The following is a 501,368-nucleotide window of genomic DNA, read 5'->3' as shown; positions in this document are numbered from 1 at the left end:
ACCTGTCAGAGAGAAGGGGGATTGGAGAGCCCCGTGAAGGGATTAAGGGGAAAAAACTCATAGACAATAGCATGATGATTACCAGAGAGAAAGGGGGGTTAATGGTGATGGAAGGATATTTGACTTTGGGTGATGAACACATAATACAATAATACAGATGATGTACTATAGAATTGTACATTTGGAACCTATATCATTTTATTAGCCCATGTCACCCCAATAAATTCAATAAAATTTTTTTAATTATAAAAATAAAGTACATATCCACACACACTCCCACCCACAAAGAATGCCTCCAGATATTGCCAAATGTCCCCCAAAGGGCAAAATTATTCCCATTTAAGACCAACTGCTGATAGCCATAAAATTATATTTGTCCAGTAAGGGTATAAATAATATAATAAATAAATATAATAAATAATATAATAAATAATATAATAAATAAATATAATAAATAAAGGGTATAAACCCAGTAAAGGGTTTATCTGATAAAAAAGAAAACCACAGCCCTGGCTGGTGTGGCTCAGTGGACTGAGTGCTGGTCTGCAAACTAAAAGGTCACTGGTTCAATTCCCAGTCAGGGCACATGCTTGGGTTTTGGGCCAGGTCCCAGGTGAGGGGCATGCAAGAGGCAACAATCGATGTTTCTCTCCCTCTCTTTCTTCCTTTCCCCTCTCTCTAAAAATAAATAAGTAGGGCCAAGACGGAGGCATAGGTAGATACACTGTGCCTCTCCACACAACCAAAAGAAGGACAACAACACATTTAAAAACAAAAAACAACCAGAACTGACAGAAAATCAAACTGTATGGAAGTCCAACAACCAAGGAGTTAAAGAAGAAACATTCATCAAGACCAGTAGGAGGGGAGGAGACAGGCAGCGGGGGCAGAGAGGACTTGCAGCAAGGTGGCGGCTGGTGGACTGGGCAGTCCCACATTCACATGCAGATAAACCAGGAGGAACAGCTGGGGCATGAGACAGACTGCTGCAACCCAGGGGCCCAGCATGGGAAAATAAAGCCTCAAAGCCTCTAACTGAAAGCACCTGTGGGGGTAGAGGCAGCAGTGGAAGGAACTCCCAGTCTCACAGGAGAGTTCGTTACAAAGACCCACAGGGTTCTAGAATGCACACAAGCCCACCCACCCAGGAATCAACACCAGAAGGACCCAATTTGATTGTGGGTAGCCGGGGAAGTGACTGAAAACTGGAAGAGAGAGGAGGAAGCAGCTTTGTTCCCTTTTGGGCCCCTCCTCCTCATACAGCATCACAATGCTGGGTTGCCCCTCCCTGGTGAACACCTAAGGCCCCACCCCGTACCATGTAACAGGCACACCTAGACCAAAAAACAAAAATGGGCCCAAATGAAAGAACAGATCAAAGCTCCAGAAAAAATACAACTAAGTGACAAAGAGATAGCCAACCTATCACATGCACAGTTCAAAACACTGGTTATCGGGATGCTCCAGGAACTCACTGGGTACTTCAACAGCATAAAAAAGACCCAGGCAGAAATGAAAGTTGCATTATGTGAAATAAAGAAAAATCTACAGGGAACCAACAGTGAAGGGAAGGGAACCAGGACTCAAATCAATGTTTTGGAGCAGAATGAAGAAAGGAACATTCAACCAGAACAGAATGAAGAAACAAGAATTTTAAGAAATGAGGAGAGGTTTAGGCACCTCCAGGACAACTTTAAAAGTTCCAACATCCAAATCGTAGGGGAGCCAGAGAGAAAAAAGGAAGAGCAAGAAATGGAAAACTTATTTGAAAACATAATGAAGGAAAACTTCCCCAATCTGGCAAAGAAAATAGACTTTCAGGAAGTCCAGGAAGCTCAGAGAGTCCCAAACAAGTTGGACCCAAGAAACCACACACCAAGGCGCATCATAATTACATTACCCAAGGTTAAAGATAAGGAGAGAATCTTAAAAGCAGCATGAGAAAAGGAGACCGTTACCTACAAAGGAGTTCCCGTAAGGCTATCAGCTGATTTCTCAAAAGAAACCTTGCAGGCAAAAAGGAGATGAAAAGAAGCATTCAAAGTCATGAAAGGCAAGGACCTACATCCTAGATTACTCTATCCTGCAAAACTATCATTTAGAATGGAAGGGCAGATAAAATGTTTCCCAGATAAGGTCAAGTTCAAGGAGTTCATCATCACCCAGCTTTTATTACATGAAATGTTAAAGGGACTTAGCCAAGAAAAAGAAGATAAAAAATATGAACAGTGAAGTGACAACTCACAACTATTAACAATGGAAACAAAACAAAAACACACTAAGCAAACAAGTAGAACGGGAACAGAGTCACAGAAATGGAGATTACATGGAGGGTTATCAGCAGGGGAGTGGGAGGAGGAAAGGGGGGAAAAGGTACAGAGAATAGGTAGCATAAATGGTAGGTAGAAAATAGACAGGGGGAGGTTAAGAACAGTACAGGAAATGGAGAAGCCAAAGAATTTGTTTATACGACCCATGGACATGAACTAAGTGAAGGGATTCAGTTGGGAGGTCTGCAGAGTGGAGAGGAATAAAGGGGGGAAAATGGGATAACTGTGATAATATAATCAATAAAATATATTTTTTAAAAATCCTAGATTCAATGCAATTCCTATCAAGATACCAGTGGTGTATTTCGCAGAACCAGAACAACAATAAAAGTTGCTTTGGAAAAAAATAAATTTTTTTTAGAAAAAGAAAACCATAAAAATTACAGTTTTATTGCCCTGTACGTTAACCAGTTTTGTATCAAAATTAATCATCTTATTCAAGCCTTTTTTCTTCAGCTACCATAAATTCTCTCTCCAATTTTCTTTGAACCAGCCACACCTTCTTGCAAATGCCTTCATTATCATTTTAAGTGAATCTTTAACATGTGTTTTTCACTTTTTGGAAAGAATAATTTGGCAATACTTTACATAACTGCATGTATTACTTACATTACTTTAAATAAAGTAATGCATTACTTTATTTAATCCTTATAACAACTGTATAAATATGAACTACCTGAAGTCACACTGGTGACACTTGGAACAGAGTTTGCAACCAAAGTCTTCATGACCCGAACAGTGAGGTCTTAACCACCATGCTATTCTGTATTATGAAGCTAGTCCTGTGACCTGGCTTGCTGTTGTCACTGCATTTAGCTTGCATTTATACCCCCATGGCTCTTGGCCACCCAATTTATATACTACAGAGGGGCTTCCATAGTTTGATTTCCAAGAACCAATCAGAGTAGCCTTATGATTTTGGAACATTCTCTGCTCACTTTATTATAGTATCACTGAACTCAACACATCGGAGGCTGACAGAGGAGTATGTGGAACCTGTAGCTACTTGATTCAAAGTGCCATGTCCCTTCAGCACATTCCCTGAACTTATCTCTGTGAGCAAGTTTCTGCTCTCTCTCTCCAGGTAAAAGATAGACTAAGCAGAATCTTTTGGGGCTTGTCTATCCCAGTATTCACTTTTTGTCTCCACTCCTGTTTTTCAAATGGAGGATGTGGTAAAATAAGGTACAAAGGCATCTGGGAATGGTCTACGCTGATCTTCACCTCTTCTCAGTCTAGTCTAATACTACTAATCACAGTAGGCAGTGTATTGGATTCTGTGATTAAACAATCATTTTCCCAAGTTTTGAATTACCTCTCTTAGGAGATAATTTAGTTTTATGAAAAACACATGCAAGAACCTGGTGGGTTCACAGTTTCTGGGCTCATCCTGCTCCATGATGTCCCCTCTGCTCCCTCCTCCCCTGCATTCTGCTCTGCCATACTCTGCTCTGAAGGAACAGCTGCCATCTCCTAGCAAGTGGGCGGCCTAGTGGAGCAAGATGGCATGAGACCCTTCTTTGCCCTGCTCTCAGAGAATACCATGGCCCAAGAAGTCTGCATATGCCCTGACTGGTATGGATCAGTTGGCTAGGAGTCATCCTGTAAAGCAAAATGTTGCTGGTTCAATTCCCAGTCCTGGCACATGCCTGGGTTGTGGGCCAGGTACCCAGTAGGGAGCACATGAAAGACAACCACACATTGATGTTTTTCTTCCTCCCTTCCCCTTTCTCTAAAAATAAATAAATAAAGTCTTTAAAAAAAAGAAAATATAGTGCTGTCTTCTTGAGTGGTATGAAAGAATACCTCCAGTTCTGATGTGGCTGCAAAATACTACCTAGATACAGGAGCTGATGTCATAGATGAAGATTATAGAGGAAACCTTAATGTTGTGCTGTTTAATTTTAGCAAAGAAAGTTTAAAGTAAAAAAGGTAATGAGATTGCATAGCTCATTTGTGCAAGGATTGTTTGATTATTTTTTTAATCCAGAAATAGAGGAAGTCCAAGTATTGGATGACACTAAGAGAAATTCAGGAGGCTTTGGTTCCACTCAAACACATATAAGATACCAGACTTCCGGCAAGATGGAGGAATAGGTGGACGTACCGTGCCTCGTCGCACAACCAAGATTAGAACAACAATTTACAGACAGAATATCACTCAGATCTGACAGGATTTATCTGAATGGAAGTCAGACAGCCAAGAAGTTGAAGTAAACCCGTACATCCAGACTGGTAGGAGATGACGAGCTGGGCAGGCGCGGGGCTGGCTCGGGTCGGCGGCGCACGGAGGTCGGGGAAAATTTGGCGCGAAATTGGCGCGACAGCCATCCGGGGTGCAAGAATGCAGCGGTGATCCCTGAGTACGCAAGCTGCGGCTGGCGGACCCTGTGGGGCAGCAATTGTGGACCAGGGCAGAGCTCACAGCCCAGGATCCCAAGGAAGGGCCTGAGCCCAGGAGAACGAAACTATCGCCATTGTCCCCTCCCGCTCCTGCCCCCGCCCACACATATAACGTCACAATCTAGCGACCAGGGTGCCCAGCCCCTGTGAACACCTAAGGCTCCGCCCCCCACTGTAACAAGAGCGACCAGAGACAGGGAAAGACATAAGACATGTATCCAACAGAACAGATCAGTCCCCCAGGACTCATCCTTTTGAGCGATCAAGAAATAGCCAATCTATCAGATGCACAGTTCAAAACACTGGTGATCAGAAAGCTCACGGAATTGGTTGATTTGGGGTGCAATTTAGATGAAAGGATGCAGGTTACCATAAAAGAGATGCAGGAAGATACGTGGAGGAGAGCCAATAGTGAAAGGAAGGAATCTGAGTCTCAAAACACTACAGTGGACCAGAAGGAAGATAGAATCAACCAAGCAGGAAAGCATGATGAAATAAGAATTCAAAAAATCGAGGAAAAGCTTAAGAGCATCCAGGACACCTTTAAACGTTCCAACATCCGAATTATAGGGGGTACCAGAGCGGGAAGGAGAAAAGCAACAGATGGAGCACGTATTTGAACAAATAATAAAGGAGAACTTCCCCAATCTGGCAAAGGGAACAGTCTTCCAAGAAATCCAAGAAGCTCAGAGAGCCCCAAAGAAGTTGGACCCAAGAAGAAACACACCAAGGCACATCATAATTACATTAGCCAAGGTAAAAACGAAGGAGAGAATCCTAGCAGCAGCAAGAGATAAGGGGACAGTCACCTACAAAGGAGTTCCCATCAGACTGTCAGCTGATTTCTCCAAAGAGACCTTGCAGGCAAGAAGGGGCTGGAAAGAAATATTCCAAATCATGAAAGACAAGGACCTACATCCCAGATTGCTCTATCCAGCAAAGCTCTCATTTAGAATGGAAGGGCAGATAAAGTGCTTCTCAGATAAGGTCAAGTGAAAGGAGTTCATCATCACCAAGCCCTTATTTTATGAAATGCTAAAGGGACTTATCTAAGAAAAGAAGATAAAGAAAAGACATGTATAGTAAAAGGACAGCAAACTCACAATTATTAACAACCACACCTAAAGCAAAGCCAAAAGAAACTAAGTAAACAACTAGAACAGGAAGAGAACCACAGAAATGGAGGGCACATGGAGGGCTAGCAGCAGGGGGGGGGGTGGGAGGAGGAGAGAGGGGGAAAAGGTACAAAGAATAAGTAGCATAGAATGTAGGTTGATAATAGATAGGGGGAGGGCAAGAATAGTACGGGAAATGTAGAAGCTAAAGAACTCATAAGAATGACACATGGACATGAACTAAAGGGGGGAACGTGGGTGGGAGAGGGGGTACAGGGTGGAGGGGAGAGAAGGGGGGGGAAATGGAACAACTGTAATAGCATAATCAATAAAAAACATTAAAAAAGAATAAAATAATTAAATGAAACTAAAAAAAAAAAGAAAAGAAAACAAAGTGCTTCCCATCTGTCACACCCCCTGTCCTTCCACATCCATGAAAGGTAGGACAACCTTAAGTATTACCCACTTGACAGCAAAGGAAAATGAGGTGCCAAGATGTTATGTGGGGCCACTCAAGTAGTCTGCATTGGAGCCAGACTTTTAATAAAGTCAAACAAAGGTAGACATTCCTAGAAACTTGGATGTATTTCAGTGTAGGTTATAAATGAGGTCTCTTTTCCAATCCAATATACTTTTCTTTGTCCTTTTGTTTCTCTTTCCGCTAGGCTTGTAGTGAGGCTTATAATGAAGTGCTCACCAAAACAAATGAACAAAAACAAACAACAAAAAAAGCACATTCTTAGGTTACAGTAAGTCTTGGCCTGCAATTAGAGCGCCCCCTGCCTTTCAGGGAGTCTCATGCTACCACAAGATAAACATTAAATCAAGGATAGGACAAGTGGAGCCCTGGTTGATAGGGCTCAGTGGATTGAGTGCTGGCCTGTGATCCAAAGGGTGGCTGGTTCTGTCCCTGGTCCAGAGCGCATGCCTGGGTTGCAGCCGAGTCTCCACAGGGGTTGTGTCAGAGGCAACCTCACATTAATGTTTCTCTCCCTCTCTGTCTCCCTTCCTTTCCCAAGAAAGAAAAGAAGGAAGGAAGGAAAGGAAGGAAGGAAGGAAGTTAAAAAATAAAATATTTTTTTAAATGTAAAAAAGTAAAAGGTTACAGCAAGTGGAGAAGGCAGCAGCAATGGTTGGTAATGCTGAAAAGTGAAATGACCAAGTGGAAAGCAGGTGGCGCTGTGTGCAGGAAAGCCTGAGTTCTCATTCCAGCTCTGATGCTTGATCATGAGCAGGCCGTTTAACTCCTCTGAGCCCAAGGAAGCCAAGCCTCTCTCAAACTTGTAATTATTAACACCAACCTCATGTGTCTGGTTTAAGGGTTAATAAATATGAAACATTCAGTGAAATGTCCCACACTTGGTGAGTGTTCACTATTATTAGCTATGTCTTTCAGTCCCAACCCTCTTGACTCCATCCTACAAACCTAAGATTGTTCTTAAGATCAAATAAAATGTTATGAAACCATCTATAAACTAAAGAGCTCCTCAAATGCTACAGTTTTATTAAGACAGATCTAAGCCTATTCTTATGAGTAGAGGTGAGTCACACATAACCCTGGGGATTTTTTTAATTAGTATTGTTTTCCCTTCAAGCCTTCCCTTGATATTCACTTTAATCATTTTTACCCCATTAAAAAATGACTGGGTACAGTGGAATATGTTATATTGGCTCTAGGACCTACAACTCTCTTTAAGGATGGGCTTTTAGCCTTTGCAACAATAAATAACCAACCCGTGAATACCATCCTCCTCCTTCTGCTCAAAGATACCTTAATTCTAGCCATAAGTTGTATCAAGCTGTTTCTGCCTTGCTGTCTTGGATTGCTCGATCCGGGGAAAACCACCCAACATATCGTGAGAATACTCCAGCAGTCCTGTGCAAAAATCCATGCAGCAAAATAGTCAGGTCACCTGCCAACGGCCAGCACTGTCTTGCCAGCAATGTAAGTGAGCCACCTCAGAAGTAAGTCCTCCAACCCCAGACAAGCCTTTCAATGATTAAAGTCAGCTGACACCTTGATTTCAACTTCATGAGAGACCCTGAAGCAGAAGTACCAGATAAGTCACTACCCAAATCCTGATTCACAGAAACTGTATGAGATAACTGTTTCAAGCTGCCAAGTTTGGGGTAATTGGGTACTTTGTTATGTAGTAGTAGATAGCTAATAACAACCCACCCTGAATTGTTAGCAGAGGCTGATTTGAGTTGCATTTCTGCCACTTTCAACCAAAGAATTTCTGAATAATAACAACTACTTATCAGAACCACTTGGGATGGGTCCTGGCCATCTATATTTTTTAAAAGATCTACAAATGATAATAATGTGCAGCCCAGTGAAAAAATCTGTTTATTGGGAGTCTTCAGACAGCTGGTTGTGCAGGCCCCAGGATCATCCTCCTGTCCTCAGTCATGGCTCATGTGGATCCGGTGTCCAACAACATGAATCTCAAACCTGGGGAGTGCCTTCGAGTGCAGGATGAGGTGGCCCTTGATGCCAAGGGATACACAGGACGTCAACGTCATTGTGCGTAACAGCAAGAACGCAGGGGTGTGGGGGAAGGAGCACTGGGAGTCTGTCTTCCCCTTCCAGCCTGGAAGAGATGTGGAGGTGTGCATCACTTTTGACCAGGCAGAGCTGACCGTCAAGCTGCCAGATGGATAAGCATTCAAGTTCCCCAACCGCCTGAACCTGGAGACCATCAAGTTACATGGGAGCAGAAGGTGACTTCAGGGTCAAGTGTGTGACCTTTGAATGAAACCAGCCAACAACCCATAACCCACGCTAAAGGCAGCTGCCTCTGAACCAGCAAAAATGTTCGTTGTGGAATATTTATATTAACACATAATTATAACCCTAAAACTACAAATGAACTAAACTTCCTTTTCCCTCCATGATGCATTGTGATAGGACCAGCTGCTAGGTAATGGAAGATCAGAAAGTCTTCTCCAACATTAGGACAATCTGAAGGGTTTTTTCTTCCTTCTATTTCTAGCATAGAAACGAGCACAAAAGGTTAATTTTCACATCTTTCCTCTTGATTTCCACCTTGGCTTCACTGTACCGAGTCACAAACACAGCCAGTTTATATGACATATTCCTGGCCGTGGGACAGTTTGCAATGGATCCCATCCCATTCTGTTGCCCATTCTCCCATACCCCTCACTCAGGCACACTAACTCATTCATGCAGATCCCACAACTGTTTTTCCAAGGACATATGAAAATTCCCTTTTACCCAGAGAAAATGATGCCACGATGAGATGTTGACACTTCTGCCTCTCCTCACTCATAGACCCAAGATGCTAGAACTTGAAAACAAGAGTAAATGAAGCTAAGTATCTCTTTTTCTCTCTCATTCAGCATTGTTTTTAACAAACACTCAAACAGCTTTCTATGTTGGGAACCACCCTGCCTGGTATCAGAAGCTGTAACCCCCACCAAAGCTAAGGCTGAGGGAATGACCTTGGACCGTAGACCAGCAAGGAGACGAAAGCTTATCTCCCTGGCAGGAGCGCTGCTTCTGCTTCTTCATCCATAACTGGTCCCCAATGCTTGGTCGCTTAGCCAATGACGGGTAAGATTCCCCAAGGGGGAATGATCTAAGACAGGCACGATCATGTGGGAGGCCCCCAAGGAAGGACTTTGGGGGCTACAGCAAAAGGGGGTGATGGACCCTCGCCCCTTGGTTTTGACATAGCCTGAGTCTTCATTGTCTGTGAGAAAATCTCCTTATCTCTTGGTTGCCTTAGTTCCCTTGCTCCACCTAAGCCTGAAACAATGACAGAGGGTGGTACAGCCCTGTGCAGGAAAGGGCAGGTTCCCCAGGTGATCAGGCCTAAGAAAGAATATGTAAAATCCTGTGAAACCTGCTTTGTTTAGAATGCTCTCAACTAAATGATAAGGGTCCAATGAAGAACTAAGTTTGTTCCTTATAGTTTTTTACAGTTCTTTGACCCTGACTCAAAATAGGCCCTCAGAGTTCCTTGTTACCTATTGTTTGATCCTTACTTCCCAGCAATGAGTAATGAGCTTTACCTGAATTCTTATGCAAATGAACCCAATAAAAAGCTTACTCAGGCAGGAGAATGAGGCGCTCTCCTTTAGGGGTGCTCTCCCCTAGAGAGGGTGGCTGAGATGCTCCCCATGAGAGATAGTGGCTGTTCAGTCCCTATTTCCCCACAGGACCTGGTTGTCTCTGTGTATGATTTTCCTTGTATTTCAACGAGCCATCAGCAGCGTTCCACGGTCACTGCCGGTTGGTGGCTGCATCATTTTTATAGCAGCCACACACCAGTAAACCATTTTTAATCTTATTAAGGATTCTGAATTACAAAGGTTTTAGCTACCAATTGATAATGGAATCAACTGTCTACCTGATAGCCTAACATCTCAGTTCCTCTCTCTCCTCATGTCACTCATGAAAACAGTCCCCAAATTCTACTAATTTTACTTCAGAAATCTCATATTGAGACTTTCACCCCCATTTTTGCAGCCACAGCCTTTGTTCAGACTACCATCATCTCCTGCCTAGTCTATTATAACAGCCTCTTAATTGGTGGCTTTGACAAATTTTCTTCACTTCAGTTCATTCTGTCCCTAGATGCCAGACCTATCTTTCCAAAGGGTAAATTGTATCATGCCACTCCCTTGATTAAAAACCTGTCATTAACCTCACATGCCCCCTAATATAATACACTGGGAAGGGCATGTCCTTTCTGTGGTATTCTAATCATGAGGAAACACCAGATAAGCCCACTTGAGAAACATCATATGAAAAAAATGATCCCAATAAAGAAGAGAAGACTCCCAATAAACAAATTTTTTCACTGGGCTGCACATTGTCAAGATCATGAAAGAAAGGGAAAGACTGAGGAGATGTCACAGGCAGACACAGAAAACAAAGAAGACATAATGACTAAATAGAATGCCAGATCTTAAAACAAATTCTGCAACAACAGGAGAACATTAGCAGAAAAACAGTAAAATGCATAGAAACTCTGTAGCTTACTTAATACTACTCTACCAACTTCTTAATTTTGACATTGTACTATGATTATGCAAGATGTTCATATTAGCCCTGGCTGGGTAGCTCCGCTTGTTAGAGTATCATCCATATACCCCAAGGTTGTGGGTTTGATCCCTGGTCAGGGCACATACAAGAATCAGACAACGAATGCATAAATGGAACAACAAATTGATCTCTCTCTCTCTCTCTCTCTCTCTCTCTCTCTCTCTCTCTCTCTCTCACCTTTTCTCTCTCTAAAAAAAATCAATTAAAAATTTTGTTTTAAAAGATGTTAACATTAGAGGAAGCTGGGTGGAGAGAATGTAAAAATTCTCTGGCCCTGACTGGTATGGCTCAGTGAGTTGGGCATCATCCCGCAAACCTTGGTAACATAAAGGTCTGCCAGTTGGATTCCCAGTCAGAACACATACCTGGGATGCGGGCCAGATCCCCAGTTAAGGGCATTAGAGAAGCAACAACACATCGATGTTTCTCTGCTTCTCTTTCTCCCTCCCTTCTCCACTCTCCAAAAATAAATAAATAAAATCTTTAAAAAAAATTATCTGTATTACTCTTGCAATTTTTCTGAAGTCCAAAATTATTTCAAAAGGTGAATAGAAAAGAAACCAGAAAATAAAAATGCCATTGCATCTAATTCCAATAAAGTATATGGGCTTAATGGAGAGAAAATGGGGGGATGGGGAGGATGACAGAGAAGGACAGAGAAAGAGGAAGAGGGACGGGGAAGAGGGAACGGGAAAGAGAGAAAATGATAATATGCATGGCAGGTAACAGGGGAGAAGATGTACATTTACAAGATTGCCCATCAGCCTCCCAAATACACAGTAGTATGAGCATTCCACTGCTGAATGTGGTTTGACACTTTAGAAAAAACAACCCCTAAATGCAAGCCAGTTACTTCATCTGGCACTCAGCTGAAGAAACAGTAATCTGTTCCAACACCAGAGGAAAACTGATTGTGCTGACTTATTGAATGTGGCAGAGAATGCCTCCAAATTTCCATTGGCCCACTCTTTAGCAATGACAATCCCAGTTTGGGGTTGAAATTTGGTCACCCAGCAAAAAGAAATTTAAGAGTTTCTCCATTTATTCACTAAGAAGTATAATGTGGTAATGTGGTCATGAAAACCAAAGCTTTGGTATCTGCCATATAGAACAGAATCTATCTTGAGGCTTAGTCACCTTGTCTGTAAAATAGATACAATAATAAACTTAATTTATAAAGTTGCTATGAGGATTAAATTTTTAACTCATGCCAGTGTTTTACATTTAGCATAGTAATCTGGCACAGGATATTTGCTCATTAAATATTAACTCTTACTTAAAGGGAGAGAAAAACTCAAATTTGTAAAACTGGAGAGTTAGTGACAAGACATTCAAGTGTAACTCTAATTGCACACTCCATTAATCCAGTAGTCAGTAGTTTTGGAATTGTGAACTGGCTCAACTTTCTTTTTCCATTCTAGGCTTAACTCCTTTGGGGATTCTCACATTCTCTGTATTCTATCCACCAAATCATTGAATCTTGCCAGTTTCCTAAAATGAAGAAGAATCCATCCTGTGATCTAGTGACTAAAGAAAAGAAGTGAAAAGGTAAGATAAATCTCTTTGCCTGGGTGCTAATGTCAGCCCTCTTCCCAATGAAGATAGCTTTACCTGATATGCTTTTCATCTTTCCTCTTCCTTCTCTTCTTTTTGCTTATATATAATTGGTACCCCATCGAATAGTCCTAATTACTAAGATTAGGTACATATGCCCTTTTTTCACTTTTTAAAATATATTTTATTAATTATGCTATTACAGTTGTCCCATTTTTTTCTCTCCCCTTTATTCCCTTCTGCCCTGCATCCCTCCTCCCACCAGCATTCCCCACCCTTAACATATAAGTTCTTTGGCTTCTCCTTTTCCTATACTATTCTTAACCTCCCCTATCTATTTTGTGCCTACCATTTATTCTTCTTATTCCTTGTACATTTTCCCCCTCCTCCTCCCTACTGATAACCCTTCATGTGATCTCCATTTCTGTGATTCTGTTCCTGTTCTACTTGTTTGCTTCGTGTGTTTTTGTTTTGTTTTGTTTTGTATTTTAGGTTCAGTTGTTGATAGTTGTGAGTTTGTTGTCATTTTACTGTTTATATCTTTTATCTTCTCTTTCTTAGATAAGTCCCTTTAGCATTTCATAAAATAAGGGCTTGGTGATGATGAACTCCTTTAACTTGACCTTATGTGGGAAGCACTTTATCTGCCCTTCTATTCTAAATGATAGCTTTGCTGGATAGAGTAATCTTGGATGTAGGTCCTTGCCTTTCATGACTTTGAATGCTTCTTTCCAGTCCCTTCTTGCCTGTAAGGTTTCTTTTGAGAAATCAGCTCATAGTCTTATGGGAACCTTTATAGGTAACGGTCTCCTTTTCTCTTGCTGCTTTTAAGATTCTCTCCTTATCTTCAACCTTGGGTAATATAATTATGATGTTTCTTGGTGTGTTCTTCCTTGGGTACAACTTCTTTATCTGTCCTTCCATTCTAAATGAAAGCTTTGCTGGATAGAGTAATCTGGGATATAGGTCCTTGTCTTTCATGACTTGGAATACTTTTTTCCAGCCCCTTCTTGCCTGTAAGGTCTCTTTTGAGAAATCAGCTGGCAGTCTGATGGGAACTCCTTTGTGGGTTACTGTCCCCTTATCTCTTGCTGCTTCTAGGATTCTCTCCTTCAATTTTACCTTGGCTAATGTAATTATGATGTGCCTTGGTGTGTTTCTTCTTGGGTCCAACTCATTTGGGACTCTCTGAGCTTCCTGGACTTACTGGAAGTCTATTTCCTTTGCCAGAATGAGGAAGTTCTCCTTTATTATTTGTTCAAATATGTTTTCAATCTGTTGCTCTACTTCTTCCCCTTCTGGTACCCCTATAATTCGGATGTTGGAACATTTAAAGATGTCCTGGAGGTTCCTAAGCTTTTCCTTGTTTTTTTTTTTTTAATTCTTATTTCTCCGTTCTTTCCTGTTTGGTTGTTTCTTTCTTCCTTCTGGTCCACTCTATTGTTTTGAGTCCCAGTTTCCTTCCCATCACTATTGGTTCCCTGTGCATTTCCCTTCATTTCTTTTATGGTAACCTGCATTCGTTTATCTAATTTGCGACCAAAATCAATCAATTCTGTGAGCTTCCTGATCACCAGTGTTTTGAACTGTGCATCTGATAGGTTAGCTATCTCTTAGTCACTCAAAAGGATGAGTTCTGGGGCACTGATTTGTCCTTCTGTTTGAGCCATCTCTCTCTCTCTCTCTCTCTCTCTTTTTGGGGGTCTGGTCGCTCCTGTTACAGTGAGGGGTGGAGCCTTAGGCGTTCACCAGGGCCGGGCACCCCAGTCGCTAGATTGTGACGTTGTATGTGGGGGCGGGGTCGAGAGGGAACAATGGCCGTAGCTCTGTTCTCCATGGGACCTCAGTCCTTTCCCTGGGATCCTTGGTTGCGTGCTCTGCCCTGCTCCACAATTGCCGCCTCAGTTGGGTCTGCCAGCTGCCGCTTGCGTACTCAGGGTCCACCCGCTGTGATCTTGCGTGCCCCAGATGCCTTACGCGCTCCCAGTTGCCTTATGTGCCCAATTCTCCGTGTTCTCTGTGCCCGGCTGCTTGTCTCCGCCCCTCCTACCAGTCTGGATAAACGGGTCTATTTCAACTTCTTGTCTGTCTGACTCCCATTCAGATAAATTTTCTACCAGTTCTGGGTGTTATTCTGCCTCTAAATTGTTGTTGTTCCAATCTTGGTTGTCCGTGGAGGTACAGTGCGCCCACCTATGCCTCCATCTTACTGGAAGTCCCCTCCTCTCCTCATTTTTTTGATTTGTTATTTCTTCATTCTGTTCTGGCTGAATGTTTATTTCTTCCTTCTGCTCCTGACCATTGATTTGAGTCATGGTTTCCTTCCCTTCACTATTGGTTTCTTGTATATTTTTCTTTATTTCCACAGCCTTCATTTTTTCCTCTATTTTGTAACCATACTCAACCATTTCTGTGAGCATCCTGATTACCAGTGTTTTGAACTCTGCATCTGATAGGTTGGATATCCCTTCATCACTTAGTTCTATTTTTGGAGCTTTGATCTGTTCTTTGATTTGGGCCTTGTGTGTGTGTGTGTGTGTGTGTGTGTGTGTGTGTTTGAGTGCCTGCTACATTATAAGAGGAGGAGTCTTAGGTAATCGTCAGGGCCAGGCAACCCATGTCTGTGCATTGTGGTGCTGTATGTAGGGGAGGGATCAGAGAGGGAACAATGCTGCTTGCTCATCGCTAGGTTGGCTAGGTTGGCTTTCAGTCACTTCCCCAGCTTCCCACAAGCAAATTGGGCCCTTCTGGTGCTGATTTCTGGGTGGGTGGGTTTGTACATTCTAGAACACTGTGAGTCCCTCCCATAAACTCTCCTGTGAGGCTGGGAGTTTCTCCCATCACCACAAGTCCCACAGGATTTTACATCCAGAGTTTTTGAGGCTTTATTTTCCTGGCACTGGGGCTCTGGGTTGCATGGTCTGTCTCGCTCCCCAGTTGTCTCTCCCAGTTTACTCCCATGCAAATGTGAGATCACCAGCAGCTGCCTTGTCCACATGCCCTCTTGGCCCTGGCTGCCTGTCTCTGCCCCTCCTACCAGTATGGATGAATATTTCTTCTTCAACTCCTTGGTGGTGGGACTTCCATACAGTTCAATTTTCTGGCAGTTGTCATTGTATTTTTTTTTTAAATTTGTTATTCTCCTTCTCTTGGTTGTGAGAGGAGGCAAAGTATAACTACCTAACCCTCATCTTGGCTGGAAGTCTGATATGCTTTTTTAAAAAAGTTGGAAGTTATAAATGAACATTTGAGGATTTTAATTTATCTGTACCACATCTTCTTTATCCACCATCCATTGATGGACACTTAGATCATCTATGTCTTGGCTAGTGTGACTAACACTGCAATAAACACGGGATTGCAGATATCCCTTTGATACCCTGTTTTCATTTCCTGTGAGAAAAAGAAAAAAAAATAGCTGTATTAGGGCACCATTTTAAAGTTGTCTTAAAAAAAAGAATACCTATAGTTTAAAAACATGTGTTTTCAACCTGAGGGGTAAAAATAAGGGAATTATTTCTAATGAGTAGTCCTGGATTACATAAACTAAACATGAATTATCATTTCAGCAAATACATTTCTAATGAGAAAAAATTGTAAAAAACTCAATATCTGTGACTGTAAACAAAGCATTATAGTAGGACCATGTGGCAAATCATGATTGCCAGACATTTTATGCTTATTTCACCATTAATAGCCTCATTCAGAATCATATATGATGTGGTACAGAATCTGATATGATTGAGTACCACAATCTTTTGGTGCTTAGAAACTCTAGTGGTAGTTTATGCAGCCCAGCGATGAAAATCATAGGATAAAAAATCAGGCTTGTGGGGTGAGGACATTGGGGAAGGAGAAACCCACATTCCTTAAAAATTCTACTAGTAATATTTTTGCAACTCTGGCTATAAACTTTGTCATCCCTTTTGATTCTTCTCTTTATTCATTCCCCTATATTCATTCAACTCTGCCTTTTCTTCCTTTGAAAATATCATCTGGAGTTACCTTAATCTTTTCCCTTCACTATTATTATGTAGCATAAATCTTTATCACACCATTTCAGTATTATTCGAACAATCTCCTCATCTGGTTTTCCATGCAACAGTTTATCCCCTGCTCTTGTCCCATTAAGCATTCTATAGTACTTCTATCCTACCACACTGCTGTTTCAGAATCTAAAATGAGTCTTCTTGGCTTAGGGACTCACCCTAACGCTTCTGCCTGATTTTTAAAGGTTCTAATAATTTTATATCATTTGAGTTGTTGAACTATGTTTTCTCCTATTTCTTCATATGGATTATAATTAGAATGGTCTTTGCCTTCCTCTCCACATTGCTTATTATTATTTCCACAGTACACCAAAAATTGTGATTTTTCTGTCCAAAATTGACTTTTCCTTTGGGTAACATCACTCAAAAATTTCCTTTGGAAACTATTAAACCCTTACCTTCAGTCCATAGATTTGGATGTGGCTGACTCCACAGCCAGCTGTAGGGTGGACATGTGACACAAGCCTGGCCAGTCGGAAACCACAGCCCCTTGGTCAGGGCAGTCAGTTCAATGAAGAGCACACAACACAAGCTGGTCCAGTGAGAGCCCTGCTCAGACCTTGGAACTTTTAGAAAAGAATAGTGCTGTTCTATTTAGCTCTGCTAGAAATAGCAACTGACAGATTCCTGATGCTGTAATTTGAACTTCTGCACCTACCTGTACCTGATCTTTTCAGAATAAGAAGCAATAAATCCTGTTTTCCCTTTTTGGCTTAAACCAATTTAAATTGGTTTGTGAAGAATACTCCCATATCTTTGCCCATTCAAGGTACAATCATCCTTTGAGATTTAGCTCTATGCTACTTTCAGACTGTTCTTCCTTTCCTTAATTCTTATTACACCTTACTTAATCCATACTATTTTAACACTACATCATTTTGCCCTGGCTGGTGTGGCTCAGTGGTTGAGTGCCAGCCTGTGAATCAGAGGGTTGCTTATTCAATTCCCTGTGTAGGGCACATGCCCAGGTAGCAGGCCGGGTCCCTGGTGGGGGACACTTGAGAAACAACCACACATTGATGTTTCTCTCCCTCTCTCTCTCCCTCCCTTCCCCTCTCTCTAAAGATAAATAAATAAAATAAAATAAAATAAACCCACTACATCATTTCAATTGTTTAGTATATTCTAGTTTTGCTTCCCCACTGTACCATAAGCTTCTTGAAAGCTTGGACCATGAATTTCATTTCTCTTGTGTTCAGAACATAAGAATTTTTCACATTTAAGATGCAGATCGACTGATAAATTCTTGGATACTTTTCTTTAGGAAGTCAATAGTTAGAATCTTAAGAATAAATGAAGACCTAGCAAATTGTTGCTGATGGGAGCTCAGCTCTTTCAGTAGTTCTGTTCCCATCTTACTGAATTAAAAACAAAAACATCAAGAAAGAAGGGGAAATACTATCATTGACTGTTATAAAGTCACATTTTGAATCATCTCCTGAAGATATGTTCGGGGCATTTGGAGGGGCCTGATAATAACTCACAGTTTGAAAATATAGATTTTATTATTATTCAGGCATGGTGAGACCAAGAGATCAGGAGACAGCTACCATTGACAAGATAGTTGCTTACTGTCCCCAAGAGGACAGGGCCACACCATGTAGGACCACACCATGTAGGACCACACCATGCAGGGCCATGCAGGAAGCACCAGGAGGCAGGGAGAGTGACAGTAAACCATGGGTACAAGCCTTTATAGTGGTTTCCCAGGAAAGGAAAGACAAGAGTTAGCAGATTTAGGATTGGCTAGTTGGAAGAATTTCAGCAGACTTTGGAGGGCAGAGGCTGTCCCAAACTGGTGCCTTGCCCTGCATTGGTTAGGGTAGGGGTACATTGGCTTGATGTGTGAAAGTCTGTTTAAGGAGGTGGTTGTGGGTCGTGGGTTCTGGATTGGCCTGTTTGCATATGAAAGGTTCAGGGGACTTGGTTGCTCTCTCTAGAGATTAACTAGCCCTGGAAGGGTTAGTCTCTCCCTAGTCAGAGAAGCCCCAGATGGTAGAGCATCAAGAATACAGGAAATAAGAAAATATAGTTAATACACTTCTCTATTTCCCAACTAGATTCTGAACAAATTGAGCAATTAGACAAAGGAGAGACAGATAGTGGTCAAAATATCCCTTTTTACTGATAAAACCTCCCTTAAAGAGTGGATCCTAATGTAAGAGTCAAATGGGCCTTCTAACTTCATCTGGAATTAGTCAGACCTAATCATATAGTCACAGGCAGCACTGGAGCAGGACAACTTTTACAGTTGGGAAGGATTTTATGGCATAATAAACAGAGAAGAAATTGTGCTTACTGCAACCAGTTTACTCCTAAGAGGAAAAAAAGGTCAGGAGTAGAGTCAAGTCCCTGTAGTTTGCTCTTACCAATCAAATGAGACACCCCATCTTCTCCAGGCAGAGTGAGTAGAGAAAGTCAAAGGTGTTGTTTGACTGAACTCCCTTTTTATGGATGGAAACATCCAGAGTGGGCAAGAAACATTACCAACTGCTAAACTCCCCCCAACCCCCAAATAAAACTGATTTTTCTAGAGGTGTTGGGAAGAGAGTAGAATTCTGGCACTTCCTTAGACCTGATTCCATCTTCAAGTTTTACATTTTAAATCTAGATTTTCAGCAAATTGATACCCACAAATTAATTGATTTGAGGAATAGTGTGAATAAATAAAATGGAATGCCTGCTTTGGCAGCACATACAGGGTGGGGCAAAAGTAGCTTTACAGTTGTTAGTGTGGGGAATAATACAATAATTAATAAATAATAAGATAAGATAAACTCTGTGTTTAATGTACTCACAACTGTAAACCTACTTGTGCCCCACTCTGTATACTAAAATTGGAACAATACAGAGAGGATTAGCAACGTGTTCCAAGTTTTCATTATCCTTTAGATATGAAGGAGAAATAAAAACTTTCCCAGACAAACAAAACCTGAGGGAATTTATCACCACAAGACCTGCATTACAAGAAATGAAAGGAGTTCTTCTACATGGAACAAAAAGATAAAAGTATACAAAATTTTGAGTAAGATAAACAGAAGCAGAAAATTGCAACTCTGTTTCAGGATAGGGTATTAAACATTTAATTATAACATAAAGGTTGAAGCGGGAGGGAAGCATTTTTTTTTTTAAAAAAGTCCTTTGTGCTGTGGAATCTCCCTGATTGCTGGCTCTGGGATTTCAGTGGTGAGTTCTCCCTGTTCCAAACCTCCCTCCTTCAGTTGTATATAAAAACAGTGTTGCTAACAGTTAGTATTATGAGAATTTCACACAACTTCCAAACACCAGTCTCAAAGAAAAATGGGTACTGGATAAAAAATCTGCAAAAGTAGGCCAGGAACTGGTATCTTGTGCCTGGGGAGGGGACATGGATGGTTAGAGACAGGAGTAAAGAAACTTCACATTTGTAACCCTTTCCACTCTCTTTTTCAATTTTGAACCATGTATTATTGCATTAGTATTAAAAACATATCAATAATTAGACTTTAAAATACAGGGGTGGGCAAAGTAGGTAAGAACTCTATGCCAAAATGTGTCTGAATACAGCAAGTTGACTACCAGAATGTGTAAAGAATGAAGGCCAGCAATTTGAACGTTTATGAGATTGTACTTAACTGCACTGTGCCACTGTGACAATTTTTTGAGTTAATAAAGTTATTGTAATAATTATAGCCTGTATGTCTTTTCCATATGAACTGTAAACTTACTTTTGCCTACCTCGATATTATAAAAATTGTATAAAAATGTAGTATTAACAAAGAAAACCACAGTACTTGTTTTACCATTGCCTTTTATTTCAATTAATTTAAATGATGAAAATAAGAATTCACTTCATTTTCAATATAATTACATCTTTTAAACAAAATGTGTGGTCCTGGGGTATGTTTAACTCTTCTGCATAAAACGATCTTTTCCTTTCACTATTATTTTGAAAGACTGATTTGCTGGGTGGTAGACTACATTAAATGGAGTAAGTTATTTCCTAAGAATAACATTAAATGCAGGTAGGGCAGCTGGTTTAGCTGTTAGCCCAGAGAGGAATAGGTGGGGAGTGGGGAGAGTGAACGCAGGTAAAGAGAGGTCTGGCATTGTTAAGGGCCACCATTAGACGCTAGTGCTGCGCCAATGGTGAGGCATTAGGGCCCCTGTGCGCTTCAGTGATCTTCCAAAGGCAAGTACCCGCAAGTGTAGGTGCCTGTGAAAATCCTAATGAGGCCCTGACTGGTGATGGCAGCAAATGAGGAAACTGCAGTAACCTAACTCTATCCAGTACTTACTTACGCCCCGCCCCATTTCTCTTTGGGCTGATCGCTGAAACAGCTGCCCTACTTGCATTTAATGTTATTCTTGGGAAATAACTTACTCCATTTAATTTAATCTTAGGAAATGAATCAAAACTTAAATTAGGGTGAATGGAAGACCTTCCTTCTATACTGTGAAATAAAAACTCCGAATAAATTAATCTAAGCTTAACTTTTTTTCGGCTTTCTTCCTCTACTAGCACTTCAGTTGCCTGTTCTACAACCCAGCACTTACAAGCTCTTGAACCCCACCCACGAGGCCATTCGCAGGTGTTGGGACGGCACCCCCCAGGCATTCCTCCATGGCCACCCCCCACCCGGCCCCTTTCCCCGCCCACTGTACGTGTCGTCGTCGTGATGTCAGCGCGCTATCGCTCAAGGTCCGCAGCAAATGAGCTCGGGCGGCCGCGGCGTTCCGTCGTACCCTCGCGAGGACATGCGCGCTAGGTCTGGGTGCTGAGAAGACCCTGCGGAGCCCCGCGCGGATGGTGGCCTGAGGGCGGCGGAGGCGGAGCGCGCCGCGAGCTGGGGGCGTGTCTAGAGGAAGGCCGAACAGCCGCCACCACGCTTTCATTCGCGGCGAGACGCAAGCGAGCCAGGCTGAGGGCCGTGGCAGCTATGCAGCGACGGCGGCGCCCTTCGCCGCCTGCTTCTCAGCTGCCAGAGGACTGCGGGGGAGGTGGTGGCGGCCGCGGGGGCCGCAGGGGCCGCGGCGGCCGCGGCGGGAGCGAGGAGGTGGAAGTGCAGTTCTCCGCCGGGCGTTTGGGCTCGGTCGCTGTGGATTCGGTGGCGGCGGTGGCGGTACCCTCGCGCAGCACGGAGGAGGAGGAGGAGGAGAGGCTCGAGCGCGAGCACTTCTGGAAGATCATTAATGCCTTCCGCTACTACGGGTAAGGAGCCCATGGCAGACCCCAGCCTAGCCTGTCAGGGCGTCTGCGGCTTGCGGCGGCGGAACTGGGGCGCCCCCTGCTCTCGCTCCCTAGCCGCCACGCCTCCGGGACTCCCGTACCGGGCCGCCCGAGCTGACCTCGGGATCCCCGAGTCACCTCGCACCACTATAGCCCTGTTGGCCCTGCACATCCGCGTGTCTGCTTCGCCGTCTGCTGCTCAACCCCTTGTCTTCTGACCTCACGATTCACATTAGGTCTCTTGCTTTGCACCCCTCGTTAAAGGCTTGGCTCTGAGGTCGGTGGGGAGTGACCGGAAAAATTCTGTGACAGTTTTTCAGATGGAAGGTGATGGTGGTAAATTGTTCAGTCCTGAGCTTGATTTGTGTTGTCGATGGTCTCCAAACTGAACGCACGGAGAGCCCAAGTTCACCTCCACGTGGGATGCGGCGGAACGTATTTTCCCAAACTGATGCCAATTTTTGTGAGAATAGCCTAAGATTTTCAACCCACCCCCTGTGGTGCTGTGAGAGTACAGGCACATTTGTGGTGAGCCGGTGAATGCTGCGGCTCATTGTTTTTATTTGGTGGGTGAAATTGAGGTAGGAGATGGTCCGGATGTTTTAAGATTTGCTAATTAAGGAGGGACCTGAGCGTAGGCGTAGTGAGAGCCACATTTGTGATCTTTTATTTTGCAAATGTTAATCCAAATTCTCACGGTGAGCCGGGCACAATGGTAGGACTTTTAAACTTTCTAAATTCTACTTCTACATAGATGTTAAAATAGGTTAGCCATAAAGTTTTAATTCCGAGATCTGAAGCGGACTTAAGTCAACTAGATTTTCAGGTAAAGGTAGCATTTTATTCGTGTTAAGAGATGAGTCCACCGAGGGACGTGTTCTGAGTCTGCACTTGTAATCAGATGTGACATTCCACGCAAGAAAAATTGTTCCCCTAGATGGGCTTTTGCTGTGCTTTATGCAGACTTTTTTTTTTATATTGCTTGACTGTGACCTCCTGAAGGGCAGGGACTGAGCCTCATTTATTTTTATGTCATCAGTGTTTGCCCTAAGTTATTGAAGCTCTATTTTTAACAAATAAGACAGGTAGTAGCAAAGAAATACATTTGTCATTCCCAAGTAATCTGTCAATTTGTGACCAGTTGGTAAGCTAGTATGTTACTATTTTGAATTTAGAAACTTGCTTAATAAAAGTTTAAAGTTTAGAATCTGATTACATTTATGACATGAATTTTTGAATTTCATAGACCTTGATGAAATAATTTCCTAATTAGGCACAGGGATAGGAACCGTGGACTGCATTAATTATGAAGCCCAAAAGAAAATTAATAGTATGGGGACTTTATTTAGTATGAACAGAGAAAGGAAGGCAGACAACCAGAGAATTGAATTTGATCTGAGTATTGTACCTGAAAGAACCATACAGGCAGGGGAAGCAGCTGACATTAGGTAGGTAAGAGTGGTGGATGCAAAAAAGTCTGGTGTATTTTACTATTGAAAAGTCTAGAAAATATTGGAAGATGCCTTGGGAATATCATGGACATAATTAATTAAAATGTGTAGAACCAGTTGTAAAATATTAGGACTAATTTGATGATTAGGACTAATATGATTAGGTATCAGATCAACCTCTTTGGTGTGGAGGCAGAGGGACTTGGACCTCAATCAAGGACTCAACTGTGGCGTGTAAAAAAGGGCGATTGTGTGCATGTTCTAGTGGTTGCAGTACAGTTTCCTATACTCTCATCCCTTTACCAGTTTAATGTGGCAGTGAGGAAAATTTCATTTTTTAAAAAGCAATCCTTTTTATTTGAATGTACTCTCTGATGAAGCACTTTAAATCTCTAGACTGAAAATAGTGTATGATGAAAAACACACTTTTTAAAATATCTCTTAAAGGATTAGGTTTACAGAGAGCATTATGTAGCAGAAAACACTGGATTGTTACATTCCAACATTTTATGATCTTCTAGACCTGCACCGTCCAATACTTTGGCTGCTAATCACGTCTGGCTAAATTAAAACTTAACAAAATTGAAAATTCATTTCCTCAGTATTAGTAGCCACAGAATTTGGTTTTATTGCTAAATGCCTCTTAGTCAATCTATAGGAGATTTAGATTAAAGGCATAGGGCAAGAAATGCCTTTTGATTAATGTATTTTTTTCCAGAGCTTCTAATTTTGTGCTTTCTACAGATTTGGCTTAGATGATATATTCTAAGGTAAAAGTGATGACAGCATTGTAATGAATGTCAAGCAAAACTTGTCATTAGCCTTAAAATACTACTCTTCTTATGAATGAAGATACCTAGCCACGTAGAAAATACTACAGTTGAAAAATCAAAGATCTTGTCAGAATTGTTTTACTTTTAGAAATAGAGGTTAGGTGAGATTTTAAAAATTGAGACATAGAACTCATTTTTACTGGTGAGGGGGTAGGTATGTAAAGAGTTGAGTAACTTGCCCAGGACTATACAACCACATTGTGCTAGTGTCTGGCCTGAAATCCAAAATCGTTTACTAAAATTATATCTTGCATTAGTAAACAGTAATACTGGCATGACAATTTTTAATCTTGGGTGTTTAATAACCATTTCACATGAACTAAGGCAGACTTTCCTTCTGAAAAAGTATGCTTTCTTGTTTGGAATTCTAGAGCAGTTTAACAGGTGCAGAGGGATGGGTCAGTGACCTTGGCCCTTGGCTCAGATCCAGCCATGGAACAACCCTGATGAAAGGCGACTTAGTCACTGTCCAGACCAGCCTTCTAGAGAGAGAGCTGGAGGTAGAGAGATATATATACCCTTAAGGAAAGACAGCTGCCTGACTGCTTTCTCTCCTTCGCTTCCAGAAGATGTGGTCTCATTATCAGAACCAAGATAGTTTGAACCACTGAGTTCAGAACCAAGGAGAGTTTGAAGGTTGTAAAACATTCCTTTAAAGCTGGGTAGGCAAACTTTTTTAAAAAGAGCCAGGCAATGAATATTTTAAGCTCAGGGCTAGGTGGTCTCTGCCCTTGTTGTGGGTTAATGGCCATGGGCAGTATGTGGACAAGTGGGCATGGATATGTTCCAGTAAAACCCTTTTACAAAAACAGACTAAGTAGCCAGGCCTGGGAGTAAGGGGTCATAATTTACCACCCCTGTCTTAGAGCACATAGTTGCCAAACCGGCAGAAAGAGCTTAGAAGCTTTGGCTAGAAATAAATGATACTTATTCAAAGGTCTTAGGTTTGCAAACTGGAAAAATAACTAGGCAAAAACTCAGGTGTGTTTCGAAGAAGGAAGAAGTTAGGAGTTCTTAGAGTAAAATGTGCCTTCTTGAGAATAATCAGTCCTGTATTCTTAGCACTAGAATTGGTCCAGTGTGGTTATCAGTCAGATGTTAGGCCGTCTGGATGACAGATGCTACGTGGTCTGGATATGTGAGTCCTTTAGAGGGGATTAGAGGGTTATTTGGAGGTCTCATCTATATCCAGGCATTACCACAAAACTGGAAAGTTCAAAATTTTGAGTTCCCAGGCTAGTTAAAACAAGAATAAAGTCATTTCCTCATACCTTGGCCTAATTTACTTTAGTAATTTAGCAGCTTGACTCTAGTGACTTCATTTTATTTCTTCACTCTGTTCCTCATAATGTAAGCATTTCCAGAATAGTGAAGGCATCACCAATTACAAAAGTGAGTAAGGATGGGACTCTTTTCTCAACTTTGGTAAGATCTCACTTACATCAAGCGAGTAGCTGTGTCTGTATGTTATGGATAGCTTGGCATACCATTAAGTAACCAAGGGCTAAGGGATATGCTACATGTCATGCTGCTCTGTGTAGATGTATTACTTCTGTAGCAGGAATTGACAGCAGTCCAGAATTTAACTCCCCTGCTATCATGGAAATAAGTAATCTTCATGGAGAACATTTATTGGTTGCTTTTTACATATGCTGAAATATGGAGGTTAAATAGTGACAAAAATGAGACTTGTATTTTAGAAGAATTTATCTGATGGAGAGGTTAGGTTGGGGATAACATTCCTAGGTAGCAGACCTGTCAGTAATCTCTGGGAGACAGGAGTGAGGTAGAATCAAAGGATCTTGCTCCAGCTTTCTGATCATGTGAGCTATGAGATTTGTTAATTTCTGAATAGAGTGGATGTATGGTGTACCATTTATCGATACCAGCCACGTAGAAAGAAGTGTAAGATTTTTTGATGGGACATCATGTGATAAATTCACTTTGGATGTGTTGAGTTCTGAGGTGTTGTGAGAGGGTCTTTTTGAGGCATCCAGTGTGCAGGAATACCAGGAATGAAGTATTAAAAGACTGTTTAACCTGTGACAGTAAATTGTAAATGCTGCAACTCTGCTGTTCCCCTAACAAACATACTGTGGCCACTTTAAATAGTTCCTTTAGTGTCAGGAATGTAAGTTGCTACAATCTTTCTGAAAATCAATTTGTACAAGAGACTTAAAAATACTGTCCTTTCTGAGATGGTAATTCTCTGGGGAGTTTGTGTTATTTTTCCTCCCAAAATATAAGCACATATGAACACAAAAGAAATTCATCATATAGACAAGTGAAAGTATCTAGATGCCCAGTGTTTGGAAAATAGCTAAGATGAGCTGATGGACAGTCATTGTAGTCATTTCCCGTCTAGTCACTTGAGAACTTTTTTTTTCTGACCTGGGAGATTCCTCTAATAAGGATGAAAAATTACAAATGCTTCTAAAACGTTAGTATACATATGGATCATTTGGAGATCTCATTAAAAGATGGATTACATTTCAGTAGGTCTTGGGTAGGGCCTGAGATTCTCTATTGCTAACCACTTCCAAGTGATCTGCTGTTCTTAGTACTACCGCATTTTTAAAAACACCAAGGAGGGCTAGGGAAAAATTAAAACAACTGTAATAGAATAATAATAAAAATTATTTAAAAAAAGATTTTATTTATTTATTGTTAGAGGGAAAGGCAGGGGGAGAGAGAAGGAGAAAAATATTGATGTGTGAGAGAAACAAATCGGTTGCTCCTCCCACGTGCCCTGACCAGAGACCACCCCACATCCAGGCATGTACCCTGACTGGGAATCCAGCCAATGACCTTCCAGCAACCTTTGTGGGACAATGCCCAAACAACTGAGCCACACTGGTCAGGGCTTTACCACATTTTTACTAGAAAGGTGCCAAATGAGATTTCATGTCTCAATACATGATAGCTTCTTTAACCATCATCATCATTGTTTTTATGTTTTTGTATACAAAACAGTTGAGGCACAGACTATGGAAGTAACTTGCTAAGGGTCACAGGGCAAATAGGTGACATAACCTGGATTTCAGTTCAGATCTGTTTGATTCCAGAGCCCACTGTTACACTCTCTCAAGAGGTTGGGGGTGGGGGGCAAAAAGCAAACATCAGTGTAGATGGTCAGTGCCAACTTAATCTTTTTACATTGCCTCTGACCCCACCCCCCACCACCAAATACCACCACACCCGGGCTTCTAAAAACATTCCCAGGTTTTCGCTTAAGTTTTGTCCGAAGTTTATATCAGAACTTCTTTAAATATTGCTATTCAGAAATTAGTTATTTGGCAAAAAGTAAAAATGAGAGAGTTATTTAGATGGTTGGGGAGATTGAGACAACCAAATGAAAAAAGAAAATTTTTATTTTCATTTAATACTAAGTAAATGCCAAAAAAACTTTTATTTTTTTTTAAAGATTTTATTTATTTTTAGAGAGGGGAGGGAGGGAGGGAGAGAGAGAGAGAGAGAGAGAGAGAGAGAGAGAGAGAGAGAGAGAGAGAGAGACAGAGACACAGAGACACAGAGACACATCAATGTCCGGTTGCTGGGGGTTATGGCCTGCAACCCAGGCAAGTACCCTGGCTGGGAATTCAACCTGCGACACTTTGGTTCACAGCCCACGCTCAATCCACTGAGCTACGCCACCCAGGGTTCCAAAAAACTTTTAAAAGAAACATTTGTTTGTTTGTGTATGTAACATGTAAAGAATGATGCAATGAACACCCTTGAACCTACCACCCAATATTTAAAAAGAACATTATCCTATCCCCTTTCCCTCAAAAAACATCACTTTCCTGAATTTTTGTTTCCTTGCTTTCCTTGTAGTTTTTCTACATGTGTTCAGTTCCTACAATATATTGTTTATTTTTATATAAAATAGAATTATACATTATATATTTTTATTTTTTATTGTTCAAGTACAGTTTTCTACCTTTCCCCCACCCTATTTTTCTACCACTTGAGATTTCAGCAAATATTTATGTTCCCAAGTTTTATCCATATTATTGTGTGTAGCTATAATTTATTAATTCAACTGCATTTCATTGTGTAACTATACTGTACTTTCTTTGTTCATTCTACTAGTGATAGACCTTTGGGTTGTTTCCAGACTTTTTGTTTGTTATTTCTAACAGTGCTGTGATGACAATTGTTCATGTCTCATGGTGACCATTTGCAGGAGTTTCTTGAGTATGTGTCTAGGAATTATCATTGCTAGGTCATGGGGAATATGCATATGAAGCTTTACTAGACAACGCTAAGTTATTTTCCAAAGTATTTGTACTAATTTATACACCTACCTTCAATCAGTATAAAAATATTCTACTTATTCCACCTTTTTTACCAACATTTCAGATAAACAGGCTTTTAAATTTTGCCCATATAAGTGAAGTAAATTGGCATTTTATTGTGAGTGTAATATTTAACTTTTGAAAATATTTTCCTTTCCAAATTTTATAAATAGGTAGTCCCCAAAGTGACCTTTAGAGTTATTTGGAAACTTTTGGAATGCCAGGTGTGAATATTGTCATGTAAAAGGCTATAGAACTTCAATTTTTAATTTGTTTACTACTTTTATAGTATATAAAATCTTTTATGATATTTTGAAAAATTCAACTTGGTTGGCTCTTAGTTATTTCAAAACACATTTTGTATCAATTCTTAAGGTAATTTCAGAGCAACATTCTGTTACTTGATGGAGAAATCTAAAGCATTCAGCTAGTTTTGCTGAAAATTTTAAGTTTGGAAATTAAAGTCATGAAAATAAACTTATACAGTAGTCCTCTTTAATATTTCCCCTCTCTTCTAGTTGGTGTTTACTTTTACTAGTTACAAACAATTTGTCTTTTGTTTGGCTGCTTAGGGAATTTCTGCTAAGGTGAAAACATAAAACTTTCCAAGTGGATATCCTTTAAGAAAGCAAAAGATTGTAAGTGACAGGATAGCATCCATCATTATAAAAGGGAATAATTGTACAGAAAGACAATCTTAAAATAAGATTGGTCTCTGCAGAGAATTCTTTTGCCATTTTAAAAAACACCTTTTATGTTTTAGCACCAGTATGCATGAGCGAGTGAACCGAACAGAAAGACAGTTTCGATCACTTCCAGCTAATCAACAGAAACTACTTCCTCAATTTCTTCTTCACTTGGACAAGATCCGGAAATGCATTGATCATAATCAAGAAATACTACTGACCATTGTGAATGATTGCATACATATGTTTGAAAATAAAGAATATGGAGAAAATGTATGTGAAATTTGTTCCATTTGTTATTAAGTTTACTGTCAATATATTGTAGTCTTATCTTTCTGGATTTCATTTTTATAACTTTGCATTTGATCTCAGAATGTTCTCGCCTCTATATTCAGTCATTTGATTAGGCTTAATAGAACAGTATGACAGAAACTGGATTTGTTCACTGATTTTTTTCTTTAAATACTAAGTTAATTGTTGGCATTTTGATACACTTTCACGTAGTGTTCTGGCATATAGAGTTAGTGATGTAAATTTTTATGAATGTCCCTTACTAAACTCATTATTTCCAGTTTGTCATATCTGTTGATAAGTCATTTTTTAAGAAATTATTTTCACTTACAAATCTCAAGGGACTGGCAGTAATAGAAACTGAAGTCCTCTTTTTGTATCCACAGGATAGATACATTTGGGCCACTCCACTGTAAGCCTCTCCATGCTGCCCCATCAGTGACCTGGAGGGACTTTTCTTCTCTCTCTCTTAGAGAATGTTCGGTTTCCATAGCAGCTCAGTGCTGGTCCTCTTCTGAGTAAAGACTGCTTAATTATATGGTGGTTTCATGATTAATGGACCATAATCTATTGAGGGTAAAAGTGAGACCACCAAACTTTTCATTTAGGATCTGAAGCTGCACTTGAAACCTGTTGAGGTGAGAGGCCAGTGATTTATCCACTAATCCCTCTATATAGTCCCTTCGTAGCATGTCTGTTTAACCATATTCAGGATTGATTACTTTTCTCAGAAACTAATTGATTTCTTGTTTTTAAACAGGGGAATGGAAAGATTATGCCAGCATCTACATTTGACATGGATAAGTTAAAATCCACATTGAAACAGTTTGTACGAGACTGGTGTGAAACTGGGAAAGCAGAAAGGGATGCCTGTTACCAGCCAATCATTAAAGAAATTTTAAAAAATTTTCCAAAAGAGAGATGGTAAATAGTATCTTGTTTTTAACCAATTTCTTTAATACATGTAAGCACTGAGTTTCTCTATGAGACATTTCAGTCTTGACTAATTTTTATAGTTACTGTGTGCCTGTATTTTTTTTTTATGTGTGGGTGTATGATGGTTTATTTGTTCTTAGATGCTTTGTGTGAGGTTGCAGTTAATTTGGATAGTTATTGCTCTAGCACATATGGGAAATTAGAAATTAAATAATGAAAGGGTTAGATCGAATGTTCATTATCAATGATGTCTTTATAATTTGCTTTATGTCAGAACAAAAAGCTGTAAACTGTTTGATTTTTCCTCATTATGACATACTTGTAAGCAAATGAGGGGTCAGTAGCTTAGGGCAGAGTTTCTTCACTTTTTTGGTCATGACACTCTTGAACAGCCTGAAGCCCATAAGAATAACATTTGTAAATGTTTAAGATGACCCTGGCCTGTGTGGCTCACTTGGTTGGAAGTCACTGGTTTGATTTGGTCAGGGCACACACCAGGGTTGCATGTTCGGTCCCTGGTTGGGGAGTGTGTGAGAGATAGCTGATCTATGTTGCTGTCTCACATTGATCTTCCCCCACCTTCTCCTCTCTCTAAAATCAATAAGCATGTCCTCAGATGAGGATAAAAATATTTATAGCCCTGGCTGGTGTGGCTCAAAGGATTGAGTGCTGGCCTGTGAACCAAAAGGTTGCTGGTTTGATTCCTAGTCCGGGCTTATGCCTGGGTTTCAGGCTAAGTCCCCAGTTGAGGGTGCATGAGAGGCAACCAACCACACATTGATATTTTTCTTCCTCTCTTTCTCCCTCCCTTCCCTCTCTCTAAAAATAAATAAATAAAATCTAAAAGAAAATGTCATTTAAAAAACTATACATGTATAAGATAAAATACATAGGAGTATCAAGAAACCAGTTATTTTGAAATACAGTTATTAAAAACTTAAAAAGCTGATTTGTGATATAACCTGCTGTTTTAAAAAATCATTTATCTCATTAAAATCTAGCAGCAAGTGTTAACTGCATTTTAAAATACTGAACAGTACATATGTTATTTTGAGGATTTTAATCACTAATATGAAGTGAGAATGTATGTGATTTCTATTGTTGATAAAGTCACAGGTACTGTTCGTTGCCTGCATTTATAATTGGGGGGGAGGGTATCAGGTAAAGGTAAGTGAAACTGAAATGTAGTTTTCTTCCTATCCCCTACATAGATCTAGTGAATTCTCTCCATATCGCTAGGGGTTCATGAATGTCCGGTTAGGAACCCCTGACTTAGACACTGTATGTTTAAGGGGAACCACTGGATGGAATTCAGTCTGTCATTTAAATGTCTTTGTAGACAGTTTCCTTTTCCTCATCTTCTTCCCCTCCTCAGTAATTGACCTCTTTAGGTTTGATATATCCTTCCAGAAATTTCAGTACCTGTGTGTCTTTCTTTTAAAAAAATTTTTTTTATTTTGAAATAACTTTAAAATTATAGATAAGATAGCTTAATTGTACAGAGCGCTCCCATATACTCGATTATCTAAATTCATCAATTCCTAACCTTTCACATTTGCTTTATTATTTCTTTTTGCTACTTCTCTCCTTCCCCAACTTTATGTGCATGTTTTTAAGAACAGTGATATTTATTCTCTTATGTACACACAGTGGAGTTACCACGGTAAAAGAAATTTAACTTTGAATACTATTTTCTAATTCATAGTCTATATTCAAATTTCATAAGTTATCCTGATAATGTCCTTTGTAACACTTATTTTTCTGTCCAATCTAGAACTTAATCCAGGATATTGTAGTACATTTGATTATAATGTCTTAGTCTTTTTCTTTGTTATTTTTGGGGGTTTAAAACAACATATTTTATTCTCTTAGCATTCTAGAGATCAGAAGTCTGAATTTAGTTTTCCTGGGCTAAAATCAGAGTATCATTAGGACTGAGCTCCTTCCAGAAACCCTGGGTTAGAATATGTTTCCTTGCTTCTCCCAGCTTCTGGAGTTGCATTCCTGTATTCCCTTGACTAAGGGCCCCTTCCCCGAACTTCAGAACCAGCTGCAGCATAGAGAGCATCTTGCTTCAGTGTCACCTTGCCTTCTTACCTAATGTCTTGGTCTTTAATCTGGAATAGTTCCTTGGTGCACCACCCCCCCTTTTTTTTTTTTTGACTTTATGACATTGGCATTTTTGAAGAATACAAGGAAGTTACTTTATAGAATATTCCTCAGTTTGACATTGACTGACATTTCTTCATGATTACATCTAGAATATATGTCCTTTTTCAAAATAATACATAATTAATGTTGTATTCTTTTCAGGATTCCGCATTCAGAGACATACAGTGTTTATCAGCTTATCGATGATGATTTTCATTTTAATCACTCACTCAAGATGTTATTTGGTTTCACCACTGTTTAGTTACCGCTTTTCTTCTTGCAACTTACAAGCAGTTTCTGGGAATACACTTTGAGACAATGCAATTAATATCTTGCTACTTCTCAAACTTTCTCCCCCTTAGAATTATCATCCATTGATGATTCTTTCATGAACTAACCTGTGCTATGATGATTGTGGAATGGTGACTGTCTAACACTACAATTATCAGTCAGCATTCTACTATGTCTTTGTGTCTTAACTCTTATCAGGAAGGACTCCTGGTTCTTATTTTATTCAATTATATTAGATGGTTATAATCTATTACTGTTGTTTTTTAAATTTCAAATTGCCTCAGGTTTGGCCAAGAGGAGTCCCTTCAGTTGACTGCTGTGTCCTTTTGGCATGGCATACTCTAATCTTTTTCTTTTTTATTTTCTTGCTGCCTTCCTTTTTCTTCTTTCTTTTTTCTTTTCTTTCTTTTTTTGAGTGCTTTCTGGCACAGGAAGATACTTCAGTCATGTCTTGTGTCTTCTCTAGTTCGGTACTGGAATTGGGTACTTTTTTTTAAAGACCTGGTTCCTTTTAATGTGGAAAGGTCTATAGAAACCAAGATCTGGCAGTTGGAATGTTCATTGTTAATAAGGTGTCATTGCTTCTGAGGCTTTCAGTGGACAGAACACACACACACACACACACACACACACACACACACAGGAAATCGTGAGTTCATACTGGTAACTCCAAGATGGAACGTATACACATACACACACATTTTAAATCATGCAGTCATAGCAATACCTCCAATTCCAGTCCAACCCCGTTGAGTTTCTTGGCTACTCCTATTCTCTGTCTGCTTTTTTACCTAGTGAGGACTCTGGCTTCTGACAACATCAATACATTTTACTCAGTCCTGTAATACAAACAGTCGTTGCAGAATTGCTACCTCCATACAACTATGAAAAACAGAACTACTGAAAAGGAGTTCAGGATTTGTAAGCCATTTTTTTTCCTAAACCAAGAGTACTTAATAAAAACATTTTCCACTATTTATATTAGCTTCCCTTCAGCCCCCTCATCCCCAAAGTGTGGTTATATTTTTCTTTTTTTTTTTAATTTGAAATTCAGTACATTTAGTTGATTTGTTTCTGTTTACTTTCAGTTCTAGGGTTGTTTGTCCTCATCTCCTACTTCATTCTTGTTGATTTATTTCATTTTTTATTTGTGGACTATCAACTAGATAAACCTAGAAAAAAGAGAGATACTCAGAAAAACTCATTTCCTCCTCTAGTCTTTTCCTATACTTCATTTCACCCCCTACCCCCAGTCCCACATTCTATGTAGGTAATCAGTACCATTGATTTCTTGTTTATCCTTGTTTCTTATGAAAGTAAGCAGATCTGTTTAAGCACGCCTTTTCATACACAAAATGTAGCATACTATATATTTTATTTTATACTTTGCTTTTTTTCATTTAATGATGTATCCTAGAAATAGCTACATGTCATAGAGATCTTCTTCAATTCCTCTGCCATTTTTTTTTAAAACAGCTTTAGACTACTTCAACCAGTCTGCCATATTTGGTTATTTAAGTAGCTGGCCGTATCTTGCAATTATAAGTAATGTTACAATTAACAACCTATTTATGTGTATTTTTGCGTTGCTGGAGGTTGTCTTCTGTGTAAGTTCTTAGATGTGGGATTGCTGCATCTGAGAGGTGAAGGTGTGTGTGTAGTTTGATTCATGTGTTAGTTATCCTCTGCCATGTAAGAGGTTACCACAGTCTTAAACTAACACACATTTATTATTTTAGTTTCTGTGGGTCAGAAGTCTGGGCAAGGCCTGACTGCGTTCTCTGTGTAAGTCTTCCATGGCTTCAGTCAAGGTGTCTTCTGGGCTGTGTTCTCATCTGAAGGCTTGCCTGTGGAAATACTTACTTCCAAGCTCACACACAGTGGCAGAATTCATTCCATTGTGGTTGTAGGTCCTGGCTTCTTGTTGACTGGGCTGAAAACTTGCTTCCTCTCCTAGAGGCCTCACAGTTCCGTATCTTACGGATTTTTCACAAATGGCCATTTTATTAAGCCAGTGTGGAAAGTCTAGAGCTAGCAGTCTCCAAATGGAGTATTTCATAATGTAACATAGTCGCAGGAGTGACATATGTTGGTTAGAAGCAGCTCATAGGTCCTGCACACATTCAAAGGGAGGGAATTATAAAAAGGCGTGGACACCAGGAAGTGGGTGCTACTTTAGTGACTTTCTGCCACAGTTATAGCCACATACTTTATATGGGTTTTGTCTTTCTAACAGTGTATGAAAATGCCTGTTTTTTCACAGCCTTCCCAAACATAATATATTATTAAGCATTTGAACTTTTTTCCAGTCTAATTAATGGGTGGGAAATTGTATATTGGCATAATTTTATTTTGTATTTCTCTTATGAGTGAAGTTGAACATTCTCATATGTTTAAGGGGCATTTTGTGTCTTCATTTTGAGAATTATATATTTATGTCTTTTTTTCTTATTTTAAAATATTGAGGTGAGATGCATATAACAGAAGTAACCATTTTAAAATTAACAGTTAGTTCAGTGGCTGGCAGGAAGTACATGCACATGTTGTGTATGCATCTATCACCTCTCTTGTCATTCTAAAACATTCCCATCAACCCCAAATAAACCCTCTACCCATTAAGCAGTTACTCCCCTCTCCCTTTTACCCCACCTTTCCTTTGTTTGTCAGCAGCTCGAATATGTGTTTTTTGTGTGTGTTTATCCTGCTTGAGGTTTGCTTTGCTTTTGGGAGTTTGGATATATATCACTGAATTATTCTTTGCTTTTATTTCTTCACGTATTTTCCCACTCTTTTCTCTAGTTCTTTCTCTTCTGGGAATCCGGTTACATATATGTATATTAAACTGACATTGTTGCTCAGGTTTTGTATGGCTTTTCCATACTGTCCCTGCCCCCTAACTCTTTTTCTGTTTTAGTTTGGATAGTTTCTACTAACCTTGCATAAACTTCACTGGTTCTTTATTATGTCGGTCTGTCAACAAGCCCATTGAAAGAGTTCCTTATTTCTAATACCACATTAAAAAAAAGTCTAGCACTTTAGTATATATGTATATTTTCTCATGTGTGTATCCTCTCTGCAATGAAATTTTGTATTTGTACATGTGATTTACCTTTTCCACTTGATTCTTTCACATTTTTAAATGGTTATTTTAAAATCCCTGCTAGTACTTCTGACATGTGCTATTTGTGGGTCAGCTGTGTTGAAGGCTTTCTCTTACAACAGTGGGTTAAATTTTTTTTTTGCTTCTTTGAACATCTCATAATTTTTAAAAAAGATTTTATTATTTATTTTTAGGGGGCGGGGAGGGAGGGAGAAAGAAGGAGAAAAACATCAATGAGAGAAACATTGATCATCTGCCTCTCACACATGCCCTGGCTGGGAATCAAACCGGTGATCTTTTGCCTTGCGGGATGATGCTCAACAACCAAGCTAAGAAACAGTAGAAACAGAAGTAAATAGTATAGACAATCAGGAAAAAAACCTGTATTTATTAGCTGCTTAAATTAGGACAATTTTGTCCATAAACCTTGTTGCATCTAGACATATGACGATGTAAGCAATATTGTTCCCTTATAGAAAAGGAGATAGGTTCTAAGTTTTCATCTGCATCCGTACTTTTTACTTGATGCACATTGATTTTAGCATCTTTCCTGCATTAGGTTAATAGGAAATCTTTGCCATACTAAGGAATACTGAGCCCTAGCTGGTGTGGCTCAGTGGCTTGAGCACCGGCCTGTGAAGCAAACAGTCATTGGCTTGATTGGGCTTGATTCTTGGTCAGGGCACATGCCCAGTTGGGGGCTTGCAGGAGGCAACTGGTGGATGTGTCTCACACACATCAATGTTTCTCTCCCTCTCTTTCTCCTTCCCTTCTCATCTCCCTAAAAATAAATAAAATCTTTTTTAAAAACAAGTACTTCAACTCTCAAGGAACAAATACATAGTTACTTCAACAGTAAATGAACTACATACTGTGTTTACAGGAAACCATTGGTATATTAGTATTGTTATTTGCAAAGGATGGAATTGAGGTTTTCTTGTTTTTTAGCCAGCCTTTAACATGTAATGGCTGCTAATCCACCTTGTTTGAATACCTGAGTGTCTGTATGCCTGGTAGATTCTCTTTAGCTAAATAAGTACCATAAAAATTACCCATTGTATTTCTGCATATTGCTAGTAATGTTTTGATATTCTATGCTATAATTACCTTTTAAGCACACAGTTGAAAGGATAATAGATTTATTTTGTACTTGTGATTCCTGTATCACTTAAACCTTTCATTGCTTTTACTCCCTTGTTGATGACAGATATGGCACTTTACTGATTTTTAATTCATAAATATTTCTTTATCAGATGTTGAGTGTTCTAGGTGTGAGACCCAGAAATAACTCAAGAAAATGAGTAATGTTAGAAGCACAGTTGAATTTTTTATTATAGTCATGTTCAGTTGTAAGAACAACAAAAAGAACACTGCTTATTTCTGTGTATCCAAATATCTAATGTACAAAATTCATAAATACTATAAGGAATAATTTATTGCCCTTTTTTGCTGTGCTCTGCAGATATAATTTAGGAAGATGTTTGGTGACATGTTTTCTAGAAAGAAGTTTTTTCATAGGTTTTGAAGCTAGATAGATTTCAAATACTTCAGCTCCTGGAACTGCTTGACATACATAGTACTCATTTGACAAGCTTTTAATTTATATTTTTAGTGACCGAGGACTTGTTAATGCATTTACATTCAAGTTTTATTAGTGAGGACACAATATGTTGGAGTTTCTAATTTTTGTATAATACTGTCTCTTCTTCAAGCTTTTTGTATTATGTCTGGATTGAAGATGATCTACCATAGATAAGATTGTGTGATCTTTGCATGTATTAATTCCTTGCAAATATATGGTATGTAAATATTTTCTCCCATGCTATAGTTTTTGTTTTTGTTTTTTTTCGTTTTTTTGATCGTGTACTTTAATGTACAAAGTTGTATAATTTTGGTGAAATCGAGTTTATTTTTTTGTTATTGCCTTTCATGTCACATCTATGAATTCATTGCTAAATTCAGTGTCTTGAAGATTTTTCCCAAAATTGTCTCAAGAGTTTTGTAGTTTTAGTTCTTAAGTTTAGGTCTTTGATTCATTTTGAGTTAATTTTTGTGTATGGTATAAAGGTAAGTGTCTTAACTTCATTTTTTTCTTTTTTAAAGATTTTATTTAATTATTTATATTTAGAGAGTGGGAGGGAGAAAGAAAGGGAGAGAAACATGAATATGTGATTGCCTTTTGAGTGCCCCCTACTGGGGACCTGGCCTGCAACCCAGGCATGTGTCCTAGACTGAGAACCAGAGACCCTTCGGTTTTCAGGCCAGCACAATTCATTGAGCCACACCAGCTAGGGCCTAACTTCATCCTTTTAAAAGTGGCTCTCCAGTTTTCCCAGCACCATGGGTTGAAAAAGTCTGTCTTTATCCCATTTAATTGTCTTGACACTGTTGTTGAAAATCAATTGAGTATATAGGCAAAGGTTTATTTGTTAGCTCTCTGTTCTGTTCCATTGGTCTATCTGCCCTTAGGCCAATACCACACTATTTTCATTTCTGTTGTTTTGTAAGTTTTGAAGTCAGGAAATGTGAGTCCTGCAACTTACTCAATTGCATATAAATTTCAGAATCAGCCTTTTCCATTTCTGTGAAAAAGGCTGCTGGAATTTTGTTTGGTGTTATGTTGACTGTGTAGATTATTTGGGGTAGTAGTGACATTAACAATGTTAAATCTTTTTATCCACCAGTGTAGGATGTCGTTCCATTTATTTAGATCTTCAGTATCTTTCAGCAGTGTTTTAGTTTTCAGTAAACAAGTCTTTCACCTCCTTGGTTAGATTTATCCCTAAGTATTTAGCTCTTTTAGTTGCTATTATAAATGGAATTACTTTCTTAATTTCTATTTTGGATTGATCATTGATAATATATAGAACCACAACTAATTTTTATATTGATCTTGGACCCTGCAATTTTGGTTAATTTGTTTATTGGCTGTACAAGCTTTCTTGTGGATTCTTTGGGATTTTCTACATTTAGACTCTGTCATCTGTGAATAGAGGTAGTTTTTAACCTCTTCCTTTTCTCGTAGAGGAATGGCTCTGGCTAGAACTTCCAGGACAGTGTTGAATAGCAGTGGTAAATGGGGCTCCTTATGTTGTTCTTGGTCTTAGAGGGAAAGCTTTCCATCTTTCACTATGGAGTGTGAGCTTAACTCTGGGTTTTTCATAATGTCCTTTATCATACTGAGGAGTTTTTTCCTTATTTCCTACATCTTGGGAGTTTTTATCCTGAAAGGTGTTGCATTTTGTCCAGTGCTTCTGTATCAAATGAAATGATTCTAGATTTTTCTTTGTTCTATTAATGGGCTATATTACATAAATTTTCTTATGTGGAAACACCCTTGCAGTACTGAGATAAATCTCACTTGGTCCTGGTGAATAATTCTTTTTTTTTTTTTTTAAGATTTTATTTATTTATTTTTAGAGAGAGAAGGGAGGGAGAAAGAAAGAGAAACATCAATGTGAGGTTGCTGGGGGCCATGGCTTGCAACCCAGGCATGTGCCCTGGCTGGGAATCGAACCTGCTATGCTTTGGTTCGCAGCCTGTGCTCAATCCACTGAGCTATGCCAGCCAGGGACTGGTGAATAATTCTTTTAATATATTCTTGAGTTCAATTTGCTAATATTTTATATCTAGATGTGTAGGTGATACTGATCTTTTTTTCTTTTCCAAGTTTTTCTTGTGATGCCTTTATCTTACTTGGGTATCAGAATAATTCTGGCCTCATGGAATGAATTAGGAAGTGTTCCCTCTTCAATTTGTTTGGAAGAATTTGAGAATTGGTGTTTATTATTCTTTAATGTTTAGTAGAATTTACTAGTGAAACCATCTGGTCCAGAACTTTTCTTTGTTGGGAGGGGACTTTCCCTCTTCACCCATGGAACGTTGAGGTGGCAGTAGTGAGGTCTGCTTTTAATCTTTAAAAAATTATTTTATTTTAAAGTTTTTATTGTTGACACTATTATAGATCTTGTCTTCCTAATTCTTTATAAAATGTGAAATCTTCCCTAATTCTTCTTTATAATATATGAAATCTTCCTCAATATGTCTTGATTCAAAGACTCTTGGCTTAAGTTGTAATAAATAGCTCAGTATTACACAGCTTCTAAGGGCTACCTTTGTTTACTTTAATAAAAGTACAGGTTATTTTGTTAATGTTTAATTCAATGGTCCTACATTACATATTTTACAGCTATTAGAATTATGATCTAATCTCCTAAATTTCCTTTTTTTGTTTTGTTTTTTTATGTTTTAAGTTGTGCAAACCTTTATAAACATTGCCATTTCAAAAGGGTATTATGTTCCTAAAGTTACCAGTTGGTGCTCTCAATGTGTATATTCAGTGCTCTGTTCTATAAAATAATAGACAAGAGTTTAATAGATTCTGTAAACATAAAGTCCAGGAATTTCTCAAAATTCAGAATATCTTTGTTTTTGAAAAGTAGGTTGTGAGGTTTAAGAAAATTAATTAAACATTTGAATAGTTAAAACATTTCACAGGGTTCAAAATTTTAACAGTTTGAAAAGATATGTCTCTTTCCCATAACTGTTCCCTAGCCACCCTTCCCTGGAAGTAATCAATGTTATACAAGTGGAGGGGAATTTCTAAACTTAAATGAAGTGTGCCAAAATATCTATCAAACTTTTTTCCATTCTTGAAACTAATGGAAAAATTACATTTCTTCCTATGTATTTGTTTTGCATGTTTAATTTAGATTGGTTGCTTATAGTAGATAAGATGAGCTATCAAAAAAAACCTTAAAAACGCCTTGACCAGTGTGTGGCTCAGCTGCTTGGTGTGTTATCCTGCATAGTGAAAGGTCACTGGCTCGATTCCTGGTCAGGGCACGTGCCCAGGTTGCAGGTTCAGACCCTGGTTGAGTTATGTGCAAAAGGCAGCCCATGAATGTTTCTCTCTCACATCCATGTTTCTTCTTTCTTTCTCCCTTCTCATTCTATAAAAGGAGGGGGGTACCTTAAAAAAAAAAAGCTAGTACAATACAGTAAAGCCTATATCTGTATTAAGTCATATCTTTTCCATGAAAAGTGAATCCCAAATCCTGGAAAAGGGACATAATTATAGCCCTTCAGAACCCAGGTTGATTCTAGGTAAATTCTGGTCAAGTTTGGGTCTTAGATAAATTTCTAGGATCCTGTTTGTGCTACAGCAAGCATTTAATGTCTTTATACTCAGGCTGGATTGACTCACATTTCTGTCAGTTAGCCCTTTTGATTGTGTTCTCCTCCTTTTGAAATTTCAATAAAGGCTTTTCTAACTGAGCTATCTGTAAAAAATAATTTACTTAAATATGTATAGAATTAATTATACTTGTATCATTAAAATATTTTTCCTACAAAAACACATTTGTCTAATCAGTTTGTCCAATTTGTTCCTGTTTAGATTTTTTAATTGCCCAGGTCTGCAAGCCCAAGCAGCTTTGAAGTCTCAGATTGATGTTTGTATTGGGGTCTGTTTATTACAGGAGTAAATGCTATTTTAACTGTGCTGAGTGCCAAACACTTCACTAGTTATTCAGTTACGAATTTATTGCTGTAAAGCTTATGGTTGCTGAGAAAAGATTCTTAAGTTTGAGTCCTATCTGAACTGACAAATCACAGCCATGTTGACTCATGTTCTCTTACGAATCCTAAAAAGCTGCAGATGAACATCCTGAAAGCTGGAAGTCTTAATTTCATTAACCCATTCTATTGTAGAAGAATCAGAAGTGATACTTTGTTTGTGGAGGAATATCTGTTATGTCTTTGCCTTTCAGTACATGTCTAACACTCAAGATACTGGTATACTATTGTCTATATTGAACTTATTGTTATTTTTATATAGTTGGGCATTAGGAAAAATATACTGAGCTTTAAAAAGCATTTCCATTTAGATTAAAATAAGAAATATAAGTTACTTATGAAAGTATTATTTTAGCTTAAAAGAAAGCATTTTAAAAGAGAAAATGGAGAAAGTATCGAATGCCAGTATAATGTGAGTAACATAGAGACTGAAAATAGATTTCTCCCTTATCCTGACAATCCTTGTAAGACCAAGGACAGATATATATTTCAGATTTTTCTCAAATCTAGATCTCAAGCTCTTACAGTTGAAGAATTCAAATGCTTACAAATCTACAGTAAAGAATTCAAGGCTAGTATCTTAGTAGGAAAATAGTATAAGTAGACAATTAACAGGAGAAGTATAAGATGCTCAATTGCATAAGAAAATGCAAATGAAAAAATTACACAAAGATGCCAAATTTCATGTATTACATGAAATTTCAGAGATTTAGACATTACGTAACTATTACTGAAAGTATGAAGAAACACGTTGCTGATGGAATTAGTAAAATTTTATGGAAGCAACTTTGTAATATTTAAGGAAAATCAGATGCATATCTTTTGACTCCTGCAATTCAATTTTGGAGAAGCTTTCTACAGATATACTTATGCATGTGGAAATTATTTATGTCAAGGATATTAGTTTTAACATTATAATAACAAGCTGTAAACAAAGTGCCGGCTAGTAAATATTGTAGGCTTTGCAGGTAGTGTGATGTTGGGGACTACTCAGCTCTGTTGTAGCCATTTACAATACATAAATGAGTGGGTGTGGCTGTGTTCCAATGGAACCTTATTTACAAAAACAGATGAGTAGCCTGTGGGTCACAGTTGCTAACCTTTATGTTAAATAAAAGAAGCAAAGTGAAGAACTTGAAATATAAACTATAATAGAGGTACAAACGAAGCACTGAAAGCATCAAGAAATGTGTCCAAGCTTTGCCTGGGATATTTGGAAAAGACCTCATAGATAAGGTGATAATTTAAACTGAGTTTCTGTGGGTGTGTAGGAGCTCTAAAGATTAAGGTGAAAAAGTGTTTTATGGCATTGGTGAGAAGTTGTTTGGCTGATAGATGGAGTTTTGTTGGGAGTCAGAGGTAAGTTGGGACCATGTTTTTGAAGGGGCTAGATACTAATCCTGATTTCTAACTCATTTTCTACTTTGAATAAAAAACATTTCTATACCTAGCTTTGTTAAACTTGACATTTTGTTATATTTACTTCAAAACTTTTTATATTTTTTAAAACATTGCAGATACAGTTCAAACTGTCAAACCATGTATAGAATACATTCTCTCCAGAGACAATATGAAACTGTTACTCTAATCTTACCTTCTTACATTAACTATATCACCCCTACACCATCAATTTTCAACCTTTTTCATCTCGTGGCACACATAAATTACTCAAATTCTGTAGCATACCAAAATGTATGTTTTTTGCCTAGCTGACAAAAAAAAGGGGGCATAATTTTGATTCATTCATACTGGGCAGCAATTATTATGTTGGCTGTTGTCATTTTCTAATTTGACAATCCAAGGGAAAAGAGGTTGGTGCCCCTGACTAAATAGTAAGGTATTGCATGTTTTAAAAATTTTTGTGGTCCTGGCTGGTATAGCTCAGTGGATTAAGCGTGGGCTTGCGAACCAAAGGGTCACTAGTTTGATTCCTAGTCAGGGCACATGCCTGCCTGCATTGGGGGCCGGGTCCCCAGTAGAGGGGTGTGAGAGACAACCACACACTGATGTTTTGTTTTGTTTTTTAAGATTTTTATTTATTTTTAGAGAGGGAAGGGAGGGAGAAAGAGAGAGAAACATTAATGTGTGGTTGCTGGGGGTCATGGCCTGCAACCCAGGCATGTACCCTGACTGGGAATCAAACCTGCAACACTTTGGTTCGCAGCCTGTGCTCAATCCACTGAGCTACGGCAGCCAGGGCTCATACACTGATGTTTTATTCCCTGTCTTTTTCCTTCCCTTCCCCTTGCTCTAAAATAAAATAAATAAAATATTAAAAAAAATATTTGTGGCACACTAGTTTAGAATTGCTTCCCTAAACAGTACAGACATTGTATTTCTCTGTTTATGATACCTTTCACAATTGTTTTTTGATCAAAATTGTGTTTTTGTGATTTCTTAGTATGGATCAATTCTGGTCAGTGGAATTATAATGTAAGCCATGGATGTCATTTTAAATTTTCTAGTAGCTACATAAAAAGTTAAATAGAAGTAGGTGAAATTAGTAATATAATTTAATAACCCAGGATATCAAAAGTATTTCAGCTTTACAATGAGTATATAAGATTATTAATGAGATAGTTTGTATTCCTTTTTTTAAACTAAGTCTTTGAAATCTGGCATTATTTTACACTTTGAGCACATCTCAGTTGGAACTAGCCACATTTTAAGTATTGAGTAGCCAGCCACAAGTGGTTAGTGGCTTTTACTATAGTGGGCCATGATTGAATTGGTCTGATTCAAACAAGTGAACCCTTTTGATTCTTGAAGGTAGTACATACTCCTACCACTAGGTGTCAGTTAAGTGTCACATTCACAAAACAAAAGGAAATATTTTGTGTGTTGGAATTTGCTTATCTGCAACTCCAATGCAAAAAATTATTATGTGGCCAATAAAGGAAATCTTTTGAAAGAACACACACTGCTGGTAAAATACTTGGAGCACAAAGGGTGTTGCAAAGGTGATCCGTGGGCTGTTGAGACACCAGCTATCTCTATTCTGTCCTTAGAGATGGACCCCTCTCGGTTCTTCTGTTGAATAAACTGTTAAACTTTCCCCACTATTATGCAGGGGTTTTACGTTTGTACTAAATACACTACTTCTCCATATTTGGATCTTAACCAGGTAAATTTGTTTGCTTACCTGTTTTTGCTAAGACTCTCCAGCAGGCAACATTTGATTATTGAGCCACAGTTATAGCCTCTTCCTGTTTTTTTTTAAGTCAGCTCGTCATAAAGGTCTGTACTTAAATTTATATTTCTCTTACTCTCCACAGAAATGCCTTCATAGAAATGTCCTAGATTTTATAAGGATCCATTGCAGAAACTGCTTTTCTAGAGTGCCCTAGTTTCATATACATTGTAATTAGAGGGACGTTTAATACGCTGTTATAAAGATTCAATGAAAAACTATCTAGCTAATAACAAGGAATTAGGGAAAATGTTTTTTCATTTCCCATTCATTGCTTGATTGTTGATCATTTTTCAGTTCTAGAGAATTTGTTTTAATGTGTATCCTTTTATATGCCCACTGAAATCTCTTTTTTTCCTCCATTATACAAGTAATTGGTGAATCTGTAATCTCTGCTAGGGTTTAAAATGGGGCCTTGGTATATTCTGCATTCCATGGCTTGATGCCAGTCTGTTAATACCAGTTTTATACAGAAACCTTCTGCCACAAGGTGGGGGTAGAGAGTTCTGTGGCCCTGATTAGTTAGGGTGAATTTCATAATAGCCGTAAGTTAACTTTTCCTTCATCCAACAAAATAATTCTTGATACTGTTATTAACAAAAATTTCCCTTACAGTTAACATGGCTTATAATTTCTGTGTTTTCTGTTTTAATATACAGTAAAATTTACTTTTCTTGGTGTATAGGTCTATGAAATTGAGCCTGTGTAGGTTTGCTTAATCACCACTACCAACAGGATACAGAACAGTTTCATTACCCCACAAAAAAACCTTGTGTTTCCCTTTGTAGAGACACATCTCCCCACCCATAACCTGTGGTAAATGCTTATCAGCCACTACAGTTTTATCTTCTTGAGAATGTCCTATACATGAAATCATACAGTATATTTTGTCACCGTTAAAACTGTCGTTTTTAGCCATAATAATATTGTTGAGACTCCCCTGTGTTCTGCATGGTAACTTTTTATACAGATCATTAGCTGTTCAGAAATTGATTACTAGTGATTATTTTTGTAAAGATTTTAGTACTCAATTTCCTTTCACATCTTTTTACTTTCTATCGCATTACTTTGATTTTTTAAAAGTTCTAGGCTGAAAACAGCCACTTGGTAGAGGTGCATGTTTTGATTGGGTAACTAGGAACTGAAAAGAGGTGGTTCCAGAGAGTAAGTGTTTGGGGGGGGGGTGCCATAGTGGCAGGTCCTTTATATAGGGGGGTAGCGCCGAGTTCTACAGCTGGGAGTTTTTCACATTCTAATACTAAAACTTTGTACATTTTTGTTAGATAACTGATACAGGTAGGACTGAAGATATGCCCTTCAAGTGTTCACGCACACATACATTGTGTATGATCTAGAATGAGAAGAAAACATTCTATTTTATTATAGTGAGAACTTATACAGCACCTTGGAATTAGTTTGTCCATATCAAGGATTAAAGGATGTTTTACTAATCATAATCATATTTGTCAAAAATCATTTTTAACAGTTTGGTTTATGCCATCTTGTATATGTAAAATTCAACAGGGGAACAAACTAAATTTTCTTAAGGTTTTTATACAATACATGTTTCATATGTAGAGATTTAAGACTGAATAACCCTGGGCAAATTTCCATGTAACTATTTGTAGACTGAATTTTTAAAAAACCCACAGTTCTCTTTTTTATTTCAAAGCGAGAGATGCAAATGATACCCTATGGGGGCTACTAGAAACAGCCTTATTGCTGTTTGGACCACACCAAACTTAAACACCGTGTAGTTTAAAGATAAAAAGAAACCCTATGTGGGATTAGATTTGGAAATTGGATTTGATTTATGAACTAAATTTGGGAAATACAGACAATAGAGAAATTCCTTTTTAATTGACATGACAGATGATTATACACATTTTTCTTTGGATTTCTGTAAACATACCATTGAGCCCTAGGTTTAAAGCTATTTGCCAGAAGTCCTGAGAAAGGCCTTTGCCTTGTTAAGGCTAATTTTTAGTGGCTTAGAGTGGAAGGGTGAATTTTATAGCAAAGGAAATTGGTGGTAGAGTGATGCAAGTAAGTGGAGAATAGTTTGGTTGTGTTTTTGTGGTATATTTGCCATTGTATATGCAGATTTACTCAGAGGCTTTTCCTTGTGAGAATATCCCCCCTCCAAAATCTTTTGCCAATTGAAATATAAGATTATAAAGATATACATGACACATTAAAATTTATATGTATTTAATCTGTTTAGTTACATAAACCATTGTATCAGATATAGAATATAGATATAAAATTGTTTACCGTCTTATATGATAAAGTAATTTTGTTCAGTCTCTTTGTATGTATTGTGATCCCTTTGGGATAATTTGTCTTCCTAAGACAGTTGTTCAGGTGACAGCTGCTAGGAATATGAGTGTCTTTGTAAGTCTCCAGATATAAGGTGACTACATTTTCTTTGAAAAGTAATATTTGAGGGATTAAACCCTCATCTGATATTCAAACATATGATAGATAATTCCTTAAGCCTTTATTTTTCATTGGTATTTAGAAGTATTTCTCAATTTTAAGTAGTCAGAGTCCTGAGTGACCTTATTATTAAATATCAAAGGTTTTAGTTATTAATGTGGATTTTGTCCTTTTTCTTTTTTTTCTTTAAGGGGTTGGACATAATTGCCTTATTTCATTTCAGGGATCCTTCTAAAGTAAATATTCTGGTACCTGGTGCTGGACTAGGAAGACTGGCCTGGGAAATAGCTATGCTAGGTTATGCTTGTCAAGGAAATGAATGGAGTTTTTTTATGCTCTTTTCTTCCAACTTTGTACTCAACAGGTATTTAATTTACTTTTTGCTAGAAATAGTAATTTCTCAGAACCAGATTGACTTACCTATTTTTGAACAATTCTGAATTTGAAGATGAGCACATAGTATTTAATGATACATACTGTAAATATCTCTTACATTAAATTGCTTATACAATTACCACTTTAATCAGTTGCCTAGTTAACAGAAATTTGATCAGGATGGGTTAGTGACTTTAGAAAGTGACCTGGTATCGCATGAAATGGAAATGTTTTCTGTGTGAATTTCAGGACTAAGTATGATCCAGGAAATAGTATTTTCTCATTGTTCCTTAAACTACTTCACCCCTTTGTTTCTTTGTGGAGTAAGAGTACAGTGTAACAATCACATCTTTTTTCCCTGATCAAATTCTTATTAAATGGCCAAATAAGCTCACATCACTCAGTTGGAAAGATCTCTCAGAACTTCTGTGGCCTCTCTTAGTAGTGGAGAAGAGTTGTTATTTTTAAAGTCAGAATAGGTGTGTTAGAGAAAGAATGGATAGCTGCCTGTTTAAATAATACATTGTCTTGGTGGCCGTGTGAGTTAGGGGATGATAAGAAGGTAAAAAAGGAGAGAGTTGTACAAAATAACTAAAATAGGTATCGGATAAAACCCATACCATTTTTTGGAAAAATACTTGAACTGGTTTTTACTTAATTTCGAAGTTTGGAAATACCTTTTTAATATTTGAACAACACATTTATATATCAGAATCCAATTTTTTCTTTTAGTTCATGAGTGGTTACTCATCTGCATACATGTGTACATTTTCAGTTAATTAGGTAGGGTGTAGTAGTAACACTTTTTAAGTATTGATTATATATAAGTAAATCTTCAATTGAAAAGAATACATTTTAGTGTTTAAAGTAGATTTTTCTTGGTAAAATATTTAGTTAACACTGAATTTTATGCTCATATTTTGCAGATGTTCTGAAATTAATAAATATAAGCTTTATCCCTGGATCCATCAGTTTAGCAATAACCGGAGGTCAGCTGATCAGATTCGACCCATCTTTTTCCCTGATGTTGACCCCCACAGTCTTCCTCCTGGTTCTAATTTTTCTATGACAGCAGGTGATTTTCAGGAGATATACTCAGAATGCAGTAAGTCTAAAGCAAGCATTTTAAACATCTTACTTTTTATTCTAAGTTTAATGAGCTAATTTTATACTAAGCCAAAGATTGGTCATTTATTTTGATGGCAGAATATAAGGTATACTTCAGTGACAATTTAGAAGCTTTTGAAGGTCATGTATAAGGCAGTGATGGAAAATATAAAGAAGTATAAATCCTACAATTAAGAAATTTAGAATCTGTTGGGTCTATTAATATAAGACAATATGTGAACAAAGTTCAAATGAGTAATGAATGCAATAAAAATGGAAGTAGGTTAGTGGGAGAAGAGAGTTGGCTCTCTGTGGGGAGTCAGTGACTTGAAGAATGAGGAGGAATGGCATTCCAGGTAGGTGGAGGTAGATAGGAATGAATGAGGTAACTGGGCATGATACAACAGCCTGAGTGGAAGGGGGAGGGAGATGTGTTTGAAAATTTAATGGGAAATATGGCCAGAGAATCAGGTTAGCTCCCCATCATGGAGGACCTTTATATCAGGCTATGAAGTTAGGATTTCAGTCTGGCAAACTAGTGAAGAAATATGTGCTAGGCATTAAAGAAAGGGATGTGGTGAGGAAGGAGGGGTGTCAGCATGAAAGGAAGAATAAAAAGTTGAGGGCTCAGCAAATCATTCATTTAACAAATATTTGTTGAATACTTGCTAAGTGGCAGGTAGGTTCTAGTCATTGGAAAGAAAGCAGTGAGCAAAACAAACCCCCCCCAGGAAACTTACATATTCTTGTAGGAGGAGAGAGGAGGCAATGACAAATTAGTATTCTGAGGAAGAAAACTAAGGCAGGGTAAAAGGGATGATGAGGGACTGGGAGAGGCTGCTGTTTTATACCAGGGGGGACCCAAAGAAAGAAACAAGTTCATTTATAAAAAGTTGTGTATTCCTACAGTCTAAACTTTAGTCCCCTCAAAGTACTCTCCATTCAATGCAATACACCCATTCAGATGTTTTTTCCACTGCTCGAAACATTTTCGACCTTGTTGATTTTGATGTCTTTTAATCCTGCTTCTGCAGTTTTTTGTTTTACCTCTTCCATGTCTGCAAAACGTTTCCCTTTGAGGACTTATTTCATCCTGGGAAACAAAAGTCGCTCGGGGCCAGATTGGCGAAGCAGTGCGGTGTGGGCAGGTGCGCTCCTAAATCACCCATCATGAAATTGTCAAACATGTTGCTTCAAAAAAAATTGACTGAAGCTGAATGTAGCCTGTCACAATAACACCAGCTGGCGTGATACAGATTGGTTCCTAGGACACTCACCTAGCAGGGGAATCCTGTTACTATAAGGGTCCTGTCCTCCAGAAGATAATTCTGGTTTTTTGGGGGTCCCCCCTTGTATAGTTCCCAGGGAATGTCTTTCTAAGAATAGAACTCACTAAGAAAGTATAGGCATGCAGTCTTTCTGAAACCTTTTCGATTGGTAGTTAACATTGGTTGAAATCACAATTTTAAAATTCAGATAACTTATTTCATCTTCACTGATTTTAAATGAAGGCAGTTGAATAAATTATAAACAAGACAATATCATGTAGTAAAGATAGTATATTGTGATACAAATAATCAAAAATTATTTCCAAATTTGTCAAATTATTAATAAAAACTTCTATGAATTGCCAAGGATCTCATAAAAGATTATTTTGTTACCTTGATTATAGTAGTTGAGTGGAAGGGTTTAGTTTCTATATCCCTGGAGTTAAATGAAATATTGATATTCTGTAAAAGGTAGCTGGTGTGTTTATGGAATTAATTAAAAGTCAGGATAACATGACAAATTTAGTAATTTGGTTTTCCTTGAATAGATACCTGGGACTGTATTGCTACCTGTTTCTTCATAGACACAGCTCACAATGTAATTGATTATATTGACACAATATGGAAAATACTCAAGCCAGGTGGAATTTGGATAAATCTAGGTAAGTTCCTCAGAGTTTCTTAAGATTTTATACATTAACTAGTAGTTATAACTATCCTACATTTGGTAACTTCATAGTTACCAAATCTTCACAAGTTATAATTATGTTATACATGTTTTAAAGCCTCTGCATTTTCCTTTGAACTGCATCCTACTTACTGGTGCAGTTCCTCTAGTTCTGGCTAGTTCCTCCATAAGTAGTGGAAGCCCCCAAGTTGTATATTTACACGAGGTCAGTCTCACAGAATTCATAATTTCAAAAAGTGCTAATTATTAATCTTGATCATAATCAAGATCTCATCTGCCCCACCCCACACTTTATGGAGACAACAGTCCTGTTAACAAGAGAGTGTTCTGCTCTTCCTTCCATCATGAAACATTTGAGGGAAAGCACTTAACCTCTCGCATGGTAGAAACCTCCTCCCAGTACAGGTATTGTACATAGTGGGACAAGAGTAGGTATGATAACTTTTGTGACTACCTTTATATAGAAAAATTACTGTGTTCTGCTGCTAACTGCTGGAAATCAAATGATGAGTGTGATGTGGTCCCTCTCATGCAGATTTTAAGGGAAACTGTCAGTTTTATCCTTGTTAAAGAAAATAAAATAAAGGGCCAGGTGGCTTAGTTGGAGCATCATCCCATGAACCAAAAGATCACAGGTTCGATTCCCTGTCAGGGCACATTTCTAGTTTGCAAGTTCAGTGTCCGGTCAAGGCACGTGTGGGAAGTAACCCATTAATGTTTGTCTTTCACATCGATGTTCTCCTCCCTCTCCCTCCCCCTGCCTCCTCCTTTCTCACTAAAAAAGCAATTTAAAAAATCCTGAGGATGAAAAAAAATCTTTTAAATAAAATAAAGGGAGAAAATGATATTATCAAAGTGAATATAGTTTTTTTTTTAGTGAGGTAAATAACTCACTTTAAAAAAGACATGAGGACTAATATACTATGTAAAAGTCAGATCACATTGTTTGAGTCTTCGGCCTTCAGGATTGGTTTGGTTTTGTTGGTGACAAATTCTGTCTGCTGCTCTTTTTAAATGATTTGACTTTACCAGAGATTTTGCCAGTAGGACAGCCTACAGGTAGTAGTGGGCCTTTTCCAAACTTCTTTGTAGAAGTCCGTAGGACAGATGAGAGCAGCTAGCTGGACAGTGTAATCATAACATGAAACGGGTATCTCAAACCTGCTGTCTTCAAAAGCAAAGTATTTCTTTTCACAACAAAGGATTGAAAGAACATTATGTACTGGATATCTGTTCACTGTGGGTTAGGCGTTGTTAGCCACTTGCCTAAACAAGGTATTTACCTTGTTTAATCTCAAAATAATCCTACACTAAAATGGCACTGGTGCTATTTTGTAGTTGAAGAAACAGTCTTGGGTTAAGTAGCTAGAAAAAAGATCCTGGAGAGTCAGGCTTCCAGCCTAGGTCCGACTTCTTGAGTGCCTAACTAGCTGTCTCTGCAGGCTTATGCTGGGTCAGTTTATATTTAGCATTAATCTGTGTATTTGTTTGATTAAAATTTTTGATCCCAGTTACTGACATATGGTAAGGTTTTGTGTATTTCCAAAGCATTTGACTTAACTTTCATAGAAACAGCTTTCTTCTTGAACACTTTTTTTATTGGTTCATTAATATTTTGTTTATAATAACAGTAATTATAACTGCCTGGAACAAGTGCAGTTGGCCCTTAGTAAGCATACTGCTTGATAAGAGTAGGGGCAAGACCTGTGATCTCCTGTGAGCATCAGAGATAATGGGGCATGTTGGGTAATGGGGGATTGATTAGCAGAGCTTCCACTGTTCCTACTAGAGTTTCTAAAACAGTTTTGAGAATTGGAGTAACAGAATAATAGTCCTTAAATACAGTTTTATGGAAGGTTAATACTTTCCAAATAAAATTCTTTCCATGTGTAAGTTAAAGAATTTAAAAGAATAATATTGGAGTAAGTTTTTCCTTAAGTCTCAAGGTGCTCTGTGTTTCTATTCAGTGTTTTTCATTTTTTGTGCCACACACTCATACCTTACTTTGTGTTACTCCTGCCTAATCCAATGGCTTCTCTTACTGTTTGAATTCCCAGTCTGAATCTCTGGTCCAAATAGCTCTCTTGTGCTCCAAGCCACCATGTCTGAATTGGATGTACCACAAATACTTACAAATCTGTGTGTGTCAAGAAAATGACGCCCATGCTTTCTTTCTCCATGCTTTTTCTCCCATCATCTCAGATTCCCATAATCAGGAAATGATGGAAGTAAAAGACAGAAAACTGTACTTGAACAATTAAATTTAAAAAAATGTTAAAAAAAAATGAGAACTCCTTTACCCCTTTTCATACTTATTATCTGTACCCATTTAGTCTACAAATGGTATCTTGTAGACCTCCTTTAATAGCTCTTGAATTTGTTGTGCCCCAGATTTCTCATTTGTGGCACTAGTGGCATTTGGGGGCGGATCATTCTTCATTTGGGGGCAGGGAGCATTGTTCTGAACATTGTAGGATGTTTGGCAGCATCTCTGGCTTCTAACTACTAGATTCCGGCAGTACTTTCCCAGATTTGAAATCTGGAGATACCATTTGAGAACCATTGCTCTAACCTCATGCTAGTACCTTACTCCAGGCCCTCATCATTGCTTGCTTGGATTATTGCAGTAGCTTCCTTCAGGGTTTTCCTGCCTTCAAGTTATTGCCAACCCTCTACGCCTCTTTCACTTCTCCATATTACCACAGAGTGATCTTTATAACATGGAAATCTGTCCTGTCAGACTTCCTCCAAAAATAGATTGTAATAGATTTTTACAATAGAAAGCTTGGCTTTCTCAGTAACCCAAACTCTTCAGGGTATGGACAGTGCTCTTTGTGATCTTTATTCTGTCTTCTGTCTTGGCTTCATTTTTTTTAAAAATTGAGGTATAATTGGCACACAACGTTATATTAGTTTCAGGTATACAATTCAGTGTTAGTGTATATTTTGAAATGACCGCCGCAGTAAATCTAGTTAACATCCATCACCATATATAGGTATAATTTTTTTCTTGTGATGAGGACTTTTAAGATTTATTCTCTTAGCAACTTCAAATATGCATATTAACTATGGTCACCCTGCTGTACATTGTATTCCCATGACTTAACTTTGCAACTGGAATTTTTTACCTTTTGACTCCCTATATCCATTTTGCTTACCCCACCTCTGGCAACCACCAGTCTATTCTGTATGTGAGCTTGTTGTTGATGTTGGTTGTTTTTGTTTCTAAGATTCCACAGATAAACAAGATCATATATTTGTCTTTCTGTGATTTACTTCAGTTAGCACATGGGGCTAACTCGTTTAGCACAGGGGTGTCAAACTCATTTTCACTGGGGGCCACATCAGCCTTTTGGTTGCCATCAAAAGGCCAAATGTAATTTTAGGACTGTATAAATGTAACTAGTCCTTAACTAGGGACAAGAAGCTCGACGCTACCACTGCGTAGAAACAAGGTGCTGGGCTGGATAAAACAAGGTGGAGGGCCGTATTCGGCCCACGGGCCTTGGGTTTGCCACCTGTGAACAATACTCACAACATCTATCCATATTGTCACAAGTGGCAAGATTTTATTCTTTTTTAAGGCTGAATAACATTCTGTTGTATAGACAGCATATACCATAACTTTTATCCATTCATTGGTCAGTGAACACTTTGATTGTTTTCATATCTTAGCTATTGTGAATAATGCCGTAATGGATCATGGGGATGTATATATCTTTTTGAGTTAGTATTTTTATTTTTTTAAGATAAATACCCAGAAGTGGAATTGCTGGATCATATGGTAGTTGTATTTTTAATTTTTTGAGGAAACTTCTTACTGTTTTCCATAGTGTCTGCACCAATTTACATTCCCACCAACAGTGCACAAGGGTTTTCTTTTCTCCACATCCTTGGCAACACTTATTTCTTGTCTTTTGGTAACAGCCATTCTTAACAGGTGTATCTCATTGTGGTTTCAATTTGTATTTCCCTGATTAATGATATGCAGCACTTTTTCGTGTATAGGCTTCCTTTTTTTTTCCTTACACCCGTGTCCTGATCTCAAGTGCCACTCCTCTGACCTAGAAAGCCCTCTTTCCCCTTTACTTTCATTTAGTAAATGTGTTCTTTAACTCTTGGCTCAAGTGATCCTTCAAGTTGAGTTAAATATTCTGCATTCCTCTTTTACATTTTCACAGAATCTGGCAGTAGCATTTAACACATTATGGTGGTGTCACCCATGTATTTTGATTTCCCCTACTATTTTCTTAGCTTGGTAAGGGCAGGAATCTAATGCTTCCTCCTCACCTGGTACAGAGCCCAACTAACAGATATTTAGTCACTTAGTGTGTATAAATGAATGTATTGTTTGGAAATTTGAAAGAGGGAACAAAATAATGTTAAGCTGTCACAGAAGATTGGCTTTCAAGAAACATGATAAAGCAGCATTTATATTGGTAAATTCATAAGATACCTATGGTTTTGGCTTCGTCCTGTAGACCTGGAACACTAACTGTATCTGTAGACCCAGAAAGCACCAGCCCCTTGGCGATGATTTTGCCCTGGCCAGGCTTGCATGGGCCAGAAAGTCACTGGATTCATTCCTAATGAGAAATGTAACTGCTATTAAGTTATAATGAAAGTATTGCTCAAATTGTATGACATTGTAGTTGGGAACATTAACATAAAGTGCTTTGGGGGAAATTTGAGGTACTCTTTAATTCCCTCAGGTTGGAGAAAACCAGTGAGCTTTTTAAGGGGATTGTTATGTATATGTTCTTTGGGAAAGGTTATAATTTGGCAAAATGCAAAAGAATGCCTGTGCATCTTGGTTTTCAGTTTTTCATGATGACCAATACCTCTTAAAAGAATTTATATGTAATTTATTTTTAAAAGGGAGATTTGAGGAGGGGGGATTGTGTGTGTGTGTGTGTGTGTGTGTGTGCTGATGTATTTATAGTTGGGCACTGGAGAGCAGGCAGTAAGAAAAGTGAATCTAACTTCATCTGAAAGAATAAACAGGTTAAAGTACTAAAGGAGGTTTTTGTAAAATATAAAGAGAAATGGATCTTATCTGATTTTAAAGAATTATAAAGCTACAGAATTTTTTAAAATGTGAGAAATTTCCTATAAAAGGTAGATCATTGAACACATATTATTTCTTAAGATTTTGTTCCAGTGGTAGTAAAAATATTAAAAAGAATAAAACACGTGGACAAAGAATGGCAGGGATGTCATCAGATGACAAAAGAATGAGGTAAGAAAATAAGCTTTGCAAAGAAACTGTCATGAGCAGAGCCAGTAGACCTGGAATAACCCTGGAAAATTAGGCAGTGTATGGAAAAACATATGTTGAAAATCCCTATGTGGGGAAGAGCTGACCCCCATGTAACCAAGTAATCAAGACACCTACCTTATGCCCACTGTCAGTCCATGATCAGGCAGAGGACCATAAGTTTAATTCGCTGGGGAAAAGTTTAATTCACAGGAAAAGAGCAGAATTTATAAAAGTGTGGCCTCATAGAGAGTGAGGGGAAATGCAGGACAGAAAGGGGGATTAATTGAAAGTCTGCTTTGGAAAATGACCAGACAGTGACCACCAGCCCCATCACCTCCCTACCCTGCCTGTAAAACTTTTTGCTGGGTCTTGAGTGCAGCTCTGTTTTGCACAGATCCAAGTCGTGTTTGTTTAAGTGGACATGTCAGTGCAGCTACATGAGTTTTCTTCTAGTTAATTGTATGATGTACTTTTTCTCTCTGTTACATCCTTATTGCATCTGTGTGTTATAGGTGTATCTCCTATATATAGCATATGGTTAATAGGTGTTTTATGAATATTATCCAGTCTAACAATCTCTTTCTTAACTGGAACTTTTAGAACTTTAAATCCACTTGTCCTATATTTGGTAGAAGGGATCCCCTTTGCGCTGGCCCCCGTGTCCTTTTTGCTTATCCCTGTGTGAGCACCTCCGTTCTGGACAACCACCTGTTCCAAACTCATTTTGTCCTTTCTCTGCCTAGCCCTGAGATCAACCTTCTTTCCCAATGATTCTCATTCCTTTTTGTGGAGAATGGTATATGGAAAAGAAAATCTAGATTCTACCACTGTGATAGTATTGCTTCTAGGCCTTTTCAGCATATAGGGGTTGGAAATATATGTATAAGTTCATGTATGTCTATAAAGATCATGAGTTCATACTTAGTTCCAAAGCAACACCAGGTGTACAGTACAAGATTGACAGGTAGCTTCAACACATGAAAGCGATCATCACAGTGTCTTTTAGCTTCTGTTTTGCTGTTGAAAATTCAGCTATCTTAACTGTAGCTTCTTTAAAGGTAAGCCTTTTTTAAAAAACCTTTTCTTACAACCAGAGATTTTTATTTTGATAGAAATATCTTATTTCTATTCGTGTGAGTTTTTTTAAAGATTTTATTTATCAGTGTCGCAGGTTCGATTCCTAGCCAGGGTATATGCCTGGGTTGCAGGCCATGACCTCCAGCAACTGCACATTGATGTTTCTCTCTCTCTGTCTCCCTCTCTTCCCTCTCTAAAAATGAATAAATAAAATCTTTAAAAAAAGTGAAAAAAAAAGATTTTATTTATCTATTTCTGGAGAGAGAGGAAGGGAGGGAGAGGAAACATCATTGTATGGTTGCCTCTCACACGCCCCCTACTGGGGACATGGCTCACAATCCAGGCCCACATGTGCCCTGGCTGGGAATCAAACTAGTGACCCTTTGGTTTGCAGGCTGACATTCAACCCACTGAGCCACACCAGCCAGAGCTACTTGTGTTGGTTTTTTTTTTAATCAGCTATGTCGTTTAAAACATTTCTGTTTAATGTTTGAATTTTTAAAATAAGCTTTTTATTTATTTGAAAATGCTGAATATATTGTTTCTGATAATTCTGATATCTCAGCTCCTTGTAGGTCAGTTTCTGCTTTCCCCTTTTTTTGTTTCCCTGGGCTATTGACCTTAACTGTTTGTTACTCATTGCATTGCCCTTGAGAAATCACTTTTGAGAATTTCCTGAGGCTTAGGTTGAAGATGTTTTTCTCCAGGGGAATTGCATTCACTTCTGCTAGAAGATTGGAACATTGTCAGAACAAAGGGATATTAAATTCTAAATTACATTTAAATTAAATTAAATATTAAATTAAAATCAGAACTTGAGGCTTTTTTGCCTACCCATGTTATGTCACGTTAGGCTGTAAAATTTACCCTAGGGTTAAAGCATGATTTACAGCCTTTCTGAAATGGTTCTCTTTATCTTTTTTTCCCCTTATTAAATAAGCACTAGGTCAGGTTTTCCTGTAGTCCCCTTGGGTTAGAAGTAAATATACCTATTTTTTATTCTGATCTTAAAGATAGCCCTTAAAATTCCATCCATTATGTTGGGAGGTCTGTCAGACTCCCTGCCCCGGGCAGGCTCAGGGCTGTGTCTTTTGTCTCCTTCATCCAGAGAATTTGTCAGGTTCCAGATCAGTCTCATCTGGATAGTCAAAAACCATCAGGGTAAAAATGGCATCTAGCTTTACCTCTAGTTAATTCTCTGAGTTCCTGGTAATTTCTAACTTTTCAGGTATTCTATATTTTTAAGATTTTAAAATAAATTTCATACAACAATTTTAATTGTTTTCAACAGGAGCATAGGTGTCAGTAAAACCTAACCTACCTTTAGAGGAAGTAAAATTTCCTTTATATGTTTTTTTATTTTTATTTTTTTACAGTGAGCTCTGTTTTTTTATTTTTTTAAATATTGGAAAGGGGCCCTGGCTGATGTGGCTCAGTTGGTCGGAGCATTGTCCGGTGGGCCTAAAGGTTGCAGGTTCTATTCTGTTCAGCACACATACCCAGGTTGCAGGTTTGATCCCCTGTTGGGGCATGTACATGAAGACAACCAGTCGATGTTTCTCTCTCACATCAATATCTGTCTCTCTGCCTGCCTGCCTTCCTGTCAATCTGTCTCTCCCTGTGTCTCTAAAAAGCAACGAAAAATGGCCTGGGTGAGGATTAAAAAAGAAATTAGGGAAGAAAAGCGAAAGTCTTTAAGAGAACACTACTCCGAGGTGGCTCAGGTGGTTGGAGCATTGCCCTACAACCAAAAGGTTGCAGGTTTGATTTCATGTTAGGGCAGGTGCCTAAGTTGCAGGTTGGATCCCCGATCTGATGAATACAAGTCCTGGTCCAGCGTGTACAGGAGACAGCCAGTTGATGCTTCTCTCTCGTGTTGATGTTTCTCTCTCTCCTGCTCTTCCTTCCTCTCTCTACTAAAAGCAATTTAAAAATGTCCTTGGGTGAGGATGAAATTTTTTTAAAATATAAATGAGATGTCATTTTTCACCTATTGGGTAGGTTTTTAAATATTTTACTTAAAGTTTAGATAAGGTACAGTGAGATGGTAAATATACAGTGAATATATACATTGCTGGTAGGAATATAGTAATAAAGCTTTCTTCAGGAAAAACAATTTGATAATACATGGGAAAATCTTAACAATCCATACATACATTTGGACAGGGTTAGGATTTGGCAAACTAGAGTCCACAGGCCAAATCTGGCCTTCGGCTTTTTTTGGGTATAGCCCCAGCAACTAAGACTATTTTTCACATTTTAAAGGGTTGGAGATGTATAAGATAAAAATAAGAATATGTAGTTGAGACTGTATATGGTCCACAAACCTAAAATATTTGCCATCCAGCCTACTATATAATTGCATTCATTACTACAAAACTTTGTTAGATTAATTATACTTGTAGAAGTCTGTTAGAGAAAATTAAGATATGGGCAAAGACTAAAAACTGATGAGTGGACAAACATATTTGGCAAAAACTTAGACTGAGCCTACGTTTCTAGCAGTAATGGATGGATAAATAGTCATAGGGTAGCCATATAGTAAAATTGTTCTCCAAAAATGATTATGAAATAGGGACATGTTCCTAATGAAGTGTAAGATGAAAAACAAAATATATTAATATCTCATATTAATGTATCAAGGAAAGACTACAGGGATATACAGCAAGTTTTCAAGTGGTTGTCAGTGTTAGGATTAGAGATGGGGTTTTTATGCTTTTTTTTCATGTTAGTTTTTTATTATGAGCTTGCTTTATACTTACGGTCAAGGAAAAAACTGTGTCTTTCCTCTGTTAAGTCCACTAGAAGAATGTGAAGAAACACAGCAGTTGAGAAAATTTTTTAAAACTCCTCAGGGGTATGTCCATGATTTATTCATCTTTATATAGCCACTGCCAGGCATTTACTAGGTGCTTGGTAAACACTCATTTAAAGAATGAGTGACTAGCCCTGACCACTGCTGCTCAGTTGGTGGGGCGTTGTTCTGTGAAGTGGAGGTTGCCGGTTGATTCCTGGTCAGGGCACATGCCTGGGTTGCGGTTTCAGGTATCTGTTGGGGCACTAAGGAGAGGCAACCATCAATGTTTTTCACCCTCTCTTTCGTTCTCCCTTCCACTTTCTCTAAAAACAAATAAATAAAATATTTTTTAAAAAAAAGAAGAAAAAAGAAGAAAAAAGAATGAGTGACTCACCCTGGATGGGTGCTTAGTTATTTGAAGCATCATCCTGTACACCAAAGGTGGTGGGTTAGATCCTGTAGGGGACATATGTAGGTTGTGGGTTCACCCAGTCTGGGTCTGGGAGGCAGGCGATCAGTGTCTCTCTCTCTCTCCCCCCGCCCCACTCTGGTCTCTCGTGCATGCATGCTCTCTCCCTCTCCCTCCCACCCCTTCCCTTCCTCTCCCTCTAGAATCAATGGAAATATTCATCTACAAGTATTAAATAAATAAGTAAATAGAAATAAAGAATGAGTGACTAGGTAGTAAATATGAAAAACTGCTCGGTCTTGAGGAAACAGATAAAACTACATATGGCCGATATTTTTCCCTTGCCAAATTAGCAAATACTGTGTTTAATAAAAATGCTTATTGTCTCTTTTAAAGTCAGATATTTTGGAAGGGATAATGGACATAAAATTCACCCCCTTTTTAAGTGTCCAGTTTGCTGTAATTTAAAAGCTGGATTATGTGACCATTATTACCTCTATCAAGACAGTGAACATTTCAACTACTCCAAAAAGTCCCCCTGTGCCCCTTTGTAATCAGTTCTCTCTCCTCACCCCAATACATGGCAGTCACTAGTCAGTTTTTTGTTAGTGTAGTTTTTCTTTCTCCAGAATATCTTGTAAGTCTGACTTCCTTCACTTGGCATAATTTTTGAAGTTCATCCATTTTTGTTGCATGTAACAGCATTTTGTTTCTTTCTATTGCTGGGAAATATTCCACTATGTACTTCATTTTGTTTATTCATTCACTAGTTTATGAACATTTGGGTTGTTCCCAAATTATTATAATTAAGTACCTAGTGGTGGAATTGCTGGGTCATGTGTGATGCGTGTATGTAAAGTTCTACAGCTGCCAGCCTGTTATCCAAAGTGACTGTACCGTCCCTTCCCAGTACTTGCTAAGTGTTGAAACCAGTGCACATTGCAATCGTGAGTGAAAACTCCTACATCTCTTTTGGAAAGCATGGTGGCAGTTTGAATCAAGTTAGTAAAAATGTTTATTCTCTTTGACTTGGACATTCCACTTCAAGGAATGTCTTTGTAAAGAAACCCTGAAGTATGCACAGAGATATTAAAGGACCATTTGTAGTAGAAGAGTGTACGCCTAACTGTACATTCAGTGTTATGCCAGGCATTATCATGGACTCAGAAGAAGCTTGACATGATCTTTTTACTCACGTAGCTTGTAATTTTAAAAAGTGCCTCATATGTGAAAAGTAATCAGTGAGCAGTGTAACACTGCATTGAATAAGTTTTAAAGCAGTTTATATTAAGGGCATAAGCAGTAGGGCTGGAAACTGGGATGGATTATATTAAAACTTGATTTCAGCAAAGTTTTGGATCATGGCTAAAAATTGAGTTGGAGAGTTGGAGCTTTCTAGGTGGAACACAACATGAATAGAGAAGTTAAATGTGGTCTGAGTTTGTAAGAACTAGTGGAATGTTTTCATGTTGATATTATAAAACAGTATTGTTGGAGGCTTTTCAAATAATAGAGCAGGAACAGCATGTGCTTGAGAGCTGGAAAGACTGCCATGAGGGTCTGCGTCCCTCATGAAGCCATAAAAAGGCTTCAAAGCCTTCCTGATGGCCTAGGGTTCAGCAGGTGCTCTGTGGCCACTACCGTTATTTTGACTAGTACTAATGAAACTAACAGGAATTTAAGCTTGATGGAAGTAGTTTGATAGGGAACACTGTTATATTTTGAAAAGAGCACTAATGTAGTAATTATATTTAGTTACAATTGTCAAGTGGCTTATTTAGGATAAAAAAATGAGAAGAATAAAAACTTTTAAACCCTAAGTATGTTCCATAGAGCCGTAAGCCTTTGGGGAGCAGAAACTTGGTCCTCTTTGTTATTTATCTTCTGTGATTAGTACACTGTATGAGGAGTGAGAATGGGGTGGGGCTTTTGAGTTGGTCACGGATTTATAATCACCCCTATTTTGCCACATACAATGTGCTTCTGTGTATGGTGCACACCCTAGTTTTTGGCTTAAACTTTCAGGGAAAAAACCTTTCATTTTAATTTTTAATTCAATTATATATTTATTTATATTTAGAAACAAAACCGATTATCATATGCTAGGGTATTAAATTGCATATAGATATCATTATCGCTTTCTAAAGTTACATTTTTACTGTATAAGCATAAGTAAAAGAATTAAAAACATTTATATAGATATAGAATTAGTACTACCCATGTATAATGTGCATCTTTATTTTTCCCCAAAAAATTTGGGCAAAAAAATATGCATTATACATGGCAAAATTTAGTGACTCATTGAAAGGTAAGGAGAAGAGTGTCTCCATTAGTGCTAAAGTGTAACTGTGGGATGATAATGTTTCCTGGATAAGTCAGATGGATTGGGGGAAGCGTGACATTAAAAGATTGGAAAGTCTCTTTTCAGTCAAATGATAGTTTCTTTTTTCATTTATAGTTTCTTTTATAGAAACTATATAGTTTCTATACAATGAGAGAATAGAAAAGGGGGCTGTTATTTTAAAAAAATCGTAAAAGCTATCATTTACTTAGTGCCTTCTGTATCTTGATGCATTACAACTATCTCACATTATATATCTCACATTAATGTCATGTTACAGATGGGGCGGAGTTGGTGACTTGCCAATGGGAACATAATTAGTTGGCGATAGAGCTAGGATATGAGCTGTGCATTTGAGAAACCAGCTTAGTGTCATCTCTTCATTCCAGGCAGCCTTGTCTCTAACTCTCCCTACTACCTCTCACCTCCAATCACCTGCTAGCTTGAGGACTCCTCTGTTTTCACGTGATAACCAGTTTGCAGCTACAGTTTTGCATTTACTTATGGAACTATAATTATGGTATACCTTTGGGGTTTGGGAACTTAGCATTCTCTGATTCAGCTAATCTTTCAGTATCTTAAGAATTACATGTATAAATTCCATGATATGGAGAATGACAATACAAGTTGATATACTAGAGGTGTTCCCTCCTGTGACTGTAGGTCCAGCGCTCGAATGTCAGTTACTGGGCCAAAATTTCAGAGATCTGGGTAAATGTCTTTGGCAAATGTAAATGTTCTTTACTTCTCCTTTTTTAACTACTACCCAACTTATTATTCACCTTGGAGTTCTGCTTAACACAGCTATTAATGCATGCTTATATTCAGGTAATTCATTCATAGTATTTTTAAACCATAGGTCCTCTGCTGTACCACTTTGAAAATTTGGCCAATGAACTTTCCATAGAATTGAGCTATGAGGATCTAAAAAATGTTGTTCTGCAGTACGGATTCCAGCTAGAGGTAAGGAGAGAATGAAGTGTTGCCAAAATTTAACTTCCAAAGCACTTAACTAGGAATGGTGATATGGCATTTACTGGCTTTACCTCTTGACCTTTCTGTTTTCTCATCCATAAATGAATAGTTTTTAGAATATAAGGATTTGGGATAATGTGTATGCAAATGGAAAACTATATCCTTGGTATAATCACCTTTCAATAAATAGTAGCTTACCATTATCATAATGTTGGCCTTTGTAGACTGATAGTTACCAACCACATAGACTGAGCTCTAGGTAAGCAAGCTGGGGTGGGATGGCAGGTGTAAGAAGGATATTGTTTACTGTATGCCCTTGTGTGCTGTTCAGCCTTTTTTATTGTGTATGTTATTATAAGGTTGTATGATACTTTGACTTGTATTTTAGCTGTATGTTAATTAGAAGCATTCCATTCATTTTAAAATTAAACAACAAATTAGTTCTTAAAGGTAAAGAGAAGCAATATATTATAGTAGCTTAGAGTTCAAGCTCTGGAGTTAGACTGCCTGAGTATGAACCCCAGATCTACCACTTATGAGCAGTGTGACCTCGAATAACCTGTTCTTTGTAAAGTAGTACCAATCTGATGGTAGTACTTGTAGGTAAGAAATGAATTAGTATCTAGAATATGTGTAAAATAGTATCTGCCACTCAGAAGTGCTCAGTATTTGTTAACATTGTCATCATGGTGGTCATCGTCATCGTTATGATTGTTTGCATTACAGGTGGAAAAAGAATCTGTCTTGTCAACGTATACTGTGAACGATCTCTCCATGATGAAATACTACTATGAATGTGTCTTGTTTGTGGTTCGTAAGCCACAATAATAGTCTCAAATGATACCACCAGGGAAAAAAGTTTAATAAGAGCAAATCCTGAAATAAACAACTCAGAAACAACTATCAAATGACAGGATGCAACCTCAAATCAGTGGTGCCTTCTTATTCCTAACAAAGTTTAGAAATAGTGTCTATTTTCTTATGTCTATCGCTTTTTCAGAAATATACTATGCCATGCATATTTGTATTACACAAGTAAAAACTGAGGAAATACTTTCAAGTTTACCTTTTGCTTGAAACCCAGAATTGTCTTTCAGTAGAAAAAACTTTAGTGTCTTCATGAAGCTGTCCGTTCCAAGTCTGCCATACTAACAAGTAATAGTATTGAAGTCCATAGTAATCTCCTTCTTTTTTTGTTTTGTATGCATTGCACATGTTATTTTTAGAAGAGTCTAAGGATCCTCTCATTCAACATCTGGAATTGAGACTTTCATTCACTTAGACCTAAGCATACATTAGACCTACATAAAATGTGTCTATTCTTTTATTATTCAAATCATTGTTTTTTTCTAGCTCAGCTGAATTTACAGAAGCATCAAACCTTTCATTTTTATGAAATATTAAATTTAATAGTATTACAGGCCAGTAAAAATTCATTCAAGTAACCAAGAAATTAGTAAGTCTTTTGGTCACTAAACTGAACACTTTTTAAAAGTATACTCATCATGGATCACTCTGAAATGTATGAAAATTTCAACAATCTTAAGTGAGGCTCAAAAGCCTTTATTAAAGGTACTGTTAGGAAACTGGGGAAATAAGACTAAAATCTGCCCATTTGAAAAGTATGATTTCAAACTAAAAATGAATACAGTCGGTCAGTGAGATGTTTACAGTAATGTTTTTTTTTTTTTTTTTAGATTACCTGGATGCAAGAGCAAGCACTTTTTTTTTCATTAAAACAACTATATACTAGTAAAAACTGTCATGAAAGTATTAATGCGGGGAAATTTTGAGTATGAAATTCAGGGATAAATTACTGCCCGTGGCCTGTGTCTTCTATATTGTAAGCAGCAGCCATTAATATGATTTAGATTAACACCAGTTTTGTTCCCTGATAGCTGGGGCTAAAACAGTATGTGCTGTTTTAAATTTCTACCTCTAGCAGGTCTTTATTGGAGGGAGTTTATCTTTGTGTTTTTATGTTAATTATTCTATTTCCTGTAGCTTGGAAAGTAGGGATGACAAATATAATGTTTTAACCTTTTCTTGGAGAAAAGGAAATACTCTTGAATATTTTCACACGTTATTGTGATGGGATTAAGTGACCTCTCTATGGCCATTTGGATTAGATAAACTTAATCTCAATAATGTGCTGGTAGCATAAATGCCATGTTTCAACAGGAAATTCTACTTGTAAGTCTTTAAACTTTTATGGCCAGTTGGGTTGTGGGAGTCACGACACAATTTGGCATCTCACTAATAATAGGGACCTTTCTGCCTGTAGTAAGGGAGCTCTTTGCCCTTTGTGCCCATTATGCAGCAAAGGAGTCTATGAAGCTGATTCTACTTGTCAGTTTGTGCAAGCCTATAACCTGCTGAGGGTTGTTTTTTTTTAATGATTTCTTTTTTTCTGTGTGTACCTTAGTACTTGGCAGATGTTCTTTTAGTAGAAATTCTCATTTTTACCATGTAAATAAACTTGAAAAAATTGCTCCCCAAAATTATGTATTATTATTTTTAAGAAAGAGACTTAAAAGGAACCTAGGTATTTTTTAAAAATCTACTGAAAGAATGCATACTGTTTTGAGTAATTTAGAAGAGGTTTTTTTTATTCACTGACTAGTATTCACTTTTTTAGTCAAAACAGATAATCTTGTTCTTCTTAGGCAAAAACTGGTTGAAACTGGTGGGTTGGCTTTATTACGTAAAGTTTCTGCTATCAGGTTTTATTCTTTAATAATGTTACTTACATTTATAAATTGTAGCTTATATTTTAGTTAATTCTGAAATCAGTTATTTTGTTTTTAATTTCTCCCTTATATAATGAACACTTAAATGTTTTACACAAATTTGCATTGCTTTTTTTCCTCTTAAAGCTTTCAGTTAATATATTCTAAACTTGAAAACAGTGGTATTAATCAACAGAAGTGTCATTGGAAGACTTAATTTTCTATTTCTTATATGTAATACTGCTAAAATGTGTAAGCCTTAACAGTTTTTTACTTTTTTCTTAAGTTAGCTTTATACACAAATGTTTTCATTCATTCTCATAAACAGAAGGAGATAGGTCATTGTGCTTGCTGTTTATTTCCCTCCCCCCAATGAAGTGGTGCAGGTTAGGGTATGGTAATCAAGTGAGCAAGGTGGGATATGTAAAATGTAAAGAGAAGCTGTATAAATCACAGTATAAAATTATGAAGTTTTGGAATTGTAAAATGTACTGTATTTATATGTAATTCTCCTTCTAAAAGTTGCCACAAAGGCTGAATTGGAAGCTTCATGTCTGCATGAAATTTCCTGTATTTTTAATGTGTATGATGGGCTTGATTCTTCTTGAATATTAAAGTCTGCCAATTGCTATGAACAATATTTGCTTGGTTGTTTCCATCTAATTCTGTGATAACCTAATGGGAATTTAAATTAATTGAGTGCATATAATTTTGAACCCTTGGATTAGCTTCTGTATGATTCTAGAAAGTCAGTAATATGAGTACTTGGTCTTTGTGTATGCTAGGCCTTATTCTAATTATCCTGACCTTTCCTTTTGTTAAATAATAGAAAAAGAACTCTAAGGAAGCCAGTAGAGGGTTCCAGGACTGGTCATTACTAAGAGGAGCACTGGACTTGACCCTTAGATATTCTGGGCTCGTCTTCCTAAACGACAGTTTGTGATCTTGGGCAAGGTGCTCTGAGTTTGTTTCCTCATCTGTAAGGAGGATTGATACCATCTATTTCATAGGGGTTTTAATGAGGTCGTATGAATTATATGTAAAACATTATATGTGAAAGCACAAGGTAGAAATTAAATGTAAATTCAGTCCGTGTTGACTGCTCTATACAAAAAGATGATTGGTAACAGGACATTGTTTTAATAATGTTATTGTGACCCTTTGAAAAAAGTTGCAGTAGGATCCTGGGCAGGTGGGGGGCATCGAGGTTGACATGTACAGTTTGTAGATTCTAAAAGTTTGGTGGCAATTATAAAGATATAATAATAGGTAATGGGAGAGTAAAATTTAATAGAGGGTTACTCTCACTTTATAAACATGTGAGTACATGCCTCTTAGATGTTTTTCTTCAGCAGTTATTTAGAAGTAGTATCATTCAGTCAATGTGTATATGCATTTTCAGTCAAGTTGTCTTTCAAAAAGAGTACCAATTTACAGGCCCTCAGCAGTGCTTGAGAATAATTTTGCATCCATTCCCTGGCTAATACTGGACATTGCTAATCTTTTTGATTTTTGTCATTGTGATAGGAAAAAGTGGTATCTATTTCTTTAACAATCAGGGAAGTTGATCACTTATGTAAGATTCATGCCCAAACAGAGGTACCCTTAATCTGCCAGTCTTTCGTTTTTCACATGGCTGACCACACAAGCCATTGGTGACAATGTAAAAGTTAGAAAACATGTAGTGAGGTTCACCAAGGGGAGGGTTAACCATGACTACTTGGAGTTCTCTGCACTGAGAGGAGTGCCCATATCTGCTTTTGGTTTTACATAGCTGGTACCAAGGCTGAACCACTGGTGCTAGCAGCCCATTGGTCCCCGTTAGGTTTCAACTTGGCCAATCAGTGATCTAGGCCCTGGAGTTGAGAGGAGTATCTGTGAGTCAAAAGCCCTATCGAGCCAGCAGTTTTGCTTTAGGTGGCAGAGAGAGGCATCAAGTTTACCCTCAAAGGAATAGTTGCCACTTTTTCATAGCACCAAAAAGCTGCTAGGGTTAGGCCAGCAACACTCTTAAATATACTATTTCTGTTTGTCTTGCAAGACTTGTTCACTTTTTCACCTTGTTAGGCACTAAGTCCACGTTGACCCACTCCCATGTGGGATGTCAAACTAGAGTCACAAGGCCTCCATGAGTCATGCATTTAGTTTCAACAAAAGCAGGTTAATAGCTGCCTTCTTCTGTACAAAGGTGTATTTGGTGACAGTATCAGGCAGTTGGTGTTATTGTAGTATCGGGCCATGGCCTCTGCATATTTCTGCAGCCATTAAGTCTTTGAAGCTGTGGTTTCCCTTTTTCATTTCGGGTTTTTATATTATTTCTGCTGGACCACCCAGGAGGGAACAGTCTGTGCAGTCGTCCTTGAATGCGACACTCACGGGAAGAAGTGTAGGCCTATATCAATTCCATTATTCATATATAATTTATAATTGCTGTGTGTGGTGCTTTAAAAGTGTCCACAAATTCTTTGATATGCATCCCTTTGGGACAGTCTAATTCCATTTCCTCTTGAAGTGCAGGTGGTAGTGACTCCCTTCTAATGAACAGACAGAGGTAGAAATGTGTGATTTCTAATGCTGGGTCATGAAGACAATAAAGCTTCTGTTTTTCTCTCAGATCACTGCACTAGAAGCCAGATGAGAACATTCAAATAGCCCTATGGAGAATCCCACATGTTGAGGAACTAAGGCCTCCTCCAAGTAGTCATAGAAACGGAATGAGTTTGGAAGTGGGTCCTCCAGCCCCGGTCGAGCCTTCAGGTGACTGCAGCCACGTGGGCAACTCTGAACCACTCAGCCACACTGATGAGTTCCTGATCCACAGACTCTGAGAAATGCTGTTTTAAGTCACTGAGTTTTGGGGGTTATTTGTTACACAACAGTTTTTTTCTTATGTGCATCCAAGTTTCCATCTGGTTTCGTACTTGCACCTGAAGAACTTTCTTTAATAGTTCTTGTATTATGAGTCTTCCAGCAATGGATTCTCCCAACTTTGGTTTATCTGGAAAACACACACACACATATAAACCCTTTATTTTGAAAGACTCACTGAGCACAGAATGCTGGGTTAACTTTTATTTCTTTCAAGATGTCACTCTATTGTTTTGATGAGTACTCTCCCATCTTATTTTTGTCCTTTTTAATGTGTTTCTTTTTTCTCTTGCTGCTCTCAAAATTTTAAATGTGATTTTCATTAGTTTGATCATGATGTATCTAGGTGTGTGTGGTTTGTTTGGGGAATTTATCCTGTTGGATCTATGGCTTGAAATTTTGTTATTATTTCTAAAAAGTTCTTTGCTGTTACCTCTTCGAATATTTCTTCTGCCCTCTTCTCTCCTGCTTCTCCTTCTGGGATTTTTATTACAAGTACATTAGATTACTTATTATAGTCCCACTACTCCAATGCTCTGTTTTGGTGGTTTCTGGCTGTTTGGTTTTGATTTTCATTCATTTCTGCACCTCAACCCCGTCCCCTTTGTGGTTCCTTTTTACCTATCTTCAAATTTCTTGAAACTTTCCTCATCTGTGTCTGTTCTAATGAACCTGTTGAAAACATTGTCATTTCTGATATGCTTTTTATTCCTAGTATTCCCATTTATCTTTTATAGTTTTAGTCTCTCTGCCGAAATTCTTTGTCAATGCATACTGCTCACTTTTTCTGTTATGTCCTTTAATATAGGAATTTTAGTCTCTGACAAAATCCCAATATCTGGGTCATCTCTGAGTCTAGTTCTGTTCATCACTTTATCTCTTGACAGGTTCCTCTTCCCCCTGCCTTGTTCTTTTTCCCTGAGTCATTGAATTGCACTGACTGTGTAGAAAAAAAAAGCAATCTGAGGAAAATAACATATATGCCTGGGTATGAATGTATGCCTCTTAGGCCAGTATTGGAGGTTGGATCAGTCTTGCAAGAACTTGAGTCAGGTTTGTGTTGTTATCTGCAGAGCACCAGTCTTCAAATTTCACCAGTGGTGAGCTGTGGATGCCTTGTGCTTATAGTGGAGAACAGGATGGCAATGAGGTTTTCCCTCCATGGTGTTCGTGCTTCATCTCCAGCATTCATATGTCTCTGCATGCCTTAGCCATCGAGGAATTCCCACTCTATGCCCCTGCCTCCCCCCAAGGAAAAACTGTCTCTCATTAGTCTGTGCTAGGTTCATGATAGGGCAGTGGGAACAGTCTTAGTCCAGCCGTGTGCTCCTGGGCCTCCTATGGGAGCCTGCTGTCAGCATTCCTATCCTCCCCATGTGCTTGTGGTTGGCCTTAAGCAGGAATTTCCTGCTCTTCCAGCAGCAGTGTCAGTGGAGGATACTAGGTGACAAATTATCTTCTCCTCTCCCCACAGTGTAGACTTTTGCTTCAAGTTTTCCTTCAAGGATCTTGTCCTGGGCGTGACAGGGTTTCCTATTCCAACCCTGAGACAGGGTGAGTTTGCTTTACTCCTCCCCCACAAGCAGTGCCTGTGCCCTGGGAGAATGCTGACCGTCCAGCAGCCTGTGGCTTTGCTCACAGAGGGCTTGTATGTCTGTCCCCAGGAAGAGCAGCTGTACTGTGTGTCTGTCTTCCTGGGGTGGGGGGCTTGTTCCATGCTCTTCTCCTGCCCCAAATCTTTCTCCTGAGCACCCAGTGGAAGAGAATCAAAAAAGCTTATGAGTGAGTGCAGTAATCCCTTGTGTCTGGGACTCCAGCTATCAGTACATTCCAAACTGAGATGCTAACTCACAATTACCAAGAATGCAGAATTTTTTCAGATTTCGTTGCAGCTTATAAAGCAGCCATTTCTCTGTGCTCTGTGAAGAAGTCATGTGCCCCATCTCTCCTTGGAGAGGCAGGTCCATCTTTAGAATTCAGTTAACTGAATTGCTTTGCAATATCAGTTCTGATAGGCTTAAGAAAAAAAATACGATTTTTAGATGATCAAGAATCACAGAACAAGGGAAAAAATAGTTGTTACCGAGCCAGCTACTGCATTCACAAAAAGAACTCACTTCGATACCAGGGGACATCTCTGGATAGTCTAGAAAGAAACAATCTGTTTAAAAATAGCTCATTGGGCCTTGACTGTTGTGGCTCAGTAGACTGAGCACTGGCCTGCAGACCAACAGGTTGCTGGTTCAATTCCCAGTCAGGGTGCATGTCTGGGTTGCTGGCCAGGTCGCCAGTTAGGAGTGTAGGAGAGGCAAACACATTGATGTTTCTCTCACACATCATGTTTCCCTTCCTCTCTTTCTCCATCCTTTCCCCCTTTCTAAAAATAAATAAAATTTTTATACAAATAAAAGCCCATCAGAAGGAGAGAGAGTGTGAATGTTTATCTACTTGTCGCAGTTTGCTCCAGGATAGATAACTCCCTTTGCTTCATGATCGTGCCATCAGGCTGAAGCTGCTGGGGAGGCCAGCTCCTATGTCTGTGTGGCACTTGAGGTGTTAGCCTGCCAGTTTCAGGAATAGTAGCAGAAGACACAAACTCCTATAGGAAAGTTAAAAGACAGTTTATTACTCACAGCAATAGCAAAGGCTAGAGTATTAATTTTGAATCAGTTCCCTGAGGCCCAGCTCTCACAGAGTGACACAGAGTGCTAGTGATGCTTACACATGTATCGGATTGTGTGGAGAAGGTCCTTGAGTTTAGGAAACTAATCTATGACAGACAAACAGCACGTGTGCCTGACTTGCTGCCCCAGGAGAAGGTATACTGGACAGTAAACCAAACTGCCTTTAGCTCCAAGAAAGAAACAATCTGTTGTTTCTTTCTTGAGACAAGGGAGACAATGTCTGTCTTCCAAGCCTGTTCGCCGTACACATAGTCCTTGAAAAGAGAATCTGGAATAAAGGCAGCCAGTGCCTCTGTTTGCAAGATACACTGGAATGCAAAGGACCCATGGAAAACTGTCTCCCAAAAGAAGCCAGAAATTCTAAGTGTTGGCCTGTAATAATAAAGTATCATAATTCACACAGGACCCCAATGACACCAAAATAATGTAAAGTAGCCCAAAGTTGTGCCTCATATGCTCTCCACCCATATTCCTCAGTATCCCACCCGACTGACTATTGATAACAGTATCCTCCCAGAAACATCTGTGCAATACCTGCCTCCAGAAAACACACATAGACGTGTATAGAGTGTACATGTACATCCTCTCCTTTAAAAAAAAAAAGATTTATTTTTTAGAGAGGGAAGGGAGAGAGAAAGAGAGAGAGAGAAACATCGATGTGTGATTGCTGGGGATTGTGGCCTGCAACCCAGGCATGTACCCTGCCTGGGAATCGAACCTACAACACTTTGGTTCGCAGCCCGCGCTCAATCCACTGAGCTACGCCAGCCAGGGAGAATTTTAAGAGCAGCAAGAAACAGTTAGTTACCTTACAAGGGAGCTCCCATAAGACAGTCAGATGATTTCTGAACAGAGACACTTTAGGCCAAAAGGGATAGGCATGAAATATTCAAAGTGATGAAAAACAGGGACCTACAACCAAGACTATTTACCCAGCAAAGCTGGAATTTAAAATTCAAAGCAAAATAAACAGTTTCCCAGACAGGAAAAAAAAAAAAAAAGCTAAAGGAGTTCATTACCACCAGACCAGTATTACAAGAAATGTAAAGGACCTACTTTAAGAAGAAATACAGAAATATAGGTATAAAGAATAAAATGGCAATAAATAAGTACCTATTAATAATAACCATAAGTGTAAATGGAGTAAATGCTCCAATGAAAAGACAAAGAATAGCTGAACTGGTAAAAAAAAAAACATGACCCATATATGTATGTTATCTACAAGAGACCCATCTCAGAACAAAAGATACACACAGACTGAATGTGAAAGGATGGAAAAAGATATTTCATGCAAATGGAAAAGAAAAAAGCTGGTGTAGCAATGCTTATATCAGATAAATTAGACTTGAAAACAAAGGCCAAAATGAGACAAAGAAAGACATGATATAATGCTAAAAGTATTGATCTAATAAGAGGATATAACCCTTGTGAACATTTGCACCCAACATAGGAGCACCCAAATACATAAAGAAAATCTTGGTGGACATAAAGTGAAAGGTTGACAATTACACAGTTACAGTAGGGGATTTTAACACCCCTTTGACATCAATGAATAGAGCTCCCAGATAAAAAATCAACAAGACAACAGTGACCTTAAATGACACACTGGAACTAATAGATTTAATTGATATTTGTAGAACATTTCGTCCAAAAGTAGTAGAATATACAACCTTTTCAAATGTGCATGGAACATTCTCTAGGACAAACCATATGTTAGGACACAAAACAAGTCTTAACAAATTCAAGAAGACTGAAATCATATCAAGCATTTTCTCTGACCACAACGGTATAAAACTAGAAATCAATTATAAGAAAAAAATTAAAAACACTCAAACACATGGAGACTAAATAACATGTTACTAAGTAGTGAACAGGTTAACAATGAGATTAAGGAAGAAATCAACAGTTACCTTCACACAAATGAAAATGAACACACAACAATCCAAAAGCTATGGCACACAGCAAAAGAAGTCCTAAGAGGGAAATGTGTAGCATTACAGGCCTGCCTCAAGGAAAAGAAAAATCTCAAATAAACAATCTAACTTTACACCTAAAAGAATTAAAAAAAACAACAAAGCCCAAAGTGAGTAGAAGGAAGGAAGTAATAAAGGTTACAGTGGGAATAAGTGACATAGAGACTAAAAATAATGATATAAACAATCCATAAGTAAGGAACTAATTCTATGAAAAGATAAATAAAATTGACAAAACTTTAACCAGATTCATCAAGAATAAAAAGAGAGGACTTAAATAAATAGAGTCAGAAATGAAAGAGGAGAATTAACAACTGACACCACAGAAAAACAAAGGATTTTAAGAAAATATTACAAACAACTACATGCCAACAAATTGGCCAAACTGGGCAAAATGAATAATTCCTAGAAATATACAATCTTCCAAATCTGAATCAGAAAGAATCATAATATCTGAATAGACTGATTACAACTAATGAAAATGAAGCAGAATAATAAAAAAAAAGCTCCCAACCAACAAAAGTCCTGGACTGGATTGCTTTAAAGATGAACTTAACCAAACATTTAAAGAAGAACTAACAACTATCCTTCTCAAACTACAACACAAAATTCAAGAGGAGACAAGACTCCCAAGCTCATTTTACAAGGCCAGGATTATCCTAATTATAAAACCAGATAAAGACACTATGATGAAAGACAATTATAGGCCAGTATACCAGATGAACATAGATGCTAAAATTCTCAAAATATTAACAAACTGGATCCAGCAACACATTAAAAGATTATAAACCATGGTAAAGTGAGTTTATTCCAGGGGTGCAAGGTTGGTACAATATACATAAATCAATAAATGTGATTCACCACATAAACAAAATGAAGAATAAAAACCACATGATCATATCAATAGAGGCAGAAAAAAGCATTCAATAAAATTCAGCACCAATTTATGGTAAAAACTCAGCAAAGAGGGAACAGAAGGAACATACCTCAATGCCTCAGCATAATAAATACCATGTGATAAACCTGCCGCCAACTTTCTCCTCAATAGTCAAAAACTTAAAAGTGCTTTCCTGAAAATGGGGAATAAGAGAGGGATGCCTGCTTTCACCACTCTTATTTATTCAACATAGTATTGGAAATCCTAGCCACAGCAATCAGAGAAGAAGAGATAAAAGGCATCAAAATTAGAAAGGAGTAAAACTGTCATTATTTATAGATGACATAATAATGTATATATAAAACCCTAAAGACTCCACCAAAAAAACTACTACAACTAATAAATGAATTCAGTAAAGTAACAGGATAAAAAAATTGATATTCAGAAATTGGTAGCATTTGTATACACCAATAATGAACTATCAGGAAGAAAAACTATGAAAAAAAATCCAATTTACAATAGCAACAAAATAAAAAATAAGGGACCTAGGAATAAATTTAACCAAGAAGGTAAAAGACCTGTTCTTGGGAAATTACATGACACCTTAGAAAGAAAGTGAAGAACATACAAATAAGTAGAAGCATATACTGTGTTCATAAATAGGAAGAATTATCATTATTAAAATGTCCATACTACCCAAAGCAATCTATAGATTAAATTCAATTTCTATTAAAATACCAATGACATATCTCATAGAACTAGAACAAATATTCCAAAAGTTTACATGGAGTCACAGATAACCTCAACAATCTTGAGAAAGAAGAACAAAGATGCAGGTATCATCATACCTGGTATCAAACCATACTACAAGGCCACAGTAATCAAAACACCATGGCACTGGCATAAAAATAGGCAGATAGATCAATGGAATAGAATTGAGAGCCCAGAAATAAATCCACATCTTTATGGTCAATTAATTTTGACAAAGGAGGTAAGAACATGCAATGGAGTAAAGACAGTCTCTTTAATAAATGGAATTAGGAAAATTGGACAAATAAAAGCAAAACAAAATGAAGATAGATCACCTTACAACATATACAAGAATAAACTCAAAATGGATTAAAGACTTAAATGTAAATTACAAAACAATAAAAACTCTAAAAGAAAACATAGGCAGAAAAATCTTAGACATTCCTCCTAGCAATACTTTTTCTGATATATGTCCTTGGGCAAGGGAAACAAAAAAAATAAATAAACGGATTACATGAAACCAGAATCTTTTGCACAGCAAAGGAAACCACCAACAAAATGAGATGACAACCCAAAGAATGGAATATATTTGCCAATAATACATCTTATAAGGGGTTAATTTCCAAAATTTATAAAAAAACATACAACTCAAATCAAGGAAACAAGCAATCTAATTAAAAAATGGGTAAAGGACCTGAATAAACATTTCTCCAAAGAGGACATACAGATGGCCAATAGACATGAAAAGATGCTCAAAGTTACTAATCATAAGAGAAAAACAAATTAAAGCCACAATGAGATATCACCTCACACCTGTCAGAAGGGCTGCCATCAATAAGTCAACAAACAACAAGTCCTGGTGAGGATGTGGAGAAAAGGGAACCCTTGTGCACTATTAGTGAGAATGCAGATTGGTGCAGCCATTGTGGAAAACAATATGGAGTTTCCTTAAAAAATTAAAAATGGAACTGCCTTATGACCTAGTGATTCCACTTCTGGGAATATATCCCAAGAAACCCGAAACACTGATTCTAGAGAATATATGATTGCCGATGTTCATTGATGTATTATTTACAATAGCCAAGATTTGGAAGCAGCCCAGGTACCCATTAGTAGATGAGCAGATAAAAAAGTTGTTATACATTTACACAATGGAATACTACTCAGGCATAAAATAAGAAGGAAATCTTACCTTTTGCAGCATCATAGATGGACTGGAGGGTATTATGTTAAGAGAAATAAGCTAGTCAGAGAATGTCAAGTACCATATAATTTCACTTATATATCGAATCTAATGAACAAAATAAACTAACAAAATAGAAACAGACTCATAGATACAGGGAACAGACTGACAGCTGTCAGTGGGAATAGCAGTTGGAGGACTGGGTGCAAAAGGTGAAAGGTTAAGAAAAAACACAGACACAGACAACAGTATAGTGACTGACAGAGAGAAAGGGGGTGGAAAAGGGCAAAGGGGGATAAATGGTGGCAGAGACTTGAGTTTGGGTGGTGAGCACATGATGCAATATGCAGGGCTGTATGCCTGAAACCCACATGGTTTTTCTGACCACTGCCATCCAATAAATCCAATTAAAAATGTTTAAAAAGGAGGAAAAGACATTCTTGAAGAACAAGAATAATGTGGGAACTTTCTCTAGATATCAAGACTTAATACAAACCTGTAGTAATTAAAACACTGTTATATCGGCCAGAGACAGCAAATAGACCAATCAAGCTGAATAAAAAGCTGCCAAAGATTTGCATGTATTTATGAAAACTTGACTTATGCTAAAGGAGGTATTGCACAGCAGTGAGAAATGAACAACTCTTCAATATATAGTGTTGAGAAAACTAGTTATTACTGATGGGGAAGAAACCGAACTTGAGTCTACCCACACCATATATACACACAAATCAAGTCCACATGGATGAAAGACTTCAATATGGAAGCAAAAATATAAAACTATAACTTAAAATATCGCAGAACACTTTGTAAAGCATATGATTGTCTAACCACTATGCTGTGCACCCTGAAACTAATACAAAATATTCATGAATGTAAACATAACTAAGTAAACTTTTTAAGAAAATATTAAGGAAAAGATTATAAAAAAGAAAATTTAAAAGTATAAAACATCTAGAACTTGGGAGAGGAAAGGATTTCTTAAACAAGATGTCATATGTGCAAACCAGAAAACAAAAGTTTATAAAGTTGATTATAATTAAGATATGACAGAGTGAAAATACAAACTGAGGGAAGATATTTTAATATTTACAACACCTATTACCTACAAGAAAATTGTTTCCCAGAATACAAAATGAACTCTTAAAAACCAGTAATAATAATAATAAAAACAATTCAATTTTTGAAAGGGCAAAAAATTTAACAGCTCTATCACAAAAGGCCAGAGATCCAAGTTAGGCCATGCAGATTGGGATCAGACTGGGTGGTCCAGAGGCAGAGGTAGTGGGGAAAGGGTCTATATCTTAAACAAGGGGGGGGAATCATTAACTGTAAACAACTGAAGAAAAAAATGATATTTCAGACCATATTTAAGTGTTGAATGTGTTCAGCAAAAGACACCATGAAGAGGAAAGAGCCAGGATAACTGCCCAAGGACTGTCCATAAACATACAAAAAGATGTCTAACTTCATTGGGGAAATACAAATTGATGCCTCAGTGAGCCATTTCACACTGGTCAGGTCAGACCTCCTCAACTTCACTGGGGAGAATGTGGCAGAAACGCATCTCTCATCCACTACTCGAAGGACTGCAAACCACTAAAAAGCACTGTAGTACTTCAGAAAATGTTTGCATTATCTATCCAGGTGAAGATAAACATACTGTACAATGCAGTAATTCCACTCTGTGTATGATAGACTTTCTTGTACATGTGATTCAGAAATCATGAATAACTATGTTCATAGCACATTATTTGTACTGGGAAAACCAGGAAAAGCTCAAATGTTTATCAACAGTGTTACAACCACTGTGGAAAACAGTTTGGCAGTTAAAAAAATTATTTTAAAAATATATCTTATTGATTATACTATTACAGTTGTACCATTTCTTTTCTCCCCTTTATTCCCCTCCACCCTTCATCCCCCCTCTCACCAGCACCCCTCCCCACACACACACACCGCCCTTAGTTCATGTCCATGTGTCATACATACAAGTTCTCTGGCTTCTCTATTTCCTATACTATTCTTAACCTCCCCTTGTCTCTTTTGTATCTACCATTTATGCTTCTTATTCCCTGTACCTTTTCCCCATTCTCTTTCCCTCCCTCTCTCTACTGTTAACCTTCCATGTGATCTCCATTTCTGTGATTCTGTTCCTGTTCTACTTGTCTCCTTAGTTTGTTTAGTTTTTTTTTATATATTCAGTTGTTAATTGTGGTGAATTTTTTGTCATTTTACTGTTCATATTGTTGATCATCTTTTTCCTAGACAAGTCCCTTTAACATTTCATATAATAAGGGCTTCATGATGTTGAACTCCTTCAACTTGACCTTATCTGGGGAGCACCTTCTCTGCCCTTCCATTCTAAATGAAAGCTTTGCTGGATAGAGCAGTCTTGAATGTAGGTCCTTGCCTTTCATGGCTTTGAATATTTCTTTCCAGTCCCTTCTTGCCTGCAAGATTTCTTTTGAGAAATTAGCTGCCCCTTATGGGAACTCCTTTGTAGGTAATGGTCTCCTTTTTTCATGCGGCTTTTAAGATTCTCTCCTTATCTTTAATCTTGGGTAATGTAATTATGATGTGCCTTGGTGTGTGCTTTCTTAGGTTCAGCTTCTTTGGGACCCTCTGAGCTTCCTGAACTTTATAGAAATCTATTTCCTTCACCAGATTTGGGGAGTTCTCCTTAATTTTTTTAAAAATAAGTTTTCAATTTCTTGCTCTTCCTCTTCTCCTTCTGGCACCCCTGTGATTTGGATGTTGGAGTGTTTAGAGTTGTCCTGGCGCTTCCTCAGCCTCCCCTCGTTTTTTTGTTGCTTTTTTTAAAATTCTTGTTTCTTCATTCTGTTCTGGTTGAATATTTATTTCTTCTTTCTGCTCCAAACCGTTGATTTGTGTCCCAGTTTCTTTCCCTTCACTGTTGATTCCCTGTATATTTTTCTTGATTTCACTTTGCATAGCCTTCACTCTTTCCTCTGTTGTGCAACCATACTTAATCATTTCTGTGAGCATCCTGATTACCACTGTTTTGAACTCTGCATCTGATAGCTTGGCTATCACTTCATTGCTTAGTTTTATTTTTGGAGCTTTGATATGTTCTTTCATTTGGGCCCTATTTCTTTGTCTCAGCACCCTGGTACATTGTAAGATGCAGGGCCTTAGGTATTCACCAGGGTGGAGTAACTCACCTTGCTGTGTTGTAGGGCTGCATATGGGGGAGGGGTCTGAGAGGAAACAGTGCTGCTTGCTAGGCTCTAAGCCAGCTTTCAGTCACTTCTCCGGATGCCCAGAATAAAATTGGACCCTTCTGGTGCTGACTCTTGGGTGGTGGGCTTGGATACATCCTAGGACCCTGTGGGTCTCTCCAGTTAACTCTCCTGTGAAGCTGGGAGTTTCTCCTGCTGCTACAACCCCCACAGATTTTTAGAGGTTTTGAAGCTTTATTTCCCAGTGCTGGAAACTTGGGTTGCTCAGTCTGTCTTGATCCCCAGTTGTTCCTCATGGTTTATCTGCACACAAATGTGGGACCAACTGGTCCTGCACTCGCTGCCTTGCTGTGTATCCTCTTTGCCCTAGCCCCCCATCTCAGCCCCTCTCACCAGCCTGAATGAATATTTCTTCTTTAACTCCTTGGTTGTAAGACTTCCATATAGTTCAACTTTTTGGCAGTTCTGGTTATTTTTTGTTTTTAAATTGGTTGTTGTCTTTTTGGTTGTGCAAGGGGGCACAGTGTACCTACCTATGTCTCCATCTTGGCCAGAAGTGGTAGTTAAAATTAAGCATATACCTATCATATGATCCAGCCATTCCACTCCCAGATACTTACCTAAGAGAAAAGAAAGCCTAGATCCATACAAAACCTTACACAAAAATGTTTCCAGGAGCTTTATCTGTAATAGCCCCAAAATGCAAGTAACCTATATGTCCATCAACAGGTGAATGGATAAACAAATTGTGATATATCTATAATATCAAGTACTATTAGGTTTTAAAAAAAACGAATGAACACCTAATAACAAGGATAAATTTCAAAATAATTGTGCTGAAAGAAGCCACATAAGAAGAGTATATATACAGTAGGATTTGATTTATATAAAATTCTAGAAAATTCAAATTTATCTATAACAACAGAAAGTAAAACTGGTTACATTGCCTGGAAGGAGGAGGGCTGCATTACAAAAGGGCAAGAGAAACATTTTGGGGTGATGGATACTTACATTATCTTAATTGTGGTTTTGGTTTCTCACACACACACACACACACACACACACACAATCAGTAAGTTAGATACTTTTATATCTAAAGTATATTTTAGATATAAATGTAAGGGCCACAGTAAAACTGTTTTTAAAAGCCCCAGCAAAACTACAATTGTTATTAAGAAATACATACACAGACGGGTAAATTAAAAAGAAGAGCAATAAATGATTAAGTCAAAATTCAATATAGTAATTACCTAAAACTGGGGAAATGGAGGGAGGCACCAGTGGGAGGCACTAGGGACCCTGCCAGGTTTTGGTACTTGTAATTTTCTGTGTTTGAAACTGAGTTGTGACTATGTTACTATCATTCTGTAACTACATATGTTTTATACCTTTTGTATAGATATAAATCTCACAACTTAGAAAAAAAGAGACTCTGTGGAGAGGACCACAAAGGAATGAACCTCTATTTGGTAAACTGCACCTGTAGCATTGCAGGGCAGGACACCCTAAAGACCTTCCAAATAAAGTTTAGCCCTTTCAAGTCTGCTCTGTGTCACTGGATGGAAATGGCAAATTCTTCTATTTGAGACAGATGGGTTATGAATTTCAAACAAGAACGAATGAAAAGATCAAACAGAAAAGCTATTGTTCACCACCCTAACTTGTTGTATTTCTGTGTTTATTAGTATGTAAGTAGTTGCCCCGTCTGCTCACAGCAGCCTTGAGGTATAGGGACATGTAGTAATTAATATAGACAGAATGCCTACCAGTTAAGAGTAGCTTATCTTCCTTGCATTTTTTTTCTCTAGAAGGTCATAGTTGTTTCTCCCTTTAAAGCATTTAAAATTTTATTCCTCATATTTTTTTCACTTGGTTATGGTCTTTATCAACTAAATACAAGTTATAGTGTAGTGAAGGTGGCCAGTGTTGGGGGGGGGGTGCTGCTGAGGCTGGGTGGAGGTGGGCAAAGCAGGGACGGGGGGAATGAGGGACATCTGTATTAGTGTCAACGATAATTTTTTTAAAGCTATAGTAAATAAACTGCTGTTATCCTCTCCTCACTTTGCTTGAATTTTGCTGGGAGTAGGTCTTGGAAACTCACTTCTCATAACTGTAGAGTAAGCAGGAAACTCTGGGGCTTTCTGGGTAATTTAAGAGACCATTTCGTGTCATTTGGAAAAGAAAGAGCTATGCTCCAAGCTTGGTTCTTAGATGAGCTATTTTAGATGAACCACAATGTCTGCAACACCATTAAGGATTTAAAAAAAAATCCTCACCCAAGAGCATATTTATTGATTTTAGAGAAAGGAGAGAAAAACATCAATGTGAGAGAGAAGTGGGAAAGAAACATCCACTGATTGCCTCTTCTATGTACCCCACTTGGGAGGAACTCTCAACCTAGGCATGTGCCCTGACCAGGAATTGAACCGGCAACCCGCTGGTGAAAGGGGACCTCACTCCAGCACACTGAACCACCTGGCCAAGGGCCATCACTGAATTTTTAATCAAAAGATCTTCAAGGACTATGGTGCCTACTTCGCTTTCCACAGCAACTACATCAAAGCATGCAATTCTTGGGGATGTCTTACTTTGTGTTGTGTTTGCCTGCTGGCTTTAGCTATTCCACTCAGCCCTTCCACTGTGCAGCAGCCTGTCTCCAATAATCAATGTAGTGCTAAAAGCCTCTTAACACTAGTTCATTAAAAGTTTGTATTACATAGTTTTGTTTTAACCTCCTGAAGACGTCCACCTGGCTACTAATTGAAGCAAGGGTTACATTAACAGATTCCAGAGGTCTTAAGCCTAAATCGCTTTACAGAGCACTGAATAAGCAAAACCCTTATCAACACCGCAGAAAACAAGGTCACGCCCAGCTCAGATAACTAGACGAGGTCTTTAAGAAACCCGCCTCTGCTTTCCCCGCCTTCCCTTACGGCATGCACTTCCGGCCGCAGGGGCGCTCGGGAGCGTGCTTCTCGAGCCTCCACCAACCAGCGGCTCCGTCGGACCAGCGCAAGTGCGCGAGCTCACGTTTGTGCGCAGGTTCGAATCTCCGCCGCTTAGCGGTTATTCTCCAACGTCCGGTTGCACCCCTACGGCAGCAAAGGCTGTGCCCGCCTGCTGCGGAGAGCCAGATTGCCGCCCCACTCCGGGCTTCCTGCCCACCTTCCTGCCTCGGCCTCGCCCCAACTAAGTCCTCTCCTTGTCTCGCGCGCTCGGCCCCCGCCCTCCACCGCTATCTGCGCTCGGCCTCCCGCCCTGGGCGGCTTCCACCTGAGCCTCCCAGGCCCATGGCCAAGCGGCGTGCGGCCGAGCCGCTAACGTTCCACGTGCCTTGGAAGCGGCCCCTGCTCTGCAACTTTCCGGAGGAGCCGCCGCCGCCGCCGCCGCTCTGGATCCCACTGGCGGCGGAATCACCTCCCGGGCAGCACCTTGGCGTCCCGGACCTGCCCCGAAAGCGCAAAATCGACGCGGGGGCTATGACTGAGCCTTCGGGTTCGCCCAGCAAGCGCCACGATTGTGGGGAGACCAACGCTCGGGGCAGCGCGGAGGGTGAGGGCCGTGGCTTGGAGACCGGCGAGCCCTCGCTGCTGCAGCAGCCGCCCCTGCGGCCCAACGGGCCGGGGGAGGAGCCCGGGGGCGCCCGGCCCCCGAGGGGCGGTGGCGACAACGGGGCGGGGCGCGCAGAGACCCCGCGGGGAGACTGGGGGGCCTCATCGCGCCAGGTAGGGGCTGGGGGCCGGCTGGGCAGCTCCAGGGCTGGGTGGGTGGGGTCACCATTTTCCCAGGTACTTCGCGCAGTGGGAAGGACCTGATCGTTCCCCGTTAGACTCATATTCATCAAGACGCCCCAAAAGGCGAAAAGCTGGGGTCACTACTTCAGGAACGGACGCCCACCTCCAGGCAACACAGCGGGGGCCTCAGGGCCAACCCTTGGCAGCGTTTTGAGAGTCCGACGGGCTGAAAGCACTTCGATAAACCAGGGGATACAGGCCGTCTGGTGAGGTAGACCTGTCTTTGCAGCTTCCTTGCCTATGTTAGTGAGATGGAAGTAGGAGCACGGCACCTCCCACTAGACTTGTAAGTTTGGTGGAGATGGTGACTGAGCTGCTACAGGTTCAAGCCAACCACAAACGTCAGGGAAAGATGTAGTGTGCCTTCCTTGGTTTAACAAGGATTTGTTTCCAGAATTCGTGATTTCTTTCTAAAGACGTGAGCAGTGTGGTAGCCATCAACTGGATGGACGTTATGCATGGGACTTTTTAGAGAGAGAACGGGCTTATGCATCTTGGGAAAAGTCATTTTATCAATGATAGTGTTAAATCTAATCCTTCAAAAAAAATTGTTGAAAATTAACTTGGGCCCTAAGGTGTACGAGGATCTTTGGAGAGTTCCCCTTCTTTGGTAAAGAGCCTGCCCTATCTGTGCTGTTCAGTATGGCAACCACTAGCCATGGAACACTTGAAATGGGATGTGCTGAAAGTGTAAATACAACTAGATTTCAAAGATGTCAAAACATTTTATATTGATTACATGTTGAAATAACTGGAGATAATGGATTGAATATAATAGGTTAAAATTCATTTTACCTACTTTTAGTGTTTTGCTTTTGTTTTAAATATGGCCACTGAGAATTTAAAGTTATGTTTGTGGCTGGGATTATGTATTTATTGGACATCTTTGGCCTAGACTTAGGAATTCAAATTCCTTTTTGGCAGTTGTCTGGTTGACATGGAGCTCTGGGGTCAAAGAACCAAATGGTAGGGCTCAGAATTTACCAGACTCTTCAACCATTACATCATAGCCTCTAGGCCATACCTCTCCATTGCTTGAGTATTTTATGCAGAATTTATTAAATACTTTGCTCTCCTCTCCCCCAAAAGAATTGAGGTTCTTTTGGCATGACTTGCTCTTGGTGAAAAATCCAGTAAAATAATGAGAATTTTATAGTTAGGAAAGATCTTTTCTTGTGATTGTGAAATTATCCCTTAGAGCAGGGGTGTCAGACTCTTTTTCACCAGGGGCCACATTAGCTTAGGGGTTGCCTTCAAAGGGCTGAATGTAATTTCAACTCCTTAACAGTTAAGGAGTAGTTACATTTATACAGTCCTAAAATTATTTCGGCCCTTTGAAGGCAATCTCGAGGCTGATGTGGCCCCCCATGAAAATGAGTTTGACACTCCTGCTTTAGACATAATCATGGTAAGTGTTTCTGAATGAAATTGTAAAGGTTTTTATGCCCAATTTTCTCGGAATTTAGGAAACATGAGCCATATTTAGACTTTCTTCTTCATACTACTTTTAGGTTCAAAATTAGCTTGTTTAAAGCCTAGTGATAGCACTTGCATTTTGAAAATAGAATAAAGAATTAGAATTTCCAATTAAATTATGCCTCTGCCAATATGAAAAACCTAAAAAAGGTAGTAATCCAGACCTACTGGAAAACTTGCCTCTTCAGACCCCACCCATACATAAGCCTTGTCTTTCCTTCCAGAATATACTGAGTACGGTGTGCCACAGATTGGTAAGATGGAAATGTGGAAATGGCAGGTAGTCAAAGGAGAGTTTTTTTAGTAAACTGGCACAGATGTCTGGTTAGAATCTCAGAGACACATTTGTGTCTTCCTCCACAGCAGTGACTACATCTGGCAGTTCCCTGCATCCTATTGTCACTAGGCTCCTGGCAGGAAACAAGAAGGGTTCCTTCCCCAAGACCAAGTTCCCTGTTCATCAACTCTCCCCTGCACCTCCCCCCCCCCCAACCCACCCCGGCAAAAGTCCCAGAACCCTCATGTTCCTTCCTTTTCTGTTCCTTGAGCTGCTTCTCTTCTGGATACTTAAAAGAAGAAGGAATTTCCTGTACCTTCCCTCTTTCCTGCCTCCAAAGATGCAGGGGTTGTGTTTTAAGGGTTTCACAGATATTTACCAAAGGAAAACAGGATAAACAAAAACACAAAGTTAAAAAGCTGTTTCAGTTTGTGCAGTAAATGTCTCCCTGGCTCTTGTGCTTCGAATAAGGCTTAGGTCTGCCCTCACTTTTGGGATCTCATTTAGGAAAAGTTTTCTCAAATATGTTCTTTCTGTATTGGGGATGTAGTCTAGGCAGAAACTCAGAATATTTTGAGTTGTTTCAGATTTTTTTTTACTAGAAAACTAAAAACCAGGTATTCATTAAATATTCATCTTTTCTCATGTTAATGTCACTTGATGCAAACTAGTTGCTTTGTCAGTGCTGACCCTTACTGTTTAAAACATTTTTAACAGAAAATGAGCAAAAATGTTGTTTCCTAGAAGTGCGTGATTAATGATTCAAAAGCTTCTTGGGATGTAATAACCTAGCAATATTGAGCAATTACAGTGCCAAACCTTAATTCTTAAGAGTGTCATTTGTTTTGCTGATTAGCAAACACTTAGATCTAGATCAGAGTTAGTGGGTAGTGCAAATCCTGGTCTGTCTGGTGGCTGAGTTTGTGCTCTTAGCTACTAGGTTACACTGACATCATTAAAGGATCCTTTTTTGGCCATGTTTATAGGTAGGTAGTACAAACAATAGATTTTGTGCAATAGGCAAAGAAATAGATCCTTGCTTTTAACCCTATTTGCTTAAAATGAACATTTTCTTGGCATCCTTTAAATTACTACATTTTCATCCCAGTGTTAAGAAATTCCATAGAGACTCAATTCTCTAAGACCCAGGGGTGTCCAACCTTTTGGTGTCTCTGGGCTACACATTAAATAAACAAAAACTGAGTAAAGAAAAGGTTTTAAGTACCATAAATTTATGATTTTGTGTTGGGCCACATTCATAGCCATCCTGTGCTACATGCTGCCCGTGGGCTGCAGGTCAGACACCCCTGCAAGCCTTAGTGTCTAAGGCACTGAATGACATTCTTAATGAGATTTTCCTGTATCCCCGTGCTTTTTTGTAGCCAGCCACAATCAGCTATTCATTGGAAGGTGGCTGGTGCTAGAAATGTAAAGTACTTGCCAGATTTTGAAAACTTAGCATGACAAAAAGAATGTGAACTATCTCATTAATTTAAAAAATGTTGATTGCATGTTGAATTTACAATAGTTTGGATATATTAGATCAAATAAAATATTAATTCACCTGACCTCTGGGCAGCCTGGGCCTCCCTGCCAGGAGCCTTGAAAGAAGAAAGGACTTGGCGTACCTTTTGTGATGAAGAGGCTAAGAATGAGCTCATACCTCAGAAGCCCATACCTGGTGTCACCTGGCTGACCCCCAGGTGGTCCCAAAAGTCTAGTCTCATGTATACCTCCCGCCCCTACTTTCCAGGACTCGAAAACACCATGGGCAATTTATGACAAAGAATCTTATTGGTATCCTGTCCTTAGAAACTCATTCTATTCTTGAAGCCTGGTCAGCTGCCTGCATGGTGCAGAGGTGCCACCAGCTCAATTTAGCCACTCATAGTTTTGCCAATCACCTTGGCACTAGTTGAACTGTCTTAACTGGAACATTGCCTCTCCATTCCCCTTACTTTCACTTGTCACTTATACTAGATACGTTCAAATATATGTTAAGACACACCGAAATGGGACATGCCCAGTGGGTGCCTTTCAGAAGCTAAAAAGGAGGAGAATTTTGAGTCTTCCAACTTTAGGACTTGCCTGTGGGCCCCTGGCCCATAGCTGGGGCTTCCACTGGCTGTCAAAAGCCGTTTTTCTTGATGTCCTAAGAGAAGTCAGTGTAGCAACTGAAGGAGGATCAGGAATTTAGGGCAAGACCACAGCAATGCTTCCAGGGTGCCAGGAGGAAAACAGGGCAGTGATTGTATGCAGTGAAGTGTTTCTCTTGATTAAATTAAATGCAGTGTATGGTTTGGTGCATATGTGCCTATTTTTTCACTAAATTATTTCTAAAGTAATTTGGTTTATCAAGAGCAATAAAGCATTAAATCTTTTTTTTTTTTACAAAGGTTACCATAATTAATATGAGAAAGGTATGTACTGTATTTTGCCATGTATAATGCGTACTTTTTTGCCCTCATTTTTCAGGAGAAAATAAGGATGCACATTATACATGGGCAGTACTAATTATGTATCATTACAAATGTTTTTAATTCTTTTATTTATGTTTATGTGTTAAAAGTGTAACTCTGGAAAGCAATAACAGTATCCATTGCAAAACAATACCTTGGAATATGATGATCAGTTTTGTTTCTAAGTAATAAATAAAAAATTGAGTGAAAAAAATGAAAAATTTTTTCGTGAAAGTTTGGGCCAAAAACATGGGTATACGTTAGACACGGAGGCATATTATGCACAGCAAAATATGGTAATAGTGAATGCATTTATATAATAGGCTGGACGGCAAATATTTTAGGCTTTGTGGACCACATACAGTCTCAACTACATATTTTTATTTTTATCTTCGATACCCCCCAACCCTTTAAAATGTGAAAAATATTCTTAGCTGCTGGGCCATACACACAAAAAAGCTGAAGGCCGGATTTAACCTCTGGGCTCCAGTTTGCCAAACTCATATGTGACCTGTTTCTTTTTACTTTACTATAGATACTAGAAAATTTTTAAATTACATATGTGGCTTCCATTATCTTTCTGTTGAATAATGCTGCCTTAGCAAGTATGAGCCTAACAGAAGAATAGACCATAGTAGAATAGATACAGGTATATGGACACCCGTCTGGGATGGATAATGGTCACCTTGTGGGTCTGTACATAATTCCATTGCTGCTTCCTTTGCACAAAGTATTTGTAATGTTTTTGAACTTCTGTGCCAATTTTATACTTTATTGGAAGGAACATCAATGTCACTTCATAGTTACTTAAGACAAATTTATAGCCATTCATAGTAAGCTGTTAAATTTTTAAGGGGCCAGTGCTCACTTGAATTTTACCAATTTTGCTATATTGATTTAAAAGTCATGCCTTGTACCAAATGGTATCTTCATAAAAAAGATCAGTTTGTTTTGCTATTTATCATGTGTATATCCTAATACATTTTAAAAAGTTGTCAAAATATTTTAACCTATGTAAATCAATCTCTCAAAATACCAAACCCCAGAAAAAAAGACAAAAAAATAAGTTTTAAGGTTTGCATGTATTTTTTCAATAAAAATGTTATCCTCATTGAAAGACAAAAATTTCAAGACATTTTCTTTGGTTAAAAATAGAAGAAAATTGTCAGAAGTAATATTGTTGAAAGAAATTCTTTTGCCCTGGCCAGGTGTCTGAATGGTTGGAACATCATCCCATACACTAACAGGTTGTGGGTTCAGTTCTCAGTCAGGCACATAACCTAGGTGGTGGGTTCAATCCCTGGTCGGGGAATGTAGGGGAGGCAGCCAATCTATATTTCTCATATCAATGTTTTTTTCTCCCTTCCTCAAATCAATAAACATATCCTAGGGTAAGGATTTTAAAAGAATTCCTTTTAAGAATTAAAAAAAACTTAATTGATTTTTAGAGAAACATCAATTTATTTTTCCACTTATTTATGTTTTTATTGGTTGATTCTTGTATGTGCCCTGACTGAGGGTCAAACCTGCAACTTTGGCTTATCAGGATAATGCTACCTGCCCAAGGCCTTGAAAGAAAATCTTAAATTTAAACTAACAAGAAATACTTTCACAAATCTGTGAATATGAAAATGCACAGATTTCATCGAGCCCATGAAGTACTTTGATTAGACAGAATTAAAAATGTATATTTGTTGAAGATAAAAGTAAAAGTAAAAAGATGTGTTTTCTTTTAAAACAAACTTTACTAAAAAAAAATCTTTCTAAACATTGATGTACTTTTATTTCTCTTTATTTCCTAAAGCTCAATGAAGAATTTTGGCAGTATAACACCTTCCAGTACTGGAGGAATCCTTTACCACCTATTGATCTGGCAGACATTGAAGATATAAATGAAGGTACCCTTACAGAAGCAAGGCTTCAGGACAAGGATGAAGTGGTTGAAAGTGACATGGAGTCCTGACAGAGGAGCTGAAGAAATAGGCTTTTCTGAATTTGAGAAGACATCTCTAAATTAATTTATGTATTCCCAAGGAAAAAAATTATTTTCCATACTTTATGTGATTTCTTCCCAAACTTGAAAAACAAGGAAATATTGTTTTAAAGATAAATGCCTGCAGTCACTATGGAAACTCCCAATAGGTTGTCAGTGGTAATAGTACGTTTAAAGTGGAATTATTTTATGTATGCGTTCTTAAAGAAAAATTTGTGTTTAGATTCTAAATTTGAAGATACCAACCTTATAAAAAGGAATTCTGACAGCTTTAGAAATAGGTAAGAAACATTCAAATAGTCCTCTCTGCAAGAAATTGTTAATTTGTGGTACATGAAATGAATGTTGTTTTCTAGTAACTTAGTAAAATGTTATTTAATATACTTTATTGACTCTTCTGAGTTGAACAAATAGCCAACAAACATCTATGCAAACTTAAACTGTGGGGAATTCTTTCTGAAAGCTGGTATTGTAAAAGAGCTTTCTAAAAAAACAAAAATGGAAAGCTTTCTAAATGTAAAGTAGTGAGAATTTTAACATGGGTAGAATGTTAAACTCTACTTTGGGGTATCAAAAATGGGTAAACAATGATGAGAAATGAGTAGGTGCTTTTCCTCTTCTAAGATGAAAGAAATTTATTGTATTTCTTTTTAAAAAAACATGTTTTTGGTTTTGAATTGCCTTGAGGATGTGGTTTTTATTGCTTATTACTGTAGACTTGTAGTTCTCAACACTGGCAACACTTCACAGATCTTTGCCTGGACCCCTTCTTATTTAATTGTTCTGATGTGGGCCTTAGATATAGCTGTTTCTCTAAGCACCAACCATCCTCCCTGCCCACCCCCTTCCCATTTCTCTAATGTGCAGACAGGTTTGAGGACCACTAGACTAATGGTAGTTTTTCCTGTTTGAAGGAGATAACTAATTTGGACTGAAGCAATGCCTGTTAATTAGCTTTGTTTTTATTTTATCCTGTTGATGGTTTTGTTACAACTAAATTATTGCATAGTTACTATTTCATTGTTAAATAAAGTAAGCTGTTTGTGTTTGAGTTATGAGTATCAATGATTAAGTTAATTGTATTCTAGAATGTTGGCTTTGTAATTGATTAACTTGTATATTTTTGTTGTTAATGATATTAGATTCAAAATTCAGGAAGGATGATGAATGCCAATGAGAGGGGAAAAGAATGCTTTGTATGGACTATAGGATTTAAATGTGGGTTGATAATAAGAGTATTATAGAACAGAAGGCAAACTGTATAGTATTGTGGTTAAGAGTTAAGGCTTTGGAGTCTGATGTGATTCAAAGTCTTATACTGCCACTTTCTACCTGTGTGACATTATCTCCAAGCCCCAGATTCCTCTGTTGTAAAATAAGAAACAATAAATAGTATCTACCTCAGAGAGACTTTGTTTATTGTCAAATAATATACTAAGTACTTTACCTGCATCATCTTGTTTGTCTCATAATACCCTTATTGTAGGTACAAAAAATAATTAGAATACATATATTTCCTGTAGGTGCTCTTCCTTCTACTTTAAATTGCGACTAGATATTTCAGGATAAAGATTGGGATTGAAGAAATAGCAGGGGTAGCACACAAGTGGTGGAAGCTATTAAAGTACTGTGGAAAAAATAAAATGTAAACTTTCTCCCTGCCCCACACCGTTCTGTTTGACCTGAGGGTAGAAAAGTGTCCATTTTTGCTCACTGCTATTCCTGGTTCCCACAACAGTGCCTGTCACAGAGTAGACAGTCAATAAATATTAATGAATGAATGGGCATTCTTATGTAGGCCATTTTTTTCAAAAATATGTATGCTCAAGTTCTGTTGCAGAACTCAAATAGAAAAAAAATTGGAAGTTTATTATATATTATTAATTTATTACAAAAACATTGCTAAATTGATATAAAGATAAGCCAACCAAATGAACAATTGGAGGTGGTTATTTGTATGCTCTCACAGGAAGTCTTTTGGACATTGCACAGTCTGAATGGGAGATTCAAAGAGTAGCTCAAATTTTTCAAGCATTGTATGTCAACATTAAACCAAAAGGTAAATTCAGGGAAAAATACTTGCTGTTAACATGTTAGAGGTTTTATATTCTTTACATATATTTTACAAGAACGGTGTATTTGTACCTACACCTGTGTGTGTGTATAGAGAGAGATTAAGATTTGAAATAATTACATTCTTTAAAAAAGTAAGTAAACCTCAGGTAATTTGGCAAAATTGTATTGTGCTTAATTGAGATGGAAACCTAAAAGTAGGGTTTTGGGGCCCTGCCTGCTATAGCTCAGTGGATTGAGCACAGGCCTGTGAACCAAAGCATCACCGGTTTGATTCCCAGTCAGGGCACATGCTTGGGTTGCAAGTCATATCCCCAGTATGGGGTGTGTTAGAGGCAACCACACATTGATGTTTCACTACCTCTCCTTCTCTTCCCCATCTCTCTAAAATAAATAAATAAAATCTGAAAAAAAAAAAAGTAGGGTTTTCTTTGTTGTATACTCTACCCAGAGCCCTTAACAACATCTTACCACAATATGATTATAAAAATGAAATTAACAGTAATATAATGCTATCATGTGGACATGGAAAGAATGACTTAAGACAACTCTTAAAGGGTTTATGTCAAAAACCTTCAAAATCGATAAACTACATTCAGATTTCACCGTTGTCTTACTAACTTCCTTTTTCTGGCCCAGGATTCAATCCATAGTCACCTGTCATATTTAGTTTTAGTATCTTCTTAATCTCCTTAATCAAGCAATTCCTTGGAATTTCTTTGCCTTTCATGACCTTGGTATTTTTTGAAAAGTTATTTTGTAGGATGGCCCTCAATTTCTATTTGCTTGATGCTTCTCATAATTAGGTATTTTTTGGTAAGAACTCCATAGAAGTGATGATGTAGCCTTATCAGTATATTATACCAAGAGGCAGAAGCATTAATGTCAACTTGTCTCATTATTGAGGATTGTAACATTATTTGGTTAAGGTGGTGTCTGCCAAGTTTTTCTATTGTATAGTTACTGTTTTCTCCTTTGGAAATAGTTTTCTTCTGGAAAGATACTTTGAGACTACGTAAATACTCGCCTCATCATATTCTGCCCACAGATTTTAGGATCTGTTGATTCTTGCCTAAAATATTTATTACTCTGGTATATGTCAAACAGTAATTTTCTATTTCCAGCATCCTTTTTACATTTCTTCGTTGGAATTCCAAAAGCTTTCCTTTCATGTCCCCCATCTCTTTATTCAATTATGTTTATCTGTATAGATTAATGTATATATATTCTAAGAGTTATAATCCATTATTATTATTTGGCTGCAGAAATTATCCCAGATTTAGCCATTGGGAGGCCCTTCATGTTGCCTCTTGTGCTACCCCCTTTTTAAATGTATAACTTATTGTGTGCATATTGGTTAACAATGGCAGTGCACTCCCGTGTTTACAAGGTTCATTGATGGAAATCAGTAGTAGCTGTGCAACACTGTTATTTACTAGACAATTTGAGCCTTGGTATCCTCTTCAGAAAATGGGGACATTAATACCCACCTGAGAGGAACAGAGTAAGGTAAAATAACATGAAGGCTGTGAGGAACCCATAGTGGGCATGAAATAGCTTTCCCTCTTCCATTACACTACTCTATATGCATGTTTTCACTGTCTTTCTGATAGCTAATACATACATACATACCTAAACTATTCATGATCTCTGAAAATACCTGAAGTTGATTGAGAAGACTACGTTGAAAGAATTTTAGGTCTTAAATTATTTGGAGTCCACAGACCTAAATAATATTCCAGCAATTTATATGTATTAATTTCTGTATCTTGGCATCCTTTTGATAAGACCCTGTGCTGGTGAGAATTCTTAGATGGGCACCAAGATTCCCCAGGCCTGGTTGACACGGACTCTGGCCCGCGGGACCTGTGTGTTGTGGCTGCGATGAACAAATTCACATGGAAGTCCTGTGGAGAAAAAGGGACAGCATGGCCACTCTCTGAGTAAATCAGGGGCAGGGCTGCATTCCCCAGTGCCACGCAGAATGGTCCCCTATGCCTGGTGTAACGTCCAGTTCTACCAAACACATATAGTCACTGCTGTGAATAATTTTGCAAATGTAATCAAAGTCCCAAGCCAGTTAACCTGAAGATAAGGAGATGATCCAGGTGGGCCTGACCTAATGATATGAGCCCTTAAATATGGTTGGAGAGGCCAGAGGTAGGAAGTCAGAGAGGTGAAGCATGTTGGGGGGAACCAATATGAGAGCAATTCTTTAGGCTTTGAACATGGAAGAAGCCATGTGACAAGAACCTCAGAACAACCTTCAGAGGTTCCCTGTCTAGTTTCAGAAGCTGTAACCCCCCACAGCTAAGGCTGAATAAAACGGCCTTGGGACCATAAGCCACTAAGGAGACAAAGCTTATCCTCCTGGTGGGGGTGCAGCCTCTGCCCCCTTTACTTCACCCTGCTTGGCCCCGGGTGGATGACTGGTTAGCCAATGATGGGTAAGATTCTTCAAGGGAGGGGTAACCTAAGGCAGGCATGGTTGTGATGGGGCCATCAAGGAAGGACTTGGGGGACTATAGAGAAAGTGGGTAATGGACCCTCACCCCTCAGCTTGGACATAGCTTGAGTCCTCATTCTGTCCTTAAGAAGTCTCCTAATCTCTTTGCTACCTTACTTCCCCTGGCTGACTTAAACCTGAAACGATGCTGGAGGGCAGTGCAGCCCTGGGCAGGAACAGGTGGTTCCCTGGGGTGATCAGGCCTAAGTAAGAATGCATAAAATCCTGTGAAACCTGCTTTGCTAAGAATACCCTCAATTTAAATAATAAGGGTCCAAGCATAAAATGAGTTTATTTCCCAAAGTTTTATGGTCCTTTGGCATCACTCTATCTATCTGACCCTGACTCAGAATAAGCCCTCAGAGTTCTTTGAATGTTATCTATTGTTTGATCACTACTGCCCGACAATGATTGATGAGCTTCACGCACATGCCCTGTATTCCTATGCAAATTAAACCCAATAAACCCCATTGAGGAACAGGCTCAAGGCCTTTCTCCCCTAAGAGATTGGCCATTTTTCCTCCCCAACAAAAACACATCTTGGTAGACTTATTCTCATCTGCAGCGGCCAGCGGGGCTCCGCTGGGCGGAAGGGGAGCCCCACCCCCCATAGAGGTTTAGTGCCCATGGCCAGTCAGCAAGAAAGAGACCTCAGTCGTACAACCTCAAGGGTCTGAACTCAGCAACCTGAATGAACACAGAAGTGAATTCTTCCCCAGAATCTTCAGAAGGAACACGGCTTTGTGATTGATACTCCGAACAGAGAACCTTCTATGTCAAGTTGGACTTCTGACTTATGAAAATGAGTTAATTAGATGATATCTTATTTTTAAGATGCTAAGTTTGTGGTAATTTATTACATAGCAATAGAAACAAATATACCAACTTATTTTATCTCATTTTATTTTATTTTAGTACTTCCTTACCTTCTCACACAAGATGTTCTGGCATAGATGTTTCTCTTGTAATTTCTCCACCCTAGTCCTGGAATTATTTCTCCAAAAGCCTTGATTTCTTTATTAGAGAATGGGATTTAGAAATGAAGATTGGGTGCCAGATTACTCATTGGTATTGGGTATCATTGCTTCTAGCTCCTCTCAGCTGACAATGATAAAATACATGTTTGTGTATACAACTCTATGTATTTCTATATCTGACTGCTTGTGTCTGTATCTATAATATTTTTAAAAGACACATGAGTTTAAACTGATACTAACAATTCCAGTCCAATACCACAGGGGTCATTCTACCACCCCTCTTTTTTTTATCTATAACTCTATCCAACAGTGAGGAAACTGGACTTTATATACACAATATGTTTATTTATTTGCTCAATCTTCAAATATAACATTGTTTGGAAACTGCTAACCCATATTTCTGTAAAAAAAAAAAACCCAGTCTTGCTAGTTATAGTGAAATATTTGTATACACTTCTCTTTGTCTTTAGTCTTTGGATAGTTGATTAGAATATTGTTTTCCAAGGTCACTTAGGTTGAATTTTTTCCATCCTTCCCTTCAGAGTGCCTATTTAATTATAATGTAATTGGATTTATTTTTTGGTTTCTTTTCTTTTTATTTTAGAGAGGGGTGAGGGACAGGGGAGAAAGAAGGGGGAGAGGGGGAGAAAGAGAGAGAGAAATTTCTTATTCTACTTATTTATGTATTAATTGGTTGATTCTTGTATGTGCCCTAACTGGGCATTGAACCTGCAACCTTGGTGTTATGAGGATAATCCACATCAGGGCCTGGATCTATTTGTTTCTGTTTCTACTTCAGTTTTGACTTCCCATCTATTTTTTAATTTTATAAGTTTGTAAAACATTCACATAGTTCTATAAGTCAGAACTATACAAAAATGTATAATCAGAGAGGTGTCACTCCCCCTAAGTCTTCTACCCCATTCTCATCCCCTTGTTTTTCCACTTTGTTCTCCTCATCCCCATGAGTAACCAGTGCCATCAGTCTCTGGTTTGTTCTGGCATATTTCTTTTGCACTAATGGGCAGATACACATATAATTTTCCTTCATATATTTGTAATTCATAAAAATTCATCAAATATGATTCTAATGAATAAGTGACTAATGGACATGGAAAAATAGTTTACAAAAGACAAATGTGCATGAGCATGAAAATAAATATTGCAGCTCATTGTGATCTCAAACTTTAAATAAGGTTCAATTTTCCTATATGAACTAGCAAAAGCTGCAGATAATGCTTTATTTTTAGTAAAGCCTTTTTCAAAAGCAATTTGGCAATGAATTTTGCATGCCTTATCACAATCTTTGAACTAGTAATTCTGTGTCTAAAAGGGTATCCTAAAGAAATAACCAGAAAACTAGATAGAAATTTATATATCATAGTGTTACTTTGTAATAGTAAAATATTAGAAATAAATAAAAACTGCTTTTATGAGAATGGGTGGGTAATTAAAATATGTATAATAGAACATAGTGAAATCAAAATGATGTTATTAAGAGATTTATTGATATAGAAAAATTGTTTAAAATAAGTGAGAAAAACAGGACTTTCAGAGCTGATACAAGATGGAGAAAGCTCACTGTATTCTCTCTCCCACAAACTACAAGTAAAAGCTCTGGCTAAAATACACCTATGGTCTCTGAAAACTAAATAAAAGCACTACTGGATTGGGAATGGAAGTCACATTTGGCAAAGAAACCTATACAAAGATAGGTTTTCTGGTTTTATTTCTTATCCCCTTTCTGAGCTTTGAACCAAAAGTGAACACCAAGCAGAATTGCAGTGGCAGAATGGGCAGCCCCAACTCTGGGAGAAACCTATCTTTGACACCAGAAGACACTGAAAAGGAGCTGCTTTGAGCAAAAGAGAACAAAGGGAATTCTGAAGATGAAAAAGTGCGGTTAGTGATCCCATAATTCTGTATGGAAACTGGGCTCATCCTCGAGGCACATATACATGGGGCAGATCAAAAGATGTAGAGTAACAGCTTTGAGAACTAAACCACAAGTAAACTTCCACCCATGTCTTGCATTAATGTCTGAGAGATGCATGCATGGGACAGGCCCAAAGCACCAGAGCCAAGTCTTTGAAAACTAAGCTGACTTTAAAACTATGTCCAAAGAAGAAGAGAGAGAACATAAGTCTGAAACAAACTGGATTGAGTACCTGCTTAAAGAAAAATCAACATCCACTGAAAATGGTAACAAGACCCAGAGTCTTACAACATAATTTTCAGGACACAGGACAATAGTTACCATGTGAAGAACTAGAAAAAAAAAGCGACCAGTTTTTAAGGGAAAGACAATGAACAGGTGCCAATTCCAAGATAACAAAACTGTTCGAATTATCAAAAATTTTATAGCAGCTGTTAAAACTATGCTCTGTAAAGAAAGTGAACTGAATGAAAACAGTTCTTCCCAGAAGAGGAATATAAACTATAAGAAATGTAACAAATGGAAATTTTAGAAGAGAAAGATATAATATCTGAAATAAATGATTTAGTAAACGTGTTAAGTCACTGAACAGAGATGACAGAGGAAGGAATCCATGAACTTGAAGATAGATAGATAGATAGAGATTCTCCAACGTGAAAAACAAGGACAAAAACATTTTTTAGAACAGAGCCTTTACAAGGGAGCAGTGTCAGAATGCATAATATATTTGTGTTATTAGAGTTCCAGATATTTTGAACAACTTTATTTCTATAAGTTTGACAACTTATATAAAGTGGACAAATTTCTTCAAAGGCATAAGCTACCAAAGAAATTCAAGAAAGAATAGAAAAAAAAGAATAAGAAGTAATAGATAACCTGAATATTCCTATATATGTTACAGAAACTGAATTCCTAGTTAAAAGCCTTCTACAATAAAACTTCAGATATATAGTTTCACTAGAGAATTCTACCAGACATTTAAGGAAGAAATAATATCTTCTTTTCCAGAGTAATAAGAGAGGAGAGAACACTTCCCTATTTACTTTATAAGGCCAGCATTACCCTGATACCAAAGACAAATATATTACAAAAAAAGAAATCTGTGGATCAGTACCTCTCATGAACACACACACAAAAATCCTTTAGAAAATGTTGACAGAAAAATCTAAAAATTGTTAAAAGGATATACAAAAAGATAAAAGTACATTCCTCTCTGATCTACCAGAATAAATTGAATAGATATAAATGCTACTTTTTGTCCTTATAAAAAATTCATTCTGATTTTTGTTTCTCTGTTTCACTTTGGTTTTGATTTTTAGCCTAAAGTAGGGTGATATTATGATCATTATTAGTCCTGAATATTGTATTTGATTTTTAAGGCTTAATGAATCTTTTTATATTTGGAATTTTAGAAATAGCATTACTCTCCATATAAATAACTCAATATTTTAAATAAACTCATTAAAATATGAGGGGGGACCCAAATAAACCAGAATTATCTTCTGAAGGATGGAACTTTTGTAATACAGGCTTCCCCTACCAGGTGACAGCTCTAGAAATCCAGCTGCATCAGTGTACCAGCTGGCATTGTTGTGAGAGGCTGAGTTCACTTTCAGTGGATTTATTTGGAAAACTCTTTCAACGCATTTTTCCCATTTTATATGAGTGCACCTGCCCACACCGTGTTGTGTTCAGCAGTTTTAGACAAAAGAATGGCATGACTCTAGTGCCTCAACCTCCCTATTCACCTGATCTTGCCCTGAGTGACTTTTTTTGGTTTCTCAAGATGAAAAAAGTCCTCAAAGAACATTTTGCTGATGTGGAAGAGGTGAAACAAACAAACAAACAAACAAACAAACATAAACAGCAGAAGCACTAAACAGCATGAAAATCAACAGTTCAAAAACTGTTTTGGGCAGTGGAAAAAAAGTCTCAATAAATGTATTGCATCAAATGGAAAGTACTTTGAAGGTGACTGAAGTTTAAAGGTGTAAGAATAAATACACAATTTGTATAAATAAATTCTGTTTTTAGGGGGGTTCCCCTTTGTATGTTGACTCACCCTTTAGATAAAGATGATAATTATCAGCATCACACAAGGCATGATTCCATAATTTTGTAATGCTTATTAAAACTTGAAGACAATGTTTATATTTTTTATTGATATGATAGGTTTGATCATATCTGCAATGTCTAACTGCATTCCAACCCTAAGCTTCATATGTATCTTTTGATTACTGTGTTTCATTGTTAAACAAGCAGTAAAGTCTTGCAGGCAAATGTGTTAAACTAGTACATGGGTATCTGTGTATAGCTAAATCTATCAACTAATTTTTTAAAAATAGTGTATCTTTTTCTGATTATATAAATAATATGTGCCATTTGGGAAATTCATGAAAGTATAGAAAGATATTGAAAAAATCTAACTCCTGTTTTCAGACACAGCCACAATAAGTATGCATTTTAGCTTGTTTTCTTTTATCTATTATACATCTTTTTAAGAACATTTTTTATTTTAACATGCTCTTCTTTTGTGACCTTTCTGGGAGCTTGAAATTTCCAAATATTTTAAAATATAATGACTTTGACTTTATTAAGAAGCATACTCATAAAAATGTAAGTGATACAGGTGCATCCAAAGAAGAATGTAACAAATGCCATCACTATCACTTAGAAGTAATGTTTGATAACACTCAGTAAGTGTTATATCTAACACCTCTTGATGGATAGGGGGTGGATGTGTGCAAATATGTAGGTGTGGACAGAAGTAGTTTCTTAAGGGATTACATGCAATTTTACTTGAATTTAATAGTAGAAATTTAAGTAAAATAGAATAGCTAAACCTCAGATAAAGATTTCCTCACTGGTAAATATATTAGCTAAGAAAATATTATAAAAAATTAAAAAGAAAAGGTCATGAACACTACATGACATAGATATTTCTATTTTTATTTTTAAAAGATATTATTTATTTTTAGAGAGGGGAAGGGAGGAAAAAGGAGAGAAACATCAATGTATGGTTGCCTCTCGTGTGCCCCTTACTGGGGGCCTGGCCTGAAACCCAGGCATGTGCTCTAGACTGGCAATTGACCCGGCGACCCTTTGGTTCACAGGCGAGCACTCCATCCACTGAGCCACACCAGCCAGGGCAGAATATTTTTCAAGAAAACAGCCAAGTTCCTATAGTCCTTCAGCTCTTGTATTGCCTGCCTGTTGCCTTTATGTTTGAACAAAGCTTGACTGGGTGTAATATTTTTACTTCTCACTTTTTTCTTCTCAGAACATTTTAGGCATTATTGTAAGTAAGACGCAAATAAAAGAAAACTTAAGCCCTGGCTGGTGTGTCTCGGTTGGTTGGAGCATCATCCTGTAAATCAGAAAGGTCGCAGGTTTTATTCTCAGGCAACCTGCTAATGTTTCTCTCTCACAACAATGTTTTTCTCCCTCTGTCTCCCTCCCTTCCCCTCTCTCTAGAATCAATAAGCATGTGCTTGGGCGAGGGAGAGAGCAAGAAAGAAAGAAAGAAAGAAAGAAAGAAAGAAAGAAAGGAAGGAAGGAAGGAAGGAAGAAAAGAAAGAAAGAAAGAAAGAAAGAAAGAAAGAAACTTAAAAATGATAAATCTCATGATGAATAATAAAATACTAATGCATTTTTTAGTAAAATCAAGAAGAGTATTAAAAAGTACATTATCAATATTATTCAACATTGCTTTGGCATTCCCAGAAATTTAGTAAGAAAATGAAATAAAAGTAGTGAATTACTGAAATGATTCCTAAAAACTTAAGAATAATAAAGAATTTTCATTATCACTATTTTATTTCAGATATTTTCTGGAGGTTCTAGCTAATGCTTATGAACCTAAAACAATCAGTTAAAGATTGAGAATGAAAGAGAAAATTATCTCCCTTTGCAGATTTAAAAAATTTTACACCTAGAAAACTCAAATAGGTATTTTATTTAAGTTTGCCCTTAAATTTTATCCTTTGCTAGTTGAATAATTTAGCCATGTCTTTCTTGTATGGTTATGCAGCAGCCATCTTGTAGCCATAAGGTCACAATTGCATAATAAAGGTGGCAGAGCAGAGAGGTTGAGGAGCTGGTTCATGAAGATCCTTGAACAGTTGCTCCAGCCTTGGTCTCTCACTTCCCCACTTCTTATATGCATCAAATAAATTCCTTCTTTATTTAGGCCATTGTTAAATTTTCTGTTAAGTTTAAAGCCAAATTTAATCCACCAGACATAGACCTTTTCTATTCTGTTTACCTATATTTCTAGAGCCTAGAAGAATGCTGATGCTAGTGGTAGTTGATAACTATATGATGAATAAGTAAATGAATGTTTTTCCATTTATCTTGCCTGACTTCAGTGAAATTTTCAAGGTCAGACTCAAGTTTTTCATCAACTCAGGGAAGTGTGTATATTTTTTCAAATTTATGTATTTAATTTTTACATCTTCATGTCATTTCTTTTCCTCATGGAATAACTTACAGGTAAGGGCTCATATCTGTCTTCCAGATCACTTAGATTTTCTTTCATGATTTCCATATCTTTTCACTGCATTGTGAGATATTTCTTTCAATTAATGTTCAAAGTCTACAAATTTGATTCTCAATAGCTACCAGACATGTTTTTTTAAATCACCCTATTGAACTTGTTTTTAAAAAATCAGTTTTGATTTTTGTTCAAATATGCATGTTTTTAAGCATAATGTGGTTTTGGTCAAGATGGTAGAGTAGGCAAATATGGTTTGCCTCTTCACACAACCACATCAAAATTACAACTAAAATATTTAGAACAACCATCACTCAGAACCATGAGAAATCAAAGTGAATGGAAGTCTGACAACTATGGAATTAATGAAACCACATCCATCTAGGCTGGTAGGAGGGTTAATGATGTGGAACAGGCTGGTCTCTTACCCATGTGTGCTGGATAAAAATTCTGAAGGGATATCTCAGGAGTGAGCAGGCCCAGCCCCACATGAGTATCCACAGCTGAGGGTTTCAGGTGCCAGGAAAATAAGTCCCCACAACTTTTGGCTGAAAAAAACCAGTGGGTATTGAGTCAGTGGAAGAAACTGTTGGAGTCCCAAGCAGTTCCTCTTAAAGAACCCACACACAGGCTCAACTACTTGGACTCACTCCCTCTGAGCTCCGGTCCTGGGGTTGAAGCTTGAAGGGCACCTGTGGTATCCTGGGAGAGGCTGAAGTGTCTGGCATCAGGGTGAGCAGAGGTCATTGTCCCTTTGCTCAGCCCTTCCCCCACAGAGCCATGGAACTGGCAGGCAGGTACCATATTTGAAACTCCATCAACCTGGCTAACACTGTTTGACCAGCCTTGGAGATCCCCTGAGACTCTGTCCCACCCAATTTATGGGGCCCACCCATGCTGCTTTTTCATATGAATGGCTGGTCTTGGCTCCTGCAGCACAGCTTCCTAAATCCTATTAAACAAACAACAGCTGGCCTCAGTGAGCTCTAGGCCTAGCACTAGCAGTGGCAGATTACCTTCACAGCTTGGCTTTGCCTGGAAATCTCTAAGTCCAGCACAAGCACCAGCCATCTCAGATTGCTTTACAGCTTAGGAAGGGTGGCCCCAGGCAAAACACAAGTGGGGGTACCACTTGAGAAACCCCAGGTCCAGCACACCCAGTGGACAGCCACAGACCATTTTGGAGCACCACCACCCTGCCCCTGCACAGCAGATTCTCCACAGAGGGCGGAGGGAGTGGTAACTGGTCACAGCCAATCCTTGCAACTGATTGGCCTGGGTAAATCCCTCCCATTGATCTGCCAACAGCAACCAAGGTGCAACTACAAGAGGAGGATGTATTCATCGCACACAAAGGGCATACCTTGAATACCCAGCTTGAGAGATAGGGAAGGCTACAGCACTGGACCCTACAAGATACCTACTACATTAGGCCACACTACCAAGACACAGAGTCAAAGCAGCTCTACCTAATACATAGAAACAAGCATAGGGAGGCTGCCAAAATGAGGAGACAAAGAAAGATGGCCCAAATGAAAGAACATATCAAAACTCTAGAGAAAGAGCTAAATGAAATGGAGGAAAGCAATCTACCAGGAGCATAGTTCAAAACACTGGTTATAAGGATGTTCAAGGAACTTAGTGAGGACCTCAGCAGCACACACAAAAAATAATCCAGTCAGCAATGAAGGATTAACTAATTGAAATAAAGAACAATTTACAGGGAAACAACAGTAGAGTGGATGAAGGTGAGAATCAAATCAATGATTTAGAACATAAGGAGGCAAAAAACAATTACACTGAATAACAAGAAGAAAAAAGAATAAAAAAAATTTGAGTAGTATAAGCAGCCTCTGGGATGACTTCAAGATGTCCAACATTCACATCAAAGGGGTTTCCAAAGGAGAAGAAAAAGAGTAAGAAATTAGAAATCTATTTGAAACAATAATGAAAGAAAACTTCCCTATTGTGGTAAAGGAAATGTACATGCAAATCTAGGAAGCACAGAGTTCCAATCAAGTTGGACCCAAAGAGGACCATACCAAGACACATCACAAGTAAAATGCTAAGGGTTAAAGATAAAGAGAGAATCATACAAACCACAAGAGAAAAGCAGAAGGTTACCTACAAAGGAGTTCCAATAAGACTGTCAGTTGATTTAAAAAAAAATCTTTGCAGACAAGAAGTGGCTGGTAAGGAATATTCAAAGTGATGAAAAGCAAGGACTTACAGCCAAGATTACTCTATGCCACAAAGCTATCATTTAGAATGGAAGGGCAGATAAAGTGTGTGTTGCAGCCAATCAAGGCAGGCAGATCCACTCTCACTTCCAGGAGACGGAAGAAAATGTGTGGAGCTGTGGGGATGCTTGACATACCTTTATTCATGGGTGGGCGAGCCACACACGATGCAAGCTGCATGTCTAACTAGTGAGAAGCCCCCACTTATTTAAGTACTAGAGGGGAACAAAGCAAGAAAAATGCCAGAACATTACATAACATAATATAATTCTGCACATGTGAGCCCACTTCATGTTATGGGAATGGTTTTTGGACCCAATCTCAAGGCTGTGGCAACACTAGTTATCAGGCCCCTCCCAGGCTATGGAAACACTGCTTCCCTTAGTTACCCAGATAACTGGGTGGGGAAGTTAGACTGCCTTCACTAACCCTACAAAGTGCTTCCCAGACAAGGTAAAGCTAAAGGAATTCATCATTACCAAGCCATTATTACATGAAATGTTAAAGACACTTATTTAAGAAGAAGAATACCAAAACCATGAACATTAAAATGACAACAAACTCACAACTATCAGCAACTGAATCTAAAAAATAAAAACAAGAACAAACTAAGTAAACAACAGAACATGAACAGAATCATAGGTACAGGGATCATTTGGAGTGTTATCAGGTGGGAGGGAGAAGGGAAAGAGGAAAATAGTATAGGGATCAAGAAACATAACTGATAAGAAAAAATATAGGAAAGGGAGAAGCCGAAGAACTCACACGTATGACCCATGGACATGGACCAGGGGATTGCTGGACGGAAGGGTTGTACCAGGTGGAGGGGGGTAAAGGGAAAAAAACTGGGATAACTGTAACAGTATAATCAATATTGTACACTTAAAATAAAATAAAAAACAAAAAATGTACTTTTACAAGACTTATGACAACATATGACAACACTCTCCACCGATTTTGCTCTCCTCAGAGGCAATCACTTTCAACTGATTATTTTGCTTTATAGCTCCATATCCTGAAATAACATGCTTTTATTGTTATTTCTTCGTTAGTGATGCACACACCGGCCTGCAGTGTCCACGTCATTATGGATGAAATGAGACATTCACATGAACTACCGATGAAAAGGAGGAAAAGGGACAGCATGACTTTTCTCTCAAAGGGAGAAAAAGCCTTGGCCCTTGCTGTGACCAGCCTTTATTGGGTTTCTCTGCCCATTACATGAGGGTTCTCATTTACTATGCACAGGTTCGCTTTAGGTGGTTACCTTTTACAGAAAACAAAGGAGCCAATACTGCTAATCACATCACAGAAGAGGGATATTTGCAAATGAAAAGGCAAAAGTGGTTGAACCGGTACACTCATCCTTGGAAGGTTTAGCATGGATTTTAGGAAGTTACTTTGCAATACATGTCCTCAATTCAGGGCGAGGGAGTTTTTTAGCAAAAGCAAGACTCAAAGTGGCCTAGGTACATTGCAGGCCTGATTCCCCACTGCAGAACCTATCTGTGGGTGTGGGTCCTGTACATCTCTGAGTGGGAGCTGGGCCCATGCCACGCAGAATGGTCTCCTACAGGTTAGCTTTAGATATTATGTTTGTCACTTCACACAGAACCTGAGGATTTAACTCTCTTTTACAACCCCTACCATGTATATATACCTCTTTCCTCATGTAGAAATATTATATCCTTGGTTAGCTCAATATTCAGGATTTATAGTATTGTGACTATATAAATGCTATTCACAAGTAAGTTATGTAATATACTATGATTACTCTTCCTTATCTGCACAGAAAGAAAAATATAATATACTATGATTATTTTTTCCTGGAATTAATCATTTATTTTTTATCACCTGTTTCATTTTTTATATATTTACTGGTATTTTAAACCCAAACTCTCCCCAGGTTTATAAATGACTTTCAGCATTTCCTAGGAATTTTATTATTTACACCTTACTTTAGAAATTTCCCCACCTTCTCCAGGCCTGCTCACTTCTCTCTGGTTACTTCCTGGGCCTGCTGCACAGCTTTCCTCTTGGGCTCTCCTTTTTTCCTGCTGTCCTGTGGGTTCTCTTCATTCTTCCTTGTATGGGACCTCCTGTTCAATGAATACCAAACTTGGCTAGTCTTGATTTACCCCTTTGTTTTTATGGAGCCAATCCTCCAGTGGCTTTTTAAGAAGAGGAACATGGGGAAAAGTTTTTGCATCTTGAACAGCTGAAAATATCTTTAACTTCACATTTTATAGTTTAGCTGGATTTGTTATTCTAGATTGGAAATAATTTTTCCTCAAAATTCTGCAACATTGGACTATGGTCTTCTAGCTTCCAATATTGCCATTAGGATAGCCAGTGCTCTTCTGGTTCTTCGGTTTCTGTGTGATATTTTTCTCTTGAATGTTTGTAGGAGTTTTACTTGTTGCCACTGTTCCAGAATTTCACAATAATTTGACTCTTTTCATCCTTTGTGTTGGGTACTCATTAGGGCTCTTTTAATCTGAAAATTTAGGGTCTTGTATTCTAGGAAATCACGACTATTTGGAGCCTATCATTTATTAATGTTTTTTGACTCTGGTTTTTCTCTTTTCCATCTTAAACTTCTTGGGCTGCTTTACTAATTTGTTTAGTTTTTCCATCCTATTTTTTACATTGTTGTGTTTTCCACTTCCTGGAAGATTTTTTTTCAACTTTACCTTTCAATCATCTTACTGAGTATTTTTATTTCTACTACCACTTTTCATTTTTAAGAGCCTTTGTTGGTTCTCAGAATACTCCCTTTAAAATAACAGTCCTATTCTTGTTCATAGATTCAATGTGTTCCTAATTCTTGAAGGATAGAAATAATTGTTTTGAAAATATTTTCTCCTTACTTTGTCTTATTTACTCCTACTAAACCTAAAAAATACATATTCATAGTTCTTGGCTATTCGCTCATATTGAAGATTTATGTGCAAAAAGCTAGGGTGTGTCCTGGCTGGTGTGGCTCAGTGGATTGAGCCCAGCCTGCAAACCAAAAGGTCACCAGTTCAGTTCCCGTAGGGGCACATGCTTGGGTTGCTGTCCAGGTCCCCAGTAGGGGGCGTGTGAGAAGGAACCAATCCATGTATCTCTCACCTGTTTCTCTCCCTCTCTTTCTCACTCCCTTCCCCTCTTTCTAAAAGTAAATAAATAAAATCCTAAAAAAAAAAACAACCAAACAAATCTAGGGTACGGATATCATTAACTAACTCTGATTCAGTTGAATACACACTGTGATTGTCTGTTCATGTATATAAACAATATAATGATAGTAACCTCATATTTATAATAAAAAAACAGAGATAGTGACATTGTATGTTACTCAAAATATTTAATATTGGCCTTTGCCAGATTATGGAGATAATAAAATCCTTCCTTGAAAGTTTCAATCTGTTTCTAGAGTCAATTTCACAAGCCTGCCCCAGAGACTAGGTATTCTTAATACTTCTTTAGGGTGGTAGTTCTTGCCTTTTTCTGTGTGTCTTTGACCCATTCAGTTAAGAATTTGATTAATCATAACAGCATTCTTCCCAAAAGCACACAGTTGTAAATTTTACATACAGTTTAGGGTTTTCAGAGAATCCCTACTTTATTCAAAATTTAGGTTAAGAACCTCAGTTCTGGAATATTTTGGGGGGGTTGCTTTTTTCATATGTTGGTGGACACCATCCTTTTGGATAACTGAATAATTATGGCAGATGATTATTCAGTAATTACTACGTGCCAGACCAGAAATGAAGGTGACTTAAAATATCTGTGTGTGACATTCTTCAACTTTCTAGTTATTTGTTACAGCCTAACAAAAGGGAGCGAGGGTGTGATCTGATCGTTGGGACTCTAAATTGCTAACTGTTGTTAGACTAGCAAAGAATACATGTAACTCAGAGCACTTGTTAAATTTCAGAGGCAAAAGCTATATATAGGTGCAGAGGGAGAAACTAGTTGAATTTATTTAGAATTGTTTTACAGCGCTGAAACAGTTCAAACTTACTTTCTTTGGTGGTAGTAATGGGAGGGGCGTTATTGTGACTGAATTCCTAAAACGAATTCGACAATTACAGTAAATACCTCGGAAAGATGATAAGAACTCTGAGTCATCAATCTACTTCTTAATTAGCAATATAAGGACTATGAGGAAAGCGAAGTTTATAGCATAATAAACACAACTGACAACTAGCTCTTAAGCTATTCAGTACTGAGTACTTGAGACCCAGTTTTCATTTCCCTCCACCATTGGATGGGAAATGCAGAGTCTACTAAGCCCGCTTGGCGGAGTGGCACTCCACCAGGTAGAAGCCATGTGTTTGCAACATCTTCACAGGCCCCTGTTTACACGACACTGCACAGAAGTTTATTTAAATAAATCTCTGCCATTTCTTTCTCATACCTGGGTCAGATTTTTTTTTTTTTACTTCTAGAAACATTTGTGAAGAAATGATTATGTAATTTTTGCTATTCTTAGCAATCATTTAAATAAAAAAATAACGATCCTTTGATGGCGTCCTAGTGTCCCCAAGTTATATGCACTTATTAATTAGTTCTTCCCTGTTTTTCCATGTCTCTGGTTTCCAAGAGAGTGAGAACTGGCAGTTCAAAAAGGCCCTGGAGCTTTTAGATTCAAGCACGGCTGGGAAGCGAACAAGGCTGAGGGGATGAATACAAAGATACTGCGATAATGTTACTCAGAAAACTCTGGAATTTTAAGAAAAAGCATCTAAGTGATAATCCATCTTTTAAGGTGGGCGCAGAAATGTAAAGTAAAAACCTTTCATAACAGTGGTTCAGTGAAAATAACCACTAACACAGTTGGCAGAGGTTCTGAATACCTTTTTATATAAAATAACTTCACCCTGAAGTTGAGTTCAGCGTGCTAAGCCCCAGCTCAGGAGGACAGTGTATTCACAACCGGCATGCCAGGATTGGTAAAGTTCGCTCTGCCAATTCCCTGCCGCTGGGCAGCTCCGGCGGATGATGACAACAGGAGTGTTAATCATTTCCTGACCAGGCAAACTTAGTCACAAGGTCCTGCTAAGAGTCAAATCACCCCCTCTGCTTTATTAAAAACAGCTAGAAACTTTTTCCTCGGCTCATGTTGCAATTTCTCCCTTTTAGATTAAGCACATGGAAATTTGTTTGGCAATTGTTTTTACGGCACTCTTTCCATTAGTTACTCACACAAGCTGGGGTTTATCTGATTGTGTGGTGGATGGAAACTTCAGGATAAAACTCAGTGGCCTAAGGCGGCGTGAGGTTTACCTGGCTGTGGTTATGAAGAGGGTAAGTGAATGAAACTTTTTTGTCATTCTTGTGTTTATTTTCTCTTATGCTAGATTTTATACACCATAAAGTGCAAAAGGCATATTCTTACAATTACAGGTAATCATTTAGATTTGTTTGATGGTTATTTTTATGTGATCATAGAACAAAACCAAGCTATTGAAGCACACAATTAAACATGCATGCCAAACAAAATTGCTACAGTTTCCTCTTTAAAAATTTATTTTTATTAGTTAAACATCTTATTCGGTTAATTGAACTGTTATTGAAATGTCTTTTTGCATTGATGGAAGGTTGAACTGTTTACTAAATAAACTGGAGACAATTTTATGTGGAAACATAAAAGAAACAAATAATTTTGATTATTGGAATTAACCAAGGTAGGAGCTGATGGAATACCTGGAGGCAGACTTCAAATGTTAAATAATTCTGGTCCACAAGTGTTGTTTGATGGTTGTGTGTTTCTATTCAACAAGATAATCCTTTCATTGTTTCTTGAAATTTATTTGAAGTAGTCATAATAGTTTTAGAAATAAAACTGCTGTTAATATTTCAAATAATATCTTTCCCAGAAAAAATGATGTTTGGGTATAATAGGAGAATACTGACACTTTCCTTCCCCATTTCAATTGTGGTGACCTGTTATTTCAAGAACAATACAGCTCTTTTCTTCTTTGAGCCTAGAACAGACCTGGGCATGTAGAAGACTTTATGGAAATAGCTACTGATTATTTATCTGTTTTTCAGTCTGCACTTATATTAATGGATTTTATTTCTTTTATTTTTTTGGTGTGCTTCTTTTTGTGAGAAAAACACCCAATAAAAATATTTGTTTTATTACATCATTTTACTGACTAGACCGCCAGACTTACAGTGGGTAAGATGATAAAAATAACCACGTTCTTCCAAACACTTTGCTGCTACAGTATTGAATAACTAGTGGAGGTTATAATTATAATAGGACTTTAAAGAACATTCCTATAATGCATTTAACACAATCAAGTAGGGGCTCAGTTATGAAGGTTTGCACAGAGAGATCAGGACATGAAAATGCAAAAAGTTCACATTTTAGCCGCATGCCTCATTTAACCATAAATCCAGCAACACATATTAAGAAAACTGACAACAACCCATGTTGAAAGACCTTTTTTTCCCTTTTTTAAAGAAACAGACCAAGGTAATACAGGAGGATAAGTGAGTCAGGGTAGTTTCCCAGGTAGACTGTTCCATTCCATCCCTGTGTGGTCACATCCTTCCTACCCAATAACTTTGCATCTGAAGTGTATTCGACATGTCCAGAAAACAATGATAAGACCAAAATCTTTTTAAAAAAGATTTTATTTATTTATTTTTAGAGAGAGGGGAAGTGAAGGAGAAAGAGAGGGAGAGAAACATCGATGTGTGGTTGCCTCTCACAGGTCCCAACCTGGCACCTGGCCCGCAACTCAGGTATATGTCCTGACTGGGAATTGAACCAGGAACCATTTGGTTCACAGGCTGTCACTCAATCCACTGAGCCACACAAACCAGGGCAGATAAAACCAAAATCTATTGTGTCCTGTTCAAAAATGTCAATGGGTTGCCCTGGCTGGTGTGGCTCAGTGGGTTGAGCGCTGGCTTGTGAACCAAAAGGTCACTAGTTCGATTCCCAGGTCAGGGCACCTGCCTGGGTCGAGGGCTGGGTCCCAGGTTGGGGGCATGTGAGAGGCAACCAATCGATGTTTCTCTTGCACATCAGTGTTTCTCTCCCTTCTCTCTCCTTTCCCCTCTCTCTAGAAATGAATAAATAGGATTTTTAAAAAAGATTTTATTTATTTTATTTTTAGAGAGGGAAGGGAGGGAGAAAGAGAGCGAGAGAGAGAAACATCAATGTGTGGTTGCTGGGGGCCGTGGCCTGCAACCCAGGCATGTGCTCTGACTGGGAATAGAACCTGCGATGCTTTGATTTGCAGCCCGCTCTCAATCCACTGAGCTACGCCAGCCAGGCCAATAAATAAGATCTTAAAGACAAAACAAAACAAAATGCCAAGGGGACAGAGCCAGTCTGAGATCTGTCTCTTTTTGGACTTAAACTGCCCTCTTTGGCTTCACAGGTTTTTCTGTGAGCAGTTTACACCAGAAAGGGTGGATTATAACTACATTGAAAGGATATTTCAACAGATATTTTAGAAGATGTTTTTGTAGTCACTTGTGTAAAATCTTATTAAGTACCCAATAAGCCAATGATGAATCAAAAAGGAAGTAGATGATAGGGTTTTTACTGGAAAGGAATTTAATTCACATCTTTTCCACTATGGATCAAACCATTCCATTTTGGAGAGGTTTAATTCACACTTTCTTTTGAGTGTTTGAAAAATTATAGGAACGACACCCATTACCCACCCCCCTCTTTTTTTACAACAACATTGCTTATCATTGTGAAAACCTGGAAACAACCACATATTAATGAATGGGATAGTGGTTAGATACAGTGGAATATGACATGAAACCAGTCCAAATTATATTGCTAAGTTTAAAAAAAAGCAATTTGTAAAAAAATAGTAAATACGTATAACATATACTTACTATTTTCACAATAGTAATTATAAGATATACTTATTCTTTTGTAAAAACAAACAGATACTAGTATCTACATTTACAATGTATGTCAGGATATTTACCAAACCATTTAGAATGGCGACTTTGGGGGGATGAGTGAGAAAATTTATTTTTCACTTTATAGATGCTGGAATGTAACTGGTAGGGACATTGTTTTATTTACTGCTAAAACCTTGACTATGTAACAGTGTCTGGCACATAGCAGGCATGCAATGAGCAGTGTTGAATGAATGAATGAAGAGATTTCTATAATTTTTAATTTTTTTTAAATTAGCATGATTAATTTGTAAGTAGATAAAATTGACAAAATACTTTATTTCCTTTTAACTAAAAAAAATGATTTAGAACAACTTTCAAAGTCACTAATCTCTCTTCCCCTATGTTACCTCTTCTTTCCCATTTATTGGAACACTTGCCCTCCCTTTCCTAGCTAAGTTTGGTTCAAAGGAAAATGAAAATGCTGTGCTGCTTGGGCTCATTTAAAGATTTTCTCTCAAGGCATCTTGTTTGGGGTTTGATGTGAATCCTCAGGAATCCATGCATCTAACATCCCAGATTGGTGCTCATCTCTTTGTGTGCGTGCCATCATTCCAATTTGATGGCAAACCTCGGTGAATAGAGTCCCTGGCTTATGATCCTTTCTATCCTCAACATCTAGCACAGGTCTTACACACATTAGGGGGATGGGGTTTTTTTGCTGCGTATTTTTCCACAAAAATTTGTGCAGTTCTTAATGATGGTGTACCAGTATAATTTCTCTTCCTAGGGGAGACATTGTATACAGGAGATGCTTAGCACATGTTTGTTGAATGAATTGACTGGAACATATTTTTAAAAAAAACATTTTATTTGTTTTTAGACAGAGGGGAAGGTAGGGAGAAAGAGATGGAGAGAAACATCAATGTGTGGTTGCCTCTCATTTGCCCCCAGCTGGGAACTTGGCCTGCAGCCCAAGCATGTACCCTGACTGGGAATCGAACCAGCAATCCTTTGGTTTACAGGCTGGCACTCAATCCACTGAGCCACAACAGGCAGGGCTGACTGGAACATGTTTTGCGAGTATATCAGTGATTGGATTTGTTTCCAAGGGAGTTGAGAGGAGGCTGTATCAGTTGGGATTCCTTTGGCTGCCAGTGACAGAACACCGGACTCAAATTGGCAGAGGCAGAAGCAAAGGGAATTTCTCGGTTCACATTGCAGTTTAGTGGTACGTGTGGCTTGAGAAATCACCAGGCACTGTGGCTCAAAATGATCTCCCTCTGTCTGTGTGTTTTTCTCTTACTATGTTTCCAAATAGACTTTCTCTTTGAGGTTGTAAAATAGCTGCCAGAACCTCCAGGAACATTATTCTTTTAGATTCCAATCCAACATGGAAAAAATATATCTTTCAGCAATCTTTGAAAACTAAATCATGACCCTCACTGAGAGTGGACCAATGCTAACTGAGGCCAGGAGAGTTCATGTCCTAGTTTTACAATCTTCTATCACCAGGGGAAAGTCTCAAGCAGGCCATGTGGACTGAGATTAGGGGGAAGTGGATTCCCAAATAAAAATCAAGGCTGATGCCATAAGAAAAAAAAAAATGGCCCTGGCTGGTGTGGCTCAGTGGATTAAGTGCCACCCTGAGATCCACGGGTCGCCAGTTCAATTCCCAGTCAGGGCACATGTGTGGGTTGCAGGCCAGGTCCCCAGTGAGGGGCGCACAAGAAGCAACCACACATTGATGTTTCTCTCCCTCTTTCTCCTTTCCTTCCCTTCTGTCTAAAAATAAAATAAATAAAATCTTAAAAAAAAAGAAAAAAAAGGGAAATGGGTGCCAGATAGTTAAACAATGAATGTCAAATACAAAGGATGATAATTATTTCATTCTTTTTTTCAACTCTCCTTAACATAAATATATCGAAATATGAGTACGTAACAGAACTCAGTGAACTCTAGTTCTGTATGCATGTGCATATAGGTGCTAACAGTGAAAGAGGAGCCACACAGAAAGATGGAAGAAAGGGCTTCTGAATTGATTAGAGCTAGAGTCCTGGTCTAGAGCAAGGACTCTCAAATTTATTCCATACTTGAATTATCTGGGGATAATTCCTATGCACAGGACACTCTTTATAATACTTACATCAGCCTTGGTCGATGTGGCTCAGTTGTTTGGAGCATCACTTGTAAAATCCGAAAGGCTGTGGGTTCAGTCCTCTGTCAGGGCACAGGCCTAGGCTGTGGGTTTGGTCTTGGTTGGAGTGGGTACAACAGGCAACTGATCGTCGTTTCTCTCTCACATCAATATTTCTCTCTCTCTCTCAATCCCTTCCCTTCTCTCCAAAAAAGAAAAAATCAGTAAGTGTGCCTTTGGGTGAGGATTAAAACAAATACTTATATCAGAACATCATGTTGGGATACAACCATCGCTACTTTTAGGCTTCCAGGTGTATGGTATTACAGACAACTTTGAGAACCAGTGTTCCAGAGAGATATCAGGGAGGATTTAGGACAGTTTTTTTAAAATTGATTTTTAGAAAGAAAGAAGAAGGGTGGGTGGGCGGGGGAGAGAGAGAGAGAGAGAGAGAGAGAGAGAGAGAGAGAGAGAGAGAGAGAGAGAGAGAGAGAACATTGATTTGTTGCTCTGCTCATCTACGCGTTCACTGGTTGCTTCTTATATGTGCCCCGACCAAGGATCGAACTGGCAACCTTGGTATACAAGGATGACCCTCTAACCAACTGAGCTGCCTGCTACCCAGCCAAGGCTAGGATAATTTTAAAGTACTTGAAACTGTGCCTTGGACATAGTAAATCCTCAATGAATATCTGATAATATAATTTAAAGGAGGAAAAGCTAGGCAAAGAGATGGGTGTATATTTGTGGACTGTCTACTGTATGCTCAGTATCATGTTTAGTTCTCAATATACATATCTCACTTGATATCTTTGTAGTCAAAATTAAAAATACAACCCCCCTCTATTTACAGTGAAGAAATGGAGATTCAAAAAAGCTAACGAAACTTGCCAAATGGTCAACCAGAGTAAAACAGGTTTTATGGGTTTCGAATGACATACTCTTTCACAATACTGCACTTGCAGATGTCAGGCATGGGTTTAAATGTAAACTCAGATGTTGGGTGTTACAACCAGATTTGCCTGACAAAAGAATACGACTCATAGAGTATGGGCCTGCCATGCAGGCCATTTTGAAAAGTTGACGAAAGTGGCGTCATCTACCGCATTGTGTTTTTATAAATAAAATTTTATTGGAACATGGCCACATTAATTTGTTTACATTTTGTCTACAGCTGCTTTGCACTACAATGGCAGAGTTGAGTAGTTGTGACAGACACCATCTGGCTTATAAATCCTAAAATATTTACCAGCTAGCACTTCACAGAAAATGTTTGCCAACTTTGAGTTTATGGTTCTACTCAATCAGCAGTTCTGAGGAGGGATGAGATTGCCATTATTATTCCAGGACTGACAATAATTCTGGTGGCTGTAGGAATAGGATTCTTCAAGCATCTACACATTCACTCAACCAATCAATAAACATTTATTGAGCATCTACAAACTGCCAGACACTCTGAGCTCAGTTGAAATACAGTGCAATAAATGCTATGGTGAAAAATAGGATACAAGCCCTGCCCGGGTGGCTCAGTTGATTGGAGCATCATCCCATATACCAAAAGGTGGCAGGTTCCATCCCCAGTCAAAGCACATGCAGGAGGCAACTGATCGATGTTTATTTCTTACATTGTCTCTCTCTCCCTTTCTCTGTCTAAACTCAATGCACATATCTTTGAGTGAGGATTAAAAAAATAAAATACCAAAATATGATAGCTTCTCTCCCTGCCTCTAGGCTACATGAAGGCAGGGTTTGACTCTGTTTTTGCTCGTGGTTGTGGGCTCAATTTAGCAGAATGCTCAGTAGGCAGCAGGGGGTCACCAAACATTTGATGAATGAACTAATGATGAATTCATGTCATAGAGGTAATCATAGGATACCTGGGGAACATATCCAGCCCAAACTCTGATGGGATGAGGTCAGATTATGAAGCTGAAGAAGTGGAAGAAGTATAAGTAGAAAAGGGTGCAAGTAGGGATGGCAGCAAAGAGGAAGGGGCTGTAGTAGGAACTCAGTGGACCTGCCGTGAACAAGGCCTGCCGCTGTAGGACCGGAAAAAGAGAACTGTGATCCTGAGCCGTGTTTGGTGGGAGATTTGATGTGCTACATAACAGAAAAATCTATTTAGTACCTGACTCAAAATCCTTCCATGCTGCCTAAATGATAAAATTAAGATTCTTTGGTAAGACCTTTAAGTCTTCTATAATGAATTCTCTGCTGATTCCATCTCATTGCTCCTACTTCCTTACCTCAATTCCCACAGTATGATTACGTATAGAACTAACACTAAACAAGCATCAAAATGCAAAACTGTATAGTACATGATGGCTACATGGTCTGAAAATGTAGATGTGGTGCAACTACTTAAGAAGGGAGAGAATTGTGGTAGCGCATTCAAAAGATTTTCCAGCAGTTTTCAGAAACATAATGATTGGTAGTATTGGAATTGTTTTCTGAGTCTGTTGTGTGTTTCTGTGGGTTAAAGCAAATGACTAATTAATGGATAGTTAATTTTAGTGTCTCTGTCCTTGACAGCCAGGATTTTTCAGGTAGTTGAATCAAATTTAATATAAAAGTGAAATAAAAATATTTAATCCCGAATTTGAATTGGAAATTCATGTATGAACTCACAAGATATTTTATCTCTCTACTGAAAATCTCTAGAAATAAGGACCAACCAAGTACCCATGGCACCCAGACTGTGGTCTTTCTCAGGACCCTGTCCAATAAAATAAACCAGGACTTCTTGAAGAAATGCTAATTCTAGTTTTGGAGCAGGAAACTAGTTAAGAAAACCCTGGGACATCTTTCCATATTAGATATCACATACGCTATTAAAGACTACTAGGATTATTTCAAGTAACTCGGGAGACAATTTGAAGAGCCCCCCTGCCCCACCACTGACCAAATATGAGAAAAATTGAGTTTTGATAACAATAAGAATTGCAATGAATTGTAAATTAGTTATTTATTGCTGGGTAAAAATTTCTCCTAAAGCATTGTTTAAAGCCAGACACAATTTATTCTATCACAACAGTTTCTGAGAGTCAGGAATTCAAGAGGAGAGGTCGCAGTCAGACTATTTACGGGGATATGTTCGTTTGCATCTGGGCTTGGAAGATCCTCTTGGAAACTCATGGCCCTGGGCAGGAAGCTTCAGTTCCTCACCACGTGGGCCTCTCCACAGGGTTGCTCACAACGGGGCCTCTCTCACAGTGAGTGCAGAGAGACAGCGAGAGCATCCAGTGAGTGAGCAGCAAAGATGGGAGCTGCAGACTTTTGTAATCTAATCTCATAAGTGACCCACCATCACTTCTGCTGTAGTTTACTCGTTACACAGACCTAATGCTTGAACGATGTGGAAGGGGACTATGCAAAGCTGTGAATACCAGAAGCACATGTAATGTGCTTAAACACATTACATATGCTTAAAATCCATTGAGTTCACGATAACACATTTTTTAAAAATCATCAAACATACTGGTTGCTCTTCTTTTGCAGATGACAGAGAACTATATATTATCTTGAGGACTAGGGAAATAAAAGGAAAGAATTAAGCTTTTTTTATATGACCTTTAACATTGGGCAACCAAAGAGTACATGAGTGAAAGATTTGTCATATAAAATTATTTCAGCTAATGAAATGAAATGATAAGATTGGACTATTACTGTATTGCAACCCCCAGTAAATGAATGAATCTAGGCATCAAACATGAAATACTGCTGACAATGAAGAACAAAAATCAGAACACAAATCATCTGATGAAAGAACGAATCACCAGTAAGATCTTGCCAAAGGGGCTGAACCTAAGTTTGATCAAGCCTCGATTCAGCTGTCAATTTGCAGGAAAGTGATAGGAGGAATATGTTGAACTATACTGTGAGTGTGCAATCAGCCAAATTCAGACTGGGGGAACCACTGTAGGCCACATGACCTGGGTTATTCAGTGGAAAAAGTGTAAGGAAAGAAAGGAGGGAGCCTGTATATCACAAGAGACATAAAAGATCAACTTTTTTAATGGGTAAGATGCAGTAGCTAGGAAGGCATAGTATGTTGATAAAATTGTAAAGAAGCACAAGAAAGTTACATAAGCCAGTGTAATAGAAGGAAATGACTAGTATAAATGTCAAATTAGGGGTTACTTTGGAAGAGGGAACAGGACTGTGAGAGAGTTCTGGGTGGCTGGCCCAGTTTTATTTTTTGACCTGGTAGGTAGTTACAAGAGCCTTTATCTTATAATAATTCACTATGACACTAATTGATTTTATGTAGTTTTTCTTTATTTGCATTTTACTTTATAATAAAATAAAAAACAACATTACTAAAGGTAATACATGAATGTGGTAAAATTTCAAACAGTGGAAAAATGTACACAGTGAAAGGCTGTCCTTTTCCTAACTCATTTTCCAGAGGTTGTCACTGTTCCCTGCTTCTCACCTATCTATCCAGGGACATCTCATGCATATGCACTCACACACCTGCCTGTGTGCACATTATATGTGCATATATACATCTGTGTGCATATATAAATAAACACATAAAAATATATAACAGTATGTAAATAAACAAATATATAGTCCCCTCTCATTTTAAAAGCATAAGTGGTAAAATTAGAACACTATGCACATATTCTGACCTTTATTTCACAAAGTATTTTATATAGATTGTTCTGCATCACATAGGACCAAATTGGATAAAAAATATAGTCAGTCCTTCCTTCTAGGCTACAACCAATATATTTTAATCTGTAAATAGTAGTGTAAGTAATGGGTACTTTTTCTAAGAGTATACTCTATTAAATCATTGGATATGTCTCTGACTTCTCAATTTGGAGATACTATTCATATCGGTTTGAAGGTATACATTTGCATAGTTTAAAAGTTACTTGTTCTTTTTTTCACTGAAGTTTTCTGCTTAAACAAACCTGCTCACCCTTTGATTCAGATAAGATTACCTGTGGGAAGGGTGGATTCCAGGGTTAGCAAAGTGCTTCTTCAGCATTTCCCTCAATAAACTTGAAGAGGTATTTTATGGCAAGTGTTAAAACAACACATGTGTGACTAACCTTTGTGCTTCTGGGTCAATAACCCACTGTTTATGGTAATAACTAGGATTAAGGGAGACAGAGGTACTGTCTTTTACAGACTTTAAACTCTAATTGTGGGGTAGTAAATGTTTTCTGGATATGAAATTAGCGTCTTGGTCAAGTGTTTTAACTATCTCTTTATTTCCTTTAATGTTCTCACTTTTTCAATCATTTAAGTAGTAGTTACAGAATACTTACTGTGCAGTTAGCGGGGCAGGGCCACCAGGTACCCAGACAGGAGGTGCAGGACAGAGAGAGCCTTGCTGGGGGTTCATGGTGTATACTCCTAGACACTCATAGTGAACAAGACAGTATTACATAGTCTGTATGTTTGTCACAAAGCATGTAAACATATACAAATATATGTAATACATGTGTAAATGCACATGTGTGTTAAGTGGTATGGCACAGCTAATTAGAAAACAGGGAGGATACAACATGGAAATTACATGCAGGGACAATAAGCCAAATATGACAGGAATCTGGTTGTCAGGCATGATCCTTTGCTGCAAAAAGTTCTAGAGCTGAGTTTTTCTTTTTCTTTTGATAGAATTATAGATTCACAAGAAGTAGCAAAAATAGTAAAAAGAGGTCTGTGTACCATCTACCCTGCTTCCCCTAATAGTAACATCTTACACAACCATGCTACAGTATCAAAACCAGCATGTTGACTTTGGTACAATCTGCAGATCTTTTTCAGATTTCACCAAGTTTTTTTTTAAAAGATTATTTATTTACTTATTTTTAGAGAGAGGGGAAGGGAGGGAGAAAGAGAGGGAGAGAAACATCAATGTGAGAGAGCAACATTGGTAGCTTACCTCTCATATGCGCCCAGACTGGGGACTGAACTTGCAACCCAGGCATGTGCCCTGACCAGGAATCACACTGGCAACCTTTCATTTGGGGGAAGGATGCTCAGTTCACTAAGCTACACTGGTCAGAGCCAGATTTCTCCAGTCTTATAGGCTTACATGAAGCTGAGTTTTGATAAATGAGTTCAATAGACAAAGAGCAATGAGAAAAAACTAGAGATAAGCAAAGCCTCTGAGGGCAGTTACTTGGAGAAATTGTCCTTTCAACCCTTAGCCATTCCACATGATCCTATGTAAATCAGTGACACTGCTTTCCTCACTGAGGCTTGGCTTGTTACCACCGCCTCTTCACAAATGTTACTCAATCATTTACTCCTGTTCTTATACCAGTGTAGGCAGTCTCCCTCTGAGAAATCATTTGTTTTCTGTAAGCTAGTTTATAATTAAATAGTTTTGAACCCAGAACAGATTTCCCCATGGAAACAGAGGGACATAGGTTATGGGTTCCCTGGTGTATCTCCAGTTCCATATAACTCATAAAGTAACTAATCTCTCTACAGAGCAATATTTATCATTGATGATAGTGGTGGGAGGTAGGGAGGACTCTCTGCTATCTCAGATGGACTCCTGCCCTAATAGGTACCATTCTATTGCTGCAAACCACCACTGCATACAGTGGGTCATAGTAAAGGAAAAGCCTCTTTTTTGACACTTTTAATTATATGAAGTAAAATTTCTAATTCAAGTGTTCACCCACTTAGCTATCAGTCCAATAAGAAATGATAGAGGAGCCCTGACCAGTGTGACTCAGTGGGTTGAGCATTGTCCTGCAAAGCAAAAGGTCATGGGTTTGGTTCCCAGTCAGGGCACATGTCTGGGTTGTAGCTGGATCCCTGGTTGGGGGCATGTGAGAAGCAACTGATTGATGTTTCTCTCTCATGTGGATGTTTCTCTTTTTTTCCTTCTCTTTTTCCCTCCCTTCCCCTCTCTCTAAAACAAACAAACAAACAAACAAAATCTTTAAAAAATGACATAGGGAATAGAAAACAGGGAGCTGATGGGAACTAGACAGAAAGATACTGAAAAGAGAGTTTCTGGAAAGAAACACACCAGAATATAGAGGTTTTCTCTGAGAGGTGGAATTACCAGTGATTCATTCTTTATATTCTCTCTCTCCCTCCCTCCCTCCCTTCCTCCCTCCCTCCCTCTCTCTCTCCCCCCTCCCTTGTCATTTCTAAATTCTTTAAATTTTCTACAACTAGAATATATTGCTTTTATAATCAGAAAAATTAGAATGCTTCTGGAATAAAAGAGGTGCACGCATGTTTTTGAAGCAGTTCCTCTATGGTTGGAAGGACAGAAGGTGGACCACGGAGCAGTGTGTTCATGGTGGAGGGGAGGTGATTTGTAGGTCCAGCAGCACGGGTAATTGCCCTCCCACCATGCACAGGCACATACACAGTTCAGAACTTTAGAGAGAAGGGGTATCTAGCTAGAGAAGGAACAAATGCTGCCCTTTCCTAGGTTTCCCCAGTGAAATAAGAAGCCATTACTGATGCCTTCAGACAGGGTCCAGCCACAGTCAAGAGTCTAATTTCTGCTGGGACACAAGTCCTTTAAACCTGGCTTCTTCCATTCCGGAAGAAGCTATACGAGAAATCCTGTGCTTCTGTGAAGGCAGTGTGACAGACATTTGGGTCTCTTAGTTCTTGAGCTAAACCTATCAGTAAGTGATCATCTGTAACAGAGGGAGAAGGAGGGCAAGTTTCCCGGTATCTCTGAGTAATATCTTCCTGAAGCACTTCTGCTTTCAGAAGTGGGTGGTCCTGATACTGCCTTCAGTTCCATGATTATGATCACGGATTCTTTTCCATATTTGCACAGAGCCCGAAACAGCAGTGATTGCGCTTTCAGGGTCTCCCATGCTGTCCTGCATGGGACTTTAAGCCTGTCAGTTTTATACAGAGGCCTGCCTTGCCCGTTAGATACACTTTACAGTCCCCGTGAAAGTGTTTGTCTTCTAATCCCCACTTATCACAAGGATGAGCAGCATTATTTGCAGTAATCATCCTCTCCTTTTGCGTTTTTTTCATTTCCATTACACAATTACAACTTTGTAAAGCACTGTATGGAAATATGATACTAATACATGTGCAATATGCCTGGTTTCTCCCTGCAGATACAATCATGCTGGCCTAAGCATACAAATGCCATAAAAAACTACAATGCTTCAACTTGCTTACCCTTCATTTTTTAAAAAATGAGGATTCCTGAGCCCCACGAAACATGGCTACTTAGCAATTTGCATCTAGTTCTTCATAGTTTTTAAAATAAGAGAGGGTAATTTGGAGCAAGTATGATATTTTATTAAAGATTAAAGATAACAAAGCTCCTACTTCAATTTAACTGCATTGAATAAATAGTTCTCACATGCTGGACCATGTAAATGCTAGGCGATGCAAAAACAAGAAAGAAGCAGTTCCTACCTTTACAGGATGTACAATGTAATTAAAACAAACAAAAATCTATGGAAGCTTTAACCCTGGCTGTGGTAGCTCAGTGGATTGAGCACCGACCTGCAAACCGAGAGGTTGCTGGTTCGATTCCTTGTAGGGGCACATGCCTGGGTTGTGGGCCAGGTTCCCGGGACAGGGCATGCAAGAGGCAACCACACACTGATATTTCTCTCTCTCCCTTTCTTTCTCCCTTCCCCTCTCTCTAGAAATAAATAAATAAAATAAAATAAATCTGTGGAAGTTTTTAAATGAATACTCTTTTTTCATTCATTGCACCAAGGAAGGCTTGTTAATATTCAGATGTTCCCAAGTGATTGCAAAGAAACTCTTTGCTGAATAGAAATGGGTCGTAGACAGGATTGTGGGTGGAGTGAGAGGTAGCATGGCTGTATAAACATGAACCCTTCTGAGAATAAAAGAGGGTGCTATGAATATCTATGCTTGTGTAAGAGGCATAATCTGGGTCCCTTTTAGGCCAACAGGCAGCTATGATGCCCTCTTCAAAAGTTGGGATTGAGGAGAATTTCCATGAATCTAAATGTAGGGAAGTATGTTATTTTGCTAGGGCTGCCACAAAGGAATGGCTTAAACAGTGGAAATTTTATTATCTTTCAGTTCTGGAAGTTAAAAGTCCAAAATTAAGTGTTAGCAGGGTTGGTTCCTTTTGAAGGCTGTGAGGGAAGGATGAGTTCCAGGCCTACGTCCTTTGGCCTATAGGAGGTTGTTTTCCAGTTGTGACTTCACGTTATCAATCTTCTATGTATGTCTCTCTGTCCAAATTTGTCCTTTTTATAAGGACACCAAAGTTTTCCTGGAGGCAATCTCTGTTCTGGCCTGGATCTAGCCTGTGGGTCCAGCATTGGTCATATCATGGAATAGTCCCTCTTCCACCCTCCGCCCCTTGTGGCTGGCTCTTACAATCTCACGCTCCTCCTGCCTCTTCTTCCAGGTACCCTGAGTGGTTGAGGTGCCCTAGGTGGCCAGCAAGGGGCTTCATTAGCAGGGAGGTAGCTTGTTTAGTTGCTACTTTGACCACATTGGAGACCCAGTCCACAGCAGCAATATAGACACATGCATGAGAGAGACAGGGAAATTTAAAGAAGTAATCCAAGTATTAGAAATAATATTTTCCACTGTGCCCCCTAGCACTCGAACCCGTGTACTCATAGGTCACCCGGGCTTGGGCTTGGGTCACTTAGGACATTTACCTGAGTTTTTATATGTGCTAAGAAGGAAGAAATATTAGCAGATCCATCTGGTATAAACACACAACATTCAGTGTGCATGATGGCACAGGTGGCCTCCCCTGTAACTGGATACAACAAGAATAGCAAAAGTCTAAGTTTGGAAAGACACATATTTAGCAGGGACTTGAATTGGGAGGTCTTCTTCTTCCATGAGTATGACACTTGTAATCTGCTCTTTGGATGTTAATCTAGCCGTGGCCTTGGGAATCTGGCCATGTTGTGTGAACCATGCATGTTGTCCAGGGCAGGTGGTGCGTCTTGGCCTGAGGAAATAACAGAGGGAGGAATATGCTGGACCAGGACCCTTACCTTTTCCTCTCTTTCAATGACGTGCCCTGGTCTACATATAGCTTGTCTCTACGGGTCCTGACTGCATTAGGATGACAAGGTCCCACTGGAGATTGAGCAGTTTGTCCCCATCCAGGGGCATTAGGTAACTGACCCATCCTGGTGGATTCCAGTAAATAGTTCCCTTTCCAGGGACAATAGGTCTTGGTGCCCTCACTAACATAGTTCATTGGTCCATGGCAAGTGTCAGGACTATTGCTATGCACTCTGTTTTCCACACCTTATTTACCATATTGGGGGATTCAGCCTCAGTTCCTAATCTGGTATGTGGGCCCATAGGCCCCACAGGTTGGTCATTTAATGTATTAACACTTGGGAAGGCACTGTTGTCTACCTGGCCAACGCAGGGTTTCCAGTCAGTAATTTTACCTGTTGAGAACACCATTTTTGTGTTCCACCAGCCCAGCTGCTTGTGGTTCATCGGGCAGCTGGAACCTCCATTTGATATCATGTTCCTTTGCCCACTCTCGTACTTCATGTCCTTTGAAATGTGACCTCTGGTCACTATCTATTTGACAGGGGTACCCATACACAGTACTTAGTACTTAGCTTTTCTCGTCTTTTTATGGTAGTGGCCTGATGAGCTTGCTGACATGAGAAGGTTTGAGTTAAAGCCGAGGCAGTGTTGACATGCACCAAAGCATATTTGGAGACCTCACTCAAGGGAAGGGTGCCTATGTAAGGCATTTGCCAGTGCCTTATTGGTTGGGGGGGTGTCAGTGACCAGGACTATTGTTGACTCCAGAGCTTCTGCCCTTAGCTTAAGCTTTAGCACCTCCTCCTTAGCAGTGCACCATCCTAACCAGGTACTTTGGTATCCACTTTTCTCATTTATCCAAATTTCAGTGTTCTCTATTGAGTTACTTGCTAAAGCTTAAGTTTTTTATTGTTAAGACATCTGCTTCCTGATTACCTGGAGGTTTAGATGTTTCATGGGCAGGGACATGGAAGACAAGATCTTCATTAACCTCTCAAGAGTGAGCCTGAAAACATTTCCACATTTCTTTTCCCTTAAAGGTTTGTTCACGACCATTTACACTCTCTCCCCACGTTCACTCTCCCCACCCCTGGCCTTCCATTGTCCAAGCCACAGAGTCAATCATTTTAGAGTGGCCCAACTGTCAGTACACAGCATCAGCAGCCAAGGTTCATGCATGATTACCAACCAGACCACTCTTAACTTGGCCCATTGTTTTTATCTAGATAGTATCATTGGGTGGTTGAATGGCACTTGCTGTCCAAGTAGGCAAATTGATCCAGCCAGGGCCGTCAGCGGACCACGTTTCAGCCAGAATTTCACTTATTTATTCTTTGCAGGTTGCAGGGGCCAAATTATCTTATTCTAGGAGAATTTGGAGATGCTATATATTAAATAGGGCCTAATAGTTGCTGCATGGCTAGAGACAAAGGACTATCTGACAGACAGCACTCCTCTGTTGTAACTACACATACCACTTACTCAGTGTAAGAGTCTGAGTCATGGTGGAGGCTAGTCAGTAAACATGTTGTCGATGCACCCTTAAAAGGTTCCACTTGCAGAAGCACTGTATATGAGGTATGTCCAGAAAGTACGCAGCCATGCACTATGAAAGATAGAGGCGTTTACTGAAGAAGATATAAGAAACACTGTACATAGGACAATGATGCCTCAGTCCCCTTCAAAGTCAGCACCTTGGGACCTCACATAGTTCTCCCCATTGCCATCAGCTGCCCTGTCATATTTCCTGAATCTCATCAACAGTCTGAAATCTCTTCCCTTTCAAGGGTGATTTTAGTTTTGGGAAAAGCCAGAAGTTGTAGGGCACCAAATCTGAGCTATAGAGGGGCTGAGTCACCTGGGTGATTTGATGCTTTGCCAAAAGACTCTGCATAAGATGTGATATTTGAGCAGGCACATTGTCATGATAAAGCTGCCAATCACCAGGTGCCCATAGCCATAGCCTTCTGAATCATCTGAATAGTTTCCACAGAGGAATGTTCAAGCTTAATGTAAAATTTGATGCAGATTTGTTGCTTTATTCATTCAGTCATTTTGAATGCAATGGCCACATAGTACACATGCTCATTCAACAGCATCTACTGTCCCCACTGACTAGTACAGTGAAGTTGTCACTGTTCGTGCATGTGCACTCCAGTCCACTCTCCTTGGCTGCCAGATTACATAGATGTTGTGCAAACCATTCTCATTATATTAAAAATGGTTGGACTTTTTCCAGATAGAACTTGTACTCTGCCAATAACTGATGTTCTACTGGGGCATATCTCTGCCCCCTTCCATAGTTGGGACCAAAATCCAAGGGACAGTCACTCTTTGACTGTTTGTCCCATAATGCCCAGCCTGTACCTTCTGGGGTTACTGAAACATCTAATTCAAATGGCAACACCCACCTGGCAGATTCCAAGAGCTTTAATCTGTTCGACAAGTACTTTTTTAAAAAATTGTATTTCTTTGATGATGCTATTACAGTTGTCCTAATTTTTTCCCCTTTGCCCCTTACCACCCAGCACCCCCTACTACCTCAGACAATCCCCCAACCATTGTTCATGTCCACAGGTTGTGCATATAAGTTCTTTGGCTGCTCCATTTCCTATACTGTACTTTACATCCCCATGGCTATTCTGTAACTACTTATTTGTACTTCTTAATCCCCTCACCTCTTCACCCATTCTTCCCCTCCCCTCTCTCATGTGACAACCATCTGGTAACTAACTTCTTTTCTCTTGCTTTTAAGAGTCTCTATTTATCTTTAACCTTGGGCCTTTTAATAATGATGTGTCTTTGAGTGGGCCTCTTTCAACCATCATAATTGGGACTCTCTGTGCTTCCTAGACTTGCATGTCTATTTCCTTCACCAAATTAGGGAAGTTTTCTTTCACTACTTTTTCAGATAGATTTTCAATTTCTTCTTTTTCTCTTCTTCTGGCACCCCTATGATGTGAACATTGGACCTCTGAAAGTTGTCCCAGAGACTGTTTATACTATCCTCATTTTTTTGGATTATTTTTTGCTCTTGTTGTTGTTCTGTGTGGTTGGTTTTTGCTTCCTTATATTCCAAATCATTGATTTGACTCTCAGCTTCATCCATTCTACTGTTGTTTCTCTGTAAATTGTTCTTCATTTCAATTAGTGTATCTTTTGTTTCTGACTGGGTCATTTTTATGCTACTGAGGTCCTCATTAAGTTCCTCGAGTATCCTTATAACCAGTATTTTGAACTATGCTCCTGATAGATTGCTTTCCTCCATTTCATTTAGCTCTTTTTCTGGAGTTTTGATCTGTTTTTTCATTTGGGCCATGTTTCTTTGTCTCCTCATTTCAGCACCCTCCCTGTGTTTGTTTCTATGTATTAAGTAGAGCTGCTTAACTTTGTGTGTTGGTAGTGTGGCCTAATGTTGTAGGTGTCCTATAGGGTCCAGTGGCACAGCCTCCCTTATTACTCAAGCTGGATATTCAAGTTGAGCCCTTTGTGTGGGCTGAGCACTTCCTTCTCTTGTAGTTGAGGCTCGGTTGCTGTTGGCAGATCAATGGGAGGGATTTACCCAGGCCAGTCAGCTGCAAGGATTGGTTGTGACCACTTACCACAAATGTCCACTCTCCATGGAGGATCAACTGTGCAGGAGTGGGGTGGTGGTGCTCCGATGAGGTCTATAGCTGTCCACTGGGTGCATTGGCCCTGGGATTTCTCGGGTGGTGCAGTCCAAGGTCAGCACCCACCTGTGTTTTGTCTGGGGCACCCTTCTTGAACTATAAAGCAATCTGAGATGGCTGCTACTTGTGCTGGCTTGGAAATTCCCATGTGAAGCCAAGCTATGACTCTAATCTGGCTGCAGCTAGGGCTTGCTGAAGCCAGCTCTTGCTTGATAGGATTTAGGATCCAAGGCCAGCCATTCATATGGAAAAGCAGGTTGGGTGGCCCCATAACCTGGGTAAGGTAGAACCTCTATGGATCTCCAAGTTGGGTCACACCATGTTAGCCAGGTTGATGGAGTCTCAGATATGGCACCAGCCTACTGGTTCTGTGGAGGAGGGCTTTGCAAAGAGACAATGGCCTCTGCTTGCTCCGATGCCACACACTTCAGTTTCTCCTTGTACACCATTGGTGCCCTTCGAGCTGCTACCCTGGTGCTAGAGCTCAGAGGGAGTGAGTCTGAGTAGGTAAGTCTGTGTGTGAGTTCCCCAAGAGGATCTGCTTAACAGCCTCCTCTACCAACTCAATCCTCACTGGTTTTCACAGCCAGAAGTTGTGGGGACTTACCTTCCTGGTACTGGAATTCTGGGCTGGGAAGCCTGGTTTGGGTCTGAGACTCCTCATTCCCAAAATATCACTCTTGAATTTTTATCCCCACATGGGTGTGGGGCCAGCCCATTTCACATCCACACTCCTCCTACCAGTCTGGATGGATGTAATTTCTTTAATGCCGTAGTTGTCAGACTTCCATTGAACTCAATTTCTGACATTCCTGAGTGATGGCTGTTCTGTATTTTAATTGTAATATTAATGTGGTATGTGAAGAGGTGAGCCATGTCTGCCTATGTTGCCATCTTGACCGGAAGCCCTAGACCAGCATTTTTGCTTTCACAAAGGCAGCCAGTTGTTCGGCACCCCAATCCCATACATATCCCTTCTTCACTGGGTGATGTAATGGGAAAAGGCATTGTGCTAAATGGGGTATGATTTCCCCAATACCCCAGAATTCCTGCAAAAACCTGTACCTCTTTTAATTTTTTTTTTTGTATGGGGTAGGCTTGAACTTGGTCTATGACAGCCTCAGGGACAAACAGGTCTTACGCAACCATACAATTTCCAAAAACTTTATTGCAATGCCTATACCTTGACTTTTCTGCAGATTTACTGTCCATCCTCTTTGTTGCAGGTGGTCCAGCAAAGGCCACAAGGTTTTCTGCAATAGAGGCAAACATTCAGGAGTTAACATTATGTCATTAATATAACAAGCGCATTTCACAGAGGTCAGGAAGGAAAACAGTGAGAGGTTGGGCTATGTAAATAGCTTTGAGGGAGCTCCTGGAAAGTATACCTCAAGTGGTAAACACATTTTCTAACACCTTCTTTGTGGCAGAGGAAGTCTTTAATCCATGCAGGTAATAGACATATAACTGCAGAACCTATTGGTGACCCATACTAAGTGGCAATCGAATGAAGTTCACTGGGGTGCATGAAGAAATGCACAAATTGATAAATGGGGTTTGCCAAGGTGCATGGAGGAACCAAGCAGCCATCTTGGATTCCCTATAGGTCCAATTGTTCATTTATTTTAAGGCCATGGTTTACCCATGTTAATTACTCTGATTCAGGAGCAGAGTGCTGTCATGTTAGAAGGACATCAGGATGGCAAAACTCTGGCGATGAAGGGTCATCTTTGCAGAAGCAGAATGGACTTCATGCATATGTGCCACAATCTTTACATATTTTGTTGCTGCTGCCTTTTTATGAAAGGCAGCTAAGGCATTTCATGTACAGAAGAACCTCATTATTGCTGCGGTTCTTTTAACACATAATTATTGCTTAAGGTTTGCCTAAAAACCTTTTATTCTACTTACATCTATTTAATTAGTTCTTTTTTCATTCCTCTTTTTTTAAAGAGAAGCGTGCCCTGATGGTGTGGCTCAGTTGGTTCAGCATTGTCCCGTAAAGCAAAGGTTTGTGGATTAGGTTCCCAGTCCTGGCACATGCCTGGGGGGTTGCTTCCTAGTCAGGGTGTGGTCCAGAAGTAACCAACCAATCAATCTTTCTCACTTCGGTGTTTCTCTCCCTCTTTTTCTTCATCCCTTCCTCTCCCCCTAAAACAAATAAATAAATGAAATCTCTTTTTAAAAAAGAGCAGCTCAATGATTTTGGAGGTTGGTTAGTACAATACAGAGAACATAGGGGGAAAGTACAAATTGGCACCTAAACCAATGCTAGTACTCTTTTCATTATGATTATAATTAAGGATATTATTGATTTTTGTTATTCACTTTTCTCTAGAAGTCAAAACTTGAACTTGAGATATATGCACGATCTTATACAAAATACTTTTCCTAAGCAACATAACTTTTTAAAATATTGGAAACTCAATATCTGCGCTGATTTGTATTTTGACTTAATGGAACAAGAAGAGAAAACATTAAAGTAAGGAAGGTTATACTGATAATAAAGCTCTTAAAGTTAAAAAAAAGTCTTCCCCTCCCTTTGTAAATATTTACCACAGGCTACATAATGTCCTGAGAGTATTCATTATGTGAAAAATGTTAATCACAGCTTTAAGACCTTGCTTTGGCAGAAACTAATGGGAAAGCAATTCAGAGATAAAACTTCATCTTTGTTTTCAAATATGTGGTCTTAATTTTTCTCTCTTTTTCTACTCTATATTTTTATTGTTTATTCTATTACATTTGTCTCCATTTTTCCCTTTTGCCTCCCTCCACCCAGTCCACACTTCTAATTTTTCTTCTAAAAGAAAAAGTTTAAATCGGTTTACTATAACTACATCTGAACCATTAATTTTTGTGGCTTCCAGGTAAAGTCTAGCACTTTGTTTATACAAAGTCTATGAGAAGAGGTCAGTGGAGGCCACATAATCTTAAATCCTGATGTCATCCATTCAAGTCCTTGGCACAACCCCTCTGCAGTAAGAGCTCAGCATGCCTGGGTATGCCACTGGTGATCTTCAATAGAAGTTAGTTTCAGAAACTGGAAGATTTCTGCTACAGTCATGAACTCTTTAACGTCTTGTTTGTCAGGCAAAATTAGCAATCTAGATTTCCTCAGGTCCTCATGGGCTAACATTTTATACAGTTCTTTTCTAGTTACAGAAATCCTTTCTCTGTACTGTCCACAACTATCATAAACTCTGTGTTACCACAGTAAGTGTTCAGGAAGAATGAAGAGATTCTTGGCTACCAATATGCCACATTAGGAAATGTGAATTTTTTTATCATTATCTCTTCTACATTACTTCCCATTTTAAGGGATGTATGTACTTCATTCATAGAAAATTGGTAAAGGATGGTAGTTTTTCCTGCGTTATCCAGCCCAACATTGATAACTTTGAGCTCCTGGTGATTGAACAGTCTCCCTGTCCTGGTGAAGTGAATTCCCCTTCTCAGGCAGCCCACTGCCTCCAGCCATCGGCTCAGGCCAATGGGGAGGGGAGAGAGCTCCAGTCAAAGCAGCCTCTGCTGCTGCTGCTTTGGCGCTGGCCACCTGGCACTTCCTAGGAACCCGTAGGAGGACAAAGAGCAGGGCATCTTGCTATGGGGTGAGGTCCCACCGATGCTGCCAGAGCACTTGCCTGGCTCCAGGACACGGCCACTGCGGCCACTGCGTTGTCTGCCACCTGCGATGAGCCTTGTGGGCCACCAACCTGCCCCAGTTGCTAGAGGCAGGGGTATTTTATTAGTTCTTAACAGTTATGTTTAGGTTATCCACAAAAACTTCATGAGAAAACCAGCTATCATGATGTTATTGGTTTTGCTGATAAATTTATAAACGTAGGTCTTTGTTTTCTAGTCAGAAAACTTGTTACAATATCTTATCAGGAGCAGACCCACAGTCCAAGAAAACTTTGCCTTTTTAACAGAGAAAAAGATTTTGCATCAGCTTACTTTTTATATTTAAATCTAGCACTTAATTAAATCCATTGTAATCTTAGTGTAACCACACATTAAAATTCTTCTCAAAGATTTCTTTTCCATAAACCTTCTACAACTTTCTCCTTCCTTTCTCCCTTTCTCTCTCTCTCTCCCTCCCTTCCTCCTTCCCTCCCTCTTTTCCTCATTCCTTCCCTCCCCTCCTCTCTCTTTTTGCATTCAGATGTTGTCCTGTTTTTCCTTTTTCCATTTCTGAAATAACCAGCCTCACTTTAGGACAAAATTACTTTCTTTTCTCTCAAAAATATATTTCTATGACTATACTTTCTATTACTGAAAACATATATTATTTTCCCTTCACCTTAATTAGAATTCTTAACCCTTAGATAACTGTTTAATTCGTTATCTGTTTTAATTAAACCAACAAACTTAAACTTTTATTTACTAAAAGTTAATTTTAGATCACATGAACTTGAAAAGCATTTGATTTAGTTTCTGTTATATTTTTGAGAATTTATATAAGCATTTCTTTGTTTAGGCCAATTAGAGTTTCTTTCCAAATTAGGAAGCCATCCAGAAGTTAAACACACACACACACACACACACACACACACACACAAATGCAATACATATCTAGACACAGTGAACATGCCAAAAGATGCAAACAGAGACCTCGTGGCTTCCAAAAAATAAGTGGAAATAGTTCAAATGACCTTTACTCCTTTTCTTTTCCAGTCTGAGTTTTGAAACTTCCCCATAACTCAGGCACAGTCCTGAGACAGGTTGGTTTCCTCCAGATCTGCAATAAATTCCCTGGCATCATAGATGTCTTGTCCCACTGTCTGCAGAATCTTTGCTTTCATTCCTGCTGTAAAAGTGGCCCCAGAGCATAGATGGCCTGGCACATACCCAGCTCTCTAAGAATTCGCTGTATTTCTTCCATAGATTCCGAAGGATCCACTTGCCCAGGAAGAGCTCCATCATTTGTGCAGGCCTTCCTGCGGGACAGAATGACCCAATTTATACGGGAATAGATTCTATATGGCTGCCTTGAATTCCTTGGGCACCATGTAGCCACTGCCAAAGGGCAGAGTGTGTAGTGATGTTACTAATTTTTTTCTGATTTCTGCCCCATGAGAGAAATACCACCTCCCCATGTGTCCCACCGCTACATTAGCCAGGCAGAAATACAAAGTTGGCCCAATCTGGCTTAGTCACAAGTGCTTGGGCCCTATGTCTGTGGCTGCTTATGTTCTGCATTTGGCAAAGCTACACGCTAAAGCTGGTTTCCAGTTTATAGCTTTGCTCTCCAATTCCATTAGCCAGTCCTGATGCTAACAGAGTTGTAGACATTCCAATATCTTTTTCTATTTTCAGTTTTTCCTCTAACTTTTATTTTCCTTTAACTTCTAACCTGGGCTTCTGCCTTTAGCCCACAGCGGTGGACATGTTTTGCTGACCCATAATGTGTAATGCATAGTTCCTCAACATCAAGACCAGCCAGCATTTTCAGGGCTTCCCTCTATTCATTCGGCAGTCCACATGCACCTAGCATATGGGCCACCCCTGCCCACAAAAAGTAGATGGCTAACCATGGATTCTCTCCATAGCTGTCTCTTTCCCAAGGTCCATTTCTTCAGTCTCCTGGTTCGCTCTTCTCCACAGCCAATCATACTAATAAACATAGTTTATCCTAATGACCTCATTTTAACTCGATTGCCTCTATAAAAGAGCCTATTTTTATTTTTAAAGATTTTTATTTATTTTAGAGAGGGGAAGGAAGGGAGAAAAAGAGGGAGAGAAACAACAATGTGTGGTTGCCTCTCATGTGCCTCTTGTTGGGGACCTGGCCTGTAACCCAGGCATGTGGCCTGACTGGGAATCAAACCAGCGGCCCTTTGGTTCGCAGGCCGGTGCTCAATCCACTGAGCCACACCAGCCAGGGCAAGAGCCTATTTTTATATAAAGTCACATTCTAAAGTACTGGGATTGTTACACCAAAGCACACCCACATATCTTTTTTTGGGGGGGGCGACACAACTAACAACAAGGATAGTAGAAACTTGACAAAGCACAAGAGAGGATGGATGGTTAGTGGGCACTGTCTCCCTAGACACGCACCGTGATCAGCAGGCAATTCCACTACAGGCTTTCATAAGTTAAGGCAGGTGATAGGACAAAAAAATGAAACAGGATCATTAGAAAAGTAGAGACTTTTAATTTGGGGGTTTGTTAGTGTTCCAAGATTCCTCTTTCCAAGTGGGCAATAAAAAATTGGACATTGGTAGCAGAGGGATCTTCAGGTGATAGTTAACTAGAGCATATTGAACTGTGGGATGTCATGTCTGGGAGGTGCCGCAAACAGAGTGGCCATGTTTTAGCATGTAAATTGATAGTTCCCTGCTATGAGACCTGACTTCAGATTACCACTGCCTTTGTTTCCTTTATGCTTCTGAAAAGAAAGTGGTGGCCCCTCAAAGTGAGGGTTGTGAACTAGAGATGATAATATACCATGATGGGTTGGACAAGGAGTTTCTCACGGTGCCTTTTCTTCTTCACGTGGTGAAAAAAAAAAAAGGAAATGTTTATTTCTCATTTTCTTTCTGGGCTGTCCAGAGAAGCTTGGAAATATTACTCTACAAAAGCCTGACAATCCTCATCTCTGTCCAGATAAATGGAACTGAACCAATAACAAATCCAAGCTTGAAATAATTTTCTTCAGAAGAATACATGTAAGAAACTACCCCTTAGTAGCCTCCAAGTACTGGGACTCATTAAGATCTGTATACATTAAAAAAAAAAAACCTTGTTATACCCATTTTTCTCTGCTGAAAAACCAGCCGTTCCTTTCCATTTTGAAATCATTAGGCTGACCTTGAGAGTTGGCACAGTATTTAAAACCATGTTAGATCAGGAATACGACATTTACAACATCCAGGGTAAAAGGGAGTTCTGACACAGAAGACCTGAGAAAATAATGGGAAAGGAAGAAAGGGACAGGGAGGGCAACCAATGAAAAATTAAAGCACTATTTATGTTGCCCAGTGTTACCAATGGTGTCCAGGTACTGTTTCATTTTTGATTGTTTCTCCTCCTACAAACTCAAACTCCTTACAGACTGGACAATGCTTTATTCATCTTTGTTTTCCCAGCACCCAGCAGGATACTGGACAAACAGTATGTGTTCAGGAAATATTTGTTGGCCTGAATCAAACCACAATGAACATTCTAAAATTTAAATTTCATAGGTAACCTCTGGGCAAAGGTATATTTATGGACAGAAGACTTTCATAGACAAGTTTTTAAATTAAATTGTGAAAAATATAGACTTATGGGCCCTGCCCTAGAAATTGTAATCCAGATGGTCTGTTGGGGGGCGGGGGTGGGGCCTGGGAATCTGCAGTTCCAATAAATGCCTTGAGTGTTTTTGATACAGTTTGGGAACCAAAGGCATCTTGTAAACTAACACATCAGGTCCCTTAGGCCCTGGTATCACACTATTACTTTAAACTCTGTTTCTTGAAGCTTGATCCGAAAATAGTATATGACCATTCTAACATGGGAATTTACCACAGAGATTAAAGCTGCAGTTGGCAGTTACAGACGCTTCTTCCAATGTCCGGTCTTCTCAGTGGGTCTGCAGGTTTCCGACCGCCCCCAGTCTGCAGTGCTGTGAGAGACCTGCCATACCGGGGAAGGTGCATGGAGGGGAACACCAGTCAGGAGGTGTTTACTTGCCTTGGAGGGGCTTCAAACCTGTTAACTGCTTATGGATCATTAGCATTATGAAGGAGATAAGTCAAGAGGGGAAAGGAGATTAAATGTGTTAATAGAAAAAAAACTAATGAAATGTTAATACACACATTCGATGTTCAAGTTTTGTAATGCAGAAATGTTCATTAGCCGTGGCCAGGTGGCTCGGTTGGTTGGAGCGCCGTTCTGTACACCAAAAGGTTTCATGTTTGATCTCTGGTCAGGTCACATACCTAGGTTTGGGGTTCCATCCACCCAGCTAGGGGATGCATCTGGGAATCAGCCAACTGATGTTTCTCTCTTGCTCTAAAATAAACAACAACAATAACAACAAATAATAAGTATATACCCAGGTGAGGATTTAAAAGAAGAGATGTTCATTAAAACTACAGGGAGGCCCTGACTGGGTAGCTCAGCTGGTTAGACCGTGCTCCGGACAGGCCGAGGTTGCGGGTTCCGTCTCCAGTCAGGGCACACACAAGAAGCAACTGGAGAAGGCCCCAGTTAGAGGAACAACAAATCGATATCGATGCCTCTGTTTCTCTCTGTCTCCCCCTTCTTCTTTCTCTCTAAAAATCAATTCTCTAAAAAACCAAACCAAACCAAACCAAAACAAGCCGCATTGAGAAACGGGGGTGGGGGAACATCTGCTAACTGTGTCTCAAATGTGAACTCATTGGGAAGACATTAAACTAGACTCAATAGGTAAGTAACCCTAATTTGAGGTCAATTATCAGAGATGAAGTGTTGCATTGTTAATTAAAAACACTTGTAATAAGTGAGCATCACTCCTGCCAACATACTGGGACTCACCCATAGTCACTGACCACAGCCTTTATCAAGACAACCTAGCCAGAGAACCCACAGAAAATAACAAAACGGGAAAACATTTGCGTGGTATTTTACAGATTCCTCTGTTTTCAGTATAACCTCTGAGGAAAGTGGGTTATTTGCTGTCATTTCTAGTGCATAGATAAGTGAACTCGGACCCAGAGGGCTCACCTGACACACCCAGTAAGGCTACATCTCCGGAGTCCTCCCTCACTACACTGACGCACTCACAGAGCGCAATACACCACCATAAAATATTATCTGGGATGAGAGTCTACATCCCATTTGACCCACACTGTATTCCTTTGATTTAGGTAAGCTCGGAATCACTTCCTCTCTACACAGAAGGTAACTGACGCCGAAAAGTATTGTGACAGATGTACGGAGCTGTAAAAGGCAGCGTGTGTAGGTGGAGCCCAGCTCTGACTCCACAAGTCGGAAGCGCAGATAAGGCTTTGGTAGCGGTGCCTGCAAGTCAAAGATGAGAGCCCGACCTTCGGGGGAGCGCTCGCAGGTAAGCGGGACTGTAGCGAGGGTAACGCAAAGGGTCTTAGGCGATTTACCAGCTCTGAGCCCAGGGCCCTGAGTGCCTGTGTGTGGGGCCAGTCGCACTAGTATCTAACTAGGATCTGGAAGAGCTAAGATTTATCTGGAATTTCCAATAACATGGGGCGTGTACTAAGGGGCTGGTCCCCGGTTCTGGGAGCTGGAATGGTGCCACCGCTTTAGGGGTTAGAGCGGAAACCTAACGGGGTCCGAGGTTCAGCTTAGGCGGCGGGGACAAGTCCCCGGAGAGGAGGCAGTTCTCGGGTTCCGCTCCGGCCAGCAGCAGAGGAGGCGGAACGCGGTGTGAGCCCGAAGCCGGGAGGAAGAGAAGGTGGAGTTCGGAGCGGCCGGGGCACTGGCCCAGCGTGCCCAGCGCCGAACTGCGGGAGCGATGAGAGTGCCAGGCAAGGTAAACGCCGGCCCCACCCCCACCCGCCGCTCGGTCCCCTACCTGGAGCCGTGGGGAGCTCGCAGCCTCAAGTTCCACGCCGGGCTCTCTCCACTGCTGGCGCCGAGCGCAACAGGAAGTTCTGGGGGCTTGGAGAGGGACGGCAACCATGGCTGCTGGGGACGCTTGGGGAAAAAAGTGAGCTTGTGGAGTTAGGGAGAGGAATGGAGATCCGGCTTATGCCTGGGTCTCTGGTAAGGTGGCCGAACCTCAATCTGGCTATCACTTAACCTATTTTGTCTGGACTAGCACACAATATGTGTAAGCACTACTTATTGAGCACATTGTATTTTAGGCATAGTACAAGGTGCTGGATCACTTGAATTTCCTTTCCGAGGTCCCCCACTACTATGATCTTAGTCTAGCTACTTAACCTCTGTGTTTTGGCTTCTTCATCTGGAAAATGGGACAATAGTTATAATTTGAGGATTTAATGAGATACTATATATGCAGTGCACTTAGAATAATAATGCCTAACACATTTAGCAGGTTGCAAGAGTTTATGATTGTTATTATTTCATCCTGTCAATAATCTTGTCAATAATACTAGGAGGTCTACATACCATTGTCCACTCCCCCTCCCCTGTCCTCCATTGGTTTACCGGAGGGGAGAAAAATGAAACTGAGGGAGAAAAACAGAGTTCACATTTGAACCCAGGACAGCGGTTTAAAACACTAAGAGCATGGATATTCTATCTATACACATGATTTTAATCATTCTAGGGAGAAGGTAGGTCATCCTTAATTGTCATAGTGGAAACGGAGTGCTTCAATTTCTTTCCCCCTGTATGCAAATTTTGTTGTTTCATTTTTCATCTGCTTCATATTTTTCCACTACTGATAAAGCGTTAGATGTTCTGCCCTTCCTGGAATCTGAGTTTAGCTTTATGAATCCGTTCGACTGTGTTTTAGGTCTTTCCTTTGCCCCCGCCCCACTCACTTGTAAAACACTTATCCTCAGAATATAGTTATCTCATAATTTTTAGTTAGGTCAGTGTTTAGTTAGGTCAACATTATTATGCCTTCCTGTACATTGTGAAGAGTTGAGTAACTTTGATTTTCCTCCAGAGTGTTCCTTTTGTGTGTGCTTGCAGAGTTTTCTATGGAGTTTTCACTAATTTAACTGCAAGTTCTTCGATAGTTACCTAAATCTCTCACAAGGAGCCAGTTAGATAACTAGCAAATTTAGATAACAGCTTTAATTTCATCTTCTGGAATACAGCTTTCTGACTTGCTTTGGCCATCTGCACTGGGTGCTCTTCATGTTCGATGAACAGCTGTTATTTTGGGCTCTCTTCGCAGTTATGTGGGGGATTTCCTTTACTTCTCCGTTATTCAAACAGAAAGTTTTCTTTCTACCCCTCATCCTCATCCCCCTCCAATCCAGAGGTAATCAAGCTGTTGGAATTGGAGGTATATTACTACATACATATGTATTTGTTGTTTGATTTTTGCATTTGTTTTTACATAAAGAGAATCACACTGAATATGTTGATACGCAATGTGATTCCTTTAAAAATAGCTCCTGGAGATCTTTCCATGTCAACGTATATTGATGCTTTCTTGAATGACATGCTCAGATGAACTGGATCAATGAAGATCATGCATATAGCATTTTCTTAATACTATTATGCTTTTCCCTTCATGACCAATCATTCTTCCAGATCCATTCAGCCAACACATAATTACTGAATGCCAGCCATGTGCTAGGTTCTGTTCCAGAACCTGAGGATATACAGTGAACTAAACTTTTATTTTTGAGGTGGAGAGGATGGTGAGATGCTTCTTTTTTTTATATAGTTTTCTTGCTTTTTATTTTTTATTATTTATTTATTTTTAGAGAGGCAAGGGAGGGAGATAGAGAGAGAGAGAGTGAGAAACATCAATGTGCGGTTGCTGGGGGTCATGGCCTGCAACCCAGGCATGTACCCTGGCTGGGAATCGAGAGATGCTTCTTGATGATAGAACTGAGCTCAGCTGCAGCTTTAGTTAGCTTGTTTTCCCTCTCATGCAGTACAGACATTATGAAATCAAGTCTCTCTCTCTCTTTCTGTCTGTGTCTCTCTGTTGGTGGGAAATCACGGCCATTGCCAATTGAGCTATATAAGTTGTGTGTTACCAGAGCAACAGAATTATACCCCTGAGATATAGAAATAGATTTCCTGAGTGGATAAACAAAATGTGGTATATATCTATATATGCATGTATATATGCATATAATAGAGCATTATTCAGCCTCCAAAAGTAAGGAAATTCTGACACATGCTATAACCTAGATGAATTGGGAGAGGGCATTATGCTAAGTGAAATAGCCCATCACCAAAAGATACAGTATGACTCCACTTATGTGATTTATTTACAGTAGCCAATTCATAGAGAGAAAAGGTAGAATAGAGGTTGCCAGAGGCTGGGTGGAGGGAGAATGGGAAGTTTAATGGGCATGAGGTTTCAGTTTTGTAAGATGATAAAACACATTTATATATGTTAACAACACCAAACTGTATTCTTAAAAATGGTTAAGATGGTGAATTCTGCATTATGTGTATTTTACCACAATTAAGGGAAAAAAGATTTTTACACAAAATCCGTAATGTGATTTGTACTGTACTTTGAATACAGTGATTGAACCTACTACATTCAGCTGGGTTCAGCCTTTGCCTGGAATCCATGACTTTTTTGGGTTGTGTGGTGGGATAGCAGTGGGCTGCTCTGGAAATTTCCTTCTCATGGTCTTGGCACCAGAACTTTTAGTGGGTCCCCTGTTGGGGGCAGCCCAATGCTGTTTCCCCTTTCTCTTCACAAGTGTTGGTATTTCTATATCTCTGGGGAATAAGGTCCTCAGTTATTTATAGATAAACTCCGAGACTATTTTGGAGTGACTATTTCTGAGTGACATGTAGTTGGGAGCAGCGAGAAGGGGTCATTGTGTTTGTCTCAGAGTTTGCATTCTTTCTCAGGGTTTGGAAGCACGAGTCTCTTCAAGAGCATCCCTGTCCATTTTGCTTGGAAATGAAGATGTTTACTTGGTAGTAGGGACAGGTGCTTTCCCAGGCCGTGGTTCTTCCTAATTTTTCCACATTTGCCCTGTATGCTGGCTGTGGATGTTGAAATGGTCCAGGACCAGATAAGGGTCATGTATTTGGGATTGTGACTGTGCTGGGTACCTTTTCTGGAGAGATAAGCCTGGTGAATTTGAACGTTCTTTTTTTTCCACCTCTTCCTAAGCTATGTGTGGCCATCATACAGAATTTTCTTTCAGGCAGACTCAAAGCACACTGGGGCGAATGACTGTGGGCAACCCAAGTTCTCTTCTCACTTTACTGATTGTGAACTTGGAGAATTTTTCTTTAAAAAATTTGTTTTTAATTTAAAGATTTTAAAAATTTATTTATTTGTAGAGAGAGGGGAAGGGAGGGAGAAAGAGAGGGAGAGAATCATTGCTTGGTTGCTTCTCATTCGTCCCCAACTGGGGACCTGGTCTGCAACCCAGGAATGGGCTCTGACTGGGAATTGAACCAGTGACCTTTTGGTTTGTAGGCTGGTGCTCAATCCACTGAGGCACACCAGTTAGGGCAATTTTTTTTAATTTATTGATTTTTAGAGGAAGAGGAAAGAGTGTGGAGGGGAGAGATTTGTTGTTCCACTTAATGTATGTATGCAGTAGTTGATTTTTGTATATGCCCTGACCAGGGATCGAACCTACAACCTTGGTGTATTGGCATTGTTCCCTTCCAAATGAGCTATTTGGCCAGGGACTGGAGCTTCTTATAAAAGGTCATTTTTGATGCAAGCAAACCACCTATCCCAGGGGAGAAAACATCCCTGACTGTTAGAAACTTGTGTTTTCTGTAACAAGTCTGCCAGGTGACCTTGGAGGAAACATACTGTTGGGATTTTTCTCCCCCGCTCTGTGTACAAGTTTAACATCATTCTCTTTATTTTCCCAGCATTGAGGTGTATTCAGATATGAGCCAGGAGGTCCCACTCAAGTTGCTCACACAAACCAAAGGGACTTAGGTTTAGGCAAAGCTTTGCTTACGCTTAGAAAATCAGAGGATGTGAAAACCATCTGCCATTTTTGGAAAACCTAGCATGTTTTTAACTTTCCCTTGGTTGCAACTGAAAAAAGAGCAGGTTATAGTAATGATAAACCCTCTAGAGATGTTAGCAGGGAGGTAGAAGAGTAATGAAAGGAACCAGAAGTCAGAAAAGGTAGTTTTACTGATGGCTACAGGCTCTCCTGGCCTCAGGTAAGTTACCTCCCTTTCCTTATCTATAAAGCAAATGGCCACCTCTTTCTGAGAAGTGTGGAGTGTTGAGTCAGAGATTCCTTTGAAGATCTGCTGACAACAATAGCTCAGGGGCCGAAAAACTCAAACTAGAGCGGAGACCCTGCCTGGGGGCGTCTAAGGTGAGCTGGTTGGTGTGAGCTGTATCAGTGAATGGCTGTCCACCTGGCCCCGTAGACTGTTCCCAGTTGGAATGCAAGTTTGTCATATTGTTTTTTCCCCCTTGTTAAAGAAAATGAAGATGTACAGATTCTTTCCCAAATGGGAAACCTCTTGGTCTTGGCATTTTACTAGTTGTTTCAGAGGATGAAACATATTTTATGAGTGGAACAAAGCATAGTTGTGGCCTGTTCTCTGCCTGTGGACAGAAATATATGTATATTTGGTTTCCACTGAGTTGGCTTTTCCCTGTTTCTTTATTTCTGCCTGTGCCAATCTCGTTTTTAAAATTTTTATTGAGACTTAATGAGATCTAATTCATACATCATATACTTCACCCATTTAATGTGTACAATTTAGTGGCTTTTGGTGCATTCAGAGTTGTACATTCACTACCACAGTCAGTTTTAGAACATGTTCATCATCCCAAAAGGAAACCCCCTACGCCTTAGCTGCCTGCCCCCAGTTTCTCCATCCCCACCAGCCCTAGGTCAGCACTGATCTACTTTCTGCCAGAATAGAGTTGCCTATTCCGGGCATTTTATATAAATAGACTTACAATATGCCTTTCATTGTAATTAGCTTCTTTTACTTAACCTAATGTTTTCAAGGTTCTTCTATGTTGTAGCATGTGTGACTACTTTATTTCCTTGTATTGCTGAATGATATCCCATTGTATGAATACAACACATTTGTCCACTTAACAGATGATGGGTATTTAGGTTGTTTCTGCTTTTTGGTTATTCTGAATAATGATGCCATGAACATTAGTGTGCAAGTTTTCGTGTGGACATTTGGTTTCATTTCTCGTGGGTAGATACCCAGAAGTAGACTGCATCTAATTCTATGTGGTGATTCTGTGTTTAACCTTTTGAGGAACTGTTTTTCAAAGCAGCTGCACCATTCAGCACTAACAATCTGTGTGAGTTCTAATTTCTGCCCATCTTTGCCAACACTTTTATCATCTGATATTTTGATAATAGCCATCCTAGTAGGTATGAAGAGGTATCTCATTGTGTTTTGGAATTGAATTTCTATAATAACTAATGATGTTGGGAGCCTTCCATGTGTTCACTGGCCATTTGCGCATCTTCTTTGCATACATGTGTATTCAGATCCTTTGTGCAGCAATGATTTTGGATTCAGCCCTTGAGATTTTTCTCCTGAGAAATACACTTATTCACCTCCACATGAAAGTTGTTATACAGTATCTAGAGGTTCATGGCCCTCTTGTTATCTCTGTATGGGTCTAAGGATACCCCTAGAAGGCATGCTATATAGTGGGGATTTTTCTGGGCATTTTATATACTTGATCTTATTTCTATCTACTAGGGACTTCACAGGATTTGTGTGGAGGATCAGAGACTCAGGAAAGTGATTTTATAAACTCTAAAACACTACACAACTTTAGTGATTGGTATAGGTGCAAGTTCTGCAAATAAATGATGGTGAAATGAAATTGTTAAGGGCATGAACTTGAATCAGACTGTCCCTGTTTGAATCCTAGTGTCATTTTTATGAGCTATTATGTTCTTGGGAAAATTACTCAACTTCTCTGACTCAGTGTCCTTATTAGTGAAATGGAGGTAATAACTGCCCCTACTTCCCACATGGGCGGAGTTAATTTAAACAAAGTGCTTTGCCTTGTGCAGGTGGGTGCATAGAATGTGCTGAATAAATTGTTAACCTGCTGCTGTAAACTGAATGTGTCTCCCAATTTCATATGTTGAAGCATAATCTACAATGTGATGGTATTTGGAAGTGGAGCCTCTGGCATGTAATTAGGTCTTGAGGGTGAAGCCCTCAAGAATGGGATTAGTGTCCTTTAAGAAGAGACACAGGAGAGATGGTATCTGTCTACCATGTGAAGATTCAGGGAGAAGGTGGCCGTCATAAACCGAGAAGAGGGCTCTCACCAGAACTTGAGCATGTGGGCATTCTGGTTTTGGATCTCCAGTTTCCAGAACTGTGAGAAGTAATTTTTTTTTTTTTTATAAACCACCCAGTCAATGTATTCTGTTAGAGTAGCCCAAACTGATTAAGATACCTATTGTTACCGTTATCTTACAGAATGGGGCAGCTTAATATCTTCTAGTGGAGCATCTTGGTCTTTGAATGTGAAAACATTTTTTTATGGAGAAAATAGATACCCTGTATTGATCTTTTAAAGGGTCAAGAGGTTTTTGTAAATTAAATCTTATAATATCAGAAAAGAGCATGTTCCTCCCAGCAGTGTTTAAGTCCCTCGGGGCCTATACAGACCCTTAGTTTAGATCAGTTAATGCTTTCTGACCATTGCCAGCACTCTTAGTGTCTGCTTTAAAGTGAGTTAGAAAACAGAACAAAATCCCAATCTTTGTTCTTATCTGGACTAGAGACACTCAGTTTTCTAAGCAGATAGTTTTGCTTTCTGACCATAGGGTCAAGCAAGTAGTTATTGTTTAATTAAGACTTGCCTTGGCTGGTGTGGCTCACTGGATTGAGCGCGGGCTGTGAACCAAATGGTCACAGTTTCAATTCCCAGTCAGGGCACATGCCTAGGTTGCAGGCCAGATCCCCAGTAGGGGGCACGCAAGAGGCAACCACACATTGATGTTTCTCTCACTCTCTTCCTCTCTCCCTTCCCCTCTCTAAATACAAATAAATAAAACATTAAAAAAAAATAAAACAGAGAAGAGGGTCTGTGGGGAGAGGGTTGGGCAGTGGGCAGGGGAGAGTAATGGGGGGAAAATGGGGACCACTGTAATTGAACAATAATAAAAAAATTTTTTTAAAGAGAAGAGGGTCCAGAGTATTAAAATTTCAACTCTTCTAGAATTAGCTAGAGTTTTGGCATAAAGCTTTACAGATTGGATCTTTGTTTTTGAAGAGAATAAAGAGGCAAGCCATTCAAGGTCCTGTTTTGGTTTCTTTCTTTTTTTTGAAGTGGTTATTTGTAAATATTTGCCAATTCTTTGTGTTGTGATTTATGGCATATGGACTTTTGACCTACATGATGTTAATCCAGATGGACTGTGATCGAAAACGTGCTTCTCTGAGGCTCAAACTCAGGACCTTCAGATTATGAGACTGACACACTGGGGCTGCACTAAGAAGGCAGGTTGGTTCTTGAGTTCCACACAGCCACAGCCCTTAGAGGGAAGCTGCATTCTTGAGAAGCAATTCTTACAGTGGAGACATTTCAGATAGAAACTGCATTTTGCTAACTGGTATTTGGGCTCAGCAAATATTGAGTGTGATGAGCAAGGCGGATAGATGAAGAACCAGGAGCCTTCTACCCCGAGGAAGCCCTTTGAAATCCTTTTCTGTGGGGACTTCTTTTTTCAAACTTTTTTTTAAATTGATGATTTAGACTAGAGGAAGGGGGAGAGAGAGGGAGAGGGAGATAGAGAGATGGATAGATGATAGATAAACACTGATGCGAAGGGGACACATGACTGGTTGCCTCCCATATGTACCCTGAACAGGGATCCAACCCACAACCTTTTGGTGTACGGGATGATGCTCCAACCATCAGAGCCACCCAGCCAAAGCTGTGCGGTCTTCTTGATGTCAGAGTTTGTTCTTTAAATTTAATTGAATGGAAAACTCTGTAAAGTCTAGGCCACCAGTAAGTTTCTGAGCATTACTGGGATTCCAATGTTGTCAGTTTCGTTCTCTGACCTACAAGCGATTTGTGTGTGTTGTGCATTGCATGTGTGTGCAGCCTGGGCTTTGTTTGAGAAGAATTTGTCATGACACTTGATACTTGACATATGACATGGGGGACCTTATTCAAGAGGGACTACTGCAGTAGGGGAAGAAAAAATTGGGCTCAACTCCCGTGAGGGACAAGTGGAGGTCTATGGCCAAGGAACAGGATTGGACGGTGGGGTTGGTGCATGGAAAGTGACTCAGAGGGTACATTAAGGCTGGGGAATTCTTGCTAGACCAACACAACAGGAGTCTTGCTGAAGGCAGGCCAGTGAGGTCATTACCAAGGGTGGGGAATTTTTACTGAAGGAACTCAGCAGCATTCTTGTTACAACTGGAGCGGGGGGGGGGCGGGGGGGGGGCGGGGGGCGGGGGGGGCAGGGCAAAGACAGAGGCCAAAACTGAGGCCTAGTCAGGAAGAGGGGTCCAGTCAGAAAGAGCTTGACTCCAGTTTGGTCAAGGAGGGTCTTTGTCAGCTTGCTTCTGGCGATGGCTAAGGTACGCTGTTCCCCCTTGGAATACAATCATTCAATATTGTAAGCCTTTGAGTGACACATTCTTAAAAAAGAAAAGCTGCTTTTATTTTGTTTAAATCCTCTTTTGTAATTGCCTTTTGGGTCATTTCAAGGTCTCTTCCTTATGGATAGAATATATTTCTTCTCATCTTACAATAGCAGGGGAAATCAAATACAGAAAAAACATCATCATAACCAAAACCCAGTGAAAATGGAAAGCTGTTCTGTAGCCTGACTCCCAGTGACTTAGAGAAAGGTGTTGTGTGGTAGTTGTGTTCCCCTTTCCTTCCTAAATTGGATTAAAATTATAGTTAGTTTATAAACAACAACATTGGAACTTGACAACAGTTAGAAGCAGAAGTTGGAAATTTTTTCCCTAGGAAATGATATTTTGCATCTCTGTCACTCACAGCATTCTCGGTCTCCCAGTGACAGACTTCTGATTCTCAATTTCCCGAACTACCCTCATGTTATTAAAAGATCTTTTTTTCCTCCTAGCATCTTAGCGGAATTAGTTATCCTGGATGTGATCTTATTTTTCTGGAAAAACAAAAACAAAAACTGATTCGTGCCCTATCCTAAATTTTTACCTTAAATTCAGATAAAAATCTTACAGAGACAGACTCATAGATGGAGAGCAGATGACAGCTAGTGGTGGGCTGGAGGGAGGTTAGAGGGTGGAGGGACTGAGCAAAAAAGGAAAAAGGACTCATGGACATGGACAACAGGGTGGCGATTGGTGAGGGGAGGGGTATGTAAGGGGACTAAATAGTAATGGAAAAACTATAATGAAGATGATATATTTTTAAAAAATTAAAAAACCCACAACATTTGTAGATAGAGAATTAGTAAAAATAAATAAATAAAGTTAACTGATTTGGGGCCTTAATTATATCTGCCAACTCTCTTCACAGCAAGACCTCAGTTAGTGTTAGATTGAATAACTGAGATGAGGTGTGTGTATGCTAGGGAGTGAGAAACTTGAGGACTCTCTTAGAATTCTGCCCGCCACACCATGAACCCCCCTTCAGCTGAAGAAAGATGCCCTTATGTGCACCTCCTTCCTCTACCATACTGAATATAGTGTTTTTCAGTTCTTCATGCTTTTCTTATATATGTATGTACCCTTAACCAATGTAGATTGTATTTGTTTTTTAGATTTTATTTATTTATTTTTAGAGAGAGGGAAAGGGAGGGAGAAAGAAAGGGAGAGAAACATCAATGCGGGAGAGATATATTGATGGGTTGCCTCTTGCATGCTCCCAACTGGTAGCGCGGCCTGAAACCCAGACATGTGCCCTGACTGGGAATTGAACCAGTGACCTTTCAGTCCACAGGCTGGCACTCAATCCACTGAGCCCCACCAGCTAGGGTGACTATATTTTTTTAACCATAAAAAAACATGTTTTAACATCCCACCCAATCTTAGATTTCTATTATTTTAATTCAAGTAAACATCTCAAATAGATTTTTAACAATTTAAGTCACAAATCTTAAAGAGGGAGATAAAAATCTCACATCAAGATACAAGATTTAAGGAAGAAAATAATACCCTGAGGAGATAACTGGTAGAAATCTCTTGAAAAAGAATCTGCCAAAACTGCATCCTGTGTATACAAATGTTTGGCACCCTGAGAGCTGATCCTTGGTCAGGTATACTTAGGGGAACAATGGGAAGTTTGTCCTCTCTACAGAGTCACGAGGGTGGTATGTGCTTATATTGTCAGAAAACATACTCTTTTCCTCCAATGTACTACTGTTGTTCTGTTGGATATGTTCTAGAAAACTATGATAAAATGCTCATGTATGTGCCCAGAACTCAGTAGGCACTGTGGATACTACAATGAACAAGACAATTCCCTGTCTTGTGGGGCTTAGAGTACCTGGGTCTAAACAGGACAAGACAAAAATCAATCAATCGATCAAATAAAAAAAAGCTGAAAAAAAACCCAAAAGAAAAAAAATAGCACATGACGGTACAGTATATGGGGGATAGCTGAAGACTCAGGGACAGACAGAAAGATATCCTGACTCAGAGATCCAGAAAGACTTTCCAGAAAGGTTTCTAGAAGATATGTTGTCTAAACTGGTGGAGAAAATGGAATAGAGAGTACTGTAAGAAAAGAAAAGCATATAGGGAACACCATGGGGTGTTCCCATAGTGTAAATTCTCTTCCCATGGTGAAGAGAGTTTAATGTTCTTCAGTAGATATAGAAGATGAGATTGAGACAGGAAGGGGCAAGAGACAAGGGGAAAGAGAGGGAGAATGAGAATGAGAATGAGAGAGAGAACAGCAGACTTTAGACGTGGTAGCAGTGGGCAATAAATCTTGTGAAGGACTTCTGAACTTTATTCTAAAGACAATGAGGGAACCACGGAATGTAAAGTTTTAAGTGAGAATGTTCTTTTTACTTTTTTTACTTTAAGAAGATTATAAGCTTCATTTCAGAGACTGGGTCAAAGAAGAGAAATTTGAAGGCAGAAAGATCATGGCAAAAATTCACTCTGACTTTAGGGTAGTGGCAATATAGATGCAGATTGGGCAGACGCAAGAATTGTTTACGAGGTAGAATCAATAGGTCTTGGCTGACTGAGTGGGAAGTAAGGCTAGGGAAAAATTAAGAGTGGTGCCCCGGTTTCTAACTTGGACACCTGGATACACTGGGGAACCCTTAGAGAATAAAAGAGAGGGGGCACAGGCTTGGGGGGATATGAAGAATACAGATTTACACAGTTTAATCTGAAGTAAGACTCTTTGTTTCTTTTTAAACCTGGTGAGGTGCATAGGGTGGGTGTTACTTACCTAGTCAGCTGAGCTGCGTAAAGATGGACGGACCGTCCACAGTCCGTGGGCAACAAAAATGCAAACCCCTGTCCTCTCACTTCTCCTTCTGTTTTCCCTACTATAACCTACCACTTTCCCAAGAATTTGTGACTTTTGTAGAAAATGATCATAAAGCCAGCATTCTTTTTAATAAAGTCGTCTGGTGTTCAGTTGTCTTTTTTTGCTCTTTGGTATTCGCATATGTATTTTCAAAGTTTTAACTTCTGAATATTAAAGCCATTTTAGGTGCTTAAGGAGATAATTGTTCTTCAGACAAAAAAGCTTTTTATATTTTATTATTATTTATTATTTTTAAATAGAAGAGGCTCTGACAAGTGTGGCTCAGTTGGTCGGGCACCGTCCCACAGATGGTTTTGGGTTCTATTTCTGGTCAGGGCACGTGCCTGGGTTGCTGGTTCGGTCCCGGTCAGGGTGTGTATGAGAAGCAGAGGATCGATGTTTCTCACATTGACATTTCTCTCCCTCTCTTTATCCCTCCTTTCTCATCTCTGAAAGAGAGAGAGAGAGAGAGAGAGAGAGAGAGAGAGAGAGAGAGAGAGAGAGAGAGAGAGAGAGAAAAATCTTTAAATAGAAGGAGTTGGGTCACCTCAAAATCTCTTCGGAAGGAAGTATTCATAAAAAATACTGTAGTTCCTTAAAATAATTAATATGCATTATATTCAGTCTATTTTCTAATGCTTAGATGTTGTTAGTGACTTTCCCTGGCTGGTGTTGCTCAGTGGGTTGAACATTGCTCCATGGACTGAAAGGTCACTGGTTTGATTCCAGTTCAGGGCACCTGCCTGGGTTGTGGGCTGGTGCCTGGTTGTGGGTATGCAAGAGGTAACCAGTCAATGTTTTTCTCACACATAAATGTTTCTCTCATTCTCCTTCTCCCTTCCTTCCCCTCTCTCTAAAAATAAATGAAAATAAAATAAAAGTTGTTAATAACTCATACCTTTTGCTTATAAATTTGTATGACCTCTATGGAGGGCAATGTGACAGTATCTGAATTAACTTAGAAATTTTATTTGTAGGTTTTACATGCGCTTGAAAGCTCTGCTGAATGTATTTTGGCTAAATAAATTATGGGACTTCCAGCCCCGGCTGGGTAGTTCAGTTGGTTGGAGTGTCATCCGTACGTGCAAAGGTTGTGGGTTAGATCTCCAGTCAGAGCACATACAGGAGCCAACCAATGAATGCATGAATGGGTGGAGCAGCAAATTGATGTCTCCCTCTCTGTCTGTCTCTCCTCTCTCCCTCTCTCTTTTCCTGTATCTCTCTAAATACCAATCAATAAAAAGAGATTATGAGGCTTCCATAAAAAAGAATACTGTCAGTCCCCAAAAGAATGAAGCAATTCTATTGTACAAAGATATAAGGACATCCAAGTTATTAATAAGTGAAGAAAAAGACAAGGTGCAGACCTGTGTGTATAATATACCCCTATGTAACTAACTGTATTTGGAGGAATACCCAACACACTGTAACAGAGTTTCCTTTGGGTGAAGGACACTGGATGGCTGGAGTACAAGACTGCAAGGGAGATTTACGTTTTCCCTGTATTACCTACTGTACCATATGGATTTTAAATCACTTGCAAAATTACCTATAAAAACATTGTGGCAGGGGACGCTGACTTACATGTAGCAGGAGTAGAAGAGGGAAGTCTTTGAATACAAGTTCTAAGTGCAGTGTTTGTAACATTAAAGCAGTTATAACATGGCAAATCTGTTTTGTTTGTTTTTTGGTCTGTGGCAATTACTCACACAGTTGTAAAAGGTTTACCTGAAGTGATTATGATTCTTTTATTTTTTAAATGGAAGTGGAGTGCCTATTTCTCAGTGCAGCTAAAGGAATGATCACGAAAATGTAAGCGGGAAATTATTCCAACAACCCCTGGGGTCAGTCACCCAGGGAGAACAAGATTTCTCCAGTTTGCTGATAGAGATTTTAAAAAAAAATCAGGTTAGAGAAGAAAGCAAATTTACTTTGTTCTTCTTCTTTCCTTCCTTTCTTTTCATTGCACCTTGCCCTGACTCACCCAATTGCCCAGTGATTCCCAATTACATTTATTTTTATTCTTATCCTTCACTCCAAATTCCTATTTGCTTAGTGTAATTGCCTGCAGACCCTCCTGTTCTGAGGCACACATTTTTAGATTAGCATATAAAGGACATTCCTGAAATATTGTGTGGCAGTTTTCTCTATAGCACGTCTGGTGGGGTACTATTGGTGTTCTCTGACTGTCTTACGCTTGGTAGACCCTTTATTGAGAGAACATCTCGTGTGCTTTTGCGATCTTTAGGACATACACTGTACCACACTGTTGTACTCCACGGTGCTGATAATAAAAAGGGACACCGTGACTGCACCTGTGTATCTCCTACCTTTCTGTATCTGGGTACTAGGAGCAAAGGAGAATGCTGAGCTTTGTAGCCTTCAGAGCTAACTGGGCTGGGACTTTCTGTAGAACATAGATAATAGGGTGTTGGACAGAATTACCAGGAAAGAAAGTTTGTCATCCACTCCTTGCCGCTGTAAGAAGAGGAAGACTTTTCTTCGAGGCTGAACCTTCTTCCTTGGCTGTCCATACTGTTTCTTTCCTTCCCCCGACCCCTACAGTCTCTAAAGTCATGTTTGTTCTATCATACATCTTCACCGTGTCTTTTTATTGACTCCTGTCATCTGCAAAACTCAATATAAAATAATATAAATATATATTATATATATTCTCAATATAAAATAAACTTTCTTTCAACTTTCCTATTAAACATCGTGTAAAAGACCTCTTGTGCTGGTATTAGGTAGAACCTGTTCTTCCTTTGTAAACAGGTAATAATAATTGTATATGTTACAGTTATGAATCTTACCTTAGTTCAAGCACATAAAGCAGTTAGCAGAGCCTTGGGCATATATGAAAGGCAACATTGATTTGGCTTTAGCTTTATATTGTTGATTTGTGGCTCTTGTTTTTAATATTGTTTCTCCCGAGGGTATCTTACACTAGCTGCTTGCTCTGTTTGCAACCTACTTCCTGCACCTCTTTCCATCTGTTTGTGCACCATGGACACAAATTGCTGTCTTCCTCTCTTTCTTGGAAGCATTAAACACATCTCAGTTTTTCTTTGAAATGTCCTACTTTTGTAATGCAAACTTAAAAAAAACCCTCACCTGAGGATATGCTTGTTAATGTTAGAGAGACTAGGGGAGAGAGAAATGTTGTGAGAAACATCGGTTGGCTGCCTCCTGCATACACTCTGACGGAGGATGGAATCCGCGACCTTGATACATGCCCTGACTAGAAATAGAACCTGCAACCTTCTCGTGTATGGGAAGATGTTCCAAGCCACTGAGCCCCACCTGGCCAGGGCGCAAACTTTTTTGTTTAAGAGAGAAACTTTCTCCCTCCTCGACTTCAGGTATCATGCCACCATCCTGATGAGTAACTGTTCCTTATTCTCTGAAGTTTTTCTTCTGCACTCTATGCTAGATGTTTCCAAAGGTTCTTTTATCTTCCCTATTCTCTGCTTCCCAGTGACTTCCTGGCTTCCCCACATGTTAACATGGGGGTCCTCAGAATTCTCCTGCAGTCTGAAATCTCTGCATTTCTACCCACCATGGGATTGCATCGTCACCTCTCAAATCCTTTGTCAGCTTTCAAGGACTTTCCTAAATTCCATATTCTTCATTCAGACTTCCTGAATACCTGCAGGCAGAAGGGACTTCTCCTTTTACAGAGTACCAAGCTTGTTCTTGTGCCGTATTTGACAGCTATTGAATATTACTTTAGCTCAAGCACATAAAGCTTTAAAAAAAATTTTTTTTGTAAACAAGTTCTTACCCTTTGGTGTTGGTATTTCGGAAACTATTTATCTATCTATCTATCTATTTATTTATTTATTTATTTTAGGATAATATGATATGCCAGTCAAGGTATTTTTAAATGTATGAATGGATGAATGGATAAAGGTATTCTTGGAGGTATCAGTATTTTAAAGGAAGAGTGGATAAATTGATAGAGTATTTCCTGCTTATGAGTTCTGAAGCCTTGATCCCACACTCGTCCTACCTTGGTGACATCAGTGGGAGGAAGAATGTGATATAGATAGACACTAAGATCAGCTTAAAGTTAAAAATGGAGTGCAGTCAAAATTGTCCTTTAAAAGTCCCTTACATTGCTCAGAAAGTATAGTACATGAAGATTTGATCTCTGCTTTTTGTCTGTGTTGGAACTTTCTTTAGTGAGTCCCAGATTAAACTGGATGTTGTAGTGCTATAGTGCCCTCCTTGAGATGTGGTGCCCAGACTAAGACATGCTATGTGCCTGCAGGGCCCGAGCGCAGCCAGGCAACAGGAAGTCCTGTCTCTTACTCACCCTCATGCCTGCACTCAGCCAGCCACCTGCCTGCAGGGACCACACTGTGGTACTCCATGCAGGGACCACACTGTGGTACTCCATGCATGGACCAGGGGCTCTTGAGGGGGTTTTGAGACTCTTACAGAGAGTCCTTAAGATCAAAATTATTTTCATACCAATACTAAGACATTATTTGCCCTTTTTATTCATTGTCTTGTACATGCACAGTGGAGCTGTGCTGGGGTTACATGATGAGTCCACAATTCCAACTGCATATCTGTGTGAGGATGATATTTTTAACATACTTCAACCGAAGCCACTTATTGCAGTGATTATCAACCATCTTCGTCACATGGCACACATAAATGAATTACTTAAATTCTGGCCTCAGGCACACCAAAAACATATTATACTTTTTGCCAATCTGACAAAAAATAGGTATAATTTTGATTCATTCACATCAGACAGCTATTGTTCTGTTGGTTGTTGTCATTTGTTAAATTTGACAATCTATTGCTTCTTGGCCTTTTGGCTAAGATCATATGTATTTGACAGTCCAAGGAAAAAGCGGTCAGTGCCCCTGACTAAACAGGTACTGCACATTTTAAAGATTCCTGCAGCACACCAGTTGAAAATCTCTGACTTATTGCCACAGATTGAATGCAGAAGCGTTTAATCTTAAACCATTTTTAATCTTAAAACGTAATATCTAATGCCAGATATTAGAGATTTATAAAATACATGACAATACTCATCTCAAAGATCTTAATTTTTTTCACAAAAGTATATAATTTATGTTAACATATTATTATTTTTAAAGAAACTAATGAGTCAATATTTTTAAGAAACTCCCAGTTTTAATTTTTAATATATTGGTAGATATATAAAAAAAAGATTTTTGGTGTTCCTTGGTAGTTTTTTATGAATATGAAGGGTCCTAAGCTAGAAAATTGCTGTTCTTGAGCATAATATACTTCTGAATGTGGAGTGGCGATGACATTGCCCAAACTTAGTTTTTTTTTCCTTTTCACTTTTCCTCTTTCAGCTCTCCTTTTAGCAAAGATTTTGAATTTGTTCAAGTTAAACATTGATTTATGTCACCACCAAATTTTAAGAAGTAAAATCTGGTTGCAGTGTTCTTTTTGCTGTGTTTCACTGAAAAAATGAAAGAAGTAATCTCCTTTGTATATGTAAATGTTATTAGGAAGGACATAAATAAAATTGCCTCAGAGTTATCTGAAATCCCAAAAAACTCCAGTGCAGGCATGCCTTCAGTGAGGGAAGGATATACTTCTTGTGTAAGTACTGCTAGAGGATTAGTCTTTGGGCATTTCTTTGTACTTCCCACCCAGGCCTCAGGAGTAGGATTGTATGTACAATTAAAAAAAAAAAGATTTTATTTATTTATTTTTAGAGCTAGGGGAATGGAAGGAGAAAGAGAGGGAGAGAAACATCGGTGTGTGAGAGAAACATTGATCAACTGAGGACTGGGCTGGCAAACCAGACATGCGCCCTGATCTTTCGCTTTGAAGGGCAATGCTCAACCAAGTGAGCTACAGCAGTCAGGGCTGGACGTAAAATCTGATTATGTTTTAGAGTAAGGCAAATTGTGATCGACACTGAGCCTGAGGCCAACACTATTTCCCATCTTTGACCTCTGCCTTTTCCTCCCCCCAAATAACAACAATAATTAAACACCAAAACCTCCCATATAAAAAAAATACCCAGTCAACAAAGACTGCCACCATAGTTGCAGAAATGGCATAATCCCCACTGTCAAGTACCACCACCTTGACAATCTGCTGCTCCAGTTGGTAGAAGATAGCCCTTTGGTGATAGTCCTTTACAAGGATTGATTGGGTTATTGAGATAAGATAAGGGGGATATTGGAGGAAAGTTTCCAAATTTTAGTTAATCACACAGCTTTCTTTTTATACCCTTGGAGGGAAAATTGTATACACGGATTCCTGGAGTTCTATTTTAAGATTGTTCATTTTGTTGCTCATTCAAGAATCATTGAGTTGGGCCCTGGGGCAACAGAAATGACTGGGCCTGTGGAAGCTGGAGTCTAGTGGGGGAACGTAGACCCGCAAAAGTCATTTGAAGTATGAGAGGCCCTAGGTGGAAAGTATTTTTCTATGGAAAAAACAAAACATTAAAGTTAAGTTCCCAGGCCGTGAACCAAAAGCTAATTTCACCTTTGATATTACGCATAGTAAGCTAAACTTTATTGGATCTTAATATGTCCCAGGTAGAATTCTTTTTTAGAAAATAGTTTTGTTTTTATTGTATTTTTAAATTCTTTATACCCTCTTCCACCTCTATTCATAACCCACCCCACCCCCCTGCAATCACCACACTGTTGTCTGTGTCCAAGAGTTCTTTATTTCTTTTTTCCTTCCTTCCTTTCTTCCTTTTCCCTTTCCTTTTTCCTTTCCTTTTTTGCTCCATCTTCCCCCTACCCAACACCCCACCCTGAATGCCCTCTCCCCAGAGCTGTCAGCCCCAGGGAAAATTCCAAGCCTTTAATTTATCTATTCCTTTCAACAACCCAATGAGGTGTTATTATTATCTCCATTTTTAATAGATGAGCAGACAGGCAATGAAGAAATTTGCCAGGATAGTCCTAATAGAGTCATGTATGTAGCTTTATAAAAGAAGGGAGTGGCTGAGCACAGCTTGCTTAATTCGTATATCTGGCCTCTTTAAGAACTTCCAAACCTGTAAAGAAATTTTGTTAAGTGTTTATTTGTGTCAAAACTGATGACAATTGCCAAGAAGCAAGAACTCCAATGCTCCCAAGAATGACAGTTTTGTAGTTTGCTTTGTGCTTTTGGAGTTCAGGAGGGAACTAAGGAAGGTGACTCAAAGGTGGGAGAAAGCAAGGCAGGACCTGATTACAGGATAGTTAACAGGATTATGTGCTCTCTTGAGGTCTGCTTCTTTCTAGAGGGCCTGTAAACAGAAGATTACTTGGACGTTTCAAAGGTGTGTGTTAGTTTACCTAGATGCCCCCGAACAATGGACAGGGTTTGCATGAAGCAAAGATAAATCTTTTACTAAAAAGTTCTATGCCTGGGGTGTGACTATCTACCATGGTCAGATCACCCTGTGAGGTTACTTTTCTTAGAACTCCTTTTTGTCCACAGTCTCTAAATTAGAGGCCTTTTTTGGACCTGTTTTTAACAGTTTATTGGTACGCATGAAGTTTAATGATACTAATTTTATTATCTGCTTCTTCCTTTTTATTCTGTATTTCTTCAAAGCTTGCCTTATTCCCAGTATACAGCATGGAGTGCTATCCCAAAATATTTGTTGACAGAATTCATTATATGAGGGATCTATGGACGTGGACAACAGGGTGAGGACTGACTATGGGACTGGGGGATGCGCTGGGCACAGAAGGGCGAAAGGGGAGATAATTGGAACAACTGTAAAACATAAAAATTTTAAAAAAAGAAATACAAAATGAAGAGCTATTTGAGGACATACTAACTCCCTGGGACACATTTCTTGGTGCTTTGCAAAAATTAGGCATTGAATAAATTGTTAGAGAAGAAATATGTAAAATTGTTGATGTTTTTGAATAATGGACAGGGCTTGCTGTTCTAAAAGATTGTGTCATTTCTTGTTATAGTAAACAGATTTTGAGTTTAGTCTGTTTAGTTTATTCCAAATTCTGTGACTCTGGATTTTTCAAGTGTGTATGTTTTTAATGTTTTACCAATTCAGTGAGTGTCTTCATACATAAAAAGTTGCTGGCTGTACACAAGGGATAAGAGGGCAAAGTGATTTCAGATGAATGTGGACTTTTTTGGGGAGGTTTTCCTTGTGTTTAAAATGCACAGGAACCAACCAGTCAGTATCTGTGTCCCTTCCTCCCTTGATTTTGCTTAACAAGATCTGGACTCTGATTGATTATACTGCTAACCTAAACATAAAGGCCCTTTAAAGTTACTGAGAAGACTTTAAAGCATGGTGTTAGACTTCTAAATTTGCTAAATTTTTTAACATAGAGTCGAAACCAGAAAAGCCAGTATTCGTGCTGCTTGTCACCTACCAGACCCAATAAGCAGAGACAGGAATTGAATCTTTATGGGCACTTTACTCTGATGGCCGGCAATCCGAGAAGATGTGGGTTTGTCTAACAGACTGTCTTAAATTCCGTTTTCAAATGGCGCTTTTTATAAGGAGAACAAAGTGTAGGTAAGGAGTTTGGAATTCAGGGAAAAGTTAATTGGATTAAAAAACTGCAGCATTCTCACCCTGGGCGGTGGTCTTTAGCTGTGGGTTGGGCGGTGGGCATCTCACCCTGGAGCACAATGGCTCAGATTCCATCTTCAATTGCTTGCAGTCCTGAGGCACAGAGGTGGAACAGCTTACCGTCTTAGGGAGGGTTTCAGGGTGGGTCATACCTTCAATTCCTGGAACAATTGCTTGTACAGACATTGATTACTAAACTCATTAGTTATTACTTAAATTAAAAATTTTCCAGCATTTGAGCCCCTTATCAGAGTTGTTAAATTCTTTGAAATATCTCGCCAGGTTTCAGGTGGGACAAACAGTAAGAAGTTTTAGAGTACTTGCTCAGAAAGCCACAATTTCTTGTAGGATTAATTTAGAAGTTATGTCATCTTTTAGAAACTTCCACTTATCAATTAAACAATAGAATCCTCTCTTTATAAAATCTCTTTCTAATGATAAACAACCTAACAAACAGACAAGAAAAGGAAACACAGGAATGCAATGAGATTTGCATTCCGCAGGAGAAACAGCATCTGTTGCTCCCGTGAAATCCCATTGCATGCTGGCACCTGAGGCAACTGACCCCTTGAGGGGGAAGAAAACCCCAAAAGACCTCCCTGGAGGGAAAAACCCGCTCTGGATCTCAGATAAAGGCATTTGACCTCAACCAAAAAGAGAGAGAGGTCTGACCTAAGAGAGCTTTACAGTTAAGGAGACAGCAGCGAGCACAAAAGAGGCTTGTAGGCACCATACCTACTTCCACGTGATGCTGGACCATGAAGGTGAGTTCACTTTAAATCCATAAAACCAGATATGTTAACTTAATAAAAATAAAAGGCCTTTCAAAGTGGGAGGCAACCAGCATTTATTTGAGAGCAATAAGAATAGCTATTGAGGGAAACTACTTAGAAAGATCTTTTATTTTTAGGTAAATAATACACAGTTGTATTCAGTAGTGAACCGTTATGTTTAGTTTTGGTGCATATTGAACAATGAGTAACACTGAAGTATGTAAAGGATTCCACAGTGACCTCATCTGTAATTGTAGGGGAGGAAAAACTATTCACCTAGGTTTGGTAGCTGGGTCTTAGAAATAAACTGACACAACCGGCAGACTAACAGGAGAAAAGATATACAAATGTACTAATTTTAAATATTATGTGCACAGGGGCGTAAGAGGAAAACAAAACTAAATACTTCCTCCCTAAAGAATGAGATTTGAGAGCTGATATACTATTTTAATAAGGGTAAGGGGGTGGGATGAAGGCAATTTAGGAGAGAGTAATGATTTATTAAAAAGGCGAGTGGAGCCTTGTCTGGTTGTCACTTATAGTGTCCTCCCTTGTGATAAGAGTCAAACCTCTGGTTGCTGAAACTTCAGGGGAGAAAATTTATGACCACTGAGTTCCTTTGGGAAGATCTGTCTTTAGACAGGTAAGGGGAGTTCAGAGAAAGCCTCTCTGCACTTGCTGTTTTTCAAGTACCTACAGATAAGAATAATCAATATACCCAATGTTAGGGTGTATTGTATTTTAGGGTGGCATGTTCTGAGCTCCTTCCTAATTGTCTGGAAGCCTGTAGACAGTGTGAGTATGAGGTTATCCAGCTGGATTTGTAACATGTGTTCTGGCCCAGTGCGTTGTCTTCAGTTGTAGGGTGAAAGTGGGTATAAGAGTGAGGTGGGGATGGCACTAATGCAGGGTGTGAAAAAGCCCCCTTGCAGGTGCTGGCTCGCTGCCCTTCCACCACTGCTGTGATATGAGTGTTTGTACTGTGAGCGAGAAAGGGGCTCTGTAGTAAAACCGACAAGTCCAGTGATAGGAGGACACTTCACAGGGTGATCTGATCCTAAATTCCTAACTGGGTAGGTCATGGTAGGTAGTCACAACCCAAACAATTATCTTTTTTTTTTAAGAATTTTATTTATTTATTTTTTAGAGAGAGGGGAAGGGAAGGAGAAAGAGAGGGAAAGAAATACCAATGTGTGGTTGCCTTTCTCGTGCCTCGTTCTGGGTACCTGGCCCACAACCCAGGTATGTACCCTGACTGGGAATCAAACTTGTGAGCCTTTGGTTCACAGCCCCATGCTCAGTCCTCTGAGCTATACCAGCCAGGGCGTAAGAGGTTTATCTTTACCTTAAGCAAGCCCTGTCCATTTTTCTTGTGTATCTAGATTAAAATACCTGTGACTGTTATAGTAATCCTTTTTTTTTTTAGATTCCTCAAGAAAGCACACAAATCCTATAATCCAATCCTTTCTTTGCTTTCTCCCACCTTCCTTACCCACCTTATCCAACTTCCTTTTTGATTTCCAGTGCATAAAAGAAGCTACAAAACTCTCAATCTTGGGAGCATTTGAGATCTTGCTCCGTGGCAATTGTCAGTTTTGGCTCAAATACACTTAAAGAAGCTGAAAATTTATCTTTTTAGAAAATTGATTTTGAGAGAGAGCAAGGGAGTGAGTGAGTGAGAGAAAGAGAGAGAGAAACATCAATTTGTTGTTCCACTTATTTATGCATTCATTGGTTGCTTGTTGTATGTGTCCTGGTGTATCAAGACGATGCCCTGCCAATTGAGATACCCAGCCAAGGTTCAAATATACTCTTATAAAATTGTTTGCAGGTTTGGATGTTATTTTTCATTGACTGGATAAAGTTATATCCACATCTATATATTTTTATGCCATATAGAGCTAAAATATTTTCATATTAAGAGGCCAAGCTTATCAGTCGGTTGGTTAGGTTCTATTGAGGATACAACATTTTTTGCTTCTAGACTTATAATACAGCTTACGGAAGAGTTGGGCTATGACATGAGTTTTGTAGAATGGGTGAGAGAAAAGAGTGCTAAAGTCCCACTTGGAGTTAAGGATAGTTATAGGCTGTGCAATATGAAGCAACACAGCCAGTGGTAAGCCATGCTTACAGACTGTGTGTCGAATTATCAATCTATTAAAGGCAAGCTCAAATGACCAGAGATTGAGATTATTTGGGAATAGCAGAGAATTTGCAATTCTGGAAACACATGCCATCGCAGGCTGTAGGCGGGTCCACTGAGGATTTGGGGCAGGCCGTACTTGTGGGCAGGGAGCGCAAAGTGGGGGAAGTCCAGCCAGAGTCCGAGCCGTTAAGTTCCTTGGCTTGAGGGTGGGAAATGGTTCTTGGCAGATGTTTACTGTTCAGGAAGTAAGTCCCAGTCGTCTGTAAATCAGACATTTACAGGAAATCAGTCTCTCGGTTCTTAAGTTCTGTTCTTCTGAGGGTGCATTCTACATTCTGTATCCTCTGGTTTCATTGTAGATCAGAATTAATTAATTAATTAATTAATTTATTTTCATCACCTGAGGACATTTTTTCATTGCTTTTAGAGAGAGAGGAAGGGAAATGGGGGTGGGGGGAGAAGGGCAGAGAGGGGGAGAAAGGAAGAGAGGGAGAGAGAGAGAGAGCGAGAGAGAGAGAGAGAGAGAGAGAGAGAGAGAGAGAGAGAGAGAGATTTGTTGCCTTCTTGCAGGTGCCCCAACCAGAGGACCCACAACCTGGCTATGTGCCCTGACGGGAAATAGAACCCATGACCTTTCTGTCTGTAGGACAATGTTCCAATGTACTGAGCCACACTGGCCAGGGCTGGATTGGAATTTTTTTTTAATAGAATCTTGCTGAAGTTGCATTTCTCCTCTGATCCTCTCTCCAGCTTCCTGTGAAGTCTTAGTCAAAGTGAGACTTTATGAGTGAGAATCTTGACATTTGGGAGCTTGATATTCCCTGTATAGGGTTATGGTATAAGATTTAAAAATGATTTATAGCAAAATTAAGGGAACACATTAATTATATCTTTACTTCCTTGCTAGAGTTTTGTGCATTTAGGGACCTTTCACTTAAGAGGAGTTTATGGACGAGTTAACTTTGTGAATATTTTTATGTTCCCACTTGCCTTATTTGTGTCTATGTTGTTTATAATAGTAGCGAGTAAATACTTAGCCTGTTTGGGGTTGGTCTTGCTGTTTTAATTAGTGACCACACTATTTAAATATATCTTGTCTGCTGAACTACTGTGGTTGCACTGCTTTCTCACTTAATTAGAATATAAAAATAACAACTTTTCTATTTAGTCCCAGAAATCCTGGATTGAAGGTGTGTTCGACAAGAGAGAATGTAACAGAATCATACCCAGCTCCAAGGACCCTCACAGGTACAATGTGGAATTGCCTTGTTCTTTTTAAAGCAACACTGGGAGGACTGTTGGTGGAAACTCAGAGATACGACTTGTTGAAAGGATTTGATAATATCTATAAAGTTAATATTTATTTTTAATTGATCTTTGTGTCTTCATTGAAATAGTACATGATTACTGCAGAAATTCTGACCAGATTTTCTAGTAAGAATGGAGAACTTGTCGATTTTGTACCTAACTCCAACCCCAGGGCTTATGACAATGCCTGCCAGACAGTAGGCTCCTGAGAAACATCTGCTTACTGACTTAATGACATGTAAAGAAAACCAAGTTCATCATAATGACATCGCCCTGATGGAGCTGCTGTTAATATGGTGGTGGATATTGCTCTGTTTATTTTGATGCTCCTGTTCCTTTTATTGGGAGGATAGATGTTAGGAAATCTCTAGTGCTATATCTATTCCACTGGGTTTGCATAAAAACTTTACGAGTTCTAAATGTTGAATACTCAAATTATTGCAAATGTTCCTTATCCTCAACTAAAGTGTCTTTGGGAAATAGTGACGGATATTTCAGAACTCTGTGCTCAGGTTATTCAAACAGTTAATTTTGGTTTCATTTTCCTCCCATAGGCTTTTTTGCTTGAGTAAAAAAATGGGCAGCAGAATGAAATGATTCAAGTTTGACTACTTTGAATTCTTGACAACTCTTTTGGAAGCTCTACTCATAGAACAAAGTTCAAAACAGCAGTTAATGAAAGATAGGGACAGGGTGGGTTATGAAAAATCCCCCAGTGTGATTGGGGCCATGAAATAAGATTGAGTGACATTGCTCTTGGGAAAGAGAAATTGAAAGGAAAATAGAGGACCAGTACAATTAACCCTCGAATGTAGAGTTACTTGCACCAACCACCTGTGCTGTCAAAATTTGTGTATAACTTTTGACTCCTCTAGAACTTAACTGCCCTCACTGTCCAAGACAGATTGGTCCCAGAACCCCTTTGGATACCGAAATCCGTGGGTGCTCAAGTCCCTTATATAAAATGACATAGATGACACAGAGCGATGCATGCAGTTGGCCCTCCTCCTTCACTTGGGTCAAAAATAGCGTTGAGTCCGCTAGGCATTCGGCCTTATGTTCATTTGAAGTTTAGCAGTCAGTGCTATACATGCTTATGAAAGGTAGCATGGTGAGGTCAGTGAAATTCTGGTTCTTCAAGGATGACGAAAATAGTGTTCCTTGGTTTTGTTAAATATTTACTAGTCCCACCCTCATTGAATTACCTGTGCCTTGTAAGCCCTGTGATTAGAAATTCTCACCTTGCTTATTAAATCTTTACGACATCTTATAATGTGATGGAGGCTGCCATGGAAGGCAGACTGAGCTCAGGCAGCTCCTACTGCTCTGTAAATGTACACCTTCATGATCACCTTGAACATCAAGAATAGTGATAAACTATAGGCCATTCACCCATAGACTCAGGAAAAATATTAATGATCATAATTCCATGAATGATCTAAGATATGTGACATTTTATGGGAAACAAAAGCAGTCTCTGTTTTTCTGTGATTGTAAAAAAGTTAATGGGCGATTATGGCTATTCCTTTTATGCCAACCCTTTTCTTAGAGCCCAGTTAGATTTTCAATGTGGTAGCTTTCATGCGGTTTTCTTCCTTATGGTACACAGGAAAAGGGTGATAGTTTACTATTTTAAATTTAGATCAAAGCTTAGCTTTTATTGATTCTTTTTGTAGCTCCTAATAAGAAGCAAATCTGATAGATTCGATTACGTCTTTTTCCTTCTCATTTGAACTTGTTGAAATGAAGCTGTAACAGAAAGCAGGTCCAGCTGCCTGCCCCTACGAAAGCCAATACTCATGGGGCAGGTGCTGATAAAGGAAAGTGGTTTATTCAGATACTGACCATCTGGAAGATGAGGGACTCAGGTCTCAAAACCCATCTTCTGGGAAGATGGGGAACTCACATCTCAAAGCCCATCTCCACATCTCAGTGGAGGCAGAGGTTCTGATAAGGAGGGAGAGGGGAACAGAACAAAGAGATCAAGGAAGGGGGTTGACAAGTTCTCTGTGTGCAGACCAGCACAGTCTGTCCCGATAAAGCAAGTGGTGGTCAGTGCGAATCATCCTGGCTTCACGTCATGCTGGCTTCACGTCATCCCAGCTTCCCGTCATCCCAGCTTCCCATAATCTTGGATCCATGGCTGAAGGTCAGCAAATCTCCCAGAGCTGGGATGACTGAAGGTTGGATCTTTTGAAGTTAGTTCCTAAGATTCTTGTACAAACATGCCGTTCATTTACTAGCTACATTATTAGGCAGAGTGGTGGGGTGGGTTGCAATCTCCCCCATTACAATTTTATAGTTTGACAGCTTCTGAGAAAAAGGCATTACCAAAAGGCTGGGACAGGAAGAAGTGAGAGTTGTGAAGATTCATTGTGGATAATTTAGAATGACTCCAATTCTGTGAACACTACTTTTTCTTCCAGTATTTTAAACTAGAGCTCTCTTCCAGTTAAAGCTTATTCACACCTAAAATAGTTATTGAAGACCACAATGCTAACCTCCAAATCCAGAATGTCCTTTTGAATCATAAAAAAGAAAGATTAAAAATAACACCAACTAAGCCCTGGCTGGCATAGCTCAGTGGATTGAGCGAGGACTGGGAACCAAAGTGTCGCAGGTTTGATTCCCAGTCAGGGTACATACCTGGGTTGCAGGCCATGACCCCTAGCAACTGCACATTCATGTTTCTCTCTCTCTTTCTCCCTCCCTTCCCTCTCTAAAAAACAAATAAATAAAATCTTAAAAAAATACTGTGTAAATGTTTGACCAGTCTTTAAAAAAAAATAACACCAACTGTCCCTTAATTTGATAGTGTTTTATGGTTTTAAAAGTGTGTGTGTATGTATATTTTCAGACTTGATTCTCAATAATTCTGTATTATCTTCATGGTTACAATAGTAGTAGCTACTATTATTGTACACACTGCAATGTACCAGGACTATAAGGCACTTTTCATATATTATCTCAGATAATCCTTCTAATAATCTTGTAGGACAGATACGTTCAGGTGTGAAAACTGGGGATTAGAAGAATCGTTAGAGAGATTTAAATCCAGGCGTTTAAGTTCCGACGTTAGTGTTCTATTAATTAGATCATAGTTTCTGCAGTGTAATTATATTTGGTAAATGACTTGGGGATATTTGGGGAAAGATGTATGAGTATCCAGCAAACCCTGATTTCCAGATCATGGAAGACAACATACTTACTGTAAAAGTATTACATACGTTTTCAAATATGTCAGTAATCTAACAGATTTTCTTCTTTAATTTAGATGTACCACAGGATGCCAGGTCTGCCAGAATCTAATTAGGTAAGACATAAATAAGATTTCTTTTAATTTTTAGGCATTCTGTTTCAAATTCATTGGAATAGTTTTCTCACATCTTGAATGAACTTAATGAAAGGACTTTATTGGTGTATTTTATTTCCCTTCCAAGGGAAGGTTTAAAAAAAGACACATGGGACATTTTTGAAGGAGAAGTTAATTATTTGAATGTAATAGATTACGTGAATTACTCAGACATGTAAATGGCTGAAGGCCTTTGACAAGAACTTCTATCAACTGAAATACTTGTAAAGCACTAAATTTTCATTTTTCAGTTTATTTGGATGATGAAGATGCTTTGTGCAGACACAACACTGCATTTGATCCATGACTTGTGAGTGACATGTGCATACCGGCACCAAGTCTGACACTAATTCTGATGTGTTTTTTTCCAACACCAACAAGTAATTAACTTAATTCTGGAGATGGTGTCAGATCCCACACGTGTAGAGAGCTCAACGACTACTCCTCACCCTCCACTTCAGATGCCGGTTGAAAGTCTAAATTGTCAGTGCTTCTGTCTGATGGACTATAGATTGGAGGTTCCTGAGACCCCCTCCACAGTTGAGTTAATTTGCTATAGTAGGCCACATAAGTCAGAGAAACACATACTTAAGTTTACCAGTTTATTGTAAAAGATCCTATAAAGAATACAGCTGAATAGCCAGATGGGAGAGATGCACAGGGCAAGGTGTGTGGGAAGGAGCACAGAGCTTCCACGCCCTTCCCTCCAAGTGCACCGCTCTCAGCACCTCCACGGGTTCACCCACCGGAAGCTCAACAGACCCCATCCTTTTGGTTTTTTTTATGGAGGCTTCATTGTATGGGCACCATTGATTGAATCATTGGCCATTGATGACTGAGTCAATTTCTAGCACCTTTGTCACTTTTTTTTTGCATGGTGTTGAATATTTATTTATTCATTTTTAATTACTTTATTGTTTATCAATTACAGTTGTCTGTATTTTCTCCCCACCCCTCCTCCCACCCCAGCCAAACCCACCTCCCTCCCTTGTTTCCACCCTCCCCCTTCATTTTGTCCATGTGTCCTTTATAGTAGTTCCTGAAAACCCTTCTCCCCACTGTCCCCTTCCCCTCCACTCTGGCTATTGTTAGATTGATCTTGTCTCTGGTTATATTTTGTTTGCTTTTTTTCTTTTGTTGATTATGTTCCAGTTAAAGGTGAGATCATATGGTATTTGTCCCTCACCGCCTGTCTTATTTCACTTAGCATAATGCTCTCCATTATGCTAAGTGAAATAGTAGTTCCATCCAGCTGTCACAAAGGGTATAAACTCTTTCTCTCTCTCTGCTGTGTAGAACTCCATTGTGTAAATGTACTGTAGCTTTTTGATCCACTCATTTGCTGATGGGCACTTAGGTTGCTTCCAGCACTTAGCTATTGTAAATTGTGCTGCTATGAACATTGGGGTGCATAGGTTTTTTTGGATTGGTGTTTCAGGGCTCTTAGGGTATAATCCCAGTAGTGGGATTGCTGGGTCAAAAGGCAGTTCCATTTTTAGTTTTCTGAGGGTTTTTTTTTGAGGACTTGTTTTAATACTTTGAGGCACCTATAAACTGGTTTACCAGCAAAACAGATTCCTTTTATCCTGCATCATCATCTCGATTCTTTGCTGGAATGTGCTATTTCTCTTCCTTGTCACTCTCATCTCTTAGGAAATTCCAAGGGTTTTAGGAACTCTGTGACAAAAAGGGGGACAAAAACCAAATACATATTTATGAAAACTCGCAATATCACCTGGCTGGCGTAGCTCAGTGGATTGAGCATGGGCTGCAAACCAAAGTGTCGTAGGTTCGATTCCCAGTCAGGGCACATGCCTGGGTTGCAGGCCACGGCCCCCAGCAACTGCACATGGATGTTTCTCTCTCTCTTTCTCCCTCCCTTCCCTCTCTAAAAATAAATAAATAAAATCTTTAAAAAAAGTTAGTCTTAAAAAAATCGCAATATCACACAAGATTATGGGCAATACAAATTTTAACAGTAATTTGCATTTTAAACTATGTGCTTGTAAAGTGGTTTTACCTCTCATTTGTAAGGAGGATAAAATAAAATTTTCTTAATTGTGATCACATTCTGAAATTCACATTATGGATTGAACCAATGTTAAATTTACTTGGAATACAAAAAAATTTAGAATCCAAAATGTAGCAAATTGTGGGGAAAGAAAGACACCATCCACAGACATGACAGGAAAGACGGGCAGCCGGGTGTACTGGCCTACTCAGGCTGCTGTAACAGAATAGCACCAGCTGAGTCACTTAAACAACAGACATTTGTTTTCTCACCGTTCTGGAGGCTGGATGTCCAAGACTGAGGTGCCACCAAGGTTGGTTTCTGATGCGACCTCTCTTCCTGCTGTGCAAACGGTCACCTTCTTGCTATGTCCTTACCTGGCCTTTCCATTGTGCATTTGCTGATAGAGACTCCTGGTGTCTCTTTCTCTCCTTGTAAAGTCACCAGTGCTGTACGATTGGGGCCTTCCTCTTATGGCCTTATTTAAACTTTCTTACTGCTTTGTAGGGCCTACCTCCAAATATAGTCACATTGGGGATTAGTCGGGGCTTCAGCATATGGATTTGGGGGACCAATTCAGTTTACAATACTGGGGGAAGAGTTTCCATTTGGCTAACCTTCTACCTTTTCCTAAAAATGTTTTTCTTTTCAGTAATTATTTAAAATTTTGTTAAAATTTAAAGCAAACATAAGCATGTAGTGAACTGAAAAGGCTTCATTTACTCCTCCTACTTCCTACTTTATTCTCCAGAACCTCTCCCTGTCAATAGTCTCCCAGCCTTACAATCTTCAGGAAAACTAATGTGAATGATACTGTAAAAACATCTGTTTTCATACAATTCAGAAATTAAAATCAGTTAAAACTTATAATTTTCCCGCCTCACTAGGAACTAGTTTGATATTTGTTTTCCATTTGGAGGGCTAAATGTCCCAATATTAGTTGCTGAGCAGTCTGTCCTAGCCTCATTCATTTCTGATGTCATCTCTCTTATGTATCAAGTTCCCACATGTCTATGGCTCTATTTCTGAGCTTTCTTTTCCATATCATAGATCCATTTCTATTCCTTGTAAATGCCACTCTGTTTCAGTATTATAGCTTTGTGATATATCTTGATGTCTGATAGGGTTAGTATTCTATGCTTTTTTCTTTTCTTTTTAAAATGACATTTAAAAAAATCCTCACCTGAGAATATGTTATTGATTTTAGAGAGAGAGGAAGGAAGAGAGAGAGAAGGAGAGGGAAACATCTATGTGAGAGAGAAACCTGTATTAGTTGCCTTCATACATGTTCTAACCTGGGTTCGGACCTGTAACCTAGGTACATGCTCTGACCAGCAATTGAACCCACAACATTTTGGCTTATGGGACGATGCTCCAACCAACTGAGCCACCTGGCCAAGGATATGCTTTATTCTTTTAAAAATTGTTTTACTCTCTTGGACATTTTTATACATCTGTATGAATTTTAGAATTACTTTGTTAAGGTCTCTGAAAAATCATTTTAGGATTTTTTAAGGATATTTTATAGAATTCATAAATACAATTTAGGAAGGAATTGGTAAAATTGGCATCATTCTAAAGTTGATTCTTAGGGTGAGTTTTTAGTATGTCTTAGTGATGTATAATTTGGAACTTCTGAAAGGTATGACTAAAGGGATGAACATGAAAAATATTTTTTCTTTAATTTGGGGGATGATTGGTTCCTTTTGGGGGCCACCTTGCTGTAATTTTAAAAAATCTCTAAAGGTTTTATTTCTTTACTTTTAGAGAGGGAAGGGAAGGGAGGTAGAAAGGTAGAGAGAAACAGCAATGTGAGAGAGGTACACTAATTGGTTGCCTCTCATGTGCCCTTAACTGGGGACCTGACCTGCAACCCAGGAATGTGCCCTGACTGGGAATCAAACCAGCGACCCTTCAGCTCACAGGGTAGCACTCGGGTCACTGAGCCACACCAGCCAGGGCTAAAAAAATTTTTTATAAGAGTTTACTTGAGCCAAACTGATGACATATGCCAGGCACTAAGATCTCAAATGCTCCAAAGAATAACAGTTTTGCAGTATCCACCTTGCCACAATTTAATGACATGGTTAAAAACTAGACTAAAGCTAGATAGGCTCAAATCAAATGGATTAAACTAGGAAAATACTTAGAAGAAAGTGGGTTCACACCGAAGAACAATCCTATGAAAGAGTAGTGATTTATCTTTCCAGGTGTGGTTGCCTCCATTGCTGTTCTGTTTAGAAGAAGCCACAGTGAGATGCATCATCAGTTTATGAGATGTTTTTCATTTCCAAGAGTGACCCTTGCTCCACGAGATTACGAGATGGCAGATTTCTCTCCAGTAGATCCCGATCACGTGTATTCTGTACATTCGGGGTTATTCTTCTTCCCTTAGTGTCATAGCCCCTCTATCGGAACCCCAATACTATCCTCCACGTTCTGACTTCTTGTCTCTTCATCCTGCTTCCTTATTTGTTTGGACCCCATAATTTGTACATGTTTTTATGTTGCTTTTTATACAGATCAAACACCTCGATTATTTCTAAAGCTGAATAATAACCACTTTGTATGTAATAGGAACATGGTCTGACATATTTAATACAACTTTCTTGCTCTGCAGATACATAATCTGTTATTGAAGAAAGTATAGTTCTACATATACAAATTTTAATTTGTTCTTCTGATTGTTCCTAATTCATGCAAGATGAGAAGTCTGTCATTCTCTCACCAGTGTGATGAATATTATATTTTGTTATTTTTCATGTAGCCTAGTGTCAAAAATCTAATATAAATCTTAATGTGACATTTTGAAAATTATTAATGTAGGCCCTCTACATCACGCTGGAGAAATGTAGAAATATTACATCTATTTTCTATTTTGAAATTTGTTTTCATCTCAAATCCAAGGTGTTACTGTGGGCGACTGATCGGTGACCACCACGGGACAGATTTTGCCCGGACCGGCTCTGCCAGTGGTGATGAAGATGAACAGTGGTCTGTTGAAAAGCACACGACGAGAAGCCCGACAGATGCCTTTGGCACTATTAATTTCCAAGATGGAGAGCACATTCACCACGCCAAGGTTTGTTAACCCACATTATTTTGCTGGTTTGTAACAGTGGATATAACCTTCAAATTGTATCTCCTGACCATATCACCAAGTGTGGATGACCAGATGACCAGGTTTTATTGCAAAATTGGATTCTCTGTGACTGGCGTGGCTCAGTAGGTTGAGTGTCATCCTATCAGCAGGGGTGTCCAGCCTGTGGCCCATGGGCTGCATGTGGCCCAGGATGGCTATGAATGCAGCCCAACACAAGATTGTAAATTTATTGAAAACATTATGAGATTTTTTGGTGTTTACTTGTTGCAATGTATTTAATGTGTGGCCCATGACAACTCTTCTTGTTCCAGTGTGGCCCAAAGATGCCAAAAGTTTGGACAACCCTGCAAAGTGAAAGGTCACCGGTTTGATTCCCGGTCAGGGCACATGCCTATGTTGCAGGCCAGGTCCCTGGCTGAGGCGTGTGTGAGAGGCAACCGGTTGATGTTTTTCTCACACATCTGTTTCTTTCCCTCATTTTCTCCCTCCCATCCCTTTCTCTGAAAATAAATAAAATCTTAAAAAAATATTAGATCCGTGTTATTAAACTTTTGCCAAAAATGACCTGACACTTCTCTTTCCTTTATGTCTCAGGGGCATTCTTCCTTTCCCAGGTGTGGCCACCTCTTTATTTGGTCGGACTCTTTCAGCAAACTTACGCCTTCTGTGGAAGATGGTGGGTCGTTGCTCTTGCCAAAGGGCTGCTTTTGTGGAATGCAGAGAGTTGCTACCAGTCAGTGGGCTTTACTGAATCATGGTTGCAACAATTGCTACTAACTTGTGGCTATTCCTGCCTGCTACGTAGTCATGAGAGCCTCTTCACCTGAAGAAAATGGGGGATTCTCTCTGCACCCCATGAATTATAGTACTGGGCTCTGTAGGCCAATTTTGCTCCTGTCCCTAATGTGGTAATTTTGCATGTGATTTGCATAGTATTGACAGGTCAGACATCTCCCAGATGTTTTCTCTGGAGCTTGTAAACCACCTGCTGCTTTATCAGAGGCAGCTGTCTGAGGGCAAAGTACAAGGGGGCCCAGCTCAAGAAAGGTAGGAATCAGATGTATTCTGGGGTGTGGCCATCAGTTTGATGGATTTAAAACAGTAGTTCTTAATAGTGCAATCATAATAAAGTTTTATAATATAGTTGTACAGTAGCCAGCATTTTCAGTTATTAGTCTTTTTGCATTTAACTTCGTGCATTGATGTTTTCTTTTTTTGTAAATTTTATTGTTCAAGTACAGTTTTCTGCCTTTTTTCCCTGCCTCTCCTCGCCCACCCCAGCCATCCCCACCTCCCTCCCCCAACTCCACCTCCACTTGGTTTTGTCCATGTGCCCTTTATAGCTGTTCCCGAAAACCCTTTCGTTGGCTGGATAACTGCCTCCATTCTCCTTTCCGATCCTTTTGGAAGCTCACTCTTAGTACATATGTAATTACACTGCCTGTAATTTTCCCCTTAAGTTCTAGTCTTCTTTTTGCTTCTTTACTTATTCATAATCACCTTTATTTACTCATTTTTAAATCTATTCAACAATTATTTATTGGGTGCTCATACTTTGCTATGCCCCATAGAGCATACGTTCCAGGTACTAACATCGGTACATGGGTTTTGTCGGGAGGGAGGAACCAACTTTCCTCTGCCTTCAAGGTTCTCCTGGCTGGTCTAATAGTCAAATAGACATGAGACAGATTAGCAAGAGAAAATAACCAAATTTAATACACACATATGTATATATGCATGGGAACCCAGCATACTTGAGAGAGTTGGAAACCCCATATGCAGGAGGGACTCAGAGATAGAAAGGGACATTGAGGCATATAAGACATCCTGAGCTAGGGATGAGGTAATGCACCTTGGGGGCTTCAAAGGGTCTTTGCAAAGTGATAAGATGTTTAGTAAATAGAAGGTTGCCCTGCCCTATAGGTAGTAATTAAATGGAGGGGCTGAAGTTTCTCTTGCACAGGAAGCTGAAATTGCATTTAGCTCAAGGTAATCTGTATACCACTGAGATACACCTTGGGGTGGCTCATTCTGAACCCCAACAGTTACAATCTAGTAAAGGAAACACGAAGTAAATGTACAATTACCACAGATGCTGGGGATACTCTGAAATGGGAATAAAGCATTCTTTGAGAGGCTAAAAAGAGTAACTCCTTTTTTTCTGGGGCTCTGTGTGAGTGTCTTGAAAGCCATCTGAAAGTAGGGACAGCTAAGCTGAGATCAGAAAGGTGAGTGAGATAGTGTTTGGTGAGGCTGAGGGGTAAGACCAGTCTAGGGAAGAAGAATATCTTGACAAAGGCCAAGGCAGAATATGGTCCATTTAGGAAGTCTGAAAGTATGGTTAAACCTCCTAGTCACCAATACATTTTACACTTACCATTTGGTTCCCGTTACATTCTATGGTGAATGAGTTTTTTGATCTTCAGAAGAGAAGTGTCTCTGTCTTTTTTAAGCCCAGAGTTGTTCAGGGTTATGTGAGCATCAGGGAAGCTTGTGAGAGCTCCTTTTTCAGCTCCCTCCCCGCCATTCCCCATCCTAGTTGTTTTTCCCTATCACCACATTCCACAAGGGATTTGAGGTGAATCTCTGCCAGTGTGAGTCTACATAACCTGCAGGAGGGAGTTAGGTATAAGGAGGAGGGGAAAGAGTTAACCTTTAGCACATTAACCTTTAGCACATTCTTTGGTTGGCCTTGGGGAGAAAGACTCTAGTGCTGATATTTTAGTTAAGCAAAATTGTTTATCCTGAACTTTCAAGGAGATATATCTTCTAGGACTAAAAAGACTTAGAGTTGAAAGAGAGGGGCACCTGGGAGAAAGTAGGGGTAGAGAGATGAGCTGAACCAGAGCTGCTCCCCTGACCCCCCGCCTTATTCATTATTCAGAGAAACAAGCCATTTCACAAAGGTCAACTTGTACTTTCTTCCTACTATTTGATTATGTAATAAAGCCATGGCCACTGAGTCTCCTCTCTTGCGAATTGCATCCTAGTTATCCTTAGATTCTTTCTATGACTCACATTCTGTGATGTTTTAAGCCTTTTTTAAAAAGATTTTATTTATTTTTAGAGAGAGGGGAAGGGAGGAAGGGAAACATATGTGTGTGTTTGCCACTCACGTACCCCCTAGTAGGGACCTGGCCTGCAACCCAGGCATGTGCCCTACGAATGGAACTGGCAACCTTTTGCTTCACAGTCAGGTCCTCAGTCCACTGAGCCACACCAGCCAGGGATGATGTTTTAAGAATTTTAAAGATAAATGGAAAATTATTTTAAGTGCTATCACAGGCTTGAGGATACTGTGATACTTCCTGTTTATATACCATTTGTGGTTATTTTTGGCATAATTTTATAATTCATGGTTTCTTTTTGCCTTCATTTCATCCTGTTCTTGCGGTTGGTTGGCTTATGCTTGAAGAAGGCAGACTCATCTGCACATGATTTTAATGGTCTGGATGTGGCTACCTCTGCTGGAAAGAGTTAGTCATATTCTATAACCTTAGGCAAAAGCAAAATGACTCTCGGGCTACCTGTTGGATGGATTTTCCTCATCTTTTCTTTCAGTTACATTGGCTGGTCAAAGATACGACACTTTTGTGACAAGTATTTCTTTTGGAAAAGAACATTTTCAGAGGGATAATTATATATACATCATTTCAGAGGGAAATGATTAGAATGTAAAATTTATAAGATATTAAATGTACGTACTCTTAGATCTTAATTTAAATGGTGCAAATATCTGAAATGGTCAAGTAAACTAAAAGCCATGGCATTTATGAAAAACCTGTTTCACTTGTTTCTAAAATCTTTTTTTTTTTTTAGTGGTCAAGGGGAATATGTATTCTATTTTTATTTTATTGTTTATTCTATTACAGTTGTCTCATATTTTTCTTCTTTCTGTCCCTCTGCCCAGCCCCCCTCTCTCACCCACCGTCAACCCCTTCTCTGTCATCCATGTCCTTGAGTCATTCATACACATTCTTTAACTAGGCTTTTTTAAAAATGGGTTTACTGGAGTAGTGATTTTTGCCACTTCGAAATATTTTTCCTCACCTGAGACCTGAGAACATTGTTGCACCAGCCTTGAAAACCAGAGGAAGCCTTCCTACTGTGACTTGTAATTCTCAGAAGCAACTTGAAGAGGGTATGGGATCCTTTTAAAGTAAATACTTCCATTATATAAAGATGAGCTTTTGAAGAGATGGAAGACTCTTCCTTTCAAGTTGTGGCTATTTGAATTCCTTTCTGCATGTTTATTATTACTTGGTATTTGTTTTTCACTATTTTATGTATGTGTGTATATGCTTATCTTCCAGTATATCAGAACTTCTTATGATACAAAGTTGGATCATCTGTTACATTTGATGCTGAAAGAGTGGAAGATGGAATTGCCAAAGCTGGTGATTTCTGTCCATGGGGGCATCCAGAACTTCAAGATGCCCTCCAAACTTAAGGAGATCTTCAGCCAGGGTTTGGTCAAAGCTGCGGAGACAACGGGAGCGTGGATAATAACTGAAGGCATTGATACTGGTAAAGCGCACTCCATTGTTAAACACTTTAAAAAAAAATTCCCTCTGTGTAACTGTGAAGGAAGCGGTGTGGCAGTGTCTCTCCACTGCCAGTGCTTCCAGGAGACTTGGTGGCATGGGGGAGAAAGACGAAAAGCTTAGTGACTGGCAAAGAAACCCAGAAGAACCATAGACCTTTCCTGGAATGTGTTTTCTACCATTGTTAAAATGTGCTATTTGAATTATATAACTTTGGGTACACGTTTTGGATAAAAAGAAAGTAGTCTTTCATGAGCTTTGACTATGATGAGGTTAAAAAAGACATGGAAGCTGTGCAAGTGTGCAGTGTGTGGGCATGGATGGACATGAGATAATCTCACCATGGCTAAGTTCCCAGGCATTGGAAATCAGTGAGGCATGCAACGATTGCATTGAGTATATTGGGCATGCAGAGATAATTAACTACATAGTTGTCATTTCGCTCATTGTCCCTACCACCGACTCTTTCGTACTCCTTGAAATATGACATTCAAGAATTTTATACAGTAGTCTCTGAACCTCTAACCCTGTTCCTTTCTATCAGTATTTATGTACTGTCTGCAAGTTGAAGACTCACTCAGGGGCTTTAAAAATACAGATGTACGGACTTTACCCCAGATTACCTATAGAGTTTTTCAGGGTGCAGCTTCATAAGTATGTGCAGCTACAATGTTGAGAACTAGTAACTTCACAAACCCTCCTCTGTTACCAATCACCTGTTACAATTCTGTCACCAGTTCTGATGTGTGGGTTCTTTCTCAACACGTTCTTTGGTACCAGTCAGGTGTCCTGTAATTCAACTCAATTCTGACACTCATTCTGGAAATAGTTTCAGATTCCATGGGTTAAGGGCTCAGCACAAGACTGTCCCCAGTGCAGATGCCAATCGTAAGTCCAAGTTGTTACCTCTAATTCTGACCACCTGGCCATAAATCAGAAGTTCCCATGACACTCTCCTTTGGTTTGATTAATTTACCAGTTTACTCACTCGATTACTGGTTTTTTATAAATATATATATATATATAACTCAGGAATAGCCAGGTGGAAGAGACACACAGGGCAAGGTATGGGGAAAGGGGCACAGAGCTTCCATGCCTTCCCCTCTTCTCCACGTGTTCACTCACCTGGAAGCTCTCTAAACCCTGTCCATTTGGTTTTTATGGAGACTTTATCATATAGGCACAATTGATCAGATCATTGGCCATTGCTGATTGAACTGAATCTCCATCTGTCTTCCATCCCTGGAACTGAAAGTCTCACCCCTCTAACGGCTTGGTTGGTTCCCCTGGCAACCAGCCCCATCCTTTGATGCAGTCTAAAAGTCACCTCATTAATGTACCTTTGTTGAATCTCATCACTCAGGAAATTCCAAGGGCTTAAGGAGCTCAATGTCAGGAATAGGATGAAAACCAAATATAAATTTCATATAAATCACAATATCACCGCGTGGTTTTTCATCTTTTATTTCTCTCTCTTTTGTTTTTTTAATCTTGATTGGCCCTAAGCAATGTCTCCTATTACATTCAGCCAGTCCTTTAAGTCTTCATTAGATGCCAATACATCATGAAGTATTCTCTATCTCAACTCACTTTTGTCTCTTAATTTCTATAGCATTTACTGCCTGTAGCACTTTAGCATTCTATGCATTTCCTTATAGGTTAGGATGAGTCTGTGTATCAGTTCCTCCTCTTGGTGGTGAGCTGGAGGGCAGGGCCTCACATCTGCTAGGCATGGAGCAACACATGATGATTTAACAAATCATTCCTTCTGACGGAAAGGAATGAAGGAAGCACGTGATTGGAAAAAAAAGCAAAATAAAACCAAGGGATTTGGCTTGTCATTAATGGGTAACCTGGTTGTTTCTTGTGTACATTTTATTGACATAGTTATTGTTTCGTATACTTGGTAGAAAGTGAAGGTAGTAGAGTTGGTAGCCCATTGATATTACTTATTTAATTTCCAATAAAAAAGGGTGGGGCCTGACTGGGTAGTTCAGTTGGTTAGAGCGCCATCCATTGTGTCAACAACTTTTCCTAACAGTGGCCTTTTGCATGTACTTGTCTACTTGTCTTTTTCTGGGAATCATGGTGTTTTGCACGATTTGTGAGTTAAACCTTGACTTCTCAACTGGTTTTTCATAGGAGTGTCCAAACATGTTGGGGATGCCCTCAAAGCACATTTCTCCCAGTGCTTGAGGAAAATCTGGACAGTTGGAATTCCTCCTTGGGGTGTCATTGAGAACCAGAGAGATCTTATTGGAAAAGATGTAAGTAAACAATCCTTTCACAACCAAAAGAAATGAACATGTATCCAATTCCAACATAGCACTATACTTGCATACCTAATGGACATCTGGAATGTAATATATCCAGAACCAACTCCTTGCTTCCTACTGCCCCCCTTACCCTGTTGCAGAAAACCACAAGCCCATCCTTGCAGTTGTTCAAGGAAAAAAACCTTGGTCTCATCCTGGAATGATCTCTGTCTCATGCCTCAAATCTAGTCCATTAGTTTAGTTTAAAAAGCTTTAGTTTAAACATATATCCAGAATCTGACCCCTTCTCATTCCCTCTCCTGTTACTGAGCAGGTCCAGGACACCATCTTCTGTCACCTGGATGATTACAATGGCCTTTACTCCTCTCATTCTTGTCTTTTACTGCAGTCTATTCTAAATACAGTAGCCAGAATGATTCTTCTAAAATATAAACCAGATCATGCTACTCCTTTGTGAAAAAAACCTTCAGTGGGTCCTGTCTCACAGTAATAGCCAAGCTTCTTGCAAAGGCATGCGTGTAGCAAAATCAGGGACATTCGTGATTTGGCCCTTCTCATACTGTCCTCTGCTTCATTCATTCCTGTGTATTGAGTCTTTGATTCTGTTTGTTTTTTTAAAGGGAATAGATTTGCCTAATTACTTTTTTGTAAAAATCTCAGCTATTTACAAAGAGTATGCAGAGAAAAGATAACTACTGTTAATATTTTGGCATGTGTTATTCCAGAATTTTTTCTATGTATGTGCACATATGTATATTAAAAAAAAGTTTATATGTAAAATAAATAAAAACAGAAACCAACTACTGTGAATCTGTTTTTTAACTTAACTATTTAACATAGTTATTTTTCTATGACAATTAAAATAGACTTGCTTATGGTTTATTTTAATTTCCATTACAAAATTTAAACATATTAAATAGTAGATATATTAGAATAATGAACTCATATATCCATCTTACAACTTCAGCTTATGAACTTATAGCCAGTTTTGTTTCATTGATTCCCTTATTCACTCCACACCATCTGCCTTAATTATTTTGAAGCAAATTCTGGACATGACCTTTGATTTTTCATGCCTCATAATATTCTACTGTACTAGAATTTATTTAACTGTTCCCCTATTTTTGTTCATTGAGGTGATTTCTTGTTTTTCACTATTATAAAAATGATATTAATGTTTTAATAAGATAGATAAATCTTTGAAGCCAGCTTGCTTTATTTCCTTCAAAATAATTCTTAAAGTAAAATGCTTGGGCTTGTTGGTATCTACCTTTAAAAATGCGACTCACTGACTTCCAGGAAGGTAGTAACAATTTACATTTCTTCCAATAGGTATGAGGGTGCCCATTTTTCTGTCCCATTGATAGCTCTGGGTATTCTGGCTTTTTTAAAAAAAAATCTCATCTTGATAGGTATAAAATAATACCTAATTGTTCTTATTTTGTTTTAAGATTTTATTTATTTTCATTTTTAGAGAGAGGAGACGGGAGGGAGAGGGACCTCGGCAGCAACCCAGGCACGTGCCCTGATGTGGAATTGAACCAGTGACCTTTTGGTTCGCTCGCCAGTGCTCAATCCACTGAGCCACACCAGCCATGGCCTTAATTATCCTTATTTATATATCTTTCATTAGTAGTGAGGTTCATCATTGTTTCATGTGGTTTTTGTGCATTTTCAAGCACAGTTATTATATTTTGAAAGGCCTTTTACATTGTAATTCTGTATATTTACATTTTTGTTTGTCATGTATGCTTCAGTTCCCCCAGTTTATATTTTATATAATTTACGATCTTTAGTCCATAAATAAAAAATATGTATTAAATCTATCAATCACTTTCTTTTTGGCTTTTGTCTTCAGCATCATCATTAGGAATTATAAAGGTAACTTTTCAGGAATAATATTTGTAAAACTTACAGTGCTTTTTACATTCATTATTTCTTTCAAGCCTCACAGCAACCCTCTGATGTGGAAATTATTATCATCTTCATTTTTCACATGAAAATAATCAGTCTGAGAAAGGAGGCAGGAATCACTCAGATTTAGTAAGCAGAAGAGCCTAGACTTAAACTTGGGTTCTCTGACTCCAAATCATGTCCTCTCATCTCGGAAAACAAATGAGAATTAGAACAGATTAAAGAAGAGTCAATAAGTGTTAATAAAGGTCTGGAGGTTTTATATACAGTAGAATGTATTGCCATTTGGTTGGCTGTTGTTTTCCATGTCATTTGGAATTCTAGAAGGAATTCAGTGTCAAAATATTACTCTGGAATAGATCTACTAAAGGCATGTTTGGTGGACAGTGATGTGATCTTTGTGTACCGATGCCAATTCTTGAACTGTTTTCTAATCTTCTGAAGCAACGTAACTACTGAAACTGGAAATAAATACTTAGAACCATTTTTAACAATGTGGCAGCACCATGACATCCAGGTGTGTGGTCAGTGGACTTACCTTGCTGAGCAGGGGTGTGCGAGTGTTGTTGAACTTGTGTTGTTGAGTTTCTTGAGCAGACCTGCATACTAGTCATGCATTCTAGGACACATTGGCCAATAAAAAATGGGAACTTATAAAACACCAAATTGATCTTTCACCATAGATAGCTTGAGAAGCACTGATCTTGGTAGTAAGTTATGCTCTTTAACTTCAACAAGAACTCTGCTGTGAATGGAGATGGGCCTTTGAGCACTTGAACTGAGGGAAGGATCTTGAGCTCTGACCCTCCCTTTTCCTTGCAGGTGGTGTGCCTGTACCAGGCGCTGGGAAACCCGCTCTGCAAGCTCACCACCCTCAACAGCATGCATTCCCACTTCATCCTGTCTGATGACGGCACTGTGGGCAAGTATGGAAATGAGATGATGCTCAGGAGGAACCTGGAAAAGTACCTCTCTCTGCAGAGAATACACAGCCGTGAGTTCAGCCAACAGGTCCTGGCTGGGGTCCTGCTGTGGAGCTAGCTGCTCTGATGTCATTTATATAGAGTAGAGAGGTCCAAGGCAGCCCCTGCCTTAATGTGTGTGAACCCACAACCAGAAAAAAAAACACAGTTTGAGGTGGTATAAAGCCGTGGATGAAAGTTGGGAGAGAGGAAAAAATACATGGAAGACAGTATAGACAGGGGAGGTTGGGTTTTGTGGAAGAGTGGAGACGATAGCAGAGCCTCCAGGAGCTCTTAGGGTTGATGGATGGATGGACAGAGAGGGGAGAGAATGGGAGTGGCTGAAGAGCAGTAAGGAGGCCCACCAGAGAAGACTGGGGCTATGATCTTGGCTAGTCAGGGGGAATGATGGCCTTTCATACATGAGTGGGGTGGCCCCAGACAGCAAAGGTTGAAATCAGACAGGCTTTTAGAAATAGGACCGTGGAAGATATCCATGTTGTGTGCTGCTCAGAGTGGTGCTTTGAGAAGGTCGTTTTGGTAGTGTCTGTAGGAGGGACAGGCAAGAGGAGGGCCTGCTTCAGTGAGCATCCCTGAGTGGAGAGCGGAGACTCCTTGCAGGGAGGAGGAGGGCTGGGTGCTGCCTGGAGAAATGGAGACTTTTTGTCCCAGGAAGCTGAGGTGGCCGCTGCCTCTGTCAGTGAGTTAAATCTTCCACAAAATACTCCACTCACTGGGGCAGAGGGGCAGGGAGTAAGAAGGCCCTCGAGAGGTACAAGTGCTCTTCAGTCTTTGACTTTTGGCTGGGAAAGGCTGAATCTCTTGAGTTTTGGGCCTTGATTCCCCAAGACAACAGAATGTGGTAAAGGCAGACCGACCAAAGCTCTGTCATTTATTGCCTGTTACCTTGGACAATGGAGTTATTGGTCAGTTTGTTTTCTTAATATAATGCAAGGAACTGTCTACTTCTACCTGTTGCTGTCAGTATTAATTTAGATAAAGGATGTTAGATGTACCTGCAGTGGTGTTGGGTACATAGTATTCCTCAATAAATGTCTGTTTCTTTCCTCTTGTGGGGTCATCTCTTAGTTGGGGTGGGGGGCATGGGAGGGACTGTGGGAATTATTGCCACTTAGAGCTTAGTATAAATGAAGCTCTAAGTTGGAGGCTCCTTTACCTGTAGGTCAGGAAAGGGGAGAGAGGACCAGGTGTGCGGCCCTCTGTGGGGTGGGGTGGGTAGGGAAGGGGAGAGGAGGACAGGCCAGGGGTCACTGTGAAGGTGTCTGAAATACCAGTTACCTGGAATGTCCTGTTGCCTCTACTGCCCTGTGTTTAGCACAGAAATTGCTCAGGGGTTCTGTATAGGACTAGCATGTGTGCTCCAGGGGAGCAAAGCCTTTGTCTTTCTTATTTCCTATTGATTTCCCATTGGAGGACGAATGAAAACAACCCCAGTTTACAAACACTGGCAAGTGACATTCCTGCTTTCAAAGATTTTGATACTTAGGATTTACGGGGCGGTGGGGGGGGGTTCACTGTTTGTGGAAAAAGAACTCAGAGTCAGTTTCAGTGGACTGGTGACATTTATAAATTCTACCGAGAAACAATATGAAAACAGCAAAAACAGTAAGCCACCTGCATATACCACACTCACACACACACAAAGGAAGGAAGGAAGGAAGGAGGGGAGGGAGGGAGGGAAGGAGGGAAGAAGGAAGGAAAGAAGGATCAAGCCCTCAAGAAACCCTAAATACTTATATATCAAAGCTGACCTTTTTACCTACCATGCTAATTAAGGAGGCTTCCTACTATATTTGTATTTATCATTGATGTGATTGAAAAGGGATTTACTTGGATAGAATGAAAATACTTAAATATTATGTTGATTTTTAAACCAGAGAAATTTTGAAGATGCTGTCACCATATAGATGGTATTTTTATTTAAAGTCCAAGCTTCTGGCTTGCCTTGAACTACACAAGCCTGAGTACAAAAGACAGAGGGGCTAGAGCAAGCACCGAATGTATGTGGTGATGGAAACACTTATGTCTGGAAATCAAATGGCTGATTGGCTGAGACAGGGTTGCTTCCTAACAGTGTGGTGTCGTTTGTCGTCTGAAATAGGCTCAAGACAAGGTGTGCCCATGGTGGGGCTGGTGGTGGAAGGCGGTCCTAACGTCATCCTCTGGGTGTGGGAGACTGTGAAAGACAAGCACCCAGTGGTGGTGTGTGAGGGCACTGGCCGGGCTGCCGACCTCCTGGCCTTCACCCACAAACACTTCTCAGATGAGGGGTAAGTGGTTGATTCTCACTTTGGAAACTATGGTGACTATTCTTTCATTTTGTTCTTTAAGCTCTGCTTTTATGTGGGCCGGATACCCTTGGAGGGCAGAGGTAGAGATTGGAATTCACTTTTCAGTGATTTTTGTATTTATTTATCAAAATGCCTCCCAGTGATGCCAGATGCTGTTTCCTTAGCTAAAGAATGATCTGCCTCTAAGGGATGCTTGAGCCTTGCCTGAGCTTCCAGAAAAAGCATTTTCAGGGAGAGTGAGCGTGGAGATGCTCCTGCAAATGGCCATTAATGCTGAAAAAATTCTACAGTGAATGAGGAAACCAGTGTTGGCCCAGATCACCTTCAGGTTCATTCGCCATTAGTAAAAATAGCAGGAATTGGGGAAATTGACATCTTGGCATTTATGTAATGTATTCTGTGCTTAGTTGAGGTTTTAATTTTTTTCCCCTTTTTAAGTAAGAAGAAAAATTTTCTCTAGCCATTCCTATGTCCAGGGTGATTTTTCCCATATCAAAAGCTTGATAGATATTTCTACTCTCTAAGTGAAAAAAAGTGTGAATGAACTAAGTATTAACCCCATTAATTTACTTTGTAAACATTCATGCTTATGTTATAACTGCTTTTTGAAGATTCTTTCCTTACAGTGTCTCTCCCTTTCAGCCCTCAGCTCTCTGATTGCACCCTCTGATCCCTTCCTTACCCTTCATACCTCTCTCTCTCCTAAAGTCACCCTTGATGAGGGGTTTTAACCCTGTGGGGCTTTCAGGTCCTTTCGAGAATATGATGTCCATAATTTCTGGAACTTGTCAGCCCCCTGGAAATCTATCAGCTTGAGAACCTTGCTCCAGAGTGTATTCTTTCCAGGGTCATGGCAGATCAGTTTATTCTCAAATATCAAATTCAGACTCCTGGTGATGCTGCTTCTCTTTGCTTCCTGCTCATTTTCTTCCTGGGCAGAACTGTCCATAGAAACCTCAATCAGGTAGGGCAGATGGTTGGTTTTCTTGTACCGATGTTGCTGTCTTGTTCTCTTCTCTGCATTGTGTCAAGTTCTGGCCACTTCTCTCTCTCCAGGACCCTTAGTCCTCAGATGAAGGAGGAGATTATCTGCATGATTCACAACACTTTCAACTTCAGTCTTAAACAGTCCAAGCACCTTTTTCAAATTCTAATGGAATGCATGGTACACAGGGATTCTGTGAGTATGATGAGGTGATGACTCAACTGGCTTAAAATGCTAATTTTTAACAATTATACTGTTAATTTCACAATTTCTTAAAGTACAGAATTTTTTTTTTTTTTTTTTAAAGATTTTATTTATTGCCAGAGAAAGTGGGGAGGGAGAAAGAGAGGAAGAGAAACATTGATGTGCAAGAGAAACATCAGTTGGTTGCCTCTTACACACCTCCAACTGGGGACCTGGCCTGCAACCAAGATATGTGCCCTAACCCAGAATCATACCTTTCAGTTTGCAGGCTGGCACTCAGTCCATGGAGCCCCTCCAGCCACGGCTGGATTTTTTATTTTTCACTTTGTGTATATGACCCTTAGTTGAGTAACTTGGCTTCTTAACTTTCATATTCTTGGCTGTACCTGACAAAAAGCACTTAGCAGAGCAGTAGTACATAAAAGTGATTAAGTTTAGTGAACTACAGTTTATATTTCCCACAATGATCAGTAATATCAAGAGAGAACTAGAGAAGGCAACTAAAGATTTGTACATTATAGGAATTAAGTTCTCAATTCCTGTGCAAATGAGGGTTGATTTTATTCATGCACTTGGAGGGGCTCTTAGGTGGGGGGAACCAATGTGTGAATTGTAGAAGCATAGTTTTTCTGTCTTTATGGGACTTTAGAAATTAGGGTTCCTCTTCTGTGGGTGAGGAACCTCAGATTCAGTGGTGGTAAGATATTTACCCAAGGCTGACTCTCTGGGGCTAGAACTTGCCAACCCATTCTCCTTTTTTGTTAAACACTCCCTCTAATGTATAAAATATATTTTCATTTGGAAACACTGAGACCCATTCATTAACAGCAGGAGACTTTTATAGTTATAAGTAATATCCTTATTTGTCTTAAACAATCAGTCGCATGCTGGGATGCACAGGACATTTTGACAGTGTGCTAACAGTCTGTGCTGTCCATTGTACTTGCGCAGTGGGTGCATTGTAATTGCCTCACTTATTTTATGACAAATCCTTGAGGATTCACTTCTCATTGAAAAGCAGAAGTCAGTTTCTAAGCCTTGGTGAACAGAAGGAACTCATATGGGATTCCTGTGAAATGAGGAAGGATTTCCTTTACATGAGGAACTGAAATTAGTTTTCTTATAGCACATGCACAGTAAATTAGTGTATCGATGCTCTTTCATATGTTTCCTCTAGATTAGGTGGAACTTTTTAGGTATCCCCCGCTCCGCCCCGCAAGCCTACAGTTCTCTATTACCCTATGTAAATTTTTTCTCTTTTATAAGTAAAAAAAAATGTTAAACTCTGAGTGGTTTTTGACATTAATGAAGATTGTTTTTCCCAAGAATAAATTTGGTAGATACTCTTGGAAGCATTTCTTTGCTAATTCCCAAATGTATGCCTTTCTGTTTTTCAACTCTGATAGATTATCATATTTGAGGCTGATTCTGAGGAGTTGCACGACCTTGATTTAGCAATCCTAACAGCTCTACTGAAAGGTGAGCGTCTGAATAGGGTTACAACTGTTCCTCACCTCCTGTTGTCACACTCAATGACTCTCTGTGCTTCATATGTTGACATTTCAGTGAACTTTTAAAACAGATTTTATTTATTTATTTTTAGAGAGAGAGGGGAAGCATGGGAGAAAGAGAGGGAGAGAAACATCAATGTGTGAGAGATACATTGATTGGTTGCCTCTTGCATGCCCCAACGGGGGACCTGGCCTGCAACCCAGGCATGTGTCCTCACTGGCAATTGATCCGGCGACCTTTCTGTTCGCAGGTTGGCACTCAATCCACTGAGCCACACTGCCCAGGGCATATGTTGACATTTTAAATAGAACATATGATTTTTCCTTTCTTTTACTCTAGGTACAAGTTTATCAGCATCTGAGCAATTAAATCTGGCAATGGCCTGGGACAGGACGGACATTGCCAAGAAACATATCCTAATACATGGACAGCATTGGAAGGTATAATGAAAACAGAAAAAAAAAATTTTGTGTTGGTTTGTTAGGGTGGGGCAAAAGAGGAAATTGAAGGAGAAATTAATTGGTTCAGGAAGGGTATGGGAGTAGCATCTCTGTAGCTAAGTGCCCAGAGACTATGAACACATTTCTCTCATTTATTTTGCTTCCCTGAAAACATTTTTTCCCCTCTGGCTGGGCAGATTAATTGAAGCTGATAAAGGAAGTTGAGGGAAAGACAAAATAGAATTTTTATTTTTTTGTTTTTTTTGTTTAGATTTAACTTTTTTTTTTTTTCCAGTGTGTGGTTGCCTCTCACATGTCCCTACTGGGGACCTGGCCTGCAACCCAGGCATGTGCCCTGACTGGGAATCGAACCAGTGACCCTTTGGTTCACAGGCCTGTGCTCAATCCACTCAGCCTCACCAGCCAGGGCTAGATTTAACTTTTAAAAAAAGATTTATTTATTAGTTTTTAGAGAGAGGAGAGGGGAGGAAATTAGGGAGAAAGAGAGGGAGAGAAATATTGATCGTTGCCCTAACTGGGGTCCTGGCCTGCAATCTGGGCATGTGCCCTGACCGGGAATTGAACTGGTGACGATATGGTTTACAGTCTCATGCTCAGTCCACTGAGCCACACCAGCCAGGGCTTTGATTTCATTTTTATTGTATTTTGTTTTATATTACCTTTTAGTCCCCATATCCCCTGTGCTCTCTAGCAATCACCACACTGTTGTCCATGTCCATGAATTCTTTTTCCCTTTTGCTCAATCCCTCCACCCTCTAACATCACCCCCAAATAGCTGTCATCCTGTCCTCCATCTATGAGTCTGTCCCCATTTTCCTTGTTAGTTCAGTTTGTTCATTAGATTCCACATATGACTGAAATTATATGGCATTTGTCTTTCTCTGACTGGCTTATTTCACTTAGGATAATGTTCTCCAGGTCCATCCATACTGTCACAAAGGGTAACATTTTCTTCTTTTTCATAGCTGAGTAGCATTCCATTGTGTAAATGTCCCATAGTGGTTTTATCCACTCATATACTGATGGACACTTGGGCTGCTTCCATACCTTGGTGACTACAAATAGTGCTACAATGAATATAGGGGTGCTTAGTTTCTTTCAAATAAGTGTTTTGGGTTACTTTGGATATATTCCCAGAAGTGGGATCGCTGGGTCAAAAGGGAGAGCCGTTTTTAATTTTTTGATGTATCTCTATACTGCTTTCCACAGTGACTGCACCAATCTGTATTCCCACCAACAGTGCAAAAGAGTTCCCCTTTCTCCACATCCAGCACCTGTTTATTGATATTTTGATGATGGCCATTCTGACAGGTGTGAGATCGTATCTCATTGTGGTTTTAATTTGCATTGCTTTGATTAGTGATGTTGATTATTTTTTCATATGTCTATTGGCCATCAGTATGTCCTCTTTGGAGAAGTGTCTATTCAGGTCCTTTGCCCATTTTTTAATTGGGTTGTTCATGTTTTTGGTGTTGAGTTTTGTAAGTACTTTGTAAATTTTGGATATTAACCTCTTATCAGATGTATCAGTGAATATATTCTCCCATTCTGCAGGTTGTCTTGGGTTGTCTTGTTATTTTGTTGATGATTTGCTTTGCTTTGCCAAACCTTTTTAGTTTGATGAAGTTTGATTTGTTTATTTTTTCTTTTATTATTCTTGCCTGGGGAGATATATCTGACGAAAACTATGAGATTTTTTCAATGTCTGAGATTTTGCTGCCTATGTTTTCTTCTAGGATTTTTATGGTTTCAGGTTTAAAATTTAAGTATTTGATCCATTTTGAATTTATTATTGTGTGTGGTTGTAAGAAGGTGGTCTGGTTTCATTTTCTGCACATATGGTCCACTTGTCCCAACACCGTTTATTGAATAAACTACGTTTAGCCCATTGTATATGCTTACTTCCTCTGTTGAATATTAATAGACTATAAAGGTGTGGGCTTATTTCTGGGCTCTCTATTCTGTTTCATTGACCTATGTGTGTATTTTTTTTGCAGTACCATGCTGTTTTGATTACTATGGCCTTACCATTGGAGGACTCACTCTACCTAATAGTTTGATATTTGATATTAGGCAGTGTGATTTCTCCAACTTTGTTCTTCTTTCTCAGGTTCATTGTTGCTATGCGGGGCCTTTGTCGTTCCATATAAATTTTTGAAATATTTGTTCTAGTTCTGTGAAACATGTCATTAGAATCTTGATAAGAATTGCATTGAATTTATAGATTGCTTTGGGTAGTAGGGATGGTTTAATGATGTTAATTCTTTCTATCCATGAACATGGTATGTGCTTCCACTTATTTGTATCTTTTTCAGTTTCTTTCTTTAGTGTCTTATAACTTCCCAAGTATAGGTCTTTTATATCCTTGGTTAGATTTATTCCTTGGTATTTCATTTTTTTTGAAGCAATTGTGAATGGGATTGTTTGCTCAATTTCCTTTTCTGTTTGTCTCTTTATTATTGGGATATAAAAATACAACTGATTTCTGGATATTAATTTTGAGAATTTTTTATTTTTTGAATGGGCAGATTTTTATATTGTTATTTAAAACTTTAATTTTTTTTGCATTAAATTATAATAAGTGCTCCTAGTAGAAATTAATGAAAACAGAGAAAAATATACACAAGAAAAACTATCTATATTGGTAATCATAATTACTATTAACGTTAACATGTGTTGTTTTGAGTCTTTATATCCATTACACTGAGCATATACTTTCAATTTGTCAATCATGTGTTTCTATTTTGGGGAATTCCCTACCCTGTTTTCTCTGTTCTCTTTAAGGAATTCCTGTCAATTAAATGTTGGATTATGGATTGCTCCTTTAATCTTATTTCTTTTACCTAATATGCATTTTCTTTTTGTTTCTGGTAGCATCCTATTAATTTCTAAACTTGATCTTAGTCAAAAGGCTGAGAACCAATAGCATGCTATTAATTTCTAAGAGCAAATGTGTTCTTTGTCTTTTTTTAAAATGACATCCTGAACACAAGTATCATCTTTTATTTGTAAAGATATTTAATGATGGTTTTTTTGAAGTTTTCTTCTTTCTATATTGCCTGATTCCTCATAGTTGATGTTTTGTGGTCTGGTTGTTCTCTGGACTTTTTGAGAGTGTAGGATAGAAAACTCATTAGAAAGCTAAGCCTGTAGGTTTGAACTTCACAGTGGAGTGATCTGGCCGCTATTAGTTGGTGGACCTGGGAAGTCTACATATTCATGTCTTTTCTCTTGTATGAATCACAATACCAGAAGAGACTACTTCGTTCTCCTGCCTCAAACATAAAAGCCTTGTTGCTGGTATTATGGAAGTCAAATGGGGGAAGATGACTGGAACGGTCCCAACATCAGGAATTCAGCATATGTACATTTATTACATCCTGGTGCTGCCAGAATTCTGTGGCATAGATTTGTTTTATTGTTAACTTTTTCTGCTTTCAATTTCTGGTGACTTTCACTTTCTGGCTTTCTGGGGACTGCTAATTCCATGACCACTTTTAAAATGTTGCTCACTTGACCTTGATCTTGTGGATTCATTTCTGTCTTTCTTTTCTTCTTAATCCTTACTCAAGGATATGTTTATTGATTTGAGAGAGAGAGAGAACATTGATTGGTTGCTTCCCTTATGCTCTCTGACCAGGGATCGAACCTATATCTGCCCTGACCAGGAGATGAACCTGCAATGTTTTGGTGTACAGGATGGTACTCCAATGAACAGCCACTCCTTCCTCCCTCCCTCCCTCCCTCCCTTCCTCCCTTCTTCCTCCCTTCCTCCCTCTTTCTTTCTTTCTTTCTTTCTTTCTTTCTTTCTTTCTTTCTTTCTTTCTTTCTTTCTTTTTTCTCTTTACTATAGTTTTTAATGCAGTTTTAGGTGTCTAATTTGCTATTTATATTCACAAGCTAGGTGTAGTTTAAATAGAAAGATGTCAGTTATGAAAAAAAGAAAAAAACCTCACATAGAGTTTTATTAGAATTGCATTAAACCTGTACATTTGTTTGGAAAGCATTGAGATCTTTACAATAGTCAATCTTCCCACCAAGAACAAATTTAGTCAAGATGTCCTTTATGTGTTTAAGTTCACTTTTTTTGTTATTTACTCAAGTGCTGAAGTAAGGTTGTATTTTATATTTACTATGTCTGTATAGTCTTGAGTTCAAATACACTTAGTCATTTAGTTATTTCTACTTTCTTAATTGTCATATATTTTATTTATTCCTACCCTCTGAAGCCTGGCTCACTGGAACAAGCAATGTTAGATGCTTTAGTGATGGATCGGGTGGATTTTGTGAAGCTCTTAATAGAATATGGAGTGAACCTCCATCGCTTTCTTACTATTCCTCGACTGGAAGAGCTCTATAATACAGTGAGTACAGGAACATTTCATCAGTTACCTCCTTTAAACTTTACCTTAAGATTTAGCTTGAACGTTCAAATCTTCTTGACTGTTCACGTAAAAAGATAGGTGGCTTAGAGAGAGACAAATTTTTCATCTGAAGGAGAAATGTCTTTATAGGTTCCATTTGATCTGAGGGTCATTTCGGTATTTCCCATCATTAACTACACAGAATGGAGGCATAAACTAACTTGAGAAAATATTGTAATGAGACTATAATTAATGCCACAGACGTGAATAAGAACAAATTGGTTTTATTGTGTTATTGAAAGCATCTCAATCTAAAGCTGCTGTTAAAATTCTGTACCTGCAACTTTCCTGTGCAAACACTTACTGAAACTAGACTGACTGGCTTTCTTGTTGTAAAAACACCAATTGTGGGAGTCATGCACCCTTCTCGGAGTGTCCTCCTTTGAGCCTTAGACTCAAGCCTTAGACTGTCTTCAAAGCCCTGTTCAAGTCCTGCCTTTTTGACCTGTCCCTAGAGTACAAATTACTTTCCACTTTTGAGGACACACATATTCATAGTGTTAGTCATTTTTTGTGCATGTAAGTACTAATTCTTTTCTATTAAACTGTAAAAACTCTGCAAAGAAAGTACTTATATTCTTCATTGACTCCCTCAGAAGCTTGATTGAAAATACTAAGTGTTCAATAAATATTTGTTGATGCAATTTGTTATATATGTTAAAGAGTGGTTATAAATTAGTTAAAATTTGTTTCTGTCTCATAAAATGAAGCCCTTACTACTACCTATATAAATTTTGCTTTGAAAAGTACTTTAATATAATTATATCTTCTCTTGGAAAATACCTTCCTTAGAAGTAATGTGACTTAAGCTTCATTACTAAAGATATTGAAGAACATTACTGGTATCCTAGATTATTTATACATTCTGAAATAAAGTTCCCCTACCCCCTAGCACATGGTAATAAAAAGGTAATTAAAATTCTTCCTTTTGATCTTTATTACAGAAACAAGGACCTACTAATATGCTCTTGCATCATCTTGTCCGAGATGTGAAACAGGTAACCTAATTATGAAGGTGTGAGAATTTCTTTGTGCAATGCCTTAACTTTGTGATGGAGCTTCCACTAGATTTTGCTTTGTAAAATGTAGATTTGGATCTTTTAGTGAATTGCCTACCCTCTTGTGCAATTAACTGAATAATTTCATCACCAAACCACACCCTTACATTTTTCCTATAACTTACTTTGTTTTTAAAGATTAGATCTACCAAGTAAGTATCACTAGTTAGTAATTATTTTCTCTTACAAATACAAATTGGAGACATATAAAACTTCCAATCAAAACTTCAGGTAAATGTGGTACAGCTGTATTATCAGTGATGATGATAATACCTGTTGAAAATAAAGACACTGGTTCTCTTGTCTTTATCAAAGGACTAATATGTGATTTCCATTGTTTTTGTTATTTTTTTCACTATTAGTGACAATAGTCAAACTATTGTTTTTTAAAATATATTTTATTGATTATGCTATTACAGTTGCCCCATTTCCCTCCTTCACTCCCCTCCACCCTGCACACCCTCTCCCACCCACATCCCCCCCTTTAGTTCATGTCCACGTGTCATAAGTTCTTTAGCTTCTACATTCCTCATACTATTCTTACCCTCCCCCTATCTATTTTCTACCTACAATCTATGCTACTTATTCTCTGCACTGCACCTTTTCCCCCTCTCTCCTCCTTCCACTCCCCTGTTGCTAACCCTCTATGTGATCTCCATTTCTGTGGTTCTGTTCCTGTTCTAGTTGTTTGCTTAGTTTCTTTTGGTTTTGCTTTAGGTGTGGTTGTTCATAACTGTGAGTTTGCTGTCCTTTTACTATACTTGTTTTTTTTAATCTTCTTTTCTTAGATGATTACATTTAACATTTCATAAAATAAGGGCTTGGTGATGATGAGTTCCTTTAACTTGACCTTATCTGAGAAGCACTTTATCTGCCCTTCCATTCTAAATGAAAGCTTTGCTGGATAGAGTAGTCTGGGATGTAGGTCCTTGCCTTTCATGACTTGGAATACTTCTTTCCAGCCCCTTCTTGCCTGCAAGGTCTCTTTTGAGAAATCAGCTGACAGTCTGATGGGAACTCCTTTGTAGGTTACTGTCCCCTTATCTCTTGCTGCTTCTAGGATTCTCTCCTTCATTTTTACCTTGGCTAATGTAATTATGATGTGCCTTGGTGTGTTTCTTCTTGGATCCAACTTCTTTGGGGCTCTCTGAGCTTCCTGGACTTCCTGGAAGTCTATTTCCTTTGCCAGACTGGGGAAGTTCTCCTCTATTATTTGTTCAAATACATTTTCAATCTGTTGCTCTACCTCTTCCCCTCTGGTACCCCTATAATTTGGATGTTGGAATGTTTCAAGATGTCCTGGAGGTTCCTAAGCTTCTCCTCATTTTTTTGAATTCTTATTTCTCCATTCTTTCCTGTTTGGTTGTTTCTTTCTTCCTTCTGGTCCACTCTATTGTTTTGAGTCCCAGTTTCCTTCTCATCACTATTGGTTCCCTGTGCATTTTCCTTCATTTCTTTTATGGTAACCTGCATTTTTTCATCTAATTTATGACCAAAATCAACCAATTCTGTGAGCTTCCTGATCACCAGTGTTTTGAACTGTGCATCTGATAGGTTAGCTATCTCTTAGTCACTCAAAAGGATGAGTTCTGGGGCACTGACTTGTTCTTCTGTTTGAGCCATCTCTCTCTCTTTTTTCTTTTTTTTGGTCTGGTCACTCCTGTTATAATGAGGGGCAGAGCCTTAGGTGTTCACCAGGGCTGGGCACCCCAGTCACTAGATTGTGATGTTGTATTTGGGGGCGGGGTTGAGAGGGAACAATGGCGGTAGCTCCGTTCTCCGTGGGACCTCAGTCCCTTCCCTGGGATCCTGGGTTGTGCACTCTGTCCTGGTCCATAATCGCCACCTCACTGGGTCCACCAGCTGCCGCTTGCGTACTCAGGGTCCACCTGCTGTGATCTTGTGCATCCCAGATGCCTTATGTGCTCCTGGCTGCCTTATGCACCCAACTCTCCCTATTCTCCTCACCACAACCTGTGCCTGGCTGCTCGTCTCCGCCCCTCCTACCGGTCTGGATGAACGGGTCTATTTCAACTTCTTGGCTGTCTGACTTCCATTCAGATAAATTTTCTGTCAGTTCTGGGTGTTATTCTGCCTCTAAATTGTTGTTGTTCCAATCTTGGTTTGCATGGAGGTACGGTGTGTCACCTATGCCTCCATCTTGGCCAGAAGTCCAAACTATTGTTTGATTACTGTTTTGGGGACTCTCACTTCTTTTTTAAGCATTGTTCTAGGGAACTAGGGTGAATCCCACTCCTCTATATCCTTCCTCATATTTTGCTCATTGTATTTTCATTGAACTTTGAATTAAGTCAGATTTAAAATAATCTGTCCCATTACTTATCAGAACATCTGAACTTTAACATATTTTTATGCCTTAATTTCTTTTCTTTTAATTACCAAGAACTTTTATTCACATGTGCAGAAAACTGGGGGTGATTTTATTTGTCACCATAATTAATTTCCAACCATGACACATTTGAAAAGTTCTTTCCTGCCTTGGCTGGTGTGGCTCAGTGGACTGAGCACCAGCTTGAGAACCGAAATGGCTGCCTGTTCAATTCCCAGTCAGGGCACATGCCTGGGTTGCGGGTCAGGTCCTGTGAGAGGCAACCACACATTGCTGCTTCTTGCCCTTCCTTTCTCTCTCTCTTCCCCTCTCTCTAAAAATAAATAAATTAAAATCTAAACAAAAAAGAACAGTTCTTTCCTCATTTATCATATCTAATATCTTGATGGAGAGAGTATAGGCTTTCTGGTTATGCGGACGTGGTGGCACAGCCAGAGTGAAGGGACTGCGGAAGAAGACATTTAGTTGGCAAATTAGTAGTAAGCAAAAGAGTCCGTGCCAATGTAAATTTAATTTGCATTCATTTATGATAGATCAAAATGATTTTCCTTATATTACTTCCTTAAACTCTGATTCTATCACAGTAAACTGAAGAAAAAGGAGTGAAAAAGGCTAAACAGGCTATTAACTAGCAGCAAATAAGAGCATCATTTTTGTTGTTTCTTGAAAAAAGTACGGAAAAAATTAAAGCATTTACACACTTATATATTTTCATATATATCACCTTACTTCTTGTTCAAAGCTTCATGAATGTTATTCACGGAGACCTTGTTCAGCAGACTTGTGCCTTTAAAAATGTTCAGGGCCAAAATAATTTTCATGTAGACTAAGATCCATGTACTTGGAAATCTGCTGCTCTGCTCTCCTTCCAGCCATAGCAATTAGTCTTGACACAACCTTATGTTTTGACATCTCATTTGATTCTGCCATTCCATGTTCTTTATTTCTGTTTGTTCTACTTTTCATATTATTGTTTTATGTGTGATGTTGTTAACACAGTGCAAAGTGTTATAGCCATTTCCACAAAGAGAGGTGGATTATTTAACGTGATGTTGATTTTCAATCGCATACATTCAGTACACCTTCTAGTAATATTACTTCTGATTAAATATGATTTAGCTATTTCCAGTTAAAGACAACTTTTATACTATACTTAAATGTATTTTATTCTAAAGAATGTGTATGCATGAGAGAAAAGAGAGTGAATGAGCAGATATAAGCAGACATCAGATATTCAATGTCTATAAAACTAAAACCATATTAAAGTTAACTATCCTTTTACATCTGAACAAGCAATTTGAATCAATAGCTGGCCATATCAGTTGATTGGTTTGTAAAGATAATTGAAAAGTATGAGCCTGCCTCTTTGCAGTTGACTTGGTTATGTTCTAATGGCATGGGAAAAGGGGTAAAGAAACCCCTAAAAGTTGTAATTGATTACATGTTTTTGTTTTCAGCATACCCTTCTTTCAGGCTACAGAATAACACTCATTGACATTGGGTTGGTAATAGAGTACCTCATTGGTGGAGCATATCGCAGCAGCTACACTAGAAAAAATTTCAGAGCCTTCTACAATCTCTACAGAAAACATAAGGTAGCACAATTTAAAAGTACTCTAGTACAATCAAGGATAACTAATAATAATACTTTTTAAAAAGTGGTTTGGGAAGTTCAGATGGGAATACTTTTAAAATGGACATTCTATTTATTGACATTTTTTGAGTATTTGCTCTGTGTAAGGTACTGTGCTGGCACTCTGGCCTAGGTTGGACATAAAAGTTAGGAATTTAGAAACTCATAGAGGAAACAGATTTATGAATAACTAGCCGTAATACGGAACAGAATATAACATGTACTATATTGACATAGAAGTAATGTGATGAGAAAGGTTAGGGGGAGAGATGACCAGTTCTTTCCTTCTTTCCTTTTTCTTTTGAAACTACAGAAGTCTAAAGCTTCATAGGATTAGCTCTATAAACTCGTAGTAGTCCATAGTCTAGAGACGACAAATGTGGGACAAGTATGGGGATTATATTGAAAGATGCATGCAGAATGTACTTAAAAATACATGTTTTACATATTTTATTTTTCATCATAGTTTTAAAAGACTGGGAATGTAGAGTCAGATTGGTTAATTGGCTAATGGAGAAAACATTGTTTTTTACAAGTGACTTCATGGGTTAGCAAACTGAAGAGACTGATTGCTGTTAAAGGATGAAGTGTTAGAGAGGCAGGTGGGGCCCTTTGGGTTGAGGGTAGAACAGAAGCAATGAAGAGAAGCACAGTGCTGCGGACATCAGGGAGTGTTTTTGCGGGGACAAGGCAAGGAGATCTTTGTTGTGGGACAAGTGCCAGGAGGTCATGAGGGATGAGACTGGAAAGGTAGTTTGGGGTAAGATCACATGAAGAGTCCAGACTATCAAGCTACTTTGGATGTTTATTTAGAAAGAATTAGGTGTAGTGAAAGTTCAACTTGGCTTTAGGAAATGAAAGAACAAAACAAAAGGAAACCCAAATCACATTGAGAAAATATTCTCTATTGAAATTTCAAAGGCATAGGGACACACTTAAGGGGTCAACTTCTTCATTTGAACAGAATACACCCGGCCATGTGGGTATGGGTGGCAGGTACTGGGACTGACTGTGGTCTCTGTGCTGTCCGGTGGCAGCAGGCTGGGTGTGTGCGGTGCTGCCCTTTCTAAAAGCGAGCAGGAAACTACCCCTTTTGGATTATTTTCTTGTGAAGAAGTACAGAGTTTCTTACTTCTTAAATTATAGAATTAAATTAAATTGTAGAATTACAAATACATGGTTTGGAGTCGGAGATCTGGAACTGCAGCTTTGTTTTGCTCATTAGCAGCTGTGTGATTGTGAGCAAGAGATTTAACCTCTGTGTGTCAGTTTCCTCATCTATAAGATGGGAGTAATAATGCTCCTTTTAAAAAATATCAAAAGGACTAAATAAATAATATCTGAAAAGCCCATATTTCTGGTTTTTTTCAGAGGGTATAGAGTAACTGTTAATAATAATAGTCATTATGACTATTACTAATGATACTATTAATTCTATATCACCATAATTATTTGAGTATTATCTTTAAAAAGTCTTGACCACGTCACATTTATGTCTAATTTATATCCATAAAACATAAACTAAAAATAAATAAAGAAGTTCAAAGCCTATGATTTGTATCATAAATTTTTATTCTAGTCCCTTTATGAAGCCTTTTGTTTTTCTTCCTCATTGATGAAAGCTTCATGCTCAGTAGCAATGAGTTATGTTATTGTGCCTAGCCACTGGAATCCAGGGGCAACATTATATAATGTGTGGAAAAATTTGATAACTTTCTAACTTAACCTTAACCTTGGAGTTGTTTAACCTTGGAGCTGTTTGTGAATGGGACCTTTTTCTTATCAGAACTATGTATCTTTATTGCCTATTCTGAGCTTGTTCCAGTTGTAGAACATCCATTGATTTCTAATGGGATTTCCACATAGAGAAGGAATGCAGATGTGTAATTGGGGACAAAAGAACATGTTTTCTAAGGTGTTAGGAAATAACATTGCTGTTAAGAAGAAGAATATCATGAGGGGCTTTTTGTGGGCCAGTGAGTAATTAATCTGATTAATGATTAATTACTAATCATGAATGAGAGACAACCATGGGATATTTGGTAGGACACTATTATATTTGGTTTTCACTCCTGTCTAGAAGTAAAATGTTCAATGTTACAACTATAATATTCCTTTTCCCTTTTTGTTTTATTTTTAAAATAAAATAATATTCAGTATATTCCAGAGACTGACCAGCTTTGTTCAAACCCTTTCCCAGCCCCCTCTTCCCCGGAGATGCGGCTCAGACAACAGAAAAGTATCTGCAGAAAGCACCCTGCATTCCCAGTTCATCAGAACTGCCCAGCCTTACAAACTCAAGGTACCACTACTTATTTTTAGATTTGGAAAAAAAAATTGTTCTTGCATTCTGAGACCACTTTTTCATTTAAAACTGGAGAAAGGGTTAGGGTTGGCCAAGGGGGTGGGATTGAGGGTGGGAGGTTGGTGTGGGTAGGGCGGGGGAAAGTGGTGGTGGGAAAATGGAGACAAGTGTATTCAAGCATCAATTTAAAAAAAAATTAAAGACAGGGAGGTACAAATAGAGCCACCACTTCCAAGTGCCATAGACAGATGGTGCAGATCAAAAGCACAACACAGCTGTCCTGTAACAGTGAGCAAAGGCCCCGGGCAGAGCCCTGGGGACTGAATAATACTGGGGCTGACACTCCATCCGGCCTTCCTTGTGCCAGCTACCACCTGGTGCACATGGCGACTCCAGGAGTCAGTTTATGGGACGGTATGAAAAATGTGACCATTAACCCAAATCCCAAACTCCCTCCCCTCTCCCTGAGCCTGATTAGATGTGACTACTTTCTTATTCTCCTTTATTTCTCTCTCAGAAGTCCTTTTGCATCTCGAATTTTTTCCCTTTGATAACTTCTTGAAATTAAGTGTAGCATAATATTACAGTGTGACAATGATAATGTGTGTGCATGTGTGTGCACATCATTGCTATCCCCCCTCTTCCCATGTGACCTCAGCCCCACTTGCCCGTGGGGACGAATGCATTGCTCAAGAGCTTTGTATAACTGGTTCCTATGTTGCCTGAGAGAGGTTTGCTTTCCATAGCTCCTAGAAGGAAAAGATGTTTTATAAAATTACCCTTAATCACCATGAATGATACACACTTTCTTTATTCATAGAAACAGAGGAAGCTTACTACAAATTACAGTTTTTGCAATGACCCCCCCTTTAATGAAAAAGAAGAGTTATTGAACCTTACTATTTTCCAGGCTTATGCTGGGTGTTTGGTTGAATTTGGGGTGCAGGCGGGTTGAAGAACATATAATGATGACTGAGAAATGGTCCCCCCTGCCATCCCCAGAGTAATAACCATAGTACAGTATGATGGGTATTGAAGGTGAGACTCATACACACTGTTAGGGAAGAACATGGGGTTAGAGAGTCGCATCTGAGATGAGCAGTAGAGGGTGGGTTTTCAGGTGGAGAATAGTATTTCATCATTACTCACTACCACTGCTGGAGGAATGTAATCAGGATAAAGAAAGGGCATTTAAAACCAACTTATTTGGATGCATGTTGGCAACACTAGTGACATTTTTCTAAGCGGTTAATGAATCTATTTGTAAGGTGAGGTTAGAATTTTTTTTTAATAGTTGTCATACACTATGTTGTTTCAATCCATTTCCTTGGGAAATTAAAAGTTGTTGTATAGTTAGTGGCTCTACTTCAAATGTGTAAGTTGAACTAAATGAACTCAGTGTATCTCAGGTTAGGGACTCTGGAACTATTAGATACAATGAGAAGTAGATTACCTTAAAATGCCAAAGGTTTGGTTTCTGGTTTCTAAAGTTCTATTATTATTTTTACCTGGTCTTGATATTTATTTATTTAAATTCCAGTTTACATTCAATATCACTTTGTATTAGTTTCTAGCATACAGCATAGTGGTTAGACAAACACTTTGCAAAATGTTCCCCCTGATTTTTCCAGTACCCACCTGGCACTGTACGTAGTTATCAGAATATTATTGACCAGATTCCCTACGCCATACTGCACATCGCTGTGACTGTTCTGTAACTGCGACTGTTCTGTAACTGCCCGTCCGCACTTAATCCCTTCACCTCTCTCGCCCAGTCCCCCACACCCCCTCCCCGCTGGCAGCCACCAGTCCTCTGTATCTGTGGGTCTGTTTCGTTTGTTTATATTGTTCTTTAGAATGCCACGTGACTTTACTTATATGTGGAATCTAAAGTTTTATTATTATTTCCATCCCTAGGATATCCGATGTCTTTCATTAGCTAGAACATCATGTGTCTGAGTATTTGGAAACCACTTCTGTTTTATTTCCCAGCAGGAAAAGTCTGCTGTCACTCATAAATCAAGGAAGAAGTCAAAAGAACAACTTATATCCGATGATTCTGGCTTTATCTACCCTTACAACGACCTGCTGGTTTGGGCTGTGCTGATGAAAAGGCAGAATATGGCCATGTTCTTTTGGCAGCACGGAGAGGAGGCCACGGTCAAGGCCGTGATTGCTTCCATTCTCTACCGAGCCATGGCCCGTGAAGCTAAGCAGAGCAACATGGTGGACGATGCCTCGCAAGAGATGAAAAACTACTCAAAGTAGGAGTTCTCCCTTCACTATGTGTTAAACGTCGACAGTTCTTAGAAGGGTTAGACGCTTTGCTCTCCCTCACCTTAGAACTTGTGGATGAGCGGGCCCCTTGCCGGGCATTTCATGAACTCTCCTATAAATAGTCCTTCAGGCATTTCTGAGGAGCTTTGGGAATAAAGGAAAGGGGGATGGCCTTCCAGTCAGGAGACTTGGGCTCTGGTCCTAGGCCAGCACCCAGTTGGGCAAGTGAGTTGACTAGATTTGGGGACTTTAGTTTCCTTGCTGCCAAATGTTCAGTTAATGATTTTGAAAGTCCCTGCCAATTCTTGAACTCTTTGATACTAAGTTAAATTAAAACTTGTGGTTTACTTTAAGTATCTCTCAAGTAGAAAAACAAATACATCTATTATGTATTAAAGAACCAGAGCGAGATAGACAAGTTAGAAATGTCTTTGATTTTTTATTATGAAAGCATTATAATAGTGAGAAAAAAAGGGAAGCTGGAGTTAATAGAAACAAATTTATGATTTTGATTTAAAACATTCTAGAGAATAATAGCATCTACTTTTCAGAAGAAACAACCCCCCAGAAAACTCCAGAAAATGTCTCCAGGAGTGACTTCTTCCTTAAGTCATCTATGTATTTTGTAAAAATCTTTTTAAAAAAGGAGTTACGCAATATCCCTTAATTGTCAGTCAGTTTGAACAGTATTTTCTATAAAAATTCTGTAGGAGGTCTCATTAGGGAGCCCAAACCAAGCTGTACAGTGCCTGTTTTGTGGGGTGAAGTACCTTCTCTGCACCCATAGCTCAGGCGCTGCTGGTGTAAACCAGCTTCCACCTGTCACAGTGTGAGTGAGCCCTCCCGCCCCATCCTTCAGGAAGGGGGCAGCAGTTCATTTCCTGAGCAGCAATCCCTCTAACGTAGCTTCTGCAGACTGAGATGATTAAGTTGCTGTTTGCTCTTTTGCGTCGGTCTTTTTCTGAGTCTCGTGTGTAATCTTTGTGAACATGTCTGGGGCTCTCACCTGCGTTTGTGTTTGCTGCTCACCCTGGGTCACTGCAGACAGTTTGGCCAGCTTGCCCTGGACGTGCTGGAGAAGGCATTCAAGCAGAATGAGAGAATGGCCATGAAGCTGCTGACCTACGAACTCAAGAACTGGAGCAATTCCACCTGTTTGAAACTGGCCGTGTCCGGAGGGTTGCGGCCCTTTGTTTCGCACACGTGCACCCAAATGCTGCTGACGGACATGTGGATGGGGCGCCTGAAAATGAGGAAAAACTCTTGGTTAAAGGTACTTTACTTGCTTTGTAGAGTTTACTCTTAGTGTAGTTTGAAGGTCTGTACTCTTGAGTTCATTTTTCCCTTGTTCCAGAGAGTATCTTCAGAAAAACAGTTTCTGTCTCTGATTCTCACAGATGAGCTGGGAGCTTGCCCGTGGGACCTGACATTTACTTTGCCTCCTATTGCCACAGCTTCTTTTCAAAGGGGGGCTGTTGCACCAGCTCTGTCCATCACAAAGGCATACTCATGAAGTTTGTTGGAAGGTGTTAAACACATGCAAAATTTTGTTAGTAGTAAACTTGTCTCTGAGCATTATAACAGAAGTAAATGAGATTTTTTAAGTGGAATTTTCCTCATTTTAAGAATAGTAACTGATAATAAATGAAATAAAATCAGCCATTTCTGTTATTCTGTTCATTCAGTGTCACGTTTCAGGGAGTAAATCGCTGTTTTGTAAAGTTGCCCTCAAATACAATTGTTTACGCCACTATCTCCAAATTCTTCTGTTCTATTACAGTTTAGCCTCACCTCTCATCTTGAACTGCCAAGAGTAATTTAGTAGCTCAGGACATTAAACTTAAGTCTACAGTGTTTGGTTGTGTTTAAGCTTAAGGAGAACATGTGCTTACAAAACGGAAAAAGGGATAACACCTGATCTTTAAGAAATCAGTAAAACTTTTATATTTTAATTTTATTCTCTTTAGAGTTATTAAAAATATAATGCTTCCCAAGTAAAATGATTGTTAATTTTTGTTCTTTTATCCATGATACACTATAGAAAACACAAAGAAATAAAAAGTATAAGACATAAAATATGTAAAAGGGCTTGCACATTTTAATTCCACTAATGCAATTTCAGAAATAAGAGAAAAATCAATCATAAATTCTTCCACATAGTTCCTCTATGTGAACAAAGGGATGATTCATGTCCCTGGCAGGACAGAGTGGGATATTGTACAATTTCATCCCGCTACTTGAAATGTGCAATTTAAAGCTTATAAATAATTTATTTCTGGAATTTTCCACTTAATATTTTCGGACAGTGGTTTTCTGTGGGTAACTGAAACCATAGAAAGTAAAACCATGCATGTGGGGGGACTATTATCTATGTATTTTAAAATGTTAAAATGTATATATGTACATGCATATACATTTTCCTCTTTTTTAGTTTTTATCAAAATGGGGTCATGCTATATTTTCCTATAACTTGCTTTTTTTCACTTAATATAACTTGAATATCTCTTCATCATAGTTAAAATTGTTTTGTCTTTTTAAAAAATTTATTTATTTATTTGTTTGAAAGAGAGAGAGAGAAACATTGATTTGTTGTTTCACACATTTATGCAGCATTGGTTGTTTCTAGTATGTGCCCTGACTGAGGGTTGAACCCACAACCTCGGTGTATCAGGATGATGTTCTAACCAACTAAGCTATGCAGCCATGATGCTTTTGTTTTTTTTTAATGCTTGTATGGTATTTCACTGTTAGGTTGTTCCACACCAGTTATTCCTCTATATGTGCACATTTATGTTGACACCATTTTCTTCTTATTACAAATAACCCTGCAACAAACATCCCTATCCACGTACGCTTGTGTTCATGAGTGTTTCTGAGGCAGGTGCTTCTAGAATTGGAGTCATTGAGTTAAAAAGCATTTATAGAATTAGGACAGCAATTGAATTGGTGATGGGTCTGACATTTTATATGCACTGGAACTTTAATTTTACTATTCAAATAACACTGTAGCTTGTATAACCCCTACTACATATTTTGCTTTGTTTTCTTTTAAAGATCATCACAAGTATTCTTTTACCTCCCACCATTTTGACACTGGAATTTAAAAGCAAAGCAGAGATGTCACACGTCCCCCAGTCCCAGGACTTCCAGTTCACGTGGTACAGTGATGAGCAGAGCCCCAGCAGCGCCAAAGAAAATGCTTGTACGGTTAGTGCAACATCACAGTAAACTGAGTATTGACTGCGACGCAAATGCACACACACAGAGTTTATTTATTCTGCAATCATAATCACATTCTAGAATGGTCGAGTATAGCATATGTGATAAATCTAATTAACCCCCATGTATGATTAAGCAAAATATCCCTTTTCTGCCTCAAAGCACAGATCACAGACTTTATTATGTCTTGACAGCTGCTTAACTTTTCATATTGCTTTGTGACTAGCAGAATAAATATTTCTCTAAAACAACAATGAGGAATGCCTTATATCCTTAAAAATCTTTAATTATAATGATGCTGGTTTAGAATTTGCAATGATCTTTACTGTTCTTCTCCAAAATTTTTTTCATTTTCTTAATACTCTGTGACCGAATAGTTTTACTTCAGTTCCCAGGTGTATATTCTTTCCTGGGTAACTTCAGCTACTTCTCTTTCAATTTTCACTGGAGAGTCTCCAATATGCTGTCTGTGGGTATATATTTTATTTTTATTTCTCAACTTGTATCATTGTTTATAAAATCATTATTTACTATGAGGTGGTATAAACATCTTCTCTGGTACTAAATACTTTAATGATACTTCATCTTTAGCATCTTAGTCTCACATGCTTTTTTACTTATGGTGTGTTTATTGTAACATTAAAAGATATTAGATAAATATTAAATGGAAAACAGTTAATTATAAATTTGTGATTGGTTAATGCCTTGGCCAGATCAGTTAAATATTTTGACTGTCATGCCTGTTTGGGTATGTATGTGTTTCTTTCCTCTCCTCTCCCTCCCTCCCCCCCTTCCTCCCTTCCTTCCCTTTCCCTCTTTTTCCCATCTTCCCTCCCTTCCTTCCTTGCCTAAACTTGGTAGTTCCAAAGGCAAAACAACTTTTCCATGAGAAAATAAAATCTTTCTAGTTGCTAACTCCTTGAAAGCATGACTTTTGATGATGTGAGCTTTCTTACAAAAAAATTACAGCAACAAGGCAGAATGGATTACCTAGGGGAAGAAGAGAAGCCTTCTCATTGGGGATCAATGAGCAGGGAAGATTAGGGATTGGAGACTGCTTCCTGATTGAGGTAGCAGTTGAGTTATGACTTGAGGCTATGGAAAGGGAAAATAGCATTTCAGTGGGAAAGAAGATGGTAAGTAGGGGCCCAGAGGCAAGAAATGCAAGGCTTATACAAAGCTTCCTGAGTTGTATGGCATGGCTAGAGCCAGGCTATAGTGGACATGGAAGAAAGAGGGAATATTTGCAGGAATGGCTGGGAAAATAGAGTGGGGCTAGATTGTGGAGACTCTTGTATATCCTATGAGGGGATATGGTTTTTATTCTGTAGGTAATGGTGAGTCAGTGAACATATATGATCAGAGAAGCAAGGTGACCTGACCGTTAGGAAAATTATTCAGCCTCTAGTGTATGGGATGATGTAGCAAGAAGACCGCTGGAAGCAGGGAGAGAATAAGCTAGTGTGTCCATCCAGGTGAGAAGTAATAGGGGTTTTATCCAGTTGGCATGGAGAAGAAAAGACAGATTTTACATGAAGAGTCGAATAGGGCTTGAATATGGGACATGGGTGAGAGGGAGATAGCAAATATGATTGAGATGTTGATGGTTAAAACAAGACTGTCTTTAAAGAGACATAGGGATGACTGGAAAAAGAACAGTTTTCACGGGGGAAAGATGAGCTTAGTCTTAGACATATTGCTAAATCACAATAACAGTATTTGAAAAAGTTGAATAATATATTTTTATCAGAGTATCATTAAGTGGAAATGGTGACTGTAATACAATGGAGAATAGACATGAATTGTAGTAGAGCTGATTGTTGTAGTTAAAATTTTCTTGCTGTGCACTTGCTGTGAGGCTTTCTCCTGTTTGAGAGAGAAAAAGAGGAGGAGAGAGGAAGGGAGGGAACAGAGAGAGGGAGAGAGAGATTGAGATTGGAGTAGACTAAAAGATAAGAAAAATGTATTTGTGGTTACCTTATTCTAAGAGGAAAAAAAATCCTGAATTAAATTTATATTCCCATGTTTTCTTCATCATGGGAGCTGATGTCTTTGAATTCAACTCAGAGTTAAGATCAATTAATATTTTACAATCCATACCAAAACGCTAAGAATAATGAAAGACCTAATGAAACACTTCTAGAAAAAACAGTAAGGGAGCCCTGGCCGGCAAGGCTCCCGTTGGTTGGGGTGCCATCCTGTAACCTAAAGGACACCGGTTTGATTCACGGTCAGGGCACAGGCCCGCTTTGCCAGCTCCATCCCCAGTTGAGGTGGTGCTGAGGCAGCTGATTCGTGTTTTTCACATGGCTGTTTCTCCTTCTCTCTCACTTCCCTTCTCTCTTGAATGAGAATAAAATAGACCTTTAAAAATAGTAAGATAAATTATTTAATAACAGGTCATTGCTTAAATTGCTTTCTGGGGTCTTTCTGCAGTGGTACTGAAGTCATTAAAATCATAGTAAATGATGACTTTGTAATGCGTTCTAAGCCATTTTAACTGTGGCTGGTTCCAACCTGTCAGGAACCAGGTCTGTTCCTACAACTTGTAAGTCACAACTTCACTTCTGCTTCCCAAACTGATGTGAATGTCATTCACACCAGGCACTGATGTAACCCATCTAGATGCTCGAGGCCTCAGAAATTGCATTTTCCTACAATTATATGGACAACAAGTAAAACTTGATTTATTTCTTGGCTTGAAAATGCTTGCGGGTCTGACACCTCAGTGAACACTTTCATGGATGAGTTGAAGAAATGTACTAGTCTAAGAACACTTCTTTTTAATTTAATTTTAAAAAATCACAAAAGTAATATATTTCCTGCTTAAAAATTAAAACTACAAAAAACTATAAAATAGGGTGAAATCTTGTTGCCTTCTTTTTCACCATTTCTAAGTTTCCTCTTCTCAAAAGCAGCCAGGCTACGGGTGCTTTTTTCTTTTCTTTTTTTCTTAGCAGATATTATTCTATTTGTACTTTGAATGATTTTGTCCACATGTTGTGAAATATTGGTAGAGATTTGATAATATACTTATATGCAGATAAACTTATTTTGATTCTGTGTTGTTAAGGAATATGGCCTGTTTTGTTGTTTGTCTGACTTTTTTCAAAATTAAATTTATTGGGTTGACACTGGGGTCCTATAGATGTCAGGTGTACATTTCTATGATACATGATCTGTATGTAGCATTGTGTGTCCATTACCCAAAGTCAAATCATCTTCCATCACTATGTAACTGGCCGCCTCTATGCTTTGCTGACTCCCACTCCCTTCCCTCTGGTCACCACCATGCTGTTTTCATTTCTTTCCCTCCCCCTTTCTAAAGTCTCTTCTATGTGGACACCTGCATAGCCACATACATGCCACCACTTCTCTGCCACACAGATACTCATTGCTTATCGCCTGCAAGGGTTAATCCCTTTGGACTGACACACAACTTTTGAGAAACTGATGAAATATTTGATGCTTTCTCTGGAAAAATACACACACAACACAGATACTTACATATCCTTATGGGATGTTTAAGGAACTCCAGAAGCCCAGAGTCCATGAACTTCAGGTGAACAACGTCTGGTATAAACGAGGGGAGAAGCTCTCAAAGCCAGAATCCTAAAACTAATGCTGTGCCCAACTTTCCTATGAATTGGAGGAGATGCATTATCATTGTGTCCATTTTGTCCTTCTATATTATGGAAATATTGATATTATTGTTTATTGATTTCATGGGGATTTTATGAAATCCTTAGATTCCAAATACTGATAAAGGAGATGAAATAGAACAGGAACAGGGACCATTTAAAAATCTTTGGTACTACCCTTAGTGTGAGTAGGTTTAATTACTAGAGACTCAGCTTGCTTTTTAGGAATACCCTGTGTTCCTTACCTCGTCAAAGATTTATTTAATACATGTGGTATTTTTCCTTTAAAGAATAAGATTATAATTTGATGGGTGGGTACCCAATTACTTTCTAATATATTTATTCTATATGCTTATGATATTTTGGGGGTATTTGCATATGTCAACACTTTAGTTAAGCCCCTGACAATAAATTGTTTATTTTACAGAAAGTCTGTGATACGGAAAGGGGCCCTGATGAGAAACTAGATGAAAATCAGCATTTTGCTTTAAGGAGTGGTGCTCAAATCCTTCCACTGACCAGGAAAGTCTATGAGTTCTACAGTGCTCCAATTGTCAAGTTCTGGTTTTATACGGTTAGTTTCACTGTAACAATTTATGATGGTTAATAGCTAAGGATAACATTGGTAATGATAATATGCGTGATTTGCCAACTTCTGATAAAATGTAGACTTGCAGTCAGAAAGTGGGGGGAATGACTGAGGAGGCAGAAAAGAACACGGGGAGGGAGATGAGTAAAGGTTAGAACAGATCTCTCTGACTTTGGGAGCAAAAGAACAAGCATTTTATTCTTCTTTGAGTGCTTTCTCTTAGCAAGCTGGGACAGAGCACTTGAAGCTTTGCAACACAATAAAATGAACAACAGTGGTTGTAGAATTAAGTGATGGGGTGGATTCTTTTTTCTTCTTGGACAAAAAAGTTAGCAGTTTAGTTGATTTTTTTCTTTATAGGAATAATGTGTAATACAGCCCCAAAATGCAAGTGTTATTTTTGTCTTCAAGGTATATGTTTATAAATATGTAGAGATCAATAAAGATTGTAGACGTTTAATTATATGAACAAACACTAAATCTGTTATGGGTAGTGGAGATACAGAGAAAGCATGAACTGTACTTTAAGTGTGTGGAGTGCTTTTCACTTTTATTTAATAACATTTTTCTAATGTTTACTTATACTTAAATTGCTCATGGCTAAGATTTTGTATTTTTTCTTTTCTTTTGTTATTTTTTTATTGATCCTTACTCAAGGATATGTTTACTGATTTTAGAGAGAGGGAGGGAGGGAGGAAGAGAGACACTGATGTGAGAGAGACACATTGATGGGTTGGCTCCCCAGTCAGACCTGCAACCTATGTATGTGCTGGGATGCAACATCGAACCCGCAACCATTGGGTGTGTGGGATGACACTCCAACCAGCTAAGCCACCTGGCCAGGGCAGGATTTTATGTTTTTAAAAACATTTGAATTGTGACTGTAAGAGGATATTTATCTGAATATATTATATTTCCAAATATTTACTGGCTCAACTACACAGTAATTTTATATACTTATTCAATAAGTACATAGCTCTAATAACTTTCACTTATTTTCGAAAGTCAAATCTTCTTTCAAATGATATTTTACCATTTATGAATATGTAATAAAATATTCTAGAAATATATATTATTAGCTCAAGAATTTTAACTATAATCATATCATTGGGAAAAGAGTATTCAAGTATTTCTTTCCTTAGAAATTTACAACTTATGAACTCTTAGAAATGGGAGCAAAGCTAAACAAACAAACGGCAACAAAAATTGCTAACAAATAGAACCAATCAGCCAGCCAGACCTGCCCCCACACAGATGGTGAGCATAGACATTTCACTCTCGGCTGTTATGTTGCTAGGTTATGGTGTGTGTGCTTTATGGAAACAGTGTCTTATTATAAATGTTGTGATGAAAAAGCAAAAATGTAAACAGTTTCAGATCTTTTATTAAGAATTGGAAAAAATAAAAAGAGAAGCAATACCACCAGTCTCAACAGTGCCTGAGTGTCTGGCCACCGTGAAACAGAGACAAAAATGTAAAAAATCACCGCTTGATAGAACAAACTTATTTGCTTATGTCACTAAGGGGTCATCGAGTGTCCTCAGACCTTGAGACATGGACCTAGGGAAGTATAGAGTTAATAGACTTTACCTGAACTTTGTTGTATGCTTTTCTTCTACAGCTCCTTCACTCATAGGCAGTGTGTTCAGAAGTGGTTTCAGCCACTCCCCATGTAGAACTAAACTTAGAAGACTGATAAAACTTAGGTAGAGCTAAAAAAAATATGGATCCAAGTTAAAAATAATATTCTTGTGAGATGAACAGACATCTTCACACTCACACCCCTTTTTCTCTCTACTGCTCTGGGACTTGAATACAAGTGTATTGTCTCTGAAGCTGCTTAAAGGGCTGCACCAGCTCATGCATTGTTGGCGACCATGGAAACTGGTAAAGCCTTTCTGGCGGGCAGTTTAGTGATGCCTGTCATAGTTTGGAATGCGTGTGCGCAGCTATTTTACTTCTGGGAATATATCTTTTAAAAAATTATCATCATCATCATCATCATCATCATCATTGTTATTATTATTATTATTTTTAAAGGGCTGGTGAGCATCCACGGGTCTCGAATCACCCTCACAAGCAAGAGTGGTTATTAAGCGAAGCCTGAATCGAAGTACCCACTGAGCGAAAGCTAGCCCCTAACTTCTGGGAATATATTTTAAAAAGATAAAAGTGTTAGAAGAGATTACAGGCTTATTATCATTATGCACTTATATATGTATGTGTTTACTATGTTTTAATTCTTCAGGGAGTTTGGAAATTTATGTTTAATATACCCAGTTAGTAATTAAACATATTCTCGAATGTCTACCATGTGTCAGGCCAAGTGCTGAGGTAAGAACATCAACTGCCTTTAATGCAACTGAAGCTGGCCAGTACCAGAATGTTTTAACCAACCCACTAACCAGACTGTTTTAACCAACATTCACTAAAACTCCCAGCAGTAGTAAAGGCCATGATTTAGTATATTTTAGTATAGGCACCTGCTGATGCTACTCATTTGGCGTGCTTGGCACACACACACATTTTTCAAGTTTGAATGGAAGGGAAGGTGTGTGATTCCCTCTTGGATTGCCATTAGCTTGAAAATGCCCTTTTCTGGAACGCGCAGTGTTCCGGAAATTCTAGTGGGGATGAGATAGTGGCGCCTTCCCATGCATGAGAAAACAGTGGTTTTCACTCTTGCCACTAAATCCTAGAACAGAAAACCGGAGTCTTGTGTTTTCCTTGATATTAGGTCACCAATAATCAGAGTGTGGTCCCTGTTGTGTTTTTGTGTTATCTTGTTGAAGTTCACACATGTGTGTCTGCTCAGCTCGGTCCTTGTCTGCTTGGCCTCCGCCGTTATGACTGTCACTCACGTCCAGGGAATGTGTGTCGCCCTCACAGATGGTGTATTTGGCATTCCTCATGCTGTTCACTTACACTGTGTTGGTGGAGATGCAGCCTCAGCCCAGTGTGCAAGAGTGGCTCGTTATCATTTACATCTTCACCAATGCCATTGAGAAGGTCAGGGAGGTGAGCTATCCCTTCCCCCCTTGTCATCTACACACCTCTGCTAGGTGTTCTGGGCTCTGGTGGTGAAAATGGACAGTCCAGGGTGAGGGTGAGACAGGCAATGCTGATCCTGAGTTGTGTGCTGCAGGAAGGGCATTGAGGAGAAAACCTCTGATCTTTATCCTTGCCAAATACTTTCTTTTGGTTGCTGCTCTGTGCAAGCAGTTGTTTTCAAGGACATTGTAGTGTGTTTATGAGTTGTGGGGTGATGCTATCTAATTTTTATTAGACCTTCCAACTTGTGAATTTCCAGGAAGTGGGTTTTTTAAAATTATTTTTTATTTTTCATTTACAGTGAACATACAATATAATATTTGTTTCAGGTGTATAGCTTACTAAGTGATCACCCTGATAAATGCTATACATAGTTATTATAATATTATTGACAATATTCCCTACGCTGTACTTTGTATCTCTCGTCATTATTCTGGAACAACCCATTCTTAATCCCTTCACCTTTTCCATGCAGTTTCCTAATTCCCCTCCCTCTGAAAACCACCAGTTCTGTTAGTTGTTTATTTCATTCTTTAGATTCTACATATCCATGAAATCGTATGTTATTTGTCCTTCTCTGAGTGACTGATTTCACGGAGCATAATACCCTCTAGGTCTATCCATGCTGAAATGGGTTTTTAAAATAAGATTGATTTTTCATAGTCTAGTATTACTTACATATTACCAGTTCATTTCAGAATGGCAAATAAGTGGTCAAAGTTATATAATAGGTAAAGAGTTTATTTATAGCTTTTGAGAAATTCTGCTAAATACCCTTGAAAACTCAAGCTGAAAATCCCTCTGGGGCGAGTAGTCTAAGGAATGAAACAAGACAAAATTTTTGTTTTTACTTTGTAATGAGTCGCTTAAAAAATATTCCCATGCAGTTATAATGTAGTCACATACCGTTATGACTTACACTGTTTTAGACACCAATATATATGTATTTCTGTGCATATGCATTTGCACACATTGATTTTCTCCTAGAGCTAATGTGACTGGATTATAGAATTCTTTAGTTTCAAACCAGTCTTTTTTGTACTTGGCTATACCTCATGAAATGAAATTATAGCTATATATGAGGTCTGTCCATAAAAATCCAGCCATTTTTAGTATAATGAGAATGGTTTGCATGACATCTATGTAATTGGCATCCAAGAAGAGTGGACTAGAATGTGTATGGATGAACAATGACAACTTCACTGTATTAGTCAGTGGGGGTGGTAGATGCCATTGAGCGAGCATGTGTACTGTGTAGATATTGCATTCAAAATGACTGAGTGAGTAGAGCAATGAAATCTGCATCAAATTTTACATTAAGCTTGGATATGCCTCCATGGAAACTCTTCAGATGATTCAGAAGGCTGCAGCATTGGGCAACTGGCGATTGGCAGCTTTATCATGACAATGCGCCCACCCATGCATCATGTCTCGTGCAGGGTCTTTTGGCAAAACCCCAAATCACCCAGGTGACTCAGCCCCCCTATAGCCCAGATTTGGTGCCCTGTGACTTCTGGCTTTTCCCAAAACTAAAATCACCTTTGAAAGGGAAGAGATTTCAGACTGTTGATAAGATTCAGGAAAATATGATGGGGCAGCTGATGGGGATTGGGAGAACTGTGTGAGGTCCCTACTTTGAAGGGGACTAAGGTGTCATTGTCTTATGTTCAATGTTTCTTGTATCTTCTTCAATAAGTGTCTCTATTTTTCATATTACATGACTGGATATCTTCTGGACAGACCTTGTAGATCCATTGCAATATGGATCTTTAAGTTTTAAAATGTCTGGGTGTTTCCCTGTGTTAGTTTAGGATACATGAAAGCTAGAGAAACTACTTTAATAAAAAACCTTTTGTTTGGGGTTTCAAATATCTAGCTAGCACTACCAGTGACATTAAAATGTTTTTATAGAATTGTTTAAATAATTATCCAAAGATAACTTAGGTCTCCCAAGTCCCCTATTATTTGGCAGGATTCAGATTAGTCTTTAAATTAAGCAGTTGATATATTAAAGAAGATGATATTAATGAGACTCTGAAATTATACCTCATTCTTTAAAGTTCCCCCTTGCTTTCTTTTTTTAGGTTTGTAGTTCAGAACCTGAAAAGTTTACTCAAAAGGTAAAGGTATGGATTAGTGAGTACTGGAATCTCATGGACACGGCGGCTACTAGCCTGTTTTTGGTTGGTTTTGGCCTCCGGTGGGGCGACGCCCCCTTGCACACAGCGGGGAGACTCATCTACTGCATCGACATCATCTTCTGGTTCTCTCGGCTCCTGGACTTCCTCGCTGTGAATCAGCACGCAGGTCCCTATGTGACCATGATTTCAAAGATGGTGAGTGCAGGCCGCTTGTGTACTCTCATGTTCTTTTTAAAGCATCTGCCTTCTTTTATGGCTCGCATTCAATAGTTTAAATTTGTTTTCCCCTAATGCGAAGTTTGATGAGGGCTCATGGGGGGCTGTCCTCCACCCAGCGACTCAGGAATACGGAATCCTTTCATCTTGTGACATGGTGATGTCAGCCTGTGGCTTCTAAGGTCTCCTGTGACAAGGAATGAGTGGGTTGGAGAAAGTCTAATGGCTTTTAACTGCTCTGGGCAGCAAGTGACTCAAGTCACTGTCACTCCATAGCCCACTGGCCAGAGTAGATCTCATGGCCCCAGCCCCATGGAAGGAAGGCCAAGAAATGAGAAATGCAGAGAAGCTCAGAATGCTCATGGAATAATTGTGTCTGCCTCGGTGAACACATGCATTGAGCTTATGTACATTTAGCAAGTGAAATGAATCATATAAATGCTAAATGAATCATGTAAAAGACCTTTAAATTGTAACACAGCAGTTTGTATTCTATAAGCTATCCTCTATGGTACACTATAAAAACAAGACTTACTCTGAATATAAAGACTAAGTGTTTGGGAGTTAGGAACCACTGGGTTTAACAAACATCATTTCATAGCTGCTTTTTGCATTTTTCTTTTTTGGTTTGTTTGGAGATGTCTACTTTGTCAGGGTGCTCAGTAGCATGGAGGTCTTCAGCAGATTCTTTGCCTGCTCCATTTCTCAGACTCCAATCAGTTCTTGAAGATAATTGTGTGGATAAAGAACCATTTTACTGATTTAAGTATCCCTATTTTTTTTTCTTTTCCTAACCTCTGGTCCAGTTGATGAAAAGTTAGATATTAGCTATCCACAGGCTATTCATGTTTCATTACTTCTTAGAAAAATAAGCACAGATCCTCTGTTGTTAGAATATTTGTGCTATTCCATAGACCACATTGACATGGATAAATGTGTGTAGGGAGAACAAAATGGTTTAGTCCAAGGAAGTGCAGCTGTGCGGGGACTGGGGCATTGGGGTCAATGACCAGACAGTCTTGTTATTGGCAGTATAGTCATTATGGTTGCTAATGTTTCATTGTTTCAAATTTCAGGTCTGTGGTAAAATTCTTGTTATGTTGCACTATTTTGCAGACAGCAAATATGTTCTACATTGTGATCATAATGGCCATAGTGCTGCTGAGCTTTGGGGTGGCACGCAAGGCCATCCTTTCGCCGAAGGAGCCTCCGTCTTGGAGTCTTGCTCGAGATATCGTGTTTGAGCCATACTGGATGATGTATGGAGAAGTCTACGCAGCAGATATAGATGGTGCGTAGGAGATTTCATCTGCAGCAGAAATGGAACTTATGCAGATAGTAGAATAAGAATCTGGAAAATAATTATCTGAATCTTAAAAATATAAAAAATTTATGGTATTCTAGCCCTGGCTGGTGTGGCTCAGTGGATTGAGCGCTGGCCTGCTAAGCAAAGGGTGCTGGTTTGATTCCCAGTCAGGGCACATGCCTGGGTTGTGGACCAGGTCCCCAGTAGGGGGTGTGCAAGAAGCAACCACACATTGATGTTTCTCTCCTTCTCTTTCTTCCTCCCTTCCACTCTAAAAATAAATAAATAAAATCTTTAAAAAACCCATTGTTCAAAAAAAATTTACGGTATTCTGCTAAGTTAATGTGCTAACTATTTGCTTATTATCACCGTGATAATAAACAAATTATTATTTGGACCATGATTCATCTTATCTCATGATTTTAAGTTCTGTTTTTTTTCCCCCGTAGTTTGTTCAAAGCAATCACCTTGCCCTCCTGGTTCTTTTCTTACGCCATTTCTCCAAGCCGTCTACCTCTTCGTGCAGTATATCATCATGGTGAACCTGCTAATCGCTTTCTTCAAGTAAGTTATTTTAATTAAATGTGGTTATTGTGTTGCAATCAAAATGGGGGCAGGTATTTTGAGTAAATTCACATGTATTTTGAGCATGTAACCTTTGGTTTTCGTGTGCTCCATATTTTATCACTATGGTTTAAAGTTACTATGGGCATGAAGCTACTGTTAGAAGAGAAAAACAACAAATAGAATAATAAAAGCAGGATGAAAGGAAATCATGCGCTGTGATTAAGTAATGATTGGAACCATGGCAACATAACAGTCGATGAGGTTGGCCGTTGGCTGACTGTCTTACCTGGTGCCTTCGTCTCACCTGGTAACAAAGGTTACTTGGAGTCTGTTGTTTGGTTGGTGCCCTGAGTGGCTTGTTTTGTCTTCTCTTGTGCATCACTCTTCACTTATCCTCAGTCTCCTGTTCCGGCTCATCTTCCCCTCAACCTTTTAGCTTTGGAATGTCCCTGGGCCCAGACCTTGCTTGTCTTTTGTTTGTGCTTTGTTTGCTGCTCTTGGTCAGTTTGCTTTATATGCTGATGAATCCTAATTTATACCTCCAGCCCCATTTTTTTCCCCTTGAACTTCAATCCTGTAGATCCAACTGCCCCCTTCCATTGCCAGTCAGATATATGGTAGATTTCTAAAATTTTAAAGGCTCAAATTCTGATCTCCCCTCTTTTCCAACATGTATTTATTTTCCTTGTATTCTCCCAAATCTGTGACACAGACCACAAGTGTCTGTCAAAGTTCCATCTTCTCACTGGATCAAACCAAACACCTTGGATTCATTCTTAACGCTTCTAGTATTTCTACCTCCGAAGTGTTGGGAATGCCTGTTTCGAATAGATCACCAATCCAGCCACCTCTCACCACCACACTGCTCCCGCAAAGCGTCCTCATTTATTTCTCTGCTCCTGTCTTTGGCCCTGTATTCTGTCATGAACACAACGACCCTTTACACACATACATCAGATGATGTCGCTCCTCGGCTCTAAATTCTTTAACGGTTCCCCACCTCCCTCCTGGTAGAAGTCGAAGTTCCTGCCATGACCAAGGGGGCCCCACAGACCTGGGCTTACCCTCTGCCTCTCAGATCACACATCGCACTGCTCCTCCCCCAGTTAGTTTCCCTCCAAGCACACAGACCCCTCACAGTTTTCAAGCAACACAGGTGTGTCTGCATTTGCTGTTCCCTCTGTTTGGAATGCTCCTCCCAGGTGTCAGTGTGGTTCACTCTCTTACCCTTTTCAAGTCTTCGCTCGAATGGTGTTTACAAGTGAAGCCCCTTCTCCATCTGTCATCTCCTTGGCATGCCTGGTCCTCCTTACTCTTCTTTCTTCATAACCACCTATATATACAAATGTATTTTATAATTCACATATTGTATTTTTCTCTTTATCTGGCTTCTCTACTGGAATATAAGCTCCTCAAGGACACTTTTTTTTTTCTTATGAATTCATCCCAAGCACTGACAAAATAAGAAAAGGGAGATCAATGCACGGAATCTAAGTAAAGAAGGTAGAGAAGATAAAGGCCGGAGGGAGGCAAAATAAATCAGCACACCTAAAAAGTAGTTTGCAGGTAATGGGAGTGACCCACCTTCCTGCTTTTTACAAGATTATATGGTAGCTATTATCACTTCTAGCTCCCACATTTTATGAACTTTAAAATTTATTGGTGTTTAGTTATTATAGTTATTTTTTGATGTATCAAGTAATACTAACAGAAATGCATGCAATTTTTGTATCTCAAAAAACCTCAGGTATGAAGAGAGGTTGAGAAATCCTCACTTAGACCAGTTTTCTCAGTTTAGAGGTGAACACGTTCTAGACCAAACAAGCTGAGAAAACCAAAATCTGACTACTGGCCCAGGGGCCCTGTCCAGATTCTTTATCCTTGTAATTACCAGGAGCCTGAAATTAACTCTGAGTGTCTTCACCTGTGGCGGACAGACTGCAGTCACACTTGGCATGGCAGTAGCCTGTAATTTGTACCTGGGTACAAATTGGTATCACGTCCACCTCTAGAGTCTCTAATTCGATAGTTCTGGGATCGGGCCCAAGAATGTGCACTTCTGGCAAGTTTTTGGGTGATGCTGTTGCTTCTGGTTCGGTGACCACACTTTGAGAACCACTGTTAAAACCAGTAGTCTATTTCCTTCATCTACTTTATGGACCAAGTGAAATGTGCCCCCTCCTTTTATCCTAAACCAGCCTTTTCTGGGACAGTCCTGGTGCCTTTTCTTTATTATTACTCCAGTTTAGAGTTGCCTGTATTTTTATTTGATAAATTTGGCTGCCCTACTCAAGTACTTCTCTGTCATCTTTCTGTGAAGAAAGGCAATTTTATATCAGCCTAAGTGAAATGTTAAGATGGACATTCTATTGTGCCATAGCTTCACTGTGCTATAGACTTAAAGCGAAGTAGTTAAGGATAATATGTTTTAGAAAAAGTGAATAACTGTACCACCCACCACAACTTCCATCAAAAGCTTTGTAATATCAGGCCCTGGCTGGTGTGGCTCAGTGGGTTGAGCAGTGGCCTGCAAACTGAAGGGTCCCTGGTTCGATTCCTGGTCAGGGCACCTGCCTGGATTGCTGCCCAGATTCCCAGTTGGGGGTATGGGGAGATAACCTATTGATTGATGTATCTCTTATGCACTGATGTTTCTCTCTCTCTCTTTCTCCCTCCCTTACCCTCTCTCTAAAAGTAAATAAATACAATCTTTAAAAAAAGTTTTGTAATATCAGGATATTTATTGCACTAGCTGAATATTATAATTGATTCAATTAAAGGAAAAGTCCAAAGTGGCTTATCAATTAGCAGCTATTTTCATGGCAAAGTTCATCTAAATAATATATGTAGCTTTTAAATAGAAGATGTAGTTAGTAATTTATTTTAGGATGAATTGATTCTTTCCCCCTTTCTCTTCTTCTTCATTAATATTGTTCTGTTTGGGTGTTTTAACTAGGGTTATCCTAGCAGTTCTCATATTTGACATTAGGAGAATCTCTTCATAAAGTTAATGGTATAGAGGAACATGAAAGCTGCATACCTTGACAGATGGGTTACGGACTGAAAAGGGCTTAAGTGAGATGAGGTGGTAAACCAAGAACAGCGTTAAGTTCCAATGGGCAGTTTCTGTTCATGGCATTTAAAATGTTAGTGTTTTCTTCTCTTTGATTGTAATTTCTACCTTTTGCTTATTATTCTGATGAACATATTTTATTGTAGAAGGTGATTAATGTGTTTTGTTTGGTGGGAGAAGGATCAGAAATGCCTTGGATATTTGTATTGGCTAACTGCAGATAATGTCAGGTGGATCAATCATAAAATATGGAAAATAAAAAAACTCTTATATTTCAGGGCTCCATATTAAAACATTGTCCCTCTCTTGTTACAAATCACAGTAATGTTTACATAGATATGAAATCCATTTCAAATGAACTGTGGAAGTACGACCGCTATCGCTACATCATGACCTACCACGAGAAGCCATGGCTGCCCCCTCCTTTCATCCTGCTGAGCCACGCTGGTCTCCTCCTTCGCTGTCTCTGCCACCATCGAGCGCCGCGTGACCAAGAAGAGGGTGACGTTGGGTTAAGTAAGTTTTGGTGTCGGAGGGAGAGAGTAAAGAGTGGAGATTCAAGGTGAAGGCACACCCAAGTGTTGTCAATTAAGTTCAGGGCACAGGATGGAAGGCTCTGGGAGTCTCAGCTGAGGAGCTGGGTCTAAGTACATATTAATACATTGTCATTGTGTGGTCACAGTACGTTTCGCTAAGATTAATGGATACTTTGGAAGAAAGGAATAGGTAGGAACAGAATACCGGTTTGAATGTGTAAAGGCTTTATGTCTCCTGGCATACCTGTGTTTTCTCTGTTGTTGTGGAAATTCATGGTCTAAGGAAAATAGATAAGTGACACTTTTTGCTTAACTTAATAGCCAGTCATGTTTCTCTTGTTCCGTGATCGGTGCAGCACGGAGGTGATTCTGAACGGATGTTTCACATCTTCAAGAACTGCAGCTCAGGGTGCAGCAGAGTGGGCTCTCTCTCTCTCTCTCTGTCTCTCTCTCTCTCTCTGCAAAGCTTAAGTCTACATATTTTGAAATTTTCCTAGTTTATTTCGCTTAGCCATATCATGACTGCATGATATGACTGTGATACTAATTTTCAGAAGAGAACTTTCCTTATTGAGATTTTACAGGTCTTCCGTGGTTCCTCTCAAGCAATTTCACAGTGGATACCAGGACCATCTCTAGACAATTTCTAGAGCTAGATGAACTAGGTAGCATAAATCCACAATCCTTTTCCCCAAATTCTAAGTCCAAAGTATCTCTGAAAATAGAGAATCTTTTTTTCTTCATAAGCCGTGGGAAGGCTCATTTGGGTAGAAGCGGCTTATGAGACTAATTAACATGAACCCCTTATTCCTTCGCCCTAGGTAGTGTGAACATTCATCAATTTTGCTGCCAAAATAGTCTTGTGTTTTATTACAGGGGCTGCCCCAGCCCCATCTACGGGTTTTACTTCATTTATGGTATTTACTTTTCTAAGACTAGAAACAAATCTGAATTCTACAACACAGTCTGGTTCCAGGAGTTTCGGATACGGGGTGTGGAGTATTTATACATCTCAGGGAGCCCTTAGGGGGACAGAGGCTACTGCAAGGTTGACAGGGTAATAATGCTTTTGTTCCTGGTAGTTAGTTTTGTGAAGTATTTTTCTCCTTCTGAGTCACTTAGGAGATTTCTTTTCCTTTTTCATTTCTTCCCTCACAAGAGAGTCAGTCTTTATAAGGAAGCCAAAGCACAAATGAAGTTAATGTAAAGGCTTATAACTGACCCTGGCTGGTGTGGCTCAGTGGATTGAGTGCTGTCCTGTGAACCAAAGGGTCGCTGGTTTGGTTCCCAGTCAGGGCACATGCCTGGGTTGTGGGCCGGGTTCCTAGTAGGGGGCGTGTGAGAGGCGACAACACATTGATGTTTCTCTCTCTCCTTCCCTTCCCCTTTCTCTAAAAATAAATACATAAAATCTTTAAATATTTTTTTTAAAAAGGCTAATACTTGTACTGTAATTCTTAGGCTTTTATTAGAGCTCCAGGCAGTCATTGGTTGCAGAACCATTGAACCTAATAGATTGTGAACCATTTGAGAGATCCTAGAATTAACTGGGATTTGGTCAGACTTTTTAACACCATACCAAAGAATGTTTCCTGGTCTCCTCTGGGTCTGGGCTTATAGGATGATTCTGGTAAATCTTCTGTTCACTCCAAGCTTTGGAAAGTTCTTGAATTTTTGTGAGATTGCTTTTACTCCTCTGTAAACATCTTGAGGATCAAGATGTTTGCATGTGGGGCAGCAGTGCCACCTGGCGGACAGTCCTGAGAATGCTGCACATGCCACAAGCGGCACCTGTCAATGGAATTGCTCTGTGGGCTGTTTGCTCTCAGGAATCCACAGGAGGTTCAAATCATGACACTTGTAAAATTCCTCATTCATAGGAGATTCTTCAATGCAGACAGATATTTAGAGTTGGGGAGATACTGGATTTTTGTTGGTATTTGAAAAAGTCAGAAAACATTATGCACTTGAACATTTTCTTTTAGCCATGTTTTTCAATTTAAAATTGATATTTTTATCTCTTATTTATGGAAAAATAATGGAACACTTTCACTTTTAATAAATTCTGGAGAACTCTAGTGGTTCTTTCCACCCTACTTTAAGTGAAATTATTGAAGGAAGAGAAACTTCCTCCTTTTTTTATGATTTTTTGTGACGCCATTTTCATATTTTCCAAGTATTGCAAACTTGCTCAAAAGATGTATTTTCTGGTTAGGTCAGAGTGAGAGCCAAGCTAGTTGACCGAATGACTGCTGAAGTTTGGCATAGAACTGCATCACCAAATGCTGTGTCTTGTAATGAGTTTCATTATAATTTTGTTAGGGAAGGTGGATAGCCTCAAATGGCAATTGAATGGTAATAGTGTATCTTTTCTCCATAGAGTGTAGTATATACAAACTCAGTGTAACAAGGTAAAACTTTCTTACACTTAGCAGGTTAATTTAAAAAGACTGACTTCTAGCCTTGAAATTAACCTAGTTTATTTATTGTCATTTTGATTGATAAACAGTTGGCTGGGAAGAAGACAATCTGTTTCTGGGGAATCAAAAGTTATACATGGATTCTCGACTGAGCGGGAGTTGGTTCCTTTAACCCCCGTGTTATTCAAAGGTCAACTGTATAGTGAACTGTCGTTGATGGGTAAACACATTCTAACCTAGTAAAATGTTGAAGAGGAAGAGTCTTGTCCAGGTTGAGTCATCTTACCACAGGAGTCATCTTCGAGTTCCCGTGTCTGTTAGTAGCACAAACAGGAAAGACCCAGACTGGCATTTCCATGTCTTCCTACACACTGCTTCTCCGTGGAATTCGGTCTGACAAGCCAGCACAGTTTTACTGTACAAGCCACAGCTCATCAAATTTCAGCACAAGTGGGAGAAAAGCCACTCGCACTGTATCAGTTTCCTATTAAAAGTGAATCATGGTTCTTTTCATGTAATATACTTATTTCCACAGAACTCTACTTGAGTAAGGAGGATCTGAAAAAACTTCACGATTTTGAAGAACAGTGTGTAGAAAAATACTTCCATGAGAAGATGGAAGATCTGAATTGTAGTTTGGAGGAACGAATCCGAGTGACATCGGAAAGGTAGAAGATACACATATTTCCCTCCCCCGAATTACTGCCCACACCCAGATTCTATTAGGATGTCTAAAAAAGTGCAGAGGTCTACTTTCCAAACCAAGAGGTTTGGGTTCTCTAAGATGTTCTTTAGTAGCATATAATAATTGTGTAATTAATGCATGTTTATTGAACATCTACTATGTCCCCAGCCATCTTCTAGTTAGTGGAGGTAAATGGTGAATGAGAGACAAGAGTCCCTGTCCTCATAAGACTTATAATCTAGCATGTACATGTGGAGGAGTGAGGGGGGCGTGAAGGAGAAAAAGTAAACAAGGAAACACATAAAAGAAATATGTAATTTATTGTCTGGCAATAAAAGAGCAATGAAGAAAAATAAAGTAGTGTAAAGGAATGGAAAAGGATGGTGGTGAGGCATCTGCCAGAGTTAAGGGTTGGAAAGGACAGTTTTGGGTAGCCTGGTGCAGACAGGTCACTCCAAGGTGCTTGGAGGGGAGACACCCGAAGGGGGTGGGCCAGGCAGAGATATCAGGTGGCACGGTGCACCTGGCCAAAGGAGCAGCAAATGCAGGCATAGCAAACGCAGGCGTCTGAGGCAGCAGTGGTGCCGGGAGCTGCAGGCAGGCCCGGCCCTGGTCCAGTGACTGTGCTGGTTGCATCAGGAGTCATGAAGGTCTCAGGACGCCTGACCAGCAGTTAGTTGTACAGCAGAGTTGATGGCTGAAATAGGTGAAGGGTGAAGAGAAGTGGAGACAGCAATGGCAGACAGCTTTTGTGAGAAGTTTTGCTGTGAGGGGAAGCGAGGAGGGATATAGGATATGGTAAGGTGTTTTGTTTTGTTTTGTTTTGTTTTGTTTTGTTTTGTTTCTTGTGGCCATAACAACAGAAATGTGGATCATCTTGGAAATGACCTACCTGCAAGAGAGAAGCTGCAGGAACAGGAGGAGGGCAAGGTGTCTGGCTAAAGTGCAGTCCTCAGGAGGGGGCTTGTGGAGCAGGTGGCCAGGAGAGGCTGTAGCCGGTGCACTAGGCGATGCAGCGAGGGTTAGGGACACAGATCTCAGGGCAGAGGCGTCAGCTGAGAGTGCCTGTGGGCATGTGTGACCTGGGGCAACAGTGCAGGGAGGCTGTGGGGGGTCTGAGGAGAAGATGTGTTGGGGAGAGGGACCATATTCAGCAGCTGGAATCGGGTCAATGCTTTGGGGATGGACTGCTGATGGGGGGACAAGGCGTTGTATTAGAACAAGGAGGCCGGCATGCGCTGATGTGCATTTTCCTTAAAACCCAGTACTGCTCTTGTACCTGGAAGCAAATCGACAGAAGTGACATGTGTTCCTTCTGACTATAAAATAAAATGTGTGCTAACCAATGATGTATGTATTTCTCTGCTGTCAGATAGATGGGTAGTGAATCCTCACATACAGCTTTATTTAAAGCTGAATCACATTTAGAACTTTCTGAATGATTCACTGTGGGCATGTTATGTTTCTGGGCTTTTTCTATTGATACTGTATTCATGTAAATAGGTGTCCAGGAAGCTGATTGAATTTTAAATCAGAATTGAATATTGAGAAAAGTGTGATCATCACGTAAGATGTGAATCCACAAAATTCTGTTTTACTGAAAGAATATCTTTAGGCCAGAGCCCCGTGAGCTTCCTTTCCCTCTCCGTCTTCCACACGTTCTGCCTCCGTTGCCGCGATGGCTCTGTGGGTGGCCTTGGTTGTTGGTTTTGTATCCAACGTACCCAGGCAGGGCCTGTTTATGGAGCTGGGATGAAGTCCTGCTTCTTGCCCAAGCTGCATGGACTTGGGCAAATTCAGCCTGGGCCTTTGTGTTCTTATCTGTAGAATGGATGTGAAAACAGACCTACCTCTTACAGTTGTGAGGACCACATGGCAGGGTGTAGGTGAGCTGTGTGGCAGAGTCGGGTTAGACAGTGAGGATGCAGTGGAAGTTATCTATTAGTATGTAAAAAGAGGCACCCAGAATTTTGAGTGTGAATTTTAAAACATGTAAAGGGGGATAAAAATAATAGATTAAGATGGGATTAGGATAATCCCCACTCCCTAAGATTATGAACAAGGTCAGGGAGAGCCCTTACCTTACACTATAAACTAGGGAGGGATTTTAGGTCAGTGAACAGACAGATTTACCTTCCAGGCAGATTCCTTCAGTCGCAAGGTGGATGTGAGGGGTCAGAACTGGAGCTAGGGAGGCCACGTGAGAGACTGATGCAGCAGATGGGTGAGTCCCGAGGACTAGCTGAATTAGTGGTGTCAGGATGGAAAAGAGGGTGTTTTAATCCCTTTGGGGGGCCATAAGGAAATACCACAGAATGGGTGGCTTATAAGCAGCAGAAAGTTATTGCTCACAGTTCTGGAGGGCGGCAGTCTGAGATCAGGGGGCCGGCTTGGTTGGGCAGGGCCCTCTGCTGGGCTGCAGACTTCTCATTGCGTCCTCACCCGGTGGAAGGGCTTCTCTGTGGGTCTCTTTATAAAAGCAGTAATCCCTCCTATTCATGAGCATTCCACCCTTATGCCCTAATCACCCAAAGGCCTTCCCTCCCAATGCCATTGCCTTTGAGGTGAGGATTCCAACGTGTGAAATTCAGGGGGACACAGTCGGACATTCAGACTATAGCAGAGGGGGTGAGTAAAGACCTATTTAGGAAGGGCAGTTCATGAGGTGAGTCAGGGATTGGATGTGGACCTGAGGAAGAGCTCGGTGTCCAGGATGACTGTTAGGTCTCTGGCTGAAGTAATCAGATGAAAGGTGATGCCACCAAGATAAAGGATGTACACCAGGCTTGGGAATGGAAGCAAGGAGGCTTAGATTTGTGGAGCCTGAGTTTCCTGTGGCGCATTTCAACAGAGATGCCGGGGAGTCTTTTGATGGATGAATCCTAAGCCCTGGGACAAAGTGCGAGTTGGATGAGGGGATCTGGAAGTGGTGACTTACTGTAAGAAATCTGCTTAGTGTAAGAAAGTGAAACTGTGACAGAGGAAGTGATTATGCCCAGAAAGCTAGCTGAGTAGGGAAACTCGGTGGGCTGGGGGACTCGAACCCTGAGAGGTGCCACCGGACCCTGAGAGGAATGCGTGGACAAGACTGAACTGAACTGGTCAGAGGGGTGTAAGGAAAACTAGGAGAAGGTCATATTGTGAGTCAAGTGAAGACAGTGAAAACTTGAGAATAAGACATGTATTAACAAACAAATCAATAATAATAATAATAATAATAATAATAATAATAAATAGCCTAACACTATTAATCATCAAATACTATTATATTTCTGTCAGATTTCTTTTCTTAGGATTGAATAGAGAGGGATTAGGAGGTAGATGGATATGTCACTTCTGAAAAATATTCTAGATACTTTCAAAGGCTCTAGAGTTTAATTATGAAGCTCTAATTTAACTTCAAAGCATAATCAATCATTGTTCCCTCTTGATGGAGCTATTTTCCCAGCCTCATTTTGCATGGTTATTTTTGTTGAAGTCATTTCTGGAAGCTCAGAAATGAGGTGTGGGAGGGAGGGAAGAATATTTTTCTCAGGTAACTGGATAGTCATTTGAAGAGGTGGGGAAAGGAGATTAGGAGGGTATTTGCATGCTGTCTGTATCATTATGTAGAGTTAAGTGGGCTGTGAAAGTGGAAAAGGCAAACATAGTAAGGCTGATTTATGTCTGACTTTCTCTGTTTCGGAACCCTGGCTGCTCTTCGACCCCACAGTGTAAGTCAGTGCCTCCCTCTCTGTTCTGTGAAGTAAGATGTTTGTTAGGTGTTTCTCCATATTAAGCATGTTTAAGTACATTGTATTTGGGACATGCTACATTTTTTTAGAAAGCTCAAGCACTTTAACATACCATGCAGTGTGACTTAATAGAGAGTTATGGTTTGAGCAGATCTGTCGTTATTGGGCTGTGAAACCTTATAAAGGAACATTTGTGGTTAAATAACTCCCTGCATGGGAAATGTTGATGTCATTCATTTAGCACTTCATGGCACTCTAGGACTCCTCTCCTCCCTCACTTCCCCCCACAGAACAAAACAAAACAAAACAAAACAAAATAAAGCAAAAGACCTGTGCCCAGGCCCCAGATGAGCTGCTGGGAGCTGCTGGAGCACACTGGTTAAAGCCACTGAGTGTGGAGGCGGACTGCTGGGTCTGAGCCTCAGTCTGTCAACCATCGTGCAACTGGCCATGGGACCTCTCCTCTTTTCATAAAAGGGATAATGGTAATGCCCCCCTTGTAGAGTTGGCATGAGGGTAAGTAAAATAATAATGTAGAACCTTTGTAAAATGCCTGGCATGTAGTGACCGCTCAGTGAATACTATAATTGTCACGATGATGATAATTATACTTATTATAATCTCCTTTGAAAATACCTTGTCCGAAGGCCCACTATAAAACAATAACTATCCTGGTCTTGCCTCCACCCTCAAACCTTGCACAAGGGGGAACTAAAATGATAAGAATGTGTTTTACGTGTCAGAATGGCTGAAAGGATGGATTAATGTAGTTTGCGATTGAGGAACATAATTAAAGTATGTTTCACAGAGCATAATGCTTTAGAAAATAAGTGCCTATAAAAGCAAGAGGACCTGATTTGCAGATGACCAGGTTACTTGTCTAGCGGGTCTCCATTGTAGCACTCTACCTGTTGCTGTGAATAGTTGCTGGCTTCTATTGTGTCCGTGCGATGTGACTGCTGCTAATGGAACTTAATGAGTCTCCATTACTGCTGTTCAGACTGTACTGTTTTTGAATTAGATGAAACAGTGCACTGGATGGAGAGGCTCTAATTAAGCATATTTGGAAGGGAATATACATATATTTTGTGCTCTTTTTCTCATTAGCCTTGCTAATTCTAGTTTTGCAGGTTCCAGAAGGTCAGGAAGCATTTATTAAGCCTCTATTGAGTTATAGAAGTTGAATTCTATAGCAGGCATAAGAAAGAGAAGGTTCCACCCATCTAGACAGCAATAAAATGGAAAATACCACCCTCTATATTATTTTATATGTGAAAAGCTCCCAGAAAGAAGAAGTGGCAGATTTCTCAACCAGGTGACTTGAGGGGCTCTCAAGAGAGGGGATGTCTAACACTCTTTGGAGACGTGCTTGCTGCAGCTCTTCATGGTGTGATCCCCGCTTCTCCCAGTTCCCGAATGAGACGGGACATCATTTTTAATTTCTGCATCTGTCGTATCAGCCATGACACTGTTGGTTAGATTCCCTCTCTTGCTGTTCTTTACTTTATTCCTATTTGTCAAAGAATTTTCTTATTGAGAAATTGCAAAGTTTAGTCCCTCTTCCAAATAAAAGAATAAAACAAGGGGAAAAAAAAGAAAGAACAATGTCATAAGCCAGAGTCCACTGTGAAAATTTTGGTCTTTTTTCCATTAAGTCTTTTATATATTTTTAGTCAAAATTATACGGGCTTGTATTTTGTCCCTCCTTCCACATTATACATCAAAACACTTCTTCAACTAATTAAACACTTTGTAAACATACTTTTAACTTTTGTTTTTCTACTTACAAAGTTTTTTATGCCATATTTAAAAATATATCATTCAGAACATAACATATCTACATCCTCACCATTACCCTCAGAAATAACCAGAGGAAATTATTATCAACAATATAAATATGATTTTAATGGCTTCATAATATTTTATCTCATAATGTAAAGAGTATATGTGTACTTTAAAGTAGTGAAATTCTTTGTGTGTGTGTTGCCTAATTGAATGCTCCGATGTTGCATCCTTGTCTGCTTACCCCATGCGGTTGAATATTTTACTGTTTCCTTATCTTTTGTATTTTATCTTTTGTGAGTTGTCTGTTCATGTCCTTTGCAGTCTCTGTAGTTTTTTTCCCACAACAATTTGTAAAAGCTTTTGCTTTATTAAGGGATACAATTACCTTATCATATTTGTTAAAATAAGTTCCAGCTAATTTTTCTATTCTAAAATTTTGTATTATATTTTTATGCATATGAGTTTGTTTTTATGTAACCAAATCTGATATATTTTGTAATTTATTCTATTCATTATTAGGCTTAGACAACTGTATTAGTTTCCTAAGGTTGCCATCCAGAGCACCAAAAACTGGGGGTCTTATAAGAACAGAAATTTACCCTCTCACAGTCCTGGAGGTTAGAAGTCCAAAACCAAGGTGCTGGCAGGGCTGCACTTTTTCTGATGGTGTTAGCGGAGCTTCCCTCTTCCAGCTCCTCGGTGTTCATTACAAATCCTTGCTGTCTTGGCTTTGTGGATGCATCATTCCAGGTGTGGGGCAGTCTTCTCCCTGTGTGTCTTTAGGTCATCCTTCTTCTGTACCCAAATTTCCCTTTTTATAAGGACACCAGTCATATTGACTTAGGACCCACCCTAACGACCTCATTTTAACTTCAGTACCTCTGTACAGACCCCATTTTTCCAAATAAGGTCACATTCTGGGAGCACTGGGGGGTGAGGACTTGAGCATATCTCTTTCGGCAAACACTAAACAAAACCCATCCCCGCACTGAGATATTTACAGAGATATATACAGATAAATATTAACCAATATTCTCTTTCTTTATCTCTTTCTAAATGAAATCAATTGTTACATTTAATTTGACTCTACTTGCAATTTAGTTCCTTACTTGTATAGCAAAGATTTTGTTTTGACATAAATCAGTGGTTGGGCATCATAATGTTAGATGAAATTATTCCAAGTAATTTTTAAAAATTTGCCTAAGGACTTTTCTGAATGTAGATCTCTTAAACTATGTTTTGTTTGAAACTTGGAAAGCCTATTTGACCTGTAGATTTATAATTTTTTTAAAGATCTAAAAATATTTTTAAAAATTGATTATTTGTTTATTGATGCTGTTCCTATCATTCTGGTTTCTTCCTTAGGATCTCCTTTCCTTACCAAAATAATAGTTGGATATCTCCAGTTGCCAATAGGAGATGTCCAACTGTTTGTTATACAAAGTAATGAATATCTAGGTTAATACAAATGGGCTGATTGGTGACATGATTTGAGGGATAACTAACAGGAAGCTGGAACTATGGCTCTGAAATATTAGAAATAATGGCTAATGTAGATTTGTGGTTTTTCTGCATTGGGGTGATAGTGGAAATTGTAGCAATGGGTGAGATCACCTGAAATAAAGGTATATATTGGAGACAGAAGATGGCAGAAGACACACCTAACTCAGGGAACCAACTTAGGTTGAGGAGCCACGTAAGGATGGAAAAAGGACAGGAGAATAATAAGGCAAATTCCCATTGGCTTAATGTGTTTATTGGTTTTCTTCCTCCCTTCACTATTAGGGTTTCGGAGATGTACTTCCAACTGAAAGAAGTGAATGAAAAGGTGTCTTTTATAAAGGACTCCTTACTGTCTTTGGACAGCCAGGTGGGACACCTGCAAGACCTCTCTGCCCTGACAGTGGATGCCCTAAATGTGCTTTCTGCTGTTGACACCATACAAGAGGATGAGGCTCTGCGGGCCAACAGAAAGCTTTCTACTTGCAGAAAACTTTCCCACAGCTGGAGCAATGTCATCTGTGCAGAGGTTCTCAGCAGCCTGGCGGTGTCTGGGGAGAAGAAATTCCAGTATTATAGCGTGCCTCCTTCTTTGCTGCGGAGCCTGGCCAGAGGCTGGCATCCCCCGAAAGTGCAGAGGGGGCCCCTTGTTGAGATGGCAGACAGTCAGAGAGAGACTGCAAATGTAAGAAATGACCAGGAAGAGCAAGAAACAGAAAATAGTATAGTTGCTACTTGTCTTGGCAGGCAAGCACACCCAAAGTATGGCCAGTTTCTTCTGGTCCCTTCTTATCTAAAGCAAGTTCCTTTTCCTGCAGAAATGGACTTACCTCTGCCTAGACTGTCTGTGGAAGCAGGGACAGGTGTGCGGACAACCGAACTGGTCACGCAGAATGGAGTCCCTGCTCCTCTGACTTGGCAGACCCCAGGCATCTCAGCCCGGGACTCAGTGGCTGAACACAAGGAGCAGCATGAGCCTATTGTTCAAATACCAGCCAGACAAGAGAGGGGAGAGCAAGTTCTAAACACTTTGCTTTGCACACCTGTACCCATAAAAGTGTCCTCCCTACCTTGCCAAGCTGAGAGCATGAACACTGGAGGTGGATATGTGAACTGGGCATTTTCAGAAGGTGATGAAACTGGTGTGTTTAGCGTCAAGAAAAAATGGCAAACCTGCTTGGCCTCCACTTGTAATAGTAAGTCCAAGGAGAGTGGACAGTGCCAGAGGCAGATCTGGGGTAGATCTCTCTCTGATAACTCAACAGCTCTGGCCCAGAGTAGTGATGCCTCAGAGGTGGGACCAGGGCTCCAGCCAAGCACACCATTTTGGATCAGTCCTCTCCACAGAGACAGGCCCTTCATTAGGAGTCAGAGTTTGAAATTCCAGAAGGAGGAGAAATCGAAGATCTGTAAGATTAAAAGTGAGAAGTAAATACTTTTAAAAAACGTCATTAAATTCTTCGCATTGCTACTATTTTTTTTAAAAGTCTGTGACTTTTAACTGTATTCTCATTCTCCCCATTCTCTCATCCTTTCAATAAAACAAAATAGTTCCCCCTGCCATCTTCAACTTTCTCATGTAACCCGTTTCCCTTACAGACTTTTCAAGATCTTCAGAGGTAGGGCAGTCAGCCTGGACCAAAGCAAAAATGCTAACCAAGGACAGGAGATTGTCAAAGAGAAAGAAGAAAACACCAGGACTGCAGGTGCCAGTACGTATCTTTCATGTTTTTGGCAGTTGAGGGAGTAGCCAATCTTAGCTTGTTTTCTCTTCATTCTAAGGTGTCATGTCCACAATTAACGTTGTGAAGATAGAAATTTAAGTCATTGGACTGGATATGCCACAGTTCATTTCTCAGTTCACATGTTGAAGGACATTTGTCTTCTTTTCAGTTTTTGGCTATTCCAGACAAAGCTGTTGTGAATGTTTGTGCACAAACCTTCTGGGGGATGTAAGTTTCAGTTACCCTCTGATACATATTTAGCAGTGGAATGTCAGAGTCGTGTTGTAAGCAGTTGTTTCATTTTGGAAGAAACTTCCAAACTGCTTTCTGAAGTGGTTGTATCGTTTCCCATTCCCACCAGTCTGTCTAGCAGTTCATGGGCAGCCCAACGATCCGCATCCTATCCAGTCCTCAGAGAACTCAGGCCTTTCAGCTTTAGCTGGGTCTGTGGGTGTGCAGTGGTATCTAGTAGTGGCCTGATCTGCATCCATAGTAACTAGTGCTGCTTCATGTGCTTATTTACCACGCATGTATTTTTTTGGTGACATGCTTGTTCAAATCTTTTGTCCATTAAAAAATTGGGCTGTTATTAAGTTGAAAGATTTTTTTTACTATATTTTACATTTAAGCCCATTGTTGGATATACATTTTGAAAATATTTTCTCTCAGTTGGCAGCTTGCCTTTTCTTTCATAAATGTCTTTTGAAGCATATACATTATTATTTTGATGAAGTCCAATATTCGATTTTTCTTTTATCGATATGCTTTTTATATGATATTTAAGAAATTTTTCCAAACTCAAGATCCTTAAGTTTCTCTTTTATTTTCTTCTTGGAGTTTTATAGATTTGCTCTTAGATTTAGATCTAGCACCCATTTTGAATTAATTTTTGTGCATGGTGATAGGTAACATTTGAGGTTCTTTCCTTAAATATAGATAACAAATTTTTCTACTTTTTTTTTTTTGGAAAAAGTTGATTGATCTTTTTCCTATTGAGTTAATGGCACTAACTTGAGGCCAACAGGAATTCCCAATTTGGGGTGCGGTAAAGAAGAAAACATCATTCAGTGCGAACAGCTCAGTTATGAAGCAGCATGGCTATGGAAACAGCATGACTGTGGGGGTGCTCTGGGGTGAGGCCCCTTTCTGGTGAGACAGCTTTGCTCTGCTGCCCCTGCCCTGGTCTGGTTCGGTCCACTCTGCTCCTGTGCTGTCTGCTCTGCTTTGCTCTGGCAGGACATCCTGGGTATTTCAGCTTCAGCAGAAGAAGTGTAGTCTTCAGTCTTCAGTGAAATGGGGAAGTGTGTTCTCTGAGCCAGAGGGGAGCTGACTTAGACAAAAGTCCCTGCCTCTGGTTCCTGATTGGTCTGTCCTCACACAAATGAGGACTCTAAATTCTCCTGGTTTGGAGGTCCAAAAAGCACTATTTTGACTGGTCAGAATAAAGCTGGTCTGATTAGTTGACAAAGATGCTGATGGGGGCTATAGCTGTGCAGATCTAATAGGATGGGGAAAACTTCAGTCCTATTGGTTGAAATACAATCCCAGGAACTCTTATAAAGGCTGGTGCAGATGCTAGGAACACAGTGCAGGAAGATAGTACAGTGCAGGAAGATAGTTCAGTGCAGGAGGTAGGTTGCATAATGCAGGCTTCTTCCTGAAGTATGGTTTCCACGAGAAGCCCCTGTGGAAAAGTGGTGGAGAGGCTGTTTTTAAAATTTGAGCCCAGTTAGCCACCAGAAATGATTTATAGTAGACATCTTCTTTCTCAGAGTCCACAGTTATAATAGGAAATTACTGCATATTTTTAGAAATTAATTGAACAAAAATTAATTGACCATGTAAATCCACAATATATGTGAATCTATTTCTGGGCTCTATTCTATTCTATTTTTTTTGTCTATTTATTCCAATGTCACACTCACTCAAATATCATAACATTATTTTATAATAAGTGTTGAAATCATGTATTGAAATCAGTATTGTTTTCTACAAATGAAGATAGCTTTACTTTTTCCTTTCAAATCTGGATGTGTTTTATTTTTTTTTCTTGCCTGGTTACACTGACCAGAACCTCTAATGCAATACTGAGTAGAAGTGGTGAAGGCAGATATTCTTTCCTTGTTTCTGCTCTTAGGAGAAAAGCTTTTACTAGTCTTTTACCAGGAGGTATGAATTCAGCTATGGGTTTTTATGTAGATGTCCTGGATCAGGTTGAAGAATTTCCTTTCTATTTCTTGTTTTTAAGAATTTTTATCACGAATGGAAGTTGGCTTTTGTCAAATGCATTTTCTGCACCTACTTCTATGATCAAATGATTTTCCCTTTTATTATATTAATATAATGAATTATTTTAATCAATTTCATAATGGTAGAATTAAAGTGTAGAATATTAAATCAGTCTTTCTGGTATGAACCCCACCTGGCCATGAGGTATTAACTTTTTTATACACTATTCATTTTGCTGAAATCTTTATTATTATTATTATTATTATTATTTTTTAATCATTGTTCAAATACAGTTTTCTCCTTTTTACTCCCAATCCAGTCCCCCCTCCCACCCTCCCCACTTCCCTCCCATTACCACCCTCCCCTTAGTCTATGACCATGTGTCCTTTAAGTTTGTTCCTGTGAACCCTTCCCACTGTCCCCCTTAAATTCCCTCTTCTCTCCCCTCCGGTCACCATCAGCCTGTCCTCTATTTCAGTGTTTTTGGTTATATTTTGCTTGTTTCTTTGTTTTGTTATTTAGGTTCCTGTTAAAGGTGAGATCATATGGTATTTGTCTTTCACTGCCTGGCTTGTTTCGCTTAGCATAATGTTTTCCAGCTCCATCCACACTGTTGCAAAAGGTAGGAGCTCCTTCTTTCTTTCTGCTGCATAGAATTCCATTGTGTAAATGTACCATAGTTTTTTGATCCATTCATTTACTGATGGGCATCTTGGTTTGCTTTCAGCATCTAGCTATTGTAAATTGTGCTGCTATGAACATTGGGATGTATAGGTTCTTTTGAATTGATGTTTTAGTATTCTTAGGATAGAGTCCCAGGAGTGGAATTGCAGGGTCAAAAGGCAGATCCATTTTTAGTTTTCTGAGGAAGTTCCATACTGCTTTCCATAGTGGTTGTACCAGTCTGCAGTCCCACCAGCAGTGCACTAGTGTCCGCTTTTCTCCACAACCTCTCCAACACTTGTTGTTTGTTGCTTTGTTTATGATGGCCATTCTGTCTGGTGTGAAGTGGTATCTCATTGTGGTTTTAATTTGCATCTCTCTGATAGCTAGTGATATTGAACATTGTTTCATGTGTCTTTGGATTTTCTGTATGTCCTCCTTGGAGAAGTGTCTGTTCAAGTCCTTTGCCCACTTTTTTAATTGGATTCCTTGTCTTCTTAGAGTGCAGTCGTGTAAGTTCTCCATATATTTTGGAGATTAAACCCTTGTCTGAGGTGTCATTGGCAAATATGTTTTCCCATACAGTTGGTTCTCTTTTAATTTTGATACTGTTTTCTTTAGCTGTGCAGAAGCTTTTAACATTTTGCTGAAATCTTGATAAGACTTTTTGCATCTGTATTCTGGAGGAGTATTGGTCTTTAGATCTCTTTTCTTGTAATGTGTTTGTCCAGTTTTGGTATCAGGAGGGTCCTAGGTTTATTGACTGAGTTGGGAAGTGTTCCCCCTTCTTCAGTTTTCTGAGTGAGTTTGTATAGAATTGATATGATTTCAACCTTAATTATGTAGTAGAATTAATCAATGAAATTATCTTTGCAGGAAAGTTTTAACCTACAAATTCAATTTCTGTAAGGAGGTTCAGGTTATCTGATTCTTTTTGAGTGGGCTTAGTTTGTATCCTTCAAGGAATCTGTCCACTTTACCTAAGTTGTTGAATTTATTGGTGTAAAGTGTTTATAGTACTCATCTTATCCTTTTATTGTCTGTGGGATCTGTAGTGACATCGCTTTGCTCATTCCTAATATTTTCAGTTTGTGGGTTTTTTGGTCTCATGATCAATTTGGCTACAGTTTCTCTGTTTTATTGATCTTTTCAAAGAATCATCTCTTGGTTTCTTTGATTTTTCTCCGGATTCTATGTCACTGATTTCTGCTCTTATCTTTATTGTTTCCTGTGTTTGTTTACTTTGGGTTTAATTTTTCTCCTTTTTTTTGTAGTTTGTTCAGGTAGAAACTTTGGTTATTGATTTGAGACTTTCTTCTTTTCCAGTACAGGCATTTAGTGCTATAAAATTCCCTGTAGTCATTGATTTAGTGATATTCTACAAATCCTGATGTATTATGTTTTTTTTTCATTTGATAAATCTTTTTATTTATTGTTAAGAAGCCGTAGATCTGAGTTAGCCATTCTAGGACTTCACCTTTCATGATCTTAATGCCCTGCTTCATTTTTCTATTCTACATAATTTTTTCTTAAAGATTATTTATTTATTTATTTATTTATTTATTTATTTATTTATAGAGAAGGGAAAGGGAGGGAGAAAGAGAGGGAGAAAAACATCAATGTGTGGTTGACTGTCACATGGCCCCCACTGGGGACCTGGTCTGCAGCCAAGGCATGTGCCTTGACTGGGAATCGAACTGGTGACCCTTTGGTTCGCAGCCAATGCTCAACCCACTGAGCTACACCAGCCAAGGCTACATATATTTTTTCATATAATAATCTTGATGCATTTTTTAATATTATTACTTCTATTTTTTTATTTACAATTTTTCAATTACAGTTTACATTCAGTATTGTTTTTATTAGTTTTAGGTATAGCATAGTGGTTAGACAAACATCTAGTTTACAAAGTGTTCCTCCCAATATTTTCAGTACCCCCCTGGCACCACGCATAGTTATCATAATATTATTGACACTATTCTTTATGTTCATGATCACTCCCCCCCCCCCCGTGATCTCATTGCATATTTATTTATTAAGAAAGTCAGGGAGGGAAAAACAGAGAGAGGAAAACATCAATGTGAAAGAGAAACATCGATTGGTTGCCTCCCATATGCATGCGCCCCAGCTGAGACCAAACCTGTAAGCTCTGGTTAGAATGAGTGCTTGAAGCAAAGAGATAAATATTGAAAAAATGATGTGAAATCACCTTTTGGGGAAGAGATTTAGCTTGATAAAAAAGGCTCTTTCAGAGAAAATGCCATGAGTTGCTGGAATTCCATAAAATATAAATTAAAGTAGATTTATTCTTTTTTTGAAATAGTCAAAAATGGCCAGATTTCAACTAGGAAATGTAACTGAGTTCTAGTACTAATAACTTGCATTTACCGTACTTTTCAGACTATAAGACACACCCCCGCCCACCCCACCCCCAAATTTGGGAGGAATAATGGTTGTTAATGCTGCTGTTGAGCTCTGTTTACATTTACATTGGTGAAATACTATGTTATTTATGTTATTAGATGTTTTACAGCATTTTTTTGCTTCAATTTTTTCCTATTTTCCTCCTCTAAAACCTAGATGTGTCTTTTGGTGTGAAAAATATGGTACTTACTGCTTTGTGGTTCATCAATTTACCCCATTTCTTCTCTGTCCCTGGGAAGTACATAGGGCACCATTATTGTTGGCTGTCTATTATTTTAATGATAAAGGGAATGGGGCTCGTAGACACTAAGTCATTTGCCCAAGTTCATGTAGCTTCTAAGTGTTAGAGTGAGAATTTCAACACAAGTTCTTTTGGACCAAGCCTTGTGTTTTTTTCCCTGTATATTACTCGTTCTCAAGTTGTGGTCTCCTATCATAGTGGTAACTTACTTGAGATTCACATTTTCCCTCCCCCCAGACCTGTGGCCTCACGGACTGTGGGGGGCAGGACCAGGGATGAGATCTGTGGTGTAACACCGCCCTGCGTGGTTCTGACGCACACCTGTACTTGAGAAACCCTGCTTCCCACCCTGGTTCTCAATCATGACAGTGATTACAGAAGTCACACTCGTGCTTGTGAGCCGTCAGCATGAGTCCTGGGAATACAGGGCTCCCTTTTTATTCTAATGTGCAGCCAGTGTTAACCACCAGTGCTCTTCGCCACGGTCCCTCTGTTAATGTGACAGAGTTTTCTGATTACTGTCACTGTTTTCATCTGAGTGTCTTTCTCTCCAGGTCATAACAATTGATGCCTGTTTTCAAAGTGACCAGTCAAATTCAGAGCCGGGAGAAAATACCATCTCTAAAGAAGAGAGGAGCGACAAGAACTGGCTGACAGTGTCCAAATTTAGTCACTTAAGTATGTGCACAGTTGGATCCCAAGGCCTCTGGTAGAGTCTCCTCAAGCTCTGGTCTTTAGACCACAGGGGTCCCTGAAGTTGTCTCAGGGGAAGAAGAGGGAATGAGAGGGTGGCAACACCCTTTAGGAAAATAGCCTTTTTCTTTTTTAAAGTTTTTTTGAAAGGAACAAAATTTGTCCCTTTCATGTGTTTAATGAAATAGTTGTCAGAATCCAGAAAAGAAAAATTAAGATTTAGATAGCCTTTTAAATTCAGAGCTGTTGAACCTGGCTCAGTGTTCATTAAGTCTGATTTATGGGGGTGTCTAATTGTACAGTCTTAGGTTCATGTGACGTTAATATGGACACTTACAAAGAGCTCAGTGGATTGAGTTGTAGCTGGTTATGTACACTACTGCTCACAAATAATGTTTATTCCGTGGGCAAGTAAGTATCCCTTAAGCTTGATAACAATGGCATGCGTCAAGCATAGAAGATGGGCCAACTAGCTAGGAATGAGGACTACGATCTAGGCATAGGACGTGAAATAAGCCTGGACTGGTGAAATGAGGGCAGGCTATGAAAAGAATTGAGAGCGGTAATCACAACTTTGAACCTCTTGCCTTGGATAACAAGAGAATTTACTAATTTGTAAATAGAAGAGACTATGTGATTTAGCACGCAGGAAGATTTAGTTATTTGAAACAACAAACTTAAGGTACAAATGGACAGTGTCTGAAAACTGTGCTGTTATGGTTCTTTAAAGCTTCTGTAGGCTTGCTCTTATGGTCGGTGGTCTTCGTCCAAGGGGCAGTGGCCAGGCATGCTGCTGGGCATCCTGCAGTGCTTGGGCAGCCCCACTCCCAATGAGGGGTCATCCAGCCAGAAATGTCAATGTCAAGCTGGAGAAACCCTGATTTATGTTTTAAAAAGTACTTGACTGTCTGTTAAACAACTGACAGTCAAGTGGGCTGTTCAGTGGAAAGAGAGATTCAAAATTAAATTATTCAGAACAACCTCAATTTACAGATATAGTTTGAGAGCTTAATTGTCTTGCCTTAAATCACATAGTTTACCAGAGCCCATCATTTTGAATAAATCAAATCCCATACCTAAAGATACAATTCTAGGACCAATTATAAATGTATTCATTTTATTAATGTATATTTATATTATATAGATATTATATATATTTTAATAAATTCTGTGATGGTTAAGTAATTATATATCATTCTCCCTTAAATTAAGTTCTTTTAAAATTGAGATATAATTGACATGCAACATTGTATTACTTTTAGGTGTACAACACAATGATTTAATATATATATATATTGTAAAATAACTACCATGACAAATTCATCACGCCACAGAAACAACTTTTTTTTTCTTGTGAGGAGAACTTTTAAGATTCACTCTCTTAGCAGCTTTCCAGTGTACAGTACAGCACTGCTAACTGTAGTCACTGCTGTCCGTTTCGCCTCCAGGACTTTCTTACCTGGACATTTGTGCTACTTGACCACCTTCACCCATCTCACCACTCTCCTCCCCCTCCAATTGTTTAAGTTCCATCCCATGAATTTCAAAAGGAGGAGGAGGGGGTGGCAGGAGGGGCCTGGGAAGGAGTCTCATGGAGTCCAGTGGTCAGCGGAGAGAGAGGGCCTCGGGAGACAGGCCGGGTGCCTGGCTGATCGGAGGAGGCGAGGAGGCCCAGTGTCTTCCTCCAAGCATATCATCAGTTGAGAATCCTATTTTTTTTTAATTCTGTCCAAGTTGAGTTAATTGAAAAATAGTTTAAAAATAAAAAAAAGTTTGAGGGTGGAGAGATGCCGTCAGGTAGCCCTCTTTAAATCAAAGTTCTGAGGAAGTTAACAATGAAGAGGAAAAGTGTATTTTTAGCTTTTTTATAGGTATTTAATTTTAATTATAATCTTCTGCTATTATTGCAACCATACTATCATAATTTTATAATATTAGAGAACATAACATATGAAATTTTGTGATTTTCTAATAGGTTTTTCATATTTCTTGTATACTTTTTTCCCCAGCACAAAATCACTAGGGAAGCAACTGTTATCTCCTGTGTTCAGTCAGGGACTCTTAATAAGTCTTATTCTCAGAAATAATCCAACCATTACATGCCAGTGACTCTGTAGGTACCAAGTCTAAAAAAAAATAACAATAATATTCTCATCATCCTTTTAAAGAAAAGTCTAAAACTTAAATCCATTTGCTGGCATTTCTTTCTGTCATTTGTTTCTGTTCTTTTGTCTTTTAAAATTTATTTATTTATTTTTATGTAGTCCACTAGGATGCTTGATAGAGTTGTTAAGGGAGAATTCCCAACAATTTGGAACTAAAGTTTCACATATTTTAAATAAAGCATGGGCAGAAGGGTGCAGGGGAAGGTGAATGTAAAAGACATACAGAGAGTAGAGTTTATAGGAGGACAGATACGGATAATTTAATTCTTGACTTTGATAGAGAAGTATAAATGTCACAAATGTCAAGGTAACTATTGAAGAATAGAAATAGGATATATAGCTTTCAACTACTTGAGAAAAATCAGGAAAAAGGAATCCAGGTGAAGCTTGCTCAAAAGAGAAAAAAAACTATTTTCAAATTTAGACAAATACATTGCGTTCAGATCTTTCTATTTGGGAACTGGGTTTGAATGCAACACATTTTCATGCAATCTCTAATTTTTTTTTCTTAAGGCCTGGAACCTAGTATGTATCAGAAAATGAAGACTAAGGAAATTGAACGGCATGCTGTACAAGTTGGTGATTATCTAAAGCAGTCTCATGAGGTAAAAACCTTTTATTTGATACTTTGTAAAATAAGCATTCATGTACACTGCATAACTCTGTGACTGTTTTAGCTTTATTTCTCTTAATTGGCTTCTATGTGTTCCATCTGAATCTTTGCTTTAATATTTGCTCAGTATTTTTCTCCCATCTCCACACTGGATGCTTTCCTGGTTCTTCTTTATGTAGTTTGTCTAATTACCCAATAATTTATCCTGCACATTTTTAGCATGAAAGAGAAAGAACTCAGGAATTTTTGAAACTGTTTTCAAATATATGAAAGCTGCCGCTTGGAAGTAAAATAAGGTATTTTCAATACGCCTTTAAGCGGTACAGCTAGAATCAACATGTAGAAGCAACTGGGAGACAGATTTCAGCCCAATCTGAGAAGGAATTTTTAGCAAGTGGAGCTCTCCAGGGATGGAATGGTTTATCTGTGAAAGCACTAAGTTCCTCATGTAGTGTGGTGAGTCACACAGGCTGAGCAGACCTCTGCAGATGTGTTGGAGGGGATGCGGGCCTTGCAGGGCAAAGGACCCTCAGTGTTTCTCCAACACGGAGGCTCTCCTATTCTGCAGTCTCTTTCTTACCATATACAAAAATATGCCAACTTTACTTCCCAGGTTGAAGTGTGATCTAGCTAGACTAACTCAAGAAATCTAATTTTGGTTTGTTTGAACATTATCTCTATGCACATGGGAACCATATTCACATTACCTGAATGAATGTATCCTAATGACCTCAGATGTTCTCACAGGAATGTAACCTGTGAAAGGTTTTGATAGTAAAATGTAAGATTACCTGAAGGTAATTGGAGGCAAGGACCTGTCTGCCCTGTCAGATCCAGGCTCTGCCACTTCGTAGGTTGCAAAGCTGTGTACGGCAATTAACCCGTGGGCTTCAGTAGCTGTCTCTACAGTGGGGCTAATGCATTCTTATGAAATTATGGCTAGTGGGTAATAAAAATAACAGCAGTGAAAATGCCTAGAGTAATGCCCGGAGTGTACTAAGTTTTAAGAAATAATAGTTGAATCTGAACAAGAACTAGAATCAGATAATCTAGGGTAAGGTTATTCTGAATAATCAGCTGAAATAGGAACCTACTGCTGATAGGACGTAGGATGGAATGACTGATGTTTCTTGTCAACGCTGACCTTCATCTCTCCTCTCATGTCGTTAACTGACTTTGTATGCTCACTCTCAGTTCTGTAAAAACCTTCATCTATTACATTTTCTCTTTGCTGACACCATAGAAGTAATTTTATTCTGCTAAAGTCTGTCAACAACAGATTGAGTTACCCAGATTTTGTGCTAACATTATGCATCTTTCTAGCCGAGGTTTCGTATGTGTAGTACAAGAGTGATAGTGAGCCACAGGAAGGGGAGCAAAGGGCTGTCCTTTCCAAGGAGTGTGTTTTGCAAGCATGTGACAGGGAGCTTGGGGTGGGGGAGTGTTGGGTGAACATGTCATGACCTTTCTCTTCTGCTCAGAATCGGAGTAGAAACTCTTGGTGGAATTCCTGGAGCACCGACCCTAATAGGAGCGCCCAGTGAGTATTTGTAAATGTCTGTCTTCAGCATCTTTGGCTTCTCTTTGTTTGTTTAACCTGACTGGGAACATTGGTTTAATTTGATCAGAAAAGGAGAAAAAATAGTGTTTGTCCAGTGATAATATTTTTTTTTGTTAGCAAAAAATGAAAATCATTTATTCTCCAAGTTTTCCTGTTACTGGCTGTAAGATCTCATCTCAGGGCCTTTCAAGAATATAGTGATGCAAGCACTACTATGGCAAATAAACCATTTGTCATTTTATGTCAAAGCACACACAGAATAATGAATATCCCCCTTTTTGATAAGATTGTGAAATATGCATTAAAGAGTAGAAATGAAGCTGTCTTGCTTAAAGAAAAAGACTGAGACTAAACACCTGATTTTTTTCTTTAGTTTTAAGAATAATTACCATTTAATTTTTTCCTTTTGGTTTTTGAGGTTGATCTTTTTTTATTTTTTGTTTCTCAGTAATATCCTAAGTGTTTGTCAATGCAGTAATGCAGTAACTCCTTGGGAAGTGTGGAGACAGAGAGAGAAAGAAAGATGGGGGTGTGGGGAGGGAGAGAGGAGATAGAGAACTCATATGGCTGTGGACTTGAGCAGCCTGCAAGTTTATTTATTTAGAGAAATAACATTTTAAAACAAAACAAGCAAAGATCATTTTATTTTGTTTGTAGTGGTTTCTGGACTTTTCCAGTTATGTCATCAGATCACTATCCCTAGGAGCAGAATTGAAAGCCATCTACTCCACAAAGGGCCAGCGACAGGGGCAGGTGGAAGGTGACTTTCTGCTTGCAGTCTCCTCCATTAGAGATGACCTTTCTTTGGGAGCTCCTGTGACCGTCTCTCTGTGCAAGCTGCCTCTGGACTTAAAGCACACATGACTTTCTTCTCCCCAAGTTTCTGTAGTTTGTGCTCACGCAGAGCAGTGGGTTATTGCAGCATGAAATTAAACAATAATTGTAATTGTACTTTCTTCCCCAAGGACCTTAAATACTGGAGATATTCTTTGAATGCATTTACTCAGACTTGCCAGTGGCCACTTGTGCACTTGAGCAGGGCAAGTAACAATTTAAAGAGAGCTAATTTCAGCCTGTGAACATTTAGGGGCCATGTGCGCTAATGAAACTGATTTGTAAGCTTGTCTGGAGACATTCACAGACTCATTTGTAGGCATCTGCTTTGCACAGTTCAGGAACCCTTTGGTTCAATTGATCCAGAACAATACAAGCACAGTTAAATCTTATATATGTTGTGTGGTCACATAGCTAATTAAAACCAAAAACCAACAACTGCTTTTCAGTTAGCTTAGGGCATACCTAGTAAATGAATTACGTGCACAATGGCTGCTCATTTTTTTCTATGAAAATAATTATAAACTCCTTCTCCATTGATAAAGATAGGGGTCAAAGGTAACTGGTATTTTATTTCAACAAAATGTATACATGCATACATACATCTATGTATAGACTCTGTATTGTCACTGTTTCACATACTTCTCCTTCTTTGATCACTGAGAAATGTAAAACATTATCTAAATGACTTTAATTTTTCAACAGGTTGAGAAGTTCAAGTGGAGTTGGCAGTAAGTCTTTATATTTAAACATTTTATTTTTTGTCTTATTAATAGGTTTACTGTTCTGTTGAGATTTTTGTAGTTCTTGAAATTCTCTATGACTTTTGTCTGTTATGCAAAGTAGAAAGTTCGGTAGAAAAGCAGAAAGTTGAATGTCTTTCGGCAGATAAGTCAGGGCTGATGTCTGGTTTAAAATCTTTTGAATTATACCTGTTTCTGACTGCAGTTTTGTAGTTTTCTCTGTGAGTGAGTGTATAACCACTGAGCTCATCTTAGACGGTCTGACCTCTCTCCTACTGTAACGTTTTTACATACTGCTCATTAAGAGCCACTCATAAGATCACATGTGGGTACCTCTTCCTGTGCGTTTTCAGTAGGATTCCGACCCAAATGGCTCCCTAGGGCTCAGTCACGCGAGACAACTTCCCGGTACAGCCGCTCTCAGTAGTGAATGTTCAACTTCACCACACCCTAGGAGCTCGTTTCCACACTCTTCACACTTTGATGCAGATCGATCCGGTACCTCTCTTTTCTGTGGTCTTGTTTCACTCTGCTTATTGGGTTTTCAGTACCCTCTTTGCAGTCAATTCCTCCTCCTCTACTTACAAATTTAAGACATTTTTAATACAAAAGAAGAAAATCATCTTTTTTCTTGTTTTACCTAGCTTTTAAACTGCCACTCTTGCACCTGACCTCCAAACTAATTGAAACAGTATTAACATCTGCTCGTCAGGCCACGGTGTCTGTCCCCACCATCCTACTAAAACTCCAACTCGAATGCCCAAAGTCACATGACCTCTTTTTAGTCTTCATCCAACTGGTGGTTTTTGATGTTGACCATTTGATCCATTTGGTAAGCTTCCGTGAGACTCTTCTTCCCTGGTTGTCCTTCTGTTTCTCTGTTGACTGACCCTTGGTCTCTCTAATAGCCTCCTCTTCCTTTACCCACGCTGGGCACCGTAGTCATTCCCAGCGCCTCCCACTCCAGCGCTCCAGCCGTCCACTTTGCCCGATGACGCTGTTTCCTCCACCCTGACCTTTAGCAGCTGTTTTGCCACACACCCCACTGCTCCTGCCTGAAAGCCTCCTAAATAAAAAGTGCATACTTTCTTTGCCCTTGATGTTGTGTTAGCATTGAGGTTATCTTCTCTCCCTTTACATTTTCTCACATTCCTGAATTATCTTCCTGAAGGATAAATCGTCACTTATAAGGGGACCTTCTATGGTTTCCCTTAACCTACAGGGTAGGCTGCAAATGGCTCAGCCTTTCTCACTGATCTCGAAAGCCTAGCCCCAGTCCACATTTCCAGGCTCATGTTCATGGACCCTTTCATCCAATATTTCTGCCATGCAGAATATGACTACCCACTAAAAATACCTCTGCATGGTGTCTAGAAGGCACCTCAGACAAAATGCTGCACCTTGCTTCTCCTTCATCTGAGGAACTGGCAACTCCATTCATCCAGTTGCTGAGGCCAAAGTCTTGTAATCACACTCATCTCCCGTTTTCTCAAGTGTCCCCGTCTAGCCCATCAGTAAGTCCTTCAAAATATATCAAGAATCCAATCTCTTTGCTGCCCCCAACACACCACTCTTCATCCCTTGCCTGGATTACAAGATGGCCTCTAAACTGTTGCCATCTGTCTATTTCCAGAGACAGCCAGAATAGTGCTTCTAACTGCAAGTCAAGTCAAGTCAGTCTTTTGTTCAAACGATGTTTCATCTCACTCTGTAGAAGCAAAGTCCAAAGAGTATACAAGGGCCTATTGATCTGCCGCCCCCCTCCTCCCTGTACCTCTCCAACCTCTTTTCCTCTCAGCACCATCCACTCTGGCCACACTCTGCTCCTTAACACAGCAATAGGTTCTGCCTCGGGGCATTTGCACTTGCTGTTATCTCTGCCGGGAATGCTCTCCATTTATCCCTGCGAGTCTCCCCCTCTCTTCCTTTAGGTTTATGCTCAAATTTTACCTTTTCAAGGAAGGCTTGCCTAACTGCCCTATACAAACTAGCAACCTCCCTGTCCCACACACTTCCTAACCCTCTTAACTTGATATACATATGTAATATACTATATACCTTATATATTTATTTTTTGTTTATTTTCTATTTCCCTTTACTAGAATGTAACCAGAGACTTTATCTGTATTCATTACTGTTATTTCTCTTGAGCAGAGACCAGTATCTGGTACATAGTAGGTATTCAATAAATATGTACTGAATCAGTGCAAACGAGACCTCCAGCTCCTTAAGTGGTAAAGTCAGGATTGAGGCTCAGCTCTGTCTGACTTAGATGCCCATACTCTTTAAAGTATTTCACACTATTTGTCTATGAAGATTCCATAAGCTTCTGTACTCACCTCTGTATTACAACTTAGCAAACTGTATTGTGGTTGTAGTTTGCATGCCTTTGTCTCCCACTATTTCATATTTGCTTTTCTCTAGGGTGGGAGACACATCTTATTCACATCTGTCATGCCAAGCATTACCTTGAGTGGGAGTGGGATACTTTTATTATTATTATTAAATGAACTCTGAAGGGAAGAGTCTTTTCTGCTGATCCTACTTTTTACCAAGCACCCCCAAAGGAAGGGATTTTTGTTCCTTTTCTTATCCAGCAGCAAGAAGCCAGAGAGATCTATGAAATTGGGCTCATTATACTGCTTATTCTACTAGGTATAAAGCAGTTATCACCACGAGACTGAAGTTCTCCACTTTAATTTTGACTTTATGAAATGGCAAAACTGTTGCAAAGGGTTTCTCTGGAGCCTTGTAATTGAGGACTTGAGCACATGGCGGAGAGCCGGCTACACTCGTGGGAGGCAATCCCAGCGCACAGCCTCTGTAACCCAACAAACCCCTCGGAGGCACGCTCTCCACTGGCTCCTTTGTTTCTGGTATATACCTCTGAATGTGTTTCCATCACTTTGTTGTCATTTCAGGTCAGTGAAGTGGTCTGCTAATAACTCGATATTAATAATGTCTTTATATGGGTAGAGCATCTTGGTAGGGAGCTCAGAGAATTGTGCTTCTGGGATGTCATGAAGTGTGATGGGCAGCCGAGTGCCTTCTGCAACCCAGAGGCATAATTGGTTCAGAGGAAATAGATCTTTGAGGCCAATATTACCTGTCTTTCTTCAATTCCCTATATAAATATGTTTGGAGATATTGCATTGATGATTGGAAGCTGTCAGGATACCATGCACAATAATGTGGTTAAAGAATATTAGGCAATCTTTTTCGAATACTGAGAAGCCATTCTGATTAACCTGTTCAATAATAACTGTGAAGGCAATATATTCAAAAGCATGTATTTATCTCCAGCCAAGTAATTAAAATGCCAATCTTCTCTATAATTTCAGAAATCTCAGCATCCTTAAAAAGCCCTCCAGAGCCTCACCATCATTATTCAGGTAGGATGCATGTACACATAGACGTGTCAACGGAGCTAAATGTCTGTGATTCTGCATTTGTAAGCAGAAATGGTGATGAATTTATCGTATCAAGATGGCTTCCAACTTAAAAAGTTGTTGTTAGCTTTAATGAGAAGAACATTTAGCTTTCTTACCTTGCTATTGACTTCAGAGAACAAGATTTAAAAGAGCTTAGATTTTAAAAAATGTTTTAGTGAGCTCATATAGTGAAGGGGAGAGATGGCCTTGAGACTGGCAAATTCCTTATGAGCTCAAAGACAGCCGAAAGACAGAGATCTCCAAATTTTGGATTAGGGAAGAGACCGGCCTGAGAGAACTTCTTTAAGGGAGGGTTTTGTACCCTCCCTGGACCCTCAGTGAATGGAATATTGGACAAATGCTGATCCCCCAGAGAAAGTTCAGCAGACACCTTACAAGGGTGTCACCAATCAAGGTGTCAAGAGTCTGGACTCTCTTAAGCACCATAGCTTCACTGTGCTTCAGTTGTCTTTCTTTCAAAGTGGGAATCAGCGTTCTTGTCCTTCCCGAGGAACAGCCTGCCAGGGGGTTAGTTGACAATTAAGAGGGAAACACTGAAACGCAAAGCAATGTTGACAGCCAATGGGACTCGTGCCATTGAATGGTCTTTTGGGCATCATTGCTTGCAGCCTCAGTTGAGATAATACACTGGCAAGCTTTTTTTCCCAAAATCTACAGCTCGGCACACGAGTAAGGGTTAAATGGTGGGATAATTGCCATTATTATTATATCAAGGACTTACATTTGGGGTCCAGTACTAGACTCCCATATCCTGAATTGTCCTCTGCAGTAAATAGTGTTTTAGTGGACCCCAGACTCCAGGTTCCAGGCTCTCAGCTGGGTCTTTTAGCTCAGCTGTAATCCATTACTCTGACTCTAGCTGTCAACTTAAGAAAGTCTCTGGTGAGGAGTACCATAACTCGTATTGATTCTGATCTCTGAGGATACGGCTCTTAACAGGAAAATGCAGATCACTTGCTTATAATTAGAACTGGTCCTCAGCTCTCTCTGGGAAAAGAAGGTGAACTGTGCAAAGTCAACAGTAGATGTCCCCACAGTCCACTGTGCCTTAGCTTTCTTCTGGAAAAGAAAAACCAGGGCAGGAAGACCACAGATGAAAACACCATTTAAAAGAAAGTTCCATATATGTGTGAACGAGTGTGTGATTTGTTCTTTAGGAAAGTGGAAGTGATGGCCCTACCTCAGACCATAACATATAATCTCGTATAATCTGTTCCTAAAATGGGGATATCCTGCTTAAGGCATAGTTTAAGTACTGCATCATAGATAATATTTTTGATAAAGGTAAAAAGTAGGTGTCTTTGAAATGAAATATTTTAGTATTATATGTATATATTGATGTGGGGAGGCTTGCTGTGGATCCAGCCCACTGATGCCTACTTAAAACAGTGACTCTTTTTTTGTTTGCAGCCATTGAAAGGAACAACTTAATGAGGCTTTCTCAGACCATACCATTTACGCCAATACAGCTGTTTGGTGAGTGCCATGTCTACCTTCAGGAGGCTGTGCCCAGGGCAGAGGCACAATGTGTCAGTAAATCAAAGGGGAAACCACTTTGCATCACTGTAGTTGAAAATTTTGTTTCATGATGGGTGCAGTTTAGTGAGATTAGTTTCCTAAAACAGAAACTCCTGTCAACTGCCCAGCTAGCTTCCAGGGTCAAAATCTAATCTTATGGGGATGGGACCAATAATGGCAGCAGTTGGGAAAAAAGCAACAACATTGCACCTGGCATTCACTGATTTACTCACTGATTCACTGGGAGTGAGTAGGAAAGAAAAGGACCAACCAACCAACCATGTGCAAACACAGAAGAAAGTGATAAATGTCAATACAGCAAAAGCTAATGGGCATCTGAAGAGAAGCGCTTTGTATATTGTTTTTTATTTGTTTTATTTCGTGTAGACTAATTGCTCTTAGCTTAGAGAGCAAATGTTATTTTTAAAGGCTGGGGCAGTAAAGACAAACAAGCTCACATTAGCCAGGGCTACCAGAGTTTCTCTGTCCAGCTAATCGACAATACAGCAAGGGTCCCCACACTGTCCTAGGCCTTGATTATGCTCGCACTCAGCACATGGGACAGATTAGGGGGCTTCTGATTGGTGACCCAGATGCCTTCTCCTTGCACTTGGCTCTGTGGTTGGTTTTGCAACTCAGTAACTCTGTTGTAAATCCTGTAGGTATTTAGAACTCCAAAGAGATATTCACTGGCATTTATCTTGGCACCAAGAATAAATACTTGAAAATATGTTACTAAGCGTTTACTAGACATGTTTTTTAGTAAGTAGTTCAGTGTAAGAGTGAGCAAATAGATTCCTTTCTTGGTAAACTAGTACAGCCATTTGAAGCAGAGGTGAAAGGAGAAAATGAAACATAGTCGAGGCAGAAATTATGTATAGAATGTTACTTCTGTCATGAAGGATTAAACACGTAACGAGGTGGGATCTAGACTGCATAAGAACTGTTAGCTGTTCCACAGCCTCAAAGTGGAAACTGTATAGCAGGCAAAGAGCATTTTGTGTCTAAAATATTTTAAGTGGGATTGAGCTTGTATCTGAAGTTTTAGTTTACATCAGGTAGGTTAACATAGTTAATCTTGACAATCCCAAAAGGTTTGTGTTAGTTTCACTTTCATTTTACTGGTAAAGATTTAAATAACTTGTTTTAAAGCACAAAGAAAGGAGGGGGAGTCTCTGGGATATGACCTTGATTCTGTCTAACTCAGCTGGATTAAATGTATATCCACAATGGGGGTGATATCACCCCCAAGGGAGCAAAATACCCTTTTCTTTTTATGCATAAAGCACATATATACACACATATATACACAGAGCACATAAATGGATATACTGTGTTTCTTTGGTATAAAAATGTCATGACAGGGGCAATTAGAAAAAAATGTCCATTAATGCTCATAAGTAGGATAAGAATGAAAAACATGGGGTTAAACTCTCTCTTCAGAAGTATTAATCTTGAACTACTTTGATTTTGTTTCCATATCCTTACTACTTTGATTTCATTTTTGTCCAGCTGTAGCCTACAGTAAAAAAAAACTTAATTCTTGATGCTTTGTCCCTTCTCCCCCTCTCCCTCTTTACTGGACAATGTAAACAACATAAAAACATGGCTGGATCCATGTCTTTATTTTCTACTAGTTCCTGTGTAGGTGTGATTTGAATCCTCCTCTGACCACTTGGGAAACTGGACTGATTTTGACTTGCTGTTTAGGAAGTCCTTCCTGTCTCAGACATGGGATCTCACTGAGCCCCTTGCCCATGCTTCTCCTTGCAGTGGGAGAAGAAGTATCTGTCTACAGGCTGGAGGAGAGTTCCCCTTTGAATCTCGACAAGAGCATGTCTTCTTGGTCCCAGCGCGGGAGAGCAGCAATAATCCAGGTGCTGTCCCGAGAAGAGATGGACGGTGGCCTCCGCAAGGCCATGCGAGTCATCAGCACCTGGTCTGAGGACAGCGTTCTCCAGCCGGGGCAGGTTTTCATTGTGAAGTCTTTTCTTCCCGAGGTTGTTCAGACATGGTACAACATCTTCCAGGAGAGTACTGTGCTTCATCTTTGCCTCAGGGTAAGTCAGAGACCCAGAGCCCAGATGGACTGGTCAAACAAGGAGATCTGGCTACGCCTTGACCGAAGGCTATTCTCTTCAACACAAAGGGTAGCCTATTCTTTTTTTTTGAAGTGGTGGTATTTTGTTATTTTTGTTTTGTAGAGCTTTTGGAGTGTGGGGAGTGGTGGGAGTTGAATAGGACCACTCTTGGGAGGCCTCAAGTAATTCTGTGATCATTAATTGGTAGGAATGTGACAGTAAAGCAATATTTTTATCAGTGCTCCTTATTTTCTAGGAAATTCAACAACAAAGAGCTGCTCAAAAACTAATCTATACCTTCAACCAAGTGAAGCCACAAACCATACCCTATGCACCAAGGTGAGGAAATATTGACACCCTGGCCCTTTGTGTTAAGTAGAAATTTCTATCAATTCTCAGCCCTCTTAGCCATGAGAAATACGAGGTCCATGGGGTAGTTCCCCAAAACTTTATTTTTGGGTTCTTCTTTCCACAGTTTTGGAGACCAGTAAAAAGAGAATTAGGTATCCTGGGGATACATGAATCACTGAACTAATGAGAGTGGGAGAGAGAAGTTCCTGCAGGGACCATGACTGACCTCTCTCTGTGGAAAGGGCAGATCCTGGGTGTAGCCACCAATGTCTAGGAACATTATGGCAGAAAAACATTTCTATTTTAAGCATAGTTTCTTCCTCTAATATCTTATAGAAGTCAGGAACTTTTAAAGAATGAACTCTTTTTTTTTTCATCCTCACTCAAGGGTACACATTGATTTTAGAGAAATAGGAAGGGGGAAAGAGAAACACTTATGTAAGAGAGAACCATCAGTTGCCTCCCATACATGCCCTGACTGGGGATTGAACCTGCGACCTTTTGGTACACAGGATGATGCACTAAGTAACTGAGCCACCTGGCCAGGGCAAGAATGAACTCTTATTACGTTCACTTGAGTGTCTGAATACACTTGCATCCATTTAGCAAGACAGATTGAGTGCTGAGGACTTACATTAAAGTTTTATTGTTTCACTTGTAAGGAATGTTATAGCCCATAGCAAGAAAAGTTGAGTTTGGTACTCATAAAGGAGTTGGAAAGTTCCCTCAAAGAGAAGGGAGGTGGCTAAGCATGGGAACACAGCTCCTAACCCCTCCCCCACTCCCCCCACCAATCTTTGCATTCCATAGAAAGGCAAGGGCATGTGCACTGAGGCTGCATCAGACCAGAGTTGGATACTCTCCCCTGCTGCTGTTTGGTAAAGTAAGCCCCACCTCTGCTGCCTTGTGAGGAATCATGGCCTTTTTCCTCCCCATAGGTTCCTGGAAGTTTTCTTAATCTACTGCCACTCTGCCAACCAGTGGTTCACCATTGAGAATTATATGACGGGGGAATTCCGGAAGTACAACAACAACAATGGTGACGAAATTGCCCCCAGCAACACCTTGGAGGAGATGATGTTGGCTTTCTCTCATTGGACCTATGAGTATACCCGGGGAGAGCTGCTGGTTTTAGATTTGCAAGGTAATTGCTAGCCTAGGACTTGATACAATAAGCAGGAGGCAAAGTGCAGGAAAACACTGACCAGAGATTGCTTTCTCCACGTTGTGGTCACCTGCGTTTGACCTCAGCTCTTTCTTTACTCAAAGCCATGGTTAAGGTCTTCCAGCGGAGACATTCAGTGGCATTTCTTTTTTTTTATTTGAAAACTAAAAAATGATATTTGGTTTCTGAATTTATTTATTGTTTGTGAAACTGTCCTAAGTGGAAATAGCCAGACAGGTATCCCAGGAGATCTTGTGAGAAGCAGGATGGGGAATGTATGCAGTTGTTCTATAGTGTTGAAGGGAGGTGGGGCCATTTACTTCAGACATTGTACAGAATAATGATCGTGAGCACCTACTGTGTTGTTTCCCAGGGAGATCAAGGGAAAAATATAGGCAGATGATTAGTTGCCTAAAATGTAAAGACATCTAAAACTGATCTAAACAGAGATTGACTTTTACACCAGATTTTCCAGTTTTTGGCTTCACCTTGGGCTTATGTTCACAATAACACTTAGGTGTGCATTTATACACACAGGAAAGCTTAATTTCTCAGCCTGTTTCATGATTTTGAGCTCATTGCTCCAGCAGTTAATAGTTTAGCTGGCTCCTTCGCTGTGTGCCTTTATATGACAGTTCATGAAAGTACAAACTCAGTCTGAGAAGACGCAGTGCGCTCTTATTTAATGGAAGCCTTTGATCAGTGCATCTCCCCACTATCAACACCTCACATGTGATTTATAATCCTGCGGCATGAAACAGAGTATCTCTCGCAGGCTTTCCTTGCAGGGACAGAACGAAATATGTATTGAGGTCAAAGTTTAGTCCCTGGGCTCAGTGACTGGGGCTTTGGTTTTAAATAAGGGATTTAGCCCAGGAACTTTCATAGAAGTTATCTCATTTAATCCCAGAAACAGCACCTCAAGGTAGGTATTATGGGGAATTTAGGCCCAGAAAGTTTAAATAACTTGCCCAAGGTTGCACAGCTACTTAATGGGGGAGCCAGGATGCAGGCTTAAGCTGGTTTGACCATCTAGTCTTTCCTTTTCACTGTACTATTTCTGATTGCTTCATGAGTTTCATTCCCATAGGACATAACCATGCTATGGTTCATTTAAACAGATTGAGCTTTTTTCTTGTTTTCTCTGACTTTTCTACCTGTCCAGACCTGGGATTACGTGCTGAAAGCCAGGCTCAGAAGACCAGGGACAGTTGAGATACGCAATCTGGGGCATTGTGAGCAATGTCTAGTAAGACTGCAAAGCCGTTTTGATTAAAATTTGTGCCACGTGCTCAAGGATGTGTACATACATTTTAAACTACACCTAATTCCTTCTGTCCTTTCAGATCTGTGCTGCTCACAGGTTATATATTTAACCCTCAAATGCAATATTGTAGGGAGCAATATAAATAGAGTTAAAACAGTCAAGATGATTTATGTTTTAAACCAGCAAGTACATGATCCATGTGAACCCGGCACGCTGATGCCCAAGGCATCTGCTTTTGTAGCTCATGTTGGGGAGAGGCTGATTGTTTTCATCTGTACTTGAGTGTCTGTGCTTTGAGTTTTGGGTGGGGTTGTTTAAAAAGCAAAAAGCAGAATCAAAAAAAAGAAAACAACCAAAGAAAAACTTTAAGGAATTAATGATGACTCTTCAGTGTGTTTTGTATTCCACTTGAATAGGTTTTTGTTTAATGATGTTTATGTTTGGGGGATTCTTATGCCTCTTAGTAATCCAACGTGACATTAAACAGAACAAATGCTGCATTGGTAGTCTGAGGGGAAAAAGGGAATTAACTTTATTCTTTTACTGAGCAATTATGTGAATTGCAGAAATAAGCCACTCCAAATAAACTATGTCAAAACACTGACCTTCAAAGAAGGGAAGAGCGGACCTCATAGATTGAGTGTGAAGAAACTGAGATACTATTGGAGAGATTTGGCCAGTTGGTTAGGCCTGAATTTATGGAAGAACACAAATCCTATAATAGAAACTATAAGCAGTTATATTACTAGTACTGCTAGCTTTTATTTTGTTCTAGACACTTGGCTAAAGGCTTACACATTATCATATTTAATCCAAACCAGGTTGAGAAGGAAAAATGGGAAGCACATAATGTTTTCTTAAAATATCTTAATGATTTTGGGTTCAGTTTTGTTGATTAGTTTGTCCAGCCTTTGGAGAGATGATGTGCCTCATCTGGGCAGTGGGGGATGGAGGCTGGGAGGCCTGAGAGCAGCCCTTTGGAAGAAGAACTCTGGAGCTGTTGCAGTGCTAACATCTGACTCCTGGCTTTCCCACGAATCAGCTGCGTGACTTGAGGGTGACTCATCTGGTCCCTCTTCCTTCATGTATGATTGAGGAAAATAATATGCCCTTGATTCATAGGGTTGTTAAGGGGTTGAAATGAGACGAGTTTCTGACACATAGTAGCCCTTAGTAAATGTCATTGTTGTTAGCATTAAGCTCTGTGTGGCTCTTTAAAAGGGAAGTTGATCTTCAGTTGTGAGCAGCCTGTTCTCAGCTGTGTGGTCCTGGTGGAGCTGCAGAGACCTGGGCTCCAGTTTCTGTAGAGAGAAGCCCTGATCAGCTCAGCTCTCGTGGTTTCCCATTGCTTCGAGGGAAAGCGGGAATGGGGATGCGCTGGCAGTTTAATGCTTTCTTCTCCTCTCTACTTCCTCCCAAGGGGCTGCCAGTCATTAACCCAGGGCTGCCACCCCATACCGGGACACTGCATTGTAAGGAAAGGCTTGATCAATTTCCAGTCCTACAACTATACTATAGTTTTCTATTCTCTTCCCATTAAACGTCCTACACGTGAGGGCCTGAATTATTGTCATTATGCTTGAAATCCAACTTTTATTTCCCCTGCAGTGGGAATTAAAAACAATTGCATTTCAAATTACAGTGGTTCAGAGTTTTTGTTTTTAAAGTTCATTATATTTTCCAAAGAACTTTTGGAAATATTAGATTTTTAAAAATTCAACAGAGCAGTTTCCAGAATAAGTCAACATTAGCATCAACATCACCATTCTGAAATTCTGCTGCTGCAAAGAAGGCAGTGACTTCTTTCCACAGATGCAGAGACTCACTGATGTGTCCCAAGGTGGTTGGGATCAGAATGTGAGCTTCTGCGTTTCTCATAAGGGCTTGCTGCATAGTACCTGAAGAGATATTGTGATTTTTAAATGTGAAAATGTCTTGTTTTCTCTCACGTTTTCAAATAGCGAGGAGATGACGTGGGTAGGATGAGCACCGATGTTAAAAGTTGCCTTTCCTGGGTAGTGGGGAGAGGCGGGGCAGTCGGTGGAGCAGCGGGTGTGGCTGACCGGCTCTCTGGGCTGCTCTCCATTGCTCACACACTGCAGAGCCCTTTCTGCCCTTTCAGGGCCCCCCAAAATGTGTTTAATAGTTAAGCCTTGAACTGTCTGACTTGGTTTAGGGGTACAGTTTTGTGGACATCAAACCCTCATTCTTATAGCAAAACATAGTCATTAAAAACATAGCACCTTAGGGAAATGAGATAATCAGAACATGACAGGGGTAAAAAATAATTGAGTTTTACTTTATGAGAGGTCTTTATAGAATAAAGATAATAAAAATAGCAGTTGACATTTTTTAGCACCCTCTGGGTCAGGCACTTTTCTAAGCAGTTTGTATACAATAGTTTATTTAATCCCCTCGGTAACCCTGTAAAATGAGGCTTATTATTATTCACACTTTCAGATGACAAACTGAGATTCAGAGAGATTAAGGATGGTGGCCAGGTCACACAAGTAGAAAGTGAGGGGGATGTGAGTGGAACCCAGGTCCTTTGCCTTTCTGCCTGTGTAACAAGCAACAAGGTTTAAAGTAAACAGGGGCTGATGTGATTTTTGATAGACTATTTTTCCCTTATGAAGCTTCCTTTCTCCCAATCAATATGACCTCTTTAGGCATTGTGAGTATTCCCAGCTTAAATTTATAGTTTTCTCAGCCCAAGGCTTTCATCAGCTCTGAAATTTTCAGACTTAAAGTTAGGTCTGAGCTTTAATGGGTAAAGGATTTTGTAGCCTTTAATCTCTCTGCTGATGATACATGGGATATCAATCTGTTTTCTTCCTGTTTATTTACTACATAGTTCAAAAAACAGGGTCTCTCTAGGCTGTTCCTTCTTATATCTGTAGTAAGAAAAATATAAAGAGCCTCATCCTATGACTTTTTCTTTAAAAAGGATAAATGACAAGCAAAGCACATTTTACACATTTGCACTTAAGCCTGTGCTTCAGCCTAACTTTCCCTTTCCCTGATCGCAATCAGTGTACAAAGAAATTCTGTGCAGGGTCTCTGAAGCGTCCCTGTATAGCATGCAGGGACTCTGTGGACTCTGATGAAAACAAATCACACCTTCATTTTCACTAACCTATAGCTGAAATTCATTGTCTCTCGCTTATAATGGAGACCACAAACCACAGTGGTATTAGCAGAACCCATGACTGTGGGCAATTACAGATATTAACACAGCACACGTGTTGGCAGATATCTCAAAATACTGTGCATATTCATTATTGGGTGGTGTGACAGTTACTAGACTTGGGCTAGATTCTGTTACTTTAACGTATTGATAAAGGAGCCAAATATTGTAATACAACAATTAAAAAATGCTTTAGCAATGGTACTTCAGTATCATTGGTTTCCTTTGTAATCTGTGTATTTAAATTATGCATTTAAAACAGTATTCTGAGAAGGGGGTCCCCTAGCTTCATGAGACCAACAAAGAGGGTCATTGCACAACCAAGGTCGAAAACCCCTGTGTACGCGGGTGATTTTCTTCAGGAAGTCAGTTTTTTAGGGGAAAAGTCTACAAACTTTAAGGATTATGTTTTCTTGTGAAAGGTTTAGCATATAGTAAAATATATAGACCATAGTAAAAGCCTTTTTTAAAAAAAGTGATTAGAAAACAAATTCTTTTTTTTAACCAAATACAACTACATAATATTAAGTGTTTATATTGTTTTAAAATAATTTTTCTACAAAGTTGGTTTCTTCCAAGCAAAGCGAACCAGTGCCGATTAAGGGATGATTCCAGGAACTGGTGGGCTGTGCCTTCCCTGGTGCAGTCAGCCGGCCTGTGAACTGTTGCCCTGTTGGAGGTTGGTCTCCTCGCCACTTGCATTTTATAACAGAGATTCACTTTGGGTGTTGATCCCGGCTTTGATAAATGTTAGCTTTAATTTATCCTTTTATGCACTGGTATCATTTTTTACAAGGTAAATTTTATTGAAGACTAACATACCGTGTTCAGGAATGTGCACACAGCATTGTGCCTACATCCCGAAGGAATTTAGCAACTGAACACAAGTGTAACCAGCACCCCAATCAAGAATTAGGGGGAATTTGTGCCCCACTGCTTTTAAATTATATATATATATGTACACACACAGAGCACTTGATGTGTGTCTTTGGTGCAACAGAGGAGGCTGTGCTCACAGAACCACCCTGCCCCTTGCCCCTGCTGAGCGTGGATGGACTCCGTGGGAGGAGACCATGCACCGGCGGGAGGGACGCAAGCTTCAGCTCAGCTTGAATTCTGTCGTCCCACTCTGGTCTGTGTAACCTCTGACAAACTGCTTAACCTCCTTGAATATCAGCCTACTCATTGGTAAAATGCAGATATGAGAAGGCTAATACTTTTTTATGATTGCTAAGAATTGGGGAAAATAAAATTAGAATGTCTAGTACATATGGGCAGTAAATGAGTGACGGATGCCACTATCAGCAACTGTTGTGAGCACACAACTAAACCATTCACTTGGGGCCTAAAAGCCTGTCACAGCAGGAGAGGAGGTTGTGGGAGATGCACCAGCTAACGCTGCTGAACGCGCCCAGAGAACTTTTATAGTGCTGTTAATTCTTGTGATGTGTGATTTCTTGCAGGGTAGATAATAGGTTTAAAGAAAGACAGTAGAATTTGATTATTATTTTCTTGAAATCTGAGAAAGTAAAATTCCCGTTTGCAAAATGAATTTTCTTTCTTCTTTGGAGGTGTTGGAGAAAATTTGACAGATCCATCTGTTATAAAACCTGAAGACAAACAGTAAGTTAATTTATGATGTTATCTTCTAGAAAATTGCATTTAACACGTTGTATGTGGTTTCTTAAAAATAATTCTTAAACATTTATATTTCTTGCCTAGATCCTAGAAGGGTTTTGAGGCAACTTTTATCTCTATATCTATATCTGTATCTTTTATCTCTATATCTATATTTATATATATATATATCCAACTACAGTACAATAAAATAAGATTTACAATACAATAAGATTTTAAAGAAAGCATAGATTAGGAAATGAGGGCAAAATCAAAATATGGAAATAGCATATGATTCAATCTGGAGTTAAGTTAGTGAACATGAGTGGGAATTGTAAAGACCATGCAATAGCCAGAACTTTGTTGAAAATTTGACTCTGAGTTTTCTCTGACCCAGACAAAAATGGGTTAGTGTAGCCTCTATAGGCTTTAACATGCAAACAATTAATGTCCCAGGAGAAGCACAGTTTCTTGTCTGCCCAGAGGAGTCGTTGTATGTTATCGTGGACAGTGTGTTCCATCACATGCCTATAAAATGAAGCTGAGGGCGAAACGTGCACTACTCAGTAACTGCAATTCCGTGAGAGGTCGAAACAATGGGGCTTAAGCATGGAGCATCGGACTTTTAATTAAAGACTGAAGTTTAAATTATATGGAGGGTTGAGTCATCTGCCTGTCCTTTGAATTCCCATGGCATTTTGTCCCATAAACAGACTTTTGGGAAGCCTTGGCAATAAGGGCCTGAGGCTGTATTCTTCCGTGAAAGGTGGAGTAGAAAGCAAGAAATGATGGTGTTGATTAAGGACCGATCAGCATGGCAGGCGACAGTGGTTCTCAAATATGAACTTTCATCATCAGCACCAGAAGAGCTTGCTAAAACACAGATTGCTGCCTCCGGCCTCCCCGCCCAATTTTCTGATTCAGTGGGTTTGAGGCGGGGCCAAAAACTGTAACAAATTCCCAGAGGATGCTGATGCTGCTGCTGACCTGGAGACCACACTTGAGAACTGCTAGCCTACAACGTTTTTATTTCTTAGTTGTTCTGAGTGTCTGTACTCAGCTCTGGGTTGTAAAATATATTTATAAAATCACATAAGTGGGAAATCCTTATGCAATAAAATCTGAAAATTTTTGTTCCTCTCACAGGACTCGTACTGTAAATATTTACTGCTTAAATGCTCTGTTCTTTTATGGAATGATGTGATCTAAATATGGTCTCATCTATAGGCTTCTATGCAAAGAGACCAGTCTGAAAGTCTCAGTGAGAGCCAGGAGGGTGAAGGTGAACCATACTGCTCCTGCGCCTCCAGTTCCCATGGAATTTGACCATGCATTTCACATTGTGACTATTAGGGTACAGATAAAGGCTTTGCTATTTTTCACTTTAGCAGAACTAAAAGTGTTTTTACCTAAGAATATTATTTCTTCAGTAGCTCTGAGTGCCCAAGATTTTGTAGTAGGAACCTGGTACTATAAGTCCTTTCTTTATAATTTTGCAGTGAAAAAATTTGCATATATAATGAAACAAGTTTATGTATACTCTGTCATTTATTAAATTTTGACTTTTGCATATGCCATTTAATATGACCTGAATATATCCATCTTTTAGAATCTAAGATTATATTATCCCACTTGACAGTTGAGTATTTAATTGCATTCTATAGGCCAGTGGGTCTCAATTTCTATTAAGGTCACCTAGGAAAATTTAAAAGAAAAAGCTGCTTAGCATTGGCATCGAATCAGAATTTCTGAGACTAGGGCCCTGATGTCTATATTGTTTAAAATTGCTCATGTCAAAAAGAAAGAAGGACTCATGGACATGGACAACAGTGTGGTGATTGCGGGGTGGGGACAGTTGGGGGGGGAGGTGTAAGGAGGATATATGGGAATAGAAAAAACATACAATAAAAAAATAAAGTTGCTCATGTGATTCTAATGGACAGCCAGGGCTGGGAACCTCTGTCCTGTGGCAGACTTTATGTTTTATGACTGGAGGATAGAAACTCTGGAAACTGATAGGATGGCATCATTGTAGCGTGCCCCATTTTGTGAGGTCACCTAATTTTGGGTGCAGTTGGTTTTCATGGTGAGGATAACTAGAAGTACTGTATTCTTGCAATGGCCGCGGATTACACTGAATTAGTTTGATGAGGCTCACATTTTGGATGCCTCCTCTGTGTTAATAAACTTTTGCTGCACAAAGCATGGGCCATGGACCAATGACAGCATCATCTGGGAGATTGTGAGACATGCAGAATCGCAAGGCCCTCCTTATATCTCCTGAATCTGAATCTGAATTTTCACAAGCTCCTAAGCTGATTTGCTGTATCTTAGAGTTTGAGAAGCACCAGTTTATGCAAGCGCTTTTACATGTGGTGTATTTTACCCTTAACAACAACTTCAGAGGTTAGCATCTTCAATCCCAGTTCACGAATGAGAAAACTGAAGCTGATAAATTGTCTGCCAGGAGGAGGGGTCCATGAAAAGGGCTGATCTTCTACCAAAAGGGAAGATGTTTTTGTGGAGCAAATTCTGACATTGTTTCTGGTGTCTGCTGTTTTTCAAACTGTCCCCAACCTTTTGCACATGAAGACAAAGTCATCAGGCCTTGCTCTCACCAGGTACTCTCTGGCCACTTCACTTGGTTCCTCAGATCAGGAGCCTTCGTAGAGGCTACCACAGTTATTGGTAGTTCTGGGTTGCATCTTTTCACTTACTGCCTCGATGGTGTGGGGCATCTGACAAGTCCGAAATGATGATAATGATGAGATATTCTTCAGTAAATCTGTGTATACATGGCACTGATTAGTGTTTCCTCACATGTGGAACCAAGCTGCCACCTGCTTTTCCTGGGCTGTGAACAATCTGGGAAAAAGTTGTGTTTATTTTTTTGTTTTAATCCTCACTCAAAGATATGTTTATTGATCCCAGAGAGAGGAAGTGAGAGAGACAGAAGGGGGGGGGGAGGGGGAGAGAGAGGGAGAGAGAGAAAGAGAGAGAGAGAGCTCAATTGGTTGCCTCCTGTACGCCTGCTTGAACTGGGGATGGAACCTGCAACCCTGGGGAGTTTGCACAGGACCACACTCCAACCAATTGAGAAACACGCCAGGGCATATTTATTTATTTTTAAAAGCTCATTGTCTGAGATTGCAAGGCTGTAACTGTGCTGTAGGGAATGAAAGTCCCTACAACCTTCCTTCCCTCCCCCACTGCACAGGGAGCAAACCCGTGATAGGTACATTTCATGCTAATTTTGATGCTTTTGTTTTAAGTTTCACAAAGCTCATAGAAGGAAATGATTTAGCTTATAGTTTTTGTGTGCCAGTGTTATCTCTCTAAGTGGGGGCTGCATGTTTTACCGGGAGGAAAGAAAGAGCAAGTATAGCATGAACAAGAGTGAAATATTCCAACAGGGTCCTGCTGGAGAGACGATAAAGGAGTTCTCCATTTTAATGACTGAGAAAACACCATCATTTTTCACCTTACCAGAATCATCGAGTTCTGATACTAAATAGAGAGTGATTCTACTTTTTGTGTCACATTTGGTTTCACCTTATTTGAAGTTTTTTTTTTTTTTAAACCAGAAAGAGAAGAATCGTTAACAAGAGGCAGTTTATGCAGCCGGGTAAATACCACCAGAGCTGTGCTTTGTAAGGGCGATTGAGTGACCAGGAAAATTAATCCTGGGTGTCTGTTCACTTGGTCTTCCCAGGAGATTTCCTCCACCTACTCGCCTCAGAGCGAAGAGGCAGTCTGAGATCAAACTGACATCAGCCCTCGTTCTGAGCTTGGCACACCTTCAGAGCAGCTACTGTTATTCTGCCAAAAGGAAGGGGAAATTGAGATAAATGTTTCAATACTCAGATGGAAAAAAGTCCATTTTTACACCACGTCCCTTTTGAAAAACCACATTCCTTAGAAGCAAAGTTTATTGTTTCCTTTTGTGATAGTTTGCTTTTATTTTTTTTTCTTGAGATGTGGTATTTAAGAGCGGTAATTGAGTTCAGATTTTAAAATGTGCTTTTTCCACTCTGCATGTCATTAAAATAAAATATTAGCTTTCATGAAATTTCTTTGGAAGTGTTTCTGGTGTGCTGTGTTCCGTGGTGTGTGGAGTGTCAACCTGAAGAATGATGTTTCAGCGCGATCTGATAATGGATGAACTTGGATTCTGGACTCTGCCGAGGATCTGTTATAATTATGGAGTGTTCAAAATGTGCCAAATGTATACTGAATCTGCTTGTGACTCTGTCACCTACATTTAGCATATGCAGTTCGCTTCTGCAGAGCCACAGCTGTCTCGTCTTTCCACAAAGAGCCGCACGCAGCAGTTTTAGGGTGCAGAGCAGAGAGTGCAGACAGGAGTGCTCATGTAAGGTTTTGTCCGGCATTTGTTTTCAGGAGCACGGTTATATTTAGAAAGGGATTTGGGTTTGAAACAATGCATGTGAGTCCTTTTCGAAGGTCTGTTTCAATAGCAAATTTATTTTACTTTATCCCTTATTTTTCCTGTATTCTAGTAGAACACTTGGAAACAAGTGGCATTCTCTCAGCCCATGTGCATTAAAAAGGGTCTCAGTGTATTTTGGTTTAGCGTGGTACATAGAAACTTCACTCTTCTATCAGATTAGCAATGAAATGAGTTTCACAGTGAGTCTTGGAGTTGGGTACAAAGATGGAAGTGCATTTGAATTTTAAATTTGCAAACCTAACATTGTTGCTCTCCCAAAGTGCTCTGTTCTTTGTTGGCTACTTCAAGTTTGCTGGGTTACTATGGGATACTGTTCGGTATCTGAGAGAATCCTAGTCGAGCTCCTTTTTCTTAGCTGTGATCTCATTGATATTCTGATATTTCCTCTAGATCAAGAGGAATGGTGTTTGGACCAGCCAATTTAGGGGAAGATGCAATTAGAAACTTCATTGCAAAACACCGCTGCAACGCCTGCTGCCGGAAGCTCAAACTCCCGGGTATGCCCCGAATAGTTCTGTTTTTTTTTTTTCTAAGTAAATCTCTCAAAGAACAACATCTATTGTAACCTGGGATAGAGTAGAAAATCTCAATCACATTTTTATCTCATTCGCAGTTGAGGCCTGACTTTCTGCCTGCAAATTTTTCAAATCTCTAAAGGGATTAAAAGGACAGGGATTTACTTCAGTTTCTGACAAAATGTGATAAAACGACACTGGGCCCAATACGTGTCACAGTCTGTCCCAGGGACAAGCTCTACAGACTTAATTGGGGCCCAGTGGACTGAGGCAGATCTTTGCGCCACTCCCCACCCTGAGGTCCTGTGTGGTGCCCACAGTATGTCTAGTCTATTGATGATTACTCGTTGGACACTTGGGAGGGTGGGTGCGGAAGGAAGCACAGCTGTCAATTAAAGTAGTGCTTTTTACTGCAAAAACCTGCCTCTTTACATGTATATGTTTTAAGTCCGATTTGATAATGTGACACACTTTTTCTGAAGCCAATATAGTCATCACAGAAAATATTTCTAACATGAAAGCACGCAGCTGGAGGTCTGCGCCCCCCGAGTTGGCAGTCTCAGCTCGGTCTCATTCCTTCCTTTTATCTCAGAAGGGACACTTTATGTCTGTCTCAGCTTGCTCACTGTTTTTCTGAGATCATCCCAAACTCATCCTTAGAATGGAATTTCACATGTTTTCAGTAGACTGTCCCTTCCTGCCTTCTAAGTGTTCATACCCTGAATTGGAAATCATCATCGTCCTTTCTAATTTGGGATGGGGTGGGTGTAAATTTACAATAAAAAGGGCAATTTCTGATCTTGTTAGTGTTGGAAGTAGAAGGTTGAAAAGCACTTGTGGGCAAGACATAGCAAAGGACTGGGGTTTGTATCAGGTTCCTGGTTCCAGGGAGAAGTAATAGCCTGGCTGACAGAGGTGGTGGTCAGGGTGTGTCCGTGGAGTGGGCAGGTCAGGGAGCAGCAAAGAGGGGAAGGTTGTCACTGCCTTCCTCTAACTGCCCAGGACTTGCTCTCACAAGCCACACAGCAGACCTGGGCACGGAGATCAGCCCAGAGCATACTGGCTGAGCCACCCTCTGGCGTCTTCTCTGGTCACAAGGACTTCAGGGAGGCTCTGGGGCTGGACTGAGGGGCCTCAGGACCTCTAGGAAAGGGCTCTGTTGGAGGCAGGTGCCGATGTAGATCTGAGTCATCGCGTGATTGTATGCTGGAATCTGGTCCCTTCACGTGTTGTCCGCAGGCACTGGCCCCTTCCCAGGTCTGCCTCACCGTACCCTGGACAGGGCAGCCTCTGGTTCTCAAAGACACAGAGACCACATCTGATTGGCTGGGAGAAGGGAGGACTTCAGACCTAACTCACTGTGTCCATCCTTGAGCCCCATTAGCTCTCTGTATGATTTAGTTGGAGATCTTTTTTTTTTTTTTTCTTTTAATCCTGTGCTGGTGAGTTTTACATGAGTAATTCAATAATTCCTCCATCTCTAGACCTAATCAGTGGTTCCTTTCAAAACATGAACACATTTAAGTGGAAATAGGAAACATCCTCAGTTAGTCATTGGTTATTTGAATAAAATAAAGTTTAGTCTGGAAAACAGGAATGGGGTGGTTTTTCTTTTTTGCTTGTTAGTGTTTTATCTATCTGTTCTATTTATCTATCATCTATCTATTGTCTACCTTTAAAGAGGGGCAGTTTAGGACAGTGTGTAAGAACATGGGATCCAGAGTCAGATAGTCTGAACCCACATCTCAGTTTTTCTTACTGGGCTGTGACTTGAGTCTCGGGTTCCTTCCTCATCCAGAGCCTGGCATAATGGCACTGGTCTCAAAGCTGGTGTGAAGATTGAAGTAATTTATGGCATGTTCAGGACCTGTCTGTTATTACTAAAGTATAATTTGAATTTTTTTTATGTGCAGGTAATTTTAACATTGAAAATACACAGAATATATGTTTAAGGTTAATAGATTTAATTAATATAGCACAAGATGGTATCCAAGCATTTAAGCCCATTTTTCTCCATACACTTCTCCCTGAAGATTCCCCTTATTGATGTTTTCTTTTGATACTTTCCTTTTCAAACAGAAGAAGGATGCTTTAGGAAGCATAGGATCCAATAACTGGATGAAGCCTTCGTAGGCAGTGCCAAACCCACGTACAGCTTTGTTGCAGAAGGCTGACTACTCAGATCTTGAGATCACCATCTGGGATGAACTCCTTGTCCCTGCCCATCATTCACCCGTGAGATGCCCCATTCACAGGTTGGCCTCACTTAACTCTGGCCAGGTTGTCCCTTATAGGGCATTGTGTATTGGCTCAAGCAAGCACACCTTCCCTCCCTGGCCCAGGAGAGCACAAGCCTAAATCAGCATTGGGGCGTTAGAGTCCCACATGGGCATGGGGCAGGTGGTTTGGACAGGGTTGAGGGTTTGAGTTTCATATAGGGATGACCTGAGGAAGCAGTGTGCTCTCTGAGGACTTGGAAAAACTTAAATTTCAGTTTATCTGTGTGAGCACTATGTTTTTGAGGGTCCACATAAACCATCTTAATTATCTTCCTTGCAGATTTAAAAAGGAATGATTATTCCCCTGGAAGGATAAATTCCACCCCTGGACTCGAAATCAAAGCAGAACCGGGTGATGGCCCTCCAGCAAGGGAAAGGGGTGGTAATCCTCCAGAAGACTTCACTCGATTGTGAAAAGGGGAGAAGTAAGACGATGACTGTCCCTGCCCTCCCTTCCAGGAACTAACTACACTGATGTAGCATGGATTACGTCAGAGCTCTGTCAGGATGGCCTTACCTGTGAGCCTCCTTGGGACATGCCTCCTGAGCATCATGCCTGCCCTCACCTGAAGACCTCTTTTGTATATGAAGAATGGGTTCTCCTGGATGCTGGTCTGGGTCCAGGGCGCTTTGTATGTGCATGTCATCTGTTCCACAGGAAGACACTTGGAGGAGTCAGCTGGGAATACTGCTTCTTTATACCTCATTGCTTCAGCTGGTCTCTTAGATCCCTTGGAGCAAAATGTTGGCACTGGAGAATCAGGGAGAGGAATTTAATTTATTTTCTCACTATGTATGCTGACTCTAACCCCCACTGCTGTTCACCACCTTACCCACATGGTGTATTTGTTTATATATATATATGTACATAAAGAGGTCACTTGACATCCTCCTCTCTCCTTTCTAGTAGCACGAGGCTTTGAATAACAGCAATAAGGGAGTATTTTCACAGATGGAAGCACACTCCTGCACAAACTAGCCAGTAAAAATTTAGTATTCTGGTGAAATCTGAATGGGTTGGAGGTATTGTCAGTGAATTGTCTGATACTTGGGCATTTCACTTTTCTGTGAAAGAAAGGAAAAGAGAAAGCTAAAACAAATGCCCTTGCATCTTTTTTTTAAAAAAAGGGAAACAAGAATATGCAAAACTAGAAATTATTAAGAACTGTTTTCCCTCCCCTTAAGCTCAGGGATATTCTCTTTTCTAAAGCTGCGTATATAATTTTGTAGGTTAACTTACTCTCTGTCAGATCCACTGGGGAAAGATGGGTTTCTGATTGAGACCTGCTTTGCAGGTGATTGCTTCATTCCAGTACAGAGTTCCAGTGGCTTAATGAATGCACTGTCTATTTTAAGTACAACCTGAGAACCTGTAATCATTCTGGAGGCCAGAGGGAAGGGTCCCTGGGAGCTGTACCTTACACTACATTTTGGGGATCAGTCATTTCCCTTTCACACTGTCAGGGTTGCCTGACCTTTGCGCTTTTCATGCAAGCAGGAGCACCTCCTTTTCCTTTTCATAGAGTGTTCCAGTCTATCAGCAACAAACATCCTTGGTTTGAAAAAATCCACCTTTATCTTACACCTCACCTTACATTAGCTGGTTTGCTTTTTAAATCAACACTTCTGCACTCTTAGCTTATACTTCAGGGGAAACGTTGCCCAGGCACAGGGGGTGTAAAGCCAAGGATTTAGTTTGCCAAGGATCATATCTGATTCTTGTGTGATTTGCACAAGGGCTAATTTGTACCCCTTTTATTTGGTTTTAGGGATGGCGGAAGGTAGGAGATTGGGTGATCTCTTTGATTGGCAGTGAGGATAAAATGTGAATGCTCTTTTCAGGGCTTGACTGCTGTATCCTACTCTGCAGATCAATAGGGATCTATCCGTCCTGAGTCTGGTTCTGTGTTCAGCTGTGGAAAGAGGCAGCTTGCCTGTCCAAGGGTCCAAGTAAAGGGTGTTAATTCAATGGTCAACTATTTGTTACCTGGAATGGAACTTGAAAATAAAGACATTTTGATTTCAAATTTCTGTGCTGTGATTTTTTCTTTCTTTCCTTTTTAGAGAAAAATCACCAGAATAACATTGAAAAAGATGAACTCCTGGTCAAAGCTCACTGTGGGAATGCTTGCATGCAAATACCGAAGTGATAATCTTGATTTGAAGTGACTCATGACCATAAAAGGGTGGTGTATTCATTCATTTATTTGGTCAGTTTTTTTCAACAGATAGTTGCCTTATCTGTATCATGTGAGTGATGAGGATGCAATAAACATAACACTTCTTTGCCGCCAAAGGTTTATATCTTCCTTCCTTCCCTTCTTATCTTCTTCTTCCTCTTACCCTGCCCTTTCTCCTCCTCTACTTCCTTCTCCCCTCCCCCTCTTTCTCCTCTACCACCTCTTCCTCCTCCTCCTTCTCTCTTCCAAGTTTGAATTTCTGGTTAGTGCTAAAAAATTTGACCTCTGGGCAAATTTTGAATCTGAATGTGTATCATACCCTGTCTGCCAGTGGACTGTAATTTCAGACTGGGATAAGAGAATTAGGGCAAATAAGAAGATAAAGGAAGTGGTTTTCGGAACCACTGAAGAAAGATGGACTGTATGCTCCTTGCATGTGCACAAAGCCCATTATTTCAGATGGGACCTGAACCTGGGGACCAGAGAAGCAGCCAGGTCTCAGAGCGTTTTCTGAAGGCATCCTGTGCACAGGCTGTGCATTCCTGAGTGACTTCGGCCCCACGGCATGTTAAAGCTCTGACAGCTCTAGGGAATGAGATCAGATACAATTTTGGGTGTGTCTTGCCCTGCTATTATTTTCTCGGGTTTTGTAAAAAAAAGTACTTGATGACTAATACTTTCCCCCAAACCATTTATTCAAGTTTTCCTTTTTTTTTCCTATTTTGGTGGCTCTTGCTTTAGATGAGATCGATCACCCAGGTTCTTCAAGTCATGACATAGCTGCCCCCACCGTGGCTTGTCTTTCCCCATCAGTCACCAGCAACCAGCACAAAGCACGGCACCTAAGCTTTCAGTCATTTGCTGAAATAATAAAATCTTCATCTGACAAATTTTATTCACTAGGTGATAAATCAGATTTGCATTTTTAATCTAGAAGGGAATGATCACCAGTTCCTTAAGACCCAACACAGTTCTTTTGATCTCTCTTTCTTTTAATTTTCCAGGAAATAGCTTTTAACAACCTATACCTTGTCTATTGAATTCTGTACCAGTTCCTGCCCTTATCGTCAGGGCGATAATACCACAGTACAGTCCCTCTTACTGGTGACTGTTGAAATGAGATGATAACTTCCCAGAAACTGCCTAGAAATAATCATCACTTTATTACCCTTTGAAAAGAAGATTGATAGAAAAGTCATTTGAAAGATGGTTAATTGCCATTCTCTCGTACAATTTCTTTACTCACATCTCTCCAAAGCATGAGAAGGGGCGGATTACTCTCTGAGGTCGGAATTTGAAGGCTGTGTGTTTGCCTCTTTGAAGTCTTCATATTTAATTTTCTGTAGTCATTTCTTGGGCAATTTTCTAAGAAACTAGTTGCAGCTAATTTATCATAAGTTAAAGTCAAATGACAGAAAAGATTTTTTTCCTTAACAGCATTTTATTCCATAGAGGCTAGCTTCTGAAGGAAAATAAGACTTAAATAGCATTTCAAATCTCCAGCCACACGGGTGGATACACAGAATAGAAGGGGTTCTGAAAACCACACTGGTTTGTTATTTAGCACAGTTATTAATTTTGACTTTTCTTTTTAGAACATGATATACAGATAAAATATATTTTTTGTGAAATTCCCTCCTAAAAATAATTAGTTAAGTTGCCTTGTTTTCAAAGAGAGATTCTTAGTTCTCAAGGGATAACAAATGTCATCTCTATTGTCAGCAGATGTTGGTATAATGTTATATAATTCATTTAACCTTTCTTTTAATCCCTAATTCTGAAATGGAGATGAGATACTTACCTTTTCAAATAAAGGTGAACAATAATAAGAGAGCATTTATAAACTCCTTTGAGAATCTCATGTAAGAGGCTTCTTGTGAGTATGGGATCCAGTTCAATAAATAATAAGGGTTTTCATTTTTGATACTATGTGATCTTTATTTAATGTTTACAGAGGATGCTCAGTGGACCTGTCTCAGTATAAACACAGAAGTAGTTTCTGCTATTTCTCCCTTTCCCAGGGGAATAAGCTCATATCTCCCTTTCTGTTTTGAAACTTAATTAAATAGTTCAAAATCAGGACATTCACCATTTCACGGTGTTTCCTATTTATTTTGTTTTTTGATGGACTTAGGTTTTCTCAGCTAATTTCTTTTGCCAATCTTCTGCCCAAAGAAAGTTTTCCACAAGCAGTAAAGCCCAAAGCCTGTGCCATCATTGGTGACACTTTGGGGTATGAAGAGAGAGCAGGTTTAGAGCCCTGATGCACGTAAAGCTTGATGTTTTACAACAATGATAATGGCGAGTTAAATTTTGTCAGTATATGGCTGACAAAATAATTAGTAATGAGAAAATTTTGGCTTATGGCTTGTCAGCATTTTTCAGCAACTAACTTCCTTTACTTATTTATTATTATTACTTTCATTAATCCTCACATGAGCATATGTTTACTAATTTTAGAGAGAGAGGAAGGAAGAGAGAGAGAGAGAGAGAGAAATATCAATGTGAGATGAACATCTATAGGTTGCTTCCCGTAGCCACCCTGATTGGGGACTGAACCTGCAACCAAGGTATGTGCTCTGACCAGTGATCAAACCTGCAAACTTCTGCTGTACCGAACAATGCTCTAACCAACTGAGCCACCTGGCCAAGTCAGCAACTAACTGCCTTTAGAATTATTTTTCCCTAGTGATTATTTTTTCACTGTGAACCTTTAGAAATTTTATTCCCTAAAATACTCATAAGGTCATTGTATTATGTATTATGGTAGACTAGTGACTGTCCAAATGTGGACCTAAGGATTTCCTCATTGAGGGGCTTGGGGAATCATCATGGCATCATGTGGTTACACTTTGGCTTCTAGTGAATCATTTTTTTCTGTATCCTGTTGTTCACCAAGTAAGAGGTCACAGAAACTAGGCATGGCTTAGTTACCAAAAGAAACTCTTAGTGTGTGTTATGGATTGAATTGTGTTTTCCTGTAATTAATGTGTTGAAATACGAACTCCCAGTACCTCAGAATATTGCCATATTTGAAGATCAGGTCTTTAAAGATGATTAAGGTTAAATGAGGTCAGTAAGGTGGGCCCTGATCAAGTAGGACCGATCTCCTTAAGAGAGGAGGTGAGTAGGACACACTCACATAGAGATAGAAAATGATGTGAAAGACATAGAAAGAAGGGGGCTGCAAGGCAAAGAAAGATGCCTCAGAAGAAACCAGACATGCCAACACCTTGATCTTGGACTCCCAGACTCCAGAACTGTGAGGAAATAAATCTGTCTTATTTAAGTTACCTAGTCTGTGCCACTTCATGAAGGCCCTAGAAAACTGTTGCAGTGTGTTGCCAGGTTTTAGAATTCCCTACTCACCCCTGAAATTTTGTAGGTGGGGAGTTGGGGAGCAGAGACGCCGGTAACAGCAGTGGAGAGGAGAAGGAGTAAGGTGCCATCACCTGCTGTGGGTGAGGACAGAGCATCACAGGTGGTGGCAGGAGTGGTGGATTATTTTCCCCAGGGAGTAGAGAGTGGTGTGTTCTGGAAGATCACATGATTGTTGCTGATAAAAACAAACATGGGTAGTGTGGATACTTTAATTATGTTAATTTTTCCTATCCATGAACACATATGTTCTTCCATTTATTTGTATATTCTTCAATTTATTTCACCAGTGTCTTATAATTTTCCAAGTATAGGTCTTCTACATTCTTGGCTAAATTTATTCCTGGGTACTTTATTCTTTTTGAAGCAATTGTAAATGTGATTGTTTTCTTAATTTTCTTTTCTGTCAGTTTGTTATTGGCATATAAAAATGCAACTGATTTCCAAAAATCTTGTATCCTGTTACTTTGATGAATTCATTTATCAGTTGTAGTAGTTTCTTGGTAAAATCTTTGGGGTTCACTATATAGTATCATGTCATCTATAAATAAGGACAGTTTTATTTCTTCCATTCTATTTGGATGCCTTTTATTTCTTCTTCTTGTATTGCTGTGGCCAGGACTTCCAGTACTATGCTGAATAAGAGAGGTGAAAGTGGATATCCCTGTCTTGTTCATGATCTTAGGGGAACACTTGTAGTTTTTGCCTGTTGAGTATGATGTTGGCAGTGGATCTGTCATATATAGCCTTTATTATGTTTAATTAGGTTCCCTCTATTTCCACTTTGCTGAGAGTTTTTATAAACAGGTGCTGGATTTTATCAAGAGCTTTTTCTGCATTCATTGATATGATCATGTGGTTTTTATCCTTCATTTTGTTTATGTGGTGAATCACATTTATTGATTTGCAAAACTTGTGCCTTCCTTGCATTCCCAGAATAAATCCCACTTGATCATGGTGTGTGATCTTCTTGATGTATTGCTATATTCAGTTTGCTAATATTTTTTTGAGGATTTTAGCATCTATGTTCATGAGTGATAGTGACCTATAATTTCTTTCTTTGTGGTGTCTTTATCTGGTTTTAGAATTAGGATAATGCTGGCCTCAAACAATGAGTTTGGGAGCCTTCCTTTCTCTTGAATTTTATGAAATAGTTTGAGAAGAAGAGGTGTTAGTTCTTCTCAGAGTGTTTGGTAAAATTCACCTGTGAAGGCATCTGGTTCAAGGCTTTGTTTGTTGGGAGTTTTTTGATTATGCTTCAATTTCATTAGGTATAATCTATCTGTTCAGCTTCTTTGATTCTTCCTGATTTATTTTTGGAAGATTGTATGTTTCTAGGAATTTATCCCAACACAGTTCCTATCAAGATTGCAATGACATATTTCACAGAACTAGAACAAATATTTCAAAAATTTTTATGGAATGACAAAAGGTCCTGCATAGCAACAGTGATCCTGAGAGAGAACAAAGTTGGAGGAATCATTATTACCTAATATTAAACTATACTACAAGGCCACAGTAATCAAAACAGCCTGGGACTGGCTTAGAAACAGACACATAGATCAATGGAACAGAATAGAGAGTCCAGAAATAAACCCACACATTTATAGTCAATTAATATTTGACAGCGGAAGCAAGCATATACAATGGGCTAAAGATAGTTTATTCAATAAATGGTGCTGGAAAAATTGGAAAGATACATGCAGAAAAGTGAAACCAGACCACCTTATACCACACACAATAATAAATTCAAAATGGATCAAAGACTTCAATGTTAAACCTGAAATAATAAAAATCCTAGAATAAAACAAGCAGCAAAATTTTGGACATTGCTTGTAACAACTTTTTTTTAAATCAAGTATATCTCTCCAGGCAAGGGAAACAAAAGAAAAAATAAACAAATGGGACTTCATCAAACTAAAAAGTTTGCACAGCAAAGGAACTCATCAACAAAATAAAAAGACAACCACAAAATGTGAGAACATATTCACCAGTAGACCTGATAAGGGGTTGATATCCAGAATTTACAAAGTACTTACAAAACTGAATGCCAAAAACCCAAAATAACCCAATTAAAAAATAGGCAAAGGACCTGAATAGACACTTGTCCAAAGAGGACATACTGATGGCCAATAGACATCTGAAAAGATGCTCAATATCACTACTCATCAGAGAAATGCAAATAAAACCCATAATGAGGTACCATCTTATACCTGTCAGAATGGCTATCATTAATAAACCAACAAACAACAAGTGTTGGTGAGGATGTGGAAAAAGGGGAATCCTTTTGCACTATTGGTGGGAGTGTAGATTGGTGCAGCCACTGAGGAAAGCAGTATGGAGATACCTCAAAAAATTAAAAATGGATCTACCTTCAGACCCAGTGATTCCACTTTTGGGAATATATCTGAAGGAACCTAAGACACTAATTTGAAAGAACCAAAACACTCCTATGTTTATTGCAGAGTTATGTACAATTGCCAAAATATGGAAGTAGCCCAAGTGTACATCAATGGATGAGTGGATAAAACAACTATGGGTCATTTACAGGGTGGAATTCTACTTGCTCATAAAAAAAGGAGAAAATTTTACCCTTTGCAACAGTATGGATGGATCTGGAGAACATTATGCTAGGAGAAATAAGCCAGTCAGAGAAAGACAAATGCCATATGATTCACTCATATGTGGAATCTAATGAACAAACTGAACTAACAAGCAAAACAGAGACAGACTCATAGATGGAGAGCAGATGACAGCTAGTGGGGGAGCTTAGAGGGTGGAAGGATTGAGCAAAAAGGAAAAAGAAATCATGGACATGGACAATAGTGTGGTGATTGCTGTGGGGGGTGGTGTAAGAGGACTAAATGGTAATGGAAAAATATAACAAAGATTAAACAAAACAAAACAAAACAAAACAAACATAGCCTGGGCTTCATGAGATTGGATGTTTGCCTACTGTTAAAGGACTTCAGGAGACCTTTTGGGGGACCGGGTAGGAAGAGTGGTGTAGTCCTTAGTTTTGTACAACTATTCATTGTATATCTTATTCAAGAAATACTTATTGAGCCTTACTATGTGTTATGTCCTTAAACTAAGGTTAGACTTATTAGACAAAATTTAGTTCTGTCTTCAAAGGTCTCTAAGACAAATAGGAATTTACAATATGCTGACCCATCATTGCCCAACAGCAATAATGATTATAATGATAACTTTTATACTATTATTAAAGGTAACACATATTGAGCACTCATTTATTCTAGGGATAAATATGTGCTACATATAATTTCATTCATCTGAACATTAACCTGATGGGCTACATGTATTAGGACCATTACAAAGATTTAAAAATGCTGCTTATAAGTTAAGTGGCTTGATTGAGTCAGCTACCTAAGGAGGAACTGGGATTTAAAGCTTGATCAAATCAGTAATGTAGAGCCTAGCCAGTAGCAAATTTAAAATTTTTTTAGACTTCTGGTCAAGATGGAGGCATAGGTAGATACACTTTGCCTCCTCACACAACCAAAAGAAGGACAACAAAAAATTTAAAAACAGAAAATAACTAGAACTGCTAGAAAGTCGAACTGTATGGAAGTCCAACAACTAAGGAGGTAAAGAAGAAATAGTCATCCAGACTGGTAGGAGGGGTGGAGACAGGCAGCTGGGGTGGAGAGGACTCACAGGAAGGCAGTGGCTGGTGGGCCAGGTGAGGTGGTGGCTGGCAGAGTAGGCAGTCTGACATTTATGTGCTGACAAACCGGGAAGAACAACTAGGGAGCAAGATAGACCCCACAGACCAGGGTTCCAACACTGGGGAATAAAGCCTCAAAACCTCTGACTCAAAAAATCTATGGGGGTTGTGGTGGTAGGAGAAACTCCCAGCCTCACAGGAGAGTTCTTTGGAGAGACACACTGGGTCCTAGAATGTACACAAGCCCACCCACCAGAGTCAGCATGAGAAGGGTCCAATTTTCTTGTGGGTAGTGGGGGAAGTGACTGAAAGTCAGCCAAGAGCTGAGCAAGTAACATTTCTCCCTCGTGGACCCAGCCCCCACATAGAAGCACCACCACATAGCCACGTGGGTTGCCCTGCTCTCGTGAATGCCTAAGGCTCCGCTCCTTACTACATACAGGCTCTCAGAAACAAAAAAAATATGACCCAAATGAAAGAACAGTTCAAAGCTCCAGAAAAGCTACAACTAAGTGACAAAGAGATTAGCTAACTTATCAGATGCAGAGTTCAAAACACTGGTTATCAAGATGCTCCGGGAACTCACTGGGTACTTCATTAGCAATAATGATTATAATGATAACTTATACTATTATTATAGGTAACACGTATTGAGCACTCATTTATCTGGGGATAAATATGTACTACATATAATTTCATTCTAAAAAAGACCCAGGTAGCAATGAAGGTTGCATTATGGGAAATAAAGAAAAATCTACAGGGAACCAACAGTGATGGGAAGGAAACCAGGACTTAAATTAATGGTTTGAAACAGAAGGAAGAAGGAAACATTCAACCAGAACAGAATGAAGAAACAAGAATTGAAAAAAACGAGGAGAGGCTTAGGAACCTCCAGGACACTTTTAAATGTTCCAACATCCGAATCATAGGGGTGCCAGGAGAAAAGGAAGAACAAGAAACTGAAAACTTACTTGAAAAAATAATGAAGAACTTCCCCAGTCTGGCAAAGGAATAGGCTTCCAGGAAGTCCAGGAAGCTCAGAGAGTCCCAAACAAGTTGGACCCAAGGAAGCACACACCAAGGAACATCTTAATTACACTAGCCAAAATTAAAGATAAGGAGAGAATCTTAAAAGCAGCAAGAGAAAAGGAGACAGTCACCTATAAAGGAGTGCCCATAAGACTATCAGCTGATTTCTCAAAAGAAAACTTGCAGAAAAGAAGGGGCTAGAAAGAAGCATTTGAAGTCATGAAAAGCAAGTACCTATATCCAAGATGACTCTATCCAGCTAAGCTATCATTTATAATAGAAGGGCAGATAAAGTGCTTCCCAGATAAGGTCAAGTTAAAGCAGTTCATCATCACCAAGTCCTTATCATATAAAATGTTAAAAGGACTTATCTAAGAAAAAGAAGATTAAAGCTATGAACAGTAAAATGACAAAAGTTGTAAAACAACTATCAATGACTGAACCTAAAACAAAAGCAATGACTGAACCTAAAACAAAAGCAAAAACAAAAAATGAAAACAAACTAAGCAAACAACTAGAACAAGAACAGAATCACAGAAATGGAGATCACATGGAGAGTTATCAGCAGGGAGGGGGAGGGGAAGAGGAGGGGGAAGAATGGGGGAAAATGTACAGGGAATAAGAAGCATAAATGGTAGGTACAAAATAGGGGGGCATTAAGAATACTGTGGGAAATGGAGAAGCCAAAGAACTTATATGCATGACCCATGTACATGAACTAAAGTGGGAGAATGCTAGTGGGAGGGGTGTTGCAGGGTGGAGGGGAAAAAAAGGGAGAAAAATAAGACAACTGTAATAGCATAATTAATAAAATATATTTTAAAATTTAAAAAATTAATAAAATTTTTATTTAGTTTTAAAAGTTGTATTTAGTTTTAGACAGAGGGGATGGGAGGGAGAAAGAGAGAAACATCAATGTGTGGTTGCCTCTCTTATGTCCCTTCTGGGGACATGGCCTGTAACCCAGGCATGTGCCCTGACTTAGAATCGAAGCCACAACCCTTTGGTTCACAGGCCAGTGCTCAGTCCACTGAGCTACACCAACCAGGGCAGCAAACTTAAAATCATTAGAGCATGAATCCCTATCATGGTTTGAAATGCAAATTTGAAAATTAGGTTCTAACAGGCCATGAGATGAGAAAATCCAAACTGGCATATGTACCATGTTACCTTGTATCCTCTCTGCATCTGTCAGTGTCAAGGAAATCTCTCCTGCACAGTTAATGGCCATTTATAGACCGTGAGCCCATGGTGGAGCCACTCCCTCTTGACACTGTCACAAAGTGAGTGTAAGATGATGAGTGAGTTCTTAGGCTTCTGGCATGGTATCTGCCAGTGATTTTTTCTGCCTCCACTTGCATATCCACCCTCTTTCTGTTGCCTTCCTAGATGATTAGATATTTGTTGTTCAACACAACTAGCTATTTAATAGCATCTAGTGACCTTCCAGTTTACCAATTTATATTGAAAAGTAGAATCTATGCAAACTACAAAAATTTATCAGCCTGACCATTACACTGTGTCCTTGGAGGACATGGAAGCTGGATTGTAATCAGAGGGTTGCTTGAAGTGCATGGAATCAGAACAAAGGGAGTGAGATAAATCAAATATTTAATGGTGTCAGGCTAAGACGTCCTGTTTCATCCCATCTTCTCCAGTGGGATGGGCCTGCCTGTGTGAGTGGAATACCCAAAGTACAGTACTCCAGACTGACTCCAAAGGAAGCAACAGAATTTCAAGTGATGCTTAGGTCACCCTTGAGAAATATGGACCATATGAGAAGATATTTTTCTCTTCTGTCCTTCCTCCCTCTGTCCCTCTGTCCCATTCTCCTTTTCTCCTTTCTTTTCTTTTCTTTTCTTTTCTTTTCTTTTCTTTTCTTTTCTTTTCTTTTCTTTTCTTTTTTCTTTTCTTTTCTTCTCTTCTCTTCTCTTTTCTTTTCTTTTCTCTTTTCTTCTTTTCTTTTCTTTCTTTTTTCTTTTCTCTTCTCTTCTCTTTTTTCTTTTCTCTTCTTTTCCTTCCTTCCTTCCTAAATTTTTCTTTCTCTGATTTCCTATTGCTGTTACATCTCTTTATACTACACTGACTGAAAATGTGGACTAAGAAAAAATTAATTTTACACGTAAGGTACTATTTTCCCCCAAAAACATAGAACTAGAAAATCTGTGAGCTGAAAGGATAGCTGAAAGCAATGACATCCAAATAGATGTGCTTCATCCAAAGTTAATATAACTATTGTCAGAGGAGGGACTAGAACTCAGCTGCTAAGTGACCAGCATTTATCTTAATAATGACTGAATTTGTGTATTAAGGTAAATAATATCCTCTTGTATTAAAATTCTCTGTTTCCCTAAAAACTATGTAGATGTTTCTGTGACTAAAATTGTAACTTGGAAGTTTTTATAAGCTGTCATTGAGATAGTCAAATGAGATTTAATTGTCTATGCTTTTCAGTGAGGCTAATTCACAAGATATGTGATTTCAGAATTCTAGTTGTAAAATATGAATGCCAATTAATGATTTTAATAATTTTCTTTGCTTATTTGTATGTATACATGTGTAATGTGTGTTTATATAAATGGAAAGTAGTTATTTGAATATCAACTTTGGGTGAACATTGAAGATTCAAATGAAAAGACTGTAAGACTTGGATTTCAGTGACTGTGTTACATATTTCATGTCATTTAAGAAGATTTATGATTCTATCCTATTGTCACCAAAACCCTTCTTAGGCCTGTGACTTGCCTTGAAGTTTCCCAGAGAGGCCTATCTGGAACAGTAGAAAATTCATTATTCCTTGGAGCTACAGGGATTTTGGTTTGAATTGAAGTTCTGCTACTAGATAGTTTGTGACCTTGGACAACCTGTTTAACCTCTCTGAACCCAGTTTATCATCTGAATATGGCAGGATAGTTTGTTTACATATTGACATGTGTTTGTTCTTGTTGTTCTCCATCCCAAGAATGTAGGTGGGTGCCTTTGTCTCAGGATGCTAATGACTTACTGCAGAAATTGCAAGGCCCATGAAGAATTGTGGGAAATTGATGGGTGCTGGACCTTGGCATTGATGGGGGAAAGGAAGCCTACCCTGGAAAAGAGAAGTGAGATTCATTCCTGGAGACAGAGAAGAAGATGATGTTTTGTGTAAGAGGTACAGAGCTTGTTAAGGGCTAGTTGATGGATATCATGAGAACTGACTAAGAGCTATGGCCTGAGAAGTCACAGGGAGAAATACACATCTGTGCTGGTCATGGATCAAATGGAAGTTCCTGCCTTTGAGGGGATCACATAGGCTTGGGACCACGGCCCAGTGGCCTAAAGTTTAGGAGCCCTTCCCTGTTTCTAAGTGCTCAGTGAACAACCTTTGTTCTTAAATGTTTTATGATTGAAAATATTACTGAGATGGACTCTGTTGTCATTTTAAAGAGAGCAGACCTCTATCTAGATTTAGAAAAATAAGGTAATGTGCCATTTCTTGCACCTGAGTGTGGTAGAGTGAATTCATTTCTGTAACCTAATGTTCACGAAGCAGGGTTATTCTTCAAGTTAGAGATAATGCACAGAGAGCACTTAGAACAGGGTAAGACACACAATAGGCACACTGAGAATTATTAATAATTATTATTTAAGATAATTGTATTTAATAACCAAAACAATTTCCAGTCCACAATTGCTGGAGCTGGATCTGCTTTTTTCCTTTTTAAAGAAATTACTTTTAGAGCAATTTGAGGTTTACAGTAAAATTGAACAGAATATATAGGGATTTTCTCTATACTACCTGCCCCCACACATGCACAGCCTCCCCCATTTGGTTCTCTTTTTTTAAAAAAAATTTTAATTGTATTTTTCCCATTACCATTTAGCCCCCTTATACCTTCTTCACTTCCCACAATGCTTCTCTTTTCAAATAAAGGACTAATAGTTCATGACATTGAGCCTAGAATGCCAGAATTGAAAGGGTCCTTTATTAGGGGAGGCTGGACAACAACAATGAATAGACACCAAAATGTGATGACTTGAAATACTAGACATTTACTTCTTGCTTACTCTGCAGTCTAGGACAGTCTGGGGTGACTGGTTGGGTTCTTTGCTCTACACAACAGTCTTTCTGTGGCCCTGGCTGATGGTGGTTCTGCCCAATGTGACAGACAGGTACTAAGGTTGCCCTTTGGGATCTGCAGCCCCATCGCCAGGAGGGGAAAGAAATATGAGGGGAGGAGAACACATGGGAAGGTTATGGGCCGGCCTTAGAAGTGGCATTCCTGTTTATGGACCGTTGCTGGAACACCATTAATAACAAGCGCATGCCTATGTGCCAAAGAAGCTGGGACATGGAATCTAGCAATGTGTCCAAGAAAGAGAGAAAGGAGTTTTATGAACAACTAGCAATCTCTGTTAAATTAAGGATTATCTACTCTGGTCCAGTTCCTCATTTGATTGTAGGTCTGAAAGATGGAAGAGTATTCTTTGGTATGGCTTTGGAGAGTGGGTTTTTTTCTTTCTATAGAAATCTTTAATAAAAAGTTCTCCTTATTTGGGATATGGTATACTTTTGACTGACTCTCTATATCTCTCACTGGACAGACATCAGGTATATTCTCTTATTTTCTTGTAATTTATTTATGATGTTAAAATCTGCTGGAATGAGAGTTGTCTTTATTGATCACTGTTAATTTGATGACAGCTACAAAAAATGTCCATTGTAACTTTCCTTTCACTGCTTGACCCCCATGCATTTCCCCCCCCTCACTATCTGTCCAAGCATCACGTGAAATCAAACATTTCCTGCCCTCGTTTCTGAATTGCGTACAACCAGCTAGCAGGCATATAAGCAAGGAGGTAAGAATAGAAATTTACACAAGGAGCCTATTAATACACTATACAACTGAGGGTCCTGTGGAGAATGTTAGTTCATTTCCTACACTGAATGGCCATGCTCACTGTAAATTTCCATCATGGCAAGAGCTAAGATGGAGGACGGCAACATGGATATACACAAGAGATGGGAATTGACTAAATTTTATGAAGGGAGTTATGCACCTTTTCCACAAAGTAGAAGACATTAAAGGGTACTCCAACTTTAAAGCTTGGTTACATAAACTTGGAAATGATTTTTAAGAGTCATCTTGGATTATTTCTTGAAAGGAAGTGGTTGGAGGAGTTGAAAGATTTTAATGAAATATTTCAATTTATCCAAATTTACAATTGAAGACATTTCTGGAGGACTATTATGAAAATTTATGATCTGCTCCCTTTAAGTCCCCTAAGAACTGTGGCAGAGCATAGGCAGACTAGACAGAACATGTGACCTTTCGTAACCGCACCCCGTCCAGTGGCTGCCCAATTTCTTTATTGGTTCAGTCACTGATGTATTGATTTATCTAAGATTCATTAAGTGCCTAGCATTTGCTAGGCACAGTGCTGAGATTAGCAAGGTGGGTACTCACAGGTCCTGGGATGACAGACATGTAAAACAACCTCATTGGCCCAAAAGCCACAATTGAGGCATTTGCAAAAATGCTTTTGAAGTTTACAGAAGAAAGAATTCCCTTTCTCAAGAGAGAAGGGAAGGTTTCATAGAGAATGGTGAGAAGGAATTCACCTGGTGGAGGAAACAGCAGCTGGGAGAGATGTTTGGGACAGGAGGTTAGTTGTGTGGCTAGTTCCTACACACATATTGAAGGGATAAGGTAGGAGGTGGCAAGTGATGAGGATAGGTAGACTGGGTAAATTTGTTAAAAGAGTTTCATGTGCAATAATTTTAAGAACTTAAGTTTTATCATCAAGCTAGGGAGGTGAGGAACTGTTCTAAACATAATAAATTCTGGGCTAATTAATTCATTAATTCAGAGAACACTTATTAATCATCCATTGAGTATAAGCTGCTTGGTTTTAGAAGTCTATCAGAACATGATGTAGGACCAGCCCGTAAGGAACTTACAGTTTGTTGAGTGATTACAACTAGTGCAGGTGGCTCCAGGGGCTTGGGGAAGGACTTTAATTGCTCCTACCATCAACCCATTCCAAATTCACTTTATATCACCATTAGCATTATCATTGCCTATGATGTGGCTGATGAAATTTTTCTCAATATTATGTTAAGTATGTTTTGGCAAGTGCTGTTATTTTATTGATCTATAATATAAAACTTATATAAAAACAATGTCCTTAGTATATAAGCAAGAAATGATCCCTCATCCACCTGTTTGATCAGATAGCCCCCTCACCTCCCCTGCCCCGTACAGGAAGTCTGGAACAGCCAACAGTGACAGGTTTTACTGTATACTGAGGTGAGGTGCCCTACTAGGTCTGTACTAAGGGGCACATGGACCCAAATCAATTGCTAGAGTATAAGGAGGTGTGTGCAGAAGGTACATGCAGAGGTTCTTCTTTTTCACTTTTTTAAAAGATTTTATTTATTTTTAGAGAGGGGGAAGGGAGGGAGAAAGAGGGAGAGAGACATTGATGTGAGAGAGAAACATTACTTGGTTGCCTCTCACACACCCCCAACTGGAGACTGAACCCACAACCTGGGCATGTGGCCTGGCTTGGAATTGTACCAGTGACTTTTCACTTTGCAGGACGATGCCCAACCGAGCCACACAGGTCAGGAGGTGCAGAAGCTCTGTTGTGGGTACTTAATGTGCATAGCGAAGGGAGGTTTCCCAGAGGGACTCAAGGCAGCACTGAGCCATAGGGAATGAGCAGACTTTGGAACAAAGGATGGGGAAGGGCATTTCTAGCAGAGGGCTTGCTGGGGAACAGGAGTAAGGTTTGATTTGACAGGAGTGTTTCAAGTGTTTCAGACCGACTGCTGTGTTTGCTCTGCAAAGTGGAAGTTGGAGACTGAAGGTTGGAGAATGAAATGATCACTGTGATGAATAAAAAGTGTTGAAGACAGTGTTTAGGCTCATTTGACCTATGTCTATTCCTTGATAACCATCTAATGGATTTAGGTGAGCTGTGGGGAGAGAAAGGAAGCCCACTTTTATTATTATGACTCATCATAGCTCTCTCATAAATTATGTTCTTGCTCCAAGAATTCTCGTAAAACAGTGAAAATCATTACCCCAGTATAAACTTCCAAATAGTTCTTTGGCCATAGTCTACTTTTCAATGCTGTTGGCATCTTTTATTTTTTTCTGACCAGCATGTCCTGGTCTGAGAAGTAGGCAGTTGCATTTTTGGACCTGGTGGATTTCCCTCAGGCCAAGGGGACCACGTGGGTTAGAAAGACACTAATTTTCACTGAACCTAAAGGTCTGAACTTGTAATTTAGGAGAAGCGTGTGGAGGAAAACCACTAGAAAAATGTAGGTATGCTTGATTTTAAAAGACAGAAAGTGGTCTTGCCCCCATTTAATTTTTAGAGGAAGCAATGAAAGCTGAAGATTAAAGGTTCTAGCAGGGAAACAATATTTCAGCCCACAAGACGGTTTCTCCAAGTGCCGTGGACCGTTGGCCCTCCCTGCGTTGGGGTCATCAGGCACACACTTGATCTAGGAGTGGACTCCTCATACTTGCTCTGGTCATGGTACAATTTACACTTACACTTCTTTCTTTTAATCAAGGCAAGACTAAATCAAGAATTTACCTGAAACAGTGAAAAGAGATGCAGTGAGAACTGTTCTTAATTTTGGCATCAACTTTCCTGACCATGGAAAATGTCCTAACCTGACACTGCCTTGCAGTAGATTTTCTTTGCCTACTGATATTCACTGATGGACCTTATCAAACATTTGTGGGCCACGTGCCCGATCCGTGTGTCCCTGACTTCTGCCTCTGCTGAAAGCAACTTCTAAAGCACGAGCAAAATTTTAAATTATGTATCTCTCAGTAAGTACTTTTGTTTTGACCCCCTGCGGAGAAGTGTTTCATTGGGTTTTGGAGAATTAGCTAGTAACTCTGTTGGTTTCTGGGGGAGGGAGGCTTCTACTGCCTGGGGCTCCCCTCAAGGCCACTTGCCTACCTGGGAAAGCTGCTTTGTTCCCTTTTTTCTGGGAAAAAGGCTGGGTAAGATCAGGCAGCACCAACAGCACCTGTCCCTCTCTTCTGACACAGAAAGCTTCCATGCCTTCTCATCTTATTTTGGACCCCTCAGGTAAAGTAACCTCCCCCTGGTTCAGCCGGTTCAAGACCCTCACCCAGCCTCCATCCTGAGCCTCCCAGCCCCAGCTAGGATTTGAACTTGTGGTCCCGAGAGCAGGATGGATTAGTGCTCAGGGCTCCCACGCTGACTCTATCAAAGCTCTCCTCTGCACATCACCATTATGTGAATGGCTCTGTTAACCAAACCTATTATCTTTCCCCCTTGGTTTTCAAGTTGAGAAAGGGAAAGCAACTTCTTTAATGGGCCACAGATTGATGATTAACATTTTACATGTCCCTGCTGCTAAGTGAAAGAACTGCTTTGTGGACAGTGAAAATGCCTAGGAGAAGGAAGCGGGAGTCAACTTGGTTTATTAAGTTGTGCTGCTTCATTAATCACAATCTTTTTTTTTATGGCAGTGCTTAAAGGCCCATCCATTGTACTTCTCGGGAATGGGGCAGATCAAACACAAGTGCTTTTAGTGCACCTTTGACATCTGGCATAGCAGCCGGCTATCTGCGATATTGCTCTCAAGCAGTGTGGGGAGCTGCATTTACTGTGACCATGCTGGCCCTTCTGATTTAAGCTTCTGCAGAGGGCAATGAATTACCTTAAAGGAGCTCCACTGCACAACTCTAAGTTTTATGCCGGACCCCTGCCAGCTTCCCCACTTTATGAGTATGAACAATCAGACAATTGAACTGATTTGACTTTGCCACTCCTGGAGTTTCATTGCCTTGAACCTGGGGATGTAATGATGGCAGTGCCATGCTAAGTGCCGCTCTGACTAGCAGCAGTGCCTGCTGCCCATTCAAGTAGGGCACCCATCCTTGTTAGCTGAAAACTGCTCTGATTTGCAGCAAGGGGGAAAATAGATCCTGTGCAATCAGATTAACTCCACTCTGAATGTTATTTTCATTTAACACTGTGGAATCAGGCAGTGTCCCAATTTCTTTTTCCCCCCAGTGGAGTTTCATAGCACTGGTGCAGAAGGCACCCGCTAGGTCCTAATACAGACGGCACACACACACACACCCATGTAAACTCACCTGCATAACACACGTGTGCACCTAGTTGCAGACAGGCTCAGGCTCAACAAGTATCGTCAGAAAAAGAGCATCTGGTCCGGGCATAACCTGAGAGCGAGTAATTTATAATGTTTAAACTTCATGTCAGTACGTACATATTTCAGCTCTTCCTGTGAAACTGAAGACAAGCATTAAGGTTTCATTGTTACACTTTCTATGTCAGAGAACATACTCACTTTCAGATTTTATAAGTAAAATGAATTTCTTCTAACATCCTTTGAAAATACTATTATAATATTTGGAAGAACAATCCAGTGCTCACCATAAAAAAGCCAAAAAATTCAGTGAAGAACCCAAAAGCAAGTACAAGTCACCCATTATCTTACCACTTAGAGATTCTTATTTTAACTTTATCCACATGTCCTGGCTGGTGTGGCTCAGTGGATTGAGTGCTGGCCTGTGAACCAAAAGCGTCGAGGGTTTGATTCCCAGTCAGGGCACATGCCTGGGTTTTGGGCCAGGTCCCCATTTGGGGGCATGCGAGAGGCAACTGATTGATGTTAATGCCACGTATCCTTTTGGTTGCTAAGGCCAAAATTTTTGGAATCATCCTTGATTCTTCCTGTTTATTTTACTTCATATCCAGTTTATTCACAAGTCCTCTCAGCCCTCCCTACAAACTATATTCAGAACGTGATCATTCTTACCATCTCCAGTGTCATTGCTGCTCACCTGGATTATTACAGTAACGTTCATATTGGTCCCCCTAACTCCTGCATGCAATTTGGATGAAACCATATGTTTTAGAATTGTCACATGCTTTTATGTTCTTAAAAAAAGTGACAGTGAGGTATTTTGGAAGGAGCAGATAGTTAAAACCAAATTGGTCTGGATTTGAATCCTAATTGTGATGGCTACTGGTTGTGTGGCCTTAGGAAGTTTACTTAGTCTTTCGGTTTCCTCATCTGTACAGCAGGACTAATAAACAATACCTACCTCCTGGTGACTCTCAGGTAGATTAAGATGATTCATGCTAAGTAACTAGCAACAGTCTGACACAGGAAGTGCTTTGCTATTGCCCGTTCTCAGGCTCCTTCTCATTCATTCAGTTGGAATAATGTCAAACTTCTTCCCACGGCATATAAGACCTTCACAATTGTGACCCAGCATTTTAGACTAGGCACCTCTACCCCCTCACTATATATCCTGTGCTTCAGCTACAGGAAACCGCTCATCTTTCCCCAAACCCACCCTGCCTACCCTCTTCACAAACACATATTCAAGACACCCAGTGGGCCTCCCTCATGCCTTATCACCATCTCACACATTGATACCAACCTCGTTTATCAGATGTGTAAATTTGATGATAATAATGTCATTTTTCCAGCCAACCAAAGGGTTTCCACTGCACCTATCAATGTCCAGACTTCCAAATGGGGCATACAAGTGCCCTCTGTCTCTGCAGATGGAACTCAAGACATTCTTTCCTCACACATCCTCCTTTTGCCTTTACTGTGCTGCCCCTCCTGCCTGGAATCTCTTTCTCAACCTTCTCTTTGCTGGCCAAATCTTACTTACCTTCTTAAAAACACTAATATTCCTTTAGTGATATATAATTTACATAGAGTCAAATGCAAAAATCTTAAACATACACACTAATGAATTTTGACAAATGCATATACTCATAGAACTCTCATCTAGATCGAGATGGAGAACGTTTCCATCACCCCAGGAAGTTTTCTCACGCCTCTTTCTGGGCAAACCTGTCGTGATACTGATTGCTGTTACTGTGGATTATTTTTTACCTGTTCTTGAACTTGTTGTAAATAGAATCACAGCATATACACCTTTTTGTGTCTGACTTCTTCTGCCCAACATGTTTTTGAGATTTACCTATGTCATTGTGTGCATAAAGAGTTTTTTTTATCGCTAAACATGAATATTGTATGCAGTGGTATCTCATGGTTTTAATTTGCATTTCCCTGTGCAGACAATGATAAATACCTTTTCTTACATACAATGGCTTATTTCTCCTTTAAACCGATGTTTTTCAACTGCAGGTTAGTCCAATAGTGAGTCATAAAATCAGATTAGTTGCTTGTGATTTACACGTTAAAGAAAGAAAATAGAAACAGGGTTAAGTATAATAGAAAGTCACACATGGTAGGGATAATTATTGTTTTGTGAAACTTGTTTCTCAGTTATGGTTTGAGCGTTATGTGCAAGTGTGTGCGCACTGACGGCAATGCCATTTGTGAAGAGTTTGAAAAGGGTTTGAAAGCGATTGATTTAAATTTGAATTAACGGTGGCACTTGCTGGGCATTATGAAGGTTGGAGAATGGACTGGGGTAGCGGGTAAGCAAACAGAGAATAAACATCACAACTTTCTTCAGGTAAGTTGGTTTCTACGCATTAGATAAAGCAGCTGCCTCTCCTCATCTTGTTAGATGATCTCATGGAGGAGAGGAACCTTGTCAATCAGCCTGGCCTGAGCTCTTGGCTCGCAAAGCTTTGTGACAGTCCAAACTATCTTCTTTGTTCCTGGTGCCCCCCTTAGTTGAGGGTGTTCCAGAACAAAAAAGGGGAAGGTCACGGTCAGCACCTACATGCATGTTGATTGGAACTTGGGCCCTCAGACAGCAGCAGGAAAAGTACATAGTGAAGCCCCTTCCCGGGAGAAACTGCGAGATGAGTGTTTTCAACGTTCCCTCTGTGCTTGATCTGGATATATAACTGTAGGATCCTGCACACTAACAACCGCTTCTTCGTTTGCCACAGTCCTGTGGAACTTGTGAATGCAAGTCCTCTTGGCTCTCCAAGCCAGAAGACTGAGGGTCCATCCCAAAGGCAAAAACTGGGGCACAGATGTGTGTTTGAGTGCCTTCTGGGGTGACACTGGCAATTTGGCTACAGGCAGTGTGTTACAGGGAGAAGGTGGAGGAGGCACTGCTGGCTTCCTAGTCTCTGGAGAGGATGGCAGTCACCCCGTGTTTGTGAGTATTTCCTCATTCACCTGCTGTGTAGGTGTCGCTCAGCTATTGTCTGAATTTCTCTGAGGAAATTGTTCTGTGTGTAGCTATACAATTAGTATGTCCACGGGAGGCAGTTCACTTATGTCACCATTTGGACTGGAACTCCAAGGGATTTGTTTTTATGAGTCTTTTCTGCTCCTTTGGGGGTCAAGGCAGGAGACAGGCAGGACAGGGTGGTCCCCATGTTTCAGGTGTCCTGGGCCGAGGGGCTGATTCTTCTGCCTGAAACTCCTGCCCTGCCAGCAACCTAGCATTTTTAGATGGTTTTCATGGAAGTTTGATTCAGATCAAAGCTAGATGTTCTTTTAGGTTTTTTTTTTTAAATTTATTTATTCATTTAGAGAGAGAGGGAAACAGAGGGAGAGAGAGGCTGATTTGTCGTCCCGCCCATCCATGTATGCGCTGACTGCTCCCTGTGTGTGTCCTGACCGGGGATGAAGCCCATGACCTTGGCATATGGGGATGACTCCCTGACCAACTGCACTCCCCAGCCCGGGCCTAGGTATTCTTTTAAATATTTTAGGAGTGGTTGGTTACATCACACATCTTTAAAAACAACATTTTAAACCTATATTTATGTAATTTATAATGTCAAACTTAAGACAGTTTTCATTTTTCTTTACAGATGATGAATTTAGTACCTCTGCTTTAAAGATGCATTCTCTACTTTTTAAAAAATCTTTATTAATTTTTTCTGGGATTCTGGGCTGTATCATTTGAAATAAAAACTCTTTTTTTTAGTGTTCAATTTTGTAATAATAAGTGAAGTAAGTACGTAGATTAATCACTTAACTTTTATGATTATGTTTTGAGGTTTATTAAAGGCCGTGTTGTGTTAAGGCTCAGAGTTTGATATTTGGAGCGAGAATGCTGGGGTTCAAATCCTGGCCCCACCAGGATTTGTTGGCTTCTCTCTGTCTTGCCTTCCTCACTGGCAATGGGAAACAATAATAGTAGCTACACCATTGGTTTGCACAAAAAGATTTAAATGAATTTTAATGAGCACCTAGCAGAGTGTCCAGCATATAGCAAGCACTATTAATTGTTATTATTATCATTATTTTAATCTTCTCTTTGTGTTTGGCTTATTCTTCAGTGTTCAGTGGTAGATGTCTTAGAAAAGTGTCTTCTTTACAGATCTGAGAAAGGTATATAATTGCTATCCTTTTGCAATCTTGTATCTTTGAATATGATTTTTTTTTGTTTTTGCATTTTCACCTAGGAACAAACATTGGTGGAATATAAAATTCTTGAGTAAACATTTTTTATTTTTTTCTTGAAACGTCATAAATAGCATTTTATTGTCTTCTAGCATTTATTGCTGCAAAATTTAATGCAAATTTTGTCCCTTGAAAGTGAATTGTTTTATCTTCTTGGATTAATTAGTCAATTCAATAAATATTTATTGTGCTGATTCTATATATAAGAAGATACAGTTCTGTGCTTGAGGTATATAGCAGTGAACCACCTTGTGAGGCTGACAGACTAATTGGAAAGGAGGTGGGAGAAAGACAATAATCCAATTACCCAGAGTTAGCTCATCAGCAAGTTCTAAGGGAACAGTTCTCAGAAGACTGCCTTCACTTCTGACACCAATTGTAAGTTTGGGGTATGTTCAAAATCCTTCCCAGATTTGATAGTTTGCTAGAAGCACTCACAGAACCTGCTAAAGGCTATTACACTCATGGATATGGTTTATTACAGGGAAATGATACAAATTAGAACCAGAAAAAGGAAGAGATGCACAGGGTACAGTTTTAGATGGGTCGAAAGAGGAAGCTTCCGGTTGCCTCTCCCTTCGGTGTCACAGCAGCATTACCTTCCCCTGAACATGGTGTACGACAGTGCGCATGTACTAGGCCAATCAGGAGAGCTCACCTGAGCCTTTGGCATCTGGCGTTTTCTGGGCTCGATCACATTCTTAGCTGTCTTTTAGCCTCCAGCCCCTTGAGAGGTTGGTCAATACCTTGAGTCTCCTGTTCCTCTGGAAGTCAGAACCTATGCGGCGTGGCCCAAAGCCCCCACCATAGATCACATTGTTAGACTTTCTAGTGCCCAAGCCTCCAGACAAAGACCCTTCTATCATGCAGGTCATCCCAGGGGCCTGGAGATCATCTCCTAGCAGCTTAAGGAAAAATCCAGACCTCTGTTTGGGTGAGGTTATTTATTTACTATGAACCAATTAATATATAACAAATGCAATGAAGAATAATGAAGTAGCATGAGGGGGACAGAGGGGAAGGTGGAGGTGGTTCCTGTTGTAGAGAGGGGGGCAGAAAAGGCCTCTCCTGAAGCCTGGAGGAAGACTGGGAGTCAGCCACATAGACATTTGTGGAAGAGCTTTGCAGGCAGAGGGAACTGCAAGATCAAAGGCACTGAGGAGGCACATAGTTGGAAAGGAGCAGAAAGGAGGTCACGTTAGTTAAAGAGTGGAGAGCACAGTACAGTCTCTGGCAGTGGGAGGTGGTGAGTGGCAGGAGAGAAGGTCAGAAGGGCGGGGAGGAAGGCAGATCTTGTGCCTTGTATGTTTGGGATGTTAACTCTCAAGGAGATGGAAGCCACTAGAAGGAGTTGAGCAGAGGAAAGACATGCTGTGACTTGAGTTGTTAAAGGTTTGCTTATGGTCTTGGGCGGAGAATAGCCCGTAGGGAGCTTGGTTAGGAGACCAAGGGGATAGTGAAGGGCAGAGGTGAGAGTCCCTGGAAAAAACTGATAAAATGACGGCACAGACGTACATGTGGTTAAATTCTCCTGCTAACGCTGACACTTGTAGCAGCTCCCACCTCACTGCCTCCCAGAGTCTAACCTGCCACAAGTCTGTTCATTTTACAGGTTTTTCAAAAGGCAACTTTTTGTTTATTGCAGAACTCTGCTTAATTTTGAGTAATTTCTGCTTTTGTCTACATTATTCTTTCAATTTTATTTGTTTTCTTATTTTAATTTCTCCAGCTGAAAATTTAGTTTTATTTTCTAAAATGTATATATGTGTATTCCACAGAGTTCCACGTGGGTGTACCCCATCAGCATGGGTATTTAGTGCTCACATTATCTTTATTTCTGTCATTTGTAATTTAAGTTTTGATTTCCTCTTTCATCCAGGAATTACTTAGAAGTTTACTTTTAAATTTCTAGGTGCTTTTATTTTTATTTCTATTTTTTGGTGGTGCTGGAGATCTTTATTTTGTTGCTTTATTTCTAATTTTTCCATAGCAGTGAGTAACTTCGTTTGGGTTTTTATTGAGAGGTTCTCTGTAACTCAGTACAGTCAATTTTTATGAATGTTCTGCATGTTTGGAAATAGTGTTCATTCTTTGTTTATTGGGTACAGCATTAAATATTTATCTCTTAGATCAAACTTGATAGCTGTGTTATTAAAGTCTTCCCTAAATTTTCTTGATAAAACATCTGTTTGATCTTCTAGGACCTGAGCTCTGTGTGATTTTTGTCCACTGAGGCCTTTTCGGTTTCTCCTTGGAATTCTGAGTTTGCTTTATACACTTCAAAACCACCTTGTTCGGCACGTGGAAAATAGGTGGATATTAAGTCTTCTAGGTGGATTAGTAACTTTTAAAAAAATACTAAGTAGTCTATACTACAATTTTCTTGAATTTTATTTTTGTTTGATTACTATTTCTACATCCTTAAAACAATCTTTTTTGTTAGCATTTATATGGGGAAGCTTTTTTTACTTCTTTATTTTTAATTGTCATTTTGTTTTAGGGCTTTCTTTGAAGACATTTTATATTTAAATCTGATTCGTGCTTCTACCTCTAAAAGGGGAGGTTAACACATCTGTTATAAAGTATCAGTATGCATACACTTATTTTGAGTCACTTTGTTTTCTATCTATTGTCCTTTTTATTCTTTTCTTTTTCTTTCAGAAATGGAGTGTATCGAGTCTTTTTTCTATCTCTTGTTTATAATTTTGTTCATATAGGTTCTGTACTTTTATTGTTAAATTTGTCATTGGAATGTTATAGTATTTATTATTGAAGTGAATGACATTTTTTCCATTTTATTTCTTACTGAGAGAGTATTTTCAAATGTAGATTTTTGCATATTTACCACCCATGCAGCCATGTAATAAAATGATCTTTTTAATTTGAATGAAATTTTGAAAAGTAGCCATTTGGATTTTCTAGTTATGCATTATGTTATTTAAAATATAAAGATGATTTGTTTCTTTTTTCCTAATATTTGTACTGATTATCTAAATCTCTTTATCAGGTATACATGGTTTCCTTCTATTAATACTAATTAGAGTTTTAATTTTAAATACCTTTTTGGCAGCTGTTAGTAAAACTGTAAATGCTTCTCCTTTAACTTATTCTAATATAACATTTATTTGAATCCAGACATGTTAGATGTGACATTTAGTTTAGAGTTTTTAAGAAGCATTTTTTGACACTGCTGGTGTGTGTAAAAGAGGGGTAATATTAATACAGTAGTAACATAATGTGACATATAATTTATTTTAGTGGTGGAATTTATTTTAATAATATTATGAATCACCCAAATCTTAATCTCTTAAGATCTGAAGAAATTCCTTCTATTTCTCAGTTATACTCTACTTCATTTTATGGCAGAAAATTGTACTCTATAGTTGAATTTTGGAAGTACTGCTTACAAACATTGGTCATGTCTCTAACACCTGTTTTTCCTATAATGTGCTGTTGTGTGGCCCAAGTAAAGAAAGAATATACGTGGAAGACGTTGTAAGATGTAAAGAGGTCTGCAGTGATGAGTCGCTATTATTCGAGTGGGTGCTCAGTCAGCATGTGTGAACTTGACCTGACATCTAACTTGGCTACCTCTGCCTCATATTTACTTTTTCAATTATCTATGCCCTTTTCAAAAGGGACATGAGATCCTGTGCCCAAGGACATAGTGGATGTGTGGGAATTATTTATTTAGTAATGAATTACAACATACAGCTTCCTTTTAAGGGCAGACATTGGGGTCTTTTTTTTGCTGCTGATTCTGACAACACATCTGTGGAATACATGCATCCCAATGGTCATTTTGGTCAGACACGAAGCTGAGCAGATGCTTGCTGAGCCTCAACCACCTGGCGGGCCTTTGTTATCTTGGCAAGAGTGTCCAGACTGGGAAATCTGAGGGACACATTTCATTCCAGCTACAGGCAGAATTATGAGTCAATGATTTACTGTGAGACCCAAGCTTCACTACAGACACCATTCAGAATGGGAAGCTTGGGGATTTGCATCTATCAGGCACAAGGACCAGGAGCCAGGAGGTAAATTATAGACCAAGGCTGTTTCGCCAGCTGGTGAGACTTTGCAATTCAAATCCAATGCAGGTAGAGTTGCGCTCACTCATTAACAAAGGGCAATCCAGTAAGCTGGCATAGACCTTGACAGGGTCCTTGCCTGTAAGGGCACTATCTTCCTAGAAGGCAAGTGCGGCCTTGGAGAAAGTACCCTCCAGTTTCTCTCAGGTTGAGTTCCATGAGCCCCTTTCCAAGCGGAGAAATAGAGAACCTCAGGAAGTCTTTTCCAGCTTTGTGCTCATCAACTGTGTTCACATGTCAGAGCTCCTGGGAGTCATGTTGCTCCTTACTGAAAAATAATACATTATCAAATGTTAACATTAGCGATGAAATAATTTAAAAATATTTTTCTTTTTGGTATTGTTTTCTCAGTGACTAAGGTCTAGTATAAACTTAATGTTAGCTGGGGTTTTCCTGTTCTGTGAGATCTAGTTTAAGCGCACAATTCCATGCCCCATGAAAGTCTAAACCTGTTCTAAAGATTTCTGTAAGTTTCTGGGTATTTAACCCATCAAGGTCACACACAAAAAATCATTTTGAGGATGACTGAACTGAACATCAGGAATCGCTGTGGGGATTGGGAGGGACACCATATTGCCCATTGAGCAGCAGACAACCTAGCTGTACTTTGCTATTCCTGTTCTTAAAATTCTTTGGGACATCATGTGACTGGGAGTTGCTCATCGATCCTTTGGCCCATCAGTACCCACGTTTCATGATCTCATCGGGTCCTTTCTTGGTGTCATCTCCCTTCTTACCCGAGGTACTTTCTCTTAGCCTTGGAAACTTGGAAATCTTTTCCAAAACTTGTGAGTCTAAAACTATTACGTCTCAACAGAACTGAGGGCTTTCTAATGAAAAGAAACTGTCTTTCTAAGCAGGTAGTTGTGATTATACATAACAGGTATTCCACACCCCCCCACCCCCCCGGCACATCAATTTAGATTGGTGGCAATTAGAACCAATGTTTAAAAAAATATTTATAAGAAAAAACAGATCAATATTTCAGTTCAGTCTGTGGGTGACCAGCTCTGTGAGGGCATGCTTAGAGAAACACTGAGCTAAAACTAAACTTTTCAGGTGGGCATCCCAGAGCCTTCAAAACTGACCTACTGTTGGCTTTTCTCCACTAACCGTCCATCATTACTCACCATGTATTCGATGTCTGAGGAGTCAGGCCCGAAGGAAATGAATAAAGAGTAAAATTAGAGAAAACAAACTGTTTAAAAGAGGAAGCCTTGACTGGGCACTAGTCAGTTTTTCCAGTTGGGAATATGGGAACAATGTTGCCGGAACTTCTATTTTTTATAAGAGAATCTGGAGATTCTGATTTTATATGGAATTTCCTGAGTAAGTGTAAGCCAAACAAAACATGTCTGGGATGGATTATATTTGGAACATAAGCTGCCAGTTGCTCCATATTCTAGTCTCTCCTCCTCTCTCTATTCCCCCTTCTCTCTCCCTCCACACGATGCTTCTTCCACTACTAGGACTACTCTTTCTTCTGATAACACCTGCCATTCTTCAGGGCTCAGTACAAAGAGCACTGTTTCTCTAGTTTTCCCCATTCTCTCCTAGAACTGTTCTCAAATAGACATAATAACTACTTCTTTATAGTTCCCAGAGACCTCTCTCTGAATACCTCTTCCAAAATGTGTCATTGCATTTGTTTGCTGGTCTGCCTGCCTTGCTACACTATGAAGACTTCAAGAAAAGGAACCACGTTAATATCTGTTTATCCTCAGAACCTGATATAATACTTACCACGTAGTAAACACTCAGTGTGTGTTGAATGGATGAGGGAAACAGACATGACTCCGTGATGCCAGGCCTGACCTCAGTTCTCCTTTCTACTTTACCTCTCAGATTTTTCTTTTATATTTACCACCATGCCTTGCCTTTTGGAAATTATTATCCTTGACTTTTGGGGACAAGTAGGAAAAATGGCTGATAAAATCTATGTGAAAAATTAGTGCAAAAAATTTTATTGGTTGTTTTGAACAAAAGTCTGGGCTCTTTCTCTGAAGAGTCTATTTTTAAAGTGGAGTTCACTGCACAGTCCATTGAGGGCAATTGGGCAGGAATTTGTTCCCCCTGGGATGAAGGGAGATGTGAGAAGTAAAAGATAGAAGTTGGTGGAACTATCTAAGTAGCATCTGGGACCCCTCTCTGGAATGTGCATTAGAAAGAGCAATCTGACTGCGACCTTGAACCTGTCTGGATAAGGGATTGAAATTATGCTAAGAAATAGTTTAATATTTCTTTTAGAATGGTGCCATTTAACCATCAGAGAGTTGAGTCTCTGATAGTTCAGATAAAATTACTTTTAGGAATTTAATTCCTAATTTCAGGGAGGAATGGTGTTTTGGAAACGAGAATTTAGAGAGAGAAGCCTTAAGGGAGAGACGACCCCTGAAATTAGCCTGAAATCATTAGTTTTAACAAAAATAATAAAGATAAAGATTTTCTTTTAGTTGGGTGGTAAAGCTGGGGGCCAAGGGATTATTTTAATAGCTAATATTTTTATTACTTTTTCTTTTGAGCCTAGAAACATCTTAGGACTCAACTGCTTTAAGCACAAGACAAAAAAAATCAACAGTTTCTACATGTGTCATTTTTTTGTCTTGTCTAGTATGTGCAGAGGGAATTTCACCTCCTTGTAATGGACAAGAATTCCTGGGCCCATAATGTGAATGTGTAGTGTGTGGAGGGGGACTTTCTATAGACTGTGGGTCATGAGAGTTACTGTCTATTTTGGGAAAGTCTTGACTTTGCTTTTCTTACTTGCCTACCCTTAATTGTCAGTCAGCTCCAGCCCATCTTAAAAATAATAAGGGAAAAATCCAAATGGCATTTTACTTGAACATGTTAGATATCTGTCTGCACAACTTTCGGTTTGTAAGGTGCAGTGAGGATGGAAATTACAGAGGAGAATGTTGTTAATGTGGTCGAGTGGTAGCTCCGTATGGATCACAGTTCTGATACAACTTCCCTGCTATTTGGTAGATCTGTTTCGCTGCCACTTGGAGCTATAGTTCATGTTTGAATATAGAAGTGACACATTTGATCCCTGGGAAAAGTGTCTGAGAGGGTGAGGGGGTGTTTGGAATTGGCTAGGCACATTTGAATCTCAGAATGCCCACTTAACCCACTTACCTTGCAAATACTTCTTATAGCTATTTTCAAAGAGATAAAGAGACTTCATCTCTTCCCTCTGTTTTGTATTTTCTGTTGTTGCTTCAACCCTTTTTCATTGCATTAGGAACAAGTTTTGCTTTTTGTGGGTTGGCGGTCTGTTTATCAATACAGATGTTCAACAAATACCTTTATTTTCTTGAAATCAGATCGGAGTGTCATCATCTCATTGAGTGGGTGGGAAATCACAAAATATTACTGGATTGTATGCTATACAAGAGGAGGGAATTTGTCTGCTTGTTCATTACCTTCTCCCTAATTTTATGAGTTGAATTATGTCCCCCGCACCACCAAATGTGTTAGCATCTTAATTCCTGGTGCATCAGAATGTGACCTTATTTAGAGACAGGGGCTTTGCGGAGGTAGCCAAGTTAAGATGAAGTCATTAAGGTGGGCCCTAATCCAATGTGACATGTCCTTATAAAAAGGGGAAATTTTTACATTCCCCTTTTTATATTCCCAGACACACACACAGGGAGAACGCCATGTGAAGATGAAGGCAGAGATTGGGGTGATATTGCTTCAAGCCAAGGAATGCAAAAGATTACCATCAAACCCCCAAAGCTGCGGGAGAGGCATGGAGCAGCTGCTTCTTCACAGCCCTCAAAAGGAACCAACTCTTCCAATACCGTGACCTTGGATTCTAGGCTCCGGAAATGTGAGGCAATAAGTTTTTGCTGTTCAGCCACCCAGTTTGTGGCTCTTTGTTACAGCAGCCCTAGCAAACTAATATACTGATGATTGGCACAATGTCTGGCCCTAGTAGGTGCTTAATAAATATAAGCTGGTTTAATTGATGAACTGATGCCCCCTCTCATGGGAAGCTTCTGTGTTCTATCTAGTCCTCATAATCACCGCATATTTCTTCATGACCCAAACCTTGAAGTTAGAAAATTCTCTCCTTTGGTGTTCTGTGTGAGACAGAGTAATCTTTGCTAGAGCAGGGACCTCAGAAACCTAGGACTCAGCTTTTACCTTGTAAAAATTTTTGAAGTCGGGAATTATTAGGAGCCTAAGGTGTGAGTTTGAACCCAGGAGAGGGAAAATGGAGGGGGAAAAACAGATAAATAGCTCAAAAAAGGGCCTTACATAATAGATAGAAATTGCTCTATTCTTGACACAGAAAGTTTAAGACCACATATTTGCCCTCATGGGTCAAATATGCACAAATCAGTTTGTTTTAAGCATGCCTTTCATTGTGGTGTTTTGACATTTGGGGACTTGATGATCCTAGACTAAGGACTGCCCCTCCCAGGGTTAGTTAATTTCTAGAGATAGTAAAGGCTAGACTGGGAGCGCCCCCTTTCAGGTGAAAACAGATCAATCCAGAGCCTATGCCCCAACCACCCCTTCCTATATTGGGCCCTTGCACTATGTATCACTGTCTCCCCAGCTTAATCAATCACCCCAGGGCCAGGTCCCTGACAACTGGGGACAGTCCCTACAAACTAATCATCTCTGGTCTGCTTACCTGTCCTCACCTCTTCTTTCCCATGGAAACCACAATAAAAGCTCTGGCCCAGGTTTTCCCTTCACTCCTGCCTCCTCATTGGCCCTGGGGCTTCCACACATGGCCTTGAGTGGCATGACATGGTGGGCACCCTCCTCTTAGGAACTGTCAGTAACAAATGATCTTTTCCATGGTAATTGTCTCTTGATTTATTGGCCTTACCATGCTTGAATAATACTAAAACCTACATTTTAAAACACAAGTGTCTGTAAAAGCCGTGTTCTAAATGTATCTATGACTGACATCATTAATATGAATAGGGTCTCTGATTTATCACCTTGTCACTGATCTCTGTTACTTGTCGTTATGATGAGATTCTTCAAATGAACAATGCTTGACTTTACGAGCAGATTACATTGTGAGAAATGTTTGGAATAACTGAGAATTTTTAGTGTGAAGAAAAAAGTAAGGCTGGGAGTGAGGAGTAAAAGTAGTATTTATTTTATTTAAGATGTTGATAACAAAGATAGGTTTGGATATACACTTGTTATGCTTAACCTCAAGGAGCCAGAACTAGCAGTGACTGGGGGTAAAAGATAGAAGAAAGAAGATTTTGTTTCACTATTAAGAAATTAATTGAACAGTTGACATTGCTTAAGAAATGGGCTATGATGGGTGATAATGAATTTAAGGGTTGAGTTAAACAGAATAAATGATCATCAGTAGGAGCATCCTGTAATATTTTTGTAGATAGTGTAGCAGTTGTAATCAACTTTGTCTTTTATAGTTATTTGTATTATGTCTTTGTCCTCTTATATATCTACCTTTCTTGAACCTAGACTGCGGATCTCTAGGACACACTATCTGTCATATTTCACTATTGTATTCCCAGTGAACAGTGCCTGGCATATAGCAGTGTAAATAAATATCTGTTGAATAAATATGTGTTTGTTGCAATATCTGATGGAAAGTCAAATTAGAGACTTTCCTGGAGTTCTTTCACACCTGTGTTAGGACTGCTAAGTGATTTGCACACCCAGTTTTCTTTTCCTTGTGTGCACGGATGTAGACTACATCTCCCATCACCTCTGCTCTTACGTGGTGCCATTGGATTGCTTCTGATTGGTGGAAGGTGGGGAGGCCTTGTAGGCCCCGCCCATGCAAACCTGCTGTGTGATTCTTCAATCTCTCTCTTGCTTCCCTCATCTTTGGCCACAGGCAAAGTACCCGGTGATGAAGATGACATCTCAGATGCCATTTGGCCTACAGTTTGCTGCATTTGGAACACATGGTCACAGCTATCATGGTTTCCACGTCTTAGAAAGCAGGGCTTTTCCTAAAATTTCTTACGTGTGCTATGATATAGCTCAGAAATAGTAAGTTCTCTAGATTATTTTTTTATTCATTAAATTTATTGGGTGACATTGGTTAACAAAATTATATAGGTTTTAGGGGTATGACTCTATAACATATCATTCTGTATATTACACTGTGTGTGTTTACAACTCCAGGTCGGGCCTCTTTCCATCACCAGTTATGACCCGTTCACCCTCTTCTACCTCCCCCACCCCCTTTCCCTCGGGGAATCACTGTACTGTTCTCTGAGTCTATGAGGGTTTTCTTTTTTTTTTTTTTTTAACTTAATCCCTTCACCTTTTATACTCAGCCCACAACCCCTTCCCCTCTGACAGTTGTCAGTCTGTTCTTTGTATCTATGAGTCTGTTTCTATGTTGTTTGTTAGTTTATTTTGTTCATCAGATCAGATTATCTTCTTCTAGACTGAGACTTTGAGATTCCATCAATTCAGATAGGAGGATTTGAGAAGGACATGCCAGGACCAGGCTTTTATATCCAATTTGTTTTATAAAATAGGCTCCTTGGTCTGTTTTTTATTTCTCCTTCAGCTGAGTCTTCTGTGAAATCTGGGAAGATATGTCTAACCTTTAATAGACACTCTGGCTCCCTCTCTTATTGCTTTTGGTTAGGTCTTTGGAGAAAGGAAGGGAAAGAGCATTCTTTCAATGTCTTTCCCAATGGAGTTCTATTTCCACCTCTCATTGCTTGTGGTAAAAAGTAAGTCTGTATCTGACATCTCTGCTAGAGGCTGACTTGCTCAAGGGCAAAATCAGTGAAATGACAGCAAGCAGAGAGTTGGGCAGCTACAGTACAAAAGGAGAATGGATTCCAATACACATAGTTGACACATTTATTGAACGCTTACACTGTGCCATGCCCTGCTCTGTGAACTTGGGAGAGTTAAAGATGAGACATAGCTGTCAGGAATCTTATAATTTCTTAGAATAATGCTTATTCAACCAGTTAAGCTTAGCAAGTTCAAGTTTCGAAAACAGCAAGAGAAAACTCTCACAACATAGGCCTTGGTACCCCCGTACCAAGATGGCACTAGGAGGTTTGCTTCACTTTTTCCTCTTCTCTAATTGGGTCCAGGAGCTGTCGCCACTTGGAGTATGAGGCCAAACTCCGGCGACTTCTTTGATAACTGGAAATGCCTTGTCACACTAGCCTGGTGTGACTATCAGAACACGTTGCCAGTTCTTCCTCTGAAAGAAGAGGATCTATGAATGGAACAAAGCTTTGTGCACAACAAGGGTTTAATTCTTAATTTTTGGTAATGCTATCCAAGGCTAATAATTGTCATGTTATATTGTCCAACCTGAATTTTAAAATGTTACTTTTCATCTTGTGTTTCAATGTTGCTTAGATCTACATTTCTTTTTCTTTTTTTTAAAAGATTTTATTTATCTACTTTTAGGGAGAGGGGAAAGGAGGGAGAGAGGGAGAGAATCATAAATATGTGGTTGCCTCTCATGCATCCTCAACCAGGGTCCCAGCCCACAACCCAGGTATGTGCCCCGACTGGGAATGGAACGGGGGACCCTGTGGTTTGCAGGCCAGTGCTCACTCCACTGAGCCACATCTACGTTTCTGACAGAAAACTTTAGGTGCTTTTACAGTAAAGAGTTCTGTGGTCAATTGTTGGTGACAATTGACATGAGCCCTGGATAGGTTGTGATAGTATGTTTGCTGTCCCTGACTAGTTATTTGAAGAGCCGGTTAGAAACCAAGGGACACAAGCGGTGCTCTGACAGACAGATCAGCTCGGTTTTGTTTCTGAGTCTTCTGACCAGGGTCACGTGGGATTTGGACGCCTTGAGTACAGATGTTACTGGAAACATACGGAAGGTTTTCACGGTTCCCAAAGACTGAAGCTGGGGGAAATTTTACAGAAGGATTTCTAAGGCTCATTTTGTCTGATGGCTTAGTGCTTCTAGTTTTAAAATGTGCTAATTTTTGCTTTAAACTTCTATTCTTGAAGCATTTCATCTCTACAGACCCCAAACTGCAACAACTTCCAAGCACCTGAAAAACTGTTAGCCTCTCCTAGAACTGCTTTGTCAACATCGCTCTGAGTCTCTGATTGTCCTCAATTGTTTCATACTGTGGCTCCAAATAAGATTCAGAGCACTCAGATGTTGGTGAGCCTTGATTGCGGTGGTGGAGCAGCTTGGTGATGCTTTGTGAAAAAAAAAAAAAATCAGACCCGGAGACTTAATCGTTAATTATTACTTGAAAGCTTTCATCACATGAAGGGGTTTTCACACCTATTTCAAACCTGCTGCAACCCTTTTAAACAAAGTTTTTTTCAGAGGTGTTGCTTCTGGCTCTGCTGGCAGGGGCTGCCTTTTAGAAAGCTCTGGAAAAGGAGAGCTGTTATCTTTGAGAGATGCTGCTCTCATTTTAATTACAACCTAGTAGGCTCTTTGGCTAGAATGAAGTCTGGTTCTTTTCTCAATGAGCATTTCTAACTCAACCCAGGTCCGTGAGATAGAAGAATGTCCAGAAAAATATTTCCCATTATTTACTGAGAAAAAAAAAGGCAACTGTATAGGTAAGGATCCATGGGATAATGTACTTCAAAGCCCACTCTATCTATCTTCTTCATCCCCTCCTTGTTCTATGTGGAAGAAAAGAAAACAATTAGGCAAGACTTTTTTTTTCTTCTTTTAATGTTCTTCAGCATTAAAGGAGGGGGCTTCATAAACATTGATTGTCATTTACAGAAAACATTCAGAAATCATGTGTGCATTATCAGGGAATGCTAACAGTATTCAACTAATAATTTACAGGACATAAAATAAGGACAAAACCTATTACATTCTAAAGTAATATAAAACTCTTTTCCTTAATTGTTAGGGAGTGCTGTTTTATTCTAGTATACTTATAATTAAAAAAACTCAATGCTTACTTCCTACAGGACTCAGGCTGCAGTTTTACTCACGTACACAGAAATTAGGGCTTATATATTAAACAAGGAGAGAGAGATCAGAAAATTGTAGATTTTAAAACTATAGATGTCACTGGGTTTATTTGTAGTTTGCCTTTTGCCTCTATGGGGCAATCATAATACACGGTAATAACGTAATTAAGCTCCAGAAAAATCAGTGGTGACTCTAGAAGGCATTATTCTTTTAAAAAAGTATAATTATTATGCTTTTTTAGAGTGAATACTTTTATGTTACATACGTGTGGCAATGCAACTTCTGTGCATTGCCAACAATGGTGTGCATGCTAATGAGAGAGGCTACTGCCCGCTCGCATGTGGCCCCTCAGGGTGCAGCTGTGGTTGGCAGGCGCAGCCAGCCCCCAGGCAGCCCGTGGTTTCCGCCGCTGGAGGACTTGGAGCCGCTCGTCACTGTTCGCATATAGGCTGGAGCTAAGGTAAAAACATTAAATCTCTGAAAGTTGGAAGTATATGAAAATCATTTCTCTCCATCCTAAAAGCAAGGAAGCATTGTCAGGGATTTCAAAAATACTGGAAAGTCTCATTTAAATCTAAATATCTTTTTTTATTATAAATTGATCATCATAAAATACTAGCCTTTTAAAGTCATATTTGGGATGCAGGAAAAGCATCAGGTTCATCAGACTTGCTCCTGCCTGTGTTGTTACAGCTCATGACACCTTCAATTTTCCTTCCTCTCCATCTCTCCCCGCCCCTCCCCCAGGTTCTTTACAGCATTTATTTGGTGAAGGTCAGTTATGGCTTCAGCGAATGAGTAGTCTGACCTCAGGTTATAAGAAATAAACATGTACAAAAATATTTTGTTCATCAGAAAGCAGAGTTTGTTTTCCTTAAGCTATTTCATGCAGAAAGGATTTAGACAAAGCCATTGCTGCAAGGAAAGATGACTTATTCAGGCAACATTTCTTTCCTTTTTTTTAACTTTCCTTTTTCATATTGTCTAGTTCAGGTAGGGTTTGCAGTTCTTAGGCCAATCTTCAATGCAAATTCTTTGGAGCAGATTTAATTGACAGCCCTGTCCCTTTCTCAGCTGTATCACACAAAGAAGCGTACAGTTAACACCAATGACCTGTCAAGATGCTTCAACTGTTACACCAGTTTCTGAGAAGTACATAACACGCAGAAAGGAAGCAAGTACATATTTGCTCTTTGTTGGTTTTTCCCCCTCTAAAAAAATTGTTACAAAGTCTTATGCTTAAACAGAGACATAGAAAAATCAGTGTATTCACTGTCTCTAGTTATTTACAGCAAAAATTACAGAGACAGCGTACATCATATTAGACCTTCCACAAGCATATATTAAAAGTAATTACATTTGAAAAAATATTTTTATTTTTCCTCTACATTTCTACAATACATACTCAGTTTTCTGTGGGTGTAGTTTTCATTCTTGTGTGTGTGTGAATCAGATGAAGCAGACGGTACTGTGCTTGGATGTGGGACATACCTAGTGCGTGTCTGCCTGTGGCTGTGACAGAGGCGTGCAAACGCTCCCCGGCAGCCGCCGCCAGGATGATAGACACAGCTTCATATAAGGATCGTGCTTTCCAGCTGGAGCACAGACACCCTGCACTTCCCTCAGCTGGGTTATTCACTTCCCGTAACCTTGTGCTTTATTTCTGGCCATGACAACAATCACGGAGCTGCTTTTTCTGATCACTGGAGGTTGTGTTCACAGTCACGCAGGAGGTATTGTTGCTGTGGCCAATTCACTTCGGAGGAATTTCAGCAGCTTAGGAAAAAAGTGCACAACAGACAGCCCGCCTCCGCTGCATAGGAATCCACGGTCCCGCACTTCAGAACAGCGAAGGACTAATTCTCATGACCCTAGAATAAGTTCTTTAAACACGACTGAGGGAACATAAAAACTGGTTGCCGATAGGGAAGCCACGCGTTTAAAGAAACACATCGAGACCCAAAAGCATAAAAATTGTGCATTTGAATTTGGAAAAATAGTGGCAAGAAATCTGGCCAAGGGGCTCTATGAGGCTGGGAGTCTGCGCAAGACAAACAGAAGTGTCTTTTATTAAATTGTTTTCATTTTTAGATTGCTACTTTTCCAGCTGACCTCTTACTATATGCTCTAGTAGTGATAGTCAAATATGGAAACCAAATTGACTGTCAGAAGGGAAAGATCTCCACCTCTCCCCCACCCCCAACATTATTCAGAATTGTATCTGGCCAGGCTTCTCCGGCCAAATAGGCCCCCAAATTTGACTATGCTTCAAACCAGACATTTCAAACTGTGAGCCTTCTTCTGCTCAGAGATGTGTTTGTCTGGGCTGCACCAAGCTCTGAATCAACTGACATTTACAGCTCAAGACATTTTAAGAGGGTCAGAAGCTTCAGCCTTCCTTCAGCTTCAGCAGATACTGGTTGGCTCTTTTGTGTGGGACATTTCCTTGCCAGTGCATCAGTGGACTCCTGTACTCATTTTGCATCAACTCCCTGGCCCTTTTAGGCTTTTGAATTTTAATCCTTGCTTTAAGTGAACATGTATCCCTGGTCCTGAGGTTTCCTTCCCACCCCAAATGGTTGTCAACTCTTCACTAAAGACCCACGTGGTTTTCTTATATTGAGTTGTTCCTTGTACTAACAGAAACAGAAAGTCAAATACCACAGCATCTAAAGCAGATGGTGGGCTTTTTTCTTTTCTTTATACGGGGGACTTTGTGCAAAACTTCACTACAGATGCACACCGTAAAGTTATGGCTGTTTCTGTTGAATGGTGGTTCTGTCGGGCACAGCCATCCCCGCCTGAGCTGACTGCCAATCGCACTAACTTCCTGGGAAACAAAAGCTTATAGGGAAAAAAAGAGTCAGGAAAAATTATTTCTTCTAAATTCTAATAGAAGTAGAACTTTTCTTGCATCTAGAATAAATGAAAAAAGAGAACATGGAACAAAACATACCTCATTTGTTTCTGACATTTTTGAAAAAAAAGCTGTTTAAATTTTAGGTTGTCCTCAGGACACAAGAATTGTTTTTGCATTCCAACCTGGCACACGTGGGACTATAGAGGTGAGTGTGAGCTGACTATCCACGTGTACGATTTTCTACAAACAGTTCAGCTTGACTGCTGTGATTGGACAGATGAGAGAGAATATACTGATGCCTCCCCAACACCTCTTGTTAATATTCAGAGTTCATTATAATTTAGGGTTTCTTAATTCTGTCAAAAAAAAGTCTGATTACCCATGTAATTCAGAGAATACCACTGTATCCTCTGTTTTTACCAAACCGGTGGTCTTTTAGTCCAGAGCCCTGAAAACAGTAGTAAAACAAGGGAAATCTGGGAAGGCTGTGTTTGAAGAGTACATCTCCACCTTCAGCTTTCAGTCTTTGGGGATAAAAGAGCCGCAGAAAAAGGGACACAAAGGTGGCCCGAGTCATGGACAGTGGGGGTGTATGAGAGAGGTTAGGTGGATTTGGGATGCCCCTTTCTCCTACATTCTCTCCAAAATTTGCCTTTCCTTTCACAGACCTCAAGTAGAGCTTCACCTCCCCTGTTAAGTTCCTCTAATGCCATCGAGATCTCTGTCTTTCCCTTGTGCAGGATGTGCAGAGGCAGCTTGGGCCCGCTGAGGGATACGCTGTCCATAAATGGAGCAGCTGCATCATCTGGCTCTTAGCAGATGTTAGAAAATGAGACTAAGTTGTCCTTACTCACGAGCAACCAAGTCCACATGGTAAAAGTATTTTGAATTTTCAATTTACAACATGAAGTTACCGCTCGTTAGTCTGAAAGCCTTGTCAGAGAGGTTTTCTTATTGGCATGTTGAGTTTATGCCCTTTACATTTTGTTGTCATTTTCCTGTTTTTTTCCTTCTCCCCTCCTCCTTGATGTACCTTTTTTTTTAAAAATAAAACATCCCTGAGTGGATACAGTGCAACATCTGCATCAAGCAGTGATTGTCGTTTACGAAGTGTGGAGTGGAAAGGACAGATCCTGGGCTATTTCCTCCAGTGCACACTTCCTCATCAATGTGTTGTGAACATGGGTGAGTGTTCCTGGGGGAGGGACAAAGATTGCACGTGGTAAGGGGAGTTGTTCTCACCAAAATTTCAAAATACCTCGAGACGGAGTCACAGCAGATGTTTAAAGAGCAGCTGTTAAAAGTGCTTTGTTACCATTGGAAATGTCACTTGGTTCTCTTCTAAGGGACAGATTTGGCAACCGTGGCGAAAACCCAGAAATCTCTCTTCTCAGCTGAAGTGGGCCGAGGTACTGGTTTCCACCGTTCTGTGCTGGTTCGGTCTCTAGCCGATTCCTGTCCACTCGCTTCAAAAGGTTTGTGCCGTCCCAATTAAATGCTTGCACTAGTGGAAATGACACAAATTCAAATCCAGTACCTCCTGAGGCAAATGTGGGGAACAATCTTTTTCCTACACCACCCGTGGGACAAGGGAGGAAAAAAATTCTCAGCCACTTCATCAATTGAGCCGATTTAAATCCTCTAAGGTAAATTGGGAGAAACAAATGATCCTCTTTGCAACTGAGCAGGAATTACAGGCTGACAATGGAAAACACTAGGCCCACAGAACGATGAAAACAAAGTCTGACATAAGTTCAAAGCTCAAAGGGAAACACCAAGTAGACACATTGCACGTTGCCTATCACAAGCCAATCATAAAACATACATTACATTTGGAAACGGCTTGGTTTAATTGAGCGCCTTCCATTACCCTGTTTTCCTAGCAATCAGTAAAGTAATCTTTCCATTAGAAGGAAATATGACTCTTGGAATTAATTCTTTATACAAAGAGCTAGCAGGAGTGACATTTACACCAAAAAGAATGGCGTCCCTGTAGCGGCATAATAAGCAGTCTACAGCTGTCTTCTTAGACACTGAAGTTAATGTGGTTCAATGTAGTTAAATTAATTGAATATAACAGTAGTTGAGAAAGAGATTCATTATTTTAAAGTCTTTTTATTTTTCCCCATTGGTTTGGAATTCATCAATCATGAGGTGGGAAAAGACTCTGTTTTCTAAAAGCAAAGATGAACACGACTGTGTGATCATCAGTGAGGAGCTCTGTGGCCACGTGGAGATGGCTCTCAGCCTTGGAACTTCAGGACGGCACAGGAGATGGCCAAGAACTCGAAGTGTCCCCTGATGGGAACCTCACAGAGCAGGTGTGCATGTGTGTGCACACGTGTGGGTGTCTTTGACCAGGAAAAAGGGGCAGGTGTTCATGCATGGATGGCTGGGCTACACTTACAGGAGATCATAATTTTCATTGTTTTATACATAAAGCTCTCCTCTACCTCCCTTTAAAAATATCATACTTTGGACCAAATAAGACCAAAGGCACAAGGCCTCAGACCACAGGCAGAACTCACTCCTCAGAATTTGTGCTTTTTCTGGTGGTCAGGTTGATGGAGGAACAGGTGGAGAAGTGAGAATTTGTACTTTGAAGCCTCAATTCCTGAATCCTCATTTCACCTCTTGCATTTTGTACTTTTAAAAGTTGCTGAGCAAATAATCCTAGGCTAGGTGGAGGAAGTCATTTCAAACTGCACAAAAAATAGTGTTGGCTTTGGGGTGTATTTGTTTTATAAAATAACTCGGGTCTTTTTTCCCAATCTGTTAAGTTTTTGCTATATTTTTATAAAACAATACATTGGAGTTGGAAAAAATTAGATGCTTCTGATTAAAGGACATAAAAAGTCCTGCCTCCCTCTTTATTGCTGCTTTTTCTAAAAAAAAGGACTTATTAAAGATTAAAGAGAATACATATAAAGAATGACTTCTTTGTGTATTTCTTTTGTATTTCTTCTTTGCCAAGAAAAATGGTTAGAGATAGTGTTTACAGGAAATGGCATTGGGACCCTGGCTTCTGATTTACTTCTTTTACTCTAATTTCATTAGAAAAGATTGCTGGTGGTCATAATCTACAGACTGCATTTCTCTGTTGAAGACACAGTAAGCACCAAAATCAAGTTTCTTTCACAATCTGAAAGCCAAAGAAAAAAGTGTTTTGTGTGTTCTGGTAAAAAATCTATTGTTTGGTCAAAAAAGTCCTGGACTCCATGATATTATGTGTAGCCTAATTCTTAAAACAGGAAAATGGCTCCAAATACTTGTACTTTTTCCCCAGTGGGTACCATCTTGACAAGGCTTTGATGTCATTGATAGAAACAGAGTTTTATACCAAGGCTGTGCATTATAATTACTCTTTTGCAGACATTTCTGAATTGGTACCATCCTGCCATTGACTATAGATGAAAACTCTGGTTGGGAAAACAAAATCCCGATTGTCTAACATAAAGGTAACATATAACACAGAAGGTAAATAATATAAGAGCCTGACTGAGTCTCCTTTGCTAGTAGGTATGATATTTTAAGCCACAGTGCATGTGCATGTATTTCTCATATATAATATGCTCAGATATTATATACTTATTACATAATGCACAGTGCTTTCCAAGACAGCTACAAATTTACACATGCATCAACTACCTAAAAACATAGAAATAGGTGAGCCTATTAAGTGGAATTTTCTTAAATTATATTTGAACAATCAACAGGAAAAGTAATCATGTAAAGTACCGCTCTGTTCTCATATATATCTACAATAAAATTCTATAAACAGTTGTCTCCCAAAACATACCCAAATAAAATTAAAAAAAGATAACACCCAGTGTCCTATATTTGTATATTTATGGTCATTTCAAAACAAACAAACAAATAAAAGAGCCCCACTCAGGTGCATATTTACATTCTTCAAACTGTAGCGGTGAAAAATAATTCTATTAAGTGCAGGACATTCCTAATGTTGCAGTAGTGACATTTTTCTTAAGTCTTCATGAACACATTGCTTTTGTCTTAATGGTGATGCATTCCATAGCTATGAGACAGTCCTGTCTTTGCCTTCATTTGCAGACGGTGGTACAGTCAGGATTAAAGAGCTCCTTGTATAACGGAGGAAAGAGTGTATTCACTATGTCTGGATGCGACTGCTTAAATACCTGCAGCTTCTCCCCGTGCAAGTTGCAAACTGCCGTGATGGTTGGTATCTTGGCTATTAACTGCAGAATGGAGGGACAGGGAAGGAGACAAAGGGGGAAGCTCATTAGTGCTCTGTCTTCTGAATCAGTGTCTTTCTTGGCCCCAGATGAAGGGAAATGGCTTTGGAAAAAGATGTTCAGAGAGAAAGAAGGCTCACTTTCAGCTTTTCCTTTGGAACAAAACAAAACAAAACAAAATGCTCTCACCATGGCCCCTCCCCCCACCTTCCTCTAAAGGGAAAATAAAGAGAAAAGAAGCCAGACCAAGCTTTCTGATTCACTGATCTTAAATAAAGTGTGTATAGGAGGCAGTCTAGGTGCTGTGTTGGAGTGGGTGCTCTGCAAGCAGGCTGCCTGAGCTGGAATCCTGGTTCCAAAATAGCTAAATGGCTGTGTGGCTGTGATAGACACAATGTTGCAGCTTTCTCATTTGTAAAATGGGCTTAATCACAGTAACAACCTCGCTGGGCTGTTGTGTGGACTGAAGGAGGTAATTCTTAGAGAAGTGTTAAGAACGCTGTCAGCATGAAACACAATTGTTAGCCAGTATTGTCAGTACCTCTTATTTTCCACAGGGTTTTATGATGTGAATATTAGATTTTTAGTTTTGGGAAGTGACCACACTAGGAAGGTGCAGCCTAAGCTGTAGGCGGTGTCATTCAGAATTGCCTGCACTGCTTTGCTATGGAGCTCACTGGCCTGACTGTATCCTGCAAATCCTTTGCTGCTGTAATGCATAAAATGAAGCCAGCATTTAATCAAGAGAAAATATGAGACATCGCTGGCACTTAGCTCTCTTAGGGAGATGCTTTAAAAGTCTTTGTGAGAATATCCACTTCCAATTGTTAGGTGTTTTAGTGTTTTACGTACATAAGTTCTGTACATATATAGTTCAAATACCCAAAAGACAGTGTTCTGTAATAATTTAAAATATCCGAGGTTTGACAAATACTATATAAGTCTTAGGAGATGAACAATTATAGCTTTTAACATACTTATAATTTAGGGACACTTAGAATCCATCATTTAGTGTCAAAATTAGCCTAAAACCACACGTCATTGTGATCCTGTTACTGTGGGAATGAGATACGCTGTCATATAGAGAACAGTGTTACAAAGTGTAAGCTTGATAGATCATATAGCTCACCAAAGGTACCCTTGAAAGTGATGATAAAATAGAATTCAATAAAACTCATCTAATCACCAATTAGTCTCACTGTGCTCCCTACCCTAAAGGCTTCATAATAAGAAACCATTTTAGTCTTCAAGGTAAAAAAAAGGAAATAGATAATGTTACTATGTGGTTACCCTAAATCAGAAGTATGTTCTCTTTCATTAACTTTTTTTAAGAATTGATGACAATATAACCATGCTATGAGCAATTTAAAAATAGCTTTATGTTAGGAGCTGTTGACATGTTCATTAAAGGGTTCTAGCACACATAAAGAAATCTGGTGTTCAGACTTCCCATTCTCACTGCTATTTACTGCTATAGGGATGGAAATAAAAAAGGAGAATGAAGACTTTCTCTCCAACATTATGAGTTGCTTAAACTTATAATAGGCACTCTGCTAAACAGCAGAAGACAGAAAACAGTATGGCTCTTGCTAATAATCCACTTGGAAAGACAGATGTGAATAAAGTGACCACATAGTCCAAAGCAGACGGAAAACCTGTGGTGCGTGCTATAGAAGAATGGTATTGGAAGTGGTGGATAATAGGATGTCCTGACCTCTTCTGGCAGGCCAGGGAAGGCTTCCCTTAGAAAGTGCCACTACAGTGGGCTTTGAAGGAAGAGTGAGAGCTAACTACATGCTGGGGCAGGGGTTATGTAATATGCCCCAGGAGCAAATGCAAAGATGCTCTGCTTGCTTGGGGCACTGGAAGGAACTGAAGGAAGTTCAGTGTCACTGGCATAGTGGACAAGCATGTTCAAGGATACAGCTGGAGAGGTGGCTATGGCCAGATGTCACAAGGTCTCAGTTTCATTGAGGTCTTTGTAAGGGTTTTAAGGAAAAAGGAAAAAAAAAAGACAGAAAGATGATCAGAATCTCTCATTCTGAAAGATTTGCTTTGGGCCCAGCATGGAAAACTGGGTATTTACTATGTTTTCATAGGTAAGGAATGTACAAGTGTCTACTTAACTAGAGTTCCTTGGGAAATTATTCAAGCTCTCTTAACCATCTGGTTCACACAGAAGGAGACTATAACAGTTTCAGAACACTTCTTGCACATTACAATTCTCCCTGAAATAGCTATTGAATGCAGAGAGGCTTTGAAAGCTTTCTATAATCATCTGCAGTTGAATTGATGATGTGCAGAGCTCCTGAAACTCTCAGAAGTAACTCCAGAAAGCTTGTGCATCTTTAGCATGCATAAAAATTGCTGGGGTGCTTCCTACACATGCAGATCGCTGGGATCTACGCCTAGGGATTATGTTTTTGTTGGTCTAGGAGGGGCTCAGACTCTATGTCTGAAATGAACATCCCGTGGGGATGCAGATGTACTGGGTCCCCGTTTGAGAAACACTGCTTCAGAAGTTCAAATCTTATATGTTTACAGCTGTGTTCCAAAACTGAAAAATAAATTCTTTATCATGTTCGAAACAGCCTGGTAGCTGAGTGTAAAGTTGGCAGCTTTTCAGGAAACAGGCAGGGAAGTTATACCTAGAGAGTGGAGAGTCCCTGGGCTTAGTTCTGTTACTTTGGTGAGGGACAGGTAATGACTTTCCTGAGCCCCCTGATGCACCAGAGAGGATTAGCCTAGTGATAAAGCAATACGGGTTGTGAAGCATGTCTGCATCCTGGATCTGCTATTTACAGCTAGGTGATCTTGGGCAGGTCACTTACCTCTCAGCTTTCTTATCTGTCAGATGGCAATCAGGGCAGCCCCCACCTCAGAGGGCTGTTGTGAGGGTTAAAGGGGCCAACACACGAACTGCCTAGAGCAGTGCCTGGCACAGAGCAGCGACACACATGTTAGGTGTCACACTTCCGTGCCGACAAAATGCTTCCTTCAAGGAGAGAAATGCATAGTCAAGGCCAGGCTTGTTTAGCCAGATGGGACGTAGGGCAAGACACCTGCTTAGTCCTGAACCAGAACCAAAGATTGAGCCTCTCTGTACATTATGTGTGAATACAAAATCAGTCATTTACTTTTACTGAAATAAAAGCAACACATTGATTTTCATGTTCTTGTAGCGATTAAAGTACATCGCTCATTTAATAAACTGTGATCCATAAAGTAGAACCCTAGGAACTAAAATTCTTAAAGCACCTTTCTGTTTCCTTAGGGAAGAAGCGGCGTGGGAAATTAAGTGTATGTATGAGAGGGGGCCTGAAACCCTTCTGCACTTGCTCATCTGCACTGGAATTATTTAACCCTGCATTTGGCTTCAGAAAGAGAATCTGGACAGACTCTTGCTTTTTTCCTGCCTAAAATTGGGTTTAAGAGGCACCTGATTTAGAAATTCATTTTCCCCTCTTCTATGGGATTGGGATTCCGTCCCTGATGCTCATCTGTAGAATGGGCTGAACGGTGAGAATAGCTTTTTGTGAACTAGGGACCACTTGGGACCACTTGGACAAGGAACACCGAGAAAGGCAAAGGGCTTCCTCAATCTCTGTGCTCTCAGAAGAGGCCGATTTAAAGGCACCCAATCAGCTGTGGAGATGGAGGTGCTGACAGGGGCATCCATCACTGTGGAGGCAGGGAGGGCCATGAGGCCGGGCGTGCGGAGGCAGCAGCAGCACTTGTCAGAGCCCAGAAGAGCCTGGTGGAGGGAGCAGCAGGCAGTCACTTATTGCTCATTAATATTATGTACTACCACTGGGGGACCCCCATTTCAAAGGGAGCTCCGAGCAGCCGCAGCAGCAGTTAATGGCTCAACAACTTTTTAAACAGCTGGGGAGGTGATCCAGAAGCACTTGGAGATGGAGGGGGTAGTCGATTTCAAATCATCATGAAATTTCTTCATGTTTAAATAATCCCTGTAGCAGGAGTAGACAGAGGGTCTGTAAAAAAGGCATTTTACCTCTCTCTCTTTCTTTTTCTTTTTTTTTTATAAGAAGGAAGCTTTAGCTTATACTTACAGGGGTCTAGAAGGAGGAAAATCAACTGTTCAAGGAGCGATAATAATTCTATGCCTCCTTCCAGAGGGTAGTTTTATGAGAAAAAATCCATAATTTTATGACTGGAGTATTTGAAGTTGAAAAAAATGAAACATGAAGAATGTAAAACTAGTGATCTTGTTCCTATGGGCTCCCCGGCCACCTAGATGCCCTCCAGCCTGATGCAGGAAGCCGACAAGGGCTCGATCAAAGTGTAAGAAACTTCTGGGGCACTGATACAAACAGGGCACACGTGAGGCTAAACACATCCATTTCACTTTTGAGCTTTTATTTAGTAACCTGGTAGTGTGATACTAGAAAGACAAACTTCTGTCTCTATATTGATGATGCAGTTTTGTTATTCTAATGCTAGAAACAGACTTAGGAATTAAGAAGTTAGTGAACCTTTTGGCTTGTGCCTCTCCCAGCTTGATGATCAGAGCTCGTCCTGGGAAGGCTGAAGCCTTCCAGATCTGAGAGGAGATGAACCTCAAAGGAACAGGCATCTCACCACATGGTGCAGCCATTCTTCTCGGCAGGGCATTCTGTTCTCATAGCTAATCTGAGATCTCCATTGCTTTTTCGTTAACATGGCATAACTTCAGGCTCATACCTGTGGAGGAAGAGATCTTCGAGGGCTGCAAGAGCTTAGAAAGACTATTTAATAATGATAGAAAAAGAAAATAGTAATAGCACTGCCGTCATCTTTCCTTGAAGGAATAATATTTTCTATAAAAGTATAGAAGAAAAGAGAAACCCCAGTTGGGGGCAGGTAACTTCCTGGCCAGCCAGGAATAGGAAAGAAGAGAGGGGTGACAGAGACTCTGAGCTCAGCCAAATACCTTCCCCACATAGACACCTCCACACCCTGGAAGAATCAGAAGGGGCTTATCAGCATAGAACTATGGGTCTGAAAACACCCAAAAGGGTGGTGTGGCCCCTGATTCCTGGAAAGGCAGCATCTATAGCACATGCCAAAGCACAAGCATTTGCACACAGTTTTGAGAAGTGAGTCAAAGGCATGGTACTCACTGAAGTGTTCTAGTTGTGTACACATAAAAATAACTCTCCCTCTAGGCTCTGCATATGGTGAGGTGAGCAGACTTTGTGGTCTGAGTTCTCCATGCCTGCCCGTTGGATATACACATATGTTGTCATGGAGTTTGCCACTTTCAAACTTCACAATCCAGCTTTGGGTAAGAACATACCTCCAGGAGTGTTGCATACATTTGTAGGCATGCTGGGAAACATATATATGCTATCTAACAATATTCTACAACTCTAATTACCCAAGAGACACAGCAGAAGGGGTTGAACTGGAGAAGACTACATTGAGAAGGCTCTAGCTATGACCTTGACAAAGAGGCTACTCTTAGGAAAGGGCTGGGAATTTGTACCTGGGGGCAGGATACAAGCAGACATGCAGACCCATGTTTGCCCTTGGCCGTGAGTACACTGCCTCAACCTGGCACTAGCTGGACTGGCTCCTTTTCTCCTTCTCCCTCTGTTGCTCTGTGCAGGGCCACAAGAATGGCAGACTTAGTGACTTGTAATAAGGAAGCCCACAGGCCAGAGAACAGAATCATCACTGGTCTTTGCAGTTCTAACATGCACAGCTTTCTCTCCCATCCTACCCCTCCCACAGAAGTCAGTGGTCACGCTATTATTAGCTGAGTGGAGAAAGAGCACCACCAGTTCCTAAGCCCAACAGCAGCCCTCACCCCAGGAAGTGAGGATCTCAAAGAGGGTCATCGCAGCACCTACAGGGCAAGGTGACAGGGACCCACTTTGAAGCCTGACAGGAATGCTGACTTCTGGACACAGGCTTTGTAAACACTGTATGCTTTGCAGCTTTGGGCCAGAGTATCAGCCTAGACTAAAACACCATATGCACAGAGTACTGATTTGAAGTACTTGGTGATATGAGTCTCTTTCCTCACTTATTGTAATGGAAGAACATCCACAGAATCTTAAAACTATCACACTGGACTGAGCATTGAAGGGCAAAAGAAGATCTTAAAGAGAAACCTCTATTTTTCTCTTTTTAAATCAAAGAATATGATGCTGAAGGGACTTCAATGACCATCCAGTGCAACTGACTCATTTCCCAGACAAGAAAAGTAAAGCCCAGAGAACAGATGGGCTGCCTCCCGTAGTCAGATGGGGCTTAGAAAATGTACATGTGTATAATAAATATATGTGTGTGGATTTTTTTTCATGAGCTTTAGTGAAAGTGACCAGTGTCATCTTATTTACTGGCTTTTCAAGTCCAGGTTCCAGCCAAACCCAACTCCTATTCATAGCTCAAATACACCTTGTACTCTCTTACCTCCATACCAGGTCCCCAATCACCTGGAATGCTTTGTCCCACCTCTCCACTCTCTCACCCCTCCAACTTTCATTTTTTGAAATAGTTTTCATCCATTGGTAATTAGCTCAAATATACCATCTCTTAGATAAAAATTCTCTGCCAAAATATAATTTCTTCTCTCCACAAACTATGTATTATGAACCACACAGCTTGCTTATGTTTAATCTCATTTTGTCTTCAAAATAACCATATGAGAGCAATACTGTCTACAGCCACATTCTACAGATGAGGAAACTGAGGCACAGAGAGGTTAAGTCACTTGTCCAGGGTTGCTCAGCGAGAAAATGGTTTTGATGGGTTATTACAAATATACTACATACTATCTGATGAGGAAAGAAAACTAGATTCTTTATTAGAGTATTTTTCCAGACAGACAAATAAATAAACAAGCTAATTAATATAGAGAGATTAAGACCTTTTAGTGAATGGACATACATTTCTGGAATTTCAAAACTTCCTTTGGTCCAAATTTGCTCAAAAGTAAAAGGTACTGCTACTTGAACTTTAATTTCAGGAGGTGGACATGTAGAAAGTGTGTTGGAGACTCTTCCTTCAGAACAAAGTACACTGACTGTGTGTGAGCCCTGTACCTCTCACCTGATGTCTGTTACTCCTGTTCAGGGTCAAACTGGGTGGGAGTACTCTTTGCACATTACACAGAAGGCAGATGTACCCCCACTGGGGATTTAACCTGAGCCCCTGTAGTTCGATACAACATTTGGGTATGTGCGCATTTTTTCTGGAGATAAGTTTCATAACGTTTATAGCCTAAAGGGTCTATAAATAACGTATAGTAAGAATGGTCCTCACTGTTTCAGAGGTATTGTGGAGACCTGAGAGCTCCATGACTATGAAGGCAGAAGGAGCATTTTTGAAAAAGTGAGGAGACTCTGTGGTAGGGTAGAATAAATTTCTTGGATTTAAATGAAACATTTATTCCATCTGGATACTGTGGTTTTGATGAGAGGGTATCCCTATTATGTCTGTGAAGACATCATCCTTAAATCATTCAAGCCATCAGGAACTCAAGAGACTTACCCATCCCCACCCCAGCACCTGACGAGTGATGAATCTGAGTCTTAGACAGATGGAGTGACTTATCCAAAGCTACACAGTTGAGAGCTGGGATAAATAAGAGTCCAGTTCTTATTTTGTTTCTTGATGCTTCCACATTAGTTTACATAACATCCAAGTAAAATGATGACTGATACAAGGAAGGGTCCATGCAAAAACCCAATACCCACACATGACCTGTGCAAGCAATGCTTTGTCATCTGGCTCCAGTGAATTTCACACAAGAAACTACCCTCTTCTAATGCTTTCTCTGGTTTCCAGCTTTGTGACATTATTTCTATAAGAAAAGAACTGAATTGATGTTAACTAGACTTATTGCAGTGGTCATTTTGCAATATATAATATAAATATCAAATCAGTATGTAATACACCCAAAACTATATAATGTTGTAAGTCAATTATATCTAAAAAAACTTAAAAAATAAAAGAATTGACTTATGTACTTTTCCCACTAAAGATGGTGAAGGGAGAATTAACCTGACTTACAGTCGGTGTTTCAATTTTTTTTCTTGCCATTAAATAACTTTCATTCTTCAATTTCTCTGTCTCCTTTCCATCTCAAATACCTTAGATGACCAGTACCAGGATAACAGAAGGTAAAAAATGGTTTAAGCATGAAAAACTTTTGTTTTTCAGATGAAATACTTCACTTTCTTTGATTTGTTTTCCTATAGCTGGGGTTCAGGTCCATCAATACCTTCTTTCCCTAAGGATGTTACTCTCCTCTCAATCTATTACAATCCACTAGTCTCCTTTTTAAAATGTACACTCCTTTAGGATAGTAATAAACACAAGGTCACAGTGTATTAGAATTCATGCAGTAAATGTATTTCATTTGAACATCAAAACCTACCTATACAGAAGTAAGGAATTATAATTTTTATTTTACACATGATGAAACCAGAGTTTTCTGAAAAGCAGAAAACACCCTTAAACAGAATAGCAACAACTTTCATCTAACTCTGGATTTTACCAAGACTTTAATTTTGGTGTGGTAAATATGGGGACAAAAGTTTATGGGAGATCCCAAATGCAAGAAACACTCCCCTTTAATTAACTAGATGTATTTATGCATATATATGCTAATTATGCAATTATAGAGACAAACACATATCTTCACAGTGCCATCTTTTCTGTCCAGAGTATCTGAAAGCATGTTGCTTTGCTCTTAACTGGGAGAAAACTGAAGTGCAGAGAGAAGGCGATTTGTTCTTTCCCACGTAGTGCAAAGTTACACCAAAGACAAATATCACTCTACAGTGTGGAAATGTTCTTCCTAGGATGTCTTAATTTAAATAAAATAGTATCATAATAGAGCAGGATATTCAACTCATTAAGGTTTTTTATAACAATACTCTCTATGTGCAAAGTAAAATCTGATAGTGTCTCCAATAGAGTCTTCCCTTCGTTTTTAAATAGAGAACTTCAAGAGCAGCGTGAGAGGGTTTTCCCATGAATAAGCTCCATTTCCTAACTGCTTACCCTCTCAAAAATTTCAGTTTTTAAGAGAGCAAGATTCTTGAAAGTCTGAAATAATTCTGGCTCTCAGAAATATTCCACTTCTTAAAAAAATCAGAGATACTTTAAAATCTAAAATAATGCTAAGTATCAATTATTAGAAAATTCTTTCTTCCTTTTTATTTATTTATTTATTTATTTATTTATTTATTTTTTAGAGAGGGAAGGGAAGGAGACAGAGAGAGAAACATCAATGTGCAGTTGCTGGGGGTCATGACTTGCAACCCAGGCATGTACCCTGAACTGGGAATCGAACCTGCAACACTTTGGTTCACAGCCCACGCTCAATCCACTGAGCTATGCCAGCCAGGGTTTCTTTCTTCCTTTTTATGATCACTTTACTTTGGTAAACAACTTTTCTCAGTACTCTTTTTAAACATCACTATTCTTAAGCTGAGTCAAGAAACTGATGGCATGTTGCTTGCTTTTACTCATGAGACACTTGTCATTTTGAAAGAACCCCAGGGCAAATCTTGAGTGAAGAGATTAGAAGTGAAGGGAACTTTACATGGAATCAGTCTAATCTACCATTCTGAGTAGCACCATCATTTACAATATACCTGAGAGGAAGGCAAGCAGCACCTATTAGAATATGGCTAATGACGGGGAGCGCTCTGCTTCACACAGTCTGTTCAGTAACCGTCAGCGTTTCATAGTTATTCCTTATTTTGAGTAAAAATCTACCTCCTCTTACCTTTCTTAGACCTGACTCCTACGTGGCACAAAATCTCCACTTGTGTCTGTCACAAATGAATTCTGAGGAGTTGATTCCTTGCTTCGAACTTTTCGTTTTTCAGATGAAATACCTCATTTTCTTTGATTTGTTTTCCTATAGCTGGGGTTCAGGTCCATCAATATCTTCTTTCCCTAAGGACGTCATTCTCCTTTCAATCTATTGCAATTTACTAGTCTCTCTTTTAAAACGTGTACCTCAAAATTATGCACCTTTGGTAACTTCTAGAAATTGGTTTGCTGAGAAACATCTCTTGCTTTATACAACTAGGCCTCCTTTGCTCATTGTACTCTTAGTGAGAGTGGGTCTGAGGTCTGAGGACCTACCTTTGCCAAGGTCTCATCATCCAGGTGATTCTTCTGAATCACATGTTGAAGTGCAAAATAAATCTTTTCCTGAAGCTTCTGGACCTTCCTTGGTTCTATCAGCCAGGCTCGATCTGACAAAGGAAAAGAATGGGTCAGAAGGGGAGGGAATGTAAGCTTTGTTTTTTTTTCACCTACATATACAAAGACTGAGTTTCAGATCCACTTCAAATTAGTTCTAAATTGCTTCTGGAGTCATGTAATTTTCTATAGAAGACATCAATATTTTATAAGCAATTATATGATGACATGAATCCCCAATACATTGACATAGAAAACCAGAATGGAGGCAAGGACCCAATGATTAAATAAACTCCTTCATGTTTATTACAGTGTGACAATTTTTATCTCATATACTTTCTGGACATGTGCTGAGATTTTCTTTCAAAGTGGAAGTTAATAATTTGTGAAGAGATGAATTAAAAAAGTGAGGAAAATGTATTGTATAGGAATATTTTTGGTGTTCAGTTTGTCCCTTCCCTTTCATAGGTTATGTTGCCATTTCTACAGCATAAACATAAACCAGTTTAAAGAATTTAATCCCGAGTCCTCTTTTTCTATATTGAATTTTTAAATGGTGAATAGGATAAGCCCTCTATTATTTTCTCCCTTCCTCCTTTCCCCCATTTTTCTTTCCCCCTCCCTCTTTTCATTCCCTTCTTCCCTCCCTTTCTCCTTCTTTCCTTCCTTTCTTCCTAGAAGCTTTAGACACCATGGTGACAAAATTCAGCCCAGCATCAATGTCTTAGGTTGGAACTTCAATGGAGAAACACATGGAGTCTCCAAATGCTGAACAAATACTCATGGAAAAGAACCTGGACATGATTCTTCTGAACACAGTTCAGGTCAGGTGAGAAACTCGATTCTGTAATCCTAGACAGGGCGAGAACAAGTCTAGCCAACAGTTAAGCAAACCCTTACGTAAGAGAGCACAAAAGCCTTCAGTTGACAATTGTCAGTCAGAATAAATTAAGTTTCCCTCCCTCTCCCTTCTCTAAACTATCTGGAACTGAATAGACAGTGGTCATTATGGCAAGAACCTGGGGGAAGGGTGGGGGTCTGGCGTGAGGGGGAGCCTGTACATGCTGGAAATCTGTCTTCCCTCTTTTTTTAAATATGGCCCTGGGCCAGAGAGGGAAACAAGGCATTTGGAACAGCGAAGGACTTTGAGTGTGGGTCTGTTATCAGGGTTGGAAGATTCACCATTAGGTAGAGTAAGTCAAGTACAGTGCTTCCAAACTCAGCAGAATTTGATGGCCACGGCACATCCTTTCTAGAGAAAGGCACATAGTTCAATTGACTCCCGATTCATAGGTACAAGCTTGCCTTCCTTCTGGAGTAGTTATCTTTAAGGAATATTTAGGTTTGATATATCATGTCTTAAATATTTGTTGTTAGGAATTTACTGACTTGCCACAAACATACCTACAGAGGACAATGAATTTTGCAACACCTCCTCTGAGCAAGCAGGAACTAGCTTGAAAACACCTTCCTCATCCGAGACCCACAGGCTTAGAATTAGCGTTCTATTAGCCTATACTGTATGGCAACAATCAAATACAGTGAGGAAATGGTAGGAGCAAAATTATTTGGCATTTGGTTGCTACCAGAAGTAAATATTTCTCATACTTCTTCCATTTAGCTTTGTGTTTCTAGGCCTGGGAAATAATTTTTTTTTAAAGGAACAGCTTGATATTTAGAGCCACAAAAGAAACTGTGGCTCCGAATGATAACAAATTTCCATTTTTGATAAAGTAGCTGAGAAAAAAATCAGAAGCAAATGGAAAAGATCTTCAAATTATTAAAAAATAAATATATAAAGCCTAACTGATAAAAAGTGTAGAGGCTGGTATCATTGGTAGGCACAGCTAGAACTATATGTCAAAGCGTACCATCGTAGGTAAGGCTGATTTCTTCCAGTCTCCCTGAAAAATATGTTATGGTATAAGAAAAGAGTTCTGGTCTCTAGAGACAAGTGGGTTACAGAAGGATGATTCTATCAATGGTGAAAATTAGCAGGAATGTGTCTATCTTTCAGGGGAGAACTGTCAAGGACACTGCTGTCCCTTGACCCCAAATCTAACTACAGAGACAGCTGAGTGAGTGACTCTGAATTCTCATTCTGGTTGAAGAAGGAGCCATGTATATATTAGGATTCTATACATTTTTAAGCTGGCATATATTTTTAAAGAGTATCTCGCCCCAGCTGGTGTGGCTCAGTGGATTGAGTACAGGCCTGAGAAACAAAGAATCACTGGTTCGATTCCCAGTCAGGGCACATGCCTGGGTTGCAGGTCAGGTCCCCAATAGCGGGTGCATGGGAGGCAACCACACATTGAAGTTTCTCTCCTTCTTTCTCTCTTCCCCTCTCTAAAAAATAAATAAATATTTCTTAAAAAAATTAAAAGTATCTCAGTTGCTGCAGTTCTATTTGATCTATAAATGTTGCCCTTTACCTTCTTTGAAAACTTTTTGCTATTTCATTGCATTTTAGAGCTAGACTAGGTCTTTATTATGAGGAAACTGAGGCTCTCAGGGGGTCAAGTGTTTAAGGTCATACAGATTAAAGGTGACAGAGCTTGAGCTAGAATGTTCTGGTCTTAATAGAAGCCATTTTTTTCTTTCTTGTCCTCACCTCCTTTTAAAGCTGCTAATCTGGCTAAAGATAGGTAAACAAAAATAGAAGCACCACCATTTGTCTGAAATGAGTACATCAACATAATTGGAGAGGAGAGGAGAAAGTATATGTTTTATTTATTTTAGTCCCTACAATGGATCTTTCATTCAGGTGTATTTCTACTAAGCTTCACCTTACTGGACATTTTTTCCCTATATCCTTTATTTTTAAAATCAAAATGAACTTAGTTATAACAAGTCACTATCAATTTTTATTTATCTTTTTTAAAAAAGATTTTATTTATTTTTAGAGACAGAGGAAGGGTGGGAAAAAGAGAGGGGGAGAAACATCAATGTGTGGTTGCCTCTTGCATGCCTTTTACTAGAGACCTGGCCTGCAACTCAGACATATGTCCTGCCTGGGAATCGAACCAGTGACCCCTGGGTTCACAGGCTGGCACTCAATCCACTAAGCCACACCAGCCAGGGCAGTTTTTATTTATGTTTTAAGGAATCATTTTACTTCTCTGAATCTGGAGTGACCCTTACCATATACTCTATTCTTGTTTTTTTGAGACATAATTGGTCATTTAATTTGAGACTGCTTTCCTTTAAATTGCCCCCAGATATCACAAGCTTGCTAAAGAAAACATGGTTCTTTTAAAGTTTCACTTGAGCACTTTGGCTGAGGTAGGTGTAATCCATGTGAAAGAGAGTAAAACAGGTTGAAAAGAAAAGGTAAAGACCTCAGTCTTCCCTACCTGGAGATATCAGAACAGCAGATGAGAACAAAGCAATCTCCTCTTCAGTCAGCTGCAAGGAACATAAATTCTTTGCAAAGTCAAATGCTTCATTCACTAGGTCATCAGAACCTATAAAAGAAGGCAAATTAAATGAAAATACTTGATCAGAATGGGCACTAGAAAGAAAAGTTTCATAATCAAAAAGTTATTCAAGGATTCACCTGCTGTGCACACAGAAAAAATATTTTCAAGTTTCTATCCATTAAAAGTGATTTAGTAATCATTATAGAATGAGGAAACTGGGCAACATTTGACCAGGTAATGAAAGATAATTTTATTAATGAGGGGCACATGGAAATGGTGTGTGCCTATTGTAATATCCAAGTGGGAATACATAGCCCAAATCTAATTGTATAGGTTTGAAATTAGTTTCAACTAAAGAATTTAAATAAATGATTTGGGGATTCTTTAGTTTAAAGATAGCATTCACAGAAAACATTATGTATAAAGAAGTCAGGGCTATCGATCAGTCTTGGTGGCTCGTGAGCCTGGCAATGTAGGGTGTCCAGGGTCCTCAAACTGAGATGTTAAAAACCAGTAGAACAGAAATAAGGTATTTTTCAATTTGGTAACTTCCTGGAAATTTTATTGAAGAACAAACAGCTCAGTTGTTTAGCCATTGTGAATTTTGGCAAAATAATGCTTCATCCCTACAACAATCCTTGGTAAATGTTTATTTTATGAAGCTGGAAATATACTCAAGTTGCTTGCCAAGGCTTTTCCTCCTTTCTTGAAAATCTAGCCTTGGAGATGATATGGATGTGTATCAACTGCAGAAGGTGACACTGCCAGCCCTGATGGTGCTGTTGGCTACCATATCACCTAACAGCACAAGAGGTCAAAGGCCATTGGCCTTCTTAGATGTCTGAGTGTAGGATATGGAACAAAAGCTACTGTCCGTCATTAAAATTTTCCTGGCATTAGCCCATCTTTGCTAACATTCTTCTTACCCATGTCGTGCACTGATGACTGGATGTAAATGATACCCAACACTTCCAGAGACTGACTCTGATCGTGCCCTCCCATGAGCGTGGCCTGGGGGTCGTTTTGGGCAGGCTGACACCCATTCTGTCTGTGATCCCAGACTTCAGTTATTAACAGGTGAGAGTCACTAGTCACTTCTCTGAGTGAGAAACAAATGAAGGAGTTCTTCCTTTAAATACCTTAACTAATGATTATGAATCCACATAAAAAATGTAAGAGGTCACCCTGTGGATCAATAGTGGTCTACATAATATACTTTGTGAAGCAGTAAGCTAGAAGGCAAAAGAAAAACTGGCCCTGCAAAGAATGACCTCCTGCATCCTCAATCTTTTAGAAAGAGTCTTTATTGATTTCCAAGTGAGTCATGGTCAGTCTCAGTAGGAACCATGGTTCTCTCCTTCCTTTGATATTTGGATGCATAATTATAAGATCTGAAGAGTTAAATAAAAACATTGGAGGCTCAACCCTTATTCAAAGTTAAATACTAGTACATGTTCAAGAATCAATGTATTTCATTTCCCAATTTCAAGCTAAGTGGAGAAGTTGATGGTAGTTAATAAAATTGTGTCATCATCAAAGGTAAACTTACCTAAGGCTTTGAACATTTGCATTCCTCCATATTTTCCTTCAAACAGAACAGTGTTGTTTAATGGGTTGAAGGCACGGCACATTCTCACTAAAACTACTTCCAAACAACCTATGAGTGAGAAAAAACTATGTATAATATATGCAGTCATAAAGTGGTTGTTATTGTATATAGGTCAAGAGACTTTCATAAACTTTAAAACATGCATACAGACACATATAGACACACACATACAGAAATCCTTCAAGATTCTTTACCAAGGAAAAAACACCTATTTTAGAAATAAAGCTCTCCTGATGCTTATGTGAAGAATTAAAGATAAAAATATACTTTCAAGATGGCTAAAATGGAGGGAAGAAACATTTTTAAAAGCTATATTGCTTTCTATTTTCTGACTAATATTAAAGTTAGTTTCAACTCTTGAATTCACCAGTGATGGTAAATGACCCAGAAAGGAGCTTTGTGGCAGGCAAGCCCAGTCTGTTAACTTTTGTGGATGTTTTGATATGGGGAAAAGTAGCTGTCTGTTTCCATTTTTCACATACTCTTGTATGTTCCAGCACATGGTGACTTGAAATAGGAATTCCCACAGTGTGTTTCTTAGGACACCATTTCTATCTGGTATTATTTGAAATGAGGGTTTCTTGGCCAAATAAGTTTTGGCAAAATGCTAAATATTAACTCTTTCCAGAGATAGATGGGTTATAGAAAGAATGAGTCTCAACAGTCACAGATCAAAGGCTTGGAGATGTCCCAGTGTGAGGAGCTTGTTCGACCTGAAGGGACCCAGCATTTCTCTGACTGCTCTGTTAGCCTGATGGCGACAGGACCCTTGTCTGCAGCCATCGGCAGCTGTGGTTGTTTTATTCACTCATATATTTCCATGACCTAAAAAAAGTCTCTGGTACATAGCAAGTTCTTAATAAATATTTATTGAATGAATTAGTTTACTATTTTTGTTTTTTGTCAATTTATTGACATCTAAGGAACTATTGCTGCACAGCTTCTCCACGTTTTGGAGAAATGGAGTTTGCCCTATGGAGGGTTAGAAGGTGACAGCCACAAATTTGTATGAGGACCCCATGTGGGTAATTTGGCTACATTTGTTGTTACCCAAGGTATCCATGGTGCCTTCCATATGCTGCTATTTTATATTTATGTCTGTATTTTATTTTTTCTGTTTTGCTGATTTCTTTTTGCTGTCCCTCATATGTCACCTAGAATAGGGGTTACACATAGGAGATAATCTGTAAATATAAATGGAAGCAATGCTTTTCTAACAAAAATAATAGATACCATTTATTGAGTATGTACAACATGGAAGGCATGTTCCTTGGCCCCTTACATTCATTATTTTATTTGTCAGGTAAGTGTTATTGTCAGGTAAGTATTATTAGCCCCTTTTGATGGATGAGTGACAAGAGGCTTAAAGAGGTTAAGTATCTTGCCTTTTATATTAGAGTCAACATTTTTACAGCAGGCAGAGCTGATAAAGATTATATGGTCCAATGGTTCCCAAATGTCAGTCCATGGACTGTTTATATCTGAGACTTAGTTAAATGTACAATGAACTGAGTTCATGTAGGAGACTCAGATTCCATGGGCCTCAGATGATGCCCATGACTCAGAAGTCAGTGAGCACCTCTGATGCTGCTGATGCAGTTCCAAGTTTACAGTTCATTATTTCTAGATGCCCCACTCTTTAATTCATAAATGAGAAAGCTTTCATCTAGAGAGGTTAGCTCAAGGTCACATATCAAGTGTGGTGGATTTTCTTTTTCTTTTTAAAAATACTTTATTGATTATCCTACTACAGTTATCTCCATTTTTCCTCCTTTGTCCCCCTTCAGTCAGCGTCCCCCAGTCCCTCAGGCAATTCCAACACCACTGTTCATGTCCATGGGTCATTCGTATAAGTTCTTTGGTAACTCTACACTGTACTTTACAACCCCATGGCTATTCTGTAACTACCTACTGTGCTTCTTAATCTCCTCACCTTTTCACCTATTCCCCCAAACCACCCTTCCATTTGGCAACCACCAAAATGCTCTCTGTATCCATGATTCTGTCTCTGTTCTTGTTTGATTAGTTGGTTTTTTAGATTCATTTGTTGATAAATATGTAATTATTGCCATTTTACTGCTCATAGTTTAGATTTTCTTCTTTTTCTTAGATAAGTCCCTTTAACATTTTGTATAATAATGGGTAGTGATGATGAACTCCTTTAGCTTTACCTTATCTGGGAAGCACTGTATCTGCCCTTCCACTCTAAATGATAGCTTTGCTGGATAAAGTAATCTAGTTCGTAGGTCCTTGCTTTTCATTACTTTGAATACTTCTTGCCAGTCCCTTCTAGCCTGCAAAGTTTCTCTGGAGAAATCAGCTGGAAATCTTACGGGAACTCCTTTGTATGTAGCTACTGCTTTTCTCTCACTGCTTTGAAGAGGCTCTCTTTATCTTTAACCTTTGGAATTTTAATTATGATGTGTCTTGGTGTGGTCCTCTTTGTGCCCATCTTGTTTGGGACGCTCTGTGCTTCCTGGACTTGCATATGTATTTCCTTTACCAAATCAGGGAAGTTTTCTTTCATTATTTTTTCAAATAGATCTCTAATTTCTTGCTCTTTCTCTTTCCCTTCTGGCACCCTTATGATATGAATGCTGGAACACTTGAAATTGTCCCAGAGGCTCCTTACACTATCCATGTTTTTGGATTCTTTTTTCTTCTTGTTGTTCTGATTGGTTGTTTTTGGTTCTGTATGTTCTAAATCATTGATTTGATTCTCTGCTTCATCCACTCTGCTGTTGTTTCCCTGTAACTTGTTTTTTATTTCAACTAGTGTATCCTTTGTTTCTCACTGGATGTTTTTTATGGTGTTGAAGTATGCAATGAGTTCCTTGAGCAACCTAATAACAAGAGTTTTGAACTCTGCATCTCAGAGATTGCTTATCTCTATTTTGTTTAGTTATTTTTCCACAGTTTTGAACTCTTCTTTCATTTGGGCCATATTTCTTTGTCTCCTTGTTTTGGCAGCCTCCCTGTGCTTGTTTCTATGTTTTAGGTAGAGCTGCTATGACTCCCTACCTTGGCATCATGAACTAATATAGTAGGTGTCCTATAGAGTCCAGTGGCACAGACTCCCCTTTCACCCACACTGGGTACTTGAGGTGCTCCGTTCATGTGGATCGAGTACTCTGTCTTCTTGTAGTTGAACTTTGATTGCTGTTGGCAGGCCAATTGGAGGTATTACTTAGGTCAGTCAGCTTCAAGGACCAGCTGTGACCACTGACCACCTATCTCTACCCCTTGTCGGGGATCAGCTGTGCAGAGACAGGGTAGTGGTGCTCCAATGTGGTCTATTGCTGTCTATTAGGTGTTCAGGTCCTGGAATTTCCCAGGTGGTGCAGGCCAAGAATAGCCCCCACCTGTGTTTTGTCTGGGGCCATCCTACATGAGTTATAAAGCAATCTGAGATGGCTGCTAGTTGAGCTGGGCTGGAGCTTCCAAGCAAGGCCAAGCTGTGAATCGTGGCTGGCTGCTTGTATTAGTGCCAGGCTTGGGGCCACTTAACAGGAAGTCCAGGGGGATGCGGACCCAGCTGATACCAGCTCTCGCTTATTTGTAGGATTTAGGAAGTTGTGAAGCATGAGACAAGACTAGCTATTCATCTGGAAAAGTCATGTTAACCATTTGGGTGGGCCCATAATTTGGGTGGGATGGAGTCTCAGGGGATATCCATGTTGGGGCAAACAGTGCTAGTCAGGTTGATGGAGTCTCAGATAATGGTAGCCTGCCAGCTCTGTGGGGGAAGCACTTAGAAAAGGGATGATGGCCTCTGCCTGTCTTTCCATTTGGGAGAAAACTGTCCCCCAGTTCTGGCCTTGATGCTAGACACTTCCATTCCTCCTGTATGCCACTGGTGCCTTTCAAGCTACGACCCTGGTGCTGGAGCTCAGAGGGAGTAAGTCTGAGTAGGTCCGTGTGTAGGTTCTTTAAAGAGGAATTGCTTGGGACTCCAGCAGTTCCTCTTTGGGACTTCTTCCACCAACTCAATTCCTGCTGGGTTTTGCAGCCAGAAGTTGTGGGACTTATCTTCCTGACACTGGAACACTGGGCTGGGGGGCCTGGTGTGGAGCTGGGCTTCCTTGCTCCCAAGATGTCCTTCTCAAATTTTCATCTACCACACCTGGATGTAGGACCAGCTTGTTCTCTGTCTTTGCCCCTCTGACAGTCTGGAGGGATGTGGTTTGTTTAATTCCTTAGTTGTCAGACTTCCATTCAACTTGATTTCTGATGGTTCTGAATGATGGTTGTTCTATAGTTTAGTTGTAATTTTGATGTGCTTGTGCCAGGAGGTGAGCTGTGTTTACATTTGCTGCCATCTTGACTGGAAGTTGGATTTTATTTTTCAATGAGAGTCACAAAAATATCTTCCATTCCACATGCTTTTCTAGAATATTACCCCTCTCCCATCAAGAAGTAGAGTCCATGTCTTCCACCCTTGAACCTAGGGTAGGCCTTCATGACTACCTCCAGTGATAATAACACTGTGTGTCTTCGGAAGCTAAGACAGAAAAATGCCTTGTACTCTTGGAATGCTAGCTTTTGAAACCTAGTAACTATGCTGTGGAAAGTCCAAAGAGTCTGTGGAGAGGTCAGGAGGATAAAAACTGAGGCACCCAGCCCAGGACTGTGGCTTTATTCTGGGCTGTGAACCATCACAAATTGCCAGCCATGAGAGTGAGCCGATTTAAAGGTGAAGTCTTCTCCCTTGCCTCTCACCACCCTTGTCCCAGTCAAGTTGCCTCAGTGAGCAGGATTAGCCATGCCTGCTGAGTTTTGCTGAAATTGTAACTTTGGGAACAAAAGAAATAATTATTGTTGTTTGAATTAAGTTTCGGGATTGTTTTTACCTAGCAAGAAGTAACACATACATTAATGTTTAAGTCAAGATACAGTTGCATCCACCTGTATGATTTGGCAAAGCAGCAGCAGTAAATTAGAAAAACTTAGAATTCTATGTGGCCCAAGTTTAAATGCCAGTTTTGCTATATATTGGCTTTGTGATACTGAACAAAGACCTTCACTTCTCTGAATCTTCACTTCCTCTTCTATAAAATAGAAATAATACACACAAGATTAAATGAGCTGTCGTAGGTAAACATAAACATGTCTATGTGTGATATTATAGATATGAGTTTATTGTTATTATTATTATTATTATTGCCCAGAGCCACAAAGTTTAACATACACGTCATGATGGTTCTTATCTCCTATTTTCAAATGGGGCCAAGAAAGACAAATAATTTTTCTTTTCTGTTTGGGTAAAAGCATCTGCAAAGTCAATCATGTGCAGTTTCTTGAGCCACTTCCTAATTGTGTGTGTGTGTCAGAGTATGCGTGAGAGAAGGGGAGGGAAAGGTGAGAGCATGGTGATTTCTTCTGGTATATTCTGGCTGCAGGCTATCCTCATTAAAATGATTGGAAATGACCACAGAGGCAAAGCGCAGCTAGCGTGGATTTTTTTACCCTCCGCCAACAGAAGGCAAGTAGTGCATTTTAGAGCCAGCTCAGCAATTCAGCCACCTCGACACGCTAATTACTTGCACTGCCTGTCAAGCTGGGTATCTCAACCTTCGCAATTAATAGCTCCACTTTCAATAAGCAAAATTGTGTTTGACTTCAAAGGGGAACTGAATGAGTATCAGGGCATTTTTATTGCTGAGCGTTTCCTTTGGGAGTTGGCTGACAGTGTGGGTGGTAAAAATGAGCTGCATATTGGAAGGAGGATTTTCTAGAACCAACACTGAGATCAGGGTTGACCATATCCTGATCTAAAATAGACCCACTCCATGAATCTTCTCCTTGCTTACCTGACTTCAGAAGTAGAATCTGATCATTTTGACAGAGTTCCATGAAGCCTGTTATCCGCTTTGCAAACTCGACCACGTATTGGATGGCGTGAGTGATCTGGATGGCACACTGCTGCCATAGTGCTTCCCTGGACTTCAAGAGAGAAAAGACAGAGTGTACATGGAGCAAAGAACAACTTGGAGAGTTTTTGAAATACTCGGGGTTGCCCTACTGGTGCTAACCTGTCACTTAAGGACGAAGGTGGGAATTCACCTGGTTCATTTAAAAGGGGTGGGGAGTACTTTCTAAGATACTGTTTTGAACTGTTCGAACCTTGATACACAAACTTATCAGAGTAACTGTGGCTGGAGTAATGGAAAGCATGTAAAAATAGTTATTTATAATTTCTTTACTCTTCTTCCCTCCTTTTTCTCCATCATCTTGTATAAATAAGCTCAAGCCCTTAGTCCATCTCATGTAAACAAACTCCTGTGCTGAGGAATACCAATTTCATTTGCAGGCTTTTACAAGGTTATTTTCATGTGTACCTGATGGCCACTAAACTTGTAATATTTTTATTTTGTGTTCTTTTCCCAGAACTTAAAGAGGTTGTTTTTTGGTATAAAATGAATTTCAAGGGAGAAGATATCAAATCCAATTGCTCTCTTAAGTAACATAGAATCCCAGAAATGTATTTTGATCTTTGGGTTCTTTACATTGGAATGGGAAACATAAATCCAAGTGAGTTAATTCTAGTTTCCATTGAGCATAACTATGCTTTTGTCTGTTTATATAAAAGAGTAAGATTTAATTGTTCCTATATGTGCTGTAATCATATATTTAAACACAGACACATTGATACATATTTTAAAAATTTCATTTATTGGTAGATCTTATAACTTAGGGTCTTAATCCTAAGGACATGTTGATTGCCATAATTATGTGTGTGGGGGAGGGGGTGTTACTGGTGTCTAGTGGGTAGAGACCAGGGATGCTGCTAAAGTTCCTAAAAATCCTAGGACAGTCCCTATAGCAAAGAATTGTCCAGCTTAAAATGTCAATACTTCTGAGATTGAGAAAGCCAGAAATAGAGAAGCCACAGGAAAACTTTCCTGTAGTTTTTCAGAGTACCTTGCTTTGATACGCTTTAATTTCTTCATAGGTGTGGGTCTGCCATGCCAGCTGGTGGAGCTCCTCCATGGTGTATTGACAAGTCTCCAAGTGGGACTTAATGATGTTCTGTGCAATTCGATCTAGGAGAAAGAATATCCATCAGTTTGAGGGTTTGTGAATGAAATCCCACTCTGCTCAAAGAAACCTGCTTTTAATGTGTGTACTGTGGGAATGCCGTTTGGAGGTACTCCAATTGTATTAGACAAACTCTTTATTGCCTTTTTTCAGTTTTTGGTCTTCTAAAATTTACTGCCTTTTCTTTCTCTGACTGATCACACACCTGGGGCTTACAAGTTGTAAAGTGTCCAAATAATTATTTATTTAAAAAATAAATACAAATTACCATGTCTTTTGCTTTTGGCCTAAAATTTCACTAACAATCTTAATATTTAAAGTCCAAATATTTTAAACTATTTGAAAATTATTTATCTTCAAAAGGTAGAATTAAAATATAAATGTACTTGCTAATATTTTTACAAATGGAGCATTAAGTAATAATCTAAAAAATAGTTTTCTGTAGAGCAAGGGGAATAGAGTGGAGGGGCAGGGAAAGAAGTGAGACTTCTTTGACGGCATTGTTTTTGTAGATTTGGCCTTAGAGCCATGCAGGCATCTTACGTAATTAATAACAGGAGAGGGGTTGGAGATGAAATAATAGGATTCATGAGTTAATAATTATTGAAGTTGGGTTGAGGGGGCATTTTATTCTCCTTTCCAATTTTTTTGTATGACGACATTTTTCTTTAAAAGAGTTAAACAAGAGAAAATGATTATATTCATAAAAAAGTAGTAACAAGCATAATCAGACTTTTGGGGCCATTAATCCTAAATGAGTTTTATTTGGTATTATATCTTAAATACTGATGGTTTTGGGATCAGAGCTATGAAATTTGACCAGTAGAACCAGACAAAAGAGCTCTTCTTAGAAACCTATTATGCACCCCCTGAAGTTGGACAGAGCCAGTAGGAGGTGCCCCATAATCCCACCTGCTACTGGAATGCAGGAAAGGCAGTGCTTTAGGAACCAAAGTACATACAGGTTCTGCATGTGGGGTGCGAGTACAATGACGATGGCTGGTTTTTGGCCTGATAACTGGTCTTGGCTTATACAGAAATGAAATTTTTCTTGTGTTTCAGGTTGTATCATTTCAAATGTAATCTCTTTTATGACAATTTTTTTTCTAAATAACCATTTTTCATTTGTCTAAGATAAATGACTCAAAGCAGTACTTAGGTAACTTCTTTTTACCTTGCTAAACTTCTGGTATATATGGTGTAAAATGAGTTTTAGTGATGGAGAGAATAAAAAATGTAAGCTTATTAAACTTCTAATGAACTTCCCCAATAAAAAAATCTCATATAACCCATTGCCTGACATATTATAAACACTGAATAAATAAATTACCATTATTAGGACATTCTATATAGGTTGTCATTAGGGAAACAAAGCCTAGAAATTTAATTTTGAAATTACTGTTACACTGAAGGATGATATTTCCATATTTACTGGTTTCTCAGTCAGAACTATAAAGTGGTAGACATATTAGAAAGTGCTACAAATGCTAACTTATGATTATAGTTATGTTCTATTGGATGCAGCATTGAGCACTTCTAGAGTTTCATTGAAATACTTTCTTTAAAAATTCTATATTCAAAATTTTATCGAATATCCTCCTACCTTGTAACAAAGGAAGTAACGGCACTATACATCATATTAAAATAGATTGGTGTGCCATGGTTCATCATTTTTCAATTTCACTTGGGCAGTCTAATTACTTGGAATCTGAAAAACGCACATCTCTTCCTCAGTAGGTATATAATGACAACATAGATTTTTATAGCTGTAGTTTTCAAACCTTTATCTTCTTGGCATAGTTTGTTTTCATTTTCAAAGATATGCTGATTTGTCAGTAATTTACAGGCTTCAGGGCTTATAGGCAAAACTACAATTGCTGCTCAAAATTGTATTATGAAAAACTATCTGTTCCTTTATGACACATTCTGGCAACTGTTAGACAGTGTTTTAGAATTCTCTAGCCTTCTGCCACCAAAGCTTAGGGTTTTGGGGGGTGAGGAGGAGTGGGCATAATAAACAGGTGGGCAGGCTAAGCAAAATCGGACGTAAACTCTACATGCGTGCTTTAGGACTCAGCCCATATGTCCATTGCTGGTGAAGGCTTCCTTGCTTCTGTGTCCTTAGGTAGAAGGGCCAGCTCCCATTACACCTTGATTCTACCTCCAATTAAACCCTTATTCTAGTCAGACTCACACTGTGGTTGTTTGTGTGGATTCTGTTTGTTCCATGCCCTTTGAGACTGTGGGCCCTTCAAGAAGTAGATTGCAGAGTCCAGCCTAGTACCTTCCTATTCATTCAACAAATGATTTTTGGGAAACTATTACAAACCTGGTGAAGGTACAGATTTTTAAAACATCTTTTCAGGACCTTACTACAATAATATCATATCATATCATGATGTAATAAACACTCTGAGTTTTTGTGGGATCCCAAAGAAGAGAGTATCAAAGCCAATCTAGAAAATAACATGGAGAAGATGCCAGTTGACCTGGGTCTGAGCAGGAGTTTGTTGCATGGAAAGAGGAAGATGAACCTGAGGTAGTGGGAATGATTTCAAAGGCACAGATAGAAAAACTAGCTATAAGCTTGATAATTTCTAACATTATATTTTACATCTTTACAACACTTACCTTTTAGAACCAATTTTCCTTTGCTGAGGAAAAAAATGAGGTTTGGAGTACATAACTCTAGACCCATTTTTACAGAGCTAGCAAATGGTGTTTTGAAATTGAGTCTGTCTTTTCTAGCAAGAAGTCTATAGTGTTTGCAACACAGCATGCATGGAAGAGATATGGAGATAGAACACTAGAGATGGAAATTGTGACGAGAGACTGGAGAGCTGAGAAAGGAATCTGGGTTTTATCTTGTAGGCGACTGGGAGTTTGTGGAAGCTGTGAAGCAGCAGGGTGACACAGTTGGGTTTTTTTTTAAGTTTGCCAATTTTTAGGATAGATTTTCATTTTATTTTTTAGAGAGGGGAAGGGAGAGAGAGAGGGCGAGAAATATCAATGTGTGGTTGCCTCTTGCACACTCCTGCTGGGGATCTGGCCCGCAACCCAGGCATGTGCCCTAGGCTTGGAATCAAACCAGTGACTCTTTGATTCACAGGCCAGTGCTCAGCCACTGAGCCACACCAGCCCGGGCATGGGTTTTTGTTTTAGAAAGGTGGTCCTGGTCATGGTGAAGATCAGATGGCATTAAAGAGTATGTGAGATTCATTGAACTGTTGTGAAAATTCAGGCAAGATCTGAGGAGGTTCTGGATTAGGTAAGAACAACAGATATAAAGTGGAAGGATTGTATTCAGGACAGTTCTGAAGGAGGATACACAGGAACTGCAAATGAGAGGAAGAGAGGGAGAGGGAGGGGGAGAGAGAGAAAACATTCAATATAGTAGTAGGTGCTCAGACAATGGTGAGTTATTAAATATAGTGTTGGAAATGTCCTTCCTTCCCTTCCCTTTTCTGCTTTATTTCCCAAAGGATTTTAGAAAGTTAGACTGGGCCTTCATTTAATGATTTTAAAGCCTAAGCACTCACAATGGTTTTGAAATCAAACATTAAACCTGCATAATTATTTCCCCTACTCTTGTGGTGATAAATAAAAGGCAAATCTCTTTTTGACATAGCCCATGAAAGCTCAAACACAGTTGTGGAAGCAGTCAGTCCCCTCCACTCACTACCTTCAGTGAGTCGGCAGTGCAGAGCCACGTGCAAAAACCTGAGTTCTGCAAAAACCCGACTTGACCCTCTCAAAGCTCAGGTCAATAAACCACGAGGTAAAGCTAGACTTGGTCCCATAGGAGCAGGGCCTGAGGGCTCATTCTGTTGATTAGAAAGATGCACAACTGAGAAGATGGTTTGCTTGAACTGAGAGTCTGCAGTTGTGAAAAGGGGAGAAAGATTTAAAAAGGGACAAAGGGGGAGACAATGAATACAGTATGCAAAGTTCCTGCTGGGAGCCAAAGGAACTTTCAAGAGTCCTTGCTTGGAAAAATAGAAAAGGTAATAGTAAACGCTATCATCTCCAGGGACCAAACCACATGAGAAAATCCAGACAAAGAGACTGAGGTAAAAGAGCAGAGGATATGGAATCTTTCTGGGCAATCACATTCCCTTCATCCGTTTCCCGACTTGGATTGCAGTTGCTCTCTGAGCTCAGTTTTTGCCGGATTCTTTAACTCGGGCTGCAGTAGGCACACGTTGAATGAGTCAGCATGTACTGTGATGGGATAATGGGCCCACATGACTGACTAATGGAAAATTCTACCACCTGCAGAGGTGATGCTCACAGGCCCTACAGTCTGCTCTTTCTAAAACCAGGGATGAGAGGCTAGAGATTTAACTGGAAAGTAAATGCAATTAACACGTTCTCAGCAGTTAAGATTCTGTACATGTTCAGTGGGACAGAGCTTTGTCCAACTCACGAAGAGTATGTGGATGCTCAAGTTAAAAAAATGATGTCAAAGAATGAGGAAAACACTTTCATATGCTCAGTCCAGTCACTTCTTTGAATCATGATGAGAAAAAACACATAAATATTGATACTGGCAAGGGAAAATTGGGTATGTAAGTATAAGTTGATAGTAAACTTGGACCCTGATACTTTTCTTGAAGGAAGGCTTCCTGGAACCCAAGGTTTATAACCACTAAATAGAATTTGTAACTTCATGTAATATTAAGTAACTTTCTTTACAAGATAGAAATGAAATGTGGGATTCAAGTGAAAGAATCATCCCAGAAATCTTTCATACAGATGTATGCTTATGGCATAGATAGTGCTGATGGTTTCACAGGTATATATTTATCACCAATCTTATTAAATTGCATGCATTAAATATGTATAGCTTTTTATACATAGTAAATATGTATAGCTTTTTATGTCAATTAATACCTCAATAAAAAGAAAAAGATTTAAAAATAATTAATATAGGCAAATATGTTTTATAATTTTTTTCAGTATTACTTTGTATTAGTTTCAGGTATACAGTATAGTGGTTAGATAATCATATACTTTACAAAGTGTTCTCCCTGATATGTCCAGTACCCACCTGACACCATACATATTTATTATAATATTATTGATTATATTCCCTATGGTATAGTTTACATACCCATGATGCTTTATCATTTTTGATTTAAAACAATTTACATATTGTTAAAATCATCACACTTCTCTAGAAGTATGATCTTAAATCCAGTTAAAATGTGGGCAATAAGAAAAGAGAAATTAAATTTTTGAAGGGAAAACTGAAATAAAATTGATGGTAATTGTTAATAGTGTGTGCAAAAATTATAGGGCCCTGAGGCTGAAACTGACTTCCTACCTCCATTTCCAAATGGACTGTGTCTAAATAATTCTGGAAGTTAGTTGGGTCTCTATTCTCTGAAACTGTAAAGGACTTCCACACTCCTCCCCCATCCTCATTAATCTTCATTGTGATCTATTGAATAAATCAGATAAGTAGGAATGAAATCCCCCTTAAGGCATTTACAGATGGTTGAGATGTATATGATCAAGTTCACACTGGTAAATGGAGTTTTAAAGATCAATCATATCAGACAACATAAAAATAATATTATAAAGTAGTGCTTAAAGAAATACATGAATAATAACTTTTCTTATGCATTGATCCACATACTAAAGCAAAGTTTGGAAACAAGTGATCCAAATTACCTAATTCCATGCAGAAAAAGAAGCGACATCTGCTTATTTCAGAGAGATAGAAGTAAACTGACAAGCAAGGTGACAACTTCTTGTTTATAACTGTAATGTTATAAAATGAGGACCAGCTTGCAGCTACTAAAATAGCAAGTGACCTTCTGCAGCTCTGATTTCAACCACTCAGCGAGTTTTTTCCACCAAAGGGGCTTATTTTAGCTCTCACTAGACATTTCAGCAAATGGCGCTCTCCAAAGGCTACAGCGTCTCAGGCAGCCATGGATTGCCCAGGTGATTTCATTAGAATCCCACATTCTGAGAGCGAGGAAAGTTGAGTGTATCTTTTAAAATTGCTGCTTTCAGTGTTATTACCAAGAGCACCGATGGTACCAAGGTGAGAAAGCTGAGACTTAAAGCTATATATAGCATTAGAGGGGGGTGCATCAAACTTCCTATTCCTTTCTCTTCTCTCTCCTTTTTTTCCTCTTTCTCATGGGAAATGATGGTTTCTTCTTGGTGAACTATATACCCCCTATTCAGTTTTATCCACATGGGATTTTTTTTAACTTGGAAGTATTCTTAAAATACTGTATCTTAGCCTCAATCAAAATGATTAATGAATTTTTAATTTATCACTTGCCTTAAGGATCTAGAGAACCACTCAATTCTCTGTTTAGTTTATACTACTAGTGTGAAAGTGGAATTCTTAGGGGATTCATTTTGAATTAATGCCGGGATATCTCTATGGACTTGCTCAAGGCAAGTTTTAAGTGCCTGCATTAGGTTTTCAGAATATCAAGATTCCTTAGAATCCACGCTCTGAGGCAGTAACTGTAATATATTAGAACAACTGGTTGAAAGGTGAAACATTTAAGCAAGTGTGCATTTTGTCTTTTTGACAATAGACTACTAGTTTTATAAGTTTTCTATCATTAAATAGAACAAGTCTACTGGTTAGGGTGGAATAGATGACAATGTCAGAGAGGACAATGTCAATTTCAAGACCTTTCTGATTTTTCTAATCTCTATTAGAGATCATTATTATTTTCTTTTCTTTTTTTCTTAGCAAAAAATAGAATTGTGCTGTCAGCATAAAAACATCAGTAACACTTAAGCTTAAAACACTCATCGCTTAGCAACCCTCAGCCTCAATAGGAAAGTAGTCTTTTAGCATTCAAGTTCCTCACATTCTTTTAAGAAACAGTTGGGGTCAAAATAACCTATAACTCATTTGTTGGCTTAGTTTCCTGGTCCAATGATTCATTACTTGCACTCTGATGACTTGGGGTAGCTTCGGGTCTCCTTTTCACACAAATTCTCTTTTATTTCTCATGGCTATTTTATTTTAGGTTTTATTTTTGATACTATTACAGATATCCCCTGCTTCCCCCGCTCCATTCTCCCCTCTACCAAGACCCCCCCCAACCCCATGTGCCCCTACCCTTCACCACATTGTTGTCTGTGTCCATGGGCTTTGCATATATGCACACATGTACTTTAGCTAATCTCTTCCAGTCCCTCTCACCCACTCCTAATAATTGTATCAGAGAATAGAATAACTATTTTTTACTTCATATAGACCTGATCCAAAATGTTCTTAGAGTTCTTCAATAAATTATATTAATAAAATATAAGATTATGTTATTGACTATATAAAATAATGGACATGTGACAAACACAGTTCAATGAAATATGAACATAGAGAAAAGCAATGAAAAATTCAGATTAATAAAGTAATAAAATATGTGGCCAAAGACTGATGAACGAGTTAATAAAAAGGTTAATATTTTCTCAAATTTCAGAAAGCTTAGGTAAGAGCCTTTTAGTAGAAGGTGAGAAAGCAGAAAGTAAAGCAAAAAGAAAAACTGAAAGACTCTACCTAGCATTTGTGTTTGGGCAGAGTATGTGCAAAGGAACAAACATTGCAGGATGCAAAACAAATGAACTAAGATGGTGTCTTTTTTCATAATTTAATAATGGAAAGCTGTTTTAGATCACAAGTGTTTTGTTTTATTGCAATACTGCATGTCTAATTTTTGGGAAATTACAGTTCTCTTTCTTCAAACTTACTAAGAAAATTGAGAAAGAATCTATTAGGAAAACATTACATTTCAAAATTAACTTTCATAGTAAAAGACCTCCTTCACAGAACAATCAGCAAAGATCAAATCATTTAATGTCCTAGAAATGGTGAGTTGTAAGATGGAGGGAGTCAACATGCCCTTTTTCAGACTTTTATTTTGTGACTTATGGGAAGTCACTTAACATCTTAAAGTCTTAGTTTCTTTGGGTTTAATTTTCCATCTACAGAGGGATTTGGCAGCAGCGACATTTTCTAAGGGGCTGTGTGAAGCATGGCAACTTGAATCTGAGGGTCTACCCAGGAGTTTCTCTCTATTGTGACTCATTGGGGATAAGTCTTCCAGTTACAGAGGTTGAGAGTACAGCTCACAGTCCTAAAAGCACTCAAAGAGTCTTGATAGAACAAACAAAAACAATATAACCCAGAGCCCTTTAAAATCTTTCCCTATTCTCTTTTAAAAACTGCACCTCCACACACTACCCGAAGCACAGTTAGTGGGTCACAGATGATGAAAACCTAATTATGAAAAATGCTCAGGGCCATCATTGGGATTGACTGTTACTATTTGGATTTTGTTGACATATGGATTGAGTGTTAATTTAAACACAAGCAATTCCTCCCCTACCCTACCCACTCTTTGGAAATTTTGTCAATGTGTCCCTGCCCTTTAGGAAGAACTGATTCAGAGAAAATATTTGGAGACAATTTCATGTTTTCTAACAATTAATCTAAAATATTAAAAATAACTTGATTACTTAAATAATACATTTAATTGACTACTAATTTAAAATAAGTGTTTTCTAAATAGTTTAGCACAAAATTATCCTAGAATAAACCTATTGGAAAACCAAATAGCAGTTCTATAATAGACCTCATAAATATGGTTTAAATTTAAATAGTAAATTCTTCCTTCTCAATATTGAGGGCATATTACCAAAGGAAACTTTATAACCTAAAATAAAATAAAAGTCTTGTATTAAAACACCAAAAGTCTTTTTAGTTAGGAACATTTCCCATAGGTTTCCCCAATTTTGTGAACAACACATAAATCTGGTGCTGGTTGGTAGAGTGAGCCTGATAAATTGGTTGTATACTGTGCTAATAACACCAAAGTGTTGGCTTCCAGCAACCTGGCCATCAGTTGACATTTCTGTGTCCCAGGACCCATGTGATATTTTAAACCCAGACAGCACTTTTCCAAATAGGTGCTTGACATTGAGGCTAAGGCAGAACACGTCCACCCAATCAGTGGAAAAGCGATTCAGAGCTTTTCCCAAAGAGCCAGTGTCAAAGCTTGCACTGACTGAAGTGCTGTTCAGCAGTAGGGGCTGTTTCAGAAGCTACTTTCTGGGTATAAACATTCCCTCCCTTGACAAGTCGCAGGCAGAACCTCATGAAGTCTTCTTTCTTCCTCCTTACTGCAGAATATTTCATATATACTATGGCTTTTAAAATCAAGTGTATAAAATGGAATTGCTTTTCCAATAGCTTCTCAATAGCTTTTTTTTTTTTTCCAGGATAGTTGGATTTTAGAACCTTCTTATGAAGTTCTAAATTCTGAGTAAAAAAATTAATCTCAAGGTAGTATCTCTATAGGAAGTCCACTGAAGGAGATCAATTTTGCACAATTTCAACTCAAAATACAAAGGCAATTTAGAAGATTTACCTAATCTAGACAATGCTAGCACATTAGGAAAGCTGTGTGAACAGAGGTACAAACATGTAGTGACCAATAGGTACACAAGTACTGTAAACATTTGTGTTGTACTTGTGTACATATTGAACATTTGTGTACTTGAATTGAACATATATGTGTGTGCATTGCATCTTTATATTTGTTTAGGGCCTTGCTGGCCACAAGGTGCTTTTGTTTACATTATGCCATTTATTCTAACTGCGGGCAGTCATTGCCTGAGCATGACAGTAGGATTATTACAACATATTACTAGGTGATTTTTAGACTGTCTTCATGAGGTTATTGAAGGATGTCTAGAAAGACATGGCTTTGAATGACCCCAGCAAAGAACAGTAGTAGTCTTTGTGCCAGGATGCTCTAGAATAATTCATGGTCACGGACCTGTACTCAAGCTGATTAGCCTAGTCCCTGTACACTGGGAATTCTTTTTTTAAGATAGAAGGCAGGATTCTGGACATAGCAGCCTCTAGAGAGATGTTCTATGGGTGGCAAAGAACCAGGTAGTGTTAAAATTTTGGAGGAGTCAAGTAAGTCCCTTTTCAGGGACCAAGGTGACCTGTGTAGGTCTGGGTCTAAGGCTGGTTCCTGAAGCTATATCTGAAGAGTAGCTCATTCTTTACATTGATTGTACATGAACTTGAGGGATATTGCGATCGGCCATCACCCTCTCCTTGAGCTAGCTCTGATTGTACTTGATTCTCATTTTAATCAGATGTCTTGTCTTTATTTATTTATTTGTTTGTTTTAAAGTTGTTGTTTGGAAAGAGGAGGCCAGTGCACAATTCTGATCCGATTGTGGTTATTAACTGTATAATTGACTGGGTCATTCTACCCCATGAGAAGTCTCGAATGTGGTCCTACTCCTTGGGAGGGAGACATGACTGGCTACTGCCATAGGCAAGTGCTTCAGCCTCCTTCAGGACTGGCTGGTTGCCTGCAAATCCACTCCTCTCCACTACTCTATACTCCTTAGAAAGCGGCTATAACAAAGGGAATATTTGTTCATATGGTCAAAGTTCCCATCGGGAGGTGACAGAACAATAATCCTTCAAAGTCCTTTAGTTCAACCACCTTATTTTTTAGATGAAGAGACTGAGCCTCAGAAAGCTGAACTAACTTGGAATAAGTTCATTTGGCTGTATGTGTGGTCAGGGCTCTCCATTTCAACGTAGTTTTCCTAACTGCCTGCAGAGGGCCTGTGCCCCGGGTGAGGGGGCGAGTGCGTGGTAGATGACAGTGGTGGTTCCCAAGATGTTGTTCCTCAAAGCAAGAAAGGAAGAACTAAAGAACTGGATTTCCCCTTCACCATACAGTTTAATGATTTTTCTCACAGTTTAGCTTGCTTTGGTTCATTTTAGTGACTAACTAGGCAGTTGTTCCTGAATTGAATGTCTCCCTATGTTTGGTACAGGCACAAGCAGAGGACATAGAAACTACATAGCTAGAGTTAAGTCTTATTCTCTGTGCCATCTCTGAATGAAGCCTCAACTATATATAGATACATATCTATAGATAGTTAACATGTATGGACTATACATATATAATATACATATCTAATATACATATAAATATGCATAGACAGATTAAAGCAGTTATAAAATGCCTATGTGTAGAAGCATGTCATTAAAGGTGCCATGTTAAGACCACAGCACCTACTTGGGGTTTTTAATAAGTAACAATTAAAATACCATCAACTTCTGTAGAATTCCCCCAAATAAAACAGGACTAGTCATATCTTTGTGTTTCTATATAGACTCGATAAAATAAAGTAGTACCCTATAGGGAATAGATCACTTCTAGGCTAAGCCTCTTTTGTAATCCCCTATGACTATTTAATACTCAGCTCCAGTGACAGGTGAATTTTTAATTTCTATTTTTGATGCTTAAAATTCTAGAATCCATAAATAGAACACAAAAGGAATATGAAAGTAAATCTATTTTTAAGATAGGAGAAATCAATGAATTTCTATTTCATTGTCTTTACCTGGAGAGAAAATTAGAATAGAACAGCAAACTCAGGGGATGTGTGTAAAAGGCAATTTATCCCCTTAGCATCTCAGCTAATTTAATGGATTTTTTCTTTCTGTTTTAAAAAGCATGTTGTTTGGCAGTTGGAATTGTCTTGTCTGGTACCTGTCAGATGCATTGTCAGTCATCTCTGAACATAAATGAGCTTTTATTAAGAGTATTAGTCCTGCAGAATCTCCCAACCCCTCTGAGGACCATTGTGGCGGGGGGGCAAAAAGGGGAAGTGAGCTTCCCCTTTCCTTCCCTGCTTGTTTGCCAGGTATCCTTTAGCCAGACTCCTCTCCCTGCTGCCAGAGATTGCAAAGTTTTATTGCCAGAGATAGAACATACCCACCATGCCATCTTGAAGGAAAATTCCAGCTAACCCCAGTTATTACTGCTGCCTCAATATTAATTTGAAGCTTACCTTTGCCCTTCTCTTATTTCATGTCTTTTTCTCCTATGGGATTTTGAGAAACCCAAAGGTATAATTCTAGAAATGCTTAATATCTTTCTGTTTGTTTTCTATTTCCAAAACTATGGGGAAAAATTATTCCCTATAAGAGATGTGGCTCAGAATAAGCAATAGTTTCCATCCCCCTCACCTCCGGGAGAGTTTGTGATACCATCACGCCCAGGACTTCTATAACGTTAAGTTGCAATTACTTATTTTCCTGTCTGGGTCCTACATCGTGAGATCAGGAACCATGGTCTGCTTGCCTCGAGTGCCTGGCATATCTCAAAAATATGCTTCTGAAAGAATGCTTGGCAGTCTAAGACAGTAGAATGACACCACGTTAGAATTTAGGCTCCCCTACTTAACTAACTCCGTGGTCTAGGAAAATCGCTTCTGTGTTTCTGAACCTTCATTTCCTCAAAATAAATCTTCATTTCTTCATTACACAATTGGATGACTTCTTCACTGCCCACCCAAAGGCACTGGTGTGAGGCTCAAATTGGCTAGCATATGTGAAAAGTCTTTCTCCATTTTTCTCCATACAGAAAGTATTATTATCAGAATCATTACCTAGAAAGTCTGTGGTTTCTTTGGTGCACTTTTAGAAAGACAAGTTTGGTTTTTCTATATTCTTGACTCTGATAAAATTCATGTAACTGACTTTTGGGGGTCTTCATGCTGTTACTTCCATAGCTGTTTTATGGTTCTTAAACATGCATTTATTAAAAGTTTCCAAATTGTAAGACCATAATTACATGGACTAATCCAAAAACTGATGGGAAAAAACCCCTCCTTTTAAGATGACCCAATACCAGAATAATGACCTGATCATATACATTTCATTGTTCTCTCAGAAACCAGAGGGAGCAGATCAGGCCTTTTAGTAGCCTGTGTGATATAGCCTTGAATTCACCCAATGAAGAAGGTGGTAAACTCAGATTTTGTAGTTTGTCTGCACAGGGTTTTTTCTATGACAGCTTGCCACCAGCTAGGTTAGTGCAGATGCTTATTAACCAAGTCAAGTCAGAAGGTCAGCAAGCTCTCACTGTAAGCTTCTCTGTAGCACCTAGGAGGGCATCAGGTGGGCAACAAATGCCAAACATGTTTCATGGTGGGAATGCCAATGAGCTCATGGGGCTCCTTGTGCAGATGGGAGAAAAGATAGCATGATGGTTCAAAGGACAGGTTTTGAGGTTATTCCAACCTGGGCTTACATGCTTACTTTGCTTTTTACAAATTTTGTAACTTCTGAGCCTCAATTTTTCAATCTGTAAAATAGATATACATATTTATATAATAGGCATAGTAAGATTGTTTTGAGAATTAAATATAGAACATTGCTCAACATAATGTAGGTGCTCAATGAAGGATAATTATATGACACATAATAAGTAGTAATGTTAAGTGACGATGAAATTGATAACATTATAATATGAATTATATTAATAATAATGAGGCTTATGCATGACAGATGTTGTCTTAAGAGCTTACAAACATTAGATCATTTAATCAACACACTCAGGTAGGGACTATTATGGTCCCAGGCTTACAAATGAGACTCCAAGTTTAGGTAAACTGCTTAAGGGAGAAGGCCCACCAGGTATTGAACTCAGGCAGGCTGACTCCAGAACCAGTGTTCTTAACCACCGATCCCGTACCTCTGACACCTTCTCACCCCATGATTCTGTGATGGACTTAGTGTTCTAGTGAAATGAGTGGCAAGCTTTTGTATGGTGCAGGAAAGAATAGTGTGTCCCATTATTGTGGCTTGTCATAGGTACCTACATTTGACACCCACAGAAGAAGTTGTGTCCACTAGATGGCATTGCTGTTTTAACAAAATGTGAACCAAGTCAATAACTTGGTTTTAAGAGAATGCTAAATAATCTCATAGCATCTCTAGATGTCTGATGGAAGAAGTTTCCAAAGTTTAGGGAATATCTAAAGACTAATGGTATCTTGAAAAAAATAAAAAATATGTATTTTAGTTCATTTTGTGTTACTAACCCATTTTGGGCTCGTTCATTTTATCACTGTATAGGAAAACTGGATGGACTTTGAAATAATCTAATCCAAAGACGTCAGTTCAGAGATGAATAGACTGAAGCCCGGAGAAGAAAAGTGACTTGCCTCAGGTCACCAGACTGATGGCTTTGACTGTATTTTTTCTCATACTTCTTAGTGATTCTAAATTATAAAGAGACTGATTTTTGAATTCTTATAAGAATTTATTTTTGGAGTATGGAGCAGAAGACTATCAAACAATTGTGAGTTTTATTAAATTAGGTTTTAAACACATGTTCCAAATCAACAGCACTCTCTTGCACTTAGATATTAAGTGGGACAAAAGTGAAAAATTATTCTTATTTCATTTCTTCTTTTTTTGTAACATGTTCTCTGGGAAAGATTAAGTGACTTCACTTATAAGGGCTGTCCCTATTGGTTGACAATGTAGTCTGTGGATTTTAAACCCATAACAGGTAGCAGAGTAATGAATAAGTGAAAGGGCTCTGGAATCAGACTGCTTGGGGTGGAGCCTGGCTATATCACTTAGTAACCAAAGGACTTTGGGAAGGCCGTAAGACATCTCCAAGCCTCTGTTTCTTCATCTTTAAAATGGGAATAATATTTTTACTTATAAGATGCTCATGAAAATTCAATGTATGTGAAGTGCCTGTGATGTAGTTAAAAAGCATGGTTAAGGATAGCAATAACTATAAATATTTTTATAGTATAGCTGCTGTTCAGGTTCCTATGTCTCTCAGACGTGAATATTGTTACAGATATTTTGTCAACAACTTCTTTACTCACTCTCACATCCTAAATTGCTAAAAGAGAGAAATAACGTTTCGAGTTTTATAACTGTGTAACATTGCTTCTTCCTCAACCAGATGGTGGAAGTAGCCAAGATATATATGGCATGTACTTCACTAAGTGTTCACATCAACTTTATTTAAAACTCTCGTAGGCTTCAGGCTCCTACTCACAATGTAGACAGAGAAGGTGCCTGGGCACATGGAATACAAGCAGCATCAGCCAAGAGTTACTGGGCACTGGCTGAGTTCCAAACATTGCTCTTGATTTTCAAGTATTAACTCATTTAATTCTTATAACAACCATGTGCTGTATGAACTAATACTTTTCTCTTTTTAAAGATGAGCAATCAAAAATATATGAGTAAACTGGGATTTAGAAACTTGCTCCAGCTCAAATAATAAGCCACAAAGTTGGGTTTGAACTCAGGTGGCCTGGTTCTTAAACACTCTTGCTCTGCCGTCAGACAGGGTGGATATGAGGAGCCTCAAAGGTTCCTGAGCTCTACACTGTTTTCTCCAGTACACTACACACTGCAACAAAGCCTGATACAGTCATTGTTCATTTAGCTCTTGTAGGCTACTGTTAACATGAAACTCTATATCAATATTTTTATGGTAATAAGTTAATGAAATCAACAGGTTAAACATTTAATAGGTTTCTGAGTTTCACAGGATAAAGCATATTTGCAACAGGTTAGCATCCTAGGACAGGGCATCTTGAAGACTACTACTTAGGAATCAAAGGACATCACGGCAGAAAAAGGATTGGGTTGCTGATGCAGTCATGCCTGTGACTAGCCTTAAGAGTTTATTTGTTGCTCTTATGTTCTGCAACATTCCATACTACCCTCTTTCCTTACCAGTAACTCAGACTCTATTCCATGTAGAATTCTTCAATTCAAATTTGCAAAAGGCTTAGAGGTCTTCTGGTCTACCCCTCTGACTTTACTAAGAAGGAAACTGAGGTACCATATGCTTACAGTTTGTCCCCAGTTATCTGAGAGGGAGAGTTGGAGCCTCATTCATTCACTTCTTATATATTATTTCTATATCCCTTAGTTATTTCACATTAAATAGCACCACTTTGAATCCTTGCTAAAAATTTCCTGTTTATACCAATAACATTTTTCATTCAGTGATGAACCCAAGTTTAACAGATAGCATCTGTTCTTTATAGATAGCATCTTTCTATTTATAATTTCTTTCTCCTTTGCTTGAGACAAACTTTTATGGGGCCAGGGAACAATGACATTTATTAGAATATATTTTAAAGTCAATTAGTTTTTTTTTCACTAGAAGGCATGAATGCAAGTAATTCAACATAGACGTAAGATAAGGACCATATGAAATAGGACCAAGGCAGCTTCAAAGCAGAATTTCCAAAATTGAGCTGGGAGGGGACTTCCACTTACCGATTTCAGTCATCGTTATGCCTGGTGCTAACTGCCCGTTGTTGAAAGAGCTATAGGTAAACAAGTTGGGTACAGAGGTGAGGTCATAGATGGGTTCTTGCTTTATCTGTTTGATTCCAGTCATGTCAAGTCCTGACTGGTCAGGGGATGGCTGGCCGGAATCCACGTTGTAGTAACCCTCAGACTTGGGCAGGTCGATGACGTGTCCGTTGGCGTAATTGCCGCCGGCCTCATTGTTCAGGTTGCTGAGGCTGCTGCTGTACACCCTAGCCAGGGCTTCTGCCTCCCCGCTCTGCTGCTGCCGCTGCTCCTGCAGCCGCTGCTGGTGCTTTTGCACCTCCGCATACAGGCTGTCCCTTTGCTTCTTGGACATCCTCCCGAACTTCACAGCTGGGGCAGAGAGAAAAGCAGAAAACAGCACTTGTGGTTATCATTCTCATTAACCACCTCAGGTCCAAGGTGTCATGGATGGTTGTCCCGTCAACATCCAAATACAAACTCCTAGCACCATAGCCCAAGAGCTCAGTCATTTGCACTCTGCATTTGGCAAAAGGTTATATTCATGGGCATCTGTACTGGTTAGGTGCATAGTGGGCATGAAATCTAAGCTAGGAGGAAATTCATGAGAGTTTATGTATTTCTGGTGGCCATGAAGTTAGAAAGCATATTTCCTTGTTCTTTTTTAACTTGTGGGAAAAAACCATAAAAAACTAAAAAACTACCAAATAGTACCTCTTATTAAAATGTCAATCAAAACTCATTTTTAGCTCTCCCTCCTAAACATTAGGGTTATTAGATTGTTGGAGAGGATCTTATTATTTTACTATTTTCTAAGTAGTGTGTAAGAACAAGGATGTGGGGTAGGGTGATAAACACAATTTTAAGTAAGCCACACCATTTGCCTTCAGTTGGCTTTTGGGATAAAATATAAAGGATCTTTGGAAAATAGCAATTTTGCATATTCAATGGGCAGCAAGTAACTCTTCCTCTTCATTCTGCCACCCCTAAGTTTTATTACCCATCTTGTCTGGCAAAATCCTTAGCCATTTGGAGGAAAAAGGAGGAAGAGGCTCTGTCAGAGGGCATAGAGTAATACGAGGATTCTTTCATTTGAATGTATTGTTTCTTAACTTACACAGCTTCACCTCCTGGACTGTTATGGATATTGACATTTTTTCTCACAAGCTGTCAACTCCCGTTTTAGGATGTGAAAATCCCAAGTCAAGGGGCCACTGTGCCTGAATCATCAAGCAGTATGTCATTCAACTCATAGTGGGAACTAGGACAAACCTGGAGGTTCCCCTCTGAGTTTCTGTTTGCTTTTTTTTTCTTTTGTGACACTCTCCCTAACACCTGTTGGTGTTGGGAGCTCAGAGAATGTAGAAAGAAGAAAGTGGAATGTGGAATTGGGTTCAATCCCTGATTTAGTCATTGGTGTTGATGAATATAACTTCTGAGAATAACCAAATGGTGAAGTGCTTAAGAACTCTCCAGCATGAAAGGCCCACAGAAGAGGTTCCTTCTGTGAAAGAGCTGCTGTTTCACCCCCAGTGTTCTTTCAATATTCATTTTCTCCTTCCATTGCTTACAGAGCCACCAAATTTTATCTAAGCATCAGCTGCTCAAAAGGGAGACCACATTTCCCAGCCTCTGTTCCTGCCAGATGTGGCTGTATGATTAAGTTCTGGGTAGCTGCACACACTTCCAGGTGTCAGATATGCCATTCTCTCCTCCCTGTCCATTGGATTGTGGATGTGAGGAGACTTAGAGCATCCTAAACTCTTCCTCTTCCTCAATAGTCCTTCTTCTTAAAAGCCTATGTTCTTGCTTTCCGATGCTGCCTAAGTTGGAGAACAAAGTGGTAATTATCTAGTAGTGTTTCTGAAAGAAGACAATTGATGTGGTTAATTCAGACCAAACTTCTCTTTCCATCTCACCTGTCATTTCTACAGGGTCTTGAATCATTTAGATCATCGTGTTTAACTTTGTTCATAGAGATACTGTCTTTATTAGACTCTGCGTCTCAAAGACAAATTTATTTGCTTACTAATTGCTGTGGTATTTGTAGTTTGTTCACAGACAGAATTCTATAGTAGCTTTTAGGGAAACTGTACTTGTACCTTTATATTATATCTTTATAGATAATTTACTACATATACTTCTCCAGTAGAAAAACATTTTGCATAAGAAAAATAAATCACAGTACATTTGGGTTCAGAAAGAATGCTCCCCCCTACAAGAAGGTAATGTGACATGCTTCTCATTTGCTGACCCTCTCTTGCATTCATACAGGCTTAGAACAGCTCTTTGTTACAGAGCTCTGGTGCTGAACACCAAATTTGTATCTGTTGCTATAAATTAAGATTTTTTTAAAAAAAATTTCTGTTTTTATTTTTAGAGAGAAGGGAAGGGAAGGAGAAAGAAAGGGAGAGAAACATCAATGTGTGTTTGCCTCTCGTGTGTCCCCAACTAGGAACCTGGTCCACAACCCAGGCATGTGCTCTGACTGAGAATTGAAATGGTGACCCTTTGATTCACAGGCCAGCAGTCAATCCACTAAACCACACCAGCCATAGCCAGATTAAGATTTTTGTTTCACGTTGAAATTAAGAACAGTCTAAAAATAGCCAGAGGGGAGTGGGGAGGGGACAGTGGAGAGAAAGGTTTTCAGGAACTACTATAAAGGACACATGGACAAAACCAAGGGGAGGGTGGAAGCAAGGGAGGGAGGTGGGTTTGGCTGGGGTGGGGAGGTGGAGAAAATACAGACAACTGTAACTGAGCAATAATAAAGTAATTAAAAAAAGATTTTTGTTTCAGCTTGAGTATATCTACTTTTTGACTTACTTTAATAGAATAATTTTGCATTTGTTAGTTTAAAATTTATATGGAGAGAAAAATTGATAATGAGACACTCTTCTAACATCAAGATAGAAATGCAATGGCTCTTTTTAAATTTCTTTCCACTCAATCCTTGTTTCTGATTTCTATACACTGTATTTAGGTGAAATATACATAGTGGTGGATTGATTTTATTAATGACCCTGATTTCTCTTACCTATTCCCATGTTCTCCCCCATGTACATTTGCAGTGCCCTTTCATCGGTGTGGGCATTCTTACCCCACTCCTTGACTCAGGGTCATATGGCCTGCTCTGGGCCAATGGGACACTGATATATGTGACACAAACAGAGGCTTGCAAAGTGCTCATGTGATGGAGCATCTCACCATGAAAAGGCCATGCCTAACCTAGCTTGCTGGAGGATAAGATGTGTGAAGCAGAGCCAAGCCACCTGAGTCTTCCCAGACAAGGCCATCTATAATCAATAGAGGCACAAACTGACCTGTAGTTGGTGGCAGATGAATCAATGAGCCCATTCAAGACCTTATATTTAACAATTTCAAGTTCACAATTATGCTGTTAACCATAGATCTCAAAATCAAAGCTAACGATGTCCAATAAGTATGCTGTCAAGACCTGTGCCCTAGTGAACATCTGAAGACTCAATGGTGAATAATTATGTCTTTTCCAAGAAATTAACTTATCAGGTCACTGAGCAAGCTGAAATGTTTTCAGAGAAACAACTTAAAGTCCCACTATCTTTTGGAATTATCAGCCTTCATTCTAAGTCACAGACTTTACTGACAATTACTATAATACTATTTTTAAATGAATTTTCCCTGTATTTCAGAAATACTGATGAGTCAGTGTTTCAGTTTTATGCTCTTTCCTTATAACAAATGTGGTGGTGTATTTTTGGGAAAATTATAGTACATGGCAAAAATAAACCTTTGGTAAGTTTATTGAAAGTTATAACTTTCCTAACATATAAATAATTCCTTGTCACTATTTGTAAATACAAGGTACGCACATGTGTTGTATTCATAGACTTATTTCAACAAAGGCTGTATTACTATTATACTTTCAAATATTAGCATTCTTCTTACCACTAACTATTAATCAGAATGGCATGTATTTTAAGTGTTTGCCCCTCTCATACTTGAATTATGCTGTTAATGAGATTCACTTGAGTATAGAGGCAGTCTCTTGTTAAACTGCACCTCTCAAAGAAACTAGCACAATACCGTGTACATTGCAAGTGCTTTATAAACATTCAGTGATGATGGTATTTGCTCATGATAAGCTCTTAACCCTCATTTTGATCCTATATTAGTAAAGAACAGTTTTACACAAAATACTGAAAATCCTTTCATATTTATTTGGATTGTGGGATTCTAAATGAAACAAGTCTTTGGGATAACAATGAAACAAAGTCACTGCTTCTTCAAAGACTTCTACTTACCATCATATGGCAACTAGACACCTGTTTTTGGTTTTGAGATAACCCAGTTGCAGAAATATCATCTATGACTTTCTATAGTTAGTTTGGAAATTATTTTCTCTTCCTAATTTTGGTTGTAAGTTTCTCCATGTTTTCATCTTGCTGCTCACCAAGGAAACTGGTCTTAATTTAACTCTTAAATTTCAGGGATGTGCTTTTTCATGAAATAGTGCTCTAAGCTTTGTAGGAAAAAAATCTGATCCAATCTACTCAACCATATTTATAGTTTAAAAATATTCTACCTAATCCTTCTCCTCAAGTGCCACCCAACAGAAACTCCTGTGATGGTAGCATGTCCTCTGTGCTTTCCAGTAGGATGGCCAGCAGCCACATGCGGCTATTGAGCACTTGAAATATACCTAGTGTGACTTAGAAACTGGATTTTAAACTTTATTTAATTTTAATTAACCTTTTAGGTTTCAATAATGACATTTGAAAACCACTCTGAATGAGAAGATGGATCTGTGAAGCCTGTCCTTGCGGGGCAGCTTCTGTGCTTTCACAGGAGCACGTCACTAACAGGACACATACTCGATTACTGACAGGTAGGTTTCTTTCTGGACCCCAGTATCTTCCTACTGATGCCAAACATTTTTCTTGTGGTTTGCTTGTTTTTTTTTGTAGTCATATAATTGGAAACAGTTTACATTGAAGATTCCTACAACTAACATTTTTGAAGGGTCCAGTAAAAGGAAAAAGAAATAAGATAGTGGAGAAGATGCAGTGGGCATATACATGGTATTAATACACACACACACACACACACACACACACACGTATCTTTACCTTATTATACACATAAACACATGTGTATGTATTCCCAGTAGATTTGATCTTTAAGTCTTTGCCTAAGCTAAATTTGAGCAAATTTGTTATTGCCAAGCTTGTCATCTGTTCCTATATTCACCATGGCTAATAAACCACCACAGAGGTGACAATTCAGGAGAGAATGAAGGTCTAGTGATTTCAACAGTTAAATCAAACTATCTACTAGTACCATGTTATTTTAGTAACCAGGTATGGTGGAGTAAGCATTCTTAGAGCCAGGCATAATTGACAGAAAGAAAGTGCAAATATCAAAATGAAGATGCTACTTATGTCTGGGGGAAGGTGGGCGTAATGTATGTAGAGAAGAAGTTATGTGTGAGAACAGTTTACTCTGGCTACTGGCACTACTGCTAAAACACTTTGAAAATATTTGTTTAATTAGCAGAGGTAGTTATAATAAATTAGCAGCAGGAGAAACACCATCTCTCTTTCTTGTGTCCTTACTAGACATAGCTAATCAATGATAATTTTAGGGCTTTCCAGTTCTTCAATACCACACATTAGGCATTACTTATTAATAGGAGATAAAAACTTATTTAGCTTCCTTGGTGTTAGTATGATTTATTTGGTATAAAGTATCCTTTATAATCAAGGTTCAGACCAAACTTCCAGTATATAACATAGTAAAGAAGAATTTATTTTCCCTTAGAGAGAATCTAAGGGAAAGATTGAGCCCCTTCTGCTAGAGCCCCTTCTCCTCATTCCCAGCCACCACACCATTCTTGAGCACTTCTTACTATTAGTTCTACAAAAGACATGCTCAGGAGGCATTTTGGGGGATGTTCCTGGCAGCCTCAGGATGGTCTCTGAACCGAGTATTAAGATGGACCATATCCTTAATCCCCAGCATCCTCAGACAGCGTATTGCTTTTACTTGCATAGAAATTTATATGCTGCAATAAATTTCTTCCCCCTTGAAAACAGACTGTGGCTCTATCCATTGAGTGCCCTCCCCTTCCTCAACACATTCCTTTTATGTCTTGGGATTCAGACAATGTTCTTTTGTGGGCTGATGTCACTGATTCTGCCTGGGACCATATGCCCACCCCTTGCTCATGATTCTGTTCACTAGCACAGAGCCACAAGAGCTGCACTCCCAAAAGAGAGATTTCCTTTTATTGTAGGAAGAAATAATAAACATAAGTACCCATTGGTTTATTCTTTTTGAACAATTATTAATGTGGCTTTTCAGATACTGCCAATTAATATGCTGCCTCTTAAATTGTAGAAAAAAGTACAAAATTATTAACTCAAATTCCCCTAAAATTTTACAAATAAATCTTAACTACCATCCTCCAATTCTTCACTTTAATTATGTTGAAGTACACAGTGCTATAAGTTTACCCTATGAGTAAATTTATGTGGTTAGCAAGTCTAAAAAAACAAATAAACAAACAAAATATCATTTAGGCAATAAATAGAAAAATTTTGGAAACTTACACCTCTGCATCTTTAGAAACTACCTGTAAACTAAAGGGCTCAAGGTCATATTCTTCTTCTTTTTTCCCTAGTTTTATCTCATAGGTGTACTCTTGTGTAAGATGGGTTTAGATGGGTTGAGAATTAGAGAAAAGATAAACCAAGATTCAAGATATAACTATTTGGAGAATGCAAACTAAGAAGTAAGTAGTTTATGTGCCTAGATATCAAGATCTATGTGAATTTATCCAAATGACTAAAAGGTCCATGTTTAATTTAATAACTCATAAAATCCTTTTATACTAAGATGGAGCACACGTAAATTACCCAATCTTTAAAAAAACCTAGAAGCATTTATTTTCTCTTTTTTGATGGCTGTGTGTCCACACCACATTGAACTTCAGTAGAGGCAGTGTGACCAGGAGTGCAGAATCCACAGTGTTTCATATAAAGAGAATAAGTATCAGGGGCACCATCTGTGTCTCAGGCACTAGGAAAAACGGAATGCTATGGTTCACTAAACAAACATTTAGGTGCCTGCTTTTAACCAGACCCTGAGGATACAGTAGGAACAAGACAGAAATGGCCCAAGACTCAGGGCCGCTCACAGTCTGATACAGGAGTGCTGTGGCCAGTGGCAGTGGGGAAATAAGTAGTTTAGATGAATGCTTAAAAATGGAAGAAAAGCTAGATGATATTCTCTGTTTTTTATTTTTCCTCTTTTATTAATCTAAGAAGTTCTTCGCTGAGTCAAGCCACCTATTTGGGTTAGGCATGCAGATAAGCACACACTTGAGTCATACTCTGAGAAGGACACTGCCTACACAGCCCTTCTAAGACTTGGACTGCTGCAGTTGCATTTGGCATCTTCATCATGACTCAGAAGAGTCTATATCCTTATCTAAATAGGTGTGACCAGCAAGTGGAGCTTCTGGGCTACTATAGAAACATATTCTCATCCTTAGCATCTCCATATACTAAGTAACTTGTGGAGTCAGACTTACCAAAGCAAACAAATGGTTCCAGTTCCCTAGGGCTTTCCCGTTTTAGCTCTGAGCATGTCCCAGGAAGCCAACCCTTCATCTGCAGGCAAATCTGGACAGCTGGTCATTTCTCAGTCTAGGCCTATGTGGCTTTTACCTAACCTAGTTAGTACAGGTTGCTCCATGAGCTACAGTAAAGTCTTTTCTTTGTATTTCATAGGCAATACTATGTTTTTATATGTTCTTACTTTTCCTCTTAATGTGCTAGGAGCATATGCTTTTTCCATTCTTATCTCCAATTCCCTTTGTCTAGGATTCTTCCAGCAGCTTAAATAGACTCCAACAAAGCATCTTTTATGTAAGAAGTAGGAAGCCTTTATGTAAGAAGTAGGAAGGCAATGCCTTACCATCTCTTGACATTCCTAGGGCAAGACACTTCTGCAGTCGGCAGTGTTGGCAACGGTTTCTGTTGGTTCTGTCAATTAAACAGTTTCTCTGCCTTGGGCAGGAGTAAGAGGCATTGTTCTGCTGGCTCCTCCTAAAGAATCCCTAGAGGGGAAAAAAGAATGGGAGGGATAGATTTATAAGAATGCAAACAGAAACCATTAACATATACGTCTGCTATATTTTCTACAGTGAACATAACTGAATTTAGTTTTTAAAATTCTTTGGATATCTTCCCTAGGACAACTAACAGATATTTGTACTAGGAAAAATATACTATCTACAGAGATATGACAGTATCACTCATTCATTCATCTATTAATGATGCTTGTGAGCTATGCTGTTCAATGTGAAGAAAAGTAGAACAGAGTTCCTGCCCCAAAGAGCAGGGAGAAAGGAGTGGAAAAGGGAAGTGTCACTGTAAGGCAAATATGACAAAACTTGATGGGGACTGTAACACAGGCTTATGTCAAGTGCTGTGGGGTTGAGGGACTTGGAGTATTGGTTGCAACAGCAGTACTGAAGTTTGGGCTCAGTATGTTCTGCTATCTTCGTTTTTAAGATGCATTTTTGCTGATTTGAAAATTTTTGAATTTGGCCAGAATACATCTGGGAGTTTTGATTTTGAACCACTGATGTACCTTATAATCATCCCATCTTTGAATAAGAGAATATGGTATATAAATTGTTCAATAAAAAAACAAGCAATAAGTAAAAGCTGAATTACTGCTTTGTGCTTGGCCTCAGGCTGGTGATGCAGGAGGTTTTCATGTAAATAAGTTTGGGTCCTTTCAGTACAAAATGAACTTCCATAGATCATTTATTACCATTCTGAATAAAACCACAGCTGAATTTATTATGTTTTTAATCTTTGGATACCCTTTGACTTAATTGTCTTACAGAAAACCCTACTGGGAAAATAAACATTTTCTCCACAGATATGAAAGTATATCATTCACCCATTTAATCAGTTTCCCTAATTATTCTTTTATTTTATTTATTTTAAAAAATAAAAAATATATTTGTTGATCTGAGAGAAAGAAAGAGAGAAAAACATCAATGTGAGAGAGAAACATTCATTGGTTGCCTCCCATAAGTGCCTGACCAGGGGTCAAACCCACAACTTAGGTATGTGCCCTGATCAGGAATCAAAACTGCAACCTTTTGGTGTGTAGGATGATGCCCCAACTGACTGAGCCACCTACATCAGGGCCCCTAATCACTCTTTACTCTTGAATTTTGATACAGCAAAAGAGCAAAATGCTATGAACAAAATGATAGCCTATAGATTTACCAAGATAAATTTTAAGAAAGGATAACCTACAGTAATATCTTTCTCAAGAGGAAAACTAGAACATTTCTAAGTGTTAAGCTCAATACCCATCTTGCTGAGAGGCCTAGAATAGGTCACTAGACTTCCTTTAAATAGCTTTTGTGTTTCCTCAACTATCAACAGGAGGTAGAGTGGGGCTGGGACTATGGTGAAGCTAGAGAGGCAATCACCTTGGACATAAAATTTTAGGGTTGCCAAGAGACTTGGTAATCTGGATAAATAATATTTTAACAGGATATATTAAAAATCAACACTAACACAAAAACTCCCAGGAGTTTAAATAAAGACAGGATTAAGATTAGTGATTTTCCTTTGTTTCAAATTCCCATATGGTTCAGTATGGTCGTGTAAAGAGAGCTCAGCTGATCTTGTGCAGAAGCTCAGAAATGGATATGTAGCCAAGTATCTTCTTAAAGACAAAGAGCTCTAACTGGTTTTTGGTTGTAAGCCCCAAGCCATTCAACAACAAACAGGTTCATCTCCACAAACACATGTGTATTATTTATGTAATGGACCAGTGATGGTAGAATGTGATATTTGGTTGTCCAAGTCTAATGAATTCATGGAGCCCCTTAAAATAGAGATTACTTCCAACCAAGCCCCCAGGGATTGAAATGATATATTTCACATACCATAAAAGCTGTCAAAAAGCATAACCTCAGCCCATTTGTACTGATTAAAGATAATCAGGAATTTACATTTTAGGAAAGAAGTGGGTAGTTTTTAATCTTTGAATAGTCTAGTGTCACTTACTTAACATAAGAATTGACAGAAAAGACTTTTCTGAAGTCATAGCTACAGCCCTACTAATTTAAGGCCAATTTGACATTAATTATGAGGCATTACTTGCTTATCTATTGCTCATTATCGCATATGAGGTATTTGGCATGTAAAAGAAATTGTTTCAAATTTTACTGAGTGACTAGAAATTTGAGTAAGTGCACCAGCTGAATTGATGTTACTTAAAACAGGTGGTTGATGCTGACTGGAAAACTCCAGTACAAAAATTCAGAGCTTGATACAGAATGTGCTGTCATTGACATTTTATTCTAAACAGAATTTCCTGAGCTTACTATTTGGAGGAGAGTGTAGTATATTTACAAAGGTGGGTTTTTCCATGAAATTAAAAAAAAGTGTGGTGTACAATGTCATTTTGACTAAAATCTCTGAGTATGCCTTGGAATAACAGTGTAATTTCTTTGGCTGTGGGTTCCTCCTTTAAATAGAAAGATGACAGAAGCCAATGCACTTGTCCCTGGCTATTGACCTGCTGGAATGTATTTGTTCAGTAGTTACATCTTTTGGAAATTACTGTTTTAAATGCTTTGCTCCTTAACATGGACATATCCTCATCTTTTGAAATCAGATATTTTCCAGTAGAGCTTATGCAATGAAACACAATACATGTTCACTTTGATATTAGTCTAAAAAGCAGTTAGACTATGGGTGTGTGTTTTTGGATCCTATGTAAACCAGACCAGAGCTTTTAAAATTGCACAATAAACCAACACAGTGGTGGAAATGCTTTCACTGGAGAGAGTTCTGATTCTAAAATTATTAGTGTTTACAAAGAAAACTATCTGCCCAGCAGTAATAACTTATTCTGGGAGAGTAAAGAATTTCTGATTTGTAATTTTGCTTTATTGTTTCTTTTGATGTGTTGAATAAATTGTATTAAGGTGGACAACATGCAATTTTTACATGTGGGTCTGCAGAAAAACAGTGAAAGGCACATCTCATGATGTTCAAATACAGATTATTGCAAATCACTTCTAAAGCAGGTCAGTATATTGATGGGTTAGCATATTAATAATGGTATTCTCCCCTCTTTGCACCCTTCCCCAATGTTATTTTCATTCATTTCTTTCCTCCAGTTTTAGTTGTAGGAATTATGCTGTTTTAAGACTAGGATAAGACTGCCAATTTTTCACATAGCACTACTGAAGTTTTAAGATTAAGGTTGGTTCTCAGAATCTATGATTGTGCTACATCTCTTTCAGTTCACCAATCTTAAATTAATGATTTAATCTCTTGCATTTTTTATCATAAATATAACTGCTTTTACCAGCAACTTTGCCAGCATATCTCTTTCTCCTACTGTTGGGAACTTCCCTGGCTGGTTTCAGAAGCTGTAACCTCCCCATGGCTAAGGCTGAGTGGGTGACCTTTGGACCATAAGCAACTAAGGAGACAAAGCTTATCTCCCTGGCAGGGGTGCTGCTTCTGTTCCTTTTTCTTCATCCATAACTTGCCCCCAATGCTTGATCAGTTAGCCAATGACAGGTAAGATTCCTTAAGTGGGGAACGACCTAAGACAGGCATGATCACATGGAGACCCCAAGGAAGGACTTGAGGGGTTATAGCAAAAGGGGGTGATGGACCCTTGCCCCTCAGCTTTGACAAAGCCTGAGTCTTCATTCTGTCTGCAAGAAGTCTTCTAATCTCTTGGCTGCTGTACTTCCCCTGCTTGCCTTAAGCCTGAAACAATGACAGAGGGAGGTGCAGCCCTGTGCTGGAAAGGGTGGGTTTCCTGGGCATCAGGCCTGAGAAAGAAAATGTAAAATCCCGTGAAACCTGCTTTGTTTAGAATGCTCTCAATTAAATAAGAGTCCAAGCAAGAAGTGAGTTTGTTCCTCAAAGTTTTATTGTTCTTTAGCTATCTGACCCTGACTCAAAATAGGCCCTCAGAGTTCTTTGTTATCTACTGTTTGATCCTTACTGCCTGACAATGATTAATGAGCTTTACCTGTATTCCTGTGCAAATGAACCCAATAAGAGCCCAGTGAGGAAAAGGCTCTTGGCCCTTCTCTTTTGAGAGATAGGTCACCTTTCCTCCCCAAGCAGATCATGTCTTGGTGGACTTATTCTCATCAGTGGTGGCCAGGGGGTGGCCCTGCAGGCAGAGCACTCCCACACCCTACTAGACCACAGCTGCATTGTATTTGTTCTGGTTACACATCACCTTTTAAAATTAATTGTAGACTTGTTTTTATTTCCCTCTTGATATTTAGTCACTTGCACTTTCCTTCTAGGGATTAATTTAACAAATTTACTGTTTTAAATTTCTCTTATTTTAGATTAGGTCTATGTTAACTACTATCCTTTTAACTTTTTCCTATCTATCTATCTATCTATCTATCATCTACTTATCTATCCATCTCAGCTTTGTACTTTAAAATCAACTCGCCTATAGGCATTCATTTGTTTTGGAAGGATTGATTGGCTCTGTCCTGGAGGGGAACACTGAACCCAGAATGAAAAAGCCAGTAAAACCATGGTCATAGTGTTGACCATGTCCTCTCACTAGATCTGTGACATTGGCCAAATGACATAATCTTGTTTATACCTCAGGGTCTCATTGAAAAATGAGCAGGTTGGGCAGGTGCTTTTTAATTAATTTACAGATTATCTGGTCTACTTCTAACATTTTATGCTTCCAGTTTTTTTTTCTTAATTTTTTTCTGGAATGTGAGAATAAAGGACAGCCATGTGCATATTACAACTGTTACTTTGTCTTCTTTCTCAAGCAGATAAATAAATATAGGCCCATTAGCTTACAATCTTTGTTATTTTTTAAAATTTTATTTATTTATTTTTAGACCAAGGAGAAGGGAGGAGGAAAAGAGAGAGATAAACATTAATGTGGGATTGCCCTACTGGGGACCTGGTCTGCAACCCAGGCAAGTGCCCTGACTGGGAATCCAACCTGCGATACTTTGACTCTTTGGTTCACAGGCCTGCACTCAATCCACTGAGCCACACCAGCTGGGGAATTTAATTTATAGTTCCTTCATATAGGAATAAATGCCCTGGAGTTTACTGGAGACAGTACTGTTAAAAAGGCAAGAATCAGCACTTATATCTCTGTCAATGTGAATAATTCAAACTTTTACATAACAATCCATTTTCAAGCATCTGCTGACCAGGTAGTTAGCCTATAGCAGAAAGGTGAAAGGCCAAGGCATGGAAAATCAACCCACCCAGCCATCAAGCAAGAATTCCTGAATGTCAGTAGCAGATGCAAGAATCCTATAGCAGGCCTTCTTTAAAAAGGTGTCACCACATGCATCATGAGGCACATGGATGCCTGAGGCAAACATGGATGCTGGGGGCAGTACTGTGTCAAAGTCCCATACCTTGCAGCCTTCACATGTGATGACTCCATAGTGGATCCCGGAGGACTTATCGCCACAAATTTTGCATGGTATCACTTCAATTTGTGCTGAAAAGGGAAAACAGGCATTTTGAGCTCATAGAGTTTTCTTCTTACTTTTACCCTTCTACCTCCCTCTCCACTTGTTCCTGTCAGGACTTTAGTGTTTAAAGATACTGGGGTGGGGGTATGGATATGCTGTGAGGTCATCCAGTCCCATTTGAATGGCCTCCTGAAGCTCTTCTAATTAAAAGGGAATCCATCTTGTTTGCTTTTTTCAGAAAGAAAGAAAAAGAAAAGCCAGGGACCAGAAATTTTGTAAATTTTGCCTTCATCATTTTATCCTTTATAACCTTGACCTTGAAATAATGTGAGTTAAAAATTCCTGGGACCTGAGATTTCATTTTTTTTTATTTTACACTTCAAGCATTGTCAAAGAGAGTTATCACATTGCCTTATTTCAATAGTTTTTAAATAGGTAAATAAAAGCAAAACTGGAGCAGGTGGTGGTGACTTTATATCAGGTTGACCAAGAAGTTCATTTAGTTTTTTCTATATGATGGCTCTAGCAGTGCTTAGTTTTCTTTAACTTCATTTGAACAATTTGTTAGATTATATTGTGATAGCTGTTATATCAGTATGCATTTCAAAAAAGACATCAAAATTGGTGAATTTTCATGCAGCCATTTTAGTATTGAAGATGGAAGAAGATAGGCAACACTTTTGGCATATTATGCTTTATTATTTCAAGAAAGGTAAAAACATAACTGAAATGCAAAAAAGATTTGTGCAGTATTTGGAGAAGATGTTGTGACTGACTGAATGTGTCAAAAGTGGTTTGAAAATAGTTCCAAAAACTATTTGACATTTTGGCCAAATAATTCTTGGCTGTCTTATGCACTGGAAGATGTTAAGCAACACCCCTGGTCTCTACCCACTAGAAGCCAATAATAGGACATATCCAACATACTCAAAATGTCGAAATCAATAAAGTTATTGGTGTAAATTAAAAATGTGTCTTTTATTCTATGGGAAAAACCAAATGGGCTTTTTGGCTAGCCCAATACATTATGTGGCTGAATGTTTACTTGTGAAAATACCAATAATAAATCAGTCATATATTTATTGAGCATCCTTTGTATGTCCCCTAAAATAATAAATGTTGCTTTCATAAGATACAATATACTAATGACACCAACACACAATTGATACACAGAGAAATCAGAGAAAAAAATGATAAAGTATGTACTACCTACAACTTTGGTACTACCTACAACTTTGGTAGGAACTGAAATAATTTCACTGGAAATGAAAACAGCTTGGTTGATTTTGAGGATTGCATATAATTTAGTTAGGCTGAAGAGAAAGGTAAAGGGCATTTTGGCAGGCAGTACAGAATGAAGGAGGTCGGGAATGATAGAAGGAAGTCTGGAATGATGTGGTTTGTAATCCTGGAGACAATCAATGTGGCTCTAATGGAAACTTGGACCATATGGTTAGATAGAGGATGTGATATCAGATTATGGAGCTACTGAGAGGCAGAGGATTTTCAGCTGATACTACTGGCCATAATCAATCAAGAGAGTGAACAAGCAAAAGAAATGATGAAAGTGGTGGTTTGAGTATTTTACAAAGGTGAGTTCAGCAGACTAACCAGAAACATGTAAAAAACCAACTGAAAGGCCATGCTTAGCCTGGGGTGTTAAGAGATGAAAGTGGAGATTCCATTGGTAGCAGGATAAATGCAGAGGAAGAGGCAAATAGGGATATAGTTCAAAGGTAGAGCTGAGAAGATAAATGCTGGAAAGGACACAGAGGTAGAAATTGAAGATGGTGACTTTAAGCTTTCTGAACCAGAGAGAGATTGAATAGTAGGCTTGACAACAGTGGGGATGTAAGGCAACTACTTTGTGGATTTTGGTGGGGCATGGGATTTCCATTTTGCATGGGTGTAATTTGGTATGATATCTTATAGGCACCAGTATATAAATCTTGGAAAGTTGATTTTAAGTTATCAGCATCAAGGTTATGGATGAATTCATTAGATAAACTTTACTTAGATTGTATTATTGTAAATCCTATGCCTCTGAAAGTATTCTAAGTGTTGTTAAAATTATACACACTAGAAAGATTTGCTTTTCCCACTCTCAATTTAAAATATGCAAAATGTGCTTCAAAATGCTTTGTATATCAGTGTGCCACTTGGATGCTTTTCTACAGTTTCCTAACACTTAAATATACAAAACAAATGAATGCAAGACATAACCCTATTTTTTATATTTTTATACATTAAAAAAGATAACACTTTGCTTTAAGAGCACATTAAATTTTTCAAATTAAATATTTCATAGTGAGTTTATCTTTATAAGCAAAAAATTCAGCGTTATATTCTATGAGAAAACTGAGGATTGAGGTGGTTAATAATGCCCTTGAGTTGACTTGGGAGATGAAAGCCAGAAATTAGCCAGGTTTCCTGGTACTTCATTTAGTAACCCTTTCTCTGCCTCTCACAAAGATAAAGTATGAATATAATTTTGAATTCCTATATTATCCCAGGAGCACTGGCTATAGAGATAATGAAAAATAAATTAGAAGAGACAAAGTCAACTAAAATACTTATCAAACCATTTCTATTTGCTTCTATTCTTTTAGCTTTTAGATTACATTAACTAGGATTTGTTTTTAGTATTTTGTGATGTGGAAACAATGAGAAATTTGATGTCATTCTATTCTGTTCTCTTCTCCTTGATTTCATGACAAAGATAAAATCTCTGATTTTGTTTTTTGTTTATGAAGCTTAGACAACAAACTTCATAGATTTGTGAGGATTAAATGAGATGTTTTATGTAGAAGTACCTTGTCAATAGAGTTACAAAATGTCAGTCTCTGTCATTATCATCAGCATTGTTGTTAATTGGTGTTTCAAATCGTTTGGACAAGAAATTGAAGCCATATTATTATTCCTTTATTAAAAATCTTGTTTAAAAAATACCAAATGAATGAAACTATAAGTTATTTTTTAAAGTGATAAACTTTCAAACAGTAACTTCTTTGCAATGATTACAAAATTGACTAAGAATCCCAGGTATCCATTGTACAGTTGTTAGGCTTATATGATATTAAGTCAGAGGGGCTCTTTGCATAAATTACTCCCCAGGGAGTAACTTACACGTGGGGAGAATCTGCTTCAATAAGTTCTTAATTATAAAATGATCTAACTCTAAAGGAAATGAAATAGAGGTAATTTGCCCCCTGGGATGTGAGAAGATGTTTTTGAAAGCCACAAAGGTTATCTCATAAACTTCAGAAATACAAATGAGATAAGAAATGATTCAATAGAGGATCTGCATATTTATACATATTTATAATTTTAGCTCAACATGTAATCCTGAAGAACCATAAACATTGTAACAGTATTTTTAAAGAGAAAGAAACCGCTTAGCAGGGTATGTGTGTGTTGCTGTGTGCAAGAAGGGATTACTGGTTTGGAAAACATACGGTCATTTTTACTTATTATGGCAGAATAGACCATTTGAGGTTTATTACAGATGAAGATAAACTTAAATAATTGAAAGTACTAATCCTTTTCTCTCATTTTAAATAAACTGCTTCTGAGTTACAACTTCTTAATTCATGCTATGTATTGTATAAAGCACATCTTCAAGACAGAGTATTTCAGACACTGATTAGGACAACAGGTCACATGATCACTTCTGTATTTGCCATTTACTAATGTCTTCCACTGCACAGGCCGGGCCATACTCTCTGGTGCAATTGCCTTGCAGTGAATACAGATCTGGGGACACACTGTCTATCATGGTTTCAAATATCTAGGGGCAATTTAGTGGCTTGGACCTCACCAGCTGTTACAATGATAAGGAAACTAAGAAGATAGTTCAACTTTCATACGTTTGCTTAACTCATGGATTAACTCAAAAATAGCATTGTCTTAGAGACAAACATAGAGGAGCCACAATGCTCTGGGAGATGGTTTGAGATATGCTCCCGATTTTTCAGTTTTTCTATTTCTTTTATCTTCCTCTCACCTATATTTTTCTATTGGTAATCTTTTGTGAAAACTTTAGTTAAAATTTTACTTGTTGATTAATTATTTAGTGTATAAAACCAATCAGATATAGTTTTTTGAAATGATGTTCTTATAATGTAAAAGAAAGTCACAAAATTAAAATTATTTGATGACAATTTATGAAGTACAGTTAATTTAATACTCTATTTTTTGGCCGGCAGATCCTATTTAATAATTATAGACTAGTAAAAATTTGTCTCTTCTGTGGAGATGTTAGTTCTCTCCTCCCAGCTCCTCCTGAAGGCCTTTCCTTCCTTATAGCCCCTTCCCATGGCACAAGGCCACTATGTGTTGAATTATTTCCGCTTATCAAAATGTATGAGGTCTGTCTGGAAAAAGTCCAACCATTGTTGATATAACAAGAATGGTTTGTTCAACACCAACCAAGGAGAGTGGACTGGAATGCACATGTGTGAACAAGGATGACTTCACTGTACTAGTCAGTGGGGGTGGTAGATACCACTGAGTGAGCACATGTACTGTGTGGCCTTCTCATTCAAAATGACTGAGTGAGTAGAACAGTGAATCTGCATCAAATTTTGTATTAAGTTTGAACATTCCTCCATGGAAACTATTCAGATGATTCAAAAGGCTGTAGCTAGGGGCAACTGGTGATTGGCTGCTTCATCATAACATGCTCTCTCATGCATCACATCCTGTGCAGAGTATTTTTTGCAAAACATCAAATAACCCAGGTGACTTAACCCCTCTACAGCCCAGATTTGGTAGCCTGAGACTTCTGACTTTTCCCAAAACTAAAATCACCTTTGACAGGGAAGGGATTTCAGACTGTCGGTAAGATTCAGGAAAATACAATGGGGCAGGTGATGGCGGTGGCAGCATGGTGTGAAGTCTCAAGTTGCCTACTTTGAGGGGGACTGAGGTGTCATTGTCCTAGGTACAATGTTTCTTGTATCTTCTTCTGTAAATTTCTCTGTTTTTCATATTACATGATTAGATACTTTCTGAACAGACCTCATACATACCTTTGTTCTGCTGCCTTAGAATCACCTGCTTGTAAAGGCAGGTGTTAAGCTAGAGGAACTAATCTAGGCAAATGAATTGACTAGGAAGTGTATCACTTTGATCCATCAGAATACCTTAACTTTTAAAAGGAATGACCAGGAATGGTAGTAATAATGGGATGTTCATGTACTTTTTGTTTGGAGAAACATTTTTACTGTGTGTGCTCTTGTGACTCTCAATTCCTACAATTCCATCTCTTACAACTCAAACCAGCCATTCTTATATTCTGGGCATTTTAAGTCCACTGTGGACAGGGCCCAGGTCATATTTGTGTTTTGTATTTTCTGTGGAGCAGGAAGAGAATTTTTATAACTCTTTAAGGCAGTGGTCCTAAAATTGTTTTTCTTTTCTTTTTTTTTTTTTAGTACAACCAAGAGATTTTATACTCCCTTTTATAAAAGAGGCTTTAAGCCATACTGGTTTTTCATATATGGGGTGAGGAGAAAAAATCAGGATCTTGAGATTGGAGTGGATATATACTTTGGAATAGGCTCCCAGGTGATTCTGGTACGATATGATAAGGCTCCAATGAGTTTTCAATGAATCAAGTTATTAAGTAAGAATTCTCCATAGCATGTAAACCATCTGTAAAGAAATAAAACCTGGGGACATGGCTAGAATCTGAAAATACTAAGGAGTGACCAGTAATTCTTTCTCTGTTTCCTGACTTTTGTTTTGGGGTCATTTTTGTGTCATCTTTTGTTTTCTACCTCCCCTTTTTTTTCCCCTTAAGGGAAATAAGAGGCATCTACCCAGTCTACAATAACTCCCAGTCCAGGACACTGGGTTTGCCTCTTAGTTTCTGTTTCCCAGAATGTTACAGTTATACTAAAAGTGGACAGTGGGGGAAAAACTCTTTTCTTTTTAATTTTTATTTTAATTGTTGTTCAAGTATAGTTTCCTGTCATTTACTCCCATCCCAGCCCACTTTCCAGCCCTCCTCACCTCCCTCCCATTTCCACACCCCCTGTAGTTTTTGTCCATGTGTCTTTTATACTTGGAATAAAAGTATAATCCCTTCCCCTTTTCCCCTGAAATTCCCTCCCCTCCTCCCTCTGGTCACTGTCAGCCTGTTCTCTATTTCAGTGTCTTTGGTTATATTTTGCTTGTTTGTTTCCTTTGTTGTTTAGGTTCCTGTTAAAGGTGAGATCATATGGTATTTGTCTTTCCCCGCCTGGCTTATTTTGCTTAGCACAGGAAAAGCTCCTAATGTCTGAGTAAAGCACAATTTACACATATAAAAACTTCCAATAAAGCTGACCATTTGGTTAAAAATCCTTTTGTAGATGGTCTCAGTAGCCCAAGTTGCAACTCTTCTACCCAAACTGTATCTCATCTATCATTTGTAGCAAATCCAAGTTAAAGTCACCGTCTATTCACTGGAAGACTGATAAGTGTCTACCCCTATTAAATATAAAATCTTCCAATGCCCCATGACAACCAACCCAAAGGATGAAGCAGGTGTACCTAAGATCTAGTTCCACTGTAACTTTAGTTATCTGAAAACAACCCTAAGATGGGTGGGATGGAGGTGTGGAAAAATGAGACCCACTGGAAAAAGTAAGTCTTGGAGCTTTTGCCCTTATATGATGCTATATGGTGATTCTAAAAGATTCCTGATGTTGGATCAGGTTTGTGTTCACCGATATCTCATCAGGTACACAACATCTTAACCCCAGCATCCTGGTTAAAATCAAATACAGTGCATGAAATTCAGTGTACTATAATTCCTACTAGAATACCCTCACACCTATCAGCATTTGGGATCTCCCGTTCTTCTTGAACTCTACTCTGTAATATCCTGGGTGGTAGTCTGTGTGAGCACTTTGCTCCAATCAGTTGATAGCTTCTAAATGAGCCAAAGATAACATTTATTTTTATAGTATTATAATTTCCTAACCTATGTATCATTGGAAACTAGAGTAAGAAAAAATTACTATTCCATGTTAATGGCAAAAAATGACTTTTTCAAAGGCGTGATTTGTAGGATTATCATGAAGAGAGTTGATTTATCTTTTCCATAGGGATTTTAATTCCTGAAGTGTTGTTTGCTTACTCTAACTCCCCAGAAAATTGGAATTACAGAGAATGTAACCCACAAAGATCAATGCCAGTGATTAATTTTATCATTAGTGGCAATTACTAATAATAAGTTAAATATCTCCTTTGGAAACAAAGAAAATCAGTTTTATAAGTCATAGTGATTTTAAACTCATAATTTACAAATTAATTCCCATTAAATACATCTTGTCCTGTCAAAGTTTTAATTATAATGTGATAATGTGTGAGTATGACCTTACATCTTTCAGGTTGAAAGCAGTTAATGTCTTCCCTGACCACTCACAGTGTGGTCCGAAGACCAGGGGCATTGGCATGACCAGGGAGCATGTTAGAAATACAGACTATAAAGACTTATTCCAGACCAGTTGAATCAGAATTTGCTGTTTAACAAGCCCCCCAGGACAGCATTCAAGTTTGAGAAGAACTGTTCTGTGATGCCCAGGTAATTACTGTTGTACCCACCATGAGAACAGATGGAATTTTAAATTTCTCTGGCACTAGGGGAAATTAAAATCTTCATGGGATTCTGGAAAAGTCTTTTCTGCTATTGTTTTTTAGGCATTTCTCTTTTGTTCAAAAGGCAGTAAGACAATTGAAGGATTAGTTACAAAAATCCCTGGTCATTAATTGAAAAGGCAGAAGAAAGAGAAGACAGTGTATTCCCAGAAACATCTTGCATTACTGTAACTAACACCCAGTGTACCAGGTTTCCTTTGCAGATTTAACAATTGTCAGCTGTGCCTACATTGTCTTCACATTAAAACACTCCATGGCAGTGTGCCCTCCCTCTTTTGTGGACTGCTCTTGGGGTTGTGGACACTAGCTCATGCTCTGGATTCTCAGAGTGAAAAAGCCTTTCTTGAAAAGATTTTAAAAATAGTTTTTCTATTTTAAAAATGGAATTGCACAAAGTTTTCTTCTTTTGGTGGAGGCAAGGAGGTCAAGCAATGTTTGAAACAGAAATAAACTCACTTCAGCTATCCACGTCAATTCTGGAGGCAGATGAGTTAATACAGAGTTGAGTTGTCATCATGCTAATACTCATCACCTTCCTCTCATCCATCATCATGCTGTCCTTAGACCGGCTACTTACAGTGTGGTTCCTGACCAGCATCATTACCATTATCTGATGCTTGATAGAAATGTAGCACTTAGGTCCTACCCTAGACCCACATAATTAAAGCCTTCATTGCAACGATATCTCTGTGATGCCCATACATGGTAAATTTTTAGAAGATCTGGAAGAGAGAGGGAAGGCATGCTACAATTTAACTCTCAGAGTGTCTGCCCCAAGTCCAACTCTCTGTAAAGAGAACTATGTGTAAAAAATAAGACATGTGCTCTACTTGATAGCTATTTTTTCCAGTTACAAAAAGGAGAAAACAATTATTTTGCTTCCATGAAAACCTTTCTCTCCTTAGTTCCTTAGTTTGTTCCTGAACCTCTTTCTCTAGTCTCCATTTAGCTGAAATCTTTGACAGGCAGCTCATGTTTATGCAGCATTACCTTCCCAGAAGGACAGCAGGGATGGAGGAACTCTACCCACCAGGTCACACGATGATTCAGAGTGATCAGGCAGAGTTCATCCCCTGAGAATCTCTTTTCAGAAGATGAAAAAATGGAGCTTTTTTATGTTAAAAATCAAATTGCATGAAGAGAATGAAGAGACAAGTAACAGACTGAGATAAAAATATTGAAAAACACATAAATAATAAAGGACTTGAAGCCAAAATATTCAAAGAGCTCTTTAAATTCAAAGAAATTGGCAAAATATTTAAGTCTTTTATCCACCTTGAATTTATTTTTGTGTATAGTGTAAGTTGGTGCTTGAGTTTTATTCTTTTGCATGTAGCTGTCCAGTTCTCCCAACACCATTTGTTGAAGAGGCTATTTTTACTCCATTTTATGTTGTTGCCCCCTTTGTCAAATATTAATTGACTGTAGAGACTTGGGTTTATTTCTGGGCTCACTGTTCTGTGCCATTGGTCTATGTCCTTGTTTTTATGCCAGTACCAGGCTGTTTTCATTACAATGGCCTTGCAATACAGTAAATGAGTGGACCAAAAAACTATGGTACATTTACACAATGGAATTCTCTGCAGCAGAAAGAAAGAAGGAGCTCCTACCCTTTCCAGCAGCATGGATGGAACTGGAAAGCATTACGCTAAGTGAAATAAGCCAGGCAGTGAAAGACAAATACCATATGATCTCACCTTTAACAAGAATCTAATCAGTAAAACAAACAAAACCAACAAGCAAAATATAACCAAAGACACTGAAATAGAGAACAGGCTGACAGTGACCAGAGGGGAGAGGGGAGGGAATTTCAGGGGAAAAGGGGAAGGGTTTGCAGGAGTAAGTATAAAGGGCACATGGACAAAAACAAGGAGCGGGGGTGGAAATGGGAGAGAGGTGGGGAGGGCTGAGATGGGAGTAAAAGGCAGAAAACTATACTTGAACAACAATTAAAATAAAAATAAATAAATAAATAAATAAAATAAAAATAAAAAGAAAAGAAATTGGCAAAATATCAGAACAGACACCTTATCCAAGAAGGCACATGGATGGCAAATCGGCATATGAAATCATGCTCAATGTCATATGTCTTTAAAGAATTACAAATTCAAACAACAATGCAATGCCACTACATACTTATTATAATGACACACAAAAAAAGAAACAACAAAACCCAAACCCTGACAGTATCAAATGGTGGTGAGGATACAGAGCAAAAGGAAGTGCTTATTTGTTGCTGGTGGCAATACACAATGATACAGCTATTTTGAAAGGCAGTTTCACAGTTTCTAAATGTCCATGGTCTTACCATATGACCCAGAAATTGTGGTCCTAGGATTTTACCAACTGAGTTGAAACTCACATCCACACTAAAACATACACACAAATGTTTATGGCAACTTTATTCATAATTGCCCCCAAACTGGAAAGAAACAAGATAATGATAGGTGAGTGGATAAGCTAACAATTGTATATCTAATGATAAATATAAATGAGCTATCAAGCCATGAAAAGACATGGAGGAAACTTATATGCATGTTGCTAGGTGAAAGAAGCCAGTCTTAACAAACTATATATAATTCCAACTGTATTAAATTTTGGAAAAGGCAAAACTCTAAAGATAGTAAAAAAAATCAGTGGCTGTCATAGGTTCAGGGGAAGGAGGTAGGAGAAACAGGTGAAACACAGAGAATTGTTAAGGTAATGTATACATTCTGTATAATACTGTAATTATGGATAAATGTCTACATATTTGTCAATACCAATAAGGTACAACACAAAGAATGAAACTTACTGTAAACTATGAATTATATTTAAAATAATATATCAGTATTGGTTCATTAATTGTAACAAATATGTTATGCTAATGCAAGATAATAAAAACAAGGGGAATTGTATGTGGGGGGTGGGTGGATATACAGAACTCTGCTCAATTATTCTGTAAATCTAAAACTGTACTAAAATTTCCATTATTATAAAAAATCGATTTACACAAAAGTGCTTCTTTGAGATAGTCGCATCTGAGACTGCCTAGCAAAGACAAGTAAGGAATATTTTAATATCAATTATTCACCAAACATTTGTTTGCTTTAAAGCACAGATATATGTAAAAGCAAGGTTCTATATTTAAAATGAATACAATGATTGTACAGATCCACATAGTCTGAATAACCTAAATACAGGGAAAACTGAGATGAGCACTAAATGAACCTGAAAGAGAAAGACATGATGTGTAACCCTGGACAGAACACAGGCTGTGGCTAACCTGGGACTGCCTAAAGCAATCGAAGCTCAACTACAACAGGAGGGTGTATTCAGCCAACAGGGTGGGCACACCTTGAGTACCCAGACTGAGTAATAGAGGAAGCAGTGCTACTGGACTCTATAGAACACCTACTATATTAGCCCACTCTGTGAAGCCTGGAAGACATAGAAGCCCTACCTAATACATAGAAACAAACACATGGAGGCTGCCAGAATGAGGAGACAAGAAACATGGCCCCAGTGAAAGAGTAGAACAGAACTCAGAAAAAGAGCTAAACAAAATGGAAACAAGCAATTTAATAGATACAGAGTTCAAAACACTGGTTATAAGGAGGCTCAATGAACTTGGTTAGAACCTCAACAGCATGAAAAAGATTTATTCAGAAACAAAAGATACACTAACTGAAATAAAGAGCAATTTACAGTGAAAAAAACAGTTGAGTGGATGAAGCTGAGAATCAAATCAATGATTTGGAACATAAGGAAGAAGAAAACAACCAATCAAAACAGAAAAAAGAAAGAGACTCCAAAAAAAAAATGAAGATAGTGTAAGAAGCCTCTGGGACAATGTCAAGCATACCAATGTTTGCATCATAAGGGTGCCAGAAAGAGAAGAGAGAGAGCAAGAAATTGGAAACCTATTTGAAAAAGTAATGTCAGAAAACTCTCCTAACTTAGTAAAGTCGAGGAAGTACAGATAGTCCCAAACAAGATGAACCCAGAAATGCCTACACCAAGACAAATCATAATTAAAATGCCAAAGGTTAAATACAAAGGGAGAATTTTTTATTGTTGTTCAATTACAGTTGTCCCCATTTCCCCCCATTACTCTCCCCTGCCCTACGTATCTCCCAGATCCCATATTGAGTCCTCCCCCCTTTGTTTTTGTCCATGTGTCCTTTACACATGTTCCTTGACTTGATCCTTCCCCTGCAAAGATGGAATCTTAAAATCAGGGAGAGAAAAACAGTTAGTTATTTACAATGGAACTCCCTTAAAACTGTCAACAGATTTCTCAAAGGAAACTTTGCAGGTTAGAAGGGATTGACAATAAATATGCAAAGGATTAAAAGCAAGGAATTAAAACCAAGATTACTCTACCAAGCAAATCTACCATTTAGAATTGAAGGACATATAAATAGCCTCCCAGGCAAGAAAAAGCTAAGGGAGTTAGTTTATTACCACCAAACTAGTATTATATGAAATGTTAAAGCGTCTTCTTTAAGAAGAAGAAAAAAGAAAATATGAACAATAAAATGACAATAAATACATACCTGTCAAAAATTGAATCTAAAAAACAAAATAAACACACAAGGTTTATTTGTTTTATTTTTTAAAACAAAAAGAATAAAATAACTAGGAATAAGCCTGTCCATGGATATAAAAGACCTGTAGTTGGAAAATTATAAGACACTGAAGAAGATACAAGTAAGTGGAAGCAAATACTGTGTTCATGGATAAGAAGAATTAACATAGTTAAAATGTCCATACTACCCAAAGCAATCCATAGATTCAATACAATTCCTATCAAGATTCCAATGATGTATTTTACAGAACAACAGAATATTTCAAAAGTGTGTATGGAACCACAAAAGGCCCCATATAGCAACAGCAATCCTAAGAAAGAAGAACAAAGTTAGAGGAATCACTCTACCTAATAACAAACTATACTAGAAGACCATAGTAATCAAACCAGCATGGTACTGGCATCAAAACAGACACATAGATCAATGGAACAGAATAGAGGGCCCAGAAATAAACCCACACCTTTATCTTCAATTAGTATTTGACATAGGAAGCAAGCACATACAATGGACTAAAGGTAGTTTACTTGATAAATGGTGCTAGAAAAATTAGACAGATACATGTAGAGAAATGAAACTAGACCACCTTTTTATACCATGTACAAATAAATACAAAATGGATCAAAGACTTAAATTTTAGACCTAAAACCATAGAAATCCTGAAGAAAACATAGGCAGTAAAATCTTGGACATTGCTCATAGAAATTTTTGTTGGATACATCTCCACAGACAATAGAAACAAAAGAAAAAATAAACAAATGTACTACATTAAACTAAAAAGTTTTTGCACAACAAAGGAATAATGAAAAGACAACCCACAGAATGGAAGAACATATTTGCTGATTCATCTGATAAGGGGTTAATATCCAAAATTTATAAAGTACTTACAAAACTGAACACCAAAAAACAAACAACCCAATTAAAAAATGGTCAAAGGACCTGAAAAGACGTTTTCCAAAGAGGACATATAGATGGACAATAGACATATGAAAAGATGCTCAATGTCTCTAATCACCATAGAAATGCAAATAAAACCCACATTCTTACACCTGTCAGAATGGCTGTCATTAATAAATGAATAAACAAGTGCCAGTGAGGATGTGGAGAAAGGGGAACCCTTCTGTACTGTTGGTGGGAATGTAGACTGGTGCAGCCATTGTGGAAAGCAGTGTGGAGATAACTCAAAACACTCAAAATGGATCTGCCTTTTGACCCAGCAATCCCATTTCTGGCAATTTATCCGAAGGAACCCAAAACACTAATTCAAAAGAATATAAATACCCCTATGTTCACTGCAACATTATTTATAATTGCCAAGATATGGAAGCAGCCTAAGTGTCCATCAGTAGATGAGTGGATGAAACAACTATGGAACATTTACACAATGGAGTGGAACTCAACCATAAAAAAGAAGAAAATTTTACCCTTTGTGACAATATGAACGAACCTAGAGAACATTATGCTAAGTGAAACAAGCCAGTCAGAGAAAGACAAATACCATATGATTTCACTCATATGTGGAATCTAATGAACATACTGAACTAGCAAGGAAAATGGGGACAGACTCATAAATGGAGAGCAGGATGGCAGCTTGGAAGTGGAGGTTAGTGGGTGGAGGGATTGAGTAAAAAAGAAAAGGACTCATGGACATGGACAACAGAGTGGTGATTGCTTGGGGGAGGGGTTATCAGGGGGACAAAATGGTAATGAGAACTACAATGAACCTTAAATTTAAAAGAGCAAGGAGAATATAAACAGAATCATAGATACAGGGAATGTTTTGATGATTGCCAGATAGAAGGTGGGTCAGGAGATTGGGTAAAGGGATTAGAAGTACAATTTGGTAGTTGCAGAATAGTCATGGGGATTTAAATTACAGCATAGGGAATAGAGTAGCTAAGGAACATATATGCATGACCCATGGACATGGACAATGATGTGGGGATTGCCTGAGGGAGTGGGGAGGCTGGGTGGAGGTGGACTATGGGGGAAAATTGGGACAATTATAGTAGTATAAACAATAAAATATAATTTGAAAGTAAATAGTAGCAGAATACTTTTAGAATTATCAAACTACTATTCTTTTATCATAGTCATGTCAGATTAAACCACATGAAATTGTCACCTTATTGTGCAAAGAAATAGTCAACATTGGCAATTTTACATGGTTCAATCTAGTATTACAGTTAACTGTGCTCTAAAATGTGGTTATTATACTATATTTTTTCAGGAATACCTGAAAAAACCTATTAGCAGGGAAATACTTGATGAATATGAAAACAAAGTCATTAAATACTATGTTTGAAGGTAGACAATTCAAAGGTTGGAACCGGATCACTGATTAAAAACACACACACACCAAGAAAACCCCAAGTAACTAAAGTTTAGGTGGAAAGCACACAATACTTCTCATTCTCTTCATTGATAGAAGTGGTAGAGACCATCCCTGAAGTTCCCAGCACTTGTTCAGAAAATATGAAGATAAGATAAACATGTCACTTTCTGCTGGGTGACAAAGAAGGACAATCTCTTGAAGTGTGTTAAAAAAGAGACAAGATAGGACTACCAGAGAAAGGACAAAAATATATTCTAAAGTATAGTGACCAGAATCTCATTTCAATAACTTTGTTCTTGAAAAGAGGAATCTTGTACAATATATGTGACATCTCATCTTCACATGAGATACCTGAATAGATTATTTCCTGCATGAGGACAATGTCCACAAATAATGAGAATGTTAGTATCATGTTAACATTTTTCTTCTTAATGTACAATAATAATAACTTTATTTGACTGGCTTATAACATCCTACAATTTGCTTAAATGGCCAAAAACTAAACAGTAGTATTATTTGTCACTCTGTCATATTTATAGACACTTCTGTTTTTTAATATGCCCTTAGCCATGATTGCAACAAATAATTACAAAAACAAAATTTAAAAAGTAGGTGAGATATTTACACCTGTTATGTGCATGAGAGAGAGAGGGGGGGAGAGAGAGAAAGAGAGATGGAAAAAGAACAAACACTACCAGTAGCCTCAAAGAATTCCTTTGCCACCAGAGGGCTGATTTAGGGTAAAACTGTGTGAATAGGCACTCCAACAGGACATGAGGGAGTTTTCACTTACAGGAAAACACAGACATATAATGGCACCAGTGATCATTGTTGAGAACCCAGATTTTAAGAACTCATTTTGTGGATTGTCTTTAAGAACTTTGATTTTGTTTTTAATGTAGACAATGCTACAATAGCAAAATACATCACAAGTTTCTGCATTAAGAATTATATTATTATATCATTTATGTTCTAACTAACTTGCAATTCAGCCCCCATTGCATCAATATTGAATTTTGAAATAAAAAGAAATAGGATTGAGGAGGAAATCTTAATTTTTATTTCATTTCTACAGAAAAGAATGAGTTCAAAGATTGGAGAAAGGAATGTTTGGGTTTAATTTATTCTTACATAGATGGCCTTTCTTCAAAGAGGGGACACATAGAAATTAAAGGAAGGTATTCTCATCTGCATAATTTAAGATGTCACTCTGGAAGCTCTCTCTTATAATGTCACCCTATGCTACACAACACAAGGTCCTATATCAACGTAGGCAAAGGTTTAGCCACCCAACATATATAGAATTATTAGTGCATGGCTACCTTGAAGACTGAAGTGTCTGTTCTGCTGATACTGCACACTTTCGCTAAAGAGATTACCAGCACAATCCTAAATATTATAGGACCCAAGCTATCTTATTTTTGAGCTCATCAGATACAGTATGCTGCACGTAATCCCTAACAGCTTTATTCAGTGTTTATGTAAGCTGCTGGTGGAGAGGTTGTATGAACATGGTGACCAAGTAGTAAGAATAGATACTGTGATTTTCAAATTCAATATTAGTAAGTTTCCTCCTTTTGAGCATGTTTTTCTACAAGCAGAAAATTCATAATCATTGTTTGATAGTTTATAATAGCATTTGCATGGAGGTGTTTACGGTTGTCCTTTGCTAGCTGAGTTTCTTATACATTAATTTCTACCAAAGGTATTTTGATGCTACCAGGTGGAGTGAATTGGTAGGAGAAAGTGTTCATTGTGTTGTTTTTGGTCATTTCTAGACAGGTTTGAATTACTTCAAAAGCAGCATATTTATTTTTGGGAAAAATAATAATAGAGGAAAAAGACCAGAAATTGCTAAACACAGTGCCAAGTGTTCTACTGTGAAACCTAAAAAAAGCTGTAGCTTTAAAGTAGAGTATTCATTTTAATTTCAATACAATTTAAGTAAATTATCTGCAAAATGCAAAGACACATTTTTATGCAGTTGATTAAAAAATTGAGTTGTGTGTGTACCCACAGAAACATAAGCTCCTAAAATCAAACAATGTGTTTATGTAATTTTACCAGAGAGGGGAAATTCATGTTTTTTTTATTGTCCATTTTTCTTTAATACCAAATCAGTGGAGAGAAGAATATTTATGTTCACCTGGTAGCCTCTGCTAATTGTAATTTGAACCCAAAGAGGATTAAGTACATAGACATTAATATGTCCTATGTTATTAATTTCTAAATAACAACAGCAACAATATCCTGAGTAAATCTGTTGGTTGTAAGGCTGACAAGTTGTTTAAAGACTCCATTAATGTCAGAACTGAGATCTGCTGGCAATCACTTATTTTATGAATAAAGTTTTTGAATATGTATATTTCAAAATTAATGAATAATGGCATTGAAATAATGTTCCTTTCTAAAAATACAAGCACAAGGAAGCTCTCAGCACTGTGGGAAAATGTAATTTTAAGTTTATATAATATTTGAAGGAGTTTTAGTTTGATTAGTAACTTTTCTGAACAGTTGTAAGGCTTATATTATTTGAAAGAAATAATTATATCAATTTACATTTTAATATTTTCAACTGCTGTTCATTGCTGTTTAGTGCTATCAAAACATGACAATAAATCCTGCATCATATTGTCCTTGAATATTTTAAAAAAAGTCTTCAGAGTCTGCCTGTGTTATGAAATAATGTGTGTTTAGGAAACTATCCATTAACACGTAAAATATTTAAGAGAAAAAAAAACCACACAGACAATTCATCTCATTGTTAATCATCATTCAAAAAAATAGAATTTTTTTTGAAAGTAGATTTCTTACATATGAGAAAGCATCTGGTATAATATAATTATAAACTAAATTTAAAAAATTTGGAAACATCAAAATGATCACAATGATAGCAATGCCAGTGACTAAAATCAAAGCTGGAAAAGGTTGTTCATACTGTTAACTGCATGTTAGTGTAATGTGGCAGATGACTAATTAAATTTGATCTCAAAGCTGATGAATTCGGTAATTCACTTCCAGATATGATAATATTTATGTATAAATATGTTCTCCAGTGTAAAATAAAGCCTGAGTGACTTTATTATATACATTCTAAAGTCAGAAAACATTTCATTGTTCCCATACCTAGCCATTAATTTATTTTTGCCGAGAGCTCCTAAATGATTACTATCTTGCCTGGAGACTAGTTCATACAGTTAGGAGAGAAGAAAATGTAAAACTCACCAGTGGCATCAGCTTTAGATTTGGTCTCGTTCTCACACATTTTGACGTTGCAATTAGAAGTCTAACTGAAAAATATTGCACTTTTCACTAGAGGTCTGACAACTGCCCCTATGTCACCCCACAACTAGCATCTCAACAGACTGCATTAATGAGATTAAATGAAAGAGGAGTTAAAGGCATCAACTGTTCCATTTCATTAAGTAAGGGTGAAGGGCTGCCCAGGCAAGGAAGGCGGAGGGAGAATACTGGTTTTTCTTTTTGATATTACTTATCCACGAACGAACGCAGCATTTGCTAAATCACAATCTGCAGTTTAAAACCATCACTTTTCCCTCCAGAATTGTATAGACACAGAAAATTTGTGCACTTCTATTCTCCTTTATTATACCCCATTGGAATAGGCATCTGCCATGTAACAGAGTCATCTCTGTGATTATTAATATATAACATGTATTTCAAGATTAGTTTGGTCATCTATTTTGGACCCTCTATTGAGGCCAAGGGATGAGGTATTGCATGAAAGTATTACTATGTTTTCTCTTCCCAAATGTTGAATAAAAGTTGTCTATGCACACAGATATTTTACAGTCAAAGAAAATATGTATACCTTACAGCTGCAGTGGCAACAAAGCCTGACAACAAGTTTGGGGACTTTATACTAGGTGGGTCACCTGTCCCCAGTCCTCAGGTCTGAAGTGACTGCATTGTCCCAGCATGCCTCAGTGCTCACTCTTATAAAATAGGAATGATGAAGACATACGGAGAGAAATTTCTGATCCTGAGCCCTTGTCATTAGCAAGGCTAGCTACATGTATAGCTAGAATATGTAAAAATTGCTTTGACTTCCATAGAAAAGTACATGACCTTTTTCCTAGAGCAAAATACTCTTGAGTGTCAGCTGTATTGAACTTTTGCTTAGAGTTACTGAATTGTTTCAAGGATGAATCTCAAACCTTTATCTTCTCCCCTCACCTCTCTACCACCTTCGACAGCTCTCATTTTTCTCTTCACTAATCCCTTGCCACAAATGGTTTCTTGATCTCCTTCCCTTCTGTTCCTCAGCTCTCTTAAGCATCATTGCTTTTTCCTGGCTCACATTGTAGTAGAACTACTTTTCAATAGGAACAAAGGCAAGTGGTGAATAGGTGGTTAGAGGAGGTTGGGTAAACCTGTCAAGTATAACTGTCAGCATGGCAGAGCCGAGCCCAATAGGGTGTCCATTGAAATAATCTGGAGGATTTAAAAATAGTGATACCCAGAGATTCTTTTCTTACTCCCATTAATTTGCTTGGTGTGGGGCCAAGTTATCTTGAGTTTTTAAACATTTCCGAAGGGATTCTAATGGGCAACCAGGACTGAAGACCCTTGGAATGTTTCTCAGAATCACCAGAAATGTGTTAAATGTAGATTCCCATTCCCACCGCCCCCAAACACACACCTACTGAGTGAGAATCTTCTGAGGTGGGGCCCGGCAAGTTATAGTAATTAGCACACAGGTGTTTGCTGTGATAGACAAATTTGAGGAAAACTTGAGTTAAGAACCTTTGACTTTGAATTAGAACATCTGGTTTTGAGTTCTTGGGTAAGTTAACATTTTCTGTGGCTCAGGTTGTGTGTCTCTAAGATCATATTACCTACCCACTAGAGTTGTGTGAGGAATAATGTGAAAGTCCTTAGCACAGAGACTGCTATATATTGGAAATTCAGTAAATATACTGGAAAACGAATCTGCCTACCTTTGCTCATCTCCAACACATGCATTTTGGCTGTTGACTCTGGTTATCATTTGTTTATTCAGTCAATACAATTAATTAACAAATTAATAATTAATACTATTTGTACTAGGCACTGAAAAATAAGTATTATGGAGCTCACAGTCCATGTATATGAAAAACCTATACATATAATCCTATCTAGATTTTTCCACTATGATTGTCAGTTTTCTGTATAATACTAGAAATAATATTTTTAGAAGAACTTTTTTTGATAATGAGGAATAGGAAAGTCATTTAAAAGCTCTTTTTTGGTCAGAAAGTAAACAGATTTGGGGGGTACCAGATGTTTAATGTATTATAATTAAAATTAGGAGACAGAATTATTCTGTGTGAACTATTTAAAGGGCATGCAATACTAACTTGTGTGGCACAAAATTTATAGGCACCATTCATAGGGTGCTGGAAGCCAAATCTCAGGATTAGAAAGTTTTATCACCTCATACCTACCAAGCCTTGAAAAATATCCAGCTCCTGCTCCGGCCAAAGGAAGTGGGTACCAAGAACATTACAACAAACTCCCTGGCATCTGGATGCCCAGAGCATGCTCGCTCCCCTAGACACAAAGGGCAGGGTTGGAGACAGGAGAACATGCACAGGGTGGTAGGCCCAGTCTGTAAAAGGGGCACATGGTCAGAAAAGAAGGGAAAAATGGTTGGGATTTCCATAGAGTTATAGTTTTATCATATCACTTTGCTTCTCCAAAATGTTTCAGCCTTCCATGATTCACAAGGGAAACCTAACCTCCTCCTTAGTCTGGCTTTTCACAGCCTGGGGCAGCTTTATCTTCAGGTACTCACCCTGTGTCCAGGGCCAAAGGCATCCATCTCCCTTCAAATTCTGCCCCTAATTCCTCACTTCTCTGCCTTTTTTTCACTTCTCTCTCCTCTGTGGCCCTTGCTCTACTTTGCTTCAACTACCCACATCTGACCTATTTTCGAAAACCCACTCAACTCCCACCATCTCTGCGAAGTGTCCCCTGACCCTCCATCCACAGCAATTACCCTGGGCTCTTACGTCCCCATCACTCATTTGGTTTTGGTGTTCTTCATTAATCCTCTTTATATGCTTACCTTCCACCTTGGCTGTAAGCTCCTTAGAGATAAAAGCCCTCTCTTTGTGTGTCTCTGTGTCTAGCACAGAGAGTCAATGAAATGTAGGGAGTCGATCAGTGAGGGGCGAGGGTACACCTGCTGACTGACTGCCGCACTGAGGACCACAGAAAGTCTCACCACCTACTCCCACCATTTCCTTTCACTTGTGTTTCACCTTGACAGCTCATCTTTGGGGCATGTAGGCTTATTTGCTTGCTGCTACTTAGTGGAGATGAGAGAGGGTTAAGAAAAAAAGATCTTGCCTCTTTTGGCTCTCTATATAATCATATTTGGTTCTTAATATAGAAACAAGGAAGTTGGAACAAAAAACTTATCTTGATTTCCTGTTTTCCCTACATCAACTAGCTTTCCTTTCATCCCCTTGGTCTGGAATTTAATTGCTACTTTGGACTATTGTCCCATTTGTTTAGGTCTTTCCTCTCTCCAGTGGTAGATTTCTTTTTCTCTGGTTAGGACTATGATCATGAGGCAAGAGTGAGTTGGTTTCTTCCCCAGCTGGCTCTCCCTTGATCCCATTCCACTGCAGGTAGGGGCTGTGATACGCTTGTCATACCAACATGATACTGAGACTGTCCCTGGTATAACAAGACATTAAGCTAGTGGGACAAAAATGTTCTTAAAAAAATCTACTAAGATTTGAGCATGGGAGATGAAGCTTCTTAAAAAAAGAGGTGTCATAAAGGAAAGATAATTTTATGGAAGAGTGTCCTTGTTTAGCGCTGTGGTTCTCAAAGTGTAGTTCCCCAGAACAGCTGGATTCCCAGCATCACCTGGGAACTGGTTAGGAATGCAAATTCCCAGGTCTGGCCCAAGGCCTCCTAAATCAGAAACTGAGGTGTGTGTGTGTACTGGGGGAGGGGTGTCCAGCAGTCTATGGTTCTGCTGCACACTCGTGTTGCAGAGCCACTGGTTTACTGTGTGAGTTTTCCAGTCAGGAGGAGCTAGAGTGAATTTGTAGCTCTCACATACTGGTTGTACGGTCTGGACAAATTATTCCATCTTCTTATGCTTCAGTTTTGTCATATGTAAAATGATGTACCTGGTAGAAGTGTTGAAGAATTTAAAGCAAGATTTTAAAGTGTTTGATTTATAATTTAGTAAGAGTGTAAACCAATTTAGTAAAAATGTTTGGAAGACCAGGGATTTTTATTTTACAAAAAATACCAAATTAATTCTGGAGTACAGAATAATATACTGTTGTTATACATTAAAATTAATATTAAAAAGGTGTGTGATTAAATGCAGATAAGAATTAATCATCAGTAATTCCAGATGTCACATTAATTATTTCACCCCAATTTAATAGTAGAAAAGCACAGAGGAGTGCTAAAATGTAGGTTCTAGAAAAGGGTTTCCTAACCTTGCCATTAATGATATTTGGAGCTAGATAATTTTTTTTTCCTTCTGGGGAGCTGTTCTGTACATTGGAAATATTCTTGGTCTCTGTCTATCAGATGTCATATCACCACCACCACCCCTGTTATGAAAACCAAAAAGGTTTCTGAATATTACCAAATGTGTCTTGGGAGGATGAAATAGCCCCTAGTTGACAACTCCAGTTTTTCTAGAATTTCAGTGCCTGGACACAAATTCAGGCTTTACTACTTAACAGTTGTATGATTAGAGCAAGGTATTTAACCCCTCTGTGCCTCAGTTTCCACTCCTGTGAAATGGAGGTAACAATCATACCCATTTCATAAAGTTCTGTTATGCCATTTGAAAAATAAAAGAAAAATGCAAATAAAGCACTGAGATCAGTATCTGGAGCATGGCAAATGTTATATGTCCCTCCAAATTCATATGTTGAGATCTTAACTCCCACTGTGATGGTATTAAGAGATGGGCCTTGGGAGGTGATGAGGTCATAAGAGTGGAGCATATGAATAGAATTAGTGCCCTTGTAAAAGAACCCCGGAGAGTTCTCTGGATCTCTTTTCAGCAAGTGAGGAAATAATTAGAAGTCGGTAGTCTGCAACCTTGAAGAGGGCTCTTACCAGAGCCTGACCATGCTGGTACCCTGATCTTGGACTTCCAGTCTCCAGAACTGTGAGAAATAAATTTCTGTTGTTTATAAGCCATTCAGTCTCTGGCACTTTGTTATAGCAGCCTTAACAGGTTAAGAGAGTACCTATTCAGTAAATGTTGGCTATCCTTTATAGATGATAGATAGATAAGTAGGTAGACAAATTGGTAATCTTATGTTGATTCCACACCCCTGGGAAAAACCTTTCTTTTAAAGTCTTTACAAAGAAGTTCTGTATCCATTCATCAACTTCTTTGCTGAGTAATGAATCTGAATGACTAAATACTCATATACATCTTAGGGTCTACAGCTGGTGTAGAAAAAGATCAAGGGAATGTCAGAATCAGAATAGGGTTCGGTTTCTACCCTTTTCTAGCTATGCACTTTCAGGAGGTAACAACCTCTCAGAACCACCATTTCCTCCTTTGTAAAATGGGGGAAACAATGACTAATTTATGTATTTGTTATAAAAATTATATTAGATAATATATGTGGAAGCTTATAAGCCAATGCCCTGGTATACAGAAGGCACTCAATGAAGACCGAATTCCCTTAAAGTCAGAGTCGATGACAGCATAGTAGGACACGAAGTTGGGCATGGTCCCCATCTGCATGGATGTGGACTTTGAATGGCATAACTTCCTTTAAACTGACAAGTAAAGAGTGAAAAGGGTTTCTCCGGTCACAACATTTTATTCTGTCAAAATTGCATTAGAAAGATTCGGTTTCTGATGGGTACTTAGTAAAATTAAATATATTAATGTTGTCAAAACTATATTTTCCAGAAGGCTAAAGATGGGTTAATCTGTTAGTGGTTTTATAAATACATCATTTATGTTATTGCTAAACAGCAAAATTGTAAACATCTTTGGTTTCTATCTACTAGTTGTGACAACTAAAAATGTTTCCAAATATTGCCAAATATACCCTGGAGGACACTTATCTTGTACAATCCATTCAAGAAACTTTAGCAGCTTAATTTTGATGCAGTGTAGAGTAGTGATTATTTCCTTAATCAATAGTTAACTTATTCTGGTGACTGAGCTAGCAAATACTTGAACTTTGGTTCAAACTTACATTATAAAAACTATTTATATTTCCAAGCATTTTTCCATCAGTGCTTGTACTTATTTTCCACACAAGGCAAAGTTATATAGACAATAAAATGGAAAACAAAGAGACTAGTAATTATGAGTAACTAGTTCTTATGAGTTGACATTAGCAGTATAATCCCAAATTCAAATGGCAGAAATCTTGAGCCTTGGTTGCTCATTTACCAAGATACTCCTAAAACTTTCTTCTAACATAGGTTTTAAACTTTAAGGAAATTAATAGGAATAAATTCCCAGTATCATGTAAAGTGGATTCATTCAATTATATAAATTATGAGGTTGATAAAATATGTAAGGTAGATTTGGGGAAACAAGTAATTTTTTATTTACATTAATAAGCACTAAATATTTTTTTAAACTTTAGTTTTTAGAGCAATGTTACAACAAAATTGAGAGAAAGAGATTTTCCATGTAAGTCCTACTCACGCACATGCATAGTCCCCCCATTATCATCATCACTCACCCAATGGTACATTTTTTAAACAAGGGTGAACCTATACTGCCACATCATAATTGCCCCAAGTCTATAGTTTACGTTAGTGTTCCCTCTTGGTGGTGTACATTGCGTGGGTTTGGATAAATGTATAATGGCATGTATCAATCATTACAATATCACACAGTACATTTTCACTGCCCTAAAAATTCTACATGCTCTATTTATCTCCCCACTCACACTTCCCCCAGCAATCACTGATTTTTTATTGCCTCCATTATTTTGCCTTTCATATTTTTGATATTAAGCAAACATTAACTCAATAGTGTTTAGTTATGCAGCAATACAAGCTATTTAAGAGTTAAGATTTGAACATTAAGAAATGACTGAAATGCAATCACTTGTTGAGTTTGACACCTGTTCATTCAGCAAATACATGTTTGTAGAGTAGCTGAGTTAAATATCTTCCCTTAAGGTCATTTATGAGCTTGTATGTAACAAGACCACTATTATCTGTATGTAAGCCTACTGTGCAGGAAGGTGAGAGATTTCTCTAGCTCTCGTTTAGCACTTTCCGAGACAACCAGTCTTACTGCATTCTTTTGCTATTCATTCAATTTTGATGTCCTCTGGCCCACATATCTGTAGTACGCCCACCACCCTTGCTAAAGCAAAAATACTTTGCCTCTGTTGTCCTATTAGTCTTATCAGTATAACAAACACTATTAAAAAGTGCTTAGGATTAGTTTGTCATTACTGAATTCCTATTGTGCTGAAAATGACTGCCAGTGATACTGCTTTACCTCCCTAGTCCTATAGTTCTAGTCTCCAGTTTGTTCCAAGGTCTTGTTATTGTCCATAGTGCATATATGTGTATGTATATATACGTATGTATATATGTATACACATATATTATATAAATACATATCTATAGACAATTCATCTTTGTCTGCTTTTGAATGTGGGACATTTCAGTTATTTCTAATCTTCTGGAATCTTTTCATTTCACCAGAAATCTCAAAGATTACATCAAGGAAGAAAGAATCTATAATTCCCAATGTAGCTATCATTTATCTGGAGGCTTCTGCTTACTTAAAGTGGCAAGTTTCATCCTCATAACCTTCTATTTGGTGGCAAACATCAACTCTGCATTATTGACTCTTATACTTCCTCTCATTCTGAAAGTCATTATTCTGAGTGGAGGGGACACTATTATTAAAAATATGCAGAGAGACTGGTACCATAAAAATATTTGCCAGGTTACCTTGACTTGGAGGTTGGCTTCAGATAAGGTCCTTCATAAGCCTGTATAATAAGATCACTATTACCTGGTACCATGGGAGAAAGCAGTAATTTTGTATGTGTACCATCATAGTATGCTGATTATGCAGCATCACTGGATGAGCTTTGATTGTTTTAATCTAGGACACATGACGACAAGCCGCTGCACCTGGACCTATGGGATGACACAGTCTTACATGGGCTTCATCCATGCCAGCTCAGAATTTACCAGCAAAACCATTTCTGCTTCTCAAGAGTCTAGTCTTCTTCCTTTGTGGTAATCAAATAAAAAGAAGCATTTTTTCTTTTATAAGCACCAGTGATTTTTTAAAAAACCGCTGGATCTCTGGGCTCTGTCCTTTATTGCCATTGATTAAATTCTATTTTTTTCTTTCTGTATAAAGGCACCAACAACATATCCTGTTTTACATGAGAACCAGGCAATTCTGCAGGAACAATTCAGGGTACAGTCATCAGTACTAAACAAACTCAATAGAAGAGTTGAGTTTCTCATCTTGTATCTTCTAGGGAACATATCCACTGAGAGATAACCAGATACAGTAAATTTACTTAGAAGTGTAGAAAGCCCAAGAATGGTAGCATTATCTCTGTGTGCAAGTGTGCATTAGCAGAAAGAAGTCTGTCCCTGAAGTATCTTGTAATGTAGAACTGCGCACAATGTTTTCCCCCCTCACTCATCCTGGAACATCTTATGGCGTCGTACAGCCAACCAAACCCATGAATATTTTAATGAACAGAATGAGAAACAAATGAAAAAATACCACATAAACAAATCACATGTTGCCAAACTAACTGTAGATTTAGGGTCCTTGAGAAACAAAATCTTTCATTTATAACTCAAAAGTGAAAAGAGGAGTTTAGTTTGATCTAAAGTTAAAAGCAGGAAATCCTGAGAAATGATCAAAGGCAAATATACCAAGCCACTTACTGTTTTCATTTGCAGAATCCTACAGGGTCCACAGAATTAAACAGTAATAACAGCACGGATTGAGAACTCGGTGTATGCCAGGCTCTGTGGTGAAAGCTTTAATGCATGACCTCATTTATTTCTCACAACAATTTTGGGAGGTAGGTGTTTGTATTCTCAAGTAACTAGTGGAGAAACTGAGGCACAACAGGGCTAAAGAATGGAACCTAAAGTGGTTGTGTCAGTGTGTGGACCACAGAGCAGCAACAGTGGTATCACCTCCTGCTCCAACTACTGGTTAGACAGGCAAATTTCCCGGCCCACCTCAGACCTACTGAACTGTGGTCCAGAAACAATGGGAGTGAACCTTACAGTCGTCAGTGTTTTAAGAAGCCCTCCAGCTGATTCTAATGACTGCTAAAGTCTGAGAACAATGGCCTTGATTGTGTCAGTTTCGGCATTCAAGACCATAGTCTAAATTAGATACAAGATATTTTAGACTTGTTCACAAAAGTGAGATTTTTTAGGAGTAATTCAAGAAACACATACTTTTTACTAAGTATTAAGTTTTGTTTGTTTTGTCTTTTTGAAGAAATCCTGAAGTCCTGTGTTTCCAGCCCCTGTGGTTTCAGCAGGGACAGATGATCCCTCAAACAAGGACAAAACCCATATTATGCAGGCATTCCCCCTTGTATTTCTAAGGAGCAGACAGACACTGGGTTACGTCCTCGCTGGGGGCACTTTGCTGATTGCTGTGGTGGACAGACGGCCCTGCTGTGGAACACAGAACATACCACGGCTGCTGGGTTTAACAGTCCACAGCGTGCTCTCTTTGGGGGTCACTTACCAACCAATAGTGTCATGAATTTTTGGTTCTGAAGTTGATCTGCAATCCTCTTAACCCTCATGAGATCTGATTACCTGTCATAAATATGTGTCCGAATAAGAAAATAATTATTACTTATTTTCTTTTTCAACCCTGTGAACATGACCTTGGCTGGGTTGGCATTTACATCATTACTATTTGTGCTTCTTATCACTAGTATCTTTGTTATACTTCATGTGGACTGTTACTTTAGGACTGAATGAAAGATTTAAACTTTGGTTTCCCTGAAGAAAGAAAGGAGGAACAAAGAGAAGTACATGTTTATGATGCTCTCTCTCCCTTTGCTTCCTAGGATTAAAGGGTTACTGTATAAAACTTGCAGGCTTACCCTATTTTGTCAGAACAAAGGATAAAATGCTGAATGTGGATACAATTTAGTGAATGTAGTAGCATTGGCCCTTCTATTTTATTTACATTTTGTTTTTTCTTCTTGAAACTTATTAGGTGTTCAGGTCGCTGTTTTAAGCACTGTTAAATGCTAAACTCAGGTGATGGTCAGACCTCTTACAAAGCATTATCAAAATACAGCTGCTTCGGGGTCCACAAAGCTTGGGGAGTTTCCAGTAATAAATGCCATATCAGAGACTTAAAAGGCTACTTTTCCTACCCTATTTAGACAATTTTTTTCCCACTTGGGCTGGGATAAAAATCACCAAGTAGAAATAATTGTTATTTAATACCACCACAGTTACTAACAAGTAATAATTGGATGATCTGGAGGAATAAACATTGAATTATTATCTTATTATTGAACATTAAAAACTGTATCCCATCAGCTAAAAAACTTTTCAGACAAGTTGCGCATGAATGCCGCAGGAAGATTTCAATAAATAAAGGACAACATGTATCTTCCACTCTGACATAAACACTCCTAGAGTGAATAACCCAGCTTACCCACGCCCTTGCAAATCATAGGTCCAGGAAGAGTTAAAACTTGGGATCTAAAAATTATCTTTTGTTTGCTAAAGGCAGTTGACAGGTGCTGTGTTGGAGAAGCAGCTGCCCTAGGTATGTTTCAGAAAAGTGCTTATTCTGATTTTCTGAAGAGAGACTAAATCACCTCGCTGTGGAGGGTATATTGCTTAGGGTATGAAAAAGACACAATTGTTAGGATACCTTAAAACAGGAAAGGATTGAAATAATATTTACTCAAAAAAATAAATCCCCATGAAAATTAAGTCAGACCTAAGCAGCATTGGATGCATCCTGCCTTATTTGATATTCTAGATCATTAGTTCAGAAAATAACAATGGGGAGTTTTTTTAAGGGTCTTATCCCATGTAAATTATGGCAATATGAGAAAAACAAAATAATGTTGTGTGCTTAAGCTCCCATTGCGTGCTCTGTTTTGTTAACATGGAACAGAATAAACTCTTTGCAATGGACTGAATGTTTGTGTCTCCCTAAAATGTGTATGTTAAAATCCTAACCTCCGTGGGGAGGGTGGGAGGGGGGACTGGATTGGGAGTAAAAAGGAGAAAACTGTATTTGAACAATGATTAAAATAAAAAAAAAATAAAATAAAATCCTAACCTCCAAAGTGCTGGTATTAGGAGGTGGGGCCTTTAGGAGGTAAATAGGTCATGAGGGTGGAGCCCTTGTGAATGGGATTAGTGTCCTAATAAGGAAAGGCTGGAGAGCTAGCTCTGTGTCTCTCTGCCTTGTAAGGACATAATAATAAGTCTGTAGTCTACAATACAGAAGAGTAACCTCTCTAGAAACTGACCATGCCGGCACCTTGATGTTGGTCTGAATTCTTCACAGAATAATGAATTAGAGAAATCTGTAAACTATTCAGTAACATGTTAATTTTAGTTTCTGAAATCAATATTTTATTAACACCTTCCAATGCACTAAGTGAATTACTAGCATATTTGTCCTTAGTGCTATGTGAAAAGGAAATGCCATAGAATTGTTATTTTCCTAGGATAAGAACTGAAAAACAAGGGTGGCCTGGAGGAGTTCATGGCCCTCCGAGTGAACCAAGGATCCCAGTTTGAGAACAACGGTTTGCGGCATGGGCTTTGGATCAAGTCCCCTCAAGACATGCATCCTTAGTCAAGATGATCAGCCTTGCTGCATCTCAGTTCCCCCAGCTATCAAACAAGTGTGATGATTCTTATCTTACAGGGTTGTTAAAGGAGTGAAATGAAATCCCTAGTGAAGTAACAGGCCCATTCTTGGCACATAGAAAGTTGTCAGCACATGGTCATCATTATTCAGCAAGAAAACTGCCCACCCCATAGTTGAGTGTGCTGCCACTATGTCAGAGAAGAGCCGCAGTGTCAGGTGTGCAGGGTACCTGCACTGTCCTCATTGCTGGAGGCTGAGAATCTTCCCGGAGACCCACCACTGGGGACACATATGTTTTGGGGTTGAGTATCAGAAATTCTGATGAATTGCATTATCATATATGAAGAAAGCTGTCTCCCTTCTTATGCGTATGTCTACCTCCTTGGGCACCTCATCTCACAAGATGGTTCTTACACCCTATAATTCCATGATGGGAAAAATTAAACATACTGGTTGATTCAGCAATAAATTTTTATCAAATACACACTGACTACCTGGACCGGTGCTGTTTTATACTCACTGGTTGTCCAGCCAGCACTTGCCTATTACTATGAGAGAGCATTACAAACATTATTATTCTTACACAAATTACAACAGCATAACAGTTCTCATCAATGATAATACATTTTAAAATTGTTGTTCAAGTAGTTTTCTACCTTTCTGTGGCACATTTTATGTACATTTCCATGCACATTTCAAAAATAAAAAATATTAAGCAGTTACAGATGAAACCAATTTAGAGAATGAAGCATTTGTTAACAAAACAGAAGGAAAGGCATTAAATAACCAGATATGGGGGAAGGAATGGCTGACTAAACAAACACCAGAGTTCTTCAGAAAAAACAAAAGGTGCTATGTAATTCAAAGGTCATTAATTTTCTTTCTCCACTCTGTGTGTAGGACTCAGTCCAGACAACGTGGCTCGGGGACACAACAGTCTGTCAGTAAGGCCAGTCACCAAGGGCGGGACACCACTTGTCCTGTCGTGCATCCTGTTGTTGTCAGTGCACTAGGACCAAATGCTGTCAAACCTTTCTCATGTACGACTCCACAAGTTCTTTTCTCACCCCCAGAACTTCCACCTGTTGCTGTTCTTATTTAATATATTATGCAGTGCTACAAGACATTATGCATGTCTCTTCAAAAAATATTCTTAGAAACAATACCACAGAAATTCACTTAAGTATCACTTGGAGGAGTTGAGTGCTTATGTATCAGATCCAGAAGTTCAATAAATACTTTATGTACAAGTTTTATATTTTTGGACTTTAAGCAGAGGAAAAAGCACAATGTGTCAGCAATAATGCCATGTGGAAGACATTTTATTCTTCCCAGAGACAGTGGGTAAAAATTGCTCTTCAAGGCTAGTGAGGTCTCCTTTAAGCCTGTGCTTTTCAACCGGTGTGCTGCGTCACACTGGTGTGCAGTGAGAATTTTTAAAACATGCAGAACCTGACTATTTATTCAGGGGCACTGACCTCTTCTCATTGTCATATATAAAAATGACAACAATCAACACAACAATAGCTCTCCAGTGTGAATGAATCAAAAATTATACAGGTGTTTTTGGTCAGATTGGGAAAAAAATTACTTTTTGGTTGGCCACAGAATTTTGGTACTTAGTTTATATGTGCCACGAGATGAACAAGAGTGAAAATGACTGCTCTAAACACATGGAGGATGAGGGCCAGGTTAGGAGTTAGATGTGCCGTGATGATAGAGCTGGACTTCTGGGCTCAGCATGATGGAGGGCAGGAATAGTTGGTGCTGGGGTGGACAGCGTAATTTGCTGCTGACTATGAGCTAAGCTAAGTTCAAGGTCTACTCTTGCTTGTAAGGTGAGAATGTGGTTTTTTCTTCTCACTGTAGCTTGTGGCAACACTTGGGGTGTTACTTGGCTTGTTCTGCACATTTATACTAAAAGTATAGTCTTCTAATAACTATAGTCTAGGTTTAGAAAGAGGAAAACAAATACACTCCCATTCACTTACCAAATGATAATAGCTTATTGGGAGTTTGGAGGGAAAGTGCCTACATGGTTAGAACTCCTTATTTCTTTTGCTCTTAATTAAAAGGTTTCTATAGATAAGTGGGCAAATAGGATTTCTGGCACTGTCACATGATATAAGTCCTTCTTTACAATGACTACTTTGGAAATCTCATAGAAAGCTTTATAATAAGAAATGAGATACTTAAAGTTGAGAAGTAATTTGTTTTAAAGCTACAAATTTAATATGAGCATCCTCAAGACAAAATATTTCATTCACATAGGAGTATGTTAGAACTTGTATACACATGAAAGACCTCTGACATGATAGACAAGAAAGTGATTGTACTGTTTGTCTCTGGGGAGATGATAGAAGTGAGAGGGAAACATTTAATTGAATGCCTTTTGAACTAATAATTATTATATATATTATTCAAATGTTCCCTGTAGAAAATTAAATTTAAATGCAAAATAAAAATAAGGAGTGATGAGGTAAAAGAGGGTAAAGGTGAGAAAAATGGTGATGGAAGGAGACTTGATTTGGGGTGGTGAACACACAACACAACATACACATGATGTGTTACAGAGTTGTACACCTGAAACCTATATAATTTTATTAACCATTGTAACCCCACTAACCCCAATTTAAGAAGTGAAAAAAATAAAAATAAAGACAAAAGTTTTAAAAATATTCTCAGAGAAACATTACTCTCAGTAGATACATAATATTTCCTCATGTGGTTTGCCTTAATTCATTCAATTTCATCATAAGGGGATATACAGTTGTTTCTAAGACTCTTTTTCTTATTATTAAATGAATGTTTCTATGTACTTTTCTTAGATTGATTCTTATAAAAAGAAGAGGTAAGAAAAAAGATATAATTATTTGAAAAGTTCTTAAAAATATTAAACATATGATGAACATGCCTGTCTATACTCTTTCTGACACTTATTATTTTTAAAAATAGTAAGTAATAATGTAATAGGTGAAAAAAAGTCTCATGATATATTGATGTTATAATGTGATAACATATTTACCCCAGATTGGCTTCTCCCTGCCACTTAAGTTTTTTACTTCTTATGTTTTGTATCTGTGGAATAAAAATTACTAAAAGCATTAGAAAATTATAATTTTAAAGGGATATCTAGTCATCCCTATGTAGAAATAGTCTTTAGGTTTCCCATGATTTGGGTAAAATTTGCACTATTTTACTTCTGTACTGGATGGATGACAGAGTTATGGTCCATGCAGAAATATTATATTGATAAAATAGGATTTGTACTTCAATAAAAGATTTCAAATTATTAATGTTTATAGCTCTGAAATTCATCTTTGAAACCTTTTATCTTTTTAAAATTAAAGTATAGTTGACATATACTATTATATTAGTTTCAGGTGTATAACATATTGATTCAACATTACATACCTTATGAAGTCACTGGAATCATTTGCTTTCTTAATATCTAAGTCTATCTCAGTGAGAAAAACTATACCACAGCCAGCTCATGACCCTCAGCTCATGTTGCACCAAATGTCAGGGTTGGGACCAGCTGTGGCTGAGAGGATGATATGAAATCATGACTATGAATGACAGACCACATGGCCCATTAATGATCCAAGGAACACCCACTGCCCTCAGAAGGAACTTTCTGAGGGTTTCTACATCTTTCTGGCAAGATGGCTAAAGTATCTCAAGTGGAGAACAGGGGAAGGTTTATCCTAATTTACTCTGCATATGACCTTCATCTATAGATAAATAGAGAGTTATTTCCACAATTAGACTAAGGACACCACTGAAAGTCTGAGAATATCTAATTTCTGTTCTGCCCTGTGTCTAAATTTTCCTACCTTCCTATTTCTCCCTCTTTCAAGTCTCTGGAAACCACCGTTCTTTCTGTATCTATGAATGCAACCACCCCAGTACCTTAATAAGTGGTGGAATCATATACCATTTTTCCTTTTGTAACCAGCTTATTTCACTTGGCATAATGTTTCCAAGATACATCCATGTTGCAACATGTGCCAGAATTTCCTTCCTTTTCAAGGCTGAATAGAATTTCATTATGTGTATATCACACATTATTTATCCATTCTTCCAGAGATGGACTCTTGAGTTACTTCCTCATTTTGGCTATTGTGAATAATGCTGCTGTGAACATGGGTAACTGTTTTAACTTCTAAAAATTTCATTTGTATGCTGTAGAAATAAATTTCATGTATATGTGTGTATACATATACACATATGTATATAATATATAATAAAATCATACATGTATATATAATATATTATAATAAAATGGTATATGATTATATATATTATTTTATCTTGGATGCCACTGAATAATAGTTGGCATCTCAATTCACAGCATTTGTATGTTTGATGAAAGGCTGTTTGGAGTCGGAGCTCACTGTGTTACTACGCACAGTAAAAACAAATGCATCCTCATTTAGTTATGTAGGGATATGTCTAAGAAGAGCAGCCCAGTTAGAAGAGTGTGTTACTGGTATGTGGGCCTGACGTGTATAGTCTTCTGTGGCTTAAGGAGTTTCATTCATCTTTTTCTCTGAATGGCTGGTGGACACTGGGATGTCATGGCCTTCAAAGGGAAATATTTGGAAGGTTTGCCCAATATTTGGACAAAAAGCAGAGAAAAAAGAGAAATTATCTCTTAGCAGTTTGTCTTGTAGGAATCAGCAACTATGATGGTCTTACAGGACCCACCACTTCCCCCTTCTAACCTGGGACCCCCATTGACTGATGGGTGATGGGCAGGTCAGAAGAGTGAAGTTAAGTTCTAGATCAGCATGGTCCAAGATTAATAAAGACCACATATGCAGTTTAAAATTTCTAGTAGCAGCATTAAAAAAGTGAAAGAAATAGGTGGAAATAATTGTGTTTTATTTAACCTAATATATACCAAATATTAACATTTCACCAACCAATTGATATAAAGATTATTAATGAAATATTTTATCCTCTTTTTCCATACTAATTCCTTAAAATCTGATGTGTATTTTACACTTATATCTCAAGTTGGATGTTAAATTTTCAATGGTTCAAATGATGCATAGTCCTGCCAAGTCCATATAGCTGTGATTGATGGAAAAGTATTTCACACTGCCTCAATAGTTAAATTATCATTCACTAAAATTAAATAGTACTAAAAATCCAGTTCTTTGGGTTTGTGTTTCTAGTGCCACAAGTGGCCGGTGGCTACTGTACTGGACAACACAGCTCTAGATAATACTCCTATTCAGTTACAGAATCAAGGCTTGGTCTTTGCAGCCCTGTACTTGTGCTGGTCTCATTCCTGCTTCCAGCAGAGCAGTGGTTCTTATAATGTGGTCCCTTGAAAGGGAGCATCTACATCCCCTGTGAGCTTGTTAGAAACACAAATTTGAGAGATTTCTCCTAAATCTGAGTCAGAAGTTCTGGGACTGGGACCCAGCAATCTGTTTAAGCAGTCCTCCATGTGATTCTGGTGCATGCTCAACTCTGAAAACTACCGCTAAAGGTCTAAAGGCTTTTCTTTGGAGTGGGGGATGCTAAGAGAACAAGAGCTCCTAATTCTGCAGTGCTGTCCAAAAGAACTGTCATTGACAATGGAATATTCTATGTATGCACTGTCCAATATGGTAGCCATTAGCCTCATGACCATTTCCTTGTGTAAATAAGGAACTAAGTTCTAAATTCAATTGAATTTTAATTAGCTTAAATTTAATTGTAGATAGCTGACGTGGCTAGTGGTTATCTAATGAGCCTCTTTTAAAGGCAGGCATGAGGCTCAGTAACTGTGCAGGTTCCGTTGATGCAACCCAGGAGTGAGTTTACAGGTAACTCAGACCTGGAACCTGATATGTGACAGCCCCGCTTTCTCCAGCAGTACTCTCTCAGAACAGAGATGGAGGCAGGCTCATAGAACCAGTGTGGTTCCCAGCTCAGGATTATGGTAATCAAAACAGCCTGTCGTCTGCTGCCTGATGAAGACCCAGGAACTTACTTTTCCAGGTCAGAACCATGAATTCTGACAAGGAGGTCATGACACACAATAATCATATTTTGTAATTAACGACTGCATAAGCAGTTCTCTTCCTTTGGCCCTTGAGTTATCATAACTGACGGTCTATTAATTTTTTTAATGGTACAGTCTATCTGGCTGTACTTATGGTGACCTTATTTTTTAAAATTTGTTCTCTTTTCTAAAAGGTACTTTCTGGAGATGACATATGTCTTTATCTTTGTCCTGGAGTTTTTCTTCTGCCACAGTCCTTGAGCAATTTTTTGCAATTCCAAAGTACAGGCATTTTCCATAATAACACAGAAAAAAAGAAAATGACTGCATTTCAAGGTACGAGGTGAAAAAACCCTCAGTGCCCCAACTCTTATTACTTAAAATGAGGATGGATAAGAAAAGTGACTTGCATTTTTTGTTTGGGTCGTCATATCTTACTTGAACCCATTCAAACCCCATGTTTCCCTGGACACAAGTCACATTTGATTAGGTGATTGAATGGGGCTCTATGGAGCTGAGAGGTGGTTTCTGATGAAATTACCTGGCAGAACAGAGGGACAGCACAGCTCTGTGAAGCCACTGGGCCCATCACAACACACTTTGTAACGTAGGTGCACCCCAGAGTGTAAGCATGACCTTAAACCAACTCTAGCTTCTAAACCCGACCCTGTCAGCTAACTTTTCCCATAAAGAGGAGGCTTAGTTTACACTTAGTTGTAAGTGCTACAACTTATATGATGCTATGCCATTTTTATTTGTAAGTGAACCAAAACACAATGAATTACACACAGAGGATATCACATAAACTGGTAAACTGGCAAAAAAAAAATTGCCTTTGACAAAAAGAAAGTGATACCAAGCTGATGTTTTCAATATATCTACCTGAAACCTTCCTGAACAATAGTCTCTCTCTACATCATCCATCTAATGCCTTAATTGGCAGACAGTGAAGTCTGATGGGAAAATAATGGTCTCTTAAATACCTGAGAATGAAAAGCAAATTAAGTTAGCACAGTGTAAAAGATAAGTAATTACATAATGTCAATTCCATTTTATGCTGCTTAGTTTTAAACAACATAAAAAGGAAGGGGATATTTAGGAGAGAAAAAATAAAACTACATGTTTAGATGACTTATACCCTGCTTACTTTGGTGAACAGTAAGTGGGCTTCCAGAAAGCTTTCTCAAATGAGAGGCTGCCTGTACCCAAAGTCTCCTCCTTCTCCGGCGGTCCTAATTTGTACCAACCCATGACAAGGTGGCTGTCATTCTGAGCCAAGAAATATCTTTTGCTTCTTACATGTATTTCTGAGTAGGACATTGACTGCATATAGAACAGAAGAGAGTCACAGAGACCCTTCTGCTGCTAGGAGAGTGACCCAGCTGGTGGAGGGTCCCTAGTCTTTGGCTGTTCCCAAGACTGGCTCTGTGGTTTCAGCCTGGTTTTATCCTTAGTTTTGGGGTTTTATCGTCTACCAAAAAAGGGAGCTTTTCAGGCACTTGGTAGAATATACAATGGCAATGATGGGGAATGAAGCACTATATGATAAAAAGGAGAACGGTGACATTTGGGAGATCAATGAACCAACTTCCTTCACTCCCCTAGCCTTTCCTACCTTTTTCCCTCCCTCCTTCTCCTTGGCTCACTCTCTCTTCCCTCCCTCCCTTCTTTCCTTCCTTCCTCCTTCCTTCCCTCCTTCTTTCCTTCCTTCCTTCCTTCCTTCTTCCCTTCCTCCTCCTTCCCCCATCCTTTCTTCTTCCTTTATTTCAAATGGAAATATTGGTATTTTACATGTTTACATATATGTAAATGTATGTGTGTTTTTTGCAAAAGCTTCATAAGATGCAGAGATATACAGAAGAAAGTAAAGAACAAATAATTTTATTTCCCAGAGAAAAATCACTGTTAAGCACTTAGAATATATTTTTTAAATGAACCTTTTCCTGCTGTAATCCCTAACTCTCTCTCTCTAGTACATAGGTGTGATAGTATATTCTGAAATAGATATTGTATTGAGTATACTATATCAACATGCATATTATGTATAGATTGTATATATAATTTCCATGCTACTTTATACTCAGATATCCCTATTTTTTAATGTTCCTTAAGGAGCAGGCAAATAAAGGTCATGGTTCTTTTTCTGAAGCTCTTGGAGGGTTTAACTGAAATAACACTCAAGAATGTGGACATGGGGGTTGAAATATGAGAATGGTGTGCTGGTGACTCAGTCCTCAGATGTGCCACAGACAAATGCTATAGAATGTTCATAAATGTACAGCTGGTGCAGAAGCCTCATTCATGCTAAAGGTATATAACATAAATTGGGATAGTTCTATGGAGGACTTGGAAGCCAGATAACCAAGCTTGCTGGAATTGTATGTAAAGTAGAATAAAATAGATAAACAAAAATAGACTTGGAATTAGGTCCATTCTGATTCTCCGTGGAAGAATGATGAGCTTTAGTTATAAACTTCTTTGCCTATTCTGGTTATTTAGAGGTTCTTTTCTTTTGAATTTTAACACTTGAATCATATTTATGGTGCCTGATGCATGCAATCAATACATATTTGTTTAATTGAATCACTAAATTTCTGATGCATATCTGGGGAAATGACATTGCCCACTAGTTACATCATAGTAAAAGGGCTATATTTGGTCACTATAAGAAGCTGAGTGAGCCCTTGAAGGTACCATGGATAGAAAACTTCTGTGACTGTCATTTACTAAAACAATAGTCTACAGACACAAGACAGACCTTCCGAAGGTTCAGGAACCTCCTCAAAACCTTGTCGCTGACAAAATCCCCTGGTGTTCTGTCTTTCTTCACTCCTACTGTGGCTTTTGGAACATCTTTGAAAGGCTTTTGGTGGTGACTCCTGTCATCCACTGGGTTTTGAGACTGTTACTGACCATTACCGTCCAACCCAGATCTGACTTCTCAGATTACATATAGGTAGTATCTGCTTTCTCCACCGAGTCCTCTACTTTCACATTTTCTCCAGCCCATGGTCACTTAATCTTTAAAAAAAGTATTCAGATAATCTGTGGTAAGAGAAACATTTTCTCAGCATCATTGGGCATTTCCTATTCTCTAAGTCTGCAAATTCTACGGCAATATCATGGGGATACTCCAAAGAACCTGGGGGTTGGAGTGGCTGGCAATGAGAGAAACCGCCTAGGGCATCGCTTGCTAAACTTTAATGTACATGAAAATCACTTTTAAAAATGCAGATTCTGGTGCAGTAGGTCTGCAGTGGGGCTTGAGAGTCTGCACTTCGAATAATTTCCTCTACTCCGGGTACTGCACGTTCTCTAGAAATGAATGCACCCTTGTCCTGTCATCTTGTAGTTTTTTATTTTCACTGTTTATTTTCCAGGGATGTGCAAATGCTGAAGCAGGAAACTGAGGGTTCCAAGGAAAGTGAGTATGAATAGCTATGGTCAGTTTCTGAACTATCAAAATCTAGGCCACTGTAGATAGTAATTGACTTTATATTTTGCAAAGCCAGGCTGGAAACAAACATAAAATGATGGACTGTCGAAACTAAAAATCAACTCTCATCTCATCGCATCTCTCTCTCTCTCTCTCACACACACACGCACACATATACACACACACACCCTCTTAGTAACATTCCAAGCAATAGAAATGATGAGAGATGACATATTTGGTTAACTAGAGGCGTTAGGATCTCTTTTACTTGTTATGCATTAATAAATGAAATGTACTTAATCTATCTGCTGGAATCCCAGTGATGTAAACAATTTAATGTGAATACATTTGGCCTCCAGCTGTCAGTGAATTTACGTAAATCCAGCTTTGAGAAAAACATGTTTCATATGAAAAACAATTCCAAATTTCATGAAAGCAGATATTTATTATCTCAACCATGTCACTCTAGGGGCAATAAAATGAGTAATTAGACTAGTCGCCAGGACTTTATGATCTGTGTCCACTTACAAACAGCTATTCACCTTAAATTAGAGTGTTTATGGCTTTGTTGCACTTATGTTATTTGCTATAAATCTGGTTTCCTTTTCTTTGTAACTAGAGTGTGTATAACTTTTGTATTCTCCTGAAACATTTTTTAAGCCAAGGGGTGGCAATTTGAAGGAAAAATTAATGAGAAGGCCCAGATATTTTGTCTGCTGAATAGACATTGACTCACACTCATCAATGGAAGCCATTCATTCAGAAGCACTAGATGTCATGGTCCCAATTCAAGACTGGGATCACTTTTTAAAAATAATACAGAGATAAACTGAATTTTGGTAGTTCATCCCCATTAAAGTTGATTTTACAAGAACTCAGTTCAGATAGAAATTGAAGGTGCTCTCTCTCTTCACTGAAATTCATTTGGCTCTGAAATTTCCCTTAAAATAACCAAAGTGCTCAGATTAGGAAGATTTCCAAAGTGAAAATATCAATAAATCCCAAAGATCAATAATGGACTCTTACAAAACACTGTTTGGTGCCTTGTGAGAGTTAGAATATGAAGCTGGATGGGTCAGAGGTCTCACTCAACATGGCAGCCGATCATGGAAGGTGCTTACTGTGTGTAAGTCAATATGCTTAGCATTTCATATGTATTATCTTATCCAGTCCTCATGACTATTTCAATTTCGTGTGAAGAAGCAGGAGATTATGAAGGCTAAGTAAATTTCCCCAAATCACACGATGCATAAGTGATAGAGTCAGGACTTGAACTAAGGTCCAACTGATGTCAAAGTAGAGACCCAAGCACTACAACTCTTATGTTATAATCCAGACCAATAGCAAATACTATTATATATAACTGATAAAATAATTTATATTACATTTTAGGAGGACTAATAATTGATCCAAAAGCAATCGGTCTGTCAACAACCATATTTGAGTGTCTATTACATGCCAGACACAAATCTAGTACTGCAGATAGAGTAGTAAACAAGAAAGATGTGTATTCCAGTCCAATAAGGAGTGCTGCTACTCTTGGTGCTCTTAGCAATACTACTGCTGCTACTATGTACTACAACTTAGTACTGGTACTACAACTTAGTACTGGTACTACTTCTACTGCTATCATTACTACTGCTGCTTGGAGCTTATTATGTGCCAGGCAGAATTTTAAAGGTGCTCTCTCTCTCTGTCTCTCTCTATACATACATATATATCCATATATATGTATATATAGAGAGAGATATCTCAAGATATATCTATATCTATCTATATCTATATCATCTATATCTATATCTATATCTATAATGATACTTCTATGCAGGAGTGTGTGTATGTGTGTGTGTGTATAATCTTGAGGCAGGGAATATTGTTATCCTCATGTACCAGATGAGGAAACTGAGGCACAGGACTATTAAGTAACTTGCCCAAGGTCATAGAGGTAGTAAGTGCAGAGATGGAATATGGATTTAGGCAGTCTTACCCCAAAGTCCATGTTCTTAGCCACCACAGAAAGCCAATCATTACAATGAACGAATTAGTAGCAAGTGTGCAAATGGCAGCAAAGAAGAATTGGGATTGCATAGCTGGAGAACCAGCCTAGTCTCTGGGTTGGACAATCTTTCTCCAAGAAAGACCTGAGGCTTGCAATTTGGGTTGAAGTTCAGGGAGGGCCAGCTTAGCAGGTCCTAGAGAGAGGAGAGAGCAGCATATACAGGAGGGCATGTGAGAGGCCCCTGTGATGTTTTCCTCCTATGATTTGTCTATTTCCTTTCAGATTTGGTTGCATGGATGTAGAGATGAAGAAGGAAGGCATGAAAGAAAAACTAACATTTTTTGAGTAAAGGTGCTTTGCTAGATGCATTCCATAGAATAAATAATTTTTAAATTCCCAAGTGTGTCCTGTGAGATTGGTCTTGACACCATTTAAAGAATGAGAAAACTGAAGCTTACAAAGTGACTTGTCCAAAGTCCCACAGAAAATAGGTGACAAAGTCATATATTGAATCCAGTCCAGGTCTGGGCTCTTACACTGAACCATGGGGACCCTGTTTTGAAGAGAAAACTGTAAGTCAGCAGAGGGGTGGGACGTGTGTAGTCATGTTTCCAGTAATAAAAGAAATATCAGAGAGAAAGAAACTCAGTTAAAGTTACTTCAGGGTCACAAATTATTTCATTTGATCACTGAAATTTCCCAATTTCTTAATTACACTTTCTGCTCTTCTGTGTATTTGCACAGCTACTAAATCCTTAGATTGAATCTAACTGGACAAATGATTCCAAGGAATATTCTGACTTCAAACATCAACAATTTTTTTGAAAGGAATGCTTTTGAAATGTTCTCTAATAGGATGTCTAACCGGTACTGAGTCCTCCCTGTACTGTTCTGCGAATGTTAACATTCTGTTTCATTCTAAAGGAAAATTACGGTTAGAATCATTCTTTTGCCAAGCATGCCTGTAAAGCCTTCACCTCTTCCTGGGTTCTTTGGTTTAAAAAAAAATCTCATCTAATGGTCAGAGCCAAATCCAAAGGAAAACAAGAAGAAATAAGAAACGTTAACAGTGAAAGCAGGCCAGAGAAATATACAACTGTTTTCCTCAGAGGATTAAAAGATACCTTACTTTGAATCACTTTGTACCCGTACAACAAGGTAATACATGTACTTTAGCTGACTAAACAAGATTCCATTGATAGCTTAAAAGCTCTGAGTGTTCTTATGTAATGAATATACTATTTCATGTACTAATGGCTTGAAAAGAATGAGAAATGTTTTTTATCTTTCCTTCAGAGGAAAATTTAACTGAATAATGAATTAAGAGTATTACACCCTTCTTCTAAATCAAAGAATACCCAACTATAATGAATGATGTTCTATAAAATATTACATTGTATATGAGTATGATGTGATGAATTTATTAGGGTGAGATTTGCTTCTTAGGCTGGCTTTGCTTCTTAGAAGCATTATTTTCTGTGTAGATTTAAAACATGAGTATTGATTTCTTTTGAGGGAAAGATAAAAATTTATTGATCTGAGTTTGCCAAGGTTAATATTTTCCTCATAGAGCAATACATCCATATGTTTACTGCAGCAAAGGATCAATTTTTGTACTGTTAGATGTATTCTGGACATCTGATAGTTGTAGAATATCAGAGTCAGGAGACAGCTTAGCCCGAATCCCTCATATTCCAGGTAAGCAAATGGATTCTCGCTGAAAGGGAGGAACTTGCCATAATTACCCCACTTGCCCCACATCATACCGGTGGAAAACCCACCTGCTTAGACCTAGTCTATTGTTCTTGCCTTTATATACTCCCACCCTCATTAGATAATATGAACGTTGTCTTCTAAATCCAGAGAAACCTTATTTTAAATAAAATTCCCATGAACAACATAGAATCCTGTAACCTAAGAGCCCTGTGTGAAAGCACAGAAATGACTAGAATCTCGTGACGAAGTACACAGAATTCTACTGGGGTGATTTTTCAGTGGAACACCGAAAGAGAAGGCCCAGTGACTGAACTCTTGTGCTGGTTTGGTCTGGTAAATTGTTGCTAGAATGGCCCACAATGTTGCACGTCTCTCTGTACCCACAAGTTTGGATAGGGTCTCCTGCATTGGCTCTGGTCTTGATTATGTGACTTGTTTTGGCCACTAGAACAAAAGCAGATCTGACAGAAGCATAGGCTTGACATGTGCTTGCCTCTCTTGTTGATCTTTGGAACTTGAAGGCCACGGCTGAAGGAGCCCAGGCTAGCCTATGAGAGGATAAGTCATTCTGGCTGAGGCCCCCTTGACCACCATCTTGCCAGCACAGACAGGTGAGTAAGGTCATTCAGGACCATCCTTTCCTAGCTGAGTCTTCAGCTGACATCAGAGATCAGCTAAACTGGCTCAGATAACAAGACCCACCTAGCTGACCCAGAGAATCAGGACTAATAATATATGTTTACTTTTGTAAGTCCCTAAGTTTTGGAGAAGTTTTTTAGGCAGCAGGGCTAACTGATGTATTTGGCCATACATTATGATGACCATACATTATGATGGAGTTAAAGGACATGAGTGAAAAACAGAGTAATGCACAAAATAGGCACGTGGGTGATTCCAGGCTCATTCATGTAGTCTGACAATTGAATCATTTCAAATTTTAAAACTATTCAAATTCTCTCATTCTTAGGGGTGATAAAGTTTCTCATATAACAGTATCTTTTATTATTATTTTTTAATCCTCACTTGAAGATATGTTTACTGATTTTAGAGAGAGGAAAGGGGGGAGGGAAGGAGAGAAAGGGATGGGAGAGAGAAATATTGATCAGTTGCCTCTTGTATATGCCCGACCAGGGATCAAATCCGAAACCTAGGTATATGCCCTGACCAGGAATTGAACCTGCAACTTCTTAGTGTATGGGATGACGCTCCAACTAAGTGAGCAACCTGGCCAGGGCAACAGTAGCTGTTAATACAAAAATGGTCTGCTCTTCTGGGAGGTGGTCAGAAAAGAGTTGGTATGAGCAGTGTCCGATTTGGGCACTGAAGCACTGACCAATACAGACCCAAATCCTGAGACCATTCACTGAGGACAGCATGGTTCCACCCAGTCTGAAGTCTTTTAATTGTGAATCTTTATTAATTCAGAAGTATTCCTACCATTTACCACACACCACTGTTGGTTTAGAAGAAGTTGATGGAGAAAGTTAAGGCCAAAGTTAAATAATCCCTCTGCCAGGTATTACCAGCTAATGTTGGCACCAAGAAAATGGACACGTCAGTTGGGAGCCCATTGGATATCAGGCATGACTTTTAATATGGAGCATTAGATAAAGAAACTGAACGTGTCTACATTGGCAGAGGCTATGCTGTTAATTCTATGATTAAACCAAAGTTAAGAACTTTGTTTAATTTGACTAATCTCATGAATGAGATTAGCACCTTTTATAGTTTCTCTCACAATCTGTACATTCAGGTAAATGACAAAAAACAAAAGTATATTCATCAGATTCAGAGGACAGATTTCCACTTTGTCCTTGTGGAATGGTATAACACAGAAGTAAAAGTAAGTATTTTCATAATAAAATACTCTGAAAATATACACATAACACCCACATACACACACATTCATACACATACAATTTACCTGAATCAATAATACCAATAAAAATAAGTGAAATATGTTTATCTATAATGTAAGTTATCTTTTAGTTTTAGAATTCCATATGCCATTGGCATCAGTAGATCCTTAATGCTTAGGTAAATTATGGATGTTTTTATGCATATTAGCTTAAATTATGGATATTACATTTGTGAAAAAGAGTGCTCTGTGTGTGGTAGGGGGAAGGGAGGGATAAAGACTTTTAGGGCACTGAAAATATTCTGTATGATATTATAATAATCAATACATGTCATTGTACATTTGTCCTAGCTGATAGAGTGCACAACATTGAGAGTGAACCCTAAGGCAAACTATGGACTTTGAGTGGTAATGATGTGGCAGTGTAGTCTCATCCTTGTTAAAATATTTCCATCAGGTGAGTGAGGTTGATGATGGGGGAGGCTAGGCGTGTGTGGAGGCAAGCGGCATGTGAAAAGCATATCTGTGCCTTCCTCTCAATTGTACTATGAACCTAAAAAAAAAAGTCTTCAGAAAAGTGCTATGTAGATTTTTAAAAAATCCAGTTGCACATAAACTGAAATAGGGTGAGAATTGAGTGATAATATGCACAAGCCTAAAATTAATAGCTGAAAGCTAAATATATTATTTTTATTTTTAATTTAGTATAGTTGGTATACAATATAATCTATATTCATCTTGGGCATGCAATAAAGTGATTTGACATTTATATACCTTACAATATGATCACCACACTAAGTCTAGTAGTCCAGTAATCATCCATCACTGCACAAACTTATCACAATATTATTGACTATATTCCCCTTTGCCTTTTTCACCTATCCTTCCTATCCCCTACCCCCTGACAACCATTGGTTTGATAATTGTTTCTTGAGTCTGCGTTTGTTTAATGGGAATATCTTCTCATGGGAGAGAAAGAAGGAGAGGTTGGTTGACAATTTAGTACCAATAAAGTTATTCTTTTAAAAAATCTAATGGTATAAGCAAAGTGTAGACTATGGCTGTCATCTGCATTCTCCCTAACTTAGAATTCAGAGAGAGAGGACTTAGCAAGATTAATGAAAGGCAGCAGACCTTCAGTTTGACAAACCCTGAATAATTTATGACCTGTTTGAAAAATCTGATAGCAGATAGTAGCTTATATTCTTTATAAAAGTGCATAGCTCCATGCAGAATATGGTTATTCAAAGCCTTAGAAGGATTCCATTCATTTTTGTATATTCATAGATTATTCTTTTGGTCCCTGTTTTTTTTTAAAATCAGGCTAGGGTGAGTGTTTTTTAAAATGTGGAATAAGAAGCCTTGTTTAGGATAGGCAGATTTGCAGAGTCATCCTAAGTTGTACTTTTGGAATGCATTAATGGGGAGTCACAGTTACAAAATGCTACCAATGCCCTCAGTGAAGTATCTACATCTGTAAAATAGTCACATTTATTGGCACAATATAATACTTATCAGGCTCCAGGTAACACTATGTGTGTACATAAGTTGGACATCTCTGCTGTTACCCTGAGGGTCTTTGCTTGGACCATTGTGCAATGCTGAGATTGAAAGGCGGAGTGGAGGCCTAATCCATCAGCACCCCGGGGGCGTCATCACTCTCTGCACATTTCACGGTATTTATTTACATGTGGTGTTTTCCTATGCCACAACCACACTTCACACCCATGGACAGCAGTCCCAGCACTGGCAGGGATCTCACTCTGAAGGCATCCCCAGGCTTGTTCTGCTTCCACCTCCCTTTGCTGACAGCAGCCCTAGTCTGCGAGTCTCGGACAGTAGTCACTGAAGAGAGAAATGAAACTTTAGCCGAGATGTGTCTCCATTACCACTGAACAATAACTTTAAGTACACTGATGTCTAGCTGAGTGTGTTCTTAATGGCTTGGGTCCTCTGTGACACTGACCTGATAAGAAGACAGTAGACTCTTGCATCAACAGACGACCTTTCCAATGCACTGAATGGCACTGTGAAAGTCCCAGACTGCTCTTCAGAGCTTAGCACACTATACTTTCTAGAGAAATAATAACAAATTAACATTTAAATGAGTACTTACTACATGCCAATTATTGTAGCAAGTCCTGTTTTTTGTATTACCTCATTTAATTGTCACAACTCTCCTGTGTGTAACATGCTATTGGGTTGCTTCCAAATCCTTGCAGCTCCGTGAGTGAGTGATGCCTGTGACCCACTGTCCTCAGCAGCCCTGCTCAGCTTCTGTAGACTCCGGCTACAGCTTCTGGTATGGGGTCAGTCCAGCTCATGTTTGGTCCTGCTGTCCTCTGGTTTTCCCAGCACTTACTGGCTCTTCCAAAGAACCCTGCCTTCTTACGATGTGCCTGAAGCAGGGCAGCTTTAGTTCTGTCATTTTTGCCAATATTGCAGGCTTAATTTGCTCTAGGACCCACTTATTCACTTTCCTGGTGGTCCAGAGTATCAGTAGAGCTCTCTTCCAAGATGGTATTTCAAATGAATCAACTCTTTCTATCAGTCTTCTTCGCTACCCAACTTACATCTATACATAGTCCTGATATAACCCTATAAGTGTTTGTATTATCATAATCCCAGTTCTACATGAGGAAACTAAGGCATAGAGAGGATACACTTTTGTCCAAGGTCACATAGCCAGCACAGCTCCAGACAGGTTGGCTCCATAAAATCTCTCCCTCACTTCATCACACAGTGCTGTTTAAATGGCACAAAAGTATCAAAAAAAAAAAAGGACAGAACTCATACAATTGTTAAGACTGCACAGGGGATGGGAATAAAATTCTGTATGATTTGCCACTCTGAGCCTACCAGTAATAGCCCATTTAATGATTTAAGTGGTCTTTAATTCTCAGCCTGTCCAGACAGAGTGTCAAGTTTGGAGAGAGTGTTTATGACTGTCAAGACAGCCACGCATATGGACAGCACAAGCCAAGTCCTCTGAAATGTGTCCTTGCCATCATAAGAGCTTTAGTTTGTACCTGTTCTACATAATGGCAATATTTGCATAAAGTTAAGCAATGCCATCAGAATTCTGAGCTGCTTCCCAGTGAGTTTAGGTTTTGGCCAGACAAATGCTGAATTCTGCCTTTTAGAGGGAAAAGCCATCTTTTACTTGTAGACTTAAAAGCAGAACTAACACAGAGCATATTTGGGTTCATCCATCGGTGTCAAGAAGTTGAAGGCTTTAGTGCTGTAAGCGGTATTGACTTCTTAGGTGCTATACCTCATCCATAGGCCAATGCCCTCACATCTAGGAAGAATGAAACTGGTTTGTGGTCTCCTGTGATTAGTAGATTATTAACCTGGGGCAGTTTTGGAAGTCAATTTGACTAGACAAAACAATTATTTGTCAAATAAACAATTACTTGTAGAATTAGTGAATCAAATAAAACATATCACCAATTTTGGAAATATAAACAATTCTGTACAAGGAAGAAATGCAGAATTATCAGGACTGTGTGCAGGAAATGGATCCATGGACCCATGGAGACTGCCTGGATGATCAGGGAAGGCACCCGAGGCACATCGAGCTTTGGGAATTGCCGTCATGGTGCATGGCAGTTCTTTAGTCCATAAGCTGCTTCATAAACTCTCTACTGAGGGAATAGTAAGTTACTAGAGAGAAACGCTTACATGAGCCCTAGATTCACTTCTATAGATTGGAAAGTTGGTTTGTGTCTGTCTTGGAAGTGGTTAGCTTTGAAACTTGGGGAAAGAGGATGGGTACAGGATGCCAGATATGCATTCCCCATACTTCCCTTTTGTACACCAGAGCCCAGTCCACATGTCACACAGCTAACTGGCTTCCTTATGCATAAGTGCAGGCCATAGGACATACAATCCCATGCAGAGACCTGAGTAAGAATGCCACAGTGGTATAAGTTCTTGAGCCTTCTCTTGAAGATATGGCAGCTCTTACTTTTCATTCCTTTCAAAAAATATTGACACCTATTAAATGAGTGGATATTTTATTTTGTAAAGATGAATTGCTCAGATCTTACAACTGTTTGTCTCATGCATATAAGAAGTTTAGAAGGTTGTAAGCTAGGTGTCGGCTTGGGTAGGTAACAGACATGGTTAAAGGGTGTGGTTGAGACTGTGGTGAACTCGTAAGCACATGTCCTGTCCCAAGGCCCAGTGTCTGCCCAGGTCCAGAAGGCTGTTGCAAAGCACAAATGCAGCACAAGGGGCATCCCAAATTTGTGTGCGATATCTTCCAACCTTTTAGTGTAGGTAACTGATTTAGGTGTTTGTTAAAACACTGTAATGTCCAAATAAGCAAATTGTAGTAAGTGTTTAGCATGCAGCCTGCAAGTTTGTAACCTTTGTAGGTCTCTTCAGTTTAGTAATTTGCTCACTTTTTTAAGTGACACTGGCATTCCTTACCTGCCATTCTGAGGGCATGGGCTCTGAGTCATTTTCTAATATCAGTGCCAACTTCCACTGGTCCATTTTCCCTCTTGGCTAAATTGTTTTTTGTACACATAGCAAAAACCAGCTGGAAATAGATATTACAGATAAATAGGGGGGAAATTACCATGGAATGGCTAACAGGCTCATAATTTCAACCCCAAGACTTGGTCTTATTAGTATCATGGCCTAACCAACTAAGAAAACCAGTCATAAACTTTCCTCATTCCACTTCAAGTGTGACGCTATTTTGGGTGTTATTTCTTCTAACGGAATGCAATATTTCATCCATGCTGCTAAGTTCAAAAAGAGATATAAGTAGACACTGAATAGATGGTAGAATATTCATATTATCACCACAAGTCCAAGGAGTCTGATTTTTGTTTGAACTGATTGATATGAGTGAGAATTCTTTATTTCACTTCATGAGTACAGACTTTAAGAACTAAAATAACAATGCTATTTTTAACATGTAAAGTAATAACCTACACATGTATAAAGTATATAGCAGGTGTCTTTAAGTTACTAAAACCCCAGAGGAATAGTGGCATAAAATACATAATGAATTAATCCATCTGAGTAATGCCTGTATTCTAATGTCTACTGGTAGTCATGAATTCAATATTAAATGATGTTTGGCTCTTGTGGGGGAACACTCATTAAGAGAGAATTTCACTGCAGGTTACACAGACTGGGGGCCTTTGAGTAGAGTGATGCAGACACACTTGCAAAGAGAATGGAATAGCTAAAGAAAATGTAGACATTCTACAGTTAGTGCCTTTTGCTCCTCTGTGTTTTGGCTTGAGGTCTACCAACTTTTCCTTCTCAAGGGGATATTTGCTGTCATTTTGGTGAGGTTGTGAAAACAATTGATTGGTGGCAAACCTCGCCTGCTAGTAGAAGCCTCCTTTTGATCTCAGGTTCCTGGGATATGAGATAAAAAACAAAACAAGTCTGGTTTCCTTAGTAAATGATCTCTTCCCGTTTCTATCCTGAAACTAGTCTTAGTTTTATTAATCCGGTGATGTAGGAGTGGAGCACATAGAAAATGTTTGTTTACAGATCAAGAAAAAGCAGACCTTTGGGTCTTATTTCACACCCTCACCGTCAACCGCAGTCAGTTTTACATGGAATGGCAACATTTTGGGTCCCTGAGACTGAATGAGACTTTTCTCTGCGGGCTTTGGATCTTTAAGAGCTACAAACTGATGTTCTCAAGATGCTGGTGAATTTTTTAAAATATATTTTATTGATTATGCTATTACAGTTGTCCCATTTCCCCCCATCATTCCCCTCCACCCTGCACACCTTCTCCCACCTACATTCCCCCCTTTTAGTTCATGTCTAAGTGTCATAAGTTCTTTAGCTTCTACATTTCCCATACTAGTCTTACCCTCCCCCTGTCTATTTTCTACCTACCATCTATGCTACTTATTCTCTGTACCTTTTCCCCCTCTCTCCTCCTCCCACTTCCCTGTTGCTAACCCTCCATGTGGTCTCCATTTCTGTGGTTCTGTTCCTGTTCTAGTTGATTGCTTAGTTTGTTTTGGTTTTTGTTTTAGGTGTGGTTGTTAATAAGTGTGAGTTTGCTGTCATTTTACTATATATTTTTTTGTCTTCTTTTTCTTAGGTAAGTCCCTTAGATAACAGGTGAGACAAGACAAAAAAAAATGACCCAAACAGAAGAACAGATCAAAGCTGGTGAATTTTTATAAGGGAGGTGGGGAGCTAGTGGATATATCCTTACTTCCACTTAGGGACCCAGATAAGTTATGTAGTTCCCTGAGGTATTGTGATACCAGCATCAGGGAGCTGAGCCTTTAGGGTAGAGGGAAGGAGTCAGGCTGTTTCCCTATCTGATTCTGGTTCCTTTCCACAGTTTGAAGGGGCAAAACTTCACATCTGGAGATTCAATGTAGTATTTGATTCTACTAAAGCCATGACTTTCCATTACTTGTTTGTGGACTTAACTAGAGAAGTCTCCTTTTTATACTCCTCTTGTTGAAATAAAGAACAGACTGATGGTAACCAGAGAGGAGTGGGGAGAGGGATAATGGGGGAAATAGAGGAAGGGTCATCAAGGAACATGTATAAAAGACACATGGACAAAGATGAGGGGGGTAGGATCTCGGGTGGGAGGTGGGATGTGGGGAGTAGAGGGGGAAAATGGAGACAATGGTACTTGAAAAACAACAATAATAATAAAAAGAAATTCCCATTAACCTGCAATGAAAGTAACTGAGGCATGGTTCATTTCAGTGACTTCAAGGTAAGGTGATATCATCATGAATCATTGATACCTAAAGTGTTTTTGCCATGTGACTGGGCTGATTTCTGTAAACCATTTGGGACCAACAGCTTCTTTGGGTTTCCAGAGGAAGATACAACTAGCTGCTTGATCTGTGATCCCTGAAGAATAAATTTTAGTGGCCCTAATTACTTTCCTGGAAAAATAGTATATTCCTTAAAAATATAGAATTCTTTGGAGGCTCTAAGAGAAGTGACATTCTTCTCTAATCTTTCCATAGCTGTCATGAATTCATATACCAAAAAGACTTCAGTGCCAGTCTTACACTGTTTGCTAGGAAATAATTCTTGGAAAGATGATTCTGTATCCAAATCGAGGGACAAAATCAGTGAAATAAGTCAGAGAAAGACAAATATGATCTCATATACAGGTGGAATCTAAAGAAGGTGAACTCACAGAAGCAGAGAGTAGGTGGTGGCCAAGAGCTGGGGGCAGGGGAAATGGGATGATGTTGGCCAAAGAGAACCAACTTCCAGTTATACGATGAATAAGTTTTGGGGGCCTAATGACTATAGTTAATGGTCTTCTATTGTATAATTGGAAGTTGCTGAAAGAGTAGATCTTAAATGTTCTCTCGGTAACAACAAAAAAATGGTAATTATTTGAGGTGGATATGTTAACTAACCTTATTGTGGTAATCATTTTATTATATATACATTTATTTATTTTTTACCTTATATAAAATTTCACATTTTATACCTTAAACTTGCATAATGTTATGTGTCACTTATATCTCAATAAAACAGGTGAACAAAGGAGAAGACTACCAGAATAATTTCACAATTTTTGATATACATGCAGATTTGGCAAGAGGTAATGTTGGCTTAGTAAACTAGCATAGAAAAATATTTAAGTGCATTTCGTATATACTTGGGAGATGCTTTATGTCACAGGGGATTTTATTTATTTTCAGCTCTTTGATGATTTCCTCATGTCTCCAGTTACACTTTTATTGAGGCTACTACGTTTTATAAGCCTTTTCCAAATTTTATCTTCTTCTAAATAAAAAGCCTTCTAAAGCTATTGAGGAATGCCTTCCAATGTTCTCTGGGCAAGTAAGTCCCCCCAAAGGGAACACAAACTGCCCACTGACAGGGGAGCCCACTGTGACAGGCACAAATTGAAGTAAAAATCTAGTATTTTTCAAATTCTTACAGTTGGTATTTTATATGATATTCCCTTCCACTAGACATGCAGTGAACTAGACATGATAGGAGAAGAGTTTCTCAAGTTCAGGATTGCAATTTACATTCTTAGGGAAATAAAACTTTTCTATCTCCCATTTATTTACCATCAGTATTTTTCTCTTGTGTGTCAATCCAACTCTCAGTAGCTTTTAATAAGAAAAGGAACAGCCTGCCCCTCAGAGCTCAGTTAGCCCTGCTGTGATTCAGGCAGGGGAGCCTTTGGGAATTCAGCCCTTTCACAATGCTAAAGCATGGTGCCAGAAACTTAAACAAGACAAAGAAAGAAACTTAGAAAGAAAAAAAAGGAAGGTACAGCCTGCAATGTGTAAATCATTGTTGATGTATAAATAAACAGTAGTTTTGTTATTGCCCAGAATTTAACATTTATGTAGTTCCAAGTTCCGTGTCCATTTGACTTGCTGAAAGTCAAAACTTGAATTTCTTATAAAACTAAAATATTACATACTAAATTATTGTTTGTTAAACTAGGTGAGAAAATAGTGGGATAAGCATTCAAAAATCACAAAAATATGTTAATGATCAGTTAAAATGTTAACTATATATGATATGCCTATATAATGAATACAGATATGATATGCATATATCATGAACGCAGTGTATATTTTGTTTCAAAGAGGTATTCATCTACTCATACATATAAAATCAAGGTCGGTGAGTGCTCACTGACCGCTCACTGAGTGCTCGCAGACGCTCACTGACTGCTGAGCTGAGGTAGGGCAGGACTGGCAGAAGGAAAGGGATAAGGATGTGCAGAAACACAATGGCAACTGGCAGAGGACCTGACTGCCAGTCAGAACTTGTGCAGATAAGCTCGGCTTGTTTCCTTCAGAGGAAAGACAGAAACCCAATGGTGATTTTTAACCATAACAGACTTCACATGGAAATGGTGTAGAAAAGACAAAGGGTTTGTATCATTGAAGTAGAATCTAGTACTTTAAGCAAACTTTTAATATTCAAAATAAATTTTTACTGCATTTTTATGGCATAAACCATTTTATAAATCTACTTGTAAGACACCTGTATTGTCTGATTGTCATAACTGTCTTCTCAGAGTCTGTCATACCTTGGATCTGAACATGTTTCACTGAGTCAAATAATGAGGCAAAAGGACCTTTACCAAAGAATATGTTCGGTTTGGACCTTAATTGTGTTGTCTGCAAACTGTTACTGTTTTCTTTCTTACATGAGCATTTGATGGCCTAATATCTGCCTTTCTATTTATTTATTGTTAGAGAGGGGAAGGGAGGGAGAGAGGGAAGAGAAACATCAATGTGTGGTTGCCTCTCAAGTGTCCCCTACTGGGGACCTGGCCTGCAACCCAGGTATGTGCCCTGACTGGGAACTGAACCAGCAACCCTTTGGTTCACAGGCCCACGCTGAGTCCACTGAGCCAGGGTGTGCCCTTCTTAGAACCCTTATTTTTTATCTTATGATCTTGGTGATCATTGCAGACAAGGGTAAAAATTTACAACTAGAATTGCTCTTGGCTGACCCCTACTGGCCTAAGAGTTTCAGTACAGAAAAAAAGTGGCAAGCATAATGAAAAATGCCTCAGAAGGAGGCAGTGTTTAGTTTCAATTTTATCTTCATCACCTGCTATATATATGATCTTGAGCAAGTCACTTACCTTCTCAGGACCTTAGTTTCCTTTTCTGTATAATGGGAGGGTGGATAGGGATTAGTACTTTTTTGGCCAGATCAGCTAATATTTGGGGATTTCCAAGATTCTTTGAGTTGGAGTCTGGGGAACTGTGGAAACATCTCCAAGGAGGGCCACGAGGTTTCTTTTAGTCCAGGGACAAAATTGAGAAGAAAGAATGATTGCATAGCACTATAATTAATTTATTAGCTATTATGTACCAGGCACATTATACAGGTTATTTATTATTCAGTTCTGGCAGCAAACATACAGTCAGTGTTATTGCACCATTTTGCAGGGTTAGAAACTGAGGATCAGTGAGTCCCAATAACTGGAAAGTAGAAGAGCTGGGATTTAAACTCAGGTTTACGTCTGGTCTCTGAGTCTGCTCGATTTCCCTTTGTATCCAATTTCACCTCTAAGAAAGTGTTGTTGTTTTTGAAGGTGACCTACCACTCGCCTCATAATCCACAGCACCCAGTTTCTCTCAAATAGAAACAGAGAAACTACTTTACCGAGTGACTAGCATGTTCTATGTGAAGGTTCGTGTCCTTTGATGCCTGCCCTTACTCCCTAGAGCAAAAGTAGGATGAGGCAAATGAAACCAGGTAGATTTCTAAAAATAGACTGATTGTCACCTTTCATTTAAGCTCCTTACTCTAATCAAAGGCAGTAATAATTCTGAAGCAGAAAGGAAAGCAAAAGACGTCAAGTCCATTCTTAAAGGGAAGATGGAACTCTTCTACTGAACCATTTCGACATTAGTGAAGATACTAAACCCATGTGAGAACCACTTGCACAGGAAAGCAACCGAAGAACATAGAGAGAAAGAAAACAGGAAAATCAAATAGTTTCTATTTCCAAAATACTTAGATCATATAGACACACAGATATGTAGGCTTTGTCATAACCTGTATACACCTGAAATCTCTGTGGTGCTAGCCTGTGAGGTAGTAAGGTGCAGGCGCTGCGAGCAGAGATTTTGCATCCAGACCACCAGGACCTCGCAGCTGACTCCTGTTACAGACTGCGTGCCTCTAGGTGAGTTAATTAGCATTGGTGTGTCTCGGTTTCCCCATGGATTCATTATGAGCATTAAGTTAGTTTGTATGAAGCATGGCAGGTAGGAAGCACCAGTTAAATGTTAGCTATTATTACTATGCAAGAAGGTCCTTAATAAAAAGCTTTTGGAACCTTACCAATATGAAACTAAAAAGGGCTTTCAAAATAGCATTTTTGTAGCCCATCAATTGCTTCCATGGGCAAGTTAAAAAAATAAACACTGATTAAAGTTTCAATTTAAAATGAAGCTATACAAACCAACGTATCATTTTCCTAAATGAAACCTAGAGGTTTCCTTGCTAGTCTTTAATAAAAAAGTATGTTTGCATTATAACCATGGTGACATGTACAAGGACAATTCCATTTTGTCTCTCCTACTGAGCTTTCTTTTGTCCACTATGAAATCTTGAATTCCCTTTAAGTCCCTTTCTCCCTAAGCCTAACTAATGCTCTGGTCTGCCACTGTTACCCTTATCCCCACATCTGTGATGTTTCCATACTTCAAGGCAGGCCACGGAATGGCTGGCATACAGCTGGGAATTCCTGTAAGGCTCGCCAAGTTAACGGTGATTAGCTGCTGCCGACAGGAGCCAGGGCCGGTATAGATGGTCCCAAACAATGGAGTCTAACATTCATCCACAAAAGCTTTCATCTTGAGAACATAACCTCTTGTGAGATATAACCGGAAGTCTCAAGGTAATTGCATTTTACTGGAATCAAACCTAACAAGTATTTTATAATTAAAGATCACGCTGGTTTCCTTTACCATCACCTGCAACTTAATCATGCACTTGAAGCTTCCCACAAATAGCAAGGCTGTTTAATATTTATTGAACATCCACAATTATCTTTACATTTCGTTTCTCTGGAAACACATTCCTTTGGCATTGCTTCTGGGGACCTTGAAGGAGGCCATTATTTCATTAAGAACGGAGGCAGAGAAATCTTGTGTGATAATATTAATAACGCAGCTTACAGTTCAGTGCCATTTCATTTAGAGTGCTTTCATATACATTATCTCATTTGATCTTTGCAAAATTCTGTGTCCAATTTGTCCTTCCTACTCTGTGGAATGTAATATCCCTGCTCCCTCTGTAGGGAGACTGCTCTTTACTCCTTGACTTCCTGACTTGTTGTGAAAATTTTCAGGAGGCAAATTCCTAACTTGTGGACAGAGAATTTTGTAACTTTTAATTTTTTTTTGTTTTTGATGTCCACTGCCTCATGAGCTGGAGTAGTCATTTCCTGGGTGAATATCCAGGCATCCACAATAGTTTTAGAAGCCTGTAACAGTGAATAAAGTTAACACTGATGGAACGCTTTGCCAGCAGTCTATAAGAGCACAGGCTTTGATGTCAGGCAGATGGATTCAAATCATCCAGGGTCTACCATTATTGTGTGGACTTCAAAACAGTTTCTCACCTTCTCTGGTTTAGAGAATAGCAGGGCTAAGCCCTATGAACAAACAATTTATGTGAGAAGAGTGTGACAGCTAAGCAAATGCCGCCACAACCAGTCCTCCAGCTTTCCCTTTCTTCTTCACTGCCTCTTATAAGTGGACATTGCCCCTGAGAAATTCTAGAGCTGCCCTTGACACTAAGCCTCAGTTTCCTTGATTGTAAGATGAGAGGCATACTACCTATTTTACAGAGTAATTTTAAAGACTAAATAAGGTTATTCTTTCATAGCAGAGGCATAAGAAGGTAATCTTGTAGTTGTTATTAGGACAGAGACACACTCTGCCCTTTCTGCATCAGTCCGTATATTTGAGGCATCCAGACTCATTTTTCACGTGGCTTAACCACATTTTTTTAAAAAAGATTTTACTTATTCATTAATTATTTTTAGAGAAAGGGGAAAGGAGGGAGAGGAAGAGAAACATCAATGTGAGAGAGAAACATTGATCTGCTGTCTCTCACACACACACAACTCGGGATCAAACCCACAGCCCAGGCTTGTGCCTTGACTAGGAATCCAACAGGTGACCTTTCACTTTGCAGGATGACATCCAACCAACTAAGCCACCCCCTCCGGGGCTCAGCCACCTTTTGAAAGGATTGGGGCACACAGAGTAATTTGAATTTCTTCTTATAGTTCTTTACACCCGTATATCTCTTGAACAGAATTCACCACTGCCAGTCCAGGCTCAAGTTCCTAATAAATTTCGTCCTGAGCAGCATGACTGACGGGTGGTAGGAGGAACACTCTTCTTAACATGAATACTTCTTTCTGGGGCACCGCTCCCTATCCCTTTCTCTTTGTTTATAATCTCAGAAGTCACTAGAATTGAAAGATTTCTCCCTTTCTCACTAATGTCAAAATCACCTCACAGTAGGCTTGAATTCTCAACTGTACGGATTTTTATTGGTGTTTCCAAGTTCCAATTTCACAGTATAGACTTCTCTATCAGATACAAGTTCAGGAAAGCTGAACGTTTTGTTCAATTTCGAATTTGCTCTTTCACAGTGATCTGGTGGCACCCCACTGTGATGTCGTATGCCTAAAGGATCAAACAAATATGCATGTTCTCACCAGATACCATGCTTTATTTTACCTCCTTTTTGGAGCTCTTTAATGCTACTCCTTTATGCAACTGTTATTAACAGTATAGTTAAGTGAATAGAAAGAAGACATTAAGGGAAAATATCTATGAGGTGAAAGGGAGAAGATAATCTGAGGCCAAACATTCAAGGAATCAGCTTGAAGTATTAAAATAACATAACAACATGGCAGGATATTGGCCTTTTCTTTCATAAACTCTTTCACTAAATGAAGATCATACTTTGCTTATACAATACTGTGTTTACAGAGCACTTCTGAAACTGACTCAGTGCTGGGACTGTTCGCTGATAGCATAGCAGGAGGAGTAGGTGACTCCAAGCTGTCCTTGCCCGTTTGGAGGAGGGGGTGGGTATGATAATGAGAATGCCAGCCGATCAGGGAAGAAACAATGAGGAGGCAGTCAATCAAAGCTGTGGCTATCTAGAATGGACATCGTCTTCGTCTTGCTGGGGTGGTGCAGGTATCATAATGGCTCCTCTGTTCCTTTAAAATGCTGTTGAGATAATGGCCTGGCCTCCCACGCATTCCGAGAGGGTGCCTCTAACTTTACTGAAACCCAACCCTGACCGCAGACCTTATTTCCCCTCGCAGCTTTGATACCCTGTCCAGCCAAGTTATCCTCTAGGGACGTAGTCGCTGTTTCTTTCGGTGTGTTCCACAGTGGTTTTGGAAATTGCTCTGAGAGCACCTAAGGACAGAAGTCCCCCTTCCCTTCCTACCCTTCCTCTCTCATCACATGCAGATAATAAGTGTTTCATTAGTGGAGTTTTCTAGCATTCATCAACGAGGACAAGCTGGTTGTCAGTTATTGCACTGAACAACAAGCGAAAGGAGTTGGAAACCAGGCTGTGTAACCAGGAGAAATTTTTTGCCAAGTGCTTTGTCCTTGCTCCTTTTTGAAGCAGCGTAAGTCATTAGCAGGCCCATGCTAATTGAATTTGATTTAATGTCAACACTGCCACAGTCACATAGAGTACGCCAATAAAATCCCAGGCCCGTTTGCCGCAATCATTAAGCCCAGTTTTTCTCACAACAAAAGCTCAGCCTTTGGTGGAAGGCTGTCGCATTGAGCTCGGAGAACACAGTGCTTTCCTGGTCTTCCACGGAATAAACTCAAGTGCTGAAGTCATCATTTAGAGCAGAACCAAAACCGAATGGGAAAATCCACTTGGACAAATGACACTCACAAGTGGCTGATTGCTCCCCCGCCAGTGTCTGATGTTTTAGCCCTTTCAAAACAGTTACAGATCACGCTTGCATTCTTTGCAAGATGTACCAGTTAATTAAATGTCCAAAATGGCACCACGTACTCTCTGTTCAAAACAATAAAACTGATAGTGAAGATGTGGAAAGAGCACATTTAAAAACTTTCCAATCTTTTCAGTAGTAGAGCTAAACAAGAAACTTGTGTTACTTTTACCTCATGTTAAATATTTTATACGTTGGGAAAGTGAGGCTCCTGGCTGAACCACCCACTTTAATATAAGAGAGGTGAGATGTCGGTTATCTGCAATCAAAGGATTCTGAAGGGTTAAAATTACCCTTCCAAATTCAGCTACGATTTGCTGATTTTTGAACAGTTCTTCGATAAGCAATTTCCCCACATTCTAGACATTCTCTTCTGTTGTGCCAGCTACATGAGGGGAAAAGTGGAAACGTGTTTTAGAAGTGGCACCGGGACTTGTTTGAACCTCACGTTGTCTTGTTACACCCGGAGGAGGAAACACGTGAAGTAATTACCTGAAACCTAGTGAGGAAAAAGGAGGTTTCAGCTGAGTTTAGCTAGTTAGTCCCAGGGTTGGCCCCAAGTGAAGGAGGAAAAACATTCCAAGGGGTTTTCCTTACCGGTTTTAATTTAGCTCTGGGCAATAGCAGTGTGATTCCACTGGTTTTGTATCTCATTGCCCTCCAGATCACCCTTTTTTCCTCCTGTGACCTGCACTTGCAGGATGATACCATCGCCTCATCAATTGCCAATGCCACCAGTTCAATAACCGGCTATCAGTCTGGGGCATCTTTCTTGATGAGAAGCAACTACGAGTCTTGGCTCTCTCCAAAAATAGCCTGCAGTGCAGTACCAAGCACATCCCAGATTTCCTCAGTTAAACAAGCTCCGGAAAAAGACTTTTCATCCCTGTGCTGTCTTTCAAGAAACTTTCATAGCCAGCTAAAGATTGTGTTTCTGTGACTTTGGTCTCGAGACATACCTAACAATGCCATTTTCATTAATACCAGTATCCATCACTTCCATTTTCCTTTACAACCAGTGACAATTGCCTAAATAAATAAATGTTATCTGTGCTCCCCCATCCGTTGAATTTAGAGACTTGAATTTGAAAGAGAGAAGGAGAAAAAGAAAGCTTTTCATTTAGTATTGTGTGGCACAATAGGAGTTCCTCTAGGGAACGGGCATTCACTAAACCCTAGCAAAAGTCGCAAATTGATATCTCAGATAGAGATATGGTAGAATTTAGAAGTCCTTCCCCAGGTAGGGACAGAAGGTTCCCTAGAGGGCTCTGTATTATGCAACATAATGTAAGGTGGGAACCAGGTAAGAGCCACAGCTGGGAGGAAGAGGTGCAGAGAAGGGAACACCCCCAGAAATGTCGACTTGAAGGAATCATCACCTCTTGGCTCTGCTGCGGGAAATGGGCTCAGTAAGCCCTTCTGACCACTGTGCACTTCAGTCTTGCCTCTGCTCCAGCTGAGCTGAGCTGGGCTACGTTAATGTCAGCGCCCTCCCATTTCATCAAACTCCAAGCAGCGGCACCACTGTGTGCGGGGGACAGTTATTTCAGACACCAGAACTCTCATTTAAGTTCAAATTTAAAAAACATTACTTTTTGTTTATTATGAATGGAAAAGGGAATTATGACAAAAAACTTCTAAGTTTTGGATGCTCTTAGGTATTTTCCAGAAATGGTAATATTTGATTAAAATATCTTAGGTAATTTAAGCAAAAGAAAAATAGGATAAAATTTAGTTTTTAAAATACTTTTAATAGTGTAACATTTTCACATAAAAACATGAGGTAGTGAATAAAGAATTCCACCCTCTTTTGAGGAAATCTGCTATACAACTCAAGTAATTAAGAATGTCAGTTTATTTTTAATGAACAGGACCAAGTGCTGCAGTGAAAAATCTCTCCCCTCTGTTTCCTCCATGTAGTACTATTACTCATCAGTTCTCACAAGTGTCTGTCTGCACAATACTCTAAAACAAGTCTGTAATTTGAGGGGCAAACTATTAGTCATGACATGGTAAAGTACTTTGTTTCAAATGTAATTTAGACAGTGTATACTTAAGATCTTTTATTTTGCTAAATAGTATTTTCTCAGCTTTATTGAAGTGTAATTGACAAATAAAATGGTAAGATATTTCAAGTGTCCAATGTGATGATTTGATATACGTATACAATGTGGAAAGGTTTCCCTCATCGAGTTAATTAATACATCCATTACCTCACATATTTATCTTTTTTTGTGTGTGGTGAGAACATTTAAGGTAAATCATAGAAATAGTAGAAAAGTGGCTGTCAGGGGCTGGGTGGGGGGACGGTAGAGGGAAGAGGGAGAGGTTGGTAAAAAGCAGTAAACATTCATTTATTAGATAAGATCTGAGGATCTAATGTATAACGTAGTGACGATCGCGCTGTATAACTGAAATTTGCTAAGAGTAATTGAACTGTTTTTAGGAAACTCTGTCTTTGTTGTCAATACCAACATCAACCACACGATGTCACCCATAACTACAGTACTGACTTAGAGACTTGGGGGGGGGGAAAGCTTGACACTTGTGTTTCTCCATAGGTTAAATTATTTTCTATTTTGTTCATGAATTTTCTTTCTATCCATCAAGCTAAAATAATATTAACATTAATTTATTTCTATATTATTATTTATTATTAGTTTACAACTATAGTATGGTACCCAGAATTGACACATTTTTAAGTTTATTTTTAAAAATATTAATAATAAAAAGTTTAAATATACTTCAAAAGATCCATTAGCTTATTAACCTTCACCGATGCTTTGGTGATATAATTTGGAGGGAGACTAAGAATTAATCAAAGAACATATATCGAACACTATTTATGTGGCCTCGTGGTGAATTGCAGAAATAGAACATTTAGAACATGCACACACACATGGCTGTAGTAGACTCAGGGTCCCAGGCAATACCGCCTTCCGGAAGGCTTTTCTTATGTGAAAGTTAGAAAGGGCAGTATAATCTGGCCTCTTAAAATTGTGCCAGTCATGTTTAATATTTATTACATAATTACTCTTTTTGACATAACACAAGATTAATTAAAATAACATCTCATCTCTCTTCATGACCCACAGCCAACTTTTTCTACCTTTAATTACTCTCACAGATGTACTCTGAATATACAAGGGTAAAAAAATAAACATATTATGATGATAAGACCAACATATTTCCTTGAAATAGTTTATCATTATAGTATGCTTAATTATGCAAATATTCTGGGGGCATTTTTATGGGTACATCAGTCAAATTCAAATACATTGTAGATGACAAATACATATTTATTTATACAGTCAGCACATATATGCCTATATATAGAATTCTATTGCTTACCAAATAATAGTATGTAATATACATTCTAAAGTGAGAAAGTGTAAAACAAAGCTATCTGACAAAATCTCATGCAGAAATTCCTTTTATTAAAAAGAACTTTAACTTCTAAGCAAGTATATTTATTTTGTTGATTATTCTCTGTAATTCCCAAACAGGTTTCAGGGGAAGAAAGGATTTCAGTGTTATAAGATTGATATAGATTTATTAGCCCTAAAATATATCAACTGAAGTTTTACGTTATTGGAATGCATATGCTGTTCCTCTTTAAGGTATATGGGAGGGGGAGGAAGAACAGCAAAGATGATCTTAATAAACACTATAATGAGGAATGGAAAAAATGGAATACAATTTTTAAATGTTTCCAAATATTTGCCAGAGAAAACAGAGGGCTGCAGTTTTGATTGAGTATGCTGGATATGTGGCTTTATTTATCGGCATATACAGCCAAAGAAAGGCATTTGCATTTGTGTTACAGTTGTCAAAAAGTCATACTTGTGAAAAATATAGTATATAGTGTTCTCTTTACATGTTCCCTGAGGTATTTAAATTATTTATTTAAAATATCAGAATTTCTTAATTTTGTAGACCATTGTTCAGTCTCCAGGTTACTTCGAGGATGACTAGGGGCTGACAATGGCAGCAACATTCTGCCTTGGAGGTGAGGCACCTCTGCTGGGTGTACACGCTCCTTCTTGGCGACATACCAAATTTATGAAATAATCTCACTCCTGAGGCACCGTAAAGTACAATGTGACTTTGAAGTAATTACCATTGTTTGTATGTAATAAACACTCTTGAGTTGGTCTCACTTTTAAAACTGTCACTAGAATGAACTTCAGCAAAAAAAATAGCGTTAACATTCTAACAAACTTTGGCTATACTATAGCATACATTTTAACATAGATACATTCTTAATGCCTTTGAATATAGTCCTTTTAACAACAAAAATGAATCTTACATATTTATAAAAAACTAAGAAAAATATGAACAGGCTTTATAAGCTAAAGCTTGAAATAATGGTGTGTAGGACATTACATTCATTAATAAAATCAAGAAAAATTGGACTATAACAACAGTTTCATTTTACTGTGGTCCATTAAATGTTTTTTTTCCACTTGTGACTTAAGGAGATTGATATATTCTTTATTCATACAGTGATATCTCAATAGTTTATATCCATTCTAGGAACAACCTTATCAATGAACAAAAACCTTAATATTGGTACATACATTGTAATGTCTACCTGGGGGTATGGCTCTTTCGTGTTTTTAGGAGAGTACTTGTTGTAACAAGGATTTCTTTGAGGTTTGTGATTTTCAATATTTGGTTGAAGATGAAAAATGTTCATGGCTATAGAACTATGACACTATAAATATCGTGAGGAAACTGCAGATTATTTTAATATATATTTATATTTAGAAATATGATTTAGATTATATTTTAAATGTTCATTCACTCTAGGTTAAAATATTAATTCAAATTTCTCTAACATTTTTAAAGGTAAGTTTCTGGTTTATTTTTTTTGGGGGTGGAAGTTATTGCTACTCTCATAGTCATACCTGTTTTGCTAATTTTCATAATTATTAGGTGACCTGTCTCTATGCTCAATGTAATGACCTAAAAAATACCTCACAACAATATTGCTGGGTTTCTATTTTCAGAACATTTACATAAATATATGCTGCAGGCCAATATGGAAACAATACTTTCCACTTGAATCAAGCAGCTTCGGGGAGTGCTGTCCAGTGCTGAATTTTACTTTATTATTTGTTCAGCAAAACTGCACACATAACATGTGAAAGGTGTTATAAGAGTTTGATATATCTAGACTCTATCTGGAGTATTGAGAGCAGGAAGAAATGGAAACTATTTAATGGAAATGATGTAACAGATTATTAAACAGGACAATTTGTACATTTAAATTACAGATTTATGGTTAATGAACACATAGAAAGCCTTCTGAGTTGTGGAAAGCCTGGGCTGTAAAATTACAAGGATGCTAAGCTTAAAAGCTCTATGATAAGTCATCTGATAGTTCCTGATGTTTGCTATGTAATTGGTCAAAATGTGTTTTCTTTCATGACACTCTGTGCCAAAGGAAGCACAGATATTTGCAATACATTTGAATAAAGGCATCCACTCACTCAAGGAGAAGGATAGTCTGTTTCAAAGTATTGAAAATAGGACTGCTGAGTCTTTATATTTCATGAGAAGAAATGCCTTTTTCCCCTGAAAACTAGCAGCAAAGTTTCAGAATGAGGGGATCTTATGGTGCTGAATTAAATTCGGCCTGTGTCATTGCTTTGCGAAAGATGGTGCCCATCAACACGATGGTTTCTGTGGAGATCCTCATCGTCACTTCCCCCACACTCATCATGTTCCTGTTCCCAAGAGCTATGAGACCTATGACACTGAGGAAGTCTGCTTTTCACTCCTTGCCATTACCTGCTCTGAGTTCTCCTTTTTTCTGCTTTGGTTATGTGGGCTTAATTACCAAGAAAAAAGTGTGAAGGCCCAATTTAATTTTGTCTCAGACTAATCTTTGCTTCACTTCCTTTGGACCATATTCTGCTTTTTCAGGACAAGAGAGTCCTGCCAGGGGGAGGGCATCCTGTCCCAAATGAGAGGCAGGTGAGCAACAGCTTTCAGGAAAACCAAAATAATGCAGACCATACTCCTTTGAGCTGAAGCTTCTGGGGAATATTATGTTCCCACACAGAAAGAGAATTCATATCAAGTGACAATATCGATATGGCTGATTTGCTGAGATACTAATGACTTCTCCAATTTAATTGGGTCTATTGGCCTTACATCTTACCCTGCTTCCTCCAGTTAACTTAGGAAGAGGTCATCAGAGGCCTTGAAGACTTATAAAAGATGAGTATTGGGGAGGAAGTTATAAGGAATTACCACAGAAATATAAAACTGTTGATAATAGTATAGAAAAGTTAAGAAAAGTAACACTATAATAAAATAATAGAAAATAACATAAATTATATGTTCTTAAAAGAAGACAAGGAATACATATGTATTATCTCATAACTTCCCAACAGGTGTATGAAGCAGGATTGTTTTGAGATTGTAACTTTAAAAGTTTAGATTTCATAAAGCCAGGAAAAGTCAATTATAAAAACTTTTGATGAAAGGCATTAATGGAGTGAATATTTTGGCTAATGCATTTCTCTGGTCTTGAGTTTAATCATCTCCTTATTCTTCCTTTTGTCATTTGAAGTGATAGGGGTGGGAAAAGGACAGCAGAGAAAGGCAACAGATTCATCCCTGGGTCGGGCACTCTTCCACCTCTCTCAGTAGGTAACAAATAGATGGCCATGGTCTTTTTTACTGCTGCTCTGTCAGTGCTTCTGAGCAAGATTGCCATGCATGGGGTGTTTTCACAGAACCTTGTTAATAAGGAATGTTAGGATTAGGTCATCAGAACATCTTATTTAAATAGCACTTGTCACTAATCAGGGCAGTTTCATTTGAATTAGGCAATTGTGTTATTCATGCTAGAGAATGTCATAAAGGGGACTATGACTTATGTCTAAGTATAAATAATAAAATTAGATGTCACTGACTGATATCCATTTGTCAATCACACATAGCATGAAGGAGACTCATTTTGCCAACACAAAAGCCTAAAAATTTTGAATAAAAATGTAGGAAAAAGAAGATGCTTTTAAAGAAAAAGCATATTTTAAGGACATTGAGAAGTTTTTACATTCCACTTTTTGAAGAAATGTAAAGATAAATTATCATCATTTGACTGCACATTCTCTAAATCTTACTGTTGAGAAGTCATGTGAGTGCCCAGAAGTCCTTAAAATAAAATCACATTTACCTCTAAGATACAGATTGTTTATGATAAAGTCTGTTGCTGATGTTACCCATCTAAAGCAAAAGCTGGGCACCCTGACTGGTGTGGCTCTGTGGGCTGAGCATCATCCTGCAAATGGAAAGGTTGCGAGTTCGATTCCCAGTCAGGGCACGACCTGGGTTGTGGGCCAGGTCCCTGGTTGGGGGCTTGGGAGAAACAATTGATGATTTCTTTCACACAAAAATGCTTCTCCTTTCTCCTCTCTCTAAAAAATAAATAAATAAAATCTTTAAAAAAATACAAATCTTTTTTAGGAGATTTATTTATTTATTTATTCATTCATTCATTCATTTATTTATTTATAGACAGAGGGGAAGGGAGGGAGAAAGAGAGGGAGAGAAACACTAATATGTGTTTCCCTCTTACATACCCCTACTGGGGACCTGACCTGCAATCCAGGCATGTGCCCTGATTGAACTGATGACCCTTTGGTTTGCAGGCTGACACTCAATCCACTGAGCCACACCAGCCTGGGCAATAAATAAAGTCTTTTTTTTTAAGATTTTATTTTATTTATTTTTAGAGAGGGAAGGGGAGAGAGAAAGAGAGAGAGAGAAACATCAATGTGGATTTGCTGGGGGTCATGGCCTGCAACCCAGGCATGTACCCTGACTGGGAATTGAACCTGCGACACTTTGGTTCGCAGCCCGTGCTCAATCCACTGAGCTATGCCAGCCAGGGCTTGAATAAAGTCTTTTAAAAAATAAATAAAAATAAAGCAAAAGTTGAGCAATGGAACAGTGTCTAAATTCAGTTACGTAATTTTAATTAACTTTGTGAGTTTGATGTGGGTATGTCTCAAAAACTCATTCTTTTCCTACCCAAGGTTGCTAAATGTTAAACCAAAGAAGAAACAGGTAAGAGCAATATGTTCATTCTCCCCAGAAATTCTTAAACAGTAATTTTATCTGTACAGATTGGTGAATAAATGGACTTTACATGGGAAGCTCTCTTCATATGTCGTGGTGTGTCTTTGCAAAGGGTGGGTGCTTCTAGCTGAGAATTATACTGATGTCTGGTATTTATGTTATTTGGTCCTGAACACCAGATTCAAGTAACAGAAATAGGAACCACCACTGAAACATGTTCAACAAGAAAATAGGCAAATTTAAAGAGATGCCTTATTTTCTTTTGGTGTATCTGGCAAGTGCCCATTATATTAAAGTTATATTCTTTTGAGAGTCACGAATGCTTGAAGAAGTCAGTGAATTAATATTTATTCAACCCACACTGAGAAGATGTTAAGTAGAAAGATGCACTGAATATTTGCAGTCAATCAAAAGGCCACACTTTCTCTGTGCCACAAATCCAAGCCTAATCTGGTATCTTTACACACTTTAAAAACAAGGCACTAGAACTGAGACTGAGATCCTTTAAGTCTCAACCTATCAATGCTTTGTCCCACTCAATTTTTAATTTTATTTTTTCCTTTCATTAAAAAATGTTTATTTCTAAATCCCCCTTTTAAATCCTAGTGGGTGCTATTTTTTTTAAGATGATTTGTATATTAAAACCATGTTTACATTCATTCTACCTACCTTCCACCAATTGTATGTGTATGACTATTGAAAGAATCTTAGTCAACTATCCAAAGGAATGACTATAGAAATGCAAAAGGGCAATAAAACCAGAAAACGAGGTAGAGCAGTCAAAATAAGTTCAATTCTTTTCAGCAATATCTCCACATAGGAGAAAATGGTGGACTTCCAAATGACAGCTTTTTATGATTTATGCCACTCACAGGGAAGTAGTAAAATGGTAGATGCAAGAAGGGCACACTGTAAAAGAAAGTAGTTTTCTTGAAAACAAGTCTAGTAAAGACACAAGGCACACTCACTTTGAACATGAGACACAAACACACATTATTATGCTTCATTTAGTTTAGCTCTAAGTTAACAAATTGTCACTAAGTTCATATCTTGATAATATTCTTTGGAATGACACCATGAAAGACAGGGACAGAGATGTTAAGATGCTGACTACACAGACCAGAGGAGATAAGCATCTTGCCTAAGGTGGCATAGACAGAAGTAGGTGATGTTAGTAATTGCATCCAAGTTTTCTGATTCATAGTTTAAAATCCTTCATATTTTATCCTAAGACATTATGTATTGCAGCTTGATAGAATGTGTTGATTATAAGAGAAGAAATGAGTAACATGTATCTTAAATTTTGCAGTGGCACCCTGGCTGGTATGGCTTAGGTGGTTGGAGTGTTGGAATGTCTTTCTGTAACCTAAAGGTTGCAGGGTTCAATTTTAAGTCAGGGCACATTACCTAGGTTGTGGGTTCTGTCCCCAGTCCAGGTGCATGTGATCCTGGGTCAGGGCACATATGGGAAGTGACCAGTCAATGTTTCTCTCTCAAATCAATGTTTCCCCCTCACCCTTCCCCTCTCACTAAAAGAAATGAAAAAATGTCCTTGGATGAAGATAAAAACAATTCTTCAGTGGATAGTCTTTAGGTACCTACCAAATCCATTCTGTTTCTCTTTGCCTTTCTGGGGGCCCCAGGGGGCTGGAATGTGTGAACTCCATCACCATTTCCCTTGTTTTTCAGATTCTTGTGGAATTCAGCCATTGGGAGGCACCCACTTTCACTCCCACAATGCTTTGGAACAACTTTCTCAGTGTCTGCCTTCCTCTAAGACTATTGCTTTTCTCAAGTTCCCCAACCCCATCCCTACAAGGTTCCAGCTCTAGCTTGTAACAGCCTTCCTCAGAAGTGTAACCACCTCCTCTTTTGCTAGTTCTAAGTGCCTCTGCATCCCTTGCTGGTTTCCTCCATCCTTCCCATCCCTGGGTACATTGTCCCTTCATTGTGAGTCTCCTCAAGACACATCACTGTCAAAAATGCACTTCAATCTAATCATGAGGAATTATCAGACAAAACAAAATTGAAGGACTGTCTATGAAATAACTGGCCTTTATACTTCCAAATGTCAATGCCATAAGAGAAAAAAGCAGACTGAGGAAAATTCCAGATTAAAGGAGACTAAAGAAACACAACACCTAAATGCAAAGTATGATTCCCAGACTGGACTCCAGAAAAGATGATTACTTTTTGCTATAAAGAACACTATTGGTAAAATAGGTGAAATATAAGTAATGTCTGTGCATTAGGTAACAGTAATGTGTCATTGCTGATCACTTGATTGCAATGATTGTACTGTGGTTATACTAGATAATATCCTTATTGCTGGAAAATGCACACTAAAATATTTAGGGAAGTAAAGGGAAGTGGAGCAGAAAAAATATATGTTTATACAAAGAGGGGAAGAAGGAGAGAAAGAATGAGAAAGAAATAGCAATAAAGCATTAACAACTGGGAAATCTGGGTGAGGCATACATAGAAGTATTTTGAACTATGGATGCAACTTTTCTGTAAATTGGAAACTTTTCAAAACAAAATAAAAAATAAGAGTTTCAAAAATTCTAGCTGAGTGTGTTGTCTAATTCCTGCCAGGACTCGCACTGATAAGGACTTGAAGCTCCATGTTAACTGCTGTCCACCAAGGATGACGATTCCACTATTTGATCCTTTCATTGCTTCAGAGCCACATGTGACACTGTGGGGAGGGCTGAGGAGAAGAAAGGACCCCCACTAGCTCATTATGCCCAACAGGGATACACCAGCAGGACAGAGCGATCAGGATGCCTCCCAAAAACACTCAGAGCCCTAGCTCTGCTCTGATGGGATTCGCAAACAAATGCAAATTTATAATTTTTTATAATCTTGATATAAAATGTGTCATATAATATCATATATTAAATCTATTAAATGTATACACACATACTGAGAAGTTTTCAGGGGCCAGAGTACATGATGATGTCTTTGACTAAAATTTCTGCTCCCCTGGATCTAACTCTGAGATGCCAAGAGTAATATTTTACCCTATCCTTAGAAGTAAGATATGGAGCCACAGCTAATACATGTTGGGTATACAACAGGACAGCAGATTCGAATATGCAATATATAGAAGGTTTGAATTTGGGTACAGACAGTTTCACTGGTTCAAGGATAGCAGGGTCAAGATTACTATCGATTTAGAAGATACCAGTTTATCCAAATGATCCAGGTAATCACATAAGCAATATGACATATTGACATTATGCTGCAGCCTCTGATACAATGCATTAAAAAGGACAATGGCACTTTTATAATATTCTGGCCAAAAATGCATATTATCAATCTAGTCGTGAGAAAACATCAGACAAAGCCAAATTCAGTTGAGTGAGATTCTTCATAACACTCAGCCAGCAGTCACTGAAAGTATTAAAGGTAAGAAAGAGTGGGAGAGAGGTTCATCAGCAAAATAAACTATGAAATTCTGCATTGGATCTTGGAAGAGAAAAAAGGACATTAGAGGACAAACTGATGAAATTTGAATAAAGTCTGTAATTTAAATAATACTGCACCAACATAAATTTCCTGCTTTTGATCACAGTACTGTGGTTACATAAATTGTTGACATTAGAGGAAGATGGACAAAGGGTGTATGTGAACTCTCTGTACTATTTTTGTACCTTTCTTTGAGACTAAAATTATTTTAAAATAGAAAAGAAAGAACTACCAGGAATCCATTCTATGAAATAAAACCATTATGATTCTGTCTTTAATATTTCCAATTTTGTGCATAGACATGGCACATTAAGTCCTAAAATGTTATTTTATACCAGACATGAAAGGTTTCAAATTTTAAACTGGTATTCATTTAGTTGGTACTTATAGACAGATGTCAAAGCATGATTATTTAGACTCATAGCATTTATGCAAAAATAAGATATTTGCCTTGAGTATCTTTCACAGGAATGTGGCAATTTATTCAAGATTTCCCCTGATATCTTTTCAATATTCTTTTTGATTGCCATTTAAGACAAGAGCTAGAGAAACATATACTGCTGGGAATGGTAACTAAAGCAAAACTAGCCCATTCCCCATGTTTCTAGAAAAGACTCAGTGAAAGTGCCCCAGAGAGTTAGAAATTTCCACTGCTGCAGTTTGGGTCTAATATTTCTTCTGGTTCTACACATTGGGAGTACGTGGAAGAGCACGGCTTACTCTCTTACACAATAACGTAGGGGAAGTTGGATCTATAGTAGGCAACATCATCTTTAATTTGACTCAGGGACTGAGGAATAACAGCTTCATATCTTCTCCACAGATGGAAAGCTAAGACCACTGACTCATACTAGGTTTCAGGCCCGATCCTGATAATGAGTACTTTTAGATAGAATCATGGCAAATGGTGTCATTTATACATTTCCATGATTCTGGAGGATCATGTAAGAGAAACTGAAGACCACATGGTTGCAGGAAAGAACTATTTATGTGTCTTGCTTTTGATTTTTAGGGGATCAAGTAATTTTAAAATTATAAGTGAGTTGTGATAATCATTAGCATAATCTCATCAATACTGACAGATGTTTAGGCTAAATTCATATATTATTAGATAGATTTTTAAAGGTTGATCAAAATCTTGTGAGTTTGCTAAATTTAAGATTTAACCCAACAACCTCAGCCTCTTTTTGGGAAAGTCTCAAATGCTTTTACTAAAGCCCCAAACATCTGAGAATATATGTATTTTCTTAAATCTATGAATAAACAACCCTCGTCATACTTTCCCCCCTAATATTTTCAATTAAATAAGCTGCTTTAGAGTTAGGAGCGATCAGGGCACAGCAATTGTTAATACACAGAGCCACAGTGCCCTTTGACATGTCTGTGTAGGATAACATTCTTACATAGCTGGAGGACTTAAGGGATTGTGCCACAGTGTGCCTCAGGCCCTACCTTAGATTCCGAATGCTTTCATTACACTGCACTACAAGCACACAATAGATTAAAAATATCTTGCTCTTGAAGTTGTGAACTGCAATTTGAACTTTGTAAAGGATAATAGCCAAAGGATGCTTCTAGAGATAGATTTTTACTCTGAAATTACACATTGTATGAGAATCATGAGGTTTCCACATGCCGCTGAAGAATAGTAAACAGAAATGGGTGGATTGTAGAGGAAACAAATGCTCCAGTTCTCTTAACACTTTCCAAACACATGTACTATAGTTTTGTTTTTGAGACATGTGATTTAAGCACGGTTTGCGCCTTATGACTATTCAATGTCAATACATTTAAATGAGATTTTGTAAATGGTTTGTAAGGTGGTTGTATGACAATTATACAGAACTTTTATGTCTTTCTTTAGTGTCCCTGTTTTAAAGACTCTGAAAGTTCCAACTTAGCCACATCCTATACAACCTTGAAAAATACCTTCGAAAGAAGCAGACCTTGGTTTCCTCATAAATAACGTAAGGTAACAGCATAGCATTTACTTTTCTGGAAATTTTATGAATGTTTCAATATTGCTATCAAGGTGAACTCATCTCTTTGGTGGGAAGATGTCATAAAAGACCAGAATATTATTATTATTATCCCATCTAGCCTGAGTGAACTTTAAAGCCCCAAATTCCTGTCTTTGTATATAAAATTCCAGTCCAAAAGATCTGGATTTATTTTATATTTCACCAGCTTTCTATCAATAATATGTAAAGTCAGAGATGAAAGTGTATCTATATTACAAGGAAAAATGTAACTCACAGACCAGAAAAACTGGCAGGGAAAGATGGTGGCTGAGGATTTTGGGAAGGGTTTCATGGGCCACAGACACCCAGTAACTCAACACAGGACCCCCGCCTCGTGCTCACCGTCTGGCGGGAGCAGCTCTGAAGTGTCCGTCTCCCATTAATTTCTGTACCTTGGAGCTGGGAAGTCAACGTCTGAAGAATCACTCTACCTATTTCAGAGTTTTAGAAGCCACTGTGTGGCATTCTAGTATAAAAGGTAAATAAGATGACTTGTTCAAATGCACAAATATGCAAGCAAATGTGGTTTACAGAAATCCAGTGCCTTGGATTTCTCAATATAGTAGTGATTTCATATTTCCTGCACTACTAGCCCATGATGGTTATCAAATCTTATTATGTCCTGAGTTTGGGAAATACTGCAGCCAAATATGACATTTTCAAGTTGACAACACACTTCAAGAGACCGAAGTCTTAATTAAATGGTTCAGTCACATTCTCCCTAAAACTTATTTCATGATTGTTGATAATAATGACCATTTACATGTTTCTGCTTTTAATGAACCCTCTTCAAGTGGGGAGGGTTATTATAGCAGACAAGAGCTCAGATCTTTTCTTGAGCTAAAGGCCCAGGACAACTGGCATGTAACCAGTCTTTTTTTTTTAAATTGAGGTATAATTGACATATAGCATTTTATCAGCTTCAGGTGAACAATGTTATACAATATTTGTATATAATGCAAAATGACCACCAAAATAATTCTAGTTAATATCTATCACCATACAGTTACTCAATTTTTTCTTTTAAAATTTTATTTATTTACTTATTTTAGAGAGAGTAGAAGAGAGAGAGGAGGAGAGGTAGAGAAACATCAATGTGTGAGAGAAATATTGATAGGTTGCCTTTTGGTCCACAACCCACACGTGTGCCCTGACTGGGACTCAAACCAGTGACCCTTTGGTCCACAGGTCAGCACTCAATCCACAGAGCCAGGGCCAATTTTTTTCCTGTGATGCATCACACCACCTATTGCCAATTTTTTTTTTCCTGTGGTGAGGACTTTTAAGATTTACTCCCTTAGCAACTTTCAAATATGCAATGCAGTATTATTAACTATAATCACCATGCTGTGCATTGCATCCCCATGCCTTACTTATTTCCTAACTAGAAGTTTGAACCTTTCGACTACTTCACCCATTTGTCTCACTCCCCACCCCCCACCTCTGGCAACCACCAGTCTGTTCTCTGTGTGTCTGAGCTTGGCTGCTTTGTTTTAGATTCTACATATAAGTGAGATCACGTGGTATTTGTCTTGTCTGTCTTTATCTTTCTAGGGGTAAAGTCCCAGGATGAGGATAACCGGCAGCTAACCAGTGGCGTTACAACCCAAACTTGAACAGCTCCTGAAAGGAAGTGGGGCTTGCGGAGTCCAGTTGTTTCCCTTCTATTTCTTCTTAGCACCATGCTCTTACCATCCTCACACTATATTGCTGTGGCGGAGACAGGACGGTGGAGGTCAGGAGCTCCAGTCCATCCACTCCAGACTAGGCTGTATGGAGTGACTGAACACTATTTATGATAGAGTCACTCTTCTGTTCAGTAGACTTCTAAAATCCACATGTATGTATTCAAATGTAGTCTTAAAGTGGGGATGAGAGCTAAGACAGAGCAAAAGGGAAAACTGACAGAAGAGATGAGAGTATCTCCCAGAGGCGCCAGTCCAAGGACAGCAGATACTCAGTGCTGAGGGCACTCCCTGCCCGCGACAGCCGCCCACTCCTACTCGGGCCTGATTGAAGGCTCTTTGAATCCATCAGCACATAAGCCACCACCTGAGGAGCAGCCACAAAAGAAAATGTGGCTTTGTGGGATGTTACAATTCAAATGGAATATAACATGAGTCAAGATGTCACATTACATAAGAATAATGTTTACATAACTATTATAACATTTATATAAATATTTATTTAAATAACACATAAATATTAAGGAAAACATATTTCTCAATGAGAGTGTAGAAGAAAAGGGGTTATCTCCCAACAAAGGTTTGCTTTTGAGGCTGGGAATATGGTAGGTACTTTTTGTTTTCTTCTTGTTTTAATATTTTTAAATTTTATATTATAATTGGTTATCAATGTTAAGTTCTAGAACCTTAAAGTTTATGGGAAAATACAACATTAACCAATAAATGTTCCTCATATGAACAACCTAAGAGAAATCAAACATGGTGTTTTCTCCTTGTTAATAAATCAAAACCAAAACTAAAGAAATAGGGCAGAATTCCAGGCTACTTGAGTAGTGATGGGTGTCACAAACAGTTTTCTGCCATTACCATAGCTAAGGCCAAAGTTCTAGAAGGTCATCATAACATTAATAGTGGGGACTTTTCTCAAAATATAACCCTATCCTTAGGCCAAATTACATATAGGGGTGTATTCACATATCAAAACACATTAGCGCCTATTAATTGGGATATATTCAACTGTAAGTCACAGAAGCTGTGACTCACATTGGCTGAACTGATTAAAAATTTAAGTCACTTAAGACATCCAGAGGCAAGACAAATTCAAGGCACAATGCCTTTAGTTTTCTGCCTGCCTGCCTCTGTTTGTAAGGCATGGTGTCAAGATGGCTACCAGCAGCAACTGGGGCCACCTGCTTCCTCAGTGACATCTGTGAAAGGACAAGAGACTGCTGCCTTGACTGTGGGGTAAATGGCCTTCCCATCAGTTTGTTTGAGCCAATGAAGATGTTAGAGAATGCCCTGTGATGATTGGCTTAAGCTTGGTTTCAGAACCAATCTCAGGCAAGGCAGGGGGTGGATTACCTTGATTTAGACTCTGGCTGAGCATAGGACCAATTGTGCCTGGGTCTTATGCACCACGAGGAGAAAGAGGTTGTTCCTGGGGGAGAGAAAGCTGAGCAGTTGGGCAGGGTGGGGTTCTAGTCAGTAGGGTATGGGTTCTAGTAAATAGAAGAAAAGGGGGCAATAAACGCTAGGTAGCAAGGAACAGTATCTACTACATGGTAATATATTTATAATAAAGGAAAAAAATCATCAAGCTATGAGTCAGGACACCCAGAATCTATTCAGCAGTCAGTTTTAACAAACCCTTTGACTGTGAAGAAAGTCACAAAATTTCTAGGTTTCAGTTATTGCAGCAATAGAAAGCTGGTGTAAAAATAATTCTATGGTCCCATTCAGCTCCATTATCAGATTGTTATTCATTCCCTTCCTCCCCCATCCTATCCACCCTCTCCCCAGCACACAAAGCAACCACCACAGCATATAGGTAAATACATTTAAGGGAATAACTTTCCTGGTGATTCCCTGCCCCCGCCTCTCATTTATCTCATGCCAGATCAGCCAATTGCCATGACCCAGCAAAGCAAAACAGTGTGTGGTGCAATTATCTGGGAAATATAAGACCATCTATGCCATCAGATAATGCAGGGAAGGGTGGGCTTTGTTTCCTGAACAACCTGCCTGGTCACTGTGGATGGTCCCCAAATCCTCAGATAAATGGATAGGCCTCCACTTTTCTTTGGCTGCATAACTCCAGCTCTTTGTGAATCAGGATCAAACTCCTTGCTGTAGAGATAAGATCATTTATGCCACATTTTAAAAGCTAGGGCTCCTTTTGAAAGGCTCATTTTCCTCTTTTAGTGTCATATGACACTCTTTCACTCTCCCAGAGGGCCCTAGGACCTACAGCAGAGGCCCTTGTGTTTCTACAATAGTATATATCAATAATAAGTATAAGATATAAATGGATGGAATTCAGATAATGCTTCAGTTTTCCCTCAGATAGTTTCAGGGACTTAACAGAAATCACTTCAACAAAAGCCTTCACATTGATGGCCATACATATAGGTTTAAATTTCTGAGACTACTTATTTTATATTTGTATAAAAATTCCAATGGCTGATAGAAATAAGGCCACCAATTTGTAATGGAAAACTTGATCTCAATGAAAGTGAAATAAAAATTTGCAAATTCATGCAAATAAAGAGCCATTGATATTTTATGGCTCAACTAATAAAAAAATCACTACATACATTTTAAACAAATGCAAACACTGCCTAAATTGTGGGATCAGCTGTAGAGCTTGAGGGGTGACTTCTCTGAGAAATTTCTGCTAGGCTTACAGATGCTAATACCTTCTTATTTTCCCACGCTGACATCATATGCAAACTACCATGTTAAGAACGCATTTGCAGAATACATAAGTAGTGGAATGAAACATTATTAGTTCTTATTTGCAGCTGCTGCCAACTCCTGAGCCCAAACTCTAATTGGAATTACAGTGAATTTGGGAGTAGTGGACATTCCAGCATCTGAATAACATACACGGAGCTGCCATCCAAGAATTACATTTTTCCAACATGCATAATTCTGAAAACTCAGAGTTAAACTCCCCTGCTTCACGATTTGACAAATCCAGAATTTTAAAGATACTTTAACAGTTGTGAGTTCAAGTCTTTGCTAAATTATGTGTGGGTTGGTTTGAGCAATAAGAGATTAAAATGCAAACATACCATAGACTTAGATTTTTTTTAAGGTCTTATTTTCCTTAAATCAAAAGTAATTTTTAAATTACTTTTGCTGGTTTCTGGATTCCCCTCCATCACAATGAGCAAGCTCCCACTTTAAATGTTTCCTGATTACTGGCTGCTCTCAGGCTAATAAAAGCTGCTAAATCACTGTTAGGACAAAGGTCCCCACTGTGGTGCATGAAAAAAGAAGATTTATAGTCATATGCTATGCTGAACAGCCTTGTCAGGGCAATGCGGTGCCCTGTGTCTGTGACAGGCTAAAACAAATCGCATGCCAGATCTGATTTCAGACTTACATAAGAGGCCAGCAGGCTGTGGCCTCAGTGCTTGGGAGAATAAACTGCATTGGGAAGGGGCCATGAGGGAGGATGAGTAGGGGGCCAGGCTGTGCAATTAGCAAATGCCTGGTTTTAATGACTAATCTCCTCAGATAACCAATTTCCAATGTTAACTTGCTTCTTTGCTCATTCTTCTCCCTATTTCCTTGTTTGCTCACCTCTTCTGCACACAGACATACTCACAATCACACCCACTAGAAACACCACCCAACCATTAGGGTAACTGTATCGTGTTTGGCTATATTAACAACTATAGAAAGGAGATGCCAGGTAGCATTCTAGGATGACAAGATCTCTTTTTTAGTGGGGACTGAATTCGTAATACCATCTTACTAGCAAAGAAAGCAGGGGGTGCACTGCTATGGCCAGGTGCTACCAAATAGTCACTGCTCATCTGAATTTTCAGGCTAGTATTTCAACTATCTTTCCACTTCGACTGGAACCTTTGTATTAATTCATTCCTCAACAAACAAACAAACAGAAAGCTTGTATTGAAGCTATGATCAGATAAATGCTTGTGAAAATAGATAGTGAACCTCTATTCTTTTTTTTTTTTAAGTTATTCAAATTGCATCTGGAGGAGGTGGGACTCTGGGCAGCTCTACACTCCCTTCTAAGGTGGCTAAACAGGGCTGGCTCTGCCTGCTCATTATTTATGCAGCTTCCAAACAACAAACTCCTACCACCATCCAAAAAGAAACGAAAGAGCCCAGGTGCTTCGGTGAAGCATACCTTTCCCAGATGTAGGATAGGAGGGCAGAGACAAAAAGCAGTGACGATTGGGCCCAACCTGGTGCTACTCAGGTTGCAACTGCAGAGAATGGAAGGAAGTCCAGTTCAAGATGGAAATGCACTGCACCAGGCCCCAGTTCTGCTCCTGGTTGTGATGCTAACCGGAGTCATCTCAAGCAAATCACCTTACTCCTCAGGTTCTCAGTTACCTCATTGGTGCACTAAAATTTGAACTAGATCATTGGTTTTCAAGCTTAAGCATAAGTCAAGCTCAAATACCAACAGGTCTTGCTAAATCACACATTGCTGGGCATGAAACCTCTCCAAGGTTTCTGGTTCAGCAGGTCTGGGGTGAGGCCTAGGAATTGGCATTTCTCACCATTTCCCAGGTGACGCTGATGTTGTGGGTCAGGAAATACTCAGTGAGAACTACTGATCTAGATGATTTCCAAAGGATCTGTAAGTTCTAAAGTGCTATACATCTTTTTACTTTAACTTAGAATGTGGTATATTGTTTATGTTTAGGTCAAAAGAACTACTGATTGGCTGTAACTCAGTCTCCTATTATTATAGTAGAAAATCACAAGATTCCAGTTTTCTTTGAAATAATTTGTTTGATAATAATAACAGAAAACTGATGACAAATGTCTGCATGAAAGTGCAAGATAACATAAAATCTGTCAATTGTACAAATTGACCTAGGAAGACATAGCTGGAAATTCATTTGTTTATAAATTCACATTAATAGAATTTGTGCTTTCTCTTTGGATCTGTTTATTTCATGCATTTGAAATGTCTGTTACATACATTCTAGTATAGTGATAATAGTTAATGTTACTGTCTTATGTACTTGAAAGTTGCTAAGGGTGTTGATCATAAATGTTTTCACCAAAAAAAGAAATGGTAGTTATGTGATGTGATGCAGGTGTTAGCTAATGCTATGGCGGTAATCGTTTTGCAATACAGAAGTATATTAAAATCAACATATTGTACACCTTAAACTTGTACAATATTTTATGTCAATAAAACTGGAAAAAATGGAAAAATAATTAAAAAATAAAATAAAATCATGTTTGCTATCTAAATTTCACCTCACTGTTAAGAATGTGACTCTAGTTCTTGGTAAATGAGTGCTGGTCTGGGTAGCCACTGGTAAATTATGTGACATTAATTCTGGTTCTGGTTCTGTAATTGATTAAATGTGATTGTAGAGAAGCCATTTCACTATGCTGGGTCTCAAAAAATTCTTATCTGTAAAATGTTATCATTCTTGCCTATAGCAACAATATTTGCTTATGATTCTAAATTTCTAAATATCTGAGTACATAAAATATAGATCTGTTTCAAAACCAAAATATAAAGAAAAACAGAGTCAACCTACGCAAGTCTCATCTGGTAGTTCTACATGTAGGGGACAAAATAATGGCTTAAATCATCTTATATCACCAGAACTACCAAAATTGTCTTCCTGTTTTTGCTTCTGCTCTCTACCCCTCTGTGTAAGGTCCCCCAACACCTTCTCATTGCTCTCAGAATAAAGGCCAAATTCCATATCAAGGCTCCTTCTCCTATGCAACTCCTTCTGCTCCAGGTAGTCTTCCCATGGCTTCCAAAACCATGCAGTGACCTTCTTTTTATCCTTGGATTTCTGATCCTTGCCAAGGTGGTTTCCTCCTCAGGGCCTTTGCACCAACAGCACCTTCTGTCTGAAATGCTTTGTGGGCAAGTCCTTCTTTGATTCTGATCTTCAGAAAGATCTTCCACGACTGCCCAGTCATTCGCTATTACTTCATCCTCTGTCAAATGCATAGCACTTGTTACTGGCTCTTTTTCTTGAAATGTGCTAAATACATTCATGTTTTGAATGAACAAATAAATGATGTTATAAACATGATATGGGAGAAGTTCTTTTGCTTTCTATAGAAATATGAGCCTACATTAAACTAGCTAAACACACTGTGCCTATTACATGCTAGGTATTTGTTGAAGTGCTTTATTTATTAATGTATTAACATTGACTTCTCACAGCAAACTTAGGATGTAGCACTCATATTGTCTATTTTACAAATGAGGAAACTGAAGCAGAGAGAAGCTAACTGACTTGCTTAAAGTCAGAAAACCACTAAGTACATGGTAAGGATTGAAACCCAGGTTGTCTGTTTTAAGAATCTGTTCTCTTAACCATTATGTTATGGATGGTAAAATAAGGCATTTAAGATAAATCACCCCCGCCCAAAAACTCCATGCCAAATGACTACCTCATTTATGCTCGATCACTTCCACTAATGAGATTCTCACTACTTCAAAACCCATCCATTTCTTATACTGAAAGCTCTGACAGAAGTTCTCCCTTATTCTGTGACCCAAAATTTCTCCTAATGTTGCTTCTGCCCCTTGGTTCCAGTTATACTCCTTGAAACCTATAAAACAAGTTTTATCTCTCTTCTTATGATGACCCTCCAAATTTTGGAAGCTACTTAGCATTGCCCCCTGGAATCTTCTTCTTCAATCTGACCATCCCTTGGTTTTTCAGTGCTACTTGCATGGACTTTAGCCCTTTTCCTGTACTGATTGTTCTTTTAGTATATGTCCTTTAAAAATTTGGTCCCAGCATTGAATACAGTGTTTTTATCTGATCAACAGAAGAAAAGTGGAAAATTTGGTCCCAGCATTGAATACAGTGTTTTTATCTGATCAACAGAAGAAAAGTGGAAATTTTTCCCATTATTATTGATAATATTCTTTTATTAAAACATGTTCATAGAATTTATAGAGATTAATAGGAAAAAACAATAATTTCATTGATAGCCGAAGCACTTACTGATTCCAACTTATGTCTGAAAAATTTAGCTCACTTGAAATTTTCATTTTTTAATGTTTCAAAATTCTTTCTTTAATTGTATAACTGTGTTAAAGTATACTTCAGTTGTTAAGTAAAATTAACTTCTCAAGCAAGTGAATCAGTTAAAAATGGCATCCGTGGCAATATTTCCTCTTCCAGTAGAGTGTTAACCTCAAATTGTAGGTTACTACCAGTGGCCTGTAACATCTTCGTGGATCACATTTCTCCTTAAAACTAAAAAATAATTTATCACAGGGACTGTCACAGATGTAGAAAAGTGAACGCAATAACATAATAAATCAACACGTGTACATCACCCGGGTTCTACAGGTCTCATCTGATCTGTATCTCACCTATCACACTTCTTCCTGAGTCATTGTGAAACAAATTCCACAAGTCATATCATTTAATCTAAAAATAAGAAAATGTAAGGGCTCCTTATTCATATGATCGTATCTACAAATGATCATATCTAAAAATAAATTCCTCACTGTCATAACATATTCAGTCATTCATATGTCCAGTGTTTTCATAAATGTCTATACAATCAACATTTTAAAAATTAAAAATATGAGTGTAGCACATATGGTAAAGCAGCACTATGCTGACACTTTGGTTTTGTGTGTGTGCATGGTGTGTGTGTGTTGTGTACTGGGTCATGAGGAAAATTTTTTCAACAGTGAGTCCTAGTCAAAGCAGTGAAAAGCCAGCTCCAGATACATAGCAACATTATCTACCAATGTACTAAAATCTCCTACTGAGCATTGTTCTGACTTATGCTTCCCTTTCCCTTGTTGGAACTGGCAGAATGGGCCCTGGACTCTGTCACTGACTCACTTTGTAATTATAGACAAAGCATTACACACCCCTAGACCACAGTTACCACAACTGGAAAATAAATGGTGGAACTCAATCAAATTTTTCAAATAATGAATCTGAGAACAATGGCTCTGTTGGGTGGAAAATGCCAATACCACATCCTCACCTTGAAAACTTATCATGCATATTAGCATTTAAGAAAATTCAAAAAGGATAGAATTTCTTTTAATATTTAAACCTGTCCCTCCTCCCCAAATTTTTTCTTTTATAACACTAAGCAATATCTCTGAATGATCTCAGTAAAATTCCTTCCAGTTCCAGTGACCTGGAAAATTTTGTAGTCTAACATTATGTGATGCTGAGGAGTTAAGGGTCTTATATTGGAAAGGCATTGCTTTATTGGAGAAAGTTACCTGGGAAGAAAATCAAATGCATAGCCTTGAACTTGGTTGTGAGATTTATACCTCCAAGAGACATTGCTTTCTTCCAGAGATCACAAGTTGGGGATGTCCCATTGATGGTGGCCATTGTGCTGTGCCACCTGGAGTGTCTCGATCAACTAGACAGCTTGCCCACACTGCCACACTCTCCCAGCTGGCAGAGTTTGCTGCTAACCCCATCATCAGGCTTGTGCTTCATCCAACACCTGTCTTTAACCACCACCCTGACTGGCTCACTGAATCCAGGCTGGCCTATTTGCCTGACGTTCTGGCTTCCCTGAGATTCCATTTTGGAAATAGTACTTTAATATGCCCTTAACAATATTCTCTCTTCCTGGGCTAAAACTGTACTGCCCTTTGGCTATTCTTCATGACAAGGAGCAGAAAAAGAGAAAACTTTTTACTTAAATGTACTTTGAATAACAAGGAGTTCTGTGCTTGAAAAAACTTCATTAGTTCTATCAAATTAATTAGAAAATAGCCATGTTGTGAAAATGGCTGCCCAGTAAATGTTTGAAAACAAAACAAATGGTAAACACTACAATTTTTTTCCAGGACAAACTTTCTGTGTGGCAATTACTTCAAGGAATTTTTATATACACTGAGAATATGCATGAGTAAAGTAAACTAAATTATCTACTCTAAGTCTCTAATTATATACTTTTAGATGCTTAAATTTTCAGTAATGTGAAAATAAATTTAAATTGCCCCCGTAGGCATACTTTATCTCTAGGTCAGGGCTGTCTAGTAGAATGTAATACAAGCTCTGCAGGCAATTTAAATTTTTCTAGTATCCATATTAAGAGAAGTAGAATAATGAATGAAGATGTGTCCTGTATATATGATGGAATACTACTCAGCCATGACAAAGATGAGCTATTGCCATTTGAGACAACATGGATGGAGCTTGAGAGTGTTATGCTAAGTAAAAAACATTAATAACTCAGATGGAAAAGCAGAAGAACTGTATGATTTCACTCACATATGACTTAAAAACAAAAAGCAACAAATGAACAAGCAAAATAAATAGATGAACAAAAATACATACTCATCGATACAGACAACAGGATGGTGGTTACCAGAGGGGAAGGAGGCCATGGGAAGACAAGGAAGGGTAATGGGGACCAAGGACATGGTGACAGGGGAATAGATTTTGGGTGGTGAGCACACAATAGGTGTGCGGATGTTGTGTTATGAAGTTGTATACCTGAGATTTATGTAATCTTATTAACCAACATTACCCCAATAAATTTAATTTTTAAAAAGTAGAAAAAAATGTAAAATTTTAATAATATATTTTAGTTGCCCCAATATATCTAAAATGATCATTTTAACATGCAAGCAATATGAAAATTGTTAGTGAAATATTTTACTTTTCTTTTTGGATAGTCTTAAAAGCCATTGTTCATTTTATTCTTATAAAACATGTTGGTTTGGGTGAGCCGCATTCAACTGCTAAACAGCCAAATGTGGTGGCTGCCATATAAAACAGTGGAGTTCTAAATGTTTATAGAAGACAATGCCCAACAGATATTTATTCTTTGGGCTGCCATTTAAATTTTGCTGTTTGTGACTACCAGCACATGGGACTGACCTGACACTTGCTTTCTTCCTGAGTAGCTACATGAGAAGACAAGTGAAAGCAGTTTGAGGTGACATCCTTTTCTGTCAAATGTACAGTCACGTGGTAATTGAAAGGTGGAAGGGAATAAAGTTAGCATTGTCCAATTATGAGGAAATTTCAGAGAACTAGGAACAAAAACTTCTCTTCCAGTGGAAACGAACAGAAAAGTATTTCTCAGTTCAGGCGAGGCCGAAGGGCTGGTGGTGGAGCTTCCAAAACATACAGTTACCCAAACCCCACCCCAGGCCTGCTAAATGAGAATTTCTGGAGAGAGAGATCAGGTGATCCTGCAGTCCCAGCTAAAGATTTAAATAAAGGATTGGAAATAGAAATAAAGACCTGGAACAGTGTTATTTGTAATAGAATTTTATTTGAAAGGACATCCAATAATGGTATAATTATTAAACAAATATGATATATCCATTATTCATATTATGAGCCATGAGGCAAGCTTATGAAAAATAATTAAGGTCATGGAACAATCCTTAGAATGTTTTAAAGGGGAAAAAAGGTAGTAAGTAGAATACTAAATCTGTTTACGGGGTGACCTCAAATTTGAAAACCAAAAAGTATATACTTGCACATATGCATAGAAAAAATGCCCAAAGAAAATTCACCAATATATTTCAGTGTTCATTAATTTTTGTTAACTTTTTCCTTTATGTGTTCTGCGTTGTTCACATTCTCTGCATTGACTGGCTGTTACTTTTGAAGCTCACACTGCCAGTTTCACAGAAGCTGCCCTGAGCCCCTCTGGAGAGCAGGAAGGCTCCACGTAAATGGTGGGCCCGGGCCTGTGCTGTGCGCTGTTTGCGTAGCTGTAAGCAGGAGCTCAGATTATGTTGTAAATCCACTTATCCTAAAAAATAAGTTTCAACATAGGAATCACTGAAAAAAAAAAACCTGGACAAGAAATACTGAATTCCATGGGATAAAGAAAATCTTTTCTAACCAGAAAGCTCATTTCCAGAATATGGTTTGTCCTTGTATTACCCTAAAATTATAATTTTTTTATGTTTCTCAACTAACAGAAACTGCTGTTTCAAGCTGAAGTTGTGAAAATACATTCTGAATATAAAATACAAAGTACCATCTCAATAAAGGTAATATCATTTAGTGGAAAAAGTAAATTTAACTGTGAGCTCAATCCAACCTGATATTAGCTAGTTATCACTTTGAAAGGCAGTAGGAGGGACCCCCAAAATTAGTGCCACAAAAATCCTGTGGCAATGGAAGTAGAAGAGGAACAATTCACATTTGTGTAGTGCAGTCCAATTTCCAAAGGACTCTCAATACATTTCCACATTTAAGTGCCACAATATGCTGTGTTACTAATCTTAATTTTAAGATGAAGTGAATGAGCTTCTGAGAAGTTAAAAGCCTCTCCCATCCCACCCCCCCACCATTGCACACAACTAGTGTGGTCATGCTGAATGCAACTTCGAAAGCTCCGGTTTCAAAGTTTATGTTTACTCCTCTGGATGATAATAAGCACCTGGCCATGGCATCTGTCATCCTTCTGAGGGCTGGGGTTGACTCAGTTGATCAAGTAGAGGAGAGAAGAATCTCTGGACCTATTTCTTAAGTAACAAACCTCGAGAACTGCTGAAGGGTGAGGAAGGACAATAAGCACAGGGGGAGGTGGGAGAAGAGATTTGGGCTGTGAAGATGAATGGTAATTTAGCACAGACACAGCCCTCTAAATCAGGATCACATCCTCAGTGGATTTATTTATTTAGACCCATTGTATACAAATTAGAGAATTATAGAGCAACCAGTGGAGCAAATCCCTTCCCTCTATCTTTGTTTTTTAACAATTTACAGTATAAAATTGTACAATTGTGCATAGACATCCTGGGTTTGCTGGAAACTAAAGAACAGTCTGTGTGTGTGCACATGGGTGTATGAGAGAAAGAGGGAGAAGAAAGAGAGAAGAGAAGAGAAGAGAAGAGAAGAGAAGAGAAGAGAAGAGAAGAGAAGAGAAGAGAAGAAGGAGGGCTTGCTATACTGGCGTGGGCCTCTTTTGCCTCCAGTGTGAGACCAGGTAGCAATCAACATCACTAGTTGCGTCCTCAAATCAGAAAGATAATGATAGAGAATGGAGCAAACAGAAGCGCAGAGGCAAATGGCAAGCCCAAGAGTGGGCTGTGGGGTGGGGAAAGGCGAGTAATGAAGACAAAATAAGAAAGTGAAAAGGTATTGTGCCTGCTGACAGTACATTTCACTGGCTCTTCTGAACCAAAGAGAGCCACTAGCACAATATCCTGAAAGATTTCATCCAATTTAAGCCTTAGGTCAAGGGACTGGAAACAAGACTCTCCAGCACTTTAAGGCTAGCTTCAAGGTGTTCAATTAAATTTCAAATACACATCACATCCTAGTTTGTACATATAGATGAAACTAGCCTTCATATTATATGCAGTTAGCTGAGACTGTGTTTTTCAGTAATTTCCTTTCATGCTCTGATGAAGTGATATTAATTTCCTTTGCATTACTACAAAGGAAAACATCTCCCAACTCTCTTTTAAAGATCACTGATAGAGGATTATATTACCTTTGATACAAGTGATTAGGGAGATATTATTTACTGACTCAATTTGTTTTTATTTGAACTTATATGCATAATTTCAAAAGTCCCAATTTCTTTGATTCTTCCTCCATCAAGCTAAGGTTCTTATTTTTAAACCATAATGCCTTGAACTTCTGAATCAATGTACAGGGTCCAGCAGAAGTAAGGCCTGCTTGAGTGTGCTTGGTAGGGTAATAATATGGCTGTAATAATTTATAGTTTGAATTTGAACATTTCACCTAAAATGTCATATGGTGTGCTTGAGTGTGATATTGTTAGGTTACAGAATTACATGTTTATGATTTTGTAATAAAAGGTTTTGTAATAAAAGGGGTGTTATTTGTGCCAGACCCTGTATTTTTTCATTTTTATGTTTTTCTTTTTTCAACTATGTTTGATCTTATTATTATCTCCTATTCTCTACTTCCATATTATGTATCACTTTTTATCTTCTGAAACATAGATAACATGTTTTATATTTTGAATCTCATGGTTCTATAACTGAAGTCTAGTGCTTGCCAGAATATCTTATTTTCTTTACTGTTTTGGTCATTTTTGATTAACTTACATTCCTTAGCACTTTATCTGTGTGAAATCTTTAAGGTCTGAATTGAAGCTTCATTTTCCAGAAAGGATTGCGTTTGGTTCCATTAGATCTCTGAGGGTACAGCTAATAGCTTAAAATACATTTTGCATTAGGTTGGACTTTTTCCCCTCCCATATAGGTAATATAAATTTGGGCTGAAAATCCACAAGAGGAGTACTTGGTGGTTATTTATTCTCAAGAAAGATGTTTGTTCTTCTAATGTCAAGGTTGAGGCATCCCTGGCTCCAGTTTTATTTGCAGGCCTGTCATTAGAATCTCCATTCTGGGAAGGTCCTGAGATTACTATCCTGTCTCCTGAATCCTCAACACCCCCTTAACCACCGGGGGTCATCAAAATGGAAGCTCATGAGGGTTGCCAGATGGCTCAGGGATAAAGGACAGTTTAAATGCTTCTCTCTCTCTCTGTCACTCTGGATTAGGTATATTTATAAATGCATTGAAGGCAAAGTATATTTTCTGCACAAAACATTATTTCAAAATTAAAAATATCCCTTTCCTAGAACATCATCACTAAAACTCTAACACAGTTGGAGAATAGGATGGTTCCTCAAAGGAGGGATTGTCCTCTTTACCATGTACATCACTCTAAGTTTTTATTACAAGAATTATTTTATCATTTTAAACTCTTTCAAGATATAATAGTATAGTAATTGACTCCACTACTTTCCAGTCTCACTTTCACTACTTTTTCTCTCAGAAGTCTTTTGGTTTTTTGAGTCCCCAATGTATTTAAAAAAAAAGTTTCCTCAGTCACTCTCACAGATTGTCAGTGGGGGTACAACATGGCACAACCACGACAGAGGGAAGTTTGGGAATATTTATAAATAACAAATGCATTTACCCTTCGATTCAGCAATGTCATTTCTAGAAATTTGTTTTGCAGATTTACCTGAACACCTGCAAAATGACATATTTATGAGGTTGTTCATTGAAGTATTGTTTATAAAAGCAAAAGGTGGAAACATTCCAAATGATCATCAGTGGAAAAACAGCTAAGTACTGAACCAAGCTTGGTACAAAACCAAGCTTGGTACCTCTGATGGAATGCTATTCAGTTATAAAAAATGAGAAAGTTCTGTGCACTAATAATGAAATCTTTTAAGGTATACTGAGTTTAAAAAGTCAACTAACAAAATAAAGTATATTATATTCCACCTATTAAACAATAAAGAAGAACATCACTAATATATTTTATGAGCTGTATGTATGTATTTATTTATTATTTAACAAACATGTACCTAACACTCCATTTGTTAGGAATTCTATGTACAGGTGCTCTTTGACTTACAATGAAGCTATGTCCCAAGAAATGCACCATAAATTGAAAATAGTTGAGAACACATTTAATACTACACCATGGAGTATCAATTATTTACTCTCGTGATTGTGTGTCTGACTGGTACCCGCACTCCCTGCCGCTGCCCAGCATCAGGAGACAGTATCATGCAGCTCATAGCTAGCCCAGGAAAAGATCAAAATCCAAAATTTAAACTCCGGTTTCCACTAAATGAATCACTTTTTTTTTGCACCATCCAAAAGTCACCATAGTAAAGTCTAAAAAAAGTAAGTCAAACAATCATAAGTTGGGGACCCTTTGGATTTTTATGAATATCAACACAATTCATCCTTGTTTAAGATCCTTTAGGTGGATTTTAGTATCCCCATTTTTATAGATGAAGAAATTAGAGCATAGAGAGGTTAGGTAACATGTCCTGGGTCACAGACCTAGGAAGTAGAAGGGTACACAAGAAACTAGTAAAACTGACAAACTAGAGGGGGCAGGTGGGGGCACAGTGGCAGTCAAAGGGGCAGGCATGAGCAAAAGGTTTTCATGTATAGTCTGTTTTTATATATATTTATATGTAGCTATATATTTATATATAAGTATATGTCAAAGTACATACATACTTATATATAACTATTTTAAATATATATATATATATAGGGTCCAACACAAATAATGTTCTTTTTAAATTACACAATCTTTTATTATAAAATCATAAGTATGTAATTCTGTAACATAACAATATCACACTCAGGCATACCATATGAACACTTTTAGGTAAAGTGTTCAAATTAAAACTATAAATTATTACACCCATATTATTACCCTACTGACCACACTCATGCAAGTGTTACTTCTGCCAGACCCTGTATATAAAATATGAATATATATATTTACATATAAACATATATTTATGTATTAAAAGGTGCCAAGCATTTTTAGTTGTTTCCAGTGTAAGGTATTTGTTTGCTATATTGCTGGAAGAGGAAGTTGCAAAGGATGATTTGTAAATCTCATTTATTCCAGCCTCGTCTTCCTGTCACACTGACAAAAAGAATCTTTTTGTCCAACTAAAGACGACTAATTTTGTACCTGGGAGGTGACTTAAGGGTTAAAGCAAGAAGCAAATTTACTTAGTTTTTCTTAAAAAACCTATTTTTCCCTGAGGGGTTGGGATGGATACATGATCAGGTAATTCAACCACAAAACTTAAGGTTTTCTGAAATTCTACTTAAAATGTTATTTTATTTTTACCCACACAAGGAATTCATAGTAAAAGATGGCCACATCCCACTGCCTCAGATTTCCTGCCACCTGCTTTACTCTGCTTTATTTTAGCTCACGGCATTTATCAATAGCTGTCATTTGTATAATTTTTGTTGTCTGTCTGCCTTACTGAACTAATGAATAAAATGCTTGATGGGGCAAGCACCTCATCTGGCTTATAGATGTTGTAGCCAGTACACCTAAAAGCAATGGCTCCCTTTCAATAAATATTTATTGAAGTTATTAATAAAGGAGTCCCAGTTTAATATCTTTCTATCTAAATATATGTGTTCAAAGTGAGTAGTTTTTTACATCGCTTTGTTTCCTTTATTTGTTCTCATCCAAACAGCAACAAATGTTACAATGCTGTGCATTCATTATCAATGTATTATGGAGTTAGTTTATCTAAAAATATTGCATTTCAGGGGCAGTTACAAAGAGGAACCAGCAATGTCTAAATGAAATCTAATGGAAAACACACCTAGAACTTTAAGAATAAATGTGCGTGGATATCTCTGATATTTGCTTAACATTTTCTGCTATGGTTCTTAATTGATTGCTTACTCTCATAGGTATTAACATATAAAACATATTCGTGAATGTCATTCTACAGAATTTGTTTCACAATTTGATCTTTCTAACCTCATAGAAAAACAAACCTGAGTTTAGCATTTGTTTTTACATTTTTTTTTTTAAGATTTTATTTATTTATTTTTAGAGAGGGAAGGAAGGGAGATAGAGAGAGAGAGAAACATCAATGTGTGGTTGCTGGGGGTTATGGCCTGCAACCCAGGCATGTACCCTGGCTGGGAATCGAACCTGCGACACTTTGGTTTGCAGCCTGCACTCAATCCACTGAGCTACGCCAGCCAGGGTGTTTTTACATTTCTATATAGTCATGAGTAGGGACAGATTGTAAATCAGAATTTTCGTATTTAATTGCAATGAAGCCCATTAGTAAAGACATTTCAGTAATAAAAACAACAGCAGTCACCATTATCTTCACTGAGGTGGTCATTATTATCTCTGTTTTATAGGTTAAACAGCTGGGAGGCAGGGAGGTTGGGTCAATTGTCCAAGGTCACACTAGCCATCAGCTAAACTCAGATTCAAACCCAGTTTTGTCTGACTTCAAAGTGTGTGCTGACTGGACTACTTCTCTTTTATTATTTAACTCTTCCTTTAACCCTGTTTACTTACTGATTGTATCTCGTTTTTTATTGTAAGCTACTCAAAATTATTTCATAAAGGAGATCATGCATAATAAGTATATACAAACATACGTAAATGCCTTCTGAAATTCTATAACTTTATTTGCATACTAATTGAATAAGTATTAATATTAGTAAATAATTGAAGTAATAATTGAAGTAGCAAATATTGATAATAGTATTACTGAAGCAAAACACTAATAGAGGCAGCATTTTCACAATAAGTGGTACCAAATAGTTGGTGTTGCGAAAACGTTTTCCCTGCCTTTCAAATCCTAGAGTTTTGTTTTCTTTTATTCGTCTTTAATTTTTCTATTGAGGGGTGAACAGTGAGCAAATGCATTTAAATTTCTACAGTAATAATATTTCTTTTCACTATTTAGAAATTATCCAAGCCCTGGCTGGTGTGGCTCAGTAGATTGAGCTTCAGACTGTGAAGCAAAGGGTCACTGGTTTGATTCCCAGTCAGGGCACATGCCTGGGTTGAGGGTCAGATCCCTGTAGGGGGTGTGCGAGGGGCAACCACACATTGATGTTTTCCTCCTTTTCTTTCTTCCTCTCTTTAAAAATAAATAAAATCTTTAAAAAATTATCCAAGTGTTCTTCTTGAGAAGAATGTTGTTTTTTCCCTCAGTTAACCAGTCTTTTTATTATTTCTAGTTTCTCCTGCTAAAACTCAACAAATGACATTTAAAACTTCAAATGGCATGAAACTAGTGAGCAATGAAGCTCTTTGAAAATGTTTCATTTTGAACTAATGAATAAAATGCTTACTTTTGAAGCAGAATGAAGTTAAAATGTCATTCTTGTTTTCAAGAAAACAAACACCTGCTTGAAGATTTCTTCTATTTAAACAGAATTGAGAGTTTCCTGCGGAGGAAACAAATTAGCCTTTTCAAGTTTCAGGAGATGCTATGGAAACTTTCTTTTGAGGAGACGAAAGTAAGAGGAAAAAAAATAAACCCTTTAAGAACTAGAAAACTATGTGGAGAAAAATGCCTTTGCTTGCTTTCAGATGTTTAATACATTAATGCTTCATTCACTTCTGTTTGCTACATAAATAAGATAATGTACAGTCTTTATTCTTCAAATCCCCCAAGCAAAAACAGATTCTTGTGCCAGAAAGCATGTGGAAAAGGTAATGATGAGGGAGGCATTGTGACATTGTAGAAAACATTGTATCAGGAGGTTGAAGGTCTGCACTCTCCTTGCAGCTCTGTTCCTAACTGGCTCTGTAACTCGCAGTGAGTCATTTAACCTCTTGGGGCTCAGTTTCCTTACTTGTAAAATGGGTCTTTTATAGATAACACCAAGTGGTTGTGGGGGTCAACGCAAATAGGTGAACTGCATGTGCAGAGAATACAAGTTCACTATCAATACAAGAGAGACTTCCTCCTTATGTGGGTCACAGGAATGTTCACACATTTCAGGAAAGCTTAAAAATTCTTCCTTTTCTATGCGAGTTAAAAGCTTTTTGAATGACAGATATTAAACTGCTGTCTTTATCGCCGTCTCACCAGGTGACCTTGGGCTAGTCAGCTGATATTTCCCCTTTGTAGTTTCCACATCTTCAGAATTTCAGGGTTTTTTTTCTTTTTCATGTTCTGAGAACAATTTAATAAATGAATCCAGCTACACAATCCATTTTTGGAGCCTTGAAGTTACTGACTTAGTCAGGACAGTCAGAGTGAACAATTGGTTTGAAATAATACCGTCAATTGGGCCTGCTACAGAGAGGGAGAGAAAGGGAGGTTTTCAGTCGTTTATAATCCTAATTGACCAAATATTTGAACAAATCTTTCTTTACTGTCCCCAAAAGAGGTGAAGGATTTCAGTTAATGTATTTCCAAGGACTTAAGTGAGCTAAAGAACTAGTTTGCTGACATATGTGCTCTCTATATATTATCCCACAGAAATATGTCAATTTTAATATAATTTTAATCTCCTTTTCTACCTCCTTTTAACTCTTCTCCTCCTCTTCAGTCGCCATCATCATCATCATCAAACACTGAATTCCTACTCCGTTTTAATGTAGTGTCTTAGTTTCTTTTAAGCACAGGAAGTATAACAACTGACTCCCTCTTTTTTAAACCTACAAACAAGATGTTATTTTAACCATCTAAAACAGAATAAACCACAAACTGAATAAGGTCTCATCTTCTCTTAATGGAAGTAAATTTAATGGAAGAATTTAAAACTTCATGTATGCAGAGAAGTTTTTTATATTTTATAAGATTTTACAGTAAATTGAGTCTTTAGATGTGATTTTGTTGCTTCCATATTGGGAATATCTATTGATTCAATGACTTGAGATTGCCCCAAGATCACGATTCTCTATCTCTTATACCTGTAATGTATAGATGATCATCAACAACGATCCTAAAACCCTATATTATTTTATTGAGTCCTTTTTTCAGGTTTAGTTCCCTATAAATGACTAATGTTAAGATACATTTAATTAGCATAGCTCTAACCTATAAATTCCAACACGTTCACATCATTAATAGATTTATTAGCTAGTTACTGCCTTCTTCCAAATTTGGGTGGCTCATGGGGGTGACTTCTGCCTCATACCTTAAACCATGTCAGGAGCAGCCAGGCTTTTTATTCTGTGAGTATGCTTATCATAAAATGACAAGGGGGGTTTCTCTCAAATATATGTAAATACAAAAACTATTTTTTAAAAGTTTCTAAGTGGAAAGATAAAAAGTGGGAGGTTTTGAGTTTATGGAGGTCAATACAAGCCTCCTAAGAGTATATTTCACTAGAAATAGGAGGGGAAAGATTAGAAAATTTCTCCCAAGAATTTTTGCTTCTGTCATTGTGAGCATAGACAGGACCGGAACCACACAGACAAGAACAAGTGTTTTCATTAGCCAGAGGCCCCCATGATTTAGCCACTTTGAGTAACTTAGAAGCAGGTGGAAAAAGAAATCTGAGTAATCTTTATACGATGACAATGCAAATTCCTCTTCTGTAGCACAAAGATTTGTTTTTTCATTTCCTTTCCTTATGTATTTTAATAAAGTGAATAGGATAGTATGTCTTTTTCTGTAATATGTTCATACCACACACACACACACACACACACACACACACACACCCCTATGTTGCTCTGGGAAAGACTTGCAGTTTTCATGTAAAGTAACTGTATGTTTCACCCTGTTCTTAAGGCTCCCAAATGCCAGTCTTGCGATGTGCTGTCACAACTTCTGCGTGACTGACTGGGTACAGAGCCCACTCATCTGCACAGACAGGTGAGAATTTGTCACTGTGCATGAGCAGAAAGATCAGTCAGATACAGTGATAGATCTGCTCTTTGCCTGGATTTGTCTGCTGCTATATTATGGTGGCTCTGCAGCTGCCAAATCCAATTGTGAGACTGGTTTTGTGGTTGAGAAAACAGCAAAGGAAGAAATGATGTCCTGACATAGCCACTTTTGGGTACAGTAACTACAGAGTGAAAATATTATTGTAATCATTACATCGAAATATACTCTGGCACCATATCCACCCTAAGGGGTGCAGCAGCAACTTCAGTGTCTTTTCTTAGGCACCAGAGTTCCTATATTGTGGCTTTGGGGTTCAAGTTAGCATTGGGGTGTTAGTGGGTGGACAGGGTTACACAGAACTTGGTCTGACTTTTCCCAGGACTGCTAATTAGAATTAGCCTTTGTAACTAAAAATTAAGCCATCACTCTGGTGTCAGGGGCAAAATATGGTCAAATGACCCTTCAACTAGCTGCAATAGTTTTGTATGAAAATATTACAGATTTTGCAAAATTAATTAATGATGTGAAAGGCAATGTATTCATTAGATTGGAGCGTATAAAATGCACATAGAAGATCATCTGTTTTTGTATTCATTCACTGAGCTGTGTTCATGACTTTTCATGCAGATTGAAGAGAGGAAAAGGAAATAAGATCAAAGAAATAATATCAAGACATTATCAATCATTTTTAACTGGTGCCATTGGACAACTGACCTCCATTCAGCATTCCAAATCTGAGAGAAACTTCTTTCTCAGTATGCTCTTCACTCCCTAACAGAGTGCTAGAAGGTATTTCGTTGATTCTTTATCCTTGTAGAACATGGCCATTTTAACAGTGGGAAGAAAATAGCAAATGCAGGAAAAGGATACTTAAGAAACAGAAGGAGGAGCTTCATTAGAAAAGTCACATAAAGACTCAGTCTGTTGGAGAATACCCAAGGGACAAATGAATAATTTTGTCAACAGATCAGTAATCTGGTGCAGAGTGGCCATTCACTATTTGGATAGATTTCCATTCTCCCCACTATATAACTAAATCAATGAGTCAATGGTAAAATGTCCATTTTAAATGGGTCCTCTACTAAACTCATTGGGCAAAATTTTTTTTTCCCCAGAATGTCATCATCTTTTTTCTTTCAGTAAGAGAACAAAATCAATATTCTTAAAAGTCTGTTATTTCAACAGCAATGCATACATTGAAGGGAAGGAAAAACATATCTCCAGGTTCCTCTTGATTAGAGTCACAATCACTGGAGTTCACGGATATAATAACAAAACAAACTTGAGGGAACTGGTGTCATTATCTCCCTGGTCTGACCTTCAGCCTTGCAATCAATTTAAATAAGCCTGACAGGCCCATCCAGATTAAATGAATTTTTGAAAAGTTGGCCGATAAATTAAAAAAACAACAAAATAATAAACACCAGTGCTTGCTAAACCTTGGAGAACTGCATCGTAGTTAAAAACAAAGATGTCGAATTGTTTCTGTCTTCTTGCCACTAGTGTTATCTTAGGTAAGTATGTTGCTGTCACTGCCGCTGCTGGCAATTTTGCAGGACATTTTACAGAACGTTTCAAAAGTGCAGATCTCATTGTATTCCCAGAGTAGGGGCAGCTGAATGAGAACTTTTGTAGAACTACAAAGAAAAGTCCCACAGAATTTTGCGTACATATGAAGAGAGCCACAGGAGCAACATTTTGACACTGTCTGGATCCTATCAGAGGAAAGCATCTATTATTTTGCCACATAGGGAAATTGCATTTGTGAGATAATTCTACAAAACAGATTAGAAAGTCTTTAAACAATGTTTGTGCAGAGCAGAGGTAGCAAACTCAGACGGCCAGGCAGGCCATGTACTGTGTGAAGCAAGTCCAGTGGCGCAGGGAACAGAGAGCGTGCCCATCTAAAGAGGGAAGCCACTTCTGGGTTCCAGTTGTTGTCCTGTGGAAATTTCTTACAAATAAACTGGAAATCTGGATTTTTATGAAATGTCCTGCTTTTAAAATAAGGGCACTTGTTCAAAATGAGCCCAAACTATAAACTAACCAAAAAGAAAAAAGGTGGTGGGATTCATTACTTCAGCTGCCATTTGTAATTTATGGAGTACTCATCACACTATGCATATTTATTGGAGATCTCCTGAGTATAAAGTTCAATACTGATGCTCTGAAAAACACTGGATACACTGAGGACAAGGATTTCACTCTTAAAGAGTCTGATGTGTGCCTGGAGAGCTGAGCCAGGTAAAGAATGCGGTTCGCCAACTGTACTGCAAAAGTACAGTAGACCATTGTGCTCTTTCTTCTTCATAGTAAAAATGAGAGTAAATTAGATTTTTGGAGGAATAAAGACCAGGAGGAGTGAATGAAACTGAAGAGAGAAAATAAAAATTAAGCTTAGAATGGTGTTTTGGTGGTGATTGTTAGCCTTGATCACTGAGGAAAAGGGAAAAAGGGAGGTAAGGTGAAGAATCTATTAGATTTTGTATGATCTTCACAATAAATGAGATAGAATTGATTTACATTCGGCCATTTCCCTTATATGTAGGATAGCACAAGAAAGAGTTGTAGAAATATTTAGGCTTTGAATCTTAGAAACTGATATTGACTGTAAAGATCGTGGATAACCAATCAAGGTTAGGTAAACTTTAAAGCAAATTCCTGATTGCAAACAATTCACTGCATTATATGTTTTTTAAAACTTTTTATTCACAGTGACAGTGTGTCAGCTTAGATAAAAAGAAACACATAGTTTTTCATGATCTTCAAATATCATGATGTTGACACTGTGAATTTCAAGACTAGGAATTTGTCACTTTCTCCCCATAAACCCTATCCCATCCTCAAGAAGATTTAGCAGTCTTTACAAAAAATAATTTTCGTTGAAGGCTAGCATGTTTACACTTATTTTAATGAGAAAGTGTTGGAGAGAGAAAAGCTACTCTAAATTGACTTATATTTACTTTTCTTTCAAAAGAAGATATTATAAAAATGCAGCACTTAATCCCTTCACCTTTTTTCATTTACCCTCTCCCTGTCTCCCTGCCACCCAACAAAAACTCAGACACAGACAACAGCATGGGATTACCAGAAGGAAGGTGGGTAGGGGGAGGAAGAAGAGGGTAAAGGGGGGATAAATGGTGATAGAAGGAGACTTGATTTTGAGTGGTGAACATGGTATAATATACAGATGATGTATTATAGAATCATACACCTGAAACCCATATAATTTTATTAATCAGTATTACCTCAATAGATTCAATTAAAATATATGCAGGGCTAATTTTTTCTCTTGTGTGTGAAAGAAAACAAAAAACAATAAAACTCCATTGTCATTCTATTTAAAGAAGGCAATTATGCAGTGGTTATACATATCTGAAGTTCAGATGTCTGAACCTATGATGTCTGAGCCTTGTACATTGTCTCAGAAATAGAACTGTTTTCTATAGGTGGATGAAATGGCATAACACCACAAGCTTGATATTTCTGAAATGGGAATGTCATGCACTCAGGGAGGAAAATCAGCTTCCCCAGTACCTCTAGATCTTCACTGCAAACTTGGATGTACTGTGTAGACAACTGGGAGCTTTTGAAGGCACTTTTGATTTGGCTGTGCACGTAGCCCTAGTCTGAAGGTGGAGTCCTGTACCCACTGGAACTGGGTAAATTTGGGCTTATGCTGCATCTTCCAAAGCAGAAAGCTTAAAATTAGCATTTTACTTTGATCAGTCATTGTCATGTTGATCCAATAATTAGAAAAACCCCAGGGTTTAGGTTGTCAGTTTACATCTTTAACAAGGTGTGAACTCACTCACACCAACTGACAACTCTGCTTCATACTAAACTGCCTCCCTAGCAAACTGTTCTCATGTACTGAGGGTTTCTTCTTGAAATAAATAGTGTTCTTAGCAGAGCACTATTCTCAAGTTGCAGGGGAAATGTTGAGATTAACAATATAATAGTCTGGTATTTTACAAAACAACACAGAAAAATGAAGGATTATAATAAATTGGTTTCTGGAATGAGTCACATTTAATAAATGGGAATGATAAGGTAGATAACATTAAAAATGTCTCAAGTATTCACTGGGAATTAAACAATTAGCCTGCCTTAGAAACAAAGTCACTTTCAGGCCAGGGTGGAAGGGCTGATGTCCTTAATTTATACCTACAGGGACAAGCGAGATAAAGAGCATTGACTCATTTCAGGCCACCAGCGACGAGTGTTTCTGTCTGATTTGTGATTTCTGCCTTTTGATTACCAGCATAAATGGCATGGTTTGACAGTTTCTCCTCTGCTTGGTTCAAAGTCCCTGGATCTACATGACAAGAAAGATCAAATTCCCTCTTCAGGTGGCCATACGGCCAATTTTACTTGCAGAAAGCTCTGCGAAGATATCACAGAAGCATCCGTAACTGGGTTGGTGTCACTTAAAGATATAGGTTTCACTTTAATTGTGGAGGTTCTATTTGGCTTCAAATTCAGTGTATAATAGGTATGACAGCTTTGATTTTGCTATTCTAAAGAAAAGTAGAGAATTTTCAGTCTACTCTCAAAAGTGAATAGAATAATATTTTCTTCCCTAACCATCAAATATAATAGGGAATAAAATTTTACTCCTATCTGAAAAATATTTTGGTTATGTGTGCAAACTTTCATCACACTTGGGCTGGAATTTGAATTTATATCAAAGATTTGCAGAACAGGGAAGAAAAATCAATTTTCAAAAGAGATATGGAGCGCTACTATGTTTGGGGTGAGGGACAGAGTACGTGTGTTTACACTATGGCATGTCGCTTGGGCACATCTGTGGTCTGATACTCTTCCATTTGAGACAGCACTGGAGGGCTGCTAAATTAAATAATATGCCAGTTAATAATCTGTTCTCATATTTAAGACAGGAATTTCTGAATTAGTTTTAATTCCTCTATGTATTATGCTCTTTTACATATTGGTATGTAATAAAAAAACTTCACAGTATCCAACATTTGAGTGTTTACTGTGTACCGAGACTGTTCAAAGCACTGTAAAATACTTTGTATGTGCTCTTTTAAATGCATTTACTGTATTAGTTCTCACAACTAGTCATTGAGCCAGGTATTGTTATTGCAATGCCCATTTTATAGATGAGAAGTTGAGGCAAAGAAAGCCTCAACTTTCAAAGATTTAAATATTGTAGAAACATGCAATGATCTGACAAAGAGAAGAGGATGGCAAGAGAAAAATTCTGAGATGTCCTAAATTAAATTACAGCAGGCTGGAGGGTGAGAGGAAGAGATAAGAGGTTAATGAGTTAACAGAGCCACTGGTCAGAAAACAACAAAAGACTGCTCACATTTTTGAATGTAGGTTCAAACTTTGAATCAACTTTCAGGTGGCTCTTATTAAAAATAGCTGACCACCAGATGCCACAGCATCCTGCTTGCGTGTGAACTTTCTTGACCTTTGGCCACGCCCAGTCCTGAAGTAAGAAATGCTGTATTTCTTCCTTAGTGTTTATATGCCTATCTTAGAACTGGCCCTGCCTCACCTTTTCCCAATCCTTTATCTATAGTCAATGTAAATTCTTTGCAAACAACTTTCTTACCCAGCACATTGTGTCAAAGATCCCTGCCAGCTGCGTGTCTTCTCCAACCGGCCCTGCTGCTGGCGGTTCAGACGGCACGCCGCAAGACCTGGTCTTGTTTCTGGCTAGTATATGGCTCAATAAACCCTTTTTTTTTAGGATGAATTTTGACCTCAAAAAATTTTTTGTTAACAAGACTATGGAGGGCATTTTTATGGTTAACAAGTAAATAGTTAAATCTAATCTTAGTTTTATATTTTTTCTAGCTTTGCATTAACTATTCTCAGCTTATTAGCTCCTTATTTATCTTCTTCATTCTTCTGCTCAATCCTCTTGCCACTGCAAACCTTTCTTTCTTCAATTTTCCAATAACAAATCAACCTTCAGAAGTCCTTGGGTTTCAATGTTTCTTACCTTTATGAAGAAATAAACATTACTGCCTAAAAGGCAATTCTCCAACAACATAACGAATTTTTTTTTAATTCTGAAATACTTGATATTTGAAAAAAATTCCTTAGCCATCCTCATGGATAGAAAACATGGCACTCCCCTATGAAAAAGTGGCCAAATACAGAGTTCAGTCTTGACAAAAGAAGCTTCATGATTGTGAATCCTACTTGTCTGGAATCCTCGCTCCACCACTCCCTAGGTAGGTAACCTTGGGAATGGTATTTAACCTCCTTTAGCTTCATTTCTTCTTCTGAAATGTAGCAGTAATAATGGTTTCCACTTCATGGGATTGTTGTGAGAATGAAATGAGATAACAAATGTTAATGTCTTAGCACTATGTCTAGGATAGAGTAGGCACATGAAAAATATTACTACTGGCCCTGGCTGGCATACCTCAGTGGATTGAGCTTGGGCTTCGGACCAAAGTGTTGCAGGTTCGATTCCCAGTCAGGGTACATGCCTGGGTTGCAGGCCATGACCCCCAGCAACCGCACATTGATGTTTCTCTCTCCCTCTCTCTCTCCCTCCCTTCCCTCTCTAAAAAATAAATCAATAAAATCTTTAAAAAAACTTAAAAAAAAGAAAAATAGTATTACTATTCTCGCTGCTGAAACAAAACCTGAAACAGCACAGATTAGGCATAGAACCAACATCTAGTAGCTTGTCAACAAATGCTAGGCAGCATGACCAAGAAAGAAGAAAATAACTTCAATAATACTACAGGAAAAGGACACATTATGTTTAGAAAAAACAGTTTAGAGTTTGTTCCTAGATAATGTTGAAAACCCAATTATACCCACAGTTAGACTGTGAAAACTACGTTGGGTCCACCTACAGTCTTTCCTTCTCTCATTTGTTCAGCGTTTACAGGTGGGAAGGGAGACAGATACTGGCCCGGCACACGAAATCCTGGATGGAATCATCTGGGGCTGCTGCCTCTCCCACTGTCAGACACGCACCCAAGGGAGGAGAGATTAGGAGACACTTGAGACATTGATGCCTGAGGCTTGCATTACTAACCGTAACAAACAGTTTTCTTTTTCAGTAAAGCAAATATGAAGGGAGCAGCTGCACGAGGAGAGTAGTTTTTTCACAGTTACTTCTAGTAATAACTGCACTTTAAAAGTGTTTTCAACACTTGGACTCTAAGAGTCCCTCACTTTCTTTATGCAGATTGCTGCTTTATTCAAGTAGGGTAATTTCTTGCTCACCTCTTCCTTCAAAGTCTCTCTGGTCCATGACCTCATAGAACAATGATCTTCTCTCATTTTATGTCATTGAAGTTCAGGGAAAAGGAAGTGACAGATTTGGAGTGTCTTTTAAAAGCAGATAGTTTAAAAATATAATATAGCAAACTATATTTATGGTCATCTGTTGATAGTCTACATAGATCTTAGTCTTGGAAGTGTAGCTCTGAAACTCCATTTGGAAATCATGTGAAATTACGTCACATTCACAACATGGTGTTAACAGCCATCTCTCTTCAAGTGCATGAAGTCAACTGGCTCCCCTATAAACATGCTGCTGGAGAGATATACACACAGAGAAATATTTTGGAAGAGTGAAAATATTCTTAGTCTAAGTCTGGCTTCATTTGCAGTAACAAAATAGATTTGAAGGAAAATTTCTAAACTCCTAAGAAGTGCACATGATAAATTGGAAAGAGCTCTGGCTTATGTCTGAGGAATTTGAACTCAGGACTTGGAAATCTTAGATAGAACATGAGTGTCTGTGGGCTCTGCTCTTTCTTCTGTAAAACCAGGTGTTTGAACTCTATGACCCTGCACCTGTGAATTCTAAAACTATTCTTGGCAATGATAAGCTTGGCTATGATTTTATTATATAGACAGAAAAATAGTAATTTCCTGCAACTTCTTATCAATCTAGTCCTTCTAACCATCTTCTTTATTTTCTCTTGTAGAACTTAATACAATTAAAAATTCTACAGATTTTACTCTTTAAAAATTGTTGTCTGTATCTCCTTCTAGACTATAGGTTTCATTGGGGCAGGAATTTTGGTCTCTTTTGTTCATGACTATATTCCCGATCTTGGAACAGAAACTGACACATAATAGGTGCTCAATAAATACTTATAGAATGAATGGATCTTATAACTGGTCATAATTTAGCATTCTGTTTTCTCTAGTAGAGTACTATAATTAAAGCTTCTTCTTACATGCTATCTAATAAATGTTTGAGAATAAATTTCTAATTTAAAAGAAGTCTTTTCACATTGAAAGATATAGTATTAGTAACAGATAATGGTAAACTACTCATACTTATGGTTTCTAAGTTCGAATTATAAGTTTTATGGCTAGTTTTAATTAATTAGGTGTCTTTCCCAAATCGCCTTTTGTGAATAGCTGTAAATACATCAACATAGACTATTAGCATTAGAATGGAATTTTGATCTTTAATTCTAATCTTCTATTCAGTGTGGTTTATATTTGTAAAAATTAACCATGCCAAGCTCTGCTTGAGTATGCCAATGACAGAGCCCAACACAGCTCTCTTAGACAAGTATTATTATTAATGGAAATTTGTTTCTAATAATTTTGACTCATCAGCCCTGGTTCTACCAGTATGTCCCAGAATGTCTTTTCTTTAACATTTAATCTCTATTTTCTTTCCTGGTGGGGGTGTTATTATTTGTTGTTGTTTCTTGTCTTGTTTGTTTTGGGATGTTAAAGCATACATTTCCAAAATGCATATTTGCCTACTTTTTTCCTGGTTAGCCACGAGTCTCCTACTTTGCCTTAAGTGTCTCTCTTATATTAATTATTTCAGATGTGTGTTCTGAAATTGATTATAATTACATAATTTAAAAAACCCCAGACATCATGACAGCGAGACCACAAATCATGGCTATCACTTCATTTGCACATCTAACAAAACATACCTTCCCCAGTATCTGGAACACTGTAATTTTTGGTAGATGACAGGAAGTTTATATTGGATGTCTCACACATGTATCTTCAGTAGTTTGGAAAAGTCATGAGAAATTTTGAGAAATAGTTTTGGAGGAAAATGGACCCATGGAACTTTGGCAGCCTTGATGCGCAGAGGTGAGAAAGGGGAAACCACGTGATGGAGGAGGCACAATGCAGAAGTAATGTGAGCTCCATGTAAGTGAGTCTCACTGTCATTGACTGTCCAGTTGATTCTGGATAAGTCTTTAGGCTTTTTCTCAGCAGTTGCTTGAACTGCAAAATTAAACACTTTTCTAAGGAGGAAGTGTAGGAGTTAACTAGAGTAAAGAATCTCAAGCAGTAGTGTAGACTCTACTAGTAGGTCTTTTTTCAAGTAGATATTTATTCTGTTATTTGGCCTCTCAGCCAGAGATTTTGATTCAGTTATCTGTATTTTAAATAAATTCCTGGAAGTTCTGATACAAGCCATCCACTGAGTGCAACTTGGGTGATTCCAAATTAGGTATTTGATAGTCTATTTTGGTTTTCTTATTGTGAGAATGACCATGCATGAAGAAGTAGATTAGGAGTAATCGTTTTTTCTTAAATTTACTGTATCACATCTTGTATTTTATAACCAGTCTTTCTGCAATGATTTTTTCTTTAGTTTTGGAAATTCAGTGATCAACTACAATATGCTTGTGTATGTTTTCTCAATGTCTCCCAGCCCTGGCTCCATGTTGGAGTTATCTGGGATGCTTTATTAAAAAATTATTTATTTACTTTTAGAGAGGGGAAGGGAAGGAGAAAGAGAGGAAGAGAAACATGATGCGTGAGAGAAACCACGATCCATTGCCTCAATCATGCCCCTGACTGGGGACCTGGCCCACAACCCAAGCATGTGCCCTGACTGGAAATTGAACTGGTAACCTTTCAGTTCGTAGGCCAACACTCATGCCTCTGAGCCACATCAGCCAGGACAGAATTGCCTGGGATACTTTTAATAAAAGATTCTGATTTAGTTGCTGGTTTCAGGAAGCAAAGGTGAACATCCATAAGAGTGCCTCTAGAATGAGGGTAAAAAGCAAAACCAGTAGAATTCTATACTTATTATAAAAATTGAAAATGGGTACATTTATTTATCCTCCTGTGGGAATATCTGAGTTTAAATTAAGCTTCCCACATTCCTGCTGACTTGCTGTGCTGATAGAGTGAAAATTCTAACGTGGGGTGTGGTGTCCTCTTGTCCTTTGAAGAGGGAGGGACTCAGGAAGAAAATCTGACTGGTTTAATAACAGATGAAAGGCAAGATGAGAAACTAAAGATTAGCTGACCAATTATAAAGATAAATCTAGCTTTTTCTAAAAAAAAAAAAGTAAAAATATAGTTCCATTACCCTATTGGCTGACTTGATTAACTAGACTATACAGCTGTTTGATTTCCTACAGATTCCTTAAAAAGGATCTCAGAAACAGCTTCTCACTGCCTTGATGTTAGAATTCATTTTATATGGCATGCAAGCCTTTAGCTAGTAATGAAAAATCAATATAACCTGCAACTCTTTATAACTTCTACATTTTACTTACAAAGGATTTAATCAGTCACAGTAGGGATTATGGCACACAAGCAAACTCTTCTTCATTCAGTTGACAAAATAAAATATTACTTGTTTTCTGAAAACTGGGAGGTTAAAATCCTCATTCTTAATCTAAGGTGGTATTGTTCTGGTTAATCTTTTGTGTTGATCAACATTTGGGTTGTAGATCACTAAGTAGACTCAGCTTTAAGTAAAATAAAGTATAATTTGAGTAATTTTTTGAATATCTTGTATATCCTTAGCTTTGTTCTATAGCAATTCTGAGGTAAAAAGCAATAATTTCTCTTTCTAAAATGCTTCCTTATTATATGTAATTAGAATCAAACATGTATTTTCCCCAAAAAAGGCTTTAAAAGATCATTAGGTTTCCAGATGTGATCTTTAAAGGGAATATAATATTATCTTTTCTTTTTCAGTATTCAAGTATAAAATAAAGATAAATATTATAATTTTTGAATTTGGCTTTTCATATTTGAGCTATGATGGTTGATCTAAGTGTTGATTACCAGGCATGGGAAGAATTGTGTAGTTGAAAAAAATATTTATATTATGCAAATAAGAAGAGACCACAGGAATAGTTTGAGCAAACAATAGAATAAATATTTAAACATTACCTTCTATAAATTAGTTAAACCTTTTCATGCATATATTTAAATCAGCAGCTCATTTTATGTGAAGGAAATTAAAAGGTCAGCAAAAAGTAAAGTTAATTAGCTTCCAGCAGAAGTCAAGGCCTTTGGATTTCTTTCAAGTTCTCTTAAGAATTAGTATCTGCGAGATAGTAATGATAGAGCTCTAGTATCAACCATTATAGCAAACTTTTCCCCAATTTCATTATCCATCATATCTAGTAAAACTGAATCCCTTTCTGGACATTGTTTTTGCTTGGGTTGACCTTAACTGTTTTTCCTCGTGAAGGAATCTCACCTTTCATCAGGTCTTCCCAGACCTAAGACAAATTAAGACTCCTCTCCTATGACCTTGAGCCCTCTACGTAAAATCCTACCCTGGCACATTGCTCTGCACTGTAATTAGTGCTCGGTTGTATCTTTGGCTCTCTGTACATGATGAGATCTTCACTTAATTATTCTTTCAGAACCTAGCACAGGTCTTAGCACACAATATTTGTTAAAAAATTTGTGGTTGACCCAGTGCTGGAGTCATGGCAATAATTTCCATGTTGCAAGCTCTGGTGTGGAATACTGTTGAGATACTCTCTGTGGGTTTTTTTTTTTTTTTTGTAGCTCAGGAAATAAAGACTGAGCATAAACCCAGAAACAGCTTAAGATGCATAATCAATTCATCCAAATGGTCAGGCCACACTTAATATTGATTGTAGAAGGAAGATCCAACAGGAAACAACAGATTACTTATCCTTATTAAAATAATTAAGTTTAAAAAGTATTTGGTTTCAACGGGAAAGAAGGGGAAAGGTTAAGTCGAGGAACATATATAAAGGATCCATGGACAAAGACAACAGGGTGGGGGGAGGACTGACTGTGGGAGGTGGGGGTGGGTAGGGCAGAGGAGAGTAATGGGGGGAAATGGGGACAACTGTGATCAAACAACAATAAAAAAATTAAAAAAATACATGTTAAAAACTGTTTGGTTTCATAGTCTTCTAGAAAAAGAAGTAACTGGAAAGCTAGTTTGGAAAACATCAACATCACATGTGATATTTTCTTTTAACTTTTGATTATGAAATACTAACAATTAGGCTCAATATATACACATTTTTAAATCTCTGGAGCTTTCTAGTTGTGAAGTATTAACAACACAGACATGTAACAAACATAACTTTAAGTCACAGCCATGGCCTGTAAATATGGATTTGTGCTTTGCATCTGACCCAGTTTGCAAAGGTACAAGAAGGAGACCTTGAGATCTTTTTTTCTGTAATCTAATGGCATTTTTTAAAAGATTTTATTTATTTATTTTTAGAGAGGGAATGGAGGGAGAAAGAGAGAGAGAGAGAAACATCAATGTGAGGTTGCTGGGGGTCATGGCCTGCAACCCAGGCATGTACCCTGACTGGGAATCGAACCTGCGACACTTTGGTTCGCAGCCTGCACTCAATCCACTGAGCTACGCCAGCCAGGGCCAATCTAATGGCATTTTTGATAAACTTTTGCTTAAAGTAGAGGAGTTTAAAGCAATGAATGAAAATGGGCAGATTAAGGAAATGGAGATGAGAATATAAGTCAAGCAAATTCAAAAAAGGGGGAAAAGTAACAGATTATTGAAATAAAGTGAATAGAAATAAAGAAAAAGATGGAAAGGAATATGACTAACAAAGAGAGCAAAGGAATCAATCTCTAGGGGGAGAGCTATGAGATGAGGGGAAAACTGAGAAATGACAGGAAACAGGAAGATGTACATTTGTAAGACACTGTAAGGTGAAAACCTAAGATGATCACACATTAAAAGATGATTATAGGAAAGAAAATTTGAATCAACAGCTAACAACTCTATTGAAACCTCAAGAGCTACCTACTAAATGCTTACTGCTTCCTATACACATAAATTCAAAATACACCATCCCTACCCTATAAATCAGTGTGATATGTTAGGTTAATAAGGATTAGATAGACCTGCAAGCTAGAAAAGAGGTGATCATGTCTGTTACATTCTTTTCCTTCTTTCTTTCTCTTTCTTTCTTTCTTTTCTTTCTTTCTTCTTTCTTTCTTTCTTTCTTTCTTTCTTTCTTTCTTTCTTTCTTTCTTTCTTTTCTTTCTTTCTTTCTTCTTTCTTTCTCTTGGTTAATAGTGATTTGCAGTGATGCCCCTATATATCAAAACATTTCTTTCCATTCTTTAGTTTATTATCTGGGTACAGTGAAAAGCCAAACAATGACTTCAGCTAAAAGGTTGTTCCTTGTGAAGAATAACCTCCACAGATTTTGATTTATGCTATTCTTCTTTTTTGTAACCAGTTTAAAGAACTGAATATTGACACCACCCTCCTGGGAAACAAGTCACAGACAATGCACTGCATTACATGATTTATCTGAGCAAAATCAAAGAATGAGTTTTGGTAAACACCAAATCCACTGCTGTGTTACCAGTTCATGATCAGTGCTTGGGTTAATGATGTGAATTCAATTTCCTGGTCTTTATTTGAACTGTGTACTGATAATTCAGAAAATAATGTGGTAAAATCACTGTATAGAATAATTTTGATGTTTCATGGGATGAAGGTGGATTCTATCTTCTATTTTTCTAATGCTTGTGAAATTTTGATGTTAGTTACTTTGGATCTAAAAATGCTTGATCTTAATTATTACATTAATGATGTATCAAGTAATGGGCATTTTCAACATGCTAAGCAGAAATCAATAAGTTCAGCACAATGCAATTCTCCAAAGATGATCAATATCTTAATAGAGCTAAAAATGTAAAACTGAAATTAAAAGCGTGCTGCTAAAATTCAGCAACTATAGATATTCTCTGAAAAGAAAGGTATCTGTCTTTCCATTTATCCACTCACTCATCCATCTTCTGCTTTGTTGAAAAAAAGTTCTTAAGTGACTGCTCAATACATTTTTATTGACTGTATCAGTAGACTGACCACAGAAAACAAAAGCCAAACAGGAATATAACCAAGCTGTGTTGCAGCCAGGAGGTAATACACAAGGAGTATATTTATTAAGATGGGAATATTGCAGTGTTGCTTTACCAGTTCTCATAATTTCATAGTAAACCACTGGAAGGGGGTTAACTACTTTCATACCATCACAGTTAGTGAAACAAGGTGTGGTTCCATTTCCTGGGTACCTTTATTCAAAAGATTCCCATGTGACAGGTGCTGTGTTAGGCAGTAGGGATAAAATGATGAAAAATCAGTCTTGTGACAGTCTGAGATTAGGGATGAACTGTAGAAAGCTGGCTCTCTGTGTTCCATGTTACTAACTCAATAACCAGGTGACATGACTGTGAGGTTTCAGGAGATTCCCAAGAAAAAGTTCTAAAATAGATTATTGAAATCTGTTGTTTAGTATAGAGATATTGAATTTTTTAAAATTTGCTGTGAAGATGTCTTCTAAAGCTTCTGAAAAAGCTCACTTTTGTGTGTGCTTAGATTGTGTTTTTGGTCAGATTTTACAATCTGAACTTAATTTTGTACAGCAGAGTAAATTACACCCCCCATGCCACTCAGATTTATCCAACTAAAGGTCATGGGCTAATCCTTTTGGATTATGGCGAAAGAAAAAGAACACTTTAGTTAATTATAGAATGAGTTTGCATGATTTATCATCCTGAGATCTGTTATGGAAAACTTTCAAGGGATTCAGTATACATGTGGTTATTTTTTTGCACGATACTGTTGTTGTTACAGCTGGACATCACCATCTGAATCATCTTGAGCTTATGATTAGACCCCTAAACGAAAACATTATTTTGAATAAATCATCCTTCTAGAATAAAAACAAGAGGACTTCCCTGCCCAAGCCCTCTTCCTTCTTTCAGATTCCAAGCCTCTAAAATTGGTGATTAATGACAGATATAGGAAGCTGAAAAGTTATCTTGATATATTTTCCTAGCTGGTAGGAAACATCACTTAGCACCCAATTGCCTAACAAACCAAATATATTGTTAGTTATATGAACCCCATTGCCTCAATTCAACATCTTGACCTGGTTAATTAATCCATTAAATCACAGAATTTATAATTCTATATAAATTATCTATTTTATATATGTGTATATATATATGCACACATATCTTTGTCATGCATTTATTTTGTATTCATATCTGACAGACCTAAAATGGTATGGAGCTATAGATAGTAAATAGAGTAAAGGATGTGAAAGACTCTAAGGTTAATGATAATGCTTGAGCTTGTTATCAGACAAGATACAAGATCAGCATAACCACAGGCAGGTTCATAGTATGCAGAAAAGCAAGTCAGTACTACAAATATGAATGGCATGTTAAATGCAATGGAACTCTTTAAGGCTATCTTTTAAAACTGCAAACATTATATATGACTGTTATCTATCAGAAAATAATAATACAAATTAAGTATCTGCTGTATTTGACATGTATTGCCTCTTTAATTCTTGTACCTAGCCAATGAAGTCTTCTATTGGATGGGTGAGAAAACTGAGGCCCAGAGGGGTAGGAAAATGATCCCAGCTGACTCAGAAAGTAAACAGGGCAGAAAGATGCTTAATTTCAAACCTCAATATTTTCCTCCCCCCTTTTTTCTTCTTTAAAATCAGTCTGCCTTCCATTGGCATACTGTTAAAGCCATCACAAAAGTAATTTGGGCTCTTTGCACTAACAATTTTGTATTTGTGTGGAAAATTGCTTGTGAATGACAGTTTATTAGACTTCATGGCTGCACTAGATGAGAAGGAATAAGAATATCGGTGTTCTGGTCTTTCCTCCCACTGATTGCCTGGTTAAGCCTTTGATTTTTTTCCCCCTCCAGCAGTAGTGGAAAAAAAAAGTCTTTCTTCATCTTCTGTGAAACCCTTAGAGGCAGGCTTTCCACCCCTCGCCCCCTTTTTCTACATGATAGCAGTTGGTAAAAAGTGGGCCTTTTGCTGTTGGAGATAGGTAACAACATTACCGTACCTGCCTCTCTGAGGTGTTTTAATTGATACGTAGTTAACAAAGGGTGTGGTGAAATTCTTGGAAATGTCTGTGAAATATGAGTAAAAAATGATCAACGGGACCAACAGGCACAGCTTGTCGGGCATGTTTTAAATTTGCATTTATGTAACTTTCCTATTTTTGGGCATCCTTGTGAGGGCGCATTTAAGAAATTAAAAAGGGAAAATTTATTTTTCCAAAAATGTTTGCTGACCTTCACAGCATAAAAACGAATGAACTCGAGCTTCCGAGACAACAGACTGTCGGGAATTGTAAAGATGATTCCGGCAGCACATTGTTCTGCGGGAGGAGCTCGGGCCTTCCACTAACAGAAACGTCTAAGTCAGCATTTACTTAGAAAATTTCTTTCAAAAGAGTTACAGAGGCAGTCCAGAAGTATCAATATTCCCTGTACAAACTCATATCTTTGTTCTGTTCTCTTGCTCTTGCTCTGTCTCTCTCTTTTTGAATTTCCTATAAAAGCTAAATTAGGTCTCAAGGGTTCCGCACCACTAAGCAAGGATCTCTTCTAGTCCATTGTGATGGAAGTAAATGTACTCAGGAGGAAGATGTACTTAAAGGAAAGGCTAAAGTATCTCCCTTCATTGAATTCCCCGGTCTCCCACACAAGCTACCTGCCCTCACTTCTCTAAATACTTCCTGCGTGCGGCACGGGTGCTCACCCGCACTAGCCCTCCACAAAACTGTACACTAGGTAGGCTATTTACCTGAAATCAGCACGGCCTTTCCGTGCCCGCCCCATTTTAACTCTGTCTCTAGGAGATAGATTTTCAAGCTTTCTGGCCCTTGAGGTCTCTTCGTTTATCTCTGGGAAAACATGTTTTTGGGGAAAGATTCGGTAAACTCATTTACTAGTGTATAACTGATATTGAGGCAAAATTTCTTGGTGATATGTCCGATCATAGATTTCAAGAACAATTAAGACTCTTTTGATATGTGTGAGCTTTACTATAGTTCTAATGAATATTGTATTGTTTGGCGTATTGTAAGATTATGGGGCTGTGTAGACATTCACTATAATTCTAACAAGTTGGAGACCAAGCATGTTGTACTGGACAGATCTATTGGATTTTGGAATCACAAGGGCAATCCAGTTTAGGATTTTTGAGTCACATGGCCCTGAGTTGGAATCCCTGTTGCTTTTGGTTTTGGCTAGTTAACCTAATCTGTGAAAGCCTCTGCTTCCTTAATAACTGAGAAACAACTCTGGTGACAATGTATCTAAGTACTATACTTAGAGGCAGGCACCCATGCATTCTGTAAGCTGGTGGGCCCTAGAGACAATCTTGTTTAGAAATGAGGAAGTGGAATCACAGAGGTGACTTGTCGAGGGTACACAGTCAAGGGCAGCGAAATGTCTCCTGATTTAAAATCTACAACTCTTTCCACTGAATGCCCAGAAGATAGTCTGTCTTTCGTGAAGCAGCAAATTATCATTGTGTTGGATACTGCTTGCACTTGGGTGTGAGCCACACGTACTCAAATTAAGACAGGTTGTCTCAGGGCCAGGTGTAGTGTATAGTCATTGGTGGCAATTTTTCAAAATGCACATTTATAATAGAAAGACATACTTTTGAGTGATTTTGAATAATCAGCCTCTCATTCCAGATGTTTTATTAATGGTGCCAAGGAAGGATGTTTAATATTGTGCCTAACTTAAAAGGGAAGATGAACAGATCATTTCCCCAGGCCATTCACCTAGCTTTGGATTGGCTTGAGTCAGGGAGGTGTCTGAAGGTCACTGTACCCCAGGAAGGGCATCTGAGATAGACAAGACAGAAAAAGAGGAAGAAATAAGCTTGCAGTATCCTCTGGCCATAAGCGAGTGATGGGAAGAGGAGACAGCACAGCTGTTAAAAATCTAGATTCAAATCCTGACTCCTCCAGGTGCTAGCTGGGTCACCTTGAACAAGTTGCTGTGCCTCCTGATGTTTCATTTCCTTCATCTGTGAAATGTGCATAAAAGCTTATTACTAATTTCAAGAACTTATTTTGATTATTAAGTGAGGTAATTGATATAAAGTACACAAAACAGTGCCCAGTATATAGTAAGTTATCATTAAAAATTAGTGATGATGCTAATGATAAAAAAGTATGGATTAATGCTAGGAGAACAAGGACCTTAAAACACATTTATATAACACATCTATAACATATTTCACACATCATCAGTTATCATGTACTGGAGTTAATAAATAAATTTCTTTACTTTTTCTAGACATTGAGCCTTAAAAAGTGAAATAATGGTTTCAGAATATGCCTGTCATATTTAAGAATGCTGGGCTAGATTTTTTTTAATTGAAAATGTCCAGTAGAAAATACTTTTTTTCAAACGTAAGTTCATCAAGTGCCTTTCAAACATCACGGCTTTCATCTATATAAAACTTTGCATTCAGAAATAGGTTCTGCCTGAGAAAGCAAGTTTTGGACTGCTAACAAGGTGCTAATATCTGCACCATAACACTATTTTTCTGCCAACTGACTTGGTTCGTACTTAATTAGACCATGAGATGCTGGGCTGAGTATAGTACAAGTTATGTAAGTTTCACAGTTGAAATCCCTGATGTCAGCACCTTCCGTGGTGGCAGAAAGCACCATTGGAATTATGACACCCCCCCCCCCCCAGGAGGGATCCTAAAATGAAATGATGAATGAAAGTATTTGTTATAAGATAAAATAATGGAGAATTTGAGGGATCTTTTTAATCATGCATGCATTTTGCAGGTGTATATTTGAAAGTAGATTCAGATGAAAATTTTGAGTTTTTCTGATGGAAACCATAATTTTTAGTGGGAAGAAGAAGAAAGATTCAACTATTTTAGATACCTGGTGGGATCTTCAAAATTGTGTGCACAATATAGTAAAGTATAATATTGGATAGCTCCTATTTAAAAAGCTCCTATTTAAAAGTCCTTTATAAAACAGACTTCCCCAAAGAACAGATCAACCCTCCACAGCTATGAAAAAACAAAAACAAACAAAACAAAATAAAACCTGATGAGTATAATAACACTGCATGAGATGGAATGTGGAGAAACATTGCAGTTTTTATCTGGTAAATTTTGTGTCTCTAAGCTTTTTCAACCAGATCCTGCTGAACAAATGTAAACAAATATAAGAAAATAAAAGCAACCAAACTATCATAACAATCTTGAGTTTTTCTCTATAATTGGATGCAATGCTATTCTCAATCAATGTCTTGAAATCAAGTTGACAGGTATATTAAGAAATATTAAGTAAAAGTGAAGACGCTTACTATGAGACAAGTTCAAGGGGAGTTGAGAGATCAGCTAAACCTCTGACTTTGGCATATGCCAGAGCAGGTCTCCAGACCCCTCTCTGCTTTTTGCTTGACTCCTCTTTTTATCCACTGACCCCTACATTGTTAAGAAGCAATTTTTAAACAAGGAATAGTCATTTATTTCAGTTTTTCAGAAGTTCTAACACCAGACCCTCAACATTCTAACTTCACCATAGTACAACAAAATTTTTAATTTGATGTTTCAGCTTGTCTCAGGTCTTTCCTCTGTCTAACCAGATCTCTGCTTCCCAAGGAGAACTCTCTGGGAAGCCTGTTCTACTTGGAAAATTAAACACATGTTGTAGATGTTGGTCTGAGACTCCCCGAACTTGAGCGTTTCTATTTGCAATATAGAGACAACTACATGTTACATTGTGTTGTGACAATAAATATTTAAGAACAAAAATAAAGCACTCAGTAAGGATTTAATACCAAGTCACTATGTGAGTGCTCGATACTGTTATCTCATGTAACTCAACCCTTACAATTACAATGACCCCATGATGCAGGCATTTATCCTTGTTTTACAAAAACTTTAAGGCTCAGAGAAGTCAAGTAACTTGCCCCAGGCCACCCACATAGTGATAGAGGCTGGACTGGAACCTGACAGTTCACTTTAATGCCTGGGGTTGTATATAGCTCTCTATGTATTGAATGACCTAATGCAGGATCTGACACATAATAAGGGTAGAGTAAAAGTTAGTTTCTTTCCCTACGCTTTGTTTCATTTGGGGTGATATACACAGAATATCTGCCTTACAATTCTGCCACCAAGCTTCTGTTCACTCTGTCCTTCCACCTTAAAAGCTTCTTATGATTCTTTGCTGACAAAATTCCACACAATTTTAAGGTTTAGTTCCTGACTTCCCACAAAGTTCTTCCTATCACTGTAACATTGACCTTATTTTTAAACTCATCTTGATTTTTCCTGTTACAGAGGTCCTTGGGGAGTGCCATATTGTGTTGTATTTTAGTTAACAATTCACATCTGTCTTTTAGAAACTCAGGATTTTTCGTAAGGAAAGTAATAACATTCTGCAATGCTTAAGAACACAGACTCAGGAGGTGGTCTGCCTAGGTCTGAATCCCAGTTTTGCCACTTAGTAGATGTACAACTTTGGACAAGTTACTTAAACTTTCTGTATCTCAGTTTCCCCACCTATCAGAGTACTTAAACACTACTTTATGACAAGTTTGCTGTGAGGATTCATTGAGTTAACATTTATTAGGAATTAGATCTGGATATGATACATAATAAGCACTATATATTTATTTTTTACAAATAAATTTTCTTCATTGGATCTTCTCTAACAACTACTTTATGCTTGAGCATACTAGATATACCAAATATTTGTTGATCAGTTCATTAATTGGCTGTTTTTTGTTACCTTTTCTCATCCACAGTTAATTTGAAGTTTCAGTGACCCATTATGTGTTGATTAGATACAGAATTTAGAGTTTGGTCTTCCAAGATGTCTGACCTCAAGGAGTTCAAAGTATAGAGAAGATAAATATATAAGAAGTTATACTGAATATTAATAAATTATTCAATATAAAGATATGTATAATAATATCCTGCAGATTCATTCTATTAACTGTGGTCAAGCTGCCTAGTGCTTCTAGGAATAGATCTCCTTGGCTAATACCTAAGCTCTATGAGGTTTACCATTCTTCTTCTCCTCTATAGTGCATTGTATTACAGCATACTTTTAATATACTACTATCTTCTTAAGGCTTGAATACTTTCACTCATTTATTCAATGCTTAATGGATGTTAAATGTTGTGCTAGGTGATGAGAATACTCAGTTCAATAAGACACAGATCCTGTCCTCAGGGACTTGACAGTTCAGTGTTGAGCTCAGCAAACAATTGCCCACCACAGTTTAGCTTGCCACCTGTTTTTGTAAATGAAGTTTTATTTGAACATAGCCATAATCAATCACTTACATATTGACTATGGCTACTTTTGTGCTACAATGTCAAAGATGAGTAGTTGTGAGAGAGACTACATGGGCCATAAAGTCTGAAATATTACTTTCTGAGGCTTTAGAGAAAAAGTTTGGAGACCCTTCGTTTAGAAGAATGTCCTGAGGCACCTCTTTTTTAGAGAGGTCATTGTTTTTGTATCACTACTGCTGATTCTGAGGTTGACGGTCATCCAGAACTTCCACAAATCACTGGGACTTTAGAAACTTGAGTGAAGTGAACAGTTGGTTATTATTCAAAGCTTCTCAGGTACAATTGTGCCTAATCATCTCAGAAAAGTTCACAGAGAGCAGGTTATCAATCTTGGTTCTTCTTAAGGCTTTGGAACAGTTGTTGCCTAGGTACTCAATCTAATGTACTTCCTAAGCCATTAGGATACCAGGTCAATATGAACCTGAAAAAAACATGGCAAACCACCACGAACTAGGAATCAGGGGTCCTGGAGCATTCCCCTTTCACCTGGAACTATTGTAAAATCAGACTATATAGTACATACTACATCACTGCAAAGGATATAATTTCTGAGGCATTTTTGATTACATATTTTGCAATAAAACTAATAAGAGTGACTGAGTGACTATAAGTCACTCTTTAAATATATTAATGGAATATAAATTGAAAAATGTTTTGATATCTGTATAATACATTTGAAAAGAAAATATAAATAAGCACTTCTGTAATATAAATTTTACAATATATACTTTCTCCTTAAATTCATACTTTCATTTCACACTGCTACCCCACATAATGTTATACTAATGTCAAAATTTTCATATTTGAAAATCTTTTATTGATCACCTGGTTATACTTCTCTGCAACAAAAATTATATATTTATAGTAAATTTAACATTTTTTTCTCTGTGAACATGAGTTCTGAGTGTTAACATTTCTTCTGTATTGACTTATTGTTATCATTATCACTAAATCACAATTGATATGAATTACACAAATATATTACAGATTCTATATTTGCTCAACATAAAAATAAATTGAAAGAAAATTTATCTCTTAATAAGCCAGATGGGGCTTTCTTTTTCTTCTAGTCAATTCTGCTACCTATGCTTGTCTATTATTTATTAGAAGATTGAAATGAAGTTTAGCATCACTTCTATTCTTATTTTTGTTTTTAGACATTTAAATGTTGAAAAACATATTTGCATAACTATGTAGTTGGAAGTGGAACTAATTTTTCCATGGTAACTTAACTCACTTCTTTGAACTCCTTCAGCAGTATATGTCTCAAATCACATAGCATTCTATCATCAAAACAATTTTTAATGATTTATACTAACAATTTGATTAAGTCTTTCTTTAACTTTTATTGAATGTAAAGAAATGGAAACTACCTGATTAGCAAAAAATGTTTTGTGCTTTCATTAGAATCCTTACCTTTCTCAGGATAAAAATTAGTATTTCAAATTGTCCCTTTGTTTTTGTGCACTGGGAAATTTTCCATCTTAGGAACCATGCACATAATAAAATCATTTGAAATGAGTGAGAATTTGGTCTTTCTTTTGTTAAGTGGAAGTATGATTATTGTCAAAGGGGAAGTGAAAAAAAGAACCAAGTTTCTCAAAGAATACATAGGAAAACTGAGGACTTGTAATTTCATTTAGGAAGTCTTCATGTACTCTTTAGATCGTATTTCTTATTCTTTGTACTATGGATATTTTTGGGCAGAAGAATTTGTTTTGGGGGTCTGTCCTGTACATTGTGGAATGTTTAGCAGCATTTCTGACCTCTGTCTACTGGATGCCAGTAGCGTCTTCCTAATTGTGACAACCTAAAGTGGCTCTTGTCATTGCTGAATAACCTAAAGTGGCTCTTGTCATTGCTGAATGTGTAAAAATGGCCTTGTGACCCAGTGATTCCACTTCTGGGAATATATCCCAAGGAACCCCAAACAATAATTTGAAAGAAATATGCACCCTTATGTTCATTGTGGCATTATTTATAATAGCCAAGATTTGGAAGCAGCCCAAGTGTCCATCAGTAGATAAGTGGATACAAAAGCTGTGGTACATTTACACAATGGAATATTACTCAGCCATAAAAAGAAGGAAACCTTACCCTTTGCAACAGCATAGAGGGACCTGGAGACTACTATACTAACTGAAATGAGCTAGTCAAAGAAAGTCAAGTACCATATGATTTCACACATATGTGGACTGTAGTGAACAAAATAAACTAACAAACAAAATAGAAACAGACTCATAGATAACAATAGGCAAAATCAGCACCTGTTTTGAACCACTGACTTAGGGGTATGAGTGCCCATGAACAACCACCACCCGAGCAGTGAACATCATATATGAATTCTTCGTTGCTAACTACCAACAGGTTTCTGACAGTCTTAAGGGCAAATTAGATCCCTCATTTACCATAAACTATAGAAGTATTTAAATGTTTCCCACAGCTCCATTAGTAGGAATCAATGCATCCTCCAGATTCTTATATTTTGAGAACTCAGTGTGTCTGTGCTGGTGTTTGACAGCCTAGGGATTGCCAAGCCCCATAGTGTTGTCAGGGGATATATATGGGCTAGTTTAACCAAGGTAAAGTGAAAGCACATTGATTAATTTCTCTATATGAGTATCCCATCCTTATCTTTCCTTCAAAATATGAAGCAATATATTTCTCAAATTAATACAAGCCATCAGAGAAAAAAGGGGTAATATTGACCTACTCTTAATAACAAATTAATAGGAAGAACACTTCTTTTCCCAATAATGGAGAAAGTTTTTAAAATACATATTATTATTATCATTGCTATTATCATTCATTATTTATTGAGAATTACAGCATATAGCTTCCAAGGAGATTAGACTCTGAGCTCTTTAGAGAATGGGACTGAATCATATTCATCCTGTATCTTTAACACAGGGTAGTGTCTGGTGCACAATAGTGAAATAGGTCCTTGATAAATGTTTGGTAATAAATCAGTAAATAGCTGTGTAAATATTAAATAAGTTAATTTTATCAATAAGCAATTAAACTTTCAACCTTAACCCTACTATCATACTAGCTGACCGCAGGCAAATTGAAGAGCTAAAATGTGATGAGTTGTAGAAAAAGAACAGTCTTATTACTGTGCAGGAGCATTCACTTGGACACTTAGGGCTAATCTACAGAGAATGTATGGGAAATTTTGAAAGCACAGAAATGGCAATGAATAAGAAAACAATTACCTGATATCTTAATATCCCAAGATAATTTTTAACATTTTTATATGTTTTCTTCACTTTCTTTTTTGTGCATTTTATATGCTTTAGGTCATATAGTATTTATAGTTTTGTATTCAAACCTTTTTTTATTAGTCTTTAGGTTTAGTGAGGTCAGGGATCTTTCTTGCTCACCATTTTATTGCTAGAACCTCAAACACATTGTCAGGGTCATATAAACACTTAATACTAGTGACAAATATTAAATACATGGTGAATACATAGTAGTTTAACAGTGAGTACCTGCTAAGTCAAAGTGTGCCATAATGAACATTACAACAGTTTCCCTATGTGTTATAATGAGGCTACAATGTCTTTAGGTATATAGTTTCTTGCTATTTTAGTTTATTTCCTTTGGAAAGATTCCCAGAGGGTGAATTACTGCGAGAAAGAGTATGACCATTTTTAAGGGTGTAGGCTCAATGATTGTACCAATATAAACACCCACTATAGAATAATTAGGGTGTCCAGTTCATCACACCAGTCTGTACTTTGAGAGGTGACGGTGCCACTCATGTCTTAATTTCTTTAATAAGTGAAATCAAGCTCTTCCTTTTCAATTGTTTACTAGCCATTTGTATTTCCTCTTTTTATAGATCATTTGTGTTTTTGTTTGGGGATGCTTTTTAACATATTGAGACTGCATTTTTAAACTCTTTAAAAACAGTCTTTAAATTTTGGGGTTTCCTTTGGCTTCCAGGGCACATTCGTATTCATATGTATCCCGCACAGCTCACAAGATTGCTGGTGTGGTGTCTCCAGCAGCTCATTGGGAGCTCTAGAGCACTAAACACACACAAGGTATCATTATTAATTTTACCTGCTATCACCTTCGTAAAAAGATGAGACTGCATCTGTCAGCTCCTTTCAGGTTTAGTGAGTTCCTTTTTAAATGTTTTCAGAATTTTCCTTAAGAGCAGCCACAGCACAAAGACAGACAGAATTAATGAATACGAGGAAATATGCTGCAATGTCTAAAACACAGAGCAAGCAAAGAAGGTATTTTACATGAGGCAAAACAAAGAGAATCACCTGAGATAAGCTTACAGTTTTTTTTTTCACTGTGATATTACTAAACACACCAGATAGCTGAGTATAAGATGAAGACAATCCAGTGCAGTCCATTTTCTTTCTAATTGTATCTGTGGTCAAATTTAGTTGAGTTGTGGGAGTCAGGACCATTATATAATAAGATCAATTTGTGTGCTGGGGAATAAATGATGGGGTAGGTTGGTGTTTCTAGCTCTGTTTGTATAGCACAGCTTACACTGAAGAGGCCTGACAAATCAATAACAGTGAGCTAATAAATGTGCTTTCAAAGAAAAGTGAATGGACTTAATTTGAAAGCATAAAAATTAACCATATATATGATAGCTTGATCTAAGGAATATTATGTTTCAGCCAAAATGCAAAACACAACAAACTGCAACATTGTTAAGGAGGAGCAGAACTTGGCATTTATTTAGAATTAATGTCAAACTTAATTGTTTTTTTTTTCTTTATATTGCTAGGCATCTTTATAATGTCATCAAGGTTATTTCTTTAATAAAATATTTTATACTTGTGCAAACATAGTATTGGATAGGATGATAATAGGCCTTTGATAAGATGGTGTGCTGTTGAGACTTTCAATCCCGATCAGGCAAAATTAAGCCCAGGTAGGGAGAGGGTGGTGTGCTAGGTTATTTAACCCATTCTTTTGCTTGAAATGCTTATGGCCAAGGATAGGTAATCCTTTCCTTGACAAACATAAAAACCACTGACTGAGAATTGTTTCCTTCCTTAAAGTTGATGCAGATAAATTAGGACCTTAGTGGAGGAAAGCTCTATAAATATACAATTTTACTAAAGACTTGAAAATCTCTGTAAAAGAAAACATATTTGAGTTTATGAAATAATATTTTAGAATCTTCAAGGGGATAATTATAGTAACAAAATTTTTACTGTATGTACTTTGACTTTGTTATTTTTACTGAATAATTTCTACATAGAATCTATAGATACATAGAATACCCCTAAACATTATAGATTACCCCTATAATGTTTATTTATTTTTTTTTCTGAGATTGGTAAATGTCATTACCATTATTTTAGGGGTAAAAACTATGGAGAAGTATGTCTTGCTCAAGGAGATCATGTGATTGAAGAAAAATGGTTTCACTATAATATTATTTATTCTTTGGTCAAAACACTCAAGAGAGTTTTGATAAAAAGTTTTTTTCTGAGGACCAATACTGGTCAAATGATAATGAAGGTTGCACCTGGACTTAGCAAGTATTAATGTCATGACTGATTAAGTGATGTCTGCTTTGGGTGCAAGGGTGACAAAAAATAGTGCAGCTTAAGAGAGAAAGCATAGTGTAATAAAAATAGAACTGGACTCAGAGTCAGAAGTCCTTACTGAAGACAAATTCTGTTCTGCACTTCTTGTAACAAATAATTTTGGACAAGTTATCTATTTTTCTCATTTAGGAAAAAAGAGATGAAAACATTGGACACTTAAGAAATTCAAATGAAACAAAAATCATCTAAGAAATTCCTTAGGATATTGATAAGAAACCACCTTTGTTGTGCTTGAGACTGTTATCTTAGAAGGCATCACCTGGTATGCATTGTAAGTCCTCAATAATAAAGATTTGTTGAACTTGACTGACTATCGAAGGTGTCACCTATAACTTTGCCATATATTTTCTTTTATTTTTTTGCTCATTGTAAATTGAGTAAAAAAAGTCTCTCTTTGACTCTAAATCAGCACTCATGTCAATCATGTTAGATAACCTTTCCAAAATAATTACTGAAATTTCGATGGAAAGAAGTTCAGATCAACTTATTTCATTACTGAAGAACACTTTCTAAAACCAATAGAATAAACCTGAATTTATTGTGACAGCAGTGGCAGTCAGACTGACATTTAGAAATAGTAGTAAACAAGATAAAACAAAAACACAACTGGAAGGTATTAATGCTATGTTATTAGCATACTGTTGATGTTTTTGAGCTGTCCTTGGAAAAATGTTCCAAAGCCCCATTCTTTTGTACTTATTTTTTTAATCACAAGAAAGAAAATATATATATCCAAGGGTGAGGGTATTTAGAATCAAGCCTTTTAAAAAGTAGCACTGAAAAGAAAAAAAATACACAGAATATTTGTCTGTTTGCTTTAAATTTAATTTTAGAGCAAACTGATGAGTAGGTTAGGATCCTGAATATTCTTAAATAAACTTATCTGAAATATTTTGTTTTTGTAAAAAACAAAACAAATTATTGCCATAGAACACCGCACCTTAATGATATGCTGTGTTTTTCTGAACAAATGTCACTGTATTCAACCAGACTGCGTGACATTTGCTCATATTCAAAAACTGTGGAATTTTGGAACAAGGTTTCTTCTCTTTCTTTTTTTTTAAAGAAAAGTGTTTAATTCCTTCACTATGTGCCAGACACAACTTATGTAGAGGTTAATAGAAAATGTCCTATATAGTAATTTTATTATTTGACCAGCCAATAATACATTAGAAATGACATGTCTAAGTTCTTTAAACTTGTGTGTTATTGTTTGATTCTGGAATTTAGGAGCCAGCAGCTGTTGGATGATAAAATAATACTTGAATGTTCATTCTGTCTTAAGCTATAATATGGAATTTTTATTTGAGGAATTTAGAATATGGGTTTTCACATCAATTATTTGGAACTTGTATGAAGCACTTTGGAGAACCATGCCTTGCACAGGTGAAATTAAACATATTGTAAATGCAGTTTGATGAGTAATTAGTTTCAATTATTTTTATTACACAATTTAGGCAAATAAAATAGTACTATTCTGAATTCTATATTCTCAGAATTAATTACAGGCAACAATATTTACTAAAAAGTAGGCATATTTTCATAAAAAACTGGAGTAAAAATCTAGATTTACATTATACATAACATTTCAAATAAAACTACTGTTCTCCAAAGGTTAAGTCTACATTTACTACTCAGCACAGCACACTGGCCCAGACGTAACATGAAGTGGGTATATGTGTCCTTTGTCCTGTAACATATGAGCATCAGAAGAATTACAATAAGAGGTGAGGGAAGGGGTATCCAGAAAACCAGTTGCCTCATTAAATAACTGTTCAATCCAACGTTTCACATTTTTAGAAAAGCCTCAAGAAGTGGGGTCATTCAGTCGCTTCTTAAATTCTTCTAGCTCCAAGAAATAATCAGTACAATAGCCATTTAATTATTAGGATGTGTTACAACAGAAGAGCACTCTTCCTTGGTCTAATAAATTTTAATTAATAATCAATATTTTAAAAAATGTATCTATTTTTCAAGATGAAAATACATGAATTAGTTATCTTGCTTACCATGTAGTAATTTGAAGATGAGGTTCATGCTAATGCAGAGGGTTATAACCAAGAGTTACAATTTGGCTTCCTGGATGTCTCAAATGGTGACACTTTCGTGACTTTTCCCCAGCCCAGGGTCTGGTTTTCAGCTTTGTAGGTTCGGAAACTTGATCTCGGCAGTGTTTCAGAGTGGATTAGACCTTAGTATGAGGATTCAAGTTAACTAAGCTCAAAAGAACTAACGTACAAAACTGGAATGCCAAATTATCATTTCAAAATGAAGAGCCTAATTGTGAAGTATAGTGGTTATTTTTTTTTTTTTCAGTGTGATCAGGGATTTACCCATAAATAATGCTGGGATGAACACGGCCAACAGTTGCTCCTCACACTCACATTTTTGTTACTGTCTGGGAGTCCAGGATTTTCCTTCTTTATATACGCTTAAGAGAGAGAAGAGCTCCAAAGTCTATAATACCATTAGGTGTAGGATTTATTGTTTAATTTTCATAGTTCAATCTTATACCCAAGTTCTTGGAATGTAAGAGTTTGAAGAACATTACCGTGGCCCTCAGACACTGCCGGCACACTGTTATTTCAGTGGATTTTATTCTCCCTGGAACCTAGTAATCTAAGATTGTCTCCAGAGCAGATGTCACTATTTTCAGGTAATGCCTTAAATGTAAAAGAACATGAAACTCAAATATACCAGCCATTTCCTTATTTTTCAAAAGTAGAAATTTCTTTTATAAAAACAAATGTATAAGGATATTATAAAGTATTTTCCCATTTATTTTCCTGGTGATCCTTTTAAAATTTTTTACAAGTTTCTCTCTTCCTCACACCAGCGTTTCTCTCCTTCAGTACATTTTCTTTTTGTAACTTAATTATTACCTTAGAGGTTTCTTTAAAATTGTGGCTTTAAAATCATTTTACTAATCAAAGCTTTATTTAAGAACAATACTACTACTTTCTCTACATCAGAATATGCTCTTTTTGGAATGGTTCTATGTCAATAAGCAAACTTTCACATAGTACCAACTATAAAAGGCAACTGAGGAATACAACAAGCTATGGTTTAAACAACCTCATGTATGATGAACAAATCAACCGAAAGATGGGCTTCTAACTTATCTGCAGAGGCCCATCTCAGATATCACTTCCCCGGGAGAGCCGTTCTGACGTGCTGAGAGCGCCCCTCTGTACTCGTTCTGCTCTGGTGCTGATCCTGGCTATCCTATCGGAGCCTCGCCGGCCCGTAGACCAGGGCGCTCTCAACCTGACCATCGTCAGGGCCCAGTACTGGGCCTGGCTTTGAGTATTTGCATAAATAAATCATGAGTAAATACATGTGAGTTGCATACATTTCTGTTTGGATATATATAGGTGTAAAAGAAGAAATCTTGGACTTTGTCCCTTTGTGAATTAAAACTGAAAAGCAGGAACATTTGTGATGATGATCTTATTCTTATATTCAAGAAGATGTTTTAATTTGGGCTCCTAGAAATCAGTTGACTGGTGAAATTGTCAACAAAGTGTTCAGAAGAGGGAGAATCAAACTTGGTTCTAAGTAATGAGAAAAATTTGTATTTGAAAATATTTTTATAAGGTAGTTAGAAAACTAAAATAAAAAGTTATTGTACAATTTTTTTTGCAGCATCAATAGTCATTTATTTCATGCCAAGTAATGCTTATAAATGCCAAGGACTTTTTAGAAAAGCTTTTGATGTTCTGTTTTAAAGATAATTTTGTGCCTAAATTTGAGAGCACCTTTTGCACTTCTAATTTGAAATTAAGAGGGTGTATATCTGCTGTTGTCATCTGATAACATAATTCTAATGAAATTCATGTAAAAGGGGAATGCTTAAAAGTTTTTAAAAACATGATTCAAAATTGACTTATTGCAATATGCTTTGGAAAAAAGCTTTGCTACAAGATAAAACATTTTCCTTTAAGCATCTGAAATCTTTTGTATGTGCCGTGATGCCAGGATATTGGATTTACATGAGTACAAAGTAATAAGTAGGCTTGTTACAAAAAACATAATTCAGTAAACTAGATTAATTTGCTCTTTCTTTGCTTATGTCTGTGATTTCTGTGAATTAGAGAAATACAACCAGGACCACATGATATGATAACTAATCATACAAAAAATGTCATCAATAAATACCCTGTCTAGTAAAGTAATTTACAAAGTTAGCATACCCAACCAGTTAATAAAATATTTACTAAGCGGAGGTGAACACATTTAAGTCAAAACAAATTACTTTAGGCTCATGTTTTGGCAAAAGGTGACACATTTATTTGGCCTTTGTAAGAACATGCTTAAGCCAAGAATATCCCGATATAATTTTAAAACAAAATGTATAATGCAATTATTATAAAGTTATGTTTTATTTCCAATATTTATAAGTAGCCACTAACCAAGACAAATATATCTTACATTAAGTATAAAATATTATGCCTTCTGTGTTATTTTAAAATGTTTTGGATGCTTACTATGCAAGGTATTAATATGTTAAATAGCACTTTAACTCCTGATAAAAGCACTAATAAAATTGTACTTATTATGGAGACAACAAATCCAGGACTTAAAATGTTTTCATGGCCCCATAGCTATATTTTAAAAGATAAACAGAGCAAGCCAAAAGTTCTAAGTAGAATGCAGTGCATAATAATTTTGTGACACTATGATCACAATATTGCCTTTCATAAGAATCCACCCCCACCCCCAATGCCATTAGTTAACCACATGGTTATTATATTTAGGTTGATTCACTATAAATGCCGTTATAACACCTGTGGTTTCCCTCATTAAGAAGTGAATGGATGGGGTCAGGGGTTGAAAGGGCAGCATATGCGCTATGAAAGAACTAGTTAACATAGCCTATTATATTGGTGCACTGGTAAATCTCATTTCTATTCATCAGATGATTAGTTCAATCAATATTTATTCCTCTATGCTCCCTTTGTCTTGTGCTACAAAGGAGACATCAAATTCATGGCATAAGCCTTGTTATCTATGAATTCGTTGCTTAATTTGGGAGGGAATATTTTATTTATTTGGCAGACCAGAATTCTTTGATTCCTTTTCCCTCTAATTATCATTAGGCGGTATAATGGTATTTCATGTAGATTATTTAAAAATAGATGCTATTAACAGTTTCTTTTAAAATGAGACTCAAGTACCACATGTATTCATTGTTTTCTTTTTGAATGCTCTGGAAAGTTGTCTGTGTTTCTCTAAATATGTTTGAATTTGGAAGTCTGGATTATGAAAGGGAAGATAAGAATGATTTCCTCTCTCAAATATTCTTCTTGCCTGAGTGGGTGGTTATAGGCACATACATATACATATTGTGTATCAGTGTATATCAACAGACGCCTCCGAAGACTGCTATTATCTGCTAGAGATTCTGTTAAGTCAGAGATTCTATTCAAAGTAAGACAAATATTTACAAGAAGCTGTAATTGGAAGATGATAGCAAAATTACAGGAATAATACTTTATGTGTAAAGTGCTCATTTTATCAAAGGTCATCATTCATTACATTAGAAAAATACTTATTGCATTTGTTTATTTATTTTTTCCTTTAGATAAGAATGAATTAAACAGTAAAACTACATGTAGAATAAAAACTCTATTAATTATTAAGCATAATGTCTATTTCTAACACTTATTTTTCTGTATATTTTAACATAACAATAAAATATTTTGTTAATGTTAGTAACATTAAATTAATGACAATATAATTTGAAGCCATATTCTTTGTTTTTATAGGATAAATACAGAAATGATTTAGTCTTAAGAAATTTTCTTCATAATATTAGAATGAAAAGAAATATATCTTAAGTCACCTTAATCACTAATAACTTTAGCACTAATAAAACATGCTCATAAACTATGATTTGTTTTAATCTGTACAGAATTTGATGGTCTTAACTTTGGCATTATTTCTCCTATCTCCTCATATAATTAATTATCCGTAAGGCTTGGATTTCACCAATGTACAATGACATTGATAATATAGTTCATGATTTTAAACCTCACGTTATTTACAAATTTGCGGAACACCAGCAGGCCCACACATATAGAATTTTTAAACTTACTAATTTGCTAGAATAAGTTTTAACCCTGCATTAGTCAAATGCTATGAGATGTACTTTAAATTAGGAGCATATCATTATTTGAGTGGAAAAATCTAGTTAATGTGTTATGAGTCACACTTTTATTTTGTATTGAAATACAAAGACCATGACACTCCTAAAAGGCCATGACACTCCTAAAAGGTAGATACAAGTTTATAAAATGTGAAATAATAGCTGAAAAAAAGCTTTATTTGCATTTTTATCCAGAAAAACTTCCTGTATTGAATCATTTAAAAATCTTGATGATAATTCTTTTAGATTAAAAGTCGGTATTACTACACAGTTCGAATATCATTTTCATGAGGACTGACCCTGAAACTTCATATTTTCTTGGTGCTATGAAACCCTTGGTGATGTAAAATTAAGTCTCATGACTCTGGAACATTTAATTTAAAATACAATGTATGCAAATACACACCAATGGATGATTGGTTTTAAGGCTGTTAGTGGTTTAGTATTTAACAAACTGTTCCCAAAATAAATGTTAACATTTGTTACTTGATTAAGAGTATAAAATAAATATATTATTTATGTTAAAATAAAAGCTGACATAAACCACTTTAATAATGATGCAAGAAATCATCTTTTAAGGGTTTTCTAATGAGCAAAAGCTATTCTGTTGTTGATGGAAAATCTATGGAGTTTTAAATGGATGCTAACAAAGGTGTTTTAATCTTTATTCTTCATGTTTACGAGCTTGCTGCTCAAAATTTCTTCCTTTATATTTCTTCCTTTAAACCATCTTGGTTTTCCAGTTCCTGATTTTCTGAAAACACAGGAAAGTCAAAAGGCTTGGTGGCTGCAATCCATATTCCACAAGCCCAGGGAGTCACACACTTCTGCGTTGTAATATGTACTGTTACAAATTCACCCAGGATGTTGGGGAAGGGAGAGGAGAGAGTCCCAAGAAGTAGGAAAACATTTTATTTTTGTGGCTGTATATTTTCAATGATACTTAAAATAGAGCTTTAGGGTTGGATTTTTCCTTAAACTGTTTGAATGTTTACTTTTCTTGGAATAAAGGCAGCTTACTGATAATTACTTAAGGAACTATTATTAACAGATTATGGACAGAGATATCCTTCCAACAAGGTTTTTTAATTGTGGGAGGAGGAATATTGGTTATAAATATGTAATTGAAATTTGTGCACGAAATTAAGATCGAGAACTTGTTTAAGGGATCCAAAGGCCTGGCCTGTAGGACATTCGAAGCTCCAGATTTCTGAAGGGCTGCTATACCTCTGAGAGCAAGCAGTATTTCTCCCCCTAAAGTTAGTAATTAATAAAAATTAACTACCTGAAAATAACATATGAAAACTGGGCTTTAGAAAAGCCAAGCACCATTCTTGTTTACAGCAAGCATAAAACCAGATTTCTAATCCAAGGAGACACAATCACCTATTGATTGCACGACATCTGTGCCCCTGTTTTTGGAAGCAGGGTTTTCTGCGGAGGCAGGGCTGAAAACCCGACCATTTCGGTGCCCCTGTGGAACACACAGCTGACCCAACTCTCAGGAAAAGTCTTGAAACCCGCACCTTGGCTTACTTGTTTCTCACCTATGGATGGACCCAATTACAAGTCCCTCCTGTCTTCAGAAGTTATTTTCATTAATGCAGTCTGCGAAGAAGTGTGCGTACAACTGATGTGTACCTTCTATCACACAAAGGGTGAAATGCTTTCTGTGTCACCAGATACAAGCTCCTCCGCCCCAGGCCAGCCCCGAGTAAACCACTGCGTTCGACCAGGACTCAGTTCTTGTGTGGAGCAGGACAATGACCTCAAAGACCAGAGCCCCTTAACCCCTTTCTTACCCCAGAGCTTCCCTGGGGATAAAATCTCTTAAATACACTAGACCTGGCGGTGGCGGCAGCAGGGCGGAGGTGGGGGTGGGGATGTATTTGCTGGATTGGTCCCAAGGGGCACCACTCAATCCTGGACCAAGTTTGCGACTCCCTGCCTGAACAGAACAGTTGCCAACAGCAGACAGTGGAGCCAAGCCGAGACACTGACTGGGGATGGGGGCCCTCTGAGCGTGGGATCGCGCGCGTGTGTATGCGCGCGCGCGTGTGTAGTCTAGTGGGGAAATGAAGTGGGCACACCGTAGAGCTGAACTCAAAGATCGCCCTCCTCCTCCCAGGACAGGCTGCTTAGCAGCCCAGGCACAAGAGAAAGCTGGTTCGTTTCCGCTCTCACTTCTCAAGTTCACACTCAAGTTCAACCCCTGATTCCCACAAGACCTCTGAATAGCCTGGCTCTTTTCTCAACCTATTCTTAAAGAGCAACCCCTGATATCGCTGGAGGGCAAGGTCTGTAGCAAATGCGCAGCAATGGCAGAAGAGAGACATTAGGGGGTCAAAGAAGGAGAGACTGAATGAGAGAATGAGAGAAACACCCCACCACCTTTCAAGCTCGGTTTTACTCCAGCGCGTCCCACCAGGCCGCCTTAAGTTAGAACTTGAAGGGCAGCGTGGTAAGGGTGGTGCCCTCTAGAACGCAGATGTGGGCTTAGATTGGTTTCTCATACTGAGCATGAGGCTAGAGCCCGACTTTCAACCCTTCAAGCTTCTGGAGTCCAGAAAGAGAGAGCATGTGGGACCCAGACTATCGCTGGCAAACTGCTCCTTCAGGAGCAGTGCGATCCAGCTACATCCACTCCTGCTCTGCCCTCTGATTTCTACAATTTGAGGGGAGAGTGAGTGGCTTCTATGCCCCAGGTCCTAGAGCCCAGTCAGAGCTGAGGTGCTGCCTGGTTTTGGACCTTCCGAACATAAAAACCCAGCATGAGAGGAGTGTTGGAAGGGAAGAAGTAATGGAGGAGGGAACTAGCAGTCCCAGACCCTAGCAGAGGAAACCTAAAGGAGAGGGGATGGTGGTGAGATGGGACAGAAAAAAAAAAAAGAAAGAAAAAAGAAAAAAAAGAACCCAAAACTTGGATTCCAAAAGAATTCGGATAGTGGAACATGTGACCAAGCCCCCAAGTGGGACACTAAACTGGAACCAGCTCTCATTCATGGGGGCCCCTATTCCCAATGCGGTGGGGGGGGGGGGTCAGTCAAGACTATTCTACCAAGACGTCCCTGTTCCTTACCTCCCTCCCACCCACCCACCCAGCCTCTCTGTTCCCCCTCCTACTTTACTTTCTTGCCAGGGCTCAGCTGGCTAACCCATTCTCTGCCTTAAGCGTCCGGGCCGGGGCCCGGGGCTCACCGCATGCGGGGTAGGAAGAGCACGCACACCGCACCCTGGGTACTCTCCTAGAGAGGCATGGGGCGAGTTGGTGGCAGGTGAACACAGTGGAAACGATGAGTGTTTATAGCCTAACTCTCCCAAGATCTTCCTGCCCAATCCACCTGTATCAGGGTCAGAGATGTAGGAAGGTCTGGAGCTGTCCCTTTCCAACTTTTCTGTTGCCAGGACCAGGTGGGTTGCGTGAAGTGGGTAGGGTATTACCCACTACTCTCCAAAGAACCTCAGAGTGGCCAGGAAGAAAAACTGGGGAGTGGGGTGGGGTGAGGTCGTGCCCAGAGGCTCGCACAGATCCCCATGGCGCGTGGGCACCCAGCCTGCTCTCCAAGAGAAGAGTGAAGTTGTGGCCAAGTGGAAAGTAAGGGAGAACGGGTCCCGGCACTCTGCTCAGAAAACCTGAAAGTCCCGGCAACACAGGGGAGGAAACAAACAAAGCAACTTTCTGAAGCCAGCCAGGTCAGCTGCTCCAGCAGCCCACAGTGCAACAGGAGCCTGTGTCTGGTCTCTGTACCCTGCCTGACACCCAACAGCTACCACCTCCCCCAGGGGTCCTGCGGCCCCTGTCGCCGCGGGGGGTCTTGGCACCAGCTCTCAAGAAGCACCGCCTACCGCAGTAGCCCTTTGACAAAAAAGCATTCCCACCGCAGGTAGTGCAAGTTCTCCTATCCTCTGGAACTTTCCCTATACAACTTTTTCGGGTGGGCGCTCGTCCCTGGTCTGCGCGGGCTCGGGCACGCAGACAGACGCGCGCAGGGGACCATCCTGGAATTAGCGTCCAGCTCGCCGACACCGCCCCTCTGCCTACCTCTCCCACGAAGGGACGTGTCAACCGACCCAAACGCTGGTGGGCCTTGTAATCTGAAGAGTGTGTGACCGCGCACTCCCGCCCCACCTCTGCTGGTGCACCCAGCGCGTCCCACCCCGGCCGGCAACCACCACACACCGGCCGCTTTCCGCTGTTTCTGCTGAGAGCCATCCCTTTCCCGGCTCTCCCTCCATCCCGTATACGCTTCCGCACCCGAAAGCCACAAGCAGAAGGTTTCAGTGCAACTCAAGGACTGGGAAGAAGCAAGTAGCGTAGCTCCTTTCTCCAAAAAGCGCCCCCCGGAACTCCCAAGAGGCCATAAACGCCTCCCCACAACTTTCCACGCCCAGGTCATTTGTAGCCCACCTGCGAACGCAAGTAGGGAGCTGCGCCCCGCTAACATTTTCCCCTTCATCTGGATGCGCTCCCCTCCTCCAGATCTCCCTCTGGCTGGAGTTGGCCGGACCCTTGGAGCCTTGGTACCGGTGGAGCCTCAGTGCCCGCAGGCTCGCTTACCTCGCATGGTGTGGCCGCTCTCCTGTTCCGCGTAGTCATGAAGCTGCTCCCAGCCCAAACCCTGGAGAACCCAAAAATCCCGCTCAGCACGAGTGAAGAAGGTGGTCGGCGAAGAGCTGCTCTGCTGAGGAAACCATCCCTTTAGGCGGACGCCGTGGCCGGAGGGTGACGTTTGCCGCCGTCGCCGCTGCTATGTTAACAGTTTTGATGATGGTGGTGATGACTGTTTTGATGGTTGTTTGGTTGTTTGTTTGTTTTCAGGAAGGGTGAAAAAAATGTTCTGGCTGGCTGGTGCCTGGGTTTTGCTTTGCTTTTGTTTTTCTTTCTCTCCAATGTGCTTGCTTTTTAAATATGCCACGGCCTCCGGCTCAGAAGATTTCTTTTGTGATCACTTGGACTGAGGAGGAGGAAGAAGGGCAGCAGCAGCAGGAGGAGTTGGTGGTGGTTTTGTTAGTTACAAAGAAGAGGGAGAAGGAGCCAGGGGAAAAAAAAAGAGGAATCAGAAAGAAAAGAAAGGCGGTGTGGATGGCAGAGCATGTGCGTTTTCACATGACATCTGTGCCTGTGAGTGGATCCACAATATGAATTTTCACTGCTCAGTTACAGGGAGGAAGGGAGCGAGAGAGAAAGAGAGGAGAGAGATGGAAAGAGAGAGCCGAGAAGGGGCTTATACGCGGGGGCGGGTTTGGCTGGGACTTCCAGGCCCCGCCTCCTGTCAGCGCCACCGCCAATCAGCGCCCGGTAGCGCTTGGAAAGGTTGGGACCGCGGGGGAGGGGATCAGATTGGAGGCGAGAGGCTGGGGTTAGGGACACTGGAGCTGAAGACGACCAGGGCTGCAAGTGGGTATTTGAGACTGTCCTAACTGTGTAGAGGACGAGAAGGACAGATAGAGAGAGTCGGGAAGATGTGCAGGTGACATTTACTTACGATTCAAGGAGTGGGGAGAGGACACTGACCGATCAGCCCTTCAGAGGCGAGAGACGCGGGGCTCTCCCGGTCCCACGTTGCGTACCTCTTTGGCAAAGCCTGTGTGCCCGGAGAGTTACTTTTGAATTTATGGTAGCGCTCTGCTGAGTCCTTTTTCGGTGAACTCCTTAAGTCTGGCGGGACTTTCCCTGGGCAGGACGCTTCAGTTTTAGTGGCAGAAAAATACAAATCAACTTCCGTCACTTTGAACTCATCCAAAATGCAGCCCCATGCCAAGTACCAGTCCGCTTCCTTTAAAATCATTTTTCAGATGCTCACTGCTCCCAAACCTAAAAACAAACAATAGCAAAAAACACTGAGATCTCTTCTGTTTTTTAAAGATTATTTAAAAATTTTAATGCTTTCCTTTGTCAAAGAAATAGATATTTATTAGCATTTGGAGAATCTCCTGGCGTTGGGCTCCATCACTCACAAATACTAGTCCCAATTGGCAGTGTGGCTACCTTGGTTATTAGGCAAAGGGCTGAGGCCAAAATATGTGATTGCGTGGGGCTGCTTATTTGATCAAGGTGCAAGGGGAAGGAGGGACTGTCCATTTCAGTTGCTCCGAAGACATTTACCAATTTAGAGGAGATTGGCAACTAAACGTAGGTAAAGTTATTTGTATTCTTTAGGTGAAAATTGCTTCCTATGGCCATTTATTTGTATTCTGATAAAAATCCAATGCATAGATCAAAACAGTTTCCTTTTCAGGTTTTCCCCTCTCAAAACAAGCATATCATACAGATAATCGCATCTTCTTTCAACAGTTGGAAACTAAATACATTGGTTAATTGGTCACCTTAAAAGACAGGTAAAAATATTTGCCTCATAGACTCAGTGTTAAGGAATTGAAGCTTCTACTAATTAATGTACATTTTGGCAGAGCAGGCCTCATCATCATTTAGGTATCCAAATAATTTCTTTACTGGTATATATTCATATTATGTCATGTAACACAAAATGTAGTGTAGAATTGGTGATTATTTAGTTAGCAATTAGTTCACTTTGCACTGCCAAGTAGCTCCCCCTCCCCATATAATAAAAAATGGATTACTTGCTGAATCTTCACTGTGTTAAATTGACTTAACTCTGCTGTAAGCCCTTCCATTTGCAAGCCAATGTGTAATTTAGAAAAATTTTAGTATTAAGAATAAAAATTGAGGCCATAGCTGGGTAGCTCAGTGGGTTAGAGCATCACCCAAAGGTGCCATGGTTGTGGGTTCCATCTCCAGTCAGGGCACATATAAGAATCAATTAATGAATGCATGGATAAGTGGAACAGCAAGTGATGTTTCTCTTTCTCTTCCTTCCTCCCTCTCTCTAAAATCAATAAAAAAGGAAAGTTGATTGAGTCTTTAATTAAGTGAAATGAACAAAAGGAAGTTATTGTTCAGAATAGTTATTCTCTTATAAATACCTTTCCCCTAGATTTGTAATTGACACAGTAGTTAATCTCTTAAGATAATATTTAAGGCTCCCTGGTTTTATAATTTTTAATCAAGTAAAATAGATTCATCATAATAACATTAAAGCTGTACTAAGTTATGCCTAATTTAGTTGCTTCATTAAAAATTACTGAATATAAAACAGTTAAGACACAATTTGTGACTGCATCATTTCGATTTTATGTGGTTCAAGCAGAGACCCAGGAACACTGAAAATTCCAAAGCCTTTGTAAACACTATAATTATTATTGTTTTCATTTTTCATATTTCTGTTTCTCATTAAAGAAGTATTTACAAATGTAAAAATTTTAACTCTTTAATTGTCTTAAATATCTAAATATTCATTGAATTCTAAAATTTCTTTTTACTGCTGCTATAGCTATAATTCTTAAAGTCAACACATATGAAAAGAATATTTTTCTTCTTCTATACATTTTTATGTCTTTTGCTTTCTGGGTTCTACAGTGCATAATTTTGCTTAGAACTATATGGCATATCACACATCTAAGCTCTCTACTCTTGAAAAAAATTTAATTAGAAATAAAGACAATTATATTTTATCATTTTTCAAAGGTGCATGGATGATGTTATATACATGGTGGTAGAAAGTATTTATTTTCTCTTTTAGAGTAAATAAGTGTTGACCATTGATTATAATGTGGTGAGCTGGGACTTTTTGGATCTCACTCAAAATTTTAAAAAAATGAGTCCTTGAACATTTCCAGTAACTTCCAAATTATTTCAACTGAATGGAGTAAAAAACTTATATAAAATAAATATTCACGATTTAAATTAAAGAAACAGCTTGAAATCATAAATTACTTAGGTATAATTTGTTGTTGTCTTTGTAACCCATCTGCCAGGAAACATCCATATTTCAAGTGGCATTATAATAATATATTAATACAATGTCCTTATTCACAATAGTACTGTGTCAGCAATTTCATTTGAATGATTATGGAACTGTTTGGTTTCCTGTAAGCTTGAAGCTCTGCTTTCGGCTCTGGGCATGAAGGATGTTCTAAGTTGATAACTAAATTTTGACAAATTAAAATGAAAATCATTAAGTCAGAGAGCACTGTACTTAATCTCAAAAACTGATATAAAATCACATTGGCTTGCCTGCCTACCTGACTTCCACACCTATCACCATCCCTCATGTTTATCTGTAAGGCCATAGCGTAGTAATGACAAGAAATATTAGGGTATTTAGGTACCCTAATAGGAAGAAATGATTTACTATTTTCTAATGTGGTTAGTCTGTATATAAAGACCATTTGAAATAGTTACAAATCTTGGAGGCACGTTGGCAATACTGATAACAATATTATATTTAGAATGACTAAAAGATCGTGTGTTTTTAGCCCAGTTTAGGGACCTGTGTGGTTGTGAAACTTGAAAAAGTGGTATAAAGTGGCCTTTAAATATTTGGAAGACCAGGAAAATATGAGAACTTTTAATGTTGAAACCTATTAAAAATGGAAAGGGTGACATACTGAGCTCCCTGTTGCTGAAGACATCCAAAAAAAGGTGGAATGAAAGACAAGTATACAGATTTTTCTATTAGGCTGGACAGTATCTAGATTAACTTCAATATACTCTGTTACTCTAAGTATATTCACATGTAGGCCTTTACCATTACCCTAGTAGCTGTGGCAGAACTAATGCTTCATACCTCAGAATGGGCTTCACAGGAGCAGGAGCCAAGACTTCCCTAGAGTCTGGAGGAGCTTCTGGTACTTTATAGATGCTCAATAATTACTAGTTGGTTGAATGCTTCCCACTCTTTTTTCCACTGGATATGAACCAGAAGTCTAGCAAAGACCTGAATAAGGTCTCTTCTTTCTGAGTCACTAGTGAGGAGAGAGAGAGGGAGAGGGAGAGGAAAAGAGGAATATATATGTATATATTTTTTTCATTTTAAAGTCCTTTTATTTGGGGAAGAAAAAATATTTGAGATCAGTTACATAATTACAAATGAAAGTGAAATCTAGTTATTTTAATATTTATTATTCTTAATCTTTTCTGAATGGAAAAAGAGAGGAAATACTAAAAATGTGTATGTAGCTTGTACATTATGTAATAAATTGGAAAGGGGGTTATGGACCAAAACAAAATGACCCCCAATATGTGGGTTAAGAGGTGAGTAAGGTAAGCTTTATGAAAGGACAAAACATATATGCCAGAAAAAAAGGAGCTAACGTATTGAATGAATCACATGAACTGTGAGCCTGTCTAATTTCTGTTTCTTCAAATCAATGGGGAGAAAATTGGGACAACTGTAATAGAACAACAATAAAATAAAATAATTAAAAAATAAAAAATTACATAATTCATGTAAAAAAAGAGCAAGCTTACGTGGCATATAAATATATCTCATACCCTCCTTTCCTCCACCTTTTTTTTTAACAGACAAAGGAACAAAGGCTTAGAAAGGTTAAGTAACTTATTTAAGATCACAAATCTAAAAATGTTAGATCCAAGATTCAAACCCAGACATAGCCACTAAAATATGAGTTTTAGTACAAGTACAGGGACTTTCTTGATTTTATTTTTTTCAGTGGTGAATCCCTAGAATCTAGAACCTTACCTGGGAAATAGTAGGTGCTTAACATACACTTGTGAATAAGTAAGTAGACATTTGACTTCTTGTCTGCACAGTACTACATGCCATATACACTCTGACTGAAGGTAGTTATTTGCCAAATGACGTTCAATAAAGAACAATGAATTCTGACTTTAAAAATAAAAGGATATGGTGAAAAATGTATGTAATAATTATCTAATGTCTAATTCAGATCCTTAATGGAGTCTAGAAATACTTTTGTCATACACAGTCCAGGTCATAGGTACTTTTAGCATGGATTAAATTAGGACCAGTACAAATAAAAACTAAAAGTAAAAAGAGCAAAGGTTGGATGCAAGACATTTTTTCAGGCAGAAGCTATAAAGTCAAGTGAATAATTAGATGGTGGTGCTGGGAGGTAGGGGGTTGGTTAAGGTCAGGGAGAAGTCAAACCAAAGCTTCACGAGTAGGAGATTGGTAGAATGAATATACCATTAATAGAAATAAGTAAGGAGAAGCAGGTTCTTGATTAAATAGGGAAAAATCTTGAGGTTAATTTTCAGTTTTGGTGCATATTGGCAACAGCATTCAATAGATGGTTGGGCATTATGTGGAACTGGAGATTTGGAAATTGGTGAGAAGTGAAAGTAAAGATTTATGAGACTTCCACAAATACTAGGGAAAAGAGAAATAATGTGAGAAGAAAACAAAGATCTCTTTCTGTAGGGTAGGAGATGGATGACAAGCCACTGAATGAGAGGATGGATGGAGGAGGGAAGGGGTGAACTCTAATGGTATTGGATCAGAGCAACTGAGGCAGGGGAGTTTCAGGAAGGAAGAAATGATCCACAGTGTTAGGTAGAGAAATTGGGGGCCATTGGAGTTTTTCTCTCTACCTACCCCCACCAAAAACCCCATTTCTTTCTTTTATATAAATTTTAGAATGACAGAATGGTACTTTTAAATATAAAAAAGAGAGAATTGGAGAAATGAGATCAGGAGTCATGGGTTAGCTTTGATAAAGTCACCTTTTCTCCTGTGACTGAAATCAAGAAAAAGAGTGAATAGATAAGGACAGAGCAACTTTGTGAAGTTAACAGGGTTTAGAGGCACAGGCAGAGGGGAGCTGTTGAGGTTTAGGTCTCAGTTAGCAATTAAATTACCTGTGTGACACCATGCCAGTCACATTATTTCTGCATCCCACTGTCCCCATTAGACAGTGAGTATTGTGAGGATAGTAATTCTGTCATTTTCATTTTAGTATCCGGCATTTGGCATTCTAAACTGCTTATGAAATGATTTAGTTCAATTTGAGAGATGAATCACCAGTGAAACTTTGCCTCAGTTTAATGCTTGTCTTGTTATGTTATATGTTAGTAAACTTCCTTCCAATTTTGATCATGGCCCTTGAAGATTTAGAGATGACAAATCCTCATTTTTGTGAGCTAGATTGAGTAGATCTGCTTTCCTTGCAACCCTACAAGCTCTGCTGAAACAGGCTGATTAAAAAAATAACCTAAAGATCTACTGGCTGACAGCATGTTCCAGACACTAGTAAAAGATGAGTTGTTCTTCATTTTATGGACTAGATTAAAATATTTTAAAGTTTCTGTAAAAGAATAAGTGTCTGTGGATCACTAATGAAATTATTAAAAATGAGATTAGTCCAGAATGAATTTCAATGTATGAATGCTTAGCGAAAAAAAAAAATCCAGAAAGAAAATACACCAGCATTTATTAGCAGTTAATGAAAGAATCAGGGAGAGATTGAGAATTATAACATATCATGCCATATATTTGGTACTGTTTGATTTATTTACAAGAGGTAGATATTACTGTGTGTATGATGAAAAACTATTTTCAGGAGGACCACAAGGGAAAAAAAGATTAATACAGAGGACTTCCCTTACCAAAACTTATTGTAAGTCATTCCAACAAAAATGGAATATATGGGTACAGAAACAGATAGATAGTAGAGTATATCAGAGCATACAGAAATTGATTTAAGACTTAAAGACTTGATAAAAACTGAAGTGGAATTTCAGTTCAGATGGAAAGGTATGATGTATCTTAATATAGTGAATAATGCTTGCTCCTATCTCAGATTATATTCAAAAGTACATTCACATGGAATAGAGATTACATAAAACATATAAGGGAAAATATGAAATAATAGAATTCCACTTGTATGTATATTTATATAATGTTTTGGATGAGGCAAACTTTTCTAAATTAGGAAACTTAGTCTCTATAAAGAAAACATTATATGCATTTTCCTATACACAAATTTAAACATAAACATTTTGAATGGTTAAAGACCCCCCAATAAATAAATATTTTCTGAAGACCCACAATAGGCTTCAGAAAATATTGCTGCACAAAATTAATAGTCTTTATTAACAAATGTACATAAAGTTACATATTGATAAGAATAGGACAAAAAGCTCAAAACTGGGGTTAGTAGAGAAAAGGGGAGCCATTTATTGCAAAATTTTTTTGTACTTGGTGTTTTTTGCCACTGGTAGATGATTTCTCCTTCATGTTCATATCCCTGTTAATGACATTGAAAAGCCCTTCTTCAGATTATGTAACAAAAATTTAAGATAATTTCTTGTGTGTCTATTAAAATAAAATGAAAATGTGATATTTCGTGTAACTTTTGTATAACCCTTTAAGTTTCATCTTGAATTGGCTACTCTTCTCTATGTCTCTGCCTCATCCATCCAAGCTGCTGTTCCTCTCGTGACTAGATGGGTACCACATCCTCAGAATTCATCTCTCTACCTTCATTTTTGCCCATTAACCCATACATTTTCCATATGGCAGTTAGAGAGGTCTGTTAAAAATGTGAACCAGCCAATAAATATTCCCTGCTAAAATACTTTAGTGTCTTTCAATTGCGTTTAGAAAATAACCCATACTTGTTTTGGCTTGGGAAGGTGAATATGTAATCTGGTTCAGCCTGGTACCCTACATAACTATTGGACACACCCCCTTTCATTCTCAGAAGTGTTCCAGTCTAAGTCATACAGAATAGAATTCCCTGATTATAGAGCTCTGCTGGCTGGCTTACACGTTAGGTTCTCAGAGAAATCATTTCATTATACCTCCTAAAAGAGAACTAATTTAAAAAATTCTCAGAGCATCTCTTTGTGTTCTTTATAGCATCCATCAGAATTTGTGATTATTTGTTTGCTTGTCTTCTCTTATTGTTATCTAATAAAGGAAATAAATTAATTTATAATTAATATTATTATTTGCCCCATGAGTCAGGGACCACATCTCTGTCATTTTGTATTATATTTTCAGGGCCAAATATGATGCTTGACATGTAGGACATGCTTAATAAAATGTTGTTCAATAAATCAATTCATTGGACTAATTGCTAGGATTTGAGCAATGTAAACAATTCCTTTTTTCTTTCTTAAAACTTGTTTCACACATGCTAAGATGACTCCATGTCTCATTACTGCCACATTTTAAAAATTGCATGGAATATTGACTTCCTTTTCCAGATAGTTGACATATATACATATGATTAAGTGTATCAATGAAACAAAACAACAAAAACAAACAAAAACTGTTTCATCTTCATAGATCTGCTATTCTCAATGTAAGCAGTTACTTAACCTGCCTGATGTCCACTTAAAAAATGTAAAATATGTAATAAACAAACTCAAAAGGATAAAATGACATATCTAACATAATGCTTAGCACATCATAATCATGCAAAAATAATCAACTATTGATAATTTTTATTATTTTCTTGGGGAAAATTTGTCTAATGAATAGCTAATTATTTTAATTACACAGCTAAATTTTTCAGTTCATGTAAATAAGACTTTGTTCATTTATCACACTTCCCAGCTACTTCTAAACAATCAATAGATGCACAAAATATAAGCTAATTTAATATTTACCACATTTTATTAGTTTTTTTAACTTGATTTTTTCCAATTGCTTTGTGGCCACCTTTTTTTTCTTCTTTTGAATTAATTTATTTTGGTTTGTTCCCTTTATTTTTCTTCTGTTGGCATGCTGGTTATACATTCTTTCACTATTCTTTAGTAATTTCCCTACAAATTAAACATGTGTTCTTACATTATTATAATGACCAGAACTAAATATCAGAACTTGTGACACATTTCTGTTAATGCTAAGAATTCAAGACACTGAACTCTGTTGACATTCCCCATCCTCCAGATGCCATTAGTGTTGTTATTATTACTCATTTGAACTCAATGTATATTTAAATACCTCAATATGTTATTATTATCTATAGTTAACATTTATTCAGATTTGCCTCAAAATTAGCCTATATAATTTTTCCTGCATTTATATATTTCCCTTTGGGATGATTCTCCTTCTGCCTGAAGAACTACTTTTAGCATGCCCTTTCGTGTAGGCTGCTGCTGATGACTATGCGTAGTCTTTGGTGGTCCAGAAATGTCTACAGTGTTTCACGTTTGAAAGGTAATTTCACTGGTGGCCAGATTTTTTTTCACATCCTATTCAAATCATTCACTGTCTTCTGTCTTACATCTTTTCTATTGAAGAGTTAGTTCTTAGTTTTACGGTTGTTTCTTTGAAAATAATGTATCCTCCTTTTTGAGTCCTTTTGTGATTTTCTCTAAGATGCCTTTGCTCTTCAGCTGTTTTACTGTGCATAGGTGTGGTTTTCTCTTCAGTTTCCCTGTCTGGAGTTTGGAGCACCTCTTGAATCTATGACTTGATATTTTTCATCAACTGGAAAGTTCTTGACATTTACGCTTAAATATTGCCCTGGCCCCATTCATTGACGTTCTTCCTCTCCTACAGGGAGATGGTATTAAGTGTACACCAGAATTTTTCACTGTGCCTTATGTGGCACTTCCACTCTTCCACATAATTTCTAGCCTTTTTGCTTTCCAGACTTCCCCCAGGATATTTTATCCTTACCTAACTTACAGTTCACTGATCTTTTCCTCAGCTCTGTCCAGTCTTCCTGTCTGTTATTCAACCTATTTATTATGGTGCCCATTTCAGTTATACTTTTTAGTCCCAGAATTTCCCTTTTTAAAAATGAGTTCCAATTATTTGGTAAAGTCTTCCACATTATCATCGATTTTCTTGAATGTATAAATGCACAGTAATTTTAAAGTCCATGTTTGATAGTGTCAATATTTGTTTTATCTGTTAGTTATATATGTTTATTTATTTTCCAGGATTTATAGTTGAAATCCTGACAGATTGTGTGATTACAGAGTATCTGGATGGTTAAATGCTATTTTTTAATGGTGTTTTTTTCTTTCTCTGTTTCAGAAAAGATTGAACTGAATTGAGAAAACAGAGGTGAAGATTGAAGATTTGAGTTTGAAAAAATAATTGTCGAAAGACATATACATGGACCAAATTTACCTGGGGAACTTTCCATTAAGATGTAAGAACTTTCTGTGTGTTTCTACTTCCCAAATATCAACATTGTTACTGATATATTGCTGCATGTTTACAATATCACTAAACATACTATTCTTTTTTTCAATTAGTTCACCATAATCAGATCATTTTCAGTGCAAAATTTGGTTAATATC

At 38.6% G+C, this 501,368-nt stretch overlaps 4 protein-coding genes, 1 long non-coding RNA gene and 2 pseudogenes across 15 annotated transcripts; 4 read left to right on the top strand and 3 right to left on the bottom strand.

The window, feature by feature from the left end:
* Positions 1-8,260: 8,260 nt before the first annotated feature.
* LOC123819910 lies at positions 8,261-8,607 on the top strand (annotated as a pseudogene).
* Positions 8,608-21,230: 12,623 nt separating this feature from the next.
* On the top strand, positions 21,231-71,280 carry CARNMT1 (carnosine N-methyltransferase 1). Of its 4 annotated transcripts, XM_045840262.1 has the most exons (9): positions 21,231-21,716; positions 29,080-29,275; positions 30,054-30,217; positions 47,201-47,341; positions 48,279-48,457; positions 50,276-50,389; positions 63,159-63,262; positions 64,001-64,084; positions 64,972-66,643. In XM_045840262.1, the coding sequence occupies exons 1-9, from the start codon at positions 21,445-21,447 to the stop codon at positions 65,065-65,067; spliced, it is 1,350 nt and encodes a 449-aa protein (XP_045696218.1). In that variant the 5' UTR covers positions 21,231-21,444; the 3' UTR covers positions 65,068-66,643. The 4 variants fall into 4 exon arrangements, with proteins under 4 accessions (XP_045696218.1, XP_045696221.1, XP_045696220.1 ...); XM_045840265.1 differs by lacking the exons at positions 64,001-64,084; positions 64,972-66,643 and adding an exon at positions 68,618-71,280; XM_045840264.1 differs by lacking the exon at positions 64,001-64,084.
* Positions 71,281-82,551: 11,271 nt separating this feature from the next.
* Positions 82,552-90,948, top strand: CUNH9orf40 (chromosome unknown C9orf40 homolog). The gene is made up of 2 exons (XM_045840266.1): positions 82,552-83,266; positions 89,352-90,948. Exons 1-2 carry the CDS (start codon positions 82,832-82,834, stop codon positions 89,508-89,510), a joined length of 594 nt encoding a protein of 197 aa, XP_045696222.1. The 5' UTR covers positions 82,552-82,831; the 3' UTR covers positions 89,511-90,948.
* Positions 90,949-108,839: 17,891 nt separating this feature from the next.
* On the top strand, positions 108,840-263,641 carry TRPM6 (transient receptor potential cation channel subfamily M member 6). 7 transcript variants are annotated; one of them, XM_045840456.1, is made up of 40 exons: positions 108,840-109,059; positions 136,266-136,465; positions 161,140-161,219; positions 164,554-164,592; positions 169,550-169,724; positions 174,059-174,272; positions 176,432-176,556; positions 179,302-179,473; positions 181,564-181,732; positions 182,810-182,933; positions 184,349-184,421; positions 184,794-184,894; positions 189,145-189,279; positions 190,284-190,337; positions 194,205-194,342; positions 196,581-196,682; positions 198,678-198,949; positions 200,007-200,235; positions 202,017-202,169; positions 206,250-206,396; positions 209,301-209,429; positions 211,547-211,798; positions 212,936-213,110; positions 213,575-213,689; positions 217,088-217,281; positions 220,257-220,389; positions 227,711-228,846; positions 229,025-229,137; positions 235,261-235,384; positions 238,078-238,169; positions 239,659-239,717; positions 241,278-241,303; positions 244,657-244,707; positions 246,178-246,243; positions 248,059-248,345; positions 248,623-248,705; positions 249,656-249,861; positions 255,908-255,959; positions 260,815-260,921; positions 263,499-263,641. In XM_045840456.1, the coding sequence occupies exons 2-40, from the start codon at positions 136,433-136,435 to the stop codon at positions 263,630-263,632; spliced, it is 6,069 nt and encodes a 2,022-aa protein (XP_045696412.1). In that variant the 5' UTR covers positions 108,840-109,059; positions 136,266-136,432; the 3' UTR covers positions 263,633-263,641. The 7 variants fall into 7 exon arrangements, with proteins under 7 accessions (XP_045696412.1, XP_045696411.1, XP_045696415.1 ...); XM_045840455.1 differs by lacking the exon at positions 136,266-136,465 and having other exon boundaries at positions 198,681-198,949; XM_045840459.1 differs by lacking the exon at positions 136,266-136,465 and having other exon boundaries at positions 227,711-228,621.
* On the bottom strand, positions 130,262-135,937 carry LOC123819818 (annotated as a pseudogene).
* A 209-nt stretch (positions 263,642-263,850) lies between the features above and the next one.
* On the bottom strand, positions 263,851-287,719 carry LOC123819835. The gene is made up of 3 exons (XR_006785861.1): positions 287,521-287,719; positions 282,631-282,717; positions 263,851-263,969 (listed from the first exon to the last, which is right to left on the bottom strand). It is a non-coding gene; the product is annotated as an uncharacterized LOC123819835 (long non-coding RNA).
* Positions 287,720-299,617: 11,898 nt separating this feature from the next.
* On the bottom strand, positions 299,618-491,417 carry RORB (RAR related orphan receptor B). Of its 2 annotated transcripts, none has more exons than XM_045840679.1 (10): positions 490,818-491,417; positions 358,793-358,878; positions 353,287-353,428; positions 345,307-345,696; positions 329,058-329,179; positions 327,947-328,079; positions 322,077-322,184; positions 320,462-320,572; positions 317,046-317,158; positions 299,618-306,935 (listed from the first exon to the last, which is right to left on the bottom strand). In XM_045840679.1, exons 1-10 carry the CDS (start codon positions 490,822-490,824, stop codon positions 306,780-306,782), a joined length of 1,368 nt encoding a protein of 455 aa, XP_045696635.1. In that variant the 5' UTR covers positions 490,825-491,417; the 3' UTR covers positions 299,618-306,779. The 2 variants fall into 2 exon arrangements, with proteins under 2 accessions (XP_045696635.1, XP_045696634.1); XM_045840678.1 differs by lacking the exon at positions 490,818-491,417 and adding an exon at positions 376,628-376,746.
* Positions 491,418-501,368: the final 9,951 nt, after the last annotated feature.

Source organism: Phyllostomus hastatus, unplaced genomic scaffold, assembly GCF_019186645.2.
Source record: "Phyllostomus hastatus isolate PE091 unplaced genomic scaffold, TTU_PhHast_1.1 phas_contig_34, whole genome shotgun sequence".
In the NCBI taxonomy this organism is placed as follows: domain Eukaryota; kingdom Metazoa; phylum Chordata; class Mammalia; order Chiroptera; family Phyllostomidae; genus Phyllostomus; species Phyllostomus hastatus.
Note: the sequence above shows the minus strand (reverse complement) of the source record. Positions and strands in the feature narration are given on the sequence as shown.

Coding starts and splice junctions, on each gene's coding strand:
- CARNMT1 (XM_045840262.1), top strand. CDS start 21,445: ATGCAGCGACGGCGGCGCCCTTCGCCGCCTGCTTCTCAGCTGCCAGAG. Junction 30,218..47,200: donor AATTTTCCAAAAGAGAGATG/GTAAATAGTATC, acceptor ATTTCATTTCAG/GGATCCTTCTAAAGTAAATA. Junction 50,390..63,158: donor TGGAATTTGGATAAATCTAG/GTAAGTTCCTCA, acceptor TTTAAACCATAG/GTCCTCTGCTGTACCACTTT.
- CUNH9orf40 (XM_045840266.1), top strand. CDS start 82,832: ATGGCCAAGCGGCGTGCGGCCGAGCCGCTAACGTTCCACGTGCCTTGG. Junction 83,267..89,351: donor GGGGGGCCTCATCGCGCCAG/GTAGGGGCTGGG, acceptor TATTTCCTAAAG/CTCAATGAAGAATTTTGGCA.
- TRPM6 (XM_045840454.1), top strand. CDS start 108,904: ATGGAAATTTGTTTGGCAATTGTTTTTACGGCACTCTTTCCATTAGTT. Junction 164,593..169,549: donor GTCTGCCAGAATCTAATTAG/GTAAGACATAAA, acceptor CTCAAATCCAAG/GTGTTACTGTGGGCGACTGA. Junction 200,236..202,016: donor GGAAAAACTCTTGGTTAAAG/GTACTTTACTTG, acceptor TTTCTTTTAAAG/ATCATCACAAGTATTCTTTT.
- RORB (XM_045840678.1), bottom strand. CDS start 376,667: ATGTGTGAGAACGAGACCAAATCTAAAGCTGATGCCACTG. Junction 358,879..376,627: donor ATCTAAAGCTGATGCCACTG/GTGAGTTTTACA, acceptor TTCCCTTTTCAG/CACAAATTGAAGTGATACCA. Junction 317,159..320,461: donor TGCTGTTCTGATATCTCCAG/GTAGGGAAGACT, acceptor TTCCTTTGTCAG/ATCGAGCCTGGCTGATAGAA.